At 35.2% G+C, this 576716-nt stretch overlaps 1 protein-coding gene, 2 long non-coding RNA genes, 1 other non-coding gene and 1 pseudogene across 4 annotated transcripts; 3 read left to right on the top strand and 2 right to left on the bottom strand.

Annotated features, from left to right (window-relative positions):
- Window positions 1–5453: 5453 nt before the first annotated feature.
- On the top strand, window positions 5454–8369 carry LOC144311924 (uncharacterized). The gene is made up of 3 exons (XR_013377399.1): window positions 5454–5558; window positions 8067–8122; window positions 8242–8369. It is a non-coding gene; the product is annotated as an uncharacterized LOC144311924 (long non-coding RNA).
- A 41595-nt stretch (window positions 8370–49964) lies between these two features.
- On the top strand, window positions 49965–51356 carry LOC144311923 (transforming protein RhoA pseudogene; annotated as a pseudogene).
- A 61275-nt stretch (window positions 51357–112631) lies between these two features.
- Window positions 112632–118144, top strand: LOC144311922 (uncharacterized). Its single transcript, XR_013377398.1, has 3 exons — window positions 112632–112848; window positions 114199–114263; window positions 117211–118144. It is a non-coding gene; the product is annotated as an uncharacterized LOC144311922 (long non-coding RNA).
- Window positions 118145–137040: 18896 nt separating this feature from the next.
- On the bottom strand, window positions 137041–523269 carry HCN1 (hyperpolarization activated cyclic nucleotide gated potassium channel 1). Its single transcript, XM_077896021.1, has 8 exons — window positions 522819–523269; window positions 469376–469799; window positions 305405–305566; window positions 245919–246137; window positions 202763–202909; window positions 183758–183998; window positions 144018–144182; window positions 137041–140654 (listed from the first exon to the last, which is right to left on the bottom strand). The coding sequence occupies exons 1-8, from the start codon at window positions 523220–523222 to the stop codon at window positions 139732–139734; spliced, it is 2685 nt and encodes an 894-aa protein (XP_077752147.1). The 5' UTR covers window positions 523223–523269; the 3' UTR covers window positions 137041–139731.
- LOC144313161 (U6 spliceosomal RNA) lies at window positions 266510–266613 on the bottom strand. Its single transcript, XR_013378889.1, has one exon. It is a non-coding gene; the product is annotated as a U6 spliceosomal RNA (small nuclear RNA).
- Window positions 523270–576716: the final 53447 nt, after the last annotated feature.

The raw sequence follows: 576716 nt of genomic DNA, 5'->3' as shown, positions 1-576716 counted from the left end.
AAATTAATGAAGAACTTGATCCTCAGAGAATAGAAGAGTAATGTACTACTCTGAACCAACAGAACTGAGACTCTTTCTCTAGGGTTAAACCAAACCACTTATTTAGTCAGCCTGCAAATTCAATGTAAAATTCAGTCAAACAAGTGGAAAGGAGAGCTCTGTAGAGATGAATATTAAATATATTAAATAGGACTTTAGTAACTTATTGCTTAATGAATGCCGAGTAGCAAGTTTATGCCGACTCTTCCCATGGCAGTTACAAAATTTAATTGTACAAATAACTCACGCTGTATGTGCTGTGTTATCTTTATTCATATTCTATAAATCAGGGAAAATGTCCAACTGGCTACTTGAAAGACAGAATACTGAAATAATATTATCATAGCATAATTTTAATAGTTTTTAAACTTCATTTTAGCAAAATTCTTGAGAGCATGCTGCTCTGGTAGTAAATAATTATGGCAATAACACCTTTCTTCTTTTTTTTTTCCATCTGGAAAATGACAGCATCACCTTGGGAGAGGTCAGAAAAACTCTTCACTATGCTTGTCATTCTTTGGCTTTATGTAGCTGAAGGTGAAGATGACCAAACATACAAAATAATATGAAAGAACTGACCAAGTTTCATTGCCAGAACACACTTACTGTTCTTGTATTTTAAAATGTGCTAGTACACAACCCATTGGCTTATTAGCAGGTTATGGGGTGGATTTTGGGGTTTTCAAAACAACCAGAACTATAAGAAACTTGTGGAAGTCAAAAAAAAGCCATGAAGCAAGAAAGAAGATTGAACAGAGAACCTGCAATACAGACAGAATGAATATCAGCTAGACAGATGCCCAGCTTTCAAATTTAAAGACACCTGAAAGGGATTTCTAAAGAATGACATCATTTTGTAGCATAGTGACCCACTGTAAAACAAAGTAAGAATGCACAACTTAAAACTTTTATCTAATTTTTGCTGTGAGTTAATTAAGTTTCACTCCTCAGCAGTTTTCATAAAAACATAACAGAATTTTAGCATTGATACACTCCCCTGGGTCTAATTCAAAGGTCCACGTTGATTCCTTTCCAAAGATGGAATCAGTTCTCATCTTCTTTGTGTTAAGGTCTTCTATATTAATAGTTCATGCTCTCTCAATTTGTATTATTCAGGGCTTTGGACCAACTAATTAGTTTTCTTAAATCTGGACACAATGTACATTGTAGCTCTGGTTGTGACAAATGAGCCCTTCCAACAAACAAATGATTTAAAAACAAGGAATGAAACAGTCTTATGTTTTAAATTTTAAAACAAAACAAAACAAAAGCAGTCTAGTTCATTGATAGAAGTGGATAAAGATTTGTTTGGGAAGCAGGGGTACAGATGCAATTCTCAGGATCATACATGCAGCTAAATGCCTTGTCAGAGCCTTTCAAAAAGCCATTCCAAAATTATTTGTGCCATCTGCATGTGGTGGCAGAGCACGGAGATAGAGCTAGAAGCAAGTAAGCATTTTCAGAATTTTGTTTTCACCAAAGCACCACTGTGTCAGAAGAGGACCCCTAGAGATTGATGCTGTGGAACACAGACTTCCTTTCTGGGCCTACAAAAAATGGTGAAAAAATATGCCAGGCTTGTTGCTCATTGCCCTCTTCTTCAAGGAGATTTTGAACATGAAAGTCTGTGACCTTCTGAATTCCAAACATAGAAAGATTTATTGTATTTAATCGCAGGAGGATCTTTAAATGTGGTGACTCATTCAGAAAGAAGACTTTTTTTTATTATGAAAAACTAATTTATAGTCCTGTTGTGGTTGTTTTCAGGAGCACTTTTATAACTTTTATAACTGGTTTCTACTAAACCCAACAAGGAAAGATCATCCTAGTGAATGACAGAGAGAGATACCACATGGCCTCACTTAGGACACAAGTTTTTGCTGTACCCATGCTTTGGTTTGAGAAGCATTTGGAAGTGTTGAAAAATGTACTAGATTATTTAGCCTAAGAAGATCCTACTAACAGCTATTTACAAATCCAGTATTTCAGTAAGAGTTCATTATTCATAAGGGGAGCTGTCGATCATTTCCATTCTATATGGACTCAGTGAAGTTATTTATTAAGTGAGCAAAAGCTATTGGTAGAATGGCATTGATAGATTTGCTTGATGCAGGGCTGCCACAAACCTTCAATTTGTAAAGTATGCAATATCTGTGAAGCCCAGTGAAACGTGATATGCCTGTACTAAGTACTTTACATGCATTAGCTCATTTAATGCCCAGTATATATTTTATTGTTAGTACTAGGGAGAAATTTTAAGATACTAAGAAATTTGAATTTGAGAACTTCCGAAATATAGCATTTCTCTTACATGTCATAGTTCTTAACCAACTGAGAAGTAAGACAGATGGTAACCAAAATATTTCCTTTTTTTACTGATAAAGGTCATACAGGAGAATGTTATTTATATATTTGAGCAAGTGAGTTTTCCAAAGATGATCCCCTAAATTAGATTGATCTACCCGGAGGAGCAGGAGAAAGTGTATGCTCCCTGATAGCTCACTCCCAGGGGAAGAAAACACAAGAGGCTGAGTTACACAGGCTGAGCTTCTCCTTCTCCTTGCAACCATCAGTCAGTTGGTGATTTCACTCCCTTGGGGCAGAGAGGATATGGGACCGGAGATAAGTCAGGAATGAAACACTAACGAGCATTAGGAGGGGGGAATGAAATGTTTTCCATGCCCCCAAAGTTTTCAGATTTGTTGTTGCTTCCTTGCCTACAGACTTGGCTCACCAGACTTGACCATTAACTCAATGTTCAAGATGTACCGAAAGCTCCCTTATAGCACGAGGCTAACAATCTATCAAGGAGTCCTGCTTCCTTTCCAAGAAGGTTATTTCCTCGATGTATATCTCTCAGGTTCAGAGTATGCTCTTGAGACCACTGGTTGACAGTAGAGATTTTGCCCCTAGGTTTTCACTCAATAAGTTTGGGCTCATTCTCAGATCAGGTACCATATTATATGTTTAAGAAAACAGACTACCTTATTATATTGTATCATCATAATACTATATTCCTCCAGGGAGGTAGGATTCCTATTAGATTTTCCATTAGCCCTTGAATCCTAGTCTATTCCATCCATCATACTGGCTATTTCTAGAGCAACTCTCCCTGTAAATACTGGGTAAGTATTAACCTGGTAACGAGAAGAGAGGCTCTTTTTGAGGATAAGAGAGAACCATCTCCAAAGTGGATAATAGCATATTAGGAAAGAGAAATGGGTAAGAAATACCTAAAACTGGCCACTTGCATTAGCAGATGTTTTCTTATGGAACAGCAAATAGGTGCTCTGACCAGACCAAATGTGACATCAGTTCCAAACTCTAATGAATTGTCTTTAAAGGATAAGATCACTTTTGTCATTAAAGTGTTAAAGGGCTTAATGACTACCACACTTTCATCCATTACTTTATTTTGGAAAGTGGCAATTTGGTCCTTTTTCAAGACCACATTTTGTTTATGTGCCTTGTTCAAGATATAGCAACTAACATGTCATGCAAATCAGATTTAATTAATCTCTACTTGGCTTTCTTAATTAAAATAAAAAGAAGATGAATCCTCTTACATTGCCTATAAATACATCTTTCATAAATAGAGCATTTATAAAAGTGCTGAGTATGTTATGAGTGTGAAGTCTATTGAAGATTAAAATCAGAAGATATTCATTCATTGACTCATCTGGGGCAATATCTTTAATGTCTAGTAATAACAAGTTGTTCCTATGGGATAATCTTATAATGAGTTTGACTTTCCCCAGAAAGATATACAAAAAAATGATTTTCTGAGAGTAAATGGGAAATCTTCCTTTAATGTCTACTCTTTCAATTCCTTTTTTACTTATTCTAATGAAATCATTTCTGGTTTTATTAATGGGTCATTTCATACTAGGTAGTCAAGGATAGAGATCCAAAGTGTTTTAAATTCCCTTTCTTCCCTTCTTTTGGGACAGAGTCTGAGTCATCAATATTTGACCTCTTCCTTAACACTACAAGTTTCTAAGGGAAGTAGAAAGATTAATTTGTGGAAATGGCACTGACCAATTTTTAACTATGTAACTGGATATACTAAAGAACCTAACCCAGTATTGCAGGATAGTAGAGTCTCGTTGTAATATATGATCTAAATTGTATTTCAGGCAATAATTTAAGCAAAATTAGGAAAGATGAAGTACAGACGAGGAATAATTAGGAATTAAAGAGTCTGATATTTAAGGATTGATTGCATAGATGTTGGAGTGTTCCTGTAAATATTTGTGTCATTAAGTGACTTAAAACAACAACAAAGACCTTGGATGATGAGGCAAAGACATCAAGTTTATTTCTGAACACAGTTTGAGGATGTTGCATGAATATCATTATGGCATGATGAAGTTGAAAGTCTGGATCCTATGTTCAGGATAGGGCCAGACTACAAAGATAAATAAATACATTTTGTATGATATTTAAAGAATAACTAGTGGGGTTGTCACACCCATTGATGGAATATCGCCCACAGAGAAAATAAGATGATGAGCATTGAAATTGGCAAAAATGATAAGAAAGTTTTTAGAAGCAGTAGTCTCCAAAGAATTCTAAAGAAAGAAAATCAGATCAATAGTGGGGAGAACTATCATTCTATAGGTTATATATAATACCAGACATTCCTGTTAGTGTTTACACTAAATTATGTAGGGTTTTTTCTATTAGTTTTATTTTTATTTTTTCAGCTTTATCAAAGTATAATTGACAAATAAAAATTGTATATATTTAAGGTGTACAATGTGATGATTTGATACATATATACACACACATTATGAAATGATTAATACTATTCAAGCTGATTGACATATCTATTCCTCTCACATAGTTACCCTTTTTTTGTATATGCAAAGAGAACAGTTGAGAACTCTTTTAGCAAATTTCAAGTATACAATACAGTATTATTAACTATAGTAACATTGCTGTACATTGGATAAAGTTTTATATTACTATTGTGAGAAAAAAGGAAATAAGAAACCACCATATACATATGGATCTGCTTTGTTGGATATTGATGGTGACCTGGGCTATAGAAAGTATCTCAGAAGTGAAAGTTTCAACATACTGTCTTGATAAGTATACTTTCATTCTTCTCTTATTTAGGTCACACTTGGAAGGCTCTCTGATTAATTACTATTGGCCAACAGGATGACTCAAACAGCGGTCTATGTGTCAATATGGCCTATACCCTGGTAGTTTTGCCTCGTGTCCATAGGTATGAATTATTTTATTCACAAGGGTCATAATGATTTACTCTGTTTCTTTTTAGTTACCTACACACTCTTAACCATAAATCCACTTCTAAAGTCCCAACTGACAACTAGGTCAGTATTGGACAAACACAGATACCGTGAGTTCACAATGAATTAAACATCTTTCTTTTTTTATCAGAGGAGGTAGAAGCCTGGTTTCAATGCAGTAGCTGATGCTCCTCAGAAAAAAAAGATCCTGACTTCATACATCAAACTCAGTTACCCACCTCTAAGCAAAAAATAGTCAAGGTGAGTGCCCAATCCCTGTAAATCTGCCTAATCTGCATTTGAAGTTAAATTTTGTGATACTTTTAATAAATCAATTTTTTTCTTTTCAGCCACACATGGAAAATGTTACTTGGTTAAGGATATAGATAAAACCATTTTGTAGAATTCAAAAGATATGGAGGAGGAAGTTATGTTGAGTGTGTGTATCTGTGTGTGCTCATGTGTATACAAACGTGTGCTTACATATGTGGATACATCTAATTTAACCACTTTTAACATAGTCAAGATTGCTAACAACCTTATTACTATGGAAGGGGTAAAAAAAAAAAATACCCCATATGACAGATGAGGAAACAGGGTTGAAGAGCTGAAATAAGCTCTGATTACAGAGTAAGCTCCTTGTCGAATTTGACTTTGTGTTGCATGTAGCACAGTGCCTGGCCATCAGCAAGCCCATCAGGAAGTTTGCTGACTGGCTATGGGAAGAGTCACACAACATGCTGAGCTACAAAATGAGAATTGGACTCAGTTTTCCGACTCAGCTCCAGTTTTCTAGTACACAGTAAAGAAAATTAAAGCAAGCTTATTTTCCTTGAAGAGTATAAATTCTAGTCCCTGCGTTTTCATGAATGATATTTTTCTACATGGATCATCACAGCTGGAACCACAAAGATCAATGAGAACACCGCATTTTTTTTGTACATAGTACAAAATGTGAGTGTATTAAATCCCTAATTTCTCCTCCATGGACATTGGAATTAGGCATCTGGACTGTTCAGTTTGATAATACTGATGCAAGTTTAATTGAATAAGTTGAAAATCTTACATAGCTTGGATTCACAATTCATGTTTTATGACATGAACTCTAAATTTTATGCTAAAAGTACAACTCTCTATTCACCTTTGGTCTTTCTGGTGAACAGCCCCTAATCTGAGGCTATCTGGGGGCCTTACTGTGGGTCCTCTCATTCACATAAACTCAGGTATGGTTTATACTTTTTATAAGTCACAAAAGACACCTCTGTCACTCTAGAAATCCCAGGCATTTTAGATGCTGTATACTAGGAATGCAGGACAAAGACCAAAACAGTTTTTTTTTTCTTTTATTGTTTTTCTATTTTGTTTTGAATAAAGACTGTTGTCAGGGATGAAAAAAATAAAATAATAAATTTTATGCTGTTATAAAATTTTTTCTGACATAATATTGTTGTCCTGACATCTGTTGGTTGGACAGACTTTAATAATGGATTCAGTCAACCCTCTGGATTTGAAAGTAACCTCAGAAGAATCAGAGCCACTCAGGGAGTATCTCCTGGGTCTTTTTAGGTTTTTAATACTTCTATTAATGGTCTTTCAGACACCAATATTTCTGAAATTTAATACAGCAATGCATCTTTATTCTTACAATACAAAATATCAAAAACATTCTTTAATACCATTTTAAAAATATTAATAATTTATTCAATATATCTTTTCCCATAAGAAAAATGAGGGAAATCCTTAAATATAAAATTTTACCTGGGGATCCCTGGGTGGCGCAGCGGTTTGGCGCCTGCCTTTGGCCCAGGGCGCGATCCTGGAGACCCGGGATCGAATCCCACATCAGGCTCCTGGTGCATGGAGCCTGCTTCTCCCTCTGCCTATGTCTCTGCCTCTCTTTCTCTCTCTCTCTGTGACTATCATAAATAAATAAAAATTAAAAAAAAATAAATAAAATAAAATTTTACCTGATGAGCTAGATGTCTTATATATATAATCAATTCTATAAATTTGCATTAGAATTGTTCATCTTTACTTGAAAGTAAGCTTTGAGAATACTTTTTTTTTTTACTATTTTAAGAGGTATAAAGTACCTTAACATCACCACTTTGAAATGGCTGAGAAAATACGAAACAGTGATTATTTCAATCACAAAATCCAATTGTAGAATACTAGCTTATTGAAGAAAGCAGCTGGATACCTCAATTCCTAGCCTTATGCAATTTCACTAACACTTTAGTTTTTCATTGAAAATGGATTTGTCTAAACTTCTCTATTTTATTTTTTTGTAAAACAAATGTTCTCAAAAACCTATTATTCATTGGTCAACAACAACAACAAAAATTGTTCAGCTCCTGACTTTATTCTGAGGACAGAATGTACTTTTATCCTTTCTCTGTTAGAGGTAGACTTTGGTATTTGGACAATGGAAAGAATATGAATTACATTATATTGTGTTCAACATCATTTCAGAAATTTTATTCTTTTGGCAATATATATATGTTTTCCCCTTAGAATACAAATACCTCTCCATGATGTGAGTACACGGCCAGAACTAATTTGGAGTTACTGAAGCAATGCTCAAGAATCAAGAGTGGAAGCCCAGTTTACATGATACTCTCCAAAGTCTATAGATATAGCCAGAAAGACTCAGCAGTAAACTTTCTCATACTAATCAATAGTTACAGCATATTTCATTGGTCTAACTCAAATAACCCTTAGGTGTTCTCATTTATTTTGAACTGCTTATCATATTTTTCTGCTTCTCAGATTCTCAGAAGCATATGGAACTATGATGGATATACTTGAAACATAAAAGGAATTTGGTAAGTGTTCTGGGATCTCTCATTTGGATCTATTATTTGCATGGAAAGTCAGTTTTATATTAAAACAAAATGGTAATTTTAGATGAAAGAATCAAAATATCACATAATTTTTCTTAAAGATAATGAAGGAATCTTCCAGAGAAATCACATTACTGCCTGCCTGCTCAAACTCAGTTCCAGTAACCACCTAACAGGTACCCATGTTCCAGTCCCATCAGAAGATGTCTCATGATGGAAATATGCCTTCTTTCTTGTAAATTCAAGTTTTTGCCCTGCAAGTCTTTGACATTGAGTATCATTCTTCCATATCTTTTCCTGGCCAATTTGTAGTCCTAGAAGACCCACTACCAGCTTCATCTCTTCTTCAAATATCTTTTCTGGCCTGCTCAGATGTAGCCATAACTGCACTGGGTTATATACATAGTGTTTTGTACATATTTCTTTTTAATGCTTTTCTTATGCATATTGTTGTTATCTTCCATTCTTACTGGATTGTATGATCCTTGAAGGCAAAGATAATAGATTTTATCTTTGCATGTCTGGTGATTTGAAGGAATTAATCGCTTCTCTTCCATCTATTCACATCCCATAATAAGGGACTCTATACCCAGTAAATCCTCAACATATGCTAGCTGGCTGACATCTGCTATATTGAAATCACTCTATTATAAAATCTTGCACATATTAAATATTAATATATATATAATTTATGTCACACCTGTTTTCAAAAATTATGAGGCAGCTTTAAAATATACCTAAGGAAATATATATCACAAACCCAAGACATGGTAACCAAATTGAGCTTTATGAATCTCATTTAGTTGCCCTTTACTTTATCATCATTGAATATATGAAATTATAAATTGGACATTAAACCTTAATGTAAATTTTTTAAAGCTATCTTTTATATTAGACAGAATTTGAGAGAGTGTATCACCAATGTTTTGGAATTTAGTACCACAATGCCATCTACCAAATGGATGGGGAGCAATTGAATAACATTACAACAACATTCTAGGATATAATTCTTGTCAAAAGTATTTCCAGGGGTGATTCTTGATTTAATAATTTTGCCAGATGGCTATGTCAAGTTCTATATAAATGAATATTGGTTCCCCTATGGAGGGAGGAAATTAGCAAGTAAATCAGGTATGAAGAATTCATAAGAAGGGAGTTTTAAAGCTGCAAATCTTTTAAAGTGACCCATTTCATAAAAGAATATGTCTTAAACACTGATTCATTATGAAAAGATCAACACAAATTATGCCTGGTTGCTAAGAATTCTATAATAATTTCAGAGATGAAAATTTGAGGTTAAGATATTTTGTAACACATGAAGATTATTAACAGTAAAACAATGGTGAAGTAGGAGAAAAATGTGATTTTTATGTTTTTTTTTCTTTAAACAATTTCTTTACTTACTCATACCAGGGGTAATCTCTTCAGCCTCTTCAGATAGCAGATCATGCATATTTGTTAAACATACATATGTAAAGGTTTGATACTACCCAAGTAGTGTAACAGCTAATGTGTTAATGGTGCTATTTAAAACTTTATCTGGATAATATTTCCTATATTAGTAATATAAAACTTTGATTATTCCAACATTAATATTTTCCTTTTATAGCCTATATCGATATATATCTATACCACATGGTTTAGTACTTTCACCATAGTTTCTTGTATTTTTCTCTATCATCTACCTATAAAACAACAACAACAAAACTAAGGGCACTCCTTACTCCTTCTGCTGGGGCCAAGGACATAATCATATTCCTTGCTTCCTCTGCCAGTAATTCTAGATCCCAGTCAGCCACATGCATCACTTTTGCCAGTCTAGGATTCTTCATCATGGGGATGCACTGAAGGGTCTGAGCGCCTGGTTACCATGTCCTTGTCAAGTGGTAATTGCTCTAACATTGTCCATTCATGGTTATTACCAGGTCTGAAGCACCCAGAGATGCCCTACTGACTGACTTCCCTGAGTTCTAGACATACTCTTCCCTATCATCATTATATACAGGCTATTCCACTTCTGAAAAGCAGGATCAATTACCACTGCCAGTATAATAATTACCTTTTTAACTCAAGATCTCTGGTAAAAAGAACCATGAGTGACCAGATGGCCATCACATTAGGTTAGGTGGAAATCTTACTGTAACATCTGGTAGAAGTTTCCCTTAATAGAAATAAGAATCTGCAATCTGGAAGATCCTAAAGTTGAATAAATAGGCACCATAAGTTCCCTAAGTGGACAACTGGCAGTGAGGGTCTGATGACACAATTTATATTTGACCTATAGTCATCCTGAATACCCTAGTGCTTAGCCTGACTTCCAGTTGCCAGCATCTTTGTGTCTTTCCCTGAGTACCAGAGTATTAACTAAAGCCCCCAAGAGCAGTTGTCAGTAAGTTACTTACTGGAATTATCTATGGAAATTCAAGATCTCCTGCTTCCTGATGGTATAACTCCGAACTGCAGGTTTAAGGGGCTCATAGTTACTCTACAAGATGTAATCCTATGGTTCATGTAAAAACCTCATAATAGACAAGCATTATTTTTTGGCTTCCTTCCTTTTCTATATTATTTTTTTTTACATGCTTACTAGTGAGCCCTTTCCCTCTGCAATAAATTACTTTGGGATCTTTGCCTCAGTTTTAATATCTAGAGAAACCCACATTAATTCAGATGCCACTTGTATTTCTAGTCCTTGGTCATTGTATCCAACTATTCTAGCTATTAGGATCACGGCACTGCATAAATGTTACTAGTTCAAAATATACATCATATCTTGAAAAACAGTGTCCTAGCTAAGGTGTCATTTTTCCCAATCTGTTACTTATAGTTACACCTTTAAGAAGCCATTCCACTTCTTATCATGTCAGTTCCTTCTGGATGATGCAGTATATTCAGAAAACCAATAGTTTTTTTGGTTGCACCCTGTTGCACATCATTTACTATAATGGCAGCCCCTAAGTCAAGGCAATGTTACATGAGATCTCATAATGATAAATTTAACACTCTATGAGCACTTATATGATAATGCTGACTGAAAGACTGTGAATAGGGGTGGTAGTTAGGTGGAGAATTTTCTCCAGTTAGGTGGAGAACTTCAATAAAAGCAACTTGCCAGCCAGAGGCTGGTTGTTCTCCTCAAGTGTTGGCACCTTACCAAGACTTTGTGTCAATCTCTGCTGCCACTGACAGGTCACACATTTAATAGTAGTAGTAGCTAAATCAGCCTTGTTGCGAGGTAGCCCACACAGTTGGCCCATGCATAGTCTTAATCCCTTCTACTATGGCTTTTCCATTCATAGATCCATTGTGTAAGCACTAAGTAGCATTACCCTTTCTACCTTATTACTGAGAGCCTCTCCTAAGATTCTGGTGGTCATAGGAATCTTCCAGGCAAAGTTGTAGGTGCTTGTAGCTGAAAGTTTTTATAGTCTACTCAGCCATTTTGAGTGCCAAACAGATGTAGGTAGAGTAACAACTGAGTCCGACACCATAGAATACATTTTTCACTCAATCCCCCTCACAACCTCCCTGAAAATTTACTCTTCCTTTCTCTTTAAACCAATTGTAGGGGATCCCTGGGTGGCTCAGCGGTTTAGTGCCTCTCTTCAGTCTGGGGTGTGATCCTGGAGTCCTGGGATCAAGTCCCACATCTGCTTCTCCCTCTGCCTGTGTCTCTGCCTCTCTCTCTCTCTAATGAATAAATAAATAAAATCTTAAAAAAAAAATCCAATTGTAACTTTAAACCAATTGGTTTAGAGAGTCTAAACAACTTTCCCATAAACTTCAGTATTTTGATTCCAATTCCCACACTTCTTTCAGGAGACTCCAGCAACATTTAGAATTCTCCAATTGTAGGTTTACTCAAAGAATTCTTATCTTTGGTTTCAGAATAGTTACTAGAATATGGATCATAGCTGGACCTCAGTCCTTCCCAAAATATGTAATTTAGAATGAAGACATTAAAAAATATTATAGGTAATGTCAGAGAAAACAGAACAGAAGCCATAATGTTTGCTGTTCAAACAAAAGAAAATTACTTTATGGTGAGAAATCAGAAGAAAAAAAAAACTTAAGTTATTCTTTCATAGCAAAAACCAGTATCAACAATCAACACATTAGAAAGCTGCAGGCATAATGTTTACCCAGATCCATATAACAAAATGGTAATTTAGTGTCAGTCTGCTATGTAGAATGCATAGTGAGCACAACTGTTTTGGTTGACATTCCCAATCCTTCTTTCAATGGCTATTTGAGACTGAGGCCATGGGGATGGGAAAAAAATAAGCCTATCCAAAAACACAGAGAACATGGAAGACTGAAAGCAGACTCAAAAACAAACATACGGAACCTCATACTGTGAAGAAACATACTGTCCCTACTGCCTGGTTGTTTCTATTGATTTGTTAGGTTAGAAGCAGGATATGTGTCTCAGAAGGAGGAAGTTCTCAGCTTGGTACTTCATTACCAGAAACTTAATCTCTGCCGGAAGGTCTGTGTAACCCACATAACTCAGCCTGTGTGTGGTGGCAATTCAGAAGATAGTCCCAGAAAAAAAAAGTCTCCAATTATGTTTGTTTTTCAATAAAATAGAACTCAAAATATCTTTAAAATTTTTATTTACAATCTTGGATGCTGTCAACATCCTTCCATTGAACTCTTTTTGCCATTTTCAACTTCCTAACACAATCCAACACATCTTCCCTCTGTCCTGTTGGACTCTTTCTCCCTCTGCCTTCTTGGTGCTCTTATTTTCTTCTGTGAATAATCCTTCTTGTTTAAAAAAAAATTGGTTCTGTCATTAATATTTGTACTCATGTCCTCATGAGACTTTAGTGTTTATCCTAGATCACTGCTCAAATCAAGATGGGAACCCTCTGGTTAACACTTGGTATCCATTGTGGTTAGAAATAGTAAATGCTGGGCATCCTGGGTGGCTCAGCGGTTTAAGCACTGCCTTCAGCCCAGGATGTGATCCTGGAGATCCAAGATCGAGTCCCATGTCAGGTTCCCTGCATGGAGCCTGCTTCTCCCTCTGCCTGTGTCTCTGCCTCTCCCTCTCTCTGTCTTCCATGAATAAATAAATAAAATCTTTAAAAAAAAGAGATAGTAAAAGCTGTTTATTTTAAAATTAGATATATACAATACACATGAATAATATATACCAGTAAATGCTAATATGAACCTATATTCATATATATGAGTAGATATACTTAGTATAATTTGTCAATACATAGAGAGATTTGCTAAGCACTATTGGTAATAATTCGTATGTTGTAAGTCATGTAATAACTTATAAGAACTCTTAAGAAGTAGTACTCCAATTGACCTTATAGCAGAGAAAACTAAGATTCAGTGAATTTATACAAATTGATCCAACTCAACATATGGCTAGTAAGCAGCAGAGCTGGAATTCGAAACCAGGAAGGTAGGTCCTAACTCTTATTTTTTTTTAAGATTTTATTTATTTACTCATGAGAGAATAGAGAGAGAGAGAGAGGCAGAGACACAGGGAGAGGGAGAAGCAGGCTCCCTATAGGGAGCCCAACGTGGGACTCGATCCCAGGACTCCAGGATCATGCCCTGGGCTGAAGGCAGGCACTTTAACTGCTGAGCCATCCAGGTATCCCAGGTCCTAACTCTTAAATCGCACTCTGGACTGTCTTTCTCAGAGGAGTTTTGAGTGTCTTGGATGCTTGAATTTAGGGACCAGGTGGTCCCATTGAAAGGTAGCTAAATATGGTGCAGCAGAAGCCAGTTATTAGATGGTAGAGGAGTTTTTAGTCAGAAAATTGCTCTTATTCTTCTGTTGCCCAGAATATGACTATTGACTTTCATTTATGTTTTGTAAGCCTCACCCTAGTAATTGGTAGTCAGTTTGTAAATTGTGAAGCTGGAGTTACCCAATAATATTGCCTACCAGAGTAATTATTTCCCGTCTCTGGGAGGGTGAGGTGCTTGAATGATCAAGGTGTTAAACACACTATATCAACTTGGAATCTGCTTTATAGAGGCATTATGGAAAAAGAATAAAGTACATCATTGTCATTCCTAAAATACCTAGACTCATAATGGTTATCTTATGAATTAAACATGAATTGATTTTTATTTTTCATTGCATATATAATACATGTTCCTTAGAAAAAAGTTCAGGAAATAAAGATAGGCAAAATAGAAATTCACAAAATGACATAATGTATTTGATTCTCTTCCTTTGGACACAAATATTTTCAAACTTACTGAAGTCAAATTATACCCTATTTCATTATCTATACTTCTCTTTTCTCAATATATAAAATAAATACATCTCCAGACCAATAAAGTTAATTCTACATCATAAAATAACATCTACATATTATTCTATTATTTTAATAAAATATTAATTAAACATTAAATGGTATTGATACAATACCATTAAGTATTATTGATACAATTATGAATTTGTAAAAGTTCCTATCCACATAGAGCTTACAGTTTAGTGGGAAGAGGATAAATAAACCAGTTAGTAAACCATGTCAGATAAACCATGTATGTCAGATGCAGATAAGTGCTATGTGGAAATTTTTAAAAGGCTAGCTAAGAAGAATGAGAATTTCCATTTTAATTGGTCTTCTATGAGAAAGCCTCAAGAAGAAGATATTAGTTTAACAAATATTTGATTTGGCCAATCTTCTGTAGTGGATTCTTAGGCTATCGCTACAATCATAATCAATGAAACAATGGCTATCTTTGACTTTTGCATAGCTGTCCATTTATTCTTGTAGATCAAAAGAGAAAAGCAAAGTTTCTATAATTCAGAAAAGTACATTTCATGGATTCCTAGTTACTTTGTTAAATTGCCTTCCTGATCATTTCACATCCTCACCAACCTTTCCGCATATCGTCATCAAATCTTGACACTCTCATTCACTCTTCTTTTTAAACTTTGTTAATCTGATGGGGGAGAAATATTTTTCTTTCTCCTTCATTTATTATGAGATGATGATCAACATCAAGCATTTTATATTTATATTATAGCATATTAGTTAAATTCTTAAAATTATTTTTATGAAATTTTTTTCCAAAAGAACACATGAACATAGTTTAATAATGCAAATGGTACCAAAACACCTATATAGTTACCTGCAGGAACTTTCCCTACTTACATCCTTCATTCATCCCAGGATCAACCATCTTCAGACTTGAACTCTATATTCTAGCACTTATACATCACTGTATTTTTAAATACTTTAATATGTTTATCTTTGCTTTATCAGTTTTAGATATTACTGTTTTCCCATTATAGTACGGTGATTTAGCTCACTCACCTACCAACCTATCTGGTTCTCTTCTCCCATCCCTGAAAATCTTTATATATTAATATTTGGTGTTATAATTTACACTCATGAAAATGTTATTTACAGATGAGGGTTGTAATGTATTGCAATTACGTAGTTATGTGTAATGTACTGTGATTACGCTTTTTTTTTTTTTTTAGGATTTAAAATTGATTTGTTCTCCTCTTTGCTTAATTTCCTGGTACCTGTTCCTAATTCTTCCTATATCAAGCAAGACTTTTCAGTACTATTTTCCACAAAGCCAATTATATGAGATGACTTACTAGTTCAGTTTTCCTTTTCTTGGAGACATCCATCTTGGAGATCTTTGACCTAAGCTAGTCGCCCTGCACATCTGGTCCCCTGTTCAACTTCTCTGATTTCCCTTCACCATTATTCTCTCTATATTCACATTAATACTTCTGCTTTCTGTACTCAGAGTCTTGCTCTTTATCAATTTACCCCATTGATTTGGTAAAGAACATTCTTCAGTAGCTTACCAAGAAATGATTTATGATAGATAAATAAATGGGATTATTTATTGGATTTACCAGCATTATTAGATTTATGTGCATTATTTGATTTACCCTCATGCTTTAAGTTGCAAATCATCTTGCAGATTTTAAAGGCATAAATCCATTACCTTCTAGTTCCTGGAGTTGTTGAAAAGTCAAAAAGCATTCTGATTCTTCATCCTTTGTATGTGAGTTGTTTTTCCCTAGCTCTCTGGAAGCTTGCAGAGTCCTCTTATTACCTCTAGTGATCTAAAGTTTTAAAATCATGGACCTCATGCCTAGCCGCTTTTACATAGCCACTCTCTGGGCCCTTTAGTCTGGAAGTCTAAAGCTTAGGCTTTCACTTATGGGATATCATTTTGAATTATTTCACTAATGATTTCCTTCCTTCCCTTTTCAATATTGTTAAAGATGTGGCATAACATAATACATGTGTGCGAGGGATCCTTGATACTTTAATTGTGCCAAGAGTTGATATTAGAGATCTTAATACAAAGAATTGACCTGATAAATAAGCTTGACTAAGTTTAGTCATAGAGTTTAAAAAGCATCATATATTCTTCATTTTTGAAGGTAAAATTCCTAGAAATTGTAGAGATATTTACCTGACTTTTAATGTGTTGGAAGTTTCAGGATACCAATTCCTCATGTGACACAACCTGGCCTCTGACCAAGTTGCAAGGTGGCAAATAAAAGTAACAGCTTTAGTACTTGTAATACAAAAATGTCTGATGAAACTGTTTTGACATGGTATTGCCTCCTATCTCTGCCTCTAAAGTGAATTTAAATACCCTTACACCCCAGATTGCAAACTTTTCATAGCATAAGAGGTCCATCTCAGTGAGTTTATCATGTGATAGCTGAAGAGGGGTAGAAAAATTCTTCACTTAAGATAGTGATAGTCCAAGAGAAAGGAAAATGAGAAAGCCCTTTGTATGTCTATTTCATTTTAATGCAGTGATTCGGCCTTTTGTCAATGGACTCTATGAATGTCAGGCTTTCATTAATTTTACCAATCAGCAAAGGTATACTTCCTCCAATAGAAGGAAGAAAGTAAAGTTCACAGAGAATTCTAGAGTGCTTAGTGTAGCTTTCTTCAAGTGGCAAAGAAAGGAGAAATTATTTCTTTACTGATCTTGGCAGGAACGTGGGAACAGTAAAGGTGTACCTCTGTGTCTACATTTGTGATTGTCAAAATTTAGAGTCCATAAATGCAATCAGGGAAATTTAGTAAAGCACAAAGGCATGGGTTTCACTTCAGAGATTCTCATCTAGTGTGTATGAATAAGACATCCAGAAGTTTGGGAAAATGCATTTTAGTAAGCTTATCTATTGACTGTTTTTCATATGGTCCTGAGATTCCACTTGGAGAAACACTCAACACAATGTCAAGTACCTGTATACAAATTTTGTAACTTGAAACAAATTATAAACCCAGGACTAGATTCATGAGTTTTGTTGTCATCAGAGTGTGTGATCCATGAACATAATTCAAACCTTAATGTTGTATAGGTTTGTTTTGTTTTCAAACGTTAATGTTGTATAGGTTTGTTTTGTTTCACAGTCACTAATTGATAGTCTCTCACAGACAGTCACCTCACTGATGTGGGTTTACAAATAGCAGGTAACATTTTCTTATTATTATTGTTAATTGTAATTATGATTTCTCCATTACACCAATGTGCCACAATTTTTCTTCACCCCTAGCTTCTTCATCACTGCCAACAAGACCCTCTTTTCTTTCCTTCCATCTTCTTTTTATTGGCCTGCATAACTCCTAATTATAAATATTTCAGATTTTATTTTAAATGTCATTCTGGACATCAAGCTTGAGTCATATCACGGTTACTTATTCTTAAAGAGCATCATACATCTCCACCATTGCCATTTTCATAATTAACACTGACAGAGCTGTTTGACTGAATATTTCACTGATACCTGTCCCCAGCATTTGGCTGTAACCTCCAATAGAACAGGTTAATATTAATTATCTTTTGACTTTCACTGAAAGATACCTCCAAGTATTTCCAATTTTTAGTAGAGTTCTCGATTCGTTGCTGTAATCCAATGAACACAGTAAGTAAGATTCTTATTATAAGGTACAATAAACCCTGTGTCATAAAATGAAATCAGAAATGGTAATGCACCTGTTTTTTAGAGGATTTAGCATTATAAACAATATATGAATATTTTGTTTTCTTACTCTACTATTATTTTCTTATTAATCAATGGCACATGTTTTGTAATTTTCTCTACACTCCAGGAAGCATTCAATAATCCCTCTTCAGGGATACCTGGGTGGCTCAGCGGTTGAGCATCAGCCTTTGGCTCAGCGTGTGTGATTCCGGGATCCCAGGATTAAGTCCTACATCGGGCTTCCTGTATGGAGCCTGCTTCTCCCTCTGCTTGTCTCTCTGCCTCTCCCTCTCTCTGTGTCTCTCATGAATAAATAAATGAAAATCTAAAAAAAAATTCCCTCTTCAGTAGCAATAATAATAATAATAATAATAATAATAATATCCATCAGTTACTTAGTTACTTCATTTTATTATTGTAAGTGTCCTATGAAGCAGGTAACACAATTATTGAATTATATTACTTGGTTAGAATTTTACATATAATTGATTCCTTTTAGATTTTATTACTATTATTTAAATGATACCAAAAGATAAGCACTTTATATATATTTATAAAAGATTTTATTTACTTATTTATTTGAAAGAGAGAAGGTGTATGTGAGGGATGAGGAGGGGAAGAAGGAGAGGGAGAGAGAATCTCAAGCAGATGCCATGCTAAGCACAGAGCCCCACACAGGGCTGGTTCTCACCACCCCAATATCATGACCCTGAGATCATGACCTGAGCTGAAACCAAGAGTTGGATGCTTAACTGACTGAGCCATCCAGGCACCCCAAATGTAAGACTTTAATTGTGGTATTTATACAGAATACAAATTTTAGAGATCATTACTTGAATTTCATTATGGCAATTAAGATTGATTGTTATTATTATTATGGTAACAAGAACATTACAGTTTTCACATAATTGCTTCCTTTTTATAATAAGGATTTCATTTTTGTGTTCTATGCTGAGGGACATAATTAGAATCATATTTATAAAAGTTACCTTTATAATATTTGCCACAGTTTATATTATATTGCTAATAAGTGGTTTTATAATCTAAATAAAAACGTCTTCTATTTTTAATATAAAAGGAAATAATTAGCTAATATCTAGAAAAATACTAATATTCCATTTATGTATAATTTATTTCAAATTAAGTTTAAACAGAAAATAAACTTAGTATTTTCTAATTATCTGTATAGGAAAAATAATTTTAGAGAAACTATTTCATCTATAATAAAGTCTACTGTTCAATTTAATTCTGCAGGTTTAAAAAATAGGAAGGAGAAAACAGGTCTAAATGGAAGATGTCTAGTAACTAATTTCAAAACAAAATACCTCAAAATCAGCCTTGAAAAACAGAGTCTATGTTATATGATAGCTTCATTATAAAGTATATTTATGTATTTCTAAAATAATTGGCATTTTGTTCAATGCTCAATTTAACTGACAAATTAATGGAAATTTTCTTCAGATGAAATTCAGCTTGCATTTTTAAGTATTCACAAGTTAAAAGAAAATGAAATTTATAGATATTCAAGCTGGAACAATATTTAGAAATAATTCTTAAATTAGTGTTAATGAGTGACTACATTTTACTACAATTAGTATTGATTGTTATATCTTTGTACTTCTTAAGTGTTCAAACTTCAGTAGAATCTATTCACTTTCTATCTGAGCCTTGAGCTTCGCTTTGCACACATATGTGAAGTCAAGGCGAATGACCACACGCCTGTGATCCAGCATGTCCACTGCCATCTGAATACCGTTCTTGTTTTTTTCTACACAATGTCCTTTGTGTGGTAAGGGCTAGAAGCCTGGAAATTATATTTGATGGACTCTCTTGCCATCTCTAGCTTAAGTTTCATCACTGAGTGGTAGGCGAAGCTTAGAAGGTGCAAGAAAAGTAGATTATCACTATTCCTTTGACAGTCATGGGTGCTCACTGCACTTTGGTTGAGAGCAGATAGGTGACATGTCAGGCATTCTGCAAATCACCCGTGTGAGTGCTACAGGCAATGAGCTCATCTGTAGTGGTTTCTTGAAACTCCTGCAATGGCCAGATTTCCTGGAAGCAGGAAATTGGTTTGTCTGACCTCTGACCATGCAGGCTTTGCTGTGATTTGTAAACAACTAACCTCCACATCAGATAACATTCTATTTGATGTATTTAGTGTTCTCTGTTTTTGTTTTTGTTTTGTTTTTTCTTAACTAAAAACTGACTGATACACAATTTACGGACTGAACCAAATGTAGCCAGCTAAATACAATTTCCTGGTCACAAGCTTCTCAAGTTCATCAGTATGGCTTATAAAGATAATCCAAAAACAAACAAACAAACAAAAAACAAACTTTACTTCCACATGGCTGATTCTTTCCCAGAAAACTTATGTCTAAATTAAAACATACACATACCTACACACAAAATAAGGATAACATCTCAAAAAAATGTCAAATCTCAGTGTTTTGGTTTGGTTTATTTATTTATTTATTTATTTTGTAAGTGTAAAAGAAAAGCAGAAAGCTCCAAAGTTTTGTTTTTCTTAAAAATGCCTGGGTAATCACCAGGTGGAGATAATTACATAATTTTAAAAAGTTTTTAGGTTATGGGTTTTTTTAATCTACCTAAGCATAAATTATTTGTTTTCCTTTTCACATTTTGGAAGGAGGATGACAGGAAGGAATATAAACTCTCAGAAGACAATGATGCTGTGATTTTGCCCCAGCACATTTGTCCCACATTTATTAGTACTATTCTATTTTTTAAAAAAAGATATTATTTACTTGAGAAAGAGAACATTAGCAGGGGGAGGGGGAGAGGGAGAAGTAGACTCCCCACTCACCCAGGAGCCTGACATGGAGCTTGATCCCAGGACCCCAGGATCATGACCTGAGCCAAAGGCAGACACTTAACCAACTGAGCTACCCAGGAGCCCCACTACTATTCTAATCTTCACAGGCTTTCCCAGCCTTCAGTATTGGTGCCTTTATATTCCTCCTCTGCTTTTTCAAAGTAGATCATGTCATGTCTCCACTTTAATTTCCCCAATGTCTTACCACCATTCATAGATTATGTTCCCCAGGACACACAAGGCTGCCCATTTTACAGGTCCTGTGCTTGCCCCACTTCTGTACTCACTGCATTCTCCACTTACAGGACACTCCAACCTTGGAAAACAATGGCTGTTGCCTTTACCTTCAGTATCTCTTGCTTCTGAGGGTCTCTCTGGCTCCCCCCTCCCCTCCGCAGCCCACTTCATACCTTGCCTCTCCTCTAGACTTCTGGTCATCACTTTGAATATCAGTTCAGCACTAGCTAATCTGTTGTATCTCTGATTTCCATTCCACAATATAGAAGAAAATGTTATGTTTTGTCCTCCTCCCTCATGGTCTGGTGTACGTATCTGCACTGATCATTGTGACAGTTCATTGAAATTTTCTGTTTGAGTATCCATCTTCCCCAAAAAATGTAAGATAGCTTTCTGTCCTGCTCTTTGATATGTGCCACAGCCCATGCTCAGGAGTCATAACAAGTGCCATAAATCCTTGTTGAATGAATAAATGAATGCATGTTGATTGACATATATTTATGAACTACAGTTTATAGTTATTAATTTGATTTCCAGAACTGTACCTATGGTAATTGTGATGGAAGTATAGAGAAATTCATCCTGTCTTATAATACATGCTTTAAAAACCTGATACAATCCAGTTTCTATCCATATCCGGGATATAGACAAAACGGATGATTTTAACTAAATCATTCTCTGTGGCTATGAAGACAGGCTATTGTTGGCTTGGGTTTCATATTTTCATTGTTAACTCTGCTGAACTAAGTAACTACCTATATCTCAACCACTATGTGTCCAGCTTTGTGCCAGATTCTAATGGGAAATCCATAGCCTGGTCCATCTTTACAGTGCCTTGTACATGAGGCAGTCAATAAATATTTGTAATATGAATGAAGGCACTAACTGTCCATTTGAAGGCAAAAGATTAATACAGTTGAGCTAAGCATGGTCAGACAATACAAGATAGAAAACAAATTTTATATACATGACAGTGCCTGAAAAAAAACCCATGCTCTTAACAGACATACATCTTCGTAAGAAGTGAGGAGCCTTAAATGTATGTCAGCATCATCTGATAGGAAGATATATGAAGTGAATAAGCAATACAAATTACGAAAGATGAGGAGGAAGAGGGGCGCCTGGGTGGCTCAGTCAGTTGAGTGTCTGTCTTTGGCCCAGGTCATGATCCCAGGGTCCTGGGATCGAACCCCACATTGGTCACCCTGCTATGCAGGGAGCCAGCTCCTCCTTCTCCTTTTGCCTGCCACTCCCCCTCCTGTGCTCTCTCTCTCTCTCTGTCAAATAAATAAATAAATAAAATTTTTAAAAAACAAAACCCAAAAAAAGATGAGGCGGAAGAGCAAAATAATGCTGGGTCCCAAGACTAATTAGACCAAGTGCAAGAGAGTGATGCTCTCTATATTCTTCCACTGGATTAACAAATGTTACTCCTGAATCTGGAGGGGACAACTCTTACTATATTGGGAAATCTCTAACATGGTTTCTTTCTTAGGGAAATATAGACAAGCATGGCTGAATATTGTATTTATTTCTAAGTATTCATCTTAAGTTTTGCTGGGCTCATGTTGCAAAGGATGGGTGGGAGAAGGGATAAGAAAAGGAATTTAAAAATTAATGGCAAGAACAACCTTGAAAGGGGAAAGAAAACACAGAATATGAATGTAAAGGGGAGATTGCTGGTGGTGTTTGCAGTATTGAGGGAAGCTCTGGATCCTGGTTATCCAGACGATCATTTTTCCACAAATAGATGAAAGTGTTGTAATAATTCTATGATTTCAGTTCTGAAGAACATACTAAATAATTTTAGAATACAAACATTTTGTATTGAGGATTACAAAGTCGTCTTCTTACAATTCTTCTTACAATTCAAAATACCAGTTTTACTGTTTGCAAAGGCCTTATTGTTATTTGAATGATGGTTTCTGTGCCTTTTCTTTCAGAATTGTTTATCCTGAGTCACCAGACTATTTTGGATTGTCTTAATGATGTTTGCTCAGATATATTGCTTCGAGCTATAGAAAGATCATAAACTTTGACTCAAGTAGAGAAGTATGTTGCTTGGGGAGGTGACTTATCATTTCCAATTTCATTGTCCTCATTTGTAACATGAGGGGGTAGTGACTTTACTCATCACTGGGAATGTGAAATGAGACTGTTGGTGAGCATGTTTTATCGACCCCCAAACACAGAGTAGGCATTCCTGAATTGTTATCGTCCTCTTCGCCTTTGTTTAATCCTGAACCTTCTGTTTCAAAATAAAATATCTCTTTTTGTTTGTCCAAGGGCACTGACCCATGAAGTACCCAGTATGAAGGCTGACCTAGCCTCACTGTCCAAAGGAACATTCTGCTATTTCCCAAAAGATTCTCAGCTGACATAGTGGATGACTTTTATATAAACAAGAGAGATTCCTTAATGATGGTGAGCAAGGAGTGTGGCTACTGATAATCATCAATTAAAAATTAGCTTAAATGTTAGGAAGGTGACACAGCAGCTAAGAAAGAGGGAGAATAGGGGACAAGGTAAAATGATGTGAAAGAAATAATAAGACTATTAAGATCAATACTAATAGCAAACACTATTTACTCTGCAAAGCTCTATGCTAAACATTACATGGAATGTTGCACGGATCTCTCCAACAATTCTGTTTTAGAACCAGTAGTGTTAATTTTTCACAAAGAAAGAAATCAATTTGAGCTTGGATTTGAGCCTACCAACCTTACTCCTGCAAAACCATCTGCAAAACCATTAAACCAGAAAGAGGCCAGAAGGGGGAAAATCTGATCAGATCAGAGAAGATAAGAACCTGTAGCTACTTTTGTTCAGACAAAGGAGCACAGAGAATAGGAGAACTGCCAGAAAAAGTGCTAATACTTACAAAATTCATCCTGTCCTTGGATCTCTTCAGTTCCCATATGAGTTAGATTTCAGTGGTTTCTCTGAAATCTCCTGCCAAGTCATTTCTTCTCCTCCATCCTAGCAACTTACCATGATTATTTATGAAATGGCCCTGTAAGGTGGAAGTTTTTCAGTATTATTGATTTTCTACTTCAAATCCAGATCCATAAGGTAAATTCTAGAAGCCAACGAGTCATTCAATAGCTTTTAAGCATCTGCTCTGGAGCCACGTTGCTGGCTCCAATCCTACCCGCAATATTTCCTTGCTCAATGACCTTTGGCAAATTGTTTCATCTCCGTGTGCCTCAGTTTGTCTGTGCATACACTTTTGATTAAAAAATTAGACAAATACGTCTACTGGTAAGGTTGCTTCAAAGATTAAATCAGTTAATCCATTTACTGTGTTTAGAACAATGCTTGGCACATTGGCAGTCCTTACAAAATATTCAGGCAAATACTCTTGGTTGACACAGGGATATTTGGATAAAAGTGTGAGGTGCTTTCTGCACAGTTGACTTTAATAAATTCAAAATGGTAAAACCTACAGACAAATTTTATGAAAAATCTAAGGTTCATGAAATTTTTACTGATTACATCACAGGTAAAAAGAGATTGTGAGATACAACGATCAGTCTATCTCATTCCTTACACCCTGAAAAAAACAAAGCACTATTTTTTTTTTACCCATCCAGTTCTGTCATATAGTGGCAATCTGTCATTGCCACTCCCTGATGAGTGGCAAAAAACAATGCTCATCTTCCACCTTAGAGGGATCAGTCTTTGGAATCAGCTACTAAGCTTTGCCTCCTTCCTTACTTTCTGTCCCTTCTCCATCAACTGTTCCCTTACTTAGCTCTTTGAGGAACCTGAACCACCATTGTGCAACATAAGAAGTGGAGGAGGAAGGCTGGGGAAAAGCTTCAGAGACTTGGAAAAAAATTACTGGGTTCAATTCCTCTCGAGGCCAAAAAATGTCACTCTTTTGTATACTGAATTTTTCAAAGAAAAAATTCAATCCTCAAGTGTTTTCAAACTTCAGATATTTTAAAGAGGAGCTTCAAACTTCAAAAAAACATTAAGAGATGTGGAGAGATAAAAAAAAAAAAGAGCACTGCTTCTATGATCTTTTCAAATAAAGTGACATTTAGAGAACTGATCAGGCCAAACTAGTTTAGCTTTCCTTTTCACATTTGACTCCCATCAAGGTAATCATTTACCATCAGCTACTTAAAATATGCAATGGCCAATTTTCATGTATTTACATGGATACATACCTTAATATTTCTTTCTTTTATATTTGAAAATGCTCCTTGACAGTAGCAGTTGAGATACAATATCGTGAGCAACAGACATAGATAGGAATAATAGTTGAAAAGCAGCTCACTTTAGCAAATTTTACCTTTTATGTACACCTTACTGAATTTTACTCAGATATTATTTGCATGATCTCTGTTCTTTGTGCCTTATAGCTTGCATGTCAAGTTGTAAACATAAGTCTAATTTTTATTAAAATGGCTTATGTTGAGTAGGTATGTAGTTATGAGTGTCTGTGGCTAATCCTAGAACCTTTCATGTTGAAAAACTAAGCCTCTAAAATGCTAAGAGTATGATTCATTCTGTCAGGTTAGAGTAAGAATAGAGGGTTCAATGTGTCTTAAATGTAAAATGATGCATGTGTGGAAGTGAAACTTCATAATAATTTTGTGCATCTTTAGGCAGAATAGTAACAAATCGGATGCTTAATGTAGGTTTTTTTAGTAGAAGACTTTGAGCAACCTAAGGCAATGGCAGTGATGTAGGAGAATTATTTCTAAGAAACCCTAAGACTTGGGGTCTGAATGTAAAGGGAGCAGTCAAAGCCTTCATGGTCCCTTGTCTCAGGGAGTGTCATAGATTGAGATGTGGTTTGGTGTTGTTTATTAAATGATGGGAATATAGGATGAAACACAGATTTCAGAGGGAAGTTTGTTTTGGAACTTAATGAAGCTTAAAATATTGTAGATTTTATTAAAGTAGACACCTTTATTTTTAAGTTTGTTTGTTTGTTTATTTATTTATTTATGAGAAACACACACACACACATACAGATAGAGAGGCAGAGACATAGGTAGAGGGAAAAGCAGGCTCCCTGCAGGGAGCCCAATGTGGGACTTGATCCTGGGACCCTGGAATCACAACCTGAGCCAAAGGCGGAAACTCAACTGTGAGCCACCCAGGCGCCCCAGTAGGCACCTTTTTTTTTTTTTTCCATCTCTCAATACAACTATTTAAATTTTTTTAAAGTACAGTTGGCGCACAATGTTACATTAGTTTCAGAAGTACATACAACATAGTGATTCAACAAGTCTATACGCTCTGCCCTGCTCACCCTCAGTGTAGCTACCATCTGTCACCACACAACACTATTATGACACCAATAGCTATATTCCCTATGCTGTAACTTTTACCCTGTGATTTACTCATTCTGTAATTGAAAGCCTGTAAAGTAGATACCTTTTCAAATTTTCCTTTCCATTTAATCCCTATGATGTGGCGTATAATAAATACAAGAGAAAATAAAGGTACACAAAAAATAAAAATAAGTAATGTGTTGAATAAATGAAAGAATGGCTGGATGAGCATCCTGATTGGAATGCTCAGGGGCAGTTAGAAATATGAATCAAGAATTCAGGATTTGGTAGAAAGATTGGGATCATGGAAGTGAGTACAATTGCCAAATTAGCATAGAGCAGAGTCTAAAATGGATCAAATTTGATAAATATAGAGCTGAAAATGGGTATAATAATCAGCCCCACAGGCATGAAATGTTAGAACTAGAAAGAGATCATAATATTATTTAGTAATGTTGCTCCACCAGATCCAGAAGTACACACATACACACACACACACATGCGCATGCACACACTGATATTACAGCTGAGAAAACAAGTCTGAATGTGTTAAGTGCCTTGCCCATTATCAAGTGACTGCCTCAAAACTCATTCTCTCTGTTCAGGGATCTAGGATAACATCAAAACAGAATAATTGTTTCTAAGGATTATTTACATCACTCTACACATCACTGTTTACTCTTTAATGGCCAAATATAATATTTGTTTAATGAAAGGTTGATTCTTTTTTGATTCCCTTTTTTTTTCCTCTTAAAGTCACTACCAACTAGCAATAGCAGAAAATGGGCTAAATGTTCAAATGCATATGGAGTGTTTTTTTATGCTTTAGTATTTTCGGAGAATTATTGTTTTGGGGCTGTTAGGGTCTTATCTTTCAATAAAGGAGTTTGTATTAGCATCATAAAAAGGATGGCATTCCTCTGTATGTAAATAGCTCTCCTTTGTGAGTATTAATTTGTTTTAGGCATTACATATAAACATAAATATAAATGTTGTGAATAATTGGATTCAAACTTTTAATGTGGATTGCTTAAAACCAGGGCTTCAGAAAATATAACATAAGACTAATTTGAAGTGTCCAAAGATATCAAGAACAAGAAAGTAGGAAGGAAAAGGGCAATGTGAGTGTACTCTGTTAGGTTACAGACTGTGTGCTTGGTGAATATTCCTTTCTCTATAAGTCTTAATAGGATAGTATTTCAGCACTGTGTAAATATCTGTGACTTGAATTCATGAACAGATCATGATTTTTTTTAAAGATTGTATTTATTTATTCATGAGAGACACACAGAGAGAGGCAGAGACATAGACAGAGGGAGAAGCAGGCTCCCTACTGGGAGCCTGATGCAGGACTGGATCACGCCCTCACCCCAAGGCAGACATTCAACCACTGAGCAACCCAGGCATCCCACACATGATGATTTAATAATGATATTTTACATAAAAAGTAATAATTCCTTAGAAAAAAAGACCAGATAAAATGACCCACGTGTTCTTGTCCAGGACTTTGGTAAGCAGCATTTTTCTTTCTTTTGATAATATTGAGTGTAAAGATTGCTCGTTTTAGAAAACTTGATCTTTATTCATCACACATCCTGATCCTGTAAAAAGGGCTTACTTAGTGTTTATACATTTGAAAACATGGTTTAGTCAAACACTTTGATCGATAGCATTTGAGGTCCTACTACAAATGAATAATTCAGTCTCTCAAAAAATAACTTTGTAAGTATTTAATAGGTAAGGGATAATAATAAAATTTAAAACTCTAGCACATACTAACTTCCAGATTTTCTTCCAACTTTCCAAAATGCAGCAGCATATGCTGAGAAGTCAGAGAAGGAAGATGTGCTTTCTTCTCTTCTGTCCCGAATATCCTGTGAGGTTGTACAGCCACTGTTGTGTGCAATCGATTTATGTCACGCTTTGGGAGATGTATGGTTAGCAGGGTGCCCCAGCCACTGTATACCTAAACTGGTTTCCAGGGGAGAGGCCTGATTTCTCATTTGATAGCTTCTATAGAGAGAAAATATAAGACATCCTTCACTAGTTTGTTGTCAGAGTTAGGGAATTAAGCTCAATAATTCAACACATTGTGCTTTTAAATTTTTAAATGTTTGTAAAATATGCATAATTAGGTTAACTTTGTTTAGGATGGAAAATGCACCTGCATTTAATCCTCTGCCCAGTAGAATCACTGGTAGCAGTGCAAGTGTCATGATTTTGTATGCTCACAAGCCCTTGTCGGGTTATTTCTGCTTGACTTATAGAAGCACATATGAGTTATTTTGATACAGGCTTTAGTGTTATAGAAGACAACCGAGTGGCTGTTAGTATAAGATCCAGGCAGTGATGCCTTTTATTCCAAAGAAATTTTATTTTAAATTATACATCAAATTCTCTAATTATTACTAAGTTGAAATTTTATCAAATTACAACACTGAACAAAAGATCACTTCCAATGGAATTTCTGTTTCAGGAAGTGAGATAGAATAGCCAATTGTTTGGACTGAAAAGCATTAATCTAATATGAATAGATTCCATCAGACAAAAATAAGATAAGCATATAAAAAATAATGGTATATGCCCTGGGCTTAATGTGCTTTTATCTTCTAATTGATGGCAATTAGTATTTCTTTTAAAAAAAATTTTTTTTTTGAAGTCAGAAACAAAACAAAGATGAATATCACCAGCACTGTTATCTAATATTTTCCTGGAAGTGTTACTTGACAGGAGAAATGCAAAAGAGATATACAGACTGGAAAAGAGGAAACAAAAACTATCACTATTTTTAGCTGAGGATGACATTTTAAAAGCCAAGAATATTGACTAAAAAATATTGGATCCTATAATTCAACCAGATGATAACTCAATTAAAAATAATCAGAAAATACTAGAAAATAAAGTATTGGACCAAAGATTAACAAATAGATGGAGGCACCTGGGTGGCTCAGTCAGTTAAGCATCTGCCTTCAGCTCAGGTCACGATCTCTCCCAGTCTTGGGATTGAGCCCTGCATGGGGGTCCCTGCTCAGAGGGGAGTCTGTTTCTCCCTGTTAATACATAATTAAAATCTTTAAAAAAAGAAAAGATTAGCCAATAGGTAAAATATCCAGAAATCAATCTGTAATATTCAGGAGCTACAAAAAGAAAAGAAATGGAATTAACATAATTTATTGGCTAAAATCGTAGACTCTGAAAACAGATCACATTTATCTGAAACATGGCTCTAGTGTTTTTTGGATGTGTAGCTTCAAAAATTATGATGATTATAATTACAATTTTATTGTAACATATAAATGTCTATCAATGAATTTATCAATACAAAACCAATCAGTGCAGATGCTATAGACACTGATATGAACAGACTTGACATTTAAAACATGAGGCACAGACTCATGTGTAATGCATGCTGCCATTTGTGTAAAAAGAAAAAATGGCATGTTTATGTGGGAAACTTGTTGGAATATACATAGCAAATTCATCTGGGAGATACAAAAGTATTTGCCTTCAGGGATGAAGACTGAAGAATTTAAAATATATTATGAAAAGAATGCATTACTTTTATATAAAAAATCGATAACAAAATACAAAATCTATATTTGTATTTTTATACTATGGCATTATGTGTATGATATATATGCAAAATAGGAACCTATGGAGAGTTACACAACAAAATATTAATAGTGGCCATCTCTACTATAGATTTCAAAATTTTCTTTTGCTTTTATGCATTATCTAAATATTTGTTAACATACATTTCCATTAGAGTAAGAAAAATAATTTTAGTAATACTTAATATAACCAGTGAATCAAGTTTCATGTTTCACGTTCTTAATGGATTTTAAAATGACCTAATCACATACATTACTCAAGTTCAACTTTCCCTATTCCATTTCAGTCCTTAGAGGAATATGTAATGTAATGAGGCGAATTGGAATAGCTTCCTTAATTCTAGAGTGGTGAAAACTAAAACACAAACCACACCAACCTAATCTGAGTCAAGGCTAAGAATAAAGTGTAATACTTAATAAAATATAAAGTACACAGTTTAGTACCTAGCAATAGTTAAATTCAGTAAAAATTAACCCCTTTCCCCTTCTTCAGACCTTTTTCTGCAGGGACAGGATGAGAGTGATAGCCTGCAGTGTCTCTGGAGAAACTGGGGAACATGACATCATGGGGATAAGTCCCGCTTGCTTTGGCCTGTCATTGGCCATGTGCAATACAGAATTAAAATGACTCTCTAGTAAGATGAATTCCTAAAACCCTTCTACATCAAAGACAATGTGAACAAATGCCTATTAAACAGTGTGTGAAAAGAAGCTAAAATCAAAGTCTCACCTGGGAAAACCCAGTATGAATGGTTTAATTTTATATTTATTGAAGTGAACAGCAATGTGACTTTGAAGTAATTTGCTTGTATCTCTGGATCTTTCTGGTGTGGAACACCTTCCATCCACTAGTATAGGGATGTTCCCCCACCGGAGTTTTCTAAAACACACTGGTTCGTGGGGTGCACATGGAGACTATTACACTGTTCAAAGTGGGGGATTAGGGGATGAGGGAAAATTCTTGAAAACCCTGGCATGTCAGAACCAGCTTCTTGCAGAATGCTATAGTCAGTAGTGGATTGCTAAGAGTGGGCTGCTGAATGCTAAAACAATTTTTAAAATGCTCTAGAAATTCTAAATTACTTTGATCATTTGACTTTTTAAAACACCTATTCAAAAGAAGTAAAATCACCTTTATTTAAGTATATTAAATACTCAGTCAAGAGAAGGAAACTAAAATTTATCAAGAGCTCCCTACACATCAGTCATTGTTCTGGGGCACTTCACATGAACTCCCACCACTACATAGATGAGATAACAGATAATTCTGCATAGACCAAGCTCAATGCTGCTGGAAATGGTGAGGGCCTCCATCTGAAAAAAATCCCGTCCTGTTCACAATAACATTATGTCTCAATCCTTTGAACTGTATATAGCTTCTTCATACAACTACTATGGGTACTATAATAACAAAATTTCATTTCTGTACTCATAACCCAATAGTAAATTTATCAACATCATAAGAACGAGTTCATCCTACAAACATCTGTGCAGTTGTAATAATCGATATGGAGATAATCATTTACAAAGTACTATTTTAAGAAGGATGGTGAATCATTGCTTTAAGTCTGAACTCTTCCAGAAAATTCTGGCAACTTTATTTTTAGGGTTTGTCCGTCATGATGATTACAGCTATCAAAAAGAAGGGTACCCAATCATTAGATTTATGCTGGGAAGCGACATATTGTTGGTAGTGGAAAGAATACGCCTCTATTGGGCTAAATAGGAGATCAATGATCTGTGGACTATTTCTGTCTTTGTTCCTAACAGCCAGTATCTCTGTAAGAGTTAATTAGATGATATGTTGTTTGTCTGTTAAGATTTTATTTATTTATTCAGGAGAGACACAGAGAGAGAAGGGCAGAGACACAAAAAGAGGGGGAAGCAGGCCCCCTGTGGGGAGCTCCATGGGGAACTTGATCCCAAGACCCCAGGACTACGCCCTGAGTCAAAGGCAGATGCTCAACCACTGAGACACCCAGGCATCCCTAGATGATATGTTTTGAATGGAGATGGTGGGGTGCAGCATGACATTAATCAGTTTGAGGAGAGGAATTACAGAAATGTGAGGTTCGGACTTTACTGCACCAAATACTTCTATATTAAATATATACACATTTTGAGGCAGAGCACATTATTTAGAAATAATAAATTTTCCTTGGACAAGAAAAGATTTACGAATAATGCTTGAAGGTTAATATAACATGTATTATTGGGGAAATGCTATAATCCAAATGAACACAGTAACTAGAATTTATGCAATAATCCTTCCATGAAAAAATCAACAAAAGACCACAGATTCTACAAATGTCTTGGCTTTTTCATTGTACACCAAACATTCATTTGAGATTTAGCTCTTAGGCCCAAATAGCATATCCCTAAAAATTAAAGATCACTCAGAGCTGCCTAAGGAGTTCGTCTCCTTAAAAAACTAAGGTTTTTTTCAGGAATAGGCAATTATGCTTCTGATTTTGAAGGAGTAAAAACAATTTACCTCAGGTGTCATTTGAATTGCATAGCAACAGAGATAATTGACAATTTAAGATAGTTTTCATCTCTGCCTTGTCAAGTTCTTTCCTCCCAGAACACTATTTAGATTTTCTTTATTTTAAAGTTCAATTCTATTTTTTGAAAATCCCGCTGCTGAGAGCCTTCTCCAACTCTAGACAAGGAGTACATTTAGGGGGAAAAGATGAAGAATCCCACCGCACACATTATACAACATGAGAAAAAGCAGGACTTTCCTCAAAGGTAAATTGGAATGCTCCTCTGATTCTTTTGGGTGTATCTTCAACCAAATGGCTGGATCATATAAACCACCGGGAAATAGAGCTCCAGGGTTTGTAGTCACTTTAGACTTTTTTTTTTTTTTTTTTTAACAAAGAATCTTAGTTTTACCCCATTCTTGGTCACTCTTTTTCAGTTTTACATTACTATTGCTAAGAATCTATTGCATACTATATTTAACAAACATTTACTGAATTAACATGCAAAGTACTCAGAGAACAAGAACTCAATAAACAAGGAGTGTCTTTGTACTCTTTTAAAGAGCTTAAAATTAACAGAAGGTAAATACAAATATTTTAATAACTTGTTTAAGGCAGTATCTGATTATAGGCATAAAAAGAGACATACAAAAAAGGTACTCAAGGGAGGAAAATGGAAGAATGATCACTTGTAATTCAGAGGATCTGATAAAATTTCGTGAAGAAAAGTGTACTTAAATTAACCAGACTTACATGCAGGTGGGGGATGGTTCAATAAGGAGTTACTAACACAATGACTAACACAGATGCAAAAGTCAGAAAGAAATGGGAGGTGATTGAAATAAGATGTTCCTCTGGACCTCTAAGTACACAAAGAGGAGAAGAAAACAGATCGGCTTTATTTTGATTTTAGCTTGTAAATGATGTGATTAGACTCTAATCAAAGAAATTACTGTACACCTAATTAAAGACCTGTGTCAACCAGCCAATGAATGTGGGCACTTCTGGGAGGGGCGTGGTGCCTCAGGGAGGGGCGAGGCCCCAGCAGCAGAAAAGGTAATCTCAGAAGGGGATGGTGGCTAATAGCATCTCCCTGGCTGAAGACTTTGGGTAGAGCAGGTCCTTGTCCACCATGGCCCACTCCTTCTGCCTCTCACCTCATCTTTGTTCACATTATGGTTACAGTCCCTCCAGATTCCTGAGTCTTTCTTCCCTGGGGAAGAAGTACAAGAAGGAGGTTAATTGGGATGAACTATAACTCACTCCCCAGCCTCTGCAGCTGGTCTTGCAGCCAAATTGCTCAGTTTCTTCTACCACTATCCACCCAAAGTCACTCTCCCCCTCAGCTAGCACCTCTGCTGGTCTTGGCAGTTTAGCGGGTAGCATGACATAGGTTCACATCCAGAAGGAATCTGAGCCCCTGATCACCAAGGTCTCCTGAGGTCAAATTTGCTGCACTTGTGTGCCATACAAATTGGGCACAGAAACACAAAGAGATATCTAAATGAAAGGCCTTGGCACTAAACATAATCCTCTGGTTCAGTGATGCTGGATGACATGTGGAAACATGAATTAAATGGGAGAGCATTCCAAATAATCATGGCTAATAAGAAGACTCCTCTCCTTTCTACGGAACTTTAGCTTATCTGACATCTCACCTTAGTTTATACAACTTTAATTAGCGTTGGTCTAAAAATCCTATATAAGAGTTAAAACTGTTTTTGTAAGCAAAACAAGCAAACAAAAAAACCCATGGTATTGCACCTAAATTCAATTCTTAGGCATAGAGACATGAAATATTGGCATTATAGAAATCCACTCCTACATATAAGAAATGATTCATGTTCTTACAGTTTTAGAGACTATGAACATACCATGTGAGTACAAGTTTACGTGATACTGATTTTTCAAAAAGTAAAAGTAGAACAACTTATTATTCTGAACTCAACTCCAGGCAACATGATACAAGGGAAATGTAAGTTTTTCTAAGCTACATTTACAAAATTATTCTGATAAGCTGTTTATAAAGTGATGCTTTAATTACAATAAAATTATTAGAGAAGTGATGAAAATTGATGTCATAACAACCAATATAATCATTGCACTAGAATTCATATTAAGAAGTTGTCTGATTGGTTTAGCATCAATTTGCCTACCTTTCAGGACAAGAAAATAGCAAAACCCAGAATTTCTAATTATAAAGGAATTATATGAAAAGTCTATGGGGGCACCTGGGTGACTCAGTGGTTGAGCATCTGTCTTTGGCTCAGGTCATGATCCTGGGGTCCTGGGATTGAGTCCCATATCAGGCTCCCCGCAGGAAGCCTGCTTCTCCCTCTACCTATATCTCTGCCTCTCTCTGTGTGTCTCTTATGAATAAATAAATAAAATATATTTTTTAAAAAGTCTATGTATGTCTATGGATGCAAGTAGACATATTCATAAGCTCTGATCATTCATGGCAGAGGTATTGACATATAATGGGGGGGGTGGCAAAAGCCTCGTTTTTGCAGCTGGCAGACTGAAAACTTTTTCTGCCACTTTATAGTCATTTTGAAAAGTCAGTTGAGCTCACTCTGCCTCAGTTTTCTCATGGACACAATAGGGTTAAGAAACTCAGAGGGGGAAAATAAAAGAAACTCAGAGGGAATAGGGTGTACATGGGACTGTGAAAGTTGCTTATCACAGAGAGGGTGCTCAGAAATGGCTGATTCTCCTGTCAGTAAAAGCACAGAAGAATGTGGATTATGGTGAGAACCAAGTGGCAGTTGTTTTCTCTTGAACTCAGTAATTTCAATATGACAAAAATATGGTCAACATCAGTAGGGGTTAGAGAATAAAGCCAGAGTTCAATGGGAAGAAGCCTAGAAGTGCTGGAAAGATCAAATCTGAAAATGCAATGAAGCAGAAATGGGTCAGCAGGTTTTCACCTTTTTTTTTTTTTTTTTTTTTTTAAGGACTTAATTTTTTCAGTAATCTCTACTCTCCTCATGGGGCTTGAACTCACAACCTCAAGATCAAGCATAGCCTACTATTCCGACTGAGTGGACCAAGCAACCCTCACGTTTTCACTTTTGAAACAGCATTTACTGAGTTTATTCAAGTTATCTGACATTATAGGTTGTTCTGTATTGCTTAGGCTGTGGTGTTTCTGTGCACATTTTGCTTCATTTGATATTTGTTTTTGATTTTCCTTCAGAAGCTTAGGAATACTGAAGCATCTTTCAGACCCACATGACTTGGTTTGGCTGGAAATCAGCCTGTAATCTTAATTAAAGTTCGCAAAGCGTGAAGTGAAGCTGCATCTAATTTAGCAAGATTGTGATTCCTTCTCCCTCCATTCCTGGCATCCTACCTTCTCCCTCCTTGTTCCACTTCCTTCCTCTAGGGATCGTGACAGCTGCACCAGGGTGGAAAATGATATCTTTTGGCTTTGTTTCATGGGCCACACCACACAACCAGCGCTTCTCTCCTTCTGAGGACCATTTTATATGTAAGATTCTACAGGGCCTTTCAATGATACTGTGCCTCATTTGTGTGGTGGATGGACAGGAAAACCAGTCTTTATTCTCCCCACCCCCATTGGATTAGCAGCACGGAAACATGATATATTCCCTAGGGGACATTGTTTTTCATGCTATGCCATTCTTTAATTGGTTGGATTGGTATAATGAAAGGAAGCCTGGTCTCAGAATCAGAAGGTACAGTTCCAGTCTTCCATTTAATTATTAGGACTTCATAAAAATGTCATTTCGGTTCCGTGAGTTTAGTTTCTTCACAAATAAAATGTGGGGGTAAGATAGGGTGTACCCCACAGGACCATTTCAGCTCTAAACTCGTATCACTCTCAGATTGTTCCAAACTGCTCCTACCACCCTCAGTGTGTAATTTATTTGTCAATTAAAAACAGTTTTGTGAAGTGAATAATCACTTTCCCTCAACTCTCCCTGCCTCCCTCTGAAACATCTCTAACTAGAAGTTCCCATTCAGGCAAGCTTTGAAAAATGTTGAGCAAAATTAACTTTAACATCCTTTGTAAGTCTAAGAGCCTAAGACTTTCATGTTACAACATTTTTAAATTATGCTCTGAAAGACTAAGGAAGGGAAGCATCTTTGTCGAATTCTGTGCAGGCTGACTCCTAATTTCGTTGTCATTTAACGGGCAAATGTTCAATTTAACACATGCACCTTCCCGCCCACTCTGTGTAAATGGGTGCAGTGAATTGCAGCTCTATAGAGCATTTCATTTACCTTTTCAAGGCTTCCCCAGCTCTCTTTTCATTGTGTATCTCAGGAAAGAGGAAGGTTTGGAAAATCTCACAAAATGTGCCTGTGAGTGCAGGTATATCCTTAACAGGTTAAATTTGTATCTCTTTTCCTGAGGGAGGATTTTAAAAAGTTATGAGCATTTATTGAAGAGGAACTACTACCGCTTTTAATACAATAGGACTCTTATATAAAGGTCCCTTTCAATTCTTGCTAGAACCTTCCCCTCAAAGTGATGAGTGGGTCTTGGTAGCAACATTTAAACACAGAACATGATTTGTATCAGTATAGAAAGAAACAGAGTGTTATTGCTTGTAATTTTACAGGATGCTTAAGTGTTCTTTAGAGGAATTAGTAATTCTTAAAGAGTTATTGTACTATTTACCTGGATAATAATAATAAACTGAGTGTAATTTTGGGCCAGGGATCAAATAAATAGATCGAGCAAAGGATGGCAGGACTCCTCCTTCCTTCAGGCCCTCTTACTATCCTCAGTATCTTACCCATAATTAGTGTATTGCTTGCTTGCTTGAATTATGGCAATGTGCTGTAACTGGTTGTTGTAGGTTGAATTGCTTCCTCTTCAAAGTTCTGTGTTGAAGTCCTCATCCCTTGGACCTCAGAACATGAGCCTATTTGGTGATGGGTTCTTTACAGAGGTACTCACGGTGAGATTACAGTATTAGGGTGGTACTTGATTCAGTATGACTGGTATTTTTATAAAAAGGAGTGATTTGGACACAGAGATGCAGAGATAATGCCATGAAAATAAGAAGGCAGAGATCGGGGTGATGTATCTACAAGCCAAAGAACACCAAAGATTGCCAACAGAATACTAGGAGACAGAGAAGGGCATGGAACATTCTTCCTCACAGCACTCAGAAGGCACTGGCCCGGATCACACCTCAATCTTCGACTTCTAACTTTCAGAACTGTGACCTAATAAATTTCTCTTGTTTAAACCACCTCATTTAAAGTACTCTGTTATAGCACTCTGTAAAAGTACTCTGCTATAGCTAGCAAACTGACACACTGGTTTCCTGATGTCCAGGCTGCCATTAGATTTCAGTCAAGAATTAGAGCCATGCAAGCTGTCCTCTGCCCAAAGATGCTGTCCTTTCGTAACCTCTCAGAGTTTGTCCATTTTTCTCTTTATCTGGCACACTTAGGCTTATCTTTACAATGCCAGTTTAAATAATATTTCCTTCTTAACTCTTCTCAAGTCTCAACCCACTCTATTTATGACAGAAGTTTTAACTATCTTAGGTTTGGGGGTGTATGTCTATTAGAATCTAGATGGAAAACAGAAAGCACTGGACAGTTGGTAAAAACCGTAGGCAATTGCCATTTTCACTGTTCAGATTCAGGTTCATATCAGCAATCTTCCTACGGTTCACTGTAATGCTTTAAACCAAGTAAATTTTGCACAGATAACTCTTCACATGCGATGAAAAAACTAGGAAGTTAAACGGAGGATGGTGAGGTAACTCAGGCATCAGCAACATGAAGGAACTGCAGGTGCTGGGGGAATGGAGGGACAGAGTGGTGGGGGGCAGCCCCGGAGGCCTACCTGGTGTAAGTTGCAGCCCAGGTGGGTCAGTAAGGCAGGAGCTGCAGCCACAGAGGAGGTTCGGGAGCTTCCAGAGCCCCTTCGAGAAACAGACAAGAGAGAAACATCCCACTTTATCCCTTGATCCTGTTCTCAGATTTCTGCCAGGGCCTCCCCTGGGCCAAACTTTGCTAAAAACTGGAGGACGATGAAACCTGGGAAGTATATTTGATAATACAGAATGAAGTAGAGCATGGGAGTAGAGAGATGAATGAAAGGCAGAGTATCAATGGGTCTCTTATGTTTGACTTTGTCAGCCACCTGCCTGGTCTGAGGCCCGATGCTGGCAGGGATGAGTTGCTTCACAGAGCTGAGCCCTGCATTGTCTGTGCGTTTTATACATCCTGAACTTAATGCACACGGATCAGTATGACAATGGAACTCGCCGCAGTCCTCACATCCGGTTTCTGGATGCATTAACATCAAAAGATCAAGTAAAGGCCCCTTGTAATGAGGTCCTGCTGAGCCACCAGTCTACTGGCCTTAAAGCAATGCTCAGCAGAGTTCTCCTTCCCAGGGAGACAGATCAGAGGCAGGACCCGAGATGGCACACCTACCCGCAGGGATCCGAGCAGATGTGAGCCAGGCGTGCAGAACAGAGGCTGCGGGAACTCATGACAAGGCAAGCCAGCACAGACTGGAGGTGAGTTGCCAAGAGCACACCTGCAAGGACTCAGGGATGCGGTAGAGAGGGGGCAACGTCCGCTCACCTGGTTTTCTATACTATTTAACATCTCGCTTACTTGAGCCTTGCAAGCTGGGTAGCTGGGTTTTAATGTTTAGGGATGAACACCATGACAGAATGGGGTGGGGAATTGGCTTTGACCTTTGAGATCCCAGCAAACCCAGAAATGGTTCTTTTAACTAAGGCCTTGAGATCTAGACACCCAATGGCAGAGGATAATGCCATTCACACTATGAAATGAATGGCACAAAGATTACCAAACAGTTAACCAAAGCGGAATGTTCCTGCATGTAATCAGAAAAAAACCCGAGTCATCTTGTTCTTGTTTCCAGGTCCCTCTTAGCATTGTATCATGTTTTTTTAAGATTTTATTTATTTATTCATGAGAGACACACACAGAGAGAGGCAGAGACACAGGCAGAGGGAGAAGCAAGCTCCATGTGGGGAGCCCAACGTGGGACTGGATACTGGGACTCCAGGATCACACCCTGGGCCTAAGGCAGGGGCCAAACCACTGAGCACTGTGTCATATTAAAATGAAAGGATGCCTGGATGGCTCAGTCGGTTAGGCATCTGCCTTTGGCTCAGGTCATGATCTCAGGGTCCTGGAATCGAGCCCCACATTGGGCTCCCTGATCAGCAGGGAGTCTGCTCATCCCTCTCCCTCTGTTCTCTTTCTCTCTCTCTCTCTCTCTCTCCCCCCCCCCCCCCGCAAATAAATAAAATCTTTGAAAAACAAATAAAATAAAATGGAACACCAAACTTTGAACACTAATAAAGGTCTTCCTTGAAGATCTGTTTAGGATACCGAGGGTCAAGTTTATAGAAATGTTTTAAGCTTCCTAAAATATTCTGAGTATTTCTTCTTTCTCACCATGTTCCACTCATCCTTGCTGCTGCTAGGGTTAGTCATTCCCTCTTTCATTTCCTTCTTTCTTCACTATCTTTCTGAAGCTTCACTAGGTTGCTGTGCCCTCTCTCCTGCAGATCTAACTCCTTCCCATGTATTACTGCTCCAAAAGGCAAAAAAACAGAGTCCTCAAAACCCGAGGAGAGAATTCTTGAATGTATTTTTTATTCACAAGTTTCTGTTACATATAAAAGGGACTGTACATAAAGCACAGAATATTCTGGTATTAACTTTCAAGTTCTCCTCATTCAAGGAAAAATAAATCCATTGGTTATGGGATGTTAAATAAAACATCTCTGTAAATTTCTGCTCTAAATTCTTTTCTTGATTTGGCATTGTACACTTTTACTTAGTCTTACCAAGCTGGTTAAGGAATATATGAAAACATAGCTATTTATAGGTTTTGTGGGACCTCCCTTGAAAGTCCAAATGGAACGTGTGAATCTAAGCACAGTCCCTCAGAAGATTAAAAGCAAGCAATCTACCAGATGGCTCTTCTTACTCTGTCATCTCTCATTAGTCAAAGTTCATACCATAAGGCCTCAACTCTCCTACAATCTCTGTATTACCTGGAATCACAGACAGCCAATGGAGGAACAAGAGGCTCTGTGGGTCAGATTGGTGTGGATTTGGAAGACAAAGTGTCTGTGTACCCTGGTTGGCAGCAACGAATGCCATGTTAAAGCCTAATCCTCACTTGTGGGAGGCCGAGGCAGTCAGTGGCATAAGGAGAGAAGATGATGGAGGTGTCTGGGCAGGAATGGTGGGATCCATCAAGAAGCCACCAAAAGGATAAGTGGGACAAACTGATGGGAGTGGTGGGCAGGTGAGGCCAAGCTTTTCTAAAAGGTGCATAAGCTGGGTTTTTAAAAACAATATATAGAGTTATCCATAATTCTATCTCTGGTCTCTTTCTATATATATATGGTGTAAGCTATGTACAGATGTATCAGAATAATTCTTATTTTGACCATTTAAATTAAAAATGTGAAATGCAAAATGATGCAAATTTTCCCTATAACTTCTTGGTCAGTGTTGAGCTAGTGGCATCTGTTGCCTATCACTTGGAATAGAAGTATGAACATTTCTGCTGGCTGAACCTTGGTATTGGAGTCTCCAAGGAAAACACAAGATAGTTAAGCACTTGGATGGAACAACACTTTTCTCACATAGAGAAGAAACAGAACAAGATCAGCTCCAGTTGTGGGTGTTGGTTTCCCATTACCAGCTAATTCCTCCTGGAAGCTCTGTGGGTAGGGAAGCTGACACAGGGCAATCGGCCTATACACATCCTTTTTGTGCTACAGCAGAAGGACCCTCAACACCTCCCCACAGGGGCCAGATACAGCAGTGGGGTTGCCCAGGTGCTATGATGTACATGTGTAAGCAGAGCAAAGGTGCACACACTAGGCTTGAAACAGACAAAGGTATTCCTATAGGAGATAATAATTCCAACACAGGCTGTGCAGGTCCTTTATCTCATGTTAAGGAAGTGACCAGGCCCAAGGCCTATTCTTATGCAGCCGAGTGGAAATGAAAAGATTGCAAGCATAAGACTGCCTTTCCCAATAGGCAGCATGAGCAAAAATATGTTCAGCTTGAATTATCTAGATAATTAACTCATACCACCTTGCAGTGTTTGACATAATAAAATTAAAAAGAATAAAGTCTACCTCCTGTCAAGCGTTCCCTATCCCCATGTTGCATATGCTTGATAAATAATGATTAAAAATAGCATCAAACTTTGAAAGACTATGTTTAATCTGTCAAATGAGAATGTCTAGAGACCACAGAGGACCGTGTTTTACTGATGGTAGTTTTGTCCTAACTGAATGTCACCTGATGCGTGGTGGGTACACTCTTATCTGCAGAGGACATCAGTGATACCAGTGTAAATGACTCCCACTAATAACTGCAGATCGTCCCCTTAACATGAGAAATGGACTCCTTGAGGCCCATTGTCAGGAAGACAGGCTGTGTGAATAGCTGTGAGGCAAACAAAAAGGAAAGATGCTCTGCAGTGGTTTTGAGGGTTGAGATAAGTAGATGGAAATAGGATTTTTTTTTTTTTTTTTTGAGTATTGAGGTCACAAACTTAGCAGTCATGTTGGGCTAAAGAAAAGATTAAAATTAAAGTAGTTGGTGGGGGGGGGATATCAATGATTAACTGCATGTGTGAAAATAATAAGCCACTCTTTTAGTTCAGGGTTAAAGTATAGAAAATAGAAGATTGCTGTCTCTAGGGGCCCCTGGGTGGTCGATTAAGCATCCAACTCGATTCTGGCTCACATCATGATCTCAGGGTCCTAGGATTGAGCCCCACGTCAGGCTCTGCACTCAGTGGGGAGTCGGCTTGAGGTTCTCCCTCTCCCTTTGCTCCTCCCCCTGTTTACTCTGTCTCTCTCTCTCAAATAAATAAATAAATCTTAAAAAAAAAGATTGCTGTCTCTCTATCTTTATAAAAATATCTTAGAAAAATGTATCTTCTTCCTAAAAATAGAACATTATGTATATGTACACACAGAGATGTGTATGTCTATGAGTATATTCATATATATCTTTATAGGTTTGCATATATACGCAAAAACATATGTGTATATATATATGTATGTATAAAATGAGTGAGTGTATAACTTATATTGAAGAGTAAAATGGACTGTTGAATTCAAATCTAGATTCTTCCATTTACCAGCTTGTGATCTTGTGGTTCTAGGTGAGTGACATAACCTTCTCTCATAGGTAATAGGTGAATCATGTGATATCTCCATTTCAATAGGACAAAATGGCTGCATAGTAGCAATATCCTATTGTACCAAATATCCAAATCAAATGGAGGGGGAATATAATAGTATGTAAAGCTTCATAGTGTTCCAAGAGTTTCACAAAATACATAGATTGCTTTGCATGGCTCCTAACATACAAGAAGTGTTCATGTTTATTATGAAATATGCATTTTCCACTTTCAACACAATGTTGAACTCTGAATAACATGCCAAGTGCAAGTGAATTCTTCATGCTCTTTTATTAATTTCAGTTCTAGTCTATGAAAAAAGAGACTGGGAGAGGTTGCTAACCACATATTTAGATAAACATGAAAATGAAGACAACTGAGTAAAATACCCTCCTAAATCCGATCATTTTCTCCTGTGAATTATTATTTCCCAATACAAAAGCCTCAATATCTGAATGTGCACCTAACTATTTTGGTGAGTGGATATTTTATTACTTTAGCAACCAAAAAAAAAAACCCCAAAAAAACAAAAAAACAAAAAAAAAAACCGGCTTTCCCCTCTTTTCCCTGTATGGTAACAATAGAAAATGATTCATGACAGCTTTACTGAGGAAGAGAAACAGAAAGGGGAATGGAATCAATTAGTGGCCTTGAATCACAACTCTGCTTACTCCACAGTCAGTCCCTCCTCATCACAGAGCAGGCAAGAATGTTCTGTGGGCACTGCCCCCTCCATTGTCTCCAAGAACTTGGTGGCTTTGCACAGGGACACTCACTGTTCTGAACCTGAGGGTCTGTTCATCTGGCAGCTCACACCCTGGGCTATGTCTCCAAAAGCTGAATGTGATAATGTCAAGGCTTTCCTGAGAGAGACTCATTTACTCACTGGGAAAGTGTCAGCAGTGAAAATAGGACTTCTCTGTGGCAGTCTTCTCAGTAACTGATCACAGAGACCATACAACTGCTGCAGTGCCCTGAAAAACCTTCTGGAAAGGTTCATCCTCAAAAAGGGACCTGGTATGCCACGGGTCTGGTGAAGCAGAGAGTACATGATAAAAAATATCCTTGTACCTAAAACCTACATACACAAGGGGTCATTGGAACAACTGATGCACATTTAATGTAAGATCATAGGTTCTGCTTATCTTCATGTTGAAGAACACTCTTCAACAAATAATAAGAAAGTGTTTTAATTCCACTAAGTACAGTGTTTAGAAAACTGCTCAAGATTCACTAAGTCTTAGGGGTACCTTGGTGGCTCAGTCAGTTAGGTGTCTGACTCTTGATTTCGGCTCAGGTTATGATCTCAGAATCCTGGAATCAAGCTCCATGTCAGGCTTCCTGCTCAGCAAGGAGTCTGTTTCTCCCTGTTCCTCCGCCCCCAACTCTCTACTTGTGCTCGCTTGCTTGCACACATTCTCTCTCTCAAATAAATAAAATCTTTAAGAAGTAATTTTAAAAATAAAAAAAAAGAATCAGTAAGTCTATTAGAGTCAATCAATTCTCTTTACCTAAAAAAGCTGAGTTATATCCTGAATTAAAGTTCTGCATTTCAAAGTGCATCATGGGGTAGAATCTGGCAGGGAGGTCATTGAGTTCCCATTGGAACTGCTGGAACAAAGCAGTGATTCGTGGCAGTTAGCATTAAAGAACATACTTTTTTGGGGGGGAGGTCAATTATATCAAAAGGGTAGTTAAAAGGAGAAGAGGAGGAAGAGGAGAAACATTACACAAAGCAGACCATAAGAATACTAACAGTTGAATAGCTAGACCCAGAAAAGTCTGAAGCCTCCTTATCAGTCCCGGGCCCTGATTTATCAAATTGACTCATAGCTTCCTTGCACCTTACATAACAACTATAGGAGTAAATTCGGCTGTGCCAAGATAAACTTTTTATTTTGGTATGACTCATTTGACTCTCCAGATAGTTAAATTTAATTAGTCATTATTTATTCCATATGCTTCTTGATCTTTCTGTGACTCTTGAGAGTATACATTTCTCCATGAAAACCTCACCCCCTTTATATCTATAACCCAGCTCTTTCTATTTTTCTCACTACTCCTGCACCCTTTCCTGGGTTTTCTAACGTTGATCTTCCCCACAGTTCAAATCTCTGTTCTCTTCACTCATTTCTCTCCATATTTTACTTTTGAAAATTATACTTTCTGGCCCTCCCCCAACATTTGCAAGTTCCAGTGCAAAAGTACAAATGGAGACAACATATCATATGTTTTAAAATTATAACGAGCTGTCTCTGTGGCCTGCCCTATATTCCCACTCAGGTCCCCACAGCCCATTTCTCAGACATCACCCATGTGACCTCAAGGATAAAGTCTCCTTGGCTCTCTCTGGGGCAGCCCTCCTATAACTTGAACAGTTATGGAGATTGGCTGAAATAGATCATGGCAAAAGCTAGGGCAGGCCCAGGATTCCTGGGTTGTGATTAGACCGTCCTGAATCCAGTGTAGGGGCTGGCTTGTCATGCTTTCCAGAGATGGACAAGTTTGTCCCCTAGGCACACTACTCTTCCAACTTAGGGGATCTTGACTGTTCTTAACACCTGCCAAAACTGCACTAGGCAACAAGTGAGAAAAGAATAAGTGCAGCTATCTGGAGCTCTTGGACTTCTTAGATGTTCTATCTGGCTGCCTTGGGGTTGTCATTTTTTTTTTTTTTAAAGAATCAGCCTCTCTTCCTCTGGCTTCTCAGGAGAGAGGCCATCCTCTTCTCCTCCCCTCCACATGCACACATGTGTATGCTCTCACTTGGCACCCTCTGGCCTAGGGCCTCAATTTAGCTTTTCTCCCATAACTTCCCTTTATTACTCTGTTCCTGAACTTCTAAAAAAAAACTTTAAAAATGAGCATGAAAAGATGTGTGTAATATATATGGAGGCTCCCAAAACTTGGCACCTAGAAAAGGGACCCTTGTTGCCCAGATAGGCATTGTGTTCTTACCTACTTTCATCGTTTCCACTACCGCCCATTGGCTGAGATTCCTAAATTCGCCCCTCCCCTGAGATGCCTATGAAACAATAACTGAACATGAGCTAGAACACTTTTCCCAGCTTCCCTTACAATTATATGTGGTCATGTGACTTTAATTTCAGCCAAGAGAATATGAGTGGAAGTGGTGTGTACCACTTCCCTACTCCAGGCAGAGGCCATGATAACCTCGCAAGCTAATCCTTCTCTACTTTCCCTTCATGCAGGGATGTTGCAGATTAACTCAGTGACTTTGGCAGCCATAGGTTAAAATAATGTGACATAAGCCTGGTTTCTTCCATTATTGCTTGCAGGAAAGCTACAACATTGATCAGAAATACCTATTCTGAATTTCACCTCATAAAGAAGAGAACTATTTTGTTAAGCCCCTGATATTGTCAGCTGACTTTTGGCTATCTTCTACTGGAATTTTCATGAACACATTTAGGTCAAGATATCTAAAATGGAACTAATCCATCATGGTCCTCCTCAGATCTTCTCTCCTTCTGCCGGGTTTTACAGTTTCAGCAATGGTGTCATTGTCTTTCCAGTCACCCAAGCTATAAACTTTGGTATACTCTTAAATCTACCCCTGTCCACAAGTAACTAATTAGAAACCAAGCCTCCCAGTGTTACCTACAAAGTGTCACTTAAAGTAATTCTCTCCTTTTCATGGTGCCGGTATCTCCTAAATTTACACTTTGTCTCCAACCTGCATTATTTCCTCCACCTCCCACCTAGCCTCCTGTCTCTTGCCTCTAGACTAATCTGTGCCTGAAACTGCCATTGGAGTGATATCACTGAAACACAAATCCAATCACCCCTATGCATAAAGATTAATCATTCTTAATGGGCTATAAAACAAAGTTTTAGTTCTGCATGTAGAATCTCTTATGTTCTAGATTCAACAAATTTTATCACCACTTGCCATTTATTCTCAAACAGCATTGACATTCGCTAGGGGTCTTATGAGGCTTTCTGGCTTTTCATGTGCTATTACCTCATCCTGGAATTCCCTTTCCCCTGAGCCTGTGTAGGGCAGACATTCTGAGAACATAAAGACAGTGGGGTGCAGAGTCAAACTGAGCATGCTCAATTAAGACCATGCTAATCTTTCTATTCTTCCAGCATTAGCAAGCAAAGAAACCCATGTATACGCATACCTTTATATGTTACCTATAAAAAAAGTCAACACAAAGTGTTTAAAAAATATTTTCTTCCTGGGACCCCTGGATGGTGCAGTAGATTGAGAGTCTGACTCTTGGTTTTGAGTCAGGTTGCAGGATCGAGCCCCATTGTCAGGCTCCAAGCTCCGCAAGGAGTCTGTTGAGATTTCTCTCTTCATCTCCCTCTGCCCCTCCCTGTATTCGCTCATTCTCTCTAATAAATAAATGAAATTTACTTTTTTAAAAGATTTTATTTATTTATTTGAGAGGGAGAAAGAAACACAGAGATAGCGACAAAGATAGCAAGAGAGAACAGAGTGGGAAAGAAAGGTAGCAGCAGGTTCCCTGCTCAACAGGGAGCGCGATGCAGGGCTTGATCCTATGACCCGAGTCAAAGACAGATGCTCAACTGACTGAGCCACCCAGGTGCCCCAATAAATGAAATTTACAAAAAGTATTTTCCAGGTGCCTTGGTGGCTCAGTTGTTTAATCATCTGCCTTCGTCTCAGGTCATGATCCTGGGGCCCTGGGATCCAGCTCCCTGTTGGGGTCCCTGCTTTGTGAGGAACCTACTTCTCCCTCTCTCCCTGCCCCTCTCCCCTGCCTGTGCTCTCTCTCAGACTCTCTCTGTCTTTCAAATAAATAAATAAATAAATAAATAAAATCTTAAAAAATATTTTTGTGTGATGTAATGAGCAGTGGGTATAAGACTGATGAATCACTGAACTCTACCTCTGAAACTAATAATACACTATATGTTTAATTAATTGAATTTAACGTTTTAAAAAATTAACTTCAAAAAATTTTTAAAAATATTTTCTCTCCTAAGTGAAACTGTCTTCCCAAGAATTAAGTTTATTTCACTACACGACTTGATGCTGATATGTAAGCATTTGTAACTTTCAAAGTGAGAGTTGGGTCACATGCAGGGCAGAGTTAAGATCATGCTTCCAACAAATCCAATGCAATTATTACCCTTTAGAATTCCTGGCCAGTTATGCTTCAATTAAATGCAGTACCGTTGTTCTTCAACTTTTTTCTTTTGTTTTGTTTTTTGTCTACAAAATATTATCTATAGTGTACTATTGAAGCAGATATAATCCAGTTCACTAGGTATAATTACAACTCACTACTTGCCCTGCGCAAATATAAGACTGTTAGAAGATTTTTCCAAGATTTCACAAAGATGGCCCTAAATATCAAACTTTCTTTAGTTTATATAGTTTCATTTTGGCACTTTCAAACACCAGTGGCTGTACATCATTTACAAGATTTGGAGAAAGAAGTATTTTGAAAGAATAGACCAAATGTTACAACTTGTTAGCCTCTTTTTAAATAGATGCTCCAAAGGATCATTAGAATTGCTATTTTGGCTCACCCTAAAATCTATCAGTGAAAGAAACAACCTGAATTTCCAACTATATTTCTTCCTTTCTGAGACTGACAGAGAAATCAGGAATGTCTATGGAATGAATATACCTTACTAAATTACCTGGTGTGATTAAAATCATTGAATGTTATTATGTATGGATTTGATTACCTTCACTGTATTAATACCACTTATGTAGATCTCTAAAAATGTGAACCTCATTCCCAGTAGGTAATGTGGAAATAAGTAGTGTATATTCGACACTCTGGGAGCCTGATACCCTTTAAGAGTCTAATAAATATTTTAGATTCTCTTTTAAGAAAAAACATAAGTAAATGTTAAAATTAAATTTTCATAAGATTTCCATGGATCTCTCCCCAGTAGGACAATTGACCCCAAGTTAAAAAACACAATTCTAGAATAATTTGAATTCTTAATTGCTAGTTATTTTTCACACTTCAACCTCCACTGGAAGGAGGAATCTAAATCTTTAGCAAAAAGTGTACCTCATGATAATATATTTTCTATTTAGCAAATGAAAGAAATAATTAATATGAAGTTGGTTACAATAAAATGAGAAGAAAATAGCAAAAGTGGAAAATATGTAATTAAATAGGTTTGTGTCCCCTGCCTTACTATGAAATACATCTGGGTATGATGTCCAACCATGTTCATCCTAGGACAGCTGACTGGCAGAAGAAAAATGATATCTTTCCAAGTACATATGTAGTAAACAAATGGCAAAAACATATAATTATAGGATTGTTCTTACATTCTGCTGAAAATGGCTATAGTTTATTTTCTTTCATTTCTTCATTCATTCATTCATTCAAAAAGAACTTATTCAGCTCTGCACTTAACACTGTAGGAAGAAGATAAATAAAAAAATATATTCTTATTATACTCAGGGAATTTCAAATCTATTTGAGTTTCTTTCAATTTCCTTTTGAACGTTGAGTAGAAAGGTTATCAAATTTACCTATTCCTCTCTCACCCATCAAAGTTATTTTTTCTAATAGACCCATCAAAGATATTACAGTAAAACTTTTTGCCTATTTAATAAATGTACAATCATGCCATGGCCTATAATTTGGAGAAGTGTACTAAGAATGTGCTATGTATCTTTGAACCCATGCAATGGAGGCAAAGAAATTGAGAATATCTTCTACGAGAAATACAATGAATAAAATCTACTTTTATCTAATATGAATTTATTAGTGCCATCATTTCAAGAGATAAAGTAACATTTGGAACATCATATCTAATGATTTGAATTTGTTCAACATATTTGATGTTTGCAAAGGTTCTTTCCTCCTGAAAAATAACAAAGATATTAAGTGAAGTTAATAATAACGTGCACAGTTCTTGGGTAAACCCCTCCACCTTGAAGGTGAATCTGATGACCTCTAAATTGAAGAAGGTCAAAGAGGGAAAGACGGAATGAGTGCTGAGAATAATTTTCCTGAGAAGAGCATCAAAGGGCACAGGTATGCATGTCTCTCTTCCAGGCTTTAATCCTAGTCAACATTGGAAAGGTTGTAGAGGAAGATTAGCAGGTTTGTTTGGATGACTGTGATGGGGCTTAGGGAAAGTTGCTCCAAAATATGCCAAAGTAGCATATTGATTATTTTTAATTTTAAAGTACTTGAATCGTCCTCCATCGGTTCTCTCATTAGTCCACCGCGGTCTTCTCAGCCACCCGCCCCAGTCTCCGAGCTTCCCACTCGTGGACAGGTGCACTAGGCCAGAGAGGCTGGACTGTGGGTCGTGGTCTGAGGGCCTTCATCCGAGAAGTTCAAGGCACCTGTAGAACTTCCACCACACAGCCCGTGGGTCTTGCAGCACATTTGCATGGCTGCCATCCAGAAGAAATTGGTGATTATTGGTGATGGAGCCTGTGCTAAGACTTGTTTGCTCATCATCTTTAGCAAGGACCAGTTCCCAGAGGTGTATGTACCCACAGTGTTTGAGAACATGTGGTAGATATTGAAGTTGATGGAAAGCAGGTAGAGTTGGCTTTGTGGGTTACAGCTGGGCGGGAAGATCATGATCACTTGAGGCCTCTCTCCTATCCAGACACTGATGTTATACTGGTGTGTCTCTCTATTGACAGCCCTGATAGCTTAGAAAACATCCCAGAAAAATGGACCCCAGAAGCCAAGCATTTCTGTCCCAATGTGCCCATCATTCTGGTTGGGAACAAGAAGGATCTTCGAAATGATGAGCACACAAGGTGGGAGCTAGCCAAGATGAAGCAGGAGCCGGTGAAACTGGAAGAAGGCAGAGATATGGCAAACAGGATTGGTGCTTTTGGGTACATGGAGTGTTCAGCAAAGACCAAAGATGGAGTAAGGGAGGTTTTTGAAATGGCCACGAGAGCTGCTCTGCAAGCCAGACATGGGAAGAAAAAATCTGGGTGCCTTGTCTTGTGAAACCCTGCTGCAAGCACAGCCCTCATGTGGCTAATTTTGAAGTGCTGTTTATTAATCTTAGTGTATGATTACTGGCCTTTTCATTTATCTATAATTTACCTAAGACTACAAATCAGAAGTCATCTTGCTACCAGTATTTAGAAGCCAACCATGATTATTAATGATGTCCAACCCACCTGACCACCGAGGTCCTTCTGACACCGCTCTAACAGCCCTCCTCTGCACTCCCACCTGACACACCAGGCGCTAATTCAAGGAATTTCTTAACTTCTTGCTTCTTTCTAGAAAGAGAAACAGCTGGCAACTTTTGTGAACTAGGCTGTAACTACTTTATAACTAACATGTCCTGCCTGTCATCTGTCAGCTGCAAGGTACTCTGGTGAGTCCCTACTTCAGAGCTTTACTCCTTAACAGATTTTATTGGCATAGCTCTGTGATGGTCATCCAGTTTTTTGAAAATGTGCTTATCCAGAAAGGCTCAAGTCCACGCAGCTGTGGCAGAGTTACAGTTCTGTGGTTTCATGTTAGTCACCTTACAGTTACTGTGTAATTAGTGCCACTTAATGTATATTACCAAAAAATAAATCTATCTACCCCAGACTAGATGTAGTATTTTTTTGTATAATTGGATTTCCTAATACCGATATTTGTCGTCCCTGCAGAAAGTGTAGTTTGTTTTTTTTTTTTTTAAAGAAAGTGTATTTGAAAATAAAGTCAGATGGAAAATTCAATTTTAAAATTCCCATTTTGTCAGTTTCTCTCATAAAAGATGACCCGCTTTACCTGTTTTCAGCCCCACATATCCCAGTATCCTTCCACAGAGCTGGGCTAAATAAATAGGAATTTGGTTCCATGCCTGAGGCAGTCAGACTCTTCAAAAGGTGGCATATCCTCTCACCTGGACCGCAGGGTCTGGCTCTAGTTCACAGTGCTTTTTCCTCACTGTATTCGGTCCCCTACCAGAGGAGCCACCAGTTCTCTTGGGTGGCACTCAATTTCTTCTCTCCAGCTGACTAAACTTCTTTGTTTCTGTACCAGCTAATTTTTTCCAACAACTAATAGAAAAAAGACAGTTTTCTATAAATAAACAAACAAACAAATAAATAAATAAATAATAAGTAAGTAAATAAATAAATAGTTACTTGAAAAAAATGGTGCCAGCAGGACACTCTGACCCTTCCACCTGTACCCCTTGAAGCAGGAAACAAATCTCCCTCGTGAATGTGTACTCCCTGCACCAGTAGATAGAGAGACAACCTTATCACCAGGGACAGAAAATCCAGGGCTGAGAAGTCTCTGTAAACAAATTCTTCTTAGTCTCTTCACTAATTAGTTCCCAAGTCCAAGTGTCTTTGTCCTGTCAATTCTTCACAAATGTATTGTTTCTTTATCTAAAAAGTATATAAACAGCCTGCTTTGGTGAATTCTTGGGTCCTATATCTAGAGGACTTTAGTACATACAAAATTAATTTTTTTTCCTGTTAATCTGTTTTGTGTTATTAGACCAGCCAAATAACCAAGAAGGACAGATAGGAATTTCTCCTCCCTGACAATAGTAATGGCTTAACTACAGATGTGGTTTCTTTATTTGACCGAGTCCAACTATGACTCAAGATAAGAATTCTAAGGAAGTCTTTGGAAAAAATTCCAATCTATTTATTAGTACCCAATTTTTGATAGATTAATACATATTTTAAATAGGTAAATTTGTAGAAGAGGTTATAATCATTACAGATCATTGTCATATCAATACCTTGAAAATTATTTGGAGTAAATGTAGATTTGTGGTAAAACTATCTATATATGCCTTCTAAATGGTCGACCTGGGTTAGGGCTTAAAGCAGAGAAAAAAACATTAAAGCAATACTGCAGCCAAATGACATCATTCCTTCCGGAACTGATAATATATTTGTATAATACATTGAAACAGGGATCCCTGGGTGGCGCAGCGGTTTGGCGCCTGCCTTTGGCCCAGGGCGCGAACCTGGAGACCCGGGATCGAATCCCACGTCGGGCTCCCGGTGCATGGAGCCTGCTTCTCCCTCTGCCTGTGTCTCTGCCTCTCTCTCTCTCTGTGAGACTATCATAAATAAATAAAAATTTATAAATAAAAAAATAAATAAAAAAAATACATTGAAATAGGCCAGCTATGTAATGGCTATGGAAACAGGAAGCTATGTAATTCACGTTTGACTTTTATAAATATGAACGTAGGTAGTCTTTCAGTTCAGTCAAATGCTAACGTTTATCAATTATTTTTACCGTAATGCTGTCCAAGAATATTTCCTATTTTAGGAACCCCCTTTTAAGGGTGCAAGGGCTACAACATCATTGTAATGGTGAAGAATTTATTTGCAATATTAAAGTTTTACTTGGGCAAAATTTTCGAAGCTCTTTATACAGATGAAGTACTTCTAGTGCTTGGCAACACATCTAGTTTTACTGTGTTCTATATTGCCATGCATTAGCATCAAAAACACAGCTAAAAATATCTGAAAGAAATGTTGTCAACTGTCATGAAATTTATCAAATTCATCAGCACAAGGGGCTTAAATCACTGCCTCTTTAAATGTATCATCAAAAGTCGATGCAGCTTATGAAGCCTTCACTATCAATAGGTTCACTTTCATTCTCAAGGGCAAATCTTAAAGAACAATACCTAACTTAGAAAAGAATTTTCACATTTTGTGAAAGTTTTTATCAAAACTATTTCAAATAGAGAATTTGGCAAATATTTTCATCTATTTGAATAAGATGAATCTTTTCACCAATACCTATCAACTCCTATCAACTGTAAGAATGAATCTTGCTGAATCACTTTGTTTTGTTTTGAGTTAAAATAAACATTTTATTATTTATCTAATTTTTTTAAACAAATCTGATTACAAGTGGACACTTTGAATACATCCTTGAGAGATTCTAATGCTGCTGCAGGACCTGCTTGGGTGAGAACCCACAATTATAAAGCCTTTCCATTTTCCAACAGATAAGAATCCTTAGACACCAAGAAAAAAACAAATCTCTTTAATCTTACTTTCACTGAGAACATAAAAATATACATTTTAATTCGAATCTATATTAGTCTGCTCATGCTGCCGTAACAGAACACCACAGACTGGTAGTTTAAACAGCAGATTTATTTTCTCACAGTTCTTGATGCTGGAAGTCCAAGATTAAGAGGGTATCAGGATTGGTTTCTGGTGAGACCTCTCTTCCTGGTTTGTAGCTGACTTCCTTCTCACTTTGTCTTCAAATGGCCTTTCTGTGCATGCACACTCCTGGGGTCTCTCTTCCTGTAAGTACTCTAATCCTATTGAATTAGCATCCTACCCTTATGGTCTGATTTCACTTTAATTACCTCTTTAAAGGCCCTATCTCTAAATGCAGTTGACCCTTGAACAACTGGACTGTTAGAGGCACAAATCCCTGCACAGTCAAAAATCCATGTATAACTTTTGAGTTTCCAAAATTTAATTACTAATGGCCTACTATGGACTGGAAGCCTTACAGATAACCAAACAGTCAATTAATAAGTATTTTGTATGTTATATGTAATATATACTATATTCTTGTATATAGTATTGTACTATACTATATACAATTGATTCTTCAATTGTAAGAATATTGTATATTCTTACAATAAAGTAAGCTAGAGAAACAAAAATGTTTTTAAGAAAATCATAAGGAAAATATGTGTACAATACTGTACTGTATTTATTGAAAAAAATCCACAAATAAGTGGACCCATGAGTTCAAACACATGTTTTTCAAGGGTTAACTGTATAGTCATACTGGGGGCTAGGCTTCTACCAGTGAATTTAGGGAGCATAATTTAGCCTATAACATTACCCTACTTGCAAAACTTGGTCAGTGACAGAAACATTTCCAAGGTTGATCTCATTGTTATAACAAATTAAATGATGCAATTTGAATTTATTTTAAAGAGTTCTTAAGAATTATAATATTCCTTGACACAAACCTATACTTATGTCAGTGGGAACTCTGACATAAGTGGATCCTTTTGTTACTACATATATGTGCATGTCCAGGTTTTCAGCATATGCTACAATAAAAAAAGTAAAAACAATATTAGATATCGAAAGACATGAATGTTGTCAAGGCAAAGACCATCCTGCAATTAGAATTTTACTTTTTGTGACAAGCAAGTAAGAACATGCTTTCTTTTCAGATTTACTTTACAACAAAATTAACTATGTATTTTGCAAGTGGAACTCAGAGAGTAGAATGGTAGTTGCTAGGCATTGGGAAGTGGAGGAAATTGGGAGATATTGTTCAAAGGGTACAAACTTCCAGTTATAAGATGGGTAAGTTCTGGGAATCTAATGTACAGCATGGTGACTGTAATTAACAATACCATATTGTACACTTGAAATTTGCTTACAGAATAGATATTAAATGTTCTCACCACACACACACACACACACATACACACACATATGGTATGTGAGGTGATGTTTGCATCAACTAATTTTATTGTGGTGTTAATTGTTTCACAATGTAGATGTATATCAAATCATCATCTTATACACATTAACTTTATGCAATTTTATTTGTCAATTATACCTCAGTAAAGCTGGAAAAAGAGATATTACTCTGGAAGGATTATTTTTAAGTTGAATTTATTAAAAAGATCACTTTCACTACAATAAAATCAACTGTACAAAAAATTTTATGTATCTACACACATTACCTGAGAAAGACTTCTCAGTGGTAACTGATATTTTTGCATGCATACTAATGTAGGAACAGTTCACTTAGTTTCTGAACCACATAGACATAATTCTACTTGGTCCTAATTAACAAATAACCTTTGGGCAAAATCACGCAGAAGTCTTCTCATTAGTAATCAGAGAAAAATCTTCAATTTTATTCAGAGCTGTGTTTGTAATTCTAAAAATGTAATTGGATTCCTCAGGTTCATCTTGTTAGGCTTATGCTTTTCTCTAGCAGACACTCATATATATCTAATATACTTATAATCTCTTTTTATTCTCCTTAATTATTTAACTTTAGAGGGTCTAGTTTCATAATAATTACAGTACATCACATATACAGGCTTAATCACTATTTGTATGATTTAACAGTCATTGAACTATCTATTCTTTGTGCCTCTACCATTTTCAGAGTTAAAAAGTCAATTTCATTGGGTAATATAGTTATTTGTTTTATACTTATGAAATAGTCCACACATACAAAAAGGCACGGAAAACAGAAATATAATAAACCATGAAACTGTCACCTAATTAAAGAGAGGAAAAATGACTAGGGATTTTTTCTTCCTATTTCAGAGAAAGAGTAAATGAAGTAATGTCAGGTAAAATTATGTTACTACATGTCAAACCCAAATCTGAAATGGAAAATGTTATTTACCTTTTACAAACTAAATGCTCCTAATGAATAAATACCTAGCTTTTGCCACACATATCAACAGTGGATAAGGTTAAGCTTGGTGTTTGCAAAGTATCGAGAAGTGATATGGACTGGAGCATCCATCACAGCTAAAATTGTCATCAAAATACCTAACCACTGAAGTTATAGTATACACTCATTTTCACATGTGGTCTATAGTACTTACTTGCTTTTCTGAGATTATATGTTCTTATATTTTTCAGTTCTTCTTTCAAGTGACTAGGAAAGTCTTAAAAAATGCACTGAACTGCATTCATCTAAAGTTCTTGGTAAATAAAAACAACAGTAAAATCAAAAAGAAGATGATAAAGATAATTTTGCAAGTGGGAATAATGGGGAAAGATACTAAGGGAGTGAATGAATACTGAAAGGAATAGTAAAAGGTAAAAAAACTGAAAAAAAAATAAGATATTACAGAAAAGTATAAGATATTGTTGAACAAGAATACAATCAATGCACCTCTAAAAGAATTCAACCACAAAAGCAAAAAGATTCTCTTGAAAATTTAATTTCACAACTATTTAATCCAATCTCTAGCTAAATTATATGATCAAAAAAATGGGCATATTAACTTTGCTGATGTATGAATTCATATCAGATAAAGATCACTGGGGATACTACTGAGCAAAATTTATGATAATCTACTATTTATTTATTTAACTTTTTTTATATAGGCCAGGATGGTGAGCTAAATGATGATTGAGACCATGCCCTGGCATATTTTGGGTCTTTAAAATCAACATGAGATACTCCAAAAAGGAGAATCTCATGATACCTTTTAAAGAGATACTCCAAAAAGGAGTATCTCATGATACCTTTTAATTTTAATTTTTCCTGGCCAATTATTGTAGGCATGGGGGCCAATTTCAGAGACTTCTATTTGTCCTTTGTCATTACGTATACAGCTCTTACCCTTAAGGCCAATGAAGTAATGCAGTGTTTCACCAACCTACAATATGTCCAGTTTAATTATATATTCAGGGGCTAAAAAAATGACAGTGGATAGGTCTGTAGACCCAGTGGAATTATGCTAAGCTGTATCTGATACAGAATTCTATTTACTACCTGGCCCCTACTCTACAGAGGTTCATGATAATGTTTCAGGCTCCTAGGTATCAATGTCCTCAAGAATTCTGTGCCCATTGGTACCTGAGAATAGCTAAGTGTTTTGTTTTTGTTTTTAAAAAGGTCTAAAAGAACCATTATCATATGTACTTGCCATAATTTCTACTTGGCATGCCAATTCTGTTAGTTTTGAGTTTTTAAAAAATTGTTTCTGTTTGTTTTATTGTTCCTCTAGCAAACTGGCTCTGGGATGGAGATTTATACACAAGAGGTTTTTTTTTTTTTGTGTGTGTGTGTGTGTGTGTGTGTGTGTGCTCTTAGACACAAAACCTTTAAGGAAGTGAGGGACACAGGCTTGAGAAGGAAGAGGTGAACTTTCATGAAGTTGAAACAGAGACAACCAATCCCTCAGTGAGCTTTTAGGGCTGGAATGACCCTTCAAAGTGATTCTAGATTGAGAAAAAGGAACTAGACCTTTTAACCACACATCTATCATTCCTTCTCACTGTCCTTTCTCATAGCCTTTTCTCTGTGTACACACATCCCTGGTGTCTCTTCCTCCTCTTATATAACACTAGTCATATTAAATTAGGACCCCACTCTTATGACCTTGTTTAGTTACTCTTTTAAATCCAGTCTCTAAATACAGTCACATTGGGGTTTAAAGCTTCAATATATGCATTTTGGGAAACACCTGTCTATTAAAGTAAGGTTTTAGTAATATGTTCCTCTGGATTAGAGAGGCTTCTCTACATATTGACAATTCTCTTACCCAAGTATAAATGATAGGTCCTTCAGATCATATAAGGAAATGAAGAATAGACTTTTGTTTTCTTACTACACCATCATGTCTTACTCACATGTACACACACACACACACACACACACACACACACACACCCCAGCTCCTTGGTCCATCTAGTTGCTGGGTAGATTTTTAGGTCAGAAGCAGATTTATGAAGTCATCAGTACTGGAAAAGAGAAAAAGGAAAAGTAAGGAATCAGAAATGGATTGGTCTCATTATCTCTAAGGGAATATAAGCATTTTCTCTATAGCCTTCTGTCAAAGTATAATTCTAAAATTTAAAAAAATTCTTGTACAATTAGATAGCCCATCTTATGACCTGGGGAACTAGATGGATGACAAACCTATTTCCAAAGGCATATTGAAAAACTGGCATTCTGTAATCTATGAAAAGAAAATAAATTTTGAAATACTGTATTTGATTGCTACAAAACTGATTGATTACCTATAGGACAATAAAACATAATTTTTGATGTAATATTCTTGAATGGACAAAAAAGAAAATCACTGTATTTTATTATTTTCACTGTATTTTATTATTTTATTATATAAATAATAAAATATATTTTATTATTAACTAATTTCTAACTTTACATAGTTGAGAAATGTCTAGACATAATCAATAGTAAGTAGTATGTTAAACAAAGTTGCAGTTCCTTAAAGAGTAGGATGATATGGGGTAGACCATTAGACAATGCTATAGGATGCCATTACCTGCCTGAACAATCATCTTAGCTTTACTTACTATCTTGGAATATTTCTTAATACTCTGGTGTCTTTTCCATGTAAACCAAACCAAAGTATGGCCAAAATTACAGAAGCAAGAAACCAAAAAATGGTTTTGTTTACTCTTTATATTAGGCCTACATTCTTATCAACACCAAAGAGGTTGTCATTATTACCTTGTAATTATAGTTGATTAATTTTGAAATAAATAGGTCAGCCATGTTTACATCAGTACAACTGTGGGATCTAAATATTCTTCCTCCACATTATAAGTATTGAGTCTCTGATGGACAAATAATATTGTATATATATAATAATTATTAGGAATTAGGGCATAAGCACCTCTGTTTTACTGCTTTGTAAAAACTACAATAGTTCTGTAAAGCATTGAAAACAGATTAGGGTGAAAAATCCCCATTATGAATTGGATACAACACATTTTTTAAAGGTTTTTTTGAAATGTATTTAGTAATGAGAGACACACACACACAGAGAGACAAGCAGAGACACAGGCAGAGGGAGAAGTAGGCTCCATGCAGGGAGCCCAACGTGGGACTTGACCCTGGGTCTCCGGGATCACACCCTGGGCTCTGAGTCACCCAGGCTGCCCTGAATGCAAGATATTTTAATAATGTAAGCTATCATTGACCAGGATGGCCTTCACATTTCCTTCAGTTTGACTAAACTTTTGGTGGACTTCTTTCTGCCTCAAAGTCCCTAATTTCCCTCTCACACTGCTCCTTATAGAATTCAGATGGTCTATACACAGAGGTCCTTTCCCTCCCTACACCTAGAGAATTTCATTTAGAAAATTTATAACTGTAAGTTCTTCTGTCCCTATGAAAAGTAACATTTCTGAATCCTCTTACCAGTTTTTCAACACAAGGATCATCTTTCTCAAGGACCTGGGACCCACCACACTAAAATCTTGTCATCAAGGGAGATAACCTCCATACCTCGAAGTCTCTGTGTAAGTGTAGAGGCCTTACTTCTAACTTCCATGTGATTAGCAAACACAGATGGCCTAATTACAGACAGATATTTTAAAACTCAAGAAATAACTCAATAAGCTCAACACATCCCATCTATCAGCTCCTTCTTCAATGTCCTCCAGTACTTTACCATGAGCTCTTCCCTGCCCATCAAGACCCTCCCATTCTTTACTTCAGCACTTGAGTCCAGACTGAGTTCTGGACTCTCTCTCTACCACAGACAACAACCTTATATAAAATCTCATTTGCCTATTTTTCCTCTGACATCATTTTCTATAATGACCTCCTCATTCACCATGTAACATATTTCTGAAATTGCTCTATAGTTTTCTGTCTTCCTAACTGTATACTAAACCAGAGTAAAATATTAAATCAACATTTCCACCTATGCTTTTATTCCTAGAAAAGAAAATTTGCTTGATGAGCTGGATCAGTGTTGTAATGCTTGTTACTTGAGAAAAATAACCTTTTTTTTTTAAAAAAAGACTTATTTTTATTTATTTATGATAGACATAGAGAGAGAGAGAGAGAGAGAGAGAGAGACAGGCAGAGGGAGAAGCAGGCTCCCTGTGGTGAGCCTGATGCAGGGACTCAATCCCAGGACTCCGGGATTAGGACCTGAGCCAAAAGCAGACACACTCAACCACTGAGCCACCCAGGGGTCCTGAGAAAAATAACATTGAATGATAACTCTTAAATCTTAGCTCTAAATGAAAGAAGAAGCAGACGTTTTTAGTTTGAATCAATTGATTCTTTACGTCATGTCAAACAAAAACATAGAATGTCAAACTAATTATTCTTCCATAATTTTAACACAAGAATAAAATAAAATTTTCACATGATCAATTTTAAAAAGATCTTTGAAAATAACACAGATTCTGTTTAAAGGTACACCAGGGACACCTGGGTGGCTCAGGGGTTGAGCACCTGCCCCTGACTCAGGGCGTGATCCGCAGTCTCCCACATCAGGCTCCTTGCCTGGAGCCTGCTTCTCCCTCTGCCTACGTCTCTGCTTTTCTCTCTGTGTGTCTTTCATGAATAAATAAATAAAATCTTAAAAAAAATACACCAGATAATTGCAAGCCTATTAAATTTGCAATTAGCTGATTATAAAATAATAAATCCTCACCTTTGAAAATTGAGAGAATATGAGTGATTTTTACGATTTACCAAAATGTTTGGAAGCAAAGGTAATGTCTGAAGATGTTGATGACTTAATCATTCATTCTTATGAAAAATTAACAGACTCCACAATAGCATTCTATAGAAATGGAATTGCTTAATTCTGGTCCTGCAGTTCCCTTCCCAAAAGCAAATAAAGATTTTACCCTCTTCAGATCTTCTCCAACTCATAGGGGAAAAAAAAGCTCAACTGAAAGAACTAAACTCATCTATCATCAACGTGGCAAATGTGTTATTTAAAACAATTGATTCGGAAAAATTGAGCACTGACCGCTTCATTATATTAAAAAGGAGTCACTTAAAACATCAGGGGTTCTTTAAATAGCACGCTCCCCTATTGTATTTAAAATGTGTTTACACATCATTAACTACTTGAAAGTGAACAAGGGATAAAGAAACTTGATGCTTAAAAATTAAGAGCCACTGCTATGTAAATATAACAGATAAAAATGAAGCATTAGTCATATAAGGCATCTCAGTACTAAAATAAGTACATTCACAGGTAGTCCATTGATACTCAAATTTTCAGACACATGTTTCCAATATTCTGGCATCAGCCATGAACTGTGAGTCTTTCTGTTTTATAATTAATGAGCTTGTTCCAGGTAACTAGAGACCTTCCATTTACATAATCTTTGCTGGTACTTCATTGTCACTAGTATATTAGATTTTAGGTTATTTATTTTTCTCTCTTCTGTCCCAAATCCCCTCCAAAGATATCCCCAAACCAAAAAACAAAAGATAGAGACCGTTGACCTCTATCTCGTTGAAATATTCAGCATGTATATATTGAATACCAAGGAGATTTCTTAGAATAGAATGTATAGTGGTAAACAAGGCAGATAGAATCACCATCCACATGCCACTTTTATTCTAGTGATGAGATACGGAAACTGAAGGACTCTGTTCTGCTTTTTGTTCCCTTTCTTGCTTCTATTCTTGCTAGGACCTGTACCCTCACTTTACACATTGCTCATGGTGCAATAGCATATGTTCTCCTTGTAAGGGACTAGGAGTTAATGATTTCTCTAGAATCAGATAACATCTGAGGAAGAAATGATCAGACAAAGCCATTAAATGTGTATTCCAGACCACCAGTGCTTGACATCTCAACAACAACCCCTGACTCCAAGGAATAAGTGACTTCTGAAGGACGCCTGGGCCCTCGTCCTTGTTCTAATCAGTTTTTTGATGCCCAAGAGGACACATATCAGACCACAGTCTTCGATAAATATCCCAGTCTCCAAGCAAAGAGGAAACTTTCTCTCCTTTGTTTCCTGAGTCTCCTAGACACTCTGTACCTGTACTCTCTCTACACCTTCAACAAACTCTGCTCTCGCTTCCTGTTGGTTCACATTTGACTGTGTCCCTGCCTCCAAGCTAGGTCATATTTGCAATTTAAAGATTTCTTTTTCTTCCAAATTTAGAGAGGTTCCATGACCAGCCTGAGTCTTGGAATAGGCTAACTCAGTAGTCCATTGGTACAATCAGCTGTTTTGCTGAACAATTATGTCTGTCTTAAGAACTAGCACAATTTGCTGAGGCTAAATCTAAGGGAAAGTATCAGATTCCTTCTCTCTTTTTGAAACACATTGTTTTGGCCATGTAAAACATATGCCATGTGAGCATATTCATTTATAACATTTTTGTTCAATTTGATTTCTCTTCCCTTCTAGAGATTCTGAGTCATTTACATATTCATATGTCCAATTAGTACACCTTAGTCTTCCATTAAAAAAAAACAGAGTTGATATTTATTGGATGCACAAGAACTCTAAAATCACATTGGAGAGGTTATGGCATTTTGGCTGTCATTCAGAACAAAATTTTATAAGTAATTATTAAAGAAAGAAGCACCTTTTATTATTTTTTTTTCAGGATTTAAAAATCTCTGTTGACCGTTTAGATTGTTTTTTTGGAAGAAATTTTGATAACTATTTGGAAGAATGTACTGACTCCAAATAGACTAAAAATGATATTTATTCATACTTAAATTTCTTTTTAGTTTCTGAATATTAAAATTAAGAAAATGTATTCATGCTGTTAAAAAAAAACAAAATTCAACCAAGTGCATTTGAATATCTAATTATCTTTATTAAACAATTCATAAATCAGGCATCATCCCATCTAGCAAGTAGAAGGGAGCTCCGAAGGTCTACAAAAAGGAAACAGTTTTTACAAGCTGAAGAAGGTATTCATAAACAGAAAAAAAATTATTTCAGGTAAGCCCACCTTCCTTTGGGGACAAACAAGTCTTCTTAGGTGGATTATCTCACCTTCCTTTGGGAAATGGAGAGGGCCTGAATGACAGATTACCTTATTGTTACTGACCAGAAAATTTCTGACCAGCCAAGACTATATTTTGGGGGGATATTGGAACTGCAATTAGGTTAAGTAGTAAGCCCCAGTTTGGTGTTGGCCTAAATGATACCATTTTTGGGCCTGTGGTTTTCTTTTTAACATTGTTAACGTGATTTTTAAATTTTAACAAACCTCTCTGTCTTGGGTACATTTTTTTTCTTTCCTAATTCTAAGATTCTGTATAAAAACAATTCTTTTTTTCTTTGAGTTATAATTCAACATTGATGTAATTTAAAGGTCAATAAACAATGCAGACGTGATTTCCTGTCTTTTCCTTTCATTATGTAATTGTCAAAAGTACATTTTGTACAATAGGACATGCTGTCACCTGAATAGCAGTATCATTTCCACCTGTCCCAGCACTCTGCAGCACCTGCTCTTACTTGAGCTTGAATTCTTATCTCTGGTATTAAAAATTTCCATCTTAGACACAAAACACATTTCCATATTATTTCCTTTATTAATCACAAATATAGGTAAAACTGTAATTATAGTTTTTCAGGGTTAAGTTAGTGTTGAGAATAGAATAAATCCAAACTTCTACTGGGAAATTTGTTTGATATGTAAATATTTCTCATGGTACTTTTTACGCTGCCTCCTGAAGAAAATGTTGTGGTTTTTTTTTTGACTTTTGACTTTTGACTTAGTACAAGTTGAGAGAAAATAATATGGCTGCTCTACATCGACTTGCTCAACTCAAATGCAGATGAGTAAGAAAATGCAAATCTTCCAAAGTTTTATTTTTACTACCTAAGGAATGCATATCTTTCATTGTGTGTGTGTATGTGTGTATGTGTATGTATTTGTGTGTGTATGTGGTTAACTTTGTAGAACTGTTTTTTTTTTTTTTTTAGAAATGGTTTTTTATCTCCTAAGCAATGTATTGTATTTAGACAACTTCTAAAAAATGAAGCATTTCAATACTGAGTGCAAGTTGCATTTCTTTACACAATACCTTAAGAAAACAGAGAATGAGAACACTTTTTTAAAATGATGATCTAAGACTCTCTATTTAAATCAAGCATGTTAATCTTGATCTACTACCATAATAAGCATTATATCTAGTTTTCACAATAGCAGTATAGTTTATTAAAAAAAAACCTTTCAGGATGCATAAAAACATTCAGGAGTAACAAAAGTTATAGAGAATTCTTACTTGCTCTCACTCCATGTCCTGGTGTGCTCTTGGAGAGTTAGTTTTAGAGGGTCACCTGGAATACCTTCCACAAAACTGCTGACAATATGCACCCCTTTGTGATTTAGCTTTGTGATAGACCTTCATGATGATGTACCAGCCTTTGAATTTGAATTTAAGTTCTGTGACTCATTTCTAAAAAAATAAAAAGCCAATTAACTAATTCCAGGAAGCACAAAATGCTGTGTTTGGTACTCTGTATTCTATTTTCAGAACTGGTTTGTTTCAAATTTGTGCACCAGTCTATTTCCATTAAAATCAACAAGAACATGTCGGACATAAGAGAAGAGGTTCCATAGACTATTGCTCAGCTTTCACAGTGTACTTTAAGCCAGCTTCCATGAAAATGGTACCTGGCACTCTGGTGGGTACTAAGGATAAACTCCATTGAGGCAAATAGACACTGGTACTATCTGCATGGGGCTTATAGATCATGCAAATAAGCCACTGCAAACTGTAATAAGGACTGTAAATGACATAGCATTTGAGTCGAGCCTTGAAGGTTAAGTAAGAGTTAACTACATACAGATGGAGAGAAGCTCTCCAAGCAGAGGGAAGCATATGTGCAAAGACTCTCAGGCTGGAAGAAACATAGTGCATTCTAAGGAACTAGAAGAAGGTACGAGTGTTTCAACCTGCCCATTTGACACAATGGCTTTCTTCCATAGTACAGGTAAATATCTAGTCCTTCTGTTCTCAAACCTATGCCAGGTACAGACCTATGAATCTAACCATCAGAGTTTGGGGGGGATCCTGTCCCTTTCTTTTTAGAAAATTTAAGTTGTGACAAAATGCCACCTACATTAAATAAATCCTAAGGCAGAGGTCACTTTGCTTTGTAAGTCCAACTATCTTGCACTTATTTCCTCTGCCTGAAATATTCTTCTATGATATATGTAGATGGTTCTTCCCTTCATTCAATTTTTATGTCAGAAGTCATTCAATGACAAAATCTTAAGATTTTTTTCCTCTTCCTATTATCCCTTTTTATTTTCTTCCCAGCACAGGCTTTTTGAGAATATCTGATTTGTTTATGTGTATACTTATTTATTGTCTTACTATACTCACTAGAAGATAACTACCCTAAAGTCAGGGCATTCAGTGAAGTTTCTCGTACTGGCATTCAGTAAATATTTGTGAAGAAATGAATGAGTTTTCCCACCTTTTTGTCTTTCCTCCTCCAGTTGTCACATCTCCTGCTTTTGTTTTCTACAAGTATTGAACAAGTTTACAGGCCAATTTCATATACAGTCGTTCTCAACCAAAATCAAAACAAATATAATGATGATTTTCCATTCTAGAATACCTTCCTCTGTTCCCATTCCACACCTGTCTTGCTTCAAATGCTTTAGCTTGTAACTCAAACCGTGAGGTGGATTGACTTTCAGAATCAGCCGTGTAGCCAGGCAGTAATTAATACGAGGCAGACTAGTGAGTCAGATGCAGAATATTAGCTGGGAACCAGCAAAGTCACAGAAACAACCCAGCAAAGGGGTGAAGAATGGAAACTAGAGAAGTCAGATAGGCTGAAAACAAATATGAGGTTCAGTTTAAGACCAGAATAAACCCCATAGAAAGCTAATTCACAGAAAGCAACTGCTGAGTTTTGCTCAACAAATCTTCTATTTGTTTGAAGAGACCAAGTTATCATGAAATAATGTTTCATTCAAGAAATCATGTTTCATTCCAGACTAAGTGAAGCCTCTCTCCCCTCAGATTTGGAGCAGCTCTACCCCTCTAGCATCGTTTCTAAACTGGGTGGGTTCCCTTCCTGAAACTCCATATTCCCAATCTCTGAGGCTAGGGAATCAGTCTTTCAGAAGATGGTCAGAGATTGGTCTCATTATTTAAATGAGAATTTCAAGGCAAATTTAAATTGTATAGAAATTTTCATTTATAGAATGAAAATGGTGCCCCACTTGGAGCACCTGGGTGGCTCGGTGGGTTAAGCATCTGACTCTTGATTTCTGCTCAGGTTATGATCTCAGGGTCTTGGGATCCAGCCCTGTGTCCAGCTTCCAGTTCAGTGGGCAGTCTGCTTGTCTCCCTCTCCCTCTGCCCCTCCCTCTGCTTGCTCTCTCTGTTTCTCTCTCTCAAATAAATAAATAAATCTTTTTTTTTTTTTTTTAAGAGTAAGGTAGACTCTTTTCCTTTCAGCTGGGTTATACAGTGACCACTAACCAAGCAACTTAAATTTGCCACAGAAATTTAATGAGGAGGTTAATTAAGTCTTTAATTTTAGCTGCTACTAGATAATATTGTGTCTGGTGTAAAACCTAATTGCTTATCATTCCATTATTAAAACTTCTATTCTTTTAGACATGAGAGCTTTTTGCTCTATAACTGCTCTTGAATTAGAAATCAATTTTTATTAAGAAAAGAGCAAATGCAAGGAGCTTAAGGTGTAAATAAACAAGATTCATCAGACTATAGGAAAACTGTGAATACAATCTGGAATGATTGTAGCAAGCATGAGTATTTCTGATTGTGGAATTACTTCCAAATTGTGATGAAATTCTCTCTGCTTGATATTATTTAGTATTATCTAAACTAGAATCAGAAGAATGGCTTTTGAGGCTTATTCATATTTTCTCCCAATTTTATAGAAACAAATTGTTCCTTGTAGAATATTTCTTAAAAATTGAAAAATTAAAATCATACATGATACTGTTAAGTATCAATAATCATTGTTGCTATTCTGATGCATATCCTTCCAGTCTTTTTTTCTACAATGCAATTTTAGAGTATATAGCCTTAAAAAAACTATACTAAAGTTTTTTTGAGTTAACCATGTATCATAAACAAATCTCTATAGTGTCACACATTTTTCTCTTGCATCATGTAAAACTACTGAAATTAATTGCTCTGACTCAAAAGTCAAACCAAATAGACACTGATGCAGTTCAGGACACACTAGCCCTAAATTATGGCACCTTGGTATATTGAATATCTTAGGCTAAAGAAGATTTAAAAATATCAGAAGCAGGAAGGTCACTCTGACCTCCCCCAAACCACCCTGCCCTTACCTGAAACAGTCCTAAAACTCCCATGTGAAATGTATCCTCCCTGTAGCAGGAGGAAAGAAAACATAATTATCATCAGGGATGGGGAATTTGGAACTGAGAATCTGTGCAAATAAACTTTGTTAAACTAACCCTTATCTTCCCTGTTACTTCTTCCCTCTTTACTACTGTCAACCCAAACCCCTGTGTCTTTTCAATTCTTCATAAATATATTGTTTCTTTAGATATAACAACTTCTTGCTCTGGTCACTCCTTTGGGTCCTCATTCTCTTGTTAAGGCTCACATGTATATATAAAAATTCACTAACATGTGTATGCTTTTCTCCTGCTAATATGTCTTTGTTATTTTAATGTTCAGACCCAGCCAGGGACCTTAAGGGGGTTGAGGAAAACTGTAAAACCAATGACAAAAGTGTCTGTACTCTTGTTGGTTAAATTTATTTCTTCTTCTTTTTTAAGATTTATTTATTTTTTATAGAGAGAGGGAATGAGCAGGAGGGGCACAGGAAGAAGGAGAGAGAATCTCAAGAAGACTCCATGCTGAGCACTGAGCCCCATGCAGGGCTTGATCTCACAACCAGGAGATCATGACCTGAGCTGAATCCAAGAGTTGGATGCTTAACCAACTGAGCAACCCAGGTACCCCAAAGTTATTTCTTATAGGGATAAAGAATAAGATTTCTGAAGTCACTGTACATATGTACTAGAGTCGAATAATTAAGTGTACAGCAGAGAGGAGAAGTCATAGGTCTCACTGTTAGAATGGAGGGTTACAGATAAGCAAGGGGAAAGGTAGAATGATGAAAGTGATAATGAGTTAGAGCCGGAGGCATCAAAATGAATGCATATTAAGCTTAATGTAGATTCAGGTGAATATAGTTAGAAAGATTTATGGATATGCACACAAACACAAGTAAGTACACGCATATACTTTTTGCTCTGCCAGCTATGAGGGTCTGGAAACAATGATACCTCAGTAGCAACAAGCACATCTAGCACCAGAATTCTTTTTCTAATATCATGGTCCAATAAAATAAGCTGGGGATGATTCTAGTGCTGGAGGAAGAAACACACAAGATAAGCCTGGAGCATTGTATAATATCTGAAAGTAAGGAAGAACTCAGAAAACCTACAATGTTGGGGGCATGTCAAAAGGATACAGAAGCCAGCTGAAAGAGCTCCCATTGGTCAAAGATAAAACAATTTGAGCAACAAAATACAGTAATAATGAATTATAACTAATGATAGAATATAAATATGAGTTCATATTTATATAAATCATTTAGATATAAATAAATAAATAAATAAATAAATAAATAAATAAATAAATAATAAAATCTTCCATGCAGAAGAATTCCAAATAATTTTTGTAGATGCTCTATTGTTATGTAGATGGAACATAACTACTCACTCCTTAATGGTGGCATACAGGGACTTCTTTCCAAAGAGTTCAGTATAGAAAGGGAGAAAAGGAACAGTGCATAACCTGACAAGTACCACCTCAAGGTTAACATCAGCAGTAATGTCATGTTGATAATAATTACCCCTGATGTGATGTGATAAGAATGGCACTTTACCTCTGTGGTTGTCCACGTAAAGTCACAACTCTACTATAATCATGAGGAGAACATCAGACATATTCTAACCAAGGAACATACTACAAAATACCTGACCTGTACTTCTCTGAACAGTCAAGGTCAAGGTCATAAAGACAAAATAATTCTTAGGAAGTATCACAGCCAAGAGGAACTTAACAGACATGATGACATATGCAGCATGGTATCCTGAATGGGATTCTAAAGAGAAAAAGACCTTAGGTGAAAACTAAAGAAATCTAAATAAAGCATGGGCTTGAACTCATAATAATGTATAATTACCATTTCATTAGTTGTAAAAAAATATAACAGTAATATAAGCTGTTAACAATAGAGGAAATTGGGCTTGGGGTATACAGGATGTCTTTGTAAACCTTTGTAACTTTTCTGTGGTCCTAAAACAATTGTCAAACAAAAATTTTTATTGATAAATAAATAAAATTATGATCAGTTATGTTTCAATAAATTTTTAAAAATAAAGAATAAGATTCTAGAAGTCCTAGAAAATAGCACTTGCAATCCATTGGATCTCCAGAAATTTCTGAAGACTTATTATCTATGTATAATATATATTAATAATAATATATAATATATTGTGTATAGCCATATATTTATAATATATAACGTATAATATATAATATATATTATTATATAATAATATATTATATATAATAATGCATATAATGTATACACATATATATCTAAATACACACATACACATAACACCAGCTATACACAACAAAGTCAATTATTTTTGAGGTAAAAGAAATCTCTAAAGAAAATCACATTTTTTCAAGATTTCTAAGAATTTTTTTTAATTTTTATTTATTTATGATAGTCACACAGAGAGAGAGAGAGAGGCAGAGACACAGGCAGAGAGAGAAGCAGGCTCCATGCACCGGGAGCCCGACGTGGGATTCGATCCCGGGTCTCCAGGATGGCGCCCTGGGCCAAAAGCAGGCGCCAAACCGTTGCACCACCCAGGGATCCCCTTTTATCAAGATTTCTAAATAAACAATGACATTTATACATCTCTAACCATGCATATTCATAATTATTTCTTCATTCTGACCTGTGAGAGTAAAATTTAAATGCAAATGTCATGCTTTTCTGATTAAAGCATGCATAGTTCAAGCTCTTCAGTTACCAAAATAAGTGCATTCTATCTTCTGGGAAAGTGCTAAATATGTTGTACTGAATTATCTTTAGACATTTAAAATGGTGACTCCAGGGATCACTTAATTAGTAAAGACTTTTCTAATCAATTCAAAGGGATATTTTTGCACTATGAGTAAATGAAAATGCTTACTTGTCCTTTACCCAGGGAAAATAAACTGAGATACAGAGGTTAATATACAATAATTCAGTTTTCATTCAGTTTTCTACCTGTGTTGACAGAGTTGAAGAGGCCAAATTACTTGTCACATCACAATGATCCAGTTGGGATTTTATCTAATGAAGGGTGAAGCCCTCTTAAAGATTTCTGAGCAACTGCAAAGTGACAGTGAGAAGGTTGAGAAATTATCTTTTTCACTTAATGGTACGTTTTATGGCCTTCTAATAAAGTATGTCTTCCGGAAGTGTTTACTAGGAGTCTATTCTGTTCATTACATTTTAAAGAACTTTTTCTTATTATTTAAATATTTAAACATTTGACTATTTAGAACAGATCTTCAGTGAGTCGCATCTAAATGCAAGTTGAGAAGAAAACATCTCTAAGATGTTCTACATTCTTTGCAGCCAAAGCCAATTACCTAAACAAATATTTACCAACCACCTTTTAATAAAAATTTCTTTGCTAGGCAGGAAAGCTGCATTTCATAAACTATGAAATCAAAAAAGAGGATATACAGATGGCAAATAAGCACACAAAAATGCTTCACATTGTATGTCATTGAGGAAATGCAAATTAAAACAGTGAGATACTACTACACATCTATTAGAATAGCAAAAATCCAGAACGCTAACAACACCAAATGCTGGCGAGCACGTGGAGCAATAGGAACTTTCATTCTTTGTTGGTGAGAATGCAAAATGGAAAAACCACTTTAGAAGATTGTTTCTTACAGAACAAAACATATTCTTACTATACAATTCAGCAAGAGTTGAAATCTTACCTCCATACAAAAACCTGCACATTGATATTTAAAGCAGCTTTATTCCTTTTTATTTTAAAGCAGCTTTATTCCTAATTCCGAAGCCTAGAAGCAGGCATGATGTCCTTCAAAAGATGAATGGATAAGTAAACTAGTATATACAAATGATGGAATATGATGCAGAAATGAGCTACCAAACCATGAAGAGATGTAGAGGAAACTTAAATGCATATTATTTAGTAAAAAAAAATATGGGTCTGAAAATTCTACTTACTCTATGATCTCAACTCTATAGCATCCTGGAAAAGGAAAATAAAACCATAACGATAATAAAAAATTCAATTATTTTCAGGGGCTATTGGGGAAGAAAGGATGAATTAGTGGAGCACAAAGGATTTTTAGGGCTGTGAAACTATCCAGTATGATGATGTAATGGTGGATATATGACATCATACGTTTGCCCAAACCCATGGAATGTACAACAATAAGAGTAAACCCTAATATAAGCTAAGGATTTTGGGTGACTATGATGTGTCATTGTAGGGCCATCAATTATAACAAATGTACCACTCTGGTGAGAGATGTTGATGGTGGAGGAGGCTATGTATGAGTGAGGGTAGGGAGTATACAGGAAGTCTCTGTACCTTCTGTTCAATGTTGCTGTAAACATCAAACTGCTCTAAAAAAAATAAAGCCTATTTTTTAAAAAGGAAGAAAAAAGCACAGTACATTAATTTTTGCTGTGGTTATTTGGGTTAATTGACTCATTGGCACTGACAAGCCATAGACTAATGATACACTATGATATGGTTGAAAAAAATTCCATAGGCCTTCTTCTTTCCTTCAGGCTAGGATCCATAATCTTTTTTGGTGCCATGAATCCTTTCAACTGTGACCTCTTTCTCAGAAAAATGTTTTACAGGCACAAAGTTTTAAGAAGAAAAGCAATTATATTGATATAATCATCAAAATATTAAGAAATTTGTTTCAGTAATATATATGCTACTTTAGTAAAACATGAAACAATAATACTTAGGAACAAACATAATGCCTACTATAATCTTGAAGTAATCATGAACATAAATATTGTTTAAATATATCCATAAGAACTATAATTTAATATGAAAGTATGGAGATTACTAGTGATAAAAGAGCAGATAATTCAAATAGCATGCTGTTATGTTTCCCTATTTTCATAAATGAAGACAAAGACAGATTTAGATTTCATTCACCCTATCGTTTTTGTATTTCCCCTGATAACAACTTTCTCACTGAGAAAACTTGTATTCATTGTTCATCCTGCCCTTAACGGTCTTTCTCTAAAATCACTAGGACTGGGTCAAACTTGCCCTTCCCATCTGAGCTTCAGTTTGTCTTCCATGGAGAGGCTTTCTTTGAACCTTAAAATCAGAGCAGCAAATCATTTACTTCTTTTACATGACTCTTCTAAATCCTCTGCCTCACAGTCTCCTTATTCCTCTCTCTTCTCTTTAGGTAGGTTTAGTCCTTTTTCACCTCAGTATCTGCAGTATTTAGAATGTTTCCTGGTATGCAGTAGTTAGTCAGTATTTGTTGAGTGAGTAAATGGCTGATATCTTTCCACTTGTGCCCTACAATTCACAATCGCTTCCTAAACTCACAATGTGATAATTCTAGAAGTCTAAAGAGGAAAAAGGAAAGAGGAAAAATCATGCTCTTCAAGGGAAACACCTTGTAGATACATATATTCCTGCTTTTCTTTGTCCTTTACTCCAGAATAAGTTCAACCAATTATATACTAAAAATAGAAAAATTGCAGAATCCACAAACATCTTTACGTGCATTTTCTTTGTTTAAATTGACATTTCCTGAAGGATTTAAAAATACCACATCAAGAAACATAAAAATACTCAAATTCTTTGACACCATAATTCCTCTCTTATAAAATTAAAGAAGTAACAATATAGGAAAAAAAACTTTTCTGTACATATATGATTATGGCATGTGTTGATGCCAGGAAAAAAAAAAGAGAGACTAAACCTAGGTAACAATATGGGAATGGTTGAACCTAGGAATATATAGATTGCAGAATGTGAGGCAAAATAATAAATTATTTCTATAAAGGATTTTCAATGAATAATTTTCTTATACTCTTGAGTGAAAAAATTATGTAAAATTTTATACATAGGAGAATGGCATTATATATCTATGTAGCACTTATTTTTTCATGTATTAATTTATTAACTTAACTCACTATTCAAAACAATAAGTACATGCAAATACAAAGAAATAACACAAAAAATTTCAATGATCCTTGCTTGGGAGGAATACAGATGATTTTATTTTCTACTTGCTCCTTTGTAGAATTTTTAAAATTTTCTCTGTCTATAGTATTTTATAACATGAAAATACACTTAAGTCAGAGGCAGTACTGAGATGTTTATGGGTCACATCCTTTTCCATGCTCCACTATTACTGTCATCTTGTTCTGAAATGATGTGACCTGAAAGAGATAAAAAAAGTCTTGATTTTACATATTAATTTACACATGGAATTGTTTGGATGGAGCCCCTGAGGAAGAATGCCAGAAGAGGCTGTCTCTGAATGGCCAAAAGATGACATCAAAGCAGCTGCTTCACCATGTGTGTTAAACTAAAATTTGTGCCCAGGAGATTCTAGGACATAGAATTCATGCTTCTATATCTCAAAGTCCCTAAACCCTTTTTCTTATATCTATTTTCCTTACCCTTTAAGACTTCAATTCCTGAAACTGTAGAAATCTTCTTTTCTATGTCTTGGTCTATGCATTTAGATGAATTAAAACTTATCAGAAGTGAAACTGAGCAATGCTGAGAGCCTGGGCTCCTGTCATTTCTGTGTCTTCTCTTGAACCCATCTTCAATCTGATAGCCCATGAATACTGAAACACTTCTTTTGAAGATTTAAAGTATACTTACAGTGGGCTTGTAATTATTGACTCCTGACAATTCCCACCTGGGAAATAAAAAATATGTGAAACTTAAAGCAATACATTTTCTCATTTAGTACTAATCCATGATGGAAGACTATTAAGTCTATATCTGAAATTTCATATACTACTATATTTTATTTCTATCTGTAGAACTATCCTCAATCACTGACAAATGAAAGGTGTCAAATTGGGTAAAAGGCTGACATACCAAACCTAAAAAACTACAGTTTGGTTGTTTGGTAGAACATATCACAAAATAACTTCCACTAGAAGCAAAGAGAAATGAGCTTTAGTTGATGGAATTAGAGCAATAGATCAGTGCAATGAGATCAGTGTGGGCTTTGTCTCTAAATCACAGGAGAATGTTCTTTAAAGAAGAATTTTGGGTTATACCAGGTCTACTGAATCATCAATATTCAAAAGAAAAGGTAATTCTGATACTGTCTATCCACAGACTAGTACTTCAGAACTAGTATAAATAAATTTAACAATCAATGAATTCATTCATTCATTTATCCATTAATTTATTCAACAATTATTGATAAACAAGTCTGTGCAAGACACTGGAAATTCCTTGAGAAAAACAATAAGCAATGCCTCCCCTCTCTCATGCATCACAAGTCTTCTTACACTCTGCTCTGGGGTCTTCTCTGATATGCAGGAGCCTAGCAGCACAGCCTGGAACTATGAAGCAACCCTCAGACAATGGGAGATAGCAGTTCAGGGGTAAATGATTCCATTCCTTCCCTTCAGAAAGTTCTGGGAAGTATTTATACCCTTCTCAGGAAGTTCTGGCAAAATTAAGTCTCTGTTGCCCACTAGAGTAATCCCTCTAATCCTTATATTGGACTTTTCTCCTTCCCTACTTCACTCTGGTTTCCCAATCCAGTGTAATGGGATCATCTCCCAGATAAACAAAGCCCAAGAATTTATTCCAAGTGGGGCTTTGGGGAGAATCGAAACCAAGTCCAAATTGAAAGATAAACCCCTCTTTTTCAGTTAAGGCCTTCAAGAAGAAGACACCGGGGATCCCTGGGTGGCGCAGCGGTTTGGCGCCTGCCTTTGGCCCAGGGCGCGATCCTGGAGACCCGGGATCAAATCCCACGTCAGGCTCCCAGTGCATGGAGCCTGCTTCTCCCTCTGCCTATGTCTCTGCCTCTCTCTCTCTCTGTGTGTGACTATCATAAATAAATAAAAATTAAAAAAAAAAAAATAAAAAAAGAAGAAGACACCAAGATACAATCAGATGCTGAGGATATTTCCTGGGGGGGGGGTCACCTATTATGCAAAGGAGGCTGAGAAATCTACAGACCATGATAAAAGCCTAACACCTGTGATGATGAAAGTTGGATCAGAAAAGTCTTAGACTGATGTGCAGTTCTAAGAACATTTTGAGAAAGCTCATCAGTCCTTGAGCCAACGTTGCCATTCAAAGTAACTCCATGTCTGCCAGGAATGATCCTGCCTTATTTTTAATTCCTGCCAGTCATTGACTAGCAGCAGCCAGCAGGAAATGTAGCCTTGGTGCATATTCACTGATGAATTTCAAACAAAGCATTTGAATGTATATGTACATCTATGTATTTATCTATCAAGAGGGATTTATTATAAGAAATTGCTTCACATGGTAATGGAGGCTGAGAAATCCCAAGATCTTCAGTTAGTGAGCTAAAGACTCAGGAGAGTTAACGGTCTAATTCTAGTCTGAAACCAAAGGCCTGGGAACCAGAACAGATATAAGTTCCATTTTGAAAGACATCAGGCTCAAGATCCAAGAAAGGCCCATATTTTAGTTTAAGTCCAAAAGCAGGAAAAGACCACTATCTCAGCTCAGTCAGTCAGGCCTTCGAGTGATTAGATGGAACCTGCTCACATTAGGAAGGGTAATCTGCTTTACTCAGTCTACTGATTCAGATGTTAATCATATCTAGAAACATCTTCACAGACATACCCAGAATCAAATTTAACTAAATGTTTGGGCACCCCGTTACCTCGTCAAGTTAGCATACAAAATAAACCATCACACATATCTAGGTTTAATTTGCCATTCTGCCCCTGTAGAATCTAGATGAATCCAGGATAGTTACTGTAGACTTCATACTTTGTAGGCTACCTCAGTAGAAGCTCTGGTTTCATCCACTGTGCCAAATGTGGCATCATTGCTAAAGTATAAATATTTTGAGAAACAGCTCCTGGTGTATAACTGGGCCCTGAGAAAGAGAGAAAGGAAGAGAGAGAGAGAGAGAGAGAGAGAGAGAGAGAGAGAGAGAGAGAACACTTGGCCATGGGTGCTATGTACCAGAAATTCGTTTATTACCTCCTATAAGCCCATCTCTAACAGGCCACAATGATGCTTTGGAAATGTCTGGATATTCTTATTTCCCCAGGTAAAGTCACCTAAGTAAATACCCACAGGTTCCTTTGGTGAAAAACTGGGGGAATCTTCACAGTATATTCTTGCTATGGTATTTTATGTTGCTTCCTCTTAGTAAACCAACCAGGTCTCTGTCAGTAGGTTCTGGATTTAAAAATGGGCTTGAGTCTGGGATCTGAGCAAGAGAATGTGACTTTTTAACCACCCTCAGTCTCCTGTTCTTCCATTCTTACATCTTTTTGGTTGTTGATGTTAACCTTTAAAAATAAAATACTTGCCTACCTTTCTGTCAGGACACCATGTTCTGTTAGCCATCTTCACAACTCTGTGTAGGTTGAGCAAAGCAACTGGATCTCCCTTCAACCTGTTGGGCATTACAGAAATTGTTTGGCAATTAAGCATTATGACTTAGCCTCTATCACCTCATCAACTTGACCTCATCAACTTCATGGATATTAATGAGTCCAAGTCTATAAGGGCTTCCTCTACCACCATCCCTGACCTGCAGAGAGCTACTACTGAACTTCTTAGTGATGCCAATGATGATTCACTTACCAGATAATTTCTGATATATTTGGTAAATATTGTGTTCTCTGAGCCCTTCCTTGGCACACAATCCTTTTGGGGCTGGTGTGGGGAAGGTTTTCTTAATTTATATCATATATCATATATCAGCTGCTCACTTCCCTCAATCTATTTTATTCCTTCCTCTGCCATGTTCCAGGGCAACTCAGACATTCTATTTTGTTCAGCATTGGCCAAGTTTCTTTAGACTTCGAAGAACCAACTTAGCAGTGAGTTTGTCCCATTCCCAGAGGCCTTTGCCACAGTTTCAAGTGTTGTGTCCTGAGAAAGTGACCTCAAGACAGTGAATTATTGCTTCTCTAGTCTTGTAGTCTTCCCTTTCCACCCAAATACATTCCCAGGGGTGTTCTTCTGGCTCTTCTTAAGCAAGCAAAGATAATTGCAATAGTTATACTGCCACAGTACAAATTATAGTTCCATTTACTACTTTTGTAGACTTGGGAGAGTTATTTAATTTTCCTATGACTCAGTTTCCTCATATGCCTAATGAGGATGATATATTAGTTCCCATCTCAGAGGGTAATTCTGAGTTATTAAACTGTAATGATATATAATATATGTTAATAATATATATTATAATAATATATAACATATAATAAAATATATAATAATAAAATATAATATATAATTTGTATATAATAAAAATGTGTAGCATTGTGCCTGCACACAATAAACATTCAAGAAATATTAGATGCTTGCTATGTAATGACCTGTATGTAAAATATAGGCTTGACTACTCTCTCTCTTTGGCTACCTTACATGACATACTGGGATATGAAGTGATCCTAGCTAGTTCAACCATGTATTAAAATACTGGACTACAAAATAAGCTGCTAATAATCCTACGTTAATTCTGTGATGGTCATAAAAATAAAAGCTGATATTTGTAATTTGCAGCAACTTTTCAAAATACTGCAGAGTGGCACTGTTCCAGTGGTGTCTCTTCGTTTCTAGCCCTTTGTAGCCAACTCCCATTGTGGTGGAACATGATGCATTTTAGAAGCTTCTGTCAGCTTTCCTCGGGAATTAGGTATTTTCACTTGCCTTGGAGGCTGTGAACCATGAACTGTCTGTCTCTTTTAGCTTTTGATGAGCTGACCTTTCCATGCAACAGGGCCTTCCGGTTGCGTATCTTTGAGGATGAGATTGAGAACTTGTACAAGATAGTTTTATTAGGAAAATGGTGCAGATTGCATGTGAAATGATAGCCCTCAAGAGCAGAGAACATCAGGAAAAAAAAAAAAAAAAAGTGTCTCTCCACAGCACCAGAAGGGGGCATAGATATAAACAGGACTTCACTAAGTATTTCGAATTAGACCACAAGGGAGATAGGCAGGGGAAACAGACAAAGTGCACCAAAGTCACTCCAAATGGGACCTTGTTATTGCTACAGGCAACGGCACTCAACAAGCCAGACTGGGGTACAGTCACTAGATAAAATGCTGGTAAAGACAGTGAGCCTCCTGGGGGACCACTGGGGCAGTCTTGCAATGGAAATACTAACAAAATGATCTGTAGGTGTTTCCAGAATTATTTTGAGGCCATATGCTCATGTTGGCTGTACTAAACCCCCATAAGCTCTACACTGGACAAGTAACAGTTCACTCAGCAAACATTGAGGGCCTACTGCACATAGTTTTGCTAAGAGTATCTGGGTGGCATTCACACGGTTCTGAATCTCAGCTATTTCTTAGGTATGTGACGTAACTTCTCTGTGATTCAGTTTCTTCACCTATAACACATAATTATCCTTCACAGAATTGTTGTGAAGACTGAGCGACCTAATGTATGTAAATTGTACCTGACATATGATAAACTTTCTATAAATGCAGTAATTAATTTCATTATGATTGTTCCTTTGGTACGAAGCTCTGCATAAAACATGGTCTATACCAGTCGGGGGCTTATAAAACTGTCAAAACTAATAACAAATGCATAGTGCAACAAATGCTAGAGTATAGTAGAACTCCTTAGAACTCTTTTAGTCAAGGGTAAACAGATGGCTTGGTGGATCTGCTTTATTAGCAAGAATGAATTTAAGAAGGGAAAAAGTAAAAAATAAAATTTTGAGAGACAAAGGGAGTTGACTTTTCTTCTTTCTTTCTTTCTTTCTTTCTTTCTTTCTTCTTTCTTTCTTTCTTTCTTTCTTCTTTCTTCTTTTATTTTTGTGAAAGAAGAAAACTATTGTTAAGGCGTATCCCCTGAAAGCTGCCAAAAATTGGAAATCCTTTCCTTTAAAGAGGTACATACAGAGACAGCACTTTGCATATAGTACTATATACAATTTGCGTTTTTTTAAATCAGCATTCTGAAACATAGAATTTCTTGTTTTATTAATTATCAACCATAGGGGAAAATCCTTCTCCAAACTGTAGCTGTAATTTAGGAACTGAGAAATGGCTATAGAGAAAATTTGTACTGACCCTAAAGACACAGTGAAGAAGCCAGAAAGCTAAGAAGCATCTCATAACTCAATCTGGCATGGTCTGTGGCTTTTAATGGCACTTTACAAAAAGAAGCATAACGTTTTTTCCTGCACTGGGCTGTCTGCCAGGCAGCCGAGAACATTTGTACATTTATATGTGCACCTAAATCAAGAAGCCTTTCTCAAGAGCTGGAAGATGCCACCAGGTCTTTGGGATCTTGCAAATTGATCCTTTGTCCCAGGACATCCTGGGGGGTCCAGATTATATGCAGCAAAGCTGGAAGTGTCCTGGGAACAACTCTGTCATTCTTTTAAGGCAGGTCAAGTCAATGTTTATTAAGGGGCTGAAAACACCTACATCTCAGTGCTCTCTTCATCCTGCTTCCAGATCTTTAGAGAAGGCAGAAAGTTATTTTTAAATTGAACCTCGCAGTGGAAGACACTCTGGCAGGCCTTACTGTTCCCTTTAGCCATGCCTGTTTGATGAGAAAATTGTCAACACTTGTGACAAAATAGTTAAAATTGTTTCTCCAGTGAAATGAGGAGCAAATTAGAATGTTTTTTCTAGGTCTTCTATTGAATTTCAACTTATTTGTCATTCAATGGGACACTTTGGCTTCATATTATATTGTGGTCATCTAGGGTTTCCTCATCACATCACTACTAAAGATTAGAGGGAAAAGCTCCATGCCTTCCTCATAACATCCTCACAGTTAGGCAAGAAGGTATAAATACATTGCCCTATTTTTTAGTTCTTCTCTTCTTTACTTCCTGGGTTATTCTTTCAGTGTTCCCTTTGGAAAAACATTTTTTAAAAAGACTATTTATTTATTCATGAGAGATAGAGAAAGAGAGGCAGAGACACAGGCAGAGGGAGAAGCAGGCTCCCTCTGGGGAGCCTGATGCGGGACTCCATCCCAAGACCCTGAGACCATGACCTGAGCCAAAGGCAAGACGCTCAATGGCTGAGCCACCCAGGTACTTCTGGAAAAAACATTTTTAAACAACATGTACTGGTCAAACTCATGCTTTCCTTAATGCATCTGTTCAATCAACAAGTATCTACTGAGTACATATCAAAGGGATGGAGACACACAATAGCTGAATAGCAACATACAGTATAATAGGTCAGGTAGTGAAAGGGCTAAGAAGAAAATAAATGCAAGGTAACAAGCTAAATGATGATGGAAGAGATTTGTTTTAGAATGGCTGACCAGAGAAGAGCCACAGCTAAGGTGACATAGACTGGAGTCCTGAATGGAGGGACATCCCTCTCCAGCCTTCAAGAATTATTGCTGAGAAGGTGATGAGCAAGGGTATCCACGGCTTAGCTATACACCTGTCTGATTCTCTGGGAATTTGTATGAGCAACAGCTCCAATTGCTAGGGAGCAATGTTTGAGACAAGGGTCGCCTCTTCTGCCTGAAAAGCGGATGTAAACCCTGCTGGGAAAAGAAATAATGATGCTTGTTGGACCCGGCCCGGCCAGCCTGTGGAGCCGAGTGGGGGCAGACTGAAGCTGTGCAAACATTAAAGAGGACAGTCATTCTTAAGAATTTCTAGTCTCTTCCAAACACAGCCCAAACTCATTTATTATCTCAGTCTCCCGAATCAAAGCTGTGAGAAGGGAACATGTCAAGATAGCAATGGAACAAGATAATGGGTGTAAAATGACAAAAAACAGGAAACCTCTTCCCCAGTGATTCCAAATACTGTCACAAAGGAAAAAAAAAAAAAAAAAAGTCTGTTAGTTACGGAAAAGGCAACCAAAACTGCAGTTCAGCATCTAGGAAACAACTTGCTAGCTTTGCCTGTCTAAGGATTCTGGTGAGCTACTGGCAGGAATCATACCCAATTAACAAATTAGCAGGGTTAGGAGTAGATACAGTGAACTGAAGCAATGAGATCTTTAAGTGACATAGTTTTGGTTGATGCTTAGCCGGGAGGCGCCTCACTTACATAATCATTATCTTTATTTTAAACCAAGAAAAAATAGAAAAGAAATAGGCCTTAACAACTGCGTATCAGTGTTCTGTTCTAAATTATATTTTATACAGGATATATTTTGTACAGGATTATTGGCTGATCTTCAGAGAATACAAAATTATAGTTTTTATTCCTTTGGTGAGATCGAGAGGCAGCAACTGTATATTTCATGATGCATGGGAACAAAGAATTCTCACCCCAGTGAAGCAGACCACATCACAAGATGGGCTGGTAAGGGTGGTCACACTTAGTGCGGTCATTCTCTAGTTCCTCTGTCATTTTTAATTTAGTTTTCTGATTGCTTCAATATATTTTCTCAGTCGTTTGCAAATTCAATGAGAAACTGACTATCAGAAATAATTTCACTTCCAACAATGAGATAAAGCATAGTAAATAACTTTTATTCAGCTGTTTGCAGGGGATAATGTTTCTACATCCTTGGGATTACATGCAACTTATTTTTCTTCCAGCTTTTCTTGATTTTTCAAAATTTCTGCTATAAACATCTATGGATTTTATTATTTAATAACTTTCCATTAAAAATCAATAAAAGGGCAGCCCAGGTAGCTCAGTGGTTTAGCGCTGCCTTTAGCCCAGGGCATGATCCTGGAGACCTGGGTTCAAGTCCCACGTCAGGCTCCCTGCATGGAGCCTGTTTCTCCCTCTGCCTGTGTCTCTGCCTCTCTCTCTGTCTCTGTGTCTCTCATGAATAAATAAATAAAATCTTTAGAAAATAAAAAATAAATAAATAAATAAAAAGCAATAAAATTCTTCCACAGAATGATTCAAATCTATTTTCCATTCAGTTTCTTCTAGTGGTTCAGACTCAACTAATTCTTCTCTAATTGACAGCTAGGCCACTTACATATTTGAAGATAATTATCTTTTTTTGTTGTTGTTGTCCCCTCTGTCTAGTCTTGGCTTAGCATTTCCCTTCTCTCCACCTTGACTCCAGCCACATTACACATTCCCTTCCTCATCTTAACATTGTCTTTAAGTCAGAAACAGTTACCTGTAGCACTCAAACCTGAATGAAGAGCTATGGTATTTTTATTTAGAAAGGGGGAATCCATTGTGTAGACTAAAATAATGATTTTTCTAATATTTATTTTACCATGCTGCTTTATGGAAAGGTTCCAGTGGACTTAAAGCTTTACATTTGGTTTTCATCTACTAGACTAAATTATGGCTCCCTGCCCCCACACCCACCAAAGTTTTGCTTAAACAATTAGTTTTTCAAATTAAGACCTTATCATGTTTATAAATACTAACTTTCAATTTCTTAGGTCACCTTACATCTCCAGGTGATGTTTTTTTTTTTGTTATGTTGTTTGATGTTATTTTGTTACTGCTGATCCCTTCATCTCATATAGTTTTCTATCTCACCTAGGTCCAAGGTTTGCATGTATGTGATAAGTAAAATTCTTACACAAGTTATTAATGAAAATGTTGAACAGATCAGAGTGAAGAAAAGATCCTTGCGACAAGTTACCACAAACCTTCCCTCTTACTGGTCATGGGTTATTAATCAGGATTTTTTAAATAAGATAATTAGCACTTGCTAATGACTGCCCTTACAATGGTCCTAATGACTTTGAAAATAGGTTGTGAAGAATGCTCGCCCTATCCCTTATGAGAAAATCAAAGCATTAAGAGGGTAAACTTGAATCCCAGTCTGGGTGATCTGACTCCAGAATGCAGGCTCATAACCTCCATCATCATATATGTCAGCCATTCTTCTCCAAAATTTCTGGCTTCACTTCATTGTCAGATACCTCTGTGGTTGCTTTCCTTCTCATCTCGCTTATGCTCTCATAACTTTGGTTTGGCTCCCATCCACTGCTCCAAGACTTTTCTATAAAAATAAAAAATGTTAGGCTATCTTGAAAATGAGATCGTGTTGAACACATCTGTTCACTTAGATTTAGGGATTAAATATATTTTCCTCGGACAAAGAATCTCTGATCTTGCTTAACCTGGATTCAGTCAGAGCTCCTTATTAGAATACTATAACATTTAAGTCTGTCCCAGCTGATCTGAGACGTAAGGGAGAATAAAAATCAGTCTATACTGGAAAACTATCCACATAGGAAGATAAGGAACCAACATGGAAACCCAGAGTACCAGGGAATAAGAAGTCTTCTACCATCTGGAGCAACATCCCTATAGTGTACAACCTTACATACCTGAGAGACTGCATGTGACAATTAGCTTCTTGATGTCAGGAGCAAAAAAAGATGCTTCTACCTGGTGCTACAAAGAACTGTTTATTCAATACATCTCTTCTGCCCTTCACCTTCTTTCAGCATTCTGCAGAATCTTTCACCCCTAAATCTTTATTCATGATCTTGACCTCCAGTTTCTTCTCCACGTGATTTCCCTATTTTTTGCACTGAAGTCATGGTAGGTGAAATGAAACGGGGCGGGGGGGGGTGGGTGGGCAGTGAATCAAGATGAGGAATCTACGGATTCCAACTGACTGCATGACAACAGGATGCATGACATTGGTCATGCCCCTAACCAGTAAGAGCAATGTGGACATCTTTAACATCCTTTAAGAAAAAAAGCTAAGGTTTTAAGGTTCTTAAAAATTCAGGTGATAAATATTTCTATTTATTTAGGAGACAAATTTTAATTTTTTAAAAAGTCTATTCTTCAAATTAATACCTGAAAATTTGATGATACATAAGTGATATAATAATAATCATCGTATCAGATTCTGGGAATATTGATAGATTCCTCCCTTTACTTATAAAAGTAAGGAAAAAGAATAAAAGCATATTCATAATTAATAAATATCCTTTAGGCTATCAGTCATAAGTGTATATATATGCATATACATATATATTTACATATTTTTATTTATTTATTCATGAGAAACACAGAGAGAGAGAGGCAGAGACACAGGCAGAGGGAGAAGCAGGCTCCATGCAGGGAACATGACGTGGACCTGATCCCGGGTCTCCAGGATCACACCCCGGGCCGAAGGCTGATGCTCAACCACTGAGCCACCCAGGCGTCCTCGGTCATGAGTATATTGAGGTCACAAAAAATTTCCAGCAGTAAAACTGTGTTTCTCTGGGTCATCACTATCCTGTAGAATTACAGGTAGTCAAGCTTTATCCGAATTCTTGATTCTGTCATGTGGAGATGAGAAGAGAGAGAAAAAGGAAACATTCTAGAATATGTCACCAAATAACTTATGGCTTCAGATCTTTATAGAATGATAGGCTTCTGTCATCCAAAGGCAATGCATAGACATTGCACATACTACTCCTATCTAGCCAGAAATTTACACTATTGTCCATTTGTCTACCCTGTCATTTGTACAATCTGTATGGGAAGCAATAAAATGGAGCTGTTAGGACAGTCACTGCTTCTCCCCCCATTCCTTCCATAGGCTTCTGACTCTTTCCCTTTGACCTAACCCATTCTAAAGGCTCTATCTTCCCTTTTGTGGTAGGAGTTCCATATAAGTCTTATGACTCCTTTGGCCTGTTAATCTTATTTATCACAAATATGCCTATTGCCCATCAGGAATTGAGGTCCTTTGTCTCTCTCTTCCTATCATCTTAAAGTAGACTGAGCTCCAAGAAGACTACTCATTAACTCAGGATGCAATTACAATGTCTGTTCTTCTTATTCCTGTTTAAGGAATTTAATTAGCAAATTCATCCCCATGATTTTTGTCTTGGAAGAGCTTTTGTTACTTTTGAAACACTGAACTAATAATAAGGAATATCCTTTAAAAACAAAGATAATTTCATTAAGATAATTTTGAAGATTGGCATTCTGACTAACAAATAGTTAATGCTAATTTGAGACCTTGAAATTTGTGAAAATGTTCCTAATGCTGATTTCACTTGATGGTCTATTCCTTGGAGACATTAATTCAAACAGTGCAGTAGAAACAAATATAGCATGATCATTATATTTATATAATTCAGTTTCTGCATAAACTAGTGTGATGGGGAAAAAGCCTCCTTTTTCCTTATACACTATGTTCTTTTAGCATTCCTATTTAGACTAATGATTTCCCTTAAGGCTTACAATAATTAATTTTCATTTTTATCAAGCTACCATAATGTGATTGTCTATTTTCCCAAAAAATGATACTTTTCTTCTCTTGGCAGATATGTACAACATTTAGCAGTTCTTCCAGCTTTTGTTGTTTTTTTAAGGCATAAGCACACACATTTAGTAAGAAGAAATTAAAAACAGAAAGTGTCAAATTAAATGCTTTCATTTCTGCAAACAATTTCACTACACTGTAAAGTCATATAACATGTCCTAAAAAAAAATAGAAAAGTTGAAACTACTGAGTCACAGTACACTAACCTTGGAAATGTTTTATTATGAAGCCAGTGAGATCATTTCCACTTTTCTTACCATAATGGAATGAAAGGATTGTATTTGGTTCTAACTTAAAATATGTTAAATCTCTTAAAATATGTTAAATTTATTACCAAAATTTCTTTGTAACAGATAATTTTATCTGAAGTTTTCTTTGATTCTTGGAAATAAAGCAGGAGCATGAGAATATCTTTATAAAATTTCTTCCCTCACTACCTCTTTTACCCAATGAATGATTATAACAAAAATACATGGGTTAGGAAAAGGACCTAAAACATTGTTTTTAATTTTTGTCTCAAAGGATAAGAGCCCTCTAGTTATTATAAGCATAAGGATCTTCAGTTAAGGAAAAGAGATACTACTTAAGGAATTCTAAAATGGAAGTATGGAAATGATCTATGAAGCTTAACCAACTGAGTACATCTCCCATTTCCCTGCTTTCAAATAGATATAATGTGGTATAGGAAATGATTACTAAGTGTTCCATATATTGTTAAAGGTTTTGGCAATATCCTGTTTATTTGAATTCTATTTAGTAAGCTTTTTTATGGTGATATACATTAGAAATTATAAATTATTTCATATTTAATCATGAATAAGCAAATATATAAATGTGATCTCTATGATGGTCATATTTATTACCATTAGAAGTTAAAAATATGGAAAAGAAGAAGACCGGAATGATACCTACAATGTTGGATTGGAATTGAACTCATGTTTTAAATATAAATAAATAAATAGAAAAATATAGACAGATAAATAGATAGGTGAATATAAAAGTAGATGTAGATATGCGTGTGAGCATTTATTTCATAGCATTATCTGTGATTGGATTTAGAATCAAGACAATGCAGTTGCAATGAGCACACCTATTACCAAGATCGTGATTTCTAAATACCATTCTCCAATAAAAGCAACCCAATTTCTCATATAAGTGACTGGTTCCTGAACTGGTGCCAAGAATATATAAAAATCATCTTAGAACCAGAAAGAAAAAGAAGGGCTCTAGGAATGATGGGAAATAAACAAAGCCTTAAAAAGGCTGCCAGTCACCAAATGTGGGAGAATTTTGTTATAAAAAAATGATATTAACAGATTATGACCCATAAAGCAAATTTAGATTGAGGGGCCATATTAATATAAATGAATAAAATAAGTAATTGGGAAGAAAGAAAATCTCATAGTAGATTTTCAATAAACATAGAAGAAATGATAGAATTACAAAATCACCATTTCACAGATATTACTATAATAAATTTGTTTAGGTAGGAATTATGTGAGTGAACTATAGTGGATGAACATGATAAGAAACAAGGTATTTACTGAGTCACAAAGAATTCACAAAATATGTGTTAATTACAAAGAGTGACAACATTACAATGAACAAATCTGGTAGACATAATCTAACTAAGTGATCAAAGGTACCCAGTAATGAGCCAACGCAGTATCATCTACTTACTGATAACATGAAGTAAGAAAGACACAGTTTCACTTTTGTGATACTCCTACAAAAAGTGCAGATCCTGAATCTATTCATAAGAAATCTCAGTACAGGGACACATGGGTGACTCAGTGGTTGAGCATCTGCCTTTGGCTCAGGGTGTGACCCCAGAGTCCTGGGATCAAGTCCCACATCAGGCTCCCTGCATAGAGCCTCCTCCCTCTGCCTCTGTCTCTGCCCCCGTCTCTCTGTGTCTTTCATGAATAAATAAATAAAATCTTTAAAAAAAAGAAATCTCAGTACAAATACTCAAACACAATTAAGAAATACTTTACATGCAGCCTGGCTTGAACTTATCAAACATGTGAGGGTCATGTAAGTTCATGAAAGACTTGTCTTCCAGATTGAAAACATCTGAATATACATGACATGTAATTGTTATTTGTGATTCTGGATTGATTACTGGACCAGTGTTATAGCAAATAAGTGTGTGTGTGTGTGTGTGTATATATGTATATATACACATATATACACATATACATAGTAATATATATACACATACATAATACATATATACATACATATATATGTATCTATATATACCTCTATGCTATAAAAGACATTAATGAGACAATTGGTGGAATTTTTTAGTAAGTCTGTAAATTAGATAACAACATTGTATCAATGTAATTTCCTGATTTTGATTATTGTACTGTTATGTAAAAGAATGTTCTTGTCTTTAGGAAATACACAGTGAAGTATTTAAGAATTAAAATTTCTGCCTTGGGTTTAGGAAAGATGTAATCATCAATTTCTTTATTTCTTCTAGTTCTTCTATTCTCCACTTAAGAAACTGCCTCTGGTTCTTCCAGGATGGAGCAGAAGGAGAAAAGGTGTAAGGGGTGAATCATGTCTTTCTTAATTGGAACCAGTGTGATTTCCATTGGTGCTTTCTGGGCTTCATGGGTTTGAGAGGGAACAGATGCTTTTATTGCTTCACTAGAAACCTTCCTCCAGGACCACTTGACTGGGCTTCCCAAGGTATGGGCCAAGCATTTTCATCTAGCTATCAAATTACAGTTTTTCTTTGGTACCTGGAGATTTGGTACTTCAGCTTGTAGCCTGGTGTTACACCCCACTTCTACTACTGTCAGGCAAGGTTTAATATGCCTCCATATTTTCTGTGAGAGTCAGATTTGGTCTTTGAAAAATTTCTCCGTACTGAGAAAATCTTGAATCTAGAACTTCTCCAGTGCAAGTACTTGTCTTCATTCAGAACTTCCAGCAAGCTTATTTTGAAATTTAGACTTTTCGAGGTATGGTTTAGAGTTCAGGGCATATAGTTTATGCTCTTTCTTACTTAGCCTTTTCTCTTCTCCCATGGTGAAAAGGTAAAATGCCATGAAATCCTAACCCATTTTTCTCCAAATAAAATTCTCTCTCGGGCTTCCCACCGCTAATTCTTTTAGAGTTAAGTTAAGGACTTACATGGTCTCAGAATTCTCTGCCTTGTCTTTTATAAATACTGCATGAAATGTCTATCACCTCTCTTTGAAATGTGAGAATATTCACCACCTATTTTTTGTAGTTTTGGGGTTTATGACACCTTAACTGAAACTGAGACCAAAAAAAAGTTCTATTTTAACATCTTAATGTATATGTTGCAATAATGATCATCTGAAAAAGCAGCAGGATCTCCTGCAAGCTGAAGTTTATACTTGTTGAGAGATGGTCTAGAGTGGCCATCCTAAATACATGTATTTCTACCAATACTAAAGTGCTCTAAAGATTACTTCCATCATGTTTCTTGGGATTTGGTGTTTGTTTTATAGTTTTCATATGAAACACAGGTGAAGATAAGGTGGGCGTCAACAACTCAGGATAGAGATTCAAAGTCATTGATCCAAAAACACTGAAAGGAAGCCAATTAGAAAAAAAAACAAAGAGTAATTGTCTGATATGCTATGGGTTGATTTTTTAAATTTATATTTAAAGTTTTAAACAATTATAGATTCACAGATAGTTGACAAGATAGAACAGAGAAGACCTATGTACCCTTCAATTTCCCCATTGGTTACATCTTACCTAACTATTGTACAATATCAAAATAGGAATAAAGTGTATTTTATCACATGTGCAGACTCATGTAACCACCATAGCAATCATTATACAGAACTAGCCTGCCACCACAAAACTCTATCTTGTGGTCCTTTACAATCCTTCTGCCCTTGACATCTCTAAACCCTGGCAACCACCAATCTGTTCTCTATCTCTGACATATCAAGAAAGTTAAATAAATAGAATTATACTGCATGTAATCTTTTGAGATACTTTCATTCAGGACAAGATCCTTGAGGTCCATCTAAGTACTTGCATGTGTGACTAGTATGTTCCTTTTTGTTGCTGAGTACTATTCCATGGCATTGATGGATTACGATTGAACCATTCATGTATTGTACATTTGGGTCATTTCCTATGATTGTCTTTTACAAATAAGCTAGTATGAACAATCATGACAGGTTATTGTGGAGATGAGTTTTCATTTTTATGAGCTAAAGGCCCAAGAGAGTGATTGCTGGTTTTATGGTAAATGCATGGTCGTTACTGTAATAAGCTGCCAAACTAATTTCCAGGGTGGCTGGATCATTGCACATACCCATTAGCAACATATGAGGAATGTCGTTTTCCTGCATCCTTGCAAGTATTTAGTATCATCAGTATATTTTATTGTTGCTATTGTTCTTATAGCTGTGAAGTAATAATTCATTATGGTCTCAATTTGCATTTTCCTAATGGCTGGTGATGTTGAACATCTTTTTATGTACTCATTTGTCACTTTTTAAATTTTAATTTTATTTAAATTCAATTTTCCAACATATAACACGCAGTGCTCATCTCATCATGCACCCTGCTTAATGCCTGTCACCTAGTTACATTATCCCCCTACACATCTCACCTTTTATTTGTCACTTTTATATTCTTTGGTGAGATGTCTCTTTTGCCTTTGTCCCATTTTCTGACTGGATTGTTATTTTTTGTTTGTTTCTTTGCTGTTGAGCATTGAGTTCTCTATGTATCCTACATATCAGTCCATTAAAAATATTTTCTCCAAGTCTATAGTTTTTTTTTTTTTTATCCTCTTAACAAGGTTTTTCCACAGAATTTTTTTCTTATATTGAAGAAGTTTAATTTAACATCATATTGAGAGTATGTACCCTTGATAAGATAAGGTGATAAGAATGGCACTTCAATTCTGTGGTCTTCCTCTCAAAAACATATTATTCCATTCTGGTCATGAAAAAACTTCAGAAAAATCCAAATGAAGGAATGTTCTACAAAATACCTGACTTACTTGCCTCAAAATTGTCAAGGTCATCAAAAACAAGGAAGTCTGTGAAACTGTCACAGTCTAGAGAAACCTAAGGAAACAGAAGTACTAAATATAATGTGGTATCGTGATGGGATTCTGAAACAGAAAAATGATATTAGGTAAAAACTAAGGAAATTCAAATAAAGTTTGAGCTTTAATTAACAACAATGCATCAATATTGGTTCATTGTTCACTATGACAATTGTAGAGTACTAATATAATGTCAATAGTAGAGGAAACAGTGTAGGGTATGTGAGAGCTCTCTGTACTGTCTTCACAATAATTCTGTAAATCTGAAACTGTTCTAAAATTTAAAATTTACTTTAAAAATAGAAAAATAACTGAGGTTTAAACGTTATATAAATTGCTCAGTGAAATACACATAGGAAAAAAATTGGAGCTGGAATTTGGATGCAAGACTCTAGAATCAGAGCCCCAAATTAAACCAGGATTCTATAGGACGGATTAATGCAACTATGTCATTCTGCAAATCATGTAGAATTACAAACAACTGAATTCTAAAACAAGTAGAACAACATGGCATAAATCTGCTTACCAGAAAAGAACGTTTTGAAAAACCATCTACAGTATGAATTTTTCAAGATAACTTAAAAGAAGTTGTTTGATTAAGAAAATTGCATATACATACACATGCACACACCAAGGCCAACTATCCAAAACATCCAAATGTGGGTAGCAAAGTGAAAAATATTTTGCAAATTTCTTTTGGCAATACATTAATTCTATTTCTAATAGTGAAAGTAGAAGAGGTAAACATGTCTTCTTTTCAATTTTAATCAATAGGTAATCTTTTAAGTCTTAAATTTTTTAGTAAAAACTATACATATTTAAGGTACACATGATGATTTGATAAACATATACCTAATAAAATGATTAGTATCATCAAACTAATAAATATATCCATTTCCTCACATAATTACCTGTGTGTATGTGGGTGAGAATGCCTGAAATCTCTCTTTTTTTTTTTTGAATGCCTGAAATCTCTTAGCAAATTTCTAATATTCAATACGATATTATTAACTGTAGTCATATGCTGTATACGGGATCTCTAGACTTATTCATCCTACATAGCTGCAACCTGGTACCCTTTGACCAACATCTCTCCATTTCTCCTACCTCCCTGCCCCTGGTTCTCATCATTTTACTCTTTGCTTCTATGGATTTGGCTTTTTTAGATTTTGTACCTATGTAAGATCATTTAGTCTTTTTCTTTCTGTGTCTAGCTTATTTCACTTACCATAATGTCCTCCAGGTTCATCTGCATTGTGTCAAATGGCAGGATCTCCTTCTTTTTTAAGACTGTATAATATTTCATTGATTTATTATTCCATCTTAATAGATGTTTAGCAAATATTTAAAGAATATTGTCCAATGACTCTGACTTATTAGCTACCAGAGGTGTAAAATCATGATTCTGCCTGTAATTTTACTTGTTAACTCTGGTCTGAGCAAACATCTGGAGTGCTGACTTTTATCAATGATCTTCCCTCCAAGCACTTAATTAACTTAGGCTCTGTCTCCTTTTTTATTTTCTTTCCTTTCCACTTTCCTTCTCTTCTTTCCTTTCGGAGTCAAACACACACACACATACACACACACACACACACTCCTTAAGTATATTTCCCTTATTAAATCCTGCTGGAGTCCTTATTTTATAAATCCTTATTAAATATTTCCCTTATTAAATCCCTTATTAAAAACTAGAGCAACAGAAAGTCTTGGATAAACCAATTAACACTAGGGTGTATATAGCTGACAAAACCTGAAATGTGTTAAGTACTTAGAAATATTTGCATATTAATAAAGGACAGAATATTTCCCTCAAGGACAGAAGTTTTAATGAAGGAATTTTAGCAGTAGGAAAGCTGGTGCAGTTTTGGAGTTAGAGCCTGTCTGGATGCCCCTTTAGTTCTGTTCAATCCAACAGATTTGTGTCAAACCGCAGGAGTATGATAGATTTTGAGAATTCAGAGATGTAAGATATAGCCTTAGCTTCCAACAACTCATAATCTAATGGCAGAGGTAACTCTAAAAGACCATAATAATTGCCATAATGAGTAGAGAAGTATAGGAAACTGGGAAAGAATGGGGAAGGGGAATGTCCCACACAAGGCAATATTGTAGAATAAGTATTAATCAGCAAATAGTGCTGAAACTGGAGAAGGTGAGAATAGGATGAAACCAATCTTACATTCCTGAGATAAACCCCTCTTGGACATGATCTAGTATCACTCATATATATATATATACATATATATACATATATGTATATATATACCCACACACGAATTATACATATATAATATATAATAAAATATCCAATTTTATATTAGATTGTCTTTGTTGACGATTTATAAGAATTTTTCATTTGTGTTCATGAGAGATAATGACTGGTAGTTACCTTTGTCTTAATGTTTCAGTCAAGTTTTGGTATCAGAGCATGACTTGCCTCATGGAGGTTGCTTTAGATTTTGTGATAGACATCTTTTGCTTATTACAGTCTACTTTCAAGTAACACACCATTTTACACACCAACTTCAGGGTTGTAGTAAATAAAGATCAAATGCATTGATATACATCAAACATTTAGGACAGTACCCGGTAAGTAGTAAGTAAGTGCTATTTGTTTGTTGATAAGCACATTTAGAAATTGTTTGCTTTTCCCCAATACAATGTGAGCTTCAGGAAAGAGGCATCTTCCTCTCTTTTATTCAATGTTGCATTCTAAATCCTTATGATATTTTGCTGAAAAATTTTAATCAGTGGTTTAGTTTCAAAGATGTTGATCGAGCCCAAATGCTTTTGGGAACAACTTGCTCTATAATTCCTTCATTGGGATCTTTACTATCATTATTCCATAGCAATGTGGTAAAAATGATAGCTCTACCTACAACCTGAGGGCTCAGGAAAACTTAAAACTATAGCAAAACTACTTGGGAAAGGAAAAAATAATTATTTTCCTTGGCATGATTTTTTTTTACTTATCTCTTCTTGGATTTCACTTTCAGTACCTTTAGATATACAGATTAAAATAAGAGCATATGTCTTTAGCAAAAGGTCTGTTTTTGTCTAGTCCTTAATTTTTCCTAATAAAATGGAGGACACTTAGAGTATCTTGTGAACTACATAGGAGACGGAGTCCTGTTAGTTTCATAAGATTAATGTTCCTTACCCTATCCTCTCTCTTTTCATCTCCTACCTACCCTCAGCCTACAAATGAATACATTCTTAAATGTTATTTGAAATAAACTTTGCAGGAGTTAAATAAATAGATTTACGTCTGAAGAGAGATATAATTTATGCCTTAGATTGGTCAGAATTGGACACTGACAGTCTGGAATATAAGCCAGTTTCACTATAATTTGAATTACCAAAGTTCATTCAAGCAGTATCTGTAACTCATAGTATTGATCTAGTTATCCCCTGCTGCTGGACACAAAGGCGAAAGATTGCTATCACAGAACCTCCTGCATTTAAGAAAAAAATGAAAAAGAAGAAGGAAAGAAAAAAAAAAAAGAAGAGAAAGAAGGAAGGAAGTCCCCCAATAGCTCTAATTTCCTTTATAAGTGAAGGAGATGGTAAATTTAGACATTCTTGCAGTTCAATCATTAGTTATTTTAAATCCTTTGGGGTCCAAATATAGTTAACTGATAGAAGACTGTCAGCACATACACTTTTAATTTTGCAACTTGGGCTTCTTTCCAGAGTTCTCATATTTTAAAAATATTATGCATAGGTAAAAAGGGGAGCATATTTGACTAAACTTAATAACATCTCCAAACAGATCAAGCAAGTAAGTTTAGCACTCACTCCAAATTAAACTTAATTAACTTCTGATTTGAAATCAATTTTCATTACCAAATATTTTTTAGGCACTGGTTACTTTTCACCACTCATCTCTCAGAATCCAAAAACCAAATATTGAGATTATGACCCATGACCTTCCGGTAACTTGTTTCTACTCTGCCAGCATCCTGCATTTAGAACATTAGTCTCATTCATGTAAGCACCACTTTCCTAAGCCAAGACTTCCATTAGGTCAAGATTAATGTAACTAATGAGCATTCTGTGCCCATGTTTAAACCCCCCTCCCAGCTCATCATTTGTACTCCCCCTTCACGATCTGTCATTATGACACAGTCACCTTTGAGATAATGAATGTTGAGCCAAGTTTAGAAATCCTATCACAGGCTTGATTCTCCTTTTTCCCTTCTCCCTCTCCCTTCTCACCTCATCCCGTCGGCCCCCACCCTCAGGATAGCATTTATGCCTGTGACTTTTGAATTAATTAATAAACATTTCTTTAAGAATGTCTCAGGAAAAGATATAACACTTTTTTAAAAGTTTCAAGCATTGACCTTAATTTACCTGCCTTCCTGGTTATTCTCGAATCCTCCTGTCTTACAGTTGGACACACTAATGAGAGGAACAGTTACTACCTTCTCCCAAAATAAATCTGACTAATTGGGAAGTTTACAAGATTAATTGCAAGGAGTTTTGCAAAAAGTGCTTGTCCTAGAAATGATCAACAATTTGGTAACATAAGTGCACTCTTTTGAATTATGATTCATTGAGAGCTTAAAGCTACTTTGTCTACTTTACATTAGTATTTGTGGGCATAGGCTCCCTTTTAAAAAGCTGTAAATTAGACAGTGGTCATACATGGTTGAACTAATTATTTGATCTTATTTGATATAGTTAGAGTGAGTGATATCTGAAAATGGCATGTAAATGTATGGGAATATGCGAACAAAGTCATATAAACCAGTTTGCAAATATATAACACAACTATCTCTAGAAATAAATAAGCAACTTTAGACTTTGGCTTTTTTTCCTTCCTCAATATATTCCCCACCTATTTAGATGCCAAAAGGTTAATATAGAAATTACATCTGTTTCTTCAGAATGGAAGGATCCAGATGAGGCAACCATTCTCCTGGAATTCTCCTAGGAGCTCCTGATGTCTGGGTCTTGTTATTTTTCTTGCAGAACTCATATGCTGAGGTGATAGAAGGAAAAAGGAGAGTTGATGAACAAAGTGGCCTTGTAAATCCTTACACGTTTCTTCCAATTTCTTACTCGCTCTTCCCTCCCTGTGAAAGCTCCTGGAAGTGGAGTTTATCTGAAAGTCTTAACTGTAGGGTAAGTTAAGCATAAAATGAAGAAAATGCAATAATTAACATGAAAGATGATATTCTATTAAGCATCTATTCCTTATCTTCCATCAACCTCCGAACCCTCACTTTTTTCTTTTCTACTTACCTAAAATCCCGATGTGAATTGAGAGTCAGGAAAATACAGTTCAACACCTAAAATTGTACTTGTCTTGTGTAGTTATCTAGTCAATTCATGCTTAAATGTATCATTACTCTAATTTAATTACAGCTCATTGAAAGGAGGTTATAATGTTCATAATACTGACATGGTGCAAGTAATTAACACATTTATATGTTTAATTGATTAACAATATCAAAACTCCACTGGACTTGGCAGAGTAAAAGATATATTTCCTATCTTTCTATCTCAGGATGGCCTTTATGAGGTAAGAAGTTTATAGCAGGAAGTGATAGTGTACAATCAGGGGAAAACAGAATATAGTGGGGCTTCTTTTCAGGCTCAAGATCATCAAAAGAGCATAAGAGTAGTAAGGAAAAAATGCTGGTGGTGGGAAGTAAATGAGACCCTGGTGTTTCTGTACTATGAAATGTCTCCTGTGGTTTTATTTATATATTATACCTATTAATATTGAAGTTGCTCAATCTTCAGAGTGAGCAACAGTGAAATGAAGAGTCCCTGATTTCAAAATTTCCTTTAGCCCGTTGAAGATAAAAGCATAGTACTGAGTTAAGAACATCAACACAATAATTATATCTTCAGCAACCTGAACATGTACATTCAGGTTGTATCAAAGTATCTGTTGGGCTCTGACCAGACTTTCTTAATACCATCCATTTTCAGACCAATTAAATTACCTGCTTAGAATACCTCATGAACACTCAATAGCACTTTAAGGAATACCCAAGGATAAATATTCTTTAAAAACAGTGTTTAAAGATCATAACCCATAGTATTAGAGGGCTTCATCTTCAGCTTTAATCAAGAAATTACTCCACGGATAATGCATATTTTCATTTGAGAGTGAGAAGATGTAACCATTGAAAAAATTCCCATCTTTCTTTTACCCAAGAATTGCTTATGTTTCAGTGTAGGCTTTTATCAATTCTGTGTGCATAATTTCACATTTGTTTGATTTTCTCTGGGATTTTTGTTCTGACCTGCCTGCATGGATGTGAAATTACATATTGCAACTGATAAAAGATTGATGATGTCTATCTAAACTGTTTTGCCTGGTTAGAGCAGGTTTTTCCTAGCTTTACACTTTTAGTAGCTTATTGGGCTCATGGGGATGCCTTGTGAGATTAGTCAAACACACTTCCTAATATTTCAAAAGGCATATTTTCTGTCAGTCCACAAATGGGAATCTACAATATATTTGATTTTTCTATGACCCTGTGAAATGTTGGACCACAGTGTATACCTCAACGTGCTGCTCTGCTGTTCCAGTTAAGTGGCATGTCTGTCATTCTTATATTCACTAAGAGTTCCTTGATTCTAGTATCTGTTTCAGAAAACCACTCCAAAGGCTACAATCTTCATATATGTATGTATTCCATGTATTGTCACAAGGAATCGATCTGTTATTTGTAAAGATGGTTCTGATTTTTTTTTTCTTGTTTTTGAGTCCTAGTGGTGGGTTCTGGTGTTACCCAGATTCACTCACTAGTCATGCAGTGCAGAATGGCAGGAAACTGAGATGGGACACCTTGTGTCCTATTTATCTTCAATTTAATGCTTCTTTTTCTCTTGGTAGCTTCAGTTCAAGAATCTCCAAACTTAGCTGATCATTAGTACCTCCTATAAGACATAGATTTCTCAGCTCTTTCCCTGGAATTTCTGATTCAGTGCATTTGGAATGAGGCTCGAATTTATCTTTTTAACAGATAGTCCTGACCTGAGGACCAAAACTATCTTGGCATAGAGGTTGCTCAATAACTCTTTGAATTGATAATTAATGAGAAATTGCAGTATTGCTTACTCAGCAAATTTGTATCTGCTATTTTTCCAGTGATTGAAAAATTAAGTGGAATACAGAAAGAAATATGACCAGTTTCTTGATGTTAAGGAACTATCTACATTAAATGATTAAGCAACAACCAAAGGCAACACTTGATTAATCATCAAAATACTGAGTGAAAGTGCTGCATTTGTTCAAAGAATAAGAAAATTGGAGAGGATAGAAAAGTTACACCATTCATTAGCATATCATTACTGAGCATCTACTACTTGAAAAACTAGTTCTGGGGAATCAGAAATGAATAAGACAATCTCCGACCTCTAGAAATTCTGGCTAGTATAAGATGAACATTTAAAATAATAAATAATGCTATGACATCGATATGATTCTATGGGAACTGAGAGATGGAAAAAATTATCTGTGCCCACAATGGGTGTGTTCAAGGAGGGCTTAATAGGAAAGGCAATGCTGGAGATTAATCATGTTATTTTTAGAGACACAAGGTCATTTGGGCTTCAGTATTGCTTGTGTCTACCAGGTAGCTTTGCATGCAAACAAGCTCCCCCTTCTATGAAGTAGGAGGATCCCACAAGAAGTTTGAAGGTCACTTAAACATCATTCCTACTGTTACAGGTTTAGAAATGTCAGATATAGGAGCCTGATATTTCGAAATGTCTACAAAAATAGATTATTGCATCATCTCAAAGACTATTTGAAATACAGTTTCAAATCAATTGTAAATAAGATCATTCCATTTTGAAAGGAATTTATGATGCTAATGTTAAGGTTGCATGTTAACATAACCCCTTGCTAATTGAGAAAGGTCACAGATTATTCTGGTCCGTGAATTATGTGACAATCAATAATTATGAGATGAGAACATGTATTCCAAGACAAGATTGATACAACATAACTAAATAGGTCTTAAAAGGTTAGAGGAAGACATTTCTTTCCATATAGGAAAGCATTTGTCTCTCTGTTTTTGGTTGTTGTTATGCCATACACTTTAAGAGTATTATTTTTCAAGTACTTAATCTATTATTCTAAAAATTCAATCACTAAAAGCTTCTCAATCAGCCTAAAATCTAATGCAGGGTGGGTTTCATATGACACAAGGAATGATACAAGTTTATCTTGACAAGTGTAATGCTGATGGAGGCTGGGGTGAAGAGGAAAACAGCATAATGCTACCTCAAAAATAAAAATATCTTCAAAATGGAGTCCATTATGAAGTTATCAGTGTTGTCTCTGGGGGAGGGATTCTCCATGAAATAGCAATAATACATTACTTTATTTGCAAATTTAGCATATTAGTTTTATTGATGTAGTCCATTCTCTGCAAGACAGCTTACCTTGTCTTGAATAGAAGCTGAATATTTACTTAGAACATTTTAGCTATCTGGTCAGAGAGCAGAAAGACATGAGCATAAGATAGGAATACTTAACAAGGACACAGGTTATCAAAGGAGACTGTTTAATCTTATTCTTGAATATTTTTAAGAATAAGATTGACCAGGGTGTAGGGAATGTAACAGAAAGATAAGACAAGGAGCATAGGTCAGGTCACACTTGGGGGACCTTACATACAGCTGAGAGGGTTCACATTTTACTCTGTAGGTAAATGGAGAGTGACTAAATGTTTTCAAGGAGGGAAATGGAATGATTGAAGCTGGCTTTTTGTATTATTTTATTGAGACAGCAATAACAATAAAATTTTTTCTTTTCTGTATTTTATCTATTACAATAACATTTTAAAACTGCTGCAATTAATTACTTAAGAATTTCAATTATAATTTTTCAAAGATAGCCTTCCTAGTAGTCTTAAAGATTTGAAGTTTTCAAATAGGATTTCTAATATCTAAGCCAGTAGAGACCTATTAGAAAATATATTTCTAAGATAATAAAAACTACCCTAGAGCCTACTTTATACTGTTTTTCTATGTAAATTAACATTTCAATACCCTTTTATTTGGGCTTATTTTTCCTATAAGGAGGATTCAAGTTATTCAGGACAAAGAATAGGAGTCCAATACTGATAGGAAAAGAAAGGGTTAAATGTGAACTACTTTGAGGCTAAAAGAAAGTAAAGGTAATATTATTCAGTTAATGATGATTTGATCTGCTGTTCAGCATTTGTAATGAGCACAAAGTGATTCTATATTTTTTTAACCAACTAAAGGCCATTTTTGTTCCCATAAAATACAATCTTGCAGGAACAAGAATCGCAGAAGCCATAACAGGGTAATGAAATTCATTCATGGCAGTGAGGTCACAATGCTCTCTACAGAAGTACAGCCCCAGAATACATATTATGACTTGCTCACTCCAGGGTTGTGTTTGTGCATCCAAAGCTGATATGCTGTGAAGTAATCAGGAAAATTAGTTCCATCTGCACGACCACTTTTTAAAAAATCAATACTTGCTTGACTTTTAACAGGAAAGCTTGAGTAGAATATTTGAAGCAAGAAATTATCATTTTATTTTCAAGTTAAGAATAAAGGGAAAATGCCTGCAGCTAATTGTGGCCACTTGCACTGTATTTGAAACAATGTGGTTAAGAGGGAAGACAGTTCTAGATGCTCTCTAAAATAAAATCATTATATTAAAAGTGCTTTAACTTTTAAAATAATCAGGTGGTGTCATTGAGTGACAGTGACCATAGTCTACAACAGCTGTTGTCCCTTCAGCAAAGTCTTCAGTTACATTGAATTGGATACTTTAGGTTGGAAAGCTGTCTGATGAAGAGCAGAATGTTATTTGAGTCATTATTCAAAAGGTAAGGGAAGTGCCTGGTCTAATGGTCAGCAATGAACAGGTCAAGGATCCATTCTAATTTCTGAAGCCCAAAAAACCAGTGAAATCTAGGTAGCCATGACTATTCAACTTATATAGACTTTCATCTAAATTAGAAAAGGAAAATTGGCAGGCTAAGTGCAATGAACTTTGTAATGATGTGGCTTTTAAACATGGATCTATCTTGGCTTTTCTCAAGGAGAAAAGAGGAGAAAGAAAGAATTTTAACATTAATTTCTAACTGATTTAAGTGAATGGAGTACATAAACAAGCTCATCTTATCTTTGGCATCAATACTTTGACCTTGGGAGTCTCCTAAATGGTTAATTGACTCATTATATACCAACTTTAATTTTGTTAATAACTCACATCAGTATTCTTGCAAAGAAATTGATTAGATATTTATCAATTATTAAGCTATGTCTAAGACATCAAATATTTTTAGTGCATTCAAATAGTTTGACAGAGCTAATTTTGTTATACATTAATCCATTGATCATATCTTTGTAGAACAAAAATAACCCCATGTGTATCAGCATTCAGTAACAGGGACAAGGTAATAGAAATAAATATATGGAGAAATTGTGTTACTATGATGTTTAATAAATGTCATGAACTACCAAAAAGTACAAACCTACTGTTCTCCTACAATTATATCAAAGCAAGCAAACAAAAATTAAAATGAAACAAAACAAGCAAACAAACAAAAACGAAAGTAATAGATTAAAAGAAATTCACCAAACTGAAAATTCTGAGAAAGTGAAAAATCCTGAAGCTCGTCTGGAAGGAGTACCAGACACTCGGCCCATAACAACATGTTTTGCTAGATATGCACTGGCTTTGCTAAAAAGAAGGCTTTCAGCTCCCTAGAACAATGTTATCTCAAGAGTTCGATTGAGTACAACAAACATTGTTATTGATGAAAACATTAGGCACATACTGCCTTTGACTGACGGTATTGTTCTGTACTTTGCTTTCAACTATAAAATAGAAAGTCATCTGTTTTATGCTCTGCCAGAAAACTGTCATGATCTAGAATATAAACTGGAGTCTTGGGGTTCGAATCCTTTTTTTGCCACTTAGAAGCCAGTACCTTTGGTCAAGACTGAACGTTTTCATACTTGGGTTTCCTCCTCAGTATAAGAGAGAAAATAGCACCTTCTTCATTCTTGTGACAATTAAAGCGTTCATAATATAAAGGGTTTGGAACACTGCTTGACACATGATAAATGCCCAGAAGAAGTCAACAATTATTATTCATAAGCCCAACATTATAAGAGTGAGGTACATGGGTCTCATTGTAAAGTTCTCATTCAGGCAAATTTATTAATCTATCTAGGATCTTATTTTCTTTATCTCTTAAATACAGATTAGAGCTGTGCTTTCCAATGTAATAGTCACTAGGCATATGCTCCTTGTGATTATGTGACTAGTCTGAACTGAGATGTGCTGTAAATATAAAATGTACACCTGATTCTGAAGATTGCATTTCCACCTATCCCCCCTAAAAAGAATGTAAATATCTCAATATTTTCTTTGTATTGGTTGAGGTGGTAATATTTTGGCTATATTATTTAAATAAAATATATTATTAAAACTAATTTCATCTGTTTCCTCTATTTATATTAATACAGCAACTGAAGAATTTAAAATTACATATATACGATTCTTCTTAAATTTCTATCAGACAGCACTGGTCTAGATAATCTCTTTTCTATATCTAATATACTAGGACTCTGATTTTACTCTGAAATTAAGAGGTATTAATCACATATTTTTTTTAAAAATAAGCCAGATAAATCAAGAAGGATAATATAAATATTTTTTACAATTTTGTACAAATATTTTACAAATATTTTCTACAATATATCAAATTTTCTAAAATTTTAGAAAATTTTAAGTTTATGAAAACCTAAAATGAGAAATGTCAATTTTGAGGAGTGGAAGAGGGAGAGGACAGAGGGAAAGGGAAAGGCAGAGGGCAGGAAAGGCAGGCTCCCTGCTGAACAGAAAGCCAGTCACTGGGCTCAGTCCCAGTCCTAGGACACTGAGATCATGACCCAAAGCCAAAGGCAGACACTTAACCAACTGTGCCACCCACCTGCCCCTAAAAGAGAGACATTTATAAACTTCTTTATGAACTCAGTCAAGTTGGAGGCCATGTCTTCTGCTTTTTTTGGTATACAACTATCTTTAAATTGAGGAAGTTTAGATTGTATTCTAACACCAGATGAATATGACCTCAATTTGTTTCCTTGGCCCCACCTGTTGCCAATATACACTTAGGTTTCTCATGTTCTGAATGTCTTTGTCTGACAAGTAGAGGTGATATCTTCTGATAATGCTGAGAGAATTCAGTAAGTTGTGTTCGTCGTAACACCTAGAATCTTATAATTCTTTTCTTTGTTAATAATGAGAAACAAGAATAATGGCATTAAGTGAAAGAGTCATTCTATTATCAATTAATTTGATTGAGATATAACTGTATGAAAACCCTGAAATTAGGATTATTTATGTGTTTTAGTGACCAAGAGATTTTTTTTTCTTTTCCATTTCCTATGTTGTGTTTATTAGTTATTATTTTATTACTCCTTAGTTTTCTATCTGTGTTTTGAGTTATAAACTATAACTAAAATCACTACATCCTTTATAGCTTTTGTCACTGACTTTTTTTAGATCAAGGGAGAAACTTACTACAGTGGAGCAAAATGTTTACAATTAAGAAAAGATAAGGGTAATTTATTTATTTATTTTTTTTGGGGGGGTTTCAAATCAACTGACAGGTTGATTTGTCAGTTTTATGGTTTTCATGATTTACATAATAGGGTGTATACATTATCTGAAGTCTTCTAGACTATGGAAGATTTGTTTTACTGCCCACTTAATCCACTTATAAATTCAAACGTTGGATTTTTGGGGGGTACTGTGTGAATTCAAGAGTGGAAGGTTTACTTGTTTTTTTTTTTTTTTTTTAATGCTTTCATTCCAAAGTTGTTCAAAACCAGAATAAGCTTGGAAATAAAAACAGATAACATCTCTATATGAGACTTCTATATTTGTTCTCCCTCTCAAACAAAATAAAATTTATTCTCCATATTAGTTATCTAAATTTAATTATCATGCCCATCCTACACACTAAGCTGAAATAGCTTTATACACATTCAGTTTTACCATCTTTCTATATAATATTCTGACTCTTATAGATAATGTGTTAGTAAAAATAGTTTTCCACTTACCATATACAGTGTGCTCAAAAGTCTATTTACAAAGTTGGATCAACTCTTACTAGCTTGAGGACTTGGCAGACATATTCAGAGATGCTAATAGTTCCGTGACCTGGTGTCACCAAGAGATCTATCAATCAACATTTATTCCTTATATGAAATGGCAGGATTCCTTGTTATAATTGGATGGTCCACCAGCAAAACTTATTTCCTTAAGAAACAAAATCTCAATCCATATAAAGTAGTGCTTATGCCTGGACCTAGAATGGAGATATGGGTTAGTTTCTAAAACATCACAAATATTAGAGTGAATAGGATCCCAGAAGGTGCCAAGAATATGTGATTAGTATCATCTACTGAATGGTGAGTGTGATGTAGTTCAGGGCTTTGAGAACATTCAGATCTATAAGATGCCCCTATTGGGGATCAGCTGTACCATCTGGATCTATAACATGTGCAGGCCAATTACAAAGTATTTCAAAATAAGATCTTCTAATTTTAGAATTCTATTCTAAAATAGCAAGATATCCAGCTGGAGAGATCCAGTGAACTTCAATTTAAATAAACAGTTGGCTAAGACACTATAAAGCAAGTTAACTCAAAATGTGTTTTCCAAATCTTTGATATACAGAGTGGCCTTAACACCGGTAAGAGTTATACATAGTGTGGATAGATGATGTTATATCACTTTGGAAGATAGATTCTTTTCTGCACATGCCTTTTTTCCATTTGCACAAATGCACTCAGATGATCTTATGGAATTATGGCAAGCATGAAGAATGCTCTGGCAACAAATTCCTATCAGCGTTGACTTTCTCCGTGTGCCTTTTATCGGAAAATGTTGTTCAGGGTCTTCTCTGCTTTGCACGAGCCAAGAAATTAGCTCATGGCCTTTTCGGGTAATAAGTACACTAGAAAAAAACTAATCTGACATATGGAAATGAAAGCCTCATTACTTCCTTAGAGTTCCCTGGGGTGCATCTTTATAATTTACTCAGTGAGAAAGCCTGAAATTGAAATTCTGAAAAGATCACTCTTTTAATTACCCCCAAGACTAAGCCAAGTCTGGTTTCTAGAGCCATTATCATCCTAGACAATTGTACTTAATCCCATAGTAAATCAATGACTATTATTCACTCTTGATGAAAGTGTTGGAAAAATAATATAAATAATTTAAGAATAATAATATTATAGGTAACATGTTACCTATAATTATAATAATACATAGGTAATATTTTAAACACATACCAAAAAACCATGTCCCCTTTTTAAAGGACAAATTTCAATTTTAAACTCTTTTCATTTGCAGAAAACACTTTTAAGCAAGGATGTGAAGGCAAATGGTGCTAACTGACTGCTATCATTACGTAACTTGATAATTTTCACATTGGTTAATAACGCATAATGATGGTGGTAATCAGGGCCACAGATGGATACTTATCCACATCAGGAAACACAACTGAGTTTAATTTAACTCTATGGGGAATAAGTGCCAGGGGAACCCATTCCCCCAGGAGAGGTGGGAGGTGGATAAATAATTCTCCACATGATTACTGAAATGCTTTATTATCTAGTGCAGCTCTGATAACTGATTTTTTATATTTAATCACTATATGTGACACAGAGAAATTTATTTGCATTATTTTTCACTTTGAAACTCATATAGGATATTCCACTCAGTGAGATACAGAATAAAAGTGACATGTAGAAGCAACAAGTCACAATGAAAGGCTGTGAAAGGCAATAATCTTTCATCCCCACACTTCCATCATAGTTTGCATGGTTGCTGAGAAAAAAAAAAAAACAGTAGAGATAGCGTGCCTTTTCTTATTTCCTGAAGAAAGATAGCAAGGGAAAAAAAATGTAGAGATGATATTATATAATGAAGCTTCTTGGATGTCTCAGACTCTTCTTTAAGGAAGCTTTCAACATGAAAAATATTCATCACAAAAGACAAATAAGATTATTTACATAATGTGTGTGCAGCTAAATATTAATAATGGAGCATATTAATGCTCTATTTGGTTAAAAAAAAGCACCAGCGGTGGCATGATATCTGAGGTAATTAGATTATCTTCCCTACATTATTGTGTATCTGTTACCACATGAAACCTGTGTTTCATCTAAACTGAACATCTGACACATTTGAGCATGTTACTTTCCATGATTTGTTTAATGCTATTCCCTCTGTAGATTGTTTATTTCTACTCCCATAAGCTAATTCTATTCCCACCAATTCCTCAAATGTTTCACAAACTTTACAAACCCTGCCGTGGCTTCCTAGCTCTTTGTACTTTGTTTCTAGACTTAAGCCCAGAGAAAAAAATAATTCTTTCATTAATTGAAATTTTTCTAAAATCCAGCTCTCGAAAAAAATAATCATTACCCCTCCTCCCACCTTCCAAACAACAGCAGCAACAACAATACAGCCAGAAAGTATTAAAAAAATAAAAAAAAAGACATAAGATTACAAAGACACAGTCTGTTTATAATTGGAAAAAATCCAAACATCTCAGTCTCTACGTTGTGATTATATATCTGCAAGTTTATCATGGATCTTCAGAAGTCATATTCCAAAGTCAGAAACAATTATTTTACAAGGACATTAGTACCTTTCAGTAAAAAGACTCAAGGCTTCATAAATTTAGGGGCTAGTTACAGAGTGTCCTTGTTTCTGCTTACTGATTTGTTTATTTATATACAAAACAAAGATTTTTGTTTCTTTATTTTTACCATGGTATTGGATGTACTTAAACTATAATGGAGGCAGGAGACAAGTCAGTCTGCTTACTCAATTTTTAGAGATTTTATTATTTGGTAGCCATTTGGAATTTAATCATGATGACTGGTGTTATTATTAATATTTTAGGTGTTTTACCCTGATTAGAGCTCTTGAAATAGACTATGTGTTACTAAAGAGTTACCCAAGGAATTATTGAACATATTGAATTTTGAACTGGTTGATGTATGCTAATGGGTGCTAACTGATGAAGAGTATTAATTATTAGTTGGGCGGCAACTAGTTCAGACAATCATGGAATGTATTAATGCAATGAAGGTAGAAAGAATGACTGACATCATGTGCATCTAACTCTTAGAGGCAATCATGTTCAGATGAAGTGATCAAAACTGCTGGAAGTAGCTTTTTAGGCTTGTTTTTTACCTCTCTACCACCCTCACCATTACTCATGTGGGTGGGTACTGTTCCCTTTTGCAAAGGGAAGTGTCTGTGATGTCTAATAACTTTGTTAAGTCGAAGTTCTCAGTACTGATTGATGGCTATGGACAAGAGAAGATGTTTATCTTTTAATCGTTTGGGGAGTTTTGTTGTTGTTACTGTTGCAATTGAAAACAGTGAGGTCAAAGTGAAAATATAATGTTTCCTAAGAAAGAGATACAAAAAAAATCATGAAGCTTTGGAAGACATGATTGAATAGAAATATGAAGCTAAGAAGAGAAAATGAGACAAGTTATTATCTCCAGCTTTTGAAAACTGGAGAAATATAAACCATAGAGACAAGAGTCACAGAGTATCCACAGAAGCAGAGCCTTATGGGAAAGACCTACCAAGGCACATTGTGTTCTGATACACGACTTCCATCTCATGACATCTGGAACCGAGGCCAATCCTATGATATCTTTACTTCTGTGAATATCCTTATCCACCAAATAAATGTGTTCTGTTCCTCGTTTCCCTGTTACATGTAAAAGACCACCATACTCTAAAATTTAATTTAATCTCATCTAGAAATGTCAAATTTCTGCATTGAAGCCAGTAGAAAGTGCTCTTATATAAGTCAGTATGCCTATTTAATGAACAGCTATATTCTCACCCCTTCAGTTAAAACCAATAGAATCACTCAATAGTAAAGAACCTACTGAATAACAAAAACAAAAATAGGTTAAAAGTTTCAGTATCTGTCCTCAAAATGTAGAAAACAGATAAGGAAATAGATAAATATAGAGGGAAAGTGTAGTATGTTAAAAACCAACACCAATTGTTATGGAAACACATACAGCAGATACTTAACCCCCCTTGAGGATTGGTGGAGGCATTTCCAGAAGAGATGACCTCTCAGCTGATCCTAAAATGATAAAGAGTGGCCACCCAGTTGAAGAAGAAGAGTTTCTGTGGTAAATCACTCATGACATTTTTTCCACCAAATGTATTTTGCATGTATGGGCCTGACATATTTTTTAACTCTACAAAATTGCTCATCTAATGGGAGCAATTCAGAAACAAACTACATTCTTTTAATCTAGGTTCTTCCATAATCTATGTCAATCTCCTCTCATTTTCTCCTGCAGTTTAGCAGTCTTATTATCCATACTGAGTATTGATTTTATTTGCCAAATTCATTTCATCTATTCACACAAAAATATTTATTGAGTACAATACTAGGCCATGCAGTGATTAATTGTGCTAAATGAACTGTAAAGCTTTTTCTAATCCAACATTATATTTTTCCCAACATTTAATTTTAAAATTAAGTTATTTATTTCATGACATTAAAAGGATCATACAATGAGCCATGATATACCAAACACCTAGATTCTTCAGTGAATAGTTTGCTATATTTATTTTGTTACATATATGTCTGCCTACCCATTCATTATTTCTCCTCCTTCTCCTTCTCCTTCTCCTTCTCCTTCTTCTTCTTCTTCTTCTTCTTCTTCTTCTTTCTTCTTCTTCTTAATATTTACCCATTTATAGGAGAGAAAGAAAGAGAATACAAGGAAGGGCGGAGAGAGAGGATTGTCAAGCAGACTCCCTGCTGAGCGCAGAGCCTGAAAAATGGCTCCATCCCACCACCCATGAGATCATGACCTAAGTTGAAACCAAGAGGTCAAACACTTAACCAACTGAGCCACCAAGGCGCCCCTACTTGTTCATTCTTCTCTCCCTCCATCATTCCATCTATTTTTTGTTGTTGTTATCCTATTTAACTTTGTGGTATTGTTAGTTTGAAATCCACATGGATTGTATTTAAATAAGATAAGAATTCTCTAAATTACTTTCACTGCCTCCTCTAAGTTAAATAATCAGCTCCTTATATAGGCATCATTTAAGAAAAGTGTCATGGGAACTATATGTCATAGCTCCTTCTAAGAAAATCAAGAATTGAAGAGATTGGGGATTGGTAGGGGGCAAATGGCAATTCATCTGGAGCACCATTAGTCAGCAGGGGAGAAAACAGCAGAGAAAGATACATAGACATAATTATAGATACATATACATATATATTTGTTTTGTCTTTAAGCAAAAAGGCATAAATAATGTCATAGTAACACACTTTTACCTTGTTTGCCATGTTATTTAGATTTGTTAACGTATTGTTTTAGTTTGGGCTGCAATAACAAAGCACCATAAACTGAGTAGCTTATAAATAACAGAAGTAGATTTCACACAATTCTGGAGACTGGAAAGTCTGAGATCAGGGTTCTAAAATGGTTGGAATCTGGTGAAAGTCATCTTCTGAGCTGCAGACTGCCAACTTCTCATTAGCTCACATGGTGGCAAGAAAAAGAGAGTTCTCTGGTGTTTCTTTTGTAAGGCACTGATCCCAATCATGAAGACTTTACCCTCATGACCTGATTACCTCCTGAAGGCTCCACCTCCTAGTATGATCACATCAGGGGTTAGATTTTCAACATACGAATTTTGGGGAGACACGCTTAATCTATAACACATGCAATGCTTCAAAAGACAGTATCTGGTACATAGACCTAATTTTACACTCACAATTCACACACACTTCCCTGTCCACCACCTGCTCACAATTTATCTTGCATCCACATTTAGCTTTTCAGAGGTTGCTCTAAATAGCTTTATAATATCACATTACCTAATCAATACCCATTTGAGGTAGGCTCATTATCATTTCTACACTTGATGAAACAAATGTTAAAAGCCTAAATAGAGACATAGCCAAGGTCACCTCACTTGAGATTAAAAGAGAACATTTTGGTTTGTTTCACTGCTATGCTCCTATAATCTCTGTTCTAATGATATAACCATCTTACTGGGGAAAAGGCCAAATTCAGATCTTAACCCAACATTCTCAGCATATAGTCTATGGTACCTGAATCCTCAGACAATTTCAAATGTTGCAGAAATTGTAACTTGTAGCAGGGATCTGAAGGAATCTAAGGTAATACTTGGAAAATTTTTAAGCAAGTGAACTGAAAAATTGGGGCATGTTGAACATTTGTTTGCCCATCCTTTGAAAACCCTTCCTTTCTCTACTTTTGCTCTACTCCCAACTCTGTGGTTGGGAAGAAGCAGAGCTCTTCTCTTTTTATTATGCCCAAGAATAGCAGATGCCTCTTTTCCAGCTGCAAGGACAGCTTAGGTATTTGCACTTAAGCAATGTATAGCCATTCAAGTTCATCCATTTCCAAATGTTGGATTAAAAGGCCATAATGACATACAAGAGTGACTATGGAGACCAATTTCTAGTGATGGTGGTAGCAGCACTCGCAAGCATTTGCTAGGGACAATGAGGCCAGTGGTTAAGGCTGTGTTAGTGTCTGGAGTTGGCAGGATTGGTGGAGCAAAAGATACTGTTCCACAAGAGAGGTAGTGATGTCTTCATCAAGTTAGTTCTTAGTCATGTTTTTGGCTAAGGAACGAATACTTAATTTTTGTTCCTTCTTTTCTTCTGAACTGTTTCTTCTTTCTTTCTCTTGATATTGTGAACTACTTAAAATCTCTTTAAAAAAACCCAATTAATAATTGACTTAAACCATCATGAATAAGCGCCCATTAATTGTACTAGGAATTCAGGTAGAATTAGAATAAGTCCTAGTTTCAGATCCAGGTTTTCAGAAAAATGATGGGGTTATTAGTTTTCTGTGGCTGCTATAACAAATCACAAGAAATTTAGCAGCCTAAAACAACATCCACTTATTACATCACAGATCTGAAGGTCTGAGATCCTGGTATAGCATGGTTCAGCCGGGCTTCTCCTTAGAGTTCCACAAAGTGGAAATCAAGATAGGTTATATTGTCAAGGTTGTGTTCCTTTCTGGAGGCTCTGAGAATAAAACTGCTCCCAAGCGCATTCAGGTTATTAACTGAATTCAGTTCCTTGAAGTCATAGAATTGAGGTCCCTGTTTCTTTGCTGGCTGTCCACTGGGGTCTGGTCTTTGTTCATAGGGGCTGCCTGAATTTCTTCTCTTGCTTTATTTGTGGTCTCCATTTAGTAACAATGGGTCAAGTCCTTCTCATGCTTCACATGTCTCCAACTTCTGAATTTCTCTTACTCCAGCTGGAAAATGTTCTATATTTTTAAGGGTTCATATTCACTAAGCCCCCTGGGTAGTCTGGGTTAGTCTCTTTATTTTAAGGTCTATAACTTTAATTACAACTACAAAGATTCTTTTGCCACATGACATCACATATTCATAGGGTACAGGGATTATGGTGTGGGCCATTATAGCTGGGGGCCATTCTGCCTACCACAGTGTTTGTTAACTGGTTCTGTTAGGGCTGAAGATAGTAAAAAGGAATGGTCTCTGGAGGCCCATGATCTTTAGGGGCAAAGTTAGTTACATTATCACCCATGGTTTTCTGGGATAAAATGCTCGTTGAACACAAGGTTTTAATGTGACCTAGAAACACAAGCCTAAAGGAATAAATGACAAACCCAAGATCTCTGAGATGGGCCGGCTTCTTTTAATTGCTCTGTAAAGCTCAATGAAATAGAAGAACCAAAAACCTTTCCTCAATTTTGGCTGAAGATATAGTTAAGAACTGAATCAGTTTCTATAAATGTGTTAAAGAAATTTTCTATGTCATTTGAAACTAAAGAATGAAGTACCTCAAAGTTTGATTGCTAAGGTTACCTTGTCACAATGTCAATTGAGTTTACAGGCTCCGTGGGTTATTGGTTCTTTTGAATTTAAGGCAACAATCAGGAAATAAAGAGCTCCTGAAAACTGAAATGTAAATATACAGGAAGAATGAGAACTACCCTAATCTTCAATATGTTGTTAATTAAAATCATTCTCTATTTTCAGCTAAAATCATCATTATCTTGATGGAGACATTTACCTTGCAAGGGGAAGTCATTTTACTATATGCCTGTCCTTTATCATCTATCACTATTTTCAGAATTTTAGTTACTGTGAGATCTCACAGTGGGATATCTGCGTGTTGAGGTCAGTAAAGCTCACATAAGTTGTTGGAGAGTTCCCAACAAAAGAATTGCAAGACATTGATAATTACAGTAAAAATCAGGGTGATATATGTGAAAACTGCTTCAGAGAGTGTTAGATTTCATAGAGAAGTATCCATGTTTAGAGTAGGTTTTGGTTTGTTAAAATAGTACCAAAGATTCTAGATTGAATATTCTTGGTTAAGCAGCTTAAAATATTTTGAACTATCCTCTTAATTGATTGGCTAAAACCTGAGGTCAGTAGTAACTTACCCTACATGAATTTGAAATGCCAGAAGTCTTTGGTATATTGTGGAAGTAGGGATCTAAAAACTTCGGTACTAAGAGTTATGCATTACTCTTCTCTCTCCATCTTCTGATCATGACCCTGAGAATTATCTTGAGCACACTAGCAAGGCCAGTGTCTTTGAAATGCTTCGTCATGGCTGTTCTTTATAGGCCCGTGCTTTTTGGTAGTTAAAATAAGTTGCCTCAGTTATCAGGGTGAGATTAAATGGGTTCCTTATCTTCTAGGTGCCTTATTTTGCTCATCTATAAAATGGGAGGAGATAGTAGTAGCAGCTTCCTCATGGGAATATTATGTGAATTATCTAAATTCATGTTTGTAAAACACATAAAACAGTGCTTGACATAGTAAATACTACATGACAGTTGCTAAATAAAATAATAAAGCTTTGGACTTCTTCAGATCAAGATGGAGTAACAAGTACCAACTCTATCTGCTCACCTGAAGCAACTCAAATATTGGGCAAACTATATGAAAGAAACCACATTGAAGTCTTTGAACAACAGGCAACAAAGGACAGTGATCCCTGAGAAATGAGAAACAAACAAACAAACAACAACAACAAAAAGAAAAGAAAGAAATGAACAAATAAGGTAAGACCTATAATTGCCCCAGCTTACTGCCAGAAGAGTTTTCAGGCAGTGGCTCAGGAAGGTGATCCCAGGCAGAGCCGGGTGGACTGCTTCAGTTGAGAAGAGAGAGCTGTGACTCTGGGGAAGACAAGGTGGCTGGAATGTCCAGGTTAGAATAGTGAGAGAAGCAAGATGCACATAGATAAATCCAGGCAGCCCCAGAGGGTCACCCTCAAGGACCCAGCTAAGAACAGATCAGCAAGTACAGATGAGGAAACTGTTCTCTGACGGGGGAAGACACAGCTGAAAGGACTAGAAGAATAGGGCTAGAAGCTCACATAGGGCAGAAAGCATGCCAACAGAAACCAGGAGTGACAAAGATATAAAGAACATTAGAAGTGCTTCATGCATGGTTAATTATATATTTTTTCTTCTCTCCTTCATATATAGTCAACTGTTTAAAGTAAAAATAGCTACAATATATGGGAGGTTTAGATAGAAGTTAAATGTAATTGGACCATGAAGGCCTGGAAAGGATAAATGGAAGAATAGGATTCTCCTACTAGAAGTGAAATAGTGTAAGATTAGATTAGAAGAGAAGATTAGATTAGAAGATTAGAGGAATGAGATGAATATATTTCATAGAACCCTAAAGCAACCACTTGGGTAAGGCAACAATGAGTTGGAGCTCGTAAGCCAACAGATAAAAGACAATTAGAAAAATATCCAATTGAGGGGTGCTTGGGTGGCACAGTAGGTTAGCCTCAGACTCTTGGTTTCAGCTCAGGTCATGATCTCAGGGTTGTGGGATTGAGCCCTGCATTGGGCTCTCCACTCAGTGTGGAGTATGCTTGAGATTTTCTCCCTCTACCCCTCCTTGTGCTTTCTCTCTCTCTCTCTCTCTCTCTCTCTCTAATAGATAAATAAATCTCTAAGACAAAAGAAAAGAGAAAGACTCAATCCAGAATAAAGTAATAAGGGGTGTGGAGAACAAGGGGTGAAACTAAACATAAGATCCTAAACCCTTACACTTATGTTTCCACTTTCTTGTCATACTATTTTTTAGCTCCCTGGAGAGTTATAAACATTTGTTTATTTTTCTTTTGCCTAGCAGTTCAAAGGATTCAGAGCAGTTGGGCTCAATGCACATTTCTACAACTCCACTATTTACTATTTATAGCTTTTTCCTTTCTTGATCCCGGTGTAATGGAGCAGTGAAGCAAAAATCCCTTCCCTGGTGACATCCCAAATCTCCTTATTGTCACCAGTTATTTTTGTTACTACCAATCCAGGCAGAGCAGAAGTTTGACTTTGGCTACATTTCCAGGCCATGCTATTTTCATTTCTATTATCTTCTATTTTCTTCCTCAGGCATGGTATACTTTACTCCAGCATCTTTACTGGAACTAAAGCAAATCAAAATAGGACAGATACAGGTAAGCAAATCAGAACACACAGTGTGTTTATTGTCAGCCTTTAATCTGTGTTGGTCATTGCTATTTCCCCAGAAACTATAGCATTCCTAGGAGTGCTTAAGGCTGCTCAAGTAATTCTGAATGAATGAATGAATGAATGAATGAATCTTAGATAATATAATTTTTTTAAATTTTTATTTATTTATGATAGTCACAGAGAGAGAGAGAGAGAGAGAGAGAGAGAGAAAGAGAGGCAGAGACATAGGCAGAGGGAGAAGCAGGCTCCATGCACCGGGAGCCCGACGTGCGATTCGATCCCGGGTCTCCAGGATCGCGCCCTGGGCCCAAGGCAGGCGCCAAACCGCTGCGCCACCCAGGGATCCCTAGATAATATAATTTATATATTTTCAAGGTTGCAGTCTCTTTTTTTCAGGCCCTGTAAATGTGTGATTCTTATTCTACCTCTCTGGAAGAAAGAAAGAAAATGAATTTGGGGTTTAAATATTCAAATTTTATGTAGTGGGCATATGATCTTGGATAAAGTAACTTCTAGGACTCTCCATTTCTTTGTTTGTACATAGAGACCTGCTAAAAGCTAAACTGAAGTATATTAAATATTTTAAGAGTTTATTTGGGTAAAAACCTATTGGAAAGTGGTAGTATCAAACTGGAAGCAGTTAGGAGGACTCCATGCATAGGTGCGAATGGAAAATTTTTCATACAGAAAAAGTGGAAACAAAGCAAGGAAATTATTTGATTGGCTATAGCTAAGTGTTTTCCTTGCCTATAGCTAAGCATTTGCCTTGTTTGAAAAAACCTAGTTATCATTTGTCCTTAGGTTTTTATTTCCTAACCTTGGGATATTTATAGGCTTAGGCTTCAGTTTGCTCACTAGGCTGTTAAGGTATTAGAACCACCTCAGTCTAATGGCCTCTTTAATAAATTTAACAGAGCATTATAATTACCCTTAAACAATGGTTGGAAGGGTTAAAGAAGGTTATTTTCTTAAATGCCAATGGCAGCTATGAGTACAAACAACAATAAACACGTTCCTGTTACAAATAATTGTCTGGTCCATGAGGGACTGACAAAAAAATAATGTGTCTCATTCTCTAGAGTCACTAAGACAAAATTATGTCAATTTCTCACTCTCTTGAGTTTACAGCTCACTGCACACTTCAGGTTCCTTTTAATGTCCCAGCTCTCCATATATTTTCTATTGTCCCATTAATCTACTACCTGCTACCTTGTGACTCAGAGCAAGCTTAATTAACCCTGTTCTGGGGTTACCTACTTGCTGACTCATTTTATCTCTTACAATTCCCCCCAATCCTTTTACGTGGCATGTGGTTTCAACCCACCTCTTTATATGCTTATTGTGCATCTTTGTAGACTCATAAAGGAGCTATTTTTAGTTCTTCAGAATGGAACATTCCTTCACCTTTTAAGCATGAATTTTACAGTTTATGGTGATCAGGGTTTGATTAAAGGAATCAATCCTATTAAAAATTTGGGGTCTTTTCAACAGTGAAGATAAGAATATGGGAGCTTGAGAAATGAGGGAAGTTTGAGAGTGAGGCAACAAAACATACTAAGTGCATAGTGGAGAGAAAATGGACTTGTTACTTCAAGAGCTCTCAGTAGTAGAGAGGAGAAGATTGGAGTTCCAGGAATAGAAAGAGAAGAAACCGTTGGAAGTGTGGCAAAACAAATATTTCTGCATTGGCTTCTGATTTCTTTCTTGAATGTCTAACTAAAGAATATTTAAAATTTAAAGTTGTGGGTTGTGTCCAACAAGGAAAGGTTCTGCCGGGCATGATTTGAGGTTGTGAATGAAAATCTATAGAGAAGTTCTATTTATAGATTTTATAGCTAAAGTTGAATGGGAGGCAACTTTAATTTGTGTTTGCACGGAAGTAGATCTTAAATAATATGGAATTTCTGTCCATTAAAGGATTAGCCCAGAAATATCAATAGAACTTTTTACTGGCGTTTCTGCAGAGTATAGTTAAGCCTAGAAACTTTAACTCAAAGGAAAATTTAAAATTTTAGCAGACCAATATTAAAAAAACATTTCCACTTTCTTCTCTCCTTAAGGCATTGTGCCTCCAAATGTTGTCTACCATCTACGTACTATACTTTAAAAAAAAAAGATTTTATTTATTTATTTATTTATTCATAAGAGACACACAGAGAGAGGCAGAGGCATAGATAGAGGCAGAAGCAGGCTCCCTGTGAGAAGCCCGATGCAAGACTCAATCCCAGGACCCCGGGATCACGACCTGAGCTAAAGGCAGACGCTCAAGCACTGAGCCACCCAGGTGCCCCATACCTACTATACCTTGAATGTTTGTTAAAATGTATATTTCAAGACTATGCCTTGGTTCTACAGAAGCACTGACCTAAAGAATAAAGGAATAAAACAAGATTCTACAAGTAAGGTAGTGGAGTGTGATGTTCAAAGTACCCAAAAGATATCCAACTGTTGAAACACTGATGCTACACTTGGCTTAAACTATTTTTAGTTGAGTAAATGAGAAAAACATCATATTCTACCCCTAATTATGCTAGCAGGTGTGCACCAGATAATCAACTTGACTGAAAATCCATCTTGGGTTTCTATAGGCTAGGTGAGAATGATTAAGGTTAAAACTGCAGGCCTTGCTATTATGGGGGGAAGAGTGTAATTAAAAACAGGATTCAGTGAAAGCAGGATTTGTGGAGAGAAGACCTGCTTATTTGTCTCATTAGTTCTATTTCAAGAAAACACTTCATAGGCATAAGGTAGGGGCATATGTTCAGATATAGTTACACAAGCTTTGTATAAAGATTTAATCCCTAATGAGACAAAGAACATTACTAGATACCAGAGTGTGGGAGGACTACAGAAAGTTAAAGATTATTTGATTTTATAATTCTGCTGTCTTGAGCTAATGGGAGTAAGCCTGTTTTTTTTTTTTTTTTCCAGATACTTAAGGACAGAAATCTCTCTACCATTTGTCCAAGACTCCAAGTGAGACAATGACAGTTATGACAAGCCTTTTAAAAACAATATGGTTTTCAATATTTCAGCAAATATTTATTAACTACTTATGCTGTAGGCACTGAGGAAACTGGTGAACAAGAGAGAAAACCCTTGCTGATCTAGTAGAGCTTAAATTTAATGGAAGACACGCCATTCCTGATTGTTCCACTCTCTTAGTTGGATCAGAAAACAATAGGCTAAGGTTAGCACTACCATGATTCTGGCCATACAACTCTATTAGTTAAACTAAATAGTTAGCTTCACTGACAACCGTGCAAACCTTCTGTTTCTATTAATCGTATGGTCAACTGAAATGTTTAGTTATCAAAGTACAAAAAGTAAAAGATCTTGATAAAGCAGACTAATATAGTCTGGAAATTAGAATTACCCCCAAAGGGCAATAATAATATTGAGGGAATTGACCAAGTAATACAAGATGAAAAAGAATACAGTCTATTCTTAATTGAATGGTTTCCAAAGTGTCTTAGTCAGAGATCATTTGATTCCAAGTAACAGAATCCATTCAAAGCAGCCTAAAAAACAAAAGGTGAATTCATTAGAAAGATTGCTTTTCTCACAGAGCAAAATGGCAGCAACAGAGGATTCACAAGGTACTAAAATTTTGGCTCTAGAAGGTCAAGAGGACACAGTTTCTAGCTTATGTTTTGTACATATGCACATGCCTGTATTATTTCTGTTCATACACCTGCTTTGCTTTATTAAGTGAATGACTAGTCCTCCAGGTTTATGTTGCCTTTTTAATTTTTTAGCTTTATTAAGATATAATTGATACACTTAGTGTAGATTAGATTAATTTGGATATAAGCATACACTCATGATACCATCACCACAATAAATATATCTATTACCTCTCAAACTCCTCTTGTGTTCTGTGGTATGTGTGTATGTGTGTGTGTGTGTGTGCACGCGATAAGAACACTTAATATGAGATCTATCTTCTTAATATATTTTGAGAAGCACAATACCATGCTATTAACTATAGATCCCATGTTGTACAGTAGATTCCTAGAACTTGGTTTTGCAGAGCTGAAACTTTATGCTCATTAAGCAATGACTTCCCAACTCCTCTTCCTAGCTCCTGCTCCTGGCAACTATCACTCCATTTCCTGCCCCATGAGACTGACTGTTTTAGTTACCTCATATAAGTGGAATATTCTGGTATTTATCCTACTATAGACCCAACAGCAATTGTGTAATCACTTCAATCTCAGGAGAAGATTGGTCCAGTTTATACCCAGGTGTTTACCTCAGTACAATTGTGGATGATCATAGTGATATGGTCCACACTCACCTTGCGTCAATCATACCTGGCAACTCTAGATAACCTTACCATATGACTTCTCCATCCCTACAGGCAGTCATTGAATTTTCCTGGGAAAAATTATACAACTGTGCTAGATATTTTCAATGAAGTATGTGATAAAAAAAAATTGAAAAATACTCAAATGTGACCAACACTTTCAGATCTTTCCAAGAGTTCACATCTCTCTCCATAAACAATCTGCTTTCCCTCTTCACCCTCACTTGGAATCATGGTCTGGTCTCATAGTTCAGTATGACAATAGAAATCATCAACATGTAAGCTTCTGTATCTCCCAGCCACCCTGGACACCATATTATCTTCCTTATCCTTATTGTTGTCAATTACAACATTAGCAACAGCATCAAAAATAATAACAAGAGCAACTGCACTTGTCATTTCTTTTTCATTTTTTTTCATCTATTACAATGGAAAATGTGACTTTCAAAAGTCGGTTCCTTTACTGCCATTCATGGTTTTCAACCCCTTTCACTTTTTAAAAGAATCTTTTTCCTTTTAGTCATCAATCTTTAATCTGTTGTCAATCTTTCCTCTGTTGATCATAACCAGAAATATATCTTTATATTTATATACACTCAAATATTGTAAGAATCATATATAATGGCTAAAAGCACAAGTTGCACTGTTCTTTCAAAGTTTTTCATAGGAATATGCTGGGGAGAGAGCAATGTTTATAAGTCTCAAAAAGTAAATACATGATACACATAAGCTCATGGATCCTACTGAGAACCAGGCTTGAACTTCCAACCCTAAGAAAAAATTTCTTCATTATAATATTAGTTAAGAATATTTAAGTGCAATTTTATAATGTTTCCAAGATGCTTCTCTGCAAGTATGCTGAAGGAAATAGTGACAAGAAACTTAAGCTATAATTTCAGATGTAGAATAAACTTTTGCAGAATCTTCTTTTTTTTTTTTTTTAGAATCTTCTCTTTTAAAATATTTTACTTACTTATTAATGAGAGACATAGAGAGAAGGCAGAGACACAGGCAGAGAGAGAAGCAGGCTCCTTGCAGGAAGCCTGATGTTGGACTCACTTCCAGAATTCTGGGATCACGCCCTGAGCCAAAGGCAGACGCTCAACCACTGAGCCACCCAGGTGTCCCAACTTTTGCAGAATCTTAAGTCACTAATAACAAAGTTAAGTTAAAGCTAAAAATTAAATAAACTTACATTTTAAAAATTAAATTAAAATACTGAAAAATTTTAAATTAGTGAATTCCTGTCAATGAGCAAAGCTGATGCCAGAAAAATATCTCTAAACTCTTTTACATGTTCTATTATATTCTAATATATATTATATCTAGATTATAGAATATATCTAGGATATCCTAATGTATATATATTCTAGACTACATTACATATCAGAGTTAATTGTATCTCTCAAATATATTACTATTCTTTCAAAGAAAAAGAAATCTAAACTTCATTTCTTAATTTTTGCCATATGACATATGAAATAAATGGGATACAATATCCCCCATTCCAAAGGATTGTAATGAATATATAATGAGATAATCTATTAATATTCCTAAAATATGTTTAAAAGAAATGATTTATAAAGTATCTTATGTAGGGGTGAGCCTGGGTGGCTCAATTGGTTGAGCATCTGACTCTTGATTTTGGCTCAGGTCATGATCTCAGGGTCAATGAGATGGAGCCCTGTAATGGGCTTTGTGCTCAGCGGGAAGTCTGAGATTTTCTACTTCGCCCTCTGCCCCCCCGCCGCTTGTGCATGTTCTCTCTCTAAATGAATGAATGAATGAACGAATGAATGAAATAAAAATCTTTTAAAAAATTATGTAGTTTCAGACAGATAGTAGGTATCTAAAGTATTATATATGATAAAATATAAATAAAATATTTATAAAATATTTATAAAATAAAAATTATATATATATATATATATATATATATATATATATATATATATATATAAAATATTCTTCTTTCTTCACCATTTTACTTTGAAAAAAATAAAATTCTATGGGCACCTGGCTGGCTCAGTTGGTAGAGCATGCCACTCCTGATCTCAGGGTTGTGAGTTCAAGCCCCATATTGGACATCGAGTTTACTTAAAAAAATAAAATAATAAAATAAAATTATAGCTGTGTATCAGCAAATTAATGAAGGGTATATTTTAATGAAGATAAGACTACAGTCATGATCTCTTCACTAGAATGCTTTCTTTGACCTCTTCATTGGGCTAAGCTCTGATTTCCTCTCAAGACTAAACCGAGATTTCATTTCTTAAACCTAGGTTAGAGGGATCCCTGGGTGGCGCAGCGGTTTGGCGCCTGCCTTTGGACCAGGGCGCGATCCTGGAGACCCGGGATCGAGTCCCGCGTCGGGCTCCCTGCATGGAGCCTGCTTCTCCCTCTGCCTGTGTCTCTGCCCGTCTCTCTCTCTCTCTGTGACTATCATAAGTAAATAAAAATTAAAAAAAAAAAAAAAACTAGGTTAGAGAACCTTCTGGTACCTCTTGTCTCCTGATTGTGAAGCTTAATCATAGGGATATCAGTCTCTTCCCTACTTGAATACAAATCCTGTAAGAATAGGATCATACTATCATATCATAACCTAGTGTCTTCTTTGTAATGGATTCTAAACAAATGTTTATTGATTGAACAGTTTATTTTGGGTATGAAATATTGAGTTGTTCAGTAACTCAATCACTTTTAATTTTGGAACTTCCTGATTAGCTAAACATTTTAGTGAGGGTTTTTTTCAGTTGCAAGTGACAGGAATCCACCTGAAACTAGTTTAAACCAAATAGGGGAATTTATTGTTTTACCAAACTCCAAAAAATAGACAGGAGCAAACTTGGCCTTAAGGGATACTTTTAATCATTGATGAAGATGGTCAAAAAAGGCTTTCTCACGCTGTCTCTTGTTTTTATTTCCTCACTTTTTTTTCCTGTACATGGTTTTCTCCATGCAATAGGACGCCCAGTTTTAGAAAGTTTTAGAAAGCTCATATACTTCCAGTTTGACAATCCAAGAAAAGGAGAGTCTCTTTTCCAGCTGAAAATGTTCTGAGGAAGAACTTAAATCAACCTACCTTTGTCTACCCCTTGGATCAGTCACTATGGCTGGGCAAATGAGGCTTTACTAATTAGCTTTTGTTGCAAAGCAACCTCAAAACTTAGTGGATTATATTACAGCCATTTATTTGTAATATAATTCTTTAGGGTGTTCATTTGAAATGGGTTAATTGTGTGGTCCTTCTGGTCTTGGTTGAGCTCATTTCTATAGTTAGAGTCAGCTGCTCATCAACTGGCCTAGGATGGTCTCAGCCGGCATGTCATGTCTCTGCTTAATGTACTTTCTCTTTATCCAGCAGGATATTTTGGGCTTCTTATATTATGGCTGGGCAGGCTTTAAAGAAAAAGAGAGAATGGAAATATACAAGGACTGTTGAGGCATAGGCTTGGATCTGGACTTTACTTACTTCTACATCCTATTGGCCAAAAAAATGTCATAAGGCCAGGTCGAGTTGAAGAGGCAGAAAGGGACTCTACATTTTAATTGTAGAAAGATTATGGTAGGGCTTGCAAATGTTGAGGATACAGGTAAAAGTAAAGGGTTGTGGTAATCTGTGTTGTCTACCACAGAGGTAGAATATTGATAATGTATCATTTGTTACTTTATGAAGTATAGGTCAAGAGCAGAAGAAATAGTACAGCATGTGTGTATATATATATATATATATATATATATATATATATAACTTTTAAATGAAATATCTTTTCAAAAATCATATATATGTATAAAAATTCTTAAATGAAACATCTTTTCACAAATCATAACTTTTTCTTATTTTAGAAAATCAGTAAGGTAATTTTTCAGAAATAGTTATAAAGTCAGCAAAATTTGAATATCAAACTGATTTATATTTTTGATATGTTAATTTGCAAATAATTTTTTTCATATACATGTATTTTATAAAGATTGTATTATTTATTCATGAGATACAGAGAGAGAGAGAGAGAGAAAGAGAGAGCAGAGACATAAGCAGAAAGAGAAGCAGGCTCCATGCAAGGAGCCCAACATGGGACTCCATTCCGGGACTCCAGGATCATGCCCTGAGCCAAAGGCAGACACTTAACCACTGAGCCACCCAGGGATCCCACACATAGATGTATTTGATTTTGTCTTCCCAACTTTTATTATATTACAGGAAGCTTTTTACTTTATTTTATATTCTTCTGCAATTATCTCCCTCCCTGGCCTAGTATAATGTTAGTTGATAGATATATTTGCTGGTGTATTTTTAAAATCATTTTATTGACCAAAATACAAATAATTACATCTATCATCTATCTATCTATCTATCTATCTATCTATCTATCTATCTATCTATCATCTATCTATCTATCATCATCTATCTATGTGTGTATGTGTGTATATATTTATATACATAAAATTTGATTTTTGCCATGGTAGTGTGGGTGGCTACTAGAAAAATGTGAATTACACTTGCCTTTAGACATTAAAAAACAATATTCAGCTAAGCAACAAATCAACCTTAAAATATAAATGTACTTTCACAATAGAAGTAGGGAAAGAAATGATTGACTTGAATTGCTAAGTCATTTCACACAACGATACCAGGGTAAAATATTTCAAAATTGTTCTTACTGAACACTCTTCTATTCCTCCCACATACACAATAGAAAAAAGAAATCGTTATACAGTCAAAGTAAATTTACATACTTATATACAGTCTGAACTCCCTTGGAGGAGCAAGAACAAGAAAAATATCTTTTATGTCCTTGGAACATATTTGTTTAAAGAAAAGAGATCTTACTCCTGTTACTTTGGGTATTCATTTCTTCTCTAGCTAAGGATAATGGTGGATAAAATAATAAAGAGTGGCTAAAATAATAAAGAGGAGGAGTAAATATGATATTTATTTATGTGGAAATGCCTGAAGGTGGTATATGTGTTTACACATATTTGACCTACATTTTATGAAGACATCAATTCATCACTTAAAAAACATGGCACTGTTTCTACTTCCCTCAAAATAAAAAAAAAAGAGACAAATTTTAAAAAATAGGTACATATAACAAAAGGGCAAAGAAGGACTGATGTCCTCAAAAAACAACAACAAAAAAACCCTGTTTTCATCATGAAGACCTTGAAATTCTAGCAGTGGCTTTAATATATATCAAAACTTGATTCAAGACCTTCATATTTCATAACTGAGAAATTAAGAAATCTACCTAGAGTCATCCACCTACATACACTCAGGAGGAGATGGGCAAAATGGCACTGTATATTTACAATAAATAATTTAGCCTGCTGTTTTCCCATCTTCTTTGACTTTCTCATTATTTTGGGCTAATTAGTAACCAGTATGAGGAAAGTAGGCTTGGGAAGAGACTTTTCCATATCAGGAAAATCAAGTGTTTTATAATAACACTGTACTTTTTATTATGTGAAAAGGAGAAAAGAAATACATACCTGAAACAAATGAAAGATTCCATGTCAACTATTCTCAACTAAAAGAATTAAAAGAAATACATAAATTATGAGTTTTATAATCACCTCCTCTTGCTCTCCCATGAAAGAGTTTCTGCTAGTCCTTGGTGACTGAGCGTTTCCTATACAGAATGAAAATAATGGGTGGTGGAGTGGGAAACAAAAGACTGGCTGTGTAGGTTTTCCTTTGGAAAGGGCTTTTCCTCACAGAAGTTGTCTTGAAGTTGAGAAAGGGGATCCAAAAAATATTAATAGGGTAGAACTGACAATACTAGCTGAATAGTTGAATGTATGAGGTCAAGGAAGGAATATGTGGATATGATTTTCAGATTCATTGTTTGGGCATCCATGGTAGGCAGGATTAGTACATAAAACACAGGAAGAACAAAAGGCCTGGGAGTAAAATAAAGAGTTTAGTTTTGGACATGTTTGGGTAATTAATACCTGAAGAAAGCAGTTGGATGGATGGGTTTGGAGTTCAGAGGAGAATATTAACTGGAGCTAGAGCATTTCGGATCTAGTAAGAACTAACACTTGAACAGTGTTTGTTTTGTGTTCTGTACTCTTGTGAGCATTCAAACTAGAGGATGAGTCACTTAATACAAGGACCTCCTGAGGAAAGTACATCACTGTTATCACAGCTCCATTTCACAGATGAAGACATTTAATCTCAGTGAGGTTGAGCAACTTGCTAAAAAGTGGCAGAAAGTAGAAGTGGCTGAGCTACTGTTCTAAATCAGACATCTTGTCTGCAAAGTCCAACTACTACACTCTATTCCTTCACATAAAACAGGTCATTGAAATAGTTTAGGAAAAGTGAGATAATTTATTCAATGCTTAAAATTGTGGAACATGTGACTTGATATTCTTGAAGTCTTTGCAACCTAGTGAGACATTTAGGTGTCTAAATTTACTGATGAACAAAGCAACCCAGTTTATCCATACATACTCAAATATGCAGTACAGATCTTAAATTCTGTAGGCATTGAGGAATGGGAGCAATAGTATGAGATGGAGTTACTGAAGGTATCAGACTGAATAGCACTAGCACTCTCTAAAATTGAAACTTTAGAAGTTGTCAAGAGCCAGGGAATGAAAGGCCTCCTGTGCCATGACAAACAGTTGGAGCTTGCTGCTGATAGTAATTAAATGCCTTCAAAAAATATTAAGATTGGAAAGAGTTGAGCAGTAAAGAAAATTCAATGAGGCCTGTATAAGAAGAGGCTGTGGGATCATAATTAAAAAGGAGTCAGTTTGTGGAGAGTATTGGGGGAGAGGACACAAGAGAATTTCCAATTGATATTTTAAGATAAATCTGAAGAAGAAAGAGATGGAAAATTTCCAATGATTTCTTGTAAGATTATCTCAAGACCTAAAGGATTACTCTCAGCCATCACATGAACTTGCAAGAGATGGTAAAATGATAAGAAATGGGAGCTTTTTCAAGAATTTAGGCCATGTGTTAAATGTGTATATCTTTTTGGCTTTATCTTTCCCTTCTTTCTCAATGTTCTGCTGGAACTAAATAATCCAGACACACTAACTGTCTTAGAACAGATGTTTTTCCTTGTTCAAAGGTAATAAAATAATCAAACAGGTGTAATGTACTAACTCGGCACTAAGTTGGCAACTCTAGGCTTTTGAGTAGCCACTTAACTTTGAATTGAGTAAAATATTAAGGAATTTACTAAAGAGATGTCAAACCATCACATTTTGTCTAAGATTGTTCCTCAATAGGATCCTTACAAAAACACTGGTCACTTTTTGGAAACTAACTTGCGTCATCATAAATGCTGGGCAATACATGATGATGTATTCTATCTTGAAAAATTCTGGTTTTATAGCTGATATCTTAGTAACAATATTCTCCCAACTATTCTTTAAGAAACAAAAACTCCTAACATAAAAAGAAAGAGAGCTAGAGACAGAGAGAGAGAGGCAGATCAAGAAAAAGATTCGTAACCAGGAAGAAAAAACTGATGGTTATCAGAAGGAAGGTGTGTGTGTGTGTGTGTGTGTGTGTGTGTGTGTGTGCAGGGGGAGGGTATGTGAAACAGGTGATGGAGATTAAGAAGTGCACTTGTATGTAAGTGTTGTATCTCTATATTGTACACTTGGAAGTAATATTACAATGTATGTTAACTAACTGAAATTTAAATAAATTTCAATAAAAACTTTAAAAACTCCTATTGTAGACATAAATATTTATTTATTTATTTAAAGATTTTATTTATTTATTCATGAGAGACACAGAGAGAAAAGATTCCAGGCTCTGCATCAAGTTTTTTCTATACAATAATATTCTTCCTAAAAGGACGTCTTGGTTTTCTACTCAAATGCCATCAATGGCATTTGCCTAACTGTTAAGTTTGAACATTTTTAGGCTTATAATTTAGGCCTTCCTCAATTTAACACCTTTTTCTCCATAAAATTTCTTCCCTTGAGTCAAATATACCTGCAAGAATTAAAGTGCTAATCAACTCACACTAAGTTTCTGCCAAATTATTTTCTTCCTGATGAAAAATAAAATGGAAAGATTTAAAACAATGGAGCAGGGACATCTGGGTAGCTCAGCGGCTAAGCACCTGCCTTTAGCTCAGGGTGTGATCCTGGAGTCCCAGGATCGAGTCCCACATCGGGCTCCGTGCATGGAGCCTGTTTCTCCCTCTGCCTATGTCTCTGCCTCTCTCTCTCTCTCTCTCTCATGAATAAATAAATAAGATCGTTAATTTTTTTAAATAAAAAATAAATAAAACAATGGAACAATATGGAAAAGGGGGTTGGAGACTTCAGACAAATTCACTTTTATCATATTCACGCTGAAATATAAATTGTAATTCTCATTTATGCATGACAGACTGTCATGTCTGTCATGCAGACTAGGAACTTGTCTCTAAAGTAAGAAGTATGCTAAAAAATATGACTCAAGTGCTAATGGTTCCAGAGTCTAGGAGAACTAGGTATGTTAAGAGCATTGGAAATTTCTAAGCATTTCAATTCATGTTCAATGGCAGAAATTCATGTCTGTAAATTGTAGCTTAAGCTAAATTGCTAACCTGCACATACACCTCATTTTAAGAGAAACATAGGCAAAAAAGGTCACAAAGTACTGTGACTGGTATATGTAGGAAATTATCTTCCATGAAAATAACATGTCTCTTTCCTAGTTATATCCCCAGTACAAAGCGGTAACTAAATTCAATCTCTAAAAATAAATTAAATTTAAAAGTAAATTTCTTTTTCTGCCTAACAGAGATTCATCTCTCCCCAAATCTGTTAAACTGTAATATCTATTTTAGCAATAAACAGTGCATGAAATGAACATCTCTAGGCTTCTGTTGATGGGCCAAGTGTCTGGTTAAATAGATGCAGCCGATTTGAAACTCCTGGAAGCTTCCATTTTTCACTCTTCATAGTTATTGGCTTATTTTAGTTTTATACTTTTATCACCTGTCTACAGACCTCGAACAACAATGTTCACCATAGTGACGCTAAAGTACTCTGACATGAGATGGATGTTTTCTTTGTGATTTATCACAAAATGATAGTGAGAAGTTTAGATCTCAGCTCCTGCTGGGAACAAAGCTTTCAGAACAAAGGCCTGATGATCTCCCATAGAGTGCTTACCAGCTCAAACGATGTTACGGTTTTGTAATTGTAGTAGGAGATTTTAAAGTATCAGTTCTAAAAAAAAAAAAATCGTCTTGTATCTTCTCCCTGGGATCTTGCTGTCCAGCAGTGAACCTGAATTTAAAGGGCAAGGCTGGACAGAATGTCAAATTCTTAGGGGCAGGATGCTTGCTTCAAACCGGAGGAGTTCAATGATCTGTAGATGCCTACAGAGCTTCAGTCACCCAGTTCCTATCTCTCTCGGAACATCAAGTAGGTGGTTGAACACTTAAACTGGATCTGCATTTCAAAAAGGAGAGTACTTGGAATATATTTCAAAAAACTGCTGCCTCTTCCTAAATAAGTCATAAAGACAAGTCTTTATATGTGTTACCGAGTCTGCGTGTGCGTGTGTGTGCATATGCATATATTCTAATCATCAACTTCATCAACAACAGTGACTACTGTTCTCTATTGCAGGTTCTTAATTTAAGGAGACATGATTATAATAATGTCTAGCATCACATATATCATACATGGCGACCTGTCTGGGGCTTGACCTCTCATGCACCAGGCTTCAGGATAAATTCTACTGACACACGTTATATGTGAAGAGTAGGCTCATATTCCCACCTCTGTATTGCATCTCATGAAGAATATTGCTGAGGCCAAAATGCCAATTAAGGGACATTGTTCTCTTGCTATTTCACCTATTACAGGACAGACACGAGAAACTAGCCTGATCAGTATTCAGATTGACTGACATCAAGAAGACTGGTTATGCGGTTGCTTACTGTTCATGGAAGTCATCTGGAAATATAAGTTGCCAAACACTTGGAAATCTTAGGTTCTGAAGAATGTTCTAGTGAATATAAGTCTGAATTTCCCTGCAAAATCAAGATTGCATGCCTAGCTCCTTCTGCTGGGAAACCTGGGAGTTAGGTATCAGGGTCACCTAGTTCACATTCCAGGTAACCCAGGATGATTTAGAAAATGCTGCTTGTATCTAGAAAGTTTGATGTGAGTCAAGAGTTGCGATAAACTTTTTGCAAGTTATCTCACGTAGTCCTCCCCAATTCCTATTCTCTTTTTCTCTTCTCTACATTGTTTTCCTCCAAAACTCCTTTCACCATCTGAATTATTTTATTTTTATTTATCTGTTATGTATCTCTTCCTAGAATGATATAAGCTACATGGAGGCACAGATTTATGTCCTTCTTGTGACATATTCATATTGTCTAGAATATATGTTGACACAGCACACTTGCTCAAGAAGTGAGCTTGAAGAACTAATTATTATTTTTTGAAGAACTAACTAGATTAACCTAAATTATAAGTAGAACTAATGGTAGTATAATTAAATTATAAGTAGAATTAATTCAGTTAGTTTGACTGAACCTCTAAGGTGACATGTATGACAAGAAAATGGAAACAAATGAAACCAAATTCAATGATTAAACAGCAGGAATTCCATGCAACATGGAGAAAATATCATGGATGAAAGGACCAAGAGACTTTCTTCAGATGGTTACCATCCAGGTGACTCCTCTGGCTGTTCAAGAAATCAGCTTCTATTGGGCTATCTGGAAGGCTAGCTAATTAATAATTATTACAAAATAAGATCTATATTCTTTCTACTTTTAGTCATTTTATTTTTTTTTTATTTTTTATTTTTTAAAATTTTTTTCTTTTATTTATTATTTATGATAGAGAGAGAGAGAAAGAGAGAGAGAGGCAGAGACATAGGCAGAGGGAGAAGCAGGCTCCATGCACTGGGAGCCCAATGTGGGATTCGATCCTGGGTCTCCAGGATCGCGCCCTGGGCCAAAGGCAGGCACCATACCGCTGCGCCACCCAGGGATCCCTACTTTTAGTCATTTTAAATAACTATATTCTGCATTTCAAATTTCACAAATCTGATAATGGGAAACCTATATGAAAATAGAGTATACTTTGATAGTTTTGAATTAATTTAATAAATGTTTTCTGTGCTGCTGCCTCTTCTTACTCACTTTTGTTCTTCCTAATCCTAAATCTTTACTTCCTTTCATAAAATGTACTATCATATAAAAATTAGAATATCTGTTCAACAGTAAGGGTATTACAGAGAGTGCAGCACAAATCCCTGTACAATAATCCTTCACCCTATCAATACCTCCTTTTTATAACTAATATTTTATAATAGATGCATTTCTCTCCTGAAATGGTAATCTTTGATAGAATCAAATTTAAAAAATAATGTTATGCCTTACATGTAATATGAATGAAACCTAATAAAAAGATATTTGTAGTAAAATAATTTAAAAAATAATGTATAAATACTAGCATGCAGTTATATCAGAACTTTTCTGAAAGATTCTCATTTTCCCCAGACAAACCCACACTCTAGGGCTTGGTACCCACTAGACTGAAATTCTACATAAAGAATTCTGCTCTTGTAAGTGCATGAGAAGATATGTACCTTGACAGTGTGCAGTTTTGTGTGAGTGTGCACAGTATTTGTTGACTTCTTATGTTTAAGTTCTGGAAAATTTTGACAACTTTTCACTCTTGAATGTGCTCTGGTAGTAGCAGAAACTCCTCATGTGTACCTAGCAATTTCCTTCCTGCTGAGCCACTGCCAGTAGGTTTGCTTCTTTCTGGGTTGAAAAGCTGCTTTTGGTTGTATTTTTAAATTTCTGAATAGGCATCACTTTTAAGTCTCTTTATATACCTACTTCATTCCATACCATCCAGTCTCCAAAATAGTCATGTTCTTCTGGAAGGGAAGTGCCCAGGATTTGTAGTGAGGCTATTGTTAGTGTGTTTTAGATAAGTTATAAGTTCTTATCTATGTCAGTTCTGAAGCATAAACATAAAAGTGCCTCTTTTTCCCAAAATTCCCATCTTCCTATTTTTTTAAAAAATATTTTATTTATTTATTTATTTATTTATTTATTTATTTATTTATTTGAGAGAGAATGACAGAGATAGTGACAGCAGGAGCTAGGGCATTGAGTACAATGCAGAGCTTGATCCTGGGACCCTGGGATCATGAACTGAGCTGAAGGCAGCCGCTTAACCAATTGAGCCACCAGGCACCCCTCCTCCTTCCTATTGTATTCTGTATTTTTAATATCTTGACACTGAGTTCCTAAAACCTGTTCCTTCTGCCTTCACCTGTGCATTTCCGTTGTCATTATAAACTAACTAGTTCTCCATCATTTTAAAAATTTGTTATTTATGAAGATTTTGTGACTTCCTTTGGAATGCATATCTTTGTTTAAGGCATACATTTTTAGCTCCACTATACACAAAAGCACATGATTATTTGAGAGGATTTATCATAGCAAATAAGCAGATTATGAAGCACATTGTTAAGAAAGGCCCATAAAACACATCTTTAAAAAGATTGAGGGATCTGTAAAAACATGCCAGAAGGAAAGTAAGAAAAGAGAATGTGGAACTAAGTGATGGAAAAAAATCAGTCCCTTTATAATAAACCGAATTCTGTGTTACATATTCTAAGAAATCTTCATAAACTCTGCAATGTCATATTCCCTTTTGTTCTTTACAACTAATATTGTGACGCTACTTGCAATCAAAATGAATATTTAAAGCTCCTTTCAGATATATATTTGATCTCCTTTGTTGTCATTTTCCCTCTTTATAAGCACGTACTTGAATTGCTTTTCCAAAGTGGATTGTCAGCAAAGCTTGCTTCCTTGTGAATCCAAGGGCTTGTAGCTCCTGTAGATCCTGAGATAATTCCTGATAAGGTGGACAGATAGAAGTCTTGTTTATGTATAAAATATTAAACTAGGACAGTTTAAAAACTGAGATGTGCTGGGCCTTTGATTTTGGCTGGTGGTCAATCTCCTGGATTTATCTTGCCTTTCTACCTAAAATAAATGAATAAAACCACTTTTCAAAATTTCTGAAGCCATGGTCTCCTTATATAACATGAGCCCTTGAGTCTGTCAAATACTTTGTAATTGGGAGATAATAGCACCTTAAGAAATGTCACAGCTTCTCTTGCAAGAAACTTAGCTGTTTTTGGTCTTTATTTTTCTTTTTTCTTTTTTTTCCCCTCAAAAACACATGTGTTTTAAGAAATATGTTGTGCTTGCGGGGAGCCTGGGTGGGTCTGTTAGTTGACCATCTGACTTTTTATTTCAGCTCAGGCCTTGATCTCAAGGTTATGATTTTGTGCCCCACATTGGGCTTCACACTTGGTATGGAGCCAGTAAAAAAGAAAGAGAAAGAAAAAGAAAGAAAGAAAGAAAGAAAGAAAGAAAGAAAGAAAGAAAGAAAGAAAGGAAGGAAGGAAGGAAGGAAGGAAGGAAGGAAGGAAGGAAGGAAGAAAGAAAGAAAGAAAGAAAGAAAGAAAGAAAGAAAGAAAGAAACATGTGCTTGAGACCATAGGCAGGAATTACTTCAGATAAGCTATCATAGACACCTAACATTTTGCAGGTATAAACTAAACTCCTTACATAGATATAACTGTTGAAGTCACTTAAAAATACATGCAGGAAAGTTTACCTTTTACTTTCCTACTATATATGTTACAACTTAAAAGAAAAGGCATTTCCCAAACCTACTTAGGATCAGAACTTTTTCTGGGACATATTATACTGGCTATTTGGAAAGTAGTTAATATTCCTGATAAAATGCTTGAGCAATTTTCTGACAGACTTTTAAGAAATTAAGATCTCTACAGAGAATATTTCTTTACTCAACTAATACTCTGATTTATAAAGAGGTTAATGATTTTTAACCAGTAGTTTTCTAAAAGATGATTGTCAAACCAATAAATTTTTCCGTACACAATAGTTCTACTTTAAAGGAATCTTTGCATTGACTTGCTAACTCAGAACCCTCTTGTCAAATTTAAACTAAAACTTTGACATGTTTGTAGTCAAGTTAACTGAGAAATTGTTTGAACAAACTAGCCAAAGTCTCAAAACTTGCCAACATTCATAACTTGAAGCAATTAAAATCATGTAAAAGTTTTCTGCTTATGTGGCTCATGTGAAGGCAGATAATAATCTGGCTTCAGGAAGACTAAACTTTGATTATGGGTACCAATTTAAGAGGTTATTATCTGAGAGTTTCACATGTGGAGAATGAAGAGTCAATGCCATTTATTCATAAAAATGTAGAATGCCATATGTCAATAATCATCCATTTAAAAATAAATGAAAACAAGCCCAAATTAGTGGCTTTGATCATTGTTTTTTTGTGAGAGTAAAAATAGCTTAGATATAAAACTATCAAATTATTAGACCTTTATAAATAAATCACAAATCTTTAGATTTTTGAGGGTTTGAATTTGGGAAGACATATTTATAGAGAGATGGGTGGGGAGTGAGAAAGAGAGAAGTAGAGAGAGTCTTTTGGAACATGTCTAGGACTTCCGGTGCAATTTATGAGCCACACATATAAAAACAATCACATTTTGTTTTTAATCGCAAATAGTGACACTAAAAGACATCATTTCCTGTGAAGGAAAATAGGGCTTCAGAAGAGTTTTGGCTAACTCCTAAAATGGAATCTACTATTACTGAGATATACCACTGTTGAGACTCTTCCTATCAACTTGCTTTGAGTCCTAAGGGCTGTTCTGAACTGTTGGGGGAGTCAAAGGTATTTTGATTCATGTGAACATCCTTGGGATATGTGTTTGGTATTTTAAGATAAGTACTGTGAGGAGGACAGTAATCACTTGATCTTTTAATATGTTTGTTAACAAGCCAATATAGTTGATTTACTTTGATCCTTGGTATGGAGAAAAATGGAGAATGCATGCTATATAGTGCATACATACCTTATCTGTTAAACACTTTATTTTTCTCAAATGAGATATTTCACTACGTTAGATATCAGAATATCATACCTTGAGCAATTCAGAAATGCACATTTTCAAGAGAATTTTAGTATGTTAGGTTGATTATAGATCTTAGAGGATAGTTAGGCAAACAATTTTTATTTTGAAATGCTTGGAAGCTAAGGTCTTGGGCAAATACATTATAAGAAACAAATGAGAATACATTCGGCAAACTTCTTTTGAATCTTTAAACTTTTCTGAGTTATGCTCTTTCTTCTCTCAAAACAAATTCTCCCAAATCTGAGCAGTTTCCTTCAAAAATTTAAGAGGAACCAAAAAATCTTTCAAAAAAATATCTTTGCCTCTACAAAGCTAAATTTTCTCTGGGGAAAGATATGATTAGTCTGGTAAAAAAACCAATTTGTTTCTTTTCGGTAAAATTGCTTCATTTTTAAAAGAATGTCTGAATAACTCTGAATCACTTGTATTTATTTATATAAACCTAATGAAACTTAAAATAGTCCTTAGCTTTTGAACATTATATTTACTCAGACATGTTCAATTAAATAAATAAATTGTTATTAACTGTTATTATTTAAACATTTACAATTAAAAAAATGAAGAGATGTTTCCCTTTGGGAATAAGTGGCCACTGATTCTACATTAGAAATGTAAATAGCCCCTCAAACTACCCATCTTTGTCAATCTTTGAAGTGTAATGCCTTCTGTAAGATTTGGAGAATCTTTGGAGTTTTAACCAAAACTGTTTCATCGTTTCTTTCTGTTCATACGGGTCCTCACTCTCATATTCTTAAATTCTCCTCCATCCCCTTTATGCTTGTCTTAAGCAAAGTAATTTCCATTTCAACTTCTAATCCCCTGTTGTCCTGTTCAGCAAACCTAGGATTTTCCTTGGGATCCAGCCTCTCTGCAGGATTGTGTGGGATTCTAAATAGTTACCCACCTCCCTCCGGCTCCCCATTTGCTTTCACAAATGACTTTTCCTGTCTTGTTAGCAAAACACACATTTCAACATGTATCCACTCAACTGGAAATCTTGGTTTCATAAAATTAAGAAGACAAAGCATAAAAGTGTAACACCATTGGTCCAATATTAAACGCTCTTTAGGAGGTTTAAAACCAGGATTTCTCATTCATTTTATGCTCTTCTTTGGCCTAAGATAGTGGCCAGCAGTAATGAAATGTCCATGGCCCCAATCACCTGCTCTGGTGAACATCCATATTTTTAAAAAGTGTGTTTCCTTTGTCAGGAAAGGTTAATTCTTTGTCCGGCATTTCACACATTACTCTTGGAAACAAATCCAGAACCTTATGGACAAGACCTTTTTATATCAACTTAAATAATTCTCAGGGTGTGATGGGGGCAAATAAGGGCAGGGCCTCTGACACAGAAACCCTTCGAAGCCCCTTTTGTCCCATCAGAGGCTCAATAGGAAGCAGGATCAGGATGAGGGAGGCAACTGAGGCAAGTCATGGAAGCACAGTTTCGATCTTGTCTTCATTTAAGATCGTATTGTGACATTTGGTTCGTCATTGATTATTACTTTGATTTTTTTAAACATTGCATTAAAATACTGTTTGCCTTGGTTGCTGAGAGCTTTTTGGTTGCTGAGAGCTTTGGCACCTCAGATTTTGTATATGAGGCCTTTCTCATGTTAGCTCGTGCTGCCCGGCTGAGGGAGACCAGCTCCCTATCTGATCGTTCAGTGACAGAAGAGAATATGCTTGAATTTGGGGGATAGGGAACAATGATTTCAGTATTCAAAACCTGAAAAGCAGCCAGGTATGACAAAACTGCCAATATTTTCTTCTAAATAATTAATATAATTATCTTTGTTTTGCTATAGATTTGTGAATAGGCCACGAAATTATTCTTATGTACAAAAGCTCATGCTTCGCATGTCCTAGAGTGATAAAGAAAATGATGAAGAACAAAAGGACAAATATTCACAGAAATGTCCATTGTCCCTGGGGAAGGAAGGAATGTGGCCTTTGGTCAAAAACTCTAAAATGGGAAGAGGAATAAGAGTCCTCTCACTGGATTTGCATCTACATCCTTGATGAACTTAGGTAGAGTAATTTATACTTTTTTTTGCTCCCTTTTAAAAGCAGACCTTCTCTTCATGATTGAATTCATTGTTGCCGTTTTATAAAAAATAGATGGCATTTTTAAAAAGGACAGAAACAAAATTGCTTAAGAAAGTCACTACTTTTCAGGGCCAGTAGCAGGTATACTTAACTCTGAATACAACAGCAAATTTTCTTTATTTCATCTTATTTTCCTGGAGAAAGGACATATTAAATAAAGTTATAGAACTGAGCTAACAATTCAGTGCATGAAGCCGGTCACACTTGCTTAAATTTGTAACCATTACTTTCAGGACTCAAAATGCCTACTGATGCTCGGCATCCAATTATTCTATGAGGACTCCATTTCTTTTGCATTGCACAGAATAAGTAATTTTCAACTAGGCAGAGCATGTGTTAAAATTTTGCGAGGTGTAGTGTAATTATACGAGCAAAACAACTAGACCCGTATCCTAAAAGGATAGAGGCATAAGAGAGGTAAATCTTGTTCAAACAGCTGAATGTCATAAATTTTGAAAGTAAAATTCGTAAGAGCAAGTTAGCATAGTAAAATTATAAAATTAAGAAATATAAACCCTTAAATTTAAAACGAAGTCATGAGGATTAAAAAAAAAATAGGCCTGAAAGAGGATAGAGATCACTTCTATTTTAAAGTGTAAATAATTTGGGATTTGAAATAATAGCAACTAAAGTTTAAAACACACATATTGTTTAAATCACCCAAGTCCTTTAGGAACTATTCTAACTTGACTGTGAACTTTGTAGTGTCCTGCAGATGTTATGCTCACTTAAGCTTACAGATAGCAAAATAACTGCCTTTTTAAAAGTGGGATGGTGTCCGTCAGGGAATCATTCACTTATGGAGTGGTCACTGAGACCCAGAGACAGGCTATTTATTTGATGAATAGAGTCTATTGCCGTTCCTGCCATTTATCCTTACAGTTTTCAAGAATTCTTCATTCAGTGTAATAAACTCTATGTCAGGCTCTTTTAGATCTGATTCAAAATCCACTTGTAAAGGGAGGTTCTATCACTGAAAGCCTTTGCAAGGCCCAAGGCTATCATAAAAGAGGTTTGTATAATAAATTATAAGGTGACTTTTTTTTTTTCATCTCTAAATCTAATAGCACAGAAATGACTGTGTTTTTGAATTGGGCAACAACCACATGTTAAGGAGGCACAAAGAATTAAAAACTTCATCTAGTACTACACAAAGAAGTAAAACACAGGGATAACTGGAAGACCCATGTTCTATTTACCTTCCTCACTACTGTCATAGGCTATAATTAACTTTATAATGACTGTCAAATATAAGCCCTCTTGGAAATCTTATGAGGTAAAGGTAGAAGAGGCAAATCTTTACTCATTAATAAAACAAAACATTTGATTAGAGTATATTGATAAAATAAAATATTCATGATTTTAGTTTATTTTCTGTTGAATTTATTAATAATCTTTATATATATTTATATATGTATGGCTTTGAGCAAAGACAAAAGAAATACTCTAATTCGTCCCTGATCATACAGTTGTTTTAAGAGTCAGCTATTCTACTATTTTTCCAGCAGCAGAGAGACCAACCTTTTCAATAATACATTTCTTTCTGTACAGATTAAAACTCCATACTTGTGGGCTTGACTATGTACAGAGAAAAGAGGTCACTTTTCAACTAGCAATGGACTTTTATATTACAGGAATGTGAGTCATTTTTTTTTTCTTAACCTAAGCATATATATTCATTCATATATGTATATAATTTACCCTGTGCCATTTTATTAGTTTAACATATAAACCTTAATTTTTTTTGTCCATTCTGTTACAAAGTGAATAAAAATTTTATGGTTGCACTGAAAGACCATGCAATTCAATTTTTCTTATGTTTCCCAATAGTGCTCAAAATAAAAAACCAAAGATTTATATATAAAAATATTTCACTACCAAACCCATTAGTGCTATCAAATGTAAACCTTTAATAATTTAAAGGACCAATACATGATCTTAATAAATTGAAGTTAATTCTCAATATTTTAATAAAATAAAGGAGTTTTGTACTGATATGTAAATGGTCTTGCAGCTTTCCCAAAGGCTCTAGGGAGACTGAACAATCCCCTTCTTACCCCAGTCCTGACATGCCATCAGATGTCACCAGCATGTTAATGACAACATTACATTGACTAGCATTGTTGATAACTTCCACACAAGCTGGGATCTGTTAGAAATGAAACATAACAACTCATTTTGGTATAATAGGTATTATATCCGTAAAAGGCATAACAGGCAGCATGGATCCATTTTAGAGTTTTTGCTTTTATTTTGTATTCTGTCCTCAAGTCTATCTGGAGGCCCTGCCCCATTGAATGTGTGATCTTGTTAAGTTCTTCTTAAATGTATCGCCAGGGTCAAAGATACCGAAGACCTCCGCTTTAGGTCATCCTCTTAACTTGGGTTATTTACAGAAGTCGGTTATTAGGGATCTTCCAATTGTGTTCCAGTCATCCACCACATTTGTGGGGTGCATTAGGCACAAATGATTACTAAGGGACTTCTCTGAGAAGAAGCAGATGTTCACAGGTCATGGAGAGTTAGGGAAACAGACAAACAAACAATGCTCACATTCAATTTGCCCCTGGCTTTCTGTCATCACGTCCATACATTTTCCAGCACATTCCAAATAACAAACCTCCTGTCTAAGGGCTATGTTAGTCACCACATGCCTTAAGATTTACTAACCGTTTTATTACAATATACATAGAACAAAGTGTGTGCTCCCAAAAAGACATGATGCTATCGTGTGTTTAGTTATTTTAAATTAACACCAAGGTAGACTACCAACTATCAACAGTGAAGACACAGAACACACTGGCAACTCCAAATCAAGCTGTGGTTTACAAATCATCATTCAAATAATAGTAATAATAGTAATATTATTAAATGAAAGTGGAAACCTCACTTCTAGACTTAAGTCAGAGATCCAAGTCAGCCTTATAGGAATTTTAAGATAGGCAATTAATGAATGGTTATACTTTTCTAGAAATGAGGAATACTGTAAGCCTCTCCCTACAGTGACTGATCTGAACCTATTTTTTTTTTTTTTTTCCAAAAAGCATGCAGGGACTATTTTCAGATGCTTGGTTATGGCAAGAAGGAAGAAAAGTAATGATTTTCGGTGTAATACAAGCAATTTGTAGAATTGAGCATACAGTTTTGCATAAAACATTGCAGGTTAAAATAATATTGTAGGTTTCAAGCCATTGCAGTACAGTTGAATAACTGCTACAATTAGGTTTTGTAAAATTTCAAACTCTAAGTTTTGAAGTGAAGCAATAAAACTAAATTCTTGAGTGATGACTTTTACCTTCCTACAGCACAGAATAGCTATTTTTATTTGGGTTGAAAAAGTTATTTACAACTAACATTGATTGAGTCTTGGTAAAAGTCCGATAACACATGAAGACAAATATCCCCTCAGCTTTCTGAAAGATCAGTGAACGGGTCTGAGGTTAGAGATATTCGTGACAGTGGCAATGCTAGTCTCCAACCGCGGCCAAGCATCCCGTGTGTTCTGTAACCTAATTCAAAATTGAAAGCACCAAAATACAATTTAGATCTATAAAATGGGATTCGCTCTTTAATTCTCCGTAATTAATGATTAACAATTTAGATGCAGAGACACAGCTAATGAAAGAAGTTTTAGTTGGTGCTATTCAGTAGTAGCTCACTTGAGTTGCCTTTTAAAATCAGAGTTTTGTTTCCACCGAATCCAAGAACTCCTCATAAAGTAGAAGAAATACACATATCAAAGGAAGTCGGTAAAAGTAGGTTAAAAATAAATGATCTTACAACAACATTTTAAATCCTTTAATGAGTTAAAGAAAGGAAGACATGTAACACTGAATGCTAAACAGGTCTTTTGAACTTCTCTTGGGAATTTAGATAGATATTTAATAGTAGATATATATTTATATATTTTACATTTTGCGTGTAGGCCAGAGCTGTCTAAAATATCTCTTCATAGTAGGCTAGAGGAATCTATCAGGAGATAGAATAAAATAGGATCTGAGAAGGTTCTCAGTTTATCAGTGTTTCTTTCTGCTTTGACAATCAGCAGGGATCATAAATTCGAAGCAAACCGTGGCTTTTCTGCCTCTGGGTCTGTAGTTAAGACTGAGGAGGACTCTCTGGGGAGAGCCGCTGCTGGTGGAGGGGGCGCGGGGGGCGCTCCTCGGTTCGGGGGGATGGCTCCCGAGGACATCTGTCGGAACAGGGTGACTCGCTGCGGGACGGTGCCCCTGCCCCCCGCCTGCAGGCCCGGGCCGTGGACGGCTGTCACGGGCTGGGGGATGGAGGCCAGGGACTCGCCCACAGTGGGGTGCGGTCTGGACATGAGCGTGGCAACCTCGTGGGGCAGCGAGGGCTGCGAGGCCGACAGGGGCCTGACCTCGCGGGTCAGGCTGGCGTTGTGGAGCGCCTGGGTGCTCCTGTGCACGTCGTTCCTCGGCGTGGAGGGGCCGCCGGGCGTCTGCGGCGGCTGCGGGGGCTGCGGGGGCTGCGGCGGCTGCGGCTGCGGGGGCTGCGCGGGCTGCGCGGGCTGCGGGGGCTGCGGGGGCTGCGCGGGCTGCGGCTGCTGCGCGAGCGACAGCTGGGACGCCGTGGGGGAGGCGTAGTGGAAAGTTCGAGCGGCCAGCGGGCTCTGGACGGGCGGGCTGCACACCGCGGTGGTGTAGGAGCAGGGCGAGAGCACGGCGGAGGGCTGCGGGGTCTGGGTGCCGGGGCTGGGGGAGTGCAGGTTGCCGTGCGACAGGCTGGGCGCGGAGTACACCGGCGGGGACTGCGTCCTCGCGCGGCAGGTCGGAGTCGCGGTGGAGGAGGTGGGGTTCAGGGCTGTCATCTGCGGGTAGTTGATCGGAGCGATCGCCTGCACCATCTCCCGGTCGTGCTTCACGATCTGCTTCAGGATCTCGTTCTCCTGATTGTTGAACACCCCGGTGTTCAGATCCTTCTGGAACTTTTGCAGCAGAATTGAATTTTTCTTCCCTGGCAGCGAAAGAAAGAGAGCCACTTAGAAAGCCTCCGGAGGACGGGCGGCAAGCCCGGGGGACAGCGGCTCCCGGGGACAGAAGCGGGGACAGAAGCGGGCCGGCGCCTCGCACAAGCGGCTTAAAAGCCAAGTACTCACCCCTAGACCCAAACGGACAGGCGCCTCCTGCCCCTCACACTTCCTCTATCTGCCTGGGAAATCTTACCTCCTGTGCAAGTCAGGTTGAGAAGTGTGTAATATGGGCAAAGCCACCTTACAGAAGAAAGGGAGAGGCTTGACACGAGAGCTACTCTGAAGAGCGGGAGAAGAAAGGGCATTTGGGGGTCAGGATGGGCCTGGAATCAAACTTAAGTTTAAAGCTACCTCCCCCCCCCTCTCCCCACCCCCAAAGGCCAATAGGACATTTACTCTGTGACAGGTACTCTACAAAAGGCTTTAGGTAAATTTGTTCTTTAATCCTCAACTCCTGGAGGTGGGTGTGGTTGTAACCCCATTTCACCCAGAAGGAGAACGGGGACAGAGCAAGGTTAAGAACAATGTCCAAGAGAACCTGGTGAATAAGAAACAGGAATGGGGAAGGAAGATCCTTAGGAAGGGCAGCCTTAGGAAGCCAGCCACACGCATTTGCATCATGTGAGTGCTTTCTAGAAATGCAGTCTCTTAAGCCCCATCCTACTTGCTGACGAAGGTGCTGCATTTTACTAAGATCCTCAGGTGATTCGCACAGGCAAACTGGAGAAGCCCTGTGGCAAGTCCTTTACTTTTGAGCAGTGCCCTATAACTGTGATCTCCCCCCCCACCACCCCCATAATCATATTCTTCTCATCTCTGGAGCTTTGAAAAATACTGATTTTTGTCTGAAGCCTACCAATTAAATCGGAATAGCCAGATTTCAATACTTTGGAAGCATATTTCCTCAGAGGATTGTTATGCGTGGCAGGTTGAGAACCATTCCATTTTCTGGAAGGTCTTTGTGAGGATTAAGGGGTATGGTTTATGGCAGGTTCTCCGCTCCCTCTAGAATCTCAATAAGCATTACTTCTCTTTCCTGCCACTGTCTTTGGAGCGGTTTGCAATAAGCAGACATTCTCTGGCAGGATAACGATAGAATCAGAATTAGATTGATGAAAGAGGGAAAAATCAGCGATTTTTGGTGACATCATTGGTAAAATAATTCCCAGATAAGTATTGTAACTGAAAAGTGAATCAATTTGCCATATTACTAAATAAAGTTAGAGTTAGAAGGGATGCTTTTTAATGGAAATATATGTTATAAATTACTGCTAGAAAACTATCATTTTAAATGACTTCCAAAATAAATGCTTGTCTCTCCTTATAGAACTATTTTAAATTTCTAAAGAAGAAAAGCTGCTATATTAGTAAAAAATATAAATGCTGTTTCAGCATATTGCCTTAACTAAATATGGTCTACACATATAGGCAAAAGCTACAGAATGGAGAGGGACAATATTTCTTTGTGATCATGTGAATAGTCAACATTTCATAATGTAAATATTTATGAACTTGTGGAGAAATACTATAATTTTAATGCACTGTTCAAATTTTATAAAGATCAAAACTGCAAATGCTTGGTGCTTATTAGCAATTTTATTGTCTCTATTATTGATTGTAAGCCATTTCATGCAAATTTTCTTATAAAAATTAATTGGAAAAAGTGAATAGAGTGAAGCTGTATCAGACTAACATAAATTCTCTATTAAAATATCCTCATTTTAATGCTTTCTCTAAAAGACATCTAGCTGGCTTAGGAAAAAACTCATGTGCTCAGAAATTAGTCTCTAGCTCTACCATGAGCACTCACATACCACAAAGAGGTAATTATTTTCAAATTAAATAAAGATGCTTTCAGGAATACCCACTTTTATGGGCACTGTCTCGACACTATGTCCTATTACATGTCTAAGTTGTCAGTATGACTTTCTAATCTGTGTGTTATGTCTAATGATAATGTCCAAATGTCACCTTTACTTCTCCTAATCTAATTTCAGGCCTTTATGCATCTGTCATCCCACTTCTGTAGAAGGAAAGAAAGATACAAAGTGCGTAAGAAAAGCTGACGTAAGACTACATCAATAAAAAATCCTTACCTTAAATAAGAATGAAGCACTTGTTTACTTCCAAGTGATCTCAACCCCATCTCCTTTGAGATCATTGATTCCTTCATCCCTCCCTACCACCTCTCTTCAAGAATGTTCATTGTGTACTAGGTACTGTGAATTTAATAGTGAATTAGACATGACCTCTACACTCACAAATCTTAGCATCCTTAGAGCAGTTACAGTAAGAAAAGCAGTATTGTGATGGAGGAAATTCCTAGGAGTGTGAGAGAACCTACTCAGGATACTCAGCGTAGGAGTGGGTGGGAGGTCACAGAAGCATTCTACAGGGGATGGAGTAGAATTAAGAGGGAAAGGGGGCAGAGCAGGGTAAGGTGGGGAAAAAGGATTTAAATGTAGAAAATGAATGCATACCACCTTCTGACATTAGAATGTTCCAGCATATCTTGGGAAGCTAATAGCAAGCCAATCTGATCTAACTTTACTATAGCAATTACTCAAATCTTTAAACTAGTGTAACTAATGAGGTCTAACTTATATATTCTTATTTGAGAGCAGAGAAGACTTTAAAATAAGTTGATGTTTACAAAGTAAAGCATCTATGTAGGGTACTTCTATCAAGGCTTTTCCTGCTTGAGTCTGTATTACAAACATTTCGAGAAGTTTCTACTGAGACAATTAAAGTGTACAAGCTTTCAGTTCTCAATATAAAGATAAAAATGTAAAGTTGATACATAATTTTTTTTTAAAACCTTGTGGTAAAATTATTTGGTTTGTAATATAGACTCATACTATTGTATTTTTAGTTCTATTTTAGTGCTACCTAAAATTTTTATCGTTGCTTTTTACCTGAAGATTCAAACTGTTTTGGCATCACTGGGGAAATCAGATTGAACAGCTAGTAAAAATAGAGATGATTAAATAAACCCAGAATACTTAGAGAAGAGGAAGTTAGTAGAAATAAGGCTAGAGCTAACTGCTATTTCTAAGCTAATTAATTAGGCAACCTATGATAGCATTTAGGACTTAACAATTGCAAACATGTATCAGCCCACTGGAGCATAACTAAATTGTACACCAAAAATGATAGAAAGCTGAAGAGAGGGTAGCCCCGGTGGCCCAGCGGGTTAGCGCTGCCTTCAGCCCAGGGAGTGATCCTGGAGACCAGGGATCGAGTCCCACGTCGGGCTCCCTCCATGGAGCTTTCTTCTCCCTCTCTCTCTCTCTCTCTCTGTCATAAATCAATAAAATTAAAAAAAAAAAAAAAGCTGAAGAGAGTACCTATCCGATCTAGTCGGTCAATGGCAACCGTCTCAAAGGCTCTCCTCATCATTGGATATTCCTCCAGGACCTCATTGAAATTGTCCACAGAAAGTGAATAAAGACGGCAATATGTATCAGCTCGAACACTGGCAGTACGGCGTCCCTTGGTCAGCAAGCAAATCTCTATAAAAACAAGAAAGGAAGATTTATTTGGTAATTTTGGTTCAAAGACCGCTAAGACTCACAATTTTAACAAAGCGTCATGCTGTGATCAACCAATGATTGGCAGCGTTTTCTATTTTATCAGTAATTTTCTTCTGACAGTAATATCCAATGGACAATACTCAACTTTAAAATAATATTCTTTGTTAAATAGTTAAAGCTTTTAGTTCAAATGGAAAGCTGATCCATTGCCTATCCTTCGGCCCTCATTCCAATGCATCTGAAATAACAATAAAAATGTAGAAAAGGAAATCATAAATTCACAGTGGAGTTGAATACTGGAAGAAACCATAATGAGACAAGATTTTTATAAAGTTTGGAAAGCAAAAAGCAGATCATATGATATAGATAGAAACTAAAGTGAAACCAAAGTGAACCCAAACATTGGCCTAGAAAGTCCTAAGATCAAGAAAAACTGGACCAAGGATCCTGAGGAATGCATTTCGGGCATGCCTCATGTAGTTCGCATATTCCCAATGAGACTGGTATAGAAAATTATATTCCAAATGCACAGAGAGGCTTTCTATTTCAATAATTTCTAAGAAGATTTTTTTCTTGAGAACTGGATTTCCAAAATATAGTAAGCAAACATTTGCAAATTTGGAATCCCTTATTTGCTAGCTAAGTAAATCTGCAAGTGATAATTTTTATTTTGTTTTCCTAAATTTAATTAAACTGTATATATTTTGAGTTTTTTAAAAAAAAATTGAAATAATTTAAAAATTTAGTTTCAAGATAACCAATTTGAAAAGAGAAATGAGAGAAGTATTTCTGAATGCACAATTTCCTAACAAGGAAATAACAGCAAAATAATTATTGAAAGGGGCTAAATTCACACTCTTCTCAACTTAACTAAGTTCAGTTCATGTTAATAAACACAGTGAATTGGGATCCCTGGGTGGCGCAGCGGTTTGGCGCCTCCCTTTGGCCCAGGGCGCGATCCTGGAGACCTGGGATCAAATCCCACGTCGGGCTCCTGGTACATGGAGCCTGCTTCTCCCTCTGCCTGTGTCTCTGCCTCTCTCTCTCTCTCTCCCTGTGTGACCATCATAAATAAATAAAAATTAAAAAAATAAAAATAAATAAATAGACACAGTGAATAAATTATGTGGTAGGCATTATGTGCTTGATGTTGGGCTGGAAATATGAATCAAACAGAATATCAAAGTTTGAGTTACTTATATACTGACGGTTTTAAAAAAAGAGTTCATCTTAATTGGGAGTTCATTTAAATGCAATCTGGTAAGAACAATGATACAGACGGTGGGCATTCTGGAAATATTAAGAAGCACATCTGAACCAATCTGGGAGGATAGCATTTTAGGAAATGCCACCTAAGCAACCACTTATGTTGTTGTTCATGCTGGTAAACATGTTGCAAATTTAATAAGTAATATTGTGGAGTGTTCATGCTTGTGTGCATGTGTGTGTGTATGGGGAGTATGTAGAAAGATGAGTCTATATTGGTAAATATTTAAACATAAAGCTATTATGACGCCATAGGATCTTCTGGCCCCTCTAACCTAAACAATGCAATTAAAGGAAGTGTTTTCAGCACTACCCCAATATTAAATTCCCATTGGTCACTCAAGTACTAATGTCATATTATATAATTTATGATTGGCACATTATGGTCAATAAGCTGATGAGAAATGTATTACTTCTAGGTGTTGCTTTCAAATCTGTGCAAGTTGTCACGTGGAATGGTTAGGTTATAAGCCTCATGGAAAATAACTAGTTAAGATGCAACAGAGATCTTAAAAAGTATCTGTTATCTTCAACCCAGAAATTTCACGGGACAATCTAACCCAAGGAAATAGTCTGTAATTAGAACAACATATACACAGTGATATATATATTTATTTAAACATCTGAAAATGTGAGAATGCCCTAACTGTTTAACAAGTCAAGATTCAACCAGTTACGTGGCCACTGGGTGAACTATGTGGCAATTATTAAAAGTGAAGCTTTCAAAGTCAATGTGATAACAGAATGGTCGTGAAAGCTTAAGTGAGAAAAGAAGGAAACAAGATTGTAAATACAATCTGATAAAGATGATCAAAATGATAATAATATCTACCAATATGCCTTGTTCTGGATAAAAAACATTCCTTTTTGCAGATGTGTATTTTTCAACCTCCCTTTATATAAATTATTTTTATTTGTGGTGTGCATAACTTTTATTTTAAAAACTTCAAAAAATTAATATCTAAGTGCACAGAATAGGAAACAAAAAACAGGAAATGAGGGAATGCAAACCTGTTATTAGTAATTACTACTGTAGGAGATTTCTTCAACTTTACCTTCCATTCTTTTCAATATATTTTTGTTTTGGCCCTTAGATGTTTAATTTCCAAATGCTTTCCATTTTCCTATGTTTATTGCTCTCTCATTATATCCTTTTCTTTCATTATGGATGTAATGTCCACTCTCTTCTGATGGGTGTTAAGAGTTCTGATTGTGAATGACACATATGAACAGACCTCAGTATGTTTCACAAACATAAGTGGAAGAAGCAAGACATGAGTCCACACATTATACGATTCCATGTATATGAAGTAGCCAGAAAAGGCAAATCTATAGAGACAAGCAATTGGTTGCTTGGGATAGCAAGTGGGAAAGGAGAGTGACAATAAATGGGTACAAGGAATCTTACCAGAGTGATGAAAATGGTCTAAACCTGACTTATGGTGATGGTTTCATAATTTGGTAAATTTACTAAAAAAAATGAATTGTACATTTTAAATGGGTCAACTGTATATGTAAAATATATTGCAACAAAACTGTGAAAATGAAAAAAAAAGGGCTTTGGTTTCAATATTTTATACGTTTATATTTTAAGTCCTCTTCTGTTTTCCTGAATTCTTTCTCTTCACTACTTCTGCTATGTCTACTCACTATGTCTAGATCTTTCCCTTGAATGTTTAATGCTTTCTTTGGGTAATCCATTGACATCTGAAAAGTCTGGTGAAGTGGCATAATTTGTTGATTTGGAGTTTCTCTTTAGAGAAATGAGATGGGCAGTCTGTTCTCATATGTCCTTAAATGCCAGAATGGAGAAGGCTTTACTCCAGGGTCACTAACCTCTGTTCTAGCTGTCCTAGTTCTCTGCCTTCTTCAATCGCTTTCATAGAAGAATATTGGGAGAACCAATGCCTGGACAGCAGAACAGGCTGTTCTGCAACGTGGGGTGAGGGAGAGAGAGTCCTTTGTACCCTATGCAGGCCTTGGGTAGGTCACTTGTTTTCTCCCTCACTTTTCATTTGGCCCTCTTAGTCCTAGGCTATCAGCTGGGAGCCATTCTTCGGTTCTGTCAGGCGATCTGCTCCCTCCCCAGCCACAGTCTACCTATATCCATATCATCTATATCTATCTATCTATCTATCTATCTATCTATCTATCTATCTATCTCTATCTATATATTCCAAGTTCCTTCTATTTTCCCTTCAAGCTTCAGTAGTAACCACTAGCATACTTAAAACAAATTTTTGGCTTAAACAACTGAAATTTTATGTCATCACAGTTCTGGAGGCAACACAAACTTCTTCAGTCATTATTTCTTGGCATCTCCTCAATAATTTGTAGTGAGAACCAGAACAAATGAAGGTATATTCATGAGAGGAGAATTAGTCACTGGTCCGTGTGAAAATCACTTTAAATAGTCCCTTCTTTTAAAGCCTCCAGACTCTTTGTTTCTATCATGAATAACAAAATGAAAAAATGCCACACACTTAGCAATGAGAAAAGCAAACCTTCTGATCGTAAAAGAGTCTTAGATTTCGTAAACTGAATTTCCAGATTCAGTATGTGAATGGAGCAGTTGCTTCTCTGTGAATTAATTTTTGCTTAATCTTAAAGTTATTTTGAAGATCTACTTATTGAGGGAATACAGTCCTGTGTCAGGTGTTACAGAGGTTTTGTGTATTTACTTGGTGTGTGGATTTGGGTTTAGGTAAAAAACAGAGAAAGAAAAACCATTTTATTCATCTGTAACTCATACTATCCTTTAGGTGCCTAAGAAATTTATTAGTATTTATTAGTATTTATTTATTTAGTATTTATGTATTTAGTATGTATTTATTTATTTTAGTATGTATTTATTATTAGTATGTATTTATTAGTCTGTCACTGTTTTTATTTTCTTTTATTTTCTTTTATTAGATTTCCTAAGTATTACTTATCTCCCTCACTCATTTTAAAGACAGCAATCATACAGTGACATTACTGTTTGCTTCCCTGTGAGTGCAACCTTGAGTTTTGAGCCCAGAGAAAATTATTTTAAAAAGCTTATGCGTACATCAATGATAGTGGACGAATTCAAGACCCACACTAAGTTCTATTCTTAAGTTTTAGATAATGTAATATCGGTTCCTTGCGAGGTATAATAGAACTTGCCAAAAGATTTGTAATAGAACTTGCCAAAAGATTTATGTACTTTCTTTAAACAACACAACATATCTTTGTGGGTTTTGTGCAATATCTATAATGAAGAAAGTATCTAGAAGGTCTAGTAATATTTTCTTCGGTGTAGATAACGTCGTTACCCACCAGGTAGAAAATTAACTTGCTTTTGGGTGCTCGGATTGACGTCACACAAAAAGCAAAACACGCAATGAAATAAAATTGAACTCCCAAAGAACAAACTAACTGCATATTACAGATGTAAGCTTCTAAAAGAATCTTACGGCATATTTTCTAGACCATGTTGCTTGTTCCAATCTCCCTACTTTTCTTCTCATTTATTTACTGTTTGAGAACTCAGCTAGGAATTTCCCAGTGGTGCAATCACTGCTTTAAGAATTTTAATGCTGGGGGATCCCTGGGTGGCTCAGCAGTTTAGCGCCTGCCTTCAGCCTGGGGTGTGGTCCTGGAGACGGGGATGGAGTCCCACATTGGGCTCCCCACGTGGAGTCTGCTTCTCCCAATGCCTATGTCTCTGCCTCTCTCTCTCTCTATTTCTCTCTCTCTCTCCCTCCCTCCCTCTCTTTCTCTCTATCATGAATATATAAATAAAAAAATCTTAAAAAAGAATTTTAGTGCTAATTTACTTGGAAATAAATCCCTTTATCAGGATACAAATTTCTAAATTATAATCAAGAGCACAAGTATTTGAGGACTTGACATATCAATTTTAATTTTGTATGATTCTCTTGTTTTTCTTTACAGGATAAGTTATTTTCTTTACGGGGTAAGTTATTTCAGTTACTGAAGAGGATAACTGACAGTAATGCACCCTATTACAGGCACACTGGAAAATTGTGTTCAATTTTAACATTATGAAGAGTATGTCCCAGGAGATTAAATTTGACTCACCACTACATAAATATATATACTTTTAATAAACCTTAGGGTATGAAATACAGCAACTACTCAATGCTATTTTTATTGACATTAGTTAACCTTGATTATAAGCATTTCAGGCTATCTGACATTACTGTCACCTATATAAAGTCATTTTATAAATGGCGTCAAGAATTTTGCAACTCAGAAATACTTCCATGACCTCTAAAACAGAGTTTGACATTGCAGTAACACAGAAACTTACTAGAACTTATGACAGAAATTTGTAAGGTAGTAAGTTTAACCTGAGGTTCTAGAATTTATGGGAAAATGTGTACTTGGTTGCTCATAGTAACTTAAGCAAGAAGCTGCTTCCTTTTTTGTATCCGATATCATGAAGTAAAAACAATTCTCCATTGTATATCAAAATACTAATTTCCTGTAAATTACTTGGGCTCCTAGTGTCTTTCCTATAAATTACTTGGGCTAACAGCGTCTCATAGAATGTGCAAGAGGAAATATCATTTTTTTGTTGTTTTCTTTCTATATTTGTAATCTTTCTATATTTATACTAGTGAACTAGTAAAATATCACCTCTTTTCCCATAGGAGGTGGTAACATCTGGCTTAAATCAATCTGCATATCAAGCTTGGCTTGCAGAACTTGAGATGTCACATGGATTTGAATAGGAATCTAGGAAATTTGGAGTAGAACATTGAATAGATGTAAATTTGTAGTATTTGATATATTTTGAAATATTTCACATCTTTTTTAAGCTTCTGAAACAGATTGGATATAACATACTTCCAAGTTCAGATATTATAAGAGGTATATATATTACAATAAGTAGTCTAATAACTGGAACATCCAATTTTGCTCTATTTTCTGAGATTATAACTGATCATTTCAGTTCTCATAGACACAGTCACATTCGTACAATTATTAGTATCTTCTACCACTGGTCATGCTGTCATTTATATCATCTAAAATTATTGCTTTGCCAGAGAACATTTTAGCTCTTCCCCATACGTTTTGTCAATTCATCTCTCTTAAAGTATAGCAATTAGGGTGACCACCCGTGGCTCTGAGTATTGGCCTAGTAGTGGCATCTCAGACAAGTTAAGCATTGGCAAAGTTGTTACAAGGATTAACTAAAATAGTGCTTACAGAGTGCCTGGCACAAGCCTCTCACAGTGTGGGCACTCCTAAAACATGAGTCCCTTCCTTTCCCCCTTATGTTCCCTCTCTTCTCGTTATATTTTTCTCCCTTGTGATTTTGACTCTACCTGCTGGAACAAAGGAAAAAGTAATGTTTCATACATCAACTAACTGTTCAAATTTGTGAAATACAATTATCACCTCCCACACCCTCCACCCTCTTGTAAACAATCTGTTCATAAACTAACCATCCCAATTCCGTAGACTTCTCTCAAGTGAGAAGATTTTACACCCATGGACACCCTTCTTAATTATCTTTGTGTCTCCACTGTACTTGATGGTCATGTTTCTTAGTGCCTACAGCACACTTTCAGACTTACTTGTTTATGTGATATTGCTCTAAGCTAACTTATAAGGTCTTTAATGAAAAGTACAACCATCACATTTACAATATCTAGTGCTTGCCATAGATTTAGTCATGTAATATCATTGTGGTTCAAGAAATAAAGAATGAATGAGTGAATGAATAAATGAAAAGCAGAACAACTTATACCAGTGTGCAAATATTTTTCATAAAAGAAAATGCTCACATTCAAGCATAATATTCCAAATAGTCTTATCTTTTTGAGGAGCTCTGACCCTATCCACCAAATGTTACATTGCTCTTATCTTTTACCCAGTTCCTATTAATTGCAAACATATCTGTGACATGATTGTTTCATGCTGTTGGATATACAGATGTTTTCATTAAGGTTATACTTTCCACTTTGACACCTCTCATCCCTTCCCTTTTCTTATTATGGATGTGTCTTTAAATTCCACTGTGACTCCTTCAATTGCCTAAGGTCTGCATAAAATCTGCTTTACACAATACTATTTATAAACTGTTATCTACTATATATTTATACTACTTGTCTTTGGCAAGTTAAAATACTTGATGGACTATCTCAGTAATTTTCAAGATACCTGTTGGATAGATAAAAAACAATCACTGCTGGCCCCATGTTAGTCCATGTGACTGACGTACAGAAGATTAAAGGGGATATGTTATGTGATTGGAACAAAAATCACATAAAAAATATCAAAGCTAAGAGGGTAAGACCGTACTTTTCCTGATTCTATCCATCTTTAAAAATCCACTGGACCACTCCAAATCTTTCCTTTTGATTTTAAATCTCCCAACAAATCTTTAAAAGTTAATCAAACACCTTGAATTATAAATGCCTTTAAAAAAAGCAGCCAGCTTTTAAAAATTGATCAAATGATTTTGGCTCTTAGCTACATCAAGTGTGTTTTTTGAAGTGATATCTTGACAGCTCTGCTTTCCTATGTGGTTTAATATGCTTACACCAAAAAAAAAGTATAGCAGAAATAATAGTCTAAACAGAAAATATATTCGCTAGGTATTTATGAGGCAGATCTACTACAACCAAACAGTTATTTGTCTACAAAACTTTCTCCTGGTCCCCTCTCTCTCTTTCACTCACATACACACATACAGATGTGAATGATTACATAGGGATTTAAATACACATTTTCTTGGTTTATTCAATGTACCAATTAATGGTCAACTGATTCATACTGGAACCTTCAATGCAGTGCTTCCCACACTTTAATATGCATAAGAATCCCTTGGACCTCTTGCTAAAAAGCAGACTAGGATTAAGTAAATGGGGATGGGGGGGGGGCGGGACTGACAATGCATTTTTCTAACAAGGTTTTAGGTGATGTCAGTGATGGGCTTTTTTGGGGAAAAGTCTTTCAGCTGTCAGATTTATATCTAAAACAGACCTTCGTGTTTAAAAGAAATTGGAAAAATGTGGCAAAAAGGAATGGAAATTAAGGGATGGTATAAATTCAAGTCAACAAATGACTTTCTTATCGCACCTTGAATGAAAATGTGGGGAATATACAAGAAATGAAAGAAAAATCCTTAGAGTTTATAGTTAATTAGAAATCCAAACACAATATGTAAGACAAGCTTCCGAATAATTCCAGAGCTAAAGCATCTGCTAGGGACTTTAACTTGATAAAAATCTCAAAATCCAGATAATAACATCATCTGTTATAATTGATTTTTGTACACTTTTGGTGACAAGAGAAGGCCTAGGTAGACTCCGAAAACAGTGTAGGAATTGCATTGCTTAGGTCCTGAGGATGGAGAAGACAGATAAGTGGGAAGGGAAGGAAGATGGAGTGGGATAGTATCATGAGCACAGATTCACAGAAGAGGTTGGGTAGAGGGTTTCCATGGAACTGTAAGGGCAGCTTTCTCAGGACCAAGGGAGTCTGAGTAGAGACAGAGAATATTCCTCCACAGATAAGAAATTTGGTCTTGACTGGCAATATTTTTGCAAGGCTTCTGAAGGAAGCAAGTTGCATGTAGAGTATTGATTTAGGAAAGAATAAATGCAGTAGAGCTGGAGGAGTTCTGCCTCTCGGTATCTTGCCATACATGGGAAAAACATTCAGCCTCTCTTTTTCTAGAAGGTAAACTTGTTCTCTTTCAAATTGTTTCCTGATACAGGAATATTAATCTAGAGTTGGCTTGTAAAATGAATGGGGAAGGGTTCCTACCAGGTAAAGAAAGATTTGTAAAGAAGTTTCCATTATAATTTGGGTATGAGGTGATGGGGATTTGCCTAAAATAAAGCTGTAGCCTCCAGAACAAAAGTGACCTCTTTTAAGAATTATTGTAAATGAAGCTTCAAAAGAACTTGAAAGGTGATGAAGCATCTGTGAATTTTGAACCTGATGTAAAGGCAAACCACTAGAGGATGTCTGCTTTGAGTAAAATAACATGAAAGATTGTTTTGGAAAAAAATCAAACAAAACTTTGGCATCCGGAGAAAAATCTCATTTCATGAAACACTTCCTGACATGAAGCCAATAGTTCCTTTTTATAAAATTGGTTAGATGAAGCATTTTTTGTGTGTGTTCAAGTTGGTAAGCTTTCACCATGTGACTGAATATGTGTATTAACAAATGCAACCACAATTGATGCCTACGTCAAAGACTAGCATCCCACACCTGGCCAGCAGCCCATAGGGTAGCCTGGCTGGAGAACTGTCCCTGATGGGGATGCTTTATATTGGATTGTGACTGACAGGCCTAATTATATCTTCTCCTGGGGAGATGGAAAGCGAGGAATGAACAGCTAGGAAAGTCAGAGATTGCGTATGTTATGGGAATGGTGTATCCCTAAAATGGCTCCTGGGGTACTGGAATTGCTATGGCTTCCTGGAGGGCAGTCTTTCTTGCCATAAAGTCAGATGACTTTCCTGAGGTGGTTTGTTATGCTTCCTTTCTTCTTAAAATAAGCTCCACCACCTTAGCTAACCTGAGCTTGACTCAATGCCACTCAGCCTGAAAGTACCTGACTCCCACACATCTCCATCTGTGACCTCTTCCTAGATATTCATGCCAGTCCATTTTGTTAAAAGCCTCTTCCTTGTATTTTCTTACCCTCTCTTGAGAGATTATAGTGAGTTCTTCAAGTCCAGTACATGAGTAGTCATAGAGAGGCCTTGAGGAGAGTAGAAAACTAATATTCTACCTACAGAGTTTCCATTTTCTACTTCTGAGTAATCCAAGATATCAGTAGAGAGGCCTGCTGGATATCTCTTTTTGTGTAAGGTAAAAGTAAAACTTTGTTAGACAAACAAAGCAACCCTACTACCACTCCCCACCCAGAAAAAAGGCACAATCACAAATTCATCCTAACACAGGTAAATATCTATTGATATCTTCCCCCTCCAAGAAACATCACTGTATATGACAACAAAGAAACAAATTCAAGGTAAATTTTATGATTTTACAATCATAAAAATGGCACTTAGGTTCTGAATTTAAAAGTTTGCATAGAAGTTCAAGTATGTATTAATGATAAGAAATAATCCACATCAATGATTAGTTGGTTTATTTAGTAGTATGAGGTGATAGAGGTAAAACACATATGCATTAAAGGGATAATAATAAGTGAAATACATTTTACAGAATGCTTTTGCTTATGTTATTCAGAATGAATTAAATTGGGATTAAAAGCTAATTTTAAAATTAGAGGATATATCAGGGTTCCTATAGCCAAATCCAACCTTCACATTTTTGCTGATTTTTATTATATTATGCATAGTTTTCACATTTTAAAGATTTGTGAAACAATATATAAATTAAAAGATAAATAAGCAACAGAGATCATATGTGGTCCATGAAGCCTAAAATATTTACTACGTGGTCCTTTACAGAAAAAGTCTGTTAACTCCTAGGTTATATAGATTTTTTCCCCCTTCCAAATAAATGACCTTTATCATACCCTAACTTAGACAAATAAAATCTGGAAAGAATAGCAATCAGTGGACTAAAGATGCATAAGTTATGTTTTAGCTTGTGATTTCAAGCAAAGTGAGCTAAAGAATTGGGTCATACGCCCCAACAGTTTATCTAAACTACATTAAAAAAAATTCTTTCCTGACCTACTTGGTCAGCATGATAAATGGACATCAGGAAACTCTCCTATCGAAGATGGTCTGACTCTCACCCTGGAGAAAAGACATCTTCTCATCCTTTATAAGCTTAACTGAGATATAACCACATCTTTTTCAAACTATATTCAATAGAAACTTCACTTAACCAGGTACTCAGTTAACCAGGATTTCCTTCTCAGGTTTGTGGAGAAGGTAGGGATAGAAGGAACACATCCTTTTTTTTTTTTTTTTAAGATTTTATTTATTTATTCATGAGGAACACACAGAAAGAGGCAGAAACAAAGGCAGAGGGAGATGCAGGCCCCATGCAGGGAGCCTGATGTGGGGAGCCCCATGTGGGGAGCCCCATGCAGGACTCGATCCCAGGACCAGGATTACGACCTGAGCCAAAGGCAGACGCTCAACTGCTGAACCACCCAGGTGTCCCGAAGGAACACATCTTAATGATAAAAGTTAAAGGAAGGGTTCACTTTTCTCCTACTTTTTGCTTATTAAAATTTGTACTGCAGAATATTCTAAATATTCTTAAAAAGGCAGAATGATATACCAATATACTGTTGCGATACTAGTAGGATAGCATAACATCATAGTCTAATGAACTGTAGAACAGTGTAAATACTAATAATAAAATAAATTTCTAAATGTTCACCACCCAGCTTAAGCAAGTACTAATTAAGAGCTAAGTTTGTTTCACTAATACTTCGCATATCCCCCCCTTATTACTCTGAGGTAAATTGCAAATATATTAATTCAACTGTAAAGTTCCACTATTTATTACTAAGTATACTCACTGTAATATCATTATTATAGCAAAAAACTAATAATAATTTCTTAATATTATCAAATATTCAGTCAGTGTTCAAATTTCTAACTAGGAGCAAAGTTGCAGGTCACGTCACAACTCTCTCCCCTTCCCAGAGGAGCCTTCAGCAGAAATATCCCCTAGGACCTACAACATTGGGGCACTGGGTGGATCAATCAGTTAAGGACCCAACTCTTGATTTCAGCTCAGGTCATGATCTCAGGGTCATGACACTGAGCCCCACGTGGGGTTACATGCTGGGCATTGAGTCTGCTTAAGATTCTTTCTCTCCCCTTCTCCCTCTGCACCCCATGACCAGCTTTCTCTCAATCAATCAATCAATCAATCTACATCATTTAAAATAAGTACAAATAAGTGTTGAAAGATAAATGATATGTAATCTATTATAACACTATGCCAGGACAAGAAAAGTATACTTATATATTTCAAAGAAAGATATTAACCTATTTTAAGAGACTCTCAATTGAATCTCTTAAATTGAATTTCAAAAAGAAATTCTGCTTTTGTTGAGCACACTAAAATATAACGAGAATAACTTAGTCCTAGAATATTGATTTATCAAGGTATAATTCCATTACTATTTTCTACACCATCATTATCATTAGCAGAAATCCCTAAACAGAAAGAAGGATAACAATGGAAACTTCAGAGACCAAGTGAGAATGAAAGAAGAGCTGAAAGGATCTCAGGAGAAAAGCAAAATAAATGCAAGAATGATAATTCTTCTTGTTGTCAGATTTGTATTAATTATTGGATGTGTGTTTCATTATATAAAATTGAACGAGATTCTCTAGACCAGAATTTCTCAACCTCAGCCCTATTCATTTAGGAGTGAATAATTCTTTGCTGTTGGGAGCTGTCCTGGGCATTGCAAAATGGTCTACTGCATCTCTGGCTTCTACTTAATAGATGCTAGTAGCAAATCCTTCACCTAAAAGCACTGGACTGATGGATTGACAGTAGTGCTGATGAGGACATACAGTTGGTCTCATCTCTCCATAAACCTTGCCCTAAAAAACCAAGGTGGCTGGGGAGCCTGGGTGGCTCAGTCGGTTAAGTGACCAGCTCTTAATTTTGGCTCATATCCTAGGAGGGAACCCTGAAATGGGCTCTGTGCTCAATGGAGAGTCTGCTTGAAAGTCTCTCTCTTTCTCTCTCTCTCCCTCGCTGCCCCTCCCCAACTCAAGCACTTTCTCTCTGTCTCTTTCTAAAATAAATAAATAAATCTTTAAAAACCCCACAAAAACCCAAGGTGGCAAATCTGCTATTGCTTTGTGTCTTTGTACAACTTTTGTAACATCTTGAGAATAGAAGCTTAAAATTATGTTTTGGATCTCAAAGCATCTATAATTAAACTCTTTGGGGCATTTGCTTTAGTTATACAATTTTGGGGGATAATCTTGAAACACTGTAAAATAAAACTGATCACTTTGTTAATAAGAGAAAGCTAGTATTTAAACACATTAGAAATCCTTTTTGAAAGCTCCATCTATTTTTCTTTTCCATTCAAGCATCAGGTAACTCCAGTTGGTTTACAAGTTTAATTCAATAGGATAAAAAAAAATTTGCTAAAGAGTCCATGGCATTTAGATACAGGAAAAAAAATGAGAAAAGGAACATAAAATTTAGTGTTAATAAGTAGTAACCAAGGTGCAAATTTTCTGTGACAGAAAGTTTAAATTGGGGCGTTTTGATAGTATGTGGGCAAAAAAGCATTTGAGAATATGCAAAAACATAATACAGAGATGCTCTTCTCTTTGGTTAGCTATATAATATGATTAGGGAAATGTTAAAAGATCCACATATGATAGTATTTCTTTTGTGTTGGGATGCATGGTTAAACTTCATAATATTTTCTCTGATACAAAAGCAAAAAGAGGTTTTTATTTTTGATAGAGAAAAATGAAGTATGTCCAATACGTGTTATGTAGCCCTGTTACATAATGAGCAACATCCTCAACAATACGCTTACTGTTAAGACCAAGACTAATCCCATAGAGTAGATAAGTAAGTGTGCAATCCATGTTACCCCAGTGGAACAAATGGGCAATACTAAGCATGGAAACCCTCATCCAGAAACTGTTTTATTGTTTTCAATGCATTTTTAACTGCTAAAATTATTTTATTTATTGATTTCTTTTCTTTTTTACTTATCTGTCAATGCATGAGGGCAGGATATAATTTCTCTTCCTCGTGTTGCCATTATCTACAAAGGTAGCTGACACTTTGCAGTTGTTCAATATTTGTTGAAGACTGAATAAATCAATAAATGAGTAGTTGTGATATGTTTAGATATTATGAACAACTAGCATATTTTAAAAATTGTTTAATTAAGACCGAAATATGGTCAGTACACTTTTTTTCCAGATCTGGACACAAGTAAAAAGACATTAAAAAGATTTTTAAAAAATCATCCATCATCATCAGTACATAAAAGAAAAAATATCATAATATAGAAAAAATATTTTAGTATAAAAATTAGAGTAATTTCAAAATAAAAAATACACAAAATATAGACAGGACAGTTTAATAAAAGGATAATTTACTCCATTGTTCTTTTTAAAAATTTTGTTTATTTATTCATGAGAGATACACAGAGAGAGGCAGAGACATAGGCAGAGGGAGAAGCAGGCTCCTTCTGGGGAGCCTAATGTAGGACTTGATGCCAGGACCCTGGGATCAGACACTCCACCACTGTGCCACCCAGGTGCCCATACTCCACTGTCTTATACTACTTATTTCAACACAGACCAGAGAAAAATCCAACACAAACCTGCACCAGCTTGCCTTCTAGGATTTTGAGAGGCAGCAGTAATAAGAGGCTTTCCATCATGATACATGGAGATGACATGAATAACCATTAATGATTGTTAATTTTATCCTGAGCTTGTGTTTTTCCAAGCTCCAGACTACTGAGTTAATCTAATGTTGAAGTGTTAAAATATACATGTGGTAAACGATGCTGAGTAATCAGTTTTTGGGTCAGAGATTTGTCTTTATTCTCCTTGTTCTCATTGCCAAAGTTCTTCCTGCTTTAGTTTCCCTAAGGTCTAGTACCTCTTTTTTTTTCTCCCACAAAAAGGTTAAAGGATGACATGTATCTTTCTACCACTGGGCTGAGTTTCCTTTTCCTCAGCAGAGACAGCTGGAGGCATTATATCAAGGATGTTTGTTTTTTACAGCCTAATTGACAACTAGGGTATTAGCATAATGGGATAGGGACTTCTTTTCCTCTCCTTTAGGTACTCTTTATGTAACTTTAGAACATTATATACAAATTCTAGATGTTATAAGGTTCATCTATAGACTCAGCCTTTTTTGACAACAGAAACATCTTGTAATACACTCAATGGTTCTATAACCAAAATGATAGTTGTAAATGTGGAAATGCCAGAAACTTATGAAAGGTAGATAAGAAGACTGAATAGGACCCCTAATGAGAGGAATATCAAGTTTCTTTTGCTTTTCCTATTACTAGCTCAGAATACTAATGGAAATAGGTTGTTCTAATATTAAGGGAAGAAGAAGGGGACTTTCTCAGCTAGCATTCCTCATCTAAAACATACAACACAGAAAAGCATTTCAGTGATTATTTTATGAATTCTCACAAGGATGGTACATAAATAGTACCATTCTAGATGCAGAGATGCTAAGTTAATTCATTATTGTAACAAACACTTTAGGACAATAGGGCTTAGTTCTTTCTAGGATCTATCTGGTTCAGAAGGGCTGGGGAGTAGTAGATGAAATTGGGAGAGGATTAAGTAATTATAATAGGTTATAATAGGAACAGAGATGCACTCTTGCAATTTTGTGCAATTCCTCATGTTTGTGAGGTTAATGTAGCATTCTTTTCTGCTACATTGTTAGTGGTAGCTTTCAAAAGGGAAATGAATTCTCCTAATTTCTTGTGAACCAGAGCCATCTTAATCTTCATTTCATTATTGGAGGTCTCTGGTATGGCAAACAGACTATTGATCCTTCTGGGCAATTTATAAGCTGTCTGTTCCACAGGCACTCATTCATCAATTCAAAAAATAGATACTGGATAAACTCATGGATTAAGTTACTGCAAATGTGGCAGATGTTGGTGAGAAACTGTATATATGACCAATATAACCACTGCATACTTAGAATGTGTGTAGTCCAGCAAGCTCTACACCTAACTCATCCCTTACTCCCTTTCACCTCCACCTTTGCAAACCTGCTTTATCTATATTCACTATCATGTTAAATAGCATCACATTTACACAGTTACCCAAACCCAAAACATGGTGCCATTTGTAAATTTTCCCTTTCTCTTATTTTCCATAAACAGCTGGATTGTAAGTTCCACTGATTCTTTCCTTTAGCATCTTTTCACATCTTTTGCTGAGGATTAGTTTAAATCTTCATTACTTCTTGTCTGGGTTATTTTTAAGACTCTCCTGTCTATCTGCTTGCATGGGTGCCTCCCTCTATGAGAATTCTTATTCCTTAATGCAAATTTGGTCATTCCATCCTTCTTGCCCATTGAGTGTAGGATGAAATCCTAATTTCTTGCCAAGACATAGATCCGCATTTACTCATCTCTTGCTACTGACTGCCTCCCACTCTACATTCCAAACAGACTGAATACTGTATGGGCATTTCTTCAAATCACCATGCTTTCTGTATTCTCTGCTTCTACACTATCTGCCCCTTCCATCTGGAATGCTCATTCCACAAACATCTCCTCAATCCACTACCTCCCACACAGCCTTCAGGACTCAAGGTAGCTGTCATCTCCTTCAGAGAGGATTTTTTGAACAAATTCCTCCATCTTAAATTATTTTATCTTATGTTCTTAGTGAATTGGATTGTACTGATGTGCATATCTATATGACTTCCTACATGTTTGCTTTCTTGAATACATACTGATTACAGGACATAGTGACTGGAGTATAAAGAATGGTCTCAATAAAGCTTGTTGAACAAATGAATATTAGTCAAAGCATAGACTGTTAACATTGACTAGATAATGTTATTTATATATACTCTAATTACAATGGTATGTGATAGGTCGAAAATGATTTTATGTCATCGGTTGAGAATGATTTTATGTCAATAGATCAAGTAGGAAATATTAATGTGGAATAGGGAAACACATGATTAATAAAAAATAAAATATATTTGTCTATACGTATGTACGTGTCTGTGTGTGGATGGTTATTTCAACTGAAGACCTACAAAGCCCCAGGTTAGATTAGAGTTATAAGGTTTGAAGAGATTCAGTTTAGTAGGCAGACAAAGATAACCTAATTGTAATATATTCAACAAAAAGGTAGAAATAAGCTGGAACTACTATCAGAAAAAGGAGCAATGCATGGATCAGCCTGGAGTTCAGAGCAGACTTGCTGGAAGAGTAAGTCTGAGTAAGTCCAAAGTAGGTAAGTGAATGAGATGAACGAAAAGCTTTTGCCATGAAAATGCTACTAGCTATCCACTTTGGCCATGAAATCTATATAAATATTTCACTGAAAATGATATATTTCAGGGTTATCTCAGGCCTCGGGAGAATGGGAAGACATTAATATATCTATTTGATATAATATATTAATTATAGATATATCTATATCTATCTATTAATATATAGGGTCAATCAGTGTAATCATACCTCCCTATGGCAACTATTTACTAAATGGATATGTAGATGTATGTGAATCTGCCAATACGAGTATGGATTATTATAAATCAATGTTTCATTTTGTGTCTGCATCTACCTTACCAAAGCACACCTAGTATTTTCCACACACACACACACACACACACACACACACACAATTTCATCACTTATCCCATGGAACTGCTCCATAAAGTGGGTATTATTATCATTATTTTACTACTACTGCACTTGGCTAAAAGAATTTGATTAACTTACTTAAGACTAAATAACTAGTCAGTAATAGGGCCAATATTTGATTCTCATTCTGTGTGAGGCCATACTTGTTCCATCCTGCACCTTCACAGATATTGTATTTGCTGATTAAAAGGGAATTCCATTTTTTTTAAAAACTTTATTTATTTACTAATGAGAGAGAGAGAGAGAGAGAGGCAGAGACACAGGCAGAGGGAGAAACAGGCTCCATGCAGGCAGCCCGATGTGGAACCCGATCCGGAGACCCCAGGATTATGCCCCGAGCCGAAGGCAGGCACCAAACCACTGAGCCACCCAGGGATCCCCTAAGAAGGGCATTCCTTTTTTATTTTTTTTAATTTATTTTTTATTGGTGTTCAATTTACTAACATACAGAATAACCCCCAGTGCCCATCACCCATTCACTCCCACCCCCCACCCTTCTCCCCTTCCACCACCCCTAGTTCGTTTCCCAGAGTTAGCAGTCTTTACGTTCTGTCTCCCTTTCTGATATTTCCCACACATTTCTTCTCCAAAAAGGGCATTCCTAAAGAGAATATTTTAATACATGGTAAGCCCCTTTTTTCCCAACAAACATTTTTGAAGTATCTTAGGGGAAGAAGACTATATTCATATAAATTACTGTGAAGATAAAAATTAAAAGTAATTGAAACAAAAATATATTTAGTTGATAGCTAAGTAGAAGGAAAGTGATCTACAGCATAGCTCCAAAGAGACTTAGCATCTGTGCACTGAAACGCTCGTTTGAACAAGTCCAACTGTGTTTCCTAACTATGCCAATCCTTTCCCTTGGCTAATACAGAATCCAGTTTACAGAATATATCAAACTGCAGCCTGCTTGCTGAGAGGAGCTGAACGCTGCTTTAATTTCCCAGCCGGGAGCTGGTATTTCATCATGAACCAGGCATATTAAATTGTTGTGTAAATGGAAAGACCACAATGTAGGCCATATGGCAGTTTCTCTTTGCAGAAGAAGAGAGACCTTCAAATCAAACTGTTAAGTCTGTGAACCATTTGATGTCACAGTCATTAGTTTGGAGACACGGACAAGAGATTTCTTTATCTTGTCTAAGTGTTCTTCCCTCCTTCTGCCCCATAAGAGTGATGGGTCCATTTATAGTTGAAAAAAACAATCTAGGTCAAGCTTAAATCTATTATACTGTGAGTGAGATGTCCAGAAGTTTCTATTCCATAACAGAGGGAAATATGCTACTTTAAAATCAATTTTCCAAGTCCACATTCGGGTCATGTTTCTCTGTGGAATGAGTTGGATGGATTTCAGATCATTGGAAATGGGTTTCCTGAGGTGATAGAGCAAAATTAGTTTCATATACTTTTTTTCTGTGAAACAGACCATTCTTTCCTTCAATTTTCAACCTCTACCCCAACTTTTACTTGGGACACCACTGTTTAGCTTTTACGACTCAGCTCAGACATTACTTCATTCATCCATCCAGGAAATTTATACCACAGTCTATTTGTCTCAGGTATATTCTAAGTGTTGCAAGTGTAAGACAAGAGACTTACACACCCATGGAACTCACATTTCATAGAAGGACATGGAAAACCTCAAAAAAATAAGATGACTTGAAAAGTGACAACTACAATAGAAAAATACAACATAGTAATATGATGGAGTGATAGTGCATGTCTAGAACATCATAATCATAGAACTGTTGATGCTTCAGGACTTTTGATATCCATTTTAATAATTTCCATTCATTTTAATGATTATGTTTTTCTCCAAAGATTTTCTTCTCATTTCAAAACACATAGCAGTTTCTGAAGCTTTGACTTCCAGTCTAAGTTCCTCACTGACATGTTCAAAACCTCATTTTCTCTCCCCACTGCTGTTGTAGCAAATTTTTGTCCAAATCCTTGCAACTATGACAATGCCACAAATTACAGATCTTTTTGTCAGGGATCCTTCGTGAGAAAGCAAATCCTCTCCTTCAGAGTCACCTGGCAGAGTCAAACCACTTAGGGCCATCCTTTTTTTTTTTTTTTTTTTTTTTTTTTTTTTTTTTTTTTTTTTTTTAGGGCCATCCTTTTTCACAGGATAATCATTCTCTCCGTTCTTTGGAGTTCCACCTTTTCCCTCTCCCTGGCTGTACCACCTTTTCCCTCTCCCTGGGAGTACCCAGGTCCATAGGTATTTGGTTCTGGCACAAGTGAGCCAATAAACCCAGCAAATGCAAAGAACTGAACGATGAACCCAAGATATCTTCCTAAAATGTGATCTTCTGGGCTGGAAATGAAATTACACGTCCCTTGGTGCCATTGGTTTTTTTCATTTTCACTCTTCTTATATGGTTAAAGACTTCTTGCTCAAAAGCCAGTGGGAATTAGGTTTATTCTTAGGTATTTCTGAAGTCCTACAGACACAGACACTTTAAAAACAATAAATTTCATTTGGAAGGGTAGTAAACATTTTTACAGAATCTTTTTTAGCTTTCAGGTAGTAAAGGTATCTGTATTTTGGCTTCGTATTCATTTCTGTGGTTCCAGAGCAAAATCTCAAGATTGTTATCAGAAAATGTAGCCAAGACCAATTATCACCAGTTTCGATTCTCTCCACAGTTTTAGTGACAAAAGGGCTTGGCTCAAAGATGCTCAAACTAATGATGGCAGGGATGTTAATTTTGGCTTTTTTTTTCCCTAAAAAATAAATATACTTTCCAGCAAAATTGCAAGGTATATGTCTATATACACACACAAAAAAAGGTAGTTATGACAAATGAGTGTTTCAGAAGGGCTTCATAAACTGGAAATGACCTAGGATTTGTTTAGCAACACTCTGTGGTTCTCTTATACATATGGTATCAGACACCATCAGACAAATTCTCTTTTACAAAAGATAAATTTAAGTTTTTAGCAACTATGTAATTAAGAAACTTTACAAAACTAAGCCTTTTGGACAGCTGCAAACTTTTACTGGATCAATTTCACGTGGGGGGAGGAGTTGTAATTAAGTTTTAAAATTTCCTTTCTTGATATCTTAAACAGGGATAGAGTCTTATCATAAAAGCCTAGGATGCAAAATTATACTTACAGAATGTATTTGCTCAAGTATGGTCATTTCCCCTAATTTATCTTGCTGGAAATTTTCCATGTAGGATTATTTGTCTGGAGCACAAGTATTTTGAAATTCTGTAGTATGTATTATTCTTTGCTGTAACATCCTCTTGTCCTTGCACAATTAATCTTATTGCAGCACAAGTAAATCAAATCAACTTAGAAAAATTAATCTCCATCTATAACATGTATCTTTGTAAAGCTGTGTCACACAATGCAAGGAAGTGATCAGACATCTGTGTGTTTCACCCAAACAGAAGGTCAATCAAAAATTTCACACTGCAGAATGAGCACATGGCTTAGTTCGAGCCCCTTTTTTGCTCTGACCTCTGCAATTATAACCAGAATGCCTTGGTACTAAAGGCACTGAAGCCAAAATCAAGCCATTATCAACTCCAAGATTCTCAGAAACTTCTCTCTGTATCACTTCCTTTCTAATTAGATAAAAGAAGGGGGAGATATACAGAAGACAGATATGGGGGTATTATTTTGGTTTCTCTCTAAAGATGTATAATGATAATATATATATATATATATATCATTGTCACACCACAAATATATAATGATAATAATAATTATATTTACCTATTTATATTATTTCTTTAAAAATGTAACCTATTGGAAATTGAGTCCATTTGTATTATGTCATCTTTCTCTTCCAACTTACAGTAATACATGCACAGACATGCATGTTGCACATATAAAAATGATTTCAGTATTTGGTAAATATTGCACCAATATTTCTAGTCTTTTATTGAGGCAGGGAGCATCAGTGGCTGTTCTATAGTTACGAGTATCTTATAAATTCCAAGAAAACAAGAAATTTTAACGTGCTTGTTTTGTCTACTATAAGAAAAGTAAACATGTGCTGAATTAATAAGGGAACCATTGCACTGCACAATGCATTCAATTAAGATTTCAAATGCTATTTCTTTAAACAGTCTGATCTGTACTAGACTTTAATATTCTCATTCTTGTCCAATTTGACTGTATGAGTGGCTATTAACTGACTTGCAAGAATATTTAGACATATTTTTGGAACCTTCTATTTCTTTCTTTGGAGTTACTCACTGCACGCCAGTAAAACATTCATGTGTTATTAATGTGTTAAGGTGTTTCTCTTCTGACATGTGTTATCAGGTACAAAGAGACTTCTTAAAACTGGTATTTTAAATTTGCTAAATACACTCAAACATTTCAATAAATGTATAATACTCTGCAAAATAGGTGATAAAATGTAATTTAAAGTGCATTAGATTTTTTCCACTTCATTATCTTTTTGCTGAACTATTCTGACAGGTAATCTCACTCTCTCCTTGTTAGTAAATTCAACTACAAAGAGTATCTCCATAGATAATAGATAGGTCAAAACAGTCACACTTAATTGGAAAATGCTTATAATTAGTAATTTCAGGTTATTTAGCAAGAGTCCAGAAGGAATTTGTGCGCATGTATATGTATGTGTGCAATGTGTTTGATAATTCAGTCTAAGAAGAAAGAATCCTTATTTTCTGAAACGCTATAAAATAACACCTTTGGTAACAACTTGCAGAAAATTCACCTGTTACTCTATGAAGAGTAGTGGCCTAGAATGATAGTGCATTCCTGCCCCTGACAATCTCTGTGCTTGTGCATGTCTTAGGCTCCTCATTTGCACAAGGTGATGAGATAATGGATTAGATCCCTCCTAATTCTAAACTGTACAAAAATGTTTCTGAATAATTCAGCTTTTGAAAACATATATATTTGTTCTTCCATTTCCCTCTTAGTGCATTTAAAAATTGATATTGAAAATGGTAAATATTACATATTTTTGTAGTTATTTTAATCTAATATGGAGTTATATGATGTATGTGAAATTACTTAGTATAATGCCTGGCCCATTAAACACTGCTTGTTTGGAGAATTTGGATTTTATTAAATTCTATGGTATTATTTCTTGTGTGTGTGTGTGTGCATGCACACTCACAGGAGTACATATGGTCAAGAGATTAGGATTTTCAGAGTTAAAGATATCTTTGTTTTGAAAAAGCTTTCAAGATTATTTATCCTATCTCTATATCCCTACTTCCCACCATTTACACACTTGATTTAGAGTGAATTTCTTTGCTACTGGATTAAGACTAACACTGACTCCGGAGAATAACACAAATTGACAATCAGATTCTCCTGTGTTGATTCACTCCACATGAGCACTGAATCAATAATACCTCAGTAGCATACATGCATCTGCTGCTCTAGAGTACACCAGCACTGTTACTTTCATTGCTACCTAACATCCCAGCACATACTCTACGCCGTTCTAAGTATTTTATACATGTTAAATCATTTATTCCCCTAAGCAAGGCTAATGAAGTAGGAATTATTATTACCCTGATTTTACCACCTCTGATTTTGAAACAGAGGTTTGGGGAAGATCAGTGACTTTCTCCAGGTACAACAGCATCTCAAGATCTGACTTCAACACCTACACCCTTAAATAGTACCCTTCTGTAACACCACAAAGAGATTTTCAACCAGCCTCTGACACTTTCTATTTTTTTTCACTACCCATAAAAAAGAGTTGTAGTTAATTTTTATACACTAGAACATGAAACATCACAAATATCACTTGCCTCCATTTCTATTCAGAATGCCGGGGTCTTGTCTTATAAAATACCCTCAAAGATAATACTACAAACACAATATACAACCTTCATTAATTGAAAAATATCATGGACTCTAGAATAGGCCAGAAGACATTTTGGATGCTCAGAAAGCTATTAAAACAAGCGATTTGGCAAAAAAGATTACATCCTCAAGAGTCGAATTCCAACATAATCATAGTACTGGATGACTCCAGATGATGATCCTAAGCCCCAAGATGTTTAAAAGTTGCCTGGGGACATGAAGTTGGGTCCATTGACAAAGATGGGACTAGAGCCTGGCTCTGTGGATGCTGAGTACTTTGCCACATCATGCTATTTCCTGATCCTTTTTTAGCTTTGTTCCTAAAGATAGAATTTGACTGTTTAACTTGCAATATTATGACAGAGGAATAACAAAGCAAGAAAATATGCTTAGGCTTCTCGGACATAAACTTTTAAATTGAATGTGGTTCAGTAGGGAAAAATCACTGGGGCAGTTGTATAGTTTTAGTAATGTGGACCTTAACACTTGAAGGTGAAGGTCTAAATTTAAGAGTAAGTAAAACCTGGGCACAGAATAAAAAGCCTCTGTTATTAGCACAAGTGGGAGGCCACTTGGAAAAGGAAAAAGCTAGAGATAGAGTTGAAATGAGGACACAGTGAGAAACCAGCCATCTGTCCACCAGCAATGATGCACATAAAGCAACCCACAGGATACCATCGCCTTCCGAATGAACATGCTCAAAGAGTGGATTCTTAAGATCATAAACAGTATGTGTTGGGCATTTATCAAATATAACTTTAACAATGTTTGAAACTCAAATACTACAGTCTGGTAAAGAGCCTGGCATGTTTCATATGCATATCTGTTAAGTCTTACGTAGGATAACAATGTGACTCTGAGAACGTCAAAAAAATTTGTTTCCAAGGGTATGCTTAATGCCACAAACCATAATATTTATTATACCCACAGAAAGATGGTCTTATTTCACCTCACCTCACTCTAAGCTAATAGCATAGAACAGAAAAAGTGAGAGGAGAACAAGATCACAATTATTTTTTTTTTTATTTTTTTATTTTTATTTTTATTTTTTTTAATTTTTTATGATAGGCACACAGTGAGAGAGAGAGAGGCAGAGACACAGGCAGAGGGAGAAGCAGGCTCCATGCACCGGGAGCCCGACGTGGGATTCGATCCCGGGTCTCCAGGATCGCGCCCCGGGCCAAAGGCAGGTGCTAAACCACTGCGCCACCCAGGGATCCCAAGATCACAATTAAAACTAAAAATCTGAATCCAAGTTCTCTCCATACAGTTGCTCTACTTGCACAATTTGTTGAAGGGTGCCTACCTAGAGACACACTTGTCCCTCATTTTTTCTCTTAGATTCCAAAAATACAATGAAGTATGATAATGGTCCTTAAAAAGAGTGTCCCAATATAATAATAGTTTGCACAACTTTTATCCAAAGAACTCAGAATGCTTTACTAATGTTAGCTCATTCATCATACCCAGCTGTGATGGAGGAAGAGCAGATCTGCTGAAGTAGGGCAAGAAGTACTTAGTCAGCAATGCTATGCTGAGGCTTTGAAAGCCAAATGTGAGGCTGGAGAGCAAAAACACAGAAGCAGCAAAAGAAGTAACCATAAAGGAATCTTGCTACTCCGTGCAACAGTAAGATATTATCAAAATACTAAGCCTAATATCTAGTTCACATTTGTGACTTCTGTTAAGAAGCTGTGGAAAAAATAAAGAAGAGTAGACATTATAATTTCATGTTTGAAAAATTGAAAAGAAATATAAATAGAGATCATTTATTAAAGTTTGGTAGTTGGCTTAATGATATGAAATATTATTCAATTAAAGATGGCTCCAAAATTAGATTTGCTGCCACAAATACTAATTCAATAAAAATGATGTACCTGAAAATATGCTAAGGTTGAAGATACAAATAAAAATGTTAAATGATCTTCTATATTATTGATATAATATAGGAGTATCTTAGTCCTGTAGCCCCTGTGCATCTTTTATATAAATGCTGCAAATAAATCACAAGAAACATTAGAGATGGAGAGAAAATAAAAGAGTATAAATAATATATAAAAGAAAAAAATAGTCTTAAAAGGATAGCCATCAATTTAGTTTAAGCATGTCTTCATTGAAATATAGATAATTCTTATCATAACATTTAAAGCATGTCATCATTGTGTCCATCAGAATGCTTGGAGACACTTCGTCCAACACACTGGCTTCAGTATTCTTCGTTAAATTTGCTATTAACAATCTTTCATTTTAAAATTCCTATTTAGTCATTCTTTCTTTTTTTTTTTAATTTATTTTTTATTGGTGTTCAATTTACTAACATACAGAATAACCCCCAGTGCCCGTCACCCATTCACTCCCACCCCCCGCCCTCCTCCCCTTCCACCACCCCTAGTTCGTTTCCCAGAGTTAGCAGTCTTTACATTCTGTCTCCCTTTCTGATATTTCCCACACATTTCTTCCCCCTTCCCTTATATTCCCTTTCACTATTATTTATATTCCCCAAATGAATGAGAACATATAATGTTTGTCCTTCTCCGACTGACTTACTTCACTCAGCATAATACCCTCCAGTTCCATCCACGTTGAAGCAAATGGTGGGTATTTGTCATTTCTAATAGCTGAGTAATATTCCATTGTTTCAAGTGTTATATCCTAGAACTCATTTATCACCAATAAGTTACTTGAAAGAAAGGAGCAGAAAGAATAGAGATAAAGAGTAGAGACAAGGGAAAATATATTCAACCAACCGTCCATCCATCCATCTTTTCATCCATCCATTCATTTACTCATTGTACAAGTTCTTACTGAATGTGTTATAGTTCAATCACTGTGCTTTGATACCTCATGTTTAAATTGGATGAAACCATAGTGTCTAAGCTCATAAATTTCATAATTTAATATGAAAGACTGATATATAAAATAATAATTAAAATAGTTCAATAACAGGTTAAGATTAAAGTGTTATGAAAGTAGAGAGAAAAATCATCTGTCAAAGGAGATGAAAAAAATTTTTGAGTGGTATCTTAAAAATACAAGAGGCAATGTATAAGACTGAGGAGTGGAGAGGGATTTTTTTTAACCAAGGGGATCATCTTTGCAAAGGCAACCTTTGCTTGCTTAAGAACTAGTAGTATTAGGGGTCAGTTTAAGGGTATCTAGAGGGAAATATATGAGTTGAGATTAGTAAGATAGGTTGGGCCAAATTGTACAGAATTTTGGAGATTATGTTAAAGGATATGGATATTAATCTTCATATGGAGGCCAGGGGTCACAATTCAGATGATCCTTGTGGAAAGAAAAAAAGCTGCAGAATGAATGAAAGCAGGAAGTACATGGTGCTGGAAGCTCCCCTTTGGGGAATCCTGGGAAATACAAATGGAGTAATTTGGGGCTTCAGAAAAGAGCACATTGGTTCTTCTCCAATCATGAATACAGATTTACTCTAAGGAGAAGACTTAAAGAAAACATCAATCTGGGAGATAGTTTTCTCTTAGATTATCCTTGGTGATGTACATCCTGCTTAAATAGTTTTTCCTCCAGGTACACTTGACAGAAAGCCCTGCTACTTTTTAATCTCTGAGATATGCATACAAAAATGGGTAAAAAAATCCTTCCATCTGTTCTATATTACCAAAAACTCCTTTAATAGCACACGAAGTTTATCATTACAAAAGTTATCATTTGAGTAACAAAAGTAAAACGTGAAATCCAAAGTCTACTAGTTAATCAAAATTTAGAAATTTATATTTTCAAAAGAAAAAATAATATTTTTAAAATATTCAAAATAATTTTATGTTTTAAAGTGAATCATAACCTGTTAGATTTGTTTCAGCTTGCAATATTATTGCAATATCATATTTTTTTAAAAACCCGTATTTTCACTGAAATCATTTTCCCCAGTTTCTGATGAATATTAAAATTTAAGAACTAGGTAGAGACACATTTTTAAAATTCAGTGCATGAATTAGAATTACAGGTAATGATTAGGAAGCAAACTTGCCCTATAAAGATTTTACTTTGGTAAGTTCAAGGTGTGTCCTGTATGGCCTATTTACAAAGCTCCAAAGATGGTCCTTGTGAACAACCACAGGGATATAGGAGAACCCGGATTTGTAACAAAGACCTTTCTATTTTCCATACCTTTTCTTTCACCTCTTCCTCCTTTCCTACTTTAGTAAAGAGAGAAAGACATTATGACTTCAAAATACAATCTTTTTTTTTTTTTTTTAAAGATTTATTTATCTGTTTTAGAGGGAGAGAGAGCAAGGGGAGGGGCAAGGAGAGAGCGAGAAAGAATTTCAGCAGACTCTGTGCTGAGCATGGAGTCCAGTATGGGGCTTGATCCCACGACTTGAGATTATGACCTGAGCCAAAATCAAGAATTGAAGACTTAACCAACTGACCCACCCAGGTGCCCCTAATAAAACGTCTTCTTAATGTTCATCCTGATTTTCATTGATTGTCTCAGACACTTGAATTTAATTTTTTATTATGCATTGGTGTATTTATACATGACGTTATAGAATCATAGAACTGTGAGGTGGGGACACAGATGGGGATTAACATCTCTCTCACTTGATGACTTAGCAAAGCTGTGGTTGTACATTATCTGGTATAGGTAGACTCCTAGGTGGGCTAAAACTTGTAAAAAAAAAATCTTCCAGATCTGTCTTATCACTATTAAAACAATTATTTCATCAGCCTAATCTAAGAAGAGAACACATGAGGAAGCAAAATACAATAAAGCAAAAAAAAAAATCGACAAGAATATGTATCGTTTTTCTCTGCTGTGATCTTCTCATAAATAAAATGGAAGGACTGAACAAATCAAGTTTTGAGCTTACTATCAACAGATATTTTACACTTTCTAGAAAATCTGTATCAGCTTTTAGAAATGTACAGTCCACCAGAGGTGGCATCAACTGTAAACTACAGATTGGCAGATGTTTCAGTCCTTTTAAAAATAATGAATAGTCATCATGACAGGGATTTCCTGTGGTTTTTCAAATCTGTGGCTCTAAATTTAAAAATGCCAGATGATCATTATCTAGCCAAATGCATTTTGGGCATAAAGATCCTAAACGTAAACATTAGCTATATGAAGTTCCTGGCAGTCTCCTTAAGACTGGCAAAACATTAGACATTATTAAGCAGCACCTAATATCAAATTATTTATAATAGCAGCAGTCATGGGAATTATTTTTCTTCTGGTAGGTTTGTTTCATATGACCAACCATAAGAAGTACCTATGAGACAGATATTTTGAAGGAAAGAAAGTTGGGAAGCTGAATTGGTTAGAACTCTTTGGTGTGGAACGACAAGCAGCTGTTAAGAGGTGACTAGAGATAACAATGATAATGAATTACATTATATTTGAAAAACAAATGCTTTTATTTAAAAATCATAAACTATTGAAAAAAGATACATTACTTGAAGTTTTAATAAGGCATATTAATAACACTTTACCTTACTCAGTGGATAAAGTATTAATAATATGATTAATTTAATAAGAGGAACATATGAACAGATTTCAAAGGTGTTTAAGAAATGCATGTATAAAAGGGCCATGGATGCCTTTGTAAGGAAGCTAAAGCTTAGCTGATGTTTAAAGTTTATATCCTAGAGGACAACCATCATGCCTTCTCATAGGAGAAGGCTATATACAGTAGACAAAACATAGGCTTTGAGTTCAGGACATTCATAGCTGAGTTTGAAACATGATTTTGTTGCTTTTCAGGTACTGGCCTTGGCCAAGGCTTATTTTATAACATTTTCCTAAGAGGAAGAGTCAGGAGGAGTTCAGGAACTCCTCTTCCTTTAAACAAGAACCTCATTCCTTCAACACCTGAAACTAATTGCCTCACCATCCACCTGGCCTGAGCCATGATCTCACAGGTTGCTTTATCCTCACTCACTGTCACTCCCAATGGGAAGCCTGGGACTTCCTAATTGATCCTATATGCCTGGACCTACTCCTTAAGTGGTTGTATGGGCAGGGAGGCATTCCTTACGCTTCCTCCTAGCTTTAATTTTCCTAGAAGTATTTATCATTATGTGGTAATGTAGTTTAATATTTCAGGAATTTAGTTTTCCTTATTGAATTTTTATTTCTAAAATTTAAGTACTGTATAAAATAAAAGCTACATGACTGGGGAATTTTGTCTATTTTGTTCACCGCTTTATATCCCCAGGGACTATGAATGTGCTAGGCATGTACTATATGTTCATTCTCTTGCACTGCTTGTCCTAGAACATTACTTGAGACTTCTGTTGGTGAGAATACTGGATGAGATGATACATGTGCTGACCTAACACTTTCCCCAGCCTTGAAACACACACACACACACACACACACACGCAGAAAACAACAAATCAACACAAAAACTTCTCTGGGTTAAAACAAAACAAAATAAAATCAATTTCTTCTAGAAATATATTTTGTATTACTGTAGAAATAAATCAAGTCAGGCAAAGAATACAAAACTCTGAGTTTGGTCGTTCTTTGAAAAGTCTCTACATTTCATTATTCTGCTTGCCATTCAGTTGGAATGTTCTGTGTGCTGATTATATTCATTTAATTCAGATATTTGAGAAGAGTGGAAAGAGTGTTCCTCAGTTGGTCCCTGCTCTTCCGTTTAATTATACTATGAAGTTACCACCATTGGCCATGCGAATATAGAATCAGTATAAAACAAGAATATTTCTGTTCATTTTAAAATTCCATATCAGATACTTAAAGAGGCATGAATTATAAACCTTGACATGCTAAATAAGTACAATTTGTTATTATTAGGTTTCAGCTGCTTTTCATGATCTTATTTGGTGTTTAACTTGAACAAATATCAACTATATGCATAAAAGAATTGAAAGTGATATAAATCTATTTTTTCCCATAAATTATCTATCAAAGGATTGTGCTTTCACTACCCTGGGGTGCACTAATAGCCACTTTAGGTCTCCATAGTGAAGATATAAATGTGGCTATAAGCATGGTACCCAAACAAAATATTATTTTACAAAATTTCTTACTGAAGTGAGTTGGGTTGAATAAGTACATATTTGACTCATATAGGAATAAACTATAGGAGAAATATTTGTTAAACTGTTAAAAACTGTGAGATGACCTCATTGGTTAATTTAATAAGGCTAAATTTATAACTGATCATTTATGTCTCAAGAAATTAGTAGAATGGAAAAAATATTCTGTATAGAATTGGATTTTTTTTTTGAGTGAGTGAGAGAGAGAGAGCGAGCATGCATGGCAATGGGGGTGAGGGGAGAGGAGAGAGAGGCCCAGAGGGAGAGTGAGACTCTCAAGCAGACTCCACACCTAACACAGGCCCAACATGGAACTTGATCTCAAGACCCTGAGATCAAGACCTGATCTAAAATCAAGAGTCTGACACTTAACTGACTGAGCCACTCAGGTGCCCTTAGAATTGTATTTTATTTTTAAATTATCTAGTAATTGTAGACCATTTCATTTCTTTAAAAAATAAATATCCTTTAATCTTATCATCTTTCTTATGTATCACTTACTATCAATATAATTTATTTAACATATTTGATATTCTGTAATTCTCCTATTCAAATATGTGTTTGTTTTCACTCTGCCACTCTATCTCCAAATGTTACAATTAAAAAAATTTTAAAACAATATAAATAAAATGCAACTCATGCACTATGCAATAGCTTCAGACCAAAAGTGCAACCTATTTAGAAATAAGCAATAAGCAATAATAGGGGCATCTGCCTGGTTCAGATGGAAGAGCATGCACCTCTTGAGGAGTTTGGATGGGTCTTGAGTTTAAGCCCCACTTTGGATGTGGATATTACTTTAAAAAATAAATAAACTTTTAAAAGTATTTTAAAAAGAAAGAGTAATAATAAATTACTATCTAAAAAATGCAATGGAATTTGACCAAAGCAGTATAGTCAGATTTATATGTACTCAAATTGCAGTCATCACAATGAAGAATGGTTAAGAAAAATATACTAAATTTTTTTCACCCAAGAAGCTAAAAGAAAAAAAGCAAAAAACTAAAATCTAAAGACAGTGAAAGGTTTCATAAAGAAAAACATTTCAGAAATTCATGAAAGGAAAAAGCACTTTCTTTGGAAACACCATGAAAATAACAAGTATTAATGCAAGTGATTAAAAAAAAAGTGAGAACGGCATTAGGAAAGAGATATATATTATAGATTTAGATGTAATTAAACAAATATGAAATGGCTTTCAGTTTTAGTTGTGACATGCTTAGAAGTTCTTACTCCTTCTTAGTAAATAAAATAAAGAAAAAATAAAAAAATACAAAAATAAATAGAGAGATATTCTGTGTACATGGACAGGAAGATGAACTGTCAGGCAGCCCCAGTGGCTCACCGGTTTAGCGCCGCCTTCAACGCAGGGCATGATCCTGGAGACCCCGGATCGAGTCCCACGTCAGGCTCCCTGCATGGAGCCTGCTTCTCCCTCTGCCTGTGTCTATGCCTCTCTCTCTCTCTCTCTCTGTGTATCTTTCATGAATAAATAAATAAAATATTTAAAAAAAGAAAGAGTAAAACAATTAAAAAAATAAAACAAACTGTCAAGACGTCAATTCTTCCCATTTTGATCTATAGATTCAATTCAATCAAATAAAAATCCTAGCAAGTTATTTTATGGATATTGACAAACTGATTCTAAGTTTACACAAAGCGGCAAAAGGCCCACAATAGGCAACCCAATAAAGTTGGAGGATTGATGGACCCGACTTCAAGACTTACTCTAAAGCTACTGTAATCAAGACTGTGCGGTATTGGTGTAAGAACAGACAGATTGACCAGTGAAATAAAACAGAGAGCCCAGAGACAGACTTTTGTAGATATAGTCAAATGATCTTTGATAAAGGAATAAAGCCAATACAATGGGGAAAAGACAATCTCTTCAACAAATGGCACTGGAACAAGTGGACATGAATATACAAAAAAATAATAATAATCTAGGCACAGTCTTTACACCCTTCACAAAAATTAACTCAAAATATTTCATAGACCTAAATATAAAACATAAACTATAAAACTCCTAGAAGATTACATAGGAAAAATCTAGATGCCTTCCTTAGATACAACACCAAAGTCACAACCTATAAAAGAAATAGTTGAGAAGCTAGACTTCATTAAAATTGAAAAGTTCTTTAAAAAAAAACCCCAAAAACCAAAAAACAAAAAAAAAACTTCTGCTCTGCAAAAGAAAATATCAAAAGAATGAGAAGACAGCCACAGACTGAAAGAAAATATTTGCAAAATACACATTTGATAAAGAACTTTCATCTAAAATATACAGTCTTAAAACTCAACAATAAGAAAACAACTTGATTAAAAATGGACCAAAGACCTTAACAGACACCTCAATAAAGAATATATACACATGACAAATAAACATCTGAAAAGATGTTCAAGGTCATATGTCCTCAGAGAAATCCAAATTAAAATACAAGAAATCACTGCACACCTATCTAAATGGCCAAAATCCTGAAGACTGACAACACAAAATAAATACTGGTGAGCATATGGAACTACAATAACTCTCATTCATTGCTCTTGGGAATGCAAAATTATAGCCACTTGAAAGACAGTTTGGCAGATTCTCATAACTAAAAATACTCTTACCATATAATCTAGCAATCACACCCTTTGGTATTTACCCAAAGGAGTTGAAAACATGTCCACAAAAAACTTGGATGTTTATAGCAGCTTTATTCATAATTGCCAAAACTTGGAAACAACCAAGATGTCTTTCAGTAGGTGAATGGATAAACTGTGATGCATTCAGACAATGGAATATTATTCTGCACCAAAACGAAACAAGCTGTCAAGCAATAAAGAGACATGGACAAACCTTAAATGCATATTACCAACTGAATGATGACAAAAAGGCTGCATGTTGTATTATGACAACATATGACATCCCTGAAAAGGCAAAACCATGGAGGTAATAAAAAGTTCAGGGACTATTCCAGAGAGAGAGAGAGAGAGAGGAGTAAATAGGGAAAGCACAGTGGATTTTTAGGGCAGTGATAATATTCTGTATGATATTATGATGAATATATATCATTATACTTTTGTCAAAACCCATCAAATATAGCATACCAAAAATGAAACCTAAGGCAGATCATGATATGGGGTGATTATGATGTATTGGTGTAGGATCATTCTTGGGGCCATTCTGGTGAGTGATGTTAATAATGTGGAGGATGAGCATGTGTGGGGGCAGGAAGTATATGGAAAATCTCTGTACTTTCAAATTGTGATAAACCTAAAACTGCTCTAAAAAACCATAGTTTTAAAAAAATTAAACAGTTGCAGAAATAAACTCTTGTATATATGATCAAATGATTTCTGACAACGATACCAAGATCATTTAAAAGTAAATGATAGTCTTTTCAACAAACGGTGCTGGGAAAATTAGACATCCATATGCAAAGAATGAAGTTGAACCAATACCTAACACCATACATAAAAATTTAAAACGGACCAAAGACCTAAGTGCAAAACCTAAAATTACAAAACTCTTAGAAGAAAACATAAGAGAAAGCTCCACAACATTGGCTTTGGCAATTATCCCTTGGACATGACACCAAAGGCACAGGTAACTAAAGAAAACAGACAAATTGGACTTCCTGAAAATTTAAAAATTTTGTGCCTCAAGATACACCACAAGCACAGTAAAAAGGCAAATAAAATATTTGCAAATCATGTATCTGATAAGATATTAATATCCAAAATATATAGAAAACCTCTAATATTTTGTGAGGTGGTGAAACTATATGATATCATAATGGTGAATACAGGACAGTAAGCATTTGTTAAAACTTATAAAATTTTATAGCACAAAAAGTAAATCATATGGTATGCAAATTAAAACAATAATTTAGGAAGTCAGAAGTTCTCAGGATAGAATGCAGAATGTAACAAAAGGATATAAATGCATTATAAATGTTGAAACAACCTCACTGAAGGAGATTAGGGAATAAGATGCTGACCTAAGCATCTTTGCAAATGAGTGAAGAGGCAAAAAGAACTTTACATGAGATTTATTCTCCAGTTGATTAACTTATTTCCTATGGATGTATATTTTTACAATTTTAAAACCACTATACATGCATATTACCACTGAACAGTTAGGTAAATATACAGTGGAAACCAGATTTCCTACTCTTGAGTGAAGTGTTATAGATAAACAAGAAAAGAAAGTCAAAATAATCCATATGGTAATGGATTAGAGTTGGAAATATCAGTAGAATGAAACCTTGCCCCTCGTACTCTTTAAAAATAAATAAATAAATTTTTAAAAAACAAAAAACCAAGAGCAAACCAGAGGATGTTACAAGTAAATGGGATCTGAATGAAAAGAATATATTGGGTAAAACCTGGGAAAATCAGAATAAAGTGTGTGCTTTATTACTTATTAATAATGTATCAATATCGGTCCATTAATTATGACAAAAGTATCATAATAATGGTAAATAAGAAACTGGGTATGACATATATGGAATTCTCTGTATAATCTTAGAAATAATTTTCTATCTAAAATTGTTCCAAAATTAACACTAAAAGTTTATTGAAAATAAAAAGGGGACTTTGTATACATATATATATTTATATAATGTGAAAATTATTTGGAATCTTCTGGAGATTTTTTTTTTACATGCGGATGTTTGGATCTCAATTCCATTCAATTCCATCAGAAACTCTTAAGGTATAATTTTGGTTCCGGCATCAGATTTTATTTTTTAAAGCTTTTTAGTATTATGAATAACTGAGTTATATGAATGGAATGATTATTCATAAACAAGTAGAAAACTGAAATAGCTTTAATATCCATAGGAGACAGAGATTCAGACACAAGTGGCTTTGCATGTGAAACTTAAGAAGCCTTCAAGTATTAGGCAATGCCTAGATTGGTTAAGCTTCCTTAAAGTAGAGAATACATTTTTTAATGGTTTTCTTACTCTCTCCAAGAAGTAAACAAAACCTGATATCCAAAATTAGGTAGGGGATCACAAAAATAAGCACCATTAACAATAAATAACAGCCTAATTTCAGTTATAAAGATGTTACAAGGTGTTGAAAAATAATAATACATCAGGACAAACTAGTTTTTATCCTAGAAATGATTTTATGGCTCAATACAAGGATATTCATTACCATAACTAACTTTACTAATAGTGTAACCAGATAAAGTTAGGGAGACAAGTGTTCCAGACTTTGTATAAAACCTTAGTCATATTAACAAATACAACTGCACAGTAATTAAAAGTTCCTTTGAATTGACAAAATGTATGTTGAATGTAAAAATACATTCTTCATACATAATAATGCTTCCACAAAGTCCTTTCCAGATGTTTCTATATTTATCAAACCTTCCATTAATTGCATCAAAAATGTTTTCTCTCCCAAACCACCTATCTCTACACTTGGCCTGTACATGTACACTTTTTATTTTTTATTTTTTACTCCATCAGCTTTCAATTACTCTTTTTTCTTTATTTGAACATTAATCCTCTGTGCTTTCGAAAGTAGACTTTTTTGGTATTAGCTTCCCAAAACTCTTTTTTCCTTAGTACAATGCACAAAGGCTTAGGGGCTAATGAGGCAGCACAGAATCATGACGAAGAGTGGGAAGAAGGGGAAGCTGGAAACTTCAAAAGTATCTTTCATGGATGAGAGAGAAAGTCAAGGAAGCTAATTATCTTGAGTTGATATATTTTGTTCAGCCACAATAGATTAATGGATAAGAACCTTATGGTTATTTTTATATATTCCAAAAAAGCACTTAATAAAATTCAAAACCTTCCCTAGTTAGTATTTCTCAGCTGTTATTGAAGAAAACTTCAACTCAGCATATATTTATTTTTATATAACAAAATGGAATTGTCTTTTTCTCAACTACTAATTTGATTTGAATACTTTTTTATCATTACTGATTTTTTTAAGGGACTCAGATGTACAGACTGACTAATCTTCAATGAACAAAAAATATATATATCTCCAATCCGGACTTACTGATTCAGAATCCCTGGTGGGTGGGGCCTGAGCATCTTTGTCATTAAACAGCCCTCTGGTGATTTTGATGGACACGCTGAAAATCAGAGGGAAGATAGGCAACTACACTATTAATTTCAGTGTGAGGTGGACAGAGACCAAGACTTTAGAAAGCTATGAGAAGTACTATGGAGACACAGAAGTAGGAGACATTGATTCTGACTGAGAAGTCTTCTAAAAAGATGGCATACTATAAAGTCTGTGAAGGATGAACACAAATTAGCAAAGATCATTTATTCTATACCTCACTTCTGAGAAGGAAAAGAGCTTCACTTGAATTGCCTCTTACAGGATAAACCTATAGATATTTGAGGACAGATTTCTTGCCTTTTCCTAAGAAAAATATTTCAGTTTCCTGGTGTTAAGGAATATTTAAACATTAAGCTTGCCAATTCTGATACTGTAGTACCAGAGGTCTAATTTAATCATTAGGTTTCTGATGTTTTGATGGAATTGGTAGAAACTAAGAAAAGTGTGTAATATCCCTCTTCTGCTTGTTCTAACATTATTTCCTCTATGCAAAAGAGCCTCTACTGGCCTTATATTAGCATAACAGCTCCTCTATAGTTGTTTTACTTTTTTTGTCTCAATGCTATTTGGAAGCATCTTTGATTGGGATGATTAAAGCTCCTCTATGGATCAGCACGTATGCTAGAAAAGGTACAGAACACACAATTTTCTTCCTGATATATAAAAAGCTAGTGGATTTAATATATGTATGTTTCTTTTCCCCTGGCGATATTCTCTCTCTCTCTCTCTCTCTCTCTCTCTCTCTCTCCCTCCCTCCCTCTCTTTTAATTGACATGTAATTGACACAATATGTTAGTTTCAGGTATACAATTATATAGTAACATGGAATCACTCATGTCAAGCAGTAGCATGTCAAGGAGTGACACAAGAACCAAGGGCATTGGAGCTAAGATCAGATACTGCTGAAATTAGCACCAGCTGACGACACACTCAGAACTGATGATGAGCAGAAACAGAGGAGGTCTGAACACAGATCAAATCCCTTTAAAAAAAGGAGGATATTTGCAGCAAATTGTCAGACTTTCAAGGTACTGATCCTTTCACATCTGACCACATCAAAAAGCTGCCACTGAAACTCTGCCAGATTGATGTCTGAACAGAACAGACACCCTCCACTCCTTGGACACAATAAGCAGCACACGCCGAGGGCTGACCCCGACACACCTGGGGCTTATCTCAACTGTGTGTTCACAGACCGACTTCATGTTTGGTTCATTAACTTCCTACCCCCTGTTCTACCTTGTTTGCTGTGTAACTTGTCTTGTGCTTTGTTTTGTGTGACGAGTAAGAAGCCGAGTTAAATGAGTAGTAAAATGTTACTGAGTTTGGAATCCCGAAACTGCTTAGGTCAACCTTGCTTTACAATTGAATAAAACTGAACATTGTGGAAAGACACAATTCATGTGTGTGCCTTCATAGCATGTTCGTGACAACAACATAATACTTTGATATTTATGTATATTGAGAAATGATCACTGCAATAAGTCAAGGTAAAATCTGCCACCATATATAGTTACAAAATTCTTTTTCGTATGATGAGAACTTTTAAGATCTACTTTCTTAGCAACTTTCAAGTATGCAATACAGTGTTATTTGCTATTGTCACCATAGTGTATATTATATCAGCATATTATTAAAGAAGTACTTTAATTTTTGCAGAAAGGATGAAATCTTCCATATGTGATGGTGGAAAACATCTCTTTTGGGGAAAAATACAGAATCTTGCCTCACACTATACTCACAAATATATGCTCGGTAGATTAATACTACAACATAGTATTCAAAATGTAATCAAAGTATGGATAATAATCAGTAGACTGTAATAAAATAGTAATAAAATGCAAAACTAAATAAGATAGAGGTAGAGATAGAAAATATTTTAGTAATTTTACAGTGTACAAAACCCACCCAAGGAACACAAAATCTCTAATGCCTTAAGGGAAAGGAAAGGCAGGTTCATATCACATCAACGATAATGAACTTGATTGGCCATGGGGTGACCAGGTTGAACATAATTGTTGGATGTGTTTGTGAGGGTATTTCCAGATAAGATAAGCATTTGGATCAGTAGATTCAGTAAAGTAAATTGCCCTCCCCCATGTGAGTGGGCATCATCCAAATCACTAGAGGTGTAAATAGAACAAAAGTAGGAGGTGGGGGTGGGTGGGGAGTTTGACTCTCTTTTTCTCACTGCTTGCATTAACATCTCATCTCATCTTCTGCCTTCAGACTGGATGCACACCTTTGACTCCTCTGGTTCCCAGCTTGGGAAGCCAAACTAAATTCTCCCACCAGCTTTCCTGGGTCTCCAGCTTGTAAATGGCAGATCACAAGACTCAACAGCCTCCATATTTGCTTAAGTCAATTCATTTCCTTTTGTATATATATTATCCTATTGGTTCTGTTTTTCTGGAGAGCCCTGACTTATACACCACTCAACCAGAGGCTCCATTCCTCAGCCTTTCTTATATGTAGAGGTACTCTGGTAATTAAATTCTGGCCAATCAGATATGAATAAGCACAACATTGACAATTCTAGGTATACCTCTAAAGAGAAGTTGCTCACTCTTCACTTCCTCTGTCCCCTTCTCTGTCACCTGTGAGTCATATCTAACATGATGGATAAGAACTAGTTCCTCTGGTATAAGAGAGAAAAGCACTCAGATGGATGGCAGACCAACAAAATAGATGATATCTGGGTCTCTGAAAGCTGTCTTGGGGAGAGGCATCTGACCCTCCTGGAATTTCTGCATGAGACAAAAATATACTTTTCATCTGGTTTAAGCCAGTGTTCATAAGTTCCAGTTTGGGAAGGTAAAAAGATACTCCAACTATACAGCAGCAAAGGTACATGTACTGAACATGTGACACCACTGATATGTGAAAACATACCATTATAGACACTTTTTATCAGAATTCAAATACAAGTTCATAGTCAAAAGCCACAAATCAACATTCTGATATCTCCAAAATTCTGATAAAGATACATAAGCAAAGCAACATTCAGCCCCATTGCATTTTCTTTTTCACTAACCTCCAAAGTAAGAGCCATCTGTCAGCTTCATTTCCTTACTGGATTTTGTGATGACACCAGCAACACCATGTTGAATGAAATACATTTTTTTACCCACAGCTCCTTCTCGTATGATATAATCTCCAGGTTGAAACACCTCAAATCTCAACTTGCTCAGCATGGCAGTCACAAAATTGGGATCCGCATTAGCAAACAGTGGCATTGTAGCCACTAGCTTCCGACAGTTGAAGTTGACTATCTCCTAAAGATGGCAAGGGCAAACAAATATGAAGAGAAATATTAATCATATCAGGAAGAAAACCACATGCTTAAGTTAAAATCTACATATAACATAATATTGCGATTTTAGTTTAGAACCAAAGACACATAAATTCTAATAATCTGCATATCTCTTAAAAGCAAGAAATTATGTTTTATTTATGTGTAGAAATTCTGTATTCCCAGCATCTAGTGCAGTATAGGCATATATTAAACACTCAGTAAATGTGAATTAAATACATATGCCATACCTCTTATAATTTCCAATTCATTTACTATGTATAAAATTAGAACTTAAATGTGGAAGAGTTTTGGTTTCCCTTTTATCTTGTATGAAGAAAAGAAGCCACAATACCTCCTATTAGCTATAATATTACTGCTTCTGTGCTCCATTGTGTTGAACAATCTAGCTTGCACCTACTGACCAGAATTCTGAAACAAAGGCCCAGCTGCCAGACAACAGCATTTTGATGTTTTTTTCTTCATGTTATTTACATTAAAGTAAGGACGATGTGGGTGTGCAGAGAAAGGTTATACAAAGAAGACTCCAATCTAACTATACTTTATAATTATAAATTCAATCTGTTTCTGAGTTAGATCAGACGATCACTGTTTCTAAAGCCTCTTGGGTTTCCACTGGAAGTCTTAGAGTGGAGGGGCCATATTTTCTTTTTCCTGAATTGTTTGTTTGTTTTATGTCTGGAACCAGGCCAGTTCTAAACTATAGTTACACATTTGATTTCATTCTGTAGATCTGGTCCAGATTAGACATAGTAGTATCTCTTTGGGCCAAAATAGAGATATGGGACCAAAGTTTTTTTTTTTTTTAAGATTTTATTTATTGGAAAGAGAGAGAAAGAGAGAGAGAGTGCACAGGCAGGAGGAGAGGTAGATGGGGAAACAGATTCCTGGTTGAGCAGGGAGCCCAATGTGAGGCTCGATCCCAGCACCCTGAGATCATGGTCTGAGCTGAAGGCAGATGCTTAACCGACTGAGCCACCCAGGAGCCCCTGGGACCAACCATTTTTTTATCTTGCAAGTTAGATGTGTTAAGAGATAAATAGTAGGAATTAAATTTTACCACAATGCCATTTCTCAAAAATCTCTTTTCCAATGAGCCCCAAAGGAAAAGGGTGAACCCTGAATTTGTGATCTCTTTTAATAGACATAGATACTGAAGTAAACCCTCCTAAGACGTGAGAAGAAAAAAAAAATTGAAGGTATTAACAAAGGCTGAGACCTGAATTCTTGCTTTGAGAAAATATGTTATACAAACTAAAGGATTCTAAGACTGAGGGGAAAAAAAAAAAGTTTCAATCTTGCTTCATGAAATGAATGACCTGACCTTATCCCGGAATATGTAGGGAAATTCTAGCTGATATAGGGAGGACAAAATTTGGGGTACAAGATTGAAAAGAAAGTATTTCATCTTTAACAGTATTATCTTGTCAGTTGTGCAGAGCAAAGAAGAGTCTCTAGTGGTGGGGCTACATGGAGGATGGTAAAATATCTAAAAATCAGCTATAATAAGCAAAAAGTGAACACAGCAAAAAAACAAGAGAAAGATGTTACATGTGATATCTACTGTAGCATCACCCAATCCCAAATAATGCTCACCTGACTCCATGGGTGGCTGTACTGAGGACAACTTGTGGTTAATTTTAACTGGTGCTGAAGAGCCGTGGTGGGAGTTGGGACTATAGTAAGTTTCAGCTCATAGTAAGTGCTCAGTAAAATGCATGCAGGTATGGAAGATGGAAGGAAGGAGGGAAGGGAAAAAAAAACAGGGAAAAAGGAGGGAATGAAAGAAGGGAGATGGAGCTTCAGTTGTGGAAAAGAGTGCCTACAAAGACTAATTTTGTTCCCATTGGGAGATATTTACTTAAAACTCTTAGAAAGCTCTCTCAAGCAAACAGCTTGAGAAACAAGTCTCAAAAATATGTATGTAATATGAATAAAAATATGTTTTTTATCATTCAAAATACTTTGATACAAAAACTTCATAAAGATAAATGGTGAACCACTCAAGGTACTCAAGGTAACCTTATGAGTTGAAAGAAGACACACAGAGGTCATTAAAAGGACCAGATTGATTATTTGAGAGTTAATGATTTCACATGTAAAATGACATTGAATACTGTGGAGGAAAATGAACGTAAGTCAGGTTACAGAGAAAATAAGAATTTTCAAACAAAAATAATACAATAGGGAATTCTTTTATCTGTGTTCTTAGATTTAAACTACACAAATTTTTCTCTTCATTTTTCTCTCACCATTTATTTTAGAAAATAATTGGAAATATATTTTATAAACAATTTAACTGTTCTTTATTTATATGAATAGCTCTTCTTCTATTACACATTGCATATTCAGGTACACCTATTGTAACTGTCTTGATTATAACACCATGGGGATAATTTCATATTATCGTTATGGCTTAAAGGAATCCATTAAATTTTCTCTCCCTCTCTGTGGAACTTTTACCCCCAATGTGACAACTATCAGATTGAACTATAAAAAGCATTTGATAAGAAAAAATGTAATTAGACAGAAAGTTATTTGCATTTAAAAGTCCTCTCTGCCCGCAAAATTGGCTTGCTTTAAGCTTAATAGAAACAATCATGTGAGTCTAGAAATGAAGCAAAACTTTTAAAAGCTCTTCTCCATCAATCACATTTCTTTATAGCACATTTTCGTAAAGAACATATTTAATTAAGTTATTAATATCTCTCCATATGTAAAACAAGACTTTTAAAGCTCCGCCTCCATCAATCACAGTTCCTTATAGCACATTGACTTAAGTAAGACACACAGTTATTAATATCTCTAATTTCCATCCCGATTTTTTATGGCAGTTGTTACAATGTGCCATTTTAGCAATATGTCTGGCCTGAATTAGGAGTAGTGACCATATCCATTAAATTGAGGAATGCTCCATTTCTAAGGGTATCAGACATGGCCCTGACCTTAATAAGGTACTCCAAATTACCAAGCTTACTGCCAACACTTAAAAAAATGAAATTACTTCTTCCTGGAGCATCCCGTAGTAACAGAAAGTATAGAAATGCTAACAAACAAACACAAACATAAAAAAAAAAAAAAATCCCGTAATGATGAGTGTATTTCAAAGAGGGTCAAATGAAAGAGCTACCAATAACTAAAGCTTTAACAATTGGCAAAACAAGGTAAACAATGTAGTATTAGATTGATTCCAGAGTATAAACTAAGTAATCATGAGATCATATTTACATAATATAATTAAACAATTGAGTAAATTAAGAAGTAGGGGAAAATAGACAAATCTGTTTAAATTCCAAATAAACTTTTATCTATTAAATAAAAGCATAATTAATGCACGCAACACACAACTATAAAGAACCCTGCATTTGATCTTACTTTGACGTGTAATTTTATTTCAGATATGAAAGTCTTTCCTTTTCAGTGGTCCTTCATTTTGTTTTCCTAACATATAGCAGAATTATTTATGTTCATTGTTTAGTCACAGACTAGAGGTCATTTTTTCAAGTGTCATACAGAATAAAGTGCACTAATCTTAAGTGAATTTTTCAAATGCACACCATATCCTCTTTATCTATTCATTTGTCAATAGTTGGGCTTCTTCTATACTCTGGCTATTGCAAATAATGCTGCTATAAACACTAGGATGCATGTATCCCTTTGAATTTGTGTTTTTGCATTCTTTGGGTAAATACCCAGTAGAGCAACTGCTGGATGGTAAGGCAGTTCTGTTTTTAACTTTTTGAGGGGCCTCTGTACTGTTTTCCACAGTGGATGCACCATCACTGATTTCTCTTGAATATTTATTTACCTTATATTGGAACTGCTGGATGATAAAGTAAGCTATATTTAATTTTAGTAGATAGTACCAAAAGTTTTCTAAAATGATTGTATTATTTTTTTCACATACAAACAATATATAAGTTCCAGTTATCCTACATCCATAGTAAAATTTGATGTTATCACTCTTTAATTTTAGCCATTAGTAGGTATGCAGACATATATTATTGTCTACAAAATCTTTCTCATTGTAATTTTATCTTACTTTTTCCCAGTGATTACTGTTGTTAGGCACATCTTTATAGGATGACTGATCAGATGAATATCCTGTTTGGTGAGATGCCCTGTCAAGGTTTCCCCATTTTTTTTTTTTTTTTTTTTTGTGTTGTTGGAGTCCTTTTTATAGTCTTGACGTGAGTTCTTTGTTGGGATATATATTCTAAACATCTTCTCCCCATCTGTGACCTGCCTTTTCACTCTCAGGGTTATCTTTTATTTATTTATTTATTTTTTGGTTTAACTTTATATATACAGAGTTTGGTTTAAAAATATATATATACATACATATATATATGTATATATATTTAAATATGGTTTAAATATAATTTAACTATGGTTTAAATGTATATTATATATATATAGAGAGAGAGAGAGAGAGCGTACTTCACAAAGGATTTTTTAAAAGATTTTATTTGTTGGACAGAGAGATCAAGAGCGAGCACAAGAAGCAGGGGGAGCAGCAGGCAGAGGGAGAGGGAAATTAGACTCCTGATGAGCTGGGAGCCCAATTCAGGACTCAATCCCAGGATTCTGGGATCATGACCTGAACTGAAGGCAGATGCTCAACTGTCTGAGTCACCCAGATGCCCCTGGCTGCACAAAGGATTTTTTATTAATTTTTTAAAGATTATTTATTTGAGAGAGAGAGAGAGAGAGAGAGAGAGAGAGACGAGCTGGTAGGAGCAGAGGGACAAGCAGACGCCTTGCTGAGCACAGAGCCCAATGGGGCTCGATCTCAGGACCCTGAGATCATGATCTAGCCAAAGGCAGACATCTAACCAACTGAGCCACCCAGGCAACCCACAAAGGATTTATTTTACACATAAATCAGTACTTAGGAATCATGCAAACTCTGAGACCCTGGGAAAGCTTAAGCAATATTTTTTATTATTATTTTAAAAATAGTAATATTTTAAGGCAACCTGAAGCACTGAAATTCTTTACTGATAATTTAAGTATCACTGTGGAAAGTTCCATTTTGTGAAACATTTAGTTCTCCTCTATTCTGCGTTATTTTATTCTACACAAGATAGTTCTAAAATGTTTTAGGCATGTAGCTATAAATATAATTACCATCATTATAATAATGAATCATAGAGTATCTTAACAAAACAGAGCTGCTGTTACATTGCTAAATTCCTACACCCAACACACACTATATTTTTAGACTTTGCAGAACACACAAGACCTTCCTTCTAAGAACTTATGTTAGATGTCCAATGGCATCCAGCCTTTCGACTTCTATATTAACTTCAAACATAAGGAAATAAATATAGTCAAATATATATCAGTTGATACTTTATCACCTAGAACATCCTGTAAAAGAGTGCTGGTGATGTTGCCCATCCCTGCCCCTCTCAAGTTCAGTAGCCTGGACTAGTGAGAATTAGAGTAAGTGAATGTGTTAGAGTTTTGTCTTTTTCTTTTTTTTTAAGGCAGGGATAATTTTAAGAACGAACATAATAAAAATAAAAGAATATTATCCTACACTTTAAGTATTACTACCTCATTTTAAAGAAGATACTGAATAATCTGCCAAAGAGCACATGCTTGCAAGAGGAATAGCCATGGCTTTCTGGGCAACCCAGCTCTCTAACTTAGGTTTTGGGTGGATTCTAAGAATCCATCTTGCTTTTGCACATATCTGGAATTACCACAAACCCTAAAGATTTTGGTGGTAATCATAAATTTGTTCTTTTGAAATTTACACATTTTGAAAGTTCAACATGAATATTTGTTAATTGGGGGGTAGTAAACTGATGGCTATGAACTTGGCTGTTTTTATTTTACAGCAATTATTTTTAAAAATCTAAATCAATGCCTTTATTTCTTGGAAAATAAAAGAAACTATTCAGGATTATTCCATGGATCCTTGCCCTCATCATGGATTTCATGTAGACAGCATCAATTAAAAAAAAAAAAAAAGTCTTCAATGACCTGCCAAAGATGATGTTCTCTTCCCTGTTACTCTTCGTAGGAAGATGATAATCTTGTGGACATATTTATGGTATTTTTTACTAAAATACCAGGCTCAAATTCTGATTTAAAGAATCTGGAGCTACATCTCCAAGGGTTATGGCTCAAAATCTCTACTTTTAATAACACACTCAAAGTTATAAGCAGTCAGGTTTGGAAACCATGCTTCCTAAAATAAATATCTAAAAGTTTACATCTAGTTGAGGGAAGAAGATGTATATGTATATATTCAGTATAAAATGGTTCTAAGTAGTAAAATAAATATAGGTTAGCCTCCTCTCTCTTTCTCTGTGTGTGTGCACACACATGTCCAATCCCTGATTCCAAAACTAAATGGCTCTGTGCCCATACAAAAGTGACTCAGATTCTTCTAATCTTAATCTTCTCATCTGTAAAATGGAGATAACACTAGAAATTCTATCATAGATTATGATAATTAGCACACGTAAAGCATTTAATGAAACTCACTCAACATTACCTGTTTTTTACCACTATAACTTAAAGGTATACTAAAAAACAATATTGGTTAAGATCAAATGAATTGTGCAGACCATATATAGCCTATACTTTCAAAGAAGCAAATGCTTTAAACAAGTGCTTAATTTAGTAAAAGAATATTGAGTCAGGTTAAAAAAAAAAAGTTGAGTTGGGGATTATTTATTAAAAATCAAAGTTAAGGTGAGTGTAGAGATTCCAAAGAAGAAAGTGATGAGATATTCTTAGGGCAGAGTCAATGAAATTCCCTTTTTGGTTAAAGTCAAGGAATAAAATAAAGGATTCTTACAATAAAGCTGCTCTATTGATATAATAAATTTGGAGGGTGAACTGTACATACACATTCCATTTTTTTTTTTAAGAAGGAAACACATGAGGCAATTTAAAACCAATTTTCCTCAGCATCTCCAACTGGCTTATATTGATCTGGTGGTTTGCCTTCTAAATTGCAAGATGATTGACAGCATGTGTAAGAAAACTGTCCCATACAGGCATACCTTAATGTTTAAAAATGTCCTTAATATTTATCCAAACATTGACTAACAAGTTATGTACACTTCAATTTCTTAAACTGAAAGCATTTCCCTTGATTTCTATGTCTTATTAGGGAATATTTAAGATAATCTATTTCTAAAAAAAAAAGAAAAGAAAAGAAAGATAATGTATTTCTCTAGTTGAGATAATCTGTCTTATTTTTTACAATTTATTATTTTTTTAAGATTTATTTATTTATGGAGACACAGAGAGAGAGAGAGAGAGAGGGAGAGGTAGACACAGGCAGGCTTCATGCAGGGAGCCTGAGGTAGGACTTGATCCCAGGTCTCCAGGATCATGCCCTGGACTGAAGGTGGCGCTAAACCGCTGAGCCACCAGGGCTGCCCTGTCTTATTTCTTAAAAGAAACCTTTAATTGCAACTCCTAACTAATTTGAATATCAAAAACTATGTAATAAACTACAAAGCTAAGGAATATTTGCCTTTAACATGTATTTTGGGAAAGTTAAAGGGTTTAGAAATAGAAAACGGAGGATTGCTGAATTAATATAGAATGCCTCAATTTTAGTGTACTGTAGTTTTCCGTTTCATTAAAGAAGAAATTAATCAAGTATTTTTGTATTAGCAAAGAGGTGCATTTGAAAAAATCTCAGAAAGAAATGAATATACACACATCTCAAAATATATAAAAGAAAGAAATCTCTGTATTCTCATCACCTTAATAAGTCTTTTAATATGTTTATGTGTTCCCTTAAGACAATTTTTATGCACCTTAATATACTTTTAATCATAATATGCATTCAGTATTTGTTTCTCTTTTTCCTCATTTTTATAATATAAAACATTTCCCATTTTGAGACATGGTCCTCATTGCTATTTTTTTTAAATGGCCACAGGATATTTCATATTGTATTAGTCATAGTTATATTAAGAAAAGTCCAAAAGAGGTACAGAGAAGTAGTCTGCAATGGCCTCTTTAATACTGACATTTTTTTGTTTACTTGTTTTGAAATCCAGCTCTATCATTAGTTGCTAGATTAATAGTCCCTTCAGATTATGTTAAAGGTAATTATCCTAAGATCTCTGCATATACAAATGGCCAATTATGATGAAGTGGCTTAAATGAAATCTGACTGCTTGTGAAGGGTAGATCAGAACAAGACATATTTTTGGATGGACAAATTCAAACATTTTGATGTCTGTTGTTTCAGTTCTCATATGCATCTAATTTGGTTTTGAGGCATTAAATCACATTTAAGCCTTACAATATGAATGCAAATGAAGTTTGAAATTAATTTAGTCTTAGCATCGTCCCATTGATTTGCCTTCCTAGAACATGGAGACATATTGCTCCATTAGATACCAGGCAGAATGATAGCAAGTGACAGAAAATTCTCTTAACTTTCATTTAAATCTGATTACGATTATGAAGCAAAGAAAAAGAGGTAGAAACAGACCAAACAAACTAAATCAAGGAGTTGTGTATATTAACAACATACGTGTTCACTGGAGACTTTGTATCCCAGCCCTGCTGTGTGGTATTCTAGGCTGAAGCCCTGTAAAAATTTGTATAAACTCCAATAGAATGCAGCTCCAGTGGCCTGCAAGCTATAAGCACGATGTAAGAATAATTTGCATCATAAGCCTATCTGACTTGGTAAACACAGACTGATGTGAACAGCAAAAAAAGCAGACAGATGTCCAGAAATATGCTGAACTAAAAAATATTATTAAAACAGAACCAGCAGATAATAGTGTGAAATAGAAGACAATCCTGAGAGGTGTTTGGAGAATATGATAAGACCCTATGTTTGAGAATTTAAAATACAATCCACATAAATTCACTTTTATTGTTAACAGTGATTTTATCATTAACAGTGATAGAAATAATCCGTGTATGATAGTATATGAACATGTACAAAGGACATGAGGAAATCAGGCCAGGCCCTAAAACCAGGCAGGCATCCTAAAATGCATTAAATATTCATTTATATGTTAACATTAGTTAAACTTGCAGGGAGCACTGCATGTGTTGGCAAGTGTTATGGGCTTAACATAATGCATATGCTGAAATCCTAATTCCCAGTACCTCGGAATGTGACCCTATTTGGAAAGAGGGTCTTTACAGAAGAAATCAAGTTAAAATGAATTCATTAGGGTGGGCTTCAATCCAGCCTTCCTGGTGTCCTTATGAGGAGAGGAAACAGATACTGGAGATACGTTAGCACAGAAAACAAAACAAAACAAAACAAAACAAAACATGAGAGGTCATTGGAGGAAGGCTTACTCTTTCTTGTAAGCCGAAAAGAGAGGTCTCAGAAGACTCCAAATCTGCTGACACCTTATCTCAAACTTGTAGCTTGCAGAAGAGTGAAAAAATACATCTCTGTTGTTTGAGCTACACAGTCTGTTGTATTTTGTTAGGGCAGCCCTAGCAAACAAATAGAACAAGTTAGGCTGGTAAAGTGTGGCAGGAAGAAGGAAGCTGCCCCCTTCTAATTATCTGCCAAGACACAGGGGAACCCTGGCTCCCAAAGTGAGGGAGTGGCAGCAGCAAGATATATTCATGATCCAGTGAGGGTCACTCTGAAGTGACATGGAACACAACCCAGACCCTTCAACAGCTCTGAGTTCTGGCAGGTGGAAGTGGCTCTAAAGATCCAAACCAGGGATACAAGATTGGGTGCTATTTTATAAGATTAATTTTGAAAATTTTCATTATATATATATATATATATATAAAACAATTTTATAGTATCAACCATTCCTAAGTGTGCAGTCCACACGTATGTTCACAATGCTGTTTGACCACCACCACATCTAACTCTTCCATCATTCTCAACAAAAACTCTGGAAACCATTAAACAATAATCCTCCCTTCCCTCTCCTCTCATTCCCCAGTGACTTCTGTTTAATTTCTGTTGCTATGAATTTGTCTATTTCAGGAACCTCATATAAGTGGAATTATATAAAAGTTGCATGGAACTAATTTTTGAAGTCCTAGAAACAAACAATGCCACTAGGGAAAGCTTGGTGGGTGGTCGGGAGGGAAGTAATGAACGATGTTTGAAAAAATCAAGGAAAAGGCCCAGTTGGTCTGGCTCTCCCTCATTATAATAACACATTTATTTTCTCCACTCCTCTTCCTTGATATCCCTTCCACATCCTGACCAGCACTTGCTGGTCTTTTTACTAACAGCTATTCTAACAGATGGGAAGTGAGATCTCATTGTGGCTTTAATTTGCATTTCCCTGATGATTAATGATGTTGAGCACCCTTCCACATAGCTGTTGGGCATTTGAATATCTTCTTTGGAAAAAAAAAAAAAAGTCTCTCCACATACTTTGCCTATTTTTTAATTGGACTACTTATTTTCTTGCTATTGAGTTGAATCCCTTATATCTTTTGGATATTAACCTCTTATCGGATGTGTGGTCTGCAATATTTCCTCCCATTCCATAGGTTCTTTCACTTTGCTGATTGTGTCTCTCACTGTGCAGAAGCTTTTTAGTTTCATGTAGTCCCACTTATTTATGTTTTATGTTTGCTTTTGTCACTTGTGCTGTAGGTGTCACATCCAAAAAAAAATCACTGCCAAGATCAACATCAAGAAGCTTTTTTCCTGTATTTTCCTCTAGGAGTTTTATGACTTCAGGTTGTACATGTAAGTCTTCAATCCATTTAGAATTTCAGTATGTAGTGTCAGCTTTCCTCTGGCAATTAACTCTACGTGAACTTTTTACATTTCTTGTATTTTTAGTAATGTACTTTAATTTTTTTTTTCACAGCTTATTTTTTCCCATGTATTTATATCTTGTCTCTCCACAAGCATATGGTAAGCACTTTGAGACTAAAGCCATATTTTATAATTTACCTTCCCATCATTCCTGGATCAATGTTTCGCACACATCAAAAAAATTGATAAATGTTTGTCTATTTGTTTTCTAGATGCTAACTTTGCAAGGGAAAATACACACATAGAGAAAGAAAAAAACTCAATTTCTTTGTTAAGCAATGTGACCAAGACCAGGCCAGTTAAAGTTTTTCTAGTCTTTTGTTACTGTGCCTGTTACATGAATATCTGATAACTTATAAGATCCTTGTATAACTTTAGAATTCTATGATTCTAGCCTGTTTTAGGTAATCTTAACTAAACACATTTTAGAGGGTTTTTAAAAATCAACAAGTATATATTTTAAAAATGATTCAGAATTGCCCAAAGTAAATATGCATGCAAATTATGCTTTCTTCTCTAACAGTCTATTCAACAAATTAAAGGTCAGAAGGACAGTATGATACTCTCAGCCCGATTCATGTTCTGTGAAAATGAAATATACTGACGTCCTATATTCTACTGGGACACATGATCTGTACCTATTTTCAGCCCATGGCTCTTCACACTCCATTGTTTAAAAATAGATCAGTTCTGAACTTTGGAGACAGGCTCAGAAGGGCATTAACCTCTTCCTTGACAGTTAAGTTTGCCATTTTGCTCTAATCGAATAAGTATAAATCTGATCATGTTAAAAATAGACCTCTTTACTTTGTACACATTCCAACAGGCTCTCAGTAAGCAGAGGGGGATAGTTCACGGAGTTTTTCTAATTGGATTTTTAGTTTTAAATACACTGCCTGCTTTTGCTAAAGCTTTCATAGGTCTCATGATCCTAACATTTTAATGCCAAATTTTGATGCTAAGACATTGTCTCCAGAAAGCTGGCTGTTAAAATGAAGTAAGATCTTATCAGCAGATTGTTTGAATATATTCCAGAAAGAAGGAGACATATGATAAGGTTGGATTTGTTGTCTCTCCTATGTGTGGCCTAACACTCTCTGTCTGACCCGCTCATGGCACTTACATGCAGTTATAATTAATTATTTAAATTTTTGTCTCTCACTAAGCTGCAAGAGCCACAAGAGCTGGGACTTAATCAGAGTCTTCATTGAATCTTAGAAATATCAAAAATTAAATTTTACTGTGCACGTTAGTGTGTGCCAATGCATTTCTATTTTTTTATATTTTTTGCTCATTTAATCTTTATAACAACTCTACATGGTAGTTATTACCACCATCATCCACATTAAAAAATGAGGAAAATGAAATACATACAAGTTACTAAATGGTCGGTCCCAAGCACACATACAGTAAGTTGTGGGACTGGATTTATGCATCTATTTTTATTTATTTATTTATTTATTTATTTGTTTGTTTGTTTATTTATTTATTTATTTATTGGGACTGGATTTAAATGTGGCTGACAGAACCAGGGCCGCACTCTTAACCATGATTCTGCAAAGCCCCTCCATAGCAGCTTCTAATTCATTGTTGTACAACTGAAAGGATATAAATGACTATTAATGGCACTGAGAGTATCATAAAATGAATTTAAACTGAATAGTTTAAAACAATAAAACTGGATACTTCTGAGCAGCTATGGGAAAATAGGAGCATACTATAAGTGAATGGAAGAAGAAAGAAAAGTTATTTCTAGGCAGAGCAAGGAAAATAACAACTGGAGTATGGAAAGGTTTTTAGAGATTAATTTGGGTTTTGCAGACTCAAAATTTTGACTTGATACAGCCACAGAGGAATAAAGATTGAAAATTGTAGATAATGAAAACATACAGCATAAAATAAGAGCTTTAATTTACAGTGCCAAGTTTCTGAGAACCATCTTCAAGATTTTTCTCAGAATATTATAATTGTTCTGGTCCAAGTATTTTAGTTCATAGTGAAATGACAGGTTTTTAAGATGATTTTACAATTACTTCTCAAAATGCTGACAATTCTAATGGGGCCAGAGCTCATGAAACAAAAGGCTAGTTTCCCTATCCAAACTGAAATAGTGAGCCACCTCACTATTTGGTAGACAATTCAGGGTCACAGATGAAGCTGTGTGTCCACACTTGGGTTAGGCCTGGACACTGGTTCCACTCTAGAATTGTCTGGGAAGACTTGGTATGGAATATAAAAGATGTATTGTCTATTCCATTGATGTTACTGTATTATAGAAATTGGACAGAATATCTATTTACCTTCTATAATGGTACTCTATTGAAATATCTCCTTTTCTGGGGCACCTGGGTGGCTCAGTCAGTTAAGTGTCTGCCTTTGGCTCAGGTCGTGATCTCAGGGAACCTGCTTCTCCCTCTCCTTCCCTTTTGTAGTCTCTCTTACTTGCTCTCTCTCTCAAATAAATACATAAAATCTTAAAAAATAAATCTCTTCTTCTCTCACCCTGATTGTACTAAATCAGTAATGTAAATGTCTAAAAAAAAAAAAAAAAGTCTGAAAAGAAAAACAACCACAAGTAAAATAGGACATTTTGGCTTATAGTAATAAAAAAAAAAATCACAGAGGAATCTAAAGGTGTCAGCATCCTTCTGTTACACATGAGAAACCACATTTTTCACAATATAATTGAAAGTGATATTAGGAAAATTCTATGGCCAGAGTACTTCATAGTTCTGGGCATCACTTTTTATCTACACAAATACCACTGTTTTATTGATAAAATGCTCTCTTTGAGTTCAAATCAATGATTCCTTGAGATGATTTGTGAAGTGTGAGATACAAACTCTCTGTACTTATTTATCCAATAAGTAATCATTAAGTATATACTAAGGACTGAAGTTATGGTGGAAATCAAGAAAGACAAAGTTCTTGTCTTCTTGGATCCAAGACAACACAGTGTACACAACAAAAAGGCTTATGGAATGGAGAAAAGAGTTCAAGAGAACTAATTTAGGTAAACTTCTCAGGAAGGCCTCTTTGAGAAGGTGCCTTTTTTAGAGAAACAGGAACAATAAGAATGAATCAGATATTTGTTGAAGGCATATCAGCAATTTGTCCCCAACATAAGAAAAGATTAATGTATGTACTATAAACCTAATTTATGCCACAGAAATAGAAATGGAAGAGTGCATTCAATGTAGTGTCTTTATAGTATCTACTAATAGAATTAATTTGCATATGGACTGTATGAGATTCTTGTAAGAGCTTTCAAAGGTCATGCAAGTGAAATTCCTTCTGCCATTTTACGTCTTTGGGAGTCTTCATATTAAAAAGTATTCAGACACATTGAAAAAAAAAGCTGGGATATAAATGGATAAAGTATAATATGGGCTTAATTTATTATGAATCTAGAGTAATATTCACATTCCTTAACATTGCATTTTATATTTTTAAACAATAGATCTTTTTCATATGTTTTTTGAGAGTCTGAAGATTTGACTTACCTTTCAGTTCTGTATATTCCTAAGTACCCAGACCTGTGTCAGCAGAAATCACTGCTCTTTAGTATACAGGAACATCTCAAATTAGGCTACATATTTTCATAAAAATAGGTCTTCTACACAATGAAGTATTTTAAATTAAAAGTCTTGTTGCAATAAAAATGGTGGTTGACTCAAAATTGAACATATGATTAGCAATTATATATGGCATGTGTGTGTGTGTATACCATGCACATCTTATATTTTTACCTTTACTCACAAAATACATATCAAATAATCCACCTTCTGCATGTTGAGTATTCTACGTTCACTTGTTTGGCATTTATGGTATCAGTCATTCAATGTCTTCTCTGCACCAGGTACTTTCTAGATACACTAGATACTTTCTAGATACTTTCTAGCAGCACAACACTGACCAAAATATGCCTTTGCCAAGTTGATGCCTTAACTTCTAAGTTAAAAAGATTTCTTGGGATCTACCACTATGACTTTACTACAGTAAGTACATAATACTCCAATTTAATAGGGAGCAAGATATATTTCTTGTTTTTATTGAACTTTTCTTCAGAAAATATCTGGCTTTTTTAGGTTCAAGCTTCATTTAAATAATGACTCCTGTTATCTCTCTATGTATTTTCTTTCTTTCTTATTCTACTTATCTTGTTACCCTTCTAATAATGTCTTGTTAACTTGATATAATATTAAGTGTAGGCTTTTGCATGATTCTGATGCCAGACGAGCAAAGGCTGAAATGCAAGGAACAAATAGAGAACATTGTTTTCACCTTCTAAGGTGTTAAGTGTCTGAGCATTTAATGATTCCACTTACAAAATCTTTAACTTTATTAAGTAGTCACAACTCTTACTCTGTTTTTCATTCATAATTCTGTTAAAGGCCATTCACTCAGTAAATACTTACTGAGTTCCTACTATAACCTGTGAATAAAAATATAAAGATCAAAGCATAGTCTCTAGCCTCAAGAAGCTCATAGTCTTAAAAGAGATAAACAATAAACTGACAAATGGTAAATACAACGTGAGAGGCAGAGTGGTCAGGGAAAATTTATGAAGAAGTTCATGTGTGTTAAGAGTGCTTAACGGGAAGTGGAATATAAGCTGAACAGAGAGGCGTGAAGACGGAGTAGCATGAGGAAAAGCAATGAGGCAATGAACGGCACTCTTCTTTTCCCCAGAAAATTATGAACAATTCCCTGTTGATGAAGTATTAATGAAAAAAAAACTAAAGATGAAGGCAGGGCATGGAGCATCTCATATGACATGTCAAGTAAGTTGGACTTTTTCTTGCAGGAGATGAGAGAGTATGATCAGGTTCTAGGAAGAGAGTAGAATTGTCAAACTTGTGTTTTATACTAATCAATATGGTGGCTGTGTGATGGTATGCGTTCAAGCAAACTCCCCACTCACAGGTGGGGAGACAAGTTGGGAGTGCACTTCAGATGCTGAATTACAAGATGCTGAGACTGAATTATGGTATTTGAAAATATGATGAAAAACATTGGTCATAATTTAGTGACTGAAGAGTTGTAGGAATTAAGGAAATCGTACATATGGTTTCATTTGGCTGTGGATAGGTGTAGGGGTAAAACTGAAAACTGCACTTTTTTTCTATTGAAGATCAGAGTAAATTAATGTGTGGCAAGAGGAAGGGTAGTTAATAAAATACACATGATTAAAAAAATGTTCTTGGTAACCTGATTTTATACTACACTGCGTTTTCAGCACAGAGGAATGCTTCTCATTTAAGCATGCAATTTTAGGGCTTTACACTCACTTTTCTCCTGGCTTTCTGTATTCCCTCAATGACATTTTATGCAGGAATCATAACATTTCCCTGTTTCTTTGAAATATATCCTTAGTTATATAGTGTCTTCCTGTCTTTTGATAGTCTTAATCTCTGATACTATCTCTTGGATTACCTTTGTCTCCATGTTATGGGCTCTCCCATCCTGCCTTTGAACCCCTTTAACCCCTTGAGAACCCAGCCTGGTTCCAGCTCCTCATCCTCTGCCTTTCAATGAAGGGGATTTGGAATTTTTTTAAATTAATTAATTAATTAGTTAATTAATGTATTTATTTATTTATTATTTTATTTTTTTAGAAAAAGAGAGAGTAGAGGAAGGAGAGAGAGAGAGAATCTTATGCAGGCTCCACACCCCCACAGAGCCCAACACAGGGCTCGGTCTCACAACCCTGAGATCATGACCTGAGCCAAGGTGAAGAGTTCCATGCTTAGTGGACTGAGCCACCCAGGCACCCTAGGGGATTTGAGTTTAAAACAAATTCTATAATCCAACAAAGAGATAAAGCAAAGCATATTGATAGATATTTTTTAAAATTATTCATTATTTTATTTAAAAAAATACAACAAAAATGAAGTATGAATTGTGTTTCCCAAAGTCAAAAAGAATTATGACATTGTTATTTGAGTTATTTGTAAAGAGAATAATTTTGTAGAGAAGATTTTTGATTCCTATATTGACAAACTTTTAACTGGTAGTTTAAGGCTCAAAAAATTTTTCCAATAACTTTTAAAACATGTAGAATCTTAGGAATGGTTATAAATGGTAAGGACATTAGTTGCAATGAAAATATTTATTCAACATTTAATATATGCTACATGTACTAGGAATTTCAAAAAAAATTAAACTATAAATAAGCCTTTGCTTTTAAGAAACTTTCAAGACAAAAGAGGAGAAGACAAATAAGAAACACTAATGATAGCATAGACAGAATGGATAAGGGGAACACAAGAGTTGTGGACTCTGCTCATTAGGGGTCAGAGAAAAGAGAAATGAAACCTAGCCTGGAAAAGAAAAGCAAAAGTGATAAATAAAGAAATATTATTTGAACTAGGTTTTGCTAACAGATGACAGACATTTCTGAAAAACATATGATGTAAGGTGAGAAATTATAATTGATTTTTGCAAAACAGCAAGTTGCACAGTTTGGCTGTAGGCCACTTTGGAACATGTAGAGCAGCAGGGAGGATAGAGCTGGAAAGTTAGCCAGGATCAGAGCACAGAAGGGCTGGAATATGAGCCTCGGGAGGCTAAATCTGATTTAACTTTGTATGTAAAGAGTGAAAGTTACTGAGTAGAGAAATGAGTAGCTTGTATTAAAAAAAAAAAAAAAAATCTGGCAGCCATGTTTTAAATGGTAGTTAGAGAAAACAGCCCAGAGGCTGGAAGACAAACTAAAGAGACAGTTCCAATTGTCCATGTGAGAGGACTAAGGTCCGGGCAACAGCAGTGGGAAGGGAAACAAGGGCACAGGTGTGGGATGTACTGCTGCAGTGAATTGATTGCATTTGGTGATTGGACAGGAAAAACAGAAAAAGATTCAAAAAAACAAAAAAGGACTACAATTTTACATTCAAAATGACTTGAGAGAATGACTAAAACATTTGCTGAGAGACTTCAAAAGAAAAATGGTTTAGTAATGGAAGATAATGACTATTATATAGCTTACTACATACACACACACACACACACATATATAGGGTTAGGGGAAAATCATGTAGATTTTAAGAAAACAGCATATCAGCAAGAACTTAGAGCTCAAAATTTATAGAATTAAGGTGCAAGAAAAAAGATAAATAAAAAAAAAACCAAATTCAGAAATGAAAGCCAACGGCTTAGTTATGGTTCAGGGTCAAGGAAACCCAAAAAAGAGATTCAGGATGTGTGTTTTGTTAACAGCTTAAAAAGTACCAATACGAGCTGACAGATAAAGGTTTTTTGATGAGTAACAGGTCACTGATAACTTTCCAGGAAATGATTTTGCTAAAGAAGTGGGGATCAAACCACAATGTAATGATTACACAGAAATCTTTTGAGAAGGTTGGTAGTAAAAGAAAGAAGGGAAAAGCACTGTAAGAAATACAATCAAGCCAAAATTCTTTTTGTCTAGGATGTTTGATCAAAACATTCTCCTGGGCAGAGAGAAGAATTCTAGGGAGGGGTGATTACCAAAGTTGAAGTGTTTTAATGAGGAAATAGGAGGAAACGAATTACTTGAACAAGTCAGGTTAGTCTGTAATCAGGGCCTAAGGAATAAACAGGTGAAATGAACATGGGAGGAGAAATCAAAAAGAAGATACAGAAACAGTTTAGTAAATATGAGAGACAGAGTGGAAGATGTAGACACTGAGGCCACATGAAGGACTCATAACTAGGGATTCAGAGGATAAAACTGTTCTGACAATCATAGTTAGAAGAACAATTTTCCAGTACTTTTTTTCAATAATTTCAATAAGTCTGTATACAGGAGAACATATGGGAGAATAAAGGCAAAAAATATGTATCAAATATGTATCAACATTTATTCTGTGTAGTGTCATAACATGGACTTGAAGATTTGCCACAACAACAACAACAACAACAACAACAACAACAACAAAAAAAAGCCATGACCATATACCATGGGGATCAAGGACTACAAATCTTACCTCTCTCAGAGGATCATTGAGTTCATTGAGAATGTTTTCTTCATCAAAGATTTTGCCTTGGTATCTGTGTTCATAGTAATCATGTATCTTCTGACGCATATCAGCTGGTAACTTATGGAATGACATGTATTGTTCCACTTGTTTGTACTGTGAGGAAAGGAAAAAGGGAATTAGAAAACATTGTTAGACTGTATGAGGAATCATCATGTTACTTGGTTGTGCCAAATTCAGTGACATTTGAATAACAAATGAAAAGAAAAAAATCCTTTGAGAGGAAGGAAACAATGTACAAGGATATAATGTATTTACTCTGCCTCACAAACTCTGGGAGGAATTTCTTTAGGGAAACATTTCCTGTAAAGAACTGAGATGAGGAGGGGCATGAAAGCAGTTCAGAATGAATTAAGAGTGTCACCCCAGAAAAGCCAGTGATGGGACAAGAAAAAAAAATGTGAGGTTATTTTTTTGGAATATTTTTGTTTAGCTCTGTTATAAAAGAAGTATGAAGTTGAGGTTTGGCCCCTCATCTGGATACAGAATCTCCTAAATTTGGGTAGAAAAAAAACGTTTTATCTTAGACCTTACAGCAAAAGGTCAGACCTAATTAAAATTTGAATTTAGTGACAGAGAGCTTGGCAGCTGTCTCCAAGTCTTATACTCAAGCAACACAGATGCCCTATAAAGTATATGTCACTCTTTAATTTAGGACTTAAGAGAGTATCAGGGTGAGACTAGATCCATGTAATTTTATATCTAAAACTTAACAGATGTTAAAATCACTTAACCGAGTAGTTCTTAAACTTGATTGTTTATAAAACTTGGGGTGAGGTTGGCATTTGGGAATGCAGATTTTCAGACTTAACTCCTGAGGTTGATTCCCTTGATGTATCTACTTTTGTGAATTTAGACACACACACATATACACACTTTGAAAATAAATTCCTAGTATTCAAAAAGGCACGTAGAAATTAACTGGGAACTTATTAGAAGAGTTTCAGGCTTTACTCCAGACCTATGAAATCAGAGTCTACATGTTAAAAAAAGATCGTCGGATGACCCATACACATTTAAGTTTGAGAAATATTTCCTTGATGCTGCAAATGCAGGTGGTCATGAGTGTATACTTTGAAAAAATTAATTAGAGCCCCCCCAAATGAGTTTCATTGTACAGATGATAAAACTGAATACAAATTAAAAAGTAGGCACCAGAATTGGATAAACATACTGGAATAAGATTCTTCTCTTAAACAAAACACATTTGATGTGTTTTGGAGAACACATGGAAATTTATTTTCTCACATCTTTTCCTGATAACTTAGCTTTTACTAGAAGATAGAGGTCCCCAATTCCTTGTCTGTAATTAGCAAAGCTGTAATTAGTACTCAATAGCACATATATCTAACCAGAAACAGCAACCTATGACATTTCTTCATTTTTTTTTTTTTTTTTGTACATACCTTCCTTTCACAGAACATTCTTATTTTTAAGATATTCCCTTTTGGAGATTAGTATCCTTAAAGGAAATACAACTTTGTCATGAGACTTCCTTTATTCGGTCACCAGACTGTCCCCCAAGTATTTAAAGCCTGCAGGCCTAAATATATCTCTCTCTGAAGCAACTTGATTATGATTTAAGGATTTTAAATTTAGGCACCAATGCTGTCACTGTCGTTGTGTATAAGTGGCTTCTAGCATGTACTTGAGAAAGATTGGTTAGTTCTTCCTGAAGAACTCGAATCTGTATGCCTACCTAATCTTGGTAACCCACTTCTAGAGACCTGGGTAACTGTCTGCTTGATCCCTCATGCAGCTGGTCTGAAAGTAAGAAGTTTCAGTGACCTCTAAGAGACTGTTGTGTAGGATAAAGTTGATTTGCACCTGGGTTGAAAAGCTCTACCTTTATTTCTAGAGACACCTGTGCATCTGATTTTTACTCTTAGCCAAAAAAAGAGGGCAGTGGGATATTAGATGTATTGTTTAGGGTCTGAGCCTCCACCCAGACCTAAACCCTAAGTTTAACATTTGCACTAATGATTTGCAACCAGTCTATCTGGTTTGACTATTTTGACTTATTTAAAGAGCTACTGAGAACTTTGTTTTTGAGCTCCTGAAGCCAATCCAAGGCTCTTGCACACATTTTGGTGGCTCAAGTCAGAAACTCTGCATGTTCCACATGCCTAAAGATGAAGCCCATCATGCTGGGGAAAGGCTCTTGGGTCTTTGATGCATGTCTGCATCCTCTTTCTCCAAAGCACTGTATCCTTTGCTTTTAAACAAAAGCCTCATATGAGTAAAGTCTTGTGAATCCTGTTAAACATTCAAACTTGGGAAAACAATAAAACAGCTTAAGAGCACAGGACTGCCTCAGTTTTAATACTTACTGCATTGATGACAGTTCTAGACAAATAAAGGACTCAACTTGTTTCAGGATCAGTAGGGGTCAAGTAATCTCTGTTTATTTTTCTCAAAAAATTGCTTGCCCAAACACTGCTTGGATTGGTGAGTATCTTTAAAATTAACCAGGATACTAGATTTCTCTGCCCTTTGCATGCATTTCTGTGGGTGTGGGAGACAGCATTACAAGTTAGTAGTATTTCAGTTCATTTTTATGAGATCTATGGCTATGTGCAAAGGCCTATTCATCTAGAGAAACAAGAAATCTGCTCAGTATCTATCTTGAATTAGAAAACTAATCCTTAATTAGCTAAATACAAATGTTACATATAAAGTTATTTTTATGGAAAGTCAGAATTGGTTGAATCTAGTTATTTTTCCTCATACAAATCATTTAATCCCTTTAGACTTTAGTTTATTAGACTACAGTAAGAAACTACTACACCAAATGAATTTCTTTGCTCTTTCAGACTGAAGTTCTATGAATATTTTTCACTTAAACATACAGTTGAATTTGATTTTTGAACCTATATTATATATTTCAAACATTAATCAATTTATAATAATTATTGATCTAACAAATATTAGCTGATTGCTGTCTGCCAATGGTTTTCAAGGTGCAGTCAGGATGCATATAAACCACCAGTATCACTGGAGAGCTTGTTAGAAATGCACATTTGAAGTTTTCACCCCAGACCTACAGAATCAGAAACTCTGAATTACAAATTCTAGCAGTCTGTGTTTTAACAAGCCTACCCTACACTAATGCCAAGTTTTGTGTTATCTTAGGACATAAGGAAGCAATTTGAGTGAGTATAGGGGACAGAAAGGAACTTCAGTTTTAATAAGTCAAGCTTACGATGTCCAGGGCACATTCTAATGCTTATATGTAGGTCAGGCACTTAGAAGAGAAAAAAATACACAAAGTCAATGACTAAGCGATCACCAAGGGAGAATGTGTCAAATAGATTAAAAAAAAAAAAAAAAAAGTGGAACCTACATTTTAAAAGCAGATGAATCATGGAAATTGATCAAGTTAAGGGAACTGAGATTAACTAGCCAGATGGGACAGAACCAAAAAAACTCAACTCAGCCAAGAAGGACCAAGTTTCAAGGGGCAATGTAGGGGTACAGGGTACTCAAAAGGAGCATATTATAAGAAAAGAGGTACTGTACCATAACCAGTGAGTTTGGGAATTAGATAATTATCTTTGTTAGAATATAATACTTATTGAAAATAGGAGCTATTTCTTTTTGTCTGTTTCCCTCATACCTAACAAGACTTGCAAAATTGAATGAAAATGTGACCTGCCTATGATGTGAAGAATAAAAATAATAAGTTACTCATTGAAAAAGACACCTAGAGGTAGGCGGATAATGGAATCAATGAGGTATTGGAAGTTACATATAAGATGACAAATTCAAAAAAGAAAGATAAAATGGAAAAGTTTCTGTTAATTGCAGTACTACACTATATGCGAAAGATGATTGATACTCAAAATAGTCACTGAGGAAGGGACTTTTGAAAAACAAAGTTGCAAATATAATTTTTTTCTTGAATATATAAAATCAGCAGTTCATCCCATCAGATCTAAAGAGACTATGATGATCTTAGGTGATGATCAGGTGATGATCTTAGGGTAGTAACAGCAAGACCCACACCTGGCACTGTGCTCAGTGCCCTCCCCTGCTCCTCCCTCTCTCTAAAATAAATAAATAAATCTTTAAAAATATTAAAGAGACTATAACATCATTGCCATTTAAAATTCTAATGAAATTTTATTTTCAAAATTTTCTGTGCAATTAAAATATACATAAAGGGAATGGCACAAACATGATACTAAAAATGTCGTTTAATACATATAATGAAGACAACATTCCATTATTAAACTCACTCACTTTTCCCATGTTACCACTTTCAAAAGGTATTTTGTCTATATTGCTAAGTAATACACTTGTTTCTTTTTCTTAAGTGGGTTAATTATGGCAACATTTATTGACTTTTCACCATGGAAAAGTAGTGTTAGCCACTAACAGCCACCCCTATTTTCTCACTTTCTCTCTCATTCTGCAGTTGTGTCCCTAGTGTTAATTCTTCCTTTGATTTCCTTTGCAACTTTACATATTTATATCTCTATAGCTTGTTCAGAGAACTCTAGACAAATTTACCAAATGAAATGTAACAAACTTATTCTTTCATTTCTACTTTTTAACTTTTGTCATCTTTACTTTTACAATATATAGGTGGATTATAATTTTGTACTGCAATTGAACCTATCAAACCATACAGTGTTTGCATTACTCTACTGTTTACCACAATGTCAAGTACAGCATTTGATGGCATTTCCTTTGGTTATGTGGATTTTTAATGATTTTTATTTTTTTGCACAAGAAATTTTCTTCCAGCATCCCTATCCTAGCTGATATCCAGTAGGATTTCCCTTTATAATATCCCTGTTTGAGTTCCCTATTTTCAGAGCCTATGTTTCTCTTTTGGTTTATTTATTCATATTGTGGGAGTCAATCCCCAAGTAAACCACTAAGGAATACTAAATGAGATATAAGTTTCTTGAATCTTTTCTTGTCTGAAAATGTTTCTTAAACTCAGCTGATAACCTGACTACATATAGAATTCTTGGGTTGAAATTCTCTACTTGGATCTTGAGCCTTTGCATTTGATCCTTTATGCTGGATATGATCTATGTTTCTTATTATTTATTTCATATATCTAGTCTGCATTTTCCCTTACATTTATGTATATTCTTTACATTTTCTCTACATTCTCCTACATTTCTCTTACATTCTTAAATATTTCCTGAAATTCATAGAGATAATTTTAATTTCAAATATCTTCTCTTTTTCTTTCATCTTTTATTTCCATTATTTTATTGTATTCATTTTAGAGAAATACTACTAATACATGAGTTTTAAAGAAAAAACAATTGTAAGGCATACTTTCATCCCTGAAATGTTTGGGACGTCTAAATAGAGGTAAGCTTAAGTGTCCACTGGATTTAGCTTTAGTAAAGGCTTTGGTGATTTTGCTTTAAATGGTTTCATTGGAGTATGTATAGAAATGTCAGGATTAGGGGTTATTACAAATAGATTGCAATAACTTGAGAGTGAGTGGAAGTAAGAAATGGAAGTGAAAACATCAAGTATAACTCTCTCTCTCTCTGACCCTTTTTGGTTAGGATGGGAAAGCCAGAATCATAGCATGGTAAATGTAAGAAATTCAAATAAATTTAAAATAGAAGTTTTAATCACATTTGTATTATTTTTATATCTATGATTTATACCCTTATCAGGAAACGGAATCACCTTATTTTAGATCCACTACAACTTCATCCCAATTGTCAAGACTACCAGATCATGTAAATTCGAGTGCCAGAAGTTTCAGTAATTTTCCATTTCCCTGTATCACCATTTCTAACATTCTAGTCAAAGTAACAATCTCTCCTTTAAACTCATTCCAAACTTTCTAACTACATTATCTGTATCTATATGTCCCTGTCTGACTGCAACTCTTATTCTTTTCCATAATCCAGGCAGAAATCTTTTTAAAATGCCAACTTTATTGTCACTCCTTTCCCTTAAGCCTTTTAATGGCTTCCTGTTGCTTTCGAGATGAAGTTCTGACTTCCTAGCCTATCTGACCTTTTCCTGCTCTACAATATACATTTTCCCTTTGTTCACTATGCCCTAGTATATTAAATTTCTTTAATATTATTATTTTTTTTCTCTTTTACTTATCAGAGAGAGAGAGAGAGAGAGAGAGAGAAAGGCAGAGACATAGGCAGAGGGAGAAGCAGGCTCCATGCAGGGAGCCCAATGTGGGACTGGATCCTGGATCTCCAGGATCATGCCCTGGGCCAAGGTGGTGCTAAACTGCTAAGCTACTGGGGCTGCCCTTCTTTAATATTCTTAAATGTACCCTAGTCTCTGGATGCTCACACACTTTCCTCAATCTGCAATGCTGTTCCACCACATAATTTCCTGGCTAGTTCCTATTCATTCTTTAATTTTCTTCCTCAAATTTCACTACATCAAGGAAATATTCTCTGACACCCAGCCGCCTAAAGTCCTCTTGGTACGCACTTAGAAAAAATGCTGAGTTTACACCTTAGTTATTCTAAGAGCATCTACAATTACTTGTTAATTGTCCTTGACCCTCTTGTTCACCACTAAACTGCTAAGGTGTTTGAATGCAAGTAGTCACTGATTGAAAATCTGGTTATACATTTTCTGAAAATTCTCTGGGTAAAAGAGACTAAGAATGTAATATCTGACTCTTTTTCTGTTGTAATAATGGTATCAATGAAGGATACCAGATATGGAGGTTCTCCCACAAGGATTGAAATTTTGAATTCATATTTCATTTTTATGAGTTGTTTTGTATATTAGTCAGAGCACATTCACTAAATATCAGATTCTCTTGAAGTTATCCTGGACGAATTCCATTCTTTAAAGAATTTGCAGTTTCTGTCTTCATCTGTGGTATCAGGCTTTATGTCAAATACAGCTCTAAGTAGGAGGAAATTATTGATTAGAAAAGAGAAACTGCCTTCTTATAATTCCAAAAATGTTTATAACAATTAGGAAAACAGCAGAAGTTAATAAAAACATATGTAAAATATATTAATTATATTAAGTAATGAAATGATTAACCGATTGCCAACACTTCCCATGCTCTCTACTTTAAAATCTCCATCAAGATTTTCAAAGTGTGGGCAGCCTGGGTGGCTCAGCGGTTTAGCGCCACCTTCAGCCCAGGGCCTGGTCCTGGAGACCTGGGATCAACTCCCACATTGGGCTCCCTGCGTGGAGCCTGCTTCTCCTTCTGTCTCTCTCATGAATAAATAAATAAAATCTTTAAAATTAAAAAAAAAAAGATTTTAAAAGTGTGATGATTTCTTTCTATTTAACTTTATTCAATAAGCTAGGATTTTTATTTCGGGGCTATATAGAATAAAATCATTGTCTTAAGAAGATTAGTGGCTAATTAGCTGGTTAGAACATAAGTGATTATTTAATGACTTGTTAGGATTTCCTTTCTATTAAATATGTATTCTCTTTGAAAATAAAGAGTTTTCTTCATCACCAAGACAGGCCTGTGTACATCTGAAAAAGTAGACAGTTTTCAGTTCTCCAAGCATGATTTTACATACTGAATGCTCTTGGAAGATAGGAATCAGAATGGATACTTTTCATTTTATTATAAAAGCATTTCCATAAAAATGAAAGGTAGTATGGTTATTCATAACTACTGATTAAATCAAACAGACCTCTCAAATTTTATGATTCTAACACCAGTCTTCAAATTTATGAAACATTGCATATAAGTAGTCAACTTTTTGTTGAAGTCTTTCTCTTAAGAAGCATTGAATTACTCTACAATGTTGTTTTCTACTATCTCAAATCACTGTTTACAATGTAGCACATTCCCAGAGCAGATTCTTAACCTGTGGGATGTCTTTGTAATTTAAGACTATAATGATAGGGCCAAGCTAAGATGGGAGAGTAGTAGGAGGACTCTAGGCTTGCCTTGTCCCTTAAACACAACTAAATAAATATCAAATCATTCTGAATACCTAAGAAATTGATATGAGGACTGAAAACAAACTATACAACTTGATGGAGAACATATTAGAGATTCATTCATTAAAGAACATATGTAGCTGAAAATGCAGTTAAATTAAAACATGTACTTCATGATCAATAAAAATACATCATTGTAAAAATGATGTCTGAAATGACATTTTTCATACATAATGAAAAATTGCTGTAAATTTTGTATTCAATGCTTATATGTTGTAGATTTTTATCATAATTTTAAGAATAATAAAAATTAAATATTTAAAATTTCCCTTTAATAACAGATAATCAATCATCAATCACTTTTTTTTTAGAGTGGGAAAGAGAGAAAAGAGGAGAGGGGCAGAGGGAGAAAGAGAGAGATATCTTAAGCAGGCTCCCAGCATGGAGTCTGATGTGGGGCTTGATCTCACCACCCTGAGATCATGACCTGAGTTGAAATCAAGAGTTGGATGCTTAACTGACTGAGCCATGCAGGTTCTCCAATTATCACTTTTTTTCTTTAAAAAAAAAAACTGTTTAAGCCAATCATCATTGAATTTATAACTAAGCTATCTTTTTTTTTAATGAAGATATTTTTAGTATTGCCATTTATTTACATGGTAACTGAAGCCGTGGTTTCTATTTTGATCCCACATTTGAAAGTAAACTAATCCCTATATATTACATATATATAGTTGCATATAAGATAGTTATATATATGTGTGTGTGTGTGTGTATTTGCATTAATCTAGCTCTATATATAGCTAGGTTATATGCAAATGAGTTTATCAAGCATTATTTCTAAAATATTGAAAATAAGATTGAATCATTTTCAAGAACTATGCTATAAAATCTTCAATTCATATATACTGAGGAGGAAGTTTTTTTTTTTTTTTTTTTCACTGAAATGATGGCTTTATTCCTATATACTGAGCAAAATCTTCAATTCATGTATACTGAGGAGGAAGTTTTTTTTTTTCACTGAAATGATGGCTTTATTCATATTCACAACTAGTATTCTTTTTTAAATTGAAGCAGGAAGAAGTTTCCTTTCCACAAAAATGGATTCATGATTCACGATTTTTAAAAAATTCTTTTAGGCAACACGATTATATCAGAATAAGTCATATAGTAAGAAAAGTATCCTAATATACCTAAATTCTATTTCCAATAAATTCAATGAGGAAAAAATTAAAAGCAAATAACACAGGAAGAAAAGTAGATGGTTGAACAGTTATCTTTTCTGCAGAAGTTTGAAATATTTCTACTTTATCTTCACTTTTTATCTTTTTTTGAAAAGCTAGGTAATGAAACATGTTTTTCTACAAATAGAGAATTCTTCAGCTGTTAAGATGTGGGGAAAGCTTTTTGCTGTAATGTAAGTATCTACTTGGCCTGGAAAACTCAAAATTACAACCTACCAGATGATCTTAAAATCCTTACAGAAAATATTATCAGATAAAAAGTATTATTTCTCCATCCAAACGATCTCTTCCATATAAACATATACTGGCCCTCTGGTTTATGGAACCTAAAGCTATTCATTCAAATATTTCACAATGGATTATATTTTCATAAATTAAAAACAAAAACAAAAACAAAAAAATCTCAAAAATTGTTTACACTACATAGTTCATTCTTTCTTTTATAGTTTGGTTTAAAAATGGACAGATTCTCAAAAGTTTTCCAAAAGTTACTAGAACACTGTTTAAGACTTAACTAAACAAGTAATTAAATAATAATAATAATAATAATAATAATAATAATGAAAAGTCATTGTATTCAGCAATCAAAAGAAAGCACTTAATTACAAAGCAAATTGTTCACAGAAAACATTACTAGAAATACAATTTTTTAGTAATTACAGAATAAAAGTCAAGGGGATAGATGATCACTAGAAGTTGAAAGCCATTATAATTATTATAATAGGGTTAAAATGTATGCTCGAATATTTTTAAAAGCCTTTTCCTGATCTAAATGGTTTTCATCTTTATTACTGTAGCTTTTCTTGTGTGTGTGTGTGTGTGTGTGTGTGTGTGTGTGTAGGAAAATGGTTTTTATCCTTTATTTAACAAGAATACAGACTGACATGCATGATAACTGCATCACATTTCATTTTAAGTGGGACCACTTAAAACATTCTATGCTGTCTAAACACCTTTATTTCCCTCCTCCAACATTTTTTTTCATTTACAGATGATGATCTTACCTAAAATTTCAAAAAGGAGTAGAAACTTTCACATAAGAACATCTATTAATTCATTTAGTATGATACTGCAACTTCTTTCCTTCTCTTCTTGCTCTTCTGACAATGGAAGTGTCTCTTCCCCCTTTTGAATCTTATTTTTCAGCTGTGTTTGAATATCCTTTCTTCATCACTCCTCAGAAACATTACCTTTTCTCTATATATATTGGCTCCAGCCAAATAGCATTTAATATACTCATCTCTCCACTTAAAATAATGATAATAATAAGAAGAATATGAATAAAAATATCATCTAACTCATAGATATGACATATTATTTTCTTGGCATTCAACTAAATACTTATTTAATTGTCACAAAAATCTTAAAAAAGATTGCTACCAGTATCTTCACTTTACAGATAATGAAATTGAGGCACAGAGAATTTAAATAACTGGTGTAAAGTCACACAGCTAATTAATGTTGAAACCAGGTATGGAATCGAAGCAATCTGGATCCACAGTCTGTGCTCTTACATGCTATGTGACAATCCTGTCTTCAAAAAGTGACTCTCAATGGAGCATGAGTAGCCTTCCATCTACCACCTTATGCTTCTTCCTTTTTTCAACCATTTTTTGAAGAGTAGTTTATACTCATTATCTAATTGCACATTTCATTAAAACTAAACATTTAGTTTTAGCTGCTCTTCCTTCTATTCCACTAATACTACTTTTTATTTCCATGATTTTCCAATGCTTATCATGATACTTAATTAGATACTTTGCAAAGATTTTCTTATTTGGTATCTGGGTGGCACGGAACATGAGTAGCATACACTATTGATATACCATCATGCAATCCCTCTCCCTTTGCAAAATGGCCCACTTCTGACCTCAACTGTACCTGTGGTGGACAGTGCACATCAGGCTTTCTGTCTCAGCACTGAGAAGCTTAGAAAACTTGCTCAACTCAAGGTAGAGTTACATGGAAGTTTGGGATTAGGGAAGGTTGAAGGTAATACCTCCCAGTGCAACATTCAACCAATGGGAGACTTGAGTCTACCGATTATGGCCACACTTCCTATTCTTCAGAGAGAGAACTCTAAGGTACATTTTACATGGTTTATCAGAGGGTCCCAGTAGGACTAAGTCTCACCTGCCTACATTGGAAAACAACTCTAATTGTTCAGTGGCTTTCCCTTCCCACTCTCACACTTCCTGCTTCACTATCCTGCTTCTTGGAATTACTCTCCAATAAATTGTCTAAACCACCAAATCCTTTCCTTAGGTTCTAGAGAACTCCAACTAAGACAACATTACTATTGTTCCTTTCCTTTTAAAGACACCTTATTCCCTGGTTCTCTGTCTGTATATTCTTCTAGCTCTCTTCTCTTTTCTGGCTGCTTTTTGCAGTCTTATTGTTGATGGCTCTTCTGTATATGTTAGTGTTTCCAAGGATTATGCCCAAGGCCTTTTTTTTTCCCCCTTTTCATCTTACATATTTTCCCTTAACAATCCTTCCCACTTGCATGACTTCAGTTATTATCAATATATCGCCAATCTCTAAGTCAATAGCTCTAGCAGGAAACTAATCCCTTATCTTCATATTCACATGTTCTTCTTCCCCTTAAGTATCTTCTCTTAAAACATATTTCAAAATCACATCAAAGACACCATGACTCAAATTGATATCATCCCCCTTCTTTCTCCATACCTTCCTTATCCAACCAGCAGCCTAAGTTATAGATCTGGCTTAAAAGACAACCGTCTCTGTTTCCAACATATGTTTATCTTCATCTTCCACAAACTAACCATATGCCTTTGAAGTTGATTTTAAATGTTATTTTCTCTGAGTATTTTTCTCTGATACCTGCCTCAAACTTTAATGTACGTTAAAATAACATGGCGATGATGTTAACCCAAAGATTCACATTCAGTATGTATGGGGTTGGAACTAAGGTTTGGTATTTCTAACAATGTCTTCAATGATATTTATCAGAAAATCACAGAAGTAGGAATCTAGATTAGATTAGATGCCTCCATAACACCAAACCACACCTTGGCTCTTTTCCCACTATCATAATTGCTTATTAAATTGTCTATATTTTCTGCTAGACCATAAGCTCCTTAAAGGCATGAGTATTCTCTACTAGAACAACTTGACGAGTCCTCTTACCATTGTATCTCTATTCTCTCTTTAATACAGTGATTCACACATAGTAGGTGTTTAATATTCACCAAATTTATTAGTTATATATAATCTAAAATATTATTTTATTGAGTAAATTATATTATTTGGTCTTGATTGAAAAGCAGATTTAAGGTACTTATTTGAAGTACTAGCACAAATGCTGCTTTTCTTTGACAAAATCAAATATATGTAAAACATTTATACTTTTTAACCTTTTTAAAAATTAATTCTAATGATACATTAAAGAGAAATATCAAATACCCATTCATTGTCACAAAATGTTTAGCATTTTTTCAAAGCAGCATAATATGCCTTATTTCAAGTTGTAAGTTCCATAACTTAGTTCATTAACTTTTAACTTAAATGATGTCATTTAATTTCAGAAATTAGATAGGGAAGGAAAAAGTGTTCCCTAAACTATAAAGACTGTTAGCTATAAATATAGAAGTTATATTTCACACTGAGGTTAAATCTTATAGGCTACACATGATTATAACTTTTAGACTAATAATGGGGGCTAGTGTAGAGTGAATAAAATGTTATAAATAAAAAAAATAGGTGCATTGATTATTGCCACATCATATTCTGTGTCTGTGTTTGTACATGTACATGTATGCTATGTTGTGTGTGTATGTGTGCACACTGTGTTGTTTGTGTATGTAATTCTTCAATGAAAATATTCAAGTTTAGATATGTTCCACTGGGAAGATATATTCACTCTTTTCAATGAAGAGTTGAATAGGTTGTTTTAAAGATTTAATTTATTTATTTGAGAGACAGACAGAGAGAGAGAGAGAGCGCAGTGAGGAGGGGCAGAGGGAGAAGGAGAAGCAGATCCCCTGCTGAGCAGGGAGCCCATGTCAGGGGGCTTGCTTCTAGGACTCTGAGATCATGACCTGAGCGCCAGGCAGATGCTTAGTGAACTGAGCCACCCATGGACCTCTGAACAGTTCTTTTAATAGTATATTTCCAATATTCTCTTTCCACCAGGTTCAGCCAAATTTTTAAATCATCAGTGATAGCTATGCCTGGACGGCTCAGCAGTTGAGCATCTCCCTTTGGATCAGGATATTGTCCAAGAGTTCCAGGATCGTGTCCCACATCGGGCTTCTGCATGGAGCCTGCTTCTCCTCCCTCTGCCTGTGTCTCTGCCTCTCTCTCTCTGTGTCTCTCATGAATGAATGAATAAATAAATAAATAATCCTAAAAAATAGTTAGTGATGGATGATAAATTATTTATATAAGCTTTGTGTAAGTGCATTAAATAGGTTCATAATTTGAAACTAAGGACATCGTTTAAATATCACTAATATTCTTCATTATTTCTGGTCAAAATATTTCTTAGTATTAGTGACAGCTTGATTTACTTTTGAAAGTCTCTCAGTAATGCAAATTATTTTAAAAACATATTATGAGCAACTATATGCCAATAAATTAGGCAATCTAGAAAAAATGGACACATTTCTGGAAAACCACAAATTACCAAAACTGGAACAGGAAGAAATAGAAAACCTGAACAGGCCAATAACCAGGGAGGAAATTGAAGCAGTCATCAAAAACCTCCCAAGACACAAAAGTCCAGGGCCAGAAGGCTTCTCAGGGGAATTCTATCAAACCTTTAAAGAAGAAACAATACCTATTCTACTAAAGCTGTTCTGAAAGATAGAAAGGGATGGAATACTTCCAAACTCATTCTATGAGGCCAACATCACCTTAACCCCAAAACCAGACAAAGACCCCACCAAAAAGGAGAATTATAGACCAATATCCCTGATGAACACAGATTCAAAAATTCTCAACAAGATACTAGCCAATAGGATCCAACAGTATGTTAAGAAGATTATTCACCATGACCAAGTGGGATTTATCCCTGGGATGCAAGGCTGGTTCAACACTCGTAAAATAATCAATGTGATAGATCATATCAACAAGAGAAAAACAAGAACCATATGATCCTCTCAATAGATGCAGAGAAAGCATTTGACAAAATACAGCATCCATTCCTGATCAAAACTTTTCAGACTGTAGGGATAGAGGGAACATTCCTCAGATCTTAAAAGCAATCTATGAAAAGCCCACAGCAAATATCATTCTCAATGGGGAAACACTGGGAGCCTTTCCCCTAAGATCAGAAACACGACAGGGATGTCCACTCTCACCACTGCTATTCAACATAGTACTAGAAGTCCCAGCCTCAGCAATCAGGCAACAAAAGGAAATAAAAGGCATTCGAATTGGCAAAGAAGAAGTCAAACTCTCTCTCTCTCTGCAGATGACATGATACTGTACATAGAAAACCCAAAAGACTCCACCCCAAGATTGCTAGAACTCATACAGCAATTCGGCAGTGTGGCAGGATACAAAATCAATGCCCAGAAGTCAGTGGCGTTTCTATACGCTAACAATGAGACTGAAGAAAGAGAAATTAAGGAGTCAATCCCATTTACAATTGCACCCAAAAGCATAAGATACCTAGGAATAAACCTAACCAAAGAGGTAAAGGATCTATACCTTAAAACCTACAGAACACTTCTGAAAGAAATTGAGGAAGACACAAAGAGATGGAAAAATATTCCATGCTCATGGATTGGAAGAATTAATATTGTGAAAATGTCAATGTTACCCAGGGCAATTTACACATTTAATGCAATCCCTATCAAAATACCATGGACTTTCTTCAGAGAGTTGGAACAAATAATCTAGAGATTTCTGTGGAACCAGAAAAGACCTCGAATAGCCAGGGGAATATTGAAAAAGAAAACCAGAGCCGGGGATATCACAATGCTGGATTTCAAGTTGTACTACAAAGCTGTGATCATCAAGACAGTGTGGTACTGGCACAAAAACAGACACATAGATCAATGGAATAGAATAGAGAACCTAGAAATGGGCCCTCAACTTTATGGTCAACTAATATTCGACAAAGCAGGAAAGACTATCCACTGGAAAAAGGACAGTCTCTTCAATAAATGGTGCTTGGAAAATTGGACAGCCACATGCAGAAGAATGAAACCAGACCATTCTCTTACACCATACACAAAGATAAACTCAAAATAGATGAAAGATCAAATGTGGGACAAGAATCCATCAAAATCCTAGAGGAGAACACAGGCAACACCCTTTTTGAACTTGGCCACTGCAACTTCTTGCAAGATACATCTATGAAGGCAAGGGAAACAAAACCAAAAATGAATTATTGGGACTTCATCAAGATAAAAAGCTTCTGCACAGCAAAAGAAACAGTCAACAAAACTAAATGACAACCTACAGAATGGAAGAAGATATTTGTAAATGACGTATAAGATCAAGGGCTAGTATGGAAGATCTGTAAAGAATTTATTAAACTCAACAGAAAAGAAAAACACAATCCAATCATGAAATGGGCAAAAGACATGAACAGAAATTTCATGGAGGAAGACATATACGTGGCCAAAAAGCACATGAGAAAATGCTCCACATCACTGGCCATCAGGGAAATACAAATCAAAATCAGAATGAGATACCACCTCACACCAGTAAGAATGGTGAAAATGAACAAGACAGGAAACAACAAATGTTGGAGAGGATGTGGAGAAAGGGGAACACTTTTGCACTGTTGGTGGGAATGTGACCTGGTGCAGCCACTCTGGAAAACTCTGTGGAGGCTCCTCAAAGAGTTAAAAATAGACCTGCCCTACGACCCAGCAGTTGCACTGCTGGGGATTTACCCTGAAGATACAGATGCAGTGAAAGACCGAGACACCTGCACCCCAATGTTTATAGTAGCAATGGCCACAATAGCTAAACTGTGGAAGGAGCCTTGGTGTCCACAGAAAGATGAGTGGATAAAGAAGATGTGGTCTATGTGTACATTGGAATATTACTCAGCCATTAGAAATGACAAATACCCACCATTTGCTTCAACGTGTATGGAACTGGGGGGTATTATGCTGAGTGAAGTAAGTCAATTGGAGAAGGATAAACATATGGTCTCATTCATTCAGGGAATATAAAAAATAGTGAAAGGGCTAAAGGGGAAAGGAGGGAAAATGAGTGGGAAATACCAGAGAGGGGGACAGAACATGAGCGACTCCTAACTCTGGGGGAAACAAACAAGGAGTAGTGTAAGGGGAGGTTGACAGGGGTTTTGGGGTGACTGGGTGATGGGCACTGAGGGGGGCACTTGACGGGATGAGCACTGGGTGTTATGCTATATGTTGGCAAATCGAACTCCAATAAAAACACATACAAAAAAAAAAAAGAAAGTTTCTCAGTTTGTTTTTAACAACTGTTTCTAATTCATAGTCCGCGGCTTTCCAAAATTAAAGCAACTAAATATCTGAGGATGCACAACAATTACTATGAGTAAATATCATCTGGAGAATAATTAAAAGAAGACAATGATTTAATGACTCACCAGCAAATTACCATGGGGAAGCAACATATTTGATGAAGAAAGGAATTTTTATAGTGCTTACAATTTACATTCTTTTGGATTGATTTGTTTTTTAAAAGTGAAAAATTGTAACAAAATACCATTCCTTCTGTATAAATTAAAAGCACATTTTTCTTTAAGTGCACAGTATAAAACAAGATTAAAATTGATGTCATTATAGTACTTAACAAGTCTGACATGATGTGGTATTAAAAAAGTAGTGAAGTAGCACACACATATATTAAACACAATCCGTCAAAATCCATGTTTCAGACCAGAGTATTGATCAGTTGTCAGTCTCACCACAAAACAACTTAAATATCTCTGTTAATCCAATGGAGAAGTTACATTATATAATTAATACAATAATCTTTGGTAAATATCTACTAGAGAATAAGGAGATGTTTTTAGTAGAAAGTGCTAAGTATAGCACTGGAGAATGAGAGAAAGCAAAGAGGTCTTATTAAGCAAGGCCTAGCTTTAGAAAAAAGGTATTGGTAAATGATTTCAAAAGAAAATATGCACCCCCCACACAAACATACAAAATACATATATATGTTTGTATTTTGTGTATATATATATCTTAACATACAGAAATATCGATTTCTGAATATAACATACAGGTAACGCAAACTGAACAACAGTATTTGAACTGGCAATTATTTATTAATATCTATTGAGATTGCTTTAGTTTGGTAGCAAGCCAGCATCATATTCATTATGTATAATATTACCTAAAAAAAGGAGGCACTTTCAGAAAACTAGTTATGGAATTTATGAAAGAAAATAATCTAAGGGAGACGCCTGGGAGGCTCAGCAGTTGAGAGCCTGCCTTCTGCCCAGGGCATGTTCCTGGAGTCCTGGGATCGAGTCCCACATCAGACTCCCTGCATGGAGCCTGCTTCTCTCTCTGTCTATGTCTCTGCCTCTGTCTTTCTCTCTCTCTGTGTCTGTCATGAATAAATAAATAAAATCTTAAAAAAAAGAATTAAGGTTTCTCAACTCAAGTATGATAAAAACTAGTCGTCACTGGTTGATCTAAAATATGACTGGCTTTCCAGAACCAAGCCAAAATCATATGTTCCAAATTACCTTTCCTGAAGTAATTAGAATAGACAAAGACAACTCATCTAACTGACATAAATTCAGAAGTGCCTTGTTTAAGTTAGAACCATTTAGCAAGAGAATACAAAACAAGCTTGCCAGGGAAACACCTTAGCAGAAGATGAGAGTAGCTATGTACTTAGGGACGTACTGCAAGGCCAGTAGTATCAGACACATATGGCATCAGGCAGGTAATGAATTGGCTGTTATTGGCCAAGCAAGGTAAAGAAGTAGGTACAAGAAACAGAGCAATGTGTCACTCAATATCCATAGTCAAAGCCATATGAGGACAGAAAGCAAAGCAAAGGAGTTTCCAATCCTGTTTCACTCAATCATAAAGGGGTCAGAGGTTTACACTGTTTCTAATAATCAATAAGATTTTTTGTTAATTTATTTTGAATGGAGAAGAGTAGATTCTGTTTCATTTGGTAAGTCTTTATGGCTTCATGTTATAATTTCTCAAAATCAGCTAAGACTTCAAGATGATGGCACTAGTTTGATATTTTTCATTTCTTCTCAGTATTAAATGATTTTAAGGAGGCACATTCAACCAATAGTCATTGCTAATGAGCATCTTTTTAGCTAGGTGTTTAGTCAGTTTAGTTAGGCAATTGGAATGGCTCAGAGACACTTACATAAAAATGATAGAGAAATTTGGAAATTATTCTTGTGTTCCTTTTATGCATTAACACTCATTGATAGGGAATGCTGTCTTCTTTAAATTTTCTGCTTTAAGTGTGTGTGTATATATATATATATATATATATATATATATATATATATAATATGAGTAGTCCTATCTGCAGACTTGACTTCCTTCAATCCAGACTCATATTTCCAATTGCCTCATTGGCACCTTCACTGGATGTGTAATAACAATTTCACATTTAACATCCGAAGCTGAAATCTTATCTCTAAACTTCATTTTGCCACAGTAGGTCTTATCTCTTTTTATCATATAATGATGATTTTTTAAAATTATTAAAAAATTTAAATTTTTTTATTCATGAGAGACACAGAAAGAGAGAGGCAGAGACACAGGCAGAAGGAGAAGCAGGCTCCATGCAGGGAGCCTGACATGGGACTCAATCCTGGGTCTCCGGGATCACACCTTGGGCTGAAGGTGATGCTAAACCGCTGAGCCACCGGGGTTCCCTGATAATGATTTTCTACCTGTAGCAGAGACCAAACACAGAGCAGTTGGTTTTGCAGTATTTCTTTCTTTCTTACACAACTGCGGTTTGCAGTATTTCTTTCTTTCTTACACAATTTGTTAGCAAATTTTATCAAAGGCTCTTACTTTTTTCTTTGCATCTCTATTGAAGTATAATTTACATAAAAAAAAATTTACACATTTCCATGAACAATCACTGCGATGCCCGTTTTAGAACATTTCCATCACTTCAAAATGTTCCCTCATTCTCCTTTGTGGTTATCCTATCTCTTCAACCCTGACCCCAAGAAACTAATGATCTGTCACTTGTTTTTCCTTTTCTAAAATTCTACGTAAATGGAATAACACAATATGCAATCTTTTGAGTCTGACATTTTTTTTCACTTAGTATGATGTTTCTGAGATAATCCATAGTGTTCCATATATCTGTAGATATTTTCTTTAATTTTTTTAATGCTGAGTAATATTCCTGGATCAGCTTTTTCAATATATTCACTTATTCATCTCTACTCCCTCAAACTTGGTCCAGGTCACTATCATCTCTTACGTGGATGACTTCATTAGCCTTCTAACTGGTCTGTTTCACTTCTGACTTCTCATAATTTAAGCTCAACCCAGTAGTCAGTATTATCCTCTTAAAATGTAAGTCTGATCATGTCATATCTTTATTTAAAACTTTCCAAGTATTCCAGTCTTAGAGCGAAAGCAGAAATCCTTCAATCGGCCGGCAAGGCCAAATGTGACCCAGCCTTCTGCTACTTCCCTATTACCATTCTTTTTGCTCAGTGAGTTTCATTCTGATTGGTACCTTAAACCTTGAAATACAGGAAAAAGTACATGAATATCAGAAAATAATAAATATATATATCTGCATCATCCATTTTCTTCAGTGGTGAGAAATTTAAAGCCTTATAATATTAATGTAAGTTGTAGAATCTATTCTAAAATTTGAACTTTTAAATAAATTTTCATATTGAGACATGTGGCTTTAGTCTATTCACCTAAAACATCCCAATGCATGTATCTAAATTTCTCTGCATTTTAGTTGTACTTGGTAAAGTGTGAAAATTATAATTGACTTGATCATTCTGGGACATAAGCTTGACAAAATTTAATTATATTCAAGCTTAGCTAAGGCTGATGTAGGAGAGCCTTTAGAAATGGATAATTTTAGCTTTAAATTTTGTTTAATAAAGTTTTCAAGTTTGTAACAACAACGAAATATACTGTGCTAAAGAATCCAATGTCTGACGCAAATCTTACTTTCACTGGGTGAAATTCAAACAGACTCAGCTAATTTTTACTTGGGAACATGAAAAAGGTATGAGATTTATATTTCCTTTAGAAATGTAGCACTGTGGCTCTATTTCAGTGCTAATGGAGTATATTAAAATACTACAGTGTGCGAAACAGAATAATGTTTTTGTTCTTCAAATAGACATAACTTTGAAACTGTTTAATAACTATGAAACAATCAGCTATTCACACATTCACATAACAAACACACTTCTCTAATATTATCAAATAAAAAATCCCACATAGGAATAAAACTTCGAAAATAAAAATGAACTTGGGATCAGCAAGCTACTATAAAATAAAGGTGTTAACTGAAAAACTTGACTCATTCAGGCTGCCAACTTTCCTATCTTAAAAATAATATTCTAGTACTTTATGTTTTCTATACTTATGTAGATATTTTTAGAGATCCAGGAAATATCCAGCACATCTCCAACACAATATTATAGTTCAGAATAGAAAACCTGTTGATATATAAATTGTTTCATATATCTTCCATGCTTTACCATCAAGATTTTAAAAAGGGATGAAAAATTTAAGAAATTATAAATAAAAATATAAATCAAATGTTTAAATAGTAGAACCCACATAGATTTTTTTGATTGAATTTGAAATTTTTTATAATTAAAAATAGTTTCATCCTAAAACAAACTGATATTTACTATTCATTACATTCATATGCCTCTATTTTTTTTTCCAAATACTTTCTCTACCTTTATTAGGCCACAGAGACTGTTAGTGACAGAACAAAGAGTAGCAAAATATTCTTCTGATTGCAAAATAATGTTCTTAGATAAATAAAAAACACATAGAAATGTTAAGAAATGCAATGTGTGCATACAGTTTAAAAGAAATAAGGGACAGTAAAGTAAATATTCAGCCAAATTGGACATTTAGTAACTTGGTTTCTCCTTTTAATTCTTCTTATTAACACTCCACAAATGTACCTATTTGTTGAGAAGTTCTGTGGTTGTCTTATATTCACTTAAAGAAATAAGGGAGGAGAAGATTTTCTCAAGGCTGGAAAAGAAAGAAAAGGCTGTAGAAGTTAGGGTGCATATTGAATAAGAAGGCATCTGGACAATAAGAATTATAAGAAAGCAATCTACGTGTTTTAAAATTTAGTGGGTGATGATAATAGTAATGATAACATTTCTATAGTGATCTACAGTTTACCAAGAGCATTTGTTCTTCCCAACTGCCACACGAGGCAGGAAGAGCCCATATGATTATGTGTATATCTACATGAAGCTAATGAAAGTTGAAGGAGGAAAATAACATGCCTATGGCCATTTAGTAATTTCACTGTGGAGCTAGGACTCTCAATCATGTTCTTCATACACAGAACATATGCCTATATTTTCTGTGTATTATATGTTGCATATTGTTAATGAAGCCAGTGAAAACCTGTTGCAACTTCCCAACGTTATTTTTTAAATGTTGAGAAGTTCAGCCCAGGTTGAGAACTACTGGTATAAAATAAGGAGAAAACAATAGGTGTTTATAATATGAAAAAAAAATACATCATATGAAGGCTTGTTGAAAAGAATAGGAATGCTATGCTGGAAAAGAAAATAACTGAAAGACCGCATTTCATTTAGCATGCACTGCTGTTCCAGGCAGAACTTGACAGTAGGAGTTCTAGATGCTGAATTAATAGAAGGCTTGACGCTCACAAAATTAAAACATTTCAAAACAAATGTGTGCCTTGTGAAGTTGTAACCTCCCTGTCAAGAAAAGTGCTCAAGCAAAAATGGATAACTACAAAGCAAGGAAAATGGTGGAAACCAGAAACATAAAAGATCACTCAGACTCTAAGATTTTGACACTTTTTCATTTGTCTTGAACATAACTTCCACTTCTTAGTCCCTGATTAGTTGAGATGTGTATTTGCTAATTATTAATAATAAAACAGATATGCTCATTTAAAAAATGACTTATCTTATAAAATTTAACAAAGAAGAGTGTGTCCACAGACTGTAGATAATGCCAATATCCATGTCTTCTTTTAAGAATTTTTTTTTTTTTTTTTTTTTTTTTTAAGGAAGGAAAACAGCAGAGTTGAAAAGAACTTTGCCTTTGGAGACAGATGTGAATTCAAATTCAAATTTTAGTTCTGTTGCTTCTGGGTTACACAGCCTTGAACCAGAAACTTGACTCCTTTGATCTATTGTTAATCTAATCAAACAGTGTAACAGAAATTATAGAAACTAAATTTAAGGACTAAATGTAATATGGCATAGAGTAGTGCTAAATAAATATTAGTTTCCTAAATTATAACCAACTTAATTAGTACCAATTTCTTACCCTGGCACAAGCAAAGACACCTGTGAAAGATGGCTAAGGAAGTTCAAATATGAAAGGGTACAAAAATTCATATGTTTAGATAAACACTGAAATTAAAAAAAAATGGAACATGAAGATATTTCTTTGTCTCCCCAGAGATTTCAAATTTGGAGCTCTCTGCACTTCATAACTCAAACAGCTTTGGAATTCTGTGATTCTAAATCATTCTCAAACCCTTTACTTGGATGGCCAGAGTAAACATGGCATACTGAACATAATTTAAATTGTTTTTGGATTCAGGTAATCATTAGGAGTAACATTTTCTATCCTCTACATAGTACATTAGTTGCTGCCAGGATATTTCCATATTTCTGGATTGCCTTTTCCTAGGGCTTCTGCTTAACTGCACTTCTCATTTTAGAGGCTCTTATGTTGTATAGTATTGTTGGCTTCCCACTAATTTGCCCTGCTTACTGCTGATGGTGTTTCTGTAGCTCCTTTCTTTGTGAAATGATCTATTTTTTAACTATAACTTTCCAAATACTTGGAGGTCTGTTAAGCACACAATCACCTGCAACCAAATCTTTACAGCCTTAGTTGTCAGACTGCTATTCAAAGTAACCTAGAACAAAATTAATGGCTTTTAGTAAAAACAGCTAAAAAGATGTTAAGTATTTGAGAAGCCAAGAAATGCACACTCCTTATAACTACAGATTGCTATTTACTTACCTAAGACTAATGGGTCTTTTAGCTTAATTATTTCTGGTTTTGTCACTGACCTACTTGAGATTGTTGCAAGCCAGGTAGCTGTGTGATTGGATGTTACTATAAAAGTGTAATGCCATAACAAACTAGGTTGTAGTTCTAAACCCAAAGGTAGTGGAATAAAATCCCTCAAGTGGGTTACATAGGGAAATGTTATTTAATATTAAAAATAATTGTTAGCATAAGCCCCGGAAGTCTTTTATAAGAAGAAGTTAGATAATTTTAAGAAAGAGGATTTCCTTACCTTATATCCCCAACCAGCATTATACATTATGAATTATGTTTATGAGGATGACCCAAAAGACATTTAAGTGCCTTTGGATTGGCCCAGGGAGATTAACATATATTTAGTATAAGAAGGAGACATTCAGAGCTGGAGGGCACCACAGAGATAATTGTTGCTAATCCTCTCATTTCACAGATGAGGAAAAGAGGCCCAGATTGCAGATTCATTTACACAAGTTCCACATCTAGTTAGTAAATGTCAGGAATAAAACCAGGTCTCTGAATTCTTAATGTGATGCCTTCTCATTATTCCCATGGCTATCATACCATTCAGCATGTTTTATTATTCTTTGGTACTCTGAAAAAGTTAATTCTTTGGCCAAATTTTTATAACTATTGCTATAGCTTGAATGTTTGTGTCCCCACTCCCCCAATTTATACTTTGAAACCTAATCCCCAAGATGATAGTACTAGGAGATGGAGATCACCTCCCAAAGGAGGTGAATGAACAGAATTAATATCCTTATAAAGGTGGACCAAGAAAGCTCCCTTGCCCCTTTCTCCATGTGACATTACAGTTATGAAGGCACCATCTATGAACCAGAAAGCTGATTCTAACAAGATTCCAAATCAGCCTGTGCCTCCATCTTGAACTTTCCAGCTTCCAGAAACTATTAGAAATACATTTACGTTGTTTATAATCCACTCTGTTATGGCATTTTGTTATAGCAGCCCAAACTAAGACAACCTTGTAATAATTAATAAGCCAGAACACCAATTTCCTTAACAAACCTACATAAAGAGACATTTAGAAAATGTTCCTAGTGATGGAGAATTGTTCCCTTTTAGAACAACAGCATGTGTTTCTTCTGAGCTTGAAGATGAGGCTGGAGCCAGGCAACATCAGAACATGTTCTTCAGCTCTCATAGGAGCAGAAGAACCCCTCCCTTTGAATGGGTTCTCTAAGCAATTGATGTTCCATCAGTCCATCCATCCATCCATCTATATCCATCCATCATCCATTGATTAATTTTACAATGTTGAGTCACTGACAATTTTTTCTCTCATGCAATTTTCTATGATATGTTCCTCTTAATCTGCAACATTACCCTAGAAAATATTCACTTCACAGTATCTGACTGTGTAGTTTAGAAGTATGCTTTTTTTCTGAAAATAAATTATTATAATGATTTTAGATTTTGTAATTGAAACCACATAAAAATATTTTATTTTGTTATCTGAATTTTTTCCAAGTACAAGTTAAATTTATTGAGCCTATTTAGAAAATATTACCTAACAGATTTTAGGTCAATACTTTAAAGTTATTTTTTCAAGAATAAAATCTTCATTTCAATGGTAAAATGTCTATCCCTTTTCTTCCCATAATTTTTGTTAAAATGTAAGTAAAAATAATTATACATATAAAATAAGATGAAATTATTTCAACTAGAAAAATAACAGGAAATAACTGGTTTCAGTTTTTAAGAGTCTCATGTGAAAAGAGGTAAATGAAACTTGACTAAAGTTAAGATAGAAGAGAGACTCTAAATTTATAATCTCAGTGGCCAAAATTGTTTAATTTTTATTCATTTCACTTAATAAATATGCCACATGCTAACTATGAACCAAATGCCATATTTATTTGGTGATCTATGAATTAAGAACATAAAATCATCCTTTCTGGCCTTACAGAAACTTTCAGTATAGTCATACATATTGTGAAAGCATGAAATGGCTGAGAGAAAGAAAAGGAGAACTCTAGTTAAGTTTGAAACACGTTTATTTTATGTATAATTTTGATTAATTCTTTGAAATTAAGTTAAACTTAACTATGGCTCCTCCATCTCAAGTGAACTCATTCTTTAACATAAAAATGATAACAAATTCCTGACAACTGTTCAAAAAAGATAAAAATATGATTTGTTTTATATTTACAGTTAATTTCAAACAACCTATGAGACAACAGTCAATTATGAATTAATCAAAATAGCCTTGCATTTTGGTTTGGAAAGAAAAGGGAATCACCCTGGTAAAATCTGAAATAATACCATAAAAAATGAAATAAACCTTTAGCTTTATAATTACTTATATGCTTGAGTTGAGAAACCTTAGATCCTTTTTTTTTTTTTTTAAGATTTTAATATTTATTCGTGAGAGACACAGAAGACAGAGAGAGAGGCAGAGACATAGGCAGAGGGAAAAGCAGCCTCCATGCATGAAGCCCGATGTGAAACTCAATCCCGGGACCCCAGGATCGCACCCTGAGCCAAAGGCAGATGCTCAACCGCTGAACCTCCCAGGCATCCCTAAGATATATTATTAAGAGGAAAAGCAAGAACTCAAAAAGTAAGTTGAAGTGTGCAAATTCACTATTTTATATACATGTTCTGGATATCCCATGCATGCTAAGAATACACTCTGGAAGAACATGTTATATTGGGGGTGACATTGTGAGGACATAATGTTCTAAATTGCTGAGTTCTGGGTTATTAAACATGTTTATATCATGAATGAAGAAAAATCTGGTTTAAATGGTAAATTTTGTGTCATTTATATCTTAACCACAGAAAAATTAAAACAGCTTAAGATTTCATGACCCTGAAGCCTGGTAAGACAGTTTCCTGTACATTGTGTGTCCTTACTAGACCTATGGCTCATTTCGTATACCATAGATATAGAAATATTATCTTTTAGTGTCAGAGGATCTGAAGAAAATCTTTTTTTTTTTTTTTTTTTGTTACTTAAATAACACAGGAAACCTCCTGGGACTAAGCGATTAAGACATCCTGTTGCTTGCTCAAAGTGAGGTTAATTCCTTTACCCTTTGTAAAACTAGAAAATATTAAATGTTATTTCCTTTTCTAGAGAAAATGGTACAGTCAAGATAAGTGTGCTGTGAGCATAGTAATTATTAGCAGCTATCTTCAGCTACTCTGAATCATACCGTGTTTTCCATTAGAAGAGAGTTGTTATGATATCGCAAAGCTCTTTTCATGGGAACAAAGCTAGATTCCTTACACAATTTCTTAACATTCATTTATATAAGAATCTTAATAATAAGTATAGGATAGCAGGTGCAGAAATGAAGAACATGAGCCTTTTAGTAAGGTATATTTCACATGAAACCTGATATCTTTAATGATAATTTAATATTTTTCTGAAAATACTCAGAGAATTGCTCAGAACTTGCATGAATCTAAGCTATGATATAGGAATGTCAGATAAGTTTCTACAGAAAATAACAGCCCCTACAGTGTCCCTCCTATTGTTCTGGAAATATCAGAACCAACATTATCATGCAAATATTCTGCTTATTTGTTACAGATCACTAGACCATTGGGATTTTTGTTTATTTAATGCCATCACATCTTCTTTTAAATTATTGCAACTTTTTGTACTTTTTTTTGAAAAATGAAGAATATTTTAAAACATGAGTACATAATTTCCAAATATACAAGTTTTCAAATTTCGTGAGGAAATAAAAAAACAATATTAACTTTGGTTCATTTAAAATAATGGATTATTTCAGGCTAATGTCAAAAATACTTAATATTTCTCTGTAACATTTTAATATTAAAACACAAAAAAATACTAACCAAAGTAATATTTCCACATACTTTTACTCCAGAAAAACAACTGAACTTATACAGCATCAGAGAAACACGAAAAAAGTTGCTAGCAAAACCCATGGAACTGACTGACTTATCTATATTCTAAAACAGTGAAATGCTATCTTGCATGTGAGATAAATTTTTACAATCCATTTATACTACAGTTTCTCCAACTATCCAATACGAAAAGTAACTGCTCTACAAGCTTGTTTGCAGATTTTAATGATAAATGCTTAGCAGTCACATTATGCCCTCATGTTTCAGATTTCTCTTCATTTATTCGGGGTTTTATAAAGTTGTTTGCTGTGCCAAGCACATTTTCTTTCAGATAAATGAGAAGGTTTGTGTACATACCTGATTGATAAATGTAATGGGATATTAACAACCCTTGAACATTTGAATGGTGTGTACATTACATTAAATATAGTCAAGATAAAACTTTGCAACAGTATGAAATCTGTGGGATACTATTTTATCATCAACAAAAATCATGGAAATTGATTTTCTCAAGTGTAAATGCACTATTTATAAAGCTGAAAGTACTTAAACTGCATTGGCAAAATAACTTTTTAGTGAAAAGTTATTTATATCTGGATACAGTGCCCACTTACACTGTAGGTCACCAAGTAAATGGGCTCAACCAAAGAAAAATGTAATTAATTTGCTCTGACTTGAGCATCATTGCTTTTTTAAAAAAAAAAAAAATGTTTATACAAATGCAACAATCTCGGAATAGTAATTTTAGCTTACAAAAATGTCTTTGGATATTTGGTCTGTTTTGGAGGTTGGAAGATAAATGCAAAGGCTGACCTGTAAAATACCCCTGATAATTTTATCCTCTTTAATTATGCATCTCTCCAAAGCACACTGGGTTAGAAAACAAGAATGAATTGCTGCTTTGTATCTTTGCCACTGCTGGCTTGATGTGTGAATATGGAATATAATTTAATCTCTCTGGATCAAAGGCTTCCTATCTCTAAAATGTGAATTAATTGAGAGTAAAATCATAAGGATACTTAAACAGAAAAATCTTCCTTCTTTCCATTAACCATAACATTAAAATGTAACCTAATATATTTTAAGCTAAGGAAATATTTATGCCAATGTTGTCTATATAGCATTAGTTATCTGGGCAATGATTTAAAAAATGCAGATATATTCTTAGAGATATGTTCTGATACAAGAGAGCTCCATGCACACTCATTCTTAGAATATTGATTATTTTGTTTGTTATGATTTTTTAAAGTTGCACAGATTCAGCCTCCAGTTATATATATCTAAAACAGAGATGGAAAATGGGATATTTTATGATATTTCTATAAAATGTGATGATATTGCATTAATTATGCTAGATTTTTCAGATTTCTAATAAAGAAATATTGTTGTGATTGCATAAAGAATACTTTATTAATTTATTAAAGTTAGAATCTAGTCATCTGAATCATTTATAAAAAAAGAATTGATTTGTAAATTTAATTTTTAAAATTCTGTGATTTCTCCAACACATAACTTCCTGTAGCTTGCATGACTAGGAGGCTGTAATACTGCTAAGAAGCCAGGAAGAATGAGTCATCCAATCAGAAAACAGTGTTCCAATAAAGAAAACTTCCAGACAATTAAGACTTTTACCCATTTACTGTTTCAAAACATTTAATATATTTCAGAGGAATCATTCCTCAAACCAAAGGTAAAATTTCCTGATACTTTAAGTAATGTTTACCACCTTTTTTAAAATATATTTTTTGGTATTTCTTAGAATTTTTGTGTTTGTTTTTAACCACTAAAAAAATTTGGATGAAAAAATTGGAGGATTTAAACGGTGAATATAATTTTTTAAAAAGTAGGTTTAGGCAAACTGGAAAACAAAATTCCACAATTATCATCTACTTGAGCCCCATGTGATTGTCTGAGACTGTTCACTATTATTGAAGGAAGCATGAACTATTCATTATTTGCTGGCCACTGCTACCCTGTGGTTCGGAGCCTCCTCACCTCTTAAAGTATGTGTGAGCCAATATTCTCATATAGGACTGGCTCAGCTTTACAATCTGCCTGCCATATGTCATCAAAACAGAGGAACTCTCATTGTAGTAAAAATACATTTTATAAATTGATCAAAATAAAGTGGAGCCCAGATGCAGGATGGGAGTCCTCCAACCAGAGCCTGATCTAAATCAGTTGAAAGCTACCCAGGCAGACAAGGCATGGCTCTACACTACATTGTGCCACAGGACTGGCTTTTTAGTTGTGGAATGTGGTTTTTATCATTTTCCCATTTCTGCTCTTGCTGTGGATTCTTTGTTTTTGTTTGTTTGTTTGTTTGTTTTTCCTCCCCATGTACCTACCTTTAGCAGCTCTCTATTTGCTTCTATGATGTTGTTTTTCTGCTAACCTCAAGGGTGGAATAAGGTGGGGTTTTTTTGTTTGTTTGGTTTTTTTTTTCAGCAAAAATAAAATTTAATTGTGCGCCGCAGGTGTGGGCAGTCCGTCCTTCCTTGGGAAGGCCCGCCAGCCGTCTTGAGGGAAAGTACCCCTGTTCTTCCTGCAGACGGGCGCCTCAAGGACCCCGATGGCTGGCCCCTGGGGTGGGCCACCTCAGCCCGCGGGAGGGGGTTGGATCCGAAGAGGCGAGGTGCGCAGCGGGGGGCCCCCAGCAATTCAGAGAGTCATTATTCTTTTTTATTTTTTAATTTATTTTTTTTATTTATGATAGTCACGGAGAGAGAGAGAGAGAGAGAGAGAGTGAGAGAGGCAGAGACACAGGCAGAGAGAGAAGCAGGCTCCATGCACCAGGAGCCCGACGTGGGACTCAATCCCGGGTCTCCAGGATCGCGCCCTGGGCCAAAGGCAGGCGCCAAACCGCTGCGCCACCCAGGGATCCCCAGAGAGTCATTATTACTAGCAATCTATTCACTCTGAGGAAAAAGTGGAAATAAACCATTTGTATCATTTAGTAGAATCCCTTCTAAATATTACTTAATACAACTGCAATACTGATGTTGAACATTATTTCCCATTAAATATGATAATACTACGTATTTTATTTTTTAAAGCATTTTTTAAAAGATTTTATTTATTTATTCACGAGACACACACACACACACACACAGAGAGAGAGAGAGAGAGAGATTGAGAGAGACAGAGGCAGAGGCAGAGGCACAGGGAGAAGCAGGCTCCATGCAGGGAGCCCAATGCGGGACTCCATCCTGGGACTCGGAGACCTCACTCTGAGTCAAAGGCAGACTGCAGAGCCACCCAGGTGTCCCAATACTAAGTATTTTAATGGTGACTTTTCCTCAATTGCTTAAATAACTTTCAAATTTTTGGCTTATTAATTTTAATAGTAATTTGGTAAAGTAGGAAGACAGTAAGAAATCTCTTAAATTGGATATACTATTCTAAGATAATTTTATTTGGCAAAACCAAAGCAGTGAATGTGAGATGTAATCATCTATCTTATATTATTACCTGAATATATGTTTGTACCCTTTAAGTAAAATATTGGTATAGTCAGAAAAAAGTTGAAAATCTTTTGCATCAAAGCAGTTTAGACTTGCTGCTTTTGTATAGTAGAAGTACTTATTTTGTATTTGAAGTTCACACTATCAATATACTAAGTTCAAAATTCATGAGTTCTCATGTACTATTGGTGAGAATGCAACCAGTGCAGTCACTATGGAAATAGAAAATTAAAAATAGAATTACCATATTATCTAGTAATTGCACCACTGGGTATTTACCCAAAGAATATGAAAACACTAATTCAAAAGGATATATACACCCCTATGTTTATTGCAGCATTATTTACAATAACCAAAATATGGAAGCAGCCTAAGTGTCCATGGATAGAAGAATGGATAAAGAAGATATGGCATACTAAAGTAAACCAACAAACCATGAAAAAGGAAAATAAGAAAGGATCAGAGAAAATCTTCAGAAACAGTCACAAAACAAGTAATAAAATGACAATAAATACATATCTATCAGTAATTACTCTGAATGTAAATGGGCTAAACGCTCAATCAAAAGGCATAGGGTGTCAGAATGGATTATAAAAACAAGACTCATCTATATGCTGCCTACAGGAGACTCATTTCAGACCTAAAGACACCTGCAGTTTGAAAGTGAGGGCATGGAGAAACATCTATCATGCAAATGGACGTCAAAAGAAAGATGGAGTAGCAATACTTACAGCAGACAAAATAGACTTCAAAACAAAGACTGTAACAAGAGACAAAGAAGGACACCATATAATCATAAAATAATCCAACAAAAAGAACAATTGTAAATATTTATGTACCCAGTTTTGGAGCACCCAAATACATAAAACTGTTAATAGCAAGACAAAACAAAACAAAACAATAAAAAACAAAATGTAAAGCAAGTAATTGATAGAAATACAATAATAGTAGGAGATGTTAACACTCCCCTTACATCAATGGACAGGTCATCTAAACAGAAAACCAACAAGTTAACTATGGCTTTGAATGATACACTGGAACAAATGGACACACACACACACACACACACACACACACACACCAAGAAATAGACTCTTTATTACAGAGTACTGATGGTTACCAGAGCGTTGGTGGGTGGGTAGATGGGTGAAATAGGTGAAAGAGATTAAGAGCACACTTATAATGAACACTGAATACTGTATAGAATTGTGGAGTCCCTATATTGTATATCTGAAATGATTATAACACTGTATGTCAACTATACTGGAATTAAAATTAAGCAAAAACAACAAAATTCACGAATTTTGAATTTATTTCATACATTCTTCAAAGAGAAGAAAGTCTGATTTTAGAGAGTGAATTATAACACTGTGATAAATCTGGTATCATTTTGTTTTATACAAAACAAAGTATTTGTTTCATTGAAAATGGCAGAGAAAATCCATGTTAGTGATTCAGAATGAATAATCAGATCACAGTTGAAAAGCCAGAGGAAATAAAATTATTGGTACATAAGTATATAATTGATCTTAAAAAATATTTTATTTAAATTCAATTTTCCAACATATAGTAACACCCAGTGCTCATCTCATCATGTGCCCTCCTCAGTGCCTGTCACCCAGTTACCCCAATCCCAAACCCTCCCCCCATTCTGCAGCCCTTTGTTTTTTTCCCATGGTTAGGAGTCTCCCATGGTTTGTCTTCCTAATTTCTCCCCACTCAGTTTCCCTCTTTTCCCTTATAGTTCCTTTCACTCTTTCTATTCCACCTAAGAATGAAACCATATGATAATTGTTTTTCTCCAATTGACTTAATTCATTTAGCATAATATTCTCCAGTTCCATCCATGTCAAAGTAAATGGTAGGTATTCATCCTTTCTGATGGCTGAATAATATTCCATTGTACATGTATCACTCACTTGGGTTCCCATCTTTCATTATTAGTGAGATCATATAGTTCTTTGGGTCACTGAACTGTTGGATGTCCTCCTTGGAGCAGCTCAGCATTTGCCCTAAGTAGTATTTATTCAATGTGGAATGGCCTCTTTAATATTTCCACCTTGTTTAATATTTCACCTGCTAAAATTGAAATCCTATCTGGGTCTTTGTAAGTTAGCACTAGCCCATTTGCCTAATGTGAAAGAATACCTGGCCATTTCCACTTTCCTTTAATCTATTATGCATATTGTTGACTGAACACTCTCTTGGAAAATCTCAAATCAAATCTAATCTAACTTTTCTGCTTCAAATTCTTACTAGACTCTCATAGCAGTTAGGCTACAGTACAATATGGTTAAATAGGCCTATGAAGTTCCACCTAATCTGACACAAACTAATCTCTCCAGTCTCATCCAGAACCATTTCACTCTTCTCTGCTTTAATAGCACTTTTCTCTCTGTTCCTGAATCATGGCAAACTTTTTCACACCTCAGTGCTTTTCCCCATGTTGCTCACTTCACTATCTCCCTTCTACTCATTCTTCAGGTTTCTTCTTAAATATCATTTTTTTTCTTCTCTCTCATCCCCACTGCATCTCATATGAATCGAGCCGAAGTCTAAGAGATTTAAGAATTTCTTATCATGTCCTTACATTTCCCTTCATAGCACTTTAAAATTTTTATAATAATCTATTGTTTTCTATGAATCTTGTCACTGAGTGTCACATTCCCTCCCACCCCCACCCACCGTACTATATGAAACTTTATGAGGGAATTAACCATATCTATTTGCCCATGTTGTGTGCCTTGCATCTACTACTAGGCCTGACACATAGGAAGGTTTAATAAATATGCATTGAATGGATAAAAAATGGATTATTTGAGATCTGACTCACATAAAATCTACCTCTGAAGACTACCTACATCACAATTCCTTATGAAAGAATGTCATTTCCAAGGGTTTTATTAATCAGAGTGTCCCTGCCAACTTACAATTTGTGTTCCTGTTGAACATGTTGTATTAATCTATTGGCGAGCATTTTTGTAGTGATCTATTTGATCTCAGAACTTACAATCTAGGTTAAGAGTACACCATATGTCATGCACTGCTGTGGTTTATTTTACCATAAGACAGCTTCAATTACTATATCCCATTGTTAAAATTTTGCAATGGATAGCCTTTTCCCAATGTATAATCTCATCATTTCCATATTCAAAACTATTATAGATGCACTGTAACCCAATCGTATTTCACAGTTTTCCCTAGCAAGTTAGTTTTTGCTTTATTCAAATTAGACAATTCAATATTCCCACACATATCCACCTCTGGGCCTTTGCACATTTCATTCCTGTCTGCCAAGAGTTTTCTCAAAATTAGGGCTCTATTCTTGGACATCTGTCTCATAGTGACTATCTCTGCCTGATTTCCCCTGGAATTCTTCAAGGCCCATTCCAAATGGGCCCCAATGATCTGACTAGATAAATGCAAATTACATTCAGTAATTCTTATCCATTCTGGGTCCTTGTCAGATTAGTGGATCCCTGGCGACCAAGCTTCTGCTCTGTGAGAGTTTAATAATGTATTTATGTCTTATGATATGTAAAGAGCAGAAATACAAGATAGCAACACACTTGAAAGAGAACTTCAGGGAGTACTCAGGGAGTACATTCAAATGAAAATTCAAACATTTCTAAAAAAATTAAGTCAATAGATCAATCAAAAAAGAAAAATGGTATAAAATGTGACTCTACTTTAGAGCTATGACAAGAAGCTGTCAGATGAGCTATACATGATAAATGTAAACTGCAAAGAATTAAGTGAAAGATTGCTAAGAACCAATTTTTACCACTTTGTACAGTCCTGAAACCATGCTTACTAACAGTAAATATATGGGAAATTTTAGCCTATAATGTAAAATACTGGTACAGAAAGTATCACTGAGTAAAAATGGATACCATATCTCCCAGTGGAAATATATTACTACAAAGGTTGGTTGAAAATTAGTGGTATAAGAGATTTTCAATTGGCAAAATTCTATTTTTCACCTTAGTTAAATTAACAGGCTCAAACGCCTACCCTTTACCTATCCCTATCTTTATAACACTACTTATTTAATATAAGAAAACTTTTTCTTAGCTGAAAATGTAAAGTATTATCATTCTGCCAGGAGCCTGATTTGTTAGCAGCTCAAGAGGCCACATGAAGATAACCCAAGGGCTACTGCACTGTTGTTTTCCTAGGAGAAAATCCTCAAAGATAGTCCCAGTCGTACGATCTCCTTGGCTTTTGAACATTTGGCAGTACTACCACTTTAACATACCAGAGTACGTTAAATTCAGCTCCTGGGAAGCAAAAGTATATGGTATAGCGGAATTGGAAATCTTTCTGACTAATTAAGGAACCATGTGGGAGTTGTGCTCATGGCATTCTCATTTGTAAAGGAAGGAAGAAAGCCTTTACGAATAAGGAAGAAAAGCAAGTGAAACATTTTACTGAATGCACATGCATTTTAGAGCTATATCTTCCCCCTAAAAATGTTCCCGATGAAAATGAAGGCATTGAGCCATTTTTAATTTAAGCATTGGGTCAATTTGATTTTCCCAGGTCAAGATCATTATAACTTCAAAGCCTCTTTGCTTTTCTGAAAACAAATAATATCATAGCCTACAAAATCAGTAAATCAAATTAGCACCTCAACTGACTAAATTTCTTGATAATAAAAATAGGTTGAAAAGCAGGATATAACTATTCTTTTCTTTTTAACTGAGTAATATAATTACCTACACATTATTGTAGTCACTATTCCATTTTTTTTCTTTTGCTCTGGTCATAGTCCTCATTTTATTTTATTTATTTTATTTTATTTTTTATTTTATTTATTTTATTTTATTTTATTTTATTTTATTTTATTTTATTTTATTTTATTTTTTAAGACTCAGAATTACAGGATGGCAGTGATAAACTCTCCCATCCATCTGTTTGAGACAATGGGTTCCAGCATGTCCTAAAGGAGAACACAATCTTGATCAACCCAGAAACTAAGAAATTACATCAACCCTGATGAGCACTTTGAGAATATACCTTTTACTTACAGAGAAATCAATCTCAAAATTCCAGAGGGGAAAACATACTTAAAATTAAGTTTTTATCTGTGTTTAAGCTAAATACATATGCACATTAGCAAGTACTTCCTATAACATGTGAGGTAATATCTTTATAATACATTTATATACAAGTAAATAAATAACAACAAATATTTTTTAAAGATATGGTCATGTACACTCAAGTGACAGCTTTCAGAAAAGTTCAAATTGTGAACTGCCACTACTACTCATATTAGAATAAAGGCTGGACTTGTAAACACTCTAAATCCTCATTGTTTCATCTGTGTACTCTTGTGTCTTCAATATCAAAATACCAAGGTCTCTATGTATAGGGCTGAATTACACGATAGCTAGACACAGTTGTTCCCAATATGGTTCTTATACCCCTCTGGACAGATAAAATATACACAATAAGAAGATTATTATAGGTTGAGATGATTTGTGAAGATGCCACAGCCCTCCAAAGGGAAGGGCATAACCAATGTGAACAGTTAAAGGGGTAAAAATATATAATGGGGATAAGATGAAAGGTGTTAACAAGACAGACTCATTTGGTTTGTCGAGAGAACAATAATTATCTGGCTGGAAATGAGGTTTGGTTGAGAGTTTTATAGGAGTTGAAGAGTTGATTTGCATCTTTCTTCCTCTACTCAAATTATTTTTGAAGGTCATATTACCAAGACAATGTCTATATTAACCATATTAACTTTATTCTAGCTGATGTGAAATCTGCTTTATTGCGAATGAGATTTGAGTGGATTGAAAACGAGAGCAGATCTTGGTGCTTAGCCTTTTGCCTCTGGTCATACCATTAGCTTATACGGATTTGGAAGATTAGACTGATTAAAAAAGAAAAGAAAAAGATTTCTATGGAATAAGAAATGTATGTGATAGTCCTGATTATAGTTCTTCATTTACAAGGAAAGGATAAGGATCTATGGATTTTTAACTAAAACCAAGAAAATATATTTGCCTGGACTAGATTTAAAACATTATGTTTTAGGTATGATTACATGAAATTATATAATTTGATATAGTTTCATATAGGATTATATACAACTCATTCTATGATTAAGAGACTAGATATGTTAAGCCATACCTTCTTATTCCACAGGGCCTTTAATGAGCATCATATAATCTCTTGTGGAGATGAAGAAAATTTTATCATTGTTCTTCTAGATAAAATTAGCTTTTAAATCTCTTATTATTAAGTTGGGGATATGACACTTTAAAAAATTTATAGAACATAATCAATATTTGAAGCCTAGAGTAGCACTGGCTCACTGTCTTATGCTCTACCATTAGACAAAGCATTGTCTATTTAAAAAAAAATAGTGCTGCACCTGTCTTGGATTTATACACTCTACTTCCTGGATCCAGAAAGCTATTCAGTGTATAAAAATATTTCAATTTGATAATTTCCTCTTATATTTAAAGTGATTCTTTGGTCATATTCAAATTTTACATTAAAAATCTTTCATGGATTTCTGCCCATGGACACTGCTGAGTGAGCATCATTAAAGTCATCCCTCCCATTGCTGTCATGTCTAAATCAGAGTCTCCCAAAGATCCTGAACAGCTGCAGAAGTTTGTCTGAGATTTGAGCTTTGAGACAACCAATGAAAGTCTGAGGAACCATTTCTAGCAATGGGGAACACTTACAGATTATGTGGAAATGAGAGACCCAAACACCAAGTGCTCTAGGGGCTTTAGGCTTATCATGTCTGCCACTGCGGCAGAGATGGATGCACCCATGAATGCAAGGCTATGCAAAGTGGATGAAAGAGTTGTGGAACCAAAGAGGGCTGTCTCAAGAGAAGATTCTCAGAGACCTGGTGCCCACTTACCTGTGAAAAAGACTTTTGTTGGTGGCATTAGAGAAGACACTGAAGAACATATTCTAAGACATTATTTTGTTTTCTTTTTTTAAGATTTTATTTATTTATTCATGAGAGACAGAGAGAGAGAGAGAGAGAGAGGCAGAGACACAGGCAGAGGGAGAAGCAGGCCCCATCCACAGAGCCTGACATGGGACTCGATTCCGGATCTCCAGGATCACGCCCTAAGCTGAAGGCAGCGCTAAACTGCTGAGCCACCTGGGCTGCCCTAAGACTTTATTTTGAACAGTATGGGAACACTGAAGTGATATGAATCATGACTGACCAAAGTAGGGGCACAATAAAAGGCTTTACTTTTGTAACGTTTGATGACCACTGCTCTGGAGGCAAGAGTGTCATTCAAAAATGCCACACTGTGTATGGCCACAACTGTGCGGTAAGGAAAGCCCTATCTAAGCAAGAGATGGCTAGTGCTTCATCCAACCAAAGAGGTTGAAGTGGTTCTGGAAACTTTGGTGGTGGTCATGGAGGTGGTTTTGGTGGGAATGACAACTTCGGTCATGGAGGAAACTTCAGGGAGCATGGTGGCTTTTCTGAGGTGGTAGTGGACATGGTGGTAGTGGGGATGCCTATAATGGATTTGGTAAAGATGGGAACAACTTTGGAGGTGGTGGAAAGTATAATGATTTTGGAGAAAATTTTTGGAGGCAGAAGCTCTGGCTCTTATGATGGCAGAGGCCAATACTCTGCCAAACCATGAAACCAAGGTGGCTAAGGTGGTTCCAGGAGCAGCAGCAGCCCCTATGACAGTGGCAGAGGTTTTCATTACTGCCTTAGCTTAGCAGGAGAGGAGAACCAGAGAAATGACAGGGGAGCTAGAGGTTACAACAGATTTGTGAACTCAGCCAAGGAGAGTGGTGGCAGGGCCTAGCTGCTACAAAGAAGACATGTTTTAAACAATATTCATGTGTGTGTGCAAAAAACTCAAGGACTGTGTTTGTGACTAAATGTGTACAACAAGTCATTTTAGTTTCTGTTCTGTGGAAAGTATAACCATCCTAACAAAAGGTTTTAATGTAGATATTTTTTTCATCCATGTTGATTGCTAAAGGTAATAGTCTGATCATGATGCTCAATAAATGTGTTTTTAAAAAAAATCTTTCATGTACATCAAGTATACCAAGGTGAGTGGGAAATTTCTTATTCTAAATTCATACTGTGTATTGTGTTAAAATTCTTGCTTATTACAGAGGAAAAACTGCACACCTAAAAGCTGCTATTACTATAATTACATGACAGGAAAAAGAATGACAAGTCTAAAAATAGTAGTAGGTTCCCAGGAGTGCCCAAGTATAAGAACTAAGTTGTGGTAGTATAAAGACACAGGATGATCAAAAACAGTTTCATCCCCTGAAGACTAGATGAACTCCAGACTTATCTAGAAAAGAGAGTAACTACCCAAGGTCAGTTAAAAAAAAAATATATATATATATATAATATTCACTTTGGGGAGTTTGTCTAGAAAGATATGTTCCAAAGTACATACCAATCAATTAAAATACATGGGAGTTTTACATGGAGGGGAAACACAAGTTAAATGTTCAGGGTGCACATGTGATCCAAGAATCAAGACTCCTGGAGGTCTCAATTCCATCAAAGCTCCACAGAGGCTAGGAGGGTAGAGGGAGAATTTTCCTGATGGGATTAGTGAGTGAATTTCTTCAGAGAGAGGGATTGTTATGCTAGGAGTCTTTTCCCCAGCCCCCTATAACTTCTAACACTTGACCTGTAGGTACAACTTCAAGAAAACCACTTAAGGATCTCTGAAATAAGATCACATAGTTGGGAGACACGGGTCTGGGGAGTGAGTCACATATGAGAGAACCCATAAATAACTTGTAGACAGGGTCTGATCCTGCCAAGGAGTTAGAGAAGGCTAGACACAGGTTCTTTATTGCTTTGGTGATGGAGACAGCTGATTAGTGAGGGATGGGTTAAGAGAAGGATGTAGGGGTGCTTCTCTGTGGACCAGACCTAAGCCATACAGTGGGGCCAGCATTCTATCTTGGGTCTTATCCAAGATTATCTCTTGGCAGACAGAGCAAGAAGCCCAGAGCAGAAAAAGGTTAGAGGTAACTACTCAATTTGCAGGACCTCATCTAGGGAAGTACAGGCGAAAGACTCAATGGGTTTTACCTGAAGAGCTTAAAGGATCTTATAAAGGAAGCATCAGCTCTAACCATCTGCCATACCCACTCAGGGATACCAGCTTAACAAATGTAGCAGATGATTAAAACTGCTTCTTCCCTTCCTTTTCACCCCTCTTTGTGTCTTTTCCCTGTTAACAAACAGAAGTTCCAAATAGGAGAGAGGTGACAGCCTATGGAATATGTTTACCTTCCTCATTTTGGCTTCTTGCCCCAAAAAGTTCTGGGGGAGGGATTTTTTTGATGTTGTTCAGAAAAGATGACCTTTGCTAAATAAACTCAAAGTGACAACTGGAAACAAAAAATATGATCTCTTTTGGTCATTTCTGAAGTTGAGATTGTTCAATATGCTGGTTATAGAAAGTATGAAGCTTGCTAATGATCCAGAGCAGAGCATCAAGAGAGGCATATTTTAAATGCCACCTGTCTCACACTATAAAGTCTCCACATCTGACAGAAGGGGAATATGTTACTCTCTGAAATGTCATAGAACACAAAACACGATGACCCATGAAATCAGCAGCATACATTGTGATTCAAGTTAGAATTTAATCTGCAATGCTACAGGGTGAACATCATTGCAATTTTTTGGTCAAGAGAGAAAAGATGATGATGATGATGATGATGATGATGATGATGATGATGATGCTCTAGCCCTGACAGATTATCATCATTGGTAAATTGTGGAGGTAGGGATCTCAAAATCAGAGGACCAACTGCTACTGCTTAGGATGACGTAACAACTTCGGGTTTGGGATACCCTGAATGAACAGATGTTCCCTAAGAAGGCAGAATTAAATGGACTCTGAGATTCCAAACATGCACAATGGGCTGGATGACTTGCAGTAGACAAGTGCAGTAGACTAGATTTGGATCAACACTTTCACTAGAGCCTAGCAGTTTGGTGAGTGATGGAGAGACAATAGAATGGTATGTTTAGGAGTGAATTCTGGGGTAGGTTAGGTGGGTTGAACACCAGTGCATTCTGAATGGCTATATAGAATGTATTGCAGCTCACATTTTTTACATCAAAAATATGTTATTAATGGGTATATGGCAGTGAGAATAGTATCAATATCAATTTTACAGTCATTCATGGCAGATGGTTCCAATACACCTACAGATAAATATTAACTACAAAAAAAACCTAGTTCCTTAAAAAGTTAAACATGAAATTATTATATGACCCAGTGATTCTGCTCCTTGGTACATAAGATCTCACATTATACTTGTACTCAAATGTTTACAGCAGCTTTATTAACAATAGCCAAAGGAGGAAACAACTCAAACATCCATCAACTGATGAATGGATAAACAAAATGGGATATATCCATACGATGGGGTATTAATGAGCCAAAAAAGAAAAGGTAATTAAGCACTGACACATGATACAATTCGGATGAACCTTGAAAATACTTTAAAGGTCATGTATTGTTCAATTGCACTAATATGAAACATCCAGAATAAGGAAACCCATATATATGTACACCTATAATCAGCTCTTTCTGATTAGATTGCTCCATATGTCAGAAAGTAACAAAAGAAAAAAAATAAAAAAGAAAGTAACAAAAGACTACTTTAGTAATATCAAGAACATGATGAATTATGGCAGGCATCATAATACATTTGCTTATAAATGTCTATGATTGCATAGTCGAATAAATTGGGTTTCCAAGTTATTCTTAGCTTATAAAGCAGGTCTAAAAACATAAAAATAGGTGAATTCACTTACTATGACATACAATGGTAATGAATATAATACTGAAACTGAAGATTTGTTTGTTTTTATGAAAAACATGTACAAATGATGCAGACTAAAGGGAGATGGGAAAAGAGCATTAAAAACAAACAAACAAACAAACAAACAAACAAATACAATGTCAACTGGAAGAGAAAAACCAGTATAATGGAAACATATACCTTGTTAGTCTTTCTTAAATCCCGATACAGTTAGCCCAAATTCCTTTGAGTATAAATTTTCAGTCAAAGTCACCATTGTATAAAGTCTCCTCTCCTTTATTTTTTTATTTTTATTTTTTTAAATTTTTATTTTTATTTATTTATGATAGTCACAGAGAGAGAGAGAGGCAGAGACACAGGCAGAGGGAGAAGCAGGCTCCATGCACTGGGAGCCCGATGTAGGATTCGATCCCGGGTCTCCAGGATCGGGCCCTGGGCCAAAGGCAGGCGCCAAACCGCTGCGCCACCCAGGGATCCCTCCTCTCCTTTACTATGTGCTTTGTTCTTTCCAATTTAATTGAAGGCTCTATTTTAAAATGTACCTAAGAAGCAATTTTTGTGGTTTATCTTTTCATTGTTTCAGTAATAAAATACCAACTTGCTCACTGCGATAGTTGGTGGCAGTGTAATTACATTCAAGGGAAATAAAGTAACTGGGTTCCTTTTCTCCTATTGTGTGATTATAGTGTTGAAAACTTCTGTAAATAAAACAACAAGTGAAACAATCTTTGGCTATTTTGTAAGGAATTATGAGTCTAGTCTGTTATCACTCACGAGGAGAGGTATTCTATAAGTATTTTAATCATTACTTTCAGAAATGCTCTTTGGCAAGGTGTACACTATATACTCCATGCCTTTCAACTAAACTTCTACATTATAAATCCTTCCTCCAGCTATGAAATATTCTTATTTGTCTGTCCCGAAAGTTAATGATGTTTGGTCAATTATATACGTACTGTCCGATTATCCAAAGTTTCGTCCCACACAAAATATTTCAGCATATGATAAAATAATCCAATGAATATATCATTTAACATATTTACTTTTCTTCTCTCTTTGAAGAAAAGTTTAGAGCAGCGATCATTTTAATTAACACACTGTGCATAAGAATGCATGACAGCAGCTGTTAATATGCATTTTTAAGACGAGAGGGTGGGGTGACTTGTCTAGATATAAGAGCAACATATGTTCAGCTAGGCATATGATTTATAATATAAATTATGATTATAATGCAGAGAAACACAGAGGGACATGTGCAATAGCTGCCTATTTCCATTTAATCACTAACATATTTTTCTAACATATACTAGAGAAGGCTTCATATTATTTTAACTGTTGAAATATGATAGAAAATGATCAATGATAATACTTTAGATCAGCATCATGCATTCTCAAACATGTAACTATACTTTCTGTGAATGTAAATTCAGATTTTAAAAAATGCTATTCAAGAAAGAAATTGAAAACAAATGAAAACTATGACAAGCATCTTGAAGAAATCTCAAATTGTCAAAATTGATAGTGTGTTCCTGCTTTATACATCTTATTTCATTGTATTTTTGATGGAGTAGTAGTTTAGTTACTTTGAACACTATTAATTTGATTTACAACCTAGATGATTGAAGATATTAGAGATAAAACAAATTACCTTCTCTTGGTACTGCCGTCTTGAGGAATCCAAAGACTGGATTAAAGCTGTGGCGTGGCCAACAAACATGGCATAGCAGGTGGCCCCAACAATCATGCTCAGCATGGTAATCCAGAGGTCAGACATGCTGACTGGGGCCTGGGCTCCATACCCGATGCACAACATGTGACTCATAGCTTTGAAGAGTGCATATGAATACTGCTTTCCCCATGAATCATTCTAGAACAGAAGAGAAAAAAGAAAACAGGCTGAGCCATCACTAAAGCAGAATAAAAAGTAAGAGTGACCTATAAACAAAAACATTATAGAATGAGTATGGAGAAACATTCTTGTTATGGGACATTTACACAGACACTCCTTCTTAATTGCTACTTAAATGACGTGATTTTTTTCAAAGCTGCCTACCACTAGGAAACAATCTACTGTTAATATTATGCATTCCTAGTCAGTTTTAGGTTTGTTGTTTTTAAAACTAAAATTTCTTTTGGGACAATGGTGTGACTGTCATATAAAAATGCTAAGAATGGGGATGCCTAGGTGGCTTAATAGTTGAGCATCTGCCTTTGTGATCCAGATGTCTCGGGACTGAGTCCCACATCAGGCTCCCCACAGGGAACCTTCTCCCTCTGCCTATATCTCTGCTTCTCTCTCTGTGTCTCTCTGAATAAATAAGTAAAATATTTTAAAAAATTCTAAGAAGGAATGTTGATGGGCTCATTCCAAAGTTTCTAGGAAATCTGGTCATTTTCTAGCAATGTATTTGCTAGCTGAGAAATGGTACAGGTTAACATGAAGCCGATGACCTAGGCATAAGATTTTTTATCAAAACTATGATGTTTAGATTTAAAAAATCCAAAGATATATTTGCATAGTCCTTAATTCTATATTTCTTAAATGAAAAATAAACATATTTTGGAAATGCAGGTGTGAATAATGGAAAGACATCCTTAAAGTCTTCTCTCAGAGTAATGTAAATTAGAATTCAAATGTCAGAAGTGATGATGGATGAATCTTGTTGGCTTTTTATAAAATAATACATACAATAAAATAAGCAAAATAATATTTTGGCAAACCCTCTGGACAAAAATTTTAAAAAGCTGACTTCTGAGATTAGTTATTGCATGCAATTTCTGAGTCCTTTCAAAAATTTATTCCAAGCTCAATTCTACAAAAATAAGTTATTCAACATATCTTATCTATCCTTTGATAAAATTTAAAGGATTTTTTTGGATCAATTTGTATCAAACCTCCTGGCCCAAGACTTATGTAATTTATAAGGCTCAGTGCAAAGTCAAAATTTGGGGCCCTTTAGTTCAAAATGTAGGAAAAAAATACTGTTAAAGATAATAATATATAAATTTTCCCCTTTAAAGTATTTTATTACTTATAGTAGTAATAGTGATGAGTAATAACACAAATTTATAAATTTCAAAAAATATTTTTGTGTCAATTATATATAATATAATGAATAGAAACACTGTATTATTGTGATATATTGATTGATCATATAATTTTTCTGGCTTAATTTTCTGCAAATTCAATTTGTTAGGTCTTTAAAATTGATACAATTAGTAATTTCATTTGCAATGATAAAATTGTAAGTGACATCATTTGTTTTGGCTAATGCAAGATCACAAATAATTTCTGATAGTTTCTGAGAAACTTTAAGAAAGATCTTTCTGTTGATGCAACCATTAATGGGGTTAAGAGTATTTCATAGATTGTGACAACACTGAGATAAATTTTTTATTTAATATATAAAGTTTAGTACATCTGGAGCTGATGGTTCTAATAGAACAGTTTTTTAATAAATACAAATTAGTTTCATGTATGAAAGTGATTTTTAATTAAACTTTTCTTTTTAAAATAACCCTAGATTAACATGCAGATTATAAGAAATAATGGAGAACCCAATGCACCCTTCATCCCAAATGGTAACATCCAGGAAAGTGTGTACAATGTTACAACCAGGAAATTGACATAGGTACAGTCCACTGATCCCATTCATATTTTACCAACATACCAGTACTCATTTGTGTGTGTACTTAGTTTTATACAATTTTATCACAAGTTTATGTGTTCATCACCACAGTCAAGATACAGAATAATTCCATCACAACAAAGATCTCTACACTGTCTGTATACTGAATTTCATGTTGAATGTAAATGTATGCATTGACATTTTAGTATTTCCTCTGACATTTCCTGTAACTTGCTGAGGTTGTGCAAGAAGCCAGAAGTAGTTTCATAATTTGCACATATATATTTTATTCCGTTATTTTCAATTACAAGGGAAATTTAATTAAAAATTGTCCTCTCTGTTAATAATTGTCTCATTTAAAGTTTCACGAAAATAGTGTTATTTTCCATCAAATGTGATGATCTTTCAATTTAATCTGTATTTCTAGGCTGGTGGAAATTTGCTTTGTAATGTTGCAGGAGTTTCCAAAACTGAACGTTGTAAACTGTGAAAAATTCTAACACCCTGACATGCCTTATTGCAATATTTACGTAAACTCTCTATTTTGTAATAATTTATTGACAAAGTTTGCCATCTGAGTGCTGCAAGTGTTATCTTGGAATTTAGGGAGAAGATTTAATATCTGTGTAGATACTGCAGGGACAGGAACGCTGGGACTGATAGTCTGCTGTTTTTTCACCAAGATTCCTGTCTCGGCTGGCATGGGGGAGTCACTCCTACCTCCCACAGTCGTGCTGTTACGGTTGCTGCTTCGGGAATTGCTGTTGCCACTGGTATTCTGGCTCAGCCACGTTGGGGACACAGCATTTCAGATTGCTGGGGCATGCATATGCATGCCCTGCTGTCAGGTCAGGTGCTTGCCTTCTGCGTTGTCTACTGTGCCTGCAGGCCTGAACCTGTGGATGCAGAGCTGCCACCCTGCAGCACTGTTGCTCATGTTCGTGCTGCACTGTCTCAGTGGACCTCCCTTACAAAACATAAGTTCACAGATAAAACTATTAAGAATATCAAGATAGCAGCAGCTGAGCTTCATAACAAGCACAGGGGCCTTCTGGAAGTGGGTGCCTATGCAACTATAAGGTAATATCTCATGCCCACAAGGCCATTCCTTGCCTTTGTCAAATTAATTCTTAAATTCTCAGAAAGTATTATTTAAAAATACAGTGAATATACATAGATCTTTTTTTTCATGTTTTAAAAGGCTTTTCCAAAAATAAAATTTATAGATTTTAAAAATAGGACATGATAAAGTTTAAAAGCCCAACTTCATAAACTTTGGAACTGCATGTGGCTGTGGGCAAAAATTAACCAGCCCCATCTGGTTGCAAGAGTTAATTTTCTTAAACTGAAATTCATTGTTACTTATAAAATGAGGTCATGTTGTCCTATTTATCTATCCATCCATCTACTCATACATGTATGCATGTAAATGTATATGTATGTGTATTTGTATATATACACACACAAGTGTAAAAATGAGATTCAATTTTAAGAAAATTATTTGTATAGTATATTATACTATGCAGATATTATAATGGACCCATATACAAGTTTTCATCTTTTCATACACGAAAATATGTAACTATTTCCATGAATTAACCTAAGGTTTCTCAAATTGTAGATATTCCAGGGACAAGAAATGGAGTATTCAATGAACAAAGGAATATTTCCCATAAAAAGCTTGAATGTACATGTTATTTAAAATGAAGTATTAAAATTGCTGAAATTCAACTCAGTAATATACTGACATACTAAAAATGAATTCATTACAAACCACATTGCAAAATAAGCAAAGGCTTTAATTCCTAAGATCTATTCAAAGAATGAATAAAAAGAAAATAAGCTTGGTTTGTTTCTGACTGGCTTTAAATCTCTTCTGGGCTCCTTCAGGACTCCAATTCCCCTCTCATGGTGACTTCCATCGGTACATGATGATCTTCTCATGGGCCTGGCATCTACCCATAGATTAGGGTTGGAGCTATGTCTCATCGATCACATTAGACTCTAAATTGCATGATTCAGTGGAGACACTAAATATTTTTAGGTGAAAACACTTGTTGAAAAAAAAAAAAGGATGAATAAATATATTTTGACTGTGCTGTTAAATCTAATGCAAGATTATCTTCCTTATATGGGGGCACAGTCATGTTGTTAAGGCAACTTGATGGACTTAGATATAATGGGAATAATTCAAAAGTCTAATGGCATGCCCATTAGAGACTGCACTTTAATTCTGTTTGCGTTGTTTATTCTTTGTTTTTGAGGGGAAGCAGTATGTGGAGCTGGAGAAGAAAGTTTCAATTTACCAAAGGAAGGCAGTTAGATAATAGCCAAACTATTTTATATAAGAATGTGTGTTGATGTCCATTTTCATTTATCTCTTTAGGCACACACAAAACACACACAAACACACCGACATGGATCTTGGCCTTTCTCTCTACAAATATGGATCATATCATATACACTTCTCTGCATAAAGCTTTTATCACAGGAAAATTCCTCCAAATAATCTAGTGTTCAGATAATATGTAATATGTAATAAACCATTATTCATTATGCTATAGTTAATTCTCCCATTTCTTCTAGTGTTTTCCAGTTTTTGCCACTACAGACTATTCTGTAATAAACAACTTTGTACATATGACCTTTATCTCTATTAAATATATTCTCAGGAGTGTGTTTGTTGGGTCAAAGAGTAAAGTTTTCAATTTGTGCCAGACTGTTTCAGAGGCTGTAACTTCTCCAAAAATAAATAAAAATACACTTCATCACCTATGCTATTGAGATAAAATAACCACTGTTACTTTCATTTATATTTCTCTGACCACGAAATTTGAGAAGATTGTTATATACTTATTAACTAATTAGACTTTCTCATTTCTGATGAGATTCTTATTTTTTTCTTATTAACTTGTAATACATATATGAAGACTGGATATCAATTCTTTAACTATTTGCTTTATTTTTTAACTATTTGCTTTAAATATCTATTTCTAATTTACCCTCTACTTATTGATTTTTTAATGATATAATTTGCCATGTTTTAATTATTTTTTAAAGATTTATTTATTTATTTGAGAGAGAGAGAGAGAGCATGTGAGTGGTGGGAGAGGGAGAGAGAGAATTCTCGAGAATCACTTCCAAGCACAGAACCCATTGTGGGGTGATCCCAGGACCCTGAGATTATGACCTAAGTAGAAACCAAGAGTCAGACACTCAACCAACTGAGCCACCCAGGTGCTCCAATATTCTGATTATTCTATGTAAGAAGACAAATCTGCAATTTTTCTGTGAGCTGCTGAATTTCTGTATTGGTTAAAAAGATCTCTCTAAATCTGAAAGTATTCATATGTAAATATTTTGGAGGTTATGTTATTTTTTTTAGGTTATGTTATTTTTATATTAACATATTTACTTATTTTACCCGTGATTTTTTTTTTTTGTATGTGGAACAAAGTTCATATTTTCATTCATTCTGAAAGAGCTGTTTCTTGAGCCTGTATACAACTTCTAACAAACTATCTGGTCCCCAGTGACATAAAAATGCCTCCTTTGTTATATATTGTCTACAGACAGTGCTTGGTGCTTGTTTCTCAGCTCAATATTTTGTTCCATGAATCCATTTGACTATTTTTCTATGCTGTTATTGTATGATCTCAAATTACAGTGACTTTATAATCTATTTTAATGTGCATGTAAAGCAAAGACCTTTCTCAATTTCAATGAAGATTTTGACTGACTTACTATGTGAAAAAAATTGAGCAAGACTATATTTTAAAGTGAAAATGTGGATACATGATGCTGGATAGAGGATAGGCATGGTATCTGGGGGGAACCTATGGGTGAGAACAGTCACCAAACAGATTATTCCTGTCTGCCTATCTATCTGAAGAGTTTCTCATAGATCAACCAATCTAAATTATAGAGAAGATACAAAACTTAATAAGGAATGCACTAGGAAACACAGTGATGGCCAGCACTGTAGGGGTCAGAACATTCTTCAATATAGTATGGGAGGCCACAAAATTTTTCAGCAGGAAATGATAAAATCTAACCTGTGCTTTAAGATTGATGGGAAGAATTGTCGAGCAGTGATTCTCAACTGAGGATGATTCTGTCACTGAGGGACCATTACTGAACTTTTGTTTTTTATAACTGGAGGAAGTGCTACTTTTTAAAAAGATTTATTTATTATTTGAGAAAGAGAGACAGAGAGCACATATGCATGAGCAGGGGGAGGGGTAAAGGGAGACAGAAAGAATCTCAAGCAGACTCTCCACTGAGCATGGAGCTGACTCCGGGCTCCATCTCATGACCCTGAGACCATGACATGAGCTGAAACTGAGTCCAAAACTTAACTGACTGAGCCACTCAGGTGCCCTCGGAGTAAGTGCTATTATCTTCTACTGGATAGAGGCTAGTGAAGCTGCTAAATGCCTGCCAATTCACAGAGAAGCTCCAGCAAAGAATTATCTGGCCCAAATTGCCACCTTTGGTGAGGTTGAGAAATCCTGGCATGGAGGATGGATTTAACAATGGCTAGATAAGGAAGTCAGTTTAAAAGCTATCATAAGGGGTGCCTGGGTGGCTCAGTTGGTTAAGCATCTGCCTTTGGCTCAGATCATAACCCCAGGGTCCTGGGATTAAGCCCTGCCATTGGGCTCCCTGCTCAACACGGAGACTGCTTCTCCCTCTCTTCCTGCTTGTGCTCTCTCTCACTATTTCTGCCTCTCTCAAATAAATAAAAGCTTAAAATAACTAAATAAAAGCTATTATAAGTTTAAGGGAGGTTAAATGAAAACTGAACTAGCATAAAGCTGTAAAGTATAAAATAAGAACAAAAATAAATAATTTTGAGAAGGTCTATAGAATGTAGCATATTAGATTCTTACAAAATGGTAAAAGAAAAACAAAAATAGAATAATTCATAATTCAGGAGGTTATGGAAAATTTAGAAAAATTCATGCAATTTAGGCTCTTCTTTACGGAGGAGACTGATTAGGTGTAGGCATCTTTTCTGTTCTTCTACAAGACCAGAATCGTTCTCTTTAGATACTGAAGTGTGTATACACCCAGACCTCATGGGAGAATGTCAGTATTTAGGCAGGAGCCATGTGATTTGGAGGCTGCTGCTGAGAGAATCCCAAATGGAGTAATATTACTTTATACTGTTACCTCCCTCCTCTTTTTCTCCTCCTATCCTCCCCACCAGCCCCACCCACTGCTACAATCCCAACTATAAAAGCTTAAGCCAGAAAGATAGATTGATTGCAGAGATAAAATACAAAATACACAGATAAGTAAAAACATAGTGTGTCAAACAAATGCTTAGAAAATAAGTTAAAATCGGAATACAAAATATTTTTCAAGTTATCCTTGGAAAACAGTATGATGATAACAACATGCATGGCTCTAAAGTGTTCAAAGTACCAATTATTACATTAAATTAGTCAGTCTTACCATCATATCATTCTTCTCAACACTTGATAAATGATAACACTGAGGCAGAGAACATAGTGACTTGCCCAAGGTTACAAAGTTTAAAAAGTTGAAGATTCATTGTTTCAAACCCAATCTGGTTCTATAGACCATACTATTAGCTACTACATGACACTGCTCTTGATTTTATAAACCTATTATATTTATAATTTCAGGCAAAATATTAAGGCTGAAAGACTAACTGATCAGTCCAACTCTCACATGCAATCCTTATTTGATGTAGAAAATTAACAACAGGCAAAAGAGGAGATGTAAAGAAAGAAAAACTGAGTCTGATAGGGTTTGGTGAAGGTCCAGGAATATTTTCATTCCCAGTACATCTTTTTTTTTTTTTTTTAATGTAGCTGTTCTCCTTTCATCTTTTTTTCAAAAACAACTCTACTGAAGTTTAGTCTACATCAATAATAATAACAACATGAATGGAGACCATAAACTCCAAGTGCTTTACCATATAATCCAAATATTACCAACTTACATGTAACTTGAATCCTATTGAAAGTAAACAAGTTACCTGTTAACTCTGATTTAATCAGGGTTTCTCTTGTTTTCATTTTAGTCAATGATTTATCAACAAATTGTTCCTTATAGATTAATTTTTTATTATTCAAGAGTGTTCATTCATTTAATTCATCACTGAGGCAACACTGAAATTAATTATTGTTTGAGGAAAACATATTGAGCCCAATTAGTGGGAATATATATAAGTAAATTTAATTATTCCATCTGGGAAATTTCATACAAAAAATATTTTAGGTTTATATTCCCAGCTTAACTTATTTTCTAAGCATTTGTTTGACACACTGTTTATGTTGTTACTTAATTTGGATCAGGGTTAAGGGCTATGGCAAAGAAAGAAAAGAAATGTTTATTCTAGAATGTCCTAGACCTCCTAACAGGACATTCAAACTCAAACTAAGCCACAGGAACAAAAGTTTCTCTGGTCCATCATCTTTCATATGAACTAAAATTTTGATAATTTAGATGGCCAAAACACGCCATTATTGAATAGCTGAATGAATCTTCTTTATCATTTCAAATCAAATGCAAGTATGAATATGTTAAGTAGGCAATATCTTAACAAACTTGGCAATATCAAACTTGACTCAAATACATACATCAATAGCTAAAATATCAAATTCTGATCAGTTACAGTTTACTTCTTCAATCACTGAATAAACTTATCACATCAGTTACAGCAATGCCAATCAGATAGAAAGATACATTAAGAAGTTCTCAAGCTAAGAAATATAGCTGAGCATAATCTTCCTGAAGTCACAAGAAGTGTAGCATTATAGGTCACCAATTCAAAAGTGTATGATCACTTGAACATGCCATGATTTTACTTTATCCGTGTATAAGAGAATGGAGTCAGGGTAATGAACTGTTGTTCTCCATCAATTTCACAGTTCTGGGGGTATGGTAATAATGGATAGGTATTGGGAGTGGTCTTTATACTGATTAGTGATTGAAACAGAATTACAATTGTTTCTAAGTATCATTTGAACATTTTTATTCTTTGAAGTATGTCCCCTAGAATTATTGGATTTGTATATTAAAACAGAGACATTTAAGAAACATCTTTGAGGAGGTCTTTTAGTCGAGTTAAACATTATTTGTGAGTTTTTGCTACAGATCATAGTAAGTGATAATACCAGTAGGAAGACACAGTGCATGCAACTCCTAAGGATACTCAGGGAAAGGACTGACAGTTATGTTGCATATAAGGTCAAAATGCAGATAGCAAGAAAGACTATTTCTTTTCTTTTTTTTTTTTAAAGAATTTACTTATTTATTTATTCATAGAGACATACACAGAGAGAGAGGCAGAGACACAGGCAGAGGAAGAAGCAGGCTCCATGCAGGGAGCCCGACGTGGGACTCGATCCTGGGTCTCCAGGATCACACCCCGGGCTGTAGGCAGCACCAAACTGCTGTGCCACTGGGGCTGCCCAAAAGACAATTTCTTAAAAAAAAAAAAAATATATATATATATATATATATATATATATTATATATATATATTATATATAATATATATAGTAGCCTTTTCCCCGAGTATAGGTATGCTTTGAAAGTTAACATTAATGCCCCTGCAGGCAAGAAGAAAAAGAACCTACCAACATTGTGTTTTGATTTCATAACTTGTCAATCTAATTCCATAACATTAGCGCTTTATTTTTAAAATGTACTACTAAGTAATGAATTATTTCCCTCTGATTCACATGATAGAAGCTCTTGAATTCTTGAAATACGTATTTGTATTCTTGATAGCATTATCTACCAAAAATTTAAATGTCATGATTTCTAGAAATAACACTTTAAAAAATATATACAATTACATATATTTTTCAATTGGAAAAATGTATTTGTTTTTCTTATCTGTACTGTTTTGATCTGCTTACAAACATTTGTACCTCTGATATCAATCCTTTTGCTTTAAAGAAGAGTTGAAATAGTTTTAAGCAACAAAATATAAAATTACTGCATAACAAGATTACTGTTGCCTTTATAAAAGGAATGATGTTTGATCATTTTAAGTTCTAGACTTGTTCCCTAGTCAATTAATCCCTCAAATTCTAAGTGTATGTTTTCTTACATCAATAATGATAAAATACAAAATCTGCATTAAGTAGATTTATAAATTAAAATTTAATGATGCTTGAGATCATGGATATTTTTTCTCATATTTCTTTTAACATTGGTTGCATTATTGTAAAATAAAAATTAAACATGGGGTACCTGAGTGTCTTAGTCAGTTGAGCATCTGACTCTTGATTTTGGCTTGAATCATGATCTCAGGGTCCTGAGATTGAGCCCCAAGTGGGGCTCTGCACAGCTTAAGGTTGTCCCCACTCCATCCCCACCTCTGTCACCTTCTTGCCCTCCTCCTCACTCTCATACTCTCTTTAAAAAAATAATTAATTAAATTAAATTAAAATTAAACATATCAATAAATTATTTCTTAATTTGGTGGGTCTATTTTTTTTTAATTTTTATTTATTTATGATAGTCACAGAGAGAGAGAGAGAGAGACAGACACATAGGCAGAAGGAGAAGCAGGCTCCATGCACCAGGAGCCCAATGTGGGATTCGATCCCGGGTCTACCAGGATCACGCCCTGGGCCAAAGGCAGGCGCCAAACTGCTGCGCCACCCAGGGATCCCTCTATTTTTTATACTAAGAGTTGATTACCACTTCTTAGAGGAAGGCTCTAAATCAGATATTTCAAGTTTTAAATGTGATTTTTCTATAATTAGTGCTTTGAGCAAAATACTTTCATTGTTGTACAAGTAAATATAAGCAAATATATTTTACATATTTTTGCAATATAAATATCAGTAAATATATTTTTATATATGCATAAATATAAAGGAACACTGGAGGAGATTAGCATACACTGAGTACTTTATTCCTTGCAAGGTACTGTTATATCAACTCATTGTTCCTCATAAAATTCTTGAAACCTGATACTGTTCTTACAGGTAAGAAATGTAAAGCTTAGAAAAATTAAGAAACTTGCTCAAAGTCACACATTTGTCAGTGCCAAAGCTGAAATTCAATCACAGGTCTGTCTGAACTGCAGTATAAACCATCTCCATTCTGAAGATCATAGCAACATATTTCATTTATATCAGTAAAATTCATAATTCTAATGCAGAATTTTCAAGCATTTTAAGAACATAACCATAGCACATAAATTCTCTAAAATATATGCTTTCATCTCAACTAGCAAAAGGGAACCTCTACTACATCTTAAGGGAATTTAGAGGAAAAAATTATGTCAGGTTTTCATCAGAGAAAACCTCTGAGGGAAAATCCCCTCGAGAGTTTGAGGTCAATAAAGATGGTTGGGTCATATAGTCGTGCTTCACTTTAATGTTTTCCTACTGGCCAAGAATGCTCAAAGGGTCCTCTTCCTTTACTCCTATCCCCAAAGCCCTGGATGGAGTCAACTATCCTGGTATCTAAATAGGAAGAGTCTTCTGGAAGGAAGTCCTTGCCTGAGGCTTAATTTTTCAAAGCATGGAAGATGCACCTGAGGCAGAGAGGCAGGTTCAGTCTGAACCACTAAAAAGAGACTGTTTCACTAACACCTGGCCAAAGTGAAATAAGTAGTGATATAATATTGCCTAAGTGCTATTATTTAATATGCACTTTAAATTAATCGTATGGGTTTTAGCAAAGCAACTCTGCACCTATGGTTTTCACATTAGCAGATCATCTCTTTTGATGCTATTCTCAAGTTGTTTAACTCTGCTAATTAGAGGTTTTAGCATATTGGTCGTGTTAAAAACTGCTAAAATTAGAGTGAAATTGAAGTAAAACAAAGAACCTCAGTCCTTTTTTGCTAGGCTCAAACTTCTGCTCTTAATAAGGAAAGCAGAAACCTAGGACATAAAAGAGGCAGGACTTAGGAAGTTTTTCAGGGATCCCTGGGTGGCGCAGCGGTTTAGCGCCTGCCTTTGGCCCGGGGCGCGATCCTGGAGACCCGGGATCGAATCCTACGTCGGGCTACTGGTGCATGGAGCCTGCTTCTCCCTCTGTCTGTGTCTCTGCCCCTCTCTCTCTGTGACTATCATAAATAAGTAGAAAAAGAGAAGAAGTTTTTCACCTTGGGTGGTTATTGTTAATAATTAGGACAGAAGAGGCACCTGAGTGGCCCATTTGGTTAAGCTTCTGACTTAGTTTTGGTTTAGATTGTGATCTCAGAGTGCTGTTGAGTGAGGGACAGGCAGGGCTAGGTAAGGAGAGATGGGAGGCTATGTGATCAGGCTTGCAGAGATTCCAAAAATGCCAGGGTGTAGGTAAACCAGAGATAAGGGAACAAGCCAGACCACCCTGCCCTAGGTGTGGGCAGGGATGGTGTCCTTTTTATGACAGTTATCTGTGACCAACAAAGAATACCCAGACCCCAAAGAAGCCATTAAAAATGTTATCACTAGTCCTTACTTAAACCAAGTAGCACAAGAATCTCAAGGCCACAAGTTTCCCAGTTAGTTCTCAATAAAAGACTACCAATAAAAGCTCTAAATGGCAACCCAACCCTGTTGGGAACCCTCTCACTCCTGAGACCTTTCTCTGTATCTTTACTTAACAAACTATTGCTTTACTCACTCTCCTTTGTCTGTGAGATTCATTCTTTGACTCCATGAGACAAGAACCAAGCTCTCCTGTATCAGTGCAATCCAGCCCCATGTCAGGCTCTGTGCTCAGTGCAGAGTCTGCTTGAGACTCTTTGTTCCTCTGCCCCTCCCTTCCTGCTCCCCCTTCTAAAATAAGTAAATAAATCTTTTAAGAAATAATTAGAACATAAATTATTACATACAGAATTTTTGTTTATAGAAATGTTACCATATGAAAAATAAGGCATTAGATTTTTCCTTCTAAATAATCTGCATATATGTCAATTGCATGATAGTGTAATGTATAAAGAAGCTCTACTTTTTTTAAAAGATTTTATTTATTCAGGAGAAACATAGAGAGAAAGGCAGAGATATAGGCATAGGGGGAAGCAGGCTCCATGTGGGGAGCCTGATGCAGGACTCGATCCCAGGACCCTGCCAGGACCTGGGGATCATGACCTAAGCCAAAGGCAGATGCTCAATCACTCAGCCACCAAGCGCTGCGAGAATCTGTACTTTTTATGAAGATTAAATGAGAGGCATTATATAAAAGGCTGATACATAATATGGTGTTTAGGTGTTTTCCATCTAGCCTAGTTCTCTAAATGAAGGTCTAAATTTATTAATAGTGTGTGGACATGTGTGTGTTTTCATTTAACAATTTGTTTGTAGCACTTTCTACTGCAGGATACAGCTCTAATCTCTTTATAGACATATACATCGTGAAGAATTTTATTAAAATCTGATGTTCTGAGAGCAGCATAACTACAGAGAATTTTAAACTATATAGAAAAGAAATGTGTAAGTTTACAAGAAACTTACTTGGTAATTGGTTATTGATGCTGAGGTTAAAACTAGCTTTTCCACTATTCCAAAAGTAAGCTCTCACCTTTAACAGATTCTGAAATCTTAGCCCAGTAAGGGTAGAATTTTCCCTTAACATTTAACACATACATGTAGCAGTATGATGGTATGATAAATAGATTTCTCTGTTTTTTTCTTATTCTACCTGGATTTTTTACTGGGCCAGGCTTGACCACCAGAGATAAGAGGAGCTAGTGAAATAAAATGAAAGACTTGACCCATTAAACATTTTTTTTCCTATGGCAGATGGACTTATTTCCATAGATTCATAAAAAGTTGGAAGTGTATGGGATCTGAGTGAAACTCTATCATTTTGATGGGCAGTTTCAGAATACCCCTAATTTTAAGATTAAAATAACCAACTAACTAAATACATACAAAATAAGTGTATTCGGACTATCCAACTCTATTTTAATCTAACACACAAGAAACAATACATTTCAAAGGTATAGAAAATATTGTTAATTGCTCATGAGCTCATTTAGTTGCCTAAGAATTGAAAAACAAAAAAGCCCTCATTTCTCTAAATGCTTGCAATATTGCTTCCATTAGCTTTTGTGTAGTCACGGTAATAATGGAAACACCACCACCAACAAAAAAATTGAGTATGGTTTATACAGATCTCTTACAATAACAATCTAATTTGACCTGGTGATTATCACAGCAACCTTATGGAAACTAGAACAGCCTTTATTATCTTCATTTTATTGAGGAGGATGAAGTTTAGAGCTTCATTAACTTGCCTGTGGCCTCATGATAAGAATTAGTATCTCTCCATTGAATATCTGACCTGCCCATTGCAGATATAGTACATTTTAAGCTGTAATTGCTTAACAATTGATACCCTGTACTCTGCTCATGTATGGGTATCTAAGAGGGAAGAAAATCAACCATGGTTTGGGTTAAACCATCTCCGTCTTAAAGGTGATAGTACAAATCAAATTATTAATACATTCTATCTGAGTAAAATGATGAGGGTAGCAACTATGATCTGAATTGCCCAACATTGCCATAAAGTTACCTATTTGAGAAAAATGCTGCTTATTAGGTCAGTGGCTAATTAAATTGTATAGAAAACTATTTCCCTATGCTAAAGTTATTTCAATCACAAGTTTAAAAGATAAACTATCTCAGTTAAAATTATGTTAATTTAGAAAGATTCTTTCTTTTCTTAAGCCAAAGAAATGTATACTTTCATTATTCTGGAACCTAAAATTTTGATATCCAAGTCAGCAGGACTTTGATTCTTCCAACTTCCAGTGGAGGCTGTAATTATAGGCACTTCTGGGCTTGCAGCGACATCACTCCAATCTCTGCCTCTGTTGTCATACTATGTTTTTCTCTTCTTGTAAGGACAATAGTCATGCTGGAACAGGGCCCACTCCGATGACTTCACATTAATTTGATTATACCTGCAGAAGTCTTATTTATAAATAAGGTCAGATGCTTGGGTGTTAAAACTGCAACACATCTTTTTTGGGGGGCGGGGGCACAATTCAACCCATGAAAGTAACTGCTCCAAATTGGAAGAGTGAGTTTGAGTGTGGGAAGCATAAGTTTATGTGACAATAGCAGAATACAGAACCTGCCACTTCAACCATAGTCTGATTTGTGTGTATTTGTAGCAGTCACAGCTTTGAATTCTCAAGTGAAAACAAAAGAGAAAGAAAAAAGAGATGCTTTTAAAATTCATCTTATTTACAGCCAAGGAGTAGCAACACAAATCAGCAACAGTACATGTTACTTAGTTCTAAAGGCATGACCTTAAATTGCAGATAAACAAGTAAAGCCTTAAATTATAAGTAACACTCCAACTTGATATATTGATTATGCAACCTAACAGGATAAGCCTAGGAAATCCTCCTCTGTGTAAGGCTGTGTAGAAAACAGAAAGATTGAGCACTTACAGTTATTTTTAGCGGCCTAACTCCAACTTAAAGCTCTTACCCTATGATGTGTGCTCAGTGCATTCTTAGTGTGGAAGGCTTCTGTGTCACTTACTGCTCTCAGAGACTTTCCTGCTTTGGCTTCTTAAGTCCATTTAAACCTTCTACAAATGCAGGTTTTATAAGGTCTGGACTGTCTGATCTCATGTACAACTTCACAGAAAATTGAAACACCAAATAGAACTTAAGAGAGGCAAAAACCAACTTCTTGATCAATAGAATCAAACCAAAGATACTATATGCTAGTATTTAGAAAAGTTAAATCCCTCAGTTGTCTCTGATAAATCAATTCTCCATTCACATTATGTGTGTATGTATGTGTGAGTGTGTGTGTGTGTGTGTGTGTGAAATGAGAGAAAGAGAGAGAACAGGAATTGATTGATCTTCAAGGCTTAGACTATCTCGTTTTAGCCCTCTCTCTGTATTCAGATATAGATTGACTTAAGCAATAAGCAAACAAACTATAAAACAGAAAAAAAAAATTTGAGGAACGCCCGGGTGGCTCAGTGGCTCTCCTTTTGGCTCATGGCATAATCCTGGGGTCCCGGGATTGAGTCCCACATCGGGCTCCCTAAAGGGAGCCTGCTTCTCCCTCTGTCTGTGTCTCTGCCTCTCTCCTTTGTCTCTCATGAATAAATAAATAAATCTTTAAAAAAAAAGAAAAAGAAAAAAATTAAAACAATCTTTTGGTTTTTCTCTCTTTTCTTCACTTTTTCTAGCTTTTGATTCTACCAGCTTATAAGAAGACTAGAAAAATGGTGATTCAGACATAATTCCCATTTCTGATGCACTTGTTTCAATTCTTTAAAATCAGAATAAAAATATATGGACAATTGTCCCATGTTTAACCATGATATTACTATCCAAAAACATATTCTAGCTATTTTCCTACGGCTTGGAGAGGAAAACCAGGGTTAGTTTACTTTTAGAAAGTAATTTTTAGTCTGCTTATACATGATAAAAAACTATGACAATAAAAAGGTAAATGCTAGCAAAACTGAAGTATCCCTAAATACTTCAGTAGAATTCTTATTTCCGGTTATAACATTACCTAATGCTAACACCTCCGTTAGTTCTGACCACTTTGGTTGTGACGCATAATAATCAGTGTTTCTTGAGAAGAGCATATTGCTTAGTGCAATTCCTGTAGGGGACTGACCTATAATATCTCAATTAGGAAAATGCTAAATTTTCCAAAAACTTATAGGTTATAAAGAACATATCCAGACACATCATATATGTGTCTTCCTTAACTTCTGATGTGGAAGAAAACAACTGTGGCTTACTGGCAACGCAAGAGAATGTCTTAAGGATTAACAGCGTACGTTTCTTGGTCAGGAGGGACTGCTCAGAAAGAAGAGGTAAACATTCAAAGCTTAATGATTTCTCTTGTGCATCACTTCCATGACTCATGGCAGATTTTCCCCAGCTAGTTCTAAAATGATTAATCTGCTCCAATGAGTCAACAGTCTCTCATCTTCACATTTCCTTAGGCACTAGTGACAAAGGTTAACTAAATTGTATTCGTGTGGGGGTGTATGTGTATTTCTACTCCAGGCTTACCTAGAAAAGGTATAGACTAGTAGGCTCCCTAGGGTACAATGTGTGTGCCATCCCTGGTAGCACTGTGATACTAGGTTCCCCGGACAGCGGAGATGGAAGCAGCAGTAAGCCTCAGTGAGATAACTGTTCACATTGTAGATGAGGTTTGGGATAAGAATACCTTATTTTCCAATCAGAATCGAGACAAAGAATGGCATACTCAAAATCTCCCCATACCATCTTCTAAGATGCTAGAAACTACCTTGAGTCTTTCTGTTTTAGTTGATGAAGTCAATGTTACAATTTCTGGAAGGTTATAATTTAAACGCCTGCACATTACTACTAAGTCATTATTCAAATATCCTCTTTCCCTGGCTGGCCCCACTATGGTTCAGGATTGACTCCTAAAACCCCAGAATTGCATGAGCATAGGCTAGCATGGGGTGAACAGAGAATGAAGAGCATCCCAGGATAAATTCTTTAGGGAAGGACAAGGCTTGAATGCCATGAAATTAAAGGCAAATATTAGAGACAGGGTCTTCCAAATGAAAGAAGATAGGATGGGAGTAAATATGTACGTAAGATGGGATATGTACAGATTACCATTGTTTTGATATATCCATGCTTTCCTTTGTCTATCATTGGAAGTATATTATGTGGTTAAAATGGAATCATTCAAATATTCTTTTTATTCACTATTCTGTTATAGTGAGGTGGCATGCTTGATTAGTGGGGAGTCACCCTAGAAGGTTGGCAAAAAATGAAAAATCAGATACATAGGTTTTCATATGAGGAATAGAAAGGGCCACAGAACTTAGAATAGAAAATGAATAACACACAGGAGAGTAGATCCTAGAGCATTTACTATTTATGATGAAGGTGGAATCCAAGCAAGTGGGTAGGGATACATTATAGTAAGTCAGGAAGAAAAAACAAGGAAGGAAGAAAAAAAAGAAAATCTTTTCCTTTTTAGGTATTTCTACAAATTTACTTGAAATTAACACTATTGAAGTAAAGGGCAGCTTTATTAGAAAAGATAAAATATATTGACATTCTTTGTAAGCCAGCAGGTGCCATTAAAACATAAATGACAGTATCACTGTTATTATTAGTACTATATATTGATAATGGCATGGTTGCCTGAGAATACTAATTATACATGCAATTTGAAGATACTCATATTTGATTCTTGTTATGTATTTTCTCCACAATTTGTAAGCTACACCAAGCAAATTTCATAGGTAAAAGGGGTGAGCATTTTAACAAAGTTTAGGTAGGGAAAGTTTAGAGATGGAAAAAAAAAAAAAAGAAGAAGAATGTTTAGCATTTAGAATGGTAATATAATCACAAGAATAAGAAGGGGCAGGAAAATTGAATTAAAGTAGTGATATTGATGGCATTACCCATACAGGGATAAAATATTATTTTACAACACACTAAGACATTTTAAAAGACAAATTTGATAGTGTACTAAGGCATTTTCAAAGGCAATAATCTACCCCTGGAAAATATCTTAATAATAGATTCTTGGAAAGTTATCTCTTTCAGGAAGCTAAGTGACCAAAAATATGAATTCAGAATACAAGGGATTAAAGCTAAACTGAAAGGGATTAAAGTATTCAAAGTCCAATACATTTTCTTCAAAATTTAAGAGAAACGGCTGAACCTGGTGGTATTCTGAATGTTAATAAAATGCACCATTTGTTCAAGAAAACAAAGCTTGAATACCAACTGACCATTGCTATCCCATCAAAATAAAAGCTGAAGGCATCACACCAGTTCTGATGCCATGCCCTAGACGGAGACATTCTTTATATATTCTTATTTACTACTGAGTGAACTATGACAGGTCTCATGCCAATCAAGAATTTAGTTATTTAGTAATCTCGTCTCACTCTTCCATGCTGCTCCTTCACATAAAACAAGCAAACAGCCCCAAACAAATTTAGTTTACTCTCATTTATTTAGGTGAACAGAGTTCAATATGATTCATCAAGGGATGCCTGGGTGGCTCAGTGGTTGAGTGTCTGCCTTTGGCTCAGGATTCTGGAATCAAGTCCGACCTTGGGCTTCCTGCTCAGCGGGGAGTCTGCTTCTCCCTCTGCCTATGTCTCTTCTCTCTCTCAGTGTCTCTCATGAATAAATAAATAAAATCTTGAAAAAAAAATACGATTCATCAAAATAAAACAGACCACTCTCCTGACCTCTAATCCTGTCTACCTGGATGTTCCCTACTTGGCTTTAAAAAGATATACAAAAATCTATGTGTCCAGACTATATCCAGCTCACCTGAATGAATATTAATGAACTCTATTGTCTCTCAACCCTGCCTCCCCCTGCCCCCCCCCCCCCATCTCAGTATCACTTAATTGACTACCAATCTTACTTCTCTTTCCTCCACTGGGTGAACCGAAAGCATGCACGCAGGCAGGAGAGCATCTAAACAGTTTCTGCTTCCACTTTGGGACCTAAATATTTCTCAGGCTGGCAGTCTGGAAAGTACTTGTTTATCACAAAACCAACAAATGCATGCAAATAACAACCATTAAAAAGAATCCTTCTTTTGTCCCCAATTACATGCATCTATGCTCTCATTCCCTGCCTAGGACTTTCCTTCAGGACACCTTACAGTGTGGTAAAAAAAAAAAAAAAAAAAAAAAAACAGACACCCAAAATGGTGTCACTTAGGCCGGGTTTTCAAATCTGGGATCAATACCTAGTTTAATTGCAGTTTTAATCTCCCCCAGAAATGTAGTCTTAATCAGTTAGTAGTATTCTGATGGGTTCCATTTGAGTCTGGCAGGGGCTCTCTTCATCCCCTAAGGAGGAGGAAGGAATCTGTCTGATAAGATACCCTCCACTTCTTTCCAGGGAAAGCAACCCTGTTGGTAACAATCCTTTTCTTTTGCTAATAACTTTCTTGCCCCACCCTCCTTCCTGTAAAAATCTTTCATTTTGTAGAACTCCTTAGAGTTCCCCTCTACTTGTAGATGGGATGCTGCCAATTCATGAATCATTTAATAAAGCCAGTCAGATTTTCAAATACACTAATTTGATTTTTGTGTTTTAACAAGTGTCACTTGACTTGTGGCCCTGCTTTTGGTCATTTCTGTTATCATGGGTTTACAATATGGAAAATGACTTGGCATCCATAATAATCATGCCCATGTTCAGTGCACTTCTTCCTTGATTGTGGCCCTTAATTACTCTGAGGTCAGTTGTTTCCCTTCTAAGGTTTTTTTAAAACCAACTTATACTTCTGTGATCAAAAATATGCTATAACTCAATAATATCATACTGTAAGCTCTAATCATCTTATAAACAGTAGTTAATATGGAACTAACCCTTCTGTTCTTTCATCATTGTTGGACTTTGATTCTGCTCTTTCATTTCTAAAGCTGTATGGGGTTTATTTTCATTGTTTCTTTCTCTTTTGAATAGACAGAGCTCCTTTTTCTGCCAGTTTTATTGAGATATAATTGACATATAACATTGTATTAATTTAAGATGTAAAACACAATGATTATATATATAATATATATTTTATAAAAATATAAAATATATATTATATATATATATTGCAAAATGATCACCACAAAAAGTTTAGTTACCATCCACTAGCCCACACAGTTACAAAAATATAAGGAATACTTCACACATTTGCATGTCATCCTTGTGCAGGAACCACGCTAATCTCTGTAGAGTTCCAATTTTACTCTGTGTTCTCCCAAAGTGAGCACTAGAGCTCCTTTTCTTTATTCCAATGGGAAACAATTTTCCACATTTTTCTTGTCTGGATTCCTACAAATTACAATTTACCTTCTCTACTTTAATCCTTTCCAGTTTGTTCTTTGGAAGAGCCAGCAACAAGTCCAATCTAGTCACTTCCTTGCTTAGTTTCCTTATAGTCTCAAGAGTTAAGTCAAACCTACTAAGGGAATCATAACAAGCTGGTCACCATGCAGTCCCTCCCTGGCCTTCAGCAACACTCCTTAACTTTCCTAACTCCTATATGAAGACCCAGACTGCTCTTGCCACTTGGAATCACTTGTAGTTCCCCAAACAGGACAATTCATTCTCCTCCGTGCCTTTACATAGGTAGCTTTTCTCTTACTCAATATGCATTCTGACCTCTTGCCTCTCTGCCTGGCCACTTCAGCTAGTCTTCCAAGATGCAGATCACTTTGTAACATTCTCAAATATCTACCTTCATCTCTCCAAGTCAGCCCTTCCAGCTGAGTTCAGCTTCTCATCTCTGTAGCCCCCAGTACCTAATGCTTCCATTTATCATGTGATTGCATTGCATCATCCGTTTACTTGTTTGCCTTCAGCAGTATAACCAAAGATCCCTAAAAACAGGGACCATATCCTAACCATCTTTGTATCACAAGCATCCAGTAATGACTGATATTAATGGAATCTAAGAAAAATATTTAACTGAGAATAACAATATTCTACTATCAGTCTGTTCTCTAATGTTGACATAGCTACCTTGAATTGTGTTGAAAGTAGAAAAGGCAGTACCTTCACTTGAACTACAAAGGAAACCAGGATCTCTCATTAAGGTTCAGGGTATTTCCACTGTGAAGTATGAACTTTAATTCTAATAAAATTGAACAGATGACCTTACCAGTTTGATCAACTCTTCTCTCATTGATATCTGTATCGCAGATGGCATAAATAACTCAACATGTATTTAAATAATGATTTTTAAAATTGAAATAATATAAAATATTTCAAATTTATTAGGTATGCTTTCCTTCATGAGTGCCTTCTCAGGGGATTAGCCTCCCTGCTAATTTTCAGACATGCTTTCATATGGCTTTTCATATGGTTCTCTCCTCACTTGTTTTCTTTTGGGAGGAAGGCAAATGTCCTTTCACAATGATATACTTATGCTTTTCTGGACTCAAAGTGCTGAGAGTTAAATTTGAAACACCACTTTTTTTGTTTTTATTTTTTGAAACACCACTTTAATAATGCAAATATAATTTACATATTTTCATCAGGCAAAGATGGAACACATACCCAATATACATCAACGGACAATGACCTAACAGAAGTTGCTTTGGTTCCCTTAGATGAGAATGATCCAACATTGACATTGGAGGTTACAAATGTGGTCCATTATCACATGTGGAAGGGAATGAGACTAGCCTAATGAAAACAGTTCTTAGAGGTGTTGGGAGGCAAGCCCTTGTGGAACATATATAAAATGTGCAGTATTATTTATATGGTATTCTTATTTAGCTTCCCATGATTCTTGTGCCTATGGAAATAAAACAATGAAAAATACTACTTTTGCTTTCCCAAATATAATCAATCAAATATGATTATTCTCAATATATTTCAACGTTCTCTTTAGGATAGAGAATAAAAGTGGTAGAGGTTTCTCCACATTAGAATAAGTAATGAATCCCTCATGAGTAGGGGACACTGAGTCATCCTTTTTTTTTTACTATTCCTCACCACCCTTAACTCCTATAAAAATGATGATGGCAGTGAAAAATCCTGGGTTGCCAAATTTTAGGATTTCTTGAGCTTCCCAGAATCATTCCCCATGTATGGACCAAGTAACAGAGAACACATTTAAATATAATAAAGTTTGAGTGTGCTTTGCCAACAACCCTGAACAGGTTAACATTGAGAAGGGCCCAAAACTCAGTAGGTAATGAGAACATCCAATGTGGTTTTCTCTTAGTGCAGTGTCAGGCATTAAATATTAGTGAATTGACTGTTTTTGATGGATGGCCTGAGGTATTCAGTAGCTACTCATAATTTAGTATTGAACAAATTACCACTAATAACTTTTCTGACCAAGTTAATGTAACATTTCTGTAATATATTATGATCTGGAAAAATCACACAGCAATTATCAGAAAAGCAATTTTTTAAATCAGTATTTGGTACTAAGTTAGGCCAAGGTCAGAGTTAAAGGCAGAATCAATAGTTTGTTTTTACTAGGTCCTTTAGTATTTGACCTTTAAACTGCTGTTTCGTCATTCTATAGCTATTGCAGAGTAAGTGATCATGTTATATCCAATTTCATTGCTAAAATAAATACAAGGTCATTGCCTCCAGCAGGTGACTGGAAAGAATACAGTGCAATCTTCTTATTCATAATACCCCCCAAAAAACTAAGAATTTTTCTCAAGGCCTTTTGAATGTACTCGGAATGTAAATTAATGAAACAATAGGTTATACCCATAGTCAGCTATGATCAATTTAATATGGCCAAACAGACAAAAGCAGTTTCCTTAAATAAGAGCTACCCAGGGTCTTATTAGTGCAGAGAGAAAAAAAAATCAAGGTCATGCTAAAGGTGTATGACTTCATGGTGGAAAATTTTAATCCTCCAAACACCTCCCAGAAAAGAAACCAAAAGCAAGAGGAACAATAATCATTAGGCAGATTTCAAAATCTCATTTAGACCAATGGACAAATACTAAGGAAAAAGAGTAGAAATTCTAAATATACTAAGGTATATGTTTTTACAGAGTAAGGTTGACAAGGTTGGCAAGGCGTGGTACGTCTCTTATTAGAATGGCATGTAGAGGGGTACATTGGTGGCTCAGTGGTTGAACAGACGTCTGCCTTTGGCTCAGGTTGTGATCCCGGGGTCCTAGGATGGAGTCCCACATCAGGTTCCCCTCAGGGACCTGCTTCTCCCTCTGCCTATCTCTCTGCCTCTCTTCTGTGTCTCTCATGAATACATAAATAAAATCTTAGAAAAAAAAAAGAATGGCATATAGCATTATCACCACACAAGTTTACATATGAGAAAGTAGGTACCCTGAAATTCTAAAGTAGCAGTTTCATGTGAATTACATCTTAGAAAGAAAAAGGTCTATGAATTGATTTTAGGAAAAAAATAAAAATTTTTACTTATCTTTTAGTCCTATCTTGCCAAATTTAGAATGATCAAAGAAAAAGTGATTATAATGTACTCTGCTAAAATATAAGCAACGTAAGGTGAGAAAACATACTTGTTAAATGATATTTATTCAACTATATGCAAACATAAAGATTAAACATGTTTGCCTCATTATATTTGTTTCCAACTATTTTAATATATAGTTAAATTTATATTATATAATATTTATGCATACATAAAGTGAGGGCAATCACCATCACAGAGCTTGCGTGAGCTAAAAAATAATGGTCATGGCATTAATGGACTTCTAATCTATTTAATATTGTTTTTGCAAGCAGCTTTCAAAACCAAGCAATCTAATCTTTTCTAAATGGCATTATAGTAGGAAAAAGGTCATGTGTTTAGACTGGCAAGCCCATGAGGAAAATAATAGTAAGTTTCTAGTTAGACTCTGATGTGATAAATCAATAGAACTGTCAACAGCTGGGTCCTGAGATTAACACAGATGTGGGAAGAGAAAGCAAACATAACTGTGGAAATGGAAGCAAATACTATGCTTACAGACAATAGCCATCTGGGAATCGTTTCTTCGAGCAGGAGTTATAAATCAAGGCAGTTTGCCTGTAGAAAGTTCTAATACCTTTTTGTAAAAGTACTTTATTATAATGTGGAGATTTATCCTAATTCTATATGCTATTGACATAATCCAACCCAAGAGTATTACCAAAGCATAAATTGTACATTTACATTGGCATGACTTCTCTTCACCATAGAATATTCAGAGGTAAATAGTAGTTTCCTTGTGCCCCTTTGGCATTTACATCCTTTTGTATCAGGAAGCACTACTGATGAAGAATTTCTATTTTTGCCAGGTATCCTCTGGAACACTTAAAGGAATTCAGGATGAACATCATACTATGTCAAGACTGGGCTTGCTTAAAAGTATCAAATATCATGTGCTTTGCTTGGGGGAGCTGATAGTGTGGCATGTTATGACACTATACAAGCTTCCTTTGTTGAATAAACTTAAAGGACTATAAGCTATTATTTCATATCCTGAAAGACCCAAGGCATAGGTACTAGGATGGGAGAATCTCATGGAAACACTGGTACAGTTTACCAAGTGGATGTTTATCCACCACTTGCAAGTAATGAGAGGTATGTCAGATGCAAGTAATCAGTATCTTATGTGAGAGGCTGATTCCTTGAAATCATGAAGAATGAGAGAGGAATAAGTGAATGTCAGCATACTACCCAAGAGCCCAAAGGAGTGCCAGTAACTAGGATGTTGAAGCAATCAAGAGCTAGAAGTCCCCTAAGATATTTGAGTAAGTGAAGTGTTGCTATTGGAAAATAAGCTATGATACTGGAAATCGTCCTTTCCATGTCTGTCTTTCACCTTTCTCTGCTCTTTACTCAGGAAACAGATCCTTGTAGATTACAGTTAACAGGATCCCTTGCCCCTGATTTCCAGCTGGATTCAATCGCCTGACAAAGATGCAGGGGAAGAAGGAAAATGTAATTAGTATTTTGAGCTTCCACTTTGAAGAGAGTGAATTGGTGATATTTTCTGTTAAAGTTAACTCCTATCGATGTGGCCCCATTTACAAGACTCCCTTTTCTGACTTTCAGTGTTGGTAACAGTTCTGTGATAACTCTCCCTGGGCACCATGCTATTCCCTGTGGTCACCAATATCCCACTCACAATGTGGTAAATGATCCTCTTTTATTTTTTAAATTATTAAAAAGATTTTATTCAAGTATAATTAACACTCAGTGTTATATTATTTTCAGGTATAAATATAATGATTCAACAACTCAATAGTATTCAGTGTTCATCATGATAAGTGTACTCTTTATCTCCTTCACTATTTCAGCCATTCCCCCTGCCATTCACCTCCCCTCTTGCAACTACCAGTTTGTTTTCTATATTAAAGAGTATATTTTTGGTCTTTTTCTTCCTTTGTTTTGTTTTTAAAGATTTTATTTATTTGAGACAGAGAGAGGGTGAGAGAGTGTTTTGTTTCTTAAATTCTGCATATGATCGAAACATATGGTACTTGTCTTTCTCTGACTGGATTATTTCACTTAGCATTATATTCTCTAGATTTATCCATATTGTTGCAAATGGCAATATTTCATTCTTTTTTTGTGTGGCTGAATAATATTCCATTATCTCTATTTTCTCTCTTCCTTCCTAAGGACAAATATTCGGATTGCTTCCATATATCGGCTATTATAAATAATGCTGCAATAAACATAAGAGTACAAATTTATTTTCGAAATAGTGCTTTCATTTTCTTTGGGTAAACACCCAGTAGTGGAATTATTGGATCGAATGATAATTCTATTTTTAATTTTTTGAGGAACCTCCATGCTGTTCTCCACAGTGGCTATACCAGCTTGGATTCTACCAAACATTTGAAGAAGAGTAAATATCTATTCTCAAACTATTCCAAAAAAAAATAAAAGAGGAAAGATAGATTAAAAAGCCAGTATTACCCCAATAATGAAACCAGATAAAGACACCACAAGAAAAGGGAACTATAAGCCAGTATCTCTGATGAACATAGATGCAAAAATCCTCAACAAAGTATTAGCAAACTGAATCCACAATACATTTAAAAAATTATTCAGCATGATCAAGTGGGGTTTATTCCAGGGGTGTAAAGGTGACTCAACATTTGCAAATCAACTGATGTGATACATCACATTAACCAGAGAAAGGATTAAAAAAAAGTGTGATTATTTCAATAGTTGCAGAAAAAGCATTTGACAAAGTACAACATCCTTTCATGATAAAAACTCACAACAAAATGGGTTGAGAGGGAACATATCTCAACATAATAAAGAGCATATATGAAACAGAGTGAACATACTTAATGGCAAAAAACTGGAAGCTTTCTTTGTAAGATCTGGAACAAGACAAAGATGTCCACTCTCACCACTGTTATTCAAAATAGTACTTGAAGTCCTAGCCACAGCAATTATATAAGAAAAAGAAATAAAAAGTATCAAAATTGGTAAAGAAGAAGTAAGATTTTCACTATTTGCAGATGACATGATACTATCTATAGGAAACCTTAAAGACTCCATCAAAAAAACTACTAGAACTGATAAATGAATTCAGTAAAGTCACAAAATACAAAATAAGTGTACAGAGTCTGTTGCTTTTCTATACCCTAATAGTGAAGTAACAGAAAGAGAAACTAAGAAAACAATCCCATTTACAATTATACCAAGAAAGATAAAATATGTAGGATAAACCTAGCTAAAGAGGTAAACGACCTATACTCTGAAAACTATAAAACATTTATGAAAGAAACTGAAGATGATACAAATAGAAAGATATTCCATGCTCATGGGTTGAGAGAACGAGTATTGTTAAAATTTCCATACTACTCAAAGCAATCTACAGATTCAATACAATCCTTATCAAAATACCATAAGCATTTTTCACAGAATTAGAAATCATCCCCTTTTTAATACCTTCCTCTACTTTGTAACTTCAGAATGCCATCTGTTCCTGTGGTAACTCTACCTGTGTACTATTTTAGATAAAGAAGAAACACATGAAGATACAGAAATAAGTTTCTCTGAAAGTCAAGATATGTTAGCTCAAGAGACCAGTCACTAATAACTCTATGAACCTAGGAAAGTTATTTACCTTCTCTAGGTATCTTTTCATTAAAAAAAAAAAATGGACTTCTGGAATCTAAGGTTTATTTCTGCATCTAAAATTTTGTCTTTCTATTATTCTAGACACAGAAATCTGATTATAAGAGAATATATATCTGTTATATCACACCCTTCTTGTATCTTGGGGCACACTGCTGATTGCTTTATCAATATCCATTCCCTTTTCCTTACAGAATCCCCAAAGTTTTGGGGTGGCAATGTGGTCAGCATAATAAAATAGGATAGTAATAGTTTTTGGAAGAATGAGGCAACCAAGTGATTCATTACTGGTCAATGAGATAAAGTCAAACTTATTGTAGAGTTTTTGGAAACATAAGAGGATGTCCCAGTTGGGGTTGCCTTTTCTGCCACTTGGCTTTTCTCTTCTTGCCTGAAATATGGACTTGATAGCTAGGGTAGGGAATCCTTCCTGAGAGTGACAGCAGCAGTTGCATCCTACAGCAGATAGAGGGTGTGTGCTGATAACATCATTGAAGTGTCATCCCAAACCTGGATGACCTATCTTTCAGTTTTTCACCTGGTAGACCTTATTTAATGCACTTTTGACTTACTATAAAGTTGTTTATGGAACATTATACTGCATTGAAAGTGAGTGCTTTGCAGCAACATTCAATGACATGGATGAATATGTCAATAAAATAGGGCAGCCCGGGTGCCCCAGCAGTTTAGCGCCACTTTCAGCCTAGGGTGTGATCCTGGGGACCTGGGATCAAGTCCCGCATTGGGCTCCCTGCATGGGGCTTGCTTCTCCCTCTGCCTGTGTCTCTGCCTCTCTCTCTGTTTCTCCCATGAATAAATAAATAAAATCTTAAAGAAAAATAGTCAAGGAAGCCTATCCTATAAAACAACACACAGCTTCACTTTTTCATAAAGTTAAAAAATGAAAAACCAAACAGTATGTTTTGAAAATTGTACTGTTGAGATGCATGTTTGTTTTTATAACTGTTTTTTAAAGGCAAGGAACTGAAAAACATAGTATTCAATCTTGAATGCAAATTTTCTAATTTATAGATATTAAATGAATATATCTAGATACATATGTATATGTAGCTGGATACTTTCCATTTTCAGTTTGAGACACCTATGTATGCAGCACAAGTTAAACATGCTAAAAGTCCAATGTCTTTCTCCATATGTCTACAAATATTTTTTAGGCTCACTTTTTTACAAGTAATCAAACTTCTCCAGAAAACCTTCCAAATTCAGATTTTCCTTTCATTCTCATAATTTACCAGCTTAAAAAATATGTTATCAATCAAGTATCTCATCCATTTTACAACTCTGCCATTCAAACTCCTTCTGTTACCTTCCAGCTCTTTTGCATTGCTGGGATGTTAATGGAAGAAACATCAAGCTCAAAAAAAAAAAAAAAAAAAAAAAAGAAAGAAAGAAAGAAAAAAAAAAGGAAAAAAAAAAGAAACATCAAGCTCAAAGAGGAGACTAGACACTAATTATTGCCTGTGGTTGGATAGTAAGAGACACAAAATCCTTCAGTGACAATCGCTTACTTTCAGCTTCTTTCAGACCAGCATTCAAAGTTCCTCACAATCAGGTGTCAGCCAACTTTTCTAATTTTCTTCCTTTCTCTATCTCAGTCCTTCTCCAGAAATTCCACCAGAACCAAACCCCTTCTTCCCTCTAAACAACCCATAGACTTTTCTGCATCAGAGTCCCTCCAAAAGCGTATTTTTGTTCACTTATATTCTACATGCATGGGAGGCTCTTCTTTCTATGTATTTAAATTCAATTCCATTCTTTAAAATCCAGCTCAATTTTTATCAATTTCTTGGCGATATTTCCTTGGAACTGCTGCAACAATTTTCATTAGAAAAAAAAATCACTTGCTAACACATCTGTACCATCTCTTCTGCTCCCATCTCACTTGTCACCATCATATGCCAGGACTTATTCTGGCAGAGGATGGAAGTTCAGTGAAGAGTTTCTGATTGCTTGGATCCCAAGATATTTTCAACTACTCTTTTCAACTACTATGTTGGGATTTTCTCTAAAGTGTATAATTTTATTTTTCTCTTGTCTCCCCAAGTAAAATTCTTTGATAGAAAGAGCTATGTCTCTCACATACTGTTCTGATCTTGCCAAGTTCATTCCTCATAAAAAGTACTCCATAAAAATTACTGATTTACTTTAAAAAGATAAGAACATTAAATTTGTGATTAAGAATTACCTCAGATATTAATTGCTTTACTTTTAAAAAATACACAAACCAAATGCCTCCTATAGAAACCAAGTGATTTCTATAGAAATTAGGAAGTTGATGCTATCTTCTGAGTAAGGTCACCTATGAATCATAATCAAAAGTTAGAGGAAAAAACAAACAAACAATAAAAACAACAAAAACTCAACACTTCATAAACAAATTTACCAAAATATTCCAAAGTTTTTGAGAAAAATGTTACTTTCATTAGGCAGATGGCATGGAATACCACTATTAATTTATAATACTATTATACTATTTCCCAGATTGCATTTGAGGATTTATTTTCCTTAATAAATCTTAACATATTCTCAGGATGCCTGGGTGGCTCAGTGGTTGAGCAACTGCCTACAGCTCAGGGCTTGATCCTGGGTCCCAGGATTGAGTCCCACATCAGGCTCTCCACCGGGAGCCTGCTCCTCCCTCTGCCTATGTCTCTGCCTCTCTGTGTCTCTCATGAATAAATAAATAAAATATAAAAAAAATCTTAATGTAGTCTCAGGATACATATTTTCAATTTGTTTATTGCTGACAGTTGTTGAAATTTGTAGCATTAATGTAAAATACAGAAGTGTCCTCTCAGTATTTTAGGTCTTCATTAATAAACACATTTATTTAGAGTAAACCAGTAACTCAGTAGAAGAATAATTTCTATTACTACTGTCTATACTGAACAATATTTTCATAGTGTACATATGTAACATGTAATAGTGTGTATGTATATATAATATGCACTTACATATACACACACATGGCTTACATGTTATTCATAGGAAATTATCTACATCACTAATGATAAAATATGTTATAAATCAAGGAATCATTTCTTATAATTTTCATTAACAGTACATAGTTTGGGGGTTTAGTACTTGAACATAATTAAATCAGAGAAGATGGCATTGATGTTTTATTACAATTACCTAGCATATAATGTCTATCACACAATGAGTAATTAACAACAGATGAGTGGTGGTTTGTGATTTTCTTGCCAATCCTTTAAACATGTCTCTTGTTGCAGGGAATAATATGAAGTCATTATCATAAATTCAATTGCAGTGGTATATGTTCACAATTAACAGCTTGTATCGTTTTACCTTATTCTTACACAATAAAGTACTGACTTATATAATTTAGAGTCACATAATACTAATTAGCTCCATCTGTGTGGCATTTTATTTAATACTGAGAAATCCAATTATGGGATCATTTGATAAATTAAAAAATCATGCCTCAAATCCTTGGAGATAAATGGCATGAGTGCATGAAAGAACTATAGGTTAATTTCTGGTAACATATTAGTAATCATAACAAGATGTGAAATAACCCTTTCAAGTATTACAGAGCCATTTAGTAATGTTAGCTGAGAACATAGTAGAAGATATTTCATGTGAAGATGGTAGTGATGGAAAGAAAGAATGAGAGAAGGAAGATTGAGAGGAGAGAATAATCTAATTCCGTGCAAATGAAAGAAAATAAACAACTAACCATGCAAAAGACTAAGTAATGGAGCAGTGAGAGACGCCATGTTAGAGCCATTTGAATTATTCCATGTTGTACAGTTTAAAATGAATTACAAAAAAATATAAATAAAATGAATTGCAATCAATTTGTGATTATGGACTAGAAAAGTAATGTGGTTGATTTTATTGTTTGATTCAGGGATCAATTAAGAAAAACTAATGACAGGAAGGTAAGACATGAAATCGTGTCAGGAAAGAAAGGAGGATTCATCTATAATTTAAATATGAAATAGTGACCTAAAACAGACAGATATTTGGGAATGGCAGAAGGAACACACACACAAAGCATTTGAGAAACCAAGATTTAGAACTTGATGATGTGGAAACGAAAATGAGTGAATGGTGGTGGTGTAATTCTGTGGGAATAAGAAAGTAGATACCAGGTGTTAACCTTCCTAGCCTAGACAAGCAAGACTCTCTCATTCCTTCTAACCTGAAGAAGGACTTCATATCTCCCTGCATTTATTCTATTTAACTGTTTGAACAGACAAACTTGTTTAAAGTGTCATGATCAGTCATTGAAACGTCCCAGATCTCCTCATGGAGGAGTAAGAATTTTAACAGGATCTGTCCCTGAGGACAGTTCAGAAGTGCTTAAAATCTGCTCTTCCTGTGAACTCTGAGAAAGTTTCCTTACATATTTAACTAGAGAGGAAAAACACATTTCTTCTCCGATCACCTGGTGAACTAAAGGAAAGGAAAATGTTCAACTTTGGTTCAGAGAAAAGGAATTCACAAAACAACAAAACAACTTAGTGGCGTCTATGTCTATACTATGGAAAGCATATTCACATAGTCTTGCTGTGCTTCAAATGAGGGATAAATTGCTTTGGCAGACCAACGCTTTCTCTGAGTTGAGTCCTACACAGCCAGATGACACTGGTCAGCTCTGTATTTCTTAAAATGTTTTCTTCCTAAGTTGGTTTTTACTGCTGCCTGTTTCCAAGATACCAGGAGCTGAATATATTGCAATTTTCTACCTTAAATGTCAAAACAAAACAAAAACACCTTGTGGCTGTCCCCAGAATGTACGTCACTGTCCTATCTTTATTTATTTATTTATTTTTTGATCAGTGGTCTAAAACCCAGGTTTCAGTTTGTTAAAAACATTTTTAAAAATTCCACAATTTTCTATGTTTAGGGTTAATGTTTAAGCCTTATTGCTGCTTTGTTGAGAAAAATCCTTTCATCTTTTTCCAAAATATCTGAATATTTATGTGTTCACCAAGATCCATTCATCCTTTCCTTTTACATAACCCTAGTTTCTTTTGCAAATTAGCTTGCAAGTATTGAGTGTTTTATTAGGTTTGACCAAGTTGAAGATTTTGGTAACATCATTTGAAAAAAAAATTGTCTTTTTGCACTGATTTGTGTTGGAAAAATGTGATATTTCCAACATATAGATCAGTGTATCAAATGTATGGTTCAACTGAATTGTTCTTATTTTTACTTGTGCTTATTGGCCAGTTTTTAAAAAAAAAAAAAAACTTTACAACTAAAACAAAGTGTAAAAGGCTCATAAAGAATGTAAGTCATCTTGAAGTCTGTTAGATAAACTAGGAAAACACTTTCAATTTAAATATTATTCCTTTAAATCAAGACTTTAAATAAAAGTTTTGATTACTTAACACTGATGAAACTACCTGATTGAAATTATGATACAATATGTATTGACATTGTTTCTAAGCCATTTAAAGTACAAAGGAGTGTTTCATATCCTTATTCAACTAATCTTTGGCGCTGAGGACAAATTCTACTTTCCTAAGATGCTATGGAAGTAGTTCTTGATTACTTTTCATTTTGAAAATTTCAGGACATTATCTGAAGGAGAACATTCTGTCTTTGGCCTGTAAAATCTGTACTACAGTGAAAAGAGGATGCACAGTGAGAGACAGTTCTTAAGTAAAATTCTGTGTGGCTTCCTACTAGCTGTTTTACATTGAGGAGGCAATTAATCTCTCTCTATTGTCCTCTATGAAAAAAAGTGGATAAAACTTGCAGAATCACTACAAGGAGTAAGTGAGATAATGAATGCAAAGCGTCTGGCGCTTAGGAGAAACATAACTGGTAGATACTTAAAAGCAAAAAGAAAAAAAAATATCCTACACATTCTCACTATGTAAAAATAAATAATATACAATTTTATTTTAGATGCAATTTTAGTCAGTTTCAAATTTTCTGTTATGGATTCATTTCTTCTGTCAGTGCTAATGAATTTCAGACTTTTATTTTTATTATTTTTATTTTTAAAGATTTTAAAACTTTATTTGAGAGAGGGGAGAGCTAGTAAGCATGAGCATGGCAGGTGGGGGAGAGAGGTGGAGGGAGAGGGAGAGGAAGACTCCCTGCTAACCAAGGCCCTGACCCCTGAGGCTCCTAATTTCCAGGACGCCAGGACCATGACACCACGATGCAGATACATAACCAACTGAGCTGCCCAGGCACCCATGGACTTTTTCTTATTCAAAATTATGATCATCCATGTTAAGAGTCATTTAGGTTTTTGTTTTTCCTTTCTGTCAGAATGTTTGCTTTTCAATTTAGTGCTAACTTGAAGCAATACAGAAGCATTTATTTTTTAAAAAATATTCAAGTCATTCTTATTATGTACTCCTTATGAATTTGTTAAAATGAATTACATTAGTTAACTTTGTGTAACTTAAGTGGTTAATAGCTAATTTATATACACATTTAATTATTAATTTTAACTTACTAGCAATGAAGACAATTGAACACTTTGTACGATTTGTAACAATTTAATATCTCTCATGTATTATTAAATCCATGCTTTATTATCATTCTGCGGCTTTTGAAAACAAATTTGGCCAAAGGATAAATATAGGAGAAAATAGAAAAGCAGAAATAAGGGAAATAGTCCATTATAATGGGAGATAAAAGGCTGAATTTCAAGAAACAAAAGGATAAGAAAGACCCTCCAAAAAAGCTTTAAAATATATTAATGTAATATATAATAAAATATAAATTTTATATACAGCCTGAAAGGAGAAGAGAAAAAGGAATACAGGATTCAGAGAAAAAAATGGAAATAGAAACAGTAGATACTACATTATATTGGGGGAAAATACTTATACAAAATAATAATAATAATGGCTAGAAATTAATGAGAAATTATTATGAGCTAAATAATCTAAGAACTTTAAGTATATTATCTATTTTAACTGTCAAATAGCATTAAAAGGTAGGATTATAATTACCTTTTTTTCACAGACAGCAAAAGTGATGCTTGAAGAAATTAATTGGCTACCCAGGGATCACAAAGTTTATAAGAAATTATGGCAGTTATATTATCAAGATTTTGTCCCTACAGCCACATGCCATAGTTACATTTTATTATATAACAAGTCATTCTAAAAGTTGTTGGCTTAAAAAGCAAGTCATTTACTTTTCTCAGGAATCTGAAATTTGGGTGGAAATCAACAAGAATGGAGAATCTCTGATATTTGCCGTTTCACAGTGAATTTTTCAACTGGAGTAGATAATCCTCTTCTAAGATGTCTCACATAGCTTACAAATTCGTGTTAGCTATTTATTAAAACTTCAGCTGATGCTGATGCTTGGAGAGGGAGAGCTCTTAGATCTTTTCGGGGGGGTAGTGTGAGGACATGAACTGCATGAAAGATAAAGAAAATAAGCTATAATCACTTAGTTGATCCCAGTGGATTGTGAAATTTGTTAGAATTAAGGAAATGGAGTGATCTGGAAGGCTATGAGGTGGTGGCTGAGAGCAGAATGTTTGGAACTGAGATTCTGGAGGAAACAGAATTGGTGATGAAAATGACTGAAGAGAAGCCTGGGTGACTCAGTGGTTGAGCATCTATCTGCCTTCAGCTTAGGTCATGATCCCAGGGTCCTGGAATCAAGTCCTGCATCAGGTTCTCTGCAGGGACGTGGCTTCTCCCTCTGTCTATGTCTCTGCCTCTCTGTGTCTCTCATGAATAAATAAATAAGGTCTTAAAAAAAAAAGAAAAGAAAATAACTGTGAAGACCAGTGAGTGATTATGGTAGAATGGAGATCATTGGAGGGGATGAGTTTGAGGTGTTGGAAGGGACCTCTTTTTGGATATTGAAATCCACAAGCAAACAATAGGGGTAGTTGTGGACACAGTGACAGTAAGCATGCAGCTGAGACCTTCAAAGAACAAAGAAAACTAATTTGCATGGGTAGGAGAGATAGTGAGGTCAATTGGGATATGGAGTTAGGACATCAAAGATGGTTGTTGTAGGAAGAAGAGGATGACAGACTGTAACCAACAATATAAATAAGAATCAAATTAGTTGTAAGTTCAAAATTATACTTTGTTATAATATACATGTGTGTATACATATATATGTATATATACACAATACATGTATATATATATATATATATATATATATATATACATATATATTTACCTCTAGGCATAAATAAAACCAAACACACACAAAAATCTCCCGGTAGGATAATTAAATGAATATAGAGAGCAGAACTCCAACGTTTACAACTTCTCTGTTTTATAGTTCAGGAAATTTTAATCACAAAAAGCATAGACAACAATGACATCCCCAATGATATCATTTATCCTTAATAATTTGCTGATTTGTTCTCCATTAGTGAGATTGTTTTAATCAATATTGTGTTTCCAAGCAGCAAGGCACAGCTGCTGGTGCTCCTTTCTCTTCTTTTCTCCTCTTTTGTGGCTAGCCTGATAAAATGTGTAATTTTTATGTGCTTTCCTAAAGGTTAAAATGCCCAGGAAACATACATTTTTTTTCAAACTAGCTGTCTCCTTTTTTTTTGAAGTGAAACTAAAATGGAAACCATGTTTTCCCTTTCTTCATTTTGTCTGCGAGTCCTCATTGTGTCTGCATCTGTGCCTGATGTATGGCAGGTACTCAGTTAATCTTTGTTGAATGACTGAATTGAAATGGCTAAAGGGAAAATTGCAAAAACTCTTGTTTTACCCTCACACCTAACCATTGTGATCTAAGGGGAAGAATTAATTCAGGAATGGTGCATTAATCAAACCAGAGTGGTATCCCAGAGTTAAGAGAAACCTGAAGGTAAATTCCTCGTTTCTTACATGTAGGGTACATTCAGTAGAGCTGATTTAATAGAAGGCATCAGGTTATAGCTCAGAGAATGCTTTTCATTTCTCTGGAGAAAATAAGAAGAAATGAATTTTAAGTTGTTTAAGAGGGATTTATAGACTCAGTATTTGAGCCTTGTGACTCAAGGTAATAATTTATGGAGAAAGTGGTAAAATTTTCATTTTTATATAGGTGTAATGAGATTGTAGGTTCCTAACTATTGGTAACATCCCTGGAGAGTCACTTAGAATCTGTCCCATAGGACATCTGTCCTAGCAGTGTTTCTATCCAAAAGGTTTGCACAGTACTGGCATGGATATCTCTGGCCAGCCTTTTGAAATGAAGACTATTATTATTTGCATGCACAAAGCTTTGTCAGTAGGAACCCAGAGAAAAAGTGGAAATAAAGATTTCCAAAAAAAGAGAAGATGGAAATTGCCATTGATACAAGTCTGAGGGAAAGGGTTGACGTTTTCCTAAGAATAAATCAAATGGAGTTAAAATTATCAGTGTCTTAGTTGTAGGCTGATGAGGTATTTGGCCAATTTCTGAATTAAAAAAAAGAGCATGGATGAATTTAAAATAATGAATTTTGCCAAATTCTGACACTAGCAGATTCTATTGCTAATGGCTAAGATTCTTGAGTGTGGAATACATGGCAGATATACATGCTAAGCATCTTATTTACTTATTTTTTAAAATATTTTATTTATTTATTTTGAGAGAGAGAGAGAGAGCAGGGGTGGGGAGGAGCAGAGGGAGAGGGAGAGAAAGTCACAAGCAGACTTCATGTTGAGCGCAGAATCTGATGCAGGGCTTGATACCATGACCTTGGCATCATGACTTTAGCCAAAACCAAAAGTCACACGATTAACCGAATAAACCACCCAGGCACCCATGTGCTAAACATTTTATAGACAGTGTTTATACATCTTATAACAACCCAATGATGTTGGCATCATTGGGTGTTTTGAAACTTTGAAAAAGAAAATTCAAAATAACTAAAATGATGTTCTATTTTCATAACATATCACATCTATGTTCTAAAAAATACAGTGATTTTCAAAAAGAGCAACAGAGTATTATAAGGATATTATAATCTTAGGTTGACATTTCTTTTAAAATGGCAATTTCTACATTATCTTTTTGTTAAGACTAATGTAAGACAGCCTAAAGTCAAAGCTAATTGAAAACATCCAATATATTATAGAAAGAATACCATTAATTCTATTTTTGGCCAAAAGAAAATACCTACCTAACGAGATATAATTAACATTAAAACTTTATAAAGCAGATAAATATGTAAAGCATGTGATTTATGTATTATAAAGGAAAATGTATTAGTTTGGAAAAATAAAAAAAAGACATGACATCAATGATCAAAGCATTTGACAGGCATTTTTATCAAGGGAGGTTTACTCTTGTGATGTATCTCTTACAGAGCAGAATTAGTCAATAGATGATATATTTTACTTTTAAAAGTTTTTTAAAGTTATTTTTTTTATAATTTCCTCTGAAAAATCAGTTATCCAAATGTGTAATTTTTTTTTTTGAGTAAAATGATACATAAAAAAAGAAGAGGTAGACTCGGCTTTTTGGTAAACAGGTTTCCACAAAAACATATAGAAATAAGATAATACCATATTTGTATTCTAGAAAAGTATCTTATTAATGACAAAGACAAAAGCATATAAAGCATATAAAGATCTGGCAGACATAAAGGAATAAATTAGTTATTCACATAATGACTTTTGGAAATGGGCTACAATTTAAAACCCATGAAAATAATGAAAGGTATTACACAAAGCTTTGGTAACCTGGAATCTAATAATCAAAATTCTCAATGACATTTTCTTATAACATTCTGTAAAGGAGAGTCAACTCAAATACACATGCCAAAAAAAAAAAAAAGGTTTTAGAAATAAACTCACCTAAACACAAAATTAGTAATTGAAACAGAGCTATATTTTTCTTCAATAGCATGTTTAAGGAAAACCAATCTGCAACAAATGAAATATTGACATGTTTTCAAGATAGTGTGTATTTCAGATTTGAGGTCTGTTACACAGAGACCCCAGAACCCAAAATATAGTTCTTGTTCACTAGGAAATTCAATTTAACTGAAGATTCTATCATTTGTACATTTTATCTGGATTTCCTGAATTATTCCATGAGTGCTAGCAAAAAAGACTTTAAGCTTCAGTTTTCTCTATATTTACAAATATTTAACATACATATATAAATACATGACTATAAGAATGTATAGATAGCACTTGTGTGCAATATGCTGTATGGCTTCTGTGAATGTCAGTGGAGAAGCCTCCTTATGGCACAGATCTGCTTATTCCCACAGTTTTACTTCATGTTGGCAGTAGATTAGTCAGAGTCTTAGGGTTTGTCCAATCAGCTTTCACTAAGTCCAGCACACATAGCCAGTGATGAATTCATTACCTCAACCCAACAGACTATTTGAAATGCTACAGATGTTCTTCTTAGCTCAAACATCTGTTGCTGAAGACAGGGAGAAAGTTCTACATTTTACCACACCTGTGTTACTTGCTACATTTATTTATTTCACATGAGAGGCTGAATTATCCCACTGAATTTTGATGTAGAAATTATGTAAAGCAGTTACCAGTTACAGTATAATAATAATAATGAAATAGCAATCATTTATTCATAAGATAGTGGAAAAGAAATGATTACATAATAACAAGAGCTCCAAAAGAAAGGCACTTTATTCAACCTCCTTTTGCCATAGCAAGTAACAGTATATTTTATTACCTGGTTATACTGAATAATTTTGGAATATTATACACATAATAGTTCTAGAGAGCATCTAACCCACTGGATTGTCACTTCATGCTGCAATCAACAGCATTGATCAGGTCTTTGAAGGACTTCGTGAGAAGGAAGCCTTAATTGGCTTCGAAATACTTTCTTTAAAGAAAATGAAAAGGCAAATTTCATTCTTGTCCCTGCCAAATAACCAAAATTCTAAATTTACAGTGTTTGAATAAAGGCACTTTATTTTTTCAAAGAATATATGTCCTAATGTCCTCCATTCATATTTATGGTATGGTACATGACAAACGTGTCACATTATGTTTTTAACCCAGGATACAACTTTGAAACCTGAGTGTATCAAAGTGAGTAACAATTTCCAATTGAGGTATGCTCTCAAAAAGAAGAAAAATGGCTTGGAATCTTCTCTGGCCAGGTTGATTAAAAAAGTAAAAGATAATGACAGGTGCTTCAGTTATCTATTGATATGTAACAAATCACCCTAAACTTAGCAGCTTACAGTAATAAATATTTATTGTCTCATACAATCCCTGAGAATCAAGGGGTAGCTTAGCAGGGTGCCTGTGGCTTAGAATGTCTCATGAGAAGGTCAGTCCAGAAGTAAGCCAAGGATGGATCAATAGAAGAAAAGGAGGAATCCACAACTTTCAGCTGCTCCATTGTCTCTTGACAGGAGACTTTATAGTGTCCTCTCAGAGGGCAGCTTACATGTGGCAGCTTGTCCCCTGCCTCCCCTGGCCCAAGTGATCCCAGAAAGATGGGGAGTGGGGAAGAAGAGAGGGAGAACGCAGAATAGAATGTGCACTGCTACCATATTTTATTGGTAACATAGAGCAATCCTGGTACAATGTGGGAGGGGATTACATAGGATGTGAATACCAGGAGGCAAGATCATCCATCAGTGGTTGGCTGGCTACTACATGAGATGAAAAAATAACATGCTGACACATCCAATTTTGATCACCTAAAAGATATGCCAGGCTGGGATTAAACTGGAAAGGTGGGTTAGGACAAGTAAGATGCAAAGCACTGAGTTGTGTTTCTCCCTCTTCCCACACAAATTCACATGTTGAAGCCCCAACTCCCAATGTGATCATATTTGGAGATGGAGCCTTTGGGAGGCAATCAGATTTAGATGAGGTCATGAGGGTGGGACTATTTTTTACAGTGGGATTTGTCATGAGACTTTGTAAGAAGAAAACAAAGAGCATGCTCTCTACCAAGTGAGGACAAGGTAAGAAAATAACCTTCGACAAGCCAGGGAGAGAGCAATCACCAGCAACCAACCTGACTGACACCTTGATTTTGGACTTCCTAGCCTTCAGAACTGTGAGAAATAAATATCTGTTGGTTAAGCCAACCAATCTGTGGTAATTTTTTTATAGCAGCCTGAGCTAAGACATTAGATACTAAAGTCCCAGATGTTAAGACAGAATGGTCAAGTCATTAAAGAGCTTTTGAGGCTTGGATTTAGACATTCTTGAGTAATTCACAGCTGTGCCATGTATAGTGGTGATATTAACAACGCCAAGCTCTAGTTCCCTCAATATAAAATTGGAACGAGCAATTTTGAGTTGGTGAAGATTAAATGAGATTATATGCATGTGAGGGTTCCTTACAGATAGAAAATACAATTACTAAGTGAAGGACCGAGTAGAAAGAGGCACAGTCCCTCTTAATTTGGCATATAATAGTGGCTAATATGTTTCTTCTAGGGCTACCTATGGGAAGAATATGCATTTAAATCATGTCTTCATAGCAACCACTGTGAAAATAATTAGGCATAGCTATCAAATGTCTAATATGACAGTAATTGCATGAAAGAATTCTGTGATGTTCTAAATATTCCTCAGACTCCATGAACATCTTTTATTAAAAAATCTGCAACTCTTCTGCAGAGCTAAAGATATCTTTCAATTGATAATCTGTGCATACTCTCACCTCATACTTATATTTTTAATAACACACTATCTCCATTTAATAAATTATTTTATATTTTCAACTACCATCAAAATTTCACTGGAAGGTCACAAAGAAATATTTTTCTTAGGAGTTTAAATGTGACTTTCTCTTCAGAAAAGTAGCAGGTGATGGAGGGAGGGGAGAAAAACAAAAAAGGAATATTGAATGTATTTTTTTCTTAAACTAAATTTAATAATAATTCAAATTAATCCCTCTCTATTACAATCCCATATGCCTATCAGAGTAGCTATAGTGTGTATTTGATAAAATGAAATTTTAGATAAGAAAAACATATCATCATGTCATAGGCCAAGGCCAAGGGATACCTTAGTCATCAAATTAAATACATATAGAGTGATTTAATATTTTCTAGTAAGTGGTTTTCTTCTGGCAAAAGAAAAAAAAAACAGTAAGTTAAAATAGGAAATATTTTAAATATGCTATTTGTTGCTTTTCTAAGATAAATGAGTCAAGTACAAATCCCCCATTGTATTTAAACAGAGCTCTGTTTTGTTTGCATGAAGTTATTCTAGTCCCCTGCATCGCTAAGTAATGTGAGATAGAGCAAATGGCTCTTAGAGACATGGAAGATCCTCTTCAAGGTCAAAAGAAAATAGCCAGTTAACTAACAGGATATTATTTATTGTAGCAGCATTTTTAAATGTATTTTTCATGATTTCATTTGATATAAAGGCAAGTTCACAGAGTGCCTTTCACAAAGACTTCCTGGAAGTAGTGGTATTAAAAGAGATTCAAGGTTAGGTAAAAAGAAAAATCAAACATTAATATCTGATGTCATTATATATATATTGACAAAGAATCAGTTTCAATTTGAGATAGATATTGAGAATCTTTCAAATAATTAAGACAGCAACATAAATCATAGAGCTCAAGCATCACTAAATATCAGAGTCTGCCAAAAATCAAACATTTGTTTTGGTTTCTCTTCATTTAACATGATACTGAGGAAATCAAGCTTACCGTCAATTATTTTTTATAGTTACAAGTTCAATTAAAATGTAGAATTCTCAGGATAGGATAAAAGCACCTAGAACAGTGCCTGGCACAGAGAAGACAATCAATGTTTTCTGATTGACCAACATAAAGAAAGAATGAATCTAACTAAATTATCTCCCTTAAGAGAACCAAGAGTATTAAGTCTGCTTAATATTTATATCTAAATTAATTTCTTAGCCATTCCCATCTTTAAGACGAAATAAAGTTAGGTCTCCTCTCCCACCCACAGTACTAAGGAATGTGTCATATATATTTTCAAATCAGTCTGGCCTACTTACATAGGCCACTGTGACCCCTTTCTCTCTGCAGGTGGCAGGTGGCTGCTGCCCCGTTGCTGAACCAAACACACCTGCTGGTGTGAATTTAGGACAAACTCACTTGCTGCTGTTCATTGCTCTGCCCAGCTGCCTTGAGCTTTCATTACACACTGCTGACTTTTGTGCTACACTAGACTTCCACGCTTGCCCCAAACTACTTGCTGCAATTCAATGTCTGGTACTGTAGTATTTTCTATGAAACAGGAATATAGGACTCTCTCCTCTGTGTTCTGCCCTGGTAGGGTTCTCATAGTATAGGCAACTAATTTAGCTCTCCATTTTAGAAAGAATTAATCCTCAAATCTTCCCATTATCTACAAGGCCCTGTGATTTGGATGGCCCCAGATATCTTTCCATCATTTTTGTACTCCTGTCTTATTCTAGTCCAGTCATACCAATCAGCTTCGCCTGCAATGTCCCTTCCTCCTGAACTATTTGCCTTGGGGATATTTGTGCAACTCATTCTTTCATTTCCTTGAGTTCTCTACCTGAATGTCATCTTTTCAGAGATGCATCTAAGAACAGTTCCATCTTACATAGATCTGCTTGACACAGGTCACTGCATTCTGTTCTATTGCTTTGGATTTCTTAATGTGATTTGTGCTACTTGGCATTATCTTTTAAAGCTCTTTATTCTGTTTATTTTCCATTTTCCTGGGAAAAAATAGACAACGTGAAGGCAACACTTTGTTTTATTATCAGTTTTTCCTATTAGGTCACTGGGTATAAAAATAAAATAAAGAAATAGATAGGCAGATAGATAGGTGATCGATTAATGCTAATAAAGCATTCTAATCTCATTCAAATAAGTGGATGTATATTGATCCTGTCACTATGGGGGAGGGAATATTATATCTAATTGCATATATAATACTTTCCCAAATCCTTTTCAGTCCAGCCTGAAAGACTTTTACACTGTTCAAAACTGCCTTAAAACAGCATTTTACATACTGAAAACTGAAGACCATTTCTGTTGTGATAAATTTAAGATGCTGGGTATTTTTTTTTCTTTTATAACTGGCATAAGGGTGATATCATATTCCAGAAAATAAGGCTCTTCTTTATCTGAAATACTTAGAATCAAAAGCTTGAATTCAGGTCCACTGCATCATCTGTCTATTATGGCTATGGCTGCAGTGAAGCTCTAGATCTTGATTTATTAATTGATGGATTGCTCATCAGATACTTCTCAGCAAAAGACAACATGAGAAGTGAAGAAGACAAGCGATATTCATTTTGAGAAAATACTTCTCAACAGATTCTGCTTGAACTTTCGCTCTTTTTCAGTAACATCATAACTGCAAATGCATTTTATTTTCTTCCTTGTAATGACAAAAATTCTAATGGACTCATCTGTCTTGTCTTTTATTTATGAATTTTATTTAGCCCATTTTTTTCAGTCATAGCTGCCTGATAATTTATCATATTATTGAAACAAATTACCAAACCAGTAAGATTCATGTAAAAAGAAATCCAAATTTGTGGAACCAGTCTGATAAGTTCAGGATAAGCCACTAATGGGACAGATTCCCTCTCTCCTATTTTCCCTATGTGCCCTTTACATTAATCGATTTTTCCCCTTTTGTAAATGTAAGAGAAAGGAAGAATTCTGTTAGGGTCTGAGTCTAAAGGAAGAGACTGATGCATATAGTGATAAAGCATCCAAGAAGCTTTAATGGTGTCATCCTATGAACTATTTGATTAATTCGAGAAGTTGGAAACTAATGGCCTGCTGGTTTGAAATCAGACTTTTTGATGTCCCCCCCCTCCCCCTGCTCTGGAACACATACTATATTTTAGAAAATAGAAATTATGTAAAATAATATATAAATATATATAATTAAATATTATAATTTTCTATATCTATAAAATTATGGCGTTTCCTATACAGATCTGAATATCTAGTTTTCCTTGATAACTCTGGGCCCCATTGGATATACATTTCCACATGACAATTACCAGCTGAAATTGAGAAGGCTGTGTCCCTTAGATGGAATAAGTCATGTGTAGTTCACTGGAGCAAGAGGCTGTTTTTTGTCTTATATGTGGTCAAATTCATACTTCTATATCACTAGATTGGCTCCTGTAGGCCTTTTAAGTTTTCTATTGATTTTGAAGTCAGTTTGGTCAGGTCAGACAATGTGTGGGTAATGCCCTTTAATGGAGTTGACTGTATTTTCCTATTTGTTTATTTTTCCAAAGCTAGTTTAATTTGATAGCCTCAAGTTCTCATGTATTTATTAAATAATTTTATGTACAGTAAAATATATACATTAAATACTATTTTTAGAGAACAAAATTTCCTTATTGTTCTTGTTGACTTAGTTAACCCTTATAGTAGCTGGGAATACTTGGTTTCAAAAGTTGGGAAAATAGTTTTCTTTCCTGTCATGTCATGGAATAGTATAAACTATATTAAATTGTTATTTGATAATTAAGATTTTAGGAACTACCGTTATATATTCCACTGTAGTAAGCTACAAAGAAGCATAGAATAGGGCACTGGATTGGGTTGAACCTGCATTAATCCATAGTCAAGAATTATTTTATAGAATAAATTTCAGATATTTTCCCCATTTCTCTTGTCATTGAATTCTTCTGCACCAAATTATTGGGAAATAATTGGAAAAATTGAGCTACCTAAAGACTTTGAGTAGTTATATTTTATTAATATTAATGCGATGTGTTATAGGTATTTGTTTGATTGGCTATTTATTTCATATAATTTAAGACCTTCCTCCAAAGTTTGCTCTGGATCCTCTAATGGAATGTAATTTCATAAATGAAAGATTCATAGAGAGAATGAGTTATCTTATGATCTGTTCTCTCTCTTTTTAAAGATCTGTTTATTTATTTTAGAGCAAGAGTGTGAGCAGGTGGAGGGGGGGAGGAGAGAGAGAGAATCTCAAGCAGATTCCCCATTTAGTGTCTCACCTAAATCTCACCACCCTGAGATCATGACCTGAGCTAAAATCAAGTCAGTTGCTTAACTGATGGAGCCACCCAACCATCCCAATTGGCTCTTTTATCTTTAAATAAAAAGGTAAGTGTTTTTTGGAAGCTATTGGTTCAAATTTCTAATAATTTGGCTGCTATGAAAGTAATCAGCAATAAAACAAACAGCAAGTGCATCACAATTACACTAAGAATGCCATTATTTTTGGTGAAATCAATTGGGAAATAGACAACTTCCAACTTTCTTTCTGCAAGTTAAAAAGTCAATCTTTTTCTCTGTGATCCAAATGGAAATTGGCAAATGACTATCTAGAAGGATATTTTTGTTATAATTTAAAATATTTTCTTATTACTACTAATAAATAAAAACATAAGTAATATTTATGAGACAAGATGTTAATAGGCTGTGGAAGTAGAGCCACATACTTTTAAATATCTTAGTCAAGGTGTTTTCATTAGTGATCTGTCAAAATGAGTGATATAAATTTTTGAACTAAACTCAGCTACACAATAAGAGATGTATTACAAAGAAAAACACTTTGAAAAGTAAAGAGCCTCCATTTCTTGTTTACATAATTGGAAAGATGAGTGTAAAATTAACAAAATCTTTCTTATTCAATTTGGAGTAATTCTTTTCTCTCTGTTACACTCTTGACAGATTTTTACAATATGTAGGTGTGCTTAATTCTTTCTTACTATCTAAGTACCTTGTTAAATAATCAAGTGAATTATTTGAGAAAAGTGGTTATTGAAAACTAAAGTTAATTATTGATGTGTCACAATGTCCTTAATTTATCTTACATACAAATGATTTTATAAATGGATCTAAATTAGTTTTAAAAGCACCATTTCAGGAATAAAAGTAGATAACCAGTGAACACTTAATTTCAAAAAGATAATTAGGTATCTTCTGGTCAGAAAAAAAAATTGTCTATAGAATTAAAAGATCTTAGAATTTGATGCCCAAAGTTAAATTGATTTTTTTCATATAAAATACAGTTAAAATTTTCTGTTTCATGAACATGGGCAGAATCTCAATTATTGACATATACTGAACAAAACAGTCCCCCAAAACCCTATGTATTTTTCACATTCTTGTTTGAGCCACATTTGAATCTTGTACCTGTCCTTTGCCTTTTTTCTCTCATAAGACTTTATTCCTTGAAAAATTCATTCTACTAGACTCAGTTTATCTTCCTATATAACATGATATTCTTTTCTTAAGATTTTATTTATTTATTCATGAGAGACACACATCTCTATGCCGAGAGTGGCAGAGACATAGACATAGGGAGAGGCTGGCTCCTTGCAGGGAGCCTAATGTGGGACTCGATCCCGGGACCGGATTCACACCCTGAGCCAAAGGCAGACAGACGCTCAACCACTGAGCCACCCAGGCATCCCTAAGATGATCTTCTTGAATATGAACCTATAACCCAACATATTAGCCATTTAATTTTTGCTTTGTGTTAGCTGCATCTTTGAGGCTTCAACCAGTTTATTATTAATATGCTGAAAAGACCTCAGATCATACTAATATGTTGAAAAAATATCATATCCTAAAGACATCCACTGAACACCTTCTATGTTGGTATAAATCAATGTGTATTTTGGGATGTGGGAGCAGAAAACAATAAATTATTAACCGATTCAATTCTATTTTCTGTTAGTCCAAATATTTCATAATAAAATATTAAGAACTTTGCAGAAAACGAGTGAAGATATCAGTGAGGGTGACAAAACATGAGAGACACCTAAATCTGGGAAACAAACAAGGGGTAGTGGAAAGGGAGGTGGGCAGGGTGTTGGGGTGACTGGGTGATGGGCACTGAGGGGGGCACTTGGCAGGATGAGCACTGGTGTTTCGCTATATGTTGGCAAATTGAACTCCAATTAAAAAAAAAAAAAGAACCTTGTAATAAGCTTGTATAAAGTCCATGTTCAAGCTAATATTCATCTCAAAAAGGAAATAGTGGACTGGCATATGTACCTTGCATGGTCTTCCACAAATTTTCAACACGTCTTTTTATCCCCCATGATATCTTCTAGATAAAGATTTTATTATTTACTTATTTATTTGAGAGAGAGTGAAAGAGAGCACACGATCAGGGGAAAGAGGCAGAGAGAGAGAGAGCGAGAGGGAAAAGCAGCCTCTCAGCTGGGCAGGGAGTCCCATGTGGGGCTCAACCCCAGGACCCTGAGATCATGACCTGAATGGAAGGCAGCCATTTAACTGACTGAGCCACCCAGGAGCCCCAGGTGCCCCCATGATTTCTTCTATATAATAGAAGAAAAAAGAGAAAAATGCTGATCTGTTATGGCTTGCTTTCATTAAATCAGGGCTTGCTTTGATAAGAAAAGTGCATTTTCTTACTTCTCACAAATAATTTCTTTTATAACTTGGTGTAATGGCTTACTTGGAATTAACATCAAACATATCAGGTTGCAATTTACAGCACTTTTCTTCATTTTCTCATTGTAAATTCAAACATTATTTACAGATGGCATGGAGAACCAGTTCTTTCCCATTATCATGGTTTATGAAAGTCTATGCAATCAATCATTCTACCTTATCTTCTCCAAGATATCACCATTTTAAGGTGCAATGTACATGTGCCAGTGTATGGAGCTCACTTAGAGTACCAAAGTATTGACTTTGAATACAATTTCCTAGAGTTTTCTCCAGTCTATTCAGTTTTTTTTAAAGATTTTATTTATTTATTCATGACACAGAGAGAGGCAGAGATATAGCAGAGGGAGAAGCAGGCTCCCTGCGGGGAACCCGATATGGGACTCGAGCCCACATGATATAGAGCTTACCAAAACCTTTCTTAAGGAAGGGTTTGAATAGGATAACCATAGTAAAACCTATGGTCTTGAATTTTCAATATTCTAAGGCTTAAATATGGGCAAAATGACATACATTTAAAGTAAATTGTAAAATTTGGTCGGCTAAAATATATGGTTGAAATATGTCTTTTTGAAAGAAATTGACTAATAGGAGGAGACCATGTGTCAAATAAGTGCACGTCTACTAGAAGTCTAGTATGTTGGAGAAGATTAAAATAAAGGGTATAAAGAAAACATTAATAAAGTGATAGGATAGAAGGGCATACTAGAAGGTGCTAAACTATTTAAAAATGGGAGGATTCATGGCACATCATAGCACTGGGAGAGCATAACAGTGATGGAGATTGAATACTTACTCTCCCGAAACCGGAATACTGATGAAATCCTGACTTGCTTAATTCACAAAATTATTTCCTTAAGTATAGAAGAAATGATGAAGGACCACTTAAACCAAAGTTGAATTTGTTTGTTAAGGTTGAATATTAAGAATCTGAAAGGAAGCATGCAAGTAATCTTAAACTAAACATGAGAAATAGTATTATAAAATGTTAAGCATGGTCAAGCTCTGGAACCAGATTGTTTAGATTCATCTTTTTTCTCTCATACTTACTAGCTCTGTGACCTTAGATAAGTAACTTAACTTATTTGTAGCTTAGACTCTTCATCTGTAATATGGAGATAATTATAAAAAGTTTTGAAGTAAACGGAAGAGTTTATACATGTCAAATATATAGAATAGTTTTTATATTACTGAGATTTTACACATAAAACATTATTAAGAGTTGTAGTTATGTATAAGCTAGAACTGATTTTTCTTGTCTATAAATTTGTAATTCTCTCATTTAAAAGATGATTTGATGTAGCTTGAAGTAGAAGCAGATCTAGCATATACCTAGAAAGTTTAAATGGCATGCAAGGAAAGAGTTTATTTTATCATGCATAAGCCTGACTGAAGAAATCAAAAGACTTTGAATGTAGCTTTGCTTTTATTTTCCTACTTCCTACAGAATACTGGAGAAAATGGTTGGAATCCATTAGAGTAGCTGTATATAACATTTAGAATGAAAGAAACATTAATTTCATTAGTAATAGTTGGAACAAAAATGAAGAAGTGGATAGACCCTTCACTTGGGATCCATTGCATGATAATAAATGACAGAATGTAAATGGAGTATTTTCAATCTTATTTAATAATGTCTTCTCTGAAGGCAGAATATTTTAAACTGAAGAAACTAGGGACGCCTGAGTAGCTCAGTGGTTGAGCGTCTGCCTTTGGCTCAGGTCATGATCCTGGAGTCCTGGGATCAAGTCCCAAATTGGGCTCCCCGCAGGGAACCTGTTTCTCCCTCTTCTATGTCTCTGCCTCTTTCTCTGTGTCTCTTCATTCAAAGTTTTCAACCACTCTTCATTCTTCCATTAATGGAAAATAAAGACAGTACAAGTAAGGAGACTGCTGTCCTAGCTCCACTTTTGTCACGAATATTCTATTTGACCTTGACCAGATATTTTGAAAGTCTCTTTCTTTATTCATTACATATTCATAACATTGGTTGTTGTATGTAAAAGTATCTTTAAAAGATAAGAAGCACTGTAAAATATGACACACTAAGTCATTCTTTATTCATGACTGAATAAAGACAGTTTGCTGAGCATGGTTGTGAATGGATGTCACAACAGAATGAATAAAGAACCAACTAATGATAATACCTGATTACATATACTAAATATTAGATATATGGTAGAAGTTACAGAAGTTATAACAGGTTATTATGAAAAAAAATTTGGCACAAATATACCTATAAGCATATTGCTTACTTACTAGATGATAAATAAAAGGTCTTAAGAATATAACTCAGCAAAAAACAAAACAAAACAAAACAAAACAAAAAAAAACAACAGAGTTAAGATATTAAACAATAGCTGGTAATGATAAAGAGTATACTTTTTCCTCCCCAACTGGAAGAAATATCAGTTTTGAAGACACCTAGTAACTCCGCCAAATGGCCTGAATGGTGGAAACACAGCCAGAAGAAGAAAAGGCAATCTGCTTTTTGGCAGATTAGCTATTTGGCTCCTATCTCCTACTTCTATTTTTCTTTTTCCATTCTTCTGTAAAATAATGTATTTATCTTCCTTTTTGTTTCTCTTTCAACTTTTGTGGTCATTTAATTCCCACAGAATACTAAACCACTAAGACAATTTTTCTGTTCACACAATGCATTAGGTTACAAACTAAATGATGGAGAAATACATGAGAAAACATTAAACATGTTATTCTCATACATTTTCACATGTAAATAGCATTCAGATCTATCATATGCAAGATTTTCAAGTTTGTATGTTTTTTTATAAAAAAGCTATATGTGTTTGAAACTCTTTTTCATCTTTTCCTAAGAGCTAGTTTTTAAAAGTTCTAATCTTTTGATAAAATGATAAATTATAGACAAATAACACTGATGGCTGAAATGGAAAATTATCCTCAAAAGAATGACTTCTATAAATGTAGGTTATTACAAACTTTAATTTGATTTTCCTAGTATTTAGTGCATCGAACTATTTTTTTTCTTTTTCCTTAAGAATTGATAACGAGTTGAGAGCAAAATTATGAAAATGCTACGCAAAATGTAGTAATCATTTATTGGAGGATTAATGCTTTATTTTTAGTTTGGGGGCAGTAGGGAACTAGTGATGGGTACCACATGAAATGGTATTTTTCCCAATCATCATAGTTTTATTTAACTAAGTAAATTATTAAAAATATGAATTAACAGCTGTTCTTACAACAAATGCAATAATTAAAAAAAATATTTTTCTACTGGAAGTCTTTCCTAACTTGCAGGAATAAGGATCTTAGCTTATAACATTGATCATAATGGAGTAGGCTAACAGATGCTTGGTGTATATATGTATCAATTCCTTTGATGGACGGTATAAGTAGACATTTTAATTAATATTTATTTCTATCCTAAGAATATATTTAGAGAAAAATATTGTTCAATTTATGATATACTCTAGAAAATGTTAATGGAATATAGAGAATATATTATGGCTCATTATTATCTCTTTCTATGAAATGCAAAAATTAGATGGCAAATTCTCAGTCTCCTAATTTTTCATCATTATTAAACTTATCATTTTGAATAAATGTTTATATTCCACAGGTGGATGTACTCATATCTTTGTGCATGAAGTATAAGATGGCAGGTTGTACAATACAATCAGGGATTGATCAACTCTTGGTTAGATGGAGCAATGTTTCTGAGGCAACTGGCTCAGAATACCAGAAGAACTGGCTGGTAATACCAGAAGAGTATTTAATTGTTGGTCACATTGGACCCATCACCATATCCTCAAAGCACAGAGAAAGTGAGTAAATGATCCTAGCAAATATTTTTAAGATCTTATCTGATAACTTGTCTACAGTCGTTGGCATGTTGTAAAAATATATGTAAAATAACTGAAATAAAGATTCACAAGCCAGGTTCAATTTTTTTTTCATAGAATTACTCATTCCCAGAATATATTACATCTTTATAAATAACAAAATACTTCTCAAAAATGATGGGGCATATAATGTGACTGTGAAAATGTTCATGCTAAGATTTAGAAAATGTTCTTGCTATTCTTTTTTTAACATTCGTCACTTATCACATGGCTTTCTTCATGTCATCTCTGATTCTGCAACACATTTTGGGGTAGCATATTTAGGTCAGTGGTAGTGGGAGGAGGAAAAAAAAGATGAAATAGGATGCAAAAAAAGAAAACTGTAGAAAGCCCTCCACTCTGGGAAGTAACTATATATCTTGTCCAGAACATTATCTGAATACAGGTGATGTAACCTATATAGTTCAGGTCTCTATATGCAAGTCTCTATTTTCTGTAAAAGAGAGATATAACCTTGGTCTCTTTGGGTAGAGGGGACATTCATGTGAATTGCCTCAGGTCCATATATCCGTACGTGTAGAAACTAATACGGTAGAAATAATCTGCTATTCCACTGATTCCCAGGTTGAAAACAATCTTAACATTTTATTCCAACCTCCATAAATTAATTTTTAAAAATATTTTATTTATGAGAGAGAGACAGAGACAGAGATATAGGCAGAGGCAGAAGCAGGCTCCATGCAGGAAGCCCGATGTGGGACTCAATCCCGGGACTCCAGGATCACACCCTGGGCCAAAGGCAGACGCTCAACTGCTGAGCCACCCAGGTGTCCTATCAATTATTATTATTTTTTCAAAAGAAATATGAATCCCTTTGCTTTCTTAAAAGATTTTATTTACTTCACACACACACACACACACACACACACACAGAGCTAGCACAAGCAGGCAGAGCAGCAGGCAGAGGGAAAGGAAGAAGTAGGCTCCCCGCTGAGCAGAGGAGTAGATGTGGGCTTGATCCTAGGATCCTGGAATAATGACCTGAGCCAAAGGCAGATACTTAATGGACTGAGCCACCCAGGTGTCCCCAACCTCTATCAATTTAAAACAATATATCTCATGTGAAATCAAAATAAATGAGAAATTCAGAATAAGTGGGAAGATATAATTTCATTAACAGATTCTTTGGGACTTAAAGGCAGTAGTAAAAGGAGAAAACTTCACCAATATATACATACAAAATGCAATGAGTTTTTCAAATATTTTCCAAGTTTTTCTATTGTTGCAACAATATATAGTTGTTTTCTGTAAAGATAAATTGAAAATTGACAATGGTTGAAGTTCTTTGGGACCTGTGAATTAGAATGCTATGGTAAGTTCAGCAGGGACTCAAGGGGAAATATAGATTCCATAACCAGCTCCCACACTGTTTGCCTCCGATTTTATGTAAACGATGTTATAATTCTTTGAGTCAGATTTTTCATTTTAAAAGTGGGAATGAAAGTGTTTTTATTTTATTTAGAATAGATGAAATAATGTGATGCATGTACTTTCATACTACATTCATGAAAAGTTTTCATAACATTCATATTTGGAGAAAATACTGGGCTGCAAGATATTTTGTTTCCTTCCCCAATTTTAATAGGTGTCTCTTGTTAGATAAGGTAATTTAATGAATGGTATTTATTTCCATATATTTATTCCCATAAAAGAATACATGTCTGAGAAGGATCGATGCAATATATGAACTGTTTCACTTCTGTGATTAAGTCATGTTTCTCTCCAATAGAGAGCAGTCACCAGGCTGGCCTTCCTAACAGGCAGAAACAGGATGGCAAAGGAGAATCACAACACTCAGCAGGCTGCTGACCTACTTTATTATTATAACTTATTGGAACTATGAATGCATTTTTTTTTCCTGTAAAGCTATGGTGACTTGTCAGCAAATTGGTTACATTTGTTAGGACTTCAAAAAAATTCTGTTAAAGCAATACATTCTATTTCTAAAAAGTCAATAATATAATAATACAATTTCAAATTTACAGAATTTCAATTCTAAGATACATTGTTAGACTTCAAGAGAGGAGAGATATGTTTTTAATTTTTAATTATGTTATCTTGGTTATATTGTTTCAAACAATAATTACTTAAATAGTTAATTGGGCTTTGTAAAACAAAAAGTAACCTATTTTATCCTAGGTTTCAATGTTCTTCTTCTATATGAGGGCATGCATATAAACAATATAATCCATTTTTCCCCAAATAATTTGCTTGAAATAGAGATATCAATAAACAACTATTTTACCCAAGCCACCCCCCCAGCACACATTTACTTTAATCATTACCGTTTTTGAGCTAGAAATGACTGACATGTCTTAATCTCCACTCTTTCTCAAGTTTCCTGATCCCAAACCAGCTGATAGTAGTTGAAATAAATGTCTCCCTATTTTGTTTAGACTCCTCATAGACTTTATCTTAATTCACACAAAGCTGCCACTAGCCTATTGTGAGTTAGAAAAAAAAGTAGTGCTCTCTGGATGCCTAAATCAGGAAGACTAAATAAGAGTTTCATAAGAATGGCTAAATTTTCAAGTGTCTATAGCATGGCAAGAAAGAGGGCAATTATCTAGCTAGCATTCTTCCCCCTGTTTAGGAGTCTGGGCAGTGCGAACATTTCAGAAGCCTTAATTCAAATTCATATTAAGGGCTTTTGCACAGAATTATCTATTTCCTTAGATTAGAAAATCAAAATTTTAAAACTCTATATAGTTTTTGACACCTCAAATGAAGTAGTATGAATGAAAGCATGTTTAAATATGAAGGCAGAAACTTCATCTCATTCTCCAGTGTACATCCCCTGCCTAAGATAATGCCTAGTGCAAAGCAAGCACTCAATAAATTACCTAAATGCAAGAATAAATAATATATATTCATTTCATAGTTGAACTACAGGAATGTTGAGTGATTTGCCTAAAATCATAGAAGTTTTAACAGTAGAGGCAATTCTGGAATGTGTGTCTCTAAATTCATTTCTGCCAGATTTTCCCATCCCTATTTTGTCATCTGAAAGAGGCAGAATAAGCTACATTATGTTGTGGGCTACAAATTAAAAGGATGCCTCCGAATAGAGGGAAAAAAAAAAAAAAAGAACTGGAGAGTTGCAAACCAGCTTTTCAATGCTTAGGCCTCTATGTGAAATATGACACTGCCACTCAGAGTCCATTGACCATAACCATCCAACAGGAAGGGAACTGGAGAATGTGGACTGTGTGACCATTGTGTTATTAGTAATACACTAATAACTTGAGGTACACTGTCACAAATGAAAATAAAACTTTGTAATAATCTAGATTTTTCCAATCAGATCTCTTGTTTTCTCCACGTAGATATTATTAATTGAACCCTTCCAGACATTTATATATCTTATTTTCTGATACTTTTAGTATGGTTGATATAAACTTGATGAACTTCCAGTATTTGAAATGAACTGAAATACACAGCACTTGAGTTAGCTCAAATTATTTGGATTATGATATTAAACAAATACAACTATAAAACTAGATATAAATTTCTTATACTTATAATTCTTATAAAGTTAAAACAATTTTACAAATCAAATACTAACAAAACAATAAGTCAATAAACCTATCGGTGTAAATTTATTGTGATGGGAAATGTTTCGCTAAAACCAATAGATGCGTACAATGTAAATTTAATGCCTTTATGGCACTAGTTATTGTAGGTTATGCAGTTTAACACACTACTATATGAGGGTGTAGTATGTAAAAAGTGACTCTCCCATCTCTCCATTTTGACTATAGTGAAAATTTTGTAGAGCATTTGATATGATGTCACTTAGCCTTCATTTGATATAAATGGATCCCTAATTATTGTCAATAAGCGAGAATTATTTTATATGGCACAGGGTACTTTAACTACAAAAGCAAATTCAGACTCCATATTTAGAGCATTCATATGACTGAAGATTCATAATATGTTTACACTGAAACCTTTCAAACTATCACCAGCATATATTTATATATTTACAAGATTGCTGGGAGAGAACCTGTGGACTCCGTGAGAGTAAACCTGCAGATTTCAGTCAAAGAAACACTTCTATAGGAATCCACTATTTAGCTGCAAATCCTTCTTTATTCTGTAAAGTCATTCCCTAAATTATGACAAAATTATTATTTAAGTTCAGATGCATCACAATTTTTATTTTCTTAGAGTTTTAAAATGAATACTTCATAATTTTTAATTTAACCCAAAAACCAACACCTCTAATATCCTTAATAATGAACTATTACAATTTTAGTGTGATATTGCTTAAAAACAGTAAAAAAATGTGATAATGATAAGATTTTCAAAATTTTATTAGACATTAATTATCTGACCAAGATTTTCATTCAACAGAATTCTATAATTCAAATATTTCTTGAATTTAATGTTCAATACAAAATTATATTATAAATGTAGAGTAAGATTAATCCCTGTGCAAATTGGATTTTTCAAGCCAGTATCTCCCACCTCATCAATTCAAGTAGCCCACCATGCCTTAAAGATTGACTTTAAAAAAATGGCATTTAAAGAATTCTTTCAATAGGAATTTATAAACATAGCAAAGGAATTCTCTGAGAGGAATTAGGCCTACTTCTACAGAATGAACTGCAGATTAGAAACAGTTAAGATAAGAATAAATATATTGAACAAATTACCAGTTAAAGATATAGTATAGGTATAGCACTACTCTGGATTTCTCATTATAGGACATATATGGGTAACTAGCTAGTGATATATAGATATAAATACAAACATGTTTCAGAAAGATTTAAAATACATATAAAAAGATAAATATGTACATATAAGTGAAAAAATGGTTAAGGAGGATTTAAAATAACATTGAAGGATATAAATCATTTAAGAATACAAAATATGAAAAAGAAGGAAGGTATGAGGAATTGACCCAAAACCCTAGTCTTTACCATAAATTATTTAGTATCAATGTCAAACATCATAAAATTGTCAAGCGCATACCTAAGAATGAAGAATATCATGTCCTGCATCTACCCTGATCTGGCTTCTCACTTTCTTTCCCAGCTTGATTTTGCTTTTCTACATCTATATCTCATATCTGTCTTGCTGCTTTTTAGTGTCAGAGCTCAAATGCTGATATTCGAGTGACTTTCTACTGCAATCTGTGTTACTTAACTATTTTTTACAATCTATGCGACACAAGATATTCTACTGTGGTTTAGAAGAGAAATTACGTAGTCAGATAGGCATTCTAATCTTGCTTCTATTAATCTAGTAATTTGTGTGCTATAGAACAATTAAATTAACCTTTAAAAATTTCAGATTTCTGAACTGTCAACTGAAGGATAACAATGCTCACCTCATTTGTTGCTATGAGGACCAAATAAGAACATATTTCAAGGCACAAGGGCTTGTATACAGTAAGCAAAATATATGCATGTAGGGTGTTTTTTTTATTACATTGGATTTTTTACTTCTTTATAACTCCCTTATTGTTTAAATACACTTTGTTTTGCTTTGCTGTGATGGAAGGTATTCTAGAATTCGATGACTTTGGGATAGAAAATGACTATCTTCGAGGTCAAATAAATGAAGATTCTCTAATGATACAAAAATTGTCTTTTTTTTAACCATTGTTTCCTTCATATCACAAATATTCACAATATTTTTTGGTCTTTATAGTTGAACATAGACTTAACTGTTTCCTACCCTTGATATTAAATATGAAAACAATGTTAAAGAAATGTGAAAGAAAGTAAGAGCCAATTTCATAAATAAACCTGCCCCTCAAAAAAGATGCAAGAAAAAAACACTGCAAATACAGGAAAGGTATTTTGTATAACATTAGGATATCATAAAAGTTTGACTATGCTAGATTAAATATAAACACACAAAGCAAACACAGACACACTTAAAATGTGAACAAGATATTAAAATTTTTCTTCAATAAATGTGCTTAGCACTGGATATATTAAGTAGTGTATTCCCATATATTATAACTATGCAACTATATGTACTTTATGGACATTCCAAAATAGTCCCTTAACTCCTTTACTAAAGACAATTCCTATTTTTCTGAAAGATACTTAATGGTAATTTAAAACAAAAATTATTTGTTAACTTAAATATTAATCTGTGCCGGTGATGAATTATCTTTTGGCAATAGTGCTAGTGTTTTTATATTATACACTCAGTCAGTAGCTACAGTATAGAGCTGTTTTATTTTCCTTCCACCCCCACCAAAATATCTTAGTAATGTCTTCACAATTTTTCCTTCAGTGGTAAGTAAAAAGACATATCTATAATTAAGAAGAATTCATAAATTTGAAAAGTGACCTGATCAAACACGTTGCTTAGATTTTTAGGTACAGAAATACAAATACAGTATTTCTCAAATGAACTTTTAATAATGAGTAGCTAGATTAAAACAAACTACTGTTCTAGGAACTGACCATAAAATACAGAACAAAACAGTCAATTATTTGACCTAATGGAACAGACATTTTGTGTTGAGGGCACAAGCAAATATAAATAACAGTGTGTGTAACTAAATTCTTTTAAGATAAAATATAAACCAGTTGGGTGATAGATTCGATAGAGTGGTCACACAGTGGCTTCAGTGAGGTAGTGACATTTAAGCATATATAAATGAAGTGAAGGAGAGATCCAGGTAAATATCAAGTCTCAAAGAAAGCAGTTAAAGGAATAAAGAAGGCAGGGAGAGAAAGGTTGGGAAGGAGGGAAATAGGTAGGCAAGAAGAAAGAAGAGAAAGAAGACCAGACTTCTTTGCATGTAATGTAAACTCCTCTTTTCTTCAAATACAAAGACTGAGCTATAGTTATTAGAAGAAAAACATATATGTTCTTAAGATGTCCACATCATTTCTACAATAATAAGCCCAGAAATTAATATGGAATATTTTGGGAAGAAAGAGAGTATTTGATTTATGGCAAAGTTAAAATTTTGTGAGTCATCAAACTTACAATTTTGTGGAAGAGTCATAAAATTTATCTTCCAATATTTACTATTCTTTCAATTCCTTTGTAAGTATTATACAATGTAAATTAAAGCACATGTTCTTTTTTTTAAAACTCATGTTCTTCAAATTAAATGTGACTATTAATATACTTATGTTAATTAAATTTGTATGTTAAATATTTTTAAATATTCATACATCTTTCAGGTTAAAGTGTATATCTGAAACTAATGTAACATTGTGTGTCAATTATACTAAAAAATAAAAAAATAAAAATAAATAATGGCTTTACCCTTTCCATGAAGCTTTTCATTGTCTTCCCTAGCAAAAATTACTATCTAAAATACCATGCACATCACACATATCTTATTGAATATATACTAAGGTACATGTCTCTATATGTTTAACCACCACCTAGAATTGTGTGTCTTAAGCATAGTAAATTCCAAAATCAAGTAGAAAGAAAGGAGTTATTTTAAGCAGTAGACAGTTTTATAAGAACATTGTACCATGCTTATTCATATGATTGTACATACATATGTACATATGTGAGTGTACATGTAGCTTGGAAATAAAATATGCCTTCAATATACACAGAGTAAGATACCTAAAAAATAGATCCCGTAACACATTCCCCAGAAACATTTCATATAAACAAAATGTAGTCATAGAAAAAGCAGTAGAATATTTGATTTTACATCCATGAAAGCAAAATTAAGTTTTCTCTAAACATTTACAGAGAAGAAATTAGATCATTCTAACCTAAACACTTAGAAATCTTTGGCAAAACATTGAATATGCAGTGTGTAAAATAATACGAATTACTTACAACCATTTCATTCAGAGACACCCAGCAATCTGGTGGGAAATCCTGCAGTAGTGGTACTAAGAACTGAAGACAGCCATCCCAGTGGCATAGGAGCAGCATCATGCCGATGAGGTTAAATATTCTCACCACTGCACTGGCAAGGTCATACGTCATGTGGAAAATCTGTTGACCAAAATATAAAATCAATTCTTATAATGCTTATCATCAGTTTTCTTTAAAGTCAAGAATATTACCAATGTCAGAAGACACTGACATTATGTTGTTTAAGTATCGATTTAATAAATACGTGGGAAGAACTTTTGCAAATAGAAACAGAGACGACATTTCTTTATCTTTACATTGAGGCCTGACACTCTGCTCTATGAGTACTACAGCCAACTATGGGTTTTCCACAAAGAACAGAGATAACATAACTACATTAAATGCATGGGTCATGTTTTAAAGATCATTGTTTTTTCCAATAGTTTTAATTTACTGTCCTTTCTGCACAATTTGGGAATGTTGCTCTAAAACAAGTTAATGGATTTAACCTTTTTCTTTGCTTCTCATCCCTTCCTAAATTAATGGATTTGTCGAAGGACCAAAAAACAACAAACAAAAAACACAAAGACTGAAAATCATAGGCAAAAGTAGATTAATTTCAACATATAAAATAATATTGAGATTTAACTGTAGTGAGTTTTATAACTATATGAGTGTAGGTATTTCTTTTATTGTGTATACTGAACATGAATAGCAGCCTTTGAGTTAAAAAGTTCTCTGAAATCGGTTAAAAAACAATTTTGCCACACTTCTTAAAAAAATAAAATTGTTAATTCCCTTTCCTGTGAAGCTTTCTCATTTATATTTTCATGAAATCCAATAGGACAGGTAAGATTATTTCAGAAAGCACAAAACTTAGGACAAATCAGTGATCTCTATTAGAACTTTGGGAGTGTAAATTTACATATAGCTGATATCTATAACTTTTCATCCATCGAGTATTCCAAGAAATAAAATGAGAACCTGAATCCTTTCTTTAGCAGCTCATATATTATATCACTCCCTACTGCTAATATTTCTGCTTATATTTTACCTATTCTAGAATAACAAAAGTCACTTGAGAGCAGACCTACATTCCAGAATAAAGGATTTTTTCCTAATTGTTAAAAGGCTATTGAGTTAATGAAATTAATAAATATGCATAAATACACAAAGAAACAACACTGAGATTTTTAGAATCACATTTGTATAATTCATCAAAAGAATAGTCTATTTTTGAAGTAATGAGGACACCATGTATTGCGAAGTTATCTGAGAAATAGAAAACTCACAAATTTTATATTTTGATTTATAAACTATATCTTTGTAAGGAATAGTCTGATGTATATGGAGGTAAAATGACAGTACATCTGGGATTTTGTTTTTATAAAATCACAAAATCTAATTATTTTTTACTTTGATACATTTCTAGAAGCCATTAATTCTTTCTTTAAACAATCTTCCTTTTGACATAGTAATTATAGTGAACAATTCTCACTTTCTTTCTGGGAGTGTACCCATGTTCTGAATCCCTTTTAAAGATAAGATTGGGGTCCTAGATTTTAAAGGCAATGGATCATGTATTTTTATATCCTCTATACACAGAACAATTCATTTTAAAGAGTTAAGAATTTTATTTTTCTTTACATTACTTCTTTTAAAGATTTAATTTACTTGAGAGAGAGAAAGAAAGAAAGAGAGTGAGACAGAGCATGATCGAGGGCATGGGCAGAGAGAGAGGGAGAAGCAGGCTCCTGGACAAGCAGGGAGCACACGGGGCTCGATCCCAGGACTTGGGCTGGGATAATTATCAGAGCAGAAGGCAGATGCTGAACTGACTAAGCCACCCAGGCAATCCACTTCTAAGTTATTTTTAAATTTGGTTTTGTATTGGCAAACTTAAAGAAAAGTACTTTTGATGTTATTCCCCCTGATATTTCTTGGTCACTAAATATGTAAATAGAAATCCTAACAAAATTTTCATCAATAATTTCTCATTAAAAGCAATAAAAATATATAATTTAAAAAGCTTTCTACTATTAAAGTAGGAAAATATAATGGGCATGGATTTAAACATTTTTGTTTAGTACTGGAACCCTATACATTTTTACCTAAGTATTTCCTGACAAAATGGTTCAATATGTCTCGAGTAAGTGTTGCTTTGCTATGAAATTGGGTAAAGGTGCAGAATATAAACTTGTGGGTCAAACAAGGAACTAATCATCTTTCAACCTGATTATCTGAAATAAGCAATATCTGAAAACTCTCTGCCAAAGTCTATAAATTATAAGCATGTAGGCAATCATGCAATTGAGACTTTGGAGCGAAGTCTGGGATGTTACAGAGACCTAGATCTTGTTCCTAACACATCTGACTTTTATGGCTTTTCCACTTTCTTTGTGAGCATTTAGATTCTTTTTTATGGGGTTTTAAAGAGATCATTTATAGCAATTTATACCATATGCAGTAATTCAGCAATTCCTTTAAGAAAATCCTATTATTTCTGAAATGTTTTCCCAAGAAGCATAACCACCATTTTCAGAAAGGAAGTTAATGGTGATACAAGGCCTTTCATAACATAGTTGAAATGCAGTTTTTGTTCCATTTTGCTTCCATGCGGTTACTGAACTCCCGATTGTAACAAGAATTAAAGAATTAAACCTATTTTCTACTTCATTTCTTTTTTTTAAAATTTATTTATTCATCATGAGAGACAGAGGGGGGGGAGAGAGAGACACACACACACACACACAGAGAGAGAGAGAGAGAGAGAGAGAGAGAGAGAGGCAGAGACACAGGCAGAGGGAGAAGCAGGCTCCATGCAGGGAGCACAATGTGGGACTCAATTCCAGGTCTCCAGGATCACGCCCTGGGCCGAAGGCGTCGCTACTCCATTTCTATTCCAACCTTATATTTCCAACCTCCATTTCCTTTTTATTTCTATTTCCAACTTCATACAGTACTAATATTAGATTCATGTACTAACTCTGCTATATAGACAATACTCAGGAGCAGTCTCCCTTTTTGGTCTTTAACATTCTGTGTTCAAAAGTAATTTTACTTTTTGGAGCTACCCCAAAATCTAACTTTGGAAGAGGCATGACCAGGTTGACTATCCGGACACTGGTCAATACCAGAGGTTATTTTCAAATAGACAAATCTGTGTATCTCCCTCTCGACTTGTCTACCTGATAAAAGGACATCATAATGTAGTATAACTTGTGATGTATACTTAACGTGGTAGAGTGCTTAGGTCCAAACTGTCTCTTGAGCTCTTATTAATTAATACACCCTGGTAGGCATAATCATTTCACTGACAGTTGTTGAGACTATTGAAGGCTCTGTTAAAACCTTGGTCACAGAAGATTTGGAATAAGAAAACTATTCCCTTATGGAGCACATTTATACAAAGACACATTAACCAAAAATGGAAAAATCTGATCCAGTTCATGCATAGCTACAACTTCTTATTGTCTAAGGGCAGCTTGTATGATAAATCTAAGTATGACTTTACTCAACTTTCTGATCAAGTAGCTAATACCATTGATTAATTAACATTTTCTTTTTTGTTCCATCTACAAGGTAGATATCCTTAAGTGATAAATTACCATCTAAATCAATTATCTTAAAGCTCCTGCATGCAAAACCCATTCCATACAAAAATGGCATCACATATGACCCTCAATAAACTGTCAAATGAATGAAAGAGAATATTGCATTTAACAATAATAGCATAAGCACTTTTTTACGATCTTAACAATGTGAAGCTTCTGCTTTCATGTTTCAAACCAGAGAATTTTTTTTTTTTAAGATAACTCTATAATTTTCTACCTTCCAAGTAATCTGACTTGAAACCTGATTTGACTGCTCAAAATGTGGGTAGCAGTAAGACAGGTTGCTCTGACCCACTCTCAATATGCTGCTAAGTGGTACTTGTAAGAGTCAACTAAAAAAACAACAACAGCAACAACAAAACCCTTAGAATTCAGGTAAGTTTCAAAAGCAGCTCTTTAATTTTATTTTCATCACAACTAGACTACAAAATATGTCAGTGGAATGCACTATGCTTTGCATTCATCCAGCTCAGAACACCATGTTGTTCATATAACTTCAATGAAAGGCATGATCTGGTCACAAATTCCCTTTGAATTCTTTTTATAATATTATAGTTCTAGAATTCACCCAGTTGGAGCTTAATGCTTCTAGATAAGATAGCTAATTAACTCTCCAAAACTGAAGAGTTCTCTAAGATAATTTGACTCAAAATCTCTGATTCTGCCTTACTATTTGCAAAATTGTTTGCCATGTTTTTTTGTTTGTTTGTTTTTTGCTTTTTTGCTATATTCCATCTTGTTTTTGAAAGGTTAAATCCCAAACTGTGCTGTAAGGCAGCATCCATAAATTAGCTGACTTCTTTCAAACCATGTCCACATTCTTTCTTGATAAACTGGATTTAGGGGGTTTTATTATTATTTATTTATTTAAAGATTTTATTTATTTATTCATGAAAGACCCAGAGAGTGAGAGATGGAGACAGAGACACAGGCAGGGGAGAAGCAGGCCCCATTCAGGGAGCCCGACGTGGGTCTCCAGGATCCTGGGTCTCCAGGATCACGCCCCAGGCTGAAGGTGGCACTAAACCACTGAGCCACACAGGGATTCACAACCCCCAACCCAATTTTTTTTTAATCTAATAGTTGGATTATGATCAGTAGGACCTTAAGTACCTTTAACCATTTGGTGTTCTGTGTTTCACCTAACTACAAAAATTGTCAACATTAATTTAAGACTTTCCATAGCATGCATTCATCTATCCCTTCTCTTTGGCTTCATGAATAGGAATCTTTCAACGTCTAGGTTTCTTCTGTGATCTCAATAGTGATTCAAGGCCTCAAATATACCTGAAAAATTCTTACCAAAGTAACATTAAGAGAATCAACTGGGTCAGAAGTGATTCTTTTGACAAATAACATTCTTATTTTTAAGGGTTCAGCAAGGCCGGGTACCTTTGTTTCTTTTGTTGTTGTTGTTGCTCTTTACAAATCTGCACCTGCATAAATCCAATTACCTTTTGTGTGGAGTGTCTATATGCCATGTTGACACAGAATATAAGAAAACAAACACTTACCAACTCAGTCTATTTCACAGCTCCCATGTTATCCAGGATTCAAGGTGTGGTAGCCCTAAGTCAATATTTTAAGAACCCTATTGCACCTTCTGCAATTCTTAGCTTGAAAGTGATCCCGGTTATCTTACCATGCTTTCAGTACAAATTGCAGAATGTTTTACTTGATCTATGAGAGAAGTGCACTCTTCACAGTAATCTCTTTGAACACTGAGCAGTGACTGCAGTTCCTATTCTATCTAGGATCTCACTCAGAATGGCCAGCACACAACTTTCAGAAAAGTCAACGGCTGAGGCCTCTCATCTCAGCCTCTATAAGTACTCAAAGTGCAATTATTCACTCCACAATTTCTTGCTCACCTATTGTCAAATTCTCACACTGTTGAGTGCTTTCTTCCGGGATTTTTTTTTCCACTTTCCCTTCCAAAATTCTCCTTTCATCATCAACTAACTCTCATACACCCTCATTCTCTTTGTGACATTCTCCCTCTCCTTCTCTGCTTTTCCTGAGATGTAGGAGTCTCCCTCAACCTCTCGGATAGCCTCAGTTTCCCTGGTATCTTTCTCAAACAGAGTTGGTTCAATTCTTTCTTATTTCATAAGCCTTAGGTTCTGATGGTAGTGGCCTCATTTTCTCAGCTTGCTTTTGCTGCTTTCAGACGATTATTTGTCCAGCTGTATTAAAAACAAAACAAAACAAAAAACCTTTCTCTTCAGTGCTCATCCATTTGGCTATTCCGCTCATAATGTCCCCTCATTTCTGCGCAAAATAACCTCTCAATCTCCAGCCTCAGCACATCTTCATTTAATAGAGGACTCTGTGTTTTTCCATTTCCTTTTCTTTGCAAAATGTCAACTGCTGATTAATCAAAAAAGCTACTTTCTATACCTGAGCTACTGACAATTACTGGAGAGGAAATTAGATTGTGGCTACTAATTTTTTTTTTTTAAATAGCAACCTTATTTGAGACCTTTATGGTCTATTCATTTCCTTATTCCTAACACCATTCATCCTATATTGTTTCCTGTCTTCCTACCTCCCCAAAGCTCATGAGTATCCTACTCAGTTTCAGATTACAATTTTAGCTTTTTCAGAGGAAACACATTCTTATGTTTGAATCCCCTTGACTCTGACCCTTCATATCTTCCAACAAACAAACCTCTGCAGCTTTTCTTACTGGCCTTTTCCTAATATCAAAATAAAGCATGCCTTTTATTAAAATGAATCTCTACCAACTTTTGATATTAATCTAAACTTCCTTCTCCTCCAGGAACCTAAATAATTAGTTCACGGTTCCTCAATCTCTGGGGAAAACCAACTATCTTCCCAACCGTTGTGGACAGATACTTTTGTAAAGTTCAGCAAAAATGAACTAATACATAAATGAAATTTAAAAACCTATGACATATGTTATACAAGCCTACTGCTTATGATCTTGGATGTGGTGGCAATATCAAATTACTATAATTACTTGATTACTTTTCTCTTAAAAATTATTAACTTCTACACTAGCTTTACCCCAAATGTGTAGAAATAAAAATTTCTCATTTCTTCAAAAACATTCCAAATTGAAAAATAATTCTTCATGGCCTAGGTACTTAGCTAATTCTCTCTCTCTCTCTCTTTTTTCCCCTTTATAGTCTTTCCAGTTTGGCTTCTCAAAAAAATTCTCCTCCCTGGAATTTTGAGGCAGAGAGAGAGAGCTGGCCTGCCTTCACCCACCTTTAGTGGGTAAAGTGGTTTTCTTTTCTCAGTTACATGTGCAAATTACCATCTGGTGCAAAATCCGATTTCCTGAAGGACGTATGTGTCATAGTTACTTTGTGCCTCTGTCCCCCTCCCCCTTCTCCATAGATGTAAGGAGTGTAAAGATATTTAAGGCTGACTTCATTTTCCCAAGTGGGAAATTGAAGCTTAAGAAAAAAAAATACATCTACTTGAGCATTCTTTTTGAAATGGCACAGTTATATCATTGGAATTATAGAGAAGAATATGTCTTATCACATGACTCTGCAGTAAAACCAAATAGTTCTGATGTGGTCATAACAACTACTTATCTACAGAAGAGGATATACTAGGTATCAGCCATGACTATTAAAGCATGGAATATAGTCGCTTGTGTGTGTGTTATTTTGGTCATGTCCACATATTTCTTTAATAGACATATGTAGATATAAAGTTTAAAATTCAATTTGAGATATTTTAATTGTAAAAAAATTGTCACATTTCTTATATTTTCCCCTTACTTCTATTTAGACTTTATGACCCTTTCATTACTTTGCCATTTTATTGTATATCATCTATTTTTAATTATAGATATTTTTATATAAGATACTAATTGCATATACCTAAACATTTAAAAAAAATAAATCTTTAGGCAAAATGGTTCTTCAAGTTGCTTCATCTTAATTTTACTAGTCTGACAAAAAATCCAAAAGCATGAGTTATTAAAGAAACATAAAAATGGTGAAATTTTGTAATATACATTCTTTGAAGATTTCTGGTAGGAAACGATGATAGGAAACAGTTATAATGTGAGGTATAAAAGTAATGAAAAGTGGGAAACACAATGCCTGGGGGCATAGAGTTGACTCAGCAAATCTTTTTTCTTCCACAGAGGTTACTCCATTAACAGTGAATTTTCATAAATGGGTCAGGGCTAAAGAGTACCTAACGGAGATAAAATGTCTCTACTAAGCTTATTCATTTTCCTTTGAATTTCAAGTCATCATCAGCTGACGACTGGGAATAAGTCAGAAACAAAAGTGCTTATGATAGGTTACATTTTTAAACTGAATATAGCTACATCTTCACATTTAAACAATTCCTTAAGAAAAAAAGAGTACATCTTTTTAACTTCTGTAAGGACTATGTTGTATAACAGAACATCTATTTATTGGACTATGCCCTGGAAATACCAAAGAGCAAGCGTGACCCCCTCATGTGCTTAATTTACTTTAGGAAGTAGTTTACACACGGGAAAAACAAAAAATTACAAAAGATATTTAAAACGGTCCTATTAAGAGGAAAATGTGATGGATTCGTATTATGGAAAAACTAAATGAATTAAAATCTAACAATTTAAGATCATTGCCTACGCTTCTATTACAAATTTCAAATTGCTATAACTGTAGACAATATATACATATGTATAAGATATATTGAAAATATGAGGAAAGTAAAAACATATATATTTTTTAAAGATTTTATTTATTTATTCATGAGAGACACAGAGAGAGAGAGAGAGAGAGAGAGAGAAGCAGAGACACAGGCAGAGGGAGAAGCAGGCTCCATGCAGGGAGCCAGATGTGGGACTTGATCCAGGGTCTCCAGGGTCAGGCCCTGGACCGAAGGTGGCGTTAAACCGCTGAGCCACCCAGGCTGCCCCTAAAAAACATATTTTATGAGGGATCTTTGCATGTTATTTTATTTTTATTTTTTAAAGATTTTATTTTTGTTTATTTACTTGAGAGAAAGAGAGAAAGCAGGAGCAGTGGGAAGAGGGACATGGGTAGAAGAGGGAAGGGTTTCTGCTGAGCCAGGAACCCAGCTTGGGGCTCCATCCCAAGACCCTGGGATCATGACCTGAGTCGAAGGCACACACTTTACTGACTGAGCCACCCTGGCATCCCTGCACCTTATTTTAGTAATGGCTGTGGGAAGGCGCTTTCATGCTTAATTTAAGAAACACTTAATTTCAGGATAAAGTCAGGACTAAGATACTGATTGAATGAAATTTAATTAATTTTTTTCTGAACTTTAAAAAAATCTTATCTCGAAAATTCAAAATGAAAATTTTATTTTTTTAAGATTTTATTTATTTATTTGTGTGTGAGAGAGAAAGCGTGAGCAGAGGGCAATGGAGAGGGAGAAGCAGACTCCTTGCTAAACGGGAGCCCAACTTGGGGCTTTATCCCAGGACCGTGGCATCATGACCTGAGCCAAAAGCATATGCCCAACTGAGCCGCCGATGCATCCTGAAAATTTTATTTTTTTAAATAAAAAATTAACATTCACTTTTTATTATCTAGTACACAGTAAAAATGGTATTCAAGTAAACTATCATAAGTGGTTACATAAGTTTGTGTGTGTATGTGTGTATGTGTGTGAGTGTAAAGAGGGCGAAAACTAAAACTAAACCACATTAGCAGTATTCGTAAATTCTGTAGCTCTTGTGAATGAATTTCAAAGATATTTCCATAACACTGTTGGTTTTACAGAGAACTGGGGAATAATTCATTTTAGAAATAACATAAGACTAGTAATAGTCTCATTTTTATCTTTATAGTTTCATGCAATTGTTTGTTCACTCTCTGCACTTTTGTATAGCTGCAGTTTCATCAGATTTGTAATATGTTAGACGCTCCAGTAAGTATAAATGTGGTTGTCTCTATATTTTGAGCTACAAATAGTAAAATTATTCTAGTTCTTATCAGTTCATTTCCTAAGCATATGAAACCAATCACATGGATTCGTGCTTTTTGAAGGACAAAAACAGACCATACAATAAATATATTTAATCTTTGTAAGATGATATTTTATTTTGGAGACTTCATCTCATTAATTTGTATTTTAAAATTCATCTAAGTGATGAATACTCTTAAAACAGAAAGACCACGTCAGTGTTTAAGTTCTAGTGACTAAATTATAAAAGCAAACAATGAAGAGGATGTTTAAATTCATTTTATACATGGAATAAATTGTTTTCCTACAGACAGTATCTTGTTGATATTATATAGTCAATACATGGCCATTGAATTGCTTTGAAATTACCAAGTAAGAATATCACATATACTTGTAGTCTATTCAGATATGTCATCCAGAAAGAATTTTTGTACTAAATCCTCAGTTAATCAAATATTGTATAAAATTCATAATATATTTGTTGGTCTCTTGTGAATATTTTTTAAGTATTCCCATATGGTATTACATATTGTTATGTCTTCTGTTTTCTATAAGTTCTGTGAGAAAAAAGATGGACTCCAATATTCTTGGTTTCACATTCATGAACTTCCTTAAATTGAAAAGTGAAAATTCATGTTTGGCTTCTTAACCAATATTTTTGGCCTAAAATATTAAAAATTGTAGTGTTTGTTGTATGGCGAAATGTTTAAAATTTGAACATATATATTTTCATGGAACATTGAACTGCTAGGCACATAATATATATTTATTTTTTACTTCGAGCTATCATTTTGCCAATCTTAGAGATAAATAATAAGGTTAACATAAAATTATAAAAATACTGAACAACAGTTTTTGCAGTGTAAGAACTTTAAAAAAAAATGCCTATTGGAGAAATGCATAACTTGAAACCAGGAAACTAGATTTCTAATTCTCACTTTGAATTAATTAAGCGTCCAAAAATTTGCCTTAGCTTTTCAACTAAAAGAAAGGAAATGGAGAGAAAACGACCCCTGAAATACAGTACATGTTTAAAATTCCATAATAGGGATCCCTGGGTGGCGCAGCGGTTTGGTGCCTGCCTTTGGCCCAGGGCGCGATCCTGGAGACCCGGGATCGAATCCCACATCAGGCTCCTGGTGCATGGAGCCTGCTTCTCCCTCTGCCTATGTCTCTGCCTCTCTCTCTCTATGTCTATCATGAATAAATAAATAAAATCTTAAAAAAAATAAATTTAAAAAAAAAATAAAATAAAATTCCATAATACTTTTTACTTTAGGATTGAAGAAGTATAATTTCAAAAAGTGAAAACACAGAGAAGCCAACTACACACACACACACACACACACAAACACACACACACACGTCCCAAATGGAAGATGAAACGGAGGTAAAACACTGACTTATATAAGTAATTTCCCTAAACCCTTGTTTATAAAACAAATAAGGTAAACAAAATATAATAATAAAATTAATAGTAATATAAATATGTGGTAAAATAAAATGCAATAGAGGACATTTTATTTAAATTAACTGTATGATGTCTTTCTCAACATCCCCAGCCTCCACTCACCATTTATAGTCTAGAAAGATGGTGTGCAAACCAGCTCATTGCACCATTTTCCAAGAGAAGCCAATAGGAAAGATAAGAGAAAGGAAAGCTGCCTTCGGGAAAAAAAAACTATTAAGATGAAAACAATGCTTCTTCACAATTTTTTAGTGGTAGCCATAAGAATTACCTCATGCACTGGCATGTCATCTTGATACTCTGGCCAGGTGAGTCAGTCAAGTTAAAAAATACTAATTTATTTGAGTGGATTTGTATCAGAGTCACTCTGGAAGAAAAAAATGGTTCTGGAATTATCTTGGCAAATGCCTTCTGAAAGAAATCACTAAGTACATGATTTTGGGCTTTAGGCCATAAAATACAGCTATAAATCTTAGTGAGTAAACCACACATGATGAAACCCAGTAAGTGAGAAAAACATATTATTGCAACCTCCCCAAAAGATACTTAAAAAATAAATAAGTGTTACCAATGTTGCTAGCAACCCAAGAAACATTTAAGTAAGATTTGATCTATTGGAAAATGGCATGATTTCAGATTTACTGGCTGGACACTTTCCAGAACCACATATGCACTATAATGCTTTGTCAATTCAGATAATAGTGCATCAATGTATTTGCTAGAACATGTGAAGTGTTGAAAATACTTAAGTATCAGAAACATTATAAGAATTACATCAACTACTCTATGTGGAAGGACCCTCAAGAGTAATAGGCTTTTTTTGGAATACATTTGATTTTTCTTATCACCAAAACCACTTATCAGTATTGGCTCTGTGCAGAATAATGGTAGGCAATGGATTCTTCAGTGCTCCTGGAATCACCTCCACCACATACACACTCATGCAAATACTTTCTTCTCCAGAATCACCCACCTGTTTTAAGAAGGGCTCATTTTGGGATGCCTGGGTGACTCAGCGGTTTGGAGCCTGCCTTTGGCCCAGGGCATGATCCTGGAGTTCCAGAATTGAGTCCCACACTAGCCCCCCTGCATGAAGCCTACTTCTCCCTCTGTCTATGTCTCTGTCTCCCTCTCAGTGTGTCTGTTATGAATCAATAAATGAAGTCTTTAAAAAAAGAAGGGGTCATTTTTCTCTAGACCTGCTGCAGGATCACCAGAATTGTTGCTCCTTTGAACACATTTTGTAGTAGCCACACTTAATCTCAGTTTATAGCTTTTGGGGGGTGGGGTGTGGTTATGGGAGTCGGGACATGTATGAGATGTCTTTTTCTCTTTTATTCCTTTAACAACAACTTTTCTGAGTATAGAATTCTAGATTGAAGATCATTTTCTCACAGATATTTAAAGACTTGTCTCCATTCCTTGCAGCATCTAGTGAACTATATCTTTCCCCAGATATGTGTCTAATTTCTTCAATGAAAGGATGAGTTTTCCATGTGTGTGCAGGGTGTGAGAGTGGGGTTGTAAGTAATGATTTGTGGAGTTGTCATATTGATCTTAAATTCAGCACTTTGCCCTACTGCTCAGTTACGTTCTGCATTAAGCCTTTGACTTCAAATCCAAATGCCTCCAACAGTTCACAGGACAGACTGGTTCTCACTTCTTTTGCAGACCATTTTGTAGTATATTCCAGAGTCTGATTTTTCTCTCCATGTATAATCCTTCACTCTGCTCCCTTAAATTTAGAATCTTTTAAGAATTTTGAGACCTTTCTCATCTAAATAAGAATTCCCTACTCTTGTTCCCTTCTGTCCTATAGATGCATTCTTTTTTCCACTTGGTTTCTTTCATTGTGCTGGAGGGACAAAATACCCACATATTGTGTCTTATCTGTATTCCCCAACCAGAAACCTTGTATTTTCTTCTCAATTGTTTGAATTGTCAACCCAAACATAAAAGGACTTCTATAACTCAAATTCATAGCGACACATTCTTTCTGGAATAAGTGTTTTGTTCCAATGAGCTGTTGATTTTTCAATTGCCAATAAGTCATCCTTAAACTAGTTTAAATTTGCAACATAATTTCCAACCTCTAAGTTACCTTCCCTCAATAATTATCCTTAGAGTTTTTGTTTTACACACTTATACTTAAAAATACATTTAGAATCATATTGTCAGGATGCCTCGGTAGCTCAGTAGTTGGGCGCCTGCCTTCAGCTCAGGTCACGATCCGGGGATCCGGGATTGAGTCCCACATCCAGCTCCCTGAGAGGAGCCTGCTTCTCCCACTGCCTATGTCTCTGACTCTCTCTCTTGGTCTGTGTCTCTCATGAATAAATAAATAAATCTTTTTTTTTTTTTTAAAGAATCACATTATCAAGTCCTTATCCCATTCCTAAAATTATGTTGGTCTTTGTTGTAACTGATTTAATTCATTAATTATTTTATGTCTGTCATTTTTTTCAACATTATTATCTCATATCTCCAACCTCCAATCTCAACTTCTTAGTGAACTACCTTCTCACCAAATATAGTCTACTTGGCATCTAGAATTATCATTTTATAATTCAAACTTGATCATATTAGTTCTCTGCTTGAACTTTTGTTAGAGGTCCAAAGACTCTTCAAATGTCCAAACCCCTCAGCCTATTATAAAAAGCCCCTTGTGATCTGCCCTCCATCTGCCATTTTACCATCATCTCTCATACCTCCTTTCTAGGTATTCCATGCTGGAGCAGACCAAAATCGTCATAGTACCCTTAATAAACATCAATTAGAGCCTGTATCTTTTTACATACTATTCTTTCCTGGTACAAGGCCTTCCATTCTATCCGTTTTCTGACAGACTTTCTTCTTCATATTTCAAAACTTGGCTCAAACATAGCTTCCTCAGGAAAAGCTTACTTGACTTCTCCAGGGAGAGAATTAAGAGTTTCCTCTCATGGGATCTAGTCCAGAACTCTATGAAAATGCTTTATACTTGACTCTAATTATGTGTTTATATGTCTGTGTTGTCACTAGATCATAAACCTGTAGGTCAAGGACTGTATTTGCATAGCAGGTACTTGACATGTTTACAAAATATAAGAATGTGAACAAGAGAGGAAGGAAGAAAAGAAGGAAGGGGTAGGGTGAGTAAAGAAAGAAGTTCCCAGTTTGGAAACAAGTGGCACATTTTACTAAATGGGGACCTTCAGGATTACTCAAGATTATTATATATTTTTTTCGAATTCTGTGTGCGTGATAACAGAATAGAGACTCTGATTTGAAAAGAATCTTTATCATGTACCTGTAATAAAATAAATTACATACAAATTTTGTGTGTAATTTTGGTACTCATTAATTCTGGAATATCTGTCATCTTTTGCTCCACTCTGGTTACATGATCAATGTCCATATAGACATTGTCATCACAGTCACTTATCTTTATTCAAACTTTTAATTATCAAAATTTACTTCTCTGATGACATCTTTTTTTACTTTCTAGTTTTTATTTTTCATTATCTTACTCTCACTAAACTGTTTTTTAAATTGTTTTAGGTGGATACTGTTGGAAAAGTTGTATTTTCTCCTGTTCTTTCTGCTCATCACTTCCTTTATTACCCAGTCTGACACAAAAGCCCATTATTTCAACCAATATCTTATCAAAATTGTCAATTATCTTCTCCTCTGCTGTAGTCTCATGGTAATGAGACTTCTGTTCCAAGATTAACTGACTGCCCAAATTCTCACTCCTATAAATGAGCAGCTTCCATATATTGCTAAAAATAACCCCATAACTGTACAACTAGCTCATGGTTTTAATATCAACTAGGTTTTCAGCACTGTTTAGTGTTATCTGCATGTTCCTATACAGTATACAGTATGTATCTGATTCCCAGGGCAGCTACTTCAAAGTTTGTCAAGTCTCCCAAAGTCTACCAGCCCTCACCTGCTTACCTCATCAGAAGAAAATATTTAACTTCCAATTTTACTGAGAAACATTGTCATTTATAGACATGTTTATATCCATTATTTTTCCTTACTTTAGAACATGTCTTTTTTTCTCTGTGACAACTGTCTTTTCTTTTCTTAATGTTGCTTTATGTTTACTGACCTTGTTTCATTAATTATTCCTTCCTCCTTAGACTCCTCTCTATATTTTCTCTCATCGGAATTTAAGCACACTTAAATCTTTCCTATATTAAAAAAAAAATTGTCCACAGAACCTCTGTTCCTCTCCATCCAGTATACTGATATCTACTTCTCATCTCAGCTATACTGAAAATTTGTTTACACATTCTCCATTTTTTTTTACCCTATATTCAATTTTTAAACATTGTAGAACCTAGTGTCTCCTCTGTCAGCTGAGAACATTCATGGTAAAATTGGCATATATTTCTATGACTACAATAAGCAATATGCAAATCACATTTGCTTGACCTTCCTGCATATTCACCTGGTTTTATTTATTCCTCCTTCACAGTTGTCTGTTTCTGATAGGCAATTTTCCTTATTGTTCCTCGTTTACTCCCATTTCTCTTGTTAATTACATTCAACACCAAGTTATACATTCTCTGGTCTTCAGGAGTTGAAATTGTTTGGGTTCCACTCTACATATTCTCTTTGAGGGACCCTTCCACTTCCATAACTTCAACTATTATTTATAGTTAGGAGGCTTCATTACCTTGAACTTTACTGACAACAATCATCTTCATTTTAAAATCTACTATCAAGGGATTCCTGGATGGCTCCGTGGTTGAGCATCTGCTTTCAGCTCAGAGTGTGATCCAGGGTCCTGGGATCGAGTCCTGCTACTAGAGCCTGCTTCTCCCTCTGTCTGTCTCTGCCTTTCTCTGTGTTTCTCTCATGAATAAATAAATAAAATCTTTAAAAAATCTATAATCAAGTCACTCCAAAGATGTCTGAAATTGTATTAAACTCTCCCTTCCACTGTGTCGCAACTGAATTGTCAACAAGGACTAACACATATCAAGCCTCAAAGTAGCCTTTCCTTAGGGTAGGTTTGCTCTGTTCCCTTGCCTTCCACATTCAATTAGAAACCACATTCTATAAGTCTCCCTCTATAAGAGTTTTTGATTCACAGATCTTTTAATCCAGACAGTTCTTTTTTTCTCACCTGAATTATTCCAAAACTTCCTAAATTATTTCTAATTCTCTATATTTGCTCCCCCCCTTCATCCCCTGCAACTAGAGTTTTCTTTCTAAAACACAAATATGATGATGCCTCTTTCCTCATTAGAGATCTTCAATGAAGCACCATTAAATTTGAGATAAAAACCAAGGTCTTAGTTGTGACATTTATGGCCTTTCATGTTTCTACCTGCTACTTACTTCTCAAGCCTCATGTATCTCCCTTTCTCCTAGCCTCCACATTATTTAATTCTAATCATTATATTTGAAAATGTTTATGATTCTTTCTTCCAATTCCATTAAAACATAAACTTGATAAGGAGGATTATATCTTATTGTCTTGGTATCTCAAGGTCTTTAGGACACTGTTAATTATAATAAACATATGTTGATTACAAACATGATTGGAGAATGGATGAATGAAATCTACTAGCTGTTAATTCTAAGCCAGCTTCATACTTACATAAAATAAATACCACATAAATGCTGCAATCTGGGGATCCCTGGGTGGCGCAGCGGTTTGGCGCCTGCCTTTGGCCCAGGGCGCGATCCCGGGGACCCGGGATCGAATCCCACATCAGGCTCCCGGTGCATGGAGCCTGCTTCTCCCTCTGCCTGTGTCTCTGCCTCTCTCTCTCTCTCTCTCTCTCTCTGTGTGTGTGACTATCATAAATAAATAAAAATTAAAAAAAAAAAATGCTGCAATCTGGATGTCATACAAATAACTTGTATGTTTTTAAAAGTCAGAAAAATTTCAATTAACATTTATTAATCTGTTAATTCTTGGAGGAACTAACTGAAATCTGTTCTTTATTATTCAATATCAATACTGTAATGGTGGTTTTCATACTAAGTATATAAAATAAACTAATGATTAATTAGGTTTTGATTATACATAAGGGATAGTTTTAATTAATTTATGGCCATTCTCATATGTTCATAATCATAACATTGTTATTACATGGAAGAGCTTGGTTTCTATGCTTGCAGAATTTTAAAAATATCACAGGATTAGTAATATTATTATTAGGGCCCAGATAATTTTGAGTTCGTGTGACTATTTTAATATAACTAAATATATTGGTCTTTTCTGATATTGGTTTCCTCTGATATTGGATCTGGCAACATAAATCCCACTGTATTTTAAGGAGTTCCAGATCCATTATCAATTTGAGCTAATGGGCTAACCCTGGAACAGACACCTACACTGAGCCAAAATCCACTCTATAAAACAGAACATTTGGACTTATTCCTGTTAACTTGGCATGATTTAAAGTCAAGAGGATTCAGTATTTCTGACAAGTTCTAAATGGAGGAGTCCAAAAGGTTACTATCATTATTATCTGGGCTTTCACCCAGCATTCAAACTCACAAATCACTGTCATGTATTCTGCTAAATTCAGCAACGATTCTGGACTCCACATTATTTCATATCTTTGGTATATTTATGTAGCATGAGACCTAATAGAAGATAATATTTTTGTATTATGTTTAGTAGTGTACCTAGAAATAAAAACATGGCAATTTTATTTAAGACTTAATAAAGGGGATCCCTGGGTGGCGCAGCAGTTTAGCGCCTGCCTTTGGCCCAGGGCGTGATCCTGGAGACCTGGGATCGAATCCCACGTCGGGCTCCTGGTGTATGGAGCCTGCTTCTCCCTCTGCCTATGTCTCTGCCTCTCTCTCTCTGTGACTATCATAAATAAATAAATAAATAAAAAGCTTAATAAAGGTGAAAGTTTTAATATATCTATGTCTCTATATACTTACATTTCTGTAACCCTTTTTTTTTTTCTAACTTTCTTCAAAAAATATCAACATTTCCCAAAGTAAACAGTCATCATATTGCAGGGGCCAATTTCTGGGTTGCATGTCCAGAATGTGAGAAATTCTTAAAATTTTAAAATTAAATTTTAACGAAAATATTTACAAAACATTTTTAAAAAGCAGCAGGTGGGCAGCCCGGTTGGCTCAGCGGTTTAGCACTACCTTCAGCCCAGGGCGTGATCCTGAAAGACCCGGAATCGAGTCCCACGTCGGGCTCCCCCCATGGAGCCTGCTTCTCCCTCTGCCTGTGTCTCTGCCTCTCTCTCTCTCTCTCTCTCTCTCTCTGTGTGTGTCTTTTATGAGTAAATAAATAAAATCTTAAAAAAAAAATAAGCAGCAGGTGAAGTAGCTAGGTCATTTTTACCATGAAAGGGAGACAAAAGCATTTTCAAGATTCCTATAGATGCAGTCAATACCACAAAGCTCTTCTAAGGGTTTTAGAATCTCTAATATCCCTCAACCAAATTGATAGATAACCATCCTTTAAGGGAATCCTATAGATTGGATTGTGTCTCCCTCAAATTCATGTTGAAGCCCTAACATCTGACATAATAGTATTTGAAGATAGGGCCTTTGGAAGGGAATTAGGACATGGGGGTAGAGTCTTCATAAAGGGATTGGTGCCTGTATAGCAAGAGACCAAAAAGCTTGTTCTTTCTCTTTCTGCCATGTGAGGATAAAGCAAGAACATGGCCATCTGTGAATAAGGAAGAGGGCTCTAACCAGACATCAAATCTGCCAGCACTTAGATCTTGGACTTTCCAATGTCCAGAACTGTGAGAAATAAATGTCTTGTTTAAGCCATTTAGTCTATGGTATTTTATTATAGAAGCCCCAGATGACTAGGAGGGGACAGAATTAATTTTGCTGTAAATTTGCAAATCAGAAGTCATGTTCATTTAGCAAACTTAAGCCATTTAGCTAAATATATGAAAAAGGCATACTTATTTAAATATTCAGCTATCATGTTATAAATGAGAATGTAATGTGAAACCACTGAGTGGTATGTAATAAAACCATTATTAGGTGAATAGTGTGTACTAGTGTGAAATATGTGTGTTTTTAAATATAAATGAAAAATCTTTTCATTTTATGTTCAAATAGACTTGTCTCTTAGGGCACGTCAGGCCACAGAGAGCAAGTTCAAGTCCTGAATAGACTAGGAAGTCTACAACAAAGTTGATAGGGTTTGCAAGACTGGAAGTTAACACACAGTACAACTCTTACTGCTGTACTAAAAACAAAGTGAAATGGGATATGCAGCAGGTAGGTTTAAAAGTAGACTCACTAGCAAAAATTCAGAGCAAAGAGGACCTAACATTAGGGGAACCACAAGGCCCAGACTCTTCCAGGTACAGTGGGACAGTGATCAACATCCTAGAATCAAGGAGATTCACTGCCTCCATACAACTGGCCAAACCTAGAAATACTTTGAGTTTCATGATCATTCAATTAGTTGGCAACTATTTTTTATTTGGCTTTCTTCTCTTTTTTCTTTTTTTTTAAGATTTTATTTATTTATTCATGAGAGACACAGAGCGCATGAGAGAGAGGCAGAGACACAAGCAGAGGGAGAAGCAGGCTCCATGCAGGGACCCCGACATGGGACTCGATCCCGGGTCTCCAGGATCACAACCTGAGCTGAATGTGGCGCTAAACCGCAGAGCCACCCAGGCTGCCCTCCTCTCTTTTTCTGTCCCTCTGCTTCATTTGTATTCTAGACCTACATTAATGTACTGAGTTTGAGTTTCTGCTTTCTAAATGGTTTCCCTATGTTTGGGCTGGCTTTAGACCAATGAGTTATTCTTGATGGCACTGTGTGAAGTCAATCTTAAACTCTATTCTTTATAATCTGCCTTATACCTTTGGTTTGTCTCTTCTATAGTCAGTTGGTATGTGCCAAGAGTGGAGTTTTATGTTGGCCAACCTAGGCTCCATTTAGAGGGAAAAAAGAATGAAAGGAAAATTTAATCACATTTGATATGCTTTTCTACATTTTTCCCCCTTAATTTGAGCAATACAAAGATACAAAGATATGGTTGTCTCAATCATCCTTTAAAAAATAAAAAAAATAACGCAAAACAAGAACAAAAATAAGATTGGAAAGAACTCTCCACTTGAATTCCCACCTAAATATCATTCTCTTTCATAGTAACTATCTACACTTCCTCATTTTCTACTCATTGTCTTAGCCCAGTCTCATTTTGTGCCCATTGTCCATATCAATATCCTCAAGCAATTTATGTTTTGCAGCCTATGTTTTTTTTTAACATCTCCATTGCTTTTCACATTTTTGATTGTTGACTTTTTGAAACATTTCACTCTCTTAGCTTTTAACACATCCACACTATAATACTACTTCTTTTAGCCTCATTCATAGATTTTATTGTTATTGTTGTCCTTTACTAAAAATGCACTTTCTCTAGATGATTCCTCTAATTATTCTCCGAAATATCTCTTCTTATAGAATATGTGTTCCATATTTTATTTTTCTATTTTTTTGTTTATTAACTTTAACATATGCTTTAGACTCATGTCACACTCAATATACCCCAACTTAAACTCTCTTTTACTGAGCATTCTGTATTTTGGTCATTTTAGTTAGTGGCAAAGACATATATCCAGAAAGTGAAGAAATTTGAGCTTCAACCTTAACTATTCTCTTTTGATCATCTTCTATTCCTAGTAAATTTATCTCCTAAATATTTTGTGCCTTTCTCCCATTTATATGTTTCTTGCTTACCAGTAATTCACATTCTCATCAATTTTAACCTGGATTGTTATAAAGACTCACAACAACTAAAGGAGTATATTCATTGATGAAAGCTTACAAAAACTAGAGCCAATCAGAAAAGCAAATACAAAATTGAGCTTAATGCTACCACTGACTTTACCGTTGTTAATATTTTGGTATTGGTCTTCCTAGATATTTTTTGCTATTTGCAATCTCTCTCTCTCTCTCTCTCTATATATATATATATATATATATATATACATATATACATATATATATTATTTATTTTTAATCTCCATATATTTTAACATTTACATATATTTAAAAGGAGAAAGCAGTGCATAATTTTTTTAAAACCAGTCTTTCATTCAAGAGAATATAATGGGCTTTTACCCCCATAGAAATAAATGTATTGTTCATGATTATTTGTTATAGAGCTTATTCTATGTATATGAATGGCATTTAAAATTTCTATATAGAATATTGTAGGTCAGGCTCTAATTGTTAATATATAATTAAAATATCCACTTCTTTTTTTTTTTAATTTTTTATTTATTTATGATAGTCACAGAGAGAGAGAGAGAGGCAGAGACACAGGCAGAGGGAGAAGCAGGCTCCATGCACTGGGAGCCCGACGTGGGATCCGATCCCGGGACTCCAGGATCGCGCCCTGGGCCAAAGGCAGGCGCTAAACCGCTGCGCCACCCAGGGATCCCAAAATATCCACTTCTTAATTCATTGTATAAATGAGCTGAAGTTTATCCAACCAAGCTTCTATGACTGGACATTTAGTGAGCTATTTCAAACATAGCTTAAAATTTGTAATTGAACCATACCTATAAAAAGAAGAAAAAACAATAAATGTCCTCAGCATTGCATATGTGACTCTGAATTATCCAACTTTCTCCTCTATTTCTAGTCTATATCCTATTATTCTAGAATTAAAACATCTACAGAAACTGACAAATAATACAATCACACTGTAAGATCATTTAAATCTGTATACAGGGATATATTTAAATGCCAATAGATTTGTTACATGCTTCAAATTAGAGATTGAAGGTAATATATTCTTCCATTTGGACCTACTGTAAGCCAGACACTTTGCTAGGTACGGATAAATCACAGGTGACCAAGGGGAGCACAATCCTTGGAATATTTATTCCCATGTAACAAAAGGGGGTCTGCTTTACTTTGGTTTAAGCAAAACAAACAAACAAAAATTTAAATACAACTAACCCTAGAAAATCATATATTTTCATCTTTTGGGGGAAAAACAAAATGAGGGGAAAACACAGGAGAAGAAGGCTGACTGGAAGCATGGGACACTATCACGATGACATACTGAAGTTTCTAGGGTGTAGTGGACAAGTGGACAGCCAGAATGTAGATGCAAACCTGTTGTGCTTGCAGGTAAGAGAACCAACAGAAAGCAGAAAGATACATGGGGAATATGTTAACAAAAGTAAACATAAGCTCTTGTGTTTCCTCAGCGATACTAACTTATATGTACAACTGGCATGTGCCAGGTCTAAATTCAATATTTATATGAAGTATTTCAAGAAGGAGGAGTTAAGATGGCAGAGTAGTAGGGGCACCCTGGGCTTGTCTCAACCTTTGAACACAGCTAGATCAACATGGAGTCATTTTTGAACAACTAGGAAATCAATCTGAGGATTAAGAAAACAATCTGCAAAACTGGAGGAAAGAATGTGTCAAATGCGATGTTCAGGGACATGAATTGGGGGAGGGAAAAGCTTAAGTGCCTTGGAGGAGAGGGAACCCTTTTTCACAGAGAGAAGTCAGGGAGAGAGCAGGAGAGAGAGAGGAGCATGTAGGTTTCACACAAGACACTGTGGTGTGGGATCCCCTAGGTGGCACTGGGAGACAATATTCCCCTTCCTGATCATATTTAGAGGAGGGTATACTGCATCTCCAAGGACAAAAAGTCTAAGAGGTGCCATTGAGTGGTAATTCAACAATAGGGGACAGAGGAACACGTGGAGGGACAATAACCTGGTCACGACTTTTTGCTGTGCTTCACCATAGACTCCAGGTACCTGCGCAGGTGTGCAACAGTATTCTGGGACAGAACCATGCTGGATGCAATGCCTCAAGGATCTCCTCTGGGGTAGAGGAGCCAGTCTTCACCTTGCTGGGTCTTTTAAGATTTGTTTTGAATGCCAGCCACCAGCCAGAGATAAAATACAGGAGAACTGTGATTCTGGGTGTGCCAATGGCAGGGATCTGATGAAAGCCTGGACACAGGAGGAGAGAGTCTTCACTTTTTTGTTAGGGCCTCCTAAACAGTGGTGGCCAAGAGTTCCCCTCTCCTGGATCAGAGGGCAGGGTGACACCACCTTCCACCAGACAACTCACCAGAATGTCAGACTTCAGAGAGAAACACAGAGCTTGCAGTGGAGTCTAGACTCATATACACCAAATCCTGTCCACACTATGCCCTGCAGGGGCATCTTTACTAGGGAAGATCCGATTGTAAACAGGTACACTGGGCCTCTCCCTCAGAAGACCAACACAGAAATAAATAAATAAACAAACAAATAAATAAATAAATAATAAATAATAAATAGATAAATAAATAAATAGAAGAAGACCAACACAGGCACCTAAATGCATTAAGTGTACTGATGATAGAATGCGCCAAAGCATCAGCTTCAATTCTGGTGGAAATAGAATCAGGCCTCTTTATTTTTTTAAATATATATTTTATTTTTTATTTATTTTACTTTTTTTCCCCCTTTGGAATCAGGCTTACAGTTTTTTGTTCATTTGTTGGTTTGTTTCTTTCCTTTTCTCATTCTTTGGATCAGGCTTCTTTTTTTTTTTTTTTTTTTTTTTCTTTTCTTTTTTCCTTCTTTATTTTATTTTGGAATCAGGGTTATAGTTTTTTGCTTGTCTGTCTGCTTTTTTGTTCCTTTTATTTTTCTCTTTTCTTGGACCATGCTTTTTTTAAAAATTTTTTTTCTTTAATCAGGCTTATCTTAACAAACAAATCAAAGGACACATAGTTATGTAAACGAACTAAATGTTCCAATCAAAAGACATAGGGTATCAGAACAACAGGACCCATTGATATATTGCTTATAAAAGACTCATTTTAGACAAGATATCTCCATACTGAAAATGAGGGAGTGGAGAACCATCAATTAAGCTAAAGAACATCAGAAGAAAGCTGGAAAAAGAAAGCCATACTTATATCAGAAAAACTAAATTTTTAACCAAAGACTATAAATAAGAGGTGAAGAAGGGCACTATATCATAATAACGGGGTCTATTCAACAAGAAGATCTAACAATTGTAGCTATTTATGCCCCAAACTTCAGAGCAGCCAAATATATAAATCAATTAATAACAAACTTAATAAAACTCATTTACAATATAATAGTAGGAGACTTAAACTCTCACTCAGCAATGGACAAATGATCTAAGCAGAAGATCAATAATGAAACAATGGCTTTGAATGACACACTAGATGGACTTCACAGAGATATTCAGAGAATTTCATCTTAAAGTAGCAGAATACACATTCTTTTCAAGTCCACATGGAACTATTCTTCAGAATAGATCACATACTGGCCACAAATCAGGTCTCAACCAGTATAAAAATATTGAGATCATACCATGCAAATGTTCACATCAAATGTTATGAAACTGGAAGCCAATCACAAGAAAAAAATGGGAAATACTGCAAATACAAAGAGGTTCTGTCTCCCTTTCTGATATATGAACTAGGGGTGGTGGAAGGGGAGGAGGGCGGGGGATGGGGGTGAATGGGTGACGGGCACTGAGCGGGGCACTTGACGGGATGAGCATTGGGTGTTATTCTGTATGTTGGCAAATTGAACACCAACAAAAAACAAATTTATTATAAAAAAAAAAGAAAAGAAAACCAAAAAAATCTAAAAAAAACAAAAACAAAAAAAAACAAAAACAAAAAACAAAGAGGTTAAAGAACATCCAAATGAAGAATGAATAGATAAACCAGGAAATTATAGAAGAATTAAAAAAAAATAGATGGAAGCAAAAGAAAATGAAAACACAGTAGTCCAAAACCTTTGGGATGTAGCAAAGGTGGTCATACAAGGGAATAATATAGTAATACAGGCCTTCTTCAAGAACCAAGTCAAGTCTCAAATACACAGCCAAACCTTACACCTAAAGAAATTGGAAAAAGAACAGAAAATAAAATCAAATGCTAGAAGAAGAAGGGAAATAATTTAGAGTAGAAATAAATGATATAGAAATTAAAAGGACAGTAGAACAGATCAACAAAAGCAAGAGCTGGTTCCTTGAAAGAATTAACAAAATTGATAAACCCCTAGCCAGACTTATCAAAATAAAAAGAGAAAGGACTCAAATAAATGAAAGAGGAGAGATTACAAACACCACTACAGAAATACAAACAATTTTAAGAGAAAATTATGAAAATAAGTATGCCAACAAATTAGGATATCTGCAAGAAACAGATAAATTCCTAAAAACATATGAACTACCAAAAGTAAAACAGGAAAAAAAAGGAAATTTTGAACAGACCTAAAAACACCAAAGAAACTGAACTGGTAATCAACAACCTCCCAACAAACAGGAATCCAGGGCAGGATGGTCTCCCAGAGGAAATCTACGAATCATTTAAAGAATAATTAATTAAAACCTATTCTTCTGAAGCTGTTCCAAAAATAAAAATGGAAGAAAAACTTCCTAACTCATTCTATGAGGCCAGCATTGCCTTGATTCCAAAACCAAAGACATCACTAAAAAGAATTACAGACCAATATCTCTGATGAACACATATGCAAAAATTCTCAAGAAGACACTAGCTAATTGAACCCAACAGTACATTAAAAGGATTATTCCACCATGATCAAGTGGGATTTACCCCTGGGCTGCAGGGGTGGTTCAATATTCACAAATCAATCAATATGTTATACCACATTAATAAAAGAAGGGATGAGAATAATATGATCCTCCTAATAGATGCAGAAAAAACATCTGACGAAGTACACCATGTATTCTTGATAAAAACCCTCAAGAAAGTAGCGATAGAAAGAATATACCTCAAGTCACAGAGGCCATATATGAAAGACACACACTTCGTACCATCTTCGATGGGGAAAAACTGAGAGCTTTTCCTCTACTGTCAGGAACAAGACAGGATATCCACTCCCACCATTGTTATTTAACATAGTACTAGAAGTCCTAGGTTCAGTAATAAACAACAAAAAGAAATAAAAGACATCTAAATTAGCAAGTAATAAGTCAAACTTTATTTCTTTCCAGATCATACGATACTCTATGTAGGAAGACTCCACCAAAAAATTGCTAGAACTGATATACAAATTAAGCAAAGTTGAGGATACAAAATCAATGTACAGAAATCTGTTGCATTTCTATACACCAATAATGAAGCAGCATAAAGAGAAATCAAGGAATTGATTCCATTTACAATTGCACCTAAAATCATAAGATACATACCTAGGAATAAGCCTAGCCAAAAAAAGTAAAAGATCTGTACTGTGAATATTATAGAACACTTATGGAAGAAATTGAAGCTGACACAAATTGAAAAACATTCTATGCTCGCTGATTCAAAGAACAAATACTGTTAAAATGTCTATAGGACCCAATGCAATCTACACATTCAATGCAATCCCAATCAAAATAACACCAGCATTTTTCCCAGAGCTAGAACAAACCATTGTAAAATTTGTATGGAACCACAAAAGCCTCTGGATAGTCAAAATCATCTTGAAAAAGAAAAGCAAAGTAGGAGGCAGAACAATCTCAGACTTCAAGCTGTATTACAAAAGCTGTAATTGTCAAGACAGCTTGATACTGGCACAAAAACAGACACATAGATCAATGGAAAAGAATAGAAAAGCCAGAAATGGACACGTAACTATATGGTCAACTAATCTTCAACAAAGCAGGGAAGGATATCCAATGGAAAAAAAGACAGTCTCTTCAATAAATGGTGTTGGGAAAACTGGACAGCCACATGCAGAGAAATGAAACTGGACCATTTTCTTATACCATATACAAAAATAAATTCAAAATAGATGAAAGACCTAAATGTAAAACAGAAAACCATTAATCCTAGAGAAGAAAATTGGCAGCAACCTCTTTGACCTCGGCCACAGCAACTTCTTAGTAGACACATCTCTGGAAACAAGGGAAACAAAAGCATAAATGAACTATTTGGACTTCATCAAGATAAGAAGCTTCTGCACAGTGAAGGAAACAATCAACAAAACTAAAAAGCAACTGACAGAATGGGAGAAGATATTTGTAAATGACATATCTGATAAAAGGTTAAATATCTAAAATCTATAAAAAATTTTCTCAAATTCAACACTCAAAAAACAAATAATCTAGTTAAGAAATAGGTAGAAGCCATGAGCAGACATTTTTCCAAAGAAGATGGAAAGATAGCTAAAAGATACATGAAAATATGCTTAAAATCACTTATCATCAGGAAAATACAAGTAAAAATCACATAAGGTATCACCTCACATCAGTCAGAATGGCTAAAATTAACAACTCATGAAGTAACAGATGTTGGAGAGGATTCAGAGAAAGGGGAACCCTTCCGAACTGTTGGTGGGAATGCACACTGGTGCAGCCACTCTGGAAAATGGTATGGAGTTTCCCCAAAAAGTTAAAAAAAAAGAACTACCCATTGATCCTGCAACTACACAACTAGGTATTTATCCAAGAGATACAAGAATATTGACTCAAAGGGGGCACATGTACCTCAATGTTTATAGTAGCACTATCAACAATAGCCAATTACAGAAAGAGCCCAGGTGTCCACTGACTGATCACAAAATATTAATCAGCCATTGAAAAGAATGAAATCGTGGCATTTCCAACAACGTGGATGGAATTAGAGTGTATTATGCTAAGTGAAATAAGGCAGAGAGAAGCAAATATATGATTTCACTCATATGTGGAATTTAGAAACAATACAGATGAACATAGTGGAAGGGAAAATAAAATAAGACAAAAACTGAGAGAGAGACAAACCATAAGATATTATTTTTTTTTAAGATTTTATTTATTTATTCATGACAGAGAGAGAGAGAGAGAGAGAGAGAGAGGCAGAGACACAGGCAGAGAGAGAAGCAGGCTCCATGCAGGGGCCCTGATGTGGGACTCGATCCCGGAACTCCAGGATCACACCCCGGACTGCAGGCAGCTCTAAACCGCTGATCCACCGGGGCTGCCCCCATAAGAGATTCTTAACTATGGAGAACAAACTGAGGGTTGCTGGAAGGGAGGTGAGTGGGGCGATGGGCAAAATGAGTAATAGGCATTAAGGACGGCACTTGTTGGGATGAGTCTTGGGTATTACATGTAAGTAATGAATCACTAAATTCTCCTAAAACAAACTCTACACTGTATGTTAACTAACTTGAATTTAAATTAAATAAATACCTGCAATATTTAAGTGTGTCAATATTTAAAAAGTTTAACATGTAAGTGAAAATTTTATACTTTTGTACTTATATTTACCCAAGATAAAATTTTAGAATTATTGTTTGTAGTATAGCATTAAAACTTTTTCTGAAGTGTAGATAAAATATCTATCCCTTAAAATCATATTATCTTTTGCAAAAATAATATATATTATTAATATATAATATATATATATATATATATATATATATATTTCCCCAAGGAATGATAAATTTGAGGAGATGTTCCTTCCTTCAACTGGTGGGGAACTTCAAGAATGTTCTTTAGGAGTCCAACATGAGGCTACTATTAATGTTCTTAGAAGGACTGGTTGCCCCTAGGGGAAAGGACATGGCTCAGCTGCAGTGAAAATGCCTGCAACACTCAGTCCATGATATCAACTTGAGTCATGAAAAACAAGCTCAGAACCTGGCAACCTATTTGTGTTTCATAGGATTACGGAGCTTGAATGAGATGGAACATGCTTATATAGTGGAGTGTTTTCACTGTAAGGTAGCTCTGATTTTGCATAATCAATACGACAGTAGGTAGAATGCTGAATGAATAAGCATCTATTAAAAAATACAATTTTTTAACTGCAACATTCATTCAACAGGGTGCTGTCTAACTTGCTCTTTTTTATACATAGAAAGAATGGAAGCCAAAGATCACAATTCTAAAACTCAAGGACTAGTATTCTCCACTCCCTTGGATGCTTTTCCTATTCATTGTGATAAATTTCTCTATCTCTGCAACTGGTTTTGATTCCAACTACTCTGAAGGGTGTGTTTGTGTGTGTGTTTTCTCACATTGTAATACATCTTTACCTTTGACATTCCTGATTATCTTAAATAACAAAAATTTTGGTTTATATTTACATTTTGCTGAAACAAGTCTAAATTAATCTAAAATCTGCCAGTTAAATCTCTCATAGGGGATTCCTGGGTGGCTCCGCAGTTTAGTGCTGCCTTTGGCCCAGGGTGTGATCCTGGAGTCCCGGGATGGAGTCCCACATCGGGCTCCCTGTGTGGAGCCTGCTTCTCCCTCTGCTTGTGCTCTGCCTCTGTGTGTGTGTGTGTGTGTGTGTCTCTCATGAATAAATAAATAAAATCGCTAAAAATAAATAAATAAATATCTCATTATGCTTTTATAATTATGTGCATATGTTTTACCTAGAGTCAGGGCAATAAAGTATAGATGGCAAAAAAGCACATTAACACATGATAACTTACATACATTTTTTAACTTAAATTCAGTTTTACAAAGAATTTATTAACCCTTTGAAGAATCAAAAATAACATGCACAAACCCTGATGATTGTCAAATTATTCATGGGAATTCATAAAAAATATTTTAAAAATTCCTTTTCATTGAACTTAATATAAAAAGGCTTATTCTCTTTGCAGTTCAAGTGAATAATACATTTTCAACACACGACTCATGTTCTATTTGTCACTATGAAAGATTAAAAAATAAACATGTCTTCCACTGTGACATAACTATAATGATATTATATAGACTATACACAACAGTTTACTTCAAGGCATGACTCCATTTAACTCTAAGTGAATTCAACATCTTTCTAGATAGACATCATACAATTTTTCATTCAAAAAGAAATAACTGCCCTTTTTTAATAGCTTTTTCTTTTTTTTAATTTTTTTAATTTTTATTTATTTATGATAGTCATAGAGAGAGAGAGGGAGAGGCAGAGACATAGGCAGAGGGAGAAGCAGGCTCCATGCAGGGAGCCTGATGTGGGACTCGATCCTGGGTCTCCAGGATCACGCCCCGGGCCAAAGGCAGGCGCCAAACCGCTGCGCCACCCAGGGATCCCTTAATAGCTTTTTCTTAAAACTATTGCTACTTTGTTCATTTTTTTGTTCATAAATGTATCATCTTTACTGAAACTAGGAAACAATAATAGAAATGGTTTGTGAGTTATCCCTTTATTCCATTTGGGGAATATATATACATATATATATATACACCCAAATATAGTGTCTATTTCCCTAAAGACAGAAGGCAAAAGCTATAAATTAGAATGTACAGAAACCTTAATTATATTTTTCTGTAAAAATATTTTTCTTTTTCTTTTTTTTAAAAGATTTTATTTATTTATGATAGAGAGAGAGAGAGAGAGGCAGAGACACAGGCAGAGGAAGAAGTAGGCTCCACACAGGGAGCCTGATGCGGGACTCGATCCTGGAGTTCCAGGATCATGCCCCAGCCCAAAGGCAGGACCCAAACCGCTGAGCCACTCAGGGATCCCCTGTAAAAATATTTTTCTTTATTCAACAGAATGGTACATTATTCTTCTATAAAGAATATACACTGAAAAAATGAACAAAGTAACTTTTACTGCATTTAATAAAATTGAGTTTTATTCTAATAGAAATTAACAATGTGAAAAGAGGGGCTAAGCTGTGGTAATCACACACAAATGTAATTTTCAAATTATATAACTATTCAGGTAGAATAAGCTCAAAAATTAAAACAATAACTAGTGCTCACAATTATATTTGTACCACCACTTATTTTTTTAACAATTTTAAAATACCTCGTCATTTTATCATTAAAAAAAAAAAAAGCTTTAAAGTGGCCATGGTTGCCCATGTACTTTTTTAAAATTTCTCTACAATGTCATCTAATTCTTTTATAAACTTTACTGTCAGCATAGCCTTCACTTCTAGAGAAACCTTCCCTGTGTCTCTTGGGATTTCAGTGGAAATCCTCCCCTATGTGTTCCCACAGCACCTGCATGCTTTTTTTTAGCACTTATGCTGAGGCATAATTGCCTGTTTATTTGTCCTCTTCATTAGGTTATATACTCCATGTATATAAGAACTGTGCTTTGTTTTTCATTATATTTCTATTACTTTACACATATTTTTAGATTTGCATAGTTTAATAGTTATTGAATTAAATATAATAAGAATTTAAACAAATTTGCAAGATCATAGATCCAGCTGATTTTGCTCTATACTATTCTTACAATACATTCATACCACCCTAAGGCATCCTTGATTGAACCATTATAAAAATATCAGGACATGACATCCAGCCTGATTTCAAAATCTGACCTACCTAGGATAAATCAGTATGGTGTCAATGACAACACTTTGTTTTCTTACCAAACTAATTAAAACTAATTAAAGCTTTCTTTCCAGAAACAGAAAATCTATAAGTTTTATTACTTTATTGAGAAGATCTGAGATTCAAGCAAAAGAGAAGGTGGTAAATCTACTATCATACTATACCAATATTGCTAAAGGTTATGAGCCCATTGCTCATGAAGTGAATCATGAGGAAAACAATATCATTGTTCAGAAGGGTGATCTAAAGTAGGTCCATAGAAGAAATATGACCCTCCCTAAAAAACTACCTAAAATGTGTTTTGAGAAATAATGGTCAAAGCCAAGATTAACTCTATTAAAGTCAAAGGCAAGTTTTATACAAAAGAATACAAGAAGAAGGAGAAAAAATAGCTCATGGATTTGTTGGCAAGAGCGTCAATAAACTTGGTAATAACTGTTTATGAAGCTAGCATAGGCAATAAGTAAAAGAAGGCAGAAGATAGATTATTAGAAAAGAACAATAATTTTTTAGTAAAATATTTAAGTTAAAGGAATAACCTAATGTGCAAAAATATATCACAAATATACAAGGGAAAAACTAACATACAAATGGAAAATTATGCAAAGGTTATAAATATGTTTTGCAAAATAAAAAATAAATTTTCTAATAAAAATATGAATAATGTTCAATCTCTAAATAACAAATTGTAAAACAATTTTTAAATGAGATACCATTTCTTACCAAAAATATTGGTTAAATTGGGATATGTTGTTTTACTGAGGACAAGGAGAAATGGACTCATTCACAATTTGTTGTAATAGAAATTGGTACAACATTTATGTAAACATTGACAATGCATCAATATTTCAAAATATGTATATGTACAATATTTCAAAATATGTGGATATGTAATATTACATATTTTAATATGTGGTCCTATTAAAATATGTACATATGGCTGAGGTCCAATATGTACATATAGCTGTCAATATACATCAGTGAACAAAATAGACAAGGATGTCTACTCTCCTGAAGCTGACATTCTAATGGTAGAGGAGAAAAGTACACAAACAATACAAGAATACAAAAAATAAATACATAAATTGTGTGGCATATCAGTAAGAAGATTACAAATTTTATGCAGAAAAAGAAAGAGTGATGTCAGAAAGATTAGTAAATGCAAGTGGCTTAGCTAGAATGGAGCAAAGGTTTTGCATTTGCAATATAAACAGATTATCAGAGTAGGTAGGGTCTTGCTGAAAAAAGGCTTGAATGAAGTGGCAGAGATATTCTTAATCTTTCTGGAAGAAAAGAATCAAGAATCAGCCAATGAACGTAAAGACCCTAATGTGAATGCATATCTGGCCTGTCAAAACAAAAATGTTAGGTGACCAACACGGCTAGAATGAAGGGAGCAGAATTTTCCTAGAACATAAAATCAAAGAAGAAATGTGCGTGTAATGTGTGTATGTGTGTGTGTATGTGTGTGTGTGTGTGTGTGTGTGTGTGTTAATCTTCTGGGGCAAAACAAGATTCTAAATGATGTTTAAAAATTAGCTAAATCAAAAGGTAGAAGGCAGAGGAATGAAAAGGACAGTGAATCCATTAGACAAGATGTACTGCGAGGAAAGATGATATAGGTGGTTGCAAATAATGAATGGCTTTAGAAGTCTTATTTAGGAAAATAAGAATGTTATCTTATGAGTTTTAAATAAGGGAATGAATGACCAGATATGAATTTTCCAAATACCGCTACTTTAGCTACACTGGAGAATGATTTGTAAAGGACAATATTCGGCTAAAATGAAATTGCTTTCAAACTCTTGTTGAAAGAGCTCAAGCCTGAGATATTGGTAGCTGAAATTGTGACAGTAGAGGTCAAAAGCAATTTAACAAACAGAACTGATGGTCTTGATGGTGGACTGCTTCTGGAAGAAAGGAACAAGGCAACTACTCCCACATTTCTAATGGTGCTATGTAAATGACTGGAAGTATCCAGCAACCAACATAGGAAATATAAAACAGTTTTCACAGGAGAAATTATTGAGTTTCAGTGTCGTACAATCTGGGATTGAATTCCCCATACCTTATCCCATTGGAAATATTCAAGGAAGATGGAATTGTGGATATCACATCCCCAGAAGAGGGATTTGGCAGGAAGTAAGAATTTGAAAGGCACTGGGGTATTTGTGGTCAGGATCACTGATAGTCTATAATTCATCATTGTGTTTATAAGCAAAAAACCCTCAACATTACTGGATAGACAATTAGGCAAAGTCAACCTTCAATGAAGTCTCGGCCTCAAAGACATGAGGTTTGGAATCCAATATACTTTTGTGCAAAGAAAATGGCAACATCTTCCCTTTGGTTGAGGAAAACTGGAATTAGATTCATGACTGTGAAAATGAAAGAGGCTGGGTTTTCTGCTATCACCAAGATTTCCAGTACATGCTACACAATTTGCAAGACCCAGTGAAAAATGAAAATGCAAGGCCCCTTGGTCTAACAGTATTATTTCAAGATGGTGTCAAAAGAGCATTAAACCAAGCACAGGGTTCTTCAAAGCCAGTGTTCTGCACAAGACACATACCCATGAAGCCAGTCTTCCAACTTCCCAACCACATCTAAAATCCTAAGAATCAACAAGATATCCCTGAAGAGTATGTAGAGTGAAAAAAAAGGTGACCTAAAACATAACCCTGAAGTCCAACATTTTGTAAAAGCTAAATAAATTTCTTTTAAAAAGTACTGAAAAACAGACAGAAGTGAGTATAATAACTACGCTTAGATTGATAATAACATCTACTTTTTCATAAATTCCTAGGTTTGCAGTATATAAATTCCTTTCTAAAGTTTAAATTTTATAATCAGAAAGCCAATAGTTTTAAAAAAATTCCAACTCTCTCCTTTAAGGGAAGAGTTTAGAATTGAAGTAGTATTGATGCAGTAGAGTTAGGTTTATAGGCTAAAACTCTGGTTCATAATACTGCTCAAGAAGCTCGATTTAGGGTCAGATTATCAAAATGATAATCTAACAAAAAAGACATTTTCCTTTGGGTAATACAGTATTATAGTTTTAGTTCTGTCATCATTTAGATTAGAATCATTTTTTACAATATTTTGAAAATTATTTAAGGTAAGCTGAAACATGTGACAAGTATCAAATTAAGCTGCAATAGCACAGCAACAATTATCTTTAGCCTCTACACATCCAGCTCGCAGAATAGAAAAAAGATAATTTAACTCTGACCTTTCAGATAACGTTAGCATTATCTTCTAAAATACAAGAGTATCATTTAAATTAGAAACAATTGGTGGGATCCCTGGATGGCTCAGTGGTTTAGCACCTGCCTTTGGCCCAGGGCCTGATCCTGGAATCCCGGGATCGGGTCCCACATCGGGGTCCCAGAATGGAGCCTGCTTCTCCCTCCTCCTGTGTCTCTGCCTCTCTCTCTTTCTGTATCTCATGAGTAAATAAATAAAAATCTTAAAAAAAAAAAAGAAACAATTGGTAAAGGGGTACCTGAGTGGCTCAGTTGGTTAAGCATCTGACTCTTCACTTCAACTCAGGTCATGATCTGAGTGGGATTGAGCCCTGCACTATGCTCTGTGCTGAGCATAGAGCCTGCTTATGATTCTCTCTTTTCTTCTCCATCTGTCCCTCACTCTCTGTCCTTCACCTCCCCTTTCCCTGCTTGCACGTGCAGTCTCTCTCCCTCTCTCTCAAAAACAAAAACCGACAAAAACACAAACAAATAAAAATCCCAACTGGTGCATTCATTGTGAATAGCAAAATTCAGTTTTTCTAGGATCCTCCTTCTTAAAAGCAAAATGAATTATCACAGGAAAATGCTTCTCCATGTACTCAACTGTTTTCCCCATCATTTTCCCTTATTGGTTTGGTCAGTATTCTCTCACATTTTCATTTTCAGAATCTCTTTCCTCAGGAGAGAATAGTAGAGAGTAAGGGTGTTATGCTAGGTGAAATTGCTAAAGAAAATTTTGTGCTGGCAACTGCAACCTCCACTATGAAAGGGGAAGTAGTTCAGTATCCATGAAAATATTCATCATGAGAAGACTAAGATAGAAGTTGTTCTAAAAATACAAAAACTTAAAAGTTCAGAAATTTATTTCATTGAATGTAAACAAACTTTATTCATAACAGGAGTTAGAGTAATAGCTTAGGCTGTCAATTTTCTCTTTGTGATATAGATAAAAAAAAAGCAAAAAAGGGAAGCTCCTATGAAAAACATTGTTTTTCTCCATACGATTATACTACTTGAAATTTCACCTTATTAGCCCACTGATACCCAGCATTTATGAATTTATCTGAAATTTTTTGGATGTATTTAGAATTTTAATGTTATAGCCTAAGGTAGGACATTTCATAGGTAATGTAAACTTCAAATTTTGTGTAGATTTTTGGAGTCTGTGAAATCATGGTTTGACTCACAACTGCCACTTTCTCAGTGAGGAGTGGTATGTTCTTTTTTTAGGATTTTATTTATTTTAGAAAGAGAAAAAATACAAACAAGGGGAGTCGTAGGGAGAGAGGAAGTAGGCTCCATTAAAGCAGGGAGCCCCATGTGGGGCTTCAACTCAGGACCCAGGATCATGATCTGAGCTGAAGGAGGATGAGCTGACTGAGCACACCCAGGTATCTATTCCAAGGAGTGGTAAGTAATTTAACCTCTCCAAGCCTCAGTCTTTTTACCTGTAAAATGAGGGAAGGATCCCTTACTTAATAAAATTATGGGGATTAATAAGTGCACTAATAGTATGCATTCAACGACTAGTATTGGTTCTTGTTTTTTGATTATACATCTTTAACACTCTGAAAAGACACTTTAAATTAATATAATTAAAATATTAGTGGAGTATTATTGACTATTCTAAGATAATCTTGTTAGGCTGTTTCCAGGAAATATTAAAGAATTCAATATTCATTTCATATTTTCCAGATATTCATTGTGATTTAATAAACTAAACTATTTCTTTTATTTTCAAAGTCATGTGTATGTAGTATGTTGTAGTATCTAACTTCTGAAATCCATATGTAACTGCTTGAACATTTTAGTTCTTTTCCTTGAACCTCTCCTACCTAGTTCCAGCATGTTTCTGTGTGCATATGTGTGTACACACACACACACACACATACATATATTTACAAGTATTTAAATGAAATATTGTACACTTAACCTTAAGCATGCTTTTATTACATAAAAGCTTATAACTAGTTTTGAGTTCATAACTTTTATTATTACTAGTTAACAACTAAGTCATAAATATGTACTCTTAAGAAGCAAGGGTAACAAAAGAAAGAAGTTTTACCTACTTCTATTTACTTCAAAATAGCCCAAGAAAATCTAAAATTATGGTCCTAATTATGGTCCTAACCTGGTAAGCAGGTTAGATATGTTCAATTTTCACATCCAAGCAAAATTATATAATACTAATAGTAAGAGTAAGAGGAGGAAGAAGAAGAAAGAAAAAAAGGAGAAAAAGAAGAGGGAAAAAGGGAAGGAGGAAAAAGAAGGAAGGAGAAGAAGGAGGAGGAGGGACACCAGGAACAGCAAAAATTGGAGGAGAAAAATGAAAAGATGCATTCCAAATGTCTTAATAAATGTCTTAATAAAATAACATAATATTATATATGAAACATGAACATTCATTATATCCTGGCAATGCTAAAATTTTCGGTAGCTCCCAACATTTCTTAGTAGATTTTATATTAATCATTCAGTTTTCTGCAATAACCAATCAGATATGAAAGTAACCATTCCAAGGAAATTGGCATTTTGAAGTTGTCAGTATATAGCAGGTAGTGTAGAAAATGATTTTTCATAGCATTCATTATATCTGGAAGTGCTATAACTGGTAATATTACATTTAATTTTTAAGGTAAAAGAAATATTCATTTCTCCAACTTACTGAGTCTCATGATTTTTAAACACATGAAATCCACATTGTTTACTGGTCACTTTAACGGATCATTCCATACTTCATGTTGTATTGAGAAGAATCTTTAATAAGTAAAAGAAAGATGTAAAGCATATGTGCATGATGATAAATCAGTAGTGAGAATTTTTGCATCAACTTTAGTTTCATTACAACTATTTAAAGTCATCTTTCTCTGTTTCCCATAGAATTTGTGACTCCTCTGACTCTTGGATCTCTGTTGCATACTGTTCTTACTTATTTTTATAAAGTGATCCTTCTTTATTTTTTGTAATCAATTTAAGGGCAAGAGTTTCATCCTAATTGTCCTTTGATTCATATTGCCCAGTACAGTGAATGAATGGATGGCTTGTACAATGTAAGTATATCACATCCCATTAGTGATTTTAACATTAGTAACTTGATTCTGGTATGGTAGCATATCTATGAATGGTTTCAAAATAATGACAAAAAAATCAAAGTCTTTCCTGGCATCTTTTTTAACCACAATGCTATGAAACTACAAATCAACCACAAGAAAAAAATCTGGAAAGATCACAAATATATGGAGGTTAAATAAAATGCTACTAACCAATAAATGAGTCAACCTACAAATCAAAGAGGAAATTCAAAAAATACATAAAGACAAATGAAATTCAAAAAATACGTAGAGACAGATTAAAAAATACATAGAGACAAACACAATGATCTAAAATCTTTAGGATGTAGCAAAAGTGGTTCAAAAAAGAAAGTTTACAACAATACAAGCCAATCTCAAGAAGCAAGAAAAATATCAAATAAATAACATAACCTTACACCTAAAGGATCTAGAAAAAGAAGAACAAAACCCCAAACCAGTAGAAGGAAGGGAATAATAAAGATTTGAGTAGAAATAAATGAACTAGAAACTAAAAAAATAATAGATCAAAAAATCAGGAGCTCATTCTTTAAAAAGATCAACAAAATTGATGAACCTTTAGATAGATTCATCAAAAAGAGAGAGAGAGAGAGAGAGAGGACTCAAATAAACAAAATCAGAAGTGAAAGAAGATAAATAACAACATACACCACAGCAATGCAAAAGATTATAAAAGAATATTATGAAAAATTATATACCAAGAAATTGGATAACCTAGAAGAAATGGATAAGTTTCTAGAAACATATCACCTACCAAAATACCCTCCTATTCTTTTCAAACTTTCCCAAAAAATAGGAGAGGGAAGAAATATTCCAAATTCATTCTATGAGGCCTGCATTACCTTCACACTAAAACCAGATAAAGACACCACAAAAAAAGAGAACTATAGGCCAATAACTCTGATGTACATAGCTGCAAAAATCCACAACAAAATATTAGCAAACTGAATCTAATAATACATATAAAAAATCATTTGGTATGATCAAGTTGGATTTATACCAGGATGCAAGAGTGGTTCAGTAGTTGCAAACAAATCAATGTAATTTATCAAATTAACAAGAGGAAGGTTAAAAACCATGTGATCATTTCAATAGTTGCAGAATAAGCATTTGACAAAGTACACATCCTTTCATGATAAAAACAACAAAATGGATTGAGAGAGAACATATCTCAACATAATAAAGGTCATATATGAAAAACCTGAAGGTAACATCATACTCAATGGTGAAAAACAGAAAATTTTCTCCCTAAGGTCTGGGACAAGGAAAGGATGTCCACTCCCATCACTTCTATTCAACATAGTACTGGAAGTCCTAGCTACAGCTATTAGACACGAAAAAGAAATAAAAGACATCCAAATTAGTAAGGAAAGTGTATAAATTCCACTATTTGCAGATGACAAGATACCATACATAGAAAACCCTAAAGACTTCAGCAAAAAACTACTAGAACTGACATATGAATTCAGTAAACTCATAGTATACAAAACCAATGTACAGAAATCTGTGACATTTGTATGTACTAATAATTAAGCAACAGAAAGAAATTTAGAAAGCAATCCCATTTACAGTTTTAGTAAAAATAATAAAATACCTAGGAATAAACTTAACCAAAGATGTGAAAGAACTGTACTCTGAAAACTATACAACATTGATGAAAGAAATTAAAGACTACACAAACAAATGGAAAGACATTCTATGCTCATGGATTGCAAGAACAAATATTGTTAAAATGTCCATACTACCCAAAGCAATCTACAGATTTAATGCAGTCTTTATCAAAATACCAACATAATTTTTCACAGAACTAGAGAAAATTATCCAAAAATTTGTATGAAATGACAAAAAACGTTGACTGGCCAAAACAACCTTAGAAAAGAAACACAAAGCTTGAGGTATCACAATACTAGATTTCAAGTTATACTACAAAGTTGTAGTAATCAAAACAGTATGGTATTGGCACAAAAATAGACATATAGATCGATGCAGCAGGAAATAAAGCTCAGAACCAAGCCCACAATTATGGTCAATTAATCTTTGACAAAAGAGGCAAGAGTATGCCATTGGAAAAAGTCTTTTCAACAAATCATGGTGGGAAAACTCTACAGCCACACGCAAATGAAACTGGAGCACTTTCTTATACCATATGAAAATGAATTAGAAATGGATTAAAGACCCAAATGTGAGACCTGAAACCATAAAAATCCTAGAAAAGAACACAGGGAATAATCTCTCTGACATTGGCCAATAGAAGCATTTTTCTAGATATGTCTCCTGAAGCAAGGAAAACAAAAGCAAAAATAAACTATTGGGACGAATAAAAATAAAAAGCTTCTGTGCAGCAAAGGAAACAATCAACAAAACAAAAGATAACCTATTGAATGGGAGAAAATATTTGCAAATGACATATCCAATAAAGGGCTAGGATCCAAAATGTATAAATAACTTTTAAACCTCAATACTCCCAAAACAAATAATCCAATTTAAAAATGTGCAGAAGACATGAACAGACATTTCTCCAAAGAGCACATACAGGGGCCAGCAGACACATGAAAAGATGCTCAACATCACTCATAATCAGGGATGTGCAGTCAAAACCACAATTAGGTATCACTTCATACATGTCAGAATGGCTAAAATCAACAACAGAAGAAACTTCAGGTGTTGGTGAAAATGTGAAGAAAGTGGAACCCCCTTGCACTGTTGGGTGGGAATGCAAACTGGTGCTGCTGCTCTGGAAAATGGTATGGAGGTTCCTCAAAAAGTTAATAATAGAACTACTGTATGATCCAGCAATTGAACTACTAGGTATTTACCCAAAGAATACAAAATAGCAACTCAAAGGGATATAAGCACTCTGATTTTTATAGCATCATTATTTATAATACCAAATTATGGAACAGCCCAAGTATCCACCAACTGATGAATGGATAAAGAAGGTGTGATATATGATATACATATATTATTCAGCCATAAAAGAGAATGAAATCTTGCCATTTGCAATGACATGGATGAAGCTAGACAGTATTATACTAAACGAGGTAAGTCAGAGAGAAATGCCATATGACTTCACTGATATGTGGAATTTAAGAAACAAAACAAGTGAGCAAAAGGAAAAAAAAAGAGGAAGGGATGCTAACAAGAAACAGTCTCTTAACTCTAAAGAACAAAATGAGGTTTACTAGAGAGGAGGTGGGTGGGGGAATGGGAGAAATAGGTGATGGAGAATAAGGAAGGCACTTTGATGAGCACTGAGTGTTGTATAGAAGTATTGAATCACTATATTGTACACCTGAAACTCATAATAAACTGCATGCTAACTATACTGGAATTTAAATAAAAATTTTAAAAGAAAACCCCAATAAAGTAATTTAAAAGCTTAGGGCAGAGTAGAAAGAAGAGTAGGAAAAACAAGAAAAGTGATGAAGGCAGTATATAAATAACACACTCCATGATAGGAGTAGTTTTGCTACAAGATGATCACACACATGGTTACACATTTTAAATCACCAAACCTAAGAAACAATGAGGAAGAATAAGGTAAAATCTTCAAATAAATTTTAAAAATTAGCTATGTAATAATAAATGGGGTTTTCATGTCTGTGATTTGCTAAGCCATTTCATAATACATCCATTTTTCTAATCTTCATCCATCATTTTTAAGTTAAAATTACTGACATCCTATTTATAATTATAACTTGATTCTATGGCACCTCTTAAGCTAGGGCTAGATTGAAAATTATTGAGATCAGTGAAATATTTCTTTTTTGTTGCTCTGCTTTTCTTCTGGTCTGTACTAAACTTTGAAATGCACTAATAATACACAAACACATTCCCTTTATACAAATTCCAACAGTACAGAAACATGTAGAATAAAAAGCAAAAGTCTTTTTCCTCCTTTGCAATTATCCTGTATTTTTTTTTTATCCTGTATTTTTTTAACTGGCCAGTTTACATTTCTATATCCTTTATCCTAATATTATCAGAAAATAAGTGGTAGAATGAATGACAGATTAAATTCCTAAAACATAAAAAATAAATAAATTCCTAAAACATGTCTCTGATCAAATGATCCCCTGGTTTCCATGATTTAGCATTCTCTCCTGGATTAAATAAATCATTCTAGCTTATGATTGAAGCAGCTTGCATCACAATTCCCAAAGTGTGGAAATAAACTCTTACATGTACTCTTTGCTCATGACTAATTATTTGTATTCTCACAAAACTGCTTACACCTTCCCATATGTTTACACCTTCCCACAGTATTTTATACCTTTCCACATGTAGCTCTTAGTGAAAATTCACATCACTAAACCTCATTTATTAAAAGCCTGCTCAGTCTTTTGGGTCCAGTAGCTCTTCCCTGTAGCCAATTATAATAAAAAAGCTCATCAGTGGTTTCTCTCTCTGCTCTCTAAACTTTCACTTTGCAGTTTTAATATGCGAGTATTTTGTATTTAATTTTTAAAACAAATAATTTACATATTTCCCTAAATTTTAATCACTTGGCATACCTCTGGTTCTTAATACATATTTGTTAAATAACGAATCGCCAAAAGGGGATGGAGCTTACTATCTACTGAAAACTCTGACAAGTCTGAGCATGCAAGAGCCAGCTGGGAAAGACAGCATTTACATGAAGGCCTATCAGCCTTCAAAGAAAGAAAGGATGGACATGTCAGAACTGGTGATTTGTTCTAGGACTAAGAGTTTCAAATGAGAAGAAAGGACAGTGATCATGCCTTAACCCCTGGGCAATGCCTGTAATGAACATAAAACTTTCTGGGAAGGTCAAGAAATTCCAGGGACAAAGTAGGGTAAGTTTTTAAACCTGAGTGTGAATCTATTCATTGTCATTAATAATATGTTTCCCAACTCAGGCTTGAGAAATCTTGCCCTGAATTATTTTTTCTATCAGTACACTTTAAGAAACTAGGAAAGGAAGTCAATTAAGAGAGATCTGCAACATTAGGAATATTGCATTAAATGCCATCTTTAGAAGTATCACAATAAAATTACAAGATTGGCATGGGGATAGCATCTTATAGCTGTCAAGTGGTTTTTGTGAGTTATCTTTCTACATATTCAGAAAACAATCATCTGCTGGTTTTAATATGCTAATATTTGAATATAAGGCTCAAAGTTTACATAATGTACATCAATTTATGCAGTTGGTTAATGGCAGAGAAAGAAGTTTAATAACCATGATATATTGCTTAATAATATCTAATGATTCAATAAGAGCTGCATGAGAGCCCAAGTATAAAAAGGATAAACATAAAAGAAATGATGTCAGTAGAGCAGCAAAAACACCACATCAGGAGACTGTCTGGCCATGTAGTAGCAGAAGAGGAATTAGTATCAATGGCTATTGACATCTGTCATAAGTAACAACACAGACATACACACTACCTTTTTCTCCTTTCAGGAAAATGGGGTATTTAAACAATTTGGACTTCAATGATCTGCCTAATACAAGTTTAAAGCTAGATATTAATGTGGTCATATATCATTTATTTGCATTTTCTCGTATTTCAGTCAGATGGAAAGTAAGAAAGCACTGGATATAGGATGATGGAACAAGACACGATCAACCATGAAAGGGGGTTAGTGAGAAGGTGAGAAAGTTTGGAGAAGAAAGGAGTGATTCAAGCCATGACTAAAAATTGTGGTTAGGCAGTGCATGAAGGGCTGATGAGTGGGAAGGAGCACAAACTCTGACATAGCAGTGGAAAGTTAAAGGAAATAATTTGGGGTATTATGGGAGGATGTGAGAGTGAGATGAGAACTCTCTTGGAGAGGCATGGTTGTGAGAGCTTGGCTTTAGCATCTGGCTCCCTGCCGTATGTCCTATTCCATTTTCCTTTCCCAATTTCTTTCTTTTTTATTATACCAATTAATTAGGAGATGGACACAGTCTGGTTGAAGGAAAGAGGAGTTTTTGGTTTTGTCTTCTTCCTTCTCCCATAGAATCATTATGGCAGAGTCCAAGGAACATGGCTTTAAAGTTGGTGGGATCCAGGTATGAATCTACCTTTATCTGTTACCAACTGTAATTTGTTTTGAATAGTTAGTTCAACCTGAGAGTCTCTGCTTCCTCGTTCATAAAATGGAAATGGTAAAATACATACTTTGGAGGACTGTGTTGAGGATAAATTGAAATCCTCAAAAAAATTTAAAAAGCCACCTAAGATAAAAATTTGATGGGAACTCAAAAGATGAAGATGGGTAGGCTTTTTATTATTCTCATTTTCTCTTCATTTGGCTGATCTGTTCTTTCTTCTTTTGCTATCACTCATCTGATAAGTTAAATTCTGCCTCCACTAGTATCAAGAACCTCAGAAAGATAAAAAAGGAGAATAAAGCCTGAGTTTGAATCATTTCAGAGATTTGTTTATCCTCTCCTGTGCTGTAACATATGGAGTTAGAAGGTAAGCAAGGTTCACAGTGACAGCACCAAAGAGTGGGGAAAGAGGGTCCACCCACAAACTGCATCTGCCCAATTCTTTGATGTGGAGTAGGGGTATGTTCTCAATTTTATGTAAAAGACTGCTTCTGTAGCTGCCAGCACTCTATACACTTTGAAGGAGACTTCAAGAGGTTCCCACTCATAAGCTCCATAGAAATTCTTGAGTTGGCACTGTTGAGAAATATCAAAAGGAAGGCTTTCCATAGCAACATAGCTGGGGGCGGGCATCAAAAATTCTAAGATCATTCAGGAACCTCCAAAGAGATTTCTGAGCTTCGGCAGCCTGTGGAATCAGAATTTCCAGAAGTGCATTTTATACAAATCTTCTTTATGTTCATTATGTTCTTATGCAAACTAAACTTTGAACATTATGGGTGCATGTATAGTGCCCCTAATCTAAGGCACATCTATATATAAGCTACAGTTATATATAAACTATAACGTATATACATGTATATGTGTGTGTGTATATATACATATATATGTATATACACTAGCTATTTGCTGAAATATTTGCTCTACCTATTTGCTGAAATATTTTTAAATAATTGATCTAATTTAAACATAAAAGGGTGTGGTAGAAATTCCAGGCTGCCCATCCAATAGCGCTTCACCCCTTCTTCCTTAAAATAACTTTATATCGATATCATCAGAAATGTTTCTAGTTATAAATTATATTTTTCAGGCTCCCTCAGAAATAGAAGTAGGCAATAAATATAAATGGAAGTACTTCACTGGGGCTTCCAGGAAGGCTTTTTAAGAAGGAAAGGGGAGTGGCTCAAAGAGGGGAGTCACATTTTGCCCTTCTTCTTTCAAAAGGAGGTCACAAAGGTGAGGGTTCCAGCACCCAAATTGTGATTAAATTGTAACCTTGACAATGAAAGCCATAAGCTAAGGTTGATGGAACAGAGAGGAAGAATGGCCTGGGTCCCTGATGACCACAAAACTGTTATGTAACCCTTAGACTTCAGTTGTTATTTAGGACCTCTAATAATAATAGCTGAGCCTGGTTCTAACTGCTACAGAATTTGTACTTTTATTGTTATTACCTTAAAAAAATAGATCCAACGAAAGATGAATGGATAAAGAAGATGTGGTTTATGTATACAATGGAATATTACTCAGCTATTAGAAATGACAAATACCCACCATTTGCTTCAACGTGGATGGAACTGGAGGGTATTATGCTGAGTGAAGTAAGTCAGTCGGAGAAGGACAAACATTATATGTTCTCATTCATTTGGGGAATATAAATAATAGTGAAAGGGAATATAAGGGAAGGGAGAAGAAATGTGTGGGAAATATCAGAAAGGGAGACAGAACGTAAAGACTGCTAACTCTGGGAAACGAACTAGGGGTGGTGGAAGGGGAGAAGGGCGGGGGGTGGGAGTGAATGGGTGATGGGCACTGGGGGTTATTCTGTATGTTAGTAAATTGAACACCAATAAAAAATAAATTAAAAAAAAACAATGAAAAAAAATAGATTGGAAAACGTTCAAAGTCAAGGTGAATGTCAATGTTTGGTCCAGAAGTGAGTATCGATTCAGTGTGTGAGCTCCTGCTGGGTGTGTGGGAGCAAGGCTGGCCTAGAAATCATTAGGAAGAAGAGCTGCTCTGAAGGCCTGAACACCTGTGGTATATAGGGCACAGGTGGCAATCTGGCAAGTGTAAGCCTGGCCCTTTGAGTCATGGCCAAAACTCAATTTGGGTAAATTCATTACCCATACATATGCCCTAATTTCCTAATAGATTTCACTCAGGTATGGTAGTTTTCTGCTTAGCTTCCTTATGTTATCACTTACTACATTTGTTAAATGGAAAAAATCATGTTCCAGGAAAATATCCAAAAGCAATCGATACTTCAATGCAGGCTCTAAAATAATCAGTTTACTTAAATCAGTGATGACTTCATGCTGTGTAAATATCTTCCATGCACACTTTATTCCAGTTCTTTTTACTGAGGCATATGACTATCAATACTGTTAAACTCTGAATGGAAACCATGTTCTTTACCTCTCCTATCTTCCCCAGTTTTCTGATTTGTCTCTTCTCTTGGATGCCAAATTACAAACTTAAGGAGATTACTACAAAAATGAAAATACAGACAATAACAAAATGAAATTTTTGTCTTGTTAAAAATTATGCCTAAGCAATAAATTGTTTTCATCATTACAAATAATTTCTATTTTATAAATTTCCAACAAGTTATATAATAGAGAATTTTTATACATTTTTTCCACTTTTAGATTTTTGGTTTAATTTTAAAGCTGTAAAAGCAAAAATGTAAAAAGGGAAGTATTTATATTTTAACTTAGCAAGCTAGCCATTCAATGGTGCCATAGACTAGGGATTAATTTGTAATTTATCTTTTATAAAACTACCACCTCTATTTTTTTTTTCAAAATAAAGTCAAAAAGAAATTTATTCATGTACTTAGAAAAGTAAAAAGTTGGCAAAAGATGATAGTGCTGTGGTTTTCAGTTTTGTATACTAGAAAAGATCAAAAAGGTCAAGATTAAGTCATTCCTAAATCAGAAAGCTATATTCTCATTCATGGTACAGAGGATGAAGGTCAGTAACAGAGGAGCATAAACACATAGCATTAGTAGTGATAATTTCCCGTGCTTAGAAACAGATTTGGAAATTATCCTCTGACATGGATTTTGTAATAGAAGGAATCATAGCTATTACATATTGATTAATTTACATGTAACCCTTCAGGAGCATCAAGATTGTTATTATCCAATTATTTTCATTTCATACAGAGCAATTAAAGAGTTATGGAAATTAAGTAACTTGACCAAATTTTACCAAGCTAGAAGAAGTGGAGCCATATTTTAAATCCATTTTGTTCATTGTTAAAATCATGGCTTAAAAATCAACATCTCTGGTAGCTATTCTTTTGCTAAGAATCATATAAAAGATAAAAATTACATGTGATGTTAAATAAAAGACATACGCCTCAGGGATGTATCCAGAATTACAAACCGCCAAAGCTTGTCATACTAGCTATAGTTCCATCTTTTATAGGGAGATTATCATTCTTTATCCTATTATTGATGACACATATTCCAAGGTGAATTTTTAAAATATTTAATATAATGAATAACATACCTAAAAAATAAAATGGAATGCTAACAAATAAATGGTGAAGAATTAATTATCTTACTATAGTTATGTAGCTCAGGCTAACTATAGGTGTGGACTTATCTCCATGAAGAACAATAATTTCTCATCGAAATTTTCAATGCGCTATTTAAGTGAACTATTTTAGGACTATTGTAAATGTCATTATTGTAAGAAATGATGTACTACAGGAATATATATATATATATACACACACATATACATGTTTTAAAAATTATATTTATGCATATAAATTAAAATTTTTGAGTTTTTTAAATTAATGCATAATTCATATAAATCTTCAAATATGAACGCAATAACAGTAACCAGGCAAATCATCTATTTTAGTTGGTAAAACATATTCACAATTATCCTAGCTGTCCAAAGGCCAATCTCTGCTGTCTACTTTTTTTTTTTAAGATTTTATCTATTTATTCATGAAAGACACACAGAGAGGGAGAGGCAGAGACACAGGCAGAGGGAGAAGCAGGCTCCATGCAGGGACTTGGACATGGGACTTGATCCCAGGTCTCCAGGATCACACCCTGAGCTGAAGACGTTGATAAACCACTGAGCCACCCAGGCTGCCCTGCTTTCTACTTTTAATGAGTATCTCTTCTATATTTCCATTAGTGCTCATCAGGATTTTGCATCCCCTTTAGCAGTAATTGTTTCTTCCATTCTTAAGCTGTATACTTGTAAAAGATACATTAAAACTTTGAACATTCCTCTACCTAATGCCAAAACAAGCTGAAACAATAATGCCACTACATTAACATCTTTAGGTCCTTGTCCGCAGTGTATTCAACAATAATTTTGAGTACTGAAAAATGTATCTGAATAATATACTTAAAATACAAATCTAATTTGTATTTTGATACTGCATAGTATCAATAGATACTTAAGAATTTGAAAATAGTGAGTACACATCTTTTGCCATGTTTTATACTTCGTGAGTTTATATATAAAGAATAAAAGTTTTATGTGGTGACACATTCAGGTTTTCTCAAAAATATTTTTGTTCAATATCAAATACATTTTTGATAACAGTACTGTACATTGAAAAGGTAAGAAAGATGATGGAAATTGTGCAGAACAAGCTCTATATATTTTTTGGTTAGAGCAATGTATGAACAAATCACTATTTTTGATATATCTAGGGTATTTCAAAATAAAAAGGCATATTCTATCAGAGATTTACCCTAATGTGAACACCACAAACATGAAAATCCATTGTCATAAGTGACTGTTAAATGTGCATACACAAGGCCACTTTCTGATCTTTCATTCTTCCTGAGAAAATAGGAAAAATAATGTGAGTTCTTGTTCCAATTTCTATGACTTGAACACATTTTATAGTTTCAAAATAACCTAAAGATATTATTATTATGAAGTAATGTGTTATCAAAGTTTGAAGGACACTGCAGTAAAAACTTAGTGAAATTACGTCTTTCAGATGGGTATGTTTAGATAGGTAAATAAAACAAAATTAACATATTCAGGCCAAGTTCTTAGAAAACGCAAGATTTAACTTGTGTACCATGTGGGTGAACTAATCTGGAAAGCCTGGATTAAATAAAGTCACAGCCAGATCCCATTGGCTGGGTGACAGAGAAGAAGCACAGGTCTTGAACTGGAGATACTAATTTGACTTTTGCTATTTTAAAATGATATAACACAACTGATTTTTATACTTATGAGCAGATGGACTGTGAATATAGTAATCTTGGCTAGAGAATATGTAACATGTATTAAATAAGGATTGTCTAAATTTGGATGAATGCATATAGGACTTACCACCAACATCTGCCATTTTATCCCTTGTTTAAGTTTTGGCTCAAATTTCCATTTCACTGAGGCTTTCCCTGACCACCTGGCTTATTACTACAGACTGCTTTCTCCCAACACTACCCAACACCTGTGCTCTCAAATTTCTGATCCTCTTACCTTGCTTTTTTAACATAAAATTTGTGATTTCATAACAGTATGTAATTTATTTTTTATTATGTTTATTTCTGTATGCCTCTCTATTAAAGTAGAAACTTCACAATAATGGAAACTTTTTTTTCTATTTTTTTTTCAATGAAGGATCCTAAGCACTTAAACATTAAGAGACACTTATAAGTAACTCATTATGTATTTGCTAAAAGACTAAGAATATTTCGTGTTGAGAAACATTGAAAAAATATTTAATTTTCACGTGTTACAGCAATTTATCAAAGAGCAGGAACTGTTTATAGTCTGTGGTAATATAAAAATAATACAAGTCACTTGTACTTTCACTGGATTCTGAATAATACTCTTTTAAAAGACATAGGGCATTTTCATATTATCATAAAATATATTAAAATGCCCTTGGGGCTTACCAGAGTTCATAAAAATTGATCTTTAAAATCTGCTGTAATATTTCTATATTGGAAAAATGAAAGCGATTCAGAAACTCCAAAGGTTGTAGTTCTGTTTTGCTTAAAAGGGATGTAGTAAGTTAAAGAATACTGGGGAAAGTACCCAAAGCTATATAGCTATATGATAAATAATATTACAGCTACTGCTATTCCTCCATCTATCTTTATGCTTAACAGTCTATGCATCTTCATGGTCTATGATTTGATACCGGGTCTTGGGACAACAATTCTATCCAGAAATTAAGGACCTATAATTCTTCAAAGCTCATGTCAAGGCAACAGGATTTATGTTAAGAGAATTTCTGTCCCTGGGGGCCCTGGGGGGCTCCCTCAGTTGAGTGACAGACTCTTGGTTTCAGTTCAGGTCATGAATTCATGTGTGGTGAGATCAAGTGTGTGTAGAGCTCCATGGTCAGGAAGAAGTCTGCTTGAGATTCTCTCCCTCTTCCTCTCTCTCTTCCCCTCCCCTTATTCATGTTTTCTGTATCTCTCAAATAAATTAATAAATCTTAAAAGAGAGAGAAAGAGAGAGAGAGAGAGAGAGAGAACTTCTAGCCTTAAAGCTTTGATTATACAATTCACTAGGTAAAACAGTTACTGAGTGCTTGCAACAAAAACAAATCATACCACATTTTTGCCCTCAAATATTTCATGATGCATCGAGAAAGCCAGGAATATACCTAATTGATTCTGATAAAGGTAATGCCTTAAGAAATTCTGAAAAAGGGAGTAGTGAATCTTAAGTTCAGAAGAGTGAGGGACATTGCTTATGGGCTTCACAGAAGGCAACATATTTTATTTGAGTTGCAGTTTGCAGTAGGATTCTCAAGCAGATAAGGCAGCTAAGGTATAGCATAAAGCTACCAAGATATGAAATTTCATTATGTTTTTTGGGAAAAGTCAGTTTTGTGTGATGGGAAGCAAGGGCATTTAGGAAAAATATAAGCACTCTGGATGGAAGAAAAGTTGAAGTGATGAGCCATGGAACTCATCAAATAGCATTTAGATTTTACTTTGGAAGCAACAGTGAGGAATGCCTAAAGAAATGTAACAAGAAAATAAAATAATGTTTGGACCAATTATAGAAAAAAAAGTTTTTCCAAGAATAAGTAGCCTGACAAGTATACAAGAACTGCAGGGCTACAGAGGTTAAGTGATTCTTCAGAAATCCTGTGAATCTCTCACATTCAAATACACACACAAGGAGAAAGCCCCACAATCAGTGATTAAAGGTGTGGTCCAACTGGACCCTAGTTTCTTTTTAGCCAGATCTGTACTACTATGGCAACCAGCTTAAATTTCTCCAAAGAAGGCACTAAACAATTGAGCATGATGAGCCTACGATAAATCAACCTATTATGTGGTGGGTAATCTGTGTGATGAGTGCACCAAAATATGGTCCCTAGTCCTAAGACATTTCATAAATTGATGGGAGATGGAGCAGTATCTTCAAATATGGGAGCGAAATAGATGAAAAAAAAATTTGAGAAAGAGGGAGCAACATGAAAGTAAAAGAGAGAATTGCTCATTTGGAAAACTGTTTTGCAAGGAAATTCAGTAGTAGGTCATAGAATACCAACAGTGCAGGAACAAAGAAATAAATTTGTAAGGTAAGGATAGTCAGGAGTCAGATCATGTTAGGATTTGCCTTGCAGATAGATTAGCTATGAATTCATGCTTTTCAGAATTGATTGGTCTTCTCAGTGATGTCTGACAAATTTAGAGGTCATATCTTCTTTACTTACTACATCTAAAATATTATTTCTAAACAGTTATTTCAAACTTTTGCATTTTCTTCCAGCCTCCTTCTCAGTATTCTCACAATTTTAGGATTTTGTTGTGTTTTTCTCAGAAATGAACACTGATGCCACAATTCCCAGTCTGCCCCTCCTCATTATTCTTCCACCCCAGTTCCCCTCTATCACAGTAGAGTGGTCCCTGCTGCTGCTAACATAGCTATCACTACCAAATTGTTTAATAATCATCTTTTCTCACTCTTCATACTCTTTCTCAGTGCAAGAGGAATCTCACTTTTACCAATTGTAGATTTACTTCTGCCTTTGACCTAGAATTAATACCACCCTTTTCTAATTATACTTAGCCTTTTTCTACCAATCATCCTTTGCCTCGTCTATGACATTAACTTCTCCTTTTCAAGTGGATATTACACATATGAACTTGTTCAAGGACCTTCCATCTTAAACAGGGAACCCTCCATCATCTTGCCCATTCACCATTGGCCTCTCTGCCTTATCAACCTTTTCTTTTCTTTTTTCTTTTTAAAGATTTTATTTATTTATTCATAAGTGACAGACGGAGAGAGAGAGGCAGAGACACAGGCAGAGGGAGAAGCCGGCTCCATGCAGGGAGTCTGATGTGGGACTCGATCCCAGGTCTCCAGGATCAGGCCCTGGGCTGAAGGTGGCGCTAAACCGCTGAGCCACCTGGGCTGCCCACAACCTTTTGTACAAGAAGCCATTTCACTAAGCCATCTTTCAGGAAGTTTCAGCTATAACACTCAGGGTGTGTGTGTGTGAAAATTAAAAATTAGCTTGCACTGCCCCAGAACTCTAAAATATTATTTGAGATACATATTTTGGAAGTCACTTTTTCTTTTATTTCTAGAAGGTATATAGGCTAACATATTTGGTAAGCCTTGCCATATCAAGCCTTATCCAAAATCAGCCTCAAATTTATCCCTTAGTGTTGTATAAGTTTGCAGAAAATGTTATCTATGCTCCAAATAATATATAATACTTTTGAGATTTTATCGTAATTTTGTGCAATCCTGCCAAAACTGAATTTGGGGCTTCTACAGTGTGGTTTAGCCTACCGATATGTCGCTAGATCTTCACACTGTCCAAATCTTTGCCACCTGTTCACAGTTTCTCCAGCATCTACTTTTAGAGTAAGATACTAAATAATCCTGATTCTACCATTCTACTATAACAATTAAAATTGTAATTGATTTCCTCAGAAGTTATGAAGCTAGTTGGAGTTAAGTTGCATTGGTATTCTGGTGTGTGTGTGTGTGTGTGTGTGTGTGTGTGTGTGTGTGTGAATGAGTGTGTGTTTTGTGGATGTAAAGGCTAACAATCTTCCAAGGAGTAGCTCCTATATTTCCTAACATTTTAAATGTTCCTAATTTCTTTCTGTACCCATTGTATTGTCTAGCGTATGTATTGAAATGTATGCATCTTCATTTGGAAATCACAAGTCTGGAAATAAGAACCAATTCCTTGTCTAGATTCAAACTCATATAAACAAAAATAATGGAGACCACCTTTTAGTCAATTATTTCTTTACTACTCCATAACCAAGCCATCTAAAGGTTCTAACTTTAAAATATATTCAGAGCCTAGCCTTTTGAACTACATCTTCCACTAGTAGCTTGGCCCTAACCAGTTGCATCTCATCTGTGTCAGTACAATAACTGAGACATTTACACCATTATGTGTAATGGCAGCCAGATCACCAAAACATAAGTCATATCATACCATTCCTCATAAATCTGTTGCATTTTAATACACTAATAATGAAGCAGCAGAAAGAGAAATTAATAAAGTAATCTCATTTATAATTGTACGAAAAATATTAAGATACCTAGGAATAAACCTGGCCAGAAAGGTTAAAGACCTGTACTCTGAAACTATAAAACACTGATGAAAGAAATTGAAAATGACACAAAGAAATGGAAAAATATGCCATGTTCATAGATTGGAAGAACAAATATTGTTAAAATGTCTATACTACCCTGCAAAATCTACATATTTAATGCAATGCTCATGAAAATACTAACAGTATTTTTCATAGAGCTAGAACTAACCTCCTAAAATTTGCATGGAACCACAAAAGACCTCAAATAGCCAAAGCAATCTTGAAAAGGAAAAAGCAGAGCTGGAAACATCACTATTCTGGAATTTAAATTAGGTTACAAAGCTGTAGTCATCAAAACAGAATGATACTGGCACAAAAATAGACACATAGATCAATAGAACAGAATAGAAAACTGAGAAATGAGCCCACAACTACATGGTCAATTAATCTTTGACAAAGCAAGAAAGAACATCCAAAGGAAAAAAGACAGTTCCTTCAACAAATGGTGTTGGGAAACTGAAGAGCAACATGCAAAAGAATAAAACTGGACCACTTTGTTACACTAAATACAAAAGTAAATTCATAATGGGTAAAAAAAAAAACAAACCCTAACTTTGAGACTTGAAACCATAAAAATCCTATAGGAGAACATAGACAGTAAATTCTTTGACATCGGCATAGCAACTTCTTTCTAGACATGTCTCCTGAGGCAATGGAAGCAAAAGCAAAAATAAACTTGGGACTACATTTAAAAAAAAAAAAAGCTTCTGCACAGCAAAGGAAACAATCAACAAAACTAAAAATTAACCTACTGATTGGGATATTTGTAAATGACATATTCAATAAAGGGTTAGTATCCAAAACATATAAAGAACTTTTAGAATTTATCACTCAAAAAATGAATAGCCAAATTTAAAAGTGGGCAGAAGACATGAAGACACTTTTCCAAAGAGTACATACAGATGGCCAGCAGACACATGAAAAGATATTCAACATCACTCATCATCAGGGAAATACAAATCAAAACTACAATGAGGTATCACCTCACACCTGCCAGAATGGCTAAAGTTAACAACACAAGAAATAACAGATGTTGGTGAAGATGTGGAGAAAGGAGAATCTCTTGCACTATTGATGAGAATGCAAACTGGTGCTGCTGCTCTGGAGAACAGTATGGAGGTTGCTCAAAAAGTTAATAATCAAACTACCATATGATCCAGCAACTGCACTATTAGGTATATACCCAAAGAATACAAAAACACGAATTCAGAGGGATACATGCACTCCATTCTTTTTTTTTTTTTAATTTTTGATAGTCACACAGAGAGGGAGAGAGAGGCGCAGAGACATAGGCAGAGGGAGAAGCAGGCTCCACGCACCGGGAGCCCGACGTGGGATTCGATCCCGGGTCTCCAGGATCGCGCCCTGGGCCAAAGGCAGGCGCCAAACTGCTGCGCCACTCAGGGATCCCCACTCCATTCTTTATAGCAGCATTATCACCAATAAATTATGGAAACAGCTAAGTGTCCATTGGCTGATGAATAGATAAAGAAGATGTGGTATATATATTCATATATTTTTATGTTATATATGAATATTATTCAGCCATAAAAGACAATGAAATCTTGCCATTTGCAACAACATGGATGGAACCAGAGAGTATTATGCTAAGCGAAACAACAGAGAAAGACAAACACCATATGATTTTACTCATATGTGGAATTTAAGAAACAAAATAAATGAGCAAAGAGGGGGGCAAGTGGGAGGGAAGAAAGCCAAGAAAGCCAAGGAACAGACTCTTAACTACAGAGAACAAACTGATGGTTACCAGAGTGGATGTGAGGGAAGAGGGATGGATGAAATAGGTGATGGGGACTAAGGAGGGCAGTTATGATAAGCATCAGGTGTTGTACAGAATTGCTTAATCACTATGTTGTATACCTGAAACTAATATTACATTGTATGCTAACTGGGGTTTCAATAAAAATTTAAAAAAAAAATAGAACCTTCAAATGATTTTCCAAAGCAAGCCAGTCTTCACAACGGTTTACAAGGTGCTAGAGCTATACTGTCCACATGTGGCTGGCTACTGAGCACTTGAAATATGGCTGGGTAGAATTGAAATATGCTGTATATATAAATTACACGCTGAATTTCAAAGACTTAGAATGAAAAAAATGTAAAAACATTGTTGATAATTTTATATTTATTACAACTGAAAATTTTATTTTTCATGTTTTGGAGTAAATAAAATATACAACAATAATCTTATCTGCTTATTTTTTATTTTAATTTTTAAAATTAAAAAAAGATTAACTCTAGTAGTTAATTAAAGTTTTGGATGTACCATATAATGATTCAACAATTCCATACGTTACTAAGGGCTCATCATGATAACTGTACTTGTAATCTACTTCACCCATTTATCTGCTTATTTTTATATTTTTATCTTGGCTAGTAAAAAAAAAATCAAAACTTACATATATGGCTCATATTATTTTTTCTCTTGGAAATCACTATACTAGAGCGTCTGGCTATAGGTACTTCTCTGAGCCCATACCCTAATTCCTGCCTCATCTCTGGCTGAGTAGTGACCACACCGGTTTCCTTGTTCTTCCGTCATTACTTATGTCATGTGCACACCTGCCTAAGAGTAATATCAGATTTTATGTGCTTTAAAACTGGTGAATTGATGGGTCAGTCAGCTAGGAAATTTTTGTTAAGTGTCGACAATGCCAAATAGTCTTCTAGCCACTGAAATTTTATAGTAAACATAATAGACAGATGCTCTCTATACCCAAAGAGCCTGCATTCTACCTGGAATATGTTATAATGCTTATAAAAATGCAAATTGTAAAAAATTGTAAAATCGTCATTCATTCAATATAATAATTGATTAAATATCCGAAAGTTAGCAAACTGAAGTATAATCTATTGAGATCAAAAGGTAGAGAACTTTGCGCTAGAAAATATCATTGCCACAGAAGTGAAGATGAGTAATTCAGACAGACTCAACAAAAATCTGTCTCTCTCTCTCTCAATCTCTTTCTCAACCATACAAAACATTACCCAGGTTTTATTTTCCCCATAGCTCTTCTCTCTACCTAAAATTATTCTCTGGTATTGTTTACTTATATATTCAATTACTCTGAAACTAAAGGTAGGGTCAATCTGGTTTAGGATAGCACATGCTAAGCACTCATTACATATTTATTAAATGGACATATTAATTAAATGTCAAATATATTTAGTCATTTAATAATCATTGTTATTCTAAGTTTTTTGAAGGAAAATCAGTATCCTAACCTAAAGTAGAATTTGACTTTTTTGAAAGAGCCAATGACTATTGTGAATTTTAACAATTATTTCTTTGCTTACTATTTTAATTATTCTGAACTTTAAATCAGATGGCTAAATAAAAAGTCACTGTCTATTACAGAAAATACTTGGTAATAAATAGAGAAAATTATAGTTAAAAAGCAGTTGAATGTTAATACACTGTAATATGACACATGTTATATATATTACATGTAATAAATCTTTTACATAATATAGATGCTTTAAAGCTTCTTATAAATCAAATCATTACACATAATAATTATATTAAACAATAAAACACATCATATAAAGTTTTGCTTTTGGTGAACTTTATAAAGATAAAGCTTTTTTACACATACATATTTATGTCTAGCTTTACTGATATTCGGTTTTTAATTGTATAGAATTATTAATATAAAAATGTTTTCATGATAGCATTTTTGGTATTAATTTTACAAACTTTTTTACTTGAAATTAACAACACATAAAAATACGTAATTTCATTCAAAATCTCACTTTGAAAAAAGTAATCTCACTTTAGGAGACAAAAAATAAAATGGATAGAGGATGTATAATGAAAGTGAACACATACTAGAAATAAGTATTTTTTTAAGGTCCTTACAATTATTTCTAAGAACAGCTCATTACTTCAATATTTCCTGTCTCTTCAATGAAACTATGCTAAAAATAACATCAATAAAAATAATATTAAGAATGCCTTGGAATATAGCTGAGGTAAACAAACATGCAAAAAGATACTGTTTGCTACAGCTAAAATAAGAAAAATATCATTGAGTGAATTTTCTAAAATGATTTAGAGACTTCTTTCTTAAACCTGAAAGCATCTAGTGTCACCTGAGGTTTTTGGATACCTTTTGGAAGTTATATTACTATTAATAATCTAACAATATGCTTTATCTTTTCAGTAATTCAAATTATTTTAAATATTAATTCAATTATTAATCAAAATTTTGAATAATCATGCTGATTCTTATTCAAAAGGAAACAATTATGCATTTATTTTCCTAAGAATATTACTAACCAGTAAACAAAATTTGTACATGTTGCTTGAGATTTTTTTTTTTGCTTGAGATTTTTAATAACTAGATGGACGTCAAGCAATGAAATAACAAGTGATCTAATTGAAAGGGCAAGTTGCAGGGACTCCTAAATCATTTTAGTTTTTACAAAGACACAAAGTGTGTAGGACTTTGGAATTTTATTTTTCACAGCTCATGAAGAAATATATAAATATTCCCATTAAGACATCAGTAGTAATAATTGCTTACAAATTTAAATCATATTGGTTTCAACCATATCTTGTCTCTACGTTAATAGTGCAGTTTCCATAAAACACTTTTTAAATATCTAAAATTCCTGGTGATTGAGTAATATATTAGTAATAATAGCTGAAAACACATGACTTAAAACATGTAAATAGTTCAAAAGTTTATATCTTTTTAAAGGTAAGTTCAAAGTCACTTCCTGAAGGTGAGCACTGTCACTAAATTTCTTATGTTTCTAGAATTTTTTTGTGTAAATACTTTATGTGTGCATGGACACTCGCATACACACACCTTTTAAAAATGAACATAAACAATATTTATACATGTTTTATTTACCTTGCTCTTCTCAATTATTGTACTTTGGAAGGTTTTCTTTATTAACACATAGAAAATTGTTTCAATAGAGTGTTAAGAGTTTAGTAGTATTTTAATATACGGATGTCCTAACATTTACTTAACCAGTACACTGAAGATGAATTCCACTTTTGGGGTTAAAATAACTTAAATCATAAATGGCATTTTGAAAATATAAATATAATCAAAGAAGAAGTTAAAAAATTAAATCACACATATATCCCCAAAGATACAGATGCAATGAAACGCCGGGACACCTGCACCCCGATGTTTATTTCCATCTTCAAAAATCTACTCACTGTTAGCACTCTAATATATATCCTTACTATATTTTTACAGTGTATGGACAGTTAGAATGAACTAAGATTATGCATGGGTTATTAAAATTAGTTCGTCTTCATTTACTTCATTTTACCTAATAATGAACTCCTTAAGAGATCATATCTTGTTTCTTCTTTTATCTCTAGGCTTTCGGAAAAAAGAAATGTTCAAAAAACACTTTTAAAACTAGTTTTATTTTAAATAGTTAAGAACTAAGTTAATACTAGATACTTTCTTCTGCTTATTCTTCTAAGAAATTGAAATATTAAAAAGCCTCCTGAAATACAAAGTTTCAAAATTTTTAGGCAGTACTTATTAGTATGTCCCACATTACCTGGACTGAGATTATATTTCCTTTTTTTTTTAATTTTTTTTAAAATTCTTATTTATTTATGATAGTCACAGAGAGAGAGAGAGAGAGGCAGAGATACAGGCAGAGGGAGAAGCAGGCTCCATGCACCAGGAGCCCGACGTGGGATTCGATCCCGGGTCTCCAGGATCGCGCCCTGGGCCAAAGGCAGGCGCCACACCGCTGCGCCACCCAGGGATCCCTGAGATTATATTTCCTTTAAATCAGTTGCTAATTTCATTTGTGTTGGAATTGCCCGGTCAACCAGGTTGTAAATTGCAGGAAAGAAATAATATTTTATAAACCTCTTCTCTTGGGGTGCTTGAATGGCTCAATGGTTGAGTGTCCATCTTAGGCTCAGGGCATGATCATGGGGTCCTGGGATCAAGCCCAGCATGGGTTCCTGTGGGGAGCCTGCTTCTCCCTCTGCCTGAGTCTCTGCCTCTCAATCTGTGTCTCTCATGAATAAACAAATAAAATCTTTAAATAAATAAATAAATAAACCTCTTCTCTTTCCCACATTATTTGATACAATGGTGAACGTGTAGTTAGGCTTATTAGAAGATTAAAACTATAATCTATCATTTGCATTATATTAAAGATAATGTCAATTTCAGGCTGTGGAACAAAAGCTAAAATATTATTTAGTGTTTTCCAGTTGCAGTTGAAACATGTTTGAATAACCTCTTCAAGATTCAGAAGGATATGGCCTCACAAATTAAAATCCAAGTGCATAGAAAAGATTTTGCTACACTACACTTTTGTTCCATATTTATCCTGAAAAATAACAAAATTAGGACTTACAGCAAATTGATGAATTGTGGTTGATTTTGAACTGAAGTTAACGTATAAACGAAGATAGCTACGAAGAGGCGGATGGGGTAAAGGATATATATAAAGATATATATATATATATATATATATATATATATAGCAAAGTAGAAAGAGAAATTAGAATGTCCCACATTCTATAAAACAAGCTTCAATATCAACAGTAATCAAGAATGAATGCGATTTCAAACAGGAATGGGATCTACCATTGTTTAATGATTAAGATAATATGAGGTCAAATAATTTTGACTCTATCCATTACTAGCTATGTACAAGTTACATGATGTGCCTTCACATTCCCACTTTTATATTCAGAATAATAGTATCTACCTAATAAAATTGCTATGTAAATTAAATTGCCTAAAAGAAAGTCTGAGCATAGTAATCATGCAACAAATGCTAGCCAATAATAATAATAATAATACATCATTCCATACCTGGGAGGTTAACAAAAATAATAACGATGATGAACATTTAAGGGGTACTTGGGTGGCTCAGTGGTTGAGCATCTGACTTTGGCTCAGGTTGTGATCCTGGGGTCCTGGGATTAAGTCCCACATCAGCTTCCCTGTGGGAAGCCTGCTTCTCCCTCTGCCTATGTCTCTGGCTCTCTCTCTGCGTCTCTCATGAATAAAATAAAATCTTTAAAAAAAATAATAATACAGATGCAGTGAAATGCCAGGACACCTGCACCCCAATGTTTATAGCAGCAATGTCCACAATAGCCAAACTGTGGAAGGAGCCTCGATGTCCATCAACAGATGAATAGATAAAGAAGATGTGGTCTATGTATACAATGGAATATTACTCAGCATTAGAAAGGACAAATACACCATTTGCTTCAATGTGGAAGGAACTGGAGGGTATTATGCTGAGTGAAGTAAGTCAATTAGAGAAGGACAATCATCATATGGTTTCACTCATATGGGGGATATAAGAAATAGTGAAAGGGATTATGGGGGAAATGAGGGGAAATAAGTGGGAAAAATTAGAGAGGGTGACAAAACATGAAAGACTCTTAACTCTGGGAAATGAACAAGGGGTAGTAGAAGGGGAGGCAGGCGGGGAGATGGGGTGACTGGGTGATGGGCACTGAGGAGGGCACTTGACGGGATGGGATGAGCATTGGGTGTTATACTACATGTTGGCAAATAGAACTTCAATTATATGTACATATATAAAATAATGAATGTTTAATAAATAACAGAATATTGGGTCAGAGAAATTTTTATGTACTGTATGTGAAAAACTCTGGCAATATTGAAGTAAAAATTACCTATTAAAAAACAGAAACAATGCAGATGTTGGTATATACTTATGATAGAATACGATAGTTGAAATGAATAAACAAATAAATTAATGGAAAGAAACATTTATCTCTCCTTCCCTATATGAAACATGGCAGGTTAACAAAGTATTTAATGAAATGTTAAAGTATTCAGTGAATAAATGAAGGAGTATGTTAATTGGAATTTCACTGTTTTGTGACCTTTAATGAAATAATGGATTTAGGCAGTGGCTGCTAACATCACAGTGAGAGACATTATGTTCCTTCTGACATAAGCATACACCACCACCTGTGATACTGTCTTGCCAAAAAAAAAAAAAAAAAAAAAAAATTACTGTGAATCTCACTACCAATTTAAAGGAAATAAAGAGAAGAGAACATTTTGAAATTAACAATTTCCAGACCCCAGGAAACTTAAGGCAAATGACTAGGTTTCTCCAACAGATAAACAGCAGAGGAAGGAGAGAAAGAAAGACACAGAGAAAGAGGCAGAGATAGAAATTGATTTTAGATCTAGATTCAGACTAAATAATATTTAAAATAAAAATTATGGGGTGCTGGGTGGCTTAGTTGGTTCAGAGTCCAACTCCTGATTCTGGCTTCTGGCTCAGGTCATGATCTCAGGTTTGTGGGATGGAATTGCATTTCCGGTTCCTGCTCAGCATGGAGTCAGCTTGAGATTCTCACTTTCCTTCTCCCTGTGCCCCTCACCCTCCTTGTACTCTCTCTAAATAAATAAATAAAATCTTAAAAAAAATAAAAAAATATTTTTTCTAAGCACAGTAGTATTCTTTTTTAATTTCTCATCTAACAGTTACTTATTCAGATTTTAATAAACTGAATGATATTATTCCTGGGATTTTTTTCATAATTGTATGTGGAGGGAAGTTTGCATATATATAAAACAAACTGTCCAAATATTGAAAATTGTTGGAACTTGGGAAGGTGAATTAAAACTAATTATATCATTTAGTTTTGACATACTTAAAGTTCCCATAATTTTAACATATATTAATTTTTACATAAAAGAAAATACATATTTTACCACTAGTTTGATTTTTCATCAATAAAATATGACTATTATTGAGCACTTATTAGAAATAAGGAAATGAATGTTAGCTAATCAGGCTTGCATTAACATGTCTTTCATTATCATTATCTAATAAGGGTGTTATTATGTCTTAGTAAGTTCAAACCTAAATAAACCAAAGTGCAATCTTGCTCATCTTCTCTTTGCTGAAGTAACAAGAACAATATAGTTCTATGCACTGAAATGAAATAAAATTGACATTTCTTATGTTAGAAAAATAATAATTGCAATTCACAATAAAAATAATAAAGTGTACTTAGAGATTACATTTATTTATCTACTAAAATAGAGTTCAGACTAAGATTGTCATTTTCCATGAGAAAAAGCAAAAAAAAAAGAATTTTGGAAAAAATTTATTTTATTGTTTTTCAGACAACTTACATATTTTACTTCTAGGAATCAATCTATGAATAACTACATTTCCATGTCTGTCAACTAAATGAGTGGTGCCAGTTGGGTGTTATACTATATGTTGGGAAATTGAATTAAAATTGATAGATAGATGATAGATAGATAGATAGATAGATAGATAGATAGATGATAGATAGATAGATAATAGATAAAATGAGTGGTGCCAGTTACCTGCTGAAGGACACCAGTCATTTTTGGGAAACAAAATCAATCTCATATTTGATTGCCAGTTTGAAACTTCTAGAAAAAATAATGAAATATCATTGAAATATTAATAATAATTGACCACACTTTTACATGTCTGTACCTGTTTTCTAGTTTTCATTTTAACAAAATAAAGGGAAAAAATCAAGCAACACAAATATAAGTTGTGTTATCAATAAAAAGAAAATTACAACTCAAATATATCTTGTTAAATTATTTTTATTTTTATCTCCATCTTTATTCATGAGTTGGAAGGCTTTAAAACCTTTCCCTGAGAACAAATTGTTTGCTTAAAAGTACAGCTCTTTAAAGTGATCATGGTTTTCTTACTAAATCATCCTTCTTTTCCATTCATTTAATATTAATCCTAAATATTATACCATAAAAGCTCATTAAGGACTCTTATTAACTCAAAGGAAACACTTTGAAAATATTTAGAAGAGAAAATGTTACACATTTAGTAGCTACAAAACTGCAAAATAATGGTAACTTTTTTTTATATATATAATTATTCCTACTGTCACCATCAAGGATAAAGAGATACACTGTTAATGATAAGAATAAGGAGATCATTAGTCTTGAGGCTAGGGAGAAAGGAGAAAAATAAATTTGTAAAGGGAATGTTTCATAGTAAATCAGAATAGAGTTTGTATCATGAAGCTTTTTTTTTTTTTGATAGAGCATAGACATTAGCACTTTTTACATCATTTAAGAAAATACGTAGAAAAATCTAGATTTTTAGATTAGCATGGACCACACTCAAGTGAACAATTGTGCAGCTTATGTGATGCTCCATAGTTTCTGCCCTTTTCCTTCCTCTTCCAACTTGCTTATTTATTGGAGAGGAATACAGCCAAGTTCAATTCATCACTGCTACACACAGCTTCCCTGCGATGCTGCCACTGGCACCCACTCCCTCCATCTGGCCTTAGTCTGAGCATGGTTTCCTCTACAACTGTTACCAGTCTGTTGCCATAGCAGCAGCTGAGAGGGCTAGGACAGTATGGGAAAAGAAGGAAAGCACATTCCATATCCATACCCCTTGTTGAGATTTTGAAATGGTTCCAGTGTCCCACTGAAAATGTGACAGAAAAAAAAAAAAACACCAAAAAACAAATAAAACAACCCAGCTTTACAAAAAGTATTATGATAAAGAAACACCTTTTTTTTTTTCTCCAAAGGGAAATAACATGTATTAGTGAGAAGCATTTCAACCCTGCAAATTGAGAATTAGGAGCATACTCCCATAGTTGGAAGGGATGCTGAGGGTTATATAATGAAGGAGAGTATTTAGGCCTTCCATAATGGGAATTCTAAAATACGTTCTAAGCAAAGGTGTTATATCTCAATGTTTGCAATTCTTTTTTAAACTAAAAATCATGCACTTGCACTAACTTCTCAAATTCTACATCGATATTTAAATCAATATACAGGTAAGCATTTTCTAGCTACTATATTATAACTCCACATTAAAAGTCACCATTACCAATATTTAATTCCTGATTTTAGTTTATTTTTGAAATTCCCAATTTTAAAATGACTATAGTATATACACCTTCAAATATCTCCAGAAATATGTCTTACCAGAATTTCACTGAAACTTATTTTAACTTTATAGATTCTGAGTATAATCAAAGGGAAATACAAACTTGTATGCAGGAAAGCAACATAACATAAACCAAGCACTGGCAACTAAAGGGAAGATAGAAATCAATGAATTCTAACCTTAGCTTTTAAAAAGTTTACAGTCGAAGCTTTTGGCAAGTAAGAACTATTACTGACTCTTAAGGTTCATGTGATAATTACTGAGTTGGAAATATGTCTTAAAAGGTCATCTTATCTTTCTCCTACCTCCAAGTAGGAATACAGAAAAATCTCAGACAAAGGCTGCTGTGTACTACTTTTGAAAGCTATAGAAAGTCAGATTGTGCCACCTGTCTTACAATCCAAACTATTCTCCATGTTCATAGTTTTCACTTTTTTATAATTTAACAGAAGAGAGATGACTCACTTTCCCTCAAATACTCAGCATTACCTCTGTTTCTAGAATCAAACATTGTGCATTGTCTTTTCTGAGAAAAATGAGGGAAAGAGGAAGATAAGGGTCATGTTGTACAAACAAGCAGAGCACTGAAGAGCTTCGAAGCACAGAGTGACCTCAATGAAAACACTGACATTTTCAAGCATCCTCACTAAAGGTCAGAATTTCTTATACAGAATATCTGTGATTTAGTGTTGTCATTAATGTTTAAGGAAAGGGTGGTTTTAAGAGATGATAGGCAAGTTTGAGACATTCGGTGGATATGAGTGAGCTGTACTTCAGTCAGAGTTTGAGAAACTAATAGATAAAACCACGAAGTCCATCTCCAAGGCCAGGATTTTGCCTCCAGACTGAAGCATTTAGAAAACCAAACCAGCTACAGCTGGTAAACTAATGATTTTTAGCGTCTTGTTTGCTTTAATTTTATCTGAGTGATCAGCATGCTTTTGAAAAATGCCACTATTATATTTTGAAAATCCTGCACATATTTACTAAGTGTCAATCAACCCTGCTCAAAGCATCCATATGAAGAGAACATTTTCCTTACTTTTGAGGTAAGGAAATCATGAACAATATACAGCAGACTTCTTCTCTGAACGTTATAAATGGTTACAATTAATGCTAGTATTTAACATGTCTTTGCATTGCATCATTTTCTGCTAAATTATCTTTTACAATTGTAACTATGAGGATACCTTTACCCAAACAAGAAGAGTGAGATTAGCACTCTATAAATGTAATATCCTAAAGGTGGAAGTAACCCAAGAGATTTGGTTGTTCAGGGAAGTGAGACCCATTTAAGCTATTTGGATAAAGGACATCACATGTATATTGACAAATTCAACTATACATGCTTATGGTCTGAGAAGAGAGATAGATAAAGAACAACATGGAAGGAAGGAAGGAAGGAAGGAAGGAAGGAAGGAAGGAAGGAAGGAAGGAAGGAAGGAAGGAAGCAGGAGGGAGGAGAGAAAGGAAGAGAGAGAAAACATTTGAACAGTTCAGAAGATCCCAGTCATTGCCACACTTTAGGCTTATATGCTGCAGTGTGAGCATTGAACTGCACTCAAAAATGTTCAGACTTCCCCTTCTCAGTGTATATGTGTCTCTTAAGGTAAGGGCATCTCAGTGAGCCAAGTGTGATTCTTGTGTTTAAAGACAGGACTAGTTTCTCTAATATGGCCCCCAAATGCACCTATGTGCAACTAAAATAAAGTGGTTAAAGTGATATATTTAAATTTGAGCGTGAAAACTGGCTGTGTTAAAGCTATTGACTGATATTATCTATGCTGCTGTTTGAAGGATTTTCAGGTTTGTTTGTTTACTATAATGAGACACAATTTGGAATCTAAAAAACATGATCCTTGCAATGCATCCTGTTTGTGGACAGTAATTATTCAGACCTCTACATGACCTGGTTCTGGCACCCTCTAGGCCATACAGGATTTTGATTGTAGAATCATCGTGTAAACTTCTGGTCATTAGTTGGGCTTCCCTGTCACCTTGATAAGAAAAAGGAAGCTCCTTAGATATTATAGTAGATACTAATATTGCCTTTTTTTCAAAGAGAACATCACACATTGTAAATTTGTAAAGTTGAATTACAGCAATATCTTGGATCTGCCAGAATTTTGGTAGGTGATAACAATGCTTGGGTGAAAATACACAACCAGTTTATAGGACCTGTGATCTACTAGATAAATGATATGACTCCGTATTGAGATCAGAGGTTCACAGCACATACTTCAGGAGCACAGAGGAAGGTGTGACTAGGCTGCCTACATGAGTCAGGGAAGATGTCCCTGAAGAGAGAATGCTGTCACTGAGTCCTTTTTTTTATTAGTGATTTTATTCATTTATTCATGAGAGACACACTGAGAAAAGCAGAAACATAGGCAGAGGGAGAAGCAGGCTCCCTGAGGAGAGCCCCATGCGGGACGCGATCCTAGGACGCCGGGATCACGACTTGAGCCCAAGGCAGACAGACACTCAAATGCTGAGCCACCCAGGTGCCCCTGCTGCTGAGTCTTAACAAACAATTCAGAGATTTCCATGCAGAGTGTAGAAAGCAAAGGGCTTCTCAAGTAGATGCACGTGTACAAACGTGACGTAGGAATTGAGTCGTTTGTTAAGTAAATTGCCTATTATAGGACTAGAATATAACCTCAGTAGGGCAGGGATGTTCTTTTAACATGTTTATTTTTAAATTTCCTCCTAGGTCCTACTACAGAGCCTGGCTCACAGGGGTAGTTATTTATTTATTTTAAAGATACTATACATTGATTTACCAGAGGTGGGGAGGGGGAGAGAGAGAGGGAAAGAATCCCTAGCAGATTCTGTGCTGAAGTGCAGGGCCTACCTGGGATTTGATCTCATGACCCTTCATGACCTGAGGCGAAACCAAGAGTCAGATGTTTAAATGACTGAGCCACCTGGTGCCCGTCACAAGGGGGTCTTTGGTAAATCTTTATTTAATTAGATGTAAGGGGCTGAAACACATATCTGAAGCGGGAAGCTATGGGCAATAGATCAAGATGTATTCAAGATTCATATCATAAAAAATCTGTTTATACCAAATATAATCAGGATTAGGTTTGACTGTGAGAGGAAAACTCCAAATAACAAAGTGTTAAAAAAAGATTTTATGTCCCTCTCTTTTAAGCGTTGACGTCTCAGGTCTTGTATGATGACTACATGAACAACAAAACTCAATTCTACCATGTTGTCATACTTCACCTGGCTGCTCTATCTCCCACCATCATAACCTCATTCCAGCCAGGCATGAAGGAGGAGCAAGAAGAAGGGTATACCTCCTCCATTTAAAGACCAGAAGAATACTTAGAGATATCGGCTTCATTGCATCTTCATTAACTGTCACATGACCAAATTGAACTGCAAAACAGCTTACAAATAGATTAATTTCTATTATCCAGATCTAGTTAATGTTAGGGGTTCTATTAAAGGAGCAAAACAGAAAATAAATACTGGGGGACAGGTAATCTCTGCAACCCAGCTTAATGCAGTTTGGATTTATCATATGAATAGTATGTTTTAAACAGTTACTTAATTTGATGAGAAGGTTTTGAGTTTATTTTACAATGGTTGATAACACTCCCAGTAGCAATGAGCACTCCCAGTACCCTGATCTTGTTTTCTAAAGCCACTTTTCATGAACTCCCAATGGCTAAAAGCAACAAAATCAGGAACACGGTATCAGATTATGATCCAAAGTACAAAATAATTTTGTGAGTATTAATGAGTCCTTAATAATATAAATGAATGATTGAATCAATACATGAATTCTAGAGAAGAGAAAAATTTCCTTTGCTGAAGGATTCCAAACAATTTATGTAGATACACTCCCCTAAAGAAGACACAAAGCTTCCCACTCCTTAAGAGTAGGCTTCCCATATTGACTTCCTTTCAAAGAGTATAGTATGGTGAAAAGTGAAAAGAAGAAGCTTGATACTCGAAAACCCCCAAAACACTACCTCAGCCAGGTAATCAAGGTAAATATCATCAGTGATAAGTTATATTCAGGTATATACCCTTGATATGAATGTGTCATCAGAGAATAGCACCTTATATCTATGGTCTTTTTTTACAAAAGTTCTTAACTCTTATGTATGAGAAAATATCAGGTAAACCCTAACTGAAAAACTATTGTCCTCAATACTATCACTAAAAACCAAAGAAGTCTAAGAAAATATCATAGTCCAAAGGAGCCTAAAGAGACATGAGGACTTAATGTAAAGTATTTTTTTGGATGGGATCCTGGAACAGAATAAGAATATTAAATAAAGAAACTAAGCAAATCTGAATAATGGCATGGACTTTAGTTAATAACATATCAGTACTGGTTCATTAGTTTAATAAATGTACAATATAGTATGTAAGATGTTAATAAGTAGGGAGACTGAGTGTGGGGTATATGGAAATCCTCTGTACTTTCTTTGCAACAATTTTGTAAATATAAAACTTTGTAAATATAAAATTTTGTAAATATAAAATATAAAAAATTAAGTTTAGTTAAAAAGTTATAATACTGAGTTTAAGAAGGTATTCAAAAAGAAGCCAATTTAATTAATGGCCTGTAAGGTTAAGGATAAGGTCTCCATTCTCACACATCCTTATACTCTGTAAGTGTGTGAGCAACTAGCTGGCTTTCCTAGATGGATTCCCTATCTTTTCACTCTATTTGCAAAACCTTATTTTATCTTTCACATTGGCTATAGACAAAAGCATTTCAATCACATATAATTTTTATATATATTCCACTGGTCAAAATCTCTCTCTCTCTCTCTCTTTTTAAGTAGGCTCCATGACCAGTGTGGAGCCCAATGTGGGGCTTGAACTCACAACCCTGAGATCAAGTCCTAAGCTACAATCAAGAGACAGATGCTTATCCCACTGAACCATGGAGGCTCCCCCCAACCTCTTTTTTTTTTTTTTTTACAAAATGCTAGGATCTCCTTAATGTTTTCTAAAAATTCAATGACCATGTTTTCTAGAATATGATATGGTTAATGCAGTCGAAAGCTCTAGAAAAACGCTGCATAGCCATTGTGTCAGATGTAACTCATTTTCCCAGTATATGGTTAAAGATCTAATTTCAAGCTAAAATAATAGAAAGCTAGCTCCAAATGACTAGTTTACAGACCTAACTAGATATTAATATATTAGTGCAATACAGTGAGATCATTTTATTGATAATTAGTCAATAATTTAGGTAAGATGTAGAGATGGAAAAATATAATCTATTTTTTCCATAAGACTCAACAATTTTAAAAGTCATGTCGCATCCATGTTTTTAATTTTTTTTTATTGAATTGGCTCGTTAAAACCTAATTCTAGAGACCAAAAAGTTCTAGCACTTATTTCCTCAGTAACTATTGTCACATCCATAGGAAAAAATTCTATAAAACATATCCTAAATCTTACAGAAGAATTCAAAAGGCTGCAGATGAACTAGAAAAAACATTGAAAAATATTGTATATGGTACAAGTTGTACCATGTTGCAGTAAAACAAGCTTGATTTAGCAAAACATAGACCTGATTGACAGGGAAGGTGCACATTCATCTTTCAGTTTTAGATATGAAGTAATATTTAATAGAACAAAATTCTTAATTTACCAATACTTATTTACTATGGTCTAACACCACACACTGACTTAGATGAATAAAAACAGCCTCATCTTCTAAAAAATTTACTGTTTAGTGAAACATAAAGATGCAAAAATATAGCATTACAATATAATGTGAATCACCTTTGAGAAATATCCATAGAGAATTAAGGAAACAATGGGCAAAATGACATTATGTGAAACAAATGCCTTAGATCTTGGCATTATTAGATAACATGCACATATCCAGAAAGTAACTGGAGATTAAATTTTGAAAAGGTGTGAAGAGTCAAGAATCAAATATATCACCTATTTAAGCTAGGAGAAGTACTACTCCTAGAAAAAACTACTACTTATGACAAACCAAGAAATAACCTTATGATATAAGTATCTCAAAAGCCTGGAATAAGAGTTCATGGAAAGGTATATCAGATTTTTAAAGCAAAGTAGGAGGGGAGTAGGAAGGTTAAGAGAGAAAAATGCAGCAACACCATTTCCTACATGATGAAATTGTAGAATCAAAATAATCCCCACCTGCCTTAATGATGCTCTTTTCAACTATATGAAATCATCCAGATTAGGATAAGCAGATCTATAGACTCACCATCTATAGACCCCCACAGAACTAGGGCCTACTTAGAGCTAAGTAAGTAAAAACTAGAAATTTGCAAGTTTCTCCATAACAGAACTATTTTTAAAGTGACACAAATTCTCTGAGGCTTAAGAGGTACCAAGGGATAAGAAGTAAACATCTAGCATACTGATCAACTTCCTTGGTTTTTGTTTTTGTTTTTGTTATTTGTTGTTATTTTTGTTTGTTTTGCTTTTGTTTTTGTTTTTGTTTTTGTTTTTGTTGTTGTTGTTAATAAGCTTTACCAGTTCACTGTTTCTGGAAAAGGACAAATTAGAAGCTCTATTCCACAAAATGTCAATAGTAGGCATATCTTAAGCCTAATAAACAAAATATTAGAATGCAGAATGAAATTTCTCAAAAATTTATCCTTTTTATCTCCTGAGTTTTAAAACAAAGCCAAAATTACTTATATATCTATATCTCTTGTGACAGTAGTTTTAAAACTTTGTTATAATTCCACATCCTTAGGAATCAGTATCCTAAATTTTAAAAGTCTACCGCAAATATCCTGCCTTGTCTTTCCTTCTATTTCCTTACTATCTCCTTCTCATTGCTTACATAAATCATGAAATAGCCTCCTAGCCATTCTCTTCACTTCCAGTATTTCTGCTTCAATTCAGCACTCTTGTAACCAGAAGCGTCTTACTAAAACATTAACTTGATCATGTAGTTCAAAACCTTCAAGGATTATTCTTCAATAAAGAATTAAGACTAAATTTCTTGATGAGTTCAAGACCTAGTACAAGACGGTTCAAATTTATTTTTCAAGGATATTTCTCCCTCCCTATGTAATTATTTTTGTTGGGATACTATCTTTCTCCACATTCCTTCCTTCTTGTTAATCTGACCCCTTGAAATCACCTTTGTCTCATCCTTTCATAGCTGCTGAATTTCTCCCCATCTTTGAAAATCAAGTTAGGAGGAAATATTTTTAATAAAGCTTTTAACAGAAGACACATGCTGAGTATTTACAGAATTGATTTGGGACATATTCACTCTATCATGTTAAGAAATTCCTGACCAAAAAAAAAAAAAAAATCTAGCCTCTACTTAAATATTTCAAAAATAGTTCATTGCTTCATGAGTAAATTCATTGTTGAAGATTTTTTTTAAATTTTTTGCTGAATTGCAATTTGTTATCTTGAAACTTCCATTCAGTTATCCTGAAAATTCTGATTAAGAGGGAGTATATTTAAATGTTATTTGCATTAAATTTCATTGGATATAAGGTTCCTTATTTACTTTCTGTTTATTCAATAGTAGTTTGAGATAAGAACTATACTAGATGCATGCCAACAAAACCTTATTATAATATATAGACCATATGTTCATAGTTTTCATTTTAACATATGGAGGACAGAAGGAAAATCATAGTTGATGTCAAAACACATGACAACTGCTGCTACACCATGTTCTGTGAAGTCCATTGTGCTGTATTAGTTTTTTTTCCTTATATATAATCTAGTTAGTTGCCCCAGAACATTTTAAATATTAGTAATAGGAGCTCCCTAATTGTCTGCAGTCAGATTAAGGAAAATCAAGAACTTAGCATATTGGCCTAAAACCTAAAACTATCAGCAGAGTCACTGTTGAAACTACTGTCGCCAGTCAATTACTCATTCAACAAAAACTCACTGAATATCTGTTGATGTCTTAGAGAAACATGAAGAAAATTATGTTGCTATAAGTACTATTCAATTCAATTCAAGAAAAATGTGTTAAGCTTCCACTCTATACAAATCACTTGCTTAACTAAAATGATATGCTCTTATCTTCAAGGCTTTTATTGAATAGCAGTAATGTCAAGTATGGAAGTTATTATAAAAACTAGAGGTCGGGATCCCTGGGTGGCGCAGCGGTTTGGCGCCTGCCTTTGGCCCAGGGCGCGATCCTGGAGACCCGGGATCGAATCCCACATCGGGCTCCTGGTGCATGGAGCCTGCTTCTCCCTCTGCCTGTGTCTCTGCCTCTCTCTCTCTCTGTAACTATCATAAATAAATAAAAATTAAAAAAAAAAACTAGAGGTGGTGAATATGCAAAGAGATATAGTATTCATTCAATGATACCATAAGCAAGTAAGACCACAGCTCTATTAGAGTTCTGCATGGAGTGGATATATAGAAATTGTTCACCTGTCCAGTCAGCTACTTCACCCTCCACCCATAAACGCATTTTTAAAAAGATTTATTTATTTATTCGAGAGGGAGAACAAGTAGGAGAGGAGAGGGAAAAGCAGACTGCCTGCTGAGCTGAGAGTCCAACACAGGGCTCAATCCCAGAACCCTGGGATCATGACCTGAACCAAAGGCAGATGCTTAATTGACTGAGCCACTCAGACACCTCAGCATAACTACATTATAAAACATCTTTTCAGATTCTAGAGTATTTGCTACCGGTTTCAAATAGTAAATATGTAACCTTTGAAATGTAACCTAAATCGAGTAATATATCACATGGGATAAAATAAAATATGAACCCCTCAAGATATTTTATTAAATTTACCATTAATATTATTCTTTCATTTAAGAAAAATATAAAAACATTATGAATAGAGAAGGTGACTCTTTGTGATATATAAATGCAAGTCAACTTTTAATTCATGAAGCAGTTATTATTTTAATATCTTGGCCTTTGTCTTACTTTATATTAATATCCATCATATACATATCTTGCAAAGAAATGGTTTACTTTATCATTACACAAACACAGAGATCATTCTCAGGTCTGCCCTTCTGGGAAGTGTCTCCTCACCAGAGTGGACCTCTGCAAATTCCACCCATTCTTTTAGGCACAGTTCACATCTCCCCTCAACACATTCCTTTCTGGCTGTTTCAACATTAAGCAATGTTTCTCTCCTTAAACTAGGATAGTATGTGTGGTCTACAAAAAAAAAAAAAAAAAAAAAAAGGCATTTTATTAAAGACAGTGTACCATGCATATTCCCAAAAAATGGTTCATGGCATATAACACATGTATTACATAACTCATTTTTATATATATTAAGATTTTATTTATTTAGTTGCCAGACAGAGAGAGAGCATGAGCACAGGGAACAGCAGAGGGAGAGAGAGAAGCAGACTCTCTTGAGCAGGGAGCCTGATTTGGGGGTTGCTTCCAGGACCCTAGGATCATGACCTGAGCCATGGCAGACAGTTAACCAACTGAGTCACCCAGGTGCCCTAAAGCTCATTTTTTTAAACAAAGAAGTGAGAAGGGATATTGTTGTTTTGTGTTTCTCTACTTCATTTAGTCCGTTCAGCAGTTTCCTTGAGACAGAGAGCTACAATGGCCAGAATTCAGAAGTAAACCTCCTCCAATTACAGTAAGTCATATCTTGAATTTGGTAAGTTATAGTAATAGAGATTTTTATCGGTAATTATATAGGAAATTTATATTTTGGTTTTATAAATTAAATTTTGTCCATCCCAGGATGATTTGCATATAGGTCCATGGAATACATCATAGAGTATGATTAATGATTAATATGATTAATCATATGATTATTCATATGACAAATAAGCTCAAACTAATAATGCCATTGGGGGAGGTTTATTGCCTGGAAGATTATCGAAGCTTCGCCCATGATTTTTCATCTTATCACATTAACATTCTATATTATTAGAGCCAGAATACATTATGTATTTAAAAATGATGATATGCAAATGGACAAAATGGGTAAATAGGAGTGGGAGATACAGGCTTCTAGTTATGAGAAGAGTAAGTCATAGGGCTAAAGAATACAGCATAGAGCTTATAGTTAATGGTATTATAATAGTGTGTATGATGATACAATTGTGATGAGCATAGTATAGTGTTTAGACTTGTCCAATCACTATGTATATACCTAAGACTAATTTAACATGTGTCAATTATATTTCAATTAAAAAATAAATATTTACGATCTATTCCAAATCATGTGGCATATTATAGATTCATTAACTCATTATCTCATCTAAGATGTAAACAAACTTTTGTGAAGTTTGTTCAGGATAATACTTGAGAGTATAAGTGCATAGGTTTTAGACATAGTCCTTGCATATTTAACTACGTTTTTTGAGAGAGAGAGGTGAGACAGAGAGAGAAAGACAGAACTCATGAGTGGGGAGGGGCAGATGGAGAGGGAGAGAGGCTCCCTCACCCAATGTGAAGCCTGATAGGAGGTTCAATGTCACAACCCTGAGATCATGACCTGAGCCAAAATCAAGAGTCAATGCTTTACCCACTGAACCAGCCAGGCATTCCTTTGTTTAACTACTTTCTAAAGAAAACCTTAGGGTCTTGTGGGAAAACTCTGTTAAAAAAAAAAAAAAAAGAAAAAAGACTCCTTGGAGTTTTTATTAACATATTCTGATTTCACAAACAAGAATAAGCCAAGGGCATAAGTTGTATGACCTCAATATAGATTCCTAATATTTATGGTTAATAAGACCCTGTATATAATCAACAACAATAAGACCCTGTATATAATCAACCACAGCAGGAAGTGACTCCACCTAGATATAATTTCTTTGGGGGTAAAAATGGGGATACATTCTGATTACTGCCTTCTTTTTAGTTCTAAATTGATACATTGATAGTACTTTTGTATGAGTTGGTTGTATGTGTTCTTCTAATCTTCACCCTACTCCCACCACATACACACAAGCATACATGCATGCATATTCACATACATTTGTATTGTGGAAATGAAGATATTTTTCCTACCCATAGAGTATCATATAGTCTCAAAAGTTATTTTATCTTTTATGGCAGAGACTGTATTCCCAACTGGCCTCTTATTTAAAAGCACAACATGATTTTTGTCAGGGTCGGCACATTAGCTAGCTAAAAGGCTATATTTTACACTAAATCTTAGATGTGTTTGTGCAGTGCAAGTCAAAGTGTTAGCACTGAGGTTCCAAGAAGACTGACTCAAATGATCTACATTCTACTATCATTGGCTCTTTATCTCTCCTTTTTGGAAAAAAAAAGAAGGCTGTAATTGCTTGAGTTCCAGCAACCATCTTGTAAATATGAGGATAAAAACACACCCTGGAGATGGTGGCTCAGAAAGCTAAAAGGAGATTACTGCATCTCTGAAAAAACCTTGTTGTCACCACACCAGCTTCTCAATGTTTATCTTTGGACTTCTCTCAACATGGCGGGTGGAGGGGTAGGGGACAAGGGAAGCAAAGCAAACAAAAAACAATCTTAAGATATTATAATTTGCAGTATTTGGTATATGTAGTCCAATGTAATCCCTAATGATACATCCTCCTAATTTCCCCTAGAAATAAGACATCCAGATAAACTTATCTAAAACCCAAGTAATCGGCAGGAAACAACAAATGTTGGAGAAGATGCGGAGAAAAGGGAACCCTCATACACTGTTGGTGGGAATGTGAACTGGTGCAGCCACTCTGGAAAACTGTGTGGAGGTTCCTCAAACTGTTAAAAATATACCTGCCCTACGACCCAGCAATTGCACTGTTGGGGATTTACCCCAAAGATACAAATGCAATGAAACGCCAGGACACCTGCACCCCGATGTTTATAGCAGCAATGGCCACGATAGCCAAACTGTGGAAGGAGCCTCGGTGTCCAACAAAAGATGAATGGATAAAGAAGATGTGGTTTATGTATACAATGGAATATTACTCAGCTATTAGAAATGACAAATACCCACCATTTGCTTCAACGTGGATGGAACTGGAGGGTATTATGCTGAGTGAAGTAAGTCAGTCGGAGAAGGACAAACATTATATGTTCTCATTCATTTGGGGAATATAAATAATAGTGAAAGGGAATATAAGGGAAGGGAGAAGAAATGTGTGGGAAATATCAGAAAGGGAGACAGAACGTAAAGACTGCTAACTCTGGGAAACAAACTAGGGGTGGTAGAAGGGGAGGAGGGCGGGGGGTGGGAGTGAATGGGTGACGGCACTAGGGGTTATTCTGTATGTTAGTAAATTGAACACCAATACAAAAATAAATTAAAAAAAAATAAAACCCAAGTAATCAGTTTTAGTTGATGACACTCAGCATTTAATCGGCTCATACCTGAAAGGTTCATATTGTAAGTTAATTTATCCAGTTGCCTAGAACTGGATACAGCTTACATCTCTTCAATGTTTGTAGAAGAAGAGTACAGCTCTTCTAATTAGGGGCTTTCTGAGTAATTTATTAGCATTTTTTTTGGATAACGAGTATATTTGGTAACAACCCTTAATTTTTTCAGGATAAACTATTAAGAACTTTATCCATGATGTAGAACATTTGGCTCCTCAATCATTTATTTCTCTTTACATTAAATCAGAACTTAAATTATTGTAAGCCAAAATCTCAACTCAGTTTGTAAGCATCTCATTTATCCACATCTACAGAGCAGAGGAAGAACCACGTCTTCAAGCTCATGTCCATGTCAGATTCCTCACACTGTTCAAAAAGTCAGCACCTGGACAGAGACATGGTGGTATGGCAGCCTGATCACAGAACTGCCAGGATCACACTGGCTACTGGGTAAAGCCTCTGGTGGCACAGGGATGACCAGGAGTCTGAGCAAGAGAAGAATTTGAAGGAGATCCTTTGAAAGTGGAGGGAACCCAACATACATACAGCCTGAGAAGGCAAAGAAAATATGCGACATGGCCCTGTTGGTATGAAAAAAGGTGCAAACAGGAGACTCTGTGGACATTTCTTTTGGATGAAGACAATCAGAATTGCATGAGGATAATTTAGAGGAAGAATCCAACCAGGGGATCGTTAATCAGCAAAAAACAACAAAAAATTATTTGGTGAGTACTCTGAACCAAGAAGTTCTTGAAGAAGAGGAAGAGAATATTGGCATACGAGGAACAAAAAAGTAAACTGAAGAAATAAGAGAAGTCTTTATAGGTTCTCAGAAACATATGCATTTCCTAAGAAAAACTGACAAGATATTGAGTGACCCAAAGTAAACATACTAAAGATCATATATATAGATATAGATAGATGCTATATTTATATGCAAAATTTATATAAATACAATTTTTTACAGAGGGTACTTGAGACCATCCTGGAGGCTGAATAATAGAACAACAAAATCACCCAAACCAAATTACACTACTATGCTATTATGAGGGAGAGAGAGAGAGTCATGTTAATAATAGGCAGTAAAACAAATTCTATTACAAAGAATTTAATGTTTCCGCATAGAGAAATAAAAGCCAAAGTCTGGTTTCTGAGATTGAATGAATCTGAAAATCAGAATCTGAGTTTTCTCCTTTCAACTCACCAGGATAGCGGATAGACCAATTATTGCTGGCACTATGAGAAGTTCAAGATGCCCAGATGAGACTAAGGGAAGCTTTTTGGTCTTAAAAAAGGGTTTCTATTTTTTTTTCTTTGACAAGAATAGGAAATACTGTAAACATAACTTACACATGCACATGCACACATACACTCTTTCCTCACTAGAGACCTCTGATGTGCTAGAGGGCCATAACAACTGGGCCATAATTATTCTACTTCCTACATGCTGAGATTTGTAAGCAATGGATCTGTAATCCTTTGAAAGCAATCAATGGTTTTTTTTGTTTTTTTTGTTTGTTTGTTTTTTGTTTTGTTTTTTTAGGACAAATAGTAAGCCATCTGTGAACTTCTTCCGGGTATCATCTTCCCCTGGGGCAGAAAAAGAAATAGGTGTGGAGTGTGAGATTTTATCACATAAGTTTTTTAAAAAATTTTTATTCAATAATGGTTTTCATGTCAAATAGCTGATATACGGCTCAAAAATCTCATTATTTACTGAGACTTGCTCTGGAAAATGTAGGAGGAACAAAAAGGACATTTATTTTTGGCTTTTACAAACTTACTTGTATTTATTCATTTTAAATTTATTTCCTACTTTTAACATTTATCTCTTTGTAAAATATGAAATAAACTTAACCAGGTGGTTGAAAATATTCATAAGCAGTTTCTACCTCATAGCCTGGCTTTCTATAAATACATGTATTTTCATCTATAACAGTTAACAATTGTTATCTGTATTCTTAGTACTGTAAGACTTAATATCATTGCCATCAAATACAGAAAGCATTCTGAAAAAAATAATATTTATGATACAGATATTATGGGCATGAATCATAACATCAAAACTATAGGCAGTCATAAATAGTCTAGGTCCGGTGAAGGTATGCTTAGATAAATCCACTCTGGCAGGGCACCTGATTGATGCTGCACCTGATTGATGTTTAGCCTGTTTCATTGGAGTAGTCTTTATTGAACGTTACTTGGGCATTATACTATTGGCTACAAGAGAGTATAGTGCAAACACATGCTTATGAAACTCCCTTTTTAATTATCTATAGAAGTATATTGAAGCCATTGTTCACTTCATGACATGCTCATTTCTTCAGGAATATCACTGGAGATTAATATTTGCATCTGTTCTCAGTATTTGGAATTTGGGCACATTGCCTAAGTAATTAATTAATATTTAACATATTTATACCATGATTCATGTAACTGAGTTGCTTTTGCCTTCACATTGTCTGTCAGAAAGCACAGAGCCATATCTGTTTTCCAAAACGAATACAATAGATAAATATAAATATAATGCTACTGATCTGCATAATATGGCGTTTCATGTACTAATCTTATTCCTACATTCATGATTCTTTCCCTGACCTTATGAGTCTTTAGTTTTAATTTCTTCACCTATTAATGTTTAATATTATATAATGCTTATTTTTGTTAGCTACTTGAAGTCACTTTTTGTGGTTATCTGCAAACAGAATATGCAAACATTTAAAGAAGATAGGCAAACATTTAAGAAATAAATATTAATATATGCATCCATTCATTGATTATATTTTGAGGGCCTACATTATGCCAGAACCTGTGTAAGGTGCTGACTTTACATAGGGAATAAATAGCTTTTTAAGGAACTTCCCTTATAGATGGAAAGACTTAAGCAAATCATTACAACATGCAGTGATAAGTGCTATCATATGTACAATGCCCAATAACAGTATACAGGGTAATCAATTCCCTTTAGGAGAGGAAGCGCTATATTAGTCAAGGTCCTGTCAGGAAAAAGTGTTACCTACAAAGCAGATACTTCCATAAGAGTTTAACAAAGGGATTATTTCAAAAATATGTGGAAAAGATTTAGGTGAACAGTAAGAGATAATGCATGCCCCTGAGCCTTGCAGCAACAGGGAGCCCTTTGAACACCTGGAAATAAAGAAACAAGGAGAGAGAGTGCTTTCAGAATCTAGACGGGACAACTGTATGGAGAAGGCACCCTAAGGAGAGCGCAGCCAATCCCAGGGCTTGCCATGAAAGGAGAAACAAATGCCCTGACTCTGCTTGCCTATTCTCTCTTATCTTCTGTGGATTCCCATCCTGCAAACTTAATAAGAAGCCAGAGGACAAGGAGCTGTAGTAACAAAGGGCCACAAACTGGGTGGCTTGCAACACAGAAACTTGTTTTCTCAGTTCTAGAAGCTAGAAGTCCAAAATCAAGTTGTTAGCTGGTTCCTTCTGTTGCCTGTGAGAAGGAAACTGTTTCAGGCTTCTCCTAGCATCTGTTAGCCTCACATGGTCCTTAGTTTGTAGATGACATCCTGTTTTTTCACATCATCTTTCCTCTGCGCATGTCTGTTTCTGTATCCAAATTGTCCCCTTTTACAAGGATGGCAGTCATACTGGTTTAGGGCTGTCTAACGACCTCATTTTAACTTAATTACTTATGTAATGACCCAGTGTCCAAATAAGGTCATATTCTGTGGTGCTAGGGGTTAAGGCTTCAAGATATTTTGAGGAGACACAATTCAATCCATAACAGCAAGGAATCTTATTAATGTGGTCTATATATTAGATGATTTTTATAATTTTCCTTACACGGGATCAGCAAACATATCGCCTGCCAGTTTTCAATAATCTTGAATTACCTCTGTTATTAAAAAAGGGAATTATTACCTCTGGCAGAATAATTTTACAGAGTATTAGAGATTTTTCAATGTAACTAAGACTCAGATGATTTTAAGAACATTCTAGAATCTAGATGTTCATGGATGACATTGCTTTACTGAGTTTAAATTATTCCTAAATTTTAAAAGACTATATAAGTGAAGTGACTTTAAAATTTCATCCAATTGTATTTTTCTGTATTACCTAATAATATAGCTTAATATAATAAGACAGTGATCTTATTCCATTATTTTAAAATATAGAAATTTACTTTCTAACAGTCTTTGTAATTTGATTCTCCTAAATTATTATGAAAGTCATCTATCTAGAATTAGTTTTGCTTTTATTACCTTTCAGCTTCATTTCAGGTCACATATTTAACCTTACTGTATAAATAATTAAATATCTGAGACAATTTTAACAGATTATAGAAATTATCTTTAAAATCTTTGGTTAAAATCTCTACTGTCTTAAAAATTAATGTTAGATTTACCCATTTGGATTAGATCACGCATTGATTTTCAAACCTGTGCACAATGAACCCCAGTGTGGCCCTCAGCAGCAATCTCAAAATATGAGCATTAATCAGCACTATTCTCCTACCACCATTATTTAGAAAAAAAAAATGTAATTTGAAAAGATAATTAATTTTGCTTACATTGCCAGCAGTTTCACCAAGAAGATTCTGTGACTTAGGAAAATAATTTTAAATGTGAGTCTCTTTACATTAGCAAACTGAAAAGGAAAATTTAAAACTACAAGCACTGGTTATCCTAACCTTGATTAAAGTTCCCTTTTCTCTAATTAAAAAAAAAAAAAAAAGGAACCACATAGAGCATAACAGTTTTTCATAGTAAATTAAATTTGTAAAAGAAAACTGTCCTTGTCTGCAATGAATATATACATAAAGAAAAACTGAGCAATATATTATTTTGCATCTAGGTTAGAAATAGTTGAACATCTGCCTCAAGTAATTGTAATGATAAGGACAAAGATGAAGAATTATTCCACATAACATGAAGCCAATATATTAAGTCCTACAAAACTCAATTGCTTCTTTAAATTCTATTTTAAATATGATAAAGATAAATATTAACAAATAAATTAAAAATAAATTAAGTATGTTTTAGGAATTCATTAGGTCCCCCAAACCAAAGTCAAATGCAAATGAGGAATGTGAAGATGAGGTAACTGACTTGCACAAGGCCACCAAACCAGTCACTTGCACAAACTGCAAGTGAGTAAAGGAATTTACTATAGAATTCCAGATTTGAATTCCCAATTTTTGCCAACCATTTCTCCCATTGTTGGGGTCATGTGAGCCCTTTCTTTAGACTTGGTCCTACCTCAATTTCTAGATGAATGCTTATCTTAAGCAGGAGGGATTAAAAAGCTTTATCTAAACTATTAAGAATATAGGAAGAAGAGGCCATTATTTATCTGACAGGATCCATGGGCCTCAGTTTCTGCAACTGGCCTTCAGCCTCCAAGCATATTCCAAACTTTTCATTCTGATAATCTGTCTATTGTCTTCTAGGTCTTGGACTCCATTTTTCTCTTGCCTGTTCGAATCCAACATTCTTTCTGTTTAAAGACTAAATTCACCTTCCTTTATGCAGGCCTGGTGATGGTGGCTTTGCCAACTAGCTCTTCTGTAGATAATCATTTGTTCTGATCCTTTGGTTTTGGAAAAATTATCTCTCCTAGAATTTTCTTTTCTTTTGCTTTCCCATTGCTCCTATCTTTCAGCTATCAAGATTCATTTTATGGACGAGATGTTTTCCTTCCTGGCATGCAGAACTAGGGATTTTATGCCAACATCTCATAGACTGCCATTCCAATATAAGCCTTCCTTCCCAGATCCTTATCCTCTTACTGTGGGCCTTGTTTTAGGTTCTAGTCTGTTTCAAGCCAAGCTGTCATGCTCTGTCACACAGGCTTCCAGTAATACTATCATATTAATCCTCCTGCCCTGCAAAAGTACCCTGGGTGTTATTTCCTCCAAATTGCAGAAAATGGAAGGAAAGCCAAGTAAAATGATTAAGGGCCAGTCCAGGTTTCGGCTCTCTACCATGAAGTTCTCCTTCTTTGCCCTCCTCCCACAAACACATTGACATTCACATCCCTTTACACATAGACTGAGACAGATACTCTTCCTTTGGAATCAGAAACTTCCTTTACTTTGTCACTAACTCTTTCCTTCTGTATCTATCTAAACTGAATGTGAGAAAACTGAGGGAAGAGACCATGTCATTTTTTATATATATATATTTCAATTACACAGCATGTAGTACACACATATAATAAATGTTTAGTAGATTAAATTGCTGAAAGGGACATGGCCTGTAATGAAGATAGGATCTAAACCAAACTACATCTTATTCCAATGTCAAGGCTGATTTTTTTTTAACTCAAGTATACACCATAGTCCTAAAAAAATAACAAACTTTAAATTGAAAATAAAACCAATAAGTTTGCTTTTTTTTCATTTATTTCTTTACCAATATGTAGGCCGATTATTCTGGTGTTCTAATCTTATAAGCAAATCTAGGTTAAAGCAATGAAACCTTTACCTGTATGCCAGTGGATTCTCAAAAATAGTAAACAGAACTATTAACTACTTATGAAATCTGAAAAGATACATTCTAGAGCGACATTTTTCCTTTAAATATATCTGGACCATCTTCCCTAAATCCTATCATTCCTGATTTGTACTTATAAATTAAGGTTCTCTGTTCTGAGAGTCATCTATTAATATTCCTTTCAACAATATTACTAACAGCTTACATTTCATATGTATACCATTATAGTTTCACCAAATGTTTTAGACCAGTATTGACTCTTAGCCTGTATGCACTAGTACTGTACATCAGTGGTCTTTGTTTTATTGATTGATATTTTTATTAAAACTCATAATAGAATTTTTCATTTTGAATTTTGGTTCTTCAAACAAGTTTAGGAGGAGGAAAAGCAGGCATCATTATGTCAATCTTATCAATGTGGAATCCAAATCTCATGGAGGTTAAGTAACTTTATGAAAACTCATATTGCTTAATAAATGATAAATAAGCAAAAGCCTCAGAAAGAAGAAATGGAAAGACACCAAAGAAGACATTGTCTCTTTTCAAGTTTTGCCTTAGGGCCTACACTATCTTCAAAATCTATCAAATGTGGCAAGATAATTCTTCTGAAATATCTTTGCTTGTGATTTTGAGTCTCAATGATAAGGAAAGTATAGACCACATCATTGAAACTAAAAGCATAGGTTCTGAAGACAAATCTAATTGGCATGGTAATTAAAGATCACAGACATGATTATGATAAAGACAAGTAAAATTTAGTGAAGGTACCATTAGATTTACTGAGTCTAAAAGTTTAATAGAAACAAATAGGGCAAGAAATAATCTTACTCCTAAATGAATTCAAACACAGTAAAGACTGACTTATATTTTAAACTTTAAAATAAAAACAGATCATTTATAGGTCATCTATTCTCTCCTTCATTGCCACTGAACTAATGCTCCTTAAAGTACCCAAGATCTTTTTTCTCACTTAGCATAAAGGAGGAAAAGTTCTTCATGATGTATTAATGTTATATTGTTTTTCTTTCCTTCAAAGAAGTAAAAAACCCTTTCCTAAACATGTCCTTCTTTGACTCTACACTAAGTAACTCTAAAGAAGGCAGAACTCCACTTTCTCTCACCTCACTAGAAGTATAAATATTATATTTTAATTTACTCTTTCAATATGTATAAGCTCATTAGCCACTAATTAGGTAGATAATAAACAATGAGGGCAAATCAGAGCCCAGATAAAGCCAATTTCCATGATTTCATTAGACAATTAAGAAGTAGAGACAAGTATAAAGTTCTCTTTGGAGATTCATTCTAATATTGAGGCTGTTCAGTGTATTTTATTTGTTATGTAGGCCCCTGTTCACCTAACTATACCAAAGTAATGAAGGAAATGCTGTGTGGCTTGGTGCAGGGGGAGAACAAGTAATAATGATGACTGGAAAAATCCAGAAATGAAGAGCATATTGAAACCAAGTCATATTGATCAGATCCAAATGGTGTCTGGGCAGAACACCAAATTAAAATAGGCAAAATCAAAAGTACTCACTTAAAATTTAAAAATGGCTACAGATAAACATTTTCTCCTAAGGTAAACTCTTAAAGTCTAGTTTTCTCTATAATGGCCAAATAATTATTTGATGTTGTATTATGAAGATTTGATACATTGGAATGACAGAAAAACTATTGGCATCATGTAATTAATAAGAACTATATGCATTTTAAAATGTTTCATAATTGTGAAATCCTAATCTGGATTTTATGTATAAGTATGGTTGGTTGAAAAAAATTATAGCCAATGAACATCTTAAGCTCTTGGTTTTCAAGATAACTATGATCTGAAGAGGACTCCTAATACTTACTCTCAAAGGACTTGTTAAAAATAATAAAGTTTAACTTTAATTAAATTCCATTTTCCAAAAAGATAAATAAAGAAGTTCATGTGCATTAACTTAAATCTTGCATTGACTTTATGAGGTACATCTTATCATTATCATCTTCATTTGACAGGTAACATAACTGACAGCACAGGGAGGTTTCCATATTTTTCCAAGGTCACCCATCTAATAACAGGTGGAAACAGGAGTTACCCAGTCAGCCTGGATCCATAGGGAGAGAGGTACAAGAGAGGACATAGAGCCTACTGGTGGTGGAATCTTAAAAAAAAAAAAAAAAAAATCGATCTGAATGCCAAGAAATACCGGGTATAGTTTACCAATCTAAAATTAAAGTAATATTCTCACACACACAAAATCATCGCATGAAAAAATATAATCATCATGCTTAAAGCTGCACTATTACTTCTGTCCCAAATTCAGTTATTTTATATTAATAATCTATGAGAACAGTGAAACTGAGCAATCCCTGATAATTTTTTCTTCTTGCTGCCTCTTCTCTTCTAATTGTCACTGTTAATTCTACTTCTTAAAAGGTTCTCTGATTTGTTCTATTCTCTCCTCATGCCCCCTCTTTCTACCACTTCTACTTTAATTGCTCTTGTCTGGGCTTTTAAATAGCCTCTCCACTGAAATAGGTCTTCCTATAAACCATAAATCTGATCGTGGTGTTTTGCTGATTCCATTTCTTACAAGGATAACCTTGGAGGCACTATGATGAAGGAGTTTGAAGCAAGAAATGCTTTTTTCAAGTGCCATTCCAATATGACATCTCTAAGATGCTTTCCCAAGTGATAATGTCTCTCCTCTATGTTTCCATAACATTTTGCTCATATAATTTTAGGACTCATCTCACTTTAATAATATGTGAAATATCATCTTCACTAGACTGTGTACCTTCAAAATAGGAGACTACAGACCTTAACAAACCTGTTGAGGCTAAAACATTTGAGGTCATAGAAATTTGTACCTCCGGTAGTTTATTTGCTTTTATATTTGAGCAGATAGAAATGATGGAAGATAACATTGGTCATTGTTGTAGTCTTCTGTTTGGCCATTTTTCTTTATTTTTACTCCATTTTTCTAAGAGAATGTCATTTCCAACCTTTACTCAGCCATTAAAATTTGATGCTATATAGTCACTTGAGTATAGCCAAGGAATCATTCACATTCACTTTTATTTAAGAGAAAACTAGATTGAGAGAAATTATATTTACAGATCAAGAATTTAAGTATATTTATTTCATCCATTATCTATTCTTAGAAAGAGAAAAAAAATCTACCTTTGGCTCTTTTGGGTTTTTTGTTGTTGTTTGTTTGTTGTTTGTTTGTTTGTTTGTTTTAGAGAAGAAGAGAGGGGAAGAGAAAAGGGGCAGAGGAAGACGGAGAGAATATCTCAAGCAGACTCCATGCAGGGCTCGACTTCAAGACCCTGAGATCATGACTTGAGCCGAAATCAAAAGTCAGTTGCTGAACTGACTGAGCCACACAGGTGCCCCCAAATCTACCCATCAATTAAAACAAATGATCAGAGTGTTACATATGTTTTATTTTTATCACAACATATGGTACTAAGGCACTTCAAAACTGAATATTAAGAGATTATCCTACATTATTTGTTGTCCTTCAGCCAAGGTGGTGAGAATCTCTCTACTACGTTCATTTGGACCAGCGTACAGTATTCTGTGTGGAATTTTTTATAGAAAGGTATTTTTATTATGCAGCATTTAATTTATTTAGACAGTGCTTAACCTGCACTTTTCCCTGCAAGTGGAACTTTGTAAAGAAGAAAAAATTATGTAATTCCCTGAGATATGATGCATTCCAAAGCATAGGTTCTCTTTTTTCTTGGAAACTGGCCTTATTCAAAGTGGCTGTGAGACAAAGCAGCCTGGCATGAACTGGCTCTTGAGAACATGCCATTGACAGAGACAAATGAGTTCTAATGAGTTTAGGGGAAGTTTGACAGCTAAGATGTTGAACTCTGAGGGAAGAGCTACTGCACTGAGAACACAATTCCAAATTGTGTCAAGGTTCAGGATAGCTTTGGAAAAATCAGTGCCATTGGTGTATGAGGCATATGTTTCTTACATATAGTCTTTTTTCTTCTTAGTAAATATTGCACATTTGTAAATAGAAACTGATTAGAAAAATAAAGATCCTTCATGGTTCATTCAAGTAACTATAACACACAATCAGTGAACAAACAAACAAATAAGTAAAAGCAAAAATCATCTCACTAAAGTCTAGGACTCCAAGTCAGTTCCTTTTTATATCCCCAGAATTCAGGTCTATTCCAGGCAAATACCTCATTAAAATGTCATTTCAAGTTTCTCTAAGTCAAGTGATGTAATCAAGTCAAATTCTTCGTTTCTTTGCTAAGAATTCTAGAGAGACAGTCTCACATGTATTGATTTGCCTTTCCAAGATGGACGATAACCTCATTGATTCACATCCTCATTAATATATGTCAATATTATAAGGAATAGGAAGTATTTTCATTATGCCACAACTCCATGTGTACCCTCTGATAAGCACAGAGCTAAACTATACAGGAGCATGGCAAGAATTGGGGAAAGGCTCCCCCTCTGCTTTTAAATCTAGGGAAAAAACAACAACCACCAAAAACAGTTCCTTTGGGTAGCTTGCCAAGTGAACAAAACTTGGGTAGCAAAGGCTGAGCTGTAATTCAGCTCTAACTCACCACTCAGGGACAGGCTTTCCTGTGTTGTGCAAACTACATGATCCCTTAGAAGATAAAGAGTGCTGACAATAGGGTCATTAGTGGAGCATGGGAGGGCATAGTTCTGTGGGCTAGAAGCCATCTGCTAAGTGGCCAGTGGAGAGAAGACAGAACAAGGAGTGCCATATGTTGGCATCATTTTAAGATGCATTAACTAAAAGTGTTTTGAGATTTATAAGAAAATCCAGTTCTACTGGGCACAGATTTCTGCTCTCAGCCACCTATGGAATACTACCCAAAACCCATATTGATTTAAATAGGGAAAATAATAAATCATTAGCTGTGGATGGAGATCGGTGCGCTTTCCAGAGGTTTACTGTAGGACCACTTCTGTCTGACATTTTAGAGTAATTTCAAGACACTCCAGAAAGGGAGAAAACAACTGTCTTACACAATTTGTAAAAAACTAATAAAAGTTTATGAAGAAAGATGAAGAGGTAGTTTGAGCTTAACATAGCCTGTAGGGCAATTCAAAGCAAAAAAAAAAAAAAAAAAGTAGGAATCAAGCTCAACATGCATCAATTGGTTCAGCAAAATTAGTTGGGAGGAATGATTTTGGAAATAAAAGAGCTAACCTTATACTTTGCATTCATTTACTAAATAGCCCATTTTAATTGGTTACAAGCACAAGGTTTCTTTTTAGAGCAGAAACATTTCTTACACAGTATAAAATTTAAAGTGTAAAAAAACATTTCAAGCATAACAACATATTTTAACATGCACATACATTAATTATATGCTTGACTTGAAAGCTTTTGAAACAATAAGGCCTAGCAATCTTATCTTTTCAACATAAAATATCAGCATTTTGCTCAGCACCACAATTTACATGCTGGGGAGCTAAACAATGCACTTATATTAAAATGGAAGACAATAGCATCATGCCCTTATTGTAATTGTAAAATAATGCAAATCATACAACAACATAATTAAGGGAAACAATCTCTACATATAGCAAAAAGATGAATAAAATTTGGATCTTGCTATATTGAAATACAAAACTGGAGACTATCATACAGTACAAACATGTTTAGCCCTGAACTACATGCAACAGATGTAAATGTCTTAATATATTCCTTAATTGTATCCTTACAAATGAGGAAGATGATAGAGAAGCAAAACTCATCATTCAGAGATGTTATGTATAATGCAATAATATCACTGTTTTGCATTAAATAATTATTTTAATAGCAAGTCATCATTTTATTCAGTGTTGAAGTTGCAGTCCGTATTTTTTCAACATTTTATACATTTACTACTGATATTTTTATTTCTTTTATTATTGAGCTGTTCAAACTCTAATAATGATACCTGATGGGTTCTGCTTGATAAAAATATTTCACAATTTATTTGTTCTTTAATTTTAGCAGGCATTTCTAGCTTCATGTAATCTTAAAATTAAAAAAGAAATGTATGCCTATAAAATGAGGCAACAAAATATATCCAATACAGAACAAAACATATACACAAAATACACCCCAAGGGCGCCTGGGTGGTTCAGTCGGTTAAGCATCTGCTTTCAGCTCAAGTCATGATCTCAGAGTCCTGGGACTGAGCCCCATATCAGGCTCCCTGTTCAGCAAAGGATCTGCTTCTCCCTCCCTCTGCTAATGCACTTTCTCTCTCTCTTTCAAATAAATGAATAAAATCTTAAAAAACCAAAACCAAAATATATCCCATATTAAATGAAACAAAACTGGGATACAAAAAGAATTGTGTTTATAACTGACTTGGTCTGAGGAACACACAAATCCTTGTTAATATGCTTTAGTTAGTGCTCACCTTAAACATTTCATTATATCTATGCAGAAAAATATGTTAATCTAAGAGGATAAGGCCTTATTGCTCTATTACACAATGAATATAATCTGTGGGCTGTACTCCACATGTATTGCTGCAAAATGCTTGCTGTAGAAATGAATCTATGTAAAGTAATGACGGCAGTGCCACACTAGCTCCATAAAGCTCCTGTAAGTGCCATCCTAATTAGGTAGAGAATACAATTTCTTGATGGTCATAAGCTATCTATCATTCAGCTCTCCTGAGCTATGACCTAGCGGGCATCCTATTAACAGCTCTATTCTCCAAATACCTTGAATGTGACTTGCCACGTGCTGACCATGTCATGTTGTCTCTTTGCACACTCCTAGAACAGCCAGCCACACTTGCTTTAATCTAGCAATCTCCAGACCTGTTTTAAATGTTCACTTCCTTAAAGACACCTTCTATGACCTTTTTAGACTGGTCGAGAAAAGCAGCTCTGTCCTTTCAGCAAATCTTGAACATCTAACCACTGCACTTATCATAATTGTGATATGATGGCTTCCAGCCCACAGAACCATTTATTTTTTTTTTTGTCTGACATCCCAGATAGGAAGTGGACTCAGCAATAGCATAAAAAACAGAATACTCAAAAGAACTACAAAATCTAAGTGATATAATGTGAGTTTGACTTCAGGGTCCCCAAACATATTTGAACAAAAGTGAAAAAAGAGAACACTGGTTTACTATCGTTTCTTTTTCTTTGTGGAGGAGATAATCAGAAACTAGAAACTGGATAATGAGTAAAGGAAAAAAGGTACAGAACTTACAAACAGTACTCAAATACAGAATAAAAACGAATAACCACAGTTTATATAGTTGTAAACGTTTCCTTAAGCAGTTATGACTCTGAAATAAGCAATAGGCTAATGAAGTCCCACACTGTTAACATAAATACACTTGTAGACCTAAAAATATTTTAAAAATACTATATGTTTAAATCTTGATTGTACATAATGAAAATGAGTTAATTCATATATTTTTTGTAATTCAAGTGAAAGAGGCAGATAATTAGAAAGGAAATATGAATTGGAGATTTAGTCAAATAACATTGAAGAAACAGCATATCATTACGATCAAGTCACATGCAGTCAAAATTCTTCCATACATTCTTCATCATCAATACCATAAAATCTTAACTGATATTTAGACCAATAGCACTGACAGGCTGCTTGAGTTTTAATCACCAAAGAAGGGTTACCTCATGTTCATTAAATATCATGATATTTATTGGAACGTGAATTGAATATACAGTTTGTATGTGTGTGAGTGTATGCGAGAGTGTGTATGTGTGTAAGAAAGAGAAAATGAAAGAAAACCGATAAAGAAAAGCAAGAGCATAAGTAATACTAATTCAAAATAAAGGCTACCCCTGGAAGAAGGGAGAGGAGGTAATACTTTTACAGAGCGTCTTCAAAGGCTTTCGCGTTGTTCTATTTTCTAAGCTTAGTGGTGAACCTGTAACTGTTGATCAGCATTCTTTAACGAGGACATACAGGTAAAATGTGAACTTTTTACATAAAACAAAAATCCATTTAAAATGGAAGAAGAAAGTGAACAGCCACATAAGTCAGAAAAGATAAATTCTTTTCCTGAGTATTACTATTTCATTGTCAAGGACATGAATATGCGGAAGCATGAGCATTAAAATGTTAATCAAGGTTTATTGCTTAATACAGGTTTTCTTTCTTCAGCAGGAACAAGTATAGTCCTAATTGATAAAATAATAATAATAATAATAATAATAAGAAGAAGAAGAAGAAGAAGAAGAAGACGAAGAAGAAGAAGAAGTTTGGTTATAGAATACAGCTTTGTCTTTGCCTCTCCAACCATTCACATGAAAACTAAAATTGTTTTTTTCCTTCCTAACTAGTGCATTAAGGTTGAAAATACACACAGGCAATGTCAAAATAACCAGTTACAGCACAATAAACTGGAGATGTTTTTTCTCAAGTATTTCTAATACCCTAACTTCATTTTGCTAATTAATTTCCCAGTAAGCTGATGAATGCTTTTTGTATTTTGGACTAGAGTAGATCTATCCCATCCCATGCTGGTATCTGATTCTGTTGTATGTCAGAATTTTTTTTCTAGTACTTATCTTTTCTTCTTTCAATATCTGCTAACGTAGTTTTAGTGCTTTTTTTAGTCAGCCAAGGGAAAAAGAAGCCTAAAAAAAAAAAAAAAAAAAAAAAAAAAAGACTTTCTTTCAGATTAGCGGGTCTTTGGGAACATTTCTGTGCTTTTTTTCTGAGGTGTTATTTTGATGAGCACCATAGTGGTGACAGTGCATAGAACAGCAACAGTTCTGTTAAAGGACTAAGTGCCCTCTACTAAACTCAGCTAAAAACTCTGTCAAGTAATAGGCACTGGAAGTTACCCAAGAAGTCTGAGTTGTCCTGTTTATTTTCCAGTGACAGGATTTCAGCTCCTTGTGTTAAGCTTGTATTTCCAACTGAACTTAGCAGAAATCAGATCTTGATGAAACTGGGAGAAGCTACTGCACTGAGACATTGAACAGCATCACTTTAAAAAATGTTCTAGCCACTCAAAGTACACTGCATGTTCAGGCGGTTGGAGATTTGTTCCATACACAAGAGATGTGAGCTGTTTTAGAGCAAATTTAATTGAATGCAAATATATACAATAAAAATATAAAAGTACTGATCCTTCTGTCTTTGCATTATAATAATTATTTTTTACCTCAACCTGTGTCAAAATAAAATAACTCCAAACTGTGTTGGTGAAAGCATCATGAAATTTTTAACCAAAACCAACTATGGTTACAGTTTGAAGAGATGACAGTCCCCAAAGTTGCTAACTGGCATCTTTCTTTCTCATTCTGAAGAGTAATATTCTTCTAATTTTAGATTCTTCTTATTCCTATAAGGAAGAACATTTTGAATGCAGATGTATATTGGGAATGATTGCTGTGTGCATTGAATTTGGTAAATAAGGAGCCATCTCAAAATCAAAATGACAATCAAAACCATTATAACCTAAAACTGAAGGTTTACTTTATTTACAGTGATTCTATAGTAAAAAAGGTGATTAAAAAAAAAAAAGATAACCTTAGCATAAAACACCGAGAAGAAGCCTATGGAATTGTGTTAATTTCCTAATTAATGATAAATGAATCACTTCAGAAATAACTTCTTTTTCACTGTTATTAACATTCAACCCACCTATCTTTCTTGCTCCTTAAATTTCTTGGTATACCAATTCTTTTACAAAATTTTATCTCCTTACTGGAGATATTGGTATTGGTATTCCAATTCTTTTACAAAATTTTATCTCCTTACTGGGGTATACACCCTTGAAAACACAATCTTGTACTCTGTATTCAATAACCATTGTTTAAGGCATTGGATGAAGGAATGATGCATAAACGAATGAATACTGCTATTTTTGCCCACTTTGAACCCAGTTCTAAGCGACTCCAACTATACTGGCAAAACACACATGATACACCAATTAATTATTTGAAAGGCATAAAGTTGAGGCTGACTTACACATTTCTCAAATTAGCAACTGAGGCAAGAGGAAGCCCTGGAACAGTAAAAGCATAAGAATGGTCATTTTGGGATGGAGAATTTCTGCTATTATCATGACTATGAGGTAGCTATTGACATTGAGGTAGAAATGTAAGCTATGGAATAGACAATATAATAGCTGAGATAGGATGCACTCATTAAAGCAGCTTTGTGAGATCAAATGAGCAGTTTCCCTACTCATATCAGGCTAAACATTATGTAGAAATTACTGCCTACTGAGTCTTCTTGCTTAGTATCAGTATCGTATGTGTGAATATATTCATATTGTTTATCTATATTTTAACATTTTAATGTGTTTTGAACCCAAGTGCACACATATATCAGTGTTTATTAAAATTGATTTTATGGATCTTTTTTTTTTTTTGGATGAATCATTCTTGGTTGTGATATTTTAGGTCCTGATTCTGTGTGTCAAGGTATTTTTTAATAATATAAAGAATCTCTTTCATCTACAAATCTTGTAAATAAACATTCAATGTCTTGGTCTAAGAAATATATAAAATATTTAAAATGCTGGTGATGGGTAGGTCAAAGAAAAGAGTCCCTAATAGAAATTGTCCGTCAGGGGCAGCCCAGATGGCTCAGCAGTTTAGCGCCACCTTCAGTCCAGGGCCTCATCCTGGAGACTCCGGATGGAGTCCCATGTCAGGCTCCCTGCATGGAGCCTGCTTCTCTCTTTGCCTGTGTCTCTGCCTCTCTCTCTCTGTCTCTGTCTGTCTCTCTCTGTCTTTCTCTCTCTCTCTCTCTGTCTCTCATGAACAAATAAATAAGGTCTTTAAAGAAAAATTGTCCATCAGACTGATATTAACCTTTTTAATCAAAGACTTTGTGGTTATGTCGTTACGTTAGTCCAATATTTACTAGTAAATACATTACCAATCACTTATTTATATCTCACCATAAGAAGCTTTGTCAAATACCTAATAGTATTTCAGATATAACACATCTTCTATATTTCTTTGTTCAATCAGAATAGAAAATTTGTGAAAGAAAAAAATAGGGTTATTTGAATATAACATTTCAAGTATTATACTTACCATGAGCATCAACTATCATCTCTTTTTTACCAGAATTCAAAAATTGTGTATTTAATGACTGCCTAGAATTGCCTAGGGTCTATAATCAATCTGTTGATACACATATCTTATCTCCCCAAGTAGTTTATAAACTTAAAAAAAGACATGTACTCTGGATTATTTTATTTTTTTTCCACGAAGACTAGTAAGTACCAATGCCCTGCATAGAGTAAGAATTCAAATAACACTTTATAGGGATCCCTGGGTGGCATAGCGGTTTGGCGCCTGCCTTTGGCCCAGGGCGCCATCCTGGAGACCTGGGATCGAATCCCACGTCGGGCTCCCGGTGCATGGAGCCTGCTTCTCCCTCTGCCTGTGTCTCTGTCTCTCTCTCTCTCTCTCTCTCTCTCTCTGTGTGACTATCATAAATAAATAAAAATTAAAAAAAATTCAAATAACACTTTATATAAATAAATTTTAGAGGCTTATATTTAACAAAAAAAATAAATGATGGTCATCATCCTGCATTACAAGATGATATAAGAGTTCCCTGTTTGTGTGAATAAACGAGAATTCATTGATTTTTTTTAAATCAGTAAATATTGTAATAAATGAGCTTTCCATTTTTTTGGACAAGTGCTAAAGCTTCCATTGCTAAAACATGTATATGTTGGTCCATTCCATAAGAATGGTACTTATTTAAATGTCAACTTAAACTAGAAAAAATGTGGCCATCATCTTCAAAAATTATATTTAATATATTTAGTAGCAACAGTGAAAACTCACAAACCTCCCATCTGCACGTGCTTACAAGAGTGGTATAAAACTCATTTGTAGATTGAAGTTTCCTTCAATGTAGTTTCTAGGAAACTGGTTATTCATAAAATCACAGCTGCAGCTAATTTTCATTTCTATGGATTTTGCATTTGTGAGAAAAAGAGAAAAGGGATCATACTATTTTTGAAAGCCATGAACAGAAAACTAAATTACATCATTTTAAGCATAGAGATCTTAATAATTCACAGAATGGCAACTCATTATCCCTATTCTTAAGTAAAATTTTGATGCATATGAGCATCTTATAATAGCCCATTATATCTATCTACTTCACTGCCCTAAACTTTAGTAAGTTACTGAATATTCTGTGATATGCATATCTGACTGTCAGAATTTTCTGCCCAATATTCTGGCTGGGTGCTATGATAAAGAACTTATTGGTAAACAATGGACAACTAATCCATGACCAGAGTGAAAGATGTATCATGATCTTACTGATTATACATTTATTTTCATATCAAACACATGAAAAATAAAACACAGGAGGATTTTAGTAAAATCTGCCCAGTTGTTTTTTTTTTTGGGGGGGGGTGGTCATGAAAAAATATATCCATAGATTCAAATATAGATAAAAATGAATGATATCCTGAGATACTAATGAAACTTTCAGATGTCATCATGGAAATGATATCTTTAAATAACTATGGAAAATTAGAAAGTGGTAGAAATTTGAAGATGAGTAAAGTTATCTTTATTTTCAGAAAGAAGATAAAACATTACCTCACAAAGGACATGCTGATTCAGATTATAGTTAACATCATGATACAAAATTTCCTTGCTAAAGGACATTCATTTTCATATTAGATTCTTTTCAAAAGTGATAGTTATTTCTGGCAACTATCTTTTTTGCATTTTTGCCTGTACAATTTAGTAACTGTGGAATATGACTTTGAGTAAGTCTATTAAGAATTTAGAATGATATCCCTCCATTAAAAACCAAAATGGTGATTAGAAAAACAAAAGGAATTTATAATGAAAATAACAATTTGGAGTTTAGTAGAGAATTTTTCAAACAATGACTATTTCTCAATTATGTATGAGATACAAAAGCTGTCTGGTTATTTTTAAAAAGTGATTTTATTTATTATTTGTAAGTAGCCAAAATGATAAGATTAAGCAGCATAAAGTCATTAGTTTTACATACATCCAAATCTTAAAATACACTTAAAATACATGCACAGTGACCACTGATTTGCTCTTCCCCCGACATTTTTGCCCATATTTTAACTGCACCTCAAGATTATCCTACATTCTTCAAGAAAAATCCATGAACAAGATAGTGATTAGCAGAAGGAGATTCATCCTCAAATTTTGCATCTGAGCTTCAGTAAGGGAAAGGCTGGTCTATAAATAACATCTTTAGTGAAATCTATCACATTTCTCCAAAGAACTGCAAAGGCTTCATTAAATCTGACTTCTCCATTAACTTCAGCAGCAGTACATTCCCTCTTTAATGTTTGAGCAGTACTTCCCATCTCTCAAACTGTGAATTTATAATGCAGTAGTTGTTGACACAGTTAGGCTTAAAAAAAAAAAAGTAATGAATTCAAATAACATAGTAGTCAACAAATTAACAGTTTTTTTTTTTTAAATTTCAACTGGCAATTGAAGTGTTCCTTTGTAATATAGCAACATCTTGCAAGTATACAACCCTCCAAAATACCCTACCATGTCCGTAATATTATTTTATATTATTTATTATTTCTATCCATTATTTCAAGTTAATCAAAAGACTTGAAATATGTTCTTAAGTAAACAGAGAAGATTTCTCTCACAAAGATATCATCATTACATTTAATTATGTATTGGAAATGTCATGTCTGAAACAGTTTAGTTTTGTGTTTTGTTTTGGTTTCCATTTTGGTTTTTGTCAGCTTTACTTTAAAAAAAGAATTGAAGATCAGAGCTTACAAAGACACTAAGGAGGATTGAAGAAGTCTAGAAACATGCTATCTTTTTCTCACCCTCTCAGAAATAGCATTTATCTTATAGGAATGAAATCTCAGGAAGGTCATAATTTTAATAATGAAGATTCTCTCCTTGATCAAATAAGTTCTAGAAAGGAATTCTCTGAAGTCTCTTCTGAAGTATGCCCTGATTTTCAGGCTTCCATGTTCGTATTTTCATCGTCCAATTTTAGCAAAAATCCTGTTCAGTTTATTCAGAATTCCCCACTGAATGCACATCCTCTTAATAGCAGATGGAGATGCACATATTGAGATATAATCTTCAAAGAAGATTAGATAATTTGAGAATGATAAAATTAGTCACCATCAAAGATACACCTGCAACTACCCTAACTTTAGGAATGGCAAGAGTGTGGTGATCCCTAGATGGCTCAGTGGTTTAGCCCCTGACTTCGGCTAAAGGCCTGATCCTGGAGTCCCAGGATCAAGTCTCACATCAGGCTCCCTCCATGGAGCCGGCTTCTCCCTCTGCCTGTGTCTCTGCCTCTCTCTGTGTGTGTGTGTGTGTGTGTGTGTGTGTGCGCGTGTGTGTGTCTCATGAATAAATAAATAAAATCTTAAAAAAAAAAGAATGGCAAGAGTGAAATATTCTGTAATGTATTCATCCACTAGATTTGGTATCTCTGCTCTTTTCCACTTTAAATTCTAACTGGACCTCAACATCCAACTTAGTTATAAGATTGCTGGCCTTGCCTCAGCCTTAGTCCTAGACACCTTAGTCTACCCTTGATTTTAACTTCTACTCCTTCTGACAGTTAACTCATAGCAACTGCCTCATACAGGGCAAAAAGGAGCCTGCAATTTCGCAGGACTAAACACATAGTGGTTGATTCTCATTAGCAGAGAGACCCACTGAAATACAGAGTTTGCAGCCATGTGAAATTATAACTCCCAGGTAGTAAGTGTAAGGTCAGAGGTGCTACAAAGGAGGTCCTCAAGTTCAGAGAAATTACGATATTCTGTCTCTTATGAATCTGAAAAAATTAATACGTAAGGCCCTCATTAATCAAATGTAGTGCTGTCTTGTTCTCAGCCTTAGAACTTAATGGAAGCCAGGCCTGATCTGAAAGGAAGGGTCTCAGCCCAGGGTTTATCAGATTGCTATTTCCTGAAGACAGAGCACCTAGCAGACTTGGAAACCTGGTTAACACACAACAAAAGCTATTCAGCGGGACACTGTGTACTACAGTCTTATCCACCCTGTGGGGATTCAGAACAATCCTTAAGGAAACCAGAAGAAACATAAAAGACCAGCTATATTGAGTGAGGAGCTGTTAAATTGCCCATTAGTAATCAGTGTGCATTTAAAGCCAATTTGACCTTAAAATGTGGTCCTCTGGTCTGACAAACTGTGTAACTTTCTTCTGTATTATTTTTTTCTTAATATTTTATTTATTTATTCATGAGAGACACAGGGACACCAGGCAGAGGGAGAAGCAGGCTCCATGCAGGGAGCCCGATGCAGGACTTGATCCTGGGTCTCCAAGATCATGTCGTGGACTAAAGGCAGCGCTAAACCACTGAACCACCTGGGCTGCCTTGTATTATTTCTTAATAATGTGCATGATCATCTGTAACACTTAGCCTTTCTCTGAGTCTAATGGAGGCTCAGAGATGGGAATGAAGCTCAGGCATGAAATGTAAATAGAGATTTCTTTTTAATAAAAAAAAAAGAAACATTTTTACATTTTTATAGCAGTTTTGATGAAGCTGCTTCAAAATGTCCCTAAGGCAAACCACCCACATCAAAACACTCTTGTTCAGAATAAACATGTTCACAATCACTTTCCTTTAAAATCTTGCAAAATGTTCACCTATGTCATTATGTCATTTAAGAAATCCTAATTTTTTTTCTTAAAGAGACAATAGAAAATTTCAGGAACATTTCTCAAACTATGTAACTAATATATATTTATTTGATTTAGACTTCTGAATTTTTCTCCTACATATATCAGTTTAATATTGTAATATTATCTTCCTTTAACTGGTAATAAGTAGATTGACTGCTATAAAAATCCCCAAAGTCTGTTTTGCTGTGTTTCTGCTGAAACCCTATCTCAAATCTATCCTTCTCCTCTTATATTAGCATATTTCCAAGAAAGTCTGGATGTCAGCAGAGAAAGTAAGAACCTCCGATAATGTCCTATCCTTTCTCAGACTAAAATGAGCTTGTCAAGGCCATTGTTCTCTGTCTGCAGCTCAACATTCTTTTCTAATTCACTTCAATATATTAGTCATGCCTCACCATGACTGCATGTGAACTTCTACAAAGACCTTCCTTTCTCTAGCCCCAAATCCCTTAAGTAACACTTTACTATTAGAGCATTTATTTCTCACTCTCCTGGTTTCCTTCTTCCATTTGCTGCTCTATTCCTATTTAGTAATGGGACAAGCACTAAAGACAGAAAGAAATTCTTGGTCTTTGGCCTTTTTATTTACCCCCAGGACCATCTCACTTCAGTTGTCTCTTAACCATTTCAAAAGTCCCTCCTGGAACTCTTTCATGCAGAATCTCCACAAAGTTCATTATCTCCCTTACATGGTTTCCATCTATGTCCCCTTTCTCAGCCAGTCCTATCGATTCCCCTATAATTCTGTGATGATGACATTTCTTTCCCATTCCAACCTCCTCTCTGGATTGCCAACTGGCAGATAAGGTTCGTCTTTTGAACTCACCTATCTACTTCTCAAAAATCACAGGTCTAAAGCTGGACTCACCTCTCAAACTTGCGACCCACTCCTGACTTGTGTTTTCCTTGAAACTTCACTTTCAAATCTCTTACCATCCTTGTCCATTCAGTTTCCTCTGCTCCTGGCCTATTACTCATTCCCCTTCCCATGGACTTACCATAAACATCCAAGGTCACTGAAAGTTTAGAGTCATGTTTGTTTTAACTGCCATTAGGAGAGAAATATCAGGGTCCCTGGGTGGCTCAGCCAGTTAAGTGTCTGTCTTGGGGGGACACCTGGGTGACTCAGCAGTTTAGCGCCTGCCTTCGGCCCAGGGTGTAATCCTGGAGACCAGGAATCAAGTCCCACGTTAGGCTCCCTGCATGAAGCCTGCTTCTCCCTCTGCCTGTGTCTCTGTCTCTGTGTGTCTCTCATGAATAAATAAATAAAATCTTAAAAAAAAATGTGTCTGCCTTGGGCTCACAAGCAGGGAGCCTGCTTATCCTTCTCTCTCTATTTATGCTCTCTCTCTCTGTCAAGCAAATAAATAAAATCTTAAAAAAATAAGAAAAGAAATATCAAATCTCCCTAATGTCTTAAATGTACCTGATGTTCACTTCCAGAATTTGGAAACTTTTTGTGTTTTTGTTCTGATTTTGCTTTTTCCTTTTCATTATGTATGTATGTATGTATGTATGTATGTATGTATTTGTTTATTTATTTATTTATGAGTCCATTCAGGGCCAAAATGGAAATAATCCTAGTACCTACACCATGCTCAGTCACTGGCTGGAGGTTTTCCAGGAAATGAAAGATTCCAGCTCGAAGCTCTGGAAACATAAAGGTAGTAACAGCTGGAGGCTGTCATTTTGCTTTTTCTTTCTTATTCTCTTTTATTCAGTACCATGCACATTGATCTAGAAACCCCAAATTCTCCAAGGTCTTTATCATTAAACCACTTGTGTTTTCAATAGGAAATAATTACTGCTTTTATCTCTTTTACTGTCAATTACTTTATTAATTTTTCTTTCTCTTCTTGTTCTATATTATGAAGCAAACAACTTACAATAAAAAGGTGTTAGTATATCACATACTTCTTCCAAATTGCTTGAAATGCCTTGTCATTGCTACTGAGTCATGAATATAGGGAGTTCCATTCATTCTTATTATTTGTTCATATGCTAATTCCTTAGTAACATGCTGAAATTTTATGTCTATTATTTTATGTGTATCTACATAGCATTGAAAGTGACAACATGGAAAGAAGCTTCCACTTCAATAGCATTTATAAAAAGTATTACATGGATGAAATATTATTGGATAAAGTAAATAACATTGGTTAAAATTTTTAATTAGGTATATAGCACCTGAACTTATCAGAACTGACTCTTTGTAATAATGCTTAGTCATTAAGAGCACAGACTCTGGATACAGACTGCCTAGGATTTAAGCCCCAGCCCAAACAAATTACTTAACCTCTCTGGGTCTGCCTTGGTAAAACAGGGGTAATAATTACATCTACCTTATAAGGTTGTTATGAGGTTAGCTGAGTTTATATATGTTAAGGGCTGAATTGTGTATCTCAAAATTCATGTGTTGAAGTCTTATTCCCAGTACTTCTGAATATGACTGTATTTGGACACAAGATCTTTAAAGACATAATTAAGTTAAAATGAGGTCATTAAAGTGGACCCTAATCCATTATGACTGGTATCTTTATAAAAAAGGAGACAGAACACAGTGGAAAGACTATAAGAAGAGAGAAAAGATGATGATCTACAAGGAGAGTCTTAGGCCTCAGAAGAAACCAATCTTAGTCTCCAAATCTGTGAGAAAATTAATTTCTGTTGTTTAAATTATCCCTTCTATGATATTTGTTACAGTAGCCTCAGCACTAACAAACTAATAAAATATACACAAAACACTTAGTAACTGCTACATAACTGCATTCTCTTATTTCAGAGTTTATAATTCCATGTGTTCAATGCTTAAAATCCACTTAGTGCATGGTCTTGATCAAACCAGAACAAACAAAATGTGTTCATTGTGCTTCTTGCATTTATTTTTTAAGATTTATTTATTAATTCAAGAGAGACACAGAGAGTGAGGCAGAGGCATAGGCAGAGGGAAAAGCAGGCTCCCCACCTGGAGCCTGATGCGGGACTTGATCCCAGACCCCAGAATCACGCCCTGAGCCGAAGGCAGATGCCCAACCACTGAGCCACCCAGGCATCCCTACTTCTTGCATTTAAATATAGAAAAAAAAAGCACCTGACAAATTCTAACTTTGAAAAGACTACCTAAAGTTGTACATCACACATCCTACTGCATAGGGTCTTCTGAACATTGGCTCTGAATTTGGAATGAGACCATAGAATAATCACTATAGACTCTTTCAACAGTGCCCTTGGCATTTTTCTCAGCCTAAGCCTATGTAGAGGCTGACACAATTAAAAAGAATAAAATAAAATAAGTGGGCTTTCTTCCCAGCAGCCTCTATTTCTTTCTAAGAAAGGCAATTGAGTGACTTACTTTTACTTATTTATTTTTATTTTATGGTGAGTATATGAGTATTTCTTTTTTTATATGAGTATTTCTTAAAGTGAGTATAGTTGATATACAATATTGTCTTAGTTGAAGGTTGTACCTTGAAATAAAGCAAAATCAAATAATCTTTATGCTAGCATTTCTGTCCAGAAAAATCAAGCAAGATACAGTGTCACATGATAGCAGTGACAATCTTTCACTGATATTTGCATGAAAGTCGTTTTCAGAGATGGAAATATCAAATTCCTACCAGGAAACCATTCCTAAATTATTATGTTTCAGGGCTTGCTAAAATGAAATATATAGTATTAAATGTAATAAAGAATTTGTCTGACCTTTGCCCCAGGTTCCCAGGAGGGAACCCAAATAATAGGAGCATCTTTGTTATTTATGAGCTCCTTGCATCTCATCTGGAGTCTATACTGAGATTACTCATGATGGAGGCTGGTCAACAGAAAGATCAACCAGGTGATTAGTGAAATGGGGCTTTAGGTCAGCCTGACCCCCAGGGAGCGGGACAGGGCTGGAAATAAGTTAAGTTGCATGGCCAATGACTCAGTGTTTCAATCATTCATGAAATGTCAATAAAAATTTTGGACACTGAAATTTCCTGATTGATGAACGTGTCAATATAACTGGAGGGTACTGCTCCCTGTTACCATAGGGGAAGGGCAGGGAAGCTTTATGGGTGAGATTCCCCCAGATGTCCGTGTATGTGTTTCTTCATTTAGCTGGTCCTGATCTGTGTCCTTTATAAGGAAACTGTAATGCTAAGTGTAGGGCTTTCTTGAGTTCTTTGAATCATTCTAGTGAATTATCAAACCTGAGGGGGGTGGTCACCGGATTTGTGGCCAGTTGATCAGAAGTACAGGTGGCCTGGGGACCCCCAAATTTGTGGCTGGCATCGGAAGTGATAGCTGTCTTGCTGGGTTTCATGTCCTTAAACCTATGGTGTCTGACATGAATTCTAGGTAGTAAGAATCACAATCGGGTGTATTGCAGTAATCCAATCACACACATTTTGTGGTTTTATTATTCTATTATTCTCTGGGTTCATGAACATGTCATAGCATCCTAATCTACTAGACTCTGTTTCCCAATCCTCTTGCTCTGGATACCCATCAGCAAAATGGCAAAGAAAAGGTCCTGGGAAAGCCTGGTGACTTAAATTTAGGTAATTTTACACACACACACACACACACACACACACACACTACAATTAGATACTATGAATGAATATCTGGGTAAAGTTAACAGCCACAAAACTAATTCCTTGAGATGAATCCTGTGATTTGGGATATTAGGAAAGTGAGAATTGTCAAAGTGAAAGTGATAAAAAGACCAAAAGGAGAAGTGTCACACTTCCATTCTACAGATCACCTCAGAATAAAAATAGCTTAATAAATGAAGAATACTCTTGTATGAATCAGACTTAATATAAATTGAATGATTTCCTAACACCACTGCTGACATTTTGTTTCCTGAATGGACAAACAAGTAAAAGGCAAAATTAATCTGATTAAGTAAAATATACAAGGTATGTGATAGACCATGTAAAACTAGAACTTGAAGAAAGAAAGTATGTTGCATAACAGAGTGATATTGAATGGGAGAGTACTGTAACATAGCTTTCCTAATAGGGACAAATTTATATGAATACATTTTAAGTATCTTTCTTTTTTTAATACATTTTAAGTATCTTGATAGTTTTTCTTTATTTTTTACTTTTTTAATAATAAATTTATTTTTTATTGGTGTTCAATATGCCAACATACAGAATAACACCCAGTGCTCATCCCATCAAGTGCCCCCCTAAGTGCCCGCCACACAGTCACCCCAATCCCCCGCCCTCCTCCCCTTCCACCACTCCTAGTTCGTTTCCCAGAGTTAGGAGTCTCTCATGTTCTGTCTCCCTTTCTGATATTTTTTCTTTAAACATTTTCTTAATCAACCCAGGGTAAATAATTTAATACTTGCCATATCTAGATTTTTCTTTCTGTATAGTGACTTTATGCAGTGAATTGTAATATACACATGGAATCTCTATATCATTTCACTTATAGGTTGAATATATGTTGAAAGAAGCATAAGGTTTACAAATATAAGATTTACTTTGGAATTTCTACATGTAAAAGGGCGATCCCTAAGTATTCTCAAATCAGAAAATTAAAAGAATATAAATTATTCCCACAAAAATTCCAATAACATTTTACATAGCTCATAATCAAATTTTTGAAAATGTTAAATTTATTCAAGCACTTTTTAGTAAACATATAATGACTACTTATAAGTATTCAATCATATGCCAGATACTTTTTATAAGATGTCTAATAAATATTGTCTCTAATCCTACCGATTTGATTTCTATTTTGCAGATGAGAAAACTGAGTCCCAAAGCGAGTGACATAACAAAGAATATAAAGGTCTGAAGCAGCTAAAAGTGGATTTTATGTAGCTCTCTCCTATTTTTGTTTTGAATTTTGTTTCAAGTTCTATATAAGTTAATTTAACTTTTATTTGGTAGTAGGTGTTCTTTCAACTATGTCTATGGGTTGGGGCAACTTTTTACTTGTAAACGTACAAAGACATAAGACATCTGGGTGAAAGTAACGGCCTCACCACTGACCATCTGTATCCTCATATCCAATCATATATGTAATAAAATTGTTCTTATACGAAAGATAATTTGTTGATTAATCAAAAATTAAACATTTAGTTAATTTCATTCTGCTCCATAGAGATATTTTAAATGATTAATCATTTTCTGGTACCTCACAAATTCATCTCCCATTCAATATAAATATTTGAACAAGAAAACTAAGTGTGGACGCACCCACAAGAAACTTACCTCCAACTCCAAACACCTATCCTACTAAAATATCATATTCACATTTAAAAAAGTCAATGTACACTTTCTTGGCTGTTTTAAGGGTAGACCTTTAAGATAGCAATTAATTACGTTCTGGTTATATATTCTTTTGAGTGGGTCCCATTTTGTAAGAGCAAATACACCAAGCATTATCTTCACTCTTTATAAATGATCATATTTCACAGACAATCTGGTTTTAAAATAAGCTTTCCATAATTATCAGTAGTAAGGAACATGAGATGATAAAAAGGAAGAATCTCAAATAAACAAGGGACAGGTGGCAGCCTGAGTTACATCTGTTATTAATCTGTATCAGAAGGGAAGGAAAGAAAAGACAGCAGGAGAAAAACATAAAGGGATTTGTAAGGCACACTGGAGTTACACATTTGTATTTGTTAAGAGCTTCTTTCTTCCTCTGCCTTATAAACTAAAAATATCTTACGAAATAATCCAGAGTAATTATCTTGTCAGAAGAATCTTCTGTGTATTGTAGTCAAATTAATTGAACAAAAATTCATCATGGGAAGAATACATGAGAGAAAAAGCAATGAAAAAGGTAAATTAAAACTGAACTGTTGGATTTAAGAGTCCATCCAATGGAACTGACCAATAAATTCATGAGTTATGATACACAAATTGGGCATTTCCTCCTTTGATCCTTTGAATACTCTGCTACATTCCCCCATGTTCTACCCAGGGAACCATATCAAATTCTTCATAGAATTTTTTATCTGCAGAAACCAAAGGGAGTAATGAATGAAGGGAGTGTCATCACTAAGCTGACATCTTTCCTAGCACATAGTAGGCTCTATTCACTCTGTAGCTTTGGGTGGCCTCAAAAAACTAACCCACACAAGACAAATTATTTTCTCTAGAGAATACATAATGATGATTGTCCCACCATCACCAAACAATGTTGTAATGCAGAAGACTATTTCCTAGAGAAGTAATACTTTACATGCACAGCAATCAGCTTGTGTTGAGACTGTTAAACAGTTATAAAAATAATAATAACCATCTTATTTGTTAAGATCCCTCTCTTGGTTTAAGGATTACTGTAGTTGAACATGATTTAAAGCCCTGAGGCAAAAGTACTTTGAAGGATATTCTCATTCTGGCAAGAAAACAAAATTGAACTGCATTCTCTGCGTAACTTGATATGGTGGTGTAATGAGAAGTGGATAAGCAGAACCTGAATGCTGTGATTTCATTGTGGTTCTATTCAATTGAATAGCTCTCTCATAAGAGGTCAATACTATTCTCTCTCCAACAGAAGCCAGAATTGTTTCTATCATCCTAACAGTACAATTACTCATTTTTACTCATTCCTCCTCATCTAAGATTCTATTAGCACTGACCGGTATAATGCCACCTTGATTATACACATATATGGCCTCTTTTTTCTGAGCTCTATATTTAGTTAGCTCCTTTTTTTTTTTTCTTTTCTTTTTTTAGTTAGCTCCTTTTTAGGAATAAACTACATCTAATAATGTTGGGAAGGTAATTTCATTTTAAAGAATACTCTTGTCATAAGTCTCCCACATTTGTAAGTGTAAAAGTTAATGCTAAAATGCTCATTTTTCATTACTCCACACTTTCTGCAACTAAGTAGTTTGGTATCTGAGTATACAGAAGTTTTCTGCTTATATTAAATGAAGTCAGAAGTATATTACCCTATATCTTAAATTAGAATATTAAATTTCTTATCAAGTGTCTAATAGCCTGATGCAAAGGGCAACTGCAGATATGTAAATCAAAATCCAGAATACCAAAAGAGCATACTACTGGCACAATACAAATCAATAATCACAAAGTAGAAATTGGTAATATTTTTTCCCAAAGAGTAAAGAGGAAGGAAAAATAAAGATAAAAAGAACACTGAGGCCAACTAAAAAGATTCTCTTGACTATAGGTCCCCATGTCTGAGTGGAGGGCCATCATATGGCTTTCGCTAAGATTAGATCTCCTGCACTCTGAGATGGGTTCTCCCTATGAATAAAAATGCCTGAACAAGAACTTTTGGGTGGTGTCTTGTGCAATTAATGGTAGCTTTGCACAGGTAGAAATCCTTTGAATTAGGACAAATCAATATTGGGGTAAGCTACACACATGTACTAAAAATGTCACTGTCTCCCTCATTGCTGTTTTCTCTCTGACAGAATTCAGGCCCACCTTCCAGACCTGAGTTTCTGCAGATTTATTCACTTGAAGACAAGAGATGCTTCAGGATTTGATCATATTGTCCCTAATTCATAAGGAAAATCTACTTTCTTTTAAAATTATGTGTAGTGTACAGAATTTAAGACAAGATGGGTTAATTGTATCAAAACAGAATTAAGAAAAAGAAAAAGAAAAAAAAAACAGAATTAAGACATATTGATTGAGTTGAAATGTACTCATCTTCCTGTCTTACAGAATTTTCTTCCTCTCTTTTGGTCTTCCTCTATTAGTACCTCCCTTCTTGTTCAACACCTACTATGTGCCAGAAACTGTTCCTGGCTTTGTGAAAACAAAGTCAAATAAAGAGTTTTAATTTCTCATAGAAGGAGGGGGAAAATATTAGTAATAAAACAACGTCTTGCAGGGTGAAATGTTGATGAATATTCCTAGAAAGAAAGGAGCTGTGGGGACAGAGAGCAGAATTGTTTTGAGCTGTCATCAGAACTAAACATTGGCATGCAGAACTAAATCATAAGGATTACTAACAAAAATTAACTAGACACAGAGGGTAAGGGAGAGGAAGGTGTTTATTTTAGAGAAAAAAAAAGTACAGGAAGCATGATGACACAAAAGAACACAGATTCTCAAGAAAAGGTAGAACTGGATAAAGTGTTTTGTGGAAAATATTGATCAAAGAAGAATAATCATTTAACACAGTGACTATCAACCAAATGATGGTAAAATTGAGTTCTAACTCAGACCGCCACTGAAAAAGCCATTTAGGTGTTATTGGTATGTTTTAAATTCTGGATTCAGCCTTCTTGGCATGATTCTTAAAAGCCTGTGATACTTGATTACATTTCAATATGACCATGTGTTTAAGCCTGTACCATATCTATCTTACTTTCCATATGTAAGATGACCAGAAGAAGAAGAAGAAGAAGAAGAGGAAGAAAAGACCATGGCACATAATATGTTCACTAAAAGATTTGTCTAAAACCATATTGTCGGGCAGCCCAGGTGGCTCAGCGGTTTAGCGCCGCCTTCAGCCTGGGCAGTGATCCTGGAGACCCGGGATCGAGTCCCGCGTCCGAGTCCCACGTCGGGCTTCCTGCATGGAGCCTGCTTCTCCCTCTGCCTGTGTCTCTGTCTCTCTGTCTCTCTCTCTCTCTCATGAATAAATAAATGAGATCTTTAAAAAAATTTAAAAAATAAAACCATATTGTCAGTAAAGACTTAAAACAGGTATTAATCTCATATATGACAAGGTCTGTCTTTTCTACTCTAGTCATGCATGGCCAGGGCTTTGTTTCCATTTTTGTATTTGCTCTCTCAGTATTTTAGCCATCATTGTCACTTGTAATTACACATCAAGTAAACCGTATTTAGGCCTTTTTCTCTTTCTTGAGCTACTTTCATCTCAGATTTTTTTTAAATTACATTTTAGGGGCACCTGGCTGGCTCAGTCGGTAGAGCGTGCAACACTTGATCTGAGGGTCGTTGAGTTCAAACCCTACATGGGATGTGGAGCTTACTTAATAAAAAAGTAAGTAAGTAAATAAGTAAGTAAATGAATACATAAATAAAATTGCATTTTGAACAAGGCTTTTTTCTTAAAAATAGCTGATCTTTAGTTAACTTTTTACTTTAATAAACATGATTGTATCATGAATACAATCCAGTTTCCCTGTAGAATTTAGGTTAATTTTCTGATCATGTTAATTTTTCAGAATTATAAAGAAGAAAAGTCAAAAAACACATGGTAAATTAGGCTGAAATAGTATTGGTCCCAGAATGATCCTCTTTGTTTCCGTTTATCATTTATAGGTACATTAATTGTGTCTCTCAATTATGTGAGAATTAAACACTTAATATGTGTAGTTTAGATTTCCTTGAAAGAAGAAACACTTATTAAATGTCCATAATTATTATTCTCCCTCCCTTCTTCCTCCTTCTTCTTCTTTGTTTTTAAGAAGAATCATATTAAGTACCCTACCACTCACTCAATTGGTAGGCAAAATGTAAAATAAATAAATAAAAATAAATGCCCATTGAATTTTAAAGTATTCTCTGAATCTTAGAAGAATCATGACAATAAATAACTTTTATTCAGATATATTAAATTCATTTTTTAAAACATAGCTTTATTTTTAAATTATGCAATCATGAAGCTTTTGCCCATGTGAAATGATAGATTTATGTTTTGGAAATTAATTTGTCAAATGCAGCGATGTTGAGAAGACTGTTACATATAGCTGACAGTCTGTTTGACATGAGAAAGTTTAAGAGTTCTATGAGTTTGTTCTTAGAAACTCAGAAACACTTCACACATTTAGCATTACATTTATTTGATTAATTCCTATATTTTTGTCCTGACTGTTAATATTTTACAACAAAAATTAAAACTATTCATTATAAATTTCTACAGTAATATGAGATTTATCTCATTTTCAGTCTGTGGCTGTTCCCATAAAATTCAAATATTCAAGTTTTTAAACTGATATAACTTTATATCTAAAGCCTTAATACTGCTAATGGAGGCTTAAGAATAGCAAGTACAATTTTAATTAATCTATATTTTTGTAAAAATATGGATTATATGGGCTTATTATTGTTGCTATTATTTATTATTATTATTTGCTTTGTGCCAGGGTTATAACATTTTCTGATAAATTTAACATATAGAGATGATTCCCTTATATAACTTGATGAGAAAAGCAAGCTTAATTTCCAAATCTTCCAAAGGGACTGGACTAGTGGCAATCCACTGACTCACATACAACATTTCCAGGTACTTGCAAAATGGATTATCTCAAATTGTGCTATAAATTGAAAAAATAGATGAAGGGGGTTAACAGGTATAAAATTCAGTTCTAAAATAAGTAAGTCATGGAGATGAAAAGTATAGCATAGGGAATATAGTCAACATTATAAGGTGACAGAAGCTGATTATACTTATCACAGTGGGTATTGAGTAATGTGTAGAATTGTCTAAATATGTTATGTACACCTGAAACTGATATAACATCATATACCAATTATATTTAAATAATAAAATTTAAGAAAAAATGTGTTACAAAATGTTACTGTAAATTGAAGTTCGATCACTATTTTTAATTATCAGAGTTATATTTTAATTTAAATCATGACCATAAACATCTTTTATCTGTATTTAATTCCAAATGTTCTTCCCTCTCTCTTTATCAGCCCACATTGCCCAGGCTATTTTTTATTATATCTTTAAAAGCTCACTTAGATTCTTCTGTTGTCTACTTATGTTTCTTTCATTTTACATTTTCCTAAATTCCATGTCATCTGGAGCATGGAATCTACTGACACAGTCATTTTTCATAATTCTGTCTCCATGTTTGGCAGAAGGCTAATTTATTATTAAAGACTTTCAGCAATAGTCTTTCCACCAGGATACTAGCTCACCAGTGGGAGAGATACTTAAGTGAAGCAATAATGCAAATAAAGATAAAGTAATCTATTGTTGCCATCATGGTTTACTCAGAACATACGGAAATCGGCAAGCAAAATATCTTCAGTATTAGATGGCTACAGCATTACTCATATCTTTTAACTAACTTTTATCCTGATATCCTATGCACCCTAAATTGTGAACTGGATAGTTGAACTGGCCTAGCTATAAGCAAAATAAAACCAAACCAAAACAAAACATCTGACATTGTTATCATTTTAATTTTAAAAAGATTAAAACTTTGAGTAATAAATACTCATAGATCAAAAGACAAATTGAAGATGAATTCTTTGAGTTTTTATTACTCTTTTTTTTAAGATTTTATTTATTTATTCATCAGAGACACAGAGAGAGAGAGAGAGGCAGAGACATAGGCAGAGGGAGAAGCAGGCTCCATGCAGGGAGCCTGATGTGGATCTTGATCCCAGGACTCCAGGATCACGCTCTGGGCTGAAGGCAGGTGCTAAACCTCTGAGCCACCCAGGCAAGGATCCCCTATTACTCTTATTCTAGGGTTTATTTGATCTTTCTAGCACAAATATACAAAAACATTTAATGTGTAAAAAGTCACCAAGGAGATTGCAAATTCTTGTGTGACAATTTGTCTTTGTGGCAAGTAACATTTTTTCTATCCTGCTCATAATTTATACTCTTGGTATTAGCACTGATAGGATTATGGGCAATCTTGCCCACTTAATAATATAAATATCTGATATGCTTATATCATTGAATAATATAGAACAGAAGTGGGCAGCTCCGGTGGCTCAGCGGTTTAGCACCTCCTTAGCCCAGGGCGTGATCCTGGAGATCCGGGATCAAGTCCCACGTCAGGCTCCCTGTGTGAGGCCTGCTTCTCCCTCTGCCTCTCTCTTTCTCTCTGTGCCTCTCATGAATAAATAAATGAATTTTTTTTAAAAAAAATAGAACAGTAAGTCTATTTGTGTATTTTACATTTTCAATCTCTTCCTTATCAACACTGAGTTAATTAAGCAGTTCTGGTTTCTAATGCTATTTGCTTCCTATAGCAGGCCCCACTGGTTGTCAATTATGGCCACTTCTTCAATCTTTGCTAAAGGCACAGTGAAGCTTGTCCACTAGTCTCTATGTAATTCATATAAATCCAGATTAGTAATCCCACTTCTTTGTGCCAATGATTGATGTAAAATTAGGTATGTGGGGAAAGTTTCATGAGTGCCTCTTGGAAATATCTCCTAACTCTTAATAGGAAAACCAGAGAAGGTGCTTTTCTCTCTTCCTCTGGAATTTCTGTCATATTGTGATCTAAAGTAAGCTGAACTGGAAACCAAAACTGACAGACACACCGAGGATGGTTAAAAACTAACCAAAAAAGCCTGGAGGCACCAAGTTAATCAAATCCATACCTGCCCTGCCCCGGGATATATATTATGAATTACAATAAATACTAATTTTTAAAAAAGATTTTATTTATTTATTCATGAGAGACACACAGAGAGAGGCAGAGACATAGAGGGAGAAACAGGTTCTCCATGGAGAGCCTGATGTGGGACTGAATCTTAGGACTCCAGGATCAAGATCTGGCCAAAGGCAGATGCTCAACCACTGAGCCACCCAGGTGCCCCTAAACATCTTAATTTTGAAGTGAATAAGAGTTAAAATAAGTTTATTTATAAATGCATTTGAGAGCATGCATGCCATTCCTCATTAGGCATTGTGATGTATGATTCAATCAGAAGACTGTTGATTCCTAAGCTGTGACCTATCTTCCACTCTCCTCTCCTTTCACTTGTAGACATGATGTCCATTGTTATCTTTCACTCCGCTATTCCTCACTGTCAAAACTGTTTTGGTAACTAACTAATGTCGAAGGATAAGTAATAAATACACATCCTTCAAGAGGCACTTCCATTCTAAGTTGGGACTTTAAATCAGACCTTAGCCCAGAGGAATGGAATATCTAATCAAAGAATTACAGGAATTGTGAAAGACTTGGAAGGACTTCTCACTGTCCTTTAATATTCTCCCTATGGCAGCTACATATTTAGTCTGTTCCTTGGCCTTACAACTTCATTCTGTCAGGAGTGTTCAAAATACTTTAAAGAGAATGAACTTGGATATATATCCTGAGGTTCACTCGGGGCTAACATATTAAGGATTCATCCATTTGGAAAATATCTGCAAGTATTTCTCATGAGAAAGCATGGCTGTGTCATTTTGGTATATGTGGAACTACAACTGTTATATTTCAAGCCTCCATAGATCCATGATTGAGGTAATAAAATCATATTACTTTTTTTTCTTCAATTGGAGAAACATGTTTCCTTTTTTAAATAGTGACTAGCCTCACCATATAAAAAAAGATGTTCAAGGATGGATCGTTGACTTAGCACTCATTGATTCATTCAGCAAAATCATGAGCACCTATTATGTGTCTGGCACAAAGGTAGCTGCTGGGAATTCAGCACTGAACTCAAGTCCCTGTCTTCATGGAGGGACTTCATATGATGTGGGTGAGAGGAAGATGTGGAAAAAAAAAATTGTGGAATTCAGAAAATGTCAATGGTGATTAGTGATGCAGAAGAAAAAATGCAGAGAAAGTAGAATAAGATAGGGAGTGTGGAGATAAGTCCTGGAGGCCTGCTTTTTTTTTTTTTTTTTTTAATGAAAAGGTTGTCAGGAAGGGTCTTATTGACAAACATCTGAGCAAACAGCTGCATTAGCAATTGCTGTGGCAGGTCGTGCAAGATATTTTTGGTATACGTAGAAATTCTGAGTGGGAGGTTGACAATAGGAGTTTATTAGCTTTAAGAAATGTCCAGGTCTATCTAGTCTCTCCATGTAAAGATCTCTACTCAAATTTCCCAAAAGACCTCAGCTTCAAGACATTAAAAATAAAACTCGTCATCTTCTCCCAAATCTATTTCTACTTTCTTTCCTCTTACAACTTAGTAAGGAATATGACCACCCAGGAATGGCAGTCCAAAAACCTGGAAATCATTAAGAAAGCCTTCCTTTAACTCAACTCCCAGGCTGACTGAGGAATTTTATCACCAGGGAAGATGCACCGTTGTACCAACTGAAATCTCTTTGCTAGTATTGTCTTGCTGTGAATACAGCTAAATGTGAGTTCCTTTTATTTATTTATTTTTTTAATGTTTACTTTATAAATTTGGCCATTTCATCAGAGAACAAAATCCAACAGAAGAGGAAAAAATGGTTTTGTGTGATACTAACAGGAAGAGTGCCTTCCAGAAATAGACTTGCAAATTGCTCCCCCAGTGCCATCCCATTCACTATATTCTCTTACAGACACAAACTATGTGGATTGAAAATTTTAAAATGATTGATTTACGGTATTATTGTTGACTGCTAACATTTAGCCTTGGGAAATTCCACTCTGAGTGGAATTTTAACAACTATTAACTGAGGTTTCTGGGGTGGGGCAGAGAGGGTAAGGTATATTATGAGAAATGTTTTTAAAATTTGTGTTTAAAAAAAACACTGAACAAAAAAATACAAGAAAAAATACAAGAAATATTGTTAAGGTCTGCTCTCAAAAAAAAAGTCTGCTCTCACAATATTAAAATCTGTAACTATTATTTAAATTCAAGATAAGTAGATGCTCAATAGCACATGCACAATGAAACAGCTTAGAACGGATCATTAAATATAATATTAAATTTGGAAAAGTCATTGAATGATATAGATTAATTTTATGCCATGAGAATACATAGCTATTACATCTGGAAAAATTTACATAAATTTTTCCCAAATCCCCAACTAGTCCATCTTTCAGATTCTTGAATCATCCTAAACCCAATCCTTCACCTGTGCCATCTTCAAGGAAATATCTGAAGGCTATTATTCTTCTGTTTAAGCTTGAAATATTTTAATGTTACAAATCACATTTTTCATGTCTTTATACCAAATGAATGACTGATATTCCTCATATCTACAACATTGTCTCTCTGAATCTACACCAGTATTATGGGCTGAGTTGGACCATCAACAAGCTATTTACTATCAGTTACTCTCACTACAAAAATACTTAACTGACAAAAACTATTAACTTCCTAATACAGAGTGTTGTAGAAGATAAATAAGATGAATAAAATGATTCTTTCTTTCAATGTTATTAAAATCTAATTTAGGAGAAAAACACGCATAGAAATTATGCAACATGAATAGTATATGCAGAAATTGCTAGAGGTCAGAGGAAGAATGAAATTCTTCTGCCTGGAATAATGCAGAAAGCTTAATAGGGAAGGTGACATCTGTGCTAGGCTTGTGGTTTGGTACAACTTAAAAAAATGTCAGGATGGGGAATTAGCTGTGCTATATCATGTTATATTCAGTTGAATATACATAAATTAGTTTCACAAGTTATCATGTATTCAATTTCTAAAGGATTTTATAATTTAAAATATATGCACATAAGAATGTAGGAAATATATAATTATAGGCCTAGCATAGATATATTACAATAGTTGTTTATTTAATAAATAATTCATAATTTTACCAAAAGATTTTGCCTCTAGTTCTTAAATAACAAATCTTTCATATGGAGAGAAAAGGACTTAAAATATAATTAGTAGGGATGCCTGGGTGGCTCAGTGGTTGAGTGGCTGGCTGCCTTTGGCTCAGGGTGTGATCCCTGGGTCCTGGGATCAAGTCCCACACCAGGCTCTCTACAGGGAGCCTGCTTCTCCAACTCTGCCCATGTCTCTGCCTCTCTCTCTCTCTCTGTGTCTCATGAATAAATAAATAAAACCTTTTAAGAAAAATTAAAAAATAAATAATAAAGCATCATTATGTTCTAGTAATATTAACATTACATTGACAATACACAAATTATAAAATAAGCTTTATAAGAACCTTTCTGATATTGTAAACCTTTTCTCATTAAGTATTGTTTTTATTTTTTCTTATGTCTGAGATCTAGTTTCCTTAAATGTCCTTAGCAATGTATCTGTCCTTTGAAGTGAATGAAGGAAAAACAAACCCTAAAAAAAAAAAAAAAAAAAAAAAAAAAAAAATTAAGAGAACAGTATCATTGTCTGGATTGATATTAAGTATTAGGAATTCTCTAAGTCATATTAACCAAAGATCAGGCTGGTTGAAAGTACTGTAGCTGCACTTTTGTACCCTGTCTCTAACTCATGGTATCTGAAGAGGTGCTTCTAACTCCTTGAAGTGAGGAGGCTCACAAACATTATATAATATGATTGGTTACAGTAGAGTTAAGCTAACTTAAACCCTTAGAAAGAAATGCTTTTCTCTGACAGGTGTGGTAAGGAAAGATCTGGATGCTTTCATTGCTTATGTTTACCCCTGTTTCTCCTTTTGAATGATCCACTACTGGGTCCTGAGAAGCCAAATGGGCTAAACAGGCTCTCCTAGAAGCTCAAATTAGTAGGATAAAAAGCCTACCCTACAATTCTCACAAGAGTATGTCAGAAATGTCAGTGCCAGGCTCGGAGCACATTCTAGACAGTGATTACGTAGTTTCTTCTTGGCAATGAATATAAACTGACTTTAGGTTCAGGCTTGACAGTCAACTATCTGAAGCCTTTTGACCTATCATGAAGCACATATTGTTCCTTTCTTGCTGCCATAGAGAGAAAAAGAAGAAGAAAATGCAGCTAGTCAACTCCTTTCTAGTGTGTTCACAACTTCATCCCAGTGTTTCTAGGAAGCATTAGATAAGAGTGGGAGGTGGTGTCACAGTTTCTACAGTGTCATACACTGTCTCTAATCCAGTTTTGGAGACTGCATGACTCCTGAATCGTAACAGCTCATTCCTACTGAACATAAACTTTTCCCAGGCACTGTTCTAAGTGCTTTACAGGTACTAACCTACTTAATTCTCAGGATACTCCATAGGTAGACATTATTAATATCCTATTTTACAGATGAGAAGATGAGGCATGGAGAAACACTACCTTGGCCAAAGCCAAACAACTAAAACAACAGGGCTGAGAATCAAACCAGGCAGTTTTGCTCTAGGAAAAAAAAAAAAAAAAAGATATTTTCATTATTCTGAGATGGAAAGATACACAAAACAAAACTAACACAGTAAATTAGAAGTGACATCTCAGTTACACGTTCACTATACTCTACTGTTATTCACTCATACAAGGGGGACTCATCAGTACACATGTGTAACTAATTTTTGCAGATGCTATCCCTCATTTCTTTATTTCAAATTTCCTTGAGTAGTCTATCATATCAAAAAGGATGTTTTAACCAAACTTTATCATTTGTCTTTACACATAAATATTATAAAATCTGGTATAATCAAATACACATAGAACTATTGGATAAATCCAGATTAATACATGAAGTCACTTGTTTTAAAATTTGAAGATATCCTAAACATTTAGTGCAGTCCTCAAAGCTGACAAATGAAAAACAGAACTTCAATGTTACTGATGGTCAAATCAACTTCTAACAGCTAATTTGGGTCAATATTTTTTCCTATGGGGATGCCTGGGCGGCTCAGCATTTGGGCATCTGCCTTCAGCTTAGGGCATGATCCTGGACTCCTGGGATAGAATCCCACATCAGGCTCCTTGCGTGAATTTTGCTTCTCCCTCTGTCTGTGTCTCTGCCTCTCTCTCTCTCTCTCTCTCTCTCTCTCTCTCTCTCTCTTTGTCTCTCATGAATAAATAAAATCTTTAAATTTTTTTTTTCCTCTGAACTAAGCGGTGAGGTACAAAGTAATAATTTTCTACAGTTATCATCAAGTTCTAGGTGGTAAATGACCTCATAAAAGTTGGGCCCTCAATACCACCTCTGTGAGCATCCCATGTCTCATCTGAAGGGATGCACATGAAGCGAGGCTCTTCTTCCTCTGGTCATGTCCTCTATAGATGTCTCCCAGGGACTCTCAAAAATCTTGCCCGCAAAAATAACAAAGAGTGAAATTATCAAGGGGAACATTTAGTTATAGACAGGACTCCATAAAAACAAAAAAAGAGCACAAAGTTAAATGAGTGCTGACTTGTAATTGAGTTTTTAATTTTTAGCATTACAATCCAAAGCTTAGAGACTAGAAAAGAAGCTACAGAAAGAAAAATAAAATATTTTCATATTTGGGAGGGAGGGAGGGTATGTCACACATCAACTTGAATGGTAAAATAAATCTTTGAGTTACGTATCTGCATACTTTCTAGAGAGCGCTATATGTATGAATGGCAATATGTGTTTCTTCTAGCCAGTAGTAGTATTTCTACAGATTCTGGCAATCTATTTAATAATTCTTATTTATCCAATGATTGCAAGTGTCAACAGTTAGAAGGAAAAATCACCTAATAGTTAAGGTCTATAAAATATAAATTGACATTTGAACAAACTGTCTACACAGAGCAATTCCATTATCTATAAATTTGCAGGCTCATGGATACGCTGAGACACTGCAGCTTCTTTGTCCTTTACTCTTGACATTGCCTATCTAGTCTTAGAAAATAGTATCAATCAATCATCAGAGAGAAGACAGCAACTGAATGGGTGTGAAAATTATTCCAGTTATAGATATTTTTTCCTCCTTTAGTTTTCTTGTTTAAGTGAAGAAAACTTATTTTCCTGGTGTACCTTTTTCAGGCTCTAAGATTCTATACCCTGGTGTAGTTTCTGTAGTTTCCAGTAGATTCTGACTAATAGAATTATTGATAGTTAATTTCAAATCTTTTTTCACATTACTTTGTTGAAATGTTCACTCCATGAAATACCTTAGCCAAATATCACACCATATTAAGTAACATAGTATATTGTGATTACAGTTTCAAGGGTTTTAAATATTGAAAATCTTAGAGCTTTTAGGATTTATAAAGAAAATAAACAGAGAATAAAGGGATGCTTAAGGGACGATGTAAAATGATTAAAGATATTTCACGAATTAGACTGATCATGAAACATTATTGGGAGTTCATTATTTGATTGACTTTAGATATTAACATAATCTCATTTTTCATAAGAGTGAAAAATACCAAAAGGAAGAAAATAAATAATAGAGAATTCCATTCAACTGCTGATTTTCAATTATCCATGTATTCTTCTATTTATACATTTCAATGGCTTCAATAAAATTTTATTTCATTATAGCATATGTTCATAATCAAAAATATTGGTTTTCTTTAGGAAATTTTCCTGGAATAGGCTTTTATCTTGAATCATTTTTCATTTGTCTGTACTTCAATACTTAAGAACATGTTTACAGAAATCTAAATAGTTTTAATATAACCATACAAATTTAAGCAAACACTTTCATGCTTTAGAGGGATCTGTATTTGCATAAACAAAGTCATGGAATAAGACCTTTTCAACCATCCTAGGAGATGCCTATTTCAAAGTAAGTGGAAGAGAAAAACTATTGAAGATTTAGAATTAAGTTATGTACTTGTTTCTCTAAATACCTTCACTAAGGCGCATTGTCAGAAAATTCTGGTTACTTCTTTTTAAAAAATATCATTGGATCAAATTTTTCCCTTTTGGAAATTTTAAAATATGTCTTAATATACGTTTACACTTTTATCTTAAAATAGTGTTTAATAAAATCACGGACTGTTTAATTTTCAGAAAAGAAAACTAATTTGGAAATAGATTTTTTCCCTCAAATCTTTTGGATCCTCAAACAGAAATATTTTTCATATACTTACTCCATGCATACCTTTTCTTATTTTCAGAATAATCATTTTATTAGTTCTTATAGATGCACACGCGCGCGCACACACACACACACACACACACTCTGGTAGAGACAACCAGACTGACAAAGACCTAGACATGCACAACACATACATACAACACACGAGGCACAGTATGTGTGTGTGAGTATTAGCAAACAACAAGTTCAATTTTTCTCATTGCAACCTTACTTATCCCTGATGGCGAGCCATATTTAGCAAGACAGTAAAGCTGGTAAATCTCTGTAACACCTGGGCAGAGTTCCAGTGGGAATACCCACAAGTTTAACAGACAGGCAAGAAACCTCATTTAACCTTGCTACTGCCAACAGAAAAATGCAGAGGAGTAAAAGAAATGTGTTCTAGGCTTTCTAAATGGCCACAAATGGATAGCTCTTTTTGTTACTATTATTCCTTAATTTTCCCTAAATTTAGAGTATCGTTATTCCTCCCTGAGCCTGGGCCAGACACTTTGGGAGGTATATTAACACTTTCAGACTTCTTAAGGGACTCTTAGAGTATTCAGGGGCAATTTACTACATGGATGCCTTTAGTGAAATGAAAGTACTATCAAGATCAAGCCTCCCTTCCTCAGTGCCTCAGAGCTCTAGCACTCAGAGGAAAAAGGTACTTTCTCTGAGGTTTGATGATGGTGCATCTTCTTTGCTTTAAGGTGGCCAATATTGCATCAAAGTATCATGATATAGTAATTCTGCTATTTTAAATTCAGATAAATTTCTACCTCTGGCTTCCTTTCTTTGAGTTGAAAGAGGAGGCATCAGTTTCGATGGAAATTATAGTGAAACCATCCGACTGAGGCACTCCTGACTTGTCTGTTGAACATGAGGAATCCTGGAAAGTAGTCCTAGTTCAACATGTTGACCGTGTTGTCCAACTTTTCTGGATGGTAGTTTTCTGAACTGAAAGTAAAATCATTAGATTGAATGATTGCTAAGGCAAATTCTAGCTTTAACATTACCGTTTAGGTGATTAAACCTCAGCATTAGCAATGCCACATGGGAGTCTTCTAGAGACAGAAAGAAGTGAGGGAGGGAGAGAAGGAAGGAGGAAAAAGAGAAAAAAGAAAAAAGATAGACAGATAAAATATAAATAGACACATGTCCCCCACACAGATTCTCTACTCTCTAAACTACAACTCTAGCACAGCACCAGTTCCTTAGTCCAACTATATATTAGTATATACCCTTGAATTAACCAAATTCTTATCTCTCTCACTCCCAAACAACCTCCCCTTGCTGCCGGTTTTTTTTTTTTTTTTTTTTTTTTAGTATAATGAAAGGACAGCAGTTACAGCAGTGTGGGTATAAGAATGGAATTAATTAGCCACAAGAAGGAAAATTACTCGGAAATTCTGGCCTGTAGAATGTGACTGTAGAATGTGACATCTAAGAGCAATCTGGAATTGGAGCTCAGGGCAGAACTGGAGGTGAGATATACATGCATGAATCTCTATAGTGGGAAATTATGGATATAGGATAAGTTTACACGGAAAGAAATTCAAATGAAAAAACCAAGTAATAGAGAAAAAAGGTGTTGTGGGTTTTTTTTCCCCAAGTAATAGAGATCATCAATAGGCATTGAGATGCAGATACATCCAAGCTTTCAACTACATGCCAGAAGCTTTCTAACATCCAAGCTGCCAGGACCAGTCATGCACAAGAAGAAATTCAGTCCCTGAGGCTGCCTTACTAAATGTGTTTATTTCATTCTGATTCTTACTGGGTTGGGAGCTCTAAGGATAGTCAAGCAATGTATAAGTTAAGAAATAGATGCCCAAACACCCTGTGGAGCTTTATTTTCTCTAATTTTGTTCAAATAAAATATGTTTATCTCTTGAATACTTCATCTTTAAGTTTCAATAAACCATTGTGTCTCAAGATATATTTAAATAGACGTTTGTAAAATGAGCATAAACTTTGAAACCCTTTAGTCCAGCATCTTATTCTGGCTCTACCATTTAATAAGATATGTGACTTTACAGTTTTTATTTGAGCCTATGAGAAAGTTATGTAATATCCAAACAATCAAAGGGCATTCTGATTCTGTGTCTCAGTGTCTTGTGGATAATAAGGGTATTGGCCTCACTGAGGTTATGAAGAATTAAATAAAGCAGAGTATAAACATGGCCTTGCCTATAGCAGGTGATCAAAAATATTAGCTATTCTAAATGACCATATCACAGTAACTATACATAGTGGCAATGCCTTCCACAAAGTCTGCAATCTACAAATAATTCATTTAATCTGACTCCTCTGTCAAGAGAAATTCAGCTGACCAAGTAAAAATGTCAAAGAATAGAAAGATTACATATATCATCATGCATGGGTCAAGAGCACACATGGAGACAGATAAGAAACAAAGAAGTGGCAAACAGCAAAACTCCAGCTGCTACCTCTTCAGAACAGAGTAGTAGAACATGAACCAGCTAGGTGAGGCTGTGATTTCTCCCTGTCAAACTGCCATTTAGTGACAGTTTTTAAACAAAGACCCCCATGGAGGATTTAGGTAACCAATGACTCTTATGAAATTATGTGCACAGTTCTATATTAGGCTATGCATTTATTTTCATGGAAGAGATTCCATAATTTGCACTAGAATTACATGCTGAAGGGAAAGTTACCAACTGGACAAAGTAGAATAGCTCCAAAACTTTTGCATCATACAATATAAAATTGGAAGAATATCTAAAGCGAGACCAGAAAGAGTAAGAAAAAGAATAAGTATTTAAAATTCCCTTCAAAGCAAACAGTACTTTTATCTGCTTGGCTGTTAATTATTTGTTCATCTTAAAAGTTCAGATAAAAACTGCTTAGGTTTCGTTAAAAACAAAAATCACTACATGTCTGGGGCTTAGACTACTTTGAAGTTCCTCCCATATCTGAAAGTTCCTAGGAAATCATAGACAGTGAGTTGTTTTTTATCACCGTGGGGAAAAATAAGTTCTGTAATGTTTTAGACTCAGATGACAGATGCCATGGGATAAGTGGCTATGTCATTGGTTAAGTAGTCTCTGTGAGTAGGTTACACAGTATTATTTTCAATTTTTTAAAATCTTTTTATTTTCTGTGCTATTTCACTGCAACAAATATGGGACTGAATTCACTGCAGACCTTAACATGAAGCTTTCTTTTTTTCTCTCATTTAGGCCACACAGAGACAATAAGCTGATAAGAAATGATAATTAGATAATTACTATTGGTGCAGGCCTGCTGACAACTCAGCACCTACTGGCTTCAGGAGAATAAAGACTAGATGCATCATCAAGCCAGCAAGGGTAAGCAGTGTAATGTGTTTACATATGTGGCCATGTCCTTTTATAAGAAGAACAGATTAAGTAAACACTTTGATTTGCTCTATAAAAAGTTATAGTTTAAAGCACAGTTTCCTACTGTGCACTATTTCTCTCTCCCCCTCTCTTGTATGTGTCTTGTGTGTGGGTGGGTGTGTCTTAATAATGTCATCTGACTAGCAATAAGAAAAAGGTGAGTTCTGAGCAAAAAATGTAATTAATTGAATTAAAAATATGTTTTCTACTCTCTCTCCCTTTTTTCTCCAGAAATCCCCATCTCTTTTTCCAGAAATTCCATATACCCCACATCAAAATGTATTAAATTACTCCCATTCCTAAAATTCTTGTATGTTTCCAGTATTTAATAACTAACTAGGGTCACTGGAATTCTCACTTGTGATGAACATTTTAGTAGCTGTAAGAACTTTAGAGCCCATGCAAATGTTTTCTTTCATGTAAAATGATACTAAGAATGATATCACCCATTAGAAAATCCTGCCAGAAATTTACAGGCCAGCTCTCCTGGAAGGAGATGTCCTAATAGCATCTCACTTTGAAGCTATCAGACTGGAAACAGTTAGAGGAGACAGAAATGCACTTTGTTGATGGTTCCTGACCTGAGAAACAGCAAATTCATAGAGATATTGAACAAATCCCTCGTTGCCAAGAGATTCGCAATCCATTTAAGAAAAAAAGCACACACCACCCAAGATGTTAAGTGAGCATTCCAGCCAGTGGGTATTATTGAGAACTTCAGAAAAAAACGGCCTTGTGGGTTAGAGAAGTTAGGAAACACTTTTCAGAAAGTGGTATTTAAATATACTTTAAATAGACCAAATTTGTGTCTGTGAAAAAAAAAAAAAAACCACTAGGAAACTAGATGAAAAAAAATATAAAATGTGAAGCTAAAGTGTATGACTTTTCTCCTATTGTTATGTAAATAAGATTTACTACTTATTTTACTTACCATTTCAGATAAAGATATGATAAAGAGGAGGGGGATATGCATACAGGGCTGAACAGAAAAAAAAAATTTCCCTATTTCTGTTTTTTCCTAATCTCTAGTCAATTATCAGAAAAAGCTATAAATGGACAATGCTTCTGCCAAATGAGAGAGTATGCAAGGATTCGGACTATTAGTCCATCTGGGATGGTGGTGGAGCATGTCTGGCCTTTGTTACAGATCTCTGTGTCAATTGACTTGTCTTATTAAGTTTTTTTTCTTTGATGGCTTTGAACAACAGCAAAGAAATCTAATGAAGTGTTCTGTCCCACTGTGGGTAAGTAATCTCAGCAGCCTTTTCCAATAAGGAATACCTTTCATAGAACCTCAGATGCTGAAACCTGAGGTTCTATATAGAACATCAGGGAACTCATTGAAGAGCTCTGGATATAAAGCCAAGAAGGCAGGTTTCCATGTGGATTCAGGGCCTGTGTATCTCACCTGTGAAACAAGAGCCAGGAGATGACAACTAAAATCAGCTTCCTTCTATCCCTAACCCCTCTCTAATGACACAATGCCAAGAAACCAGGTGATTGCTTCTGTTACAAATATGTATGAATGAAAAATAAATCAGATCTGAGTGAGGGTCTAAAAGGTGTTCCGGTGAGTAAAGCATATGATCTTTGGCACATGAACTTCATATCTATTTTGGCACCTCTGAATCCTTTAAAAAAGTGTAGAGTTCTAATCATTTGATTAGATATAAAGGAGTCTATCTACTACATAACATTTTTGTTTAAAATGGAAAAAAAAACAACAACGCTTACATGTCCTGAGAATGCACCCACATCTTCCACATAGAAAGTGACAGTGAATGAGATGTATACCATTAGGGCTCAATTGTGTCCTCCTAGAGTTCCTATGTCAAAGTCCCAACCCCCAGTACCTCAGAATGTAATTACTTTTGGAGATAAGGTCTTTCAAAAGGTAATTAAATTAAAATGAGGCTGTTAGGGTGGGCCCTGATCTAGTGTGACTAGTATGTTTATAAGAAGAGGAAGTTTAGACACAGAGACACCAGGGATGCACAAGTACAGAAGAAAGACCATGTGAGGAAACACAGCTATGGTCATCTGCAAGCAAAGGAGAGAAGCCTCAGAAGAAATATCAAACCTACTGATACTTGGATCTTGAACTTTCAGTCTCCAGAACTCTGAGAAAATTAATGTCTATTGTTTATGGCACCCAGTTCATGGTAATTTGTGATGGCAGCCCTAGCAAACTAGTACATGTGACTTTATAACTTTTGGTTTACCTAAAATAGTTAAAAATTTGGCTGCTTCTTGTTGAATACTTTTGGGATTGGTGACTGGAAAAAAAGCACCAGTCTCTTGTTATTTCTTCTGTGATGAAGATAGAACTTGTATCTACGACTTTGCTCTTTTCAGATCCAAGTGTCTGAGTGTTCATTAAACTACTGACAAATGCACATGGCTTTGGTACAGTGGCACAAAAGCTTGGATTTTTGCATTCATATTTCATTTCTATTCTTATTAATAATCACTGAAAGTATGTGTGTTTAAGGCTTTTTTCCCCATTGTTTAGAAACAATCTGTACTTGGGCAGCCTGGGTGGCTCAGCAGTTTAGTGCCGCCTTCAGTCCAGGGTGTGATCCTAGAGATGCGAGATGGAGTCCCACATCAGTCTCCCTGCGTGGAGCCTGCTTCTCCCTCTCCCTGTGTCTCTGCTTCTCTCTCTCTCTCTGTATCTCTCATGAATAAATAAATAAAATCTTAAAAAAAAATCTGTACCTACATAATATTAACACCATCCAAACTGGTTGATTCAATCAAACATTTGTCCAATTCAAGCAGTTATATGGAAAAGTGTGGAATTTTTAAAGCATCTCATAAATGCTTTAAATGGTTAAATGCATCTCAACGAATTATTTTTTAATATTTTTTAATAGTCAATACCAGTGGCATAATGTTACTTATATATTATCCTTATAGAATTTTAAGGAGGTAGAAAGAGAAGGTGTATAATATCATAGATGATACTAAAATGCATAGTGTCATAATATCTGATATACTCTGAATCCATTTCCTGCTTTATTTAGTATCTCCAAAAATTTTTTTTCCAATTAATTCTTTTTTGTTTTTTTAGGACATCCCCTCAAGCATACACTTTAAGATTTATATGGATCACAGATATTCTAATGGCTAGAATATTTGCCAAATTGTTTCCAGTACCCTTCTGAATAAAGAATGTAAAAAAAATTGTAAAATGATATACAGTAATAAATATGAACAAGACAATTTGGCCTGGAAAGGCTGTTAAAAGCTAGTGCATTCTAGCATCTTACAGATGAATTCTTAGGTGAATATTGGATAATAGTAGGTGACAACAGTATCTTCTAGGTAATTTTTAAATTTAATTATTTCATGCTCTCTCCATAGAATATTTAAAAAGGACTCTAAGTATAGTATTAAATGATTGAATTGTTATGAGAAGAAAACATATATGGCTTCTTGTATGCAATTTAAACCTAAAGTCTTGCCCACAAGATCTCTACTGCCAGCAAAAGCATTAGATGGTAATCAATAGTGGAGTGCTGTGCCCAAAGGAAGAGCATAAAGCAAAATGCAATCTTGCCAGTTACTTAAAACATTGCCAATATGGATTTTTAAAATATGACTAGCTGTATGACAAACTTTCCATATTAGTTATGACTTGAAGCTACAGTGCCAAGCATTTTTAAAGAAAAAAATCATTTCTGGTTTTCTTTTTGATCACTGCAATAAAATATTATGTTTGCTATTGACTAGTTTTTTTCTTCAGTTTCCAAAATCACTCTTGGGCAATTTCTACACACTCAAGGGAAAGTAGATCATTAAGATTGCTATTCTGATAACAAAAATAAATCATTTAATGTCTTCAATTCGGGATAATTCCAGGTCAGAGCTTTCAGAGACAGCATGGTCATAAAAACCAGTATCATCTTCTCCAACACATGGCCAATAAGATGGAGTCTTATGTAGTCTAGGAACAGTAATGAGTGTAGTGAAACATTGAGATCCCTTCTACACACAGTTTTTTAAAAAATGACAAAAAAAAAATCTTAATTAAGTTTTCTTAAAGAGAGGAGGTTGTCTTCAGTATAAGAGAGGGTATTTTTGGGGGATCCCTGGGTGGCGCAGTGGTTTAGCACCTGCCTTTGGCCCAGGGCGCGATCCTGGAGACCCGGGATCGAATCCCACGTTGGGCTCTCGGTGCATGGAGCCTGCTTCTCCCTCTGCCTATGTCTCTGCCTCTCTCTCTCTCTCTGTGACTATCATAAATAAATTAAAAAAAAAAAAGAGAGTATTTTTTTTAAGATTTATTTATTCATGAGAGATACAGAGAGAGAGAGAGAGAGAGAGGCACAGAGACACAGGCAGAGGGAGAAGCAGGCTCCATGCAGGGAGCCCAACGTGGGACTCAATCCCGGGTCTCCAGGATCACACCCCAGGCCAAAGGCAGCGCTAAACCACTGAGCCACCCAAGCTGCCAGTTTTCTTTTTCTTTTTTTTTTAATGTAATAACCCTACTTTGAGGTTTCAATATTACAATGGGTGTTTTTTTTTTTAATTTCAGACCTTTCTGTATTAATATTTTGTATCAAGAATATGCATTCAACAACCAATTTGCAATATGATGATGAAGACCAATTTTACACCCCAACCCATCACCACATACATATACCCTGTCATTATTTTCTTCTTTGCATCTCAAATTTAATAGAAGCTTATTATGTTCCACCTGAATGCTATGCATTGATGCTAATAAAAATAGGCTCCCTGCCCATTATGAGTAGTAAGTACAGTGAGTTCTTTATTTCTCAATTTTTGAAAAAGATTTATGTTTTAGAGTCTTAAAGCAAATATTTTGAAACAATTTCTTTCCTCTTAGCCATTTACCTTACTGTACTTTCCTATTGCAACAAGTTTGAAAATGGTCACATATAAAATCCAAATAATTCCAGCTCTAACAGTCTAAAAATCATTTGTGTCAAAGAAAACTTTTAATTCCAGAGAGAGACTGAAAAACCTTAACTGTCCTATAAGAAGGAAGGCAACTGAATGCCAGGTATTTTTCTAAAAATCATTCCAGGTTCTTTCATGAAATAAATATAGTATTTAATCACAATCTATTAGCTCTTTATTTCTTTGTTTTTTGGCATCTCAGATAATTTAGATTATGATTAACTAAATATTCACTTCATTTTTATGTTTCAGAATAAACATGAGTCAACATATTGAGGGAAAAAGCAAAGAAAGTATATATAACAATTAAGGTGTTTTGCTTTTTTCAAATAGATTTCATTTGTTAACTGCTACTGAGTACTCATAACAGATAATGCAAGACAAATATTTAATTTTGAATGGGAACCACTGAACCACTTAGAACTTTCTTTATAAAGAATGATCCCTAAAAATAATTGCTCACAAAATTATTGAAATGAATTCAAAACTCAAAGGGAATGATATGTTATATAAAATCTATACACAGAATCAAAGGAATGGCAAGTAGAATTTTACAAACAACTCAATCACCAATACATTTCTAAGTGGGTTAACCTAACTTTTTTCCTTCCTTCCTTTTTTTTCCTTCCTTCTTTAATCTTCATAGCAACAGAATGAGGAAAAGAAGACTCATGCTCCCATTTTATAGATGTGGTTATCTGGAAGAGATAAGCCAATTGCCCATGTCTAAAGTGGTATGACTTGTGGGTGGCAGATCAAGATTCCAACATAGGCAGAGTAGTTGGCAAGTACACACTCTTAACCACTCAGCTAGTAATGTCATTATTAAACTTATGAGTTAGGAATGTTAAAGAAAGTCTATGCTTTTGACATACTAAAAAGTTCCTATCAATAAATAGTGACATTGTAAGAAATTAGGGAGTCAATCGCATAGGTGACAAAACATATATTAACTACTGTTCTGTGGTCTGCAGATAAATGATCCTTCAAAATGTATTAATAATAAAGGGACAGAAACTGCATGTCATATGGTTACAGAAGTTAAATATATCAAACTTTTAAAAAATGATATACTTGAGCTAATGAATGTTTTAATGTTAAAAATTGGACAACTTTCTCAGAGAAGACATTTATAGAATCATTGAAAGAACTATAAAATAAAACTAAAGATATAACTTCAAAATACCACACAATGATTTTCATACCTAATTCACAAATATGGGCAAAGGGGAATGTGGCTTTATAATTAGCACATTACCCACACTCTGCATCTAAACAGTAATTTACTTTAATTACAATTTATCAAACAGCACTATTTTGCTTGTTGGGTTGGGCAGAGAAATAAGAAGAGTTAGCCATGCCTCAGCAAATATATAAATCTTGATCTTGCCTTACTATATATCCTGATAATTTTTCTGCTGTATTTTCATAGAAATTAAAAGTGAACATTAACATTGCAACTGTTTATTTTTAAGACTTATCAAAAGCTATTGAAAAATAAAAGATCATGCTTTCTTACTGTATAAGCATATAATCTAAATCAAATAGGCAATAAAGCAAGGCAAATATTCTCCCAGTAGCTGACATATATTTGAAACAGGTGTTCAACATTTGTAGATGCTTGAAATTAAATGCTTACCTTTATTTATTTCTGACGATAACCAAATACTTAATGTTTTTAATATCTCATTCAAATGCTGTGTCTTTTTCTTTTTAAAAAGATTTTATAAAAAAAATAATAATAAAAATAAAAAGATTTTATTTATTTATTCATGAGAGACAGAGAGAGAGAGAGAGAGAGAGAGAGAATCAGAGACACAGGCAGAGGGAGAAGCAGGCTCCATGCAGGGAGCCTGATGTGGGACTCGATTACAAATTAATTAAGACTGATCAATGAGCTATGTATGAGAACACAGCTGACATTTGAACAACATGGGGTCAGGGGTACCGACCTCCTATACCGCTAAAAATCTGCTTATAACTTTGAGTCCCCTTAAACTTAACTACTAATAGCCTACTGTTGACTTGAAGCTTTACCATTAACATAAATAGTCAACTGACATATATTTTGTATACTATATATATATATATATTATATGCTGTATTATTACAATAAAGTAAGCTAGAGAAAAGGAAATGTTATTAAAATCATAAGGAAAATACATTTACTGTACTATATTTGTCAAACAAATCCACATTTTTTTTTAAAGATTTTGTCTATTTATTCATGAGAGACACACATACACAGAGAGAGAGAGAGAGAGAGAGAGGCAGAGACACAGGCAGAGGAAGAAGCAGGCTCCATGCAGGAGCCCAACGTGGGACTGGATCCTGGGTCCCCAGGATCACAACGTGGGCCAAAGGTGGCGCTAAACCACTGAGCCACCCGGGCTGCCCCCCAAAATCAGCATATTATGTGGACCCATACAGTTCAAACCTGTGCTGTTCAAGGGTCAATTGTACGTTCTGTGTCATTGTTTCCAGTAGCAATGAGTCGGAATCAATTCATGACTGTTAGGAAACAGTTCATTATGCAGTATGGAAAAACAGAATAAAATTCTGTGTCATTATTTAAATTTTTAAGGTAGTTCTAGGACTAATATAAAAAGATGCCCATGATATAGTTTGAATTGCACTGTCGTAATATTCTGAAATGGAAGAGGAGCAGAAAAAACGTACTACCTCTGTGTGAGAGGGACAGTGAAACTTTGCAAGGGGTAGACTATTTGAAATGCCACAGCGCCTTTGAGAAAAGAGGGTAACTGTGATGTTAGGATAAAGATTCTGGCATGAGGTGGCAGCAAAAGTTGCTTCCAGGGTAAACTGAGGTCGGACCAAGAAGGGTCTTGTATATGTTGCAAATAGGTCAGAACATCATCCTGCAGAAGATGGAGAGTCATGAAAGGAGTTAAGTAAGGAAATGTAAGAGGATAAAACTCTGTGTTTAAGGATTTGACAGAGGTATAGAAAGTATATTTAAAGAGAGCTGTGATGGACTCTCAGACATAAATGTCATCACCAGTGTTTATTCTCTCTTTACTTTGAAACTTTTTCCTTATGGATTTTACATTCTGGCAGTAAATAACACTGAGAATGTAAGAACTTTGGACAAGGGACATTGAAGTAATTAGCACCCTCTGAAACTATCTGTAAAAACATAAAATCATGTATCTGCATCACATGTAACTGTGGATGCAGAAAGAATGGACTCAAAAGTTTAAAATAAACTTGGTTTTGAAATACATGCTGAATTTTTATTCTGAAATGAGGAATTAAAGTCCATTTCAATTTTATCCAACTGTATTACACACACACACACGCACGCGCGCGCGCACACACACACACACACACACTTATTCTAACTCCTAACTTCTTTTTCTTTTAAGATTTTATTTATCCTTTCACGAGTGACACACAGAGAGAGGAAGAGACATATGCAGAGGAAGAACCAGGCTCCCTACAGGGAGCCTGATGCAGGACTTGATCCTTGTACCCAGGGATCACGACCTGAGTCAAAGGCAGATGCTCAACCACTGAGCCACCCAGGCATCCCATCTAACTCTAAACTTATTATGATGAAACATTTTTTCTTAAGGCTTTCATGTTACTAGATTGAATAATTTTCATTAATTAAGATACTAATGTACTTTTGTAAACTAAAACTAGCTTAATAACTTAATGGAGAATGAAGAGAATTTTGATAAATAGGGAAAATTTTTAAATATTTTTTAAATTACACACCTACCTTGTTTCGTAATAATCAAATTACTTTTAGGAGCACCTGGGTAGCTCAGCCAGTCAGATGCTCAACTCTTGGGTTCAGCTCAGGTCATGATGTCAGGATTGTTAGATAAAGCCCCACGTAGGGCTCCATGCTCAGAAGGGAGTCTGTTTGAGATTCCCTCTCTCCCTTTGTCCCTTTCCCCTGCATTCTCGTTTTCATAAATAAATAAATAAATAAATAAATAAATAAATAAATAAATAAATAAAATAAATCTTTTTTGAAAATGAAATTACGTTTGCATAGTGAGAAAGCATGTGTTCATAATATAATTACTGTAAAATTAAGAATAGAGTATTAAGATTATTTTTATCTACAACAACCTAAAGAAGCATTTCTCTTAAAAAAACTGGCTTTATTTCAGGTTTTTTAATGAAAATAACTTGTAAAAGATAATTAAAAATACAAGTATTTTGAGCTGTGACTTTAATCTTTTCTTTGAAATTTAAGTCCTATCCATTAAGTTCCTAATAATACAATACACATTGATTAGTTTCATTCATTTCAACCTTATTTTTTAAAATAATAACCATAAATAATCCTAGTATTTATATAATTACTATTCCAGGGTCATGTCATAGAAGAGATAGTAAAATATAGTTCTCCTTTTAAAAATTCAGTTAATTCAGCCTACAAAGACCACCAATGTGAAAACTTTTCAATTCTGACATAAAGCATGAATAACTTGGACAGTCAAGTTTAAGCAGATTAATGTTATGAAAAAGCAACTATCTATGGAAGAAAGTTCTGAACATAGAGCAGAGATTTTCAACCTTTAAAGGAAGTTAGACCCTTTTATGATGCTGGAAAAAATTAGGGACCTGAAATACTACTTATAAATATTTATGTTGTCCATACATAAATGTTTGCAAGCAAACTTTCCAGAGTTTATACCTGAAGCCTATTCCCAGATTTCAAGCCTCTGACACACAAGTAACAGACTACATCACACTTACAAGTGTAATGACTATCTTCTGATAATTAAATATCACTATATTATTTCTAGTGGCTTGATTTATTTTTCTGTCTCTTCCTTCTTACTTAGATAGTGTTTATTTTTTCAAGTACTAGATCAAGCCCTAACTCCCCCAGAAAATCATCTTTGATTGACTCCCAACCTTTAATGGCAACTGTGATCTGTAGCATTCATTATCTTTTAGCTTGTGAAGGATACTATTCTACTTTTCTGACTCAATGGGTTATAAGCCTCTTGAAGAGAAGCTGTTTGTATTATAACAATTTCCATTTCCTCTGCGTTGTTTAAAGGCTACTACAGTCATAACTGGAGTCAAAGCACATTCATTAATATCTAAATCATTTTAATGTTTCCATTTTGAAAGATAACTCAGTTTTTATATAATCCCAAATATGAGATAATCCAAAATAAATATTTGTTTCCAGAAACTTAAATGTGTACATTTTTCACTGTACTGATTTATATCTGATCATATTCTTTTGTGTTCTTATCCTTCTTTGGCTTTGTGCATAATTCTCCTACTACACTGATGAACCATGAAAGCAGAGAGTGTATGTTTCAAACCCAATGGGCTTCGGTTAATGTTACTGACAAATATAATAACCATTTATCTTTATTTTATCACTTTGCCCCATTCTGCTTTCAAATGGCTAAGTGAAAATGACCCTGGATGACAGAAAGGTACTTAGCTTTATGCACTGGGTATGTTCCAGAAAAACAAAGAAAAAGAAAATGCTGAGAGATGCATATTTTTATTTTAGGCTATCATTAATTGGCTGCTATCCTTAATGATTATTTTCAAATAGTTAATTATTTAGAAAAACGAATAATGGTGGGTGAAGGAGTCTACTACTTGATGTAATTTAATTTCAATTTAAAATCCTTAGTAAAATAAAAAGAAAAAATGTATATCAGTAGTCACCACCAAATTAGTATGTTTTGCCCTTTGTGGTAGGAATGTTCTCAAGTATGATCCAGGGTATTGAAGATAACTTATGGGCTTAAGGGCATGTCAAATTTAAGTGTAGAAAAAATGGTTATTGTGACAAAGTAAGTTCAGAAATGCATTTTGAGGGATGCCTGAGTGGCTCAGTGGTTGAGCATCTGCCTTTGGCTCAATCCTGGAGCCCCGGGATTGACTCTCACATCAGGCTCTCCACAAGGACCCTGCCTCTCCCTCTGCCTGTGTTTCTGCCTCTTTCTCTGTGTCTTTCATGAATAAATAAATGAAATCTTAAAAAAAAAAGAAATGCATCTTAAAAATTTAGTGGTTTGAGTTCAGGTTTATGCTTGTCCAGTATAGAGGGCAGGGAAAAATTATGTACTAATGGCACCCCAGGTCCTATTTTTTCAATGTGGCTAAGGTGTTTGTTACAATAAGCATCTGCCATTCATGTGATACTCATCACTGATAATCAGGACTCCTCTATTAACCCAAACTACCATTTCCAAATGTCCCATCCTCAATATCTTGCTTCACAGATCAAAAGGAACTCTATATTTTCATTTCTGCCCTAGAAGATGATGCATTTCCCTCATTTATATATGTTATCATGTACATATATAATGAATTATATATAATGAGTTGCATATATGTGTGTATATATGTATATATAGTTATATATATATATATATATATCTCCATCTATCTCTTCATTAGAGAGCAGTTCACATTATTCTAAGCATTGAGACCATGCCCAAGTGACCAAAAAATTAAAATAAGAGTAATGATGATAATAAAAACCAATACATTTATTGATTTGGCCCTCATGTACTAGGTTCTATGCTCTAATAGTTTATCTCATTTATTCCTCACATTAATACTGTAAGATTTTATTATTTTCATTTTACAGATGAGACTCTCAGATGTTTAAAGAATATTTTCAAAGTGATGTTGGAACTGTGCCATAGAATTATAGTCTTAAAAAAAAAAAAAAAACTACGATCTCTACATTACATTGAAAAATCCAGGAAAAGAGAAGTTAATGAGAAGACATTCTTTGTCTCCCTTAGTAAATTAAAAAAGAAACTTAGTTGATCAAAATATATCAGCAAGCTCCATTTTTCCTTCATATTTTTAACCAAAATAAAGTAATCATATCATCCTAAATATAAAACAATTATACTTCCAACACACAATCAAAAACCTAGAAATGTCACTGTCTCTAATCAGTCATCAACTATGTCCTACATACCTCAGCAATCATCCTAGGGCTGAAAATGCCTGCAACAGAGATACCACCAAGGAAAAGGTGGCAACATTTTTAGCAGGAGCAAAAGGTGGGAACAACGATGAGGAAAGTACTTGTCAAGACCTAAACAAAATTTTGAAAAACAGAAAAATGTATATTCACACTTAGAACTTCTGACTAGAACAAGATCAGAGAGAAAGGAAAAGAAAGAACATTGATTATATTTAGAAAGCAAAATCAGCAGGACTTAGTCATTGATTGGATGGAGAGTCTAACTTTTAAATGACTAGGTGGGTGGTGTGGCTGTTGAGATATATAAAAAGGAGAAGGATCATGTGAAGAGTGTACTTTTTCACATACTAAATTTGATGTAGTACACAGATTTTTCAAGTAGGCACATTCAGCAAGAAGCTGGACATATGAGTCTCAAAGTCAGAAAAGGAATTGAGGGTGACACGTGGGGAGTCATTAAAATTTAGGTACTAGAAAAAAAACTTAGGTACTTGTGAAATGCTGATACTTACTTTAAAATTATGTTAACATTTCATTAGTAGAAAAAGTGGGGAATCTAATAATCAGTTATATTAAAGTCTTGGAGTGACAAAAGTAACGAAAAAAGTGGAAACCAAGCTCCTCAGAAGTGTTTTCACATATAGACACTAACTTGGATTAAAACCACTGCCAAAAAAAAAAATAAATAAATAAAAATAAAAAAATAAAAAAATAAAAAAATAAAAAACTGCCCATGTCTGTCTGCTGAGAGGCCCTAGAAGCAATGACACCTAGGGAGCAGTGGGCAACTGGGTTCAGGTCTTAATTTCCAAACACCATTCCATCAGGAATAGGCTAGAGCTCCCAGAAGGAATTGCAGATTCAAAGATAAAATAAAGAAAACATAAGATGAACCTGAAGCATCATGTTGTGCCATACAGTAATGCTAGAAAAAAAAAAAGTTGGAGTTCTGCCAAAAGGACTCAGGAATTAACCTCAAAATGTTGACTATAGCTGGAATAAGTTGAGCAACAAAATAAATAATAAGAGTACTGGACTAAAATCCAAGTAATAAAATATTCATGAGTCCACGGATGTAAATAAATGATTAAATAAGAAAATAAGGAAAGAAGAAGAGGCAAATTTTCCTCACTGAAGAATTTCAAATAATAAATGTAGAAGAAAGGAAAGAAATAGAAAAGTCACTGTTCAAATATGACAGTAATATTTGCTATAGCCAAGCTCCACTAAAGACTGGTGAAATGAGTGAACCAAACGCTAAAGGTAAACAGGACAGTCAGAGAGTCTGTGGTGAGTTTAACTTACGTCTAGATTCTCTGATACTCTTCCTCCAAGTAGTAGAGATTAATTTCCTTCCTCTTGAGTGGGGTCTGTACTTACTTACTTCTCATAAATACAATATAGAAAGGGAAAATACTAACTTCACAGGATAGAAACCCTGCAAATACCACCCTAATCAAGTGATCAAGGTCAACATCATCCACATAAGTCATGTTGATATAATGTACCATGATAAAATGTAATAAACAGGTGGCCCCTGAGGGCTCAGTTGATTATGCCTCTGACTCTCCATATCAGCTCAGGTCATGATCTCTGACCTGGGATGGAGGTTCTGAGTCAGCCTCCTTGCTCAATAGGGAGTCTGCTTCCCCTGTGGTGATCTCTTTCTGCCCCTACCCCACCTCATGCATACATTCTCTCTCTCTAAAGTTAAATAAATAAATCTTTAAAATAAATAAAGGGATGAAAAGGGCACTTTACCTAATACTCTTCCGTGAAAAAAAGCCGTAATTCAAGTATAATCATGAGAAAACTTCTGGAAAAAAAAATTCTACAAAATACCTGTCCAGTACCCTTCAAAGTGTCAAGGTCATGGAAAACAAGAAAAGAACACAGCTACCTCTAAGGAGACATGATGATTAAATGTGATGTGGTATCCTGAAAGCCAAAAATATGAAGAGGACCTGAGTGGAAAAACTGGTGATAGCTAAATAAAGTCCATAGTTCAGTTAATAGTGTCATATCAATACACACTACACCAAAACTAATTTATCGAACATTTGTTTCGATAAATGTAACATGGGTATGTAAAATACTAACATTAGGGAATCTGGGTGAAAGACATATAGGATCTCTGTCTAAAAGACATATAGGATCTCTGTCTAATATTTTTACAACTCTTTTGTAAATCTAAAATTATTTCAAAATAAAAAGTTAACAAAAAAAGATCTCATGGTAGCATAAGTTGAATATAAAGAGCATTAAGGGAATAAGGTATGTCAGGAAATCAAACATACCTGCCTCATTATTACACCAAGGCCAGATTTCTGCTATGTAAATCACAGTTTTGGAATCAAAAGAGGGTAATGATCAGAAACTCTAAAACACATTAGAGATGACCAAGCAACTTCTGGCAAATTTCAAGTTCAACCATGTATGTGTAAGCATAGTAAGGGACAATCATGAGTGTCGTTCAAACATTCCCCTCATAGTATTGCTCTTTAACTGGTAACCTTGTAGTTATTCTACCAACACAACTATAGCCTCTCATATAGTAAAGACAAATGAAGGCAGGAAATAAGTCATTCATTCATTCATTCATTCATTCAATCATTTATTGCACATTATATGCCAAGCATTATTCTGGGAGACTGGAATACCTTGATGTTATCTAAAGATGGAATAGACGATAGAGACCACCTAATCCCATCTCTGATTATTCGAATGAGAAAATTGAAGTCTCAGGAGAAGTACAAAACATGTTTGTTTCCTTTGTAATTAGGAAAAAATTCTCCAACCTTTAAGGGTGATTTGAGCTCATCATAATGATTTTTTCAGCGAGCTTTAAATTCTAGCAACCTTTATTCCAGGAACTTGGAACTCACACTGTTTAATCTTCAGAAAACCCTTGTTAGATAAATCTTGTAATTGTTCTACTTCTTTTTTTTTCCCCCAGAAGTGGAAAAGTCAGGCTTCGAAAAGGTTCAATGCTTTTCTGAGCTCATGTTAATGAGATAGTGATAAAGCTGAAAATAGAAGTCCCTGCTTCCTCATGTTTGCCTTATTTCACCTCATGTTATCACACTGAATTGAATTCTATTTTTCTGTAGTACTCTCACTATCAGAAAAAGGTGTCCTGAATCACACTGTAAAGCATGAAAGATGGAGACTACAAAGGAGCATTACTATGTACTTATGAGACTCACAACAGGTACCTCATCAAACACTTTTCCTCTATTTTTAAAAAATATTTTATTTATTTACTCATGAGAGACACAGAGAGAGAAGCAGAGACTTAGGCAGAGGGAGAAGCAGACTCCCGGCCGGGAGCCCAGTTCAGGACTCGATCCCAGGATTCCAGATCATGCCCTGAACCAAAGGCAGATGCTCAACCACTAAGCCACCCAGGCGTCCCAACATTTTTCCTTTAAAGGACAGTTCCACTGATTTCCTATGATGATCAGATTTCTTAGTCCCTCTGAATCTGAGTTTCCTCATCTCTAAGCGGATAAATAATACCTACCTTTATAAGTATTGTGTGGATTATTTGATATAATGTGTATGAAGTGCTAGCACAATATCCGTAAATGCTAAATTAAGTTTTCTATTTCCCCATCAATTTTAGCCCTATAAATCAAACTAAGAATATGAAATAATTGAGCAAGAATTACTTGTAGAGCTAGGTTAATATGAATACAACAAAGGAGGAAATTAAATATTTGGTAAATGAAGTTTTTTGGAAATATTTTGAATACCATAAGTATAGATGCTAGGACTATAAAACATAATTTATCAGTCTGAATCTTTGATCTACAAGAGTCAAAATATGTCACGTGGGGCATTATAAATGGGATTTTTATAAACAGATTAATCTAATACAATTATCTGAACATTAATACTTTTTCAATTAATAAATTGAACAGAAAAATATGTTTCATTTACCATTTTGTGTATTCACTAATAGGACCAACTATAGAAGACCAATGGAATATATTAAAATCAATTCTGTTTCTAATTTTCAAGCACATGGTATAAAGTATTTTAGAAACTACATATGTGTTAAACTTCATATTTTTCTTAACATTCATCCAAGGACTTCCATACGGTAGGATTTAGAAGCCATTTTAAGTAGGCTAATCATCCCCCTTTCAACTTTTAAACAGGAAATTTATTTATAAACTTAGTTCTTCATGGATAATAGATGGGAAATTCAAATGATTTATCAATAGTTACAACACTTCCAGTTTTACAGTTTAGTCATATTTTTATTTCAAACATTTCCTTTGGGAAAAAAAAACCAACAGTGACAATCTTGATCTATAATTTCTGAAAAGAAAGGAAATAATTAAGCAACAAATAAAAATTATGTGGAAGGAATTTTTTAAAATATTTTTCAGCAAGTGCTGTGGGTCAGCCTGCAATAGGATGGTTCAAGATCTACTGCTCATCATAATGAAAGGTGAAAGATGCTAATCATCTTTTATAACTTTAGAATTCACCATTAAAATCTAGCCGTGTCCATATTTAGGCACTCATGTTTCCCTAATTTTAAAAAATGCACCTGTAGCAGAATTTTTTCTCCAAAAGGGCACAGCCAGCTGGAGAAAAGAGACAATTAAGCCTGATTGGATGACTCAGCAATAAAAATAGGAAGCTAGCTGGATGAGAAAGGATGAGCTACAAAGAACTAAATTGTCAGGAAGGGGCTCTTTGGGAAAACAACAACAACAACAACAACAACAACAACAACAACAAAGAAGTGAAAATAAGTCCATCAATGCAAGCAAACAGAGAGGTTAAACTTTTCAGCTAAAGACAAACCCATTCTCAGAATTGAAAGGGCAAAGAATCATTTTACTCACAGTTAAATTGTGTATAAGATTATACAGTTTTCAATAGCTCTTAAATATGCTTCAATAAGTCGTCAATAAAACAATAATAATACCAAGGCAAGAGTATAGCATTATCAAGTCATCTAAGCCTTTCCTGAGTCAGATAATAGCAATATGTTGCTTCCTGTTCTTTCCAGGGACAAGTGTCTGATCTTTTTGCAAGGAACATATTCCCTTCCTCTTCCTCCTCTTGTTACCTCCTCCTCAACACTCATAAATCCATTAACTTCATGATTACGTGTATCCAGGGAAGACTTGCTTTATCCTTCCAATTGGGTTAGCCTTCCTTAATAAATATGTCACTTTTTAAGTGTCTCCTCCTCCTTCAGTATATGTGTTTAATTTTAATATTTTTAACATTTATCTCCTATGCTACTATAAGAGCCATCGGAAGAGATCTTGTGCCTGTTTCCTTGACCACAGTATGCCCTGGGTAGGTACACAGTCAATATTCATTGTAGAGTGAACAAATCCTGAATGAAGAATAGTGAGGCAGAGATGTGATCCTGTGTGCCACTGATTAGTTCCATTAGTTCGGACAGGTTCACTTTGCCTCTTTGTGTCTCAGTTTCCCCTCAAATCACTTTTCTCTCTAAAATTCTAAGTTTTAATAAAAAAGGTTATATAATACCCTTTTCTTGACTTAGTCATTAAATTCCCCCAAAACCTTAACCTTAACTACTCTAATATTATTATCCTGCATTCATTCCTTTCTCATTCTCTATTATTTCACTGAAATTGAATAAAGGCAGTTTTTCTTTGCAAATAGAAGAAATATCTCCTAGTAACTGAAGTGAAGAATACATCCTATTCTAATTCAAAGGAGTGATGATATCATTTAAACACTCATTCGACAAATAAATCTACTGAATCCTTGAAATAGTTCTAGGTGAAGGGAACAAAATAGTAAGTAAAACAAAGCCTCATTTTTCTTAGAGCTTTCATTCTAGGAATAGTGGGGCAAATATGTGATACTATGAAGCTATGACAAGTGCTATCAAGAAAAAGTGAAACAAAGAGGATGAAAGGTGAACAACAAGGGAGAAGACCACTACTTTAAGGATAGTCAAGGAAAATCTCACTCGTAACTTGACCTCCAGATAGAAATCTGAAAGAAATGAAAGATGAGAGAACATCTGGCAAAAGAACATTCTGGATAGGGGAAAGAGCTGATGCAAAAGCCATGAGTTAAGGGCATTCTCGGCAAAGTTCAAGGGACAGCTGAGAGATGATGTAGTCAGAGGGAAGTATATAAGGACTATGTAATTGGAGACAAGATTACAGAGTACTTGGAGAGTCAACTAATGTGGGACCTTATGGGTGTATTCATGGGATTGGAAGCCACTGGATGATCTGGAGCCATAAAGTGAGATAATTTCACTTAGGTTTTCAAAGGTGTGCTCTGGTAGCTATATGAAAAAGTCGAAAGGGCACAAGGATGGAGGTAAAGAAATCACTTAGGAGGTAACCCTGGTGGGAGATGATGGTAGCTTGAAACAGAATGGTAAAGGTAGAATTGGTTATAAATGGTCAGATTCCAGATATATTTTAGAATAGAGTCAATGGATGGGATATGGAGATGGTAGGAAAGAGGAGTGAAGTAAGCAATGGCTTGCTAGAGGCAGGGAAATGGGCTATAATTGATAATGAGGATCAACACATCTATCTCACTTGCAGCCTCAAGGATGAGCAGAGGAAAAGAGAAAAGACTAGGTATCAGTTTGGGGGGGGGTGGAATATTTAAAGAAAAAGTATATGTCAGAGGAGTTTTATGGATAAAACCTCTAGCTCCAGGGCCCAGTAGAGTGTGTGGGGCAGTGCTTAGACAAGGTCATGGGATGAAGTCAGGATGGTAGATTATAGAGCCATAGGAAGATGGGGAACAAAAGGTAGTCTGTAGCTTCTAGGGTTTATAGAGGTAAAGTGGGATCCAGGACATCCTGGAATTAGTCCGGATGACATGTCTGAGTGTGGTGAGGAGGCTATGAGTCAGCTCTGGCGGGTGGATGCCTTTTTTTGCCAGAAACCTGTGGTGCTCTGAGATGATGAGAATGCACATGCTCTTTCTCCTCTGCCCTCAGGTTCCTCACTAAAATATTATCTTTGGTTTTCCTCATAGAAATGCATGACCAATGAGCATGTAGCTATTTGAGGTACTGGGTTACAGGTTAGTAATAGATAAGCATTTATCTGTAAGTACAATTAGTGAGGGTTTACCTTCTCCTACATTGAGTGCAAAGATAAAGCAGGCCACCCTAGTTTCTCCAGGTTTGCCTTGAGCTCACATTTTTCTAACACCTCACACCACTGCGCTCCATGAACTAAGCACAGGCACATATTATAAAGAAATGCATATTTAATTCATGATGGTTCTGTTCTTGATTAGATATGAAATTGGAAAAATACACAGAGCTCTAATTAAAATCTTTCCCTCTAAAATCACAGAATAGAAAACACTCTTAGCTTAGGAAGGGGAATTTTTTTAAAGTCAAAACTACAGATTTTTTGAAGTCCAAAAGGGTATGAGAAACATATCAACAATATGTTCACAAGATATATCAATACAATGCAAATAAAGTTGTAAAATGGCAGTAAGCTAAGCCTTGATTAGGGTACTTTGTGAAATGTACTACCTTATTACGAACACCTAAACATGATAAATAAATATTTCAATGCATTATTAGGCCACTATTTTGATTCACCTGTATAGTTATTACTCTGGCCTTATTTACATACAGGGCATATTTACAGCAAAAAGAAGAAAATTTGGAATGATATAGGCAAAAATTTTGTGTTTATGAATTATAAGATTCCTTCTACATGCCAAGCAGTCTGTTCAGGCCCTGCCCTGAGCTTTTTACAGATCTAGTAGCTCATTCAATATTAACATTCCCATGAGTTATCTATTATCCCTACTACATAGGTAGAGAAATAAAGGCTCAGTAGAGTTACAGAGCTCAGAAGCAGAAACAAAATTTCAACCCAATCATGTGTACACTGATCACATCACATTGCTGTCACTTATCAATTTTATGATAATTGTGAAAGACTATTCATGTCAATTGCAAATAAACATCTAATAATGTTTCTTTGTTGTAAATAATTGCATGACTATCTAGATCAGCAGTTCTGAATATTGATGTGGAAATCACTAAGATACCACAATCAGCAGTGGTGGTTCCCGGAAACATCCTTTAATAATCACTATTGAGTGTTCACCATGCACCAAGTATTGCTTAAGTACTGGGAATATGGTACTAATATAGAAAAAAGAGTTTTTATTATCAACCAGCTAATATCTTAGTGGAGACACAGAGAGTAAAAAATCAGTAAACACATAAAACTATTCTAAGTGCCAAGAAGTAAAGACTCGTAACATGAAAATGAATGTAAAGAAGTAGTAACATTAGCTAAAGGGGTTCAGGATATATCTCTCTAAGAAGATAACATCTGAGCTAAGATTGGGGAAACAGAGAATACAAGCAACAAAAATTCCTCTCAAAGGACCAAGCAAGCTTCAAGGATCAGAAATAAGTCTGATGAAGCTAGTGAATGGTCTGGAAAGGGGGAGAGTGATACAAGCGGAGTCTGAGAGAAAGAAGGGGCCAGATCACACACAGTCTTGGTGGTCATGCTAAAACATTAAAGCTTTATTATCAGACATTGGAACGTTTTAATCAGAAGAGTCAGAAGAATTACAGGATCTAATTCAGAAAAGAAGGAAATATAAAACAACCTCACAGGAAAGATATTGTATATATTATTATATCACAAATTATAAATTATAATATCAATATAATAGTATTGATATGGTATATTATATAATCATTAATATATTATTAATTATAATTTTATGAGTATACATACACACACAAAGTGTGTGTGTGGCGCTTGGACAACACAGATTTAAACTGTGTGGGTCTACTTATATACAAATATTTTTGGATAAATACAGTATAGCACTGTAAATGTATTATCTCTTCCTTATGATTTTCTTAATGGTATTTTTCTCTAATTTACTTTATTCTAAGAATATAGTATATAATACATGTTGCATACAAAATATGTGTTAATTTACTGTTATTGGTAAGGCTTCTAGTCAACCATAGGCAATTAGGCTTTTGGAAAGTTAAAAGTTACATGCAGATTTTCAACTGCACAGAAAGTTGGCGCCCCAGCCCTTGTACAGTTCATATAAATGTATACATATACACATACATGTATATATGATAAACTGGATCCATTCATTTGCCTACACTTCTACTCCAAATATACTTCTCAAAGTCAAATGTCTAAGAGCTGATGCCGAACAAGATGACTATGCCGTTAGGCAGGAAGGAATTCTGTAATTCTGATAATTCTGATTTCATCTTGTTCTTCCCCTCTAGATGACAGATTTCTTTTTGGTAACTGACACTGAAATGTAGAACCTGCAAAATCAGCCATTTATCATTCCAAGTCACTAGAAGGCTTCATATCTGAATAGCAGGAATGTCTCCTCTTACTAAGTTACACATGTGTCATTTCTCTCCCAGAGTAATTGGCACATGATTGTCTGTGATCAGTTTGCATCATGAAAAAGGAACGTATGACATTTCTCCCATTCTCTTGATAAGTTGCTTTAGACTGAGCAGTCACTCCAAATGCTCCTGTGTGGACCAGGTACAGCCATAGGGAGTTTCTTTCACTGATCTGAGGCAGAAAGAGAGTTTTTCATCAACTGTTCATTATGGCCTCCTATATTTCTCGTGTAACATGAATTGTCATACTAGTAGATGGTAGATTTTTTAAGCCCTTTATTATCACAGTAAAAATTTAGCACATCTACTTTGTACCATATACATGTTCTCAGAAGAAAATAAATTCCTTGTCTATAAAACAAAATCTAAGAACCACTGATTTAGGGTATACAGTCAAGATAAATACAATCAGGTGTATTTTTAATCTAAGAATATAATGTTTAACTTCAGGTAAAAAGGGCATAATGGGAAATAAACATTACTTACTTGTTTGAGTGGCAGAGAAGGTATTATAGTTTCCTGATTATTATTATTCATGAGTTTGTACATTAGACTACTGTCATAATTCCAAATATGCTACTTTAAAAAGAGATTTATTTATTTATTCATGACAGACACAGAGAGAGAGAAGCAGAGACATAGGCAGAGGGAGAAGCAGGCTCCCTACAGGGAGACCGATGTGAGACTCAATCTCGGATCCCAGAATTAAGCCCTGAGCCGAAGACAAATGCTCAACCACTGAGCCACTCAGGCGTCCCCCAAATATTCTATTTCTTAAAAGAGTGATCATTCCATGGTTTTATAAACCATTCACAAGCAAAGTATCAATAACATTCTCAGTCTAATTGTGAAATTTTAGATACCTTTACTTATTAAATATATCACACTTTATTTGTGGAACCTATGAAAGTATATGGGGAAAATGAATATATGAATTGCCATAGCAGATTAGAGACCTGGCCAACTAGCAGCCTCTTGGACATTTCAGTCTATAAGAAGCACTAGAATATTGTTAACACAAATATGGAATAAAATGTCAGTCAACTAATGTTTTCAAATTTGGTTCTTCTCCTTATTTCAAAATGCTGTCCTTGGAACGTCAAGGTAGAGATTGCTTTGAGATGAACTTAAAAAACAAACAGCAACAAAACCTAAAAAGTTAGGGTCCTCTAACATCACTGAGTATTTTACAGGATGCCTGCTAGCAGACCATCAGAAGTCTGAACTTGTACCATGCAGTCCATGAGGCCACTGACCGAAAATATTTGCTACTATTATTGCTTTATTATCTAAATTGTAAACGCCTTCATATGGCTCTCAAAATCTCACCCGGTTTGAAAAGAATTGCATAAGTAAAGACAGAACAAAAGCTACAGACAAGTAGGAAAATATTTTTTTTTCTGAAGTTTTATAGACAATGTTTGGTGAATAGAAATATTAATAAGCAAGTAACTTTGTATAAAATGCTTATTAGTGGAAAAGCAAATCCTCACTACCCCTCACCGAATACATTTTGAATATAGACTTAAAGAACAGTAGTTTGTGGATGCCTTGGTGGCTCAGCGGTTTGAGTGTCTGCCTTTGGCTCAGGGCATGAATCCTGGGGTCCAGGATCAAGTCCCACATTGGGCTCCCTGCAGGGAGCCTGCTTCTCCCTCTGCCTGTGTCTCTGCCTCTCAAATGAATGAATGAATGAATGAATGAATGAATGAATATTTTTTTTAAAAAAGAACAGTAAAAAGAAAAAAAAAAAACAGTAGTTTGAAGAAGCCCCAAATTATTTGCTTTCATAAGTCACAGCATAATATACCTGATAAGCTAGGAAAAGAAGAAGAAGGATCATGGAATACCCAAGCTTGGGAAAGCTATTTGAGATTACCCAATTCGACTTCTTTTTTTTTTTTTTTTGAAGTGAAGGAACCAAAACCAGAGGAAAGAATCTAAAAATATTTTCCAATCTAAGGAAAGTTTCACTAATTTGATCATAAAAATAACTATAGATTCAAGAAACTAGAGGCATTAAAAGGAAAATTTTGTAGTCACTGGAGAAGCATAATCATGATGGAATGACTGTCACTGGAATGTGTTTTTAATTTCTCAAGGTTGTTTAATGCTCATAATGTTACTTACATTATCTAGTCATTTTTTATTCTCATTGTGCCAAAAAATTATATTATATCAAAGAAAGTGCTTTATATGTTACAGCATATGTACAATACTGAAAACTTAAAAATTGAGCCTCTAATATATGCTTAAATATTTGGAGGAAGAAAACAAATATTTGTTCTCAGCTTCCTTTGAAATGTGTCAAAGACCAAAATTGATATGTGAATAAAAAGATAAATATATTACACAGCAATTGTTAATTTAAAAACTATGTAGGGAATATATAAGTGCTCATGGTTGAAATTCTTTCAATATTTCTGTTAGCTTGAAAATTTTCATAATACTTTGTTGAGAAAAGTTAAAAGATTAGAAAGATTTGCTATTCTAGAATCCGTTGTAGTTACAGACATGGAATCTCATATTTTTCAACTCTTTAGAGGGGTCCATCATTTGTTTATATACAAAGGGGCATGAAAAGGTATATGTGCATTTCTACCTAGACATATAAAAACATATTCTTGATTATTATTCTTTTTGTTTACTACATAACATTCACTGGATATATTTCATCCAGAAGTATTCCTGTATTGGCAGATCCACACTTCCTCTAGGTGTCTGGAGAATGTGGTTAAGAATTAGCTGGAACCATGTCTCTTTTGAAAATGGTTATCAGTATCAGAAATGAAAACACAGTACAAATTTTGCTTTACAAGTACCAGTTTAAAAAATGGAATGAAAAACATTTTGGCTAGTACTGTCACGCTACCTTATATTATTTCCCTCTGAAAGTGCTGAGTGAGAGGTAACTAAAATGCTCTATTATTCTATCATAATAAAATTGTTTAAATAATTGAATAAAAATAAGGCCCTAGACTTCCTGAATATATTTTGCATTCTTGTAAGAAACAGTTTTGACTTTTCATGTGCCTCTTCCAGAGTATACAAGATCACATACTGAACCTAAGTGTTACTTGGTATTATGACCAAGAATTATTTTCGTAATCTTTTGTATACAAAAGGGGCCAACCGTATGTTTGGCAACGCAAATTGCCTATACTGCTTGAATGTACTGGGTGAAACTAACCCAAAGCACTGGAATTTTACTTGTGGAAGCCAGAATTTAACAAACTACTTGTTAAAATTTTAAATGGCTATAATTTAAGCCATGGCTAGTTTCATATTAAGCATGCAAGGTCAATTTAATGATGCTTTTCCATGAAAAAGCTTTCTATGATGCACACGTTTATTGTGTTTGCCTCGTCCTTCTACAATGATATAGCTGTATGAAACAAGTATGCCATATATCACAATTTCCCTGCATCCGTAAAATCATGTAAGTCACATAAAATAATATAAGTCATGTAAATGCAAAAATTAGGATGAAATTGTTGTTTCATATTATATCATACCCATCTCTGAAATGAAAAATCTCTCTATAAAACATCATTCTTCATTTTGAAACAAGGCATACATATCATTCTGTTTCTGATCATAATGGAGTAACAAGGACCAAGCTTCCCTTCCTGTCTTAAGCCACTAGAAAACCTGACAGACTGTATGAAACATAGGTTTTCAGATACTGAATCAAAGACAGCACAGAAAAATAATCCCTAGAAGAAGAGGAGCTAATAAAGCGAGCCCTAACCTTGCACCACCTCCCTGTCTAGAAGAATTTCCAGAGCATTGTGCAGAGAAAAAGAAACCAGAGGTCAGCATTCTCACAGAGTCAAGAGACAGGTGGAGAGAAAGGGAGGTCAGGGTGAGGCAAAATACCAGAGCTGAGGGAGGTGCCCAGAGAGAAAGCTCAAAGATCAGCAGAGGAATTCCTTTGAGTCTTTGGCTAAATATTCATCTGCACAGCATGTGAAGTCACTACAAAGGCCAAGGAAAGAACGATAAAACAAGAGTAAACGGAACAGAAAATATATGATGAAATAATGGCCAGCATTTTGCAAATTTGATAAAAACTACAAATACACAGATCCAAGGCACTCAACAAACTTCAAGTAAAACAAGAAAAGCATCCTAATGCACATAAAAATCAAATTGTTGAAAAGCAGGGATAAAGAGAAAATTTTTAAAGCAGCCACAGACAAAAGTCATTACCCTACAATGGAACAAAGGAAAGAATGATATCAGACTTCTCATCAGAAACAACACATGCAGGAAAAAAAATCGAGTGATATATTTATAGTACCAAAAGAGAAAAAAAAGTCTTCCTAGAATCCTATATGTGTGCAAATACTTTTTAAAGATTAACAAGATAGGAAACAACAAATGTTGTAGAGGATGTGGAGAAAGGGGAACTCTCTTATATGTTGGTGTGAATGCAAGCTGATGTAGCCACCTTGAAAAAAGTGTGGAGGTTCCTCAAGAAATTAAAAACAGAGCTACCCTATGACCCAACAATTGAATTACTAGGTATTTACCCCAAAGAAACAGATGTAGTGAAACAACAGGGCACCTGCACCTGGATGTTCATAGCAGCAATGTCCACAATAACTAAACTATGGAAGGAACCAAGATGTCCTTCAACAGATGAATGGATAAAGAAGTTGTGGTATATATAATGGAATATTACTCAGCCCCCAGAAAGGATGAATAACTACCATTTACATCGATGTGGATGAACTGGAGGGTATCATGCTTAGTGAAATAATTCAATCAGAGAAAAACAATTGTTATATGGTTTCATTCAAATGTGGAATATAAGAAATAGTTCAAGGGACAATAAGAGAAGAGGGGGAGACTGAATGGGGAAAAATCAGAGAGGAAGACAAACCATGAGAGACTCTTAACTCTGGAAAACAAACTGATAGTTGCTGAAGGGGAGGTAGATGGGGAGATGGGGTAACTGGGTGACAGGCATTAAGGAGGGCACATGATGTGATGAGCACTGGGTGCTATACTATATGTTAGCAAACTGAATTTAAATTAAAAAAATAAAAATAAAGACAAAACAATGAGTGCTGAGCATACAAAAAGAGAATTTATCAACAACTAACCAGCACTACAAGAAATATTAAAAGAACTTCATATAAAAGAAAAATGATACCAGATAAAAATTTGGATCTACACAAAGGAACAAATAACAGCAGTAACAGAAAGTATAAAAAGGTATTTTTAAACTCTTTTTAAATAAATACCTTAAAAGACTAGAGCATAAATAATTACTATATAGCGTGGCATTTATAATGAACATAGAAGTAAACAGTAGCAGAAAACCGGCAAGGAAACTCTGGAAATATACTATTTTAAATTTCTTATACTGTATGTGAAATTATGCAATATTATTTGAATGTAGACTGTGATGAAGATGCATATTGTAAATGTTAGAGCAAGCATTGGAAAAAAATGAGGCATTGTTACTAATTCAACAGTGGAGATAAAATAGAATTGTAAAAAATTTCAATATAAAAGGAAGCAAGGAGATAGGAACAAAAAATATATATATATACATGGAATAAATAGAAAACCAATACCAAAATGGTAGATTTTTTTTTTCAAAATGGTAGATTTAAACCCAATGATAGCAATTAAAATATTAAATGTAAATGGTTTAAATTAAAAGGTAGAAATTACTAGATTTGATAAACAAAAGCAAGACTTAACCATATGCTGTCTACTCATTTGAAAATAAGAACTCAGGGCAGCCCCAGTGGCACAGCGGTTTAGTGCCACCTGCAGCCCGGGGTGTGATCCTGGAGACCTGGGATCGAGTCCCACATCCGGCTCCCTGCATGGAGCCTGCTTCTCCCTGCATGGAGCCTGCTTCTCCCTCTGCCTGTGTCTCTGCCTCTTTCTCTCTGTGTCTCTACGAATAAATAAATAAAATCTTTAAAAAAAAAGAAAAAAAAAGAAAAAAAAAGAAAAGAAGAACTCAGATTGAAAATAAAAGATGGAGAAAGATAAGATGAAGTGGCTACATTTACATCAAAGTAGATATCAGAGATAAAAATAGTCATTTTATGGCGATAAAAGAGCAATTCATCAAGAGGACATAACAATTTTAACTATGGATAAAATTCATAGCACAGCTTCAAAGTACATTTAGTAAAAACTGGTAGAACTAAAAGGAGAAATGGCAAAATTACAGTTGCAAATTTTAACCTCTCTCTTAAGAATCACCAGAACAAGCAATCATAAACTCAGTAGGGATATAAATGATTAGAATTACCACTATCAGAAAAAAAAAATAGAATTACCACTGTCAATTGGAGATGATAGAACACTCCAACCCATAACTGCAGAAAACATATATTTTTAAGTGCATATAAAACATTCACTAAGATATCCCTATTCTAGGCCATTAAACAAATAACAATAAATTGGAACAAGGCATGAAATTAAACAAAGACTAAAGATATAATAGTAATAGGAACATTTACCAATAATCTAAGATTTGTTTGATTTTTAAGTATTTTTAAAGAATGAATTGTTTGAAAAATGAAATTCAAACAAAAGCAATGCATTCTAAAGAAAATGGACATATTATGAAGCATTCTCTCTACCTAGTTGTATAATGCTTGCATTTCAAGCATTCTCAAGATTTCAGTACAATAAATTTTTCTTATAAAAAATTATTCCGATTATATCATATATTCATAACACTTTTTATTCTCTACTAGATTGGGCAAAAGTCAAAAAATTAAGCATTATAATTCTCTTTAATGTGGAAGATAGGAAAATTAAATTATGCAAATATCAATCCACATTTAATAAATTATTAAACTCACACTAAATCTGATGTTTTGAAGCTTGGAAATCCATACTTCCATTAATAGAATGATTTAAATTCCTATTAAGGTTGAGTTCACTTACAAAAACTAAGTAAAATAAAGATTGCTTTATAATTGATATACCCATGAGGCATCTCTGACTGAATCACCCGTGATAAGTGCCTGTTCCTTCTGGTGCCTAAAGGAATGTCCATCAGTTTTAAAAGCACTTTGCAAGCTTAGGAAGGATGTCATGTGACAGTAGCACTATTGTCACCCCATCTTATCTCTTGTCTAAATTATAATAATGCCACTTAATGGATGTTCTACCTTAAATCTTACCTGCCTCTTTTTACAAACCATTTGTATGCTGGTTTCAGTCATATTTACATCTATGCAACAGGAGAAAGGGGGGAAAGACATATTTGCTACGATTTTGGAGGATGCAGTATGCATGAATTTAAATCCTTGCACTGTCATTGACTAGCCCAGTGCAACTTAGGTAAAGTGTTCACCCGTCTGTGCCTCAGCTTCAATTGTTTAAGGAATAATGATACTATCGACTTCATAGGGTTCTTTAGGGGATTAATAAAATCAATATTTGCAGTGCTTAGAAGAGCATGTAGTTTCATAGGAGCATTAATGTGAAATAAATACATTACATTGTTGCCTAAAATGTTTCTTACTGTCCTCAGGATACTCTATGCTTTTTAATTTGACTTTCAAAATACCACCTTATCTTTCCAATCTCTTCTCTTTATACCCAAACTATGTAGTCTTTGTGGACTACTTGAAAACACTCTTAAATGTCTTCTCACTTAAGAAATATTCCCTTGGCTATGACATCTTTCACTTTTTTCTTTAAGTCTAACTCATCTTATAGGTCTCAGTTCAGATATCACTTTCTGGAAGAAGCCTTCCCTAGCCCCCAAAACCGTGATACATGTTCACAGAGATATCTGTTATTTCTTCCATCATGGGGCACTATATTTTTATTCCTTTTAGCTTATATGATTAGACTGTATGCTATTTAATAATGGAAACTGTTTTTGTTTACTGTTGTAATCTATATGCATAACATATACTATGAGTCCATTACACATTAAACATGAAAGAATGAATAACCTAATAAATGACACAGTGACTATATCATAGAAAACTATAGCATGTTTCCTCCATCATGACCTCATCAGTAGCTAGAAGGGTGTTTGTCTTAAACCAAAAATATCCATGAGAGAAAACCAATGGGATCATCAAGCAAGTCCATGATTTTAGTTCAAATAGATCCAGGTGTAAGGCAATTTAGCCACAGGCCACCTTAGTGATCATTTGAGACATACTCTGCCTCCATGTGTCAGCTATTCCAACCCCTAACGTAATGCTATTAAGCAAATAGCTCCAGCTCTCTGCCTTCCAGGTACACAGTGGATCATTCTTCTTGACTTTTTTGTGGCTGGATGAGGTCATGTGACAATTTCTAGCCAAAGAGTCATAGAAAGTAATATATATCACTTCTGGTCAGATTACAAAATTGTCCATTAAGACCCTACATAGCGGGACACCTGGGTGGCTCAGCTGTTGAGTGTCTGCCTTTGGCTCAGGGTGTGATCCCAGGGTCCGGGATTGAGTCCCACATCGGGCTCCCTGCATGGAGCCTGCTTATCCCTCTACCTATGTTTCTGCCTCTCTCTGTGTGTCTCATGAATAAATAAATAAATAAAATGTTTTGTTTTTTTTTTTAAAGACCCTACATTGCTTTTTACCTCCTTGTAAAAATGACTGGCAATCATTAAGATGCAAGCCGCTTAGTCAGTCTGCATCCAGGTGTCAGGCAACAAGAAGCAAGACTGCAAGCCAGCCTATGATGCATATGTAGTTAGTGGAAGCAACATATAGACCTTCCCTGCAAGAAGCTACCAAGATATCTTGGGCTGAGTGATAACACTTTCAACACTAAAAAACAAAAATAAAATTTGGTTTCCATGAAACCATTAATAACTCACAAACCACACATTGGGAAATACTGAAAAAGATTTCTGAAAACTCTTAAGAGCACAAGGGAAACACTCTTGATTCTGTTTTGCAGGCCCAAGTTTGTAACAATAACATGCCTGCATGACTGAACTGGGAGGGAACTATTTTGATTATTTTCTTTGGAAAAGAAAATTGAACATCTTTTTTTCCTTTAGGAAAATTTTAATAGCATAATTTGGAAAACAAAATTTATAGAACCTGTAAAATTTTATTACATTTAAATTGCATTTTTAACACAAATCATTCATTTACTTTATATGTCAAAGTAATTGAATAAAATAATTATCACCTGGATATCTATATTAGGTAAAAAGGAAGAATAACCTATCTGGTATCTTTGGTGTGGCAAGTTGAGTAGGTTATTTTGCCAATTTGGAAGTATTCTATTTTGAATTTAGTCATCTCACTAATTACTTTTGTTTTTTTTACACAACTTTTCTTCTCTATTTTGAAAGGCAGAAATAAAGTAATACAGCAAATAATGAACAGATAAAATCAACAGTTTTCCATCTAAGGAGTGGATCACATTGGTTTATTAATGCCCAATAATCCATTCCTCGGTTGAAGGACTAATGAAATGTATTATACCCAAAGTCTTGAAATAGGCTGCATTGGTACTATGCTAAGGGTTCCTGGTGTGTGTGTGTGTGTGTGTGTGTGTGTGTGTGTGTGTGTGTTGGTGTGTGTGTATGTCTCCTGATAAAAGAATTATGTTTCTTTTTCTCACAGTTGTAAAAAAAAATACTGATAGACATTTTGTTTACACACTTTTTATCAAATCTTCCAGTGGGAAACGTGACAGAGGAAGACAGGGAAAAATCCCTGCTTCCATAGACGTATAGGTGATAAGGGAGGGACTTGGCTTTCTCAGAAAGCAGGGAAAGGAGTTGATTTTCTGAAGGCTAACATCACAGCTAGAGCATCTGACTCCTCACTTCGAAGAACAGAGGGTGTTAACTAGCTTGAGGCTTGGAGTGATTCCACTGCTTGCTGCTTCCCTCAACAAGAGGGACAACAGCACTGCCACCACAACAATGAACACAACATCAATAAACAGTCTTACCGCTGAAGGGATTTTTGAGAGAGTCTTTGGTAGAAAGAATATACTCCTTTTGCCTGTTAGACTCTATCAACACATGGGTTCTTTGGTTCATTTTATTTAGAAGAGTTAGTATGTAATTACATATATAGTGTTTAACTGGATATATAGAATCATGCATTTGAGAAATGTGCGACTAAACAGAATTCTTGCAAAAACAGTAGTATTTTGCTAGACCATGTGCTAACTGGAAATTTTTTCATCTGAAGCCACAGAATCATCTTCTAATTTCAAGACACAAGATTTTTGGAACATCTGAAATAACAATTCAACTAAATGGGAAGGGGGATGGTTGATTTAGTTGGTAAAATTCCCAGCAATAACACTTACAAACATTAAAACATTCATCTTTGATATTAGGCAAATACTAGTAATTTGGCAACAAGGAAAGACTTCAGCAAAAGTGTAAGAGATTTTTTTAAATTGCTTGCTGGCATCCTCCTGTCTCTTTTGCAACCCAACTAAACTTCTTATATCTCAGCGGAAACCTTCTCTCACACAAAGGCATCTCTCACTCAAGTTATCATACTATCATTTTTGTATAGAGAATTGCTCTCAATGACTTGAGAATTACTCTCACTACCTGCCAACCAATAGCCTGCTAAAATGTAATTTGGTAATGGCTGATAGCATTTTTGACTGTCTAAAGGCTACTCTTGAAGCTGAAAAAGCCATAAAACATAAATGAAATCATTCTCCAATAATGAGACTTTAGTCATTAATATCATAATTTTCAAAAAATGTATGCAAACACAAAACTAGTCAGTCATCCAGTACTTCAGAGTCTCTTACTCATAACCTAGCCTTGCAAGTCAGGAGATAGAATACATATACTAGTTTTGGAATCCATATATGTTCTAATGTTATTCTAAAGTTAATACTTTATGTGAGTCTAAATTACAATAAATCTAGAAATCCTTCAAGAACTCTTTCCTAACAAATTACTATCATTTTTTGGTAATTTCTTTCATTATAAAATTATTTTGCTTCTACAGCAAATATGTCCAGAGGGAAAAGGGGAGGTAATCTTCTATTGAGTTAAAGACTATCTAAGACAGCATTTCTCTGAATTTCAGATTAAATAAAAAGGGGGAAGCATTTTAATTGTACAATATTATTAAAAGCTACACACTTGAATGCTTATGCTTCACTGCCAGTTAATTGGAAGCAGCTATTCTGGACATTAATCTTCCTCTTCAGTATCATAAAGATGAATATTTTCACACGATGGAGAATTCCTCCCCATACTCAAACACTATAACCTCCACAAGGTTAGTAGATACCCCCAATAGTACTGTTAGATACTATTAGGCAGTTATAGTTCTTGGATTCTAAATTACAAAGCACATGCTACCACAATCCAAATTCTACCTTTTACTCTCTGTTATGATTTAAAATATTGAGGAAGATGGGAATTTTATTCTTGCTGAAATTCTATGAAAAAAATATTGAAAACAATTTAACTGACTAATTATATCTTAAATTAATATACTTTTAGGCTTCCCACATTAGAGTTTACAAAGCCCTTTTACATGAATTTTCTCTTCAAGTATAAAACAGCCATATCAAGCCAACTAGAAGCCATCAGCCAGATTTTTTAAATGAGAGAATGGCATCTGGAAATCACTTGCACAAGATACTCCTGATTTTTATTTTAATTAATCTGAATTTCTTGTATTTTGTGTGTTCATCCAACTCCTATGTCCACAAAAGTAACAACAAGAAAGCAGAATATTGAGATAATTAGCACATTATGGCAAATATCCCCATTGATGATCAATCTTAATGGGAAATCCTTTTTGAATTAACCACTTCTGATGAATACGATTATATCAAAATAGCTATTCTCCTTCTTTGCAACTGCTTTAAACTATATAGAACCCTGAGACTAGCTTCCAGATTCCTTATTCAATGTCTACTTTCACTTTAAGATGTAATAAGAAAAGATTTTGACCCTCTTTTTAAAAAAAAATGGCCTAAATGGCAGGCTTAACTCAAAATAGCCACCAGAATTATATAACCAACCAAATGTATTTCGTTTTCACACTAAGACACGACTCCTCTAATACAAAATCTAAAGTGCATACATCAGCAAGACAGAAAGAGAAGTCAAAGTAGGTCTTTCTCAGCTATTATCCAGTGTGATTGAGGATTCTAATTTTATTTATTCTTGAGCTTTCATAATGGATATGTCTTAAGAAAACTGACTTTCTGTGACAATTTCTAATGTATTTCAATGACTACACCTTGCCCAATGAAATAGGTAACAATTATTGCTTTTGACATAAGGCAAGCATAACTTTTTTACTAAAATGTTTCAAATTAATTTAAAAAATCTTTGACATTGTATCTAAAGTAAAAGATAGGTTTATCATATACTAATAATAAAAAAGCACCATTTTTCCACTTATGATTAAATAAATATATTTGACATTCCCTTAGGAGTGAGCTTAATTTCACTTCATTATTCATAATAATAAAATATTCTCAGGTGTCACTATAACACGTTCCAATTTATGTCATGTCTCATCACACCTCTCTTGTTTGTAGACAGGTGCACCACAATATACAAAACCAACAAAAGTGACCTGTTCAATTGAGATAATTACTTAGATAATTAAAGTAACACACGTTTATTAGAAAACACTCTGGAAATTGAACCATAATTCAAATTTAAACCGGAATCACATCATAAATGTGATGTCCAATACTCACGAACCAATGGCATTCACAATTTTCACTCTAACAGCAGGCAGATGAGCAGAAAATAGTTGTAGCCATAATACATGTAACTGTGTGCACAATGGAAGGAAAAACTGAGACTTTTTTTCAAGAAACTTCAGATAAATCTGAGGCTGAATGCATTTTGTCCTAAATTATTTGCTGATTTATTTGCTACTTCAATTCTCTACTCAGTATATTTCAGGCAGAAATAATGCATTATTAAAATTCATTCATTTCTTTTTTTTAAGATTTTATTTATTTATTCATGAGAGATACAGAGAGAGAGAGAGAGAGGCAGAGACACAGGCAGAGTGAGAAGCAGGCTCCATGGAGGGAGCCCGATGTGGGACTCGATCCCGGGACTCCAGGATCAGGTCCTGGGCTGAAGGCAGCACTAAACCGCCAAGCCACCGGGGCTGCCCCATTCATTTCTTGTAAGAGAGATAGAGAAAGCATGTGTGAGCAGGGGAGCCACAAAGAGAATCTCAAGCAGACTTCTTGCTGAGCATGGAGTCTGATGTGGGGTTGAATCCCAGGACCCTGATATCCTGACCTGAGCCAAAATCAAGAGTCAGACACCCAACTGAGAGAGTCACTCAGGCACCTCTATAAGGGTGTATTTTATAATCTTGTAATTCCTCTATTATAAACATGAGAAATATAAAAATTGAGCAATGACTGGCATTGGTTTCAACTAGGATGATGACAACTAGGAAAATTCAGGAAGAGTACTGGTATTCAAAAGACCTTCAAGAAGTAGAATCAGTAGGACATGATTACTGTTAGCAACAGAGATTGAAAGAGAAAGAGAAGTCAAGGCTGCCTCTTAGATTTTAAACTGATGAAAGGAAATGAGAAAAGGAAAAATATAAAAGGAAACAAGAGAGAAGGAGAAATGGACATCCTGAGCTTGAGGATCTCAAGAGATATCTTTATAGATGTCACACACTCATTTAGACTTTGAGACAGGGGTACATAATTTGAAACTTTAGATATGAGTCTGGCTGTTATCAACATATAGCCATGGAAGTATATAAAAACATGCAAAATAGGAACATAAATTGGGCCAATAACATAGACTTAATAAAGTCTAGTGTTTTAATCTTAAAATAAGGGTCTAAATATTTCAGATATGATCTTGCTTTTTTTAATGTTAAACTGAGATTTCCATGTCCAAAGCATCAGAATTATACAGATCTGCTGTGGTGCACTGAACAAAGAGAATTCATAAAATTATGTATATCACCTCTAACACACACAGACATATACCCACATACACCTTGTTAATCTCTACTTAATTGCCTTCACCTCACAACATTTTATATCCAAATAGAACTCATCACATTCTACTTTAGAACTTCGGAGTATCTGTTAAAATATCATCATAAAAAATACACAGTATAATAATTCTCTTAGAATAAAAATAATTCCTTAGAGAAGGAACTTAAACTCTTTGTTTTACCTGAGGAGAAAGTATAGATAAAAAAAATCATTTTCGCATATATAAATATCCAGAGTCGTCTATTTTACCTCGACATAAATAGCCAAGGAATTAGGTGAGTTTAGGAGAGTGCAAGGGAACAATTTCCAAAGAAGACAATTTTGTTTTTTTTTAGAATATAGAACCCTGAAGTAACACAACCAATAGAGGACACCTAGTGGTCTTTAGCAGAATCAATATTTGCCTGAAGAAATATTAAGCAACTCACTACACATGCGTAATGATGTTGGTGTCAGCAAATGTGTTAATCTGAGAAATATGACATCATGAATCTTATTATAGCAATATTATATATATAGACATACATCAATGTAAATGTTTCAAACAATTTCCATGCATCTCATTCCTTTGAACTTCACAGCTGTTCTATTAAGTTGTATAGGCCTAAATAAGTCACTTTAAAGGCTTCTCCCTAGATTACATGGAAAATAAAAGGCACAATTTGAATAAAGTCCTACACATATTAATTTCCAGTATAGGGTTCATCTCACATCACATTTGCTGGTATGAAATACAAATCTCAAATATAACTGTATCAGTAATATCAATATTAGTATATATTGTATACACTGACATAGTACATATATTATGAATGTATCACTATTAATATGATAACATTAATTATATCAAACATAATTGATATTTAAATTATAAAATATTACAAAAGGACTTCGTATAAGACCTTCTCATATTTTATTATTAGCACAAACAGTTCAAGGGTAAGAGTTCTTGACAAAGTTAAATCTCCCTTTAGGTAACTAAACAGTGCCCTGCTTGGCGCTGGCTACATGTAAGAAAGGCAAATGAGTGATACATTCGTCTCTTAACTGGTATTATTATTAGGTCCATCCTCAGTGACCTCCAGTCCTCTTCATTCTGTAGCACTCCAAATGTAACCTTCCTGACTAAAATGCCTCAATGACACTTTATTAGGTCCAACATCAGCACAAATTCATGTCTATGGCCTCCAAACTCACTCTGCTTACAACCTAGACTCTGGAGGTGCAGCACTCCTGTGTGTGCTAGGCTGCTTCACAGTGCAGGTCTTACTAGAATGCTCCTTCCTGCCCCATTGTGTTCAGCTGGGAAAATCAGACTTCAGCTTTGAAACCCAGTTCAAGTATCTGTAAGCCTCTCCTCTTGTGCAAAAAAAGCTGTGTTGTTCACTCCCTCCTTTATTCTGCTACTTTCCACACCATCTGTGATTATTTGCTCACATGTCTGTTTTTCCTACAAAGCTGGGATCTGCTTTGAATTCTCTCATGCAGCATCTGCACATAGAAGCTACTCAGTAATTGCTCGCGAGTAAAGAATGAATATTCCCTTGCAATTATTTAATGGATTTAGAACATGGAGGATTGCCATGTATTTAGGGAATAGGCATGCTCTGATGACCTTTCTGAACTCTGTGTTCATGTGCAAGGAAATTCAAAGGCAAAGTTGACACTGCCTGTTTTCTATAGACATTTATAGCCAGCCAAAGAAAAGGAAAACACATATAAATAAGCATTAGCAACAACACTATCAACATGAACGATTCCAAGAAGAGCCAGCAGAATTGCCCAAATTCTGACCATTACAGCCCAGTCCATCAATGTCAAATATTTTCTGAAGATGACTTTGAGGCTAATTTTTAAAGGAGTGATAGAACAAAAGAAAACACTTTCCAAATTTGAGGTGTGGCACATGCAAAATTACCGAAGCAGAAAGACTCATTCTCTGCAAGAACTGTAAAACTAAAAAACAGGAGAGAGTTGTTGGGTACAAATATGAAGTGACAGTAGCGAAATAGGGAAACAGTTTGCTGGAGAGCCTTGAAGGCACAGCAAAGAAATGCAGATTTGATGTGATAGGCGATAGAGAGCCTCTCTTAGTTTTAATAGGGGCTAGGTTTAGGAAAACACTGGTGTTTGCTTATAGCAAATCTTTAGAATTTGATGTGTTTTCCGAAAAAATGAAAGTAGTTAGAATATGTATTGTGTAATTATAGATAGGCAATTTATAGCAAGAGTTAGTTTCTGATTTAAACCAATTAAAATGCTAAAATTAACCAAGGACAGAAACCACAGTCTGCATTAGCTCCCTGTGGAATAAATTTCCTTATTGATGCTGTGTTGTTAAACATAATTTGTATATAAACCTATCTCTGAGCTAACATAAAAATCTAATATTGATTGCTAGAAGAGCATCTCAATGTTGCAAACATTACTCATCTAAAATTACTATAGACATATATGAAGTTCAGAACCATAAGCCCTCTTCCTGCCTCAAAAATGGATCTAGTTAATTATGGTATTTCTAAAATCTACACAAGGAAGATTTAGGGAACAAGAGACAGTAATACAAAATAAAATATTATATGTGTGTGTTCCAAAGCCATAGTTATACAAGCATCATGCATTTCCCACACTTTTTTCACATTGCTCATGAAGAATTTACACTTTATGTGACACTGAATCCTACAGAAAGATAACCATTATAGAGAAGCATTTCTCTTTTCAATTACTATTTCCTAAATCTCAAATAATATCAAGGGTTATCCCTCTTTGATAAAATGGCTGATATCAGCAGCTGAGGGATTTAAGGTTCCTAGAATTTTTCACCTTTGCTGGCTGAATAATCTCCCATTTACTAACCTCTTAATCTACCTTTCATCTCTTCTGGGCTTGTGATGGTCCCAAATTGTTACTAATATTCTATTTTATTTCCAGAGATTTCCTCACTTTGTTTCTTTTAGGTCACAGAGAATGGGTTCCCCCCTGTGACAGGTGATAAAATAACACTCCAGCTTGAGTCACTCTTCACCTGAAATACAACATTAACAACAATGACAAATTAAGGGATTTTTTTTTCCCAACCAAAATACAAGAGTGGGAAAAATATACCTTGGTTTTCTGGAGATTATAGGAAAAGGAATGTCCTGGCCTGATTCATCTAAATTGCCACAGATTTTCACCTCACCTGGCAATATATATATATATATACTCTCAATATAGCTTCAGAGAGCTCTAATTTTGCATCTTAAAGCCATTGATCTTATAATTGCTTTGTGAAAATTAACTTCCTTCCTGACTCTTTAATTCCATGTGTTTCATAAACAAGTTGGTCAAATCACCTCTTTCCTCCATTAGCCACTACATTCAACTTTAGTAATGATAGTAACATAAGGACTAAATTTTAAAGTTTCTGTATTTCATTCACAATATTTCTCTAATTTATTTGGCTTTGGCACTTCTTGTTGTTTTTCAGTTGAACTAATTCAGACCGAAAAAAAAAATGTATCATTGAAGATGGAAGCAGTTTCCTATAGAAGGCAGCCACTTTCTTTGGGAATGATTCATTTAGAACAGTGGCAGCTTCCAGACTTCACACATTACTTCCCCAAATTTGCTGAATTTAGCATTAGCCAGCTTGGTACTAAAACACTCGGAACTCAAAGACATGTGGGTGAACTCACATCTTCCTCTGCAGTCCTATTCCAAATGCTCACAGAGCAAAATCTTCTGGTTTATTTGTTGTATTTTTTACAGTAAACATATCCTGTTGGGCATTTATAAAAATCAGGTAGAGATTTGCCAGTTTGGAACCATTCAAGTTTCTCTGTGCTTTTGGTGTGAATCATATAGGTAATAAAATAATGAATTTGTATTAAATTCTGGATTAATTATTACTGTTTCTTCTTTGTTTAGCAATATTTCTAACAGGCATTTAATATCCATGATATATGAGATTTTACACAGGATATCATATAATCAAGAAAACATTCTTCATTTAAATGAGCTTACAGTTTATTCATCATCAAGGTCATTTGTTTATGAGAAAGATCTTGCCAACTCACAACTCTAGCCTCAATGTGTTTGGATACTAAATATCTGTGAGTGCATATTAAATTGCATTTTACAGTAATGATGGCTGTGAGCCAATAATCCTGAATTATATCATGGCATCTTTAAAACACCATCATGTTACACAGATCTAGGTGACTATAACTGCTGCCAGGAACCAGAGGGCAACAGTGTAAGGAGTGTCCTCTTCTGTGACTGCATGGCCTGCCATTTTATCTGATAGGATACCATCTGTTCATCCTGCTGCCATTCTCTAGGGTATTTGGGTTAAAGCTACAAAACATTGAAAATAGTCACATTGCCCACTGTATTTTTAATTGCCTGGCTATTTATAGCAGTAACTTTTCCTTTTACAGGATATTCGTTAAAAAAAATGTTACTATGTTTTAAGAGTTAAGTAAATGTTCAACTCTTGTGTTGCATAGACACAATCTTAGAAGAAAAGTTTCCTACAATTTTTCATTCAATCTATAAAATGGTGGAATATTAAGGTATTTATCATTGAAAGAGGGTATGTTATAGTAAGAAACTATATAGTTTTGTGGTCAGGAGCATTTGCTCTGAAGTCAGACTGCCAAGGTTAGAATTCTAGCTCCAGCCTTTACTAACTCTATAAATGTGGGTAAGCTACTAGGATTATTAGGAAAATGAACAAATCCATGTAAAGAATAAAATACATTATTTAACATATAATAAGCCCTCAATAAATATTAACTATTATTATCAATAATCATCTTGGTTTGATATTAATCTCAAATATAATAAAGTTTAAGAACCAAACATTTATTACATTTTAGATGGATTATGCTATATAGAGACATTTTACAAGATGAATCCAATTTCTGAAATATGCTTCATTTGATTTTGAATATAATCCATATCCATATTTTAAGAATGTTCCATTTTTATGCCTTTCAGCAGTGTCTTATGCAGTGTTTTATTATTGCATGTCATTTCCTGAAATCCTGTGAACCAAAATGTCATTGACAAGCACACACAAAACACTGCTACAGTCTCACAGAAAGCAGAACTAACGTTCACAGAAGTTCCATTTTAGGACTTGTTTAAATCTAAATTCCAAAACACAATTCTTCCTAAAAATGTTAAAAAGCATTTCTGTAGCTAGTAAAGCAATAATTAATCTATTGCCAGTACATTGTTTTCATGAGTCTAGGTTTAGGCACTCTAAGTCTTTTTGATCTTTGTTTTATGCAAACAATAAATTCAGGTTATAATTAATTTTAAAAAGTAGACTTAGAAGGAAAATCAAGTCAAAAAGGTTATGAAGCAGACCCTGGATTTAAGGACATAAATGATGGTACATTTAACTCAGATCTTTGGAAACTCCAGTTGGCTGAGTCCTTTCAGGTCCCACCAACTGTGTAAGAACAACAGATGCCCTCTTTAGCAAAATATTGGCCAGATTCATTATATTTATTCACTGTACTATTTGTGTTTTCTATGTAATAATTTCCCTCCTGGGTATGCTGTTTTTCAGTATTTTGAAATGAATTAATGGGGAGAAATTATAATAAATAATTATAGGCAAAAGCATAACACTGAGCAAATTATGCTAAAATCAGTCTACATGTACAATCGGAAATACTTTTTAAAGTATGTTTTCTTCAAATGCAAATTCTCGAAATTTCAATATTAGAGGGAACGTAAACTAGATTATCTCATAGAACTAATGATACAAACTAGATTAGCAATCAGAGCCTACACATCTTTGTCAAAGATGGTACATGATGCGTATTCATGTTAAATAAAAAGAAACTTCCCATGCTAAAAGAGGGATTGCATTGGTTAGGATAAACATTTCTTGATTAAAGAGGATTTGTTTTTAAAAAGAGACTTAACTGGCATAAAACAATTATTTTGCAATCACTATTTTTTTCAGTTGATTCAAATCCAGTATTTGACCATACCTTTTGAAGATACAAATATATCACTTATGCACCAAAAGGAATACATAGAATTTCCTTCTTGAATTTCATAAAACTCATTATACATAGCACAGGTGTTCATCTTAAAAGTTAGAGTTAACAATCTTATGATATATAGGACTTTAAAGAAGTAAAAGATATGTCTTACCTCTTCCCACTGATGTATGTATCTAATTAACCTTGAAAGTCGTAATAAACGCAAGAGACTGAGAATTTTTGTAAACCTCACAATGCGAAGTGCCCTGGCTGTCTTGTAAACTTCTGAATCCATTCCTTTTTCTACAATGAGAAAGATATAATCCACTGGGATTGATGAGATAAAGTCAACCACAAACCAGCTTTTTAAATAATTCATCTTGATCACTTTAGGGTCCAGGATGATTTCAGAACTGTCTTCATTGACAGTGCCAGTCCTAAAATTCATTATCAGGTCCAAAAGGAAAACTGTATCTGATGCCACATTGAAAATAATCCATGGTGTTGTTGTTTGTTCTGTAAAGAATGTGATTCCAACTGGTATGATGACCAGATTTCCAACCATCATGATAAGCATTATTAAATCCCAATAAAACCTACAACAAATAAAAAAAATCAGATTTTAAGATATAGACAATAACCATTCTTCCCATCATAAAAATATTACTGACTTATGGTTAATAAATGAGTAAAAGAACAAAGTGTTTGTTTTGTAAATAAGGTAACGCCTTCAACGGCTATAAATTTAAATCTAGGTAAATTAATATATTTCTAAAGCAGAGCATTGTGTTTATAGAATTCTAACAATTATTTGATATGAAGTGTTACTGAAATGAATTCAAGAACACTCATTGCCCCATATATCCGGTAAAAAAGCAAAGATTGCCTCCCCTATGTTAACATGTATTATATAGATGGAAATAAAAGAGAAGTATAAGACCAGAAAAGCCAACTTAAAAAACCATTTTTTTTGAAGATTCTTTAGAGACACTTTGAAATACCTTATATGTCAAATTACCCATCAATCATCAATTAGAATAAATACTAAAATGCTGGTACACTAAAAATATTGGTACTAAAAATTTATAGTATCTCTAGGAGTACAGATTAGGTCAACCATAAATTGCAGGCTAGCCCATGGCTTTACAGTACTCCAAATATTTATGCTTTCTTCTTTTTTAGTTTGAAATGAGAAAACTAATTTTGTTCTGAGGCTAAAAATTGAAGACCACTTTAGATTTTAAATTAGAATCTACCCAAACTCACATTTTTATCACTATTTCACTGAACAACTACTTTAAATATATTCTCACTCTTTTTTCAAATAATTCTTTCTTAAATTTTCTGACAATTTTCAACACGTCTATGATTACTAGCTACTTTTTGAAACATTCTTACCTCATCTTATATTAAAATTGGCAGAAAACCAATATAATATAGTATAATATATTTAATAGAGTATAATTAAGTTCATTGAAGATTATTATAATATCATTTTCATGCAGTTTATTTAAAATCTGTTGACACTGTAGTGAACTGACTAGGTAATAGACTACTTATATTTGTTACAGTATACTTATAAAAATGAAGAAGCGGATCAACCATTAGAACCCTATAATCATGAAATAGTCTCCAAAATCATGAGTTACTTCATCCTAGTCATAGGTATACTCCTCTGGCAGTTTTGTTGTATAAATGAGGTAAATTTCTTTTTTTTTTTTTAAAGATTTTATTTATTTGAAAGAGAGAGAGCATGAGCAGGGGATTGGAGCAGAGAGAAAGGAAGAAACAGACTCCCCAAGCAGAGCACGACTTGGGGCTTGATCCCAGGACCCTGGTATCATGACCTGAGCCAAAGTCAGATGCTTGACACTGAGCCACCCAAGTACCCCAATGATATAAATTTCCATGACAGAAATTTCTGTTAACCAAGATATCTTTATCTTACATTAATTTTCCTATTTGGACTATTTGAGCTACATTTTGGCAAGGTATACAATTGCATAAACCTTTCAGTTACTATTACTCCTGATTATGAATGACTTGGGATAAAAGTAGTAGTGCAAGAAGGAACTATAATAGGGCTTCTCTCCCCTTGTCTCCAACACCCAGGATTATGTAAAAAAATAAATGTTTCTCATGGTGAAGATTTCATCAGTCTTTGTGTCAAAACGTACCTACACCTTTATGGACAAGTATATACATACCCATGTCAATCGTATATCATGCACTGTCAATTTCAATGACATAACTTCTCTTTTATCCCCGTCCTCTTTTAATGGAAATGCAAAATGTGCCATTTAATACACCAAGGATAGGGGAGAGATGTAGAGGAGACGCAATACTGTTATAGCTATTTCACAAAGAAGTGACATCATTGAACTCTAAAATGAAACCATGTGTGTCCTGAGGATTTTCACTTTTCTGGACACTGTTATCAGTCTCTTCTGTGAGCTCATCTTTCTGCCTTCCCCTTGAAGGCTATTCCCCTGGGTTTCACGCATAGTCTTTTTCTCTTCTATTCTACACATGCTCCTTGAGCTATATCACACACTCATCCATGTCTTTATGATTAATTCATAACTAATGATTCCAAAAGCTCCACCTCTGGTCCATTCCTGTCTTCTATGCCTCCTAACCTCCTCATCAGCAGCCCATTGAATCTATCCTCATGCAAATCTCACACACACGTCACAGCAGGCATATGCTCAAACTCATCACCTCCCCTCTTGTATAGAATTCTCACATGTTCCCTATGCCAGGGAATGGAACAACTCTATACCTTACTTGCAAGCCAGAAACCCTGGAGCAATCTTAGAAAACTCCTGGCCTTAAATCTACTCAATCTCACATTCGGATCAGTCACCAAGACTGTGGTTCTAACACCTACGTATAAGTTGTATTCATCCATTTGCCCTTTACAATTCCCACTGCAACTATCTTCAAGTAGAAATTCCTACCAGCTGTTTAATTTGGAGAGAAGTTATTTAAATTCTCTAATCCTAAATTTTCTCATCTGTAAAATGAAGATTATTATAGCACTAAATGTGTAGAGTTTTACAGATTAAATGAAATGATATATGCAAATCATAAATCTTGGCATTTAACAAACTGTGGTACACAATGCTGGTGGCCTACTTAGTATTCATGTACCTTTCCTTACCAAAAGAAAACCAATTTTGGGGGAAGCAGCCAGAAGCCCATTAAAAAATACTTTCTTTTACAGACATCCTTATATTTCTCTCATTAAGACAGAAGATATTTTTAAAGAAAAAAACATATTTTATCCCTCTTACTAAATAGAAATGAAGAGGATAAAGTGCCATCTATTCATTGTTGGAGCAATAATTTTTATCACACCATAGCTTTTTATTAGTGGTACTTATTATGGTCTGAAACCATCAGAAATCTCATTATCAATATAAAGCTCCATTAAACCTTATAATTTCCTTTTAAAGTATCACTGATTCTATTTTACAGACATAAACACAGATCTTGTTATAGACTTTGCATAATATAACACTTTCTTCAGTTAACATGGATTCATTCCTTATCTAGCCAAGGAAAATACAGTTGTCACCCACTCTAAAAGTATGATATAACTTCTGTTTTTTTTCAGCAAAGAATATGTTCCTGAAAACTGACCTCATGAGACTCTCTTGCCTACCTGCCCACAAGTTTCTTTTCTTGACTCTCTGTTCTGAAAATGTTGCTTGAATACTCAGGGCTCACCCTTTTCTTTAATTTTCAATTTTTTAAGTCTTATACATGTCATTATGGAATACTCTTTCCTATTCATTCCTCTTTCTATTCCCACTGATATCTAGTTTCAGCAGAACTAGTTCTTGCTTAGAATAGCTCAAGTCTCCTGTCTCTGGAATCTGACCAGTTTTACCCATCAATCCCAGAGCAACTTATCTAACACATAACTTGGCAGGTCAAAAACCATCAATGACTCCCTTAATTAAGTAAAAATAACTCAGCCTTGTTTTCAAGGCACTCTATAATATAGCCTCCTCCTCCCTTCCCAGCCTCTTCTTTAACACGTTATGGCAAGAACATCATTTCTTAAGTGAGAAAGTACTTATCCTTACCTTGCCATCAGGCTCACCTAGGTACATGTACAGGAGATACAGTTTCCTCCAGTCTATTTATTCTTTTTCCTATTAGCATTCTATCTACCTTCAAGCCTGAGTTTCTTATTTTTTTAAACCTCAGAGCAATATATATTTTCAGCATGGTTCTTATTTTTCCTTTTGTTTACTAATTATTTTTGTTTTCTTTTTTTTTAAAGATTTTATTTATTTATTCATGAGAGACAGAAAAAGAGAGAGAGGCAGAGGCAGAGGCAGAGAGAGAAGCAGGCTCCATGCAGGAAGCCTGATATGGGACTTGATCCCGGGTCTCCAGGTCTCCAGGATCACGCCCTGGGCTGAAGGCGGCGCTAAACCACTGGGCCACCAGGGCTGCCCAATTATTTTTGTTTTCTACATCATTCCTGGATTTAAATTCTTTTAAAATTTTACTAAGTTTTTAATTTCAATTCCAATATAGTTAATGCAAAATGTTATATTAGTTTCAGGTATACAATATAGTGATTCAATCATTCTATGCAGTGCTCATGGATTAAGTTCTTTGAAGTTCAAAATTGTATTTTTATCTTCTGTTTAACTTCTACAGTAATGTAGGCAACATCTAAGATAACAAATACTAAAAGATATATTAACTTAATTTTTAATAGAAACATACACTCAATGGGTATATTTAAATAAATCCTTTTTGATAAGACACAGAGTAATTAATGCAGCAAATAACTTCTTATATTTTATATAACTCTGGATTTTACTAATTGAGGGGTTTTATAACATAGAAGACACTGTAACAAATTTAAAAAAGGAAACAAAGAGATTAGGAACATGTTCTGAGGTTATATAGCCTGAAAACAAAAGCAGTTTTGGATTTGACACTTGGTTTGGTATATTATAAAATCCATCTCCTTCTATTCATCCTGCTTTAGAGAGAATATTTGTAAAGGATATTGGTTGGACTTTATTTTTTTTTAATTTATTTTTTATTGGTGTTCAATTTACTAACATACAGAATAACCCCCAGTGCCCGTCACCCATTCACTCCCACCCCCCACCCTCCTCCCCTTCTACCACCCCTAGTTCGTTTCCCAGAGTTAGCAGTCTTTACGTTCTGTCTCCCTTTCTGATATTTCCCACACATTTCTTCCCCCTTCCCTTATATTCCCTTTCACTATTATTTATATTCCCCAAATGAATGAGAACATATAACGTTTGTCCTTCTCCGACTGGCTTACTTCACTCAGCATAATACCCTCCAGTTCCATTCATGTTGAAGCAAATGGTGGGTATTTGTCATTTCTAATAGCTGAGTAATATTCCATTGTATACATAAACCACATCTTCTTTATCCATTCATCTTTCGTTGGACACCGAGGCTCCTTCCACAGTTTGGCTATCGTGGCCATTGCTGCTATAAACATCGGGGTGCAGGTGTCCCGGCGTTTCATTGCATTTGTATCTTTGGGGTAAATCCCCAACAGTGCAATTGCTGGGTCGTAGGGCAGGTATATTTTTAACTGTTTGAGGAACCTCCACACAGTTTTCCAGAGTGGCTGCACCAGTTCACATTCCCACCAACAGTGTAAGAGGGTTCCCTTTTCTCCGCATCCTCTCCAACATTTGTTGTTCCCTGCCTTGTTAATTTTCCCCATTCTCACTGGTGTGAGGTGGTATCTCATTGTGGTTTTGATTTGTATTTCCCTGATGGCAAGTGATGCAGAGCATTTTCTCATGTGCCTGTTGGCCATGTCTATGTCTTCCTCTGTGAGATTTCTGTTCATGACTTTTGCCCATTTCATGATTGGATTCTTGGTTTATTTGCTGTTGAGTTTAAGAAGTTCTTTATAGATCTTGGAAACTAGCCCTTTATCTGATACATCATTTGCAAATATCTTCTCCCATTCTGTAGGTTGTCTTCGAGTTTTGTTGACTGTATCCTTTGCTGTGCAAAAGCTTCTTATCTTGATGAAGTCCCAATAGTTCATTTTTGCTTTTGTTTCTTTTGCCTTCGTGGATGTATCTTGCAAGAAGTTACTATGGCCGAATTCAAAAAGGGTGTTGCCTGTGTTCTTCTCTAGGATTTTGATGGAATCTTGTCTCACATTTAGATCTTTCATCCATTTTGAGTTTATCTTTGTGTATGGTGAAAGAGAGTGGTCTAGTTTCATTGTTCTGCATGTGGATGTCCAATTTTCCCAGCACCATTTATTGAAGAGACTGTCTTTCTTCCAATGGATAGTCTTTCCTCCTTTATCGAATATTAGTTGCCCATAAAGTTCAGGGTCCACTTCTGGATTCTCTATTCTGTTCCACTGATCTATGTGTCTGTTTTTGTGCCAGTACCACACTGTCTTGATGACCACAGCTTTGTAGTACAACCTGAAATCTGGCATTGTGATGCCCCCAGATATGGTTTTCTTTTTTAAAATTCCCCTGGCTATTCGGGGTCTTTTCTGATTCCACACAAATCTTAAAATAATTTGTTCTAACTCTCTGAAGAAAGTCCATGGTATTTTGATAGGGATTGCATTAAACGTGTATATTGCCCTGGGTAACATTGACATTTTCACAATATTAATTCTGCCAATCCATGAGCATGGAATATTTTTCCATCTCTTTGTGTCTTCCTCAATTTCTTTCAGAAGTGTTCTATAGTTTTGAGGGTATAGATCCTTTACATCTTTGGTGAGGTTTATTCCTAGGTATCTTATGCTTTTGGGTGCAATTGTAAATGGGATTGACTCCTTAATTTCTCTTTCTTCAGTCTCATTGTTAGTGTATAGAAATGCCACTGACTTCTGGGCATTGATTTTGTATCCTGCCACGCTACCGAATTGCTGTATGAGTTCTAGCAATCTTGGGGTGGAGACTTTTGGGTTTTCTATGTAGAGTATCATGTCATCGGCGAAGAGGGAGAGTTTGACTTCTTCTTTGCCAATTTGAATGCCTTTAATGTCTTTTTGTTGTCTGATTGCTGAGGCTAGGACTTCCAGTACTATGTTGAACAGCAGTGGTGAGAGTGGACATCCCTGTCTTGTTCCTGATCTTAGGGGAAAGGCTCCCAGTGCTTCCCCATTGAGAATGATATTTGCTGTGGGCTTTTCATAGATGGCTTTTAAGATGTCGAGGAATGTTCCCTCTATCCCTACACTCTGAAGAGTTTTGATCAGGAATGGATGCTGTATTTTGTCAAATGCTTTCTCTGCATCCAATGAGAGGATCATATGGTTCTTGGTTTTTCTCTTGCTGATATGATGAATCACATTGATTGTTTTACGGGTGTTGAACCAGCCTTGTGTCCCAGGGATAAATCCTACTTGGTCATGATGAATAATTTTCTTAATGTACTGTTGGATCCTATTGGCCAGTATCTTGTTGAGAATTTTTGCATCCATGTTCATCAGGGATATTGGTCTGTAATTCTCCTTTTTGGTGGGGTCTTTGTCTGGCTTTGGAATTAAGGTGATGCTGGCCTCATAGAACGAATTTGGAAGTACTCCATCTCTTTCTATCTTTCCAAGCAGCTTTAGGAGAATAGGTATGGTTTCTTCTTTAAACGTTTGATAAAATTCCCCTGGGAAGCCATCTGGCCCTGGACTCTTGTGTCTTGGGAGGTTTTTGATGACTGCTTCAATTTCCTCCCTGGTTATTGGCCTGTTCAGGTTTTCTATTTCTTCCTGTTCCAGTTTTGGTAGTTTGTGGCTTTCCAGGAATGCGTCCATTTCTTCTAGATTGCCTAATTTATTGGCATATAGCTGTTCATAATACGTTTTTAAAATCGTTTGTATTTCCTTGGTGTTGGTAGTGATCTCTCCTTTCTCATTCATGATTTTATTAATTTGAGTCTTCTCTCTCTTCTTTTTAATAAGGCTGGCTAATGGTTTATCTATCTTATTAATTCTTTCAAAAGAACCAACTCCTGGTTCTGTTGATCTGTTCCACAGTTATTCTGGTCTCGATTTCGTTGAGTTCTGCTCGAATCTTTATTAACTCCCTTCTTCTCTTGGGTGTAGGATCTATTTGCTGTTTTTTCTCTAGCTCCTTTATGTGTAAGGTTAGCTTTTGTATTTGAGTTCTTTCCAGTTTTTGAATGGATGCTTGTATTGCGATGTATTTCCCCCTTAGGACTGCTTTTGCTGCATCCCAAAGATTTTGAACGGTTGTATCTTCATTCTCATTAGTTTCCATGAATCTTTTTAATTCTTCCTTAATTTCCTCGTTGACCCTTTTATCTTTTAGCAGGATGGTCCTTAACCTCCACGTGTTTGAGGTCCTTCCAAACTTTTTGTTGTGATTTAGTTCTAATTTCAAGGCATTATGGTCTGAGAATATGCAGGGGACAATCCCAATCTTTTGGTATCGGTTCAGAGCCGATTTGTGACCCAATATGTGGTCTATTCTGGAGAAAGTTCCATGTGCGCTTGAGAAGAATGTGTATTCAGTTGAGTTTGGATGTAAAGTTCTGTAGATATCTGTGAAATCCATCTGGTCCAGTGTATCATTTAAAGCTCTCGTTTCTTTGGAAATGTTGTGCTTAGAAGACCTATCGAGTATAGAAAGAGCTAGATTGAAGTCACCAAGTATAAGTGTATTATTATCTAAGTATTTCTTCACTTTGGTTAATGATTGATTGATATATTTGGCAGCTCCCACATTCGGGGCATATATATTGAGGATTGTTAAGTCCTCTTGTTGAATAGATCCTTTAAGTATGATATAGTGTCCCTCTTCATCTCTCACTACAGTCTTTGGGGTAAATTTTAGTTTATCTGATATAAGGATGGCTACCCCTGCTTTCTTTTGAGGACCATTCGAATGGTAAATGGTTCTCCAACCTTTTATTTTCAGGCTGTAGGTGTCCTTCTGTCTAAAATGAGTCTCTTGTAGACAGCAAATAGATGGGTCCTGCTTTTTTATCCAGTCTGAAACCCTGCGCCTTTTGATGGGGTCATTAAGCCCGTTCACATTCAGAGTTACTATTGAGAGATATGAGTTTAGTGTCATCATGATATCTATTCAGTCCTTGTTTTTGTGGACTGTTCCACTGAACTTCTTCTTAAAGGGGAATTTTAAGAGTCCCCCTTAAAATTTCTTGCAGAGCTGGTTTGGAGGTCACATATTCTTTTAGTTGCTGCCTGTCTTGGAAGCTCTTTATCTCTCCTTCCATTTTGAATGAGAGCCTTGCTGGATAAAGTATTCTTGGTTGCATGTTCTTCTCATTTAGGACCCTGAATATATCCTGCCAGCCCTTTCTGGCCTGCCAGGTCTCTGTGGAGAGGTCTGCTGTTACCCTAATACTCCTCCCCATAAAAGTCAGGGATTTCTTGTCTCTTGCTGCTTTAAGGATCTTCTCCTTATCTTTGGAATTTGCAAGCTTCACTATTAAATGTCGAGGTGTTGAACGGTTTTTATTGATTTTAGGGGGGGATCTCTCTATTTCCTGGATCTGAATGCCTGTTTCCCTTCCCAGATTAGGAAAGTTTTCAGCTAGAATTTGTTCAAATACATATTCTGGCCCTCTGTCCCTTTCGGCGCCCTCGGGAACCCCAATTAAATGTAGGTTTTTCTTCCTCAGGCTGTCGTTTATTTCCCTTAATCTATCTTCATGGTCTTTTAATTGTTTGTCTCTTTTTTCCTCAGTTTCCCTCTTTGCTATCAACTTGTCTTCTATGTCACTCACTCGTTCTTCCACCTCGTTAACCCTCGTCGTTAGGACTTCTAGTTTGGATTGCATCTCATTCAATTGATTTTTAATTTCTGCCTGATTAGCTCTAAATTCTGCAGTCATGAAGTCTCTTGAGTCCTTTATACTTTTTTCTAGAGCCACCAGTAGCTGTATAATAGTGCTTCTGAATTGGCTTTCTGACATTGAATTGTAATCCAGATTTTGTAACTCTGTGGAAGAGAGGACTGTTTCTGATTCTTTCTTTTGAGGTGAGGTTTTCCTTCTAGTCATTTTGCTCAGTGCAAAGTGGCCAAAAGCAAGTTGTATTGGGAAAAAGAGAAAAAGAGAGGAGAGAAAGAAGGAAAGAAAAGAGAAAAAAAAAGGGAAGAAAAAAAACGAAAAAAAAAAGAAGAAAAAGAGAACGAAAAAGAAAGGAGGAAAAAAAAGGGGGTGGGGGAAGGAAACAAATCAAAAAGCAAAACAAAACAAAACAAAACAAACAAAAAAAGAACCACCGGGGAGTATCTTCTGATTCTGTGTACTTTAAGTCCCTTGGCTTCTCCTGGAAGTTGTCAGTCTATCTGGTGTTCTGGGGGAGGGGCCTGTTGTTATGATTTTCAGGTGTTAGCAGTTGGGGGAGCTGCTGTGCCCCAGCCTGGTGCAGGGCTCAGTGGGGGTTGTTTACCCCGTGAGGCCGCAGGAGGAACAGCCCCAGTGGCGGGGCAGCTCTGTCTGCAGGGCCTGGAGGCTCCGGGCGGGGCCGCTGATCTGCTCAGCTGGGGCAGGAGCGTCCTCGCTGTCCTGGGCCCTCCCGGCCTCTGCCTGTCCCGGGGGAGGCGGGATCCTGGGCTGTGTCCCGGCGCCCTGTGCTCCGGAGCCTGCGCTGGTGGATTCGCGCTCCCGGGCCGCACAGCCCCCTCCGCGGAGCTGCCGCCCCGAGCCCCCCCCGAGCTGCTCCGGGTCCCGCCGTGCGCGCTGCAGCCCTTAGGGAGCTCGGCGCACTCTCCTGGGCGCAGTTGCTGTTACTGTCCCGGGGAGCCCGAGGGCATCCCCGCCCTCCTGGGTCCTGCTCCAACTCCCCGCGATCCCCTTTCCCCCGGGAAGGTCGGTGCAGCTCCTGCTCCTCCGGGACGGGGCTCTCCTGTCCTGGGGACACTCGCCCCGGCCTCAGCCCGGCTCCTCGCGGGCCCCTCCCCCTTGGAGGCCTTCGTTTCTTTACTTCTTTTTCCCCGTCTTCCTACCTTGATAGAAGCGCGAACTCTTCTCACTGTTGCATTCCAGCTGGTCTCTCTTTAATTCTCAGGCCGAATTCATAGATTTTCAGGATGATTGGAAGGTTTTCTAGGTAATTTGGTGGAGACAGGTGATTTGGGGACCCTGCTCTTCCGCCATCCTGCCCCTCCCCCCTCTGGTTGGACTTTAAAGGCAGACTAGGGTTCAAATCCTAGTTCCATTAGCTCTAGGGGTTTGGGTAAGGTATTTAACTGCTGTGAACTTCAATTTTCTTCTACTACTCTGAGTTTCTCTGCAGGAAGATTGCGTGCAATGATGTATGCAAAGTGTACAGAACCTGTTATATATAGAAATTTTCTCTAAAAAACCAGCAAAATAGAGAGGGCACTCACTGGGAAACGACAGTCTTGACAATTACAGCAATCACCTAGGTAACCATTTTTACCTTATACTCAAAGTGGATAAAATAGACAAAATAAACGTATTTCAATTATAATTACTGTATCACTAATCACTATAAGTTTAATTACTAATAAAATAGTTACTTTTCATAGACAAATTATTTTTTATGTTAAAAATCCATTTACCCCTGTGAGTTTTTAGAAGAGAAAAAGTAGCATTGTAAAGATTCGTCCATGATATTAAACTTCGAGGAAATGAAAATTCAATCATCTATCTTTCTTTTTCTTTCTTTCTTTCTTTCTTTCTTTCTTTCTTTCTTTCTTCTCTTTCTTTCTTTCTTTCTTCCTTTCCTTCCTTTCTTTCTTTCTTTCTTCTTTCTTTCTTTCTTTCTCTCTCTCTCTCTTTCTTTCTTTCTTTCTTTCTTTTCTTTCCACTTGCATATCTCTAAGGCTTGTGGTAAATAAAGACACCTCCCCCTCCCCAACCAGAGTTCTCCAAGATCCTTCAGGTTTTCCTACTCACTTATAGTAGTTTTAGTAGTTGAAACAATCTGATGACAAATATTTCTAGCTTATTGCCTTAAAGAAATTTAAAAACTACCACATTTCATAACTAGAGGTGCATGTCTTCCAATGTGTCTAACTACAGAGTGAAAGATTCTCTTCTCCCTTGCTCTGATGAAATAAATATTTGTTGTTAAATGGAACTGAGGAAAGAACTTCTGGTTGTAGCCTGGAAATGATACCCGATTTATATGTACTTACTATTTTACCTACGGTTGAAGTCAAATTATCTGAACCTGTCCTATTATTCACTTAAGACTCGTTGCTTAAAATTATATTTTTGGATATGAACCATAAATTGGACAGTTTATAAACCGAATTATTTATCAATCTAAATAAATAAATAAATAATTTCCCAGCTGAATTTGCTTTTTATTAAACACACAATCCTTGCAATTATTTTTCAAATTTTATTTAAAACTGTTTTAATTATCAAAAGTCCAATAGCCTGATTATTAGATACCTATCTTTTCTTTTGAATATCATCAAAACTAAATGTTACATTAGTATACAACACAGTGATTCAACAAGTCTGTTATGCAATGTTCACAAGCATAGCTACCAACTGGCATCATACAATGATATCACAATACCATTGACTACACCCCCTATGCTGGAGCTTTTATCCCTGTGACTCATTCATTCCATAACTGGAAGCCTGTAACTTTCACTCCCCTTCACCCATTTTTGGCACAGATCTGTTGAGAAATGAAGTGCCTTCTCATAAATGCTATGTCCTCTTTATAGTACCATCAGTGGCAATTCACCACATCAAAACTCAAGCAGCCAATACCTGAACTCTGGTCTGAAGGGCTCTCAGACATCTTTCGTCACCATATAGCCTCACTATTTACAGACCACTCATATTAAGGTTGATGTTGTATAGGATGTATGTCTTTTCTAGGCTTTGCAAAGAAGTTTTCTTGATCAGGTCTGCTGGTCTAATGCCTTAATGTCCTGCAAGGCCACATTGGTTGTCTATGGGGAGTGTGGAGTGAAGATATCAGAAAACATATATAATTCAAATATAGGCAATTTGAAGTGAAAATACGCTAATTTTCTTAATACAGTAAAACCTTGCTAAGAACCTAGATGCAGGAAAGTTTAGCCTAACTTATGGACAAAACTAAGTTAAACCATATTTGAAGACATTTGGAAGTTTTCAAGTAAATATAGCAATTTACCCAATGAAAATATGAGATGGGTAGGAGGTACATTATATTTTAGTTAATATTACATATTAAAATGAGCTAATGGTATGGGAATTTAATTCCTACAATCCAGGCAAAAGCAAAGATGTTTTTCTACCTCCCTCCTTCTTCTGTAATTGCACTTAACCTTTCCGCTGCCAACCCTAATGGCCTTATATTGGTCCATCAGTATTTTACAACTTTTGAGTTACTATTTGAAACTCTCTCAAACCTTTGGTTTCTGTGATTCTGCATTTTCATAGTTCCTCACTCATATCTATATATTAGCAGAAATTTATTTTCCTCAACCTTTCCTGACTCTTCTCCCTCCATTAAAGTAGGTACGTGATCATCTCACTCAGCTTCCCAGCCCTTCATCACTCTCTTCTTTGGTCACATCAACCCCCAAATGCTAATATGTGAACATAATATGTCAATTTAGTGAATATGCTCACGTAAGTGATTCTTAAATCTATTACTGTCCTTAACTTGTGAGATGGAGTTACACACTTCTAACTCTATTCACCATCATTAATCCCAATGGAACAGCCATCTCTCAATAAGGTGAAATCCAAACCAATTAACCTTATAACCTAAAAATAATTCTCCCAATATTTTTATTTCTATTTATTATAGCATGGCATAGCGGTAGCAGTTTCTCCTTCTTCATTTTTTTTCTTCCCTTTTTTTCTTTCAGCCAGCCATGAGGCATAAAACTTAAAAATTATCCCTGATTACTCTGTCAGCCCAGCTCTGGCACTTGATCATTTGCCCAGCCTTACATTCCTTCTAATACAATAGTTTTCATATTCAGCTTTTTGTTTTGTTCCATTGCCAACATCCTTTATGAAGTTTTTATTATATCATTATTCTGCTTACTAATTTTCCCGTTTCTACCTGCCCTAGTAAATTACTTTCTATTTATATCCAGACTTTCCTATTGCTTGCAAAATGAAATGTAATCATTCAAAATATCCAGTGTGTTCCAATTCTATATCTTGAAATTTATCTTTTTTGTACATAAAAAAAATGGTCCTTAGCTAAATTTAAAAATACAGTTTTCCAGATTCTTTGTTTATGCCACTATACAACAAATGCCTGGGATTTCCTTCTCCCAAACCCAAAAATCAACTTGTATATTTCCCTCTGCAACTGCAATGGTCAACTTATATGTCCCTCTGGGGTTCATCTCCCAGCCTCTAACTCCTATCTCAATTTCTCTATGTGACTTTCAGCATTTGAGAGCACCTACTAATGAACAGAGAATATCCTACCAAAATATGGTGTCAATAATAATTTGATAGACCATTTAATAAATAATGTCTGAAAATACTGCTTTTGCACTTATTCCTAGCTAAACTATATGCCAATCTTTATATTTAAATTAACTAGCTACAGTATAAGTACTTCTGATTTCCCAATGACCAATCATATCAATCACATGTATGTTAAGAATAGATTATTACAGGGATGCCTGGGTGGCCGGGCAGTTGAGTGTCTGCCTTTGGCTCAGGTTGTGATCCCGTGGTCTGGAATCGAGTTCCACATTGAGCTCCTTGCGGGGAGCCTGCTTCTCCCTTTGCCTGTGTCTCTGCCTCTGTGTGTGTGTGTCTGTCTCTCTCATGAATAAATAAATAATTTTTTTAATGGAGAGATTATTACAACATTATAAGATTTTAATTAAAGTATATGACCATTTTTTTCCTTTAGATAGTTTGGAAATTAAGTAAATATAAGCCTTTTTTATTCATGCATGAGTAGTAGGATTAGATGTATATTTTTTAACTATTCTAATTTTCTTGTTTTAGACAACAGGAAGAAAAATGTCATTCAGGGTATTTTCATTATATTATTCAAATTTACTTCAGAGGAAGGCCACAACTTTCATTCTACTGAATCAAAACACCTATTGACTCCTAATTCATGTCACACATGAAATTTTATTTTTGTAAATCTAAACAAAATGGGAAAGAACTCCCTGAAGATAAGTAGTTCTACGCTGCAGTTTTCTATCTTTATGGTGACATATAGATTTTCCATAAGAACAAAAATTCTTAATTATAAAAGGTGAGTACAAAATATATAAAATAGCTCCTACTGCTTAACTTAGAAAAGTCCAATCTAAAACTATTTCTTAGCTTCTTAGTATTTTTGTTTGATTTACCATAAATTTATTTTTAAAAGTTTTGTTCTCTACTGTGACTCTCCGTATTTCATTCCTTTAAGGAAAGTATAAATATACTCAGTGATCATGTCAACCAAAATGTGTTCTAGCACCTTCACCCTAGTGTAAAATTCATTAAGTTGATGTCCACTTTTTTTTTTTTAAAGTATTTCCAAGGACAGGCTAAAAGAAACTCCATATTAGCATCTTATCAATAGATAGTCTCATTACACAAACATTGAGGACACTTTAATTTTGAAGTTCAATTAAATGAGATCATAAGGGACTCTTAATGACAGAGAACAAACAGGGTTAATGGAAGGAGGTGAGTGGGGGATGGGCTAGATGGGTGATTATAGATATTAAGGAGGGTACTTGTGATGAACACTGGGCATTGTATGTAAGAGATGAATTACTGACTTCTAGGCAGGGCTGGGTAGGGGGCCATAGAAATAGGCTCACAGAAATCCCAAAAATGTGGAGATGAAAGCAAATCAGAGATAAATAGACCAGAGCATCCATCCCAGGTGCCAGAGGTGGAGTCTTGTATAACAGCTACCTGTGACCAACAAAGAATTTCCAGACCCTGAAAAGGAAGTAAGCCATTAAAGATGTTATATCACTAATGCTTACTCAATGGTGGTATCGATAGATATGTTATAAGATGTAGGTCTTTGATTGGCTTTCAATGAAAGATCAACCCTACAAGCCCACAGTGACAACCCTGTCCAGACCCTTCTCACTCCTGAGAGCGTTCTCTGTATCTTTACTTAATAAACTTCTATCTCTCTACTCACTCTCCTGTGTTCACAAGTTTCATTTGATTTTGTGTGACAAGAATGAAGCTTCCCATATCATTTTTGCTAATAATATAGGTCACTTCCCTGTGTTTCTTGTTACTCTTCAAATCCCAACAAACTGGACACCTGGGTGGCTCAATGGTTGAGCGTCTGTCTTTAGCCCAGGACATGATTCTGGAGTCCGGGGATCAAGTCCCTCATCGATCACCCTGCATAGAGTCTGCTTCTCCCTCAGACTGTGTCTCTGCCTCTCTCTCTCTGTGTGTCTCTCATGAATAAATAAATAAAATCTTTAAAAAAAAATCCCAACAAACCTTATCCTCCTCATTCATGCCTAAGTTCCCAAAGCCACACAGATCTTTTGCATTATCGCTCCAGCATGAGAGTATCAAAAAGGTTCAAATTCAGTATCAAAGCACATTATTGTGTGCCCAAGTCTGCAAAATATTTACATTTTTATGGAAGTTCTTGAATGTGTTCAAGATCCTGATTTCTGTGTATGATAATTTACCTCATTAAGTATTAAAAAGGAAAGCAGCATCAGGGCAATAAAGTATAAGTAACATTTATAACAGGTGCTTTGTAAACATTGTCTCATTTGATACTGAAAACAGAGGTTGGATGCATTATCCAAATTTAAGAGGAAACTGAAACCTATCCAACTAAGGGACATTCTGAAATTCTTATAGGGAAGAAATGAGTAAAACTGCTTTTGAACCCATGAACAACTTTCATGTTTATACTCCTTCCACCATTTTCAATGCTTAAATAAATAAATCAAGTATTTAAGAGCAATATTAATACAAAGCAAAACTTTCCCACACTTGGTAGCATAGTAGGGCAGCATAGCCACACTTGGCACCCACCTTAACCGGTTACCTATCTGAAATGAAAACAAAATTGTTTTCACAAGGGAAGTTCCAAGCTCTTAAAGGGAGTATACTATGGTGCTACAACTATGTCTCAATGGTTAGTCTTTGGTTTCTGTGCCTTTCAATACAGAAGCCATTGAGAGTTTACCTACATTCCCAGAGAATAAACATGATAGTTCATGTGTCCCTATTCCTATACAGTAATACACATCTTCTAAATAAAGGAGCTATGAAATTGTCTATTTCAAAGAGGATTTCTGAATTCTTTCTAACTTGGCCTACAAAGATATTTCACTAGTGTATAAACCAAACTCAATTCAAATGCTCTAAAGGCAAAAAGGCATTTGGAAAGTAAAGGTCAAATTTAGTACCAAATATTTCCTCCAGATGGTTACCTCATAATAATTACAACAAATATGAATTGGCTACCTTCTACATAGTAGGTACTGTCCTAAGCGCTCTAAGAAATGCAAACAAAAAATAAATAAAGAAAAAATAAAGAAAAAATAAATGCAAACAAATTACATACAGATTCTGACCTCAAGAACTTCCGACTTAATAGGAAAATGAAAGCTTGTACTTAAATAAGATGGGAGAAGGTTCAAGACATGTTCATAAATAGCACACTGTAAGTACTCTATAAGTTTCCAAAAGAGGAAAAAAGTTGGTCATCCATTTTAAAAAGTACTATTTTTAAAGAAATTCAAAGAGAGCATTTGCTGAGGAGGTCCTGAAGTTGTATTACTTACAGCACAAGCAATTTATCAACAAATACATACTGCTTACTAGGCTTGTCATTAAGCATACAGAGTATTAGATACAGCCCCAGTCATCAAGAAAAGCAAGTGTAGGGGGCAGCCCCAGGGGCTCAGTGGTTTAGCGCCGCCTTCAGTCCAGGGCCTGATCCTGGAGACCTGGGATCGAGTCCCACGTCAGGCTCCCTGCATGTAGCCTGCTTCTCCCTCTGCCTGTGTCTCTGCCTCTGTGTGTGTGTGTGTGTCTCATGAATAAATCAATAAAATCTTTAAAAAAAATAAAAAGGCTTGTTTAAAAAAGCAAGTGTAGGAAAGATAAACAATAGTACTTTCTAAAATATTATTCTATGATAGAATAGAGCATCCTAGAATACACCAAGGAGAGAGATCAAGTCTTCCTTGGGGGAAGGACAAGAACTGGGCAAGATTTCATAGAACCAGTGATTGATACTTTATTTACACACTACAAAAACTTGTGTTGGTGTGCACAACGCCATGTACATTCACTGAGTGCTAAAGCTGTGATAGTTTCTAGGCTGCTACTAGGAAACCAAGAGAAACAGACATGAGGTAGAGCTAGAGGGATTAAATATCATAAAAGCTATAAGGTCTGGTGGCATATTTACATTTTTAGTTAATGCTTTAGCTGTTGTGATATCAAACAAATCCAAGGCTACATCAAGCATTTTTGCTTCGTATATTTTAAAATACCTGTTTTCCTAATTGAAACAAGGTATCATGATCAAGAACAGCTAAGTGTATGATCAAATAAAAGCTCAACTGAAAACATAATTCTGCTTATAGTTATAAATTTCATAGTACCATATTTTCTTCAAAATACCTTTAGAAATAATCAGTACCTACTTATTTATTTTAATAAACAACTTTTGAAGTTGAAAATTATTCATGTCCATGGATTTTAGGTTCTCATAGATAAATAGAAATATTACTTCCATTAAGTTTACTTTTTTTCCCCTAAAACAAGACTAAAGATGTTGTTTCATACTTGAACTACATTGAAGTTTTCACCCACTGGCAGCTGCATATTACCTAAGGAGCAGAATGGCTGCTGTGTCAAGGAAGAACGTGTTTCTACCAGGAGCATATGTTTCCAGGTCTGTAACAAGTATCGAGGGTGTGTGGGCAGAGTAACATTTACTGTGGAATATTTAAGAATTAAGGACCAAGTTTCTTTAATTGTCTGGGCAATTCACACAAACACTCAGGCATATTTTAAGCAGAACTGCCAGTATAAAAATTTTCAGTCCCCTACAAACAAATCGAATGAATACTGCAATTCAGTCTCCATATATGTATGTTTCTAAATAGATGTAACTAGAAATATGTTAGGCACCTCTTCCTTCATCCCTTCCTTCTTCATTCAATGACAATTAGATCATTTTTTGTTTTGTTTTAACATACAATTTATCCACAGTGGGATGTTGCACCACAGATAACTGAAACCCATTAATAGGCGGGAATTACATGAGCTTTTTTATGTAGCCCCATGCCTTGTAGGAAATTTTAAAGCTAATTATTAATTTATTAAATTCTGCAGGAGGTTTTTGTGACTTGTACATTTCAGTTCATTTTTAAAAGATGTGGCTTCCACCTTCAGGTAAGTGACAGGCTGTGTGTTTAACTTCTTCAATAGCTAAAAAAAGCAAATAACAAAAATAGAAAACTTGTAAGAAATAAAATTTCCAAGTTTTCTTGATATCAGAGAGATACTTGGGGGGAAAAAAGACTTAAGAACAGATCTTATATATGTGTCAAAGACAGCAATTCTTGAAATAATTATTTTGCCGTGTTTTGAGATTACTAACTCAAAGGTCATTATTTCAAAACCCATATGGTGTTATATAACAAAACATTACAAGAGAAGTATCAACCTATAAAATATGTTCATGAGAACTAAATCATGCTGAAACTGCTGGCAATTTAAAATCGATGTAAACATCTTAATTTACATTCCTACCCAATCTTTCTGACCTTTTCTCCCGCTAATCCTCAACCTGCTCACAGAGCTTTAGACAGGCTAATCTAATTACTTGTCCTTTGTGCCTCCTTTTCTTAATTTCTTCTGCACAACTGCTCCCTGCAAGTGCCTGGAATACTCCTCACCCCTTTCTTCTTTTCTTTACTTTCTCCATCCACTAGCACAATCCTAGTCTCTGGGCCACAGTCACTCCTATTTTTCCTCTGAATCTGAGTGGCACATGAACCTTAGAATGTATTAAACCTAATCCAGGGGCAAAGAGTGGCACCTCCAAAATATCTTTTTGGGTGGGAATGAGGGGATGGCAAATTGGCAATGTGGAAGAGGAATTTGCGATTTGAGTAAAAGCCAGCAGACCGCTTTTGCTTAGAGTTGTAACTACTGGTCAATAAAAAAATAGCAACATATCCTAAAGATACTTAGTCACACTTCATAGGAGATTGCAAAAAAAATATTTGGGTGGGCACAAGCTCTCACAAGCCTTCCCTTGGTATTTTTATAGAAGGCAATGACTACCCCTTATTGATGAATGAAGAAATAACTTTCACACTTGGCCAAGTGCCCCAGTCATACAGTTTCTAAGTACCTTACCTTTTCCTTTATGCACACACACACACACACACACACACACACTTTGTATTTTTAAATGTGTGTGAGCAATTTTTCTAAGGTCTATTTCTCCAACCACAGTAGATATACTGTACTCAGGAATCCTACGTATGTCTACTTTTCATTATATCCCCATTGTCCTTTTTTTTTAAAGAGATTTTTTTTATTATTATTCATGAGAGACACAGAGAGAGGCAGAGACATAGGCAGAGGAAGAAGCAGGCTCCATGCAGGAGCCTGATGTGAGACTTGATACCAGGACCCTGAGCCAAAGGCAGATGCTCAACCACTGAGCCACCTAGGTGCCCTATACCCCCACTATCTAATACAGTGTCTGCAACTACAGTGAACTCTAAATATCTGCTAAATAAATGAATGCATGAATACTCAAGCCTTTAACAAATTAAGGTACTGTATTATAACTTCAGTAAATAAATATCTATCTCTTGAATATTTCTGTTTTGGGGACCTTGATATCATGAAACTGTGGATAAGCTGAAAGATGTCCAGAAAAGAATAGCAGGGAAAGATAATTAAAGAAATAGGAAGCCCAACTTCTGAGAAAAGACGTTAAAAACTAAATACATAAAACGTAACTAGATTAAAATTCTGGATAAATGTGAACAGATTCCACACATTCTTATAAATAAATAAGGACTTAGTTTAACCACAGTACAAGGGTAGAAGAGGAGCCATGGAACCCATATTGGCTAGTTTTATAAACCCCAATCACCTTCAAGAAATGAGCCACAGGGTTAAGAATGTTTAGAAGGATATATTTCAAACATCATGAGTCCCTGAGGTTACTGAGTGGTTGGTTTGAGATCTGGCCTGCAATCTTCCCAGAAACCTATGCTAGTCCAGGGTAGAAGCTGCTATTTTCATACTGTTTACTAAACATGCAAGGGTTTATTGCAGTATTATTTACAATGACCAAGGTATGGAAATAATCTAAGTGTCCACTGATAGGTGAATGGATAAAGACCTGGTATGTGTGTGTACATGTGCGTGTTTGTATATGTATGTTTGGATATATAAAATGGAATATTATGCAGTATAAAAAAGGATGAGACTTTGCCATTTTTGACAATATGGATAGACTTAGGGGATATTATGCTAAGTGAAATAAGTCAAACTGAGAAAGATAAATACCATATGATTTCACTCATAAGTGGAATCTAAAAAAACAAAACAATGAATAAACAATGGATAAACAAACAAAAAGCAGAACCAGACCTATAAAAACAGAACTGATGGTTGCTAGAGGAAAGGGAGGAAGGAAGATGGGCAAAATGGGTGAAGGGGTATAGGAGACAGAGTTTTCCAGTTTTGGAATGAATAGGTTGTTGGAACAAAAGGCACAGCATAGGGAATAGAGTCAATGATATTGTAATAACATTGTATGATGACAGATGGTAGCTACACCATCTGTGGTGCTAATGCTCTTTGGTGAGCATAGCATATTGTATAGAGATGTTGAATCACTATGTCGTACACCTGAAACTAAAGTAACATTCTGTGTCAACTATACTCAATTTTTTTTAAATCCAAGGGAAAACTTTGTTTCAGAGCAATTTGTCTTATATTACTTCTCTGAGTAAAATTTATATGCCAGATTTTAAAAGAAATAAAGGTATTATTTTAGAATGACAAACCCCTTTACATTGAAAACTACTGAGTTTTCCAATATATATCAAGAAAAATAACAATGGTTTGAGACATTTTAAATATTAGTACAGTGTCAAGCATACCATAGGAAAAACACTAGCGGAGATTGATGCAATTAACAAATTCATATCAAATTAAATTGTAAAACATGTATTAAAGGAAATTTAGGATCAATATAAAGTGGTTTGAAAGTTATTAATACAAACATTCTAGAATATTCTAAATTGGTGAAATTCTAGGAACTAATACTGGTAATATGAATCATTATTATAGCTCTATTTTGCTACCCTTCAACTTGGTTGTCAAACTACTATGACATTGTAGGAGTTTGACAGATAATAGCTATTTCTCAATTGCTATAAAACAACTTAGTATTCATAAAGTATTTTCATAGTAATCATTTTCATTGTATATACTCAAAAGTTCTGTGAGACATCCAAAAATGTTTTACTAGCTCTATGTTTAAGATGAGAAACCTAAAACAAAATGGTATGTGACTTAGTCCAAATCACTCAGCTAAGCAGTGGCATCTAAGACTGATAGTTGTTAGTCCTGATAACTAACCTAGAGTTCTTTCCAGTATAATCTATGCATCATATTTATTTTGATCTGTAGTTATTAGTATCTTTACACCAAAAAAGCAATATGGTTTATGCGATGGCTATAGCACAATTTTCATTGTATGCATCAGAGTGTCTTTATAGAAAATAATTGATATTAATTCTCAAAATAGAACATCACAAATGCAAAATTATGTACTTAACTCTGCCCCCCCCCCCTAAATATGTACTACTGAAAATGCATCCTAGATAACAGATCCATCATTTGGACAGTGATATCTATTTATTTAGTTTCAAGCTTTATGGATATTAGCAGGCAATCAAGCATTCTATTGAGTAGCAGGAGTCTTATTGAATAAGCATAACCTTGGCCTTTTACCTTAATATTTTCCAACTTCATTGTTCTTTATTTTTTTCTCTTTACTTTAAAATAACTTTATAGAAAAATTAGTCTGCTGTTATCCTGCAATATTTGTGTCATATTTGTGTTTACTATTGACCAAAATAATTTCTGGATGTTAGAAAAAAGAAAAATCCTACTTAAAAATATGAGTGTGACAGGGCAGAAAGAATATTAGATTGGATTCAAAGTGCTTAACTTCAGGTATTCAGTATTACCTAGACCTTATAATCTTGAGAAAATTGCCTCTCTCTAGGTATCTATATTCTTCCTTGTAGAGACTGAACCCAGATAGGCTCTAAGAATCTTCTCAAACCTAAGAGTCTTACTTTATAGGAGATATGTGTATGTCAGGGCTAGAAACTGAGGGTACTGAAGCAATTTTTAAGAAATTTAATATGAAAACTAACTTGGGGAGGCAGAAAAGAAGGGAGTAAAAAAAATCCTTTTCAGGGAAAACTAAGATGTGGTACTGTCTGGATTCGAGAAGGAAGCTAAGAGAGTCCAACGAAATGGTGACTTATACCAGAGAAACTAGAAAATGATAGCACGGAAGCTTTGCAGTAGATGGGGAAGATTATAAATTCCATTTTGGATGTAATGAGTTTAATATGTTTCATATTCGCATGATGGAAGACAGTTGGAACTATACTATTCTAGAATTCAGAAGAGATGCCAGGGCTGGGGAAACAACTTTAAGAGTTTTTGCATAGATTTGAAAACTAAATCTACTGATGGGAGAATATAAGTCCTCCAAGGGAGAAATTATATAGACAGAAAGGAGGAAAGAGCCAAAGTGATGGTCATGAGCCAAGTCCACTCTTAGGCAATAAGAATAAGAACCAGGAAATGAGACTGGGATGGAAATCTCTGAGTGAAGGAGATGGTGGCTTGGCACGGAGAGTACAAAGAAACATCTTTCCAAGAATAATGGAATGACTAATCCAAAATAGTTCTATACATTTAGTTCATATATCTCTTTACATATTTTAGTAATATATTTCTCTGCCACTTACTTGCATCATTGTGATAGTAAAGTTTATCTAAAATGAAAATTGAATATTTCACAAGATTCAGTTTTAGGAATAAACACATATTTGCATTATCTGTCATTAAGCTAGATTTCAATAACCTGAGCCAAGGGAGGACAAGTCATCATGTAATTATACTGATCAGTGTGAAATGCTGTGTTTGAATAATTCACTTAAACATAGTATTGGTAGTGTATATTTCTCACCTCAGACCAAAAAAAAATATTTTAATTAAAAAAATGTTTTTGATCTTTTATACTTTGCAAGACATCATGACAAATATAAGATGTATGAATATGACCAAAATGCAAGGTACAACATGATCAATTCACATAACAATTTAAGAACATAAACAAAGCACTCTGGAAATTCAGGAGAGAAGGAAATTGAGGTACCTGAGTTCAGGGAACTTCATTCAGGGGACTAGAGGAAACTGCAGGAAAATGACACATAGCTGATTCAGAAATTTTGATAGATGACAATGATGTGGGGCCAGAGACAGCATTTCAGATGGAAAAAAAGGATTAGGAAAGTCCCAAAGGGAGTAGATACAAAGGCTATAGCTTCAGCATATGACTTATTTCTGGCAGATAGCAGGTGTTCCAAATACATTTGTTGTATTGATGAATGATGGAATGAATGAATTAGCATGCAAGCATTGGAAGATCATATGATTCAACTAAAATGTAGTTGTATTAAGATAAACAGAGGTAGTTTTGGTTAGTGATAATGTTACTGTTCTCTATCTACTCCCAAGAATTATTGAAAATCACCATATTCACTGGAAAATATGAGGTAAATGGCAGAACACTGACCTTAAAATTAATTGAATTATTAAAACTTATGGGTGAAAATTTCTGACCCGAAAATATAATCTCTCACATATGATACTACAGACACTTCAATAGCTATCATACCAGCCAAATCTTGAAAATGTACCTTTGGACAATCTAAACTTTCCCAAAGTTTTCACATAGAATGTGTATAAAGACTACATTCATCTTCATGGGCATGGCTTAGTTCTTTACCCAACAAAAGGGTGATGAGCAGTGATGCTAGTTTAAGAACCATACGCACAAAAGTGAAATGAGTGATGAAATGAGTGTGAATGACTGGATAATTGATCTTAACAGCTGGTTAATTTTTCTAGGCCCAGCCAAAAATTGCTACTGAGCTTTGTGATGAATTCCTGAAAATGTGGTTGACAACAGAAAATATGTAACACACCTGCTTCGAAGGAAGAGGGAAGGGGTTGATGAAGCTATATCTGACAGGTGAGATCTGGACAGGTGCAACGAAAGAGACAAGAGAAATAAAAGATGCCAATATATCAAGTGTGGAAGTGTTTGAGAGGCTGGGCAGAAATCAACCCTTGCAGAGCAAAAGAGTGAATTCTAGAGAAAAGTTGAAAATAGAGATGGGGTACCATTACAAAGAAATTTAAAAGTAGCCAGAAGAATTTGAAGTCAATATGGAATACAATAGAGAGATTTTGAAGTTCTTAAATAACTGAGCAGCATAATCAAATTAGACTTTTTTTTTTCCTTTGGAAATGTGTTGTGAAAGCTATGTAGATAGATAAATTGAAATGGAATGTGAGATCAGTTAGGAGGTGATAGTCATATGGTGTGATTAGGATGATGACAGTCTGACTAGGTTGGAGAGTATGGGAATAAAGGGGCAAGAAGTTCTACTTTGCAACAATATCTAGTACAGAAATGCAAGGAAGGTTAGAAAGGGAAGAGGATTCTAAAATTTACAACCTGAGACCATAGAATAAAGGTGTTGAAGGGCCATCCAGGTAGAGAAATGAGTAATTGAGAAGACCTGGTTTTATGGTAAGATTTCACTCACTTTAGGATATGTTCATTTTGAAGAGGCTAAAAGAACACCCTGGTAAAAATGTTCTGTTTTGGTTGAAAAAATGGGTCTGAAGTGTAGAAATACTGGAGATCAGGAGTGGACATGCTGGTGTAGCAATCATGTGAACAGAGGTGGAGTGGTGAGTGTAGGAGTGTAGGAGAAATAGAAGAATGATGAGAGCAGAAAGTTCACAAAGCAAAGGCTAAAAAACAAAGCACAGGTATAGCTAGGAAACAAGTGTGAGAAATGACACTCAAAATTTAAGAAAAATAAAGATGGAGAATAAAGTTTTGTGTTGACCATTCAAAAATAGATTACCATTACAAAAGCAATGGTGGTGTGGTAGTATAAATAACACACTACAAATTGTTTGTTAATTTATTTAGATAGCTTTGCAACATTCCTCATCTTCCCCACTGTGATTGGGTAAGTGAAGGTGCATATATTTATATATTTGTTTTCTACTTTTTGAGACTAGGAGAAATCTAATCATATTTGGAAGTTGGTAGTATGGAAATTATTAATAAAAATAGGTATGAAGAATAAAAACAGGAAATGTAGTTGCAGATGATGGGGGAAAATGGGATATAGACCAAAGTGGAGGAATCTTTGAATCATAGATGTGATATATTCAGTTCACACAGACTGAAGAAAAAGATGGAAAGGCAAAATTTAGGAACATAGAGGGGGGAAAAAAGCCTTGAATCTTCAAATTATGCTTTATTGGAGTCTTTTTTCCTTGGAAAAAAGTTAATTGCCACATTCTAAATCCAACACATTCCATATTTTTTAGTTAAGCCATGGGAACTAGACAAGAATTTTAATTCCTAGTTCAGGCCCTCAGCTTCTTTAAAATATTGCTCTCAAAGGAGCTTATACACATAGCAGTGAATTTTCCTTAAGGGATATAGGTGTTAGTCCTCAAGATGGAGGTTGCTAGGAGGAAGTCTTCTTCCATTAGAATGTTACATAATTCTGGACTATGCATTTTAATGGGATAAATTTGTAAAATGTCAGGTTCCTACACTATTCAGACCCAAGGAAGCCTCCAGTTACTATGCTATAACTTGTAAACATAAATGTCTCTAATGTTTGATCTACATCAAACATATGCTCTATTACCTCAGGATTTATCTGCTGCCAGGAAAAAAAAAATCTCATTTTTTTCCAGAAAATTATTAAATCTTCCTTTTAATGGATGTTTTTCAAAAGATACAAGCAACACATTTACTCACATAATCCTACAATGCAATAAATTACAATGTATCTATCCACAATAAGGAGATTTCCCCCAAAATCAGTTTTATTCAAAAAGTGCTAAATAACTAACACATGACAAAATGGATTCAGAAACACATTCCTAAATCTCATTTAGTTTATAATAATAACTGATACAATGGATGATACAAGGAACTTAATGACCCTTAATCACATTTTAAGTCATACAATCAAATTGTTTTTAATATATATCAAGTATTTTAATTCCTTGGAAAATGGCAATACTTGTACTTAAACATCTGTTAAATGCATTATCAATCAGAAAATCCCAGCCCATCTCTCATTTCTTTTTTAAAATTGATTTTCCACATATCTATCTTAATTATCTCCCACTATCCTTTCCTTTTTATCACCCATGTACCCATGTGCGTAAAATGTCTGCTTTGTCCTATCTCCACCACACAAATCCCACCTCTCATTAAAGTCTAGCTCAAATACCACATCCCTCCATTAACTCTGCAGAACCTTCCAGCTTGAAGTAATCACTCTGTTCTAGGAACTCTAATATCCATTACTAGAAAAGCATTTTCAACATGCATTAGATTATCTGCCATTATATATGTGTGTGTACATATATATATGTGTGTATATATATTACATTAAGATTTTATTTATCTATTTGAAAGAAAGAGAGCACAAAAGAGAATACAAGCAGGGGCAAGAGGGCTGGGGAAAAGGGAGGGGCAGAGGGAGAGGGAGAATCAGACTCCCTGCTGAGCAGGGAGGCCCAATGGAAGGCTCAATCCCAGGACCCCAGGATCATGACCTGAGCTGAAAGCAAATGCTTAATGGACTGAGCCACTCAGGTGTCCACATATATATATATATATACTCAATTTCAACAGAAATGCCAATCTGTATTTGTGTACATATATTTGTGACCAAAAGTCACAGTCACAAATTACTGTTAGTAATATCATCAGAGTGGCAACAAGTATCCATTAACAACAGAATGCATGAATAAATTGTGAGTAATCATACAGTGAAATACTAGAAATAATAATAAGTTACAACCTTATGCAAAAATATATATAATATATATGTAATTATATATGTATTATTAAAGTAACTATGAAAATGCTTCATCCCTAAACTCTCCCACCCCCACTGCACTATAATGCCCCAGAGATCAAGATTCACGTTTAGTTTTCTTTTTTTTTTAATTTTTATTTATTTATGATAGTCACACAGAGAGAGAGAGAGGCAGAGACACAGGCAGAGGGAGAAGCAGGCTCCATGCACCGGGAGCCTGACGTGGGATTCAATCCCGGGTCTCCAGGATCGCGCCCTGGGCCAAAGGCAGGCGCTAAACCGCTGCGCCACCCAGGGATCCCATGTTTAGTTTTTCTTTGAATGCATTTTAGTGCCTAGTACATGGTTATATATATTTATAACTCAATACTTATAAATTTAGTAAGTTTTCATAAGTGTAATATTCTTTTTTATTTTTATTTTTCAAATATTCTTTTTTTTAAACAAAAATCTTTTATACAAATATTTTATTGTATATGGCTGCCAGTATATATAAAATAATTATCCTTGTGAAATAGAAATTTATGAAAATTCAGAGAGCTAGATGTTCAGGACCGACAAAAGTAGAAGTTTATATAGTATGGCACATGCTATAGGGATAAACTTTTGTACAGGCTTCAAATTTAGTTCACTGGTTCATGAAAAGTGGCTTAGAAAACCATCCAAAGTATTCATTCTACTACAAAAGGAACAGACTTTCTGGGGTCTGAAAGCATTAGTACTTGCAGATACTCTAGTCAGCAGGGGGTCATGTGGAGCATTCTGCAGACAATTGTTTCACATCTGCAGCTGCCTGGGAAATCTTCACACCATTGAGCCAGAGTTCCATCCAGAGCTGTTCAATCACTTTCTTCATAGTGGTGGAGGAACCAGGATAAGTGTAATATTCTTTAATAAATACCACATAGGGAAAACAATCATGAAGGTGGAATCAACTCCAGCTGTCATATAATTATTCAATTCAATATATTCACTTCCAATTGTAAAATTTTGAACAAAATGTTCCACTATAAACAAGAGTTAACTATTAAGACTTTTTCTTTATGAGGCTGGCTTAGTTTCTGTTCTGAATTACTATTAATACAAAGGAGTCAGAGATGGCAGAGAACCTGCTATTGTTACAAACAAGGGGTTTCTTCTAGCAAAGCCACTAAATCTAACAGAAAATAATACATCTTTAAACCATCTTTAAAATTTATAATCCATATAAGGAAGATGTTTATGTCAAGTAAGTGTTAAAAACTCTTTAGTTAAAAACCTATATTTAAAAATGGTATTTCTCCCGATTTCAAAAATATCATGAGGAAATGGGAGTGAGAAAGAGAGAGGGTATTCTGGAATATACACTATTCAATACTGCATCTATTTTCTTAAATTAGTTTGACTGCTAGAATGCACTTGACCAGTCATAAAACACAGAACTGTGTGGATCACTCAGGCTTGTGCCTCAAACTAAGTGTAAGCATCCCACCAAGACACATATCTACTCCGCACAAGGGGTACCTTAATTATTGGTATACTTCTACAGAAAGTGCGAGAAGCTATTTTGTTATACTCATCTACAAAATGTTGCATATCTTATGAAAATGTTACTTTTAACATCATGATAATGAACTTCAAAAGCTAGAAATAACAGACAGTAAAATCTTCCTCAAGCCTCAGTGAGCCTGACTAGTCATACTGTATTTTTAGAGGACATTTCTCAACATTACATGTATTGCTAGTATGCATCTGCAAACTATAACAAAATATATCATCAACACAATTTGTATAAAAAAAAACTGAATTCCATCAAGTAATTAAAAACTGGTTAAAAACTTAAGTCAAATTAACAGACTAGGGATGCCTGGGTGGTTCAATCAGTTGGACATCTGCCTTCAGCTTGGGTCTTGATCCCAGCATCCTGGGAATGAGCCCCATATCAGGCTCCCTGCCTGGTGGAGAATCTGCTTCTTTCTCTCTCCCTCTGCTCCTGCTCTCTCTCAAATTAAAAAAAAAAAAAAAAAAAAAAAAAAAAAAAAAAAAAAACAGACTAAGTAAACTTATTTTGTCTGAAAGGAACTACTTCGGTCTATGTGTTTGTAACAGAAAGCCATCTTAAACAACTCAGAAATACAAATGGTGTCATAAAAAAATAAAGAGAAATATTACATAAAAGATCACATTTTTTAATTTAAAAGGCTTGCAGTCTCTCCTATGTTCTCTAAATCTTTGGTTGTTAAAAGATTATTTTAATTATATTTTAAATAAACCTTTGTTTTAAGATAGTTTCAAATTTAAAGAAAATTACAAAGATAGTGAGTTCTCACATACTTCACAAACTCAGTTTCCCTTATTACATCTTATCTTAGTCATTAGTAACGTACCCATATTAATAGAATATTAACAACTATAGTCTATACTTTATTTAAATGTCCCTGCTTTTACCCAATGTCCTTTTTCTGTTCCAGTATCCTGTCCAGAATACTATATTACACTTTAATGGTCATGTCTAAGTTCTTATTGGTTGTGATAGTTTCTCAGATTATTCTTAATATTGATGACCTTGACATTTCTAAGGACTATAGGTAGGTATTTTGTAAAATCTTCTCAACATTGGGATCATCTGGTGTTTTTCTCATGACTAGACTAGGTTTTGTGGAGGAAGACTATAGAGACAGAGACCACATTATGTCAAGAGTATATAACTAGCAACATGACTTATCACTGTTATTCTTGAGCACCTTGCTGCGGTAATGTTGGTCAGGTTTCTCAACTGTAAAGTTACTCTCATTTTCTCTCTTACTTTAAAAGAAGTCACTAGTGGCAGCCCTCAAATAAGGAGTAGGGAATTATAGTACACTTCCTTGAGGGTTGAGTATCTACATAAATTATTTGGAATTTTTGACATGAGAAGTTTGTCTCTTCTCCATTTATTGATTGATTTAATTATTTATATCAGTATAGATTCACGGATGCTTACAATTTGGGTTAAAATTCAATACTCTCTTTTTTTTTTTTTTTTTAATTTAGTTGCTTACTTTGTTCCATCTTTGGCCATTGGGAGCTCTTTAGGTTATCTTTTCAAATTCCACCCAAGTATCCCTAGTCATTAGTGGCTTTTTCAAGTAGCACAATTCTTCACTTATATCAGCATCACAAATGGAGGGTTAGAGGTGATAGAGAAATGTGTGTGTCTTCAAATAAAGTTTTCTATAGCTACAATCAACTGATAAGACATTCTAAAATAGACCCCTAAGCAACCATCACAAACTTGACCTCATGCTCTCTACCACGAGGAAGGCACAGCAGAATCATTCTAGTACTGTTTTATTTCTACTCACAATTCCAAGTATGAATATATGTATTCCCCCAAATCATTTTCCACTACTTATTTTCACATTTTAAGTGACTTTTAATGTTTAAGAAAAAATATTTTTTCTTTGATGAAACAACAAAGACATTTAAATAATAAGTGAAAATCTTTTAGGCATTGTACCAAGCTTTCCATAATATAGTTATGCTTTAAATTTTAATACTAAAAGGCTAATTTTCATTGACTTTTAATATATACATACACACAAATTTGCCTTAAACCAAGCTACTTGTTATGGATTAGGTAAACTAATTCTTTGGATTAAATACTCAAATACAGGATATATATTTTGTCACTAAAACTAATATGAATAGTAATATATTTTTATTAGCTATAACCTAAGTTTTGTGTCCTTTTCCATCTCCTAGAATCAATCTAACATTATTTTAACTATATTTTTAGTCATTACATGAAAATTAGGAAATGGTGTTACAAATTGCCAATATTTTTCAATTATGATGAAAATTGAACATTTTCTTAGTGTATTTTGAGTACAGGGGCACCTGTATTTGGTCAGTTAAGTGTCTGCTTTTGGCCCAGGTCATGATCTCAGGGTCCTGAGATTGATACTTGAGTCAGGCTCTCTGCTCAGCATGGAGTCTGTTTCTCCTTCCCCCTCTGCACCCCGCGGCCCCGCTCATGCTCTCTCTCTCTCTCAAATCAACAAATAAAATCATATATATATATATATATATATATATATATATACACACACATACACACACATACATATATACACACATACGTACACATGTCTATATATGTACATATGTGTGTATATATATATATATATATACACACACACACACACAGAGTATTATTAAAAATAATTCTGGGATTTAAAATAAAGAGGGATCCCTGGGTGGCGCAGCTGTTTGGCGCCTGTCTTTGGTCCAGGGCGCGATCCTGGAGACCCGGGATCGAATCCCACGTTGGGCTTCCGGTGCATTGAGCCTGCTTCTCCCTCTGCCTGTGTCTCTGCCTCTCTCTCTCTCTCTGTGTGTGTGACTATCATAAATAAATAAATAATTATAAAAAAATAAAATAAAATAAAGTACAGAATGAATATATTTTCAATAAGAGATACATGGATACAAAAGCATCTACTATATGCTGAATGTAGGTGTCACAAAGCTTCAGAATTCCCAAGCAATTATTGCTACTTGAAAAATATAAATAAGTTGACAATATAATTTCCTGGAAAATATGATTTGGTAATTTTTCTGAAACTATTACTCTCACGACTACTCTAATTTCAGAAGATATATCTTGCCCATACTTCCAATAATTTCCAGCACCTCTCTAATACCACGTATGATACTAGCTTTCCTCCAGATTTAGATAAAGAATGAAATCAACTTTTGTCTCTTATGATATCTTAGGCCAGCCAAGTCCTCTCTTTCACCTTACTTGTTAGTCCATTATGTCTATTACCCATTCATTCAAACCTTTCATGGCTATTCAATCCCCCCACACACTAGCTCTTATGGCAGATCATCTGGAGCGTTCACACTCTGGCCCACTGAGTCACTGGTGACCCTTCATGCCAACACATCCTCCAGCCACACCCAAATGTGGGTAGAGGCTGCAATCTGAATGCTCTCTGTATACACAAAGATGCAGAACTGTTAGAGAAAAACCACACAATCATGCCAAGGATGGCACTACAAACTTAAGTTCTTCATCCTCAGCCCTGTTTGTTATACTTGACTGTACCTTTTGACCTTTCCCTGGATCATCCGAAAGTATTAAATCAGCTTTACCTTCAGGAAGAGCCAAATAAGCCTAATATGATTTAAGGGTCATCTCTGTACAGCTCCCATTACCCACCTGCATTAAGTAACTTGCATCATTTCTTTCCATTGTGAAATTTATTTTCTACCATTAGATATAAAAATAGAAGTAAAAAAGAAAATAAGATGAAGTCAGTTCAGCATGCATTTACTTAAATCTAAGTATCACTAATAATGATTGGGGCCAGATACTTTTCTGTTTTAATGGGAAAGAGGCTTAGGAGTGAAAAGAGAAAAATGCTGTAGGAAAAGGCTGCTGAGCAGACCACAGATTATTCATACTTCACAACTTTGCCTACACGCCGCCCAGTTAGTCACTAACTGGATCAAGACAAATACAGAGCTCTCCACTGCAGTTGTGTGTATGCTTCCCTGCTTTACATGATTTACAAAGTATGCATGTGTACATATGCATATGTGTGAGTATTTTAACATGGCTGAACTTCATATACATGAGCTTTACTTCCAGAAGTAAATATACAGGTATAGTTATTTATCATATACATTGAAATACATTGTATCACATATATTAGAAGTCATATAAAATAAAATAAAGCACATAATTGCACTATGTTTTAATTTTTATTACTCTATAGTGAAATCAGAATGACAATTTCACCATGCAAAAAAAAAAAAAATTCACCATGGCTAAAGTAAGATATGTTTGGAGTATATCATTCAGGACACTCAGGTACATAGTAGGGGAGGGAATAAAACTAAAAGAGGCAAAAGACATAAATGCTCTGGGAAAAATTTGAGAAAACAGAGGAAAGAATAGAATGGCTAAAATAACCAGAAAATGTATGCACTCTCAAGATAATGGAACATGAACTAAAATTGAATTCCAAGAGAATGCAAAGTAAAAGAATGGTAACTAATACGCTGAAAAATTTGAGGGACATCTATGCCTTGAATAGGAATATACTTACATAGAATCATGCCAGAGGAAAAATTGGACAAAGGCTGTGATGACACATTACATAAGGGAATATGTAAATATACAGTGTGATCCCTGAGATGTACTTTTAACTATTTTTTAAATTTTAATTATTAATTTAACTATTTTTAACTATTACCTATCATCAGCATATCTATCTTATTTACCCAACTAATAGTGGCAGAAAATAACTAAAAATGTTATCAGCAATTGCTTCTTCACAAGTGACGTGTCAGGTTTTTCATTCTATCTTCACTCACACCTAAAACTAGTGGTTTACCTCCCTAATTCCTACTTGTCTTTGAATTCTAAATTCAACTGTCACATTTCATAGAGGCTTTTCCTAACCCCCTGGATTAGATTAAGCCCCTAGCTCAATCCTTCCATATATTACCCTGTGGTCTTCCTTTGTTAACACTGATCATCTATCATTAGTCATTTAACACATCTTTCACCCAAGATTATAAACTCCTAAGATTGAGGAGTGACGCCTGCCTTTTTCAATGCTCTATTCTGGGTCCAGCTTAGTGACTGGCTCGTACTAGGTTATTAGTAAATCAGTATTGAATTGAATGGCATAGCTGTGAATTTCAGAGAATTTCTCAGAGCCCTGCCTCTTGGATTCCATTCCAAACTTCCTGGCTCTGTTTTATTATCTCTAGCTTAACTCCGTAACCCAACACTGTTTCTCTTCCTAACTCTAAAGTATAGATAACTAAATTGTCTATTTGGCTTTTAATTTTGGTCTTGTTCTTAAACATATCAAATAGTTAAAAAAAACATACAAAAGTAGAGACACATGAAAGACAACTGAATGTATGTTTAAAAAACAAGCAAAATATAGTAGGAACAATATGGTATTGGTTGAAAGATAGAAGTGGAACTATACTAGAAGCCAATGGATGAATCATAAGAGAAAAGTAAGAGAGAAAATGGACCTAAACCTAAAAAGTGATGGTTTCTTTACCAGATTTAGGAGGCAGAATAAGTAAGGCATAATAAGTAGGGTGTGTGTCTATGGTGTGTGTGTGTGTACATGTGCATGTGTACATGGCCACGTGCAAGCCTATACACTACAGGTTGAATGTCAGTGAAAAACAAGTAGGAACATAAAATAATGAGATTCAGTGTTAAGTACCATCATTAATCATTCAATCCTTGAGGAAACATAAGCTGGAGAGCAGATTTGGCCATAAGGTCAAAGGTGACATAATATATCAAAGGGGTAGTTGGATATGTGGTCTGATGCTAAGGAATATGTCCTGGGCTAGAATAGGCAGAGACAGTTCAAGGCATGGTAATGGATGGCACTTCCTTAGGAGAATATGTACAGTTAGGAGAGACAAGACCTTGAAGAAGCTAGACCTTGAGAACCAATAACATTTAAGCAATAATGAGAGAAGAGAAGGGTCAGAGAAGTCAAAAAGGAGTAAAGGTCAGTAAGAGTTCAAATTAAATCAAGTCTGAAGAGTGTTTACTAGATTTAGAAACAAGGATATTAAATAGCATTTACAAGATTTATTATTTGATTGGTTGTGTTTTTATTTTTTTTCCCTCAGTGTTTTGTTCAAATAGAAAGCCAGATAATACAAGATTTAGGAATAATGATAAGCAAGGGAGACAGAGTGAATATAAATTCCTCTTTTCAAAAGTCTGTAAAAGTAAAAAGTAAATTATAAAAGTATCAAAAATAACTGAAAGCCAAAGGTTTGTTTCATTTTGTGTCATTTAAATTAAAGTGTTTTGAGTGTGTTTCTTATAGAGAAAGAATTTAAATTTACCTAAGTTAGAGAAGATAAATGACAAATTACGCTTTTGAATTATCCATTATTATTAGAAAATTCTGATTTTGAAGACTGGAACATCACTTACCTCATTTTTCCAAGAATTAAAATTAACTCTATTTTTAAACAGGTAAGTTTCAGCAAGATTTTCCTTAATGCTCCATTATCTCTGCTTTTGTTTTTGTTTCATTCTGTTTGCAATTTGGGTTCCTCAGATTATTTCTATAGCTTCATAGTCCCAATAAGTAATGGGAAGTTGTAAAATAATTGTTTTTGGATACAGTGATTTCAATAGGTGGAATATCCTGCTATCAGATCTCAAGAAATCAGAGAGAATGATCTCAGAGGTACAACAGGACCATGGTTTTGGGTAAATTTCTTGAACATGTGCCATATATAACTTCACACACTGTTTCTTGCCTTTCTTAGCTGCTTTATTTTTTCAGTAGATTCAAAATTTAATAATCTATTTTATTATAATGAATTCCAATTTATAAGCTATCTAATATATAATATTTACATGGTTGTAGACTGCAACCTAGTAGTAAACATCGACCTTTTTTGTGTAATAGCTGTATCTTTTTCAATAATATCTGTAGGTAAAGTTTTACAGCTCCTATTTCCATACACATCCAAATGCCTTCATTATGAGTACAGCTCTTCATTGCTATTTTCATTTGAATAGTCTCTTCATTTTAGTATGTAAGCGCTATCATTTAAAAGGATAGAAAAAAAACTATAATGAAAGCAAATTAAAAGTATTTTTAGGAAACAGAATTGTTTTCACTAGTTCTTCTGTTTTCTGGAGTATTAAACTTAAGTAGAGCCAAAAAAAAAAAGAAAAAAAAAAAGTCTTTTAATGGTTTTATCTCTGTATTAGTTACCTGCCTGGAAAATTTCAATTCTCAAGATTTACCCTTAACTCTTTATTGTCAAATATTTAGCTTTTTATAAAAAGAAATAAGGATTTGGAATAGTTAGGTTTTTACACCTAGAATTCAATCCAATATGGGGAACTGAAAGTGAGCTTTCAGAAAAATGCAGTGAATATTTGGCTAATCGGGCAACATTTCCCACTCAAGATCATCACCTAAATCACTAAGATTCTTATAGCCAGGAAAAGATATAAATTCTAACACTACACTTTTTAATCAAGTCAGAGAAAAAGACTGAGTCAATTGGGTCAGGATATGACTAAATTCCTCTGAGACAAGTTGTTAAGATCCTGGGCTCTGAGCCAGATCCCTGGGTTCAAATCCAAGCTTGTCTACTTGGACGCTGTCTGACCACCTAACTGCTCCATAATCTGGTTTTCTAGACTGTAATATATCATAAATAATACACATTGTAGGGTTGCTCAAAGGATTCAGTACTATAATATAAATAAAGACATATAAAATAGTGCCTGGCACATAGAGTTTAGCAGATAATCCTGTATTTTGACTCTGTAGAATAAATCACTGACTGTTGCTTGTCCTATTTATGCCCAGTTAAAACATTTCAACATTAATTATTTCCCTCACTACATTAACGTAAAAATAACTGTGATAAAAAATGCTTAAAATTCTTATTTATTATGGACATTTAGTCAGCATAGTAGCATGCTTTTCAAAGAAAACAATGGACAGTATTTCCAGGCACACAGATTGCATATTTTGTGAACTTCATTCAAACTCAGATAAAGTAGAACCACCTCATGTCTATTTATGGATAATAAAATGGGGGTGGTGATCACCTTGTTTAAATACTTAATAAGAGAAATAAAAAATGTAAAACTATAAAATTAAGTATATTTAAAAATCATAGTGAAGTTATGTTTCTAGGAAGGAATTTTATTTCCAGACATCACTAACTTCTAACTATCACCTTGCATGGTTATATTTCCTAGTCATTAAATGTTTATAGTGATGTGCTTGTGGTATCTGTCGCACTGATTTAAGAACACATTTTGGTCATTACTATCTCTTGCTGTTTGCCTGCAGTGAGCTCTCACATAATTAGGGCTGAATACAATGCACTTTTAAAATTAAACCAAGCCTCTGGGAAAGAATCATGGAAATAGATGGTTAAAGGACACCCAGGCAATTAGCAAGCATGATAAAGTTAAAAATTGAAGATAGGAAAGTAGGTTAAGAGCTTTTCTCTCTCTTTCCAACATGATGTGTTGATACAGAAGGAATATACATTAGATTTATTTTACACAGAAAAGAGATATAGAAGCAGTCTACATTTTAGTAACTATGTAAATCCCTTTACTACTTTCTAATGGATTATTATACTTTTTAAGCACAAAATTCTGAAATAATTCTTGACTGACTTTAAAAATTAACCTGAAAATACTTTATGCTTTCTAGAATCACAATAGTGTAACAATAGAATAATAAAGACTTAACAGTTGAATATCTGAGATAATTTTACCCCAGCAATTATTTCTTTTTTTAACAAAAAAAAAATGCAAAAGTATTGACTATCTGTGATGGTTTGCAACAAAATTCTCAGAAATAAATACTAAAAAATTATAAAATTTAGCTGATAATTAAATATTATAGCATGGGTGTATATTTTATTTTCCCTATTGGCATTCTTTCCCTCCAATAAAAGTTAAATCTTCACGTGCCTGTCTTCTTTACTAGACAGCCTCTGAAGGATCGTTCCTGGTAGTTTCATTTTTCTCACATCTAAAGCACCTAGTGCTCCCTGAAAACATACTCAGTACTCAGTAAATATTTATTGAATGAGTGAATTCATGAATATAATCCAATGTCTTTTAGATAAAGACTATTACTTACTTGTACTTATATATTAATCACTTAAAAGGATAATAAAGAGAAACTAAAAAGGGAATTTAACCTATGTTAAATATCCTCTAGGTGTCAAGCACCTTTTACATAGTATCTTATTATCACAACATCCTTAAGGAGACAGATAATATTTTCTCAAATTTTACAGACAAACTTCAAAGGGATTGAACATCTCCTCAAATCAAGTTAGAAGAGTTAGGGTTCTGACTTTTCTGAGATCATGTCTGGGTCATTTTCCCACCATAAAGTTGCATTATGTTGGTTTGCCTTAGCATACTTAGGGTTTTGCTTAAAATACAAATCAGATCTATGAGCAAAACAGAAAGGTAATAGTGATATTACACTTTTTTTTTCATTATAGCCTGATCTTTCTTTTTGAAAATCAGTATCTCTTCCCCATTGTTTCCTTATTTTTATTGTAAAATAAACAGATACAGAAAACAGTGATTTATTATAAATCAAACATCCTTGAAGCCACCACCCAGGGCAAGAAGTAGAACTTTATCACCACCACCTCCAGGAAGCCCTTCCATGTGTACCATCCCAATCACAGCTCCCTAGGGCCCTCTGAAATAATAGTTCTGTTGACTTTCATAATAGTTGCTCCCTTGAATTTCTTTACATAGTTTCATCACAATTATGCATTCTTAAATTGCATAGTTTAGTCTGCCTCAAACCTCCGTTCTCAGAGTGTCTCATAATCTACAAATTCCCCCCCCCCCCATTCTTTTTCTTACTATTTATCTGCTGAAGAGCCTGGGTGGCAGGCCCATCGATTCTCCAACACTGGATTTGGCTGATTACATGTTCAGGGTCCAAATTCAGCATGTTCCTTAGCCATCTGTATTTCCTGGAGTTTGGCACCGGGACCCAGAGGCTAGATGAAACTGAGATTCCATTCCCTTGGCAAAACTATGGGTGGTGTGTGCTCTTGAATCGAGAAAATGCAATTCTTGGTTTTGCTCTCTCTTGTTATTAATGGCCATTGATGCTCAACATCTAGATGCATTAATTGGATGGTAGTGGTAAAATGGTGATTTTCTAATAATATCATTACCTTTTCACATATTAACTTTAACAATCTGTAAAGACACCCTTCCTGATCTACTATTTGGCTGCACATTGGTTCAGATAATATAGGCAAAGCAGGGTAAACACTTGATTTGTTTATTTACCCAAGTTTCAAGGAATTGAGTCCTCGTGAGTTTCAGAGGTTAACCATTTTTTTGTATCATTATGAACTCAAACGTAAACATTTGCTGAGTGAATTTGTTGAAATTCTCATCCTTTTTGAAACTCATCTTGGCTTCTTCTTCGAATTGGCTCCTGATTCCTTTCTATATACTGTGGTAGTCATTGATAATTTCCTTATTATCTGGTATGTAAAGCTGTTTCAGGCCCTTAATACATACTTCCAGCCCCAGTCCTGGGATCAGCCATTTTTCCTCTTGAAATTCCCGCAGACTTCTTGCTCTTGGACTGTGCCAATCCCCTATCCCGGTTTCGGTTGCTTCTCCAGAAAGTATCTATTGTTTAGGTAGGAGGCCTGCCTATTCTCTGATCTAGCAGATAACCTTGATTCTCATTATTTCCTTCCTTCAACCTACAAGGAGGTTCAAAAACAAAAACAAAAACAAAAACAAGAACAAAAAAACAAAGGGCTTACAGCGTGTGCAGGTTTGTCCCAACCTATTTATTTTTTAGGTTCATGGTGATAGTTTTGCTATAAATGTTGCCCACGTGTTTTGGGTTTGGCCATCTATCTGCTCCTTTTTTTATGTGCAAAAACTAAGCTGCCACTATCATCTAAGACTCAAGTTCCTTTTCCTTTTAAAAATTATGTCAACTTCAATTTTCTTTTATCAAGACCTATGATATCCTTTCCATGAACATTACACAAAGATCACTTTGTGCTTATACAGAAAAAAATTGGTTGGATTTTTTTTTTTTTTTTTGTAACTTGGTGAACACAATAAAAGAACCTACTTACCACAGAGTCAAAGTTCAAAGTAATTTTCTTTCAAAACACTGATTCAATATTTTATTAACTATACCTATAGAAAAAGTGTTAATTTCCAATTCCCTCACAATACGTCACTGTTATACCAAGGCAACACAATTTGGCAAAAGAAAAAAAAATGATACATACAAAATAGTAATGTTATTCCTTCTTAAATAATGTTATTCCTTCTTAATGTCATTGCCCAAAGAGAGATATTTTCAGCTCTATTTTGATGAAGATAGCATTGATTCCAAAGGCAATGACATTTAAATAGCATTTATGGGGCTGCAAAACAAGAGTCATCCCAAGATACCCACAACATATATTCCCAAATTTTTTAAAACCTACATAAAAACAAGAATTACAGTAACCAGAATTAATACAAGTATGTATGCATATTATTTTAAATAGCTTCAAACTTTATTTCTCAATACATGTATATGTTTGTTAGGCTATCTGCATTAAATTAAAATATTCCATTTTTTATAGCACATATAGGGAGAAAGGCCATCTGGTTGTTGAAACTTGTGTATAAAAACCAAGACTGAGGATAATGTTGCTAAAATGTCTTCATTCACTCATATTTACTTTATGCCAGGCATGGATCTAGGCTTGGGAATATAGTGCTTTATATAGGGGTTATAGTTAAGCCCCTAAGTGAGGCTTAATTATAGATGAGGAAAGATCATAATCAAATTAGATAAATGGAATATTTCATGTAATATAATAAATTGTGTTAAGTTCTATGAAGAAAAGGCAGGGCAGAGATATGGGGAATAACTGATAAGCAGGGCTTTGGACAAGGTTGAAATTTTACTCAAGTTATATTTGTTTATATCTTTCTACTATTATGAAAAATATTATAGTGATCATCCTTGTATCCAAGTATTTGTGAACAGGTCATATCTTTTCTGTAAGATAATTTACTAGCTTATACATTTTCAAGAACTTTTTATAAGGGTCAAATAGACCTTCAGATAGGTCTTCAGAGTACTATGTTGGAAAGCTCAGCCCCATGGTAACATTATTAAGTAACTGATTAATATTTTTCTAGGAACTCTGATTTCAGTTTTTTTGACCTTTTATAAATTTCAATGTTTTTGGATTTAGTTTTACTGCAAACTGATGAGAACAGACTTTATTCGACTATTTTAATTGATTAATACTACATATTTTATAACATCTTTTATACATTGATTTATTTTTCAATTTTTTTTAAATTTCAAATTTGGGTATACAGTTTATATTTTTGGCTTTTGTAGTCAGTGATTCTTTTTCTATTATATATCTTCAATTGTGGTTGTTAATACATAGGAAAGTTATTAATATATTTTAACATATTTATCTTATAATCATCCATCCTACTGAACTTTGTCATTACTTTGATCACTTATCAGTTGGTTCAATCAGCTTTTTAAAACAGGTAAACAGCATCTGAAAAAAATTTAGTGTCCCCTCATTCCAAATATGTTTCTAGCTATACCTTTGTGCCTTACTGCTGACTGACCCATCAAGGACAAACCTCTATTAAATCCCTGCTGACCAAGTATCTAGCCTCAGAACTAAACTTCTTGGTTGGGATTTCTCTACCTCTCAAGATAAGTCTTTCTAGCTACAGTTTTAATTCTTAAATGGCTCGTCCAAACAAAAGTCTGTCTCCAGGTATCGTCCATCCATTCTACTTAGTATCGTATTTCTGTGTAAGACATTAGATAGTTCAGGAAGTATTAACTTGGACCAAAAATAAATGTGCTTGCAGGGAACCACAAACCTCTTGAAGTCACAGACAAAATTTTGTGAATATATGCACTTTTCTAGGACAGAGGATCCGTAGCTTTCATTCGATTCTTAAAGTATTCTATGAGCCTGACAGCCTAAGAGTCACTCAATGGATAGGCATGAATGATTAGTATAATCAATAATTAGAGCTAATGGAATTCCTGGGTTATTTGTATTATTGAATACATGCACAACCATAACTAGGTGGTTTCAGCATATATCTCTGCTCTTTTATATATCAAAAAATACATCTGAATCCCAGGTAACATATTTGCCTCTAATCTTCAGCCTAATTCAGTTATATGATTATTCAAAACAAATACCATATGTATTACTCAGAACAAAGAACCTTTTTAAAAAATAATTATTTAAATAATGAATAACTCTTCCATAGAAAAAATAAAGAATACTATTTTCCTATCCATACCACTAATACAACATCCAGTATTCATTTTTTCAGCCTCTGCTCATATCTCTCAAATAACCAAGACTATAATTTTTAATAAGGTATATTATCCTTAAAAAACAAGGCTAACACATTCTGCAAGGGTAATAAGTGACATCTGCTATAAAGTGATGTACAAAAATCTTTAAATCATTCTTTCAAATATGCCATCTTTCTTAAATTATATTTCCAAATAACCATTTTTCACAGACTATTAAATTTGACAATAAAAAAATGAAGGAATTTAGCAAGTTATGAATCATCTTATTTGGCTCATATATAACATCTAACTGATTTGAAATAAGATCGCAAATGGTTTAACTATGCCACTTTCTGATGAAAATAAAGATTAACAGGAAGGAGTACAAGCAACTCAATGCCTTTAGAATTTTCCCTAAAAGCTATTCTAAATGTTCAATACCATAGCATTCTATACCGACTTAGAAGATAATAACAGTATATCTGGAAAATTTTGCAGATAGAGGATTAATTAAAAGTTTTCCGATGCTAATTGCTTCACGAATGAATCTATTTCACATAGCACACACAGAAATTGCCATTATACATCAGGGCTTCTGCTGCCCAGACTTCTAAGATAAAAAGAAAATAGAAGAGTCTAACACTTAACATGGCCCTGCCTTCAGAGATACATTTGCCTTAAAGAATTCTGAAGATTATTAAGTATGTATAAAGATAGTATTTTCTTTTCTCAAATAGTTCACACACCTTAATTCTGTTTCAATTTTAATTTTATAATAATAGTTAACACATAGCATTCAGCATAATCTCTAAGCACTATGCATCTAGACACTATAAAATATTTATAATATTAACATAAAATATGTATCACTCCAACAACCTGACAAGATACATATATTATTTTCCTCATTTTATAATTGAGGAAACTAAAGCCCAGAATTTTGTAGAACATTACATTATTGTTTAACTTCCAGTATTTTTCCCACGTGTTGATATGTAAATTTCTCTTTGAAAAGTTTTAGTTGTTTGTTTGTTTTTTTCTGACTCAGTTGTGCTCTTAAGCTTCTGTGTGAAGACCCTTGGTAGGGTCTTTACCTTTCTTGATGGTGAGCACTCTCTGAATTTCTCAGAAAAGACATTTCACTTCCTGCTATCTGGAAAATTTTGTTTAAAATGTCTCTGTTAAAATAAATAAATAAATAAATAAATAAATAAATAAATAAATAAATCTCTTAATTCCATATATCCATTTTCACACTTTGTTCTCATTCTGAAACTCTTTTTTTAGATTTTGACCTTATGAATTATCCTTTATTTTGTTTATATTTTCTATTCTTTTTTTTGCCCTAATTCTAAGAGATTTCCTAGACTTTATATGCCAACTTATTACACGTGAGCATTTTCTTCTTACTTTCTGGCTATTCTTTTCATAGCAATATTTTTCTTATTGTATACATAAAATATCTTCCTGAAGATACAATTCATACAAATTTTTAATAATGTTGTAATTTCCCTTAACCCCAAATGCCTCTCTGTTCTCTGGACTTTCTTTTGCTGTTTGATTTAGTCTTTCTTACAATGGAGACTTTTCTCAAAAGACCCATAACCTTTTGCTTACATATCATATTAGATGATAGAATAACAAAATATAATTACAATCTCTACATATGCAAGGCTTTCTGCAAAGTCGTTAGATAATGAATAAGAATTTTTAGGCCTTGAATGTCTCCCTTTGGATATATTTTTCTCCAGTTTCCTGCTTGGGGAGAATTGAACTGGCTCCAAGCATTCTAATGTTAAGACTGAAAGTTCTCTATTCACTATGAAGACCCTCATTTAATCTGCCTGGTTTCATCCTGGTGTTCCTGAAGACTGTTTCTTAGCTAGTACTTTATGTCCTAAACACTTCTGGGGTTCAATGGTGAAGTACTGTAAAAGTAATTTACAGAAATTTATAATTTCTCCATTAGTCTTCTATTTTCCAAAATGTTTTTGAGATCTCTTGTTCTCTGCTTTCTCCTCTTTCTTCTATTTAGCTATTTATATATGTGTTTTCTCATATTATTTTGGAATGGTTTAAAGAGGTAAGAAGAATAAATAATTAGGTTTAATCCACAATGTTTCCCTGAAGGTTAGAATTATTTATCTTGCTTCCTTTTTGGTAAAAGAGTTGGAGTGACAGAATTAAGATTCAGAAGGGCTGAATTCCTGGCCCAGTTCTTACAATCAATCTATGTCACCATGTTCATGCTGCTTAACCTCCCTGCAGTTTCATTTAGTCATCTATACTGGGCAGAGAAATGTAATAGTTGTGACAAGTCCTTGCAGGTGGCAGTGGGGAGTGAATGCTAGGTATTGCTATAGGGAAAGAAAGAGCTTTCCTTATCTGGATTTACTAACTCTAAGGTTAAATGTGTGTACATCCTGGTTGCAGATTAATTCTTTATCCATTTATTGAATATTTGTTAAAAGTCTTTTATGTTGACCCAGTAACTTCAATCCAAAGAGAAATGAAAATACATCTCTGCTCATGAAATTGTGTAAGAATATTCATATCAGCAGTAATCATAATAACTAAAAGGTAGAAACAATGCAGATGTGCAATTGATGAATGGATTAACAAAATTTGGTATATTCATACAACAAAACAGTATTCAGTAAAAAAGAGAACATATTGAAACATGCTACAACATGAATGAAACTTGAAAATATGCTAATTGAAGTAAGCCAATAACAGACTACATCTCATTCCATTGAAACGAAATGTCCAGAAAAAAAAAAAAAAAGTCTCTAGAGACAGAAAGTAGAAAGTAGGTGGTTGCTTATAGCTATGAGGGTAGAGGGAAAGAGGAGACAGAAATGAGTGCTAATGGGAATGGGCTTCTACTTGGATAATATTTTCTAAAATTCATTTGGGTAATGGTTGTACAACTATGTGAACATATTAAAAATCAATCATACACATTAAATGAGAATCATATTGTATCTGAATTATATCTCAAAAAATTGTTTAAAAATAGAGCATCTGAGAAAATTTAAGCAGAAAAAAATCTCTTACGTGTACTTTTATGGCATTAGGAATATAAAATTGGGTAATATTGAAGAGGTCATGGAACTTAAATTCTAGTGAAGGGACATACATAAAAGATAATTATAAATTCCAGTGAAATTAGAGACTCAAATAATTAAGTAGATGGTAGAGGTTGAGGGTGATCACAATGATTAAACTGAAATCCAAGTGACAAGGAGAAGCTAGCTGTGGTGCAGAATGACAAAAAGTGAAAAGAGAATTTTAGGCAGTGAGCTTAAGTGTCACATCAAAATCTCTGGGACAGGAGAGAACTCAGTTTACTGTAGGAGCTTAAAATTGACTCAAGTGTCTAGAAAACAGTGAGGGAGCAAGCTGTGGGTGATGAGATTACATAGATAAATTGAAATTATGCAAGAACTTGTATAGATGTAGCTCAAATGTATATCTTGTAGCTCAAATGTATTCTAAAAGTAATGGGAAGCCTCTGAAGGGTTGTAAGCAGCACGGTATTATTAGACATTAAATCATATTATCTGCTTTTTAAGGTTACTTTTCCCACTCTATGATGAATAGAATATAGTTTTGACTTTCTGTCCTAACACTGCTTATGCACATCTAAACAGAAATATCAACCACACTGGTAAACCTACATTATTCATAATTTTTAAAAGTGTCTCAACTGGTGGCAGTATTAAATTGGTAAAGTCGATATGGATAGAATCTGTAAAATGTTCATAGTCAGTAATTCCATTCCTCGAACTCTGCCCAAAATATAATGAAGAGTAACGCACAAAGATGTCCACTGCAGCACTATTTAACATGAATGTACAAGATTTGTAAATAGTTGCTAACTCTGTTTACGTGTACTTAGCCTTACTAATTTAGAGTTATAGTTAATGTCTTGAAAATAAAAACAGGTCTATGTAAATAAGACGATCCAATTGTAAATCCAGAACATATATAATTCTGCTACTTTAAGTGGTCAGTTATTAGGTGAATTGGTTAAAATATACGATTTTATTTATTTATCCACGAGAGACACACACACAGAGAGAGAGAGAGACAGAGAGAGAGAGAGAGAGGCAGAGACACAGGCAGAGGGAGAAGCAGGCTCCATGCAGGGAGCCAGACATGGGACTTGATTCCAGGTCTCCTGGATCACACCCTGGGCCAAAGGCAGCGCTAAACCGTTGAGCCACGTGAGCTGCCCTGGTTCAAGAATATTATGGGGAAATTAACTAACAAACTTGAAAAGGGTCATCACATCAATTTTTGTCATTCACACTTGGGTGAAATGTGTCAGATAAGTGTTCAACTCAAAAATAATCAATGTCAATATACATGCTTATGTGCATAATCATATACAGATGTCCCCTGGATAGTTTCTACCCACATGCACAACATACATACACACACACACACACACACACACTACAGAGAATTAATAGAACAAAGATGGTTTATTGTGCAAAAACACAGATAATTCCATAATTCACCAGGAAGCATCACCATAGTCCCTTGATTTTTTTTTTTTTTTTTCTGGAAAAATAACGGTAAGTTGTACATCAAGGTGCCTTTACAATGAAAATGATTTGTAGAAGAAAAGTACTTAGTATAAGTAAAAATAGTCTCTTTTTCCTAGAGTAAGCAGATTTTTTTCTTCATTACCACCACCTCTGCTGCTAAAATATATAGTGTCAGCTTAATTCATAGTTTGTTACTTCTTTATAGAAAATGATAAAATGGAAATTTGTCACAGATTCAGAAAATGTTCAGTATTCTTTATGTAGTGCTATGGTCTACCATAATTTGTACTGTAATTTCAAGAAACTGTATTTGAAATTCCTCACCCCTAGCCCATTGTCTCTAAGTACCGAAGTAAATTATCTGCTAAATAAAACAATTACAGTTAGAACGGCAAAATGTTCACATGAACATCACATCAGATATATTTTGCTTGTCTCTTACTCACTTTGGGATATAAGTTCATTGAGTGGAATAACGCAGAATTAAAAAATACTACTTAAATTGCCTTTTGGGGGGCAGCCCGGGTGGTTCAGCGGTTTAGCGCCGCCTTCAGCCTGGGGCGTGATCCTGAGAACCCGGGATCGAGTCCCACGCCAGTCACGTTCCCTGCATGGAGCCTGCTTCTCCCTCTGCCTGTATCTCTGCCTCTCTTTCTCCTCTCTGTGTTTCTCATGAATAAATAAAAATAAAGTATTTTTTAAAAATTGCCTTTTGGGATTGGTGTTGTTTTGGTTTATGGTTTTTGACCAAGTAGATATAGTTTGATTATATTTTGTCAAATGAGCTCAGGATAATAAGTAATATATTGTTCCAATGCATTATTTGCATTACCCATCAACATCCAAGTTCATAAATATAAGTCTACATAATTAAATGTGAATTGGTAAAAATGCATCTGCCCAAAGACTCTCAATTTATACCAGTCCTCAAAAGTAGGTTTAAAGGGAAAGCTGCTCAGACAAAAATGCAAAACCTCTTGTAACATTTTAGTAGTACAGTATCACTGTCATATCTACCAAATGTAATGAAATAGTGAAATAAAATTTAGCTTTATAACTTACATGTATACTAAGAAAAAGTAATAGAATAAATTCATACTTACAAATATATTTCAAATAATATCACTTTAATCAGGCCTAAAGCCACTAAGGGAAACTTAATTGAGGGGAACCTGCGTGGCTCAGTGGGTTCAGCATCTGCTTTTAGCTCATGATCCTAGGATCCTGGGATCGAGTCCCACATCAGGCTCCCCCTAGGGAGCCTGCTTCTCCCTCTGCCTGTGTCTCTGCCTCTGTGTCTCTCATGAATGAATGAATGAATGAATGAATGAATAAATAAATAAATAAATAAATATATTTTAAAAAGAAAAACTTAATTGAATTTATAAGCTATTAAAAAGTTCACCTAATAGAAAATAAATTCTTAAGGTAAATTTTGGATGTTGATATGGAAAGCAAATAGAGGAGCATTGCTGGGAGAGTACAGACTGCATTCAGCACAAAGATACATAACAGTAGGCTAATTAGTCCTTAAAGCCCAGAAGGTTGAATTGTTTTTTCAGGAGAAGCTCCTGGAAACAAAGGTTTCTCTCTAACTTACTGTGTGAAAATGGGTGAAGCCTCCCTTCACTAATGAACACATCAGTGATCTCTGACATCACTACTATTAATGGCTGCAGCACGAGGCAGGGATGCAAGACCAGAAATGGCAACATCTTCAGGAAGTGACTCCTGTCTCTAGAGTCCTTCTGTACTTATGACACAATAAGCTTTTCGTACAGTTATTCACACTAATTGATGAAAAGCAGTGAAAGAAATAACAAGTCAAAATATCAAATCTCCTCCTTTACCAGAGGCAAGATATGGGCTGACGATATATATGAAATGGGAGCATTATCTATAAAAGAGCCCTTATATAAGCTTGATCCAGAAAAATAATATCAGAATCCTTGAAATGACAAAGAGTCCGGTGATAAATTCTTTCAAGGTAAATTATGCACATAATAAAAACCAATAGCAAAAGTACTCTACTCTTCCAATCCACTTAAATGATAGTATCATAACTATGGATTGACTCTGAGAGCACAATGCTAGGTTAGTGTCAATTTTTTATTAAATAAATATAAAGTAAAATTTTAGCTAACAAATATATAATCATTATTAGTGATCTCAAAAAATCACACTTAACCTCCTAATCAGATACTTACTTGTTTGTGTGTGTGTGTGTGTGTGTGTGTATGTGCTGTGCACATGAAACTCAGTAAGACTGAGACCATAGCCTCACTACACAAAGCTCAGTGTAATTTTACTTTTTAAGGAACTATTTTTTTCCTAGTTTGGGTGATGACATACCATGATATAAACAAAAACATAAGAATTTCTTTACTAAACTCTCTAGCTCCCACCCAATTATTTCTAAAAAACAAAACAAAATCAAGTCTTATGAGAATAAAATCAAAGGCTATGTTCCTTCGGGAGGCTCTAGGGGAGAATACACTCCATGCCTTTTCCAGCTTTCAGACACTGAACGCCTCCATCGGCTCCTGGGACATCACTGTGATCTCTGCTTCCATCATCACATTTCCCTTTCTGCTACCCAGTTATTTCTAACAGTATTGGGCGTATTTGATAGTTGACTCTTCTTTAGTCCCTGAAGATTTCTAACATCATCCTCCCCTGAGAAAGAAGGGAAATACAGAGCTTCTGCCCTACTTACACCGGAGGTAGAAGAAAACTACCTGCCAGACACAGCAATAGCTCTCTGGGGCTGGTGGCTGAGAGAAGCACCTAGCTAGTTCTGCAGGAGTCGCAGTGGGAGCACAGCCCGGCCACTAGAGGGAAGTGGAAAGGGACTTGCCTTGGAAGTCATCCGGAAAAGGGATACTAGATCTCAGCACAGTGTCAAAATCCTGACATGCCCTGGAGTAGCAGGCTTACACTACATTCAGCGGTATGGGGCTGACCAAAAAGCAGAGTGAGTAAATTTCCTTGGCCATGCTAATGTTTATGCAAGTATCAAGTATCAAAAACAACAACAACAAAGAAAAACCCTTTATTTCCAGTATTCCCACAACCCTCCATGGAAATTTATTCTTAAGTGTCACTTTCTCTGTGGCTAAATTATAACTGAACCTAAGTTAGGTGTTATAGGAATCATGGCAAAACCCTGCCCTTAAAGTGTCTTCTGCAGGAAGGAGCCTGAGGTGAACAGATCGTAACCATAACATTTCTATTATGTTAGAGATTATTCCCATATTGCTTTTCCTTTAGGGAAAAAAGTACTGCCAGAATTTTGTCTTTCTTGTTTCTGCTTTTGTCATTACGTTATCCTAACATGTAACAGGTTTTGAGAAATCTTCTGCTGGTATTAAGTAAGATCGTATAAAATATTAATGATATAATAATATTTAAATATCTTCACATATGCAAATAAATAGGCAAATGATTACTTCTTTAGTTTTTTTGTTTTAGAAAACTGGTATATATTGTAATTATGAGTTTTAAAATCTACCTTTTTCAGATACCTTCCAGCTAAAACCTAAACCTAGTAATAGTTTAATTTATGTCTGTCATTTCCTTTTTCCAGTTATGCGTGAGAAAACCAAATATTGCAAACTACTCCACAGTTGAGTTAGCTTGGAGTATTACCTCACTTTTTCATCATTTCTTATTTCTTTGAAATGTATGATAAAAATAAACCATCATCTGATGTCAGGTAATTTCTTATTTAGTGACATTTTTTGTTGTTTTTAAAAGACATATTTTGTCTCAGATGACTCACTTGAGAAACTGTGGAGAATCTCTAATTTTATGAATTTCATTAATTCAAAAGATACCAGTACATTATTCCAATTCCTGAAAGGCAGGAATGTTTTTATCCAGTAGGTGTGAAAGTTTAATTATTTAATATGTGTCACCATTTTGAAAAGTGTAATCTCTTTTCACATGTTCAAGAATTAAAAGTATCAGAAGTAATCAAGAATGCTCACTTAATTGAAGTAAAATTAAATAAAGTGTAGCATTTTATTTGCATGTGAATGGTGAACTACATATATTTCTGGAAACACCATGCTTGCTTTTGTTATTAAAGGGTGTTTCCGTGTAAACTTTTTTCATGATGAAAAGGTAATAGGTTGTAACATATTTCCACCAAGGACTGAGGTAGAGATAATATTCTACATTTGATTTTAACCTTTAAAATTCTAAAGGACATGACAATCTAAGACACCTTAAAACAAGGTCATTTATAGGTTTGCTTCATCTTCCTGATGAAGGAAACATGGTTGATTATTTAGTAGATCCTCAAATGTAAACATCAGGTTGATGATTTAGTAGATCCTCTCAATGTAAACATCATTGCAGGTCCAGCTCTTAATTTGCCATAGACTATAAATGTCATGAGATTTTACAAGTCTTCCTTTGGACTTTGTAATATTTTTTTTTCAAATAAGAACCTTAAAATGATGCACTTCCTAGATTCCATTCGTTCTACGTATAAATAATAGGGGCTACTGATTTCTGAGACAATATTATAAACTCCAAAGAGGGTGAAGACAGTAACTCCAAAGCTTTGTGTGGCAGGAGTTTGCGTTTCCCACAGCTGAAGTCATTCAGCACTGTGGACAGCTCCTGCCAAGGCAACGAGTTGATGGCAAGGTCCCTTACCCGTAAGTAACTCAAAGCAACGCTGCTTTTTATTGCCCTGTCCGTGTGCTGTTTCATAGACGCCTATTGAAACTGCACAGTTTGCACACAGACTCCTTCCACCGGTTCCTCTTCGAAAGAGTTCAGTGAAATAATAAATAAATAATAAATGCCACCCTGAGTTTTCTCCTTGCACACGGGAAGCCCAGCCTTACTCGGGAGCTGCAGGGCGTGCGCACGCTAATAAGAGGATCTCCTTCGCGACCTTCATTTGATAATCTCTAAACGTGCTTATGACCGAATGAATACTTGGGCGACAAATAAGATGGGGAAACGTCTTAATTCTAATGCTCCGAAGAAGCAGTCTCCCTGACAGCTGACAGCTCTCTGCCCTTGTTCCCCAGCCGGGGAGACGGGGAAAGAGATTCCTGAAACAGACCTGTAGTCAAGGTCAAGAAAAGGGTGTCCCTGGGCTTCGGGGAGGGGCTCTGGAAACTACCCTCGCCCCACCCCCTCGCCCCACCCCCACCCCCACCCCCGCCTGGGTTTCGGGAACTCCAAGCTTCCTGCCCCGCCGCTGCCCAACCTGGCCGCGCCTGCTCCGCTCAGATCTCAAGTCGGGGACTATCCAAGCGCACCCTGCCCTTCCGCAGGCTGCCAGCCACTATTCTGAAGAAATGCACTGAGGATGCCCAGTGCCTATAAGCAGATGAAAAAGAAAAAAAAAAAAAAAATTAACATTCCCCAGGGGCGAGAAGCGGCTGGAGCGGCTAGGACTTGTGAGTCCCCGTCTCCGCGCGCCCCATCCTCTCTCCGCAAGCCCAGGAGCGCCTTTTCCTCCCGCTTCCCCGGGGAGCGGCGCCAGGAGGGGTGTCACCCCAAAGACGAGTTCCTGGCCGCTTCCTTACACTCCCCATCTCCGAAGTAAAAGTTTTCCCGGCACGACGACTTCGCCTCCTCCCATCTGGAGGTCACCGTGGACTTCTTCCCCGGTGTGTCCCCAAAGTTCCCGAGGCGCAGGAGGCGAGCCTCCCTGGGATTCCCGGGCAACAGGAGCTCCTCATCACCGCCCCCCCAGCCACCACCCTCCTCCTCCTCCTCCTCCTCCTCCTCCTCCTCCTCGGCGGAAACTAGTTGAAGAGGGGAGCCAGGATGAGCCCGAGCGCCAGCCGCCCGGCAGCGCCACCCCCGGCCCGCCCGGCGAGCCCTCCTCCCTCCGAGGCCCCGGGGCGCGCCCTCCCAGGCGCGGGGAAGCGCTGCTGGAGGGCGCGCCCCGGGAGGGAGGATGCGAGGGAGGGAGGGAGGATGGGAGGGAGGGGCGCCCCCCGCCCCCGCCCCGCCCCCCCCCCCCCCCGGGGAGCGCTCACCTGAAATCGCTGTAAGGGTGGATAATCCAGAAGCCTGCAGTTTTAACCCTTTCCTGCTCCTTCTCCACCGCCTTCTGGCTCCCGAACATGCGGAGGGAAAATTTGTTGACCCCGGGCTGCAGCATGGAGGTGAACTGCCTCTGCATGAAGCCGTACTGCCGCCGGGGGCCCTCGGCGTCCTCGAAGCCCCCGGCCGGCTCCTCGCCCGCGCCGCCGCCGTCCACCTTGAAGCACACCGAGTTGCCGAGCTCCTTCGCGCCCGCGCCGCCGCCGCCCGGCGGGGTGCCCAGGCGCTTCTCGGCCGCGGCCGGCCCCGCGCCCGTCGCGGGCGCCTTGCCGGGGAAGGCGCTGCTGCCATCGTCCCGGCTGTTGGACGCGGAGTTGGGCTTGCCGCCTGCTTCCATGCCCGGGCGACGCGGCCGGCGACGGCGCGGGCTCCAGACTCGCCGGCCGCCCGGCGCGGGGGGCACGGGGCCCGGGGGGCGCGGGCGCGGGCGCGGGCGCGGGCGGGGGCGCGGGCGGGGGCGCTGGCGGGGGCCCGGGCCGGCTGCCGGCGAGCCCCGCTGCCCGTCGCGGCGGCGGCGGCGGCGGCGGCGGCTCCTGCTTCCCGCCCGCGCCGCGGCTCCCTGCGCGCCTCGCTCCCGCCGCCGCCGCTGCCGCTGCCGCTGCCCTCAGTGGCTGCGCTCCGGGCTCCGCCGCGGCTGGGCTGGGCTGGGCTGGGGCTGGGCTGGGGCTGGGCTGGGGCTGGGCTGGGGCTGCCCGAGCGAGGCGAGGCGAGGCGAGGCGAGGCGAGGCGAGGCGAGGCTCCGCGCAGCCCTCGCGCGCCAGCGCCGCCCCTCGGCCGCCCTCTGCCGGCCGGAGACGGAGTCTCCCCGCCCGCACCCCGCGCGCTCTCCCTCCACTCGTGCTCCACTTCTGCCCAGCGTGACATTGAGCTCAGGAGCCCTCCCAGACATTTATGTGCGCGTGTTGCGAGAGCCCCGGTGCGTGTCTTGCGCGTAAGAGGAGAGAGAGGGACAGCGATGCAAAGAAACGGAGAGAGACGGAGCTAGCCGGGGTGTGTGTGTGTGTGTGTGTGCGTGTGTGCGTGTGTGCGCGTGTGTGTGTGTGTGCGCGGCCCAAGGAAATAAACATCCTGAAACTCACACTGTCTGAACGCCTGTTTGAATGATGTGACAGATAGGAAAAGGGACAGAGGCTGGCTCTGCACGCTGAAAATTGACGTGCAAAGCTAGATGTACGAAAAAGAAGTAACATTTGATCATGCACAACAAATTTCATGAGTGAAAGGGGAGTTGTGTGTGTGTGTGTGTGTGTGTGTGTGTTCTGGAAGGAGGGAGACAGCGAAAGGGACTGGATCTGGGTAATCGGGAGTAATCAGCCGCTTGGGGCTTCTCAGAGGAAGATGTGACACCAAGGGACAGGCAACTGACCTCCTTACACTCATCCTTGTTCATTCTTCTCCAGCTCCTTAAGCAGCGGATGGGATTGCTTTTCTTCCCAAGGCCACTCACGTCAACACACATGCGAACAAGTCTTCCAGCTGCCAACGCTGAGAAAAAAATGTGTTAGGGAAAACTCGCCAGAGCTGACCTATCTTTTTAGATAAGTTATGTAATCAATAAAACACACCAAGAGGCATGCATGTTGGTCAGTGTTCACCTACACCTCACCAGGAAGCCAAGACGTCTTGGAATGTAGGCGGAATGTAATCACCATTGCAGAAGGGGGAAAGTATTCTCAAGAGAGATTTACAATGTGCTACTGATGCTGAGGAAAGCATTCTGAGATTCCTTCTATCCCCTTGGTGTCTCTCAAACACACTAGATTAGTTAAAGGAAGCAAGATGTGCTGCCAAACTCGCCAATCACTCAGCAGGGCAGCCCTAGAGTCTGAAGAGCTTCAAGACTCCCAAATGTCCCAAAACATCTGTTCCAGACACAAGCATTGCCTTCCTGCCCACAGCCTCTTGAAAGGAAATCCTGCTCTGCCAAGAGTCTCGGATCTAAGGGGTTCCTGTCAGCTACAGCCACATTTTGGGAGGAGAGGAGTGAGCACCCGAGGGAGGGAATCTGTGGCTCACTGGCAACCAATGGCCTAGGATGAAAAAATGGGTTGGGTCAATCGAGGGGCTTTGCTGAAAAACTGAGCAGCAATGAGGCCAATTAACAAGGCGAGAAGCAAGGATAAAGACAAAAAGAAGACAACCGGATGCCCTCAGGAGGAGGGTTTAACAGCCTGAGAAAGGAAGCAGAGGACAGGAAAAAAAAAAAAAAAAGTTAGAAAAAAGCAAAAACAAGAAGCCATTAGGCCTGTGTTCTAATTCTGTAAGACTCCCCTTTCCATTCTACTTACCATAGCCTATGCTAAATCTCCTTTTTCAGTGAGCTCCATCCTGACTCAGACACCATCTGTTTTCAAACTAATCAAAAACCAGAGCCCTAAGAAATAAGTATAGGTGGCCAAATTTCAATGGTAAGAAATAGGGAAAATATGAACAATATAGTGCTCTGATCTAGCAAAGTAGGGACTCTGGAAATCCAAGGGGTTATATGAGGATACCAGGTGCCAAGGACAGAAGGAAGCCAAAGGGATGGATAAAAACAAACACTGCCTAAAGCACAGCTCTTCCTAAGAAAGGCCCGATTACTCAGGCAGCTTTTCTTTATTAGACTAAAGATGTTCCCTACTTTTCTCCTATTCTGCATGCTCCTCCAATCACTCTATTTTCAGTCATGGGTATGACAATGTATATTTTAACATAAATTTTAAATTTTATAATAATTTAAAAATATACCATCTAAAATGTTATGCTGACTGAGTTTAAGGCAGTTTCTCTTTTCTTCTAGCCAATCCCTTTATTTGTTCTATTTCAACTTAATCTTAATCATGACCAGGCAGTTATTTTAGTCGGAATTTTTCTCAGTTTCAATGTCCGTACCTAGTTAATAGGACAGAATTACTTAAAAAGCATGTTTTCAAAATATAATGAAGAAATGCCTACGTAGGGTCACGAGTCACTGTTTGCTCCAGGAACAGCTTTTGGGCCATTTGTCATTTATTTAAACTCTCAAAAAAGAAATACATTATTTTTTAAATGTTGAGAATGTGCATGTTATATCCATTTATTGACAAAATATGTCAACAAGAGAAAAAGTTGTTTCTTCACTTGACTTCCAGACCATTTATTTAAAGTTGTTTAGAATGTAGAGTTAAATAATAAAAAAAAAAAACTTACTTAGAAAAAAAGAAGAAAGAGCTTGCAAGAAGATTAGAACAGAACAAGAGCCAGAAAAGAATGAAAGCAGTGAGAGACACAGACAGACATAATCGGCAAATATATTTTAAAATATGACCCGATCATGAAACTAGACTTCTGTGGCTAGAATGGACGAATTTTTTCCACTGTTTAATTTTCTCTTTTATTTCTGAATTCATTGCATTAGTTAGAAAAGTTTTTGACCAAGTTAGAAATCAGGGACTGATTATTTTCTCTGAGCAGGATTGGGGAGGTAAGAATGACAGATGCAGCTAAGTTAGGTTCTGCAATTCTTTATCTTGACACTCCCCAGCCACAGAACTAAATTTTACTTTCCTATTGTCACTTACTTTTCTCCATCATGCCATCCCCCTTTAACCCACTCCAGGCACAGGCCTAAATTTTGAGAGTAACCTCTTATAGCAAGTTTCCATGTCTGTTTATTGATAAACTGTCTCAGACTGAAATCCACTGGGTTAAATTAGAATTTTTTTTTCAATCATCTTAGAAATAGGACTACCAGCATGTTTGAATCTGTGTCATTAGCTGTCCATGATGTCAAAGTGCCTTGTATCTCAGAGGAATCTAATGACTGAGGATTCATCAGAGTATATCACTTATGAATCTATTTCATGAGAGTGTCCCATCAGTTGTAATGCGTGCTGTTCAGTACATACATGGATCTTTTAAAGTACATACATGCATCTTTTAAAATGTTCTCTGTTTCCGTTAATACTCTGCTTAAGATCAAACTGCAGACAGCAGCAGAAGATTAATATGAAACTAAAATAAAATCTCTATGCAGCAGACGCAGGCACATGTGAAATGAGACAAAAAAGATAGATGGGAGACTTGAAATTTGACAGCTTATTGGAAAATTCTCAGTGAAACTTAAAAGATTTCAAAGATAAAACATTTTAGTTCCCTTAGTAGGGTAGAGGAATATGTTAAACACATTCTTCACATGCAGGAAAATGGAGTCAGAGCTGTCTCTGTTGAAGAAGGCAATGGTAAGGAACAGTGAAAGGAATGCTTCACCACAAGCAACCTCCCAGGCTCTCTGTGTCTTACATACAGGCAGACTCACCTATCTATCTGGAAAGCAACTGCCAGGATTATGCTTAATGTGAAACACTGGAGCTATTAGTGTCACAAGACACTCACACCCAGCATGTCTGCCATGCGTGGTATTTTCAACTGATAATATCGTCTCCCTGCAAGCCCAGAAGAATCAACTACTTAACTGTCATAATTAATACTAGAATTTTCAAAGTTGATACAAAGTAAACATGGAAAAGTTAGATAGAAAGTGAAGGGACAGAGAAAGTTATCCCATACAATAGTAACCAACAGAGAGCAGGGGAATGTGAGGAAAAGTTATGAGACATAACTTAAAAAGTTATGTGACAAAGAGGGATATTATATATTAATAAAAGTTTCAATATACCAAGAGCATATGATAGTTATAAACATTCACACATCCGATGTCAAACCATCGACAGATATGGAGCAGAAACTGATAGAATTGAAAAAAAAGAAATGGATAGTTCTATAATAATAGTTGAACACTTCAGCACCCTACTCTCAATAATGGACAGAACAACCAGACAGAAGATAAATAAAGTACAGAGGATGCAAACAACATAGTAAACCAACTAGATAAAATAGACATATATAGAATACAATAATAGCATAAACATTCTTCTCCAGTGCACATGGGACATTTTCCAGAATAAACAGTAGAGTAGACCACAAATTAGCCTCAATAGACTTTAAAAAGTAGATATCGTACAAAGTGTTGTCTCTGACCACAATGGGAAGAAGACTTCAGTAACAGAAATACAACTGGAAAACTCACCAATTTGTAGAAATTAAGCAACATATTCTTAACTGATGGATCAAAGAAGAAATCATAAAGGAAGTATAGAAAGTACTTAAGATGAATGAAAACAAAAACATAACATACCAAAACTTATGGTACACAGTGAAAGCAATGCTGAGGGGGAATTTATAGCCATAAATGCTTACATTAAAAAAAAAAAAAAACAAGAAAGATCATAAATCAATGACCTAACTTTACAACATAAAGAACTAGAAAAAGAAGAACAAACTAAATCCCAAGCTATCAGGAGGAAGGGGATAATAAAGATCAGAGCAAAGATATATGAAATAGAGAACAACAGCAAAATAAACCCCAATAAAAACAAATAACAAAATCAAAATTAGAGGGGTGCCTCAGTGGCTCGGTCAGTTGAGGGTCAGACTCTTCATTTAGGCTCAGGTCATGATCTCAGGGTGGTGAGATCAAGCCCGGTGATGAGCTTTGCACTCTGCACAAAATCTACTTGAGATTCTCTCTCTCCTTTTGCCCTTCCCCCTGCTTGCACGTTCTCTCTCTCTCTCTTTCTGTAAAAAATAAAAATAAAATAAAATCTCATTCTAAAAAGTTAGTTCTTTGAAAAGATCCACAAGATGTCAAACCTTTAGCTGGATGGACTAAGGGGGATAAAAGAGTTAAGCTACTAAAGTCAGAAATTAAAATGGGAACATTATTACTGATTCTACAGACAGGAAAAGGATTATAAGAGAGTACTATGAGCTACTGTATGCCTAAAGGAAGTGGGCACATACATTTCTAGAGACACAAAACAGAAAACCTAAATAATAAAGAAACAGAAAATCTAAATAGACCTAGAACTAGTAAGAGGAAGAAATGCCCTGGACCTGATGGCTTCACTGGTAAATTTCATCAAACATTTAAAGAACAATAAATACCAGTGTTTCTTTTACTTTTCCAAAAAACTGAAGAATACAGAATACTTCCTAACTCATTCTATGAGATTAGCATGATCTGATACCAAAGCTGGATAAATATGCCAAAAGTAAAGAAAACTCAGTCCAAGACTTCTCATCAACATTGATGCAAAAATCCCTCAACAAGGTAATAGTAGAACAAATTCTGTGGCATTTTAAAAGAATAATACACGACCAAGTGGGATTTATTCCTGAAGATTAGTTCAATATAAAAAAAAAATCATTCAATGTAATACACCACAGTAACAGAATGTAGAAAAAACAATTCGCATGGCAATTTCAGTTAATAAAGAAAAAGCATTGTCTTTATTTATACCAGCTCACTCTGTGCTGGGCCCGATGTAATATGCTCCACAGAAATCTCACTTAAACTTCACGAGGTAAATATTGTCTCCATTTTGCAGACTAGGATGGAGAACTTATTAACATTAAAATTTGACATAGCTTTTATGAGACAAGACTACCTCTTGACTACGATCTGAGTCTAATGCTTTCTGTGCTCCTAACTGAAATAATGTACTTCCTATTTTAATATGAAGTATATATAGTATATGAAATACATATATATAAACATATATATGTACATATGTACTTCCCAAATCCACATGTTTCTTGGCAATGAAAATCATTAAATATTTCATTACCAGATGACAAAAAGAATAAAGGAATGAATAAACAAGACAAACCGGGGTTAATAATTTGCCAACACTTAACTGATGAATTTTACTTTCTTTCTTAAAGTCACGTTCTCCTTTGACCTTCCACTTCCAAGGCCAAACCTCATGACCCATTGTCTGAGAGAGAGGAGGTGGTACCCTCACCAACAAGGAGGCCATTGATTGACTTTGAGACTCAGAGCTAACTTTCTCCACCTCTTTAGTAAGAAATTTCAGAGGAAGTCTGGAAATGAAGTTGCATACTATTATAAATGAGACTATTATTGTTTTTGTCTCTGAATCAATTAGAATGCATAAACTGGTTGAAGAAGATTAAATTTCTTGATTCTAGTTGTCCCTAGCAATTGATAAAACCTTGCATTTCAAGGTTTTGCCTATTTGTTTTGTTCTCCCTCCTACCCAGACCAATAGTGACCATTACTTTACACTGATCCATTCACATCCCCTCTTCTTCAGATTTATTATTTTTCTTTTTCAGCTAGAATATATTTGTATTTTTAAAATTTGTTAGCATGTAGTGTTTCATTAGTTTGCAAACAACAGTTTTAATTTTAAAATAAACGACCTGGAGTTAGGGATAAAGTTTTAACTGGAAAAGGAGGGTAAGGAATCACACCAAAGGGCAAACTTTGACCTTATTGGAATAGAGAAATGAATTAAACAACATTCCAGTATTCTGAATTATTGGTGCACATTGCACATTTAGAGAAAATTACTTTTCCTTTTTGGGATATATATATATATGTTTATGTATATATGATACATATACATATATATACACATATATATGCTATGAATATTTTAATATTGCAGTAGGGAGCCCTGTATTGATTTTCTTTGAGTTAGAGCCTTTTCCTAACTGCACATGATTACAATTGGGCTCCAATCACAGGACTTGATTCAAGCAAGGTCACATGAGTTATTCTCCCAGAATCTGAGGTCTTCAGCATAAACTAAGCAAGAACATGGGCAGTTTTAATAGAATTTTCTACAACAACAAGGTAGAGATGCAATCCCTTGTTTCTCCTACAGAATTCCATAGAGCTGCCCTAGTATGTCTTGGTGTTCAGATCTTCCTTTAATAATGTGAAATTCTGTGCTGCATGCTCTTTTTTTGTCCTTTTAGATTCAATATCTACCCTTCTCTATCCTTTGGTTCCTTCAGGCTGACAACCATATACTGCATGACTAAAGATCCTATATATTATGACCTCTCTCAAGGCCAAAAGGAAGGACCAGTAAAAGTGAAGTGCCAGAGGAGGTGAAAAAGAATAAGCTTTTTACTCTCATTGCCCCATTTTACTCCCCTTGTCCTATCTTCTTCACCATGGTTCTGTCCTAGGCTTCTCTCTTCCATGGCCACAGCTCCTACTGCCTTCTCAAAGATGGCTATAGCTTTTGTCCCTTCAGTAATAGTTTTCTCCTTCTTGCCATTTTAAGTAATGCCTTCCTCCTCTGCCTACTTTCAATATGGAAATAGGGTCCCCTTAATTTCATCCATATCCCTGCATGCCCTATCTCCTTCCATTAAAATATCTTCAATTAAAACTCTTGAGTGTGCCACCTTTTGCATGTTAAGTTCTTGACTAATAAAACTTCCTAATATAGGTCTAATGGACTATTCTGTCAGAGTAGGCATCTGTTTCCCCATCAAAGGACTCATAGGTACATCAATCTTTCTATCTGTATTCCTCAAAACTGTTTTTTTTCATTATGTGTATATGTGAAAAATATTAACTAAATATATATGTATACTTCAATATGTGTTCTCTAAGAACATTATTCAGCAACATTTATTTTTATTTAGGAAAGTTTCTTAACCCATATTTTTTAAAACAATCTTTATGAAACCGACCACACATTTAAAATACATTTTTCTATTCAGATAAAAAAACAAATAAACAGAAAATGTGGTTTTATCTTTGATTTCTGTTTCCCTTCCAAGTTACATCCAATATGTCAACAATTACTACTTTCTCTAAATTCTGAGTCTGACGACTTTTCAAGACTGCCTCCTTATAATTTCAACTCAAACTCTACAGCCAGAGTGAGCATTTTACAACAGAAGCCAGACCAGGTCATTCCTCTAATCCCAATCCTCTCAGGGGAGAACTCTCAATCTTAACAGTGGCCTCCTAAGCCCTGTTAACTCTCTGATCCCATTGCCTACCTCCCCCCAACCCCCAAACTCTGCTTCAGCCATACGGACCTTCTTACTCTTCTTAAAGTCCACCAAGGACACTTTTGTCTCCAGATCTGGCAAGTGCTGTTCCTCTACCTGCAATGTTTACTCACACCTTACATAGGTGTTTGCTTTAGGTGATCTCAGTAAAGCTTTACCTGATTATTTTACATAAAAGGCAACTCCTCCTATTTCTTCTACTTCCTCCACTGCTCTAGACACTAAGTGACATCCTCAATATTTTACTTTGTATTTGTAATCTGTCTCCCTCACTACAATATAAGTCCATAAGGCTCTATTCACTGCTGTCTCCATGACTTAGAACAATAATTGGCATCTAGTCTTATTCAGTAAATTGTTTATGAATAAATAAAATATAGGTATAAATATAGGCAAAATAGGTATATTTTCTCCCTTTAATAAATTTATAACAAAAGATAATCATGCATTAGTAAATACATAAGTATTTCAGATCTTATTTTTAATGCAATTGACTAAAGGCCTAAAGAGATATTCTTACCAGGTGAAAAAAAAATTCTCTTATCTTTATCTACATTTTCTATGGAAATATGCATTATAGGCCCAGGGTAATTTCATGCCAAATCATAAAATAGCAATGAAATTACTGAGTCCATGTTATAATTGAAAATTATCTAGGTGACTTAATGCAAGAGAAAAATGACCCTAAATTTTAGATTGGATAATATTTCTTTTCTAGAAAAAAGGAGAGAAGAGATGTTGGTATATTATTAAATGAACACTAAATCGAATTTGGGTAAGAAAAGTCCTACTTGTGAGTGATATCTTTAAGCGGGTGATGTCTTAGTAGAAACTGGAGTGGCAGTTTATTATGTTATAGAAGTTGATGAAATTAATAACAGATTATATATAGATCTTTAAGTGTATAAAAGATTAATGAAAGGCCTGTATTCATCAGAAGCCTTGGAAGTAGTTAAGTGACACAAATCAACTTATTCATCCAGGACCATTACTTGACCAAACTGCTCAGGAATAGCAAGGCAAATTAGTCATCCCAAGGGCAGTCCAAAAAGTCAGAAACTCACAGATTCATAAATTACCAGAGCATAAAGTAGCTTTAGGCAACTAAAGTTCTTGTCCTAGAGTTCAGTTCAAATAATTGGTACTACAGGTCATGAATTAATGAAAAACACTTTTTTATTTCTGTAGGTTGACTTTGGATGCACTAATAAAAATTGGGAGTGTTGGTAAGCAGTGACTGGAAAATTGATGAATGAGCCAACAGAAGCCTACTTGTGTAAAGACAGAAGCTTCTTAGGAAAACTCATACTAAAAAAAGAAGCCAGGTACCATGAACCTGAACCACTAAAACAGCTCCAAGACAAAGAAGGATGTAGTGATTTTGAGATAATGTTAGTGCCTGTCACTCAACTTCACCCTTGCACACATCATGGATGTCTGAGTATCTAGCAGCAAGGAAATAAAAAAATCTGTTTCATTAACATGTATGAAACATAATGGAAATGGATTATTGGCATCTTTATAGCAGTGTAATACTAAAGGGGAGACAGCCACTCTTTCTAGCCCACACCTACTTAGAGGTATTCAGATATACACTTGCCACACACATAACACCAAGCAGCTCTAAAAACATAATGGCAACCCAGCATCAGAACTGTTCCCTCTAAGAGGAAGTAGAAGTCATGGAGACCAACTGGAAATGTCTTGTCTACCATGCAGAGGCAGTCCACTGCAAGATCTTCCAGGCTTCCTGGAGCAGCAAGCACTACAGAGAGGGGATCTATTTGTGAACATAGAAACAAGACTCCTTGTGGACTCATTGAGCATACAGGTATCTTCTATCCAATGTGTAAAAATATAGCTGTGTAAGAAAAATTGGGTATGAGAAAAATAGCATTGTAATTCTGCCCTTCAATTATTTTCTTAAATTAGGAAGATAGTAATAACTCTTCTTCAAATGTATGTGTATGAGTTTAAGACCAATAAGTAATATCAAGTCAGTTCTAGTTTATTTAGATTAATAGAAACAGCAGTTAAATGGTGAAGTTGGCTTGAGGGATTTTGTGCTTCTTAACATCCACTTCTCACCCAACAGCCTTCCAATTTCACTGTGAGTAGTGACTTCTTCAGCTGAGCTATCTTAGTGGCCCATGTATTAAGCTTCTCTGTCGTCTCCTACAAAATCTAAAATGAAGTGGTCTTAAAAAACAAATCTCTCTTCTCCTCATTCTAGGAGAGCTAGGGGAAGAACACATGATCTGAGTCCTTTCTCTCCTGGGATTCTGAATCCTGAGTAGAGTGCCATAAGGACAGAAAAAAAAAAAGAATACATATGATTTTGCTTACGTATTCCAGCAATGGCACATGAATTAGACTTTTAAGCTCTTCCTGCCTCAAAAATAACCTGGATATACTTGGTTTCTGCACTCTCCAAGCTGATTTCTTCAGCTTTCTCTTCAATTTTGTGGATTTTTTTTTTTTTGCTAAAGTTAGTTTCTATGGCTTGTAACCAAATATCTTAATACAGATATTGGGTGGTGCCGGAAGTAGGCGGTGCAAATATAAACTACCGTGGTCTATTGTTTATGTCCCCCCAAATTCATATGTTGAAATTGTAATCCCTAAGGTAATAGAATGAGGGAGTGGCCTTAGGGAGGTGACTAGTTAGGAGGGTGAGCCCTAATAAAGGGGATTAGTGCCTTATCAAAGGGGCCTGGTGAAGCTCCCTAGCCCTTCCTCCATATAAGTGAGAAGTCAGCAGTCTGTAACCTGGAAGAGGGCCTTTACCCAAACTTGGCTGTGTTTGCACCATGATCATGGACTGCCAGCTTCCAACTGTGAGGAGGAAATATCTTGTTTATAAACCACCAACTCTGTGTTATTTTATTATAGCGGTGGAAAAGACTAAGATACAGGCCATCAGGGAGACATGGGATATTTGAAATTGGTTGTATTGCCGAGACAGAACTAAAAGCAGTAAAACTCCCATTCATATTCTTGTAATGGAATCTAGAAACTGACAGTACCAGGTACAGTGGCAAAATAGCTAACTAAGTGCTTACCTGTGGACACTCAGTACCACTTATCCATTGAGAGCAAATTTGGAGAACCAGTTAACAATTGCTATGAAACAACATAAATAGCATAAGGAATTTCTAGTTTATTATTTTCACAGCACTTATAACTATCTGAAATGTTCTTATTTGTTAAAATTACACTATTTTTGTCCTTTCCCCACTAGGTTATAAACTCTATGAAGGCAGAGAATTCCGTTTTATTCACTGCTCTCATCTCTAGAGCTGTTGGTGTATGGTGGGTATTAAAAAATACATGTGCAAGGAATAAATTAATTACAGAATAGTGACATAGTGTGTCTGCTTCTGACAACGTGCTCATTATTAAGCCAATATTTCTCAGCCATAAACTGGCCCTTCTATCCTGAAATCTGGGATTCTGCATACCACATTTCTCTTTTGCCCTGTGGTGAGGCTCTTCTAATAGGGAGGGCTGAAGGAGACTGGAAAGCTAGACAAGAGAAAAGAAACACATTTCTCCTGTTTGTTTCCTTCTCTTGTGCCCTTCACATAGCAATAATTCTTCACTGTGGCACTGATGCTGTTTCTAGGAGCAGCAGTTTGTGCTAGTTCGTGGAGTTTTTATACCTCTTGACCTCCTAAGTATGTTCTCTCAGAGATACAAGCACCGACTGAGAAGGACTCCTTCCTCAGGAGTCAAAGCCTGGCATCCAAGGAGGGTGAATGAGAAACGGGGGGAGCTTCAGTCCTTGCTTTACATAATTCCAAATTGCATGAATCTTAGGGCAGCAAGACTATAGGTCCGATGAACAAAGAACTGATTTCAGCCAACACTATAGAGAGTCTAGGCCTCACATGCAATTCCCACCCATGAGCCAATCCATAGACCCTGAATGAATTGAATGAAGAGAATGCCTACATATTAGGAAGGACCAAATTATGAAGCTAAATTAGAAGTTTTGGTGTTTGAGCCCCTGGATTTTTCAACTTGCTTTCCTTCTCATCCATAAAACTGTTTTCCTTTTGTTTCTCTACTCTGTCCTTCAGAGACCCCTTTTCTTCTGTTGTGCCCACCATTTCCAAATAAACCCAATTTCTGGGAATTCAGACAACCTCTACTGTCAACTGGTCACCATGGGATGGATAATAGTAAAGGAATCACAGGTAGATGACCTTGACAAGCTTCAACGTCCTTACCTTTGGCAGCATTGGGAGGACCCAGTAGTGTGTTACTATTTTAAAAAAATATGTAAACATAGGGGCATCTGGGTGGCTCAGTTAGTTAGCATTTGCCTTCAGCTCTGATCATGATCTCAGGGTCCTGGGATTGAACCACTTATCAGGATCCCTGCTCAGCAGGGAGTCTGCTTGTCTCCCTTACCTCTCCCTCTACCTCCCCCTTCTCCATTTGTGCCCTCTTTCTCTCTCAAATATATAAATAAAATCTTTAAAAACAAAAAATTATGTAAACATAAGATATTTTTCTTTTTCTTAGGAAGATCTTTCATATTGCATAAGCTTCAAGTCCCATCAAACTTGGGTTCGCTTCTGAAAAGGTGGCAAATGGAGGTTTAAAACAATATAACACCTAACAGTAGGCCCAGTGGAACAATAAATGTGATTATTTACCCACTTCCTATTCTTTGCCAAAAGTCCCTATTAGCCCAAGACAGTGACTCACACTTATTACCCCCCATTGTGTTCTGAGACTCAGAATTTGTCCTGAGTTTTTCATTTTTAATAAAGTATGGAGCACATTATTAATATTTACAGAAGAATAAGTCAGGAAGTGTTTGAGAAGCCTGCCTCATCTAGTAGTAGTACATGAAGCATATGAAGTAAGTTGAATTCTTACTGGAGTGCATGGTTAAATCTGATAGATGACCAGAAACAACTCATGTATTATTCCCCAGTGTGTTTCAGAGATTGTGCATCTAACTGACCTCAGCCAGAATCAAGAGTTAGACACTTAACTGAGTTGCCCAGGCACCCCAGGATAAAAGACATTTTTAAAAGTCACAGAAAAAAATTCCAAAATGTTGGTTGGGATTATCTTTGGGTAGCAGGATTATAGACGAGTTTCATTTTCTTCATTATTGCTTTCAAGGACAGCATGAAGGCATTCACTGATAAAACAACTTTGTTTGGACATGAGAAGCTAGGAACACCTAATGCCTTCAAGCCTCCAATGAGAGTGGAAGAAACAGGCAATGATGCTGCTAATAGCAGCCCTTGGTATACCAGTTTATCACTGATTCCATGGTACAGCCTGCAAGATGCACAAAACCAAACAACAGCACTTGGTGAAGTCAAAGTAATAAGACGCAAAATTTTTGTTATGAATAAATATGATGTTGAACACAAATGAGATGAAATGGAGACGTGCTATTTGCTATAGCACCTGAAATTTGGTGAAATGTTAAGAAAGTACAAAATCATAAAGCAAAAGTCATAGACATGACATTGATGAGTTTTAACTTATAACATGTTAATTTAAAACGGTACCCTGTTATGGTTGAAAATATAGTATGAACCTTTGAAAATACTTGGGTAGAAATGCTTACATATCAAATAGATAAAAATCCCCCCCAAATAATTATCATTCTACCTGACTTCTTTTTAAAATTTATATAACCAACATAAGTAATTGATACTATACACAGAGCTTTAAATTTTTACAAAAATTACATTTTTGAAAAATGTTTTGGAAAAGAGCTATAATTACAGCAATACAGTAAAATGAATTTGTTACTTAATTATGCTCTAAAAAGTACATAATATAATATAATTAATATAATTTAATATAATTCCTTGGTGCCCCCTTTTTCTGTTAGAAAATATACAGTCTGTATTTGGATTATGTGGTCAGCTAGCACCCGACCACCTGGGCAGAAGCATCTAAGTAGATTCCTAACCAGAATAAGCTGTTCCAGTAAGAAGGGCCAAGTCTAGCCCTAGAAGTCTTTCTCCCAATCATCTATTTAAATCAAAAGATGATGTATTTAAATCTAAAAGTCATAGGAATCTCTCTAGTTTGTCAAGCACAGGAAAAAAAAGGGGGGGCTGGGAGGTTATCTCGGAGAACACAGGTGGTTATTGTAAACAACCTGATTTTCCAGCTGTGGTGCCAGCTGTGGACTCCCTGGTGGAGTAAATCATCATAGCCTCTTGCATCTGGTATGCAGCTGGTAGCCTAGTGAATATTTTCTTCCCTAGGTCCCATTTTTAAAAGGTCGTTACACCTCCAAAAGAATTTTTTGTATTTTTCAATCACATTATTTCCCTGTCTTCTGACATCATAATCTTCATTACGCAGAAGTGTTTTCAACACTCACTTATATCATCAATTAGGAAAAACATCAGAGGGATATTATCCTAGCATAACTGTAGCATGAGATACATCTACAATTTATTTGACAGCCATCCATCCTAATATCTTCTCATAGTACTTACTATGAGTCTTTCTGTATTTGGAAAATTCAATGCTACTTTTAGCTAAACTGATTTTCTGGATGGTAGAGAGCCGCCTGAGGCCCCTCTGGATAAAATTACCTATTGTCATTCCAATTGCCATATCTTTCCAGTCTTTGTCTTGATATTTATTTATTTATTTATTTTTCAATGAGACAGAATGTGTGACAAGCATTTGTTTCATGCTTTTAATTAGATTCAATACAAAAGTAGAACAGCTGACTCAGATATTTATCTTGTGAGCCTGATTTATGCTTTCATGAAATCATAGTGTGCTAGATGAAGACTAGTGTCCCAACTCAACAGGAATTATAGTGGTATTTGTCTTTTCAAATGGCATCATTTAACTAAGGAATAAGGAAGGCTGGCTTTCAAAACACAGTGGCTGCCAGTAACCCGAAGTGCACTTCTGAGGGGTAACTTCCTGCTGAGTATTTGCTGATAAACTTGGAACTGATATACTGCATACATCAATTCAAATTTAGCTGCTTCAAAGATAAGAACATTTTAAAATAATACTGTTCAGAAAGGAAGAGTGATCAAAGAAGATGGGAAGTGTGAGTGGGGGGGGGGTGGTCATAACAGTAAAAGGAGAGAAATTGCACAAGGACTTCTTTTTCTTTTCTTTCTTTCTTTTTTTTTTCATATCAGGACGCTCTTGTTTTTTTCATTTCATGATTCTACTGCATCACCAAAATTATAGTCTTTGGACAACATGAGAATTAGTTACATTAAATCAAGAAATTCTAAAAATCTAATCTTTCCAAATCCTGAGTTTGGATGATATAGAAAGCTATTAATAACAAATACTGATTGTCCCATAAAAGTTTCAAGATTCATTAAAACCAGCAATGTTCTAGATCAGGAATGGCAAATACTCAGCAAACAAACAAATAAACAAAACCAAAAACCCAGCCACTCCTTTCACTCATATCTTTGGATATGACTAATGGATCATTGAATTTTGCTTCACTGAACCCAGGTGAGTTCTAGGTAACTTTTTTAATAGCACACTGGAAAGACCACCACCTGGTTATAGGAATCAAACAGTATAACACTTATAGCCCTCTCCTTTCTGGATAAAATACGGGATCCAGAATGCAGTGTTGCCTTTTATCCGCATTCTGTCTTCCTAACATCAACATCTTCAATACATTCGCCTGCATGCATAGGGGCAAAAATGAGATACGCATGAAAAGGAAAGAGAATTTTTCACAATTCTCATTTGAACACTCTTATATTACTGAGTTAATTTTTATTCTTTAGAAATCAAACTAATTTATGGTAAATACTCCCACTTTTAGCACAGTACACAACTCCTACATTACAGGAAATGAACTGTTTCCATTTATCACCTCCTATCCATTAAAAAAAAATAATGTCTTAGATGCTTTGATCTTCCTATCACAATCATGAAGGAACTAGGTCATTTCAAAACATAATTCTATATTTATTTATGAAATGTTCTTCAAAGCTTACTTCCACTGCAGAAGTCTGCCTTTCCCATGGTATCTGTTGTTTCTGGCATTCTTACAGGATTGATATTTCTAAGACTGCAGAGTATTTTATTCATTCCTTTTGGATTTCATAACCACAGATCCCAAAGATTGAAAATACTAGGGAAAGATGAGAAACAACAACAATCTATTTTTTCTCCTTCCAGGCAAGTACATTACAGTAAGTAAAGTAAGTGGAAACCCTGTGCAAAATTTAAAAACTAATTTTATTGAACATATTATGCACATTATACATACAAACCTGCCTGACTTATTACTGGAAGCTAGTGTTTCTAACTTTATGTTGACTGGGGAACACGCTTAATAAATTACAGGCCATCAGAATACATTGTGATTAAATCTGCTAGAAGCCTTATAGCTACTTCCCAAAGGAACAAAATTCAGAAATATTAAATTATTTCTTACATTTCCAACATTTCTACTGTAGGGTATTCTGTGCCAAATATTCTGCGGGGAAAGGTCACAGAAGGCCTTACAGTAAATATGTAATCATGCCTCTGATTTTTTTTTACTAATAGAAAAATCTCTCATTTAAAAAATTATATGTGGTTTGATTATATTTTTGAAAATTTATACCATTTTACCAAACATATTCTGAAAGCCAGGTACTTAATATAAACATTTATTATTTCAGCAAATGATCAATACAAAGAAAAATGAACTTTTTTGTACATTTTTGGAAACACTTGGTCCATAAGTCAGGCACATATTTCTTTCACATACAGATTTCAAAGAATTGGAATTTCACAGATATAAGCCCTCTTGAAGAAAGGAATGTAAGACGGTATTGATGTAAACTCTGATAGCAAAATATGGTTAAGAACAGTTCCTTACTTTTAAGAGCCTTTCATTTAAATATTAGCAGTATTAACTGGTTTATTTATAGTAACACTAATTATAAAGCATTTTTCCCATGAAATAATATGAATATAGGATTATTTCCACTTGGGGAGCTTGATGAACATTGAAATATTGTAGACCTAGTTATCTGTGACAGATAATGACACTTAATTGACACATTTCATCTGGTACATTTTTTTATCTCATGATCTGTTAAATTACTCAAAGATTTGAATTCAGTGGTTGTTTTTGATGAAGTTGAGTGATCTCTTCATATAGAATATTATAACACTACACATTCTTAATTTTGCTCTTCCATATTTCCTCCCTTTTCCTTTTTCCTTTTCCCCCACATTCCATCCCTTGACTCCCAATTAACAGCAAAATGCAAGAACAATTGTCATTATGAAATCCCTACTACATCCCAACCACTGAGTTTTCCCTGTTATTTCATTTAGTCTTCTCAATCACCCTACATTGAAGATAAATCTCAGAGACTTTTTATCTCAAATGTAGCAGATACAGGATTAAAATCCTTTCTACTTCTGCTATAAAGAAGTTAGTTGGTTTGAAACCATGTAACACTGGTTCCCAGGTGTATATAGGGGCTTACTTACTACCATGCAAACTTATAATGTGGTCAAATTTATATTTAAGAATGCTTATGTCATCCTAAAGCTCTTTGGTCAAGCCATTAGTTCAGAACTTAGAAAATAAAATAAGGCTGTACATGGCATGCCAAACTAGATATCAGGTAGATCTTACACTCCAACAGAAGAATGATATTAGCAATGTCTTTACTGGACACTTACTTCAAGGGCACCATTTCATTATCCTAACTGGTATATCTATGTGATTGATCCACTACTTTTCTTTGGTGGAGAAGTGCTTTTTAAATTTCTTTTATTTTTTTAATACTTTCTTAATTTTAGGCAGTGAATACATGTATTGATGCCACCGAATAAGAGGTATATACACTAATATGAAATATTTTCTTAAAATGTTTTAAGCAAGATAAATGTGGTGGAAACTCCTAGTCTTTACATTTTATTATAACCAAGGTTAATCTTATGTATTGCTTTATTTTTCCCACTCTTTTTCTGAAGCTTGAAATCTTTCTTAGTCACTGCTGCACATTAAGAACACTGCTCTTTGTCTGCACTCCTACAACGCATTCTTGCTTTCTCTCCTCCTTCTCCAAACACTCACAAAACAACTGCTTCCTTGTAGTGTATGTGTTGCTTCTAAGCCAAATTTAGTAGAATTTTATAAATGCCAACAAAGCATGGGAGGGCTGGCAATCCAAACATGATTACCATGTTCTTCATTCTGTACAGCGAGGCTTTCAGAACCTAATACACAGAGATTATTTTTTTCCTTTGAGATATTGTATGAAATATATGTAAAAAACAGTCCATTTGAAGTCAGACAATATGGATTAGGTTTCTATTCCCTCAGCATACAGTTGAGTGAGTGTATTCTTTATTTTCATTTGTAAAATTGGAAAAATAATATGTATTTTCCGGGTTGGTGGTAATGACTGAATGAAAATATGTTTAAGGCATATATAAATATTGCATGTGACGATAAACGAGAGCTCTATTTCCATTTTCCCACTTGGCTTCCTTTTCTGACTAGATACACATTTTAAAAATCATTCTATCTTCTTAGCCCTTTATTTATCATTATATATAATTGATTCTGCAATAACCAAAATAAATCACAACCCAAAATGTAAAATGTTTCACAGAACATTGTGTATATGTACATTTGAGTCATATGTATACTGCCAACACAGTATGTATATGGGAATGAAAGGAATTATAGGGATTTCTTTTTTATTGAAAAGTCAAGTATCAAGTAATTTTTTATAAAATAATAAAATGATAGCTTGAAACATGTCTCGGAATATGAATATCTTATCCTTACCTGAGACCTGACTTGACGCTACTTGTCAATTTTCTTCCTTTCATTCTCTTGAGCTTCCTTATCTATTTTTTCTTGGTGTTTTCTTTCTTTAAAAAAATGTAGGGATTCCTGGGTGGCTCAGCGGTTTAGCACCTGCCTTTGGCCCGGGGCGTAATCCTGGAGACCTGGGATGGAGTCCCACATTGGGCTCCCTGTATGGAGCCTGCTTCTTCCTCTGCCTCTCTCTCTTTCTCCTTCTCTCTCTCTCTCATGAATAAATAAATAAAATCTTTAAAAAAAATGTACACAACCTTCCCCACACACGCACACACAAATCTCTTTACCTTTCACCCCAGCTCCAAATTCATTTTCCTCTTCCTTCATTTGCTTTCTTGATGCCTGACACCAATGTTCCAGGACATCTGGACATATTTATCTTCATACCCAAAGCCCTTACATATCTCACATACAATTAATGATTTTCTACATTCTTCAGAAATGGGATTAGAAATTGTTTCTGTTCATGACTGTACTGAAAATAGCAGGCTTAAATATCTGTGAAGTTTTCCCCCCAAAATAAATTTCATTGGTTACAACTAAATTTCACTGCTTACAAAGTGCCATGGGGGAATTATGCCTGACCAAAATTAAAAAAATCAAAATAAGTACAAAGTATGGGGGGAGAAAACCACCTCTGATAATAACAAACATTTATAATTGTCATCAGGTAATCTGAGACCAAAACCTGAAATCAGTCTCAGCTATTCTCTTTCTCTTACCTCAAAGTACAATTTGGTAGATAAGGTCTGTTTATTACTTTTACTTTTAAAATTTATTCATTCAACTAATGTTTATTGTGCCTGATTCTGTCCTAAACACTGGAGAAATAGTATGAACAAATAGATCAAGGTGGACGCGGTCATAGAGTTTATATTCTGGAGTGTGTATGAATAGTGGGTTAGAGAGGGGGAGGCAAGGGAGCAGGACAATAAAACAGGTAAGTAAAATACACAGCGTATCAAAAATGCTTTGAGAAAAAGTTAATTTGGGGGAAAGAGTATAGGAACTGCCAAAAAGGAAGAAGAGTGTTTTGCTGCTCAGAGAGCCAGATGGGTATTAAAATATAGGGATGAAGAATGACCTGAGAGTCCCTGACTTCTCGTGATGACTGATGTAAATGGGATAAAGGGCATAATGAGATTTTTACTGACAGTGTCACCACAGACAATGGTGATGAGGGTGAGGTGCTGGGAGGGGGGAGAGGAGAGAGTTTCTTGCCAGGGGTTGAGAGAAATAGGGCCTCCCATTTGTTCCTGCCAGAGAAGGGCTTCTTCCTCAACACTGTTTCCTCCTCCCCAGCATTCCCTAGCCTTGTTCCAGTTCAGGCTCATAACAGCTGCGCCAGGACTTTAGTCTCATTTCCTAGAGTCCATTTTCCACAGAAACATAGAAGACAACCTGAAAAACAAATGTGACCGTGTTACTTAGTCTCCTGCTCTAAACCCTTCTTGGTCAAAAAATCACAAACATATAACCTATCCCTTGTTCCTGGCTCAAATTTTATGTTCAAATAACACAAGGCTGCTCTTGGTTACTAACCCAGAGCACACTATTGTAGTCCTACATACTTTTCTCTTGCCACTTTTTCACTAAGCTCTTTCTTTTTTTTTTTTTTTAACCTAACTAAGTATCTCTCATCCTTCAAGTCACAGCTTCAGTGTTTTCACTTCCAACAAGCTTGTCATCAAACCAAGTTAAAGCACTGCTTCTCAGAGCTACCATCCTCTTCTAAGCACATCTTTTATATGGTATCTGAAGTACCATGGGTTGTTTGGATCCACAAGGGCAAGGATAGAACATAGCTAAGTGTCTGTTAAACTAACAACAACAACAACAGAATAAACACATTACAGTGAAACTGTCAATCCTGCTTTGCAACCTGGAATGCAGTCTCTCTAGGTTGTCTCCAATAGAGCGAGAAATTATTTTGAAGTATAAATTTTTCTTATTTTTCTTTTCCCCAAAATTTTAGTCCATCAGTACCATGTAAATTGCTCCAAAGAGAAGTAGGATTGTCGAATGAGAACAGGAAAAAAAAGAATGCAAGTAAGGATCTGTGTTCTTTTTTTTTTTAACTTCCAAACCAGGCTTTGAAGTATTAAACAAAATATCCAAGGAAAGGTAGGCATACTGTTCGGGTAACACTGAAAGAATATGAAAGAAAATTGAGGACAAGTAACTCCCTTTTCTCCAGTTATCTAAAGGAGTGTCAGCCTAGATGTGGGCAGAGATGGAGGATGATGTTTATCTTAGGGCAGAATGAGAGGTGGAGAAGAGAGTTCTGATGTATGGTGACTTGGTATAAAATGTCAGGGTCAGTGCTGCAGATTATCCTGAGTGTATGAAGGAAGGCCATAGCGTATCTAAGTTGAGGGGCCATGTTAGCTCCTTGCTGTGAGGACCTGACAACTTAATATAATTCAGCCTTTATATGGTCCAGAAAGATACCTTCCTGTTCTTAAGATTATATGACTGAATTGGCTTGTGTGACCACCTTCATCCCCTTGCTATATCTCACCACCACCTCCATTTCTTCCCAGGCAATCATAAGCTCTTCCTTAGCAAATAGAAGGAAAGAATCTCTGACATCCAGAATTACACAGGCAATGTGGAAAGGAGAAATGCACTGCCAGGCTAAGGATATCTCTGTGTCTGTTATGCATTGTTTTAGCAGCTTAACTCACAGTTTAGGGATGGCCAGATGGTCCTAAGAATCACCTACCTGTGAAGACTTTGTATGGACACGACAAGTGAAGATAACTCAGCACTAGAATTTTAGCTAACAATAAAGTCTTACTTTACACTTTAATGCTGCCTCTTAAATGTATATTACAGTAATTTTCAAAGGTATAGAGAAGTGTGTATTATATCCCCATGTCCATAGCATCATCCAGTTCAACAGTTGTCAATTTATTGGCAATTGTGTTTCATTCATACTCCTCTTCACTATCCCTAACCAAGAGTATTTGAATAAAATCCCAAACATCAAACAATATCATTTGTAAATCTCTCATTATCTAGCTTTAAAATAAAAATATTATTTTTATTAAACATAATTACAATAACTTCTATGTCACCTTAAATTTTAACACTTACTTGTTAATATCTGGTCACACAAGCCAATTCAGTCATATAATCTCAACATTCAAATTTCCTCAATTGTCTCTTAATTCTTCTTATATTCAAGATCCATTTTCCCAGCTACTTTAAAAATATGCATTTCAGTATTATTAACGACAGTCTGAAGATGAGTTCACAGATTTAAAAGTATGTGGTATATTTCAATCCATTGTAGTTACTATTATTTACTGTTGTTCAGGTTGTCCCATGACTGACCAGACAGTACTTATTCAGAATAAACCCGATGTCTTTTTATCATGTCTTCAATGGTCTTTGAAGTTTTTGTGTGCTTGCTCTCTGATGTGATAGGATGTTTCAGGTTACTGTCAACCTCCTCTGCCATTGCTGGAATCAGGCATTTCTTTAAGAATCCCTGATCCCTTTTAAGAAGAAATTACATTTAGAAGAATGTTGTTCCTTTAAAAAAATGATGCTAAGTACTTGGTAATTCCTTCATAATTTTTTTTCAAGATTTTATTTATTTGAGATAGCAAGAGCACAAACAGGGTGGAGAGGGAAGGGGAAGGGAAAGAAGGGAGGGGAGGGAGAGGGGGAGGCATACTCCCCACTGAGCAGGGAGCCATGATGATGATGATGATGATGACGATGTGTGGCTTGATCTCAGGAACCCGGGATCATGACCTGATCTGAAGGCAGACACTTAACTGACTGAACCACCCAGGCACCCCTTCCTTCATAAATTTCTATTTATTACTTGACTAAAACAACCCTAAATCCAAGATTTATTTTTTAATGAGAGCTTATTTTAAAAGTAAGTAGCCTTTTGTATGGGGCTTTAGTTCACACTTGAACTTTGACTAAAAATGAAAATAAGATCATGACATATAAACTATTTGACCCTAATTCTGTTCATTCTTAAAATGAAAGGCTATTGTTTTCCTATCACTTACAAACGCTAACAAATAAAAGCACCTCCATTTATAGTTCTAAATGTAACAGAGAATCTAGACTGTTTTTTTTTTTTTTTTTTTTTTTTTTTGATACAAGGATTTCATTTCCTACCATCGTCTCCCTTTGTAATCTTTGACAAAACAGATGACCACAGAGCAGGGGGTAACTTGTAGAGAGAACGTGTACACAGTTTTATAGCTTTGTTTTTTAGAAGCAGTACCTGTTCTTAAACTAAATTTTATAAAAAGTCCTGATTTATAACCAGACAGAATTAAGGTGCTTTGGTTAAAGGAAGCAGCCCAAAGCCCCTCTCTCCTAGGCAGCCCTAATGTGTCTCCAGGAAATTTAGGGCTCCAGAGACCGTAACTTGAATATCACTTATCTGTGGCAACTTTTGTATTTTATGGAGGAGGAGACTAGGTTATGATAAATTTAAGTGATTTGTCCTAGAATAAGATAACTCTGGATTAATGATATATAGGCCTACATCCTAAATTTTTTAAATTGATAACCCAGTTATTGGATCACAATTACCTATGTATTTCAAAGACATCCTTTTTAAACTATGAAGTAAATATGCATATACTTCTTCACTTGAAGGTTTTTATATGCTACAATCAATTAATAAATGTGAGAAATATTGGAAAAGTTAAATATTATATAACAAATCAGTATCTCTTTTGTATCATCTCAAGTCATGAAATATCAAAATGTCAATATTGCTCCATTCTTAATAAAGAGCTAATGCTGTATACTGTGTCCCTATTAAGGAATCATTTATTATACTGCATCACTATTAAGGAATCATTTATTAACCCAATGATGATATCATAATTAATACTATTAAATTTATAGTATTTAATAGGGATTTATGCTACATATTGTCTACAAAAAAAGCTTACAATTGACTTTTTGAATGTAAATTGACCACTCTTGTTCTCTTGTAAGACCTCAATGAAACACTTAAGATGGACATTACATTATAAATCACAGAATATGGGGCACCTGGGTGGCTCAGTCGGTTAAGCATCTGACTCTTGGTTTTGGCTCAGGTCATGATCCCAGGATTGTGAGATCAAACCCAAGGTAGGGCTCTGCAATCAGCAGAATCTGTTTGGGATTCTCTCTCTCCCTCTGCCCCTCCTCATGCATTCTCTCCTTCTCTCAAGTAAATAAATATAATCTTTAAAATAAATAAATAACTACCCCCCTATAAGCCAGGCTCTGTAGAGGAGGAAATTTAAAAATAAACATGTTAAAAAGTATCCCTGCCCTACTGAGATTATACTCCAGTCCTATGATAGGAAATTTCCTGAACACAACTCAATCTTATGTCATGTTTGTACACATGCTTCTACTTGAGAAGCCCTTAGCTTTCTACACTCTGCATGGAAATCTCTGAATCTTTTGTTAAGACTCAGCAATAGCATTATCTCTTCAAGAACCTCTTCCCTGACTCCTGTAGGCAGTCCTAGTCACTCCTTCCTTCCTCTGTGCTCCTGAAGCATGTGCTATGAATCTTCTGTCTCAATATGGAGTCATATAATTTATCTAATAGATCACAGGTCCTAAAACCTGGTTGTGTATTTTCAACCAAGAATTGTTATCATCTACCAAAATTCTGGCAGATGCAAATTTTTGGTATAATTCAACTTACAAATTTACAATGTGTGACATTCTATCTGAAAAAAAGGCCATATTAGTATCTACTGTACCATCTAAGGGAACTCCCTTTTTCTTATCAAGGTGAAAGGGAAGCTCAGTTAATGACCAGAAGTTTGCATGATGATGCTACAATCAAAATCCTGTATGGCCTGGAGGGTGTCTAAACCAGGTCATGTTGAGGTCTGAATAATTACTGTCCACAAACAAGATGCATTGCAAGGATAATGTTTTTTAGATTCCAAACTGTATCACATTATAGTGAACAAACAAACCTGAAAATCCCTCAAACAGCAGTGTTGTTTATATCTGTTAATAGCATTTTCTCTCTGCCCCTTCTGTGCATGCTCTCTCTCTCAAATAAATAAATAAAATGTTCAAAAAAATAAAATAATCCACATAATGCATGTTAACAGACTTTGGTTAAGGAGCCTAACTGGCTCAAAACCTGATCCTCTTTTCCACTGTGTTACACTTTTATCCTTCATAGATCATATAGATCAATGGAAGGAGAAACTTTTAAACATAGAACTCAGATTTTTTATCTAGAGCTGAATCTCACATTATCACTTTTTGAACATAATTAGGAAACAGTTCTCTCTGCGAATTGTTTACTCTCTCTTGTGCATGCTACATTTATAATCAATTTTAAATGATTTTTAGACAATTTATGAGGTAGCTTATTTACTCAGAATGACATGTAAGAACAGAATTTATTTTAAAACTACTTTAAATAAGTTTCCAAATATTATATCCATAAATATAAAGTACTGTTAAAGTTTTTCCTGGGAATGTTCATCTTATCTAAGTATATGCTGATGTATCATAATTCCCTCCCAGTCATTCTGAGAGTTTAAAATAAACCCTAATGTGACCTACACAACAAATGCCTGTCCCGCATAAAATTACAGGAACAAATTTTTATTGGATACCTTGGCAAAACTCTTTCTTGCCCCTAAAGAGCATTTCTGAGGATAGAGTACAGTTACCTTAATAAGAACTGTCACATAATAAATTTTCCTCAGGGCATGAGGATGAATTCTGTGCCTTGGCAGAAGGTATGGATTCAGTAGTAGAAAAGCATAATATTTTTTAAGGACTAAAACTCATTATATCTACTATTTTAAGACAACGATATAAATGATACCTTGGAATTTGGTCTGCTATATAGTTAACTCTAAAATATTATGGCTATGACTAATTTTAGTTTAAACCCATGATTTACCAAAACTATATCCCAAAACATTTACCTGTAAACTAGTAGCAGTTTACTCTTTTCTAATTTTCAATATATTTATTTCAACAGTTATTGAATTTTCAAATACACTCAAATTGTCTGTGATACAAAATATCCAATCACAAAAAATCTCTTCAGATTTCTGATCTCAGAATGATGCATATTCCTTCCTAAATAGGACATAAAAACCTTGATATTATATATAAAACAAACATAAAGAGGGGTGCTTGGGGGGATCATCAGTTAAGCATCTGCATTCGGCTCATATCATTATTCTGGGGTTCTGGGATTAAGCCCTGCATTGAGCCTGAGCCCCACATCAGGCTCTCTGTTCATAGGGAGACTGATTCTCCCTCTCCCCCAGCCCCTCTCTGCACTTGTGCTTACTCTTTTTCTCTCTCCCTTGCTCTCCTGCTCTCAAATAAATAAATAAAAATCTTAAAAAAAAAATAAAACAAACATAAAGAGACTCTGAAAGGTAGAGAAAAGAAGGCAGACTGGCTAGAAACTTTGGTACCCAAAGAATGGATCACGGTACTTCTCTGGGTTTCTTTTTACTTCATATATCTCAGACTGAGAATTATAGAGACTGGCAACCAGAAAACATCAACAGGTAGAAACAGAAAAAGCTCTAGCACAAGCATGCTTTCTGTTTAGCCAAAGGACCAAAAAAGACACAACCTAGAAAAACTTTTGGACAATAACAACTCTACACCAGGAAAATACCACAGAAAAATTACTTCCTGCACAATAACAAAGGCCAAAGGGGAATCAAGACCTGCTGCCTTATAGGCTATAGTAAATCTCCAAACCACTTTTGCCAAGATGATGTCAGATCAAGTAGACAGCTAAGACTTTCCTTCCCACTAACCAATAACATTTCTGCTTCATCTGCAGTGTCAGTGGAGATTATGTGGGGTTCCCACTCAGGACTAACGAGGTGTCTCTTCTCCTCCCCACTGGGGCAATGTCAGAGAAAACCTACTGGAGAGTCAGGACTTCTATCAACACCCAGTGATAATAAGTACACCTCCATCAGGTTGTCAGTGGAAAACCACTTGGCAGCTGGAACTCCTACCACTGTCCCACAATAAGGAGGAACCGAACTCCCTCATGTATCAACTGAGGATGTGGGGAATTTGAACTTCTACTTCCACCTTGCATTAATGCCCCTACCTCCTCCTTCTGGAATAGTATCACAGAAAGCCAACTAAAATTGGGGCACCTGGGTGGCTCAGTCACTTAAGCACCTGACTCTCAATTTCAGCTCAGTTAATGATCTGAAGGTTATGAGATTGAGCCCCGCATCAGGCTCTGCACTGGGCATGGAGCTTACCTAAGATTCTCTCCCTTTCTCTCCCTCTAGCCTTTCTGCCTTGCATGTTTGCTATCTCTCTCTACAAACTAATTAAATAAGTACATAAAAATACAAAAATTAAAAAATAAAAATAAATAAGATTCAGTCTTCTAGCACAAAATATAAAAATGTCAATTAAGAGTCATTTGTCATACCCATACCAAGAAGACCTCAAATGAATCTTTAAAAATGCCATCATGAGATGACAGAGAACTTGAAACTATCTAACAAATATTTTAAAGCAGTCATAATAAAAATGCTTCAACAAGTAATTATGAACATTCCTGGAACAAATGAGAAAAGAGAATGACTTGGTATAAGAATAGGTCTTTGGGCAGCCTGGGTGGCTCAGCGGTTTAGCGTCGCCTTCAGCCCAGAGAGTGATCCTGGAGACCCAGGATCGAGTTCCACGTTGGGCTCCCTGCATGGAGCCTGCTTCTCCCTCTGCCTGTGCCTCTGCCTCTCTCTCTCTCTCTCTCTCTGTGTGTGTGTCTCTCTCATGATTAAATAAAATCTTAAAAAAAAAAAAAGAATAGAGGTCTTAGAAAAAAAATTGAAGATATTAAAAAGAATCAAATGGAAATTTTGTAATTGAAAAATACAATAACAAAAACTCAGTGGATGGGGTCAACAACAGAATGGAGGGAAAAGTGGAAAAATCAGCACACGACAACATAGAACAATAGAAATTATCCAATCTGAACAACAGAGAAGACATAGACTGAGAAAAAAAAACATGAACAGAGCCTCAGGGATTTGTGGTGCTAAAATCAAAGAAGAAATACCCATGTTGTCAGAGGCTAAAAAGTACTTGAATAGTTGAAAACTTCCCAAATTTAGCAAAAGACATATATTGACAGATTCAGATGGCTGAAAAAGATAATAGAAAAATGAAATAAGATAGAAAAAAAAACAGAAAATAAAATGTAAAATGGCAAACATAAGCCCTAAAATATCAATAATTAAATCAAATTAAATTAAATAATTTGCCAGACGTAGGGTGCCAAAAAATATACCCACCTATAAGCTGTCTAATAGAAAGCCATTTCAAATATAATGATATAGTCATATGAAAGTAGTAGAAGAGGCTACATTAAGCCAATAGTAATAAAGGAAACCCTGAGTAGCTATATTAATATCAAATTAGACATCAGATCAAGTTACCAGAAACAGAGAAAATGTTATATGATGATAAGAGGATAATTCCACAAAGAAGACAAAGCAATCCTAAATGTATATGCACCAAGCAAAATATGTGAAGCAAAAAGTAGTAGAACTGTGGAAATAGACAAATTCACAATTAAATATGGAGATTTCAGCTCCTCTTTCTCAAAAATTGAGAAGAATAACTATAAAGAAAGTCATCAAGGATATAGAATTCAATAGACCATCAACCAACAGAACATAATTGACATTTATAAGAAAAGTAGACCAAACAATAGAATTTACATTCTTTTCCCGTGCTCACAAACATCTACTAATTTAGATTATATCCATGGCCATAAGATAAACATCAATGAACTTAAAGAATTGAAATCACATGAAGTATGTTTACTGAACACAATGGAATCAACCTGGAAACCAATAACAGATAATGAATCCACAAATATTTGGAAGCTAAACAACATATCTTTAAATAATCATGGTTCAAAGAGGAAGACTCAAGAAATTTTTTAAAAATATATTACACTGAGGGGCACTTGGATGGATCAGAGCATTCAACTCTTGATTTCAGCTCAGGTCCTGATCTCAGGGTCCTGAAATTAATTAAACCCTGCAACAAGCTTTGTGCTCAGTGGGAAGTCTGCTTGAGATTCTCTCTCTCTCTCTCTTTCTGTCCCTCCCACCTGCTTGTGCACAGGAAAACATGCTCCCTCCTTCTCCTTCTCTTTAAAATAAATAAATAAATCTTTTTTTAAAAGACATTTCATTGAATGAAAATACAAGAAAACAAATGTGAATGAAAACACAACTAAAGCAATTTGGAGAGGGAAATGTATAATAGTAACTGTATACATTAGAGAAAAACTCTCACATCAATAATATAAGCTCCCAACACAAAAACCTAGAAAAATAAATGTAAACTAAGCCCTCAGCAAGAAAAAGTAAAGAAATAAAGATATGAACAAAAATTAGTGAAATTAAAAACAAAATAATTGGAGAGAAAACAAACAAAAATCTAATTCTTTGAGAGAATAACAACAATGACACATCTCCATCAAGACTGCTGAAATAGGGATGCCTGGATGGCTCAGTGGTTGAACGTCTGCCTTTGGCTCAGGGCGTGATCACAGGGTTCAGAGATCGAGTCCCACGTCGGGCTCCCTGTGAGAAGCCTGCTTCTCCCTCTGCCTATGTCTCTGACTCTCTCTCTCTGTCTCTCATGAATAAATAAAATCTAAAAAAAAAAAAAAAAAGACTGCTGATATAAAAAGGACACAAATTACCAATATCAGGAATGAAGCAGGCAATATCACTACAGGCCTAGCTGACATCAAAGGAATATTCACAGGATGCCTAGATTGACTCTACACACATAAATTTGACAATATTAATAAAATATACTACTTCCTCAAAAAACAAACTACCGCAACTCATCAAATATGAAATGCATTTTCAGTAGTTCTGTAACTATGAAAGAAACTAAATTCGTAACTATGAAGTCCTCCAAGAGAGAAATCCCCAATCTCAGATGGTTGCACTGGAGAAGCCCACCAAATGTTGGAAGAGTTAACATCAATTCTATAAGTCTCTTCCAGGAAATAGAAGAGAAGGGGATGTTTTTCAATTCATTCATAAAGCTAATATTACCTCGATAACAAAATCAGTCAAAGACAATACAAGAAGGAAAAATATAAACCAATATCGATCATAAATATGGCAACAAAAAATCCTTCACAAAATTCTAGCAAATTCAATTATTCAATATACAATAAATTATGCAGCATGACCAAGTAGGGTTTATACCAGAAATGACAGTTCAGTATTTGAAAACCATTAATATAATTTCTCATATTAACAGGATACAATTTCTTTTTTTCTTTCTTTATTTTTTAAGTTTTATTTATTTATGATAGTCACAGAGAGAGAGAGAGAGGCAGAGACATAGGCAGAGGGAGAAGCAGGCTCCATGCACTGGGAGCCCGATGTGGGATTCGATCCCGGGTCTCCAGGATCGCGCCCTGGGCCAAAGGCAGGAGCCAAACCGCTGCGCCACCCAGGGATCCCATATTAACAGGATAAAAAAGAAAAAATCACATGATCATATCAATTCAAAAAAGCATTAGAAAAAAAAGTCCACTGACCATTCATAATAGGAACTCTCAGAAAAATAGAAATGCCAAAGAGCTTACTCACTTGATAAAAAGTAATACTAAAAAGGATACATCTAACATTGTACATGATGAAAGATTGAATGTTTCTCCTTTAAGACTGGAAAGAAGGCAAGCATGTCTACTCTTACCTCTTTCATTCAATATACTGCTATTCTAGCCAGTGCAAAGGCAAATAATAATAATAAAGAATAAAGATTTAAAAGGAAGAAATACAGTCGATTGATAGATATAAGAACCTGGATGAATCTCCAGAGAACTACACTGAGTGGGAAAAAAAAAGCCCCCACATTAAATACTTTATAATTTCATTTATATGACATTCTTGAAATGACAAATTTACAGAAATAGCAAATAGATTACTGATTGCCAGTGGTTAAAGAGGGAATGTGGGTAGGAGAGAAGTGGGTATAGTTATAGAAGGGCAATATGAGAGTTCTTGTGCTTATGGAAATATTTTGTTGTCAGTTATATTGCTGCCAACATCCGGGCTGTGATATTGAACTATAGTTTTATAAGATGTTACCACTGGGGGAAACAGTACAGGGGTATATATGCTCTCTGTATTAATTCCTATTTGTGAATCTGTAATTACCTCAAAGTAAGAAGTTACATTTTTAAAAGTGGAAACCAAAAGCCTCTTCCCAACTGAAGCTAGTTAGGACACAGGAGAGAAACAAATCTTAAAAAGTAAAAACAGAGGGCAGCCCCGGGGGAACTCAGCGGTTTTCCACCCAGGGCGTGATGCTAGAGACCCGGGATGGAGTCCCACGTCGGGTTCCCTGCACGGAGCCTGCTCCTCTCTCTGCCTGTGTCTCTGCCTCTCTCTCTCTCTCTCTCTCTCTCTCTCTCTGTCTCTCAAGAATAAATAAATAAAATATTTTTAAAAAAAGTAAAACCAGAAAGAAAAACTTTGAAAAATATACTACATTGCACACACAGATTAGTACAGAAAGAACTAGGAAAGAAGTGTGTCAGCTGAATGTATCTGAGTTTTTATAGTGAAGGGAATGACCTGGGGCTTGAAGAATGAGTGGGCTGTGCATAAAGATGTCCTTGGAAGGTGAAGAATACCAACACTAAGAAATTAAGTAACCAACTGAATATCAGAGAATTGCTTCTTAAAATTATACTGATATAAGCAAACAAATAGAACAAGCAAAAACACACAATTGAATCCTATCTACCTCAATCTTATTTTTAAAATGGAGAATAAGGAAAAGTGGTTCCAACTTAGAAAATTCAAGTCCCTTTGGTGGGTATGATACCCTTCTTTTATATACAATCTCATAATTATTCGAGGATCTAAATTGCTTAATGCTTTTAGGGTTGGGAAAATAGTCTTCATATTAAAATCAAGTAGGCTCTAATCTATCAATAATTCCTCCTGACATATATTTATAGGACTATCTTAGGTCTGGTTTTCCAAGTAGCCCTGAGATCAAGGTTTGTATTTCAGTCATTTACTAAGGAAATACTCTCAGGAAAAACATGAGTGGGGAAAGCAAGATAGAGAAGAGAAAGAAAATAAGGAAATTTGCAATTTAGGCAAAATCCCATGGAGGGAATGTTAAACCTAATTCTGGAAATCTTGGAGTTTATCCTAACCAGAAGCAATAAACAGAACTTTTATATTCTCACACCAGTCAGTCAATAGCTAAGGATCTTGAGATGAGAATGGGTGGATACAAATTTCTACGTGCTTTTGGCTTTCTAACTCCATGGATACAGCAGCTTTAGTAGCCAAGAGAAGCCCTGCCAAGAGAACAGTAGATGCTAGCCAGAAGCAGAAGCACACAGAACCTAGGAAGCCATGTACAGAAATAGTAAAAGTCATCTGATGGAACCTGAGTAGGATCTCTGACAATGTCTGTTCACTATAGAGTTGGTACACATATCTCAATTTAGAGCAATTGTGTTAAAATTTCTCAAGTGCTATAAGACATCATTAGTCTTTAGTTAGCTCCAGACCTGTTTCAGACCCTGAAGCACACAGCATGTAGTCTCATGGACATTAAACAGAAAAGAAGAAAGATTGCTGAGAGTAAAAGAAAAAAAAAAACAAACAAAAAGAAAGAAAATGGAATTAATTGAATGCCTTACAATGCCAAAAAATTGCACTAAATAATCTATATTCTTAATATTATTTAATACTTATAAAAATTCTACAGGGTAAATTATGATTCCCATTTTGCAGAAAAGATCAAGTCTAAGAAAAATATGTAACTTGCCCAAAGTCATACAACCAGAGATCAATTACAAATCTTTCTGATCTTAAATTCCATGTTCCTTTGAGTACCCTGCTACCAGCCTTCCAGAAAGGAAGAAAGGGATTGAAGGAAAGCAAAATGAACTCAGTTACTTTACAATTTTTCCTATCTCCAGCTTTTCCTGTTCTAATATTAATCACTTCTATAGTCTAATTTTTCACTAATGCATTCAATCAGTAAATAGCAACCCTGCTACATGCTATCTGTATCTTGAAAATAACCACTTTCAGGTCCCAGGAACTGAGGAGTGAAAAAAAAAAAAAAAACCAGGAAAATTCTGCTCTCACAAAGCTTATATATTTCTAGTGGAGGGAGGCACATAGTGAACAAATAATAAGAAAAATGTATATGTTAGCTGTTAATGAATAGATAATTAAGAGAAACTTCATGAATATTAAGTCCACTGATCAAAATTGATGAATATTTTTAGAGACAGGTTGTAGATCCAAAGCAAGAATTCATTTGCTATGATCAAGGAATTGCTAAATGGAGTGAATAAAAGTGAAAGGAAGAAGAGTAGCTGTTGACTTCAGAAAGAATGCTGTGATGTAATTGCAAAGATTGCAAAGACTAGAGGTAGAGAAGTTGAATAAATAAGCACCTCGGAAGCCATAAAGCCTTTGAATTCTAGTCTATGATGGGAAGCCATTGGATTTTTTTTTAAGCCAAAGAATGGCATGATGTTTTTAAAAGGATGTCTCCCACTCCTTCATTGAGACTTGGTTGAATAGGGGATAGAAGCATGAAACCAGTTAGGAAACTAAAGCAAAAAATCCAGGCATAAAATTACAGCATTTTTTTTATCAGAGTGATATTGATAAAGAGTAATCATAAGAGTCTAGATATTTGCATTGAGTGTAGAGCCAAAAGGATTTACAGATGTGGGATGTAAGAGAGGAGGCAAAAACAAGGTCTCCCAATTGTACAAGTTGGCAGAACGAGGTTGTTAATTATTAAGATAAGAAACTGTGAAAGCAAGAGTTCTATGGGGGGTAGAATATAATAGGACAGAGCAGGTAATTTTGATGCTAATAATTTGTGACACAGCTTTACATTTCTTTAGAAAAATGTCCTTGATGAGTAAAGAATAAATCAATAAGACTATTTCATTGTACTCTTTCCCTGTTCCATTGTTATACCTTTATTCTCTTATGTTCTTGTCTTTTTTTCTCTCTGTTTTCCTCTTTTTTCTCTCTCTCCCCCTCCTTTCTTCTTTCTTTTCTTCTTCCCTCCTTATTTTTCTCCCTGCATATAACTTTTCTCCATTTTCAGACATCACTATGGTCATGATTGTGCAGGACAGAGGGTCAGGATTGCATTCAAGTATGATGTAACTTTTCGAAAAATATTCTGAGAGACTCCTCTCAATATCAGGAACATGAGTGAGGCCTTGTTGGAAAGCTTTGATTCATCATTTGGTTTTTATAACTCGGTCAGTTTTCTTGCTTTTGTTAAATAGATAGTAAGAATTTCAAAGACAAAGATCTTTCTACACCTGTTTTCATATATGACACCTGATTTGTTCAGAATCACAAGTTCCCCAAATTGTAAAGCCAATTAGATGGGAGCTATTTCCAGAAAGAAACAAAATGATTGCAAATTCAGTTCTTCTGAATCTTTTTACTTGTTTTACTTCTAATTATTAACAATGAACATTAATGTATTCTATTATTAGTATGGAAATGATAACTAAAGGGTATTTTTCCAATATACATTCTCATATTTTTGACTTTTTGAATCCTTTTTGGAAACTGTTAATTTGCTATGCTATATTGCTATACTTATACTGCTCCTTAAATTAAAAAATGTAAAAAAATAAAAAAATAAACATAGCTAAAAATAATGGGTCTCATGGAAACACATAAATGTGGAATCTTTTAAAATCTTTTTTTTTTTTAAAGTAAGATGCAAAATATAAATCTTTTTTGGGCTGCTTTGACCACCAAGGTCAGAAGCAATGTTGGCTCCCTTCCAAGGTGTCCACCCCTTTGGGTATCCAGTAGGTCAGGGCTTATGACTCCTAATGAGTAATGCAGTGGTACTCAAGCTGTTGCAGATGGGATGGGAATAGCAAAAACCACGCCTCTCTAATTACATGTATTAGCCCTCTAGCATTAGGATGCATTCTAACATTTTAGGATGGGGGGAGCCAGCTGAATAATCACATGGGAAATCTAAATCCACAGGAGCTGCCAAAGTTGTCCCAGATTCTAGCTGCCAGACGGTCTTTACACTATTCTGATATTAGTATTGACAGCCTGTGTACCTCCTGTGGATGTCAAAGCCAAGGTCAAGGCCAAGGGAAGTGAACAGGCTGTCAACCTAGCATAACGAAAACAGGTAAGCACATCATAAAGGCAATAAGGAAGTCTCTGTAATTGGCAGAAATGTTGGGCAGAAGCTATAGGTCATGACATTAGTGGAAATCTATGAGATCACTCCTTCCTTAATGCTCCCACAGGAAAGCAGAAAAATCAGTACTTGATGAAAGGTCAGCATTTTATGGACTGACTTCCTATCAGCTATACCTTTCAAATGTCTTTCTTTTTTTAGACTTTACAATCTTTTCATTTTTAAGACCGGGTCTTTATTATTAGATGTACTTGAAGAAAAATGAATCTATCTGCTAGTTAGGAATTAGGCAATCTTATGACTTCAGGCAATTTCAAATGATAGAGTTATTTTATAATAAACTAATGGAAGAAAAAATTAAAAACTGACCCCATCACTTATCTGTTTAGGAAAGGCTGTATGAATAATAAATATAGCAATTAATTTACTACGTGGATCTCCACTCTGAAATACAGTTAAAATGGGAATGACAGAGTTACAATTTAGAATAAAATCATATGTGAATATAACTAAAATTATATTTGAATTAAATTGTGTATGTAAATCTCATATATTTTACATAACAATAATGCTAATGATCAGTAAACTCCTCTACCATGCCAGATCCTACGCTAAGCACTGTTACATAAATTATTCATTTAATTCACAAGTCAAGTCATTCAACTAGGTTTATATGTATGGTTGCTTAAAGAAGTCACTTACCTAGTAAGTGATGAGTTTGGGCCTGAGAACTACACTTGTCTGCCTGGGAAGTCTTTCTCCTTAACATTGTAGTGTCCTCTCTTTCTTCACAACTGACTCTGAAAAGAGAGTCCAAGTGCTGAAGGAACATTCAGTGAAGTAGGGGTTTGAGAATGTGGCAAAAAGCTGAAGAAGGTCAATCTGGCAGGTCCTGCTCTGTTTCTAATTTGCATTATGATTTAATTATATCTAAAGCTTCTTTCCACAAATTCCTCATAGTTACTTAAGGAAAAAATGCTTAATATAAGAACTTTTTTTTAAAAGATTTTATTTATTTATTCATGAGAGACACAGAAAGAGAGGCAGAGACATAGGCAGAGGGAGAAACAGGCTCCCCATGAATAGCCTGATGTGGGACTGGATCCTGGCACCCTGGGATCACAACTTCAGCCAAAGGCAGATGTTCAGCCACTGAGCCACCCAGGTGCCCCTTGATATAAGTTCTGATAAATGGGTGTGAAAATATTTTTTCTTTTAATACAAAAATAAATAGCCAACTATAATAAGCCAACTATAATAAATGTATGTAGCATACATAAAACTATAATAAATGTATGCTACATATATCCTCTTCACAAGATGAAAAAGCAGGCTCATTTTCAAATGAAAATAACAAAGGCAGTAACTTCGCTGGATCAGAATTGAAAAATATAGCAATTTGAGAGTTATATGATAAATAATTACAGATGAAGCAAGCGATTCTGAAACTTTTAGGCATGTTACAACATTGTTAATTTTGGGGGGAGCCTGAGGAGGAAAAGATACACCAAATATGAAATGGAGAAAAGCAAGGAAAAAGCCTCTGGTGATGAATTGAAAATGCCAGTTTCTGTGAACACTCTTGATTTTTAAAATATGTGTGCATGTGTATCTGTATGGATATATATGTGTGCTGTTATATGTATAAATGAGTGTGTGTGTGTGTATATGTGTGTGTGTGTTTATCCCAGTGATCAAAACTGTCATTACTGATGAGGGACGTATGCACATCATGTGCATCCCGATGTGATTCCCTGAGCATAACACATAATCACTTAGGTATCTTTCTAGTCAAAAATGTGCAGTCTGAATGTAGACAAACCCCAACTGAGGAAGAATACTAAAAAGAGAGAGAGAGAGTTCTTTAAAAATGCTGATATGTGCAAGAAAGACTGTGGAAATATTTCAGATTAGGAAGACTAACCCATAAACCCTAAATGCAAAAGCTGATTCTAGACTGGATTTATTACAGGAGGAAAAACAACTCTGTAATGAACATTTAGGTTCAATTAACAAAACTGAAATACTTATGGTGGATTAGAGAGTATCCTATCAATGTTAAATATACTGGAATTGATAACTGCAAGACAATATCCATATTCTTAGTAAATACACACAGAAGGACGATATATGATATCAGATTGTACAGAATATATTAATATATTGAATGTGTGTATATATATATACACAAATAGGTATATACCTTTATGCGCATATATATATATATATATATATATATATATATGTGCATAGAGAGAGAGACAGAGACAAATGAGACAAAATGTTATAAATTATAAGTCTGAGTTAAGAGTATATGGGCATTATGTTTTGTACCACTCCTATTCTTGCAACTTTGACATCATTTTAAGTTTGAAATGAATTATTGAATTAATTTTTAATGTTTAATTTAAATTAAATGATCATTTTAAATGATTGCTCTTCAACCATTTATCCAAATTGTCAAAACCAATATTAATATAACAACATAATAAGGAGCCTGCTAAATTTAAATTTTTGTAGGTAGCAAGTAATGATCTTTAAATTTTTGATAATTTTTTTGAAGAAGGTGTTTTTATTTGTTTTATTTTTAAGGTGGGAGAGATAGGAAGATTATAAGCCATAAAAAATAATGAGAAGGTAATGAAATATTTAAAAATCAGAAGAAAGTGAAATATATAATTCTATAAATACCCTTAAATGTAACTTACGTGTGATAGACTGGTAAGTGGGTACTCTGTCCTGGTGGATTTATGAACTTTACATTATAAAGACATAACAAGGAGATCCCTGAGTGGCTCAGCAGTTTAGCGCCTGCCTTTGGCCCAGGGAGTGATCCTGGAGTCCCGGGATCCAGTTGCACGTCAGGCTCCCTGCGAGGAGCCTGCTTCTCCCTCTGCCTATGTCTCTGCCTCTCTCTCTCTGTCTCTCATGAATAAATAAATAAAATCTTTAAGAGAATATATAAAGATATAACAAAAACATGAATGGCTTTCATACCCAAAATAAAAACAAAAATAACAGATGGCAAATAATCAGATAAACTATACAGGTTTTCCTGGTAAGAAAATAGATAATTTTTTTCTTGTGTCAAATGGTATAAAACATCAAATGATGCCATAACAGTGAGACTTTGAGTAAATATGAGAACATGTGAAAAGGTGAAATTTGTTTATTTCAATGGAAAAAAATTACATCAGGTCCCAAGAATGTTCTCATAACTGAAATATTTAAAATACAATCAGGGGGCAAACTGGGTAGCTCAGTTGGTTAAGCATCCAACTCTTGATTTCCACTCAGGTCATGATCTCAGGGTGGTGAGGTGGAGAGCCTCGGTGGGCTCTGTGCTCAGTGGGGGAGTCTGCTTCTCTCTCTCTCTCTCTCCTTCTGCTCCATCTCCTCATCCCATGTCTCTCTCTCTCTCTTTCTCTCTCTCCCTCTCAAAAATAAATAAAATTCTAAAAAAAAATAAAGTAAGGTCAAAGATTCTTGGGGAAAAATATTAGAGGGACATTTTGCTCATCTCTAAAAAATGAGAACTTTAAGTAAAACAAAGTAATAATAAGAATATCGTCAATATTTATAATTATCATGAGTCCGCAAAATTTATGTGCATAAGAATCTCTTACACTTCATAAAATAATGCAGATTTCAAGGTGTCACACCCAGGGACTTTGACTCCTCATTTCTATGTTGATAGTCAGTGGGCTACACTATGAGAAGCACTTTTGTAAGCTCAAATGGACTTAATTTATGGACATCATGATGTTGGACAAACAGTTGTTCAATTAATTAGTCATATTTAATAGTCCCTGCATATATTTGACTATCACTGTCCACCTTACATTTCCACTCTTCATGGTTGTACCAGTCTCAAAATGTGTGAATTAAATTGATAATAGATCTCTAGTAGTTAGAGATGGGAGTTAAAAATGTTACCTTGGAGTTGCCCACAACTTTGAATACCATCAGCATCATGTTTAGAAATAAGATATTTTGGTATTTGAGGATTAATAATATTGGAAAATGACCATTAAATTGGTTGCTCAACTAAATAACTTTTAGAATAGTTTAATTTGGGCTTTCTATTTTGAATGCAATGAAACAAAAACTTTTAAATTATTTTTTTGTATTTAACAACATGAATAATTATAAACATGAGTCTAATATTTGAACGGTGAGAGAATCAAATATTTGTCTCAAAAAAGGTATTCTTTTTTCTGACAAAATATTAGGATATCACATATTTACAGCCTTTATATCATCACATGTGACTTTCATGGCTAAATTATCCCTCAAAAAATCATCACATAAAAATTTATTTGGGGCAATAAAGACATCAGCATTTGTATCAGGTAGTTATTTGATGGTCAAAGTGTTCTCTTTTGAGATACCTACTCTTCTCTCATACAAGTTTGTCTAAAAATTTAGCATGTCTAAATACACACACAGACACTCTTCATTCATTGTGTTTAAGAATTGGTAATTGTTTTGCATGTATTTCTATTATAACTCCATTATATCTTGCTGGGTGATAGTTTGGCATTGGGTTTCAGCAGTTGTCCAGCATCATATTATTGGCTTCATGAAATTTTGACAGTGCCAGTTTTACTTTGTCATCAGTTTACTCTGTACTACATTGTACTGTTATAAGCATCCAACATTTCACAAAACACCAACCGTATAAACACTAGAGAGAAGGGAAATTTGAATTCAGACTATTTTTATAAGTGATCAATTCACTAAAGAATTATGTTGTATTCTGAATATTCAGCTTCTCATTTTACCTTGTAACCATAGGGACATTTAAAAAAAAAATCGGGAAATTAGAACCACCTGTATATGGTTCCTGGCATACATTATTGCTCCTTGTTATTCTCCTAAAGATTTTGATTCTTTTCCAGGATTCCTTGAACCAACAATTAAAGCACAGCTCATGTAAGACTGTTGCACTGGATCAGAAACCTGGATGAAGACCAGTAGCCTACCTAATTTGCATATGGACTTTCATTGGAATGGCTATAGTAGCCTAGGGAAGCATTGGGATAGTTCCAGTCTCATGGGAAAGGACAGACTAAAGGACCCTCAAAAATAAAAGATCGAGCGACTGACATCAAATTTCCAACTTAAGTGTCGTTGCATTTCTCCTCAAAAGAAAAAGCAATGGGCAGATAAAAGTTCTCTGTTAGGAATCACTTATTGATTAATTCAGTCAATAAATATTTACTAAATATTTTCCATGTATCGAACATATAGGTTATGTCCTACAAGTCAAAGGTGGTAAAGAGAAAGTACATAAACTGAAAAAGAGTGGAGAAGTTATATTGTTTACCTGATGCTCTACCTTTATAATACTGGAGGATTCTAATATTCCTAAACAAATCATATGATCTGATATGTCATTTATATATGTATGACATATATGATACGTATTATATTTGCATGTGTAACTCATATGATTTACAGTGAAAAATTATTCTGAAAATAAGGTTGAAATAAATGCAGATATAATTTTATTTACTTGTTTTGAAACTACTATGCAAATAAAATTATATCTTAAAAAGAGTACTATGGCCACTAGAAAATGCTTTGATTCTAAGTTTTGAGGCCTACTTATCAAGACAAAAACTTAATTGTTCTATCCATTCTTATAATCTTCAGATTTTTGTAGAATCTACAAACTGAAAACTATGCTTATAATGTCAAGGCTTCTTTTCGATTTTCAATGGATTGTTTCTGAGTGTTTGTTATAGCATTTACATCTGGATTATGTAACAGAGCAATACTAGCTCAATTATTTTTAAAAAGTGTCTAGATAATTTCATGAGATTGTCACTTGTACTCCTCATATATGACTTACTTAAATATTATTAATCATTCTTTGTCAACTGTTATGTGCCCAGCATTAATTTTTTAAGATTTTATATATTTATTTATTCATGAGAAACACAGAGAGAGAGAGAGGCAGAGACATAGGCAGAGGGAGAAGCAGGCTCCCTGCTGGGAACCTCATGCGGGACTTGATTCCAGGACCCTGGGATCACAGCCTAAGCCAAAGGCAGACACTCAACCCATAAGCCATCCAGGCATCCCTGTGCCCAGGATTATTTTAGAACTAGAGAATTCTTGAAATGAAAAAATCACATTGGTTGCCGCCTTGGAAGGTTACAGTCTACAGTGGAGACTGACTAAACCAAATATAAAGGAATTTTTTGATTGCGAGCAAAGCTGACTATTCCTTACAGAAATACAACAGAAAAAGGAGAAAATAGGGGTGCCGGGGTGGCTCAGCAGTTGAGTGCCTGCCTTTGGCTCAGGGCGTGATCCCAGGTCTGAGGACTGAGTCCCACATCGGGCTCCCTGAGAAGAGCCTGCTTCCCCCTCTGCCTATGTCTCTGCCTGTATCTGTGTGTCTCTAATGAATAAATAAAATCTTCAACAAAAGGGGGGAATATAATAATGACCACAGAAAATTATTTATAAAAATGATAATGATGAGATCCTCTCTGAGCTTGACTTTCCTCTTCATTGTCTGCAGCTGGAGGATTCCTGCCATTCCAGGTACACTCTGTGTGAGCTTCATGCCAATTTTTAAACTTCCCTCACATAAGATTTGGGGGGGGTGATGCCAGGCGGAATCAGACAGTTATTAGCACAGTATGTCAAGTGTTCCTCCTCCTCCTTTTGTCTCTCTCCCTTTTGACAGTCAAGAACTTATGATAAATTAGAAACTATGAAGCCAATTGCTGCAACGAGTCTCTCACCAGCAATCTCCCTGGCAAACGTCCCTGGCTCTGGGTGACAGGCGCTTTGTGAGATATCTGTCATTCTCTCCTGCTGGGCAGGGAACTTGGTGACTGCTGCCCGGGATTTCTGTTTGAGCCAAAGGTTTATTTGGCTTTCCAATGAACTCAAAAAGAGCCAAAAGATAATAATAGCTAATATATATCAAGCACTTAGTTCAAAACCCATTTCAATCACTTTAGGTAATAAAACTAGGGCATAAATAAGTCCTCACCGACTCTCAACTCATGCCTTGAGGAATGTCCTAAGACTAGTCAACTCTCACTTAGAAAGCAGTTTGGATAATCTAATCTCTATCCCATTGAGGGATACATAATCGATTTATGAAAATATTATGTAATAATACATTGTTTAGAGTTATCTTAAAATAAATTTGATTTCTCTGACATCAACTGTCATCAGCTGAAGATAGAGATTTAGCCAGACGCAAAATATTTGCCCTGTAAAATTCATGATGCCCCACCAGAAAGAGAAAGCATCATATAATTGAAAAGCACTCAATTTGGAGTCCAAAGGTTTGTGGTTCCAATGCCAGTTCCCTATTTTACTGACTCATGATAGCAGTCAAATCATAACCTTATCTGTAATATAATAATCTGAGATGTCTATCAGGATGTGCAGGCCAATGCATATAAAAAGGTTTTTGAAAATTTTATATACACATTAATTGTATTTGGGGTTACAATGTACTATTTATATATTTGTCTCTGTATAGTCTTCATAGGATCAAGAACTGTCTTCCCCATCTTTATACTTTCCAACAGCACCCAGCACTATGCCTTACTCTATATAAGAACTCAGTAAATATGTTTATTGTTTTTTTTTGTTTAGATTTTTATTTTTTAGATTCAACCTTTGAATAAAGCCAAAGGTAGTATATGTGTTATCATGCCATCTTTAAATGAAAATTTAATATATGAAACATCTGTATCTTACAGAAATATGCTTAGGGCTTTTTAAATATCACTATTATACCTGTTATTGTTTTTCAAGGTGATTATCTTACCCAGCTCCTGCTACATTCTTTTGACATAGGCACATCCAATAGTTCCATCTGTGCTCTTTTTTTTTTTTTAAGATTTATTTTGATTTATTTGAGAGAGAGAGCAAGTACTCAGGAGCAGGGGGAGGGGCCGAGGGAGAGGGAGAAAACCAGACTCCCTGCTGAGTAGCAAGCCATTCAAGGCAACCCCAGTCTGTGCTCTTCAAATAAAGTCTAATTATCCTAAATGATAATTCAATTGATAATAATGGTTCTGTTTTACTATTATATTTCACCAACTAAGCAACTATTTATCTATTAAACTTAGATTGACTTGAGGGAAGGGTCTTTTTGATATATGATAGAATGTAAATTATGCATTATTCAAAAGTTTCATTATTCAACAAAAGTTAGACATAAATTGTTAGCATTTTCTAGAAATTATCTTAAAAACACATTATTTATGATATCCAATGTTTCTGAATTATTTTGGATTTTCCATGAAGTGATCTATAAGTGTTAAGACTAATATATATATACATATATTCCAATGATAATTATGGAGATTACTTTTATTGTTAAAAAAATTATGAAAAAAGAAATATGTTACTGATATGTAAAGTGGTGTGTCCAAAGGCCAAAGTGAGTCAGTGAACCTCTGAGAACTGAGGAATTCTTCACACATTTGACATGACACAGCTTACTGTCCTGCACTCACACCTGAGCAAGAGGAATTTCTGTTCTTAAGCCTGAGAGTATCCTATATATTACAAAGGTTGAATACAAAGATGATCTTTTTTGTTTGGGAAAACCTAAGAAAAGTTTTGGAGATAATAATCTAGACTATGATGAAAACCACAAGATGAATGCTTGAGCTGAACTGAATCACTCAAGACAGAGGGTGTGTGCGTGTGTGTGGGGGGGTGTTGAGATGGAAAAATTGTAGGCTTTGATTGGGAAAAACAGAGAAAGAATGACTGCTTTAGTAACTATCCCAGATCTTTGAAGGTGGGTAGCATGGATATTAGAACTGCCTAGAAATTCTGAGTCAGAAAAGTGATATGAGGAGAGAAGAAAGCTGTTCTTTCTGGCTCCTTGGTGAGCTTGAGTAGGCCGGTCCAGTCTCCATCACAGCTGTTCATGGAGGTCCTGTCATCACCAACACCTTGCCTTGTCACATAAGGTCCCTACTATCATTTCAGCTTCTAGAAAGCAGGGCTGGCTGCAGAAAACTGCTGCCCTTTAGACTCCAGATCCTAAAGTCTATACCCAAAGAACAGTTTTTGATGAGGGTGGAGGAATTGAGAGGAACAGTCTGGCCATGAAAACAGTTTGATTTATACCTTCTACATATTTAGAAATATGTTTGTGGGCCTCTTGTTGTGGGCTCTGCAAATGTGGGGAAAGGACCTGTAGTTTTCCACATCCTCTCACTAACCTGCTTCCCCTCAATCTGAAGAGAAACCTGTTTCAAAGTATTGTTCATCTAAGAGTATATTTGCATTGTTCAAAGTTGGGGGAAAATACCAATCTACCAAGAAGCTTCCAAGTAATGTGATTGTTGAGTAAGCTAACAATAATGTCAACAAACCAAACTAAATCTGACAAGTGTATTTTCATTACGAACTTACATGACTATCTACAAATTCCTAGAAATGAACTTGTTTGACTCTTTTCTACTTTTATTTTTTTAAATATTTATTTATTTATTTATGATAGACATAGAGAGAGAGGCAGAGACATAGGAGGAGGAAGAAGCTGGCTCCATGCCAGGAGCCCGACGTGGGACTCGATCCCGAGACTCCAGGATCACGCCCGGGCCAAAGGCAGGCGCTAAACCGCTGAGCCACCCAGGGATCCCCTCTTTCCTACTTTTAGATGAGAAATTTAAGTCAAGAAGAATCCCCCGTTCATTATTTTTTATTCAACACTTGTGTATATTGTGTCAGGTAATAAGCGCCAAGAGGATTGTTAAAGCAAAAGAAGAGAATAAAAAGTGAAAAATGGATCCTAGGTCAGTTGCAGTGGTCATTTGAAAAGGTGGTGCCATTAGAAAGGAGATAGGAATAAAGACAGAAAAGGGACCATGTGAGTGCATAGGAGAAGATTACTGCATGGACAGAACCACAAATGCAAATGCCTGAAGTAGAAGGGAACGTGTTTGTTGTACTGAGATAGAGAACAAAGATGAAAGAGCAGAAGAGATGGAATCACTGAGGTAACCAGAGCCAAATCCCGTAAGGTTCTGTGTGCAAAGATTTTAGATTTTATATTGAGTGAGCTGGGCAGAAATGGACGTTGGAGACCCAGAGAATGACATTCTCTGATTTATGAGGATACTGGATCCCAGGGCTGACGCATGGCATGGACTGAAAGGAGCAGGGAGACCAATCAGAAAATAAGATATTAAAGGCAATCTGGTGATCCAGTGTTTTTTTCTGCATGCCTTAGTTCCTCGTAAGGGGGTTGACATTCTTTAAAAATCATAACCCTTTCCTATCTTTAAATGTGTTTTATTTGGTATTTCCCTCAAAACCAGAATGGGATATTATTTCTTTTGGCCCTTCTCTCCTCTTTATTACTAGTGGGGAAAGCAAATTTGTTGAGATGGTGTAAAAAAGTGTTTTCTGTTGCTGTTATTATGGTTTAAAGTGCAGCAAAATTAAAAAGTTAAGTTGAACATCAATAATAGTATTTTTTTTTATTTTCCAAAGTAGCCTTTGATAGTATGCTTCTCTCAGTTAAACTGATCCTGCAATATATGTACATTTATGCATTTATACTCATATTTTATATACCACTATATGCATTTATATTATAATACAGAGCATTATAAATATATTAAAATTATTTAAAATGAATATAAATTGAATTGTTAAAATTTCAGTGGATCATTCCCCGCACTCCTACAGCTATACACTCCACTTTGGACACACCACCAAAGTTATAATTATAGAGGCCTAATTCTAAATTACATGAATGTTAATACTCCCCTCCAGTGAAACAACCTACTGCAACCTTTCCGGGAAGCATAAAATTTGCGTACAATTCTTGGGATTTTGCAACCACCTCTAGGAGAGAGATCAGTAGAAAGACATGGAAAAGACTGAGCAGATGGGATTGGTAGAAAAAAAAGAAGACAGAAGAAAAAGGATTCTGAGGCTCACCCAAGGTAGTGCTGCATGAACTGAAAAGTGAGTTAAAGAGAAAAGTACAGACATATTTCACTCCATCTTTCAGGTTCTATATATTTCTGACTAACTATTCATGATGTTGTTTTCTTTCTGCACTATACTATAACTATATGCGCTTCTAGATATTGAGGGCATTACTCAGGTGTCTCTTCCCTTAGCTAATTTTACCTCCATCCATCTCTATATATGCATGTCTGCATTTATATTAATCTCCACGCCTATACCTCTATATGTAGATATATATATCAACATGTCTATCCATCATTTCTCTATATACATATATATAGAGAGATATTATATATCTCTATAGAGATCTATTATATATATAATATTTGTGGAGTTGTTGGAGAATTTCACTTAGCATATAGATATCTCAAGATTTAACAGCATGCTCTACACATGGCTTCCTGAGAATGGTAGGAAGCTGATTCGACTGCTTAGTTCAGAGCCTCTACTGGTGCTGTCATCTCTTTTCCCTTCATTTTCCACTACTGACTTGAAAACAAATAGGGATATGTAATGGATAATTTGAAAAATGTCCCAAATATACATGGAAAAAAATTAGAGCACTCTGCAATGCTTTCAATAGGCAAGATGATTGAAATTCCCCATTATTCCATGCTCAAGCTAAATGCAATTTGTAATACCCTTAAGATTCTGGGTGAATTAGGCAGAAAGTACATAATTCCTTAGAGCAAATCATCATAGTTTCTTTATTCTCAAATCATTAAACAGTTTACTCTTGAGCCAATAAGCTTCAACACACACACAGATTGACTTTGTCCTTAAAGGGTTTCTCACACTAAGGAAGAAGGTAAAACCTCACACTGAGCCTAGTAAATTTCCTGGGCTTCTCATAATGCTTCTCAGTGTTTGCTACTTCTCATAAATGTGACTGCAGCTGTCTCCTCAATTCCACTTTGTTTTTAATGTTTTACCAAGATGATTTCTCTAGGCTCAAATGTATCACATCAGTAGGCAATAAAGAGAAAGAAAGACACATTACTTATAAAGGTATATTTTTAAAAGGCATTTTCTCAGGGAGTTCTAGGCTATATTATATCTGTGTAGTTAGGACTTCATTTTTATAATTATGATTCCATCAAATTTCATAAAAATAAGGAAAAACATATAAAATATCCAACTTCACCACTCTGCTTTATCAAATCTTAAAATAATGACATAGCTGTTTATCTTTTATTTATGGAGTTAAGACTGCAGACGCATTTAAGGCCCTAGTATGTATCCTCCCCAAAACCATTCTCCCTCTCTCTCCCCAGAGTTAACCATCATAATGCTTTTTATGCTCATCATTCTCTTGCAAATCTTTATCATTTTAATCAATCTCTATATATCCCTTAAATATATAAGCTATGGTTTTAAAAGAGTTTAATAGCACTGGTGATAACTTTGTAGTACTGATATATTGTAATCTTTTTGTAATTGTTAACACATTGTGTATATCATTCTGCAACTTGCTTTTTATTTTTACTTTTTGCTTCTTTTACTTGTGGAAAAGATAATAGGCTAAAAAAATATTCTTATAGCTTACATCTTTGTCTTATTTCACTAAAATGCTTTCTTTCACTGTTTACTTCCTTATCATTTTTCTGCTCTCTCTTTCCTTTACTTCTATTATTAAATAAATGCTGGGCTTCTTGGTTTGATTATTTACATATCTTACATTTCTTCTGTTTTCTATCTCTGTGTTGCCTTGCTCTGCATTTTAAATTCCCCCCCTCTATGCCTTTTAATATGGCTATTAATTTTCTTAATTACTGTGTTTTGGAAACAACTTTTTCCTGTGCTCTCATAATTCTCTTTTAAAGCAGCCCATTCTTGTTTAATAGTTGTACCCTTTATTCAAACCAATTTAAGTATGGAAATTAGCTTTATGGTTTACTCTGGTTTTGAAAGTGATTTCTGTTCTCTTTAATATTAGTTAGTCTGTTTGCTCATGTAAGCTTCTCTCTCCTATTCTGCTGATTTTCTTCAACTGTTTTGTGATCATTGGTTGTCAGCTCATGTTTGTGAACAGAAGACATGGTCAACTAAAATGGGCAACTGGTGTGGGAATCTTCTCCCATTAGGTAGGCCTCTTTTAACTAATAGGTCTTTCTTTGAATGGAGTACTGACGGTTGGTTGTTCTGTATATGGGTAGACCATTTCAATGGTTAAGGATGTTTCAATGGCCATTTCATCTAGGTCACAAAGGTCACTGCAGCCCTTCCGCCAACTTCCAGGACCACCACAAGCCCAGCTTTAATCTAGAGACTAGGCTGACAATTGCAACCTCAGCCTTTTCTAAGTATATTATTAGATATTCATTCATTCATTCATTCATTCATTCATTCATTTTCTTATTTATTTAAGAAATGGCTCTCTCCTTTTAACCTGGGTACAAATAAACTCTATATCATGACAGCTATTTGCTTTGTAATCTCAAGGGTGCATTTGCAGAATTAAATGGAGCTGACTAGCTGTTTCCACAGATTATCCTAAATTAAGTACCATGAATTCTTCCCAATGAGCCTGCTGTTGAGACAAGATGGCAGAGAGCTCTGTGAATAGAGAACTCCTATTCTTAAATCAGAGTCTTTTGGGAAAGACAGCTTTATGGTCTGCCAGATTTTTTTGCTGATAGGTATTCTCTTATTTTAAATAGTTTTATTTCAATGAAATGTAAAACAAAACAAAATAAAATAAGCAAACAAAATCAGATTGCTTGTGGAGCTTCTTACTGCGTGAAAAATATTGTATATTGCTTCCAACATCCTGAGTAATAAATTATTATGCCCATAAGGAGGCTTTACTATCCAAGCTGCTCAGAATCACCCTCCTTCAATCAGCCCTATATCCAATAACCACATGGGCTTCCTGGGAGCTAATCCATGCTGATAAATTGGCTGCATTCCAATATCCCAGGGTTGGCGACTGCCAAATTATCTCAGGCAAAGAATGCCTTGTAGGTGACACTGATGAGACAACTTGAGAAACCAGCTGTGATGTGGGTGGAAAATGCATGCTTCACCATCATGTGGAAAGTTGGACTTCGTTGGCTCTCAGCTGCCCTTAAATTTGGGATGGAACTTGATGGCACTATTCTCTCTTTGCCAGCTCTCAGAAGGCATGAGGGCCAACTTAGGTTTTCTCCTAATTTTTAAGCAGTTCTCATACATCCTGCTGCCTGGAAACACAATAAATCAGATCTTAGTCCCTGAAAATATATGATTATACAGGCAATCTATGACTATGAGAACAATATTTGTTCCCCAATTATACGGAACTTAGGTGCCACAGACACAGATGTCTACTTTCTCAAACAGTCCATAAAAACAAGTTAACTCATAATCTAGATGAATTAGAAGTAAAAGGAGCCATAGTTCCAAGCTTATGTGATGTGTTCAGTGGTTTGTAAACCAAACCCCTCTCAGCTCCAAAGGTGGGAGGAATACATTAGTAAAGCCATGGGGAAGAGATCTAGTGATTTCCTTAGTCACATAGCGCTATGTCCTCTGAACAATGTAACCGCCCTCTCCTACTCATCCTTAATTTCTGTTAACTTAATCTAAAAAATAAATTTGATTTGTATCTTTCCTGCTTAAAAAATATAATAGAAATGCAGAGTTTCTATTTCCCCTGACTGGAACCCTTTCAAACTCATTTTCCAACCTTACTTTCACTTCCTCTATGAAGCCCTAACTCTGTGGCCAAGTCAACTCCTTCCTCTTTATTACTTTGGAAATATATGGATTTTGCCCCCACCCACACATCTCTGTTTTATTATGGCAAAGGTGAAAATGCCACCTTCCCCATAACGGTAACCGGTAACATTTATCCCCAAAACAACTCAGTACAAAACAGGGCTGCTTCAGAATTAAAGCAAAAGAAAACAAACAAACAAAACAAAACCCTTTATATGAGTTTCTTTATGTGAGTTTTCAAATCCTATTTTAAAACATAAAAGAAACAAATCCATCATTGGCTGCACAGTCCCAGTCCACCGCCCCCTCCAGCCAAGGAGCACAGAGGAGACATCTGGGTCCTGCTCCACTCAAGGATGGGCTGATCTCTTTAGCTGGTGTCCATTCTCACATTATTAGCATCCAGCTGGGCGTCCAACTCCTCTGCAGAAAGCTGCTGCTTCCAACTCCTGCCAGTGCCTCCCCGGGTATCACCGCCACCATCATAAGATACATTCAACAAATAGTTATGATAGTTAATTGTGATAGATTTGCCTGCTGTCCCCTACTCAAATGGGTACTGTGGTTTATTTATTTTTGTAATTCCAAAACCCCGAGATACAAAGTTTTTCCAAAACTGATAACTCTACCTTGTTCTGGTAGAGGTATGCTGAGATAAAAAGCATTTCCTGATTAAAATGATTAGAAAATACTGTTGTTGGTTTTTTTTTAGTATAGAATTTTCACTATTATTTATAAGGTGTTGTGAACCAAAGTTTCTAAACTGAGAAACTTAACTTCACAAATTACAACTTTTTTGTATACCTATTTACATATCCTGAAATTTTTTTTGCAAAATATGGCTAGAAACTATTAATCTGCAGTATAGTTCTAGGTAAAAAAGAATTTAAGTATTTTGTTATTATTTATGATGATTAAAAATAAATTAAATTGGAAACATCTCTTCATTGATTTTATGTAATAGAAATTCTAGGTTCTATCAGAAAGGCACTTTTTTTAAACTGAACAGTTGGATCTGCTTCCACTCTCTTCTATTCTGCTTGCCAGGAATTTGCTACACAATTCAACTATAAAAGGGCTTGTTTTGACAAATTAATTAAAGATTAAATATGGACACCCATATTTAATTCTATAACTTCTATAACTTCTGAGTGCCAATACAACTAGAAAAGATTGATTTTTATTCAGTTCAAGGTATATCCATGGATGTTAGGGAATGTATTCAGCACAATAATGATGCCTAATTTTCTCACAAATTCAAGAAATCTTTAAAAGCTATCTATGATAAATATATGTACATATATAATACCAGGCTATATATCATAAATACATATTTTTTTCTCCTCCTCACTCATCTTTTTCTACTCTTTTGACTACTGACCTCCTCAGGGTATTTTTTTCCTTAAAGTGTTATTCACTTTTTTAAAGTCACACCTAACTGTGGTTACAGAATGTCTGCCTGATTTAATCCACAGAGTACCAGAAAGATTAGCCTCCCCTGCATACAGGTGCTTCTATGGAAAAATGTAAATTCTCCCAGAACTGATGTGTTCCTCGATTCCTCTCACGGTCTGAGTAGCCTGGATAATGTAAAGCACCACAAGTCATGGTTTATGGCCTCACACAGACACTTTCCTAAATGATGACTCTGATAGTTCACAGAAGGATGATTGAATATCTCCATACTCTATACACATAGACCAACTCAACTGGGGTCTCTTCAGCCAACAATACTTTTCATCCTTCTGCACTATCCAGATCATGAATATTTACTGTAACCTACGTCGTCTGAGTGGACAATAAATAAAATCCTGGGAATCAAATAGATTTTAGGTTAGAGAGAATCTTTGAAACACTTGTTTAATTATTGGAACCTAAATCTTAAAAACTGTTAATGCTACATCCTACTTATCCAGGTCTTAAAGACAAAGAAAACATATATCCTAAACTGGAGCCACCATATTTAACTATTTAGTAAAAGTAAACAATAATTATTTTGATGAAAGTGATAATTTTTTGTTATGACAGGTTTCAAGGATGTATTCACTATAGAAGCAAGCTTTAGAAGGAGAAATTTGAACTTTTTTTTTGCTAAAATTTTATTAGAACACAATTTTTGTTTACTTTTGAGTTACCTTACATCTTACTGTGGCTGATACTACTATCTCTAGTAATGATAAATAGCTACTCTACATTGAGCATCCACTGTATGCCAAGCACCATGCTCAATATGCCATAAACATACAGCAATCCTGGAAGTAAATTTTATAATTACCATTATAGATATGCCTTAAATATAACTTCTCCATGAAAAGTAGTGTCTATTTACACTACCTTTCTAACCTGGAAGACAGGCTCTCACTCTTCTTCACCCCCCAACCCCAAAATCCATCGTATTAGAAATTAGGAATAAATGGGTTATTTGCTGAAAAATTAATGACACAGAACTGAATGTTCTAGTACATGTAATACAGAAAAATATAATACAAATCCATACTTAGAAATCTCTAGTTTCCCACAGTTATTCCTCACCTAGCAATTACCACTCCTGATATTTCTGCCAAAAAATTTCTCAACCCACTTGACTTTCCCCATCCTCAGGATCTCCATTGCCATTTTTCCATCTTGACAACTCTGAAACTCTCTATGTCTTTCCAAGTTTTCTCAATCACAAGTATGTTAATTCCATCCATCACAGATAGATAAGAAAATTGGGACCAGGGGCATTTAGTTGGCTCAGCTGGTTGGGTGCCCAACTCATGATTTCAACTCAGGTCATGATTTCAGGCTTGTGAGTCTGAGCCCACATCATGCTCCAAACTCAGTGTGGAATCTTCTTGTCCTTCTCCCTCTGCTCCTCCCACCATTTATCCTCTCTCTCTCTCTCTAAAATAGATATGTAAATAAAATCTGAAAAAAAAAAAAGAAAAGAAAAGAAAACTGGAACCAAAGACTTTAAATGACTTTCCCACAGTCCAAAAAACTGTAAGCAATAGAGCTTGAATTCAAACCGGGTTCTGTATTAAGACAAAGTCAACCATTTCTCTGTTTCATGGGCCCATTTATAGAAAATTCTTTTCTTTTGGCATTCTAAACACAATATTTTAAAACGATTAATTAAAGAATAACAGAAATAAACTAAAGATCTAAATGTGGATATGTCCTATCATTCTAAAGGTCACAAATAAACATATAAATATGTAGAACACAT

The sequence above is a fragment of the Canis aureus genome, chromosome 4 (genome assembly GCF_053574225.1).
Source record: "Canis aureus isolate CA01 chromosome 4, VMU_Caureus_v.1.0, whole genome shotgun sequence".
Classification (NCBI taxonomy): domain Eukaryota; kingdom Metazoa; phylum Chordata; class Mammalia; order Carnivora; family Canidae; genus Canis; species Canis aureus.
This window is presented reverse-complemented; position numbering and strand designations above follow the sequence as displayed.

Excerpts from the sequence above, each read along its gene's own strand:
- HCN1 (XM_077896021.1), bottom strand. The coding sequence starts at position 523,222 with ATGGAAGCAGGCGGCAAGCCCAACTCCGCGTCCAACAGCCGGGACGAT. Across the intron at positions 469,800-522,818 it reads CACCCTTACAGCGATTTCAG|GTTTTATTGGGATTTAATAA; the intron begins GTGAGCGCTCCC and ends TATTTGTTGTAG. Across the intron at positions 246,138-305,404 it reads TGTCTCTGAATGAAATGGTT|AATGATTCATGGGGAAAGCA; the intron begins GTAAGTAATTCG and ends CTTCTGTTCTAG.